We start from the raw sequence: 416,974 nt of genomic DNA, 5'->3' as shown, positions 1-416,974 counted from the left end.
GCCTCTGCTTAAAAACCTCCAAGGAAGGAGAGTTCTCCACCACTCGTGGGAGTCTGTTCCACTGTCCAATAACTTTTGCTATCAAAAAGTTCTTCCTGATGTTTAGTTTGAATCTCCTTTCTTGTAACTTGAATCCATTGAATTTGGTCCTAGGTCATTAATGAACACTCAGCTAACTTGGATATGTATATGGAAGCAGAGTAATTAAAGATTCAAATACCAGGTGGAGATACATTTGCATGAGAAGTAATTTACCACTCCAGTTATTATAAGATCTTCACAGGTAAGAACATCAACAAACCTGTTCTGTAGCAGCCACAAATTCCAAAAGTGTGAGAGAGAATTTCTTGAGATCACTGAGAGGAAAGTTGGTGAGAAATGCCGTTATCTTCTTGTAAATTCCTGCACAACCTACAGTAAACCAATTTGGCATATAAGCAGTATATAAATTAATAATAATACAATATCTGTATGATACTCATGGAGTAAATTAACAGTCACCTGTCCGAGAAAGGTTTGTATACAAAGTTAAGCATATAAAGTTGAGCATATAATAGCAGAAAAGATGTTAGGCATGTCCAAGGAAATGTAAATCTGTTCAGCTGATGTAAATCTTGTAGCCATGAGGAGGGAGATACTCAAGTTGTTTTATATAATTTGTTGGACATACTAATTTTATTAGTCTATAACAATACTCAGAAACAAATTGGTTCATACACATTGATTTAACAGTTTCATCAACATAAGGAAAATCATTGCCAAAATTGGAATTCAAGCTTTAACATACCTTGCCTTCCATGCACTATTATGGTTGCTGATGTCACAAGCTGCATCTAAGGAATCTGGAAACATGCTTTCTGCAGTCTGGCACTCTGCCTCTTCCCTGCAATTTTGCTTCCTCATTTCCTAAAGACAGTTTCTGGAGTTGTGGCAATGTGTCTCTTGATGCATTGTCTCACTACCCTCTCTCACTTCCTCACCCTCAAACCAACCCCCTGTCATCTGTCCTTCTCTGAATATAATAATCTATCTGGTTTGATGGCTTTCATTACATTGCAAGGAGATTTGTGGTCATAACAAGCCCCACTGTGGAAGGGTAATGCGTTTTCATATATTTCACACTGCGAAGATTGGTGCTTAAAGGAAAGCATAGAAACTGACAGCAAATATGAGAATACAGTATTTGCAGCAGACCAGCTTTTTCTTAGTGTGTAGCTGGTTGTCTTTCTCAATTCAGATTAGGGTAAGAAGCAAATCCTCCATTTGTGTGATTCCATTTGTGTTCCAATGAGGTAGATAGCCTCAACCTTTGATACTTGGATGTGGGGGATATTCCTTTTTGTCATCTCTTCCATGCAAAATATAATGCTTGTACTGTGTTAATATGAGCATACATAGATTACGGTTCCCAGAAATAAGTTTCTCCACATTTATGAGCGCACTGTATGCAAAAGGCTCACACAGCAGCTTTTTTTATTATGTTTTGCATCACATGTAATTTACATGTGTGTAGTGCTGTACACAAAGTGGTTCACAAAGCTTCTAATATAACCAAAAGGCAACAGCCGTAAGAACTACCTGTTCATTACCTGACTGCTGTTTTTATTTGCACTCCCTTTTTTCAAAGGCTTCCTCTTTATGCTGTTGGAGCTTTGTACCTTTTCAGCAAAAGACACAGGTCATGCGGATGAGATTTTTCTGTTTTGTTTTTCTTTCTAGCTAACACTTTTGTGTATTTCTGAAATTCAAGACACCTCTGATACTAGCAAGGTACTTATCTGTAACGCCATCACTTTGAGGGATTAAAGCCAGTTACTTGTTACACACTTAGATCAAGAGTTATCTGAGTAGAGAGGCTGTCCTGTTAGGGTTGGGGAAATCTGGTTTTGATCTTGAGTTGTTTTGATTTTCTCTGAGAGCAAAACCATGTTATTTTAACTCCTGAATAAGGTGGGCTACCTGGCTGTGTCTCTTTCTCTCTTCTTTGGCAGAAAGGATTAGAAACTTCCACAGAATCAGCTCTCTATTAAAGCAGAGTGCTCTCCATTGAGTGGCAAGGAATGGAATTGTTTTCAGATTATATGTGTGTGTGTCTCTCTCTCTTTCCCACATCAAAGACTTTGATGGAAGTTGTTCACGCTATTGTCAGGAATGCAGGCATCGGCACAAAGGTGATTAGCAAAATTGCTTTTCTACAAGAGAAGCACAAAAAATTATCAAGGGATTAAGGGGGATAAAAAAGTTTTCATTGAATTCGGGGTGCAGTCTTCTCCAAATCGTGGTTCATGGGTTTTACTTCACAAAGGTAGCCCATGACAAATCAGAGCAAATAGGTCTTCTGCATATATGTATTTATTAGAAAGAAGTATTTGTTTCTACTAAAAAAAAGTTTGTTGGTTCTTATCCTCCAAGGTGTCCACCAACTATTCATTTATTTATTAGAGCAGGAATAGGCCTCTTACTAACTTGTGATGTGTGTCATTAATTAAATAATGAGATACTATAGAGCTGTGACCATTCAGTGAAAAACACAATTTGTAATCTAAAATATTTTTATAACAACAGAATTTAGAACAATAAAATATACTACCATTATCTCTTTCCCTTACACAAACAGTTCATCCAAAATATGGTATAGCTCTACTCATCCTGATATTTGACATCTCCCAGTTATTCAGATACTTTCCCCAGCTACGTCCATATAGCAGTGGGCAAGGGATATTCAGTTCACCCCTCTTAGAAGACAGGGAAATAGGTGTATGATAAAGCTTAAAGATGTAGGCTTGATTGGACAATGGCCTCATGTGCCTTGCCTCTCAATATACTCTGAATAGTACCCCAAATAAGCATATGAGCAAAAACATATGAGTGACTTTGGCTTCTGTCCACAAATCAGTTTAGGCAGAGTACTAAACAGGCTAATTTAAGTTATCTAAGCTGCCTGGCATTATTCAATTGGTTTAAGTTCAAGTACTCCAGTTTAATCTGTTTGTAGATCAGGTTTCTTAATTAGCACACAAACCTTAATTCATCCCATTTAATCGATTTTTATTTTATTGCCTCTGTTTACTAAAATGTTCTTAAGTATCTCTTCACAAAGAGATCATTTTAACTTTAATACAAACGATGTCATCTCTCTCCCTGCCTCAGGCTATATCAGGCTGTCACTCACCAGCCAGCTGTGGAATTCTGAAAGATTCCATTTAAAATGCTTTACAATTCCAAATGCACAATTTCTAATGCCACAGTGTGACTGCCACACAGATTGAGAAACGCCCCAACCCTTCAGGCTTCAAAGGCCGGACATCCTTGATCTCCAGAAGGAATGTGTTTGAATCCTGGGTCTTTTTAGTGGGCTCTTACAAAGATATTTATTTTAGGAGAGGGTTTTTTCCCCCTTTCACACTTGAAGCCTGACCTTGCTTTTTTAAAAATCAATAGCAAAACTCCCATGTTCTCCTTTGGTAGCAGAATTGGGGCCCATTTCAGTGAAACATTCTTTAGGGGTGGGGGGTTCGGGGGGGGGGGTTGGTTGGTGTTTTTTTTTTAGTGGGTTGCCGAAAGCTTTTGTCATGAACAATTAGAGCTTCACAGAAAGAGTGCTTGAGCCTACCTCTTATTTATTGCAAAGGCAAGAGTCAAAGAAACAGCCCGTAGACTGTGGTCTCCCACCCCCCCTCAAGAGCTACAGCCCTTTCACTGCTTCTCATGTGGGTTACTTTTGTTGGGTGCTTCTCCTTCAGATACAGAATTATAAGCAACTGTCTTGTTCGTTGCAGGACTGATCTATAACTGCCTATGTTAAGAAACAGGAATTTATTAAGTGCTTGCATTTTCTGTACTTTCCCAGGAAAGAATGGCTCTGTGACGGTGTGTTTTCCAATATCACCTTTGCTGATCAAGGTGTTTGTCACCTGCCTGCCTTCTTCTTTTCCTTTCCATTAATTATATTTAGAAGGTTAGGATGGGAGTCAGAAGAGTTTATAATAATGCAGTTCTCTGCATGTCATCTCAGAAGGAATCCAGTACACACCACTTGTAAAATATATATGAATGTACATCCTTCTTTATAGTACCTTTTTACTTTAATAGTTTAAGAGTAAACTTTCACACCCACACCAAGAATAATGTTTTGTAAAATATTTACTTTTTAAAGTTGGGTTTTAGAGAGTGGCTTACAAGATTAGAACCAACACAGCTAAGACTGCAGTCCTATACACGTTCATGGTAAAAGGGTGGGTATGAAGTAAGGTATGCTCCATTGAACTCAGTGAGACTTAACTTCTGGATAGACATGTATACGGTTTGTGCTTTAAATCATAAAGAAAGAAAATTTGGAAAAAATAGGTAGGATCTATGCTTTATAAGCAGTAGACTACTGGGATACACATAAGCAATATTTTTAATTAAAAAATCTATACTTGTTGGGTGGCATGATACTTGAGCATACTTTAGGCTACTTTTGATAATACAAAGTGGGATATACTTTATTGAAGCCATAACAACACATCTAAACGGGTTGTGAAAGGATGCCAGGTGGTGATAAAGGGAGCCATGATACTTTCATAAAACATTTATTAAAATAAAAACAATCTCTTTCTGGACATTGTATTGTTGGGTAATGTTGGTGGGGTCAGTATTTCTACTTGAGGAGCGGCTGAATACCTCTTGGTCCCTCGTGGAGTCTACTTTGAATTAGCCTTGATTTTTAACATTTGTTCAAGCCAGCCTCTGATTTTTCAGGTTGCAGGCACAAAGAGTTGATGGTACAATCCTCAATAAATTTATGCAGCTTTTGTACAGCCATGCTGTATAATGCATCACATCTCCCATGGAAGATGCTATTTTTATGTTTGTTTGTTTAGATCCGAAAAGAACCCCCATCCCTAAATGAAGAATGTTTTCCTTGGGGATTGTGAGTACTGTAAACATTCCTGATGGCTTTAACGTCTGCTGTCCAGTGTATGGGTGGGCAGTTCACACAATTTTTGAACACGCACGTGTGTGCAGCATGTCAGATTATAAATTCTGGAAGAGGTTGACTAAACTCACTTGCCCAGTCCAGCCTCAGCTACCTTAAATCTCTGTACTGGAAGAGAAACATAAAAAGGTGGCTTCTCCATTGACTTCTCCATTCAGCTCTCTTTTTCTAATGTCACAAGTAAACATAGCCTGTCTTTTTCCTGAAACACTTCAACATGGCTGAGTTCTTACACTGAGTCCAACATTGGTCAGATACCAGATCTGCCACTGACTGGAACTGAGGCCTATGCTTGCTGGTGTTCATGATGGCAGAGGATGGTTTGCAATATATTTGAATGCCATCTAAGTAAAGTTATGGCAGAATGGAAACTGAGCACCACCTGTTCCACAATCAGGTGGCCTTTGGTAGTCAGGTGGCCTTTGGTAGTTATCACAATGTGTGTGGAGCATGCTGTCAATAATCAGTGGCCTTCATTGCATCTGATTACCGGTAAATTCCATTCGCCAATGTTGCCAGAAAGCTTCCCATTCAAGACAGACAGACAGATATAGTTATATTTGAAATTTCTAACCTGCCTTTCTAAAAGAGAGGAAATTATAAAATATAATACAATAGCTACGACACTGTTGCATTCTTACCTTTTCAAAGGTAAGTAGCAGGGCTGGCTCTAGACCAGGGCTAGTCAACCTTTTTATACCTCCCATCCACTAATGCATCTTTCTTGATGATAAAATTTCCTTATCTCCCACCAGTGCTCGATGGAAGGAGGATTCAGCTTGTGCCGTAGAACCCCCTACCGCCCACCTAGAATCCTGAAACGCTCACTAGTGGCTGGTAGGATCCAGGTTGACAGCCCCTGCTCTAGACCATGAGACAAAATGAGGCATTTGCCTCAGGCAGCAGATGCTAGAGCAGGGGTAGGCAACCTAAGGTCTGGGGGCTGGATGCGGCCCAATCGCCTTCTCAATCTGGCCTGCGGACGGTCCGGGAATCATCGTGTTTCTACATGAGTAGAATGTGTGCTTTTGTTTAAAATGCATCTCTGGGTTATTTGTGGGGCATAGGAATTCGTTCATTTTCCCCAAAAAAATATAGTCCGGCCCACCACATGGCCTGAGGGACGGTGGACCAGCCCACGGCTGAAAAAGGTTGCTGACCCCTGTGCAAGAGGGAAGTAGCAGGGCTTCTACTGTTCCTTCTGAACCTCCAGCTGCTTCCAACTAGTGGAAGACTGGACTGTGTGTGCCACCCACTCCACCTTGCACCCTCTAAGCTGTCTTCAAGTGCAGTGGGGGGGCACTCACATTGCTAGTTTTTAGGTGAGATTGAACTTCCAGTCTTTTCAGCTTTTGTATAGAGAATTGGAGCACATGGTCTTCTCTGCCTCAGGCAGCAAAACGTCTTGGGTTGGCCTTGAGCAGCAGTAGCAACAACAACAACAACAACAACAACAACAACAACAACAACAACAACAACAACAATGTGGGATAGACAAAAAACCTAAAGAAACTTCAGAAACAGAAATGCACACAGTGAATGAGCAGTCTGATGGGCTGGAGGAGACTCAATTAATGACAGTTGTGAAAACCTAAGGCTTGGAGGAACACAAAGACGAGATGGTTAACTTGATCAGAGCACCACCAGAGTGGTTAAGGAGGGCAAGGACAGAGAAGAGACCTTTGGATTTGATAGCAAGGTCATCTAAAATGTTAGCAATGACAATTTCAGTGGCATATAGGGGATGGAAGCCAGATCACTGGCAGGGGGTTGAGACAAGAGTTAGAAGAATGAAAAGTGAACAGCATGTTTGAGATATTCGGAAGTCAAGATTGGCCAGTAGTTACAGGGTGAAGGTGGGCCAACATAATGTTTTCTTGAGAACGGGGGAGACAATGTGTATTTTAAGGAAGGAGTCAAAGGAGAAAGGTGTGATGTTGATGTGATGGGAGATGGGGATAATGGTAGAGGAAACTAAAACCAGGAAGGAATAGGATCAAAGTGACAAGCAGAGAGGATAAATGAGGAAAGCAGAATGGCTACCCTGCCAAGGGAATCTGTGGTAGTGGGGAGCACTAAAGGTACAGAATGGAGCAGAATTTCCTGAAACTGAGACTGGCTTCTCTTGAAAAGCTGAGTTGCTAATCCTAAGACCCTTGCTAAACATGGCTTCTTCCTGGATGACTGAAACCCTGCACTTCCCCTGTAGCGTTATGTTCGTGATAGCACCAATTCATCACCAATAACATTATATCCAGATCCTATATAAAGGAAAGTGAAGTAACATTCTTGCAGGGATGAAAACTCTAGTGTTGGCAGTTGTAAAAAATATAAATAAATAAATAAAATCAAGGGAAAGGTGTGCTTCCCTGCTGGGAGCAGAAGCACAGCCTCAAGGAAATAAATAATGCAAAGAAAATACAACAACCCAAATAAATAATACCCCCCAAATGCTCTGTCTCTGTTTCCCATCCAGTGTTGTGCCCACAGTCATTTTACAAAAATCAAATCTAGCATATATATATTCAGTTAGTATAGTCCTGCATTTCCGTGCGCTCTGTCTTCCATCAAGGTGTTCAGTTGTGCCAGAAGCAGTTTAGTCATGCTGGCCATAAATGCTATCCTGCACTTTCCAGAGAATTTTCCCTTCACTTTCCTAATCACAAAAAGGTGTCCCCAGACTGTTGCTGTTTTGGAGTGAGATTCATTTGCATATCTGCAAATTCAGGTTGTGCAATTAGAGGTGATTTGGATCTCTTTCCCAGCTCACTTGCTTTCTCCAATTTCAGATTGTTTGCAATAAGGAAAGTGGCAGGAAAATGCACTGGGATGTGTGGGGTAACATTTACTTGATGCAGTGTCTAACCTCCCTGCAAACAAAGCGGAGTGAATGTTAAATAAATATCTGACATCATTCAATACAGTATCTCCAAAGAAAAATCAGAATGAATGCTCAATAAGTAGGCCATCTGGAAAGTGACCCCAAAGTTTGGTTTGGGGGAGGGAATGGGTTTGTTGCACAAGAGCTCCAAATCAACTGTTAATAGTGCAACACAAATTTGTTGTTAGGTGATTGAACCTTGGTCTACCTGATTCTGCAGATTTACAACCTGAGGCTGCCCCTTTAAGGCTTGATGCACTGACATAAACATTTGCCCTCCCTTTTCAGAAGAAAGAGTCTGCTTTACACCCTTCCAAGGTATGCCTCTCATCTCTCTGCCTCCTCTCCCTTGCACCACCCCTCCCCACTCCACTTCAAACCCTGGGAAAAACCTCACTAAAGAGACTCGCCGACCAAGGGACCGTTTCGTTGCATTGTGTTTTCCAGCTAGACCTGAACAGACTGAAATCAATGCAGCTCCCTCCATCTACCCCCCTCCCTTGTGCTTTTCCCCCTTTCTTTTTTCTTTTTTTGTTCCTCTTAGTTTGTGCCCTCTGCCTTAAACAAGCCCAGTTTAGTTACATCCCCATAGCAATGAAGTGTCCAGCAGCTTCTGTTTCTTGTAAAAACACAGGTCTTTTTCATGGGGCTCAAGTGCCTCGTCAGTTCAAAATGCCCAGAGAGCAAGGGGGAGCGCAGCTAGCAGAATCAGAATGCATCTGTTTTAAGGATTTCTAATACACTCATCACCATGGTATCTGAGTGCTTTTGTATCAATATAATACATGACACCAGGCATCCATTGTGGTATAGAACCGCAGAGTTACTAGAAAATTACATGCAGAGTTACTAAAAAATAAGCATGCAATTGTGTGTGTGTGTGTGTTTGTGTGTATACATGTATGTACTTACCTTTCATCAGAGTTGATGTCTAACACTGCAGTCAGTGAGACTTACTTCTGAGTAAAGATGTTTGGGATACCCAGTGCTTTTTTCCTAAAAAAAAATGTTTAGGGGATCTCTCATTTTAACTCAAGAAAATCACCATTTTATAGTTCAAATTGGGAAAAATAAATACAGTCAATGGACAAAAGTACGAAGATTCACAAAATGTTTAGGGGTATACATACCCCTGCGTACCCCTAGAAAAAGAAGCACTGGGGATACCATTGCACAGCTAATATTTTGGGCCTACTAGAGGCAATATAACATTCTCAGTTGAATTGGATGACACTAGGATTTGACTAGCAGCTTAAGTCTGCAAAAATTTGAACCAACATATATTACGTCCATGGTTAACACCATTATTTGAAATAAACTGGATAAGTTTGTGCCAGGCACTAATGTTTAAAAAATGCTTCCACTTTGTACCACTTTTATTTATGTTGATACAAGTTTCTTGCTGTTATGTCAGGAGTTGTAGAGAAACTTGAATGTGGCAGAAAATTTTGTAGGTTTGGCTCATTGCAGAGCAATCTGTTCCTTGAAAGAAAATGGCAGGCTGTGCGTTGCAAGTGAACTTGCTCCTGTTGGTGTGGTGTCAGAACAAAAGTGGAACAAATCTGCAACACCTAGAGCATGACCTGTATGTAAACACCATTGGGATGGCTGGATCAACACAACTATCCCTGGCTATAATTTCATGCACAGACATTTTGCACTTAGTAATTACATCAAGAATTGCACAGTTGTGCGGCACCTCATTTTGTCTAAATGTTTTTGGACAAATCCAAAAATAAAAAAGAAGGAAAAAGGAGGAAGGGTGGTGGGCAGGTGCTTCTCAACTTATCATCCCACCTGTGGAGATGACCTGTTTCCAGAACGCTGGTACTGGCTTGTAGAGCTATCCAATCATTGCAAACTACAAGCATTAACTGCAATTTACTTTCCATGCTATCAGGAATATTATGCTTTTTCTTTGTGTGAATCCTGCTTTGTAATGTCCAAACCAATGGATATGCAATGGGTGCTTTGGATATTTGAATACATTCACTATAACCCTTGTAGTAGGTATCCTTTTATAACCCCATTAATTTTTTATCAGTCTTTTAATTAGTGCCAGAATGCCTTTGTAGCTATAATTCAAATTTTACTGAGACATAGGTGTAGTGCTATAACACCATAATTGCTATACAACAACATTGTTATAGAGCTATAATACTAGAATACATTTTTTTTTTAATGTAGGGGGAAATTAAAAGATCGATTTAATAGGGGGTCATAGGCCCCCACCACAAAGGTAGTTTTTTAAATGTTTTTATTGAGTTTTTCTTGGGTACCAATGGAAAATACAGAGGCTGTGCCTTTTTAAGAAGATGGAAGAATGGCGCTTCAAGCATCTACATATATGGCAATTATGCTACACTTCCATTCTGCTGAAAAATGCCAGATTTCCTGTAGTTTGAGAAAAGATGGAAGACCAACAGGGAAAATCTATGATGACAGTGATTAGATGACAGTGTTGTGTAGATTTCCCCAGAAAAAGTGAGTGAACAAAGCATAGCAATCACTAATGTCTAGTGTGGAAGTGCCTGGAAATGTTGATGTGTGCCTTCAGCCACATACAGTTTAGCAGCCTGACACTTGTGATACTAGCTTCTCTCTTTAGCATGGTGGATACAATGCAGAAGGGTTGTTACAAGTCAGACTAGGCAGGTACAATGTGCATCAGAATCACTTTATCCTTCTGATAAATAACTTCTGCAGGCACAGGAAAAAGATAGTGTTGGTTTTTTGTGCAGCCTTATTATCTATTTCTAGTATGTCAGAAAGGTTTTAGGCCTGTAATTTTAAAAGTACACGGCTAATTATTTATTAGCTGCTTTACTTATAATAAATAATATACCCAGTTACAATCCAGTTATATAACAAGCGCTATATCCCCAGCCTCCCAAAAGTTTAATAACCACAGCCTCCAAAAGACACCTCTAATTAACATGGTTAAATTCTTCTGGATTTACAGAGGAATTCAACTCACCCATATCAGGCAGTAAGGGGGTTTTGTTATCTTGTGGTAACACATTCCGTAGTTTAACTAAGTGCTGTGTGGAGAAGTACTTTCATCTATCTGTTCTGAATCTCTCAACATTCAGCTTTACTGAATGGTCCTGGGTTCTAATATTATTTATTTAATTTATTTAATAAATTTGTTAGTTGCTTCGTCTTGCCCAAGACAACCCAAAGTGAGTTAGTACGAGTATTATGAAAGAAGGAGGAAAACTTTTCTCTATCCACTTTCTCCGCATAGTGCATAATTTTATAAAAGTTATAATAATCACTATTGAGCTTTCCTCATTGGGCACTTTGCTCCATCTCTGCGATCATTTTGGTTGTCCTTTTTCAAACCTTTTTCCGGCTCTGCAAGATGCCTTTGTTAGTACAGAAAACAGAACTGTACCTAGTCCAAATGCAGTCATGCCATAGATTTGTATAGTGGCAATATGATATTGGCAGGATCCCCACTGCGCAAGCACAAAAATAAATAAATCCCAAAATGAGCCCTGAGATGGAATTCACTCTTTCACAGCTGGGGCAACATCATCATCAAGCCATCCACAATGACCCCAGTACAGTATCTCTTTCCTGGTCAGTTGCCTTCAGTTTAGATCCTACAGCTCAGCTGGTAGAGCAGGAGACTCTTAATCTCAGATTTGTGGCACACTGGGCAAAAAGAGTCCTGCATTGTAGGGGGTTACCCTAGATGGCCCTCGTGGTCCCTTCCAACTCTACAGTTCTATAATTCTATGATTCTATTCATGTATATGTGGTGTTAGGGGCTTTTGCCACAACGTGCATCACTCTACACTCGCTTGCACTAAATCAATTTGCCATTTTAATGACCATCCACCCAGTTTGGAGAGGTTTTAATGGAATCAAGCGGTATATGAATTTTGTTAACTAAATGAATCCTTTTTGAGGCCCTTACAATCCCTCTTTGTTTTTGCCATGCTGGACAATTGGCTGTCCTCAGCAAACGCGCCCACCTCACTGCTCTCCCCGCCCCCTTCCAGGTCATTATGAACAAATTAAAAGTACAGGTCCCTATCCCAATCCGCAGGGAATTCCACTTCTTACCATCCCTCCATTGTGAGAACTGTCCATTTATTCCTGTTCCCTGCTTCCTGTTCTTTAACCAATTACTGATCCATAAGAGGACCTGTCCTCTTATCCCATGACTGCTAAGTTTACTCAGGGGTCTTGGTGAAGCTTTATTGAAAGCTTTTTGAAAGTCTATGTACACAATGTTGACTGTATCACCCCTATCTATATGCCTGCTTGACACTCAAAGAATTCTAAAAGGTTAGCTGGAAAGGACTTATCCTTCCAAAAGCCACCTTGGCTCTGCTTCCCTTGATCAACATTAGAAATTTTGTAAAGGAGGAAACAGCACCCATAGCTATGTTGGGCCCAAGCTGCTAATGATTTTTAAAAGCACTCACTTGTGCTTTGAAGACAATAGGACACCAGTCCTGATGCTGGAACAACATAGGAAGCTGCCTTCTGCTACAGCAGACTATTTGCCCCATCTACTCTTATTGGCAGCAGTTCTCAAGTTCTGCAAGTTCTCAAGCAGATGTCATATAATCTGCTGTAATCCTCTTAAACTGAAGAAGCCAGGAATTGAACCTGGGACCTTTGGCAGAAAAAGTATGTGGTCTGTCACTGAGCTACAGTCCCTCCCCTAATATGCTCCAAGGTACTCGTATTTTAAAACAGACAGTTGCAGAACAACCATCAAGGGCAGTCCCACAAAAGGCACATTCCAGTAGTCTAGCCTCAGGGCACCTGCACATACTAAGATTGTAGATTATTACCTACAATCAATGTTGTGCAAAAAGAAGATTTTGAGTAAATGCAAATGATCTGCCTTTTTATTGGTGGGGTTAAGTAGGGCTGATCCTACTGCCATTGCACAGGGTGAAACAAGTTATCTATACCAGCAGATGTTTGAATCATAGAATTGTAAAGTTGGAAGTGCCCTCAGAGTCATCTAGTCCAACTCCCTGTAATGCATGAATCTTAGCTAAAGCGTCCATGACAGATGGCAATCCAACTTCCGCTTCAAAACCTCTGAGGAAGGGCAGTTTTATAAATCAATCCAGTTCAGTTCCATGCCAGGAACACCAACCACTAGTCCCGACTCCATCCCAGCTGCCAGCACTTTGCTCCCTTCTCCTTCCGCAGCTGCCACAGCCCTCCACAAAAAAACATCCCTGAGCACGCAAAGATCCGGCCATTGGTACTGCCAGCTCAGCTCCTGGGAATCCACTGTTTCCTGAGGGAGTCCATTCCACTGTTGAACAGCTCTTACTATCAGGAAATTGTTCCTTATATTTAGTCAGAATCTTCTTTCGTGTAACTTGAAGCCATTCATTAAGGTCCTACCTCCAGATCAGGAGAAAACAACAACAACAACAACAACAACAACAACAACAACAACAACAACAACAATTTATTATTTATACCCCACCCATCTGGGTGGGTTTCCCCAGCCACTCTGGGCGGCTTCCAAAAGAATATTAAACATTAAAGGCTTCCCTAAACAGGGCTGTCTTCAGATGTCTTCTAAAAGTCTGGTAGTTGTTGTTCTCTTTGACATCTGGTGGGAGGGTGTTCCACAGGGAGGGTACCACTACTGAGAAGGCCCTCTGTCTGGTTCCCTGTAACTTGGCTTCTCGCAGTGAGGGAACCGCCAGAAGGCCCTCGGTGCTGGACCTCAGTGTCCGGGTAGAACGATGGGGGTGGAGACGCTCCTTCAAGTATACTGGACCAAGGCCGTTTAGGGCTTTAAAGGTCAGCACCAACACTTTGAATTGTGCTCGGAAACGTACTGGGAGCCAATGTAGGTCTTTCAAGACCGGTGTTATATGGTCTCGGCGGCTACTCCCAGTCACCAGTCTGGCTGCTGCGTTCTGGATTAGTTGTAGTTTCCGGGTCACCTTCAAAGGTAGCCCCACGTAGAGCGCATTGCAGTAGTCCAACAAGCTTGCTCCTTCCTCCATGTGACAGCCCTTTAGATATTTGAAAGCGGCTAACATATCCGCTCTCAGTCTCCTCTTTTCCGGGTTAAACATACCCCATACTCAACCGTTTCTCATAAGGATGTTTTCTAGACCCTTTTATTATCTTGGTTGTCCTCCTTTGAAAACATTCCAGCTTCTCAAGATCCTATTTTCCAATATCCTTCTTTGTACCATTAAAAGGCAACAAATGGTCAATTATTGGTTTATGATCAAAGTTTTACCACTAGGCTGAAGTGGAAAGGGGAAACAGAAGGGAACCACTGGGGCAATCTGTTTCAGGGGCCAGAATACATTAGGTTGTCTCTGAGGTTAGGATGGAGAAGGGAAAGCATGTAAGAAATGCAAATTACTATTGTTGCCATTGTTATTGAATTGCAATTCCAATGGGATTTACAATAAAAACAACAAAAAATAAGTATTAAAACAATACAGAAAACAACTAAAGGCAGGTTTTTAAATAATACAAATAAGCATCCAAGGCATGTGTGTGTGTGTGTGTGTGTGTGTGTGTGTGTGTGTGTGTGTTACCTGTTTAGTGAAGATCTCTCTCTCTCTCTCTCTCTCTCTCTCTCTCTCTCTCTCTCTCTCTCTCTCCATCCTGCTAGAAAAGCTTGTTGAAATAAAAAATATCTTCTATTGTTTCTACATACTATAAATAGTGGGTGGCTGTCTTATCTCAACAGGGATGCTGTTCCACAAAAGAGGAGCAGCCACCTGCCTTATGGGAAACATGAACCGCTCTAACATACGCACCATCCATTTGAAGCACATCCAAAGCACACCTCCCCAAAGAAGCCTGGAAACTAGTTGGATGATGGTGCTGGGGATTGTATCTCTATGAGGTGTAAGCTACAATTCCCAGGAAGCTTTGGGCGCAGGAAATGTGCTTTCAGTGTATGGCGTGCACAAAAGTGTGGGTGCAGGAAGAAGTGGGACTCTACCAAACAGAGTTACAAACAGACACAAAGCTCCACGCACAATTCTGTAGAGAGAGCAGAAAGGGATACCTGCAGCCAGTAGGCTCATATAGTCTATTGACCTATCCTGTCAATAGGTACCCTAGATCCCCAAAATACATCTAAGCATTTCCATCCAGCAGTTTTCCCTAATGTTTAACCTCTCCCACTTCTATGGAATATCAGCCTTTGAAATATTGGAATAGTTTCGCCCAGTCTTCTTTATATGACTATCTCCACTTCCTTGTATTTTCTTTATCATTGCTCTCCGAATGCTAATTATTCTTAGAGGTGGAAACTTCCAGAGTTTAAAAATAAGGTTGTTGGCAGGGTGGGGTTGCTTTTTGGATGGGGGGGGGCTGCTGCTGACCTTTTCCCATCTAGCAATTCCTTCTGTCCCAGTGCAGAATGACAATGGGATCCCAGTGACAGGGCAATTGGAATCCCCTGTTTACATCACAGCAGTTTTGGTGGGATTTTGCTGCTCCCCCCCCCCCGCCATCCTCCAGAGCACCTTGCAAGCAAAAACCAGGCCCGGCTTTCCCAGCTCGCTCCCTTCTTCTTCTTCTTCTGTTGTTGTTGTTGCAGTTGCTGTTACTGTTTGTTTCCATTCGCTCCCCTTTTATTCTCCGTTTCTTTTCCCCCTTTCTTGACTCTGACGGGGGCTCCCTTTTGTGCACAACAAGCCCTTCTGATCTCCATGAAAGGCGAGCCCATGTCATTCTTCCAGATCATCATTGTATGACATGTTTTTATATCAGGCTGACAAAGGAGCTATTTGATCAGGGGGTATGGTGTGTGATTGTAAGAAATTCAGCTTGCCGGTGGTAACCATTGTTCCCCAAAGCGGCTCCCTGACCCCATTCTATTCAAGAGAAAACTCCCTTGGAGTGGCCCCTATTCATTGAGGAACACCAGTCCACAGTCTCACTCCGGGAGCATGCTCAATTCAGAGGCATGTCACTGATATTGCCCATCGGCCAGCATTTAACTCTTTCATTGGCATTGGATTTCCAGCACAACAGCTGTTATCACAGTGATGGACTCAAGGGGTTTAGCCAGGCATCCCAGCTCACTTCAGCTCATCTTATCTTGAAGAAACTGAACCTCCCTTTCAAAAGTCAGGTTGGGAAATCATCCGTCTGCTGCTTTCCATACTGCCTGGCTGAGTTTCACACCCTCATAATAATGACTGAAAGCATTACACAATTCATCAGCAAATGGTTCTGTTAATTCATTAACTTCAGGCTATTTTTAAAAAAGTTTGTATTCTGTAAAGGAAGTTTGGTGTTTATTGTCTGGTAGAAAACACCATGCTTTAAATAAAAATAAAAATGCCATGATCTTGATCCAGCAGCCCACTGCAAAGAGCTCTTTGATGTGGGCACAATATTTTCCACCCAAAAGGCTTCACCATTCACTTCTATGGAGGGGCAGCTTCCTACATGCATTCTTTGGCATGTGTAGAACTGCTGCTTCCCTTAATGAATACAGGAATTCCTTCTGTACATTTTGGCCCCCAAAAGATATCTGGATCAAAGTAAACTGGCTAAGTTATCTTCCAGATAACAAGTGATTTCTTTGTACTATGTATACAAAAAGGAAACACTGTCTCTACAAACTATCAAAATATAATTTGTATTTAGACATGGGGATGCTGATCTTGACTGTTAATTAAAGGAAAGTACTTGATTTAAAAATTAAAAACTTAAATCGGGTGACAGCCCGACTTTTCCAGCATTTATATCTAGGCTACCCAAAGACTGTCAACATTTGCTTCTTTCAGACACATACTGGTCTTGTCCTCCCCAAATTGCTGCATGGTCCTAGACTCTCGCACAGGGATGGGGAGCCTGTGATCCTCCAGATGTTGGATGCCCCAGCCAGCAGAGTCAGTGGTCAAGGAGGGTGGGAGTTGTAGCCAGCCACAATTGGAAGGCCACAGGTTCCCAAGCCTATACAGTGGTAACTCAGGTTACATATGCTTCAGGTTACATACGCTTCAGGTTACATACGCTTCAGGTTACAGACTCTGCTAACCCAGAAATAGTGCTTCAGGTTAAGAACTTTTCTTCAACATGAGAACAGAAATCATGCTCCAGCAGCGCAGCAGCAGCAGGAGGCCCCATTAGCTAAAGTGGTGCTTCAGGTTAAGAACAGTTTCAGCTTAAGAACGGACCTCCGGAACGAATTAAGTACTTAACCCGAGGTACCACTGTACTCTGCCCGTTTCAGAGATGGCTGAGCTTGGTCAGAGGGAGATGTCTCTTCTTCTCAGAACACTGCTGATGTAGCCTCCACTGCAGCCTCTCAGAAGCAGAAGGTATCTGGCTGTACCTTTCAGGATCAAATAGTCGGGATTATGAAGAGATGCAGCAATCTCCATTTAAACTGCCTCTGTATCCATGCCTACTGGCTAGAGCTTGCTCATGGCAGGTAAACATTAATAGAAACATTATGAACATCCAAACATTGGATCTCTTCATTGAAACTCATTCAGAGGGTGAATGAACACAAGGAGAAGAGTTGTAGCTCATGGGAAGAACATCCACTTTGCATGCAGAAGGTCCCACGTTCAAGCTCCAGCATCTCCAGGTAGGGCTGGGAAAAATTTATGGCCTGAAACTCTGAATAGTCACCACCAGTAACTGGAGACTGACCAATGGTCTGATGCAATATAAGACAGCTTCCTTTGTTCCCATACAGATACCACCAGTGTGACAAATGGCAGAACTGCCCTCTATGAATGTATGCACATCTTGTTATGCTAAATTTTAAAGTCAGTGAAAGCCAAGTTGTAACAAAATATCATATCACACAATTTCCAAGTAAAATATCAAAAACATGGGTTGCGGGAGATATCACATCAATAACATCCCCAATAATCTGGTTACTCAGACACATGTTTCCAGTTTAAACATCAATGTGTAGTGAGCAATGCAAAATATATTGCTTCAAAGATTGAGACACATGGATGAAATTTGATGGACATGTTAATGTCACGATCAAGTACAAGCTCTGTGTCCATTTTCAAGAAGGCCAGGAAATATGTAAAACACACAGTAATGCAATATTTCCCTTAAGCACTGGGATATCATAACGAAACTTGGTGTGTCATTTTACAACAGAAATTCTTCATTTGAAATTTGATCAACCCCTGTGCTTGTTTTATGGAGGGGAAGAGGGGGAGAATAGGCAAAATAGATTGACATATGATCTCTGAAATGAAGCCACTCCAGAACTGTGCTCTATTAGTTTGCAATGAGAAGAGAAATTTTCTAAGTTCGTGACTGAAGAGACAAAGCAAACACTGGCTTAAGACACTGGAGGCAAGCCTGAGTATCCAGGTAGCCAACACGTACACCTGTCTGTCTGTCTGTCTGTCTGTTTCATTTATCATTTTCAAATTGAGTTTAAGTTTGACTCGCCGCTGCCAGGCTGCCGCTATTTTTGAGTGGGATTCAATCACATGCTGGCAAATTCAGGTTGCACATTTGCAAGTGAGCTCCTGCACAACAAACCCATTTTCCCCAAAGATCATGCTTTTTGCAATAAGGAAAGTGACAGAGAAATGAACTGGGAGTGGGATGAAACTTGTTTGGATGCGACATCGTTAAAAACAAACAAAACAGAATGATTGCCCATTCAGTCATTGGCAAATAGCCAATGTTTTCTAAACTCCCTGCAGACAAATCAAGATGCTCAATAATCAGGTCAGGAAACACTCTTAGGGTATTTATCATGCACACAACCTTTTTGCAGCAGCCACATGATGTAATTGACAACTAAACGCTAGTCCATAGTCCTGCCCTCCCCCCTTCAGTGTAGATATTCTACTTAGGGGAAATCCAAGAAGTAAAACAAACAAACAAAAAACATGTTGCCAACCACCTGTTGTGATATCTCCCATTTGCAAATTAAACCCCCTCTCCACACACACACACACCTGGTCTGGAAATCACCCATAGCAAGATGGGCCAGGAATTGACCTGTTATAAATCCAAAATTTTTCATCCACCCCTAATAAAAAATGATTGCAGAACTATGGGGTGGATATGATAAAGATAAAATTGAGGAGATATTGGGAAAGTAGTGGGAGGCAGAGTTGAAGGGAAGATTGGTTTCTAACAGCCCTGGTTTCTATCTCATTATTCTGGGCACTGAAATAAACTATTATATCAGTGATTCAAAAATGGGATGGGGGGAACTGCAAATCATTTGTAGCACTGAATGGCTTTCGTAAGCAGTTGTGAGAGCCTTTTTAGCTAAGAGGTGAGATACAATGCCTTAATTAAAAAAAAACTGTTCAAAGAAAGTATCCTAAAACAATAATTAATTTGTTCCATTATTACTTAGGTAATGTTTTCCCATTTCCCCTATGTTTGCTTGTGCTTTTTTCTTTTCTTTCTTTTTGACCCATTAATCTTTGAACTTGATGGCTTCTTGGAGGTCTCTGAAGAGTTGGGGCACTTTAGGTTATTTTAAGCCACATACGCGTGAACTGTTGATGGATTGGCTTTCTGTGCTATTGATTGTGGTTCCATGCTCTCAGTGTTCCTTCGTCGTGGTTCTTCTCTCTTGCACCCCTTCTGCCTCCACCTGAAGAGTCCCCAGCACAGAACTAAAGGGTTTTACAGTTGTCTTCTACTGATGGTCTATCTCTAGAATTGTCAGCTTTTGCATCCCAAGTTTGTCACCAGCTTCACTGTTGGTAATGAGTGTTTGTCAATGATGCAGTGCTCCCTCTGCTGGCAAGGAACACAAACAACATATGTGCTTGGTCTCTTGCATTTTCCTCGCAGGTTATCCACTGGGTTAGGCTTCCATTTGCACCGCTCACTCAGCTGTGTTTATAACCCCATCACTCGTAAGGATAAATCCACCTGATACCTCTCTACTGTTTGCCATCTGGGATTCTCACAATCCCCATTAGGCGCTTTCCCATTCTTGCTTCTAACACACAGCCAGAAGAACAAAAAGCAGTATCAGTGGATATGTGTGCACAGAAGTGAGGTGCAATGGGTACTTTCTGAATCAGCATCCCCTCTTCCTCCATGTACACTGCGCAGCCCAGGCACGGCCAACAATTCCCCACATCTATCATGCAGCAAACAGAAAAACCCAGGATGAGTTTGGCACAAGGAAATATGTGCTTTGTTGATCTCTAGTGCACTGAAATAGCATGCCTAAGGCATGGGGGGGGAGCCATTTGTGAAGGAGACCCCTGGATCTCTGCAGTTGTCTAACACAATAAGAAAGTAATGATAATTCTTCAAGGGCTTGTGCCTAGTTCTCACCAAGGTGGTGTTTCACCTGTACCACTTCAGACTACAGATGGAAGTGCATCTGATGGAATGCTCCCAATGGAGGAAAAAAAAGATTCACACACACACTTATATTTATTATATTATATTATATTAATCGTGTAGAAGGCAAGTCTAGAACTCAACATCCAGGGAGGAATTATTTATGATGGTGGAATATTCTTCTCACTAAGAGAGAAAGTGAAGCTGTTTAATGTGCATAGCGCACAAGCGTTGCGCATAAGTCTCACCTCTGCAAAGAGCAATGTTATGGAAGTTATTCTAGCTCGGTACCAGCTGGCGTTGGAACAGGGGTTAGAGTTCATATTATGATGCTTGTATCTTCCAAGCAAACAGCAAAACGACTTCTGATGGGCAAGCAAGGAGCAGTGTTAGCTTCTGGAAAATAAGTATAAACCTAACCCAGGGGGTGTAGTACAGTAATTAGACTAGAAATTGTCATAAGAGAATCAGGGTCAGAGAGGGGAATAAAAGAAAAAATGATCCTAATGATATCATCCTACCCCAAAGCCCCACAACAATAATCAGACTTGGGAGATCTGGGCTTAAATGCACACATAGCCATAAAGATCTCTGGACGACCTTTGACCAGTCACTAACACTCAGCCTAACCTGCCTCACAGGATTATTGTGACGATAGACTGAGGGAGGACCATGCATCCTCTCTTGAGCTCCTTAGATAAAAGTTGGGATATAAATGTAATAAATAATCATATATATTTCTACAGATTGGCAAAGCTGAGGACAAAGGCCCCCTGGGTGCCAAAGTTCAAGTGAAACAGACAGGCCTGATTTAGCTCTAATTCTTTAGTGTTACTGGTTGAGTCCACATCCACTCCATGGCCCCTTCCTTTCTCCAGGTGGCAAATAAACTCCCAGAGACTTTGAGCTTCAAGGGTGTTTATTCCCATCCTCAATGTGCTCCTTAAGAGCCCTGCTGGAGGCATCTGGTTTTCAATGGCTCTGCTTCCAAGTTTATCACTTGCAGGAACTCTCAAAGTGCTAGGAGATTTTAGCACACTTTTCTGATCTTTGAGGTGCATTTTTCATGCTGAGTTTGTTCTCAGTGGCCCCTCCTCTTCTCTGTAGATGTTGAATGGCCTTTAGCGAAAATCCCTGCCACTCACCAGATCCCCTTGCATTGCCTCTTAGCATCAGCCAAAAGGAAGGAATCTTATCTGGTTAAATATATGTACATGTGCATTATATATACTGGTAATCATTCTGCATTCGGAAGAAATTTGTGTGTGTGTGTGTGTGTGTGTGTGTAAAACTAATGGGAATTTTTAAATTTTGCATATATTTAAATAAACTAACACGTTGATCTTACAAGTAATTGTTTTTCTTTGAGAGAAATCCACCACCTGGGGCAGGGCTCCTATGTCTTTCACAGCTGTGCAATAAGGGAAAATTCAACTGGTGGAGGTAACCCCATATCACATCAACCCAACTCACAGAGAAAAGAATTAGCCACTGTTCTATACATTTGTGAGAATTTAAATACATTTCTATAGAGGCACCGGAGCCCTGTGTGGGACAAAGGAGGTGGGCAGAGAATGTTAGTGACTGTATCAGGAAGTGATAGCAAGCTTTTTGTCCTTTCAAGGATCTAAAAGAGCACTAGCCAGAAACCGTGAGTGTGACTCTAACCGCCAGTGAAATCAATAAGGCTTAGAATTGTCACAACCAAGTGCCATCATCTTGCTTTCAATATGAATCAGTTGCTGAGCTGCATCTTCAATATCAGCACAGGTGACCGAATTGGATGTCAAAATCCCAACCTGGAGCAGCACCTACAGCAGTCTGGTCTTGGTTTTTGACTTAGATGAGGAGGGGGCTGACAGACATGCTGGACCAGTGGCATCAGAAACAGAGGTATTAGGAAGCCAGCCTGGAGCCCAGCATTATGACCCCAAATCAGATTGGGGGGGCCTTGATCCAGGAATCCTTGGAGGAGGACTTCTTGACTCTGTGTCCTCAGAACCTCACCGCTCCCTGACACCCTCAATATCCGGGGCCCTCACTCACCACCTTCCCATTTACACCAGCAATGAGTATGGAGTGTATCCTCAGAGAGGAGGCAGAAGAGGAGGAGTGCTAGGCTTCAGAGTAAAGATTTGTCATGTTAAGGCTTTTCTTTTCAGAAGAAAGGGGTGGAGCCTGAGAAGACAGATGTAGACATCAAAGCATAAAAAGTTTCAGTCAGGTTCTAGGCATTGCTGGAGCAAGTTGCTCCCTAGGAGCTCTCCTTGGTGCTGTGGCTAGCCTTAAGCTGCCTTGTGCATTGCGTGGGTGCTTTGTCAGGATCAGGACAGGCCATTGGTTTGCAAACTTTTTTCTCAGGGATATACTTTCAGAAGTAAAATTTGCTTGTGCCACACAATATTTCAATGAAAAGTAATGCATTGGGAGGGGAGAAACAACTCCTTGCAGTGCTTGATTTATAACATCGAACACAACTACTTTATAATTTGATAGTGGGGCATCCAGAAAGTGCAAAACAATGCAGCTACATAAAAACATGAATAATTCCCATAAAAATATGATTAGAACAAGCCGCCTACATATGTACCTGAAGTATGTATACAGAGGTTTGAGCTTGTTTTTTGCTCATTTGTAATAGATCTAATTTGAGACAAACTCTCATCTTTCTCCTTTCTGATCTTTCAAATTTGTCAGAGTTGAAAATCCCTGTTCACAACAATATGTCATGGAGAAAAGTAGAAGAGAGATGTGGATACTGATTCTGGTTGTGTGTATGCATAAATACAGTATTTACTGAAATTACTACTGATACATATATACTGAAACATTGACATGTTTCTTGATTGTCCTTGACTCTTCCCACCGCACTTGCCATCCTCTCCTGTCCCAAGGCTCTTGCAACTTTAACAGGTCTTTTGTAGAAGAGGAAAGTTGCAGCTTTGAGCAGATGCAGCATTTGTCACCCCAACATGCCATGCCAAAATTCCTTTTCTGCACAAGTAAGTTAGCGAGGCACAGGAGCCCAGTCCTCACCTCCTATCTGTATCTGCTCAGCTGAGGCAGACAGCCCTTGGGGTCATTGTGGACAGCTCAGTGAAGATGATGGCCCAGTGTGTGCAGCAGCTGTGAAAAAAGCAAACCCCATGCTAGGGATCATTGGGGGGGGAAACTGAAAATGAAACTGCCAGTTTCATAATGGCATCATACAAGTCTACAGTATACTGCAGCCACATTTGGAATGCTGTGTACGGTTCTGGTTGCCTCACCTCAAAAAGAATACTGTAGGGTTAGAAAAGGTTCAGAAAATATTGTCCCAAGTGATCAAGGCGGATGGAGCTACTCCCCTCTGAGAAAAGGTTACAACATTTGGAACTTTTTAGTTAGAGAATAGGCAAGCAAGAGGTTATAGAGGTATATAAAATTATGCAGGGTGTAGAGAAAGTGGATAGGGAAAAACATTTATCCCTCATAACACTAGAACAAATGGACATGCAATGAAGCTGAATGTTGGGAGATTCCAGACAGAGAAAAGAAAGTGCTTCTTCACAAAAAACATAGCAAAGCTACAGAATTTGCTCCTACAAGTGGCAGTGATGGCTACCAACATAGATAGCTTTAAAAGACGATTAGACAAATTTGTGGAGGAAAAGGCTATCAGTGGCTACTTAACCTGATGGATACATTCTGCCTTCATAGTCAGAGTCAGTACAGTGGTACCTCAGGTTAAGTACTTAATTCATTCCGGAGGTCCGTACTTAACCTGAAACTGTTCTTAACCTGAAGCACCACTTTAGCTAATGGGGCCTCCTGCAGCTGCTACTGCTGCTGCTGCTGCGCCGCCGGAGCACGATTTCTGTTCTCATCCTGGAGCAAAGTTCTTAACCTGAAGTACTATTTCTGGGTTAGCAGAGTCTGTAACCTGAAGCATATGTAACCTGAAGCGTATGTAACCCGAGGTACCACTGTATGCTTCTGAATACAGTACAAGTTGCTAGAAGCCACAGGTGAAGAGAGTGCTGTTGTCCTCAGGTCCTGCTTGTGGCACTTGTGGGTTGGCCACTATGAGAACAGGATGCTGAACTTTGGCCTGAACCAGCAAGGCTCTTCTTATGTTATTGTACTGCAAAGTCAAAGCACCAGCTGCTGAGGCAGAGCTGAGGGATTTGTGGCCTTCCATTGTCGTTGGCCTAAAACTCCCATCATCCCTTACCACTGGACATGCTGGCAGGTGCCGATGGAACTTGTAGCCGGCGGTGCCTAGAGAAGGCAAAAGGTTTCCCTGCTCTGTGCTACAGAATACTGCTGTAGCTTCTGGTCCAAAGGCAACCCAGCCTGCTGCAGTAAGATTTGCTAGCTCTGTGACCCCTTCATATGAATTTGCTTCCACTTGGTCAGTGGAACTGTAAGATACAGAGCATGGAAAGTGATACTTTTTATTGGACTGACTTCTGTGGCAAGAGTTTGCATTCTTTGCTGGTTCACGGAGCTCTTTGAAACTAAGACACTTGCAAAGTCTTACCTGCAGAGTTTATATCATCTTACCCATGCCCTGTCTCTCATTCTCTGGAATCTGTGCCAGTGGTACTGTATTTATTTAACAACTGCTGCCTGAGCATGCTCACCTTCCCATTCCTAAGCTATGGCACCCTGATCTCTTATTAGCTCCATTAATCATGAAGGCAGGTTGAAGATTGATGTCACTTCTTCAGAGGTGAGCGTAGGCTTCTACTGAGGCTTCATCTTCTTCAAAGCACTTGCGTACCCTGCTTTATTTCACTGCTCATTGCTCTACAGTGGATCTCTGCAAGCTGTTGTTTCACTGCAGTGAGGATTCTGCTCTCATATAAACTGATAAAGTCCAAGTTGGCCACCAAGGTCAAATAACTGCAGACCCCTGCTGATGGAACAGTACAATAATCTATCAGTATTCTTTGTAAACAACCTTTTATTCTGCTCATGGTATAAATAGCATCAGTTTGCATGTGATATGAAGTCAACCTCTGGCTTGTTTCCTTTGATGCACGTCACAGGAAGATGCAGAGGAGGAGTACAGCAGCTACTTTTAAACAGAGTGCACCAACACATTGCTCATTCACCTTAAACCATAGTTTATTTTTAACTATGGCTTAATGTGATATGTGAACCAGACCATAGTCCATAAACTGCCTTGGGAAGAATTTCATTGTTAACAGGCAGTATATGAATTTATTAACTAAGTATGAATACATAAATAATAGCAATCTTATTTTGTGTTCTAAGTTATATATTTTTACAAGTGGGGAGTGCCTGGCACTGCCTGGGATTTTTTAGAAACCCAAAAATGTTGTTAAATAAATGTTTTTAATGGATAGTGTAGTTTGTCAGTTTGGACCCATCACACCAAAAATTGGGTGAAGTCATGCCAAAATCATCTCAGGATCCCTCCTGCTGAGTTTGGTGATGATATATTCAGAGGCAGCTGAACATATGCCCCAAACGGGCAAAGTCAAAATCTTTTAATATCATGGGTTAAAGGAGCTCAACCGGTTACGCTTATTTGAAAAGGAAATTTGCATAGAAGAGAATTATATATTCATTCTGCAGATAACTAGGAGATTGTATTAAGTGAATCATTTATAAGGATAAAGATCCCGATATGTACAAGGCACTGGAGATGCCACATCTGGATTCCTGCTCCCATTTTGATCAGAAAGGGTAATTTCAAGCTGGAAAAGGTATAAAGGAGAGCAGCAACAATTTGTGTGCTTACTATAATTTTCGTTTCCCTTCTGTGCACTTTTTGTGGCTTGAGTCCATCCCATTATTAATGTTAGTAGTAGCTGAAGCATTGCCAAAACTGTATACAAGAATCTAAATGCAGCCACACCAATACCTTGCACATAAAGGGTTCTCTGTCCTGACTTAGAAAAGCTGAAATCAGGAATCCAATGTTGTCCTCTCTGCAGCCAAACTTGAAAGCTCAGGTTAGTCTCATGAACAACCAGTACCCCAATACTGTACCTTTTCCATCTGTTACATCCCCCCACCCAGCACATGACAAATTATGCATGACCTTATACTTTTTGCTACTGCATTTCATTCATATTTTTTTTGTTCTTCTGTTTCATGAGATCATCTGATTCATACACCATGATTTCCTGATCCTTCACTGCAGTTACAAGGACTCCTAGTTATCTGCAGATTACATCAACCCACTTTCCTCCCCCAGAATATTATTACTGTACTGACTATAACAGACTCAAAGACCTATCCCTGAGAGACTTGACTGGTTTTTTCTCTTCTGCTAGAAATTTGGCCTGTTAGTAAAACTTCTTTTATTTTAATCTCTCGAGTAATGATTTTTGTTGTGTTACCAGATATTTTACTAAAAATCTAAATGGTCCCATTCTGGTACATTTCCATTGTCTAGAAAGCCAGTTCCTTGATAACAATAACAAGGAGAAAGAATGTAGTAAATTAATCTGAGGGTCAGCTCTCTATGAACTTCTCGTGCTATTTTCTGGTTATTTTTTCCATTCCCTTTTGTAACAGGACCTTTCCTGCCAATACTGTTGTGCGACTGTACAGTCATACCTCATGTTACGTCCCCTTCATGTTACGTTCTTTCAGGTTACGTCCCACAGCAACCCGGAAGTACTGGAAAGGGTTACTTCCGTGTTTCGCTGCTCACGCATGCGCAGAAGCGCAAAATGATGTCACGTGCATGCGCAGAACCGGCAAATCGCAACCCGCAGATGCGCTGCTGCAGATTGCGTTTTTTTCATGTTGCGAACTGGCCTCCAAATGGATCCCGTTTGCAACCAGAGGTACCACTGTATTATGGGACCCTCCAGATGGCTGGGCTTGGGGGTTTTTTGCCAAGGGTATATTCCACAGCATGCCACTGATGCAATAACAGTGCGTTAGTGGTGGGTTTAGACTAGACCAGGCATAGGCAAACTCTGGCCCTCCAGATGTTTGGGACTACAATTCCCATCATCCCTAGCTAACAAGACCAGTAGTCAGGGATGATAGGAATTGTAGTCCCAAACATCTGGAGGGCCGGAGTTTGCCTATGCCTGGACTAGACCATCTACACATAATCCAATGTTATTAGTTGTTCTGCAATACTTCCCGAATGTTACCACATTATTGCCTTCTGGAGGGTAACTCTTGCGGCAGTGTGCAAGAAAAGAGGGACAAAAAATAATAACCAGCCAAAAGCTTTGTGGCATAAAAAGTTTACAGGATTTCAGTAGGAAATTCCAGGACCTGAAACAAAATAGTACGTCCACCCCAAATATTTGCTGGCACAAACAGTATCGAAAGCAGGATTTTGTATAAACACCCCAATATCACCATGAGCACAAATGATCAGAAATGTTATACCTTGGGTTAGAAACGCTGCGGGTTGCGTGTTTTCAGGTTGCGGACTGCTCTGAACCTGGAAGTACCGGAATGGGTTACTTTCAGGTTTCGGCGCTTGCGCATGCGCAGAAGTGCAAAATGATGTCACGTGCTGAATTGCATCACGCGTGTGCGCAGACATGGCGCTTCAGGCTGCGAATGCTGCAGATTGCGAACGTGCCTCCCGTACGGATCATGTTCACAACCAGAGGTATGACTGTAATAAAAAGGACTCCTGGAAGGTTTTTTCTTTTTCACATGGGGACTTGCTTTTTGAATGTGCCCCTGCACAAATGTGATGCCCTCTGGGCACCATTTACATGTGGGTTGTTTTTTTAAGGCATTATGGAAAACATCCATCCTGGTTTCAAATGTAAATGAATGGAAGTACGTAAGTCCATTCATTTAAAAGAGGTTTGCTCCCACTACTTTCATTTGGAAGTTCCTCCTATATCTGACTCAGGAACCTAGGAAAATGCCTTATACCAAGTCCACTGGTCCATCTAGCTCAGTATTCTTTGGATCTCTGTTTTTTTATCATTTTAATTTCTTTACTTCTTGTGATTAGAGAGAGAGAGGAGAGAGAGAACTGGTTTGAAGGGTGGGATATTAATTAATCTATTAATTGAGCAACAACAACTAATTAAGCATGTATCACAGCTGGATGCACAGGACACACAGTGAGTACCCTGCAGTAAAATAAGTGTTGCAACATTTCTCATGCAGAATGCATAAAGAAATCTATGCCATGATAAATCTCCAGCTGTCCATCCATGAAGGGATTGGCATAGCAGTTAAAACAAAAAACAAAAACCAACACAGCGTTCCCAAAATAATATTGCAGTCAAGAAGACACACCTTTTTGAGTTCTGAAATCTAAAGGTGGAGTTCAATGTGATCCAGTGTGTAGAACTGCAATCAACACTGTGCACTGAACTTCCTTTAATATCCAGAATACTGGTCCCATTGCACTAGAAATACAAAAGTCAGGGCCACTTCAGATGTTACAATTGTAGGTCAGGCGATTTATGTATATACAGTACTTAAAAATAAAACATGATGGTGTGACTAGCATGAATTGCAACAGGTTTATTGTGCAGAGGACATGTCAGGGAACTGGGACTGGTTGTGAGCTCCTGTTGAGAGCGCACTGGGTCACAAACCTGGGTTTGAAGCTATGTTGTATGTAAAACAGTTCACAGATCTGTAACATCTCCTGCCCATACTGAAGTCATTGATCTCATAGCAGTTTGGGTTTTTTCCTCTCTTTCATTTTCATGCATCATCCTGGAGTGCTTCTACAAAGTGTTTCTACAAAGGCAATACTCAGGGAAGACTATTTCTTGAGACTAAGGCTTGATTTTGGATTTGTACCTGTGTGTGTTCTCTGTCTCTTAGCCTTTCCCTTGTGGCATTTCTCTTTCTCTCTCTCTCTCTCTCTCTCTCTCTCTCTCTCTCTCTCTCTCTCTCTGTGTGTATTTCACAAGGCTAGGCATATGCCTGCACTGTAGTGCATTCTCTGTGTTTTCTAAGTGTTTTCAAACAGGTGTCAGCCTCTTTCCACTCTTTACATGCTACAACTTGAACCAGCAGCTTTGATCATGTGTGTAAGCAAAGCTCTTAAGTACCAGCAACAATGTTGTAGACCTAAATAGTCCCTCTGAGGAATACAATGTAAAGCTAGAGACAAGGGGAAAGAAACAGGTTTGGACAGATTAAATGCTGACCAGGAGCTACCTCCCCACCCCCCAAAAGGAAAACTCTTGTTTGAAATTAATTTATTTTTAAAAGCCCCATAAGTTTGAATTAAAATGAAATGGGACTTATTTCTGGCAGTATCTCTGAACATCCTGGATGAGGACAAAGCTCTGGAGTCCAAATGACTTCACATCATGATTGCACATGTTGAGGCCTGAAGGAATTTCTCATAATCACCTGTCCTCAGTCACAAAGTTGCACAAAAGATATCATGCCGAAGGATTGTAGCACAGCGGTGAAATTCCAGGTTTCACACAATGGGCTGGTTTGCACATACATTCCCAGCTTGCTAAACCATAGTTCAGTGAGTTGAAAATTTTAATGTTGGCAAATTCAACCCAACATTCCAGTCAAGCTAAATTTATTTATGTACCCCTTTACTGCAGTTCCTGGCTGCACTCAGAATGTGTTTGTGACAGATAACGTAACAGTGTTTGCAGCATAAATTCATAGCAAAAGTGAATCAACAAAAAATTCAATTTGTAGACATATGCACAAACATGCAAAACAGATTTCATATTCTTTCTCAAGACTTAGAAAGCTGCACAACTGCCCTAGCTCTGCAGGTCCCAGTTTCAAATACTGGAGGATCTCACAGGTTTGGGGGCATTCAGTTGAACCAGATATCCAGACATGTTCAGGCTTGTCTATCATATGCAAAAACTGTGTTTCAGACTTGACAGAAACTTTTGCTATCCACATCCTCATGGAATCTTAACTGAAAGCTCATGTGGTATATTGGTTAGAATGTTAGAACAGGATTGAGAAGACTCAGGTTTAAATCGTTGCTTAGTGATGAATCTCCCTGGGTGGCTGTGTGCCAGTCACTCTCCATCTAGCCTACCTCACAGAACCGGTATAAAGATAAAAGGAAATGGGAAGTAATGTATGCTGCCTTGTGTTCCTTGCAGGAAAGAGCACGCTTGAGTTCCAGCAAACCATTGAAACTTAATAAAACCACAGTTAAAATGACCCGAACACTAAAAACGCTATAGGTGTTCAAATCAATACAACCACAGCCCCCAAACCAAGCAGAAGCCATTTTGCTAACATCAGCAAAGGCTTTCAAGAACTATGAAAATTTAACGGGTGATGGGAATTATTTAGGAAACAAGGGCAATTGAATCTCCAATGACACCAGTTCCAGAAAGTGGGTACTACATTAGGTAAAAGCCAGGCGCTGGACTTGGAGGAAATGACCACATTACCATGATTATGATCACCTCCAGACTCTCTGTATTTTGTGGGAGGGATCAAGCACATTTAAACTTGCTCAGTTACAGTGGGTTTGACCTTCTGCAACAAGTCCAATTTTTAAATTGACTTTTTGTGGTTAGGAAAGTGACAAAGGAATACGCTGAAAAGTGTGGGATGAATGAATGACTAGTAGCAAAACATACAAACATTGTGCAAGCAATTCAGGGTGACTGCTCATTGTCAGATAACCTCCCTATTTAAAAAAAAAGGGGGAGGGAATACTCACTTAAGGCCACATATAGTAGAACCTCTGTGGGGGCATTTTGCCTGCTCGATAAACAGATTGTTTTATTGCATTCATATCCCACATTTTCCTCCAAGGAGCTCAAAGTGGATACGTGCCTTTCCCCCTCCTCTATTAATTCCCGCAACAACCCTGTGAGGTGGTTTCAGCTGAGAGATAGCAACTGGTCCAAGGTCACCCAATGAGCTTCATGGCTAAGTGGGGATTTGAATCCTGGTCTCCCAGGCCCTAGTCAGACCCTCTAACCACTATACCACACTGGCTTTCTGGTCATCTGGAGGAGCCCTGAATTAACCAAAGTTAAATTAATCTGAGTTAAACAAAGCTGTGAAATCTGGGTGATTATTGACGGCTGCAGGTTTCCTGGTCCTGATGGCAATGCTTGTGTCCCTGGCTGCTGTGTTTTTATCTTTGAGCCAGATGCCCTTTACTGAGGCTTGGTGGATGCAGTTTAATGTCCCAGGTCTTTGGCTTCTCCATCCAAGCCCCAACTGCCAATGACCAACTCTTGATCACCTTACAGTCAGCAGGCTGAACTGAAGCCAAACTGGCTGTTAATTGCAGTAAGAACTGATTTCAAGGGGCTGCTTCACAGAGACTAAGGTGCTCAGCAATTTACCCTGTGTTGAAATTAGCAGGCAAAGCAGTGATAACGGGCAATAAAGAGAGCTTCACAAGCTGTTAGCAAACGGTCTCTCTTTCCCAGTTGGGTGTCACTTTATGTGGACTGTAACTAGTAAAATGGTGGCTTAAAGATGAAAGATGGATCCTTGTATTTGATTGCTTTACTGTGGATTGTTAAAAAGCTACCACTGGAGGAGTAAATAAGGTCTCTCCCCTGGCTTCTGTATCCATCCCCAGAATCATCACCCAGCATAAATAATTTCCCACTAACTCTATGTGTGATTTTGCCCAAAGTAAAAATAAATAAATAAAATAAAAAGCTATAGGGCGCCTTTCCTTCTTTGAAGCTGAGCAGGTGTTGGCCTGAGAACATAAGCAGGACCTGCTGTACCAGATCAAAGGTCCATCTAGTTCAGCATCCTGACCTCACAGGGGCCAACCAAATGCCTATGGGAAGGCTGGAAGCAGGGTAAGAGAGCATCAGCACTCTCCTCACTCTTCCCAGCAACAGGCATTCAGAGGTATACTGTCTTTGATAGTGAAGATAGAACATAGCCGTTGTGGCTAGTAGCTATGGATAGCGTCGCCCTCCATGAATTTATCTCATCATCTTTTAAAGCCATCCAAGTTGGTGGACATCATTGCCTCCCGTGGGAGCGAGTGCCATAGTTTAACTATGCAATGCTTCTTTTTGTCTGGCTTGAACCCGACCTCAGTGGGAGACCTCCTGGGAACTCCCTGTGTGCTGCGTTTCCTTCTTGCAGGAAAGGCTGGTGTCAAGCGAAATCAATTAGCCACAGTTTTTGTGCCAGCAGCTCCACCGCTATCACCGAAAACCATCTCTCCTCTTGATTGTGCTGAACTGATCCTAAGTAGACATTAAGCTTTATGTAACATCACACACAAAGACCTTCGAGCAGCAATGAACCATGACTGCTTGTATACACAGATAGGGCTCATCACACTGGCAGAATTAGGAAAACTCACGGGAGAGATGGAGAAGCCCCAGGACATGCTGTACTTGGTCAGCACAGAACCTTCTAAGATTGCCTTTCTGTGAAAAGTGATTCTATTTATTCTTATTTATTTATTAAAGCATCCCTATACCACCATAATATAAAATATCATGGTAGTGCACAGCAATATGTGTGCAGTATAATATAAAAACACAATTAAAACCAGTACAAAAGAATCATTTAAATAACTGATTGAATGATTGAGCAGAATCAAGCCCCAGGAACCCTAAGAAGCCCACCATGGCTGATGCCAGCCTCCCCCTTTTTAATTCTTCTTTATGGCATGACACTGTAATCAGAAGTCTTGAGTCATGTGCAGCTTTATCCTCCATGTTTCTGGACTCCAGCCTCAGCATACACAATGAGGAAGGAGAACACAGAAGCACTGGGGATATGCTCTGGTAACCTCTAGGCTGGATTACTGCAATGCAGTATACATGGGGCTGCCACTAAAGAAACTTCAACCAGAATTCATCAGCCAGATAACTTACTGGGACAAGAGAAACTGAGTATGCAGCTACAACATAGATTATGGCTCAACTGCACTTGCTGCCACTTGGTTTCCTGGCCCAATGCAAAGCGTTGGTTGAGACCTATAAAGTATTATATGTCTCAGGACCCCAATACCTGAAGGACCATGTCTCCCTCAGTATGGACCTACTCAGATGTTATGGTCATCACCAGAGGCCCTTCTCTGTGTGCTTCCTCCAAGGCAAGTGCAATGGGCAGCAACGAGAATTTGGGTCTTTGTAGCAGTGGCCTCATGGCTGAGGAACATTCTCTATCTAAAGAGGCTTTGCCTGGCACCATTGTTGTCAGTTTGTATGTGCCAGACAAATACATTATTGTTTCCCTGGGCATTTGGGTCTTGATATGGTTTGATTTTTGGCTGGCTCTTGGCTTTTCATCTTTTGGTTAGGTCAGGAAGGATTGTTTTCTTGTTACTGATTGCACCCTTTTAGGTTTTGTTGCTTTTGGCTATTTTATCGAATTTTTACAATATTGATTTGAGACTTTTTTTGGGGGGGTAAAAAGCTATCCTGATTATGTGTGTGCAAAATGACAGATATTGTATGTTATTCCTTTTGTCAGCATGGATTTAATCCTTAATGCTGTAGTCATATTAGCTTCCATATAGAGCAGGAACACAGCTTTATAACAAGTCAGACTAGCAGTCGTATCAAGCTCAGTACTGTCTATTCCGATGGACAGGGACTCTCCAGGATTTCAAGCAGGAATCTTCTCCAGCCCTAACTGCAAATGCCAGAGAGTGAAACTGACCCTTTAGCACGGAGATATGGTCCTTGCCTCTGAATGGGAAGTTTACGTGCATTATTTCACCTACAAACAACTTGGCTGAATGCTGCAGCACTTCATAGCAAAGGAGCACACAACCTCTCTCCCACCTGCCAGGTAAAAATTCCCAAATGCCTGGCCAATGCAGAAGCAGTGTGTGGGAGTAAGTAGAAATAGGCATGCTGCTTTTCAAACTTTATTTTTTATTTTTTAAAAAAACCTCCCTGAATGATCTCTTCAATGCTGTTGTAGTCACACTCTTGAGAGGAGTGTCCAGCCATCAATGGCATGTTAAAAATACAGAGGCAAAAGACGGGGGGGTGTTTAAATGTTGCAGATAATAGGAGGTGGAGCTGTATCACCATCACTGGTGACATGAGAGTCTATGACATAGGCCAGGGGCAGCCAGCATCGTGGTCTCAAGATGTTATTGGAATCCAGCTCCTAGCAGCCTCAGCAAGCATGGCCAATGGCCAAGGATGATGGAAATTGTAGTCCAGCAAACATCTGGAAGGCACCATTTTGGCTATTCCTGGCGTAGCTGGTATGTGCCTGCAACCACATTCCATGCAACAATCATAGAATCATAGAATCATAGAGTTGGAAGAGACCACAAGGGCCATCGAGTCCAACTCACAACGGCAATGGATCACATTTTCTATCACAAAGTACAGCATCCCTGTATCAGAAGCACAGCATGGAGGAAAGCCATCTGGACACTGCACTAGAAATAAGTGGGAGCTGCACATCTCTTGCACTATAGATTAATTGCCCCAAAGGACCTGTTTCTACTTCCTCTAGCTTCATTTTAGACTTTATCATGAGCCGAAAAGAGTGTGATTCACATTAAGTAATTGGATAATGATGGCATGACACTTGTAATTTACATGGGAAGCACCAAGAGGTGGTAGCAAAGTAGCTGTGAAAACACCAGCATGCTCCACATCCCTGGACCTAACACTTACTTGGCAGTCAAATCACAAGCTTGGAACACCTCCTGCTGCTACCCTGTGAGCTGCAGGGAAGTCTCAATCCATATCAAGACATCTTAGCTTGGGAGGAAACAGGTTTTTGGGAGAGAGAGAGAGAACACTTCCAGACTGTCACTATTTTCAGGTGGGATTAAATCACATACCAGTAAATTCAGGTTACATAATTATAGTTGATTGAGAGGTCTTGCACTACAAACCAGCTCCCCGTAAATATTGACTTTTTGCAATAAGGAAAGTGATGGGGAAATGGCCTTGAGAGCCTGGGACAAAGCACTTACTTTGACACAACATTATCTAGGCTCCCCACAAACAAATCAGAGGGAATGCTTACTGAATCGCCAACCTTGTCTGCCTGCAAACAAATAATGATGAATGTTCAATAAACAGGTGATCTGGAAGTACCCAAAGAGTGAGCCGAAATACACCAGCCTAAGAAAAAGGAAAAGCAGAAAGGTGAAGTGAAAAACTAAATATTATAGTCTGGGACAAACAGTTTTCCCAAGATGTTTTTAATTTAAATATTCCAAACATTAAAAAGAATCCCTTAACATACAGTCTTAAAAATAAGCTTTTTAAGGTTTTTAACCTCCAGTACCTGCACTTTCATTGGAAAGTTATTTTAACACTTCAGCTCTTAAATAAAATGAGCTGCTGGAGGCATGATATGTGCATTCAGTAAAATGTGTGTGTGTTTTCTGTATACTGTATATTCAGCTGCTGTCCACTTTAATAGTAGTTCCCAGAAAATAGCAAAGGAGGCAACATTTTTTCTTATAGTGGCAGCAATACTGAACTCCCCAAAATTCAAAAAGCACTCCAGAACAGAGATTTCTGGGAGAGACAGAATGGCAGCTATTCCGATTTACCTTCCTGAAAAGAATTTTACCTCAACCCCTGAATATAGCCAAAACAAGGCACAGCCTTGAGCAAAAGCCCTTGGGGATGAAGAGCAGAACCACTTGTCTTGGGCTACATAATGGGAGATTGAGTCAAAGCTTGGGATCAACCAGTGGCTCATCCCTCCTCCAAGGGCTTGACTTTATCCCTAGCCTGCAACTCTCACAAGGCAACCAGGTGATGTGGAAAGTTTATTCCTACTCCACAAGCAGCCTACCCCACCCTTTGGCAGTGGCAGACTTTGGGCTCTCAAATTTCAGTGGTGCCCTGCATGCCATTTGAGGACAGTAAGGTGGATTCTGGCTTGGCTCTTGATCTTCAGCACATACTCCTTTCCAAAGAGTTGATAAAGCCTTGGCATGTTGTGCCCAGCAACATCTTTAGAGCCATAGTTTTAGTGGCGGCGGCAGCAGAGAAGACAGTGTGCGGCAAGGGCAACATTGTGGTTCCACCGTGGCAGGTGCTAAGAGCACAATAGCTCATTCAGCAGCTGTGATCCTGGGACGAGGGTTTGCAAGTCAAGCCAGTTTAATCTGGAGTAAGGGACAGAGGGAATTAAAGTATGGGGTCCTCCTGCTGGGATTTTTACAGAGTCCCTTCTTAGCTATAAATCCCTTTAAAAGGAGGGGGGGTCTTTAGAAAATCCAGCAGGAATGATCAGCAAACCCCAGGACCTCCCTACCTCCCTCGCTCTTCCTCCCCACTGGAATTGCTCTCAAACAAATGAAACGTGTGTAATTAATGGGCCAGGGGGCTGGACAGGTCCCACATGAAAGCGTTTCCTGGACTTCTTCTTCATTTGCATGGCATCAGAAGCTGTTCAGAAGGTGTGACTTTTCCCACGGGGGAGCCCTGGGCTCCATGGCACAATAAAGGCAGCACTTTGTAACTAGAATTAATTAAAGGAGTGGGGAGGGTCGATGGAGCAGGAGGAGGGCACAAGGCACAGAGGAAAGATGTTTGAAAGCTGAGCCCTGTGCAATAAACAAGCATGCTGGAGCCACCCTTGTAGAGTTGAGGCATTCCAGAGGCCATCCAAGCAGCAGAAGCAGAAGCAGCTTCTATCTTTGACGCGGGGCCCTGGCATCATGGCCTGTTCCATTCTATCCCATGGTTTCAGCTTGCTTTTCATTTTGCCTGACAAAGAGTTCTGTGTAACTGTGAAGCTTGTATACTCCTGCACTTCAACATAGGTTGGTGGAACTGTGCATCTTTGCTTGGTTCAGAGCTGCATGGCTATGATCAATTGAATGATGGACAAGGTGCCAAAAAGGGAGATCAGACAGGATATTTTTCATCAGCAGGAAGGGAGTATTCAAAGAATCAAGAGCTTTTTGTAAAGAGACTGGGCTAGGAGAAATCAGATAAACTTGAAACATTGACTATTTTATGGAAATCACTTGAAATCATTACATGTCTTAACTAGATTCTTAATCATAAAAGTAGTATGACCCCCCCTCCCCTTGCATATATGAAATCTACAGTGATTTCTGAATGTGCACTAATTTCGGCAGAGAACATTGCACTTTATTAAACCACAATTAGGAGGAAAGTTGGAGAATATGAGCCAATGGCTCATATTCCTGACAGCACATCCTAAAAGTTATGGAGTAGTGTGATTCTATGTCTACTCTGAGTACAGTGGGACTTACAACTAAGTAAGTGGATATATAGGAGAGCAGCTGGGTAAATCACATAAGTAATGAAGAGGTAGAAAGAGCATACGGAAGCATTTATTCCAGAAGATAGCTGCCACCCAGAATAGAAACATTTACCTGGAAGTTATTCCTGTTGAACTGAATAGAATTTACTGCTGAATAGGCGCATTAAGGATCGCCCTGTAATTTATCCCAAAATAAACTGTGGATATAATACACCAAAGAGACAACAAATAATACTGTGAACTTAGAGGTCAGTCTGGTGCAGAGCTCTCCCTCCTATTCAGGATCATCACAGCCCCACAGTCTGTAAGGGTGAGTTCCCCTTATTTCCATCTCATGCACAACTCACTCTTTGATCTAGAAACCTTAGTATCCACTCAAGTACAAGCAATTCTGCAACCGTATAGGGAATTTATACAAATCAATAATGAAGGGTGTTCAATAAAGGTTCTGTAACAGAGGCCACAGCCGAGCTAGGTTTTGCTAATACTAATTGTACAGGGGACTTTGGCTGTTATATAATGACAGACTTCTTGGGGGTGTTGCCTTTTCATCAAAGAAACGCTTTGCAAGGAAGCTATTAATTATACCTAGCAAACTGCCACATCCCCCACACCATGGGTTATCCTGATGCAAGAAAGGCCCATGTTAAATGGTTATCAGCTTTGCCCTCCCAAACAGAATGGTTTGAACTGCCCATAAAACTTGAAGTTATATGGAAGGGAGCTCCAATTTCTTCCTTTTGTGAAAAACTGGATATCCAGTTACAGAAGCCTTGACTTTACCAGTTACATAATTCTGGACTCTTGTTCTTGTTTCTGCTGGTAGTCCAGATTCCTGTAGATGCCTATAGAGCAGGGAGGGGGGAGCTGGGGCTTCCAGATGTTGCTGGACTCTAGTGTCCATCAACCCTATACAGCATGGCAAGTGACCAGGGATGATGGGGGGTTGTAAATCAGCAACATCTGGAAGGCCACAGGTTCCCAATCACTGCTGTAGGGCAATTCTAGAGTGAATCACAGGGATGTCCTCTCTGCTTCTAAACTGGAAACCGAGCCAGTGAGAATAGTTGGGCCTGAGTTCAAAAAGATGCCTTGGTTGCACTTGCAGCATCTCCATCCTCAGGCTTTTCTTATTTAAAAAAAGGGGGGGAGAAGGGAACCTTCCAACCTCCCCAGCCCCAAACATTCTACAGACCAATGTGCATAAGATTCTCCCCTAGAACTCTTTCCCAATTAGGAGCATGTCACACTCTCAGGACGTACACTCTCAAACTGAAGCTCACCAGCTCCTGCCTCCCATCCCATTTTCAAATGTATTTCCCTTGCAGGGGATCTTTCATGCCTTGTGGCTGCTTCTCTTCCTTGCTGTTTCTGCCAGTTCACCTGCCCTTTCTAAGTGAACTAGCAGTACAAGGAACAGGAAGCAGCAGCAACATCTACACACCCTATCCTCCAGGAGGTGGTCTGATTTGGAGAGCAAGCAAAATGGTCAATGGGCCCCTAGACTAGTGTGTCTATTCCCCATCCAAGCTAGTGACCATCACCACGTATTGCAGCAGTGAATGCCACAAGTTCATTGTGCTGTTACAAAGACTAAGGCCTCAGATGCAAACTCTAGATAATATTTTAGAGACTAAGACGTAAACCACATTTCCAATAGCTGTCATATTCATATTGTTTATTGTCATATTCAATTGTTAATTTAAACTTAATCCTATTGTGTTTTATGTTCGCTTAGTACGGTATGTGAATCTGGTCTGGGACCGTCATAAATTTTATTATTACTATTATATATCACAATATTTATTAGCTCCTAAAACATAGTATAGTCCTGTGCACGTCTCCTTAAAAGCCAAACTCCTTAAGTTCAATGAGACTGGTTCCCAAGTCAGTGGGCAAAGGATTGCATCCTAATGCTGTGTATGTATTTGTAGTAGTAGTAGTAGTAGTAGTAGTAGTAGTAGTAGTAGTAATGATGATGATGATGTCAATTTAAATGAGTGTTTGTAGTAAGCGTGTCATCCTCTCCTTTTGGGGGGGAGGGGTGCTTCTGGCTTTTAGCTACCGAAATGCTTTTAATTCAATTTCCAGAGTATTGATAATTTAAGCCAGCATTTCAATGTTTCCTGTAGCCATACTAGGTGCCCTTCCCAAGCTGTTAAGAATCTGGACACCACCACAAGCTTTGAAAAAAATACTCCCATTCCAAGACTTTTCAAAGGCGACAATTAGTTACATTGTTAAAATGTCCACAAGAAACACAAGCAGCTGTTGTGATGACCTGTCCCCGGAGAGCCAAAGCCAGGTGCCAACCCTTAAAGGATTTGCAACCCAGTTTTTTCTCACCTCTGGTGTTTGCAAATTTCCCCCTCCCAATCCTTTGTCTTCCTCCAGCACCACCCAAAAAAAAAAAAGAAAAAGATTCCTAGCCCTGCTAGAAATCACACAGCCAGAGAGAGCACACCTCATTTATACTAGTAGAAAAATTTAATGCACATATTAAATAAATATTTCAGACCATTTCATATTCAATTTGTACACAGTAACAATTTTTCTAAAAAAAACTACCCCACAAGAAAGATGTGCTGTGACAACAAGCCAGCTCACAGCTTCCACACACTGAAGTTTTCAAAAGTATCTTTTCTTTTGTTGTTATTTTAAATAATCCTTTGCAAAGTACCCCTTTCAAACCAAACGTCCAGCTCAGCATCTCTCCCTCCCTCCTTGCCCTTAAAAGTATTAGTTAAGCCTTCTGAAGTTCCTGATTACACAAAAGATGCCACCATTCAGCAGCCCATTCAAGGCTTGCGTAGCTGGATCTAATCTAGCCTCCCTGCAGAGAAATAAACTGGAACACAGGCAGTAAGGCAAGCAATATTTTCTGTGGCGATTAAAGGCCAACATCAGCATCTCGTACACAGAAACCCCCATCAGTATAGGACAGGGCTGTCCAAATTCCAAGAGACTGATCTACTCCCACTATAAAAAACAACAACTGGCAGTGATCAAAGTTGTTGAGCTTTTTTTAGGGAGCCAAAGTTTTTTTTTGGGGGGGGGTAATTTGATGAGGGTCCCAAGATCGACCATGGACCAACCTGTTAAGACAGCCCTGGTATAGGATTCTCAAGGGTTTCTTGGCCAACGGAGTATCTGCAAGCAAGGCTGCAAGCTCTTATCAAGGTTGGCAAATGAGGGGCCAGGCAACATTTCTGAGGAGTCAGATATGGGCTGGGGAGAGGTTCAAATTGCTAACACCAGTTTAGTGGGAGCAAGGCTTCCTTTTTTATTTTCCTTTTGGCTTTTTAGGGGCCCAACCATCCTTCATGCCTGTAAAATGAGTGAGATCCCAGTTCAGTCTCATTGGAAAACTTGAGACAAGAAGCACCTTTGATGAAACGGGTGTAATGGGGAAATATATAACATTTGAACTCAGTGGCACTTTATTGTCATAACAAATACAAAAAAAAATGGTCTACAGAATAATAATAAAAATGCAGACCTCTGGAGACATGATCAGCTTGGATAGAACATACAAAGCAAAACTAGCGGCCCTCATCTCAGCATCACCTCTGTGGTGGCGTTCATTCATTCTTCCTTGGGGATTCTGCTCTCGCTCTCTCATTCAGAAATGGAAACAGTGACTTCACATCCCACCCTGTTGGTGCCTGCAAGTCTCTCGCTGGTTACAAAGGGACTTGCACTCAATTGACTCTGAGAAAGGCCACAGTCTGCAGGTACCAGGAACATCCACACAGACCCATCAAAATAAATGGAACTTGCACAAAAGCTCTGGATGGGTTGTGTTTCTATTACGTTTGTTTTATTTGAGGTAGAAATTTGGTCCCAAAATTTATTATTTGATTGAAGAGGGCAGGTTCTATGCTTACCCCTAGATCAACTACCTCCTACCCACCCCCACCCCACTTTTTTTTTAACAGTCTATTAAAACATAACACGCCCCCCATGGACTCAAAATGTTTCTTAAGTGAAGAGCAACCCTTCACAAGTCTTTTAACGTTACAGTGCTTTTTCTTAAAAAAGCAGTAAAGTTGGAATACAAAAATAGAGCCTCTTTTTTGTTTTTAAAAAAACACAAAACAAACAATTATAAACAACTAGATCAAGTTTGGTTTCCCCCTCTTCTTCCACCCTCGTTTTAATTATCATCACAGGTTAAGTCTCTAGGCATTGTCCATCAGTTAAAAGTCTCTACAGAATGTCCTCCAACAAAAAAAGGGAAAGGAGGGTGGACCCAAGTGGCACTAAGGAGGGTGGTGGGTCAGGGGGTGGGCTTGGGGCTGGAGTTCCGAGTCCTTTTACTCCTCCGGTTGAAAGGGTAATTGAGAAATTCGAAGCGTCTGTGAGGCTCTGTCGTTTGGTGGCCCTTGGGTAGCCTCTTCATGAAGTGCACCTCACGTTGATGCTGGCGAGTCTTGGAGCCCTTGCGGGGACGCCCCTTGCGGGTGAAGGCCATGTACCACCCTTCGTACTTTGCGTTCTGCAATGCTGTGTAGTTGTTCTCCAGCACGATCTCGGTGAAGACACAGTCCTTGCCTTTGCCGTTGCTCTGCAGGTGAGAACAATAGGAGACAAGTGAATGGAGATGCCCTTCATCTTTTCCCCATGTCTCCCCATGGAACCAGAGCCAGGTTGTCCTGGTCTAAAAATAGGGGGGCTTGGACTTTGTAAGTAGTGATAGCACTTGACCATGCTTTGAACACTGTTTGACCTGGATGCTATTATGCCAAGAATGCTTATTGTCTAACAAACATCCCCCAATGATGTACCAAAGGCACAGTTAAGTCTGTTTTATACTTTGTGTTATCCAGAACAGTCAAGGCATCCAATTCAAAGTTTGTGGGAACTCCAGGAATATAAATTACAAAACTGGGGGTATCCACGGTTTTAATATTAGTGTACCACTAGTACTAATACCTCCTGTTTAGCTATCTAAACATTCAGTTCAATAAACACACATTTCCATAAATCCCTGGACATCTGATATTACCTTATCCAACCTCTCAGGCGCAAACTAAACAGTTCACATCAAACAGTTTTCTCTAGCTATGTATTGGTTTGTGAAGTTGTCTCTGGCTAAAGTGTAATGTGTAGATCTGCCATAATGTGTAGATCTATATTGAAAAGGCCACCTTCAGAAGGTGCAAAGTGTCCTTAGCACTTATGAGAAAACTCGACAGACCTGGGATGTTGCTAAGGATTGCTTTGTTTGAATGCAAAGCAACTCATGAGGGATGCATATAGGATTGTTTGGTGGCTCACATTCAACCCCAACCTGACACTTCACACCAACTGGCAAACTCAGAGGGGACTCAAGAGGAATCACCTAGATTGTGAATTTCTACTGTCCTCAGCCTTACACTAGCAAAGAGAGTGGATGATTATGTGCAAAGATTATGCTTAATATTACTTGGAAATGTTCCCCACCATCCCACCTCCGCCCCACCTCCAGGATACTGCAGAGAAATCTGCAGCTATGCTCAGACCTACTTCAGCACACTCACGCTAGGATTGGTTGACATCGTTGGCTGATAGAAGATATATAGCTAGTCAACCCATCAAGTACCAACCTAGTCAATACAGTGGTACCTCTGGTTATGAACCAGAGGTCCGTTCTTAACCTGAGGTACCACTTTAGCTAATGGGGCCTCTCACTGCCACCGCACGATTTCTGTTCTCATCCTGGGGCAAAGTTCTTAACCCGAGGTACTACTTCCAGGTTAGTGGAGTCTGTAACCCGAAGTGATTGTAACTCGAGGTACCACTGTACCTGAGAAATGAGGCAAGGGCAACAAGCAAAACTCAAATACTTATTGGAATGCAAGCAATGCAGCCACCTGTCCCCTGATTGATTCTAATCAGGAACAGATCACACAAGCAGCACCCAGGACAAAAGTAAAAGGAAGAAGAGGACGTCTAGGTTGAGGAAAGCTAAGCTGTTGGAAGGTCATATAGTTAATTATCCATGGCTGAGCAAGTAATTCTACAGAGAGGAGAAACTGCAAGGTCACTGCTGGCAAAGCAAAGTAAGTGCTTACGCAGGAAGGAGCATAGGAAATCGCCTTAAACAGAGTTGGGCTATTGCTCTGTATAGCTCAGGCTTCCTCAAACTCAGCCCTCCAGATGTTTTTAGCCTTCAACTCCCATGATCCCTAGCTAGCATGACCAGTGGTCAGGGATGATGGGGATTGTAGTTTCAAAACATCTGGGGGGCTGAGTTTGAGGAAGCCTGGTATAGCTCAACATTGTGTTTACATTGATTGGCAGCGTCTCTCCAGGGTTTCAGAGAGGGGTCTTTCACAGCCCTTTCTGAAGACTGAGCCTAAGAGGGACCATTTACATATAAAGTGTGCACACTACCACTGAGCTACAGCCATTCTCTGCCTTTGTGGCTTGGCTTATTCCAAGGGGAAATTTAAATATATATGTATGTGTGTGCAGTTCTTCCCAAGATTTGAAATTTTGCACTATAGTAGTAGTGCAATGAACAGAATTTAATGAACAATGTATATTCTTCAGCTAGGACACTAGGGCTTTTGTGGACTGTTTTGGTAGAACTAGAACTATTTTTGCAAATGCTGATGGGCCAAAAAAATAAGCGTTTTTCTAGATACCTCTGAATACCAGTTGATAGTAATCCCAGGTGGGCAGAGTGCTATTGCACTCATGTCTGGCTTGCAGGCTTCCCATTGGCATCTGGTTGGATGCTGTGAGAACAGGATGCTGGACTCATCTTATGTTCTTAGATAGGTGCTAGAAAAGTGGAGTTGCTTCATATGGGCATTCTTTAAGGGTAAGGCCAAGGCTATAATGTGGGGTGATAGAGAACAATGTTTCAGTGCTGGACCCTGAGAGAAGCAAGCTGCTTTCTCAGCCCCCAGCATGGAAGCCAAGGAGGTTGCTGGTGGAAGAAGAGAGCAAGCACTTCTCCAATGAACAGCCCACTGTGTTTTTGTGTTGGGTAATAAGAGAAGAGATGGGGGAGAAAGGAATAGGCGTGGGCAGCAGAATAAGAAAAGGGGTGTTACTACTAGTTTGCAGCCCCTGAGCATGTTCCTCAAGCATGTGACCCTTGAGTTTAAAAAGGCCCCCTACCTCTGCTGTAAAGTCTAATTCATTCATGCTTTTTTTCCTCTTTTTCTTGGTAGCAAACACATTCCAAGTTCTGCTTCCAAGAAGTCTTAGATATGTGCTCAGGACCAGTTTACACACATCAGCAAAATCAGCTGGTAGAGCTTTTCCTGAACTGTATCATTTCTTATCACAGCATATTGAAATGCTTTTTCTGAAAGCAAAAACTCCCCAAACACCATGTTACAAAGAAGACCAACAGTGCCATCCTAAATATGTTTATTCAGGAGTCGCCAAGTTCAATGGATCTTACTCCGTAGTATGCTTGATTAGGGCTTGGACAATTTCTTTTCTTTCTTTGCAGTGGGAGAAAATGTCTCCTAGTTAGCATCTTTGAACAGTGAAACAGATGACAAGTAGGTGCCAGATAAAGGAGATGCTTGAGGATAGCTGTATTTACAGGGAGTGGAGAGGAGACCTCCTAGGCCAATTCTTAGGTTTTCATTTGGTTTAGTGTATTCTGCTTTTTTAATTGATCACAGGGTATGATGCATTTAATATGAAACAACAATGCATGTGCATAAGTGGTAAACCATACAAATACAGAGCAGGTCACCACACCAAATCATCAGATCCTAACTGGTTTTTGGATAGTATATTGTTTTTTATATAGTATATTGCTTTGGTATTTTCATTTATTATTTGCATGGTGGTTGTTTTTTTGGTGAACAGTTATGAGCATCCCAAACTTGTGCATGTTAATAGGAGAGAAGGGAGAGGGAGGTGAGACTTTTGTCAGAAATGGGCTTAAGTTGTTGGATGGCAGGTTTTAGGAGAAATTGTCTTAGTGGTAGGAACACTTCCTCATTGGAACGAATCACAAAGGGAGTTGCCCAGCTTTTCCTTCCTGGAAACCTTCTGTCTGCTCTAACACTAATGAATAGACAGACAGACAGACAGATAGATAGATAGATAGATAGATAGATAGATGATAGATAGAAAATGTATGTAATTTAATGTCTTTCCTGCATATGTAATTGACTTGGGGGTTGTCTAAAAGACTGCCCCCTCCCCAACCCAATGAATATATGATGCTATGAATGCCACAGGCTCTATCAAATAGGTGCTTGTGATGGTCTCACAACAACCCTGTACATTGTAACCTCAAGAGGAATGGAGGCAGTAGGTGGCATCGTGTTTCTCAGCAATACAGAGTTGCTGCTTGAGTGTTGGGGAAATGAGACTTCCCCTCCAATGGAGACATAACCTGAAAGAAAAACTATCTGATACCTCCCATAGCAAGAGGTTAGTGTGTGTGTGTGCATATGTGTTTCAAGCCTTTTAAATTGTCTACTACTTCTGGCCATGCGAAAGAGGGCCTGCAGATACTTGCCCAGCTTATTAATGATGGAGAAGAGTTGATACAGCAGATTTTCAGTCTTGGAATGTTTTTGTCATTGAGGGTAGGCTGGGGCTGGAGTGGCGCTGCTCTAATGGACCAACCTCTACTGCTCCTCATCTTTAGACATTTGCTTGAATTGTGTGGTTCTGACTAACCACAGCAGTATCCACATGAAATACAGCATCAGTGAATGCGTGTGAACAAGCTCGCTTCCAGCTTCAGTTGTAGGCCCTTTTGCCCTTCCATTCCCATATTTTGTTCCTGAGAAGATTGTCCTGCTCCTCCCCTTGTCGCATAGCAAGCAGTTCCTACCCCAGAAGCCCCCTTACCTTGCCGATCAGTTTTCCTTTCTTGTTCATGCAGATATAGAAGCCTGTCTCAGCTCCCTTGATTCTTACTCTGCTCCCAAATGTGTCGGTCTCCACAATAAGCTTGGCTGGAGTGGGAGAAGATGACAAGAAAATGAGTTACATGAATGTTACAAGATGGGCACTACATACAGCATTCCAAGAGGATAATTTGTCTTCTAGAAATAGCATTTTCTTAGGCAGGATGGACTATGCAACCAAAGGGAAGGGATGCTGTGTCCCTCCTTATAGTATTTGTTATAGCAATACATAGGAAGCTGCCTTCTATCGAGTCAGACCATTGGTCCATATAGCTCAGTATTGTCTACAGTGCTTTTCTGCCAGACAGCGAATGGTCCCAGTTCTAACTGGAGATGCCGGGGATGTAACCTGGGACCTTCTACATGCAAAGCAGATGCTCTAGCACTGAGCTATGGCCCTACCCTAAGAGAAGGATCAGGGTGAACTAATTATAAGACCAAGTGTCACATTCAACCTTGGCCAACCCTTCAAAAGTGACCTGCTAGTGATGGGTGTGGCCAAAAGTGGGTATGTCTAGTACCCCATACCCTGTCTTTTAAAAACACACACATACACCCCCCCCAAAAAAAACCCACACACACCCCTCTCACCTCCATGTACATCAACTGAGGAAGAGAGCTATTGCCTCCTCTCCTCTCATCAAACGATTGATTCAATGGCTAGGGTAGGAGGTGATTTGTATCCCCCTCCACACATCAAGGCACTAGGCTCTCCTCACCCAAGTGCTGTGTCTATTTTAAATTTGTTTTCTTTTTGCTGCCACTGCCATCAAAATCAGTGGAGAAGCCTGGAAAAAATGTGGCATACACAAGCATTACATGTACTGGGTGGCTCCCTGACTGTTCACCCATAGTAGTGGCAACAAACAAACAATGGTGCTTCCACTCAAATATTGCAAAATCTCTTTCTTATTTACTATTTATTTATAAAAAATATTTCTATACCACTGTATCATAAAAATATATCACAATGGCTTACAACAATATAAAAACATAAAACCAGACAATAAAATCTTAGAAAGTTAAAAACTAGTTAAAAACAAAAGGAAATTAAAAACAAACATCAATAGACCATTGCGGGAGATGTATTCTTAATTGTCTGCATAGGCCTGGTGGAATAGAAAAGTTTTCAGCAGGCGTTTCAGCAGTCCTGTTTCTTCAGGAAACGAACATCTTAAATTCAAGCAATAGACAGAATCTGACCTATTTTCAAGAGTCGGCCATGCATGATGGCTATTGCAAGTCTTACAGCGCTGGATGGAACTTCCATTTCTGAAACCAATGGACTTCCAGTTGCTGCAAAAGATCCCTTATCCTCTCATTATAGAGAAATATCTGGGCACATGTCTGTGGCACACAACACAGAAAGGCTACAGGACACAAGGTTAATATAAAGCCCTGGCCAGTAATTGCTTTAAATCATCCTACTTTAAAAGGAAACTCAATGATTTGGGCAGTAGCAACAGGAAAATTAGTTTCTAATTTGGTATTTTTATACTTGGTCCCCTTGCTCTTCTTGTATCTCTTTTCTGTGTAGGTCAGGAAGCTCCATATGATCAGTTTAAGTCCTTTCTCTATCTCTCTGCACTGATGCTGACTTTGCAGCTGGTAGAGGAAGCCAGGAAGGGTAAGGGCAGCCCCTTAATGCATTTCACCTTTGCGAGAGTTGAGAGGGCGTATTGATTTAGTCTCAGTTTTTTTAATGGAGGCATTGATTAACTTTCAAAGCAGCTATGCAAATCGCAGATCAATGGCTCGTCCCCTTCTTCTTGCTGCTGCAGGAACCCCAAAGAGATGGAGCCAGCCAGCCCCAAAGGGCCATCTCACCCATTCCAGCCCTTCTCTGTCATTGTACATGAAAGAGAGGAAACAGAGCAACATTTCTGTACTGTGCAGCATTTTTGGTCAGTTGAATGGGAATTCAGAGTGTCCCAGGCACCAAAACTGGTTTTGCTCTTTATGACTTTAAAGGGAAGGTTTGCTCACAAGCCAGAACCCAGGTAGTCATTACTCTTGATGATGCTCAATACATCATCAGTACTTGTCTCCCATTGCTGTTACAGTGCCAGTTATGATAAGTTAGACTTTATTCCTCTAGCAATGTCACATTATGGAATTCACCATGTCTTAGGTACAGGCAAAATGGTTCTTGTTTGTGATTCTCAATTTCACACATGTTTCACTCACACACAGAGAGACAGGAGGGAAGTCCAGTCTAGGACCATCTCATCCCATCACCTGTTGTGAACAGGACAGGTTACAGGCAGTCCTAGGCCCATTTTGCTGCATGGAAAGCATTATAGTGAAACTTTTTTGACAAGGCACTGGAGAGGGAAGGGGTCCAATCCCTCACATGTCCCCTTTGCTCTTAGAAAGAGACTCTGCTCCTCCTTTCTCTGCTACCAAGGCAGGCCCAGATTTAATGCACCTGCCACAATCATGGATAGTTTTGAGACCAATATATCTGCAGGAGTCTATCTGCAGAATGGGCCAGAAGCTTTAATGATGGTAGCTTGGTACTTGGGAATCTGGGAGGGAGCAATGAGATGTTCTAGAGCGGGGACAGGGAACCTGTACCCCTATGTTGCTATGTTCCATTAGTCTCAGCAACCATGGCCAACGGTCAGGTATGATGGGAGTTGTAGTCCAGCAATAACTGGAGGACTGCATGTTTCCTGCCCCTATCACAGAGCAAAGTAAAATGGTTTTAGCCATCACAACAAGTTGATCAGACTTAACAATGGAAGTGATTCGGTTATGCAGTTATATTGGAAGCATACTGTAGGAGACACTGAGAACCCTCTGGGTCTCAACTGGACTCAACAAACCTCTGTCTCAAATCTCCAGCTGCAGCATGTATTTGCTGCTGCTGTGGCAGTGCAGGGAATATTTGTTTGTTTGTCAATTGATGTTTATATCCAATTTACTCAATAGAAGGCCTCTAAGGGGCTCGCAAAGAAAAATCTAAAATATTCATTTGAAATAAAAATCAATAAAAGCAAACATTAAGAAAAAGTTAACGTAATTTTTATATACAAACGAAACCTGCAATTTTTAAACAATTGTACGTAATAAAATTGTGTGTCAAAATTACATGCCTGGTAAAACCAATACCACAAAGGTGCCTGCCTAATATTAATGAATAGGGACTTCTAAAGAGTGGGTGCTGCCTATCTGAAAGATTGATTACTTGCAAGCATGTAGCGAACATTGTTTGGCACTTGTAAAATGGCCAGTTCCATAGACTGAAGTGGTCCAGTGGGCACACAGGGGGTAAGGGAATCCTTCTAGTAAATAATGAGTCAGTGCCTTTTCCCCAAATTCTAGAGTCTGGGACCTACTATGTCTGACAAGGGCTTCTGAAGAAAAAGTGATCCTGAGTTTCATACACAAACCTTATGCATCGTCAAGCTATATGTGGGGTCTGTGGTATTCATGCCTCATATCCACAAATACAAAGCTGAAAACTCTAATCAGTCAGAGGAAGGATCAAAAGAGACCTTGAAATTTGCTGAGAAAAAGCAGCTTTCCTGCATCACCTTTGCTGCTGAATGATTCACCCACCCCCAATGCAAAACTCGAATGAGTTTGTTCTAATCATTAGGCAAAACATAAACACAACCTCTCCTGTTCTGCTTCTTGTGCTCAGCCAATCAGATGATAGTTTTTACAGCACATTTCCATAACACAAACACCTAGAAAGGCAGGATGATAGCACCTCATTATAAAAGAAGTGGAGCATTCAGTTTACCAAAAAGAGAAGGTGCTTCCAAAAGAAGCAAAACTGTCAAGACTCAGGCCATCAAGTAGAAATGCCAGCTAAATCCTCAAACCAAGGGATATATTCACCTGTGACACTAAGGGTGGAACTTCCCAGTAGGAAAAAACCCACAGGATTTCAAACTTTGCATGGGTTTCCATAATGCTAATATAGGGAGGGTATAGAGGAGAACTGGCAGGGGGTGCTTAACCCTCCTCTAATTCTCTCCTGCAAATGTTCCACCTTCCCCCAGTCATTTTAACCCATGTTTTCCCAAGAGTGGCTCCAATACTAGGAGTCAGCCTGGCTGAGGGAATTGGGGAGACTTAGGAAACTGTTTGCAATGACAACATGTGGATCTTCCCTAACACCAATATTTTTCATCTGGAATGTATCACATGTGAATATTGCTAATGTGGGAGAGAGAAAGGAAGTGAGAAAGTGTTAAACAGAAGAACGAATTTTAGCTAATGAAGGTTTCTCATCTGACCTACAGACACAGGAAAGGGTCAAAGAAACTATTCAAGTTGTGAAAATGGGCAAAAACATATAGACTTGCTGTCTGGTCCGATGTGGGCAAGCAAACTGATGAGGATCATTTTCCCACTTTGTAACCAGCTTAGCTCTTATGCAAGCCTCCACTAGTGTTTGGATCACCAGCTGCCTGAGGTTTGGTTGAGGGACATTTTGGGTCCAGACTGTCTCACTCATTATCAGTGATGCTGGGCTTAATCAATAGCCAATTGTAGCACTGCCATGTTCCAGACAGCATCACTTCAAAATGCAATGGCCTTTTTACACCAGCAATAATATACTGTATTGCGATGATCTGAAAGTTAGGAAATTGTGATGTGCCTGAAATGGGAGGTTTTTTGAAGTAAGATGTTTAAATCCCTTGCAACAATCAAGCAGCTACTCTACATTTGATGTGCTATAAGCATTGTATGAAAAAGCATCAAAAGATGCTTTTTAAATATCCTTCTTCATGGGAAGAGAGACACTTCAGAAGCAGTTGCAGTTCATTTGCAGGAGTAGACTTTTCTATTTCACTTATACCTTGCCCTTTGACCTTTACAAGGCTTTTTGGCCCTTGACTTTGGCTGTGCACAAACCTCTCATTTTACCCTTGTGATCTGGCTTCCTCAGGCAGGGCAAGGGGCCGAGGTATTTCCAATCTGAATAGGACCATGGGAAATCCTTCAGTGCTGTGGCCATGAAGCCAGTGCTTAAAAGGCCACTACACTCCACAATGCTTTCTCTTTTTAGCCATTCATGAGGACAACTTGAAACCTTTCTCAAGCTCTGCCCCTCTCCCTTTTGTCCTATCGATTTTACAAAGCTTGGAAGGCAGGGACTGTATCACTTGCTTATTTATTTATTTATTTATTTATTTATTTATTTATTTATTTATTTGATTTCCACCATATCTTTCAATCCAGAGTTGGCTTACAGGGCTTGTTCTATGGCCTGCCCAGTGTCTGACACTTTGTTAGAGCTAAATAAACAGGAGCAAAAAAATCCAAGACGCAACAGTAACAAAGTAGAATAAATCAATGGTCTCAAACCTAGTATGCCCGAGCTAATGGAAGCTGCATTTATGTATATAGCTAGGGGCTGGTTAAGATGCTTTTCTGGGGTATGTTATTTCACACGAACCTACAGCTCACTCCTCCATCACCACACACACACAACACTCATTTGGCAAAGTAGTGGGCCTGGAGCAAACCTGAGATGGATTATGAAGAGAAACAGTCTCTTCCTCTGGTGATGATGATGATAATTTGTACCCCGCCCATCTGGCTGGGTTGCCCCAGCCACTCTGTGCAGCTTCCAATGTATATAAAAATATAATAAAACATTAAACATTATTAAAAAAACCTTTCCTATACAGGGATGCCTTCAGATGTCTTCTAAAGAATAATAATAATAATTGGGGTACGAAGCATCCAACAAATATTACAGCGTAGATGGGCAAAAGGAAAACTAGATTTGGATGGGCAGGATCCTAAAGTAACAGGCCCTGGATATTTGACTTAAATAAAGAGAGTTATGGATCATAGAAACACCAGTGGATCCATACTATTTCCCACAGAAATTCATCCTATTACATATTCAGCACCAGATCATATCCAAATATCAAATCCAAACTCCTCCTCCTCCTCCTCCTCTTCTTCTTCTTCTTCTTCTTCTTCTTCTTCTTCTTCTTCTCTCATTCTCATAAGAACATAAGACTGAGCCTTGTTTGATCAGGTCAAAGTCCCATCTGGTCTTGCACCCAGTGTTCCACAGTGGTGGACTAGATGCCTATGGGAAACTCTCAAGAAGGACATGAGGGCAAGAGTCCTGTCCTGTTGTTCCCTAGTGACCGGCATTCAGAGGTATACTGGAAGTAGTACACAGCCATCAAGACTAGCTTCTATTAATAGCTGAATTTGTCTAGTCCTGTTTTAAAAGCCACCCAAGTTGGTGGCTATTACCATATATTGTGGTAGCATATCCAAGCGTTTAACTATATATTTGTGAAGAAATGCATCCATTTGCCTTTCCTAAACCTCCCACCATTCAGACCCAACTTTCTTCACACAATGCATAACTTTGATCATGCCCCCTTACTTACTTGGCTTTCTGTAGTGGGGGGGAGGGGGGACAGCTTCAAACATAGCAACCTTTCCTCATAGGGGAGTTGTTTCTGCCCTTTGATCATTCAGGTCCCAACTCCTGCAACCAGCATGTTTTGTCTGTGAAAGGCCAGGACCTCACCACAACATTATTATTCTCCTCAGCTTCTCTGAGGCAAAATAACTATATTTCCTCAACAGGGGCCAACATCCACAATATTAACAATAGTGGAAGATGGCTCGACACATGTGAACAAGGAAAGATTAGAAAACAACCGTGTCAGTAGTCGGGGATTCACCAGCAGTAATGAAAACAGTTATCTAAACTAAGCCTTTAGACTAGGCCCCAAGCCTTGGTGGTCCAAACCCTGGTAGAATGGCTGCTTCCCTCCCCGTCTGCACACTGTGCTGTGTATGAATTACAACATCACATCACTTCTTCCGACCCATTACAACCCCGTTAATTTTAGCACTTCTCCTTCCTATAAAATATTAACATCTGTAAGTCCCCGTCTCCCCACCCCCTGCCAAAGAGCAATTGGACCCCCGACTCCTCTTCATTGAGCCACATAGACAAGGTCCCCTTATTTATCTGTCTTTGGGGGGCACGAGCGAGGGAGGTCGATCAAGAGAGCAGTAAAAGGTTTAAAGAGCATCAATTTCCATGCTCTCTTCTGCTGACTGATGGAAAGACACAGAAAATCAGCCCTGAACGGAGGCAGAACAACACATGCTGCTGCTTCTCTCTTTCCCCCCCTTTTTTGTCCTTTCCACCTTTTCAAAGGCTCTTTCTGATTTATTGTCTGTTTGGTGGGCTTTGCCTTGCCACACGAGCCGCTTTGGTGACCGGCCTCCAGCACTGAATCGCTGGTCGCTTGGCAGGCCCTGCTGGCTTGGAACTCTGCTCGAAAGCAGAGCCGTGGATTCACAGTGGGGCAGGAAGGGCAAAGAGTTAAGTACAACTGGCCTACAAAAAGCCACAGCAGTGGAAGATGCATCCCAGGCCCCAGGCAGCACGAAAATATGTACGGCAGCCAGGTCCCAGTAGCAAATGCCAGCCGTCAACACAGCCAGAATCCAATACAGCAATTATCATTCACTTTCAGAACAATTTCCTTCTCATACAGATAAAGACCATTTTAATCCAGATTATGGACGGCTAAACAGAGCTCAGAGAGGTGGACCAAGGTTTAAGATGCATGGGGCTTTGCTCCTAATTAGAAAACGGAGAAAGATATTGACAATCAAGACAGATAACCGAGAAAAATGGACCTGACATTAAGTCAGCCGTAAAAATGTCACAGCAGAGAAAATGGTCATTGGCAGAAATAAATCACTTAAAAAGGAAAAATCTTCAGCGCCCCCCCCATTTCAATACTTAATATAAAATAAAGACTTGAGGTTTTAATATTTGATGTTAATGGTGCGAAAGGTTGATTTTGTTTGGGGTGGTGGGGGGAGCTTAACATTTTCAACTCTATTCTTTCACTTCAGTGACAGATTTATCCCAGAAAAATTATGTTTCGTGCTCAAACTTTGAAGGGAAAGTGGCTACGTAGATGCAGAAAAAATGCAGCGAGGCACACTTGATCCCCTAACTGGACTGCGAAGAGGAGAAAGTATTCAGGAAATGTTAAAAAAGGTGAAAGTAAGAAGAGTTTTAATAGCTCTTCCAGACATGGGGGTCTCTCCAGAGATTCATATAGAACAATCCTGAACCTCTATTTTAACATTTACAGACTTGCGACTCTTTTAAAACTTTACATCTGAAAAACTGCTTGTGTTCTCTCTCTGTTTTAGATCATTGCTCGGCTTGCTTCTTAGCTCTTCAAATGCTTAACCTTTTTATTATGTTTTAATAGAGGTCTTTTCTTTTTCAAGCTGTTTCCCTCATTTCATTCTAGCCTCTCTTAACATTGTCATTTAAATCTAAAGTAATCTCTCTTTTTATATAAGACATTTAAGTGGGAGGGGGAACTTTGTTTGTGAAACAAACTGGTCTCCTTCAAATCATGGTTGCTTTAAGGCTGGCATGCTTTGCTTGAAAGGTTAAAAATACATCTTTGTACATGTAGAATCCACTTAGCCCCAACTATTAAAGTTCATTCTGAAATCTTCAGTCAGCCCAAAGCTATATGAGAGGATGAATGTTTGCAGCAGTTTAGTTGTAAGTGAAAAGGAGAAAACACATCTAATGTGGAAGGCTAGGAATTCTAAGCAGGATGCATACTGCATGTACAAATATGTATGTGCAACGTAAGGATGCACGCATTTTTTGCCAGCACACAGAAAATAAAGGAAGTCGGAGCTTTCAGAATGTCAGCTAACCTTGTCCCGTGTCTCACATATGCAAGGAAAGGAGCTCAAAGACTTACAGTTTATTGAAGCCACAGTTTTGCTAGCACCTTGTCCTCTTGTATATGGCTTGAGCATTTGAAAGAGTAATTAACACTTACGATCTAAGTTATTTAAAACTTCCACGCTACTCAGGGCTCCCCTGCCATACCCCCTTTATTTTAGAGAACAAGAGGATCTGCTGCCTTGTCCTCCCATGCATCCCACAGATTTGTGTTTGCTGCACTCAGAGACTGAATACAGTTGGTGACAATCTCTGCCTAAGACTCTGGGAAACTCTGGGGCTTCGAATCACATCCTCCAAGCTTCCTTGTTTCCGTATCACTGAGAGAGATCCTAGCTAGAGCTATGTTGCAGGAATGCACCAGCTATTTCTAATCTAAACAGTTTGGGCATCCCTCTTCTTTTCCGCTCCTCACCACGACCACAAAAGAAAAACGTTTTTTAAATGCAACTCACCCCATCATCTGGGTGGTCAGAGAGATCAGGTGTAAAAAAATAAAACGAAACCCACACGCCTCCTCATAATCAGAGCTATCATCCTGATCCCCAGGGGGAAAGCAATGTACTATTATTACAAATATTGATTGCCACATTCTTCCATCGCAAGACCCCTGCCTTCTGAACACTTGTAATGATTTCTGGCTAACAAAGAGGACGGAAATCATTAATTACTGTGCTGCGCGCACCACCACCCTCCCCCAGCCCTTCTGCCCGCATATTCAGCCTTACCATGAGCATCTCCATCCTCCGCCATGGCATTGATTTTCTTGTTGTCCAGGATTTGCACGTGCTTCCCACTGGTCCGACTGTACAGCTGATAGGTCCGGACGAGTCGCCGGCTTAGTTGGTCGGTCACCAGGCTCTGCTCCCTCACATGCTGTGTAAAATTAGGTGGGGACTGAACAGTTACCTTTAGGAAATTGAAAAATATACAACACACCATTATAATCTCTACTCCTCCGAGAAAGGCGCTCTCGGCATGTTCCTGGTGCATTTTTTAGAGCACTCTGAGCTGGTGCTGTGCAGAGCCAGGTTCGTGATAGGTCAGTATAAGAAACCCTGGCATGGATGAGAAATTGCAACCGCTACCTAGACATTTATTGTTGAGAATCAAGCATGGGATAAAGAAAACACAGGTGATCCTGGAACACTTGGGACAGAATTACAACCAGCACAGCTCCTCAGATTTCAGAAAGACTCGTGCCGATTCAAACCAGGTCACAAACGCCATGGAGCTCAAGTAGGCATGGTCCCGATCCTGCTTGCTCCAATTTAAACCCAGGAAGGCTCTGCAGGAATCACTTTAAGGTCACCACCAGAGCAAAAATAAACCAGCTCCATCATTCATATCCATCTCATTCCAGGCAATACAGCATGCACACGAGTGCGACGGACTTCTAGCTAGGTAATCATCCCAAGGCTTTCAATTACTGGGCTTGTTTCTGTGTCTTTGGTATTTGCTTTCCTGATCTTTCAAGTGGCCTGCTTGAGAGTTTTGCTTTGTGGGGCTGTAAGGGCCCTGTGCGCTGTGGACCAGAGTAACCAGTGACCAAAAGAAGAAGGTGGAGGGGGGGAACAGCCATATTTTATCCCCCTTAAACAGGGATCAGTTGTGTCAGCAGCCGAGGCAGTTCGGAATTGTCTTTGCAGCTAATATTTATGAGCCTTTCCATACACATCAAGGCTGGCTATGGGTTTCCCACCTCCCCACCCACCCCCAGCCACACATTTAAAGTCCTCGTAACCCTGTTAGCAGTAGATTCTGTTATGGAACAGTTTGGCGGGCGGGGGGGGGGGGGGATCGGCTATGTGTAGCTTCAGTTGTACAATGATATTGCCACTGCTCAGATCTGTTTCTCTCCTCTCTCTCACAGCCTGGTCTTAGGAGAATTCTTCCACCCCCTCCACATCTCCGATTCCTCTTTTAAGTCTGAAGGGGTTTAGTTTGCCCCTGACATTTATAAAGACGTATTCTGAGCAAATGTTGAGGAGATTTGTTCCTTTCAACCTCATGGGGTGGCAGTGTACGAAGTAACCCCCGACTCGTCTCTCTTTTCCCCCCACCCCACCCGCTGCCCATGTCAAATGCTAAGGTTATTCCATGCAAATGGGAAAGTAACCTCCTCCTCAAAGCTGGAGTTTATAGAAGTCTTCCCTTGACAATTTTCCTTTCCTTTCCTTTGTGTCTCTCTGTGTGTTTCCTACAGAAGGTTCTTTTGATAATATCTCTGGATTCTTTTGCCAGCTCTGATGAGGGGACCATGTGGACACCCACATCACTCTTTGATTTCCATCTGACGCCCCCAAAATATTACAATGTAGCTTTTTTTTTACACAACTCCCATGTTCCTCCTTCACATTCAGAGTGATCTTTGTTACTCCGACTTACAAAATCAAGAGATCCTTGCAGTTTTAACTCGGAACCTTACACCTGTTATCTCTCTCTCTCTCTCTCTCTCTCTCTCTCTCTCTCCCTCCCTCTCTCTCTCTCTCCCCTTCACTCTCTTTCTTAGGGGAAATTGCATTTGTCTTTGGCTCTCTGGATTTGCAATCAATACTGCACCAGCAGGGTTATAGATCCCACAGTATCAGACTGTGTTGTTTAATATATTAGCAGCACTACTGATGGCCAGCAAGCTAGAGTTAATAATGGTTAGAATTTCCATCCCTTAAATATTATAAAACTTTTGAAAATCATAGCAAAGGTGCTTGCAATTTCAGCAAACAATAACTACCTACCTACCCATCCATCCACACACTTGCACAATGTCTGGCTAAACACTGCAGTACATTTTAAATTAATCAGCATCTATTTCTTGCCTTGGATTTTGCATGCTTTTCTCATGTCTGCGATTTCAATTTTTGAACCCAGCTTGCATCTACTTTCACTTTAACCAACCTCCTGTCGTTTAATTTTATCAAACATGTTATATTTAACATTCTGCTGCGTGTTTGGGTTGCTCCATCAAACGCTTCCCATCAAACTCCTTATCTAAACTTTTTCTTTTTCTTATAACCGCTTTCCGTTTTTTTAAAAAAAGATGCTTGGAAAAGATTTGGCTATGAGCTTCAAGCTGCGCCAAATAATGTCTTAAAGGATAAAAAGTAATAAAACAGTTTCCTTACCTGTGCCTGCAAGCAGAAAGCAAACAAGTGCAGTAGCCTAGAATGATGGGAAAGCGGAGGAAAGGGGGAAAAAACAAAGTAGATGGTGAGGTGATTTCGCTTTTGAAATGGAGCAGAAATAAAGATGGAAAATCAAGGGAGACTGTTGGGGTGGTTGTTGTTTTTTGGGGAGGGCAAGGGAAAGCCGGGAAAGTCCAAATAATCAGCAGTTACTTACAAATAGCTGAATATGGACGAGAAGAGATTCATCCTGAGCGGTTTCCCCCGGCGCTGGATCTTGGCCGGTTCCCGGGACGGTGGGAGGCTCCGCTTCTCAGCCTCCCTTCTCTCGCTTTGCGTTAAGCTCGCCGGTTGCTTCGGCTGCCTCTTCTTCCTCGCGCGTCTCTCCGCGCCCAGCTCCCCACGCGGCACTTGCCTCCCCGAAGCGGCTGGGTCAGGGCAAGGGGCTGCCTCGGCGCGGCCAGCCCATGCCCTCGAGAGCCGCCGCCGCCGCTGCGGAAGGAGATCGGGGCCGGGAGAGCGAGGGGAGCGCCGGTCTTGCGGCGGCTGCTCCGGGGGCCCAAGCGGCGAGGGCGCGCCCGGGGGTCGGCTGCGCTAGAGCCCGGCGAGGCGCGGAAAGGGCGCTCGGCTGTCAGCAAGGCTCCGGGGCAGAGCAGGCGCCCAGGCTGCGCTGACAGTTCCTGAGCCCCGGATCGCCGGCTGCGGAGAAGGAAGGCGGCTGGGCGGCAGGGAGGGCGCTGCGCCTCTCGCTCTCTCGCTCTCCAAGCGCCCGGGGGGCAGTGCGCACCGGCCCGGCGCTGGTCCCTCCTCTTGTGCGCGGCTCGCCAATGTGCCAGCCCCTTCTCATCTGTCCGGGGATGGCCCTCCGGCAGACCCCCTCCTCTCTCCTCCCCCCCCCCCCGGCGGGGGGGACCGGCAGGCTGCGCTCCGAGGCATCCCGAAGGTTATCGAGGAGGCACCTTCGGAAGGCGGGGGGGGGGTGGGTTCCTCTCGCTCACATAGAGACCCACGCAGCAGCTGGGCAGGGAAGGGGGGGAGATGATCACACACACATGCGCTTGTGCGTTGTGGCCTTTGCCCGGTGGCATCGCGCGTGTGCGTACCCACGAGGCTGTCCGGGGGGTGGGGTGGCGCGGATTCCCACGACGAGCCTCGGACGCGTGTGTGACGGGTGCCAAAGCGGCAGAAAGCAGGCTGAAGTGTGTGCCAGTCTTGGAGCACGGTGGGGCGCTTTGGCTACACGCGAGAGGGAAATCGCTGTGTGTAGAGGCGAGTGTGTCTAAGCACCTGCTTTTGTGTCGCGGTGGGGAGAGAAACGCTCGTGGGAGCGATGTCGGGTAAATGTTGGGATCCGTGCCTGGGGGTGCTTTCACGGTCATTAATGGTAAAAGTGTATTATGCACATGGCTATGTGAGAAGGTTGTTGGTGCGATATTCAAACACACACACACATGCTTTCTCTATCCGTCTGCACAAATACAAGCTCGGCACATAATGGCGCAAAACGAGTGTGCCTTAGAGGCTAGGTAGAGTGCAAAAGTGAGGAATCCGTCCTTTATGGGACCTGAGAAATGTGGCCTGTGTAGGTGCACAGGTTTGAAAATAAATGCATGTCTGAGACCAGGGAAAATATATTTGCACATAGAGAGCATGTAATACTTACAGTAAATAGATTTATATTTCACTTTTCTACAGAGAGTACACATTTCATGAAAACATAACACTAAAAATATTAAAGACATGAAAGTGCATTAAGGTGATGGTATGTTTTCTGAAAACTGGGCCGCTAGGTATGCAGATTATGTGCAGGAGCAGCCAATGGTGCTTTGATAATTTTGTGTGTGTGTGTGTGTGTGTGTGTGTGTTTAACACCCAGCACCCACAAAGCCTAATGGCTGCTTCTCTCCCCTCTCCTCCCCTTCCCCAGGGCTTTATGTAGACCAAGGCTGGCACTTAGCCGTGGAACCTGTTTGCAGTGCTGCTGCTCAGCACCGGTGACATGTGGAGCACACAGGCACAGGCTTCCTTCCTTTCTCCACTGTGTACGTACACCAGCCTTCTCCAACCCGGTGCCCTCCAGATGTTACAAGTCTCATCAACCCCAGGGAGCACTAGGCTGGGAGAGGAGGGCAACGGCTGCATCTTCCAGGTGGACTTGAGCCCCAGCACCTTTCATTTCAAACATTAAGCTCTTTAAGAGAGAGAGAGAGAGAATAAAAATGGCCAGGCCACTTTAGATCGCTGAAGTGGAGAAGGGAACCACTACAGGGGGAAGAAAGAGGAAGGGCCGGAGTGGAGGCTTGCATTGAGTGACTGAAGAACAGTTAACTTGTTGCCTTCGCTGGCCCATCAGGAGCTGAAATGACCAACTCAAAAACCCAGGGAAGAAAATTTGATTCAAAGCCATTCTCCACACAATGCATAAATGAACTGGTGGACTCCACTGGCACAAGGCATGGGGAGAGGTATAGGCAATTAGACACATTCTGAGGATAGGTCTACCAATGAGAGCCCGCGTGGCATAGTGGTTAGAGTGTTAGACTAGGACCTAGGGGACCAGGGTTCAAATCCCCACTCAACCATGGAGCTCACTCACTGCCTCTCAGCTTAAACTACCTAAAGCAACCTCCTTTGCTGTGGGTATTAAATGGGGGGTGGGGAGAACCATGTGCACCACCTTAAGCTCCTTAGAGAAAAGGTGGGATATAACTACATAAATACTAAGTCATAAGGGCTAAATGGAACCTCCACAGTCTGCTGCAGTATATCTCTGATGCTCTCCCTATGTTTTTAAGGCTGGTTTAGGATTTTAAAAGGCCAAGCCCAGCATAAGGGAACCCAGGAACGAAACTTGTACCTACTGCAGATAATTAAGAAGTATGGAGATGTGATTGGCTGAACAAGGAGGAACATCGTCTAGCTTCTGGGAATAAGCTTCCATTGCATCCCATCCACACCACTGCATCTACACCCTGATCCTCTTGCACCTAAATCACAGTCCTGTCAACAGAAGCCAGTGGTTACCCCATGTCAGTCGCCTGGTAGCTAGAGGAATGGGCATCTGCCACAAATAAGTCCCAGCATTCTCTCCCTTGGATCACAGGAACCCAGTTTGTGAAGTTATTCTAGCAAGACTGTTGGAGCTCCCACAATTGCTTTCTGAGATCATCCTGTGAACACACCAGAAAGTGTTGGCCAAGCATCTTTTTCAAAGGACAACCCAAGACATGAAGTCCAAGTGGAATCCAATAACCCATTCACAGAAGAGGTGGGATAATAAATTCAGGCATAATTGTTACTGGATGACTACCAGAACTCATTGCATGACTCCTCCAGTATGCTTTCAGCAGGCCCATGTTTTCCCAGGGTAATTCATTTTTGTTGAAAGACACCAGCTGTGTGTTTGGGGGAGAGGTGTTCATGTGCCCATAAAGAGGGTCTAAAGACCAATCCCATCCAAAGCGGAAAGCAGGCATTCTCACAAGTGCTGTAGTTTTGGTTTGCTACTCTATCATGCCAGCCACCACCACATAAAGTTCAGCATGGGGCCCGGACTTGACTTAAAACTATTATGCACGGACTTTGGGAAATCTGGTTTTGTGGATTGGGACAACCAGTGCAAGCGAACTGCAGCAAGTGATAGACATTAAAAGAATTAGAGTAAAGAGCAAGACTTTCAGGAGGGGAAAAACACACCACCAAAACAAATAAATACACTGCAGTGCCCATTATCTCCACTAAGTCCCATTATCCACTTACCCTTCCTCTCTTCCTCTACTTTCAAGGCAGGCTAAGCCATGGGGGGGGGGGGGAGAGAACATTGGTGGCACAAAAATATCCACAAAACTATTAAAGCCAAACTCAAGTCATTTTTCGTCTTGTCTGCTGCTTTCTGAAGCCAAACCCAAGCAACAGAGCAGGTCAGCTAGAGGGGGTGAAAGCCCCAGGAGGGTTCAGAAGCAGCACACCTTCTGGTGGAGAGGTAATTCTATCTGCTCTGTGTACTGATAAGGCCAGAAGTTACAGCTTCACTAATTTCCCTTCAAACTGGAAACAGAGGAAAGTTGGGGCTAGGCAGAAGCGCAGGAGTTTGCAGTCTAATTAACTTTGTGCTTTTTCTGGGAACTCTAACATTTCCCCCACTCCCATGCTAGGAAAAAACCCAAACCCAGATCACACCCACGTGTGTGTGTGTGTGTGTGTGTGTGTGTGTGTGTAAAACCAAACCCCATATATATATATATGCAATGTAACACCCCAAAACACTTATTTATCTAAACTCACTTGTCTCTTCCATGTAGCACTTAGTCAGCTTTAATATTAGTTGTTTTTGTTGCAACATCCTAAAAAGTCTTGTGGCACCTTAATGTTCAAGAGATGCATTGAATGGCATGAGCTGTTGCCCACCAAACTTTATGCCACAATAAATCTGTTGGTCTTAAAGCAGGCATGTCCCAAGTGCTTTTGGGGGGCCTAATGCGGCCCTCTGGTCAGTTTAATCCAGTCCCTTAACTTTGGGGTAAAATCCTAAAAAAATCCTCAACAACTCCAACCCTAAAAAAAGGTCAACAACTTTGGTTGGCCCTCATGGCCCTTCACTTCATCAAATCTGGCCCTCTTTGAAAAAAGTTTGGAGTTCTATCAGACGCTTTGTTATTTTCTCTTTACCAATGCTTTGCCAATGCTTTGGTTACCCTCCCTTGGCTATTTTAGATAAATTATTCTATTGTATTTGGCTTTGGAAGTTATGTTTTCATTGTTCTCTTTTATTAAAAAACCCAAAACCATTAAAAAATAATAATTTTTAGTTGCTAAATCAAACAAAAAAATCCTTTTAAACGGATATAACTTGAGGCAACATTTGCAAACTTGAGGCAACATTTGCAAAGTGTACAAAACTCAAGTGAAAGTTTTGTCAAGCCCAAAGTTATTATAAAGAAATACTTCCTGCCAGGTGAATGCAAACCATTCAACCCAGTATCCTGTCTCCACTGCTTCCACTGCCACATCTGATAAAAACCTGAGAAGCTACAGGGTCATCAGACCCATCCATTGTCTGTCTCTCCTAAATATTTAGGGATACCTTGCACTCCAGTTGTTTATTATCACCATAATCATGATCATCATCATAATAGGTTTTCAGTCACTTCCAATAAGGATATACTAAGAAAAGAACCGATAGATATATAATTGTAACGTAATATCAATCTTTTAGCTTCCTGTTTCCAGTTTCCATCAGGACAGAGTTTTAACCAATTGTCTGTCTAAAATGCAATGGGGAATTGGAACAGCAATACTTATTGAAAACTAAAATTATGACATATGTGTAGGTTCCCCAGTAAGTACTGCTGTTCCACTTAGGAGTTAATTTCATTGCATACCAGTAAGACCACTGCTTGAACAAGCTAAGAAGGTTTGGATTTGGTGAGGCCACCAAAACTCAATATTATTCTATTTGTAGGTTGAATCTAGTAGGTTCATAGTTCATGAATCCTGACTTCGATCCAACAAACATTTTCATAATTCAAACTGAGACTGATTGCAAGTTAACGGATGTTTTCTATGCTCACATGTTCTGCATATGACTAAGCACCCAAACTCTGCCACCTTTGCACATGCTCAGATCTCGCTTGATATATCTGTTTACTTTTTGAAGGAAGTTAAAAAGTCCCATTTGCAGTGCACATGAGCATGAAATGATTTTGCCGTAACAAATTAGTTACTCTGTGCCAAAAGAACCAAGCTGTTTAAAAGTTTGGATTTGAAACCATGCAACAACCAATCAAGCAAAAGGCATGTGGAAGAAACAAATTGGAAACAGCCAGTGATGGTGTGATGCATGAGGCTGGAAAAACGATGCCACATTACACATGCCAGATGCCCAGGATGCACTTGGTGTTTACATGTTGGGAAAAAAACTCGATATATTGAAATATCAGAAAACTTCTGTCTGAATTAGTACCTCTAGAATCAGAGAATTGTAAAGTTGGAAGGGACTACAAGGGTCATCTAGTCCAACCCCCTGCAATGCAGAATAAAAGCACAATTCAAAACACAAAATACATAAAAACAAAAACAGCCCAATAACTCCCCCCCCCTCCAGGCCAGGGATGGTATGTCCTGACTCAGATCAGCTGGTAACTCAATGGCAGAGACAGGGACTGACCTAGCACAGAAGGCACAACATCCATTTGAATAATTCCCCTTCACAATTTGTAGCTGAAGGGGTAAGTTCACTCATCACTATTTGGAATTGTATGTATCTTCTTTTACCATCTTTCAAGCAGCTGGTGCAAGCCTCTTTTTTATTATTTCAAATAGCTTTTTTAGCTGAAATAGATGTTGTTATAGCTGCAATTCTGTTTTTTATCCTTTGTGGTTGCTGCTGCTGGGTTTTTTATGCATGATTTTATTTTATAGCATTTTATTATATTTCATTCCAAATCATTGTAAAACTCTTTTGATGTGGTAAGTAGAGCGATTGGACCATGAAATGGTCACTCCAGTACCCATTCCAAAGGAGTGACACTATACATTGTGGGACCAAGGTTATCGGCTGGTGGCATTTTGTGCTAAGCCAAACTCAATGCATCATCTCAAGCATGTCTTGTTGTTGTCAGCGTCAGTGCTGTAAGCAAACAAAAATGTTAAATGGCTTCGTCTGTGGGATGGTTTCTTTCTTTGCTTATGCAGCAAATTTCTTCCTCAGGACATACAAACAGGGTTTTTTTAGCCGGAACTCACCAGAACTCAGTTCTGGCATCACTCAGGTGGGCACCATTGCCATTATGAGAGAGCAAGGGAGGCATTCATGGTGAGTTCTGGCACCTTTTTTTCTAGAAAAATAGCAATACATACAAGGAATCATCAATCACACCTACAGGGCATAGTTTACTCATAGCAGTGAGAAAAGACCAGCAAATAGAACTTCTCATTCATTTTCCAAGAGACTAACAGCACAATCTTATACATACCTACTTAGATGTCAGTCTCGTTCGCGCACTTTCCACATCCATGAGCCAGGAAATCAAGGGCTACTGTGAGTCTGCACTCTCTGCCTTCCAGGGTGAATATCGGGGCAAAGGGGAGATTCACCTGGCCCATCCCATCAGTATATGCTCCAGTGTTTGCTTTCCTTCCCCCCATACTCAGTTTTTTCTGGATTAGACTGAAAGCCTGCAGGCAGACACTATCTTATCTTTTGATATCTGAATAGCAGTTAGATAATTTTAAGGACTTTATAAGTGTTAAGGAATAAGAACAATACAAGAAGGTTTAGTGGAGAAAGGATTGCGGCCCAAAGCTGAGTATGCTTGTGAAACATGGACCACTTATAAATGCCATCTCCAACTCCTTGAAAGATTCCATCAACAGTGTCTCCGAAAATTTTTACACATCATTTGGGAAGACAGGTGAACTAATGCCAGTGTACTGGAAGAAGCAAGGATCACCAGTGTTGAAGCAATGATTCTTCAACATCAACTTCTTTGAACTGGTAATGTTGTGTGGATGCCTGATTATCGTCTTCCAAAGCAACTACTGTACTCTATTCCAAACTTAAAAATGGAAAGCGTAATGCTGGTGGTCAACAAAAGAGGTTTAAAGCCTGTCTCAAGGCAAATCTTTAAAAATGTAGTATAAACACCAACAATTGGGAAACACTTGCCTGCAAGCTCTCCAATTGGAGAACAGCCTTTACCAAAGGTGTCATGGGCTTTGAAGACACTCGAACTCAGGACAAAAGGGCGAAATGTGCTAAGAGGAAGGAATGATTGATCAACTCCAGCCCGAAACCAATGTCCCCACTGTGGAAGGACATGTGGATCCAGAACTGGCCTCCACAGTCACTTACGGACTCATTGTTAAAACTGTGTTTATGGAAGACAATCTTACTTGGCTACAAGTGGTCACTAAAGAAGAAGAATATGCGTGTGAGAGAGTGCTTTGCAAGCAACTCATGGGCTTGTGCAGCAGGTTAGAAAAAATAAAAGTAAAAATGAAGAGAATATACCACAAGCAGCTAAAGAGTGATTAATCTGAAATAAAAAATTTTCTTTCCAGTAGCACCTTAAAGACCAACTAAGTTAGTTCTTGGTATGAGCTTTCGTGTGCATGCACACTTCGTCAGATACACGTATCTGACGAAGTGTGCATGCACACGAAAGCTCATACCAAGAACTAACTTAGTTGGTCTTTAAGGTGCTACTGGAAAGAAATTTTTTTTTGTTTTGTTTTGACTATGGCAGACCAACACGGCTACCTATCTGTAATCTGAAATAGTAAGAGAAAGGTAGAAATAGGAAGATCTCTAGCAGACTGCAGACACCTGTATTTTCAATTCTTTTGTGGGAATCAAGAGGGGGGGAGAGATAATATGGGAAGGTGAGATCAGACACAAACCATTTCCTCCATTCCTGAGTAGGGCTGAGCCGCACAACACAAAAATTAAAAGATCCCATTTTTCTCCAGTCCTCAACACTTGGTGTTTAAGGTGACTTTCAGTGCATCTGCTCCAGGTCAGATTTCCCTGTGTTGTTCCAGCAAGGTGAGAAAATGGGTGTCCTGCTTTGGCTTTCAAACATAAAAATTCCCCAGACCAGAGAAGTTCCCTGCACTTAATACAGGGCAAAAGAAAACTAGCTCAATGGTAGAGTACAAGCTTTGCATTCAAAAATCACCAGCTTTTTGCATCTCCAGGTAGGGTTGGGAAAGACCTCTGTCTGAAACCCTGGAGAGCTGCTGCCAGTCAGTGCATACAGTATTGAGCTCGATGGACCAAAGGTCTCAGGCAGTTTTGCTTTGTTCCTAAGAAACTTTAAAGGGAGCAAGACACAGAATCTTCTCACACGTTTTAAAAGGCAGAGGATAACTTACCTTTCATGAGAGCAGGCAGGCAGGCAGGCAAGACCACTGAACAGTAGGCAGCAACACGGATGTGGGTGAACTGGTGAAAAATCAAGTTCAGGGTATGTGACCCCCTACACAGAAGAAGTGTATGAACAGTCCATCTAGTTACCTATTGTTGGTACAATAAGCCCAAATCTAGCAGGGCCAGAAGGAAGGAGGAGACTGCTTGTGGTCTGGATGACCCTTAGCCCTTCTGCTTTACTGAGAAATTATCCCATTAATAATGTTCCCTCTCAGCCCAGCCTGGGGACCAGCGTGGACTGACAGCTGCTAATTCAGTGTAAATGGCTAGTGATTGCTCAGGACTCCTTTCCCCACCCAAGACCTTATCTTATCAAAGACCATAATTACAATTGCTATTTTGTTTTCCCAGATCAGCAATCAGGCCTTTTTGCCACCTAAACAGCTCCTGTCAGCCTTATCCATGAGTGACAGATAAAGCCCCCCCCCCCCGCCTCAGTCATTCACATACACTGGTACCTCGAGTTACAGACACTTCAGGTTACAGACGCTTCAGGTTACAAACTCCGCTAACCCAGAAATAGTACCTCGGGTTAAGAACTTTGCTTCAGGATGAGAACAGAAATTGTGCGGCGGTGTGGCAGCAGCGGGAGGCCCCATTAGCTAAAGTGGTACCTCAGGTTAAGAACAGTTTCAGGTTAAGAACGGACCTCCAGAACGAATTAAGTTCTTAAGCCGAGGTACCACAGTACACACTTCGCCCAAGGAGAGCACTGCACTCTTCAACACCGCTTTGTTGAAGCTGAAAACATCATCCACACCTTCTCTTTGGCTTCTCTAGATGAAAAATATATATATGGAAAACTTGAATGGAAAATCCTGTGTCAAATTTTCCCCGCCTGTCCTCAAATGGGGATAATAAAAGTGTCCCTCCCTCTTTCTGAGACACTGTAAAAAAAGTACTTTGACCACTGGAAGTTAACTACAGTGGTACCTCTGGTTACGTACTTAATTCGTTCCGGAGGTGCGTTCTTAACCAGAAACTGTTCTTAACCTGAAGCACCACTTTAACTGGCTAGATGTTAAACAAACATCCCTTCCACCTGTCTATTTTCTTTAACATTTGTAGCCTAAGTACCTAAAACCTCAGACTGAAAAAATAGTTTATGTTGCCTAAGGTGTAAACATTGTACTGTTCCAAATGCTTATTTCTTACATTTTGTAGAAACTGACACAATTTGACTGTGCTTTTCTTGGACATAATTCAGCAAAGAGAAATGATTCTGCACTCTGTTCCTCTCTCCCACCTAAGTTCAGCTGGGGTATCCAAGGAACCATGCCCAGCTTCTTGGTCCCCTCAATGGATCTGCTTACAGAAGATCTTTCCAAGAGAGACTTTGCCATATTAATTTGCTGTCTTTATTTGTACATGGCACTTCTTATTTGGAGACCCTTGGCAGAACAGATAAATTTCCTAACACTGTACGTACAGAAGCCACTCTTGTCGTTAAGCCAACCTGTGTCCACAAGGTGGCAGTCTGAAGACACTAAACCACATTTGTTTTAACCTCTGTTTTACACCCCCACTCTTTCTTTCGGGAGATGTTCCTTGGCCAGCTCAGTGATCATATTCCTTAGTCTTCTTTTTGGATTACATTTATCCAAAGCTGCTTTGTATCCGTTTGCGTTTTTTTAACTTCAATTTTCTTGATTTTTTTTTAAAACACCCAAACCCCTCCTTCCTTAAAGCTCACCTCTTTCAGCATACATACACAGCTGAGTTTTAACTTGCATTATCCTTTCTCAAGATAAACTTTGCTTTTGAACAAACCCTTGTTTCTGGTGCCTGTTCCAGCTGTTGATTTTTCCCCAAGGCAGAAACCATGGAGTTGTAAACCTCTCTCTATAGGACCAAAGCCTGAGGTGAGAACAGCAGCTGATAAAAGAAGGCAAACTACCATAGGGCAATTCAGTGTGGACCCTTGGGTCAGCTGCCCTTAGTGCGTCAGAGTCAGACCCCTCCTTCTTGCCACCATCAACCACCCTCTGGCCAGTCTGGCCCCAATCTGCACAACTGCTCACAAGGAGAAGGCAAGAGAAATGGAGGAAGCTGCTGCATCTCCTCACTCTGGTCATTGCCTGCATGCTTGGTACAGGCAGGTGAACAGGCACTGATAGCAAAGAGGGAGTTGAGGAGGAGCAGGAGAGCGATACTTTGGGAATCAGCTGTGGGACCCCTGAAGTGGTGGGGGCCTTGGCATGTGCCCAATAATGCTGACATCTGACATCAGCCCTGCTGCAGCCTCATGATTATATGTTACACAGGCGAAAATGGAAAAGCTATATACTTAATACAAAATGAAAAGCTTTTCAAAACAAAAACTTAAGACAGACCAGTACCATTATTCTGGAACAGCTGGTTCACTCAGGATATGACAGCTCAAAATGCATGTTGGACGTAAAACCATAAAACACTTTCAACTTTTGAGCACCATTTTGAGACCTTGCCTCTACTCCCCACCCACCCTGGGTGTTGTCCCTTCTTTTTCCTATGCTTGACATCCAAGCTGGTCCGTGTGCAGCTGATATAGACTTCCCTTCTCCTCCTCCCTACTTCTAATGTTTGTCTGTATTCTATGAATTCTGTGATATCAGAACTCATGAAAGGGGCCCTTGGCCTATGCTTGTTTAAACTGGAGAAGCCAGGGATCGAACCGGAAACCTTCTGCCTACAAAGCATTTACTCTACCACTGCACTGCAGGCACGCCCTATGGAACTCTAATGCAATGCAAATTCATTTCAGACCCTGTTTCTGTTTGCTCAATGTGGACAGCAAGCTTCCTGTAGTTCTATTAATTCTTCATAGCCCATATGATGTCCTCCTCCAAATCACTGCCTTCTCACACTTTTCCCTGCCTTCATCTGGATTTTCTCATTACAGGGACACTCCAGAAAGGGGAGGACTAACAGGTCCAAATAAATATTTTAGCATACCTGTGATTTCTCTTCCCTTTCCTACTCTCGCATTTTTGGTTATGATTTAACACTGCAGAAGGAGATGGTCATCTTCAGGGCACTTTAAAGTGTAATCCCTCTCCTGTGGGTCACTTCAAGCAGACAGACATTTATGGACAGCCTGAGCTACAATTTGCGTATCCTCTCCCTTGCCAGTTTTGTTTAATCCTTTTCAATCCTGGTTAGCATCAAGAAGGCTTCACGTCATCTTTAGCCAAGTTAATCCTGGGTTACACAAATAACTTTCTGTGAATTATTTAATTTTCTAGCTTGCACTGTTTCAGGGCCTCCAAGTGTGTAACAATATATATCTATATATATTAAAGCTCAATCAAAGCACTGCAAAGTGAATAAAACTGCTTTGAAAACAGTTTCTGGAAGGGATAATCACCCACTACTTGCTCTGGTAAACCACTGCATCTCCTCATTCCCACTGCTAAACTAAGAAACTTGGAGAGACAACAGTGAAAGTTCTGATTAGATGGGTTTCAGTCTTGGCCCAGATCAATGCAATTTTATAGGCAGGTGTCTATCCTCCTCCTTTCCTAAGTGGGAGGGAAGGGTGGTAGTTGGGAAACAAGGAGTTACAGCCGCTCAACCTAGCCCCCAAATCCGCATGCTTAAAGCTCTCAGGGAGATAGATGGCCAAAAGCCATCCCAATGTTGCATCCTTGTTCACCCCTCCCTCCCTCCCTGCCTATACCTCAGTCCCATAAAAAGCTGGAAGGTGTGGCAATGGAAGGTCTCAGCAGATTTATACCTTAAACAAGGAAGGTCCTTCAGCCCCCAATGGCACTTGGCCAATGAGAACAACAGAGTTCACAGCACATCTCTGCAAAGGGGACCCATATTAATGCAGCCTTAGAGTGACGACAACAACACCTTTGCCACAGCTGGGTGACTCTCGCTTGCCCCAGGCGAGACTGTGAGACCCAATTAACATCCCCTCTCTCCCAGGCTCAGAGAGCTCCCTAACCCGGCTTTCCAGGGCAGGTTCCATGGGAATGATTTTGTTGTTTATACCCACAGCACAAACCTGGCCTAGGGGCATCAGCAGCCATGCATGGGAGTAGGCCTTGCTTGCCCTCTTTGATGATCAGTAGCTGAACACAAAAGCTGCAATTCCCAGGTAAGGCATCAGCAGAAGCGCCTTGCTGTCTCTCTCTCTCTCCCCCTCCCCGTTCTGTGTTGTAAAGGCAGGGTGACGGGTGCAGGTGAACTATCCTAACACAAAGTATCATGACAGAGGGGTGGGACGTAGCAGCACTGAGCAAGTGAGACGGCGCCCTATGGCGTGTTTATTTAAGGAATTAAATAATCATTTAATTGCACCATTTAATTAAAAAAATCTTTAATTTGGATGCTCTTCAGACAGAAATAAAATAAGGCTCCTGGAGTGGTTTACAAATTACTAAAAAGAATGTGACAACCCTGCTGGATGGGGCCAATATCCCATCTAGTCCAGCATCCTGTTCTTGCAGTGGCTGACCAGATGCCTGCGGGAAGCCTGCAAGCAGGATCTGAGCACAACGGCACTCTGCCCACCTGCAATTCCTGGTATCCAGAGGAAAAGAAAGACAGCCCCCTGCCCTCCAGTTACAGCCCAAGGGCTCCTCCACTCCATCTATTAGTTGAACTTTCATCCTGATTTGCTTGCACAAAGCTCACACGGAGGTTAGCTCATATCTGGATTTTATTGAGCATCTGATCTCATTTGCTTCCAGGGAGCTTATACATCTTCTCATTGATAATTTGTTCATCCCGCACTTTTTGATGCATTTCCCTGACGCTTCCTGCTTTCACCCCCGCCCCCGCTGCCCCCCACCCCCCACAAGGATCCTGGAGCAATTACAGTGGTACCTCGGGTTACATTTGCTTCAGGTTACAGACTCCGCTAACCCAGAAATAGTACCTCGGGTTAAGAACTTTGCTTCAGGATGAGAACAGAAATCGTGCAGTGGTGGTGCAGAGGCAGCAGTGGGAGGCCCCATTAGCTAAAGTGGTACCTCAGGTTAAGAACAGTTTCAGGTTAAGAACGGCCTCCGGAACAAATTAAGTTCTTAACCCGAGGTACCACTGTATGGGTTAAAATAGCAAGATGAATGAATGACTATGTTATCAGCTCCTCCACACCCATTCTAACACAGCCTGGCACTGGCTTAGATACACTTTTGGGGCACGGGCTTCTGAAAGCAATTTAAATCCATCTCACAGAATCAGCCCTATCTAAAGCAACCGGAGACCCTCCACGCGTTTGCTGCACAGAGGTGACAGTGTTTGGGTATGGGTATGTCATCAAATCTGGATCTGAGGGTGGCTCGGGCAAACTTCAGAGTGCAGGATGCTGTAATTTTAGACCTGTTTGTTTACTTACCAGTAGGCCTAAGCAACCTTTACCACATGGCTTTCAGGGCCTCTTGCCTCCGCGATGGCTGAACTACTGACCCTGAGAGTTGGCAAAACACTGGGGTTGCACTCTTGACATCCTCACCTCGAGATGATATTGCTTCTGCAAGAAATATCCTGCTGCCCCACCCCAGTGCTTACCTGGATGTCCTCACATCAAAGTGGGGAAAATGCTCAGTGTACTTGGGGGGGGGGGTGTTTAGGTGGGGCAGTTAAGGTTTCCGAAGCATCCAAATACAGCCCCATTTCAACAAAGGCTGGCTAGCCTCTGTTTTTATTTGTTTTTGAAAGGAGAGGGCTGTGAGGAAAAGGATCTCTGCAGTACTGAGTCCATGAAATGTGAGTTGTTTTGGCTTATCCTATTGATTTGGTAGTGCCCCTCAGTGGCTCCACAACTATGATTTACAACTTAGCGCGAGAGGTGTAGGCATGCAGAATTTTGGCATTGCACAGGACCCCACTGAAATGTCTACATTCCCACCTCCATCCCTGCACTACGACTTCAGAATGCCACTTCTCATCTTTCAGGATGCCGGGGTTACAGACCCTTTAAAAATTGTGGGACCACCTTGGCAGAGTCCTTTAAAATGCTATGCTAATCAGAAGCATCCTTCCCTAACCTGGCGCTCTTCAGATATTGCTGGACCTGAACTGTCATTCTTCACCACCACCAGCCATGCTAACTGGGTCTCATGCCACCTGGGACTTGTAGCATCTTACCTGTGGTCACTGCAACACTGTGTGTTTGTCTTGTCAGAAAATTGCTAGGGTCCATTACAGCATTGAAAGCTGTATGTATGAAATTAGCCAAGTTCCGCTCCAGTGTATTGGGGCTGCAAGCTTCTTGGCACACCACTATATATGCCCATGCACACACTTTCCCTCCAGCAGTTTCTGAAGTCTTCAGAAGAGAAGAGGTAGTCCTTAATCCTTGTGGATTACAGCATCAGTTTTGAGACTGTCATCAGGTGTGTGTGGGAGAGAGATGGGGGCCCGCACACACACAGAGTCTGTGTCTAAGGGGAAAGAATAGGATTAGAGGGTCAGGATAGGGCAATTGGTCCCCCTCTGGAAATGATGCTATCAAAACAGATTCAAATACTTTGTGCAAATGAAAAGGAAGTCCTAGGGAAAGGAGAGCTTGATGTCAGAGGTTGCTTTTGATAAGCTTTTCCAAGGCAAGGGGGCTGTTAGTTTGTTTTCCCCAGGCTGAGAGGGACAAGGCGTATATGGTGCTCTCTCTTGCTTTTAGTGAAACTAAAGAAACCTAAGGAAAAGAGAACCTAAGTCAGTGTTTCATGAGTGAGTGTGGGTAGCTTGGTAAGTGCTCCTAGTGGAAATACTACAGCACAAAGAGCTAATGCAATGCCTGGTGATGTTAACAGAGTCATGCTGATCTCTGGAGAGCTGCTTCTGATATGGGTGGCAATATTTAAGAATTGACATCTTGGTGAAACTCATTCTGTTGCTGAACACATTGCCACACAAAACAGAGCAAAATCCCAAAGAGTGGATTACAGCATTCTGTAATAATCCAGGCACCCCTGTAAATCACTGGGAACTGGATATTAACTGAAAAGCAGTTGGGGGTGTATGTCTCATTGTTCCGGTCTTTGCAAAGCCATTCTCTAGTTTTAATGTAAGAACCCACGACATAAGATACACCACATGCAGCCCAGTGGGATATTACTAAATGATGCTTCAAAGCAGAGACACCAAAAGCAGCTTTAAAAGATATCAAACGTGCCCAGAAGGCAGGCAGAAGAAAGGATGAACATTCAAATCCTTGCAACTCTTCAAAAAACGTTTAACAGGAGCATTTGACAAATCTCCCTATATGACTATGGGTTAGAACCATGAAGGATTCAGAATCTGCAGCGAACTTCTCCAGGGTTCATTTAATGCAACTTTGTGCTCTTTATAATATTGCACCAGTTCTATACTACAGTAATGCTATGACCTAGCACAGCTTTCACCAACCTAGTGCCTTCCAGATGTTTTGGACTACAACTTCCATCAGACCCAGTCAGCACAGCCACAGGCCAAAAGGTCGGAAGGACACTAGATTGACGAAGGCTGGCTTAGTGGATCTGTGAACTGTACCCTGATGGCATTTGGAGTTTTAAATGCATCAGCAAAAGTTGAACTGTGCACTGCTTGAAGGATCACACCTTACCCTTGATTCAATCACATGGATACTTTGAATAGGGGAAATACGAAAGCTGTTTATCAGAGGAAATACATGATGGATAGGAAATATCCTAGTTCTAGCTAACTAAGGTGAATGTGCAAAGAGCCACTGCAGGAGAGAGACACAGGAAAGATGCATTCTCTCCCACGATGGTACAAAAAGAAGGGTAAGCAGGAAGTGAGGTCAGACACCCTGAGAGTGTCAGTCTAGCATCTGAGGAAAGGTCAGCCCAGGTTATATCAGAAAGACAGTCTAGGAAGCATGGGGGTTCCTCTGTCTTTCTCCCCACACGAACCCTTGAGTCCTTAGTTACAGGTAGGTAGCTGTGTTGGTCTGCCGTAGTCAAAACAAAAAAAAATATTTTTTTTTTAATTCCTTCCAGTAGCACCTTAGAGACCAACTAAGTTTATTATTGGTATGAGCTTTTGTGTGCATGCACACTTCTCAGTGGGGTGTAGTGGTTAAGAGTGGTAGACTCGTAATCTGGTGAACCAAGTTGGCATCCCCGCTCCTCCACATGCAGCTGCTGAGTGACCTTGGGCCAGTCACACTTCTCTGAAGTCTCTCAGCCTCACTTACCTCACAGAGTGTTTGTTGTGGGGGAGGAAGGGAAAGGAGAATGTTAGCCGCTTTGAGACTCCTTAGGGTAGTGATAAAGCGGGATATCAAATCTAAACTCTTCTTCTTCTTCAGATGCACACTTCTTCAGATGAGTCTTTAGTATCCAGTATCAGTTCTACTCAAGAGTAGACTCACTGACATTAGGTCCATTAACTTCAATAGGCCTAGCCTGAGTAAAACTTAGTTGGATGCAACCGTGTGCCATTACTATATTATGATCTAGGCCCTTCCAACGAAAATGTGAAAACAAAACCATTTCCTCACTGTAACAAAGCAGACCAAGGAAAGCTCTAGGCACCAATTGTGATGGCAAGTCTGCCATCTTGTGGCTGCATAGACTGTTGTTTCATGGAAGTCCTAGTCAAGCCTTTTGCAGGATCCGTACTGGGGTGGGGGCTCTTTGCCACCCTCTTCTCATCTGGAGGTAGGAAAATCTCCATTCCCTTAAAAGAAAAGAAAGGCTGGTTGCTTCAGCCACTCCCAGAGATAAATTTTGAACAAAAACAAGCTCATACCTGAAGGTTTTTCTCAGCCTCTTTACTGCAGGCTCAAAATCCCTTCTAGAGATAGGCAGGTAAGGTGTGCCATGTGCTGTAGGTACTTATAGCAGGAAGGGAATGTGATAGAACATTCAACCATCACTACTTCAGGGAGTCCCTAACTAGCCTTCAAGAATCATATTCTGTGGGTGGATAAACCATATTGCCTCTTGCAAGATTTCTCCAAATATCAGAATCGTTAATACTTAGGAGTGAAACTAGACATTTGCAGGATGAGTGTGTATCTAGTTTTAGATATGGGAGATTCTTATTGGGAAGGAGGACTTAGAGAGGGGAAGGTTACCTCTTCACTTACCCACCAGTGTCAGAACAGGCATCAGCTAATAACTTCAGGGGAAGGTTCCAGAAAAAGCCATAGCTCAGTGGTAGAGTACATGCTTTTGCTTGCAAAATGTCTGACTTTCAAAATGTCTCCAGGTACAACTGGGAAATATTGAAACCCTGGAGAGCTGCTGCCAGTCAGTGTTGACAGTGCTGAGCAAGATGCACCAATTGTCTTGACTCTGTATAGCCAATAGCTCCCTATGTTGCCACATCCTCACTGGCACCTATGGGGACTTTTCTCCCAAGGCTCTTAACTGTACTTGCAGAGTGGTTGTTCCAGCTGAACTGGGGAGGGAAGAGATAAACTTCCCTACTACCACGCTGCCTTCCCATTAAAGACTGTGCACCCTCTACCCCCGACTAGACCTGCAATTGAGTGGACATACATGCCATGTATTAACAAATATTTAGACTTGACTAAGAGAGCCAGGAGCTAATGGTAATTTCTTTCACTACACAGTTAATTCTGTTTTGGCATTACAGTGGTACCTCAGGTTAAGAACTTAATTTGTTCTGGAGGTCCGTTCTTAACCTGAAACTGTTCTTAACCTGAAGCACCACTTTAGCTAATGGGGCCTTCCTGCTGCTGCCGCCACGCCGCCGGAACACAATTTCTGTTCTCAACCTGAAGCAAAGTTCTTAACCCGAGGTAATATTTCTGGGTTAGCAGAGTCTGTAACCTGAAGCGTATGTAACCTGAAGCATATGTAACCCGAGGTACCACTGTCGATGTGAACCCACAGTTCTCTTTTAACATCGACTTGCTTTGTCATTCGACCCCCAGATACTCACCAAGCTACAAAGGCACAAGGCAAAAGCAACTGGAAAGCAAACCCAACTTTGGTGAAACAAGCCATGGTTCGATCATGTATGGGAGAACCTGCAGTTTTTTAAACAAACCATGGCTTGGTGTTATGAATGAACCAGGCAATTATATCTCAATCAAGTAATATAGATTTTGTAGTGAAGCACAGTATTGGGAAGCTAGGTGCTCATCTTTAGTCATGGAAATAATAGTGCTAAGACATTAGTATTTTTTACAGGGCAATGCTATGTCTCCTTCAAAGGAAGTCCCATTACTCCTAGATTAGGAGTGCAGAACTACAGTCTTTAGTAGTGTTACTTGCTTAAAACTTGCATACTAATTGTGTATTTCTTGGCCATTATTGACATGTCTATAACTATTTTATTAATTCTACTGACTAAAATAAGTCAGTAAAAACTATCAGCTATTTAAATTGAAGAAAAGCAAGCTCCCAGATCTTGAAATCAGGCAAAGTGGCAATGCCAAGATTGGTGCTCAAAGTCACTTATATGTTACTCCACCAGACACGCTGAGGGAGAGATCCTGTGTGAAGCCACTTCTGGGAAACAGCAAGAAATCCTTTCATACTTATAATGTATTTCAAGAGGAGAAGATAAAATCCTGTAGTGGGAAAGTGAGTGTCATGGTGCTCCATGGCTCTTGATTCCACACTTCCCACCAAGAAAAAATGCTCAGAGTAGTCCACATATTGCAAACACATTTATTCCGAAAAGCAAAACTTGTTAGAAGAGATGGCACAATGTGAAAACAACTATGTCCACAAGTCTCAAATGCAGTTATGCTCCATGCCTTATTACTAATTCATGCACAGCTCTTGACATATAAAGGATGAGACGAAACAACAGGAACATAACACAGGTTCTATTCCTTCTCCCTGGCATGGAGTTCAGTTGGAAGCAATCCTTTTAAAAACTCTCTACAATAATGGCATTTAGAATGTGGCTAATATAATATGAACAAATACATATATGGTTTAAAAATTTGATTAAAAGTAAGATCTGGTTTTCCCCTCAGAAAGTAAACCCTGCATTAATCTGTTTGGGCACTCCAGAACCAAGAACTAAGGCACACAAGCTTCAAGAGAAGGAGGCTCAGCAGGTAACTCATTTCTTTTATTTCTTTTAAAATGTTTTTATTGCTTTTTGAAGCGAACAAACCAACCAACCACAGACACCACCTTACATTCCACAGGTATTACTCATTCCTTAGGGAACATGTCCGTTAAAAAGATGTAAAATGCATAGGGAACATAAAACTTGCACCCCTCTCTTGACTGCCTCACCTGCAGAGAAACACAACCTAACACACATCAACAGCAGCAGTAAGTTTAGGCACCTTTCCAAGTACCAAAAAAATCTGACCAGAAGGCACAACAGGAACCAGTTTTCTCAGGGGGGAAATGTGTTTGAGGAGTCTTCGGAGATTTGCCAAACAGCAGGCTATTCCCCCACGTAGTCAGTAGCACCAGTTACTTGTGTCAGCCATCAGCTTCGTATAGAAAATATAAGAAAGGTTTTCAAGAAGTTCAGCTGCAGACTAGTAGCACTGCGTTTTAGGAAGAAGAAAACCAGCAGCACCTGGCAGGAAGAAAAAGTTCAATTATGTGTGGTGGTGTAAGCTTCTATGCACCCTGCCCACCAAAAGGGGTGAACCACTAAGCCTTCTTCACCACAGCTAGCCACACGCAATGGAGAAAGCCAACTGCTCAGTGATAAGAGCATTTCCTCTGTGTGCAGAAAGCCCAAAGGTCAATTCCCAACATCTCCAGGTAGGGCAGTGAATGTCCTCCTTCTGAACCCCTGTACAGCTGCTGCCAATCAGTGTAGTGGTTTGATTGCTGGGCCTTGGAGAGCAGGGTTCAAATCCCCACTTGGCCATGAAGTTCACTGCGTGACCTTTGGCCAGCCATTCACTCTCTGCCTATTCTACCTCCCAGGTGGTTGTGAGGATAAAAGTATGTGGTGACTCTGAGCTCCTTGGTGGGGTATAAATACAAACAGGGAGGGAATATTGAGCTGACTGGACTCTCCATAAGACAACTTCCTTTATCCCTATGGCTCTATTTCCTCCCAAGGCCAGAAAATGGATGACAGCGTAGGGCTGGTAGGCCCGGTTACATTAAAAAGCAATTCTGGTGGCATGGCCGCTGTCACAGAGCCAGCTCCTGTAGCTGGAAGAACACCAAAGTAGAGCAAAAACAGCTGATGATGTCACCTCCCCAATCTTAGCACTGCAATGGCCCAGGTGGGCCTCCTTTTCAACCTGCTGTGCCAAACAGCACAGCCAACAGTCACAGAGTTGTTTTCCAGTAAGATCTGGAGAGCACCAGATTGGGGGCATCTGACCTCGTTTCTCAGCTGGCCACCTCTCCACAAACACGTACCTTCAGGGAGATGTCAGGCTAAGATCTGCGTTGCTTCTTTGCTGGCTTGATAGGAGGTAGCTCCCCTTCCTCCTCTTCCATGGACTCTTCCTCCTCACTAAAATCCTCCTCGTCTTCACTGAACTCATCATCTGAGAGGTCCTTTTTGTGAACTGAAAGAAGCAGCTGGAACTGTTACTTTGCAGTATGACCTGGGGAAATGCCTCCAGCCCCTCCTCTCACCATTGCTTGCCAACTTCACCCCATTCCTAAGAGCGTCTCAAGCAGTGAATTACCTGTGCATGCCAAAGCATTCACACAACATTCCCCAGCTCTCTGCCTTATGCTTCAAAGGGCTAGGTACTATTCCATCATGCACACCTGCCCATGAGATGTGTGTCCAGGTCCTCCTCACTTGGAGGACGAGCAACCTACACGCAACTCTGAACAGAGCGCACCACTGAGCAACGCCACACATTAGGTGCTTTTGACTATATAAATAACATTCCTCCAAGTAGCCTGTTTTAAAGTGTCCCCCCATGCCTCAAGACACCTCAGCAGTGCCTTCCAAGGTGCCCTGGCTCTCCTATGGTTGTTGCTGCTGGTTTAATCACAGGAAGGCAAGTTTCAGCTTCTTAACCCCACTCTAAGACAAGGGAAGGAGGGACACAGGGCAGATGGAGCTGGGGTTTTGCTTTTCAGTGTGACCAACCAAACCACCTTTTTTAAAAGTAAAGAGTAGGGAGCAAAAGGGAGACCCAGTACTGCAAACTGGGGGAAAGCAGCACGTATGTATTTGATGGGGACAGTTTTTGTACCCAAGTGTAGCCAATTTTCCTTCAGGGAGGGGGATTTTCAAGTATGTGGTTCGGCTTGTGTGGCTCACACCCAGCCTCCACCTTGTATCCTGTTTCTTGTCTTTTACCTGTGGCAGCCATTTTGTGGCAGTGGCCACAACAGTTCCTCAAATTCTGCAATGTGCCCACAGGCCCAAAATGGATGGAGGAGTCTGTCACAGCACATCCCTCCCTAAGAGAGAACACCCACTTCTCTTCTCTTAATTTCTAGGATTTGCTCTCAGTAGCTCCCCAAATCCCAGTCCAGCCTCCTTACAGATTTGGTGTTGTCCTGCAAGGTGGACAGGGCCAGATCCTGAGCGCAGGCGGAACGTCACCGGGGGTTGGAGCTCGAAATCTTCCAAACACAACTGAGAAAGGAGAAGGAGAGGCAGGTGTGATGGAGAAAGGAATGTCTCCAGATCCCATTTAGAGCAACCAGACTCTGAGCTTTCTTCTTCCCCTCTTGCTTCTGGGCTAAAGCGCCAGGGCACTAGCAAGTCTATTTTCTATTATCTAAGCCATGAAATTCTCACACACAGCTGAATGGGATTTGACATATTTCCGCAGGGCCTGCAAGACAGAGCTGTTCCCCCAGGCCTTTGGTCAGGGTTCAGTCTGATTCTTTTCTTTAAAGAGACCTCCTAGCCCGCTCACAGATCCTTTATAAGAACAATGGTAACAGAATATTAACCACTCTCAATTTTACCCATGGACTGCCATCTGTCCAGATTTAATCTGCTCTGAACTAATTTTAAGATGTAGTTTAATTAACTGATTGCCTGTTTTTTGTTTTTATGTTCTTTGTATACTGTGTTAGTTTTATGATGTTAGCTGCCCTGAGCCCGGCTCCGGCCAGGGTACAAATAAAAATTTATTATTATTATTATTACTAACAACCAGAACAAATTAAGTTCTTGCTGACACCTTTCAGGTCACACTAAAAACACTGCATCAAACCACACATTTGAACTGTTGACCTAAAGGAGCCTGCTCCATGACAAAGATCTCAAGTCTTGAAAACCCAGCCTTCTCCCCCACCCTCACCATGTCTTCCTGTTAGCCCTTTCAGACCCTGTAGCCACCATATGCCCACCTCCCATGTTGCCCATGCACACAACAAGTTTTTTTTTACCGAAGGCTGGCACGACAACTTTAGGTTGGCCACTGGCACCACAATCTCCTGGTCCTGATAGTCGTGCCCCACAAACTCCACAATATTGCACTCATCCTTGGCACCTTCCGACAGGCAAATCTTGAAGATGGAAGGACAAAGTGGAAAGAAGGGTAAAAACCAAAATATTCAGCAATACTTAACAAAGAGAGAATACCCCCCTCCCTAAACCCCATGAAGAACAAGCAGCTAGGAGCGTGAGGAGTGTGAGATCATCCATTAACAGATGCAACCAGAAGAGTAAAAAAGCATAACCTCTACCAAAAGGTCTTCTAGGGAACTTTAGGTCCCTCTTCAAAAGCAGGAGCATAGAAGTCCAGTAGCCAACTCACAGCACAAGACTGGGCAAACTTAAGATTTCTCCTGGTTTGAGGCTCATCCTTCCAGGTAACTAGTAAATAAACCAAGTGGTGCCTAGTATTTGAAGAGAGATTTGCCTGTGTAGAACTCCTAGTCACCTCTGGCTACTAGCTGAGTTCTCAAATACTAGGTCATGCTAACGGGTCTGGGTTTGGGTCCTAGTTTTCCAAGCTAAGGATGTAACCTCTCTCACCATATTCAGAGCCAAGATATGATCAGAGTCATCTTCGTCAGACACTTTAAAAGTGTAGGATCGGGTACTGCTGTTCAGCTCACATCCTGGGGTGGGGGGGGGGGAGAGAGAAACAAACAAACAAATATTGCAACTGATAAGTCAATTTTCAAATAGCAGCAGATTTGCAAGAAACTGAACAACTTCCTTCGTAACCCTCTCGAGCCAGCTACGTATTTGAAATATTTATAAAACTTTTAGAATGGTGTTTTCTTCACATGCTTCTCACTTTAAGCTGTTAGGTATTCAATTTATTCTTGTAGAAATGAATGGGAAAGTGCAGCTACCAAATGCATAAGCTCACTGGGTCCCTTCTATCCTCAGCAATTTCTCAAAAGAGGGCAAGCAAAATAACTTGGAATTCTACCTTAAATTCATTTTTTGTTTGTTTATACTACCACTAGAGCACTAAATAATCTTCCTGTTTTTGAGGGGTGGGTGGGGAAGATATTCCTGAGTGGACAAAATGCAGTGTTGGACCCCAGGAGTAATTTTTTCTCCTGGGGACGACAATTCTGCTCTATGCTTGCTTTACCTTAACACAGAAGTTAACATTTTCATTGTGCACATTTATAACACCGCCTTCTTCTTTGTAATGTCCTTTGTTTGAGTGGGGGGAACATTAGTTACCTTCCATTATTTACTATGAGTTCAATATTTCATCTGGGCATTTTGTGCATGTCCTTATTTTACTTCCCTCCCTCCAGCTATTCCTGATTGACCAATGAAGAAATTAAATTAAGATTACAACATCTGGGTTAGCCAGTGTTTTGTTGGACCCTAGTACCAAATTGATACTGTAAATAAAACAGTGGCGTAGCGTGGGTTGTCAGCACCCGGGGCAAGGCAAGTAATTTGCGCCCCCTAACCCTAACCCCCAGATGTTGCGCCCGGTGCGGCCAGCCCCCCCTGCACCCCCCACGATACGCCACTGAAATAAAATGAGGGGATGAGGATAAAGTGTGCGATTCAAGTGAAGAGGTATTTTTCACTATTGCAAAAGCAGTTGTGCCACTCTGCAAGATGGCGTTTGGCCATTTGGAAACAAATCCACTCTTTGCAAAGTATTCATATTTACCATTCACACTTTTTAAATCTTCCCTTTCTTGCATGGGTTTTTGAAATTAATCAGATTGTCCCCAAAATCTTTTTAAACAATTTTCAGATGCAATAATTATTTTCAGTTTCCTAACAAAAACTTTTATTGCTGTCATTAATATAGCTATGAGATCTCATACTGCATGTACACAGAATTTATATTTCTAATGGTTTCATTTGCTGGATTGCCGCAGAAGGATATAATCCACTGTGCTATGTTCCCGACGTAAACTAGAAGGGCCCAGAAACGTTATTTGTAGTCTGATTCTATGTACCCGAAGGCCGAAGCAAGTCTCACTGGGCTCAGCGATGCACGTGGACTCCAAAACCCACGTGCACCGAACTGCTGTTCTAGGGTCAAGAAATATTCGCCACTCGTCTGATTACAACATAGGAAGATCTTACAGTACGAAAGATCTAAATGCATTTTCGGTGGGAAATACCCCTCCTGCTCCTCCAATGTAACGAGCCAAGCAAGCCACGTGGACGCATCTGGGGCTTTAAGAGGCACACGCGGCACCGGGATAACTTAGCGTCGCCACGCCACGTGCTTCCGGGCCTTGAACATACAGAGACTCAGTTCAAACAAATCCCATTAAGGGTCAAGTCTAAACAACCCAGATCCCAGTAGGAGGTCCCTCTGAACATCCCCAAATGCCTTTTCCTGTTTTGCCCCAAAGGGCCCCGTTTCCCCCCTTCCACCTACATGCTAGCCTATCCCCGTTTCCTCTCTTTCCAGGCAGCGACAGGCCAGCCCTCCTTCAACTTACGGAACAAGAAGCTGCTGGTGCAAATCGGCGCCTTGACTCCATCCGCGATGCACTCCAGATCCACCAGAGAGGCCATGGCTTGCGCCGAAAGAGAGCGAGGCAGGAAGACGCTCGCGCAGCGGAACCACCGACTAGCCCGGCTTGGCTAAGGCCGCCCCACCGTCAACGCGGATCCCTCCTCCAATCGGCGGACGAGGTAGGCGGCCCCTCCGAGGGAGGCGGGCGAGGTGGGTGATCTCGTTTGCTCTCGGGAAGTTTTATCTGCGCCTTTTGAGAAAAGTCTCTTTTTCCAGAGAGCGGGCTTGCTTTCGTTGCTTTCCTCCTGGAAGGAGAGACGGCGCTGTTCGTGCAAGGATCATGCAAGAATCCGAAACGAAATGCGAAGTCTTAGGTGGCGCGGGAGGGTGGGGGAGAGAGAGGGATCGCTCTGGGGCGCCTTGATTCCCCGGGCATGCAATAGCATATCAGTGGGTGAGCCCTCCAGCTGCCTAGAAGGGGAGTCGTGGCTGCCGTGGACGACGCACGCGGTATGCAGAAGGTCCTGGGTCCAGCCTCCTCCTGCAGTCGTGTCTCCAGCTGCGGCTGGGAACGACCTGCAGGAGAGCCGCTGTCGCCGTGGCTGCGCTAGACGGGTAGCAGCGGGGCCGGATTTAGGTTTGATGAGGCCCTAAGCTACTGAAGGTAATGGGGCCCTTTATATGTCCAGCTGTCCTTTGTCAGCAACAAATGCTCGCTGTTTTTTGTGTTGAATATATGCTATAGGGTAACTTATGGATCTAATAGGTATCTAAAGCCATTTGCACATGCAGAATGTAGGCACCCTATATATAGAAATGAGCAAACCAGTGGTGATGATGATGATGATGATAATAAATTTATTATTTATACCCTGCCCATCTGGCTGAGTTTCCTCAGCCACTCTGGGCGGCTCCCAATCAAGTGTTAAAAACAATACAGCATTAAATATTAAAAACTTTCCCAAACAGGGCTGCCTTCAGATGTCTTTTAAAGACAGGATAGCTGCTTATTTCCTTCACATCTGAAGGGAGGGCATTCCACAGGGTGGGCGCCACTACTGAGAAGGCTCTCTGTCTGGTTCCCTGTAACCTCAGTTCTCGCAATGAGGGGAACCGCCAGAAGGCCCTCGGCACTGGATCTCAATGTCTGGGCTGAATGATGGGGGTGGAGACGCTCCTTCAGATATACTGGACCGAGGCTGTTTAGGGCTTTAAAGGTCAGCACCAACACTTTGAATTGTGCTCGGAAACGTACTGGGAGCCAATGCAGATCCCTGATATTTTAGGGAGCAGGTTAGCAGGCGGGGCCCATTATCATCATAGGAGCCCATACAACACAAAACACTGTTGCTCTATGTAGGTTTTATTTTATTTGTTTTTTATCTTATATTTTGGAAATGTACGAACAGTTTTCCCCCCTTTAAATTTTTTTGGGGGGCCTCCAAGAGAGTGGGGCCCTAAGCTATAGCTTGTTTAGCTTATACGTAAATCCGGCACTGGGTAGCAGCAGCGCTTGGACTTAGGGATGAGGCAGTTTTCCTGCATTTCCAATTATTCCTGGAACTCAGAATTCGCCCAGGAAAACTGAAGCTGCTCCGCCTGCTTAGTAAGGGCCCCGCTGTTCTCTGAAGTGTCGGCAGCAGTTTCGACAAAATGCCAGGATCTTTCTGCAGTGGAGGGCGTGGCGACTCCCTTGCCGAGCGTGGCAGCCGCTGCCCGTGTTGAATTCGGAGAAAGGAGAGTTTGAGTCCTTTGCCATTTACACTAAGGGGTGTTGGAAGTGCTTGGGCTTAATCTACCTACAGGGCAGCTTCTCCAGTATTTGCTTCTCTCACCAGCTTTAAATTGCAAATGATCATGAGTTTGTAATAGAATCATGCTTTTTGCAATGTGTGAATGCAGCAAAATAGTAGTTTCATCTGCTTTGAGAAGATGCTTTGCTGCTGGAGCAGATATACACTCTAGACCAGGGATGGGAACCTGTGGGCCACCAGGTGTGGGTGTTCCCATCAGCCCCAGCCAGAATGGCCAGTAGTAGTCAGGGATGATGGGAGTTGTACGTCCAGCATCATGTGCAAGTTTCCCATCCCTGCTCTAGGACCATCTCCAGGGAAAGGACTGGTGTAACTAAAAGTGATTGGTTACAGGGCTCAGAGGCAGACTTTGGCAATATTTGGTATGTGACGCCCTGTGCGAGGCCAAAATTTGGTGCCTTCTAATGGATCTTCTCAACTTTGCACCCCCTTGGCTTGGCGCCCTGTGCAGGGGAACTGTCTACCCTGCCTTAAATCTGGCATGGCAGGGCTGTGTTGCTTACAGTTATATGTCATGGGTGGTATTTTGACCCAAGGCATCCGGTAGTCTTAAAATTAGAGCAAAGGAAGATCACAAGGGTCAGTCCCTTTCTAAATAAAATATATAGCGGCTGGTTTGCAGACCCGACCTGGCCAAACCCTTTGGGGCTATGGAGACCCACACTGTGGTTTTAGATGGGCAGTACATTAATGTCTTAGCCTACCTTCTGCTTTTAGCAATCCTACCTCCCTTGCAGCCATCTGTTTAGGTCATCAGGATTCTCCACCGCAACCATCCCCTCCACAGAATTAGGAACCTGGAGGTGATGATTATTCACTCACTTGCCATAGCTCTGTAGCAGCATCTAGGAGCCTTTGTTCTGTCATTATATGGTTTGGAAAACGACCTGTGCCATTCAGCACAAGGCTTAACTTCCTGTAGAGATGAGGATCATGTTAAGATGAGCCTTAGCAGAGATTTAAAAAACAACCAAACACAGTGGTAAACCCTTTTTTGCAGCTCACTAGAATATCAGCTGGCCTCACATAGAAAGACGGCCATTTTGGGGTCAGCCTCGTCAACTTCCCAGCTGTGAGTTGAAGGCAGGGGGTGGTTTGCTGAATGTCACATTTATAGTATTTTATTTCTGGGCAGTAAAAACAAAAGGGTTATTGCCCCAGTGGGATACTGATGAGTTTTCCTGGTAGCTAGTTTCTGCTGTCAGATGTTAAAAGACAGAAGAACTCAGGAGCAGTCCCAAAGCTGCCTCGTACAGAAGCAGACATTCTCTCCTCGCAGTAAGGCAGTTTCCTTCCTGTCTTCTCAGAAAGTCCTGAAGAGCAAAGTGTTTGGTCTTTGTACCTCCAGTTGCTCTTCAGGACTTTCTGAGAAGACAGGAAGGAAACTGCCTTACTGCGAGGAGAGAATGTCTGCATACATAGGATCCTATGTAGTTACAGCATGGTTGTCCCTCTCTGCTTTCCAGCAGTCTGAACACAGAAGCTCCTTACCCTTCAGACAGAATCAGATAGGGTGCAAAGTGTTGTGGATATCCTCCATGGGAAGGAGATGATTGGAAGTTGTGCAGTTTCCAGCACTGGGACATACACAGAGATAAAGTAGGATCATAGAATTGTAAAGTTGGAAGGGAGGGCCGTCTAATACAACCTCCTGCAATTCAGAAATCTTTCGTCCAACATGGGACTCGAACCCACAACTCTGAGATTTAGAGTCTCATCCCTGGGAATATATTTGAAAGATGGTATGAAAACACTGAAGAGGCAGCAAACCCTTAAAGCCAGGGGGTGGGAAACTCAGGTGTGGGAGTCAAATGTGGCCCACTAGGCCTCTTGGGACTCTCTGGAGCCCTTTCCTACCCCAGCCACACCCTCTTTGTCCAGGATTTGGAATCTTGAAAATTTTTGCCTGGCTGGACTGCATCATTGATCTCAAGTAGTGACTCTTGTTAGAGTAGTGACTCTAGAGGATAGAGAGGGGTGTGAGAGTACAACTGGACATTAGCCTACTGTACAAAAGTGACTTTTATATTTACTGTTCTGTCCACTTTTCCCTTTGGCCCCCCACACCTCTGGCATGTGGCCCCTGGGTTGTCTAGAAAGGAATGCAGTATTTGAGCTAAAAAATATTTCATGCCACTAGCTAAGGTTGCAGAGCACACAGGGGCTTTCCAAGTATTTTGCTGTTCTTACACATAAAGCCTTCCCAACTAACTGCCCAACCTTATTGTGTATGCCATGTTCCTACAAACTTCCTGGATATATGCTCTCCCCAGGGAGATATATCTGGCACCTTCCATATACAGTCATACCTTGGTTTTCAAACAGAATGCGTTCCGGAAGTCTGTTCAACTTCCGAAATGTTCGGAAACCAAGACGTTCGGAAACCATTGACTGCAGGAGCGTCCTGCAGATGTTCGGCTTCTGAGGCAAAGCTTGCAAACCAGAACACCTACTTCTGGGTCTGTGGCGTTTGAGTTCCAAGTTGTTCGTGAACTAAGCTGTTCGAAATCCAAGGTACAACTGTATATCTTTAGTGGCCAGTCAAAAACTTGGAGGCTGAGTGCACACTTCTGAACATGCCACACTCATGACCGCAAGTTTCTAAGAGAACTGTTGCTGCATCCTCATTTCTATTCTTAAGAGGGCCTCATTCATTCACTGGGATCCATCTAATGACTTAAATTAGTAGTCTACTGCTAATAAGTGTAAACCACAGAGTCGAAACCACAGAGCCTAGGGCTTGCCGATCAGAAGGTCAGCAGTTCGAATCCCTGCGACGGGGTGAGCTCCCATTGCTTGGTCCCTGCTCCTGCCAACCTAGCAGTTCGAAAGCACGTCAAAGTGCAAGTAGATAAATAGGTACCACTCTGGCAGGAAGGTAAACGGCGTTTCCGTGCGCTGCTCTGGTTCGCCAGAAGCAGCTTAGTCATGCTGGCCACATGACCCAGAAGCTGTACGCTGGCTCCCTCGGCCAATAAAGCGAGATGAGTGCCGCAACCCCAGAGTTGGTCACGACTGGACCTAATGGTCAGGGGTCCCTTTACCTTTACCTTTACCTTACCTTTACCTTTACTGCTAATAAGTGTAGCAGTTGTATAATACATTGCTTTTTTTTTTCAAAAAAGGTCTTTAATCTTAACAAATAAATATACATTGCAATTCTGCTTAAGAGCTGGAATTAAAAAAGGCTCCCCAGTATCCACCACTCCTGCTAAGCCTGGCTTGTGGCTTTTTTATTCACTAGCCTTCAATCCAGCAACTTGACATCTGGAATAGCTATGCTATGTCCAATGAATCCATCTCTCCTTCACTCTTCTTCCAGGATTCGTCATTGTACACTGAAAGTGATGGGGGACGATGCCACACAGAATACAGATGTATTACATTTCCATATCATCTCACTCAAGCATATATGACTGCTTCCCACTCTCTCTCTGCAGGCCTCTGGCAGGAGGCTAACCCTTTGTGCACATTCTTTTGACCACAAACTAAGCCAGATTTTCAGAAGACATTTTTTATTTTATTTTTGACTATATGCCATTATAAACTACAATTCCTTTGCTGCTCAGTAAGAGACTTAAAACATAATTAATTATACCCCAAGGCAAGAAACAAACGAGTAACTCGTTCTGCAGACCACTCTCTTCTTTCAGAAGTTGTCTATTGGGCAGAATCCAACACTGCATGGGCTTCTGCTTGCACTATGGGATCTCGTCTTCCTCTCCTCCCTCCTCCCTCCACCTAAATCTGATCAGGAGGAACAAATTTGGAGGGTGCATGGGGGTTGTAGAGAGGACAGGGAAGTCAAATCCTGCTCCATAGAGGAAGACTGTTTGGTTTGCACATTGACAATTGATACAATTGTTGGCGTCAGTGGCGTGGAGTGCCTTCTGTCAGCTTCGGCTGGTGGCCCAGCTGTGCCCTTATCTGGACAGGGACAGCCTAACTACCGTTGTCTATGCTGCATTAACCTCCAGTTTAGATGACTGCGATGTGTTATATGTAGGGCTGAAGATGGTTCAGTAACTTCTGTTAGTGCAAAATTCAGCAGCCAGGTTGCTCACCAAGGCAAGACGGTTTGAGCTTATTACACCGATCCTGGTCCAACTGCAATGGCTATTAATTAGTTTCTGGGCCCAATTCAGAGTGCTGGTTTTTATAAAGCCTTAATTGACTCAGGACTGCTATACCTCAGGGACTGTCTCTCTCTATATGAACTTACCTGGATCCTGAGAGCATCCTCTGAGGCCCTTCTTCATGCGCCTCCTCCATGGGAGGTTCGGAGGGTGGCAACAATGCATTTTTTGCAGTGGCTCCCTTTTTGTGGAATGCTCTGTCCAGGGAAGTTCAGCTGGCACCATCATTATACACCTTTAGGTGCCAGGCAAAAATGTTTCTCTTTAACCAGGCCTTTGGCTGATTTCAATCCAATGGCCCTTTAAAGTCCGTTGTGGAAAGGGGATTGGTTGTCTTTGTATTTATTATGTATTTTCTGATTTTTATATTGTGATTTTATGTTGCAAACTGCCCTGAGATCAATGGGTATACAAATATCAATGGCAGTAAACAAATTTAAATAAATAAGTAAAATACAACCTACTTTCAGTTTAAAAAGTCCAAACCTGGGTTTCTCTTTTTTTAAATGTATTTTTTATTAAAGATTTTCTTGATTTACCAAGGTATGTGCAATGTCTCTCTCTCATATTTTTCCCCCATGTAACTTTTTTTTTTAGAAATCGGTTTCATTTGTTGAGATATTAGGAAGAATAGGGGGAAATTTGGGGGGGGGGGAGATGCGTGGGGGTGGGCTCAGGTGGTGATGTTTCTATTTTACTTATGTGGGGTTTTGTGTCAGCGTTGCTTGTGCAGGTTCTCTCCTGTTCCCTCTTGTTTCTTTGGTGGTGAGAGAGGTTGGGGTTGGCCTAGGGTGTGGTTGTTTGTGGTTGGCTGTGGTGTTTTCATGTGTGAGTGAGGGTGGGTGGGTTTTGGATCAGGTTAGCCATATTGATTTGTATGCTGTTGGTGGATTTTTGTTGTTGTCTTGTTGGGCTGTGTATATGATAAAGGGGAGCCATACCGGGGTGAAGGCATCTTCTTCTATTTGTCCCCATGTTAGTTTCAGTTTATTGGTTAATTTTTCTAGTAAGGCTGTTTCCCATACTATTTGGTACCATTGGTCCTTGCTTATTCCTGACAGGTCTCTCCAGTGTCTGGTTATGATGTTTCTGGCTGCTGAGAGTAGGTGGGTTGAGTTCTTTGTGGTGTAAGTGGTCATTGTTGTCTTGGAATATGTTTAGTAGGGCCAATTCTGGGGTGATTTCTAATACTTGGTTATTTTACATATTTCTCGTATGGCTCTTGTCCAGAATAGTTGGATTTTGGGACACTCCCACCACATGTGGAGGTATGTGCCTGTGGAGGTGCACCCTCTCCAGCATTTTGGTGACCTGGGTTACTCTTAAAGCTAACCTATGTGAGAGAATAGGGTATATACACAGTAAGGCACTGCAACCAAGAGTTTGTAAGCATCCAACACCCAACAGAGGCAGCTGAAATACTACTACAGCAACCTATGAGGGATGATATCCACTCCTATAGGGAATGTGTTAACTGCAGATCTTCCCAAGCACTTATCTCAAATCACCTACTTTACCAGGACATACTTGTGGAGTGGAAAAGGGGTTAGCTCAAGACCTTTTCTGGCTCACACAGCCCATCCCTCAACCGTAACTACTTTTAAACGGCCACTACTTTTCAGTGGTCTCTACTCTTGGTTGAGAAACGTCCCAAAATGCTTGAGCTGAATTTGCCAGGGAGACACAAGCACTAGTTGGCTCCCCTGTCACAGCAAGCCAAATTCAGTCTTTTACCTTCCCATGCTCTATATGTGTAGAATTAAGATATGTAAAGGAGTAGATCCTTGCCTGGGATTGACAAAAGTACACATTCAACCTCCAAGTTCCAAATCAAAGACTTTATTAAGGTTTGGAATAGGAAATCAAAAAATACAAAAGACTAGACAAGCAAATAGGAGAAAACACTTTAAAATTTGCATAACTGCCAACGTGCATGCAATTAGCACTGGTTCCATATGTCCAGTAAAAGACAATTTTTGATATGGAATGATTCCTAATTTAAACCCTGTGGAATCTGAGAGGAAGATGAGTGGCATATTTGCCACATCCAACAGAGGTGAGCATTGACACTCTTTGGATTAAAAGCAGGGGGTGGGGAGATGAGTCAAGAACTTGACAGATGCTCCACTCCTTTCCTGCTGAAAAGAAATAGTGAGGGCATCCTGGATTCAGGTCACTTGCTTTCTGTAAGTGGGATAGGCCACTGTGTTATAGGGAGCTAAGCCATCTGGACAGGAAAACAACAGCCTCTTAAACGGAAGGGCTCCTAAGCGAATGCTTCCTAAGTTCAGTTACTCCAAAACAATGCAGACTAACATGAGTGATGAGTTTAACAAGTTGTTTTCTTATGAGAGGCTAACTGTTCTGGATAATGAATGCATTTGTGTTCATCATGCTTTTCATTGCATTGAAACAGCAGAGTAACGCTGGCCAAAAATGTCATCAGAAGCTCAATGCTCTGGGCCCCTTGCTCACTTTGCCCCACATTTGTCTGTGTATAGAAACGTGATGTCACAATAAAACACACAATTATTCTGCTCTTCATGCAATTTTAAGCTCTACAGCAAATTGGGAAGGAGGGGGAGATACTTAAATGCCTTGTATGAAGCAGTTTGTTAGAATCCTAATAATGTCCAGTATTAATGGAAAAGAAATCAAAGGTTTGGGACAGTACATTAAGTAGGCTTCTGAATGTCTCATCTCCTCCCACCTTCCAAACCATAAGGCATAACCTCTTTGAGGGTTTTTTGTTTTGTTTTTAAAGTGGTGTATAAATTTTAGCATCATGGGAGGGGTCTTGCTCTAAGCCTTGCAAGTGGCTGCAGGACAGCAACATCATGGAAGTGATGTTTCTAGGACTAAGGTGAAACTTTGAAGCTCCCTTGTTATTTTTTGCTATTGGATGCTGCATATTGTTTAAGTAATCTTGTTATATTTATGGTATTGAAATAGCTATTTTGCTATGTTATCATGAAATTGTTTTTACACTGTTTGTTTGAAATATGTTCCTATTTTCTTTGTTGTAAGCCACTTTGAGCATGATTTTTGTGGAAAAGCCACATAACAAATAAAAGGAATGAATAGGGTAAAAAAAATGAAATAAATACTGTAAATAGCCAGCCTCAATCACAAACTGGCCACCACTAGCTTCATCATATAACTTTAATTGCTCTGATTCTTTTATTTAAAAATACGACATTATATTTGACCTCCAAATAGCATCTTAGATTATTACACCCGCCCAAGACAAATAAACCTTCAGAAGTTCCCTATGCTTTCCCCCCATGCTAGCTAATAAGGCTATTTACAAAATAGCAATGTTTAGGCTCAGCAGCAATGAACACAGCTCAAAAGCAAATTTGCTGTACTAAAAGCCATCTCTTCAACATAATCAGCAGAATGCTCTGAAACACAGTATGAGGAATTATTCTTCTCCACCCACTTTCCTCATTCTGCAGCATTATACAGAGACGAGTCTTTACATTCACTTTGCAATTTATTCTATTTCTCACATGGTCTTCAAATACAATTTTACACAGTCCATTGTTCTGCTACAGATACAGTAGGTCTAAAGACAGTCATGAAAGTGGCATTCCAACTGTACACAATGAAAACTGATAACCATGAAAGTTGTGTCACTGCATCACTTTACAACCCGAGTGAGAGACTGACCCAGACTTTCAAGACCATCACACAATTAACTTAACAGTGATAAATTCATAAGTTTATGTTAACAGTATAAAAACCCAGATACCCCCCCTCCCCTGAAATGTGTAATGCCATAAATCCAGATGTTTTCTCTGGGATCTAATTAAAACTAAACCAAGTGGCTAGCTGCTTTGCATACACTCAAAGCCATAGAATCCTCATGAAAACCAGTTTGGAATTATGCAAGATCTATCATTATGGTTTGGTGCCTTGCACTCCAAATGAAATGTATTTGCTGCAGTTTAAATAACTTGCTATTAAAACTGTTCTCATAGTGAACATATAACAAAGGCTGAACACCAGCATCTCAGAAGAGGCTGCAAAGTACACCAACAGTAAAATTCCATTTGAAAAAGTGTATAAAACCTCTTCAAAGTTTACACAGAGGGTTTTTAAAAAAAGGTTAAACTCAATCCTTTCAAAAGGGAATATTTTCAAAGGAAGCAAAAGCAGTTGACTGTAGCAGATGAGAAAAATGAGGTGTAACGTTGACTGACTACCTCACGGGAACAAGGCATTATATGGAACAGTAATAACTCCTTCCAAGTTATGGACTTACTAATATTCCTAAGCCATGCAGATTCCACTTATCTGATTTCAGGGGACAACTTAAATGCAGTGATAGTAAAATTAGATAACTACTTAAATCTGTAAAATGTGCTTATTTTTGTCCACAAAGAAGTCTGTCACAAATGTGCATGACTTGAAGACCCTGATTTAGTCAGAATGACTGACATGGAAAGGTGGAAGCTGTAAACTGCAGTATTCCACCCATCCAACCAGTCTGGATAGGCAATCTGGCTGGCTGTCAGGGGCATCAATGATTTCATGAGGTTGCCCTCTGACCAGCTTTCCCCCAGCAAGAGGCAGTGTCCACTCCACCTTTGAAGAGTTTGTCCTCTAAAGGAACGGCCCTTCTTGATCAGCGCTCATTTTCCCCCAAAGCGGCAATTCTAGTGAAGGGCACGAGGCACGGTAGAAAAGGCCTGTAGTGAAGTTGGCATTAGCCTCTCTTGTGGTTTGACATTATTCAAAGGTGCTGTCTCAGAATACCGCTTTGCTTCAGAAAGCAAAATTACTAAAACGATTAAACACAAAGTATTAGCATACAGCGAGTTTATATATATTTACACACTGAAATTTACACTTCTGCCACTGAGTGACTTTGCCACAGACAAATGCACAGTTTTTATCCCTATGAAGCACAAAGCTTAACCAATTCTTTAGAAGTGATGGTCATTCAATTTCCCTATCAGCAAGCATGACAATCAACAAAAACTAGAGTCGTCAGTGTTTGTTTGTCCTTAAGCTGGCCAACACAGGCACCCTGTTTCCCTCTGTAAATGGAGAGATCCCATGTTCATCTCTCTCATCCCACTTCAAGAACAGGACACAGGGACGAACTATTTCATGTCAGGACTTTCTGGAAAAGACAGCCATTCTGCTGAGTACAGAGGTGGATGCATGGATTTGTCACCAGTACCTCTTTGGGAACTCATGTAATATGCAGTACTCCTTGGCACTTTGCTTAAGACCAGGAAATGAAGATGACCAGTATCCATTTTCCAATAATATTTTGAGCAGCATCTCAGAAAGGGTAATGGATGAATTTTCACATAGCTCCTGTCAGGCCAGCTGACTGCTGCCTTTGCGTGGAACAGCAACAAGATAAACCTCAGGCTCTCCAACCATTATGTGATTACAGTATCAAAAGTTCACCAACAATCTCCTTACAAGCTCCTTCCAAGAATAATGACATCCTTTGGAAATCCCTCCATTTTAGCTATTTCAAAGCATCCCAGTTTGCTGTAAAATTCCAGGATTCTTTTATCATCTGGTCTCACTTCACAGAAAGCCCCACGGGAGCCTGAAAAAGACACAAGAGGAGATATTTGGGGAGAGAGTAGAAGCAGAGAGGAGTCTTTATAATGAAGAAACTTCACAAACATTGTTTGATTTCTCTAATCATTTCACACTGAATTGTGCAGTTGAATCAAGGTCAAGAGTTATTTTTTTAAAAAATGTTTTATATTTTGATATTAATCTTATCATGAGCTGCTTTGGGCACAGTTTATTATGGAAAAGCAGCATACTGTATAAACAAACTATGTGGAACTATTTGCATGCTTTTCTGGATCTCAGCTACTGGGTGTCCACCAGTCTTCACAGGAAGCTTGCATACAACTGTTCAAACTGCATAGCTGTCTAGGACTTGCAAGGATGATGTGGGCTGCAGAAGTGGTTCTTCATTGGCTAAAAAAAGTGACATCTCATCAATGAGGTGACTAAACATCATGATATCACGATATCTGAAATAAGATGGTGCTACATAGATGTGAACATGGTAATGTCCTGGCAACTACTACTAAGTTACAGGTCTAAATTACCATACACTGATGAAATCATCACTTTCATCAGCAGGCAACCCAAGATGTATCCAAACAGGACTTTGGTTTTGGGCTTAGATACCAAATTGTGGTATTCAGATGTAGGACAATCCAAAATACAGTGATGAGTCATTGTGAATAATCCAGGAAAATATTGAACAAAGAATCTAAATTTGATGCATATAATTATATGAAAATTAACTCAATGATTGCATGCTTCAACTAAACCATTGAAGACTTCTGGAGACTATATTAAAGTTTTAGAGGCAAATTTAAAATTTACAAAAGTAGTAGATTTAGTAAAAATATTAATTAAATTTACATATGATTAACGATTTAATCTGTTTTCTACTCATTTAAGATAATTTATGTAATTTACTAGTGTCAAGTTGCATCTCCTTTCCCACTAGAGGGCCAACTGCAATTCTATGCATGAGTAAGCCCCACTGAATTCAGTAGGGCTTACTTCTGAGTAGACATACATTTGCTTGCACAACCACCACTCAATCTCCCATTTCAGCATAAAGGCAGAAACAAATCTTTCCCCCTTCATTTCCCCCTACTGTGACACAGAAGGGCCCCCCAAAAGCCCCCATCCCACCAATCTCTCTCTCTTTTTATCCAAGGGAAGGAGGAAGGGCAAGCAAACAACAAGATAGCATCCTTAATTTTTTTTTTAAAAAAAACTTCCTTTTTTTATATGAAGGAAGCTATTTAGGGTGAACCAGCAATGTTACACAGCAACTTGCACCCTAAAGGCATCAGAGGGGAGAGAGACGCTTAGCACATGTACTCATACAGGTGGAAGGGGGGACAGGAGTAAAGAAAAAGAGTTAAATGACAGGGCAACGTTTTTGGTTCTTGCTCTGAAAAAAGCCATAGTTTCTTCTTTCATGGGGGCAAGGAAGGGGCAAAGACGGCTCCCAACAAGAAGCCCCGAGCCAGCTCAGAGCAGCATCTCTGTAAACCACACCTACGGGCCTGTCACGCTGGCTTCTAGCCTGCTGAGCCAGGGCTTGCTGCAAAATCGTCTATTGTGAGGGCTAATAAGTTTCTGCTGCTGGCTGGCTGCTGCTTTTCCAGCTACTTTCATAATTGTCACCTGTTTTTGCAGAGGCAGTGGAGCTGAGCTGGGGCTCCTTGCACAATCCAAAGAAACATTGGCTGGCTACAGTTTTCTCAAAATCGCAATGTTTGCCAGATAACATTTTATGAAACCATTATTGTGATGTGGACTTCATAACCGATTTTGAAAGATATATTGAAAAATTGCCCAGGTCTAGTTCAAATACGGCCATAGGCACTTAGTAAGAAGCCTACAGTTGCCTTTCATATCCCAACAGCTACAAGAGTCAGGAATAAGAGCTTACCATTTGCCTTCAGAGAAGAGAGCAAGCATGCCATCATGCTTTTAGCCACACTTGGATCAGTCACCTTCTTATGGATATCAATCTTTATCAGTGATGGGAAGTTGGCAAGGAATGTTTCTGGCAGAACTTCTTGCTCCTCATGGAAGCTCAGCATAATTTTCTACAACAGGCACAACAGAAATAGTCTTTCAACATCAAAAAAAATGTTCGGTGATCTATGCTGGAAACATTGTGTGCACTTGCCGAACAGGTTCTTTCTACAGACTTGGATTAGCCTATTCACTTGACAACCACATTAATCTCTAAACAAAAAGCTAAAGTAGCTAAGTACAGTAGATTTGGTCAGTACCATTCTTTAAGTAATTAGAGATAAGTATACAGATTAAACTGGGTGGCTGGTGCTGGAAAAACAGAAGAACTTCCCTTTTGAAGACTATATTCTCTTTTACTGTTCTAAGCTTCTGATAAAAAACATCGTTTTTAAACAATGCAGACCTTAATTGCTAGTAACAAATCTTAGTTTATTTCAAGGTACAATAAAGATAGTCATTATTTTGGCATACACTCAGCAAAACAAAAATAATGCAATGAGTTTATTCAAATCCAAATAAATTAAATTTAGAGAAACTAAATTCAGCAGCAGCAGAAATTGTATATCTAAAACGTATCAGGCTAAGTTAGCTATTCTATCCTAAATGCAAATATCACAGTGGTTAAAAGAGGGGAAAGGATTGAGTGTCATGACAGATTGGCAGTTAGATGATTTATGCTTGGGTTCCGGACAGTGAAAAGAAGTGAGGCTTTTCATCAAGCCTCTCCCAGGCACTGTTCCCAGAGCTTTTATAATATTGTGATCAGGAAGGGAGTCTCTGAAATCTAATGAACACACTACATTGCCTATTCTATGATTCATGTCAAACCGTAACTACACTGTAAAATATAATCTACGATTACATATTGCAGTGTACTAAATATAAAGCTATCAATTGGAATTGTTCTGTTTAAGTAGTAAGAATGAAATATAACTCAATGTTAGAGATAATTGTAAGTGTGGATTTATAAAGGCACAGAGAGAAACTAATTCTAGAGACTACTTGGCCATCACACTATTACAGTGTCATGTGTCTGAGGCCTCTATATTGGAATAAATTGGATAAATTGCCCCTACTCTTCCTAGGATTATAAAGACAACAGGGGATGAAAGCCTAAAAACAGCAATTTGAAAATTCAAGCATACGCCAGCATAACTAACCTCTGCCTCTGATAGCTCCTTATCACTGCTTGGCTTGCTGTATTTCTCCTGCATGAAAGGAAACCAGGCAATTTTGCATTTCTTAATGAAAGGAGTTACATCAACGGTGCCCAGTGCATAACCACAGATGCCATCTTCATCCTCCAGGACAAAGCAGTAATCTGGGCTGAGGGACAGCAAACCACCTACTAGCCTGAGAAGAAAGGAATAGTCAGTAGAGCCCAAAGATAACTGATGCAAACAAAACTACATAACAGTTAAAGAGCACAGGAGAATAAATGAACCACGGTTGCAAGTTGTACAAGTCTAAGAACTATGACTTAGTACTTTTAAATGCCAGTTAGTCAGGCATCATGTAGAACATACAAGTGGCTAAGTACCTATCCAAGGGGGTTTCAAAATTAAGTGTATTATGGAAAGGTAATCAGAATTGGGAATTGTTATAATGAATTAGTAGGGATTATAAAAAGTGCAGAAGTGGGTTTTACCAACAGCCAAGACGGCTGCTCCAGGCAGCAGAAGAGAACTATGTGAGTAAATGCCTAAAGCCTGGACAGTAGTTTCAGCTGTAAATTTACAAAGTAAAGCCAACTTCCCTACTCCTCCTCAAACGGTTTAATGCTTTTAAAAAAATAGTTAAAAAACAACAGTATTGGGGATCATGAGAATTGGCAAGCCTCAAATGCGAGTGAAAAGGGAGGCTTACACGACAATCCAGTTAGTATATTCAATGGCCAATCCATACAAACATATAATCACAGTATTTGCAGCTGCACTACCTTCATCGAACAATAAAATGTCTGAAGCTTACGGGATCACCTTATAGGATGGGTTCCCCCCCCCCACATACACAGTTTGATCAATGAAACAGCACGAATGTAGGTGGTTTTCAGTAAATCTTTGCCATGACTCAGCATGATTTCTTGGCAGCACTGCATTGTACTAACTGCGTAAGAAATTAAAGGCTGGATACCAGTAGCAGAACAGTTTACAGATTCCTTTTTTCATACCCTGACCTGCATCTGCAGGGTGTGAAGATCTTAGCTGTTAATCTCTAGGGGTTCATACTTGATTCAGAAGAATGTCTGGAGTTTTACACAAAGGAAACTTCTTTTATTTTTTCTGCTACTTTAGATTGGTGCCAATTCTGTTCTGTTCCTTAAATTTTGTTTCCCCTATCAAGTGTTTGCTGAGTTGCACTCAAATTTGCAAGAAGTCTATAGAACTTGGAAGTCTGTCTTCAAGCCAGAACGGAGAGCATCTTTCAGATTAGAATTCAGGTTCAAATTGAACATGTGAAGCACAGCCTTACAAAACCTGTGTGTTCTATTCAGCTGGCAAGGCATGGATGTTTCCTGCTCTTCCCAGTTGTTTTGAATATTGTATTTACATTTCTTGATAGCAAGAGGCATACCAGGAGACAGACAATCTGTGACACTTCAGATGCTGCTGGACTCTAATTCCAATTATCCCTGACCACTGGCCATGCTGCTGATGGTGGCTGGGCTCCAAGATCTGGAGCGCCAAAGATTAGCCACCCACAAGGAGTACTATTACTAAATGAATACAGTACAGTGGTACCTCGGGTTAAGAACTTAATTCGTTCCGGAGGTCCAGTCTTAACCTGAAACTGTTCTTAACGTGAGGTACCACTTTAGCTAATGGGGCCTCCCGCTGTTGCCATGCCGCTGCTGCGCAATTTCTGTTCTTATCCTGAAGCAAAGTTCTTAACCTGAGGTTTCTGGGTTAGCGGAGTCTGTAACCTGAAGCGTCTGTCCCCGAGGTACCACTGTATGTAATTCAACAAATTCCAGTTTATTTCAAGAGTATACCTACTTGTCTCCAATTAAGTCCGGCTGGCTATGGAAAGGCTGATCAGTTTCATCATCATACATTTCTCTGCAGATCTTGTACACGGATGCCTAAAGACATATAGAAATATTCATTGTGTGAGTTTTCCCTCCCACAGCACATACACCTGAACTGTTGCTTAGGAAGCCTTGCTGTTCTACTAACTGACAGGCATCCTCACTACTTCATTGTATTCCATGCCTCCACAACAACTCATATTGGACAGGTAGTGGATGGCATATTGGACGGCCTCGGGAAATGCAGGCTTAAATCCACGTGGAATTCATTGTGCCTTGAAACTAAAATAACTCCATGTAAGTCACATTGGAGGAAGTACACAGTACAAATGCGTCAGATAAATAACCTAACAGGAAAGGCCAGAGCTCAGGGCTTGCAACACCTGCTTTGCATGCACAAGGTCTCAGGTTCACTCCCTAACATTGCCATGTAGGGCAGGGAATCTCCTGGAAAGCTGCTGCTTGTCAGGGTAGACAATAATGAACTAGATGAACCAATAGTTTGACTCAATGCAAGGCAGCTTACTATGTTTCCTGAGCTATTCTACAATGCTTTTGAGATTATGTATTATTTCCAAATAGCTCAGGCTAACATGCATTTGGATTATGTCACTCCTTATTCATTGTACTTGGTGATCAGTAGTTTACATTAAACTCATTCAGTGTTATCAAGGTCAACTGGGCTGGGATCCCAAGGCTTTTCCTATTTATGTTCCCTTTGATAAATGGGATCACATAAAAAGCATCTAGGAAAAAGATTTTTTTAATAATACTGCTAGGGCTGCCAGAGACTTCCAGGAACCCAGAGTAAGCCACTCAATCTTGCTACATTTCCCCCATTTGAACCACACCTCTCCTAGGCATTCAGAAGACTCACAGAATAACAAAATATAGAGAAACAGTTGCTTTTATCAACATGCTCCTCCAAACAGCATTACTGTGTACAATAATTACCAAAGAAATGGGTTACCTCATCTTTAGGGAAATAGGGTCTGATGGTGTAAACTTTAGAAGTTGGAGTAAGAGGAGGTGGCTGAAAAAAGAGGTCATTTGCTCCTTCAATAGGCAGCAAACGCTGTGAAAACAAAAAATTAGTGTAAATGTTTGAGAAGATGCAATACATTCCTGGGCGTGCATTGCAGACTCCCAAGTTAACTTTTGCTACTGCAGGCACCCCAGAGGGAAGTAGGGTTTTGTAGGCTTTACAAATGTAAGGACCATTTTTCCATTTTATCTGAACAGAAGTTTTTTAAAGATACACAACTGTTACAACACTTAATGGAGTTTACATTAAACTCATTTCTGCTTTAGTATAATTTCACCAAATCTCATCTATGCTCTCAGCTTAACATAGCCATGTCAGGAGGAAAGGTTTGGTCTGAAGAGGGTTAACTGGCCAGAGGAGACACTAACCCCAAAACAACATGCTGACTCAATTGGCTGTGCGCAGAGAGCACCTGTGAGGGGGAAGAAAGTAAGCCCCTGAAAAATCCATGAGCAAATTCAGGCACAGAAGAAACATTTCTTTTGGACTGGTTTGCCAACTGGATTATGAGGAACGCAAACTACAAGTTTTGCTTAGAGAGGATCTTGGAATACACAGTATCGTATTTTCTTTGCTCATGGAGTTCTCGTCGGCAGACAAGCAGGCGCGCATTGTGCAATTGCGGGCGCAGATAAAAACGCTGTGCGACCTGCAAAGAAACAATGTGAAATGTACAACTAAAAGCCGCAGCGCTTCGCAGGCGCATGGGAATGGCAGCATCTCCTTGTGATATTACTGTAGAAATGGGAGGAAAATTATTTAAAAACAAAGCTGTCAGGCTATTTGGGTTTGGACCAGAAAGCCTTCGGCAGACCAAGCCTTCCAGTCCTCCGACGCGCAATAAAAGATTTCTCAAACAAAGACAATGTCATTCAGTTGTGAATTCATATTGATACCTGGAACTCTCCTGCTAGACCACCTCTAAAGGCCCAGGGTTCTTGGTCTCCACTTAAGAACTGTGCTGAAGATTGACTACGACACCCTGTGGAGATCAGATCCAAGCGGAGAACGTTACGAGAAGGGGGATTGTCCTGAGATGCTAAAATGTCCAACAAGCTAATACACACTTTGTAGGAAAAGCTCTCTAACTGAGCTATAATCCAAGAACTTGAGGGGCTGCGATAATGCTGCCGTGTGTAGATTCCTGATTAGATGCTTTGTACTCTTTGTTAATAAAATGAAGTTAGACGATAGCCTTAGACAGCAGAAAATTCAATACTGTAAAAAGCCAGTATGCCCCGTTCTGTACAGGTATAATATTTATTCCAAGAGTTGAGCTTGCCTTGTCCTTCTCTTTCATCACTAAGAACATGGAACAGCTCTCACATTTTCATTGATGAAGGTATAGATAATAAGCCATTATCACAGCCCCATGGAAATACTTGGACCTGTCTGAAGTCACATTTTCATATTGTTTGAATCTTGCCAGAAAACCAGGTTTGGTGTGGGATGGAATAGCCCAAACAGCTATGTGGAACAGATACTTCTTTTTCAAGAGATTAGAAACCAATACTGTCCACTTCCGTAGCTCTGCTTACACAACAGTAACCACAGCACACATATTGTTCCCAATCTAGGCAACAACAGCCTCAGTTACAGTATTTTATTTTACCCACCCTCAACCATGTGAGAAATTCCATTAATTCCTGACAGCCCGCTGTGGCAAGGGCTTTAAAGCCCTCTGCACAATTTAGTAAGAAGGTTATATATTTTTTAATAATGGCTAAGCTTTGATAACAGCTTTGATAGCCAAGTTATACAACCAATTAGCATAACTAACATCTTTGAGAGGGGATAGGCAGGTGAATTGTTGATGCGGGATTAAAGTAACCTGCCTAGTCTTCTGATAAGATAAGCTGCGCAAGTTTGTTTCCTCTTGTGGACAGCGATCTACTTCCTGTTCAAGTAACAATCTCAGATCAGTACAGTCGAATGTGTCATACTAGCTAGGTAGTCTCAAAGTGAACCAAGCTGGATATCAATGCTTAGCCAATTATGAAAGAAAGCCTTTAAAATAGCAAGTTTGAGATGACTCAAAACATGTCAATTAGAGTTTCTTGTGTTTCCATATCAAAGTGCTTCATTAAAGAGGCTTTATATTATACCCTTTCACTAGTAACTTGGAGTACTTCTCCTTTGAGACTACACCGTAACTAGCATTCCAGCTATTATACACTTTACAGAGCTGCATGAATGAAGAGCTGTATGAATGAAAATCAAGAGTTAATGCCTGAGTCGCTGCGCAAATGTGACTTCAGGCTGTGCCTACTGCCCTAATCTGAGCTGCCTCATGGACAGAACCTTCCCATCTTAAATTTATTAATCACGACACGCTGAAAGCATCTGGCGTGGTCCATCCAATAGCAGTAGATACTTGTGCTGAAGATTCTCCCATCTGCACACATTGGGGAAGAAGACAGTAGAAGGCATTAGTAATCCATAGTAGTATTATCTACACTAGTTTCATAAACTGAATGCTAGCTGGATTGAAAGAAAGGGTATAGAGATCAGCCTTCAGCGGACCACCAAGTGTATCAACATTCAATGGCTAAACCATTCCAGTTTAGTGATTCTTCTGTATTCACATCAAATGAGAAGCAACTTTTATGACTATTTAAGTAATTATATAAACTAAAGAATGGTCTCAATAAACAGCAAGACCAAGATCTCAGCTACAAGAATTCACTTGGTCTGCGGCGAGACAGTTTCTTTTGGTGTAGATGCATCCAGTGGAATATACAAACGTACTGTATTACCAGATAGTGTCAGAAATGGGTAGCAAGCACTAAGTACTTTTGCTGGGAGAAGCCATTCTTATGAAAGAAAATGGCAGCTACGATCAGCAGCCTGCTCCAAAAATTGGGAAATGTTTCAAAAGCAAATCAACCTCACAGCTGAAATCTATGGTCAATCAAGTTAATGTTTATCATTGCAGTTGCTTAATGCTCCTTCCAGGAGAAATGCACAATTTAGTTTCCCGTGTTTCTTTGACAAAATGGGTAACTTGGTAACCAAATATACCACTTAGAAGTATGGTGTGCCTCCCTTCCTGCCTTTAAAATAGGGGCTGACAATCTTGTTGTAGGGGTTGGCTGATTCTACCTTCCTGTTCCTCTTCCCTAAACAATCTATAATGCCTGAACCAATACTGAGGGGAGAAGAAAAAGACAAAGAAATAGGTCTCATGAAGGTACAAACTCTATTCTAAGGCTCAAGTTTTGAATTATTTCCTATTTATTTAGTGGGAAATGCACCGACTTAAAAAACCTCTCTGCACTAAGCCCTAATTTTTTTTTGCTAGAACCATATGGTCTTCTGCTGAGTAACAGCAAAATGCAATATTGGATATCTTGGCAACTAGCTCAATACGACCTATGAATATTTATGAATGTATACAAGTGATTACAGCTTCAAGTGATCCAAGAACTGTAGGCTGATCCAGTATGGTGCAAGAGGTTTATTATGAGATTTGTGACAACTACAGAAATTGTGACAGGAAACCATCAGCGTTGCTGCCTGCTGTGTGCATCAAGCAAGTCCACAGCATATTCCTTACAGTTGGATTGAAACCTGAAAGTGAAATGAGGTCACTAGAGGAACCCAGGCCATGCTGGTGCTATTCCAAAAAAACCCCGTGTAATTTAAAAAAGGCTGCAGGCAAAAAAGGCTCTTTGATTTCTCTTTAGAGAACAGTCTGGTATGAAAGCAGACTTCAGAGCTCTGGAATTTCTTCCCTTGCCCAAAATCAGTCATCTTGCGAATGTTAAAGCAAATCACTTTTGCACCAGAATAGCCTTATGCTAAAGCTCGCATGCGCAGAGAAAGGGCTGGGAGGCTCGGCTCCCTCTTGGCCAGGCCCATTGAAAGGTCACATCTGCAATTGTTCTGTTGAAGACAGCAATAACGTTATTGAGACAGAGCAAGCAGCAGATAGCTGAGGCATGGTCACATTTCATAGTGTCATTTCCAATTTTGCAACAAGGCCGGGAAATACTGCATTATAGTCCAGTGTGCATTCAGTCTGAGTCAAAACTTATGTTTCAGAGATCAACTTTTATGTTTCTTAGCCCAAGAAAAAAAATTCAAGACCAAGAGAGATATTCAACGTATGTCCACTGTCACTTTTACTGCCAGTCTATAGTGAAACATGAATGGCGACCAATAATAGAAAAAGTAAGAAGGATTTAGGGTCAAAGCGACCATAATATAAAAACGTTCAATTGACATTATTTTTTCCATGGGCTAATTAAAGACAAGCATTTATGCTAGTTGCCGCTCTAACTGGTTCCTAAAGAACATACCTAGCCACTGCACAAAAGATTTCACCATAGACATGATGCTCTTGATGTCCCAGACGTATGAGTACATGTCATAGAGGATTGTCCGGTTGGCACAGTTTGAAAGACGAGTGAACATGCCCATCACCAAGCTACACATCTCTTCAAACTTGGCGGCTCGAGCACGCCATTCTTCAATCTAAGTAAAGATAAAAAGGAACAAATTTCATACAAACTGTATTTTCATGTTGAGGATGAAACTAGATGGATATTATGACAATACCTATTGACTTTTACATCTCTAGCCAGGATGACACACGAGTAGTGCACACATTCAAAGCATGAAGATACATTCTACAGCACAAGACACTCAACCACCAACCAGCCTACATGTATGATATTCTTAATTATCTACAGGCTAGGTTCAGCTCAGAGACTTCCAATGCAGTTGCTCATTATTTCTTTTGCTATTGTGCTTTTTTCAAATAGGAAATATGCACGCTTACACCAAATGAAAACAATGCAGTCACTCACCTTTTCAGAGTCCTTTCCTTTACAATTCACACTAACAACACTGCTGTTTGCTCTGAGCCACTGGAACTCTCGTAACATTTGGGCCCCTTTGACTCCATGTTCATATGGAAGATAGAACAAGTCTGCAAGCAACTGTAGATCTTCTAGAGTTACTGGTTCTACTGCATATAACGGCTTCTCATGGGGACCAGGCACAAACTGCTCCTTGTTTGTTTGCTCATCTGTCTGCATAGGTGCAATATCACCACAATCATCCTGCATTGACATCTCTGGAGATTTTGATTCAGCAATGCTCTCTTTATCCGTATCCATTGGTTTTAACTCTTCTGACATTTTTGCTTCAGCAATGTCAGTCAATATTTGATTGATATTCTTGTCAGAATCCTCTTGTTTTTCTACTACCATGTCCATTGGCTCCTCATCCAGTTGCTTCTTTTCTTCCTCTTTGACCAGAACCTGTGATTCGTTGCTTAGTGCAGTTCCCTGGCTCATTATGGGCTCTTGGTAAACGGTAGTAATCACAGTGGTAGAATTTAAAGCAGACGGTGTAACCAGAGGCACATCCACAACACTTGTTTTAGCGCCACTATGGGCCACTTGTCTGCCTGCGGACAGAGCAGACAAAATTCTGTCATATCTACTCAGCTTTTTCATGCAACCAAATTTCACATATATAAATAACTTGTGAACACACACACTCTGTCTTTGAATGACATACACATACATGCAAGTGTCTATTTTTCTGCAATTAGACATATTTTGAAAAGGCACAACACTTGTGCATTTTTCTGAAATACATTTGCATGTACCAAAAATATGATGCGTAATTCAGAACAATCCCTTTAGATGCACAAATTATATCGGGTGCAATGCAATTCCACATATATTTTCAATACAGTATTTTTGATAGTGTCCTCTCCCAACAAAGACAAATTGAGAACACCCCCACACCCGACACAGAATCTCTTACAAAGTACATTGCTTCAGGAAAATATACTTGTCACTCAGAAACAGTCAGTTCCTTTGAATTTTTTTAAACAAAAACTGTTCCTGATGCATAATGAAACTGTAACAGCAGCAATCTTTTGAAGTATTTTATTCAGCAGATTTTTTTTTACTGAACTCTAGAAAAACATTTTTGGTTTGAATAATATTCTTCATTCACTCCAATATTGTAGGCAAGACAAAACCAAAATTGCTTACTTACTGCTGTACTGATGAGGTACTGCAAATTCCTGTAACCACTCTGTTAATGACAACTTCAAGGCCAATTGTGGGCTATAGAGAACATCTGTTTCAATATCTTCATCACTGCCTTCATTCTCCAGTTTAATTTGAATTGAAACAGTACTGTCTTCAGTGTCAGCTGCACAGATTATTAAGAAACAGAATATTAATTCAAGAGCAAGGTTAAAGGCTGCCATGTATTTGCATTTAAAGACAAAAGTACTAATTTATTAAGATGAAATTTCCTGAAACTCCCTTCATCAAAGTGAAAATTTAAGATTATTAAATTATTAAGGTTATTACATTATTTCTAAAAGCATTGTTCCTAAGATAGTGACTGAGCACTTCTGATCAACTTACTCATCACAACATCTTTCCTCACTCCATTCATGTTGGATTTATACCAGGTTGCAAGGGTGTGAATAGCAACAAAGTTGGCTTCAAATTCACAATTTGGATTGGTCAGGACTCCCTTTAAGCGTGGGATGAGTTCCGTTGATCGACCTTTATATGGACCAAGAAACAGCCTTTTCTGATCATAGTCGTTGGCATGAATGTTGTCCCAGATGACCGGAGCTCTGCGAATTATCTTTGAAACCTCTTCAATGGACTCCACTGGAATGTCTTTAGATACCACTTTGGGACCTAAAATGTAGTTTCACAACTGACTCAGAATGAGTTTATTGATTAGCCATAGGCTAGGATGATAAAATTTAAGCAGCATACTAAAACATTTAATAAGAATGCTGAACTGAGTTGGCAATATCAACCTCAACAAGGCAAAATGCTCACCTGTCCATAACACATCAATTCCAGGTAACAGCTTTTCCCCTACAGTTCGTAAATAAGGAGACTGAGCAACATTTGGATAGCAGAAAGTGCCACAGTATTCTGGAACAGAGAAAAATACAAGTTAAAACCCACTATCACATTTTGCTCTCTTGTGTGTGGCACTGCTAGATGATTATGGCAGTTCCCAATATCCTACCATGTCATTTCTCACAGATTTGCTTTTATGCAAAAAAATTTATTGTTAGCTCTTGCAATGGTTGAGGTAGTGTTTAAATGTAAAGACAAAAAATAAAATGTCACAACAACACAACTTTAGGGACTCCCACAGGAATCCATAAACATTCTCAACAATGCAAGTGCCTTCCTAAATTCCAAAAGGCTCATTCCCGTTGTCCTCCAAGGCTTAAGGTATTAGGGACACTCTGACAGTTAAGAGGTTACTGGGACTCAATGATCTGATTACTGGTGCTTCTTTTAAAAGTGCTAGAGCTGATCCTGGCTACTGCTTATCAACTGGGATATGTTGCCGGTATCTCTTCTTGTTTCTTTTGATCACCTGTGTTTTGAGACCAACTGACTGGTAACTGGGCAGAGGCTTGACAGTTCTGAGACTGCCATCTTCTCCAGACCTTTGTTCAGGTGTTTCCACAGTAGCTGGCCGTAAGCCCATTTTACTTCCATTCCCTCCCTGTCAAGTAGGGATTCTACCTCTTTCTTCCTTTTGGAATTGAGTAGGTTTGTCTCAGCTATGCATGCTCAAAAAGCTGAATCCAGAATTGCAGAAATTTATTCTTAAGAAGGCATGCCTGCCAAAACAAGTCTGGAACGCTGTTATTTTGCTACATGTGCATGATTATATTTAAGCTCTGAAGTAAGTCTGAGAATCTCCAGTAAGGTTATCTTAATACCATACCTATGTACAACCTGGCAAGACTGAAAGCAGGGTCTATCTATGCAATGAGCCTTTGGTTAGCTCAACATCATTGTTGGGGAATAGCCAAAAGTGTTACAAGTACTTTGGCAAATAAAGTAATTCATGCACCAGACCCTGGGCAACAGAGAATATGTATGAACTTATGCCAAGGACACTTCACATAATGTAAGTACATAAAGGAAGGAAATGGCAAGGAAGGAAAGCCCCTCACAGAATTTTCTACGCTCTAGTTCCAAAACTAGCAATTTTAGGAGCTAGCCATTCCCCATGAAAATGTTATTCATTAGATTTCTCTCCCCCTCCCCACCGTTTGTATTTTATTTTTAATTATTTATTCTTCTCTTGGTACTCAGTGTATGTAATCCTTCATTGCACATAGTTTTAATCCGTTGATGAGGAAAGTCAGATTGGAAGTCACTTAGGAGTCTAGTGAATACGTTGTGATTTCATAAAACACGTTGGATACAATCAACAATAGCAAAACACAAATTACAACCAGCAATTGTTCGTTTCATGACACCACAAGTTAACCGTTCAACAGTTTTCCTCTGCTTCCTCTTTCCAAGGTATTATCATTATTATTATTATTAAATTTATACACTGCTGTTCACCCAAAGATTTCAGAGTGATCACAACAGAAAAAAATACTAAGACAAGAACCTGTTCATTGGCTCTGTATGCTGTGACTTTATAGGAGTGGGCCTTCCTGTATCTGATGAAGTGAGATCTGCTCTACAGAAGCTTATGCCACAATGTAAGTAAATTTTTTAAAACTGCTTTTTACTACAACAGACTAAGATGGCAAACCTGCTAGAATCTCACCCCCGTCGAACTCCCGAAGAAAAAATATTCAGACAGTGCGAAAAAGTATGCCGCATACCTGCAACTAGAAGTCATAAACATGCACCCAGTTTACCATAGACTGCTATTAAATTTGTAACAAGTTCAAGTAAAGTGTGGCTAAGACAGAAAGGAGGGTTGTACCCAACTGTTTGAAGATGTTCAGGGTGCCCTTTAAGGAATGGTGTCTAATCGGCAATTCTCTTCACCAACCCCTCCATCAGGAAAGGTTTGCCGTGAGAGAAAGGGGACAAGAACAGAAGGCTTTTTGACCTCATTCTTGTTAAAATGCAGTATCTGCATGGTTACTTTACCTGTAGGACAGAAGAGGAATGTTTCTGGCTCTCCTAGATACTGGAAGATTTCATTAGTGATTGAGATCTGGGCATGTGCAAAGGAACTGAACACTTCTTTGTCGGCTGCACACATATTGTGATCAATATCATCAAATAACAGTGCAAAAGATCGGCAGCCAAACTGAGAAACCTAGCAGGATAAAGAAGAAAAAATATTAACACTTGTTAATATTGTACAACATAAAAGCTTGGGAATGTAACCCCACCTAGAGTGCAACACAGGTAGGGGCATATTTCCTTTATCCAGTGTTTTTGCAATTTCTCATTTATGTTTAAAATTATAATATACATAAATATAAGATACCTGGTCCAGCTTGCGTTTCAATGTAGAAACTTCTTTTGGGTTTGAGAAGGTAATATCGAGTCCAGGAGAGATAGCATAGATAAATTCTATCCCATATTCTTGAGCAGCCGCGATGAGAGTCATGAGCTGCTCTAGAAATCAAAGCCAACTATTTTAGCAACAAGCAACTATGAAGTTAAGGCATTTCATTAATCAGAATACATTTCAATATATGCAGGCAAAAAATACTTTTAAGGGGCAAGGAAATATGAATAATTAACATTTTTTGTCAAAACATACTGTCCTCCATCTGATTCTTTCATACACACACACACACACACACACACACACACAGTAAAATGTGGGAAAACTGGGATCTGCTTTTAAGTAAGCATGTATAGGATCAAGTTGCACATGTCAATTTGGAACAAAGGATTCCTTCTGTCTTTGACATTAAAATATTTTGGGCAGATCCAGTGTTACAATGGCATTTTTACTAACGTAGTCAGGCACAAATCACATCTATCCACTACAATTATTTATATTCCACCTTTCAGGATACAAATATTTTCAAAGAGGCATATAATGAAATATATTTTTAATATTGTTGTTGTATCATTAATGTAACTTTCTCATCAAAAGCCTCTTCACAGGCTACTTAGGGGGCAGGAGCAATTCTGGCTGGAGCAGGCTCTGGTGTCTTTGCTAGCCAACCTCTCTCTTCTGGAATCTGTCCCACAGGACTCTAGGTGGTAGATGACACTGTAGAAAGGGAGTGGGGAAGTGGCAGTCCAGCTGCAACAGAAATGGATTTGCAAAGTGTGGTTCACAGAAATGCTGGTGCAAATGTAATGCTGCACCACAGCTTGCTCTGAAAATGAAAGAATTGGAGGAAATGATGATGATGATGGGGAAAATGCTGAGCACATGAACCAGGGTTAGAAGAGAAAAGACTGTGCTATATCTGTACCAGGCTGATATAATAAGAAACTAAGTCAGTTAGGAGCACAGGCATTGTTCTCTCCTCCATTAATGAAGCATTGTGAGTTGTCACTGTTGAATATGTCTTCTTTCTCCCTAGCATTGAGGCAAAGGGATCATCCCATGGCATCATTCAAGGTGATATAATGCAGCAACCTTGTTAAAGCTAAGCAGGTCCAGCTATGGCCAGTGTCTGGATGGGAGGACCACCTAAGAATCCTATGTACACTGTCTTGAGTGTTGGGTTGGGGAGGATATTAAAAAATTATCTGTGTGTACTTTAACAGAACACTGATTTTCTCTCATCCAGCTAGGCAGGAAAGCCTCTAAGAGTTATTTAATGCATCTTCTAATTAAAACAACAAAAAGCTTACCCCTCTCAACTTCACTTTTAATTTACCATCCAAATGTGGAAACAACTGTAATTCAATGAATATATATATTTAAAAATGCAATAAAGTTAATTACCAGCTTCCTCCACAGAATACATTTCTCGCCAAAACATCCTGTGCTTGTAATCATCTTTTGGTGCATATAGGTATGCATTCAGTCCCCATTTCTGAAGTCTACAAAGCAAAATTAAAATGTTGTTTGAAATACATTGTACAAATCTGCATTGCTTAATTGTATAGCCAAGAGTACCATGCAAGTTGTGCAACACCCCAGGGAGAAAAAGCAAGAATGGTACACCTGAACAAATAAGGAAGATAAATAAGAGGACCAAATATACAAATCTAAATCTGTGACCATGGTTAGATGCTTTATGTTCTACAAGCTTCTACTTTTTGTTATTTTTCTTTAAAAATGTTACTTCAAGGTTTTTTTCAGGTGGTAGTACATCCTGGGAAACTGCTTTGCTGGAGGGACTGTGGTATGAACAGTGCATCTTATGTGGTGGGAAAGTGTGCAGATGCAACCATTCTGGCAGATAATTTTCAAGGAAATTCAAGATATAACACAGAAAGTCACTATAAATCCATTATTGGTGCTATTTTATTTTCCAATGCCCATACGTTTGTTGCAAAATAAACTGACATGTTGATTGTGATATGCTTGGAAACTGGAGGACACTATTCATTTTCTTAACTAAAAAACACTGCTCAGAGCTTTTGAAATATTAAGTGGTATATAAATGATTTTTGCTAGATTCTGCTTATTTATTTTATTAATATTGTTGATATTGTTTGCATGTTGTATTGATTTGTTAATCATATATTACTTTTGCTTTGTGATGTTTAGCTTATTAGTTGTTGCTTTGTTAACAGTGTTTTATATATAGCAATTGTTTTGCTGATGATTTGTTAATTACTTTATATGATTTATACTGCATCTGTATTGTTTTATCACACTGTTATTAACTGAAGCCACTTTGGGATTCATTTGAATGAAAAGCGGCATAGAAATTGAATTTCAGAGGTTTGATTTGATTTATTATGAGTTAGCTTAGAACAGTCACTGAAAGCAAAAACCACTCAATTTTCTGTGACCTTTTGGCTCCTCCTCCCCTCCCATACTTTAGTTTTCAGAACCTATGCCTTAATTCTGCACTAAACAAATTCTTTATTTTTACGACTAATTGTTATTACTTACTTACTTACTTACTTACTTACTTACTTACTGTATTTCGTATACCACCCTATACCCAAAGGACTCAGGGCAGTTCACAAAAATATCAAATACATAAAATCAAAACAAAAACAATGACCCAATAAGCCCCCCCCCCAAAAAATTATGTATTAGAATGCTACAGTACACAATGCCACATACCTTCTAAAAAGCTCTTTTCTCTGTTCCATAACCCAAGGCCTTCCATAAAATCCTGTGGGAAATATTGATGGTAGACAGTTTCAAATATTGTGCTGCTTCTTAAGAAAATATCAAGTGCAACATCTGAGCCATAATAAACTAATAATTATTAGTTTAATAATTCATTATATACATTTGTTAAGCAACTTTAATTAGGGCACAGTAAGAACTAAAGAGGTAAACTTGTACAAGTTAGCTGTCAAAAGCTGCATCTAGTGGGTTTGAAATAAATAGGCCTCAGTTGTTCCTTTAAGTAGTGCCTGAAGCACTACATATAAACAAGTACGGCAGTGTAAAATGCTGCGAGATCAAACCTGTATGCATGATACATGTTGGAACTTATGTCCTGTTTACCACTACTGGAATGCATTTCTTGGAGCAAAGTATGACCTTTTGAAAATCTGTTCTAATGTACACTCAGTTCATTTCCCTGATGTGAACGAGGCCTGCCATCATAGTGACTATGACACAAGCCGCCTTTCCAAATCTGTTACCAATGTAATCCATGCACCTGGGTAACTCACAGAAAAATGCACACAGGTCCTGAACGTTACATCTCAGCAAGTGCCCATCCACAAACAGCCAATTCACAATCATGTTATTCCAGTAACATGGGGAGAGGGACAAGGGGAGAGGCAGGGTCCTGGCAACCACAAGTTTTTACAAGGCTACTAGCCCAGTCAAAAATAATAGCCTCCTGAGCTCACATTTTTTAAAACCCAACTTAAGCCCTAAAGCAAAGCATTAAATCAGAAGTGGAGCTAGAGTGTTTTAAAACATGATTGTAAGGAGGGTAAGAATGAACCCTCCCCCGACAGTGCCTGCAAAAATACTCAGACAACTGCCAGCGTGGGAAGCTGTTATGCTCTTCTCCGGTTGCCAAAACCATCAATATGGCAGTTTTCATTACAAGCTTCTCACTCCAGGAACAAAGGGTTTGGGGGAGTTATGTCTGTGCCTGGCTGTACTTTCACAAAAGTGCAAACATGACTGGCATGAGACAATATATACACCTTGTAATAGAAGTTGCTATTTAGAAGAGGCATTTTGCATATACACAAATCATGACTGATTTTAATAAACCTATTTAATTCCTGACAACATCTGGTAGCCATCTGACTTCTCAATTCTCCCACAAAAACTCCACACAAAGTAGGCACACATACAGATAGTGTGTATATCAAGGGATAGCCAATGTGATACCCTTCAGATGTCATGAAGTACAATACCCATCAGTCCCAGCCAGCATAGCCAATATTCAAGGATGATGGGAATTTCAGTCTAAAATTTCTGGAGGGTGAGGGACTTCCGGGTTACCGCGATCGGCTAATGGCGGATTCCCTCCGAGCTCCGGAGGGAATCGGCTGCGCAGGAGCTGGGTCTGGCCGCTGCGGCGACGCGGGGACCCTCAGAAATCACAGGCGCTGAAGCCTGTGAACCTGGTGACTCGGCGGGCACCATTTGCGCCCCCCCGACCTGCGAAGGAGCCTTTTTAAAGGCTTCGGAACGGGGGACGGGGTGAGCGGCGCGGTGCTGAGAGTCGACTGCTCCTCCTGCGGAGTGAAGCCGCATGCCATGGTCGGAGAGCGCTGACTTCTTCTTGTGAACAATTGGACTCTAAAAGTAACAACCCGTGAGTAGTACGGAAATTGGACTTGAAAAGGAAATTTTTTTGTTGAATTTGGCACAATCGGGGAAGGTGCAAACAGGAAGTCCGCCTCCCCTCCTTGTAAATAATTTAAAGCAAGGACTAGTTAACTAAGGTCGAGAGAATTTCTTTTTCTTCATTGGGTGAAAGATATTAATTTCATGATTTGGCAGTATAAGCATAAATAACCTTATCGGAGGATAAGAGCTAATTTTGAGAGCTGAAGTGCCACCCCCCCGGACCTGGGAGTGATCCGTGAGAGAGCCTGTTGAGGAGATATAGAAGAGTTTGACAGCTGTCAAAATTAGCTGTCAAGAAGGAAAAACAGAAGTTTGTTTCTGCTGTCTCTGCTGGAAATATTTGTTGCAATTTGGTTATATTTTGTTGAAAACAAGGAAGAACTGATACAAACTAACTTGACTTTTGGATTTGAACTGGAAAGAATATTAAGTTACCAAAATCCCTCTAGAGGGGGATTTGGGATATTACAAGAATGGCTGGAGGAGGGAAAATTCAAGCTGGATTGGGCAGAGCTTTTGTTCTCTTGGGAAAGTTACAAGGCCAAATGGATGTTTTGGCTACAAATGTTGCAACTCTGAACTTAACAGTAAATAATATCATAGAATTTGATAAGGATTTGACTCAGGAAGCCCATGCAGCTGGACAAAAAGAGAAACTTGAGAGTTTTGAGAGTGTGGAGAAGGAGACATATGTTGTTTCTGAAGAAAAGGAAGGAGGAGCTGTAATTTTGCAGATGACAAAGGAGAGCCAGAGGCCTGACATGATGGTTACAAAGGAAAATAAGTACTGGATGATGAAAATCTGGTTTGAATTGGAGATTGAAGAATGGAGAGATCTCCTTATGTGGAGATCTGAAGACCTATGGATTACAAATTTGATCAAGGTGGAAGTTGGAGCTTTCGGGACAATTGGACTTAAAAGGAGTAAGAAACAAGATTCGGGCTCCACTTTTAAGTATGGAGGCCTGGCTGGAAGAAACATGGACCTTATGGGGACAGAGCTTCTCCGAGATCTGGTGTTTAATACTAAAGACTATCAAAAGAACCAGCAGAGAGGAATTGAGAGAGAATTAAGAGCCTCGGATGTGAGGTCTCCAGGCTGATAGTAGATTAAGACTGATGGACATTTGTTGGGGATCGAAACCGGGAAAGGGGGTGGTGGGGTTTGGGAATCCAAAGGGTGTATAACTATAACCTGCTTTTTTATTTTTTTATTTTGTTTTGTTATTAGTAAGAAAATTGGGGAATTCGTGGAAGGGAATTTGGGTCGACTTTAGAAAAAGGTCTTACGAATGAGTACTGATGTATAAATATGGATGTTTATAAGTTAAAATTGGTTTTTTCTTTAAAATGAACTAAATATAAAAAGGTCAAAAATTGGGGATAAGAACTTGTTGAACTAACAATTTGAATGGGAATATAAGAAGGGGGGGTGTGGGGAAGTCAGGGAAATATGTCATTGAAAATACGGATTGTAAACTTTATGTGTTTTTTAATTTTTTTTCTTTCTTTTTTCTTTTTTTTACTAAGATGGAAAATTCTAAACATTTATTAAAAAAAAATTTCTGGAGGGTGACACATTAGCTACTCCTTTTCTATATTAATCAAGCTGGAAATAAACCTCCTTTTCCATATTGAGATCTCATCAAAACCACAAACCTACAACATGCCACAGAAAAAAATCATGTAACACCACAGCTAGCAACACCTACTGTGTGGGTGGAAAAAAACCACCAACATTTAGATTTAGGCTGATATTCACAGCTTAAATCTATGCTAGTTCAAAATTCATGCATGCTCCTCTACCACCAACTGTGAACAAGATTATATCTTCAAGCTGAAGGAACACGCCTTTCATAAGCCTGCAGGGCCACCTCTTCAGATTCAGAGCCAACATGATACCTTACAGGTTACATAAGAGCTTGCTAGATCAGACCATTTAGTCCATCCTACTGTTCTCACAGCGACAAACCAGATGCCTATAGGAAACCCAGAAGCAGGACCCAAGAGCAAGAGCACTTTATCCCTCTTGCGGTTTCCAGCAAACAGTATGAAGCATATGCCTCCAATAATGGAGGCAAAACATAGCCATCATGGATCACAGCCACTGATAGCCTTGTCCTTCATTAATTTGTCTAATTCTCTTTTAAAGCCATCAAAGTTGGTGGCCATTATTGCCTCCTATGGGAGCAAATTCCATAGTTCAACTATGCACTGTGTGTATTGTATTTTTCCGTCTATAAGACACCCCATGTATAAGATGCCCCCTATTTTGGGGACCCAGATTTAAGAAAAAGGGGGAAGATGTATCTGTGTATAAGACGCCCCCTAATTTTTGACATTATTTTAAAGGAAAAAAACATAGTCTTATACATGGAAAAATACTGTACTTTCTTTTGACTGTCTTAAATCTCCCAATGTTCAGCTTCATTGGATGTTCACTAGTACTAGAAGTATGAGGGAGAAAAACTTGTCTATCCACTTTCTCCAAATCACAGATAGTTTATACAATTTTATGCTATCTCTTATTCACCTTTTCTCTGAACTAGAAGTCCCAAATGTTGTATGCTTTCCTCAAAGGGGAGTTTCCCAACCCCTTTGATTATTTTGGATGACCTTTTATGAAACTTTCTCAACTCTGCAATATCCTTCCTGAGGTGAAGTGACCTGAACTGTATTCAGTATCCCTAAAGCTGTTGCACCACTGATTTGTATAACAGCATTATGATATCAGCCGTTTTATTTAAAATCCCTTCCAAATGATCCCTAGCATGGAATTTGCATTTTTCACAGTTGCTGCACAATGGGCTGAGATCTTCACTGAGCGATCCACTATGACCCCAAGGTCTTGTTCCTGGTCACTCACTGCCAGTCAAGACCCCATGAGCATTATGTGGGACATATCTCCCATGACAGCCTGCCAACGACCATACTGTCTAGGGCTGGTGGGACTCTAACAACTTGGGGGGGGCAGGCTACAGGTTCCCACTCCTAGTCTAGGCGGCAGCATAACACTGGTACTTGAAGAACCAACCAGTAAGTATCAATAAACACCTCAGTGTTTTTCTTTCTTTTTGTGTGGCAATGAAAAAACACAGGAAGAAAACAAGCCTACTACCACTATCCATTCCAGAACACTAGCTGAACTGTAACCCTATCAGCAACCTGGTTACTTCACACAGGAAAACCCTTGGAGCACAAGAAAGCGGTTAGTTTTCAACTGTGTCCGTGACATAGCTGTCAACTTTTCCCTTTTCTTGCGAGGAATCCTATTCTTAATAAGGGAATTTCCCTTTAAAAAAAAGGGAAGGGAAACCTTGACAGCTATGGTCCGTGAACTGTTTTTGTTTTGTTGCACGTTTCGTAACGTTTTTACAGTGTGTGCACTCACGTGAACGGAAGAACCAACATGTGGCTCGGAAGTTTGCAGCATTTAAATTCAGCGAATTGGAAGGCAGATGCACTAAAAGGGGCAGCTTCGCCTTTACCGCAGGAGAGCAAACGGTTTTAACCCTCCGCCGCCAGGTTTCATTCCCAGGGCGGAGCCAGAAGAAAATGGAGCGGGGAGGAGGAGGAGGAGACGGCGCTGGAGGGACAGGCGGGGATGCTTTGTTCCGGCTACGGCCTCTCCTCCTCGCTCTCGACCGCGAATTCGCCCGGCCCCGCAGCCCCTCGCTCTCCCCTTACCTTCTACGACGCCGCAGAGGAACCGCCGAAGGCCCCCGTTGCCCACAGCTCCGGAGCCGCTGTCGGGATCCGCTTCGGGGCCCGCCGGGTCGGGTCTCGCCGGGGACGCCTCGTTGGGCGAGGCGACGGCAGCCACAGGGCTGGGGCCAGGTGTGCCTTGAGGCTCCCCCCGCGCCTCGTCGACCATCCCCGCCAGGCCTGCTCCGGGACTCCCGTCCGCCGCCATCGCCCTTCCCTGCGCTCTAACCGGGGCGGGCTGCGCTTGCGCGGGGAAAACCAGCCCCAACCGGTCCGAGCCGGAACCAACCGCCCTGCTCGCTCGACTGCCAACCGGGGCCGCTGCTGCTGATCACGTGCGGCTCCACCTCCTTCCCACCGCGCGCCAGGCGAAGGGAGCAGGGGCGAGCAGTCCAACAAAGCAGCTGCTTGAGCGAACGAAAAGGACGTGGGGGAAGGGTGGCTGAGAAAACTACCTAACCGCGCAGGCGCGAGGGACCGGCAGGGCATTTACTGCGCATGTCTCGCGGGGGTCGGCGGGGGAGGGCCGTGTCAATGCGCACGCGCGAAAACGAGATCGCGGCCCACTGCGCAGGCGAGCAACGGCAGCTCTGAGCAGCGGCCTTGGAGCGCATGCGTAGCTACTGAACGGACCCCGTAGGAGGCTACTGCGCACGCGGGAGGGGAAATAAACAAAGTAGCGGGGGTTAAGGCGCAAGCGCAGAGCGTAGCCACGGGGGGTTTGTTTGATTAAACGCTGCGCAAGGGGCGGAGTCTTGCGTAAGCGCACGAAAGCGGTAGGCTTCTCCACCGCCGACTTTCCGCCTCGCTGCACATCTGTGGAGAAGGAGGAGCTTGTGGTCCGCTGCCTTGAGGTTTGACCTACTTTTCTAGGCTGGGGCCTCCGTAGACCTGAGGGGTAGCTAACTGGGCGCGCCTCAGAGCACGCTTCTCACCTCTAGGGAGAGGCCGGCTGCAGGAATAGCGAACCAAGGCGGTTCAGTGATTGAACTGTCACCTGGCTTCAACTTCCCGCTCAGGCACGAAGCTCACTCGGTGACATTCCTAGTCACTTTCGCAGCCTAGCCTACCTCACAGAGTTGTTCTGGCGGCTCCCCCCGCCCCAGTGTGTGTGAGGCTTTGAGTTGCCCAAACTCCTTGGCTAAAAAGTTGGGTAAATATGGAACAGGGAAAGGGCTGCAAGCTCATTGGCAGAGTAAACGCTTTGTATGCATATAGTTCCATTTCTGACACCGACAGGCTGGGCTGTGAAAGGCGTCTGTCTGAAACCCTGTAGAACCCCAACCCCTCTTAAAAGAAAGTGGACTCCTAGGTTGCTCCTGGAAAAGTCTTGCCCGTTTCCAGTGGGTGAACAATAATCTCCAATGTCGGTAGATGTGCTGGACTGACGTATTCCCTTGGTTACTGTTTTCCTTTTGAAAAATGCCACCTCTCTGGCAGAGCAGGGTTGCATTCGATGCAGGTGAAGCCAGGACAGAGTCTGGTGAGTGAGAGGACAAGATGGGTGAGGGGAGGAGCCAGGACAGAATCTTGTCATGTTTTGGACTGAGCTGGTCTTTTACTAGCTTTTCAGGGTTGCTTACTTGGCAAGAGTACAGCTTTATGTTTGGACTAGTAACATAGTGGTCTCCTGGCAAACCTTACTGAGGAAAGATTGCTGCTTTTCTGTACAATTGTCATTGCTTTATTTGCATATGTAACACTTTTATATTGCCCAACGCTAAGTGCTGATAGCGAAAGGATAATACAAAATCTAGTTCCTTTTTTGAGGAGCAGACATGTGAAAATTATCTTAGCGGGGAAAAGTTTAGGTCCCGCATTTTTGCTGTGCCTACTCTGGTGCCTTTCAGTGATAATACAGAAATTGTACAGGCAAAGCATTGTTTCTAGGAAAGCTTTACCTACCAAATATCCATGTGGCAGGCTTCTTTTAATTTTTAGTCATTAAAAAAATTGAATTGACTACAAATACTTAGGATGGTTTAGAATTTCATAGGGGTGTGATTTAACATCTATTTTGCTGTTGCTTTATTTTATGTCTGCTTGGCTTTAACATTTTCATATTGTCAAATAATAAATACTTGCATCCTGTTTGCTTTTTTCTCTGTATCATTTTAGGCTTCAGATAGGGTTGATCGTAATCTGATGTGTAGAAACAAGCAACTTTAAGATCAAAAGTTTCTGTGATGGTGAGGCTTTTTGTCTCAGAAATAAAAGAAACACCTGTGTGACAATTGAGATGAAATCTGATTGATGCTGTTCGCTTCGACTAGCCACTTTCTTTTCTCCACTTGCACTAGAGTTGTTGGTACTTTGGGCAGCTTCTCTGTGTTAGTACCAGACACACCACATCATCAATGACTTCTGTTCCTCACAAGTATGAGCCTCTTTAATTTTGAGCTGCTTTATTCTCTTCTTGGAAAATGACTCCTCACACCATAGGGCAGGGATGGGAAACCTGTGGGTTTCCAGATATTGTTGGACTATAGCTCTCATCCCTGACCACTAGCCATGATGACTGGAGCTGATGGAAGTTGGAGTTCAGCAATATCTGCAGACGCACAGCTTCCCCATCCATGGTATAGGGAGTTATGTGACCACCCATTTCAACTTTCTGCTGAGTTCTTAGTATGCAAGAAGGAGGAGTAGTGAATGTTATAGGGTGATGCTGTTGCATGTATTGGTCACTAGATGGCACTCCGTTTATAGATTTGTGTTTTAGGACCCTTGCTCTTTCAGGATCATAAGGGTGCAAGAGGTGGGAAGAGGCAAATCTCTCCATTTTGCAACCTTCCCCACCCCAGAGGTGGCATGACCAGTCCTCCAAAAGCTGCAGCATTGACCTTGGCAGGCCACAGATGCATTTTTGGTGAAATAGTAGAACTCATGGACATCCAATGAAACTGAATGTTGGAAGATTCAGGGCAGATAAAATAACACTTCATGCAAGTGCATAGTTAAACTATAGAATTTGCTCCTATAGGAGCCTGTGTTGGCCACCAACTTGGATGCCTTTAAAGGAGGATTAGACAAATTTATGGAGGATAATGTTGGAGGAAATGGACATGAAGGCATTAATTTATTTCATGGCCACAAATCACCCCATGACTGACATAAGCCAACAGATGCAAGGTCAGCAAAGCCGGTTTGCTATGGCCCAGTGTTGTGTGTGTGTGTGTGTGTGTGTGTGTGTGTGTGTGTGTGTGTTTAAGGCATGTTAGCTCATCAGTCAGTCGATGAGTCTGTGTCTATGTCTTGAATTGCTGGAGCAACATAGATATTTTCTACTTGTATGTATCTGTATCTGCAAAGCTTACAAGCTGCATGCATATACATCTGGAACTGTATTACTGAGGCCTGATCTTTTGCAGCAGTAAACTGTTTTGGACCTTAATCTGCCTCTGTGTAGTGACTGGAACTGGGAGAAAGTTACACTGCATGGGTATCTCACCTCAGATTCCCAACTGCGGGGGGGGGGGGGAATCTTGCAGCACCTAACTTGGGAGAGCCTGATGCTACACTAGGTATAAAATCAGGGCCAGCTCCCTACTCAGACTTTGATACTGTTTTGATTGCTTCATTTGTCCTCATTTTATTCTTGGAAAATCAATGCCTCTAGCAACTTTTAAGGAGGGTTCTCTTTATGTGGCATCTGTACAGCTGACCAGAAGCAAGTTTGCTGCACTTTTGAAGGAAGACTTCAGATCCCATTTGCAATGAAGAGTCTGAATACTTCATATTGACACAGAGATGAACCACAGCAGATGTTTCAGTAGTAGTTGCACATAAGAAGGTACAGCCCCTGCTAGCCTTAACAGTAATATCAAGAATGAAAGGGAGGCACACAAAACCCATTTGAATGCAGTACCCAGCACTTCCCTGTGAAGATATGTGGGAAAGCAAACAGCAGCAGAGGCCGTGGTGTTTGTGCATAGCCATTGTGGTTGCATTTTATTGTCATACTTGATCTTTATTATTATACAAAATATACAGAGTTGAAAATGCAAAGCTGATAGCAGAGCTCAATGTGCCCCACTAGTGCAGTGGGAATGGGCCATCTGGCCCTGATTTAGTGATTGTAGTGAGAGCACAGGTAGAAATATGCAGCTGGCGTATAGGTGAGGAGTGGAGCAGTAGCCCCACCCACATAGGGATTGCCATCAGGAGTATCAACAGACAGACAGGATGAAGATGTTTCAAACAAAAGAACAATCTGCAAAGAAATGAGTGATGGGTCAGGATATGGGCTTTGCAAAATCAGAGAATGATTCTAAATAGAACCAATGTAACGCTGAATGAAAAGGTCATGTCCTCCTACTTTATGTTCATTCTTTTAGAATAACCTGGTTTCTGTAATGCTCTCTTAATTAGATTGAAATCGCCACTTTACCCATAAACATGCATTAAAAGAGTGATGGTGGGTAAATTCACCATCTTCTCACTCTGACCACCCTTACTACAAATGTGACAGTTTAGTTAAAGGGTGTCAGAAGGACAAATTCTCTGTATTAGAAGGGATGTTGAGTATGCAGCCTAAGACATACTTCTCAACTGCAAAATCCCCTGGAATAGTGAAGTACTTTGTCAGAAAGGGAATAAAAGCCCATTTAAAAGGTGAGTATATCTGGGCTGGGCTGGTGGAAGATCACTGTGTATAGGGAGGTAATCTATGTGGTGTTTCTTTACTCTCAACTCCCCACCATAGTTTTTAATGGACCTATGGCTGTATCTGATAACAGACACAGTGAAAAGTGGGAAAGGCTATCAACATTTCATGGGAGTGGGCCACAGCTGCATTTTGAATACTAATCTTGAATGGAGCTATCTCTGGAAGCAAGGAATTCTGCCTAAACCTGGAAAAGACAGACCGTATCAGGCTGGATGGGCCATTGGCCTAACACGGTATAAAGCACCTCCTTTTATAATTTACTTGGGCTCACCAACACCCATCTTTATTTGGTAGCTGACAATGTGAGAAAATATGCTCTTGGCCCTTCTTGAAAATGCAGCCCCAGAAGCCAGCCTGTATCTGAGAGCAGGATAGTCTTGAGTCTGGACTATTTGTGATTCCCAGTTCTGATTACAGCACTTTCCACCCTGACTTGCTTGTAACCAGGAAGGCCTTTGAATTGTCACCTCTGTTCTTGAAGAACAACTTTGGGTTCTTAGTAAAGTGAGACAATCACTTCTGCTAGAGTGTTCCAGCATAAAGACCCATCAGGAAAAGCACAAGGCTACTTTAGACACACTTGGAAGTGGTGGTGTTATAAGGGTAGTGTTAATTTTGCATACCAGCCAGGTACGTGTTCATCTTTGATGAGGGTAGTTCCCTCAGCAGTGGCCAGTTGTCAGCCATGTGGCTTGCATCCCATCCACAGCTAACAGAGCCAGTTTAAATATTATGGCTGCTTCATGCAGTGACCATAAAGAGTGGATTTCCCCAGATGTGTGTGAAGTTTCTACATCACCACAAGATATTCCTAGCAATGGTAGCATGGGAATTTTCTGTACAAGGGAAAGTGATCTACCATAACACATTATGGCCATATCAATGATTTCAGGATGGCAATTAGAACATGCTCTGATGTCAGACATACACATATACCACAGTAGGCAACTTTTATACTGGAAGCTGCCCTGTGAGCAATTGCAGGGTAGCAGAGCACTACTATACTATTCTGACTGGTTATGAATAGCCACGGAGGGTAGTTTGGGTGTGACTCTTCTCTTCCCCTCCTCCCCCCTCCAGCTTCTCCTATAGGCCTTAAGGGTTAATAAACACTAGTGTAAACCCTTAAGTTTGAGATAAGCCAGATAGGATGGTACTGGTGAGGAATGAGGATGGGAGAGATGCAGGAGAAAGGAAACTGTTGTGTTGTGCACAGAAACAGGCTTTCTTGGATGGAAGATGGGAGTGCAAGATGGTAGGAGGATGTTTGTGATTAGAAATTGTTTCATTGAAGAGAATGCATGTGTCGAAGGGACAGGCTTGGGGAGGGTTATACAGGGATGGGATTGTTAAAATCATTTTGAGGCATGGGGAGGAGAAACTAAGCCAAGGTAAAGAAATTTTAAAAACATAGTGTGGTTATGGGTCCAGGCATTGTACAAATTTAAATAAAAATAACCACCATGTAGATGCCAAACTGTTCCCAATCTCCAAGATTTGATCCCAGCTGTGACCCTTAGCAGAAAACACATCTGAACTACACAAAGAGGGACCCTTAAGCGCTGTAATGATGGGTTGGCAAGAACTGAAATGGCAGCCTCAGGAAGGAGAAGAGCCAAAGCTGGGCTCCAGTGCACATGGAAGTCTGTTTGCATAGCTAAAAATCCTGAGCTGGCCAGTTCCAATTCCTGTCCTTCACACACTCTTGAATGATACATTCCACTTTCAGACCACAGAACAAAGAAACTCATTTCTGTGGGTCTTTGAATCTTGCTCTAGACTGCCAAGTGCCTAAGTGCTTACTCAAGATTGCAACTGTAGTCTGAGATGGGAGCTAAAGTATAGGGTTGGTTGTCAGGATGCAGGAACAATAACTGAGATGAGCCTGAGAGGAGTTAAGTGCTGGGATAAAACTAGGGCTGTGGGTAAGATATTAAGAACATTGGTAGAACTAGCTTGTGTACTGCAGGGGATGCTAGGCAGGGACAGGTAGAGGGTGTTCATCTCTGCCATCTAGATACTGCCTGCTGTTGAGTACCTCAGCCTCTGGCTCACTAACTCTTCCCTCACTTTTCTGCCTTCGTTGGGATACAGTACCTGTTTGTATGACCAAAAAACCCCCAAACCTATTCAGTATCATCCTTGTCTCTTTCCTATACTTTGCCTTAATCTGAGTGGTCTTGTCATACTAGAATCAGCTTCAAGATTCTAGTTCTTTTTAAGCCCTTAATATCTCTGTTACAGGCAGTTTCTCTTTCTCTTTCTTTGTCTTTGTTTACTTTCCATGTTGGCCTCTGCAGTTTGCACAACTCCTCTTTCATTAGTTTTCGTCTCCTACATTGCCATGCCACACTTTCCTCCATGCATCAAACAGCTTATTCCAATTTAAGCCCTTCCACAAGACCTACATTTTCAGCTCCTCTGGCTAGTCCACTCCCGCTGCTCATTATGAATTGCTGACCCATTACAGTATCCTTGTCCTGGCCAGCTAGTGCGATCTGTAAGCCCTCTACACAAGTACAAAGTTGCTGCTATGCTCTGTTCAGAACCTGGCACTCTGTTGGAGATTCATAAACACTCTGAAGATGCCAGTTGCCCATACTGTTTCTGCTTCTGAATGACCCAAGGGCTTATTTGTAATAAAACATAAAAAGTGGGTAAGCATCACAGAGAGATGAGCAGCAGCTAAAGAGATAGTTGGCACAGGGAAGAAACAGCAAAGCTCTTCCACCCTCTAATGTGATTCCTAGGATTTTCTTTTATCTGCTCTCACACATGCCCTCTTCCACCTCTTCCATTCACCATGATCAATGTAAGTCAAGGAGCTATGTCATGTTTTTATCTTTCAGTGAACTTAGTTCAAGGACAAAGCATACCCTAGCTGATGCCAGACTGTCACCCGTAAACCTTAGCTGAACCCTGAGTTTCTTCTCATTGAAGGATGTCTGAGCTCTTGACACTTACTTTCTGTATGGCCCTCAGTTGTTGGAGCTGCGTAACAGATAGTATTATCATTATCTCAGGCCGCATAGAGACCCTGCCCAGTGAGACCAGAGATTCCATCCTCATTTAAACGTTTCTAGTGACATGTCCTCACCACTTCTACCCCTGTTTTCATGACAGATTATAGAGGGCGGGATGCAAGGAAAAGCTCTGATGAAGCTTAGTGTACTTTCTTGCCATGGGAATCCAACCATAATTCACCCCTCCCTCCTGATCTGTAAATGAAAGCTAAAGGTAGTGTTGTACCTGCCTCTCGTGAGTGGCACACAGTTTTCATTTCCTGTTGAGGATGCAAAGGAAAGAAACCACAAAGCAAAATCCCACTCACTCTCTATTTCTTTGCCTCAGCTCTCCCCCAGAGTTTAGTGCCAGGATTGCAAGTTACCTTGACACTGGGAAATTTATCTCCCAACTGGAAGCCTCAGGGTATTGCAGTGAGAGCCTCGGGGCAAATTAGATGGAGTCCACTCCTTATAGGCAGTGGGTAAGATTGCACACACACAAAATCCTTTGAAAGTCCTTGGCAACCAGCTGTTGCACTGCCATTTGGTGGTGTGAAACCTGCTTGGAACCCCAGTGAAGGGTCAGGGGTTGCTGTGATTTGGAAGGCCCTAAAGGGTGGGCATACTACTTGGTGACAGGGCAGTGCAGCTTCCAAGGGGAGGCAGCAGGTTGATCCGGGTTTTTTTTTTCCTTTTCAATGCCCAGAGGAAGTGCTTGTGGATGTCAGGCTGTTCCCCCTGCTGGGCCTTGGTCCAACCCAGCCAAAGGCTCCCTCCCACCCCCGTGGTTCCCATTGCAGGGACTTTCCCCCAGTTGCATCTCGAGTACATGGTCTCCAGAAATGTCTCCCAGTCCAGCATGGACAAGGGGCTGCTTTGTCCATACAGCCAAGAGAAGAATGCCTCAGAGGGATACACCAAGAAGAGAAGCCCCAGGAGTGTGTGTGAGAAGGTCTGGGCTCCAGGAGTGGCCCGCTAGATCACATTGTCAAAGAGCTTCATGGAACTCATGATGTTTTCATCCTGCCAAAGAAAAGAGGACAAGTTAGAATAATTAAGAAGTCCTAGAACTAATTATCAGCTTTGACTCCCTCCGCCCCCCCAAACTATACCTTGGGTGTAAAGGACCTTTTCAACCCCACCCCCTTTTTATACATGGCAGAAAAATAGCAGTGGTCTGTACCCACTAACAGTAATGCAATATCCCCACCCTTCTCTAATGGGGGTATGCTACCTTCTGGCAGGACTCAATGAATTCCTCAATAGTCACCACTCCATCCTTGTTCCGATCCATTTTCTGAAATGCAAGAACCAGGGATATGAGAATTAAAGGTAAAGTAACATCTGTTTCCTAGGAGCAGCTTTAGGCACACTACAATACCCACAGCCAGGAAGGACATCCTTGAGGCAGACCTGGTCAGGGAAGCTGCCAGCTTCTAGGTAGCTTCAAAGGCATTTCTGGCAGAGAATGGCCCCCTACCTCACTAATGACATCTTGCAAGCATCAAAGGAAACAGCATTGGGCTGGTGCTGCAAACAGGTCCACTACTATGATCACAACAGTGAGAGATGGGAGATGCTGCCTCTACTGGAAAGTGGAAGGAAGAGTGCCCATTGGGAAAGCTTAAAGTTCTGACAAAACCCTGTGTTGAGTTTTCTACTCTGTGTTGACTCTGTGCCCAAATGCACACATTTGCATTCCAAATGTGTTGAACTACAACTCCCATTATCCCTAGCCATTGGTTACGCTGGGCAGGTATGGTGGGAGTTGGAATCCAAAACGTCTGTAGACTGCCAAGATGGAAGGGCTTTTCTAGTAAGAGGGCAAATCCAAATATCTTGACTAAAATAACCCACTCGCTCAACTACCAGGGATGGGAAGGTTTTGAAGAACTGCAGGATGCTGACATGGGGTAGTAATTATGTTTTACTCAGAGTAGACCCATTGAAATGAATGGTCCTTAGTTATGTTCATTAATTTCACTGGGTCTTCTTCACCCATGGAAATGTCCTGACTCAAGGCTCACCTGGAAAAAGCTTTCCACATGCTCCTGAGGTGCTTCTTCTCGCATGGCTGGGTAAGTGTATTTGCCCATCATGTCATAAATGGATTTCATTATGTCCAGCATTTCCTGCAAGACAAGAGCACAAAAAGAATGGCCAGCAGAAATCAGAACTCGATTGTGGGCTGAGGGAGATTCATAAGAAAGTGGACAACAAGCAGGAGAGCCCAGTATCTTCTGGTACCATTGACTCCATCTCCCTCTATATGTACCTCTTTGGTGATACAGCCATCTTTGTTCAGGTCATAGAGGTTGAAGGCCCAGTTGAGCCGATCATCTATAGTACCACGTAGAATAATGGATAAGCCAGCCACAAAATCCTGCAGGGGAATGAAAAAGAAAAAGGGTAGGGTGGGGTGAAGAAACAATCAAGTGCCATGAAGGCTTGAGATTTAAGCAAAGCAGATTCTGGGATGTGGAGGGGACCCAATGGCAACAAACTGCAAAGAGCAACTCACAGAGTAAAAAACCCACCTGGGGAAAGAATTCCTGAGTATCTGATTGTTTAATACCCTAGAGCAGGGGTTGGGAGCCTGTGACCCTCCAAATGCTGCTGGACTACAACTCCTATCATCCCATCCCATTGGCCAAGCTGGCTGGGGCTGATCAGAACTGGAATCCCAACAACATCGGAAGGGTTCCTCACCCCTGACTTAAGAGCTTTCCTGCTGACCTTCCTGCTTCAACCTTCATGATTCTTTTTTAACAACAGAATTTGAAATTAGAACATCAAGAGAAAATGGTGAAGTATTCTCAGGCAATATGTCAGTGTAACATTCATTCATTCATTTAAATTTGTTTCCATTAGGGCAGCCTTTCCATTGGCTTTATTTAAGTGTGTAGACTGAGGAAGTTTCAGATATCTAGTACATAATTATTTTATATTTTTAAACTTATTGCTACCCACCCTAAGCTTCCGGGGTTTGAATCCTGAAGTAAAAAGATCTACAGAGTGTACTCGAGAGGAGAGAAATATAAATACACACAAATGAAAGTTCACAAAACTTTTAGGAAAATCAATAGGCAAGAGAGAGAGAGCTGTTGTGGTTGTTCACTGGAGACAGTGGGAAAGATGCCTTCCTCAGGTAGGATGTCTGTGTTTTTTTATGTCATTTGCCCTCACTCTACTTAGCAAAGAGCTCAGAAAGGCAGGTCCATGCACTTCTACCAGGTGGCCTCACTGACCTGAGTTGCAGGGTTTAGGTGCATAGACTGAAAGTGCAGAAATAATTGTGAGATTTTAGGATCAGTGGAGCTGTAGGGCATGGTGTTGCCTGAACATGCTGGAAATCGACCAGGGTTGTTTTGCATGCAAAGCAGATGCTCTACTACTGAATTACCACCCTGTATTTAAGAACTCATCTGGTACTCATAGGTGACAAGGAATGTCTTAAAAAATTAAATTTATACCCTGCCCTTCTTCCCAAAGGGCAGCATACACATCAGTGATAAAAGTACACAATTTAAACACCTGAAAAACTGCACACAGGTGAGCAGTGGTGGAGGGACTGTGTGTTCCATCTCTCTCCTGCACTCAGTATAGAAACCAAGTAGGCTGTAAGAAGAGGGAAATGCCCTTCTCTGCTTAGAAATGCTGTGGGCTGCTGGAGAAACAATATTGTAAGCCTACTTTTTGTGGGCTTGTTTGCAATGCCAGAAGCATTGTTTTTATTCTGTGAAACACCCAGTCAAGGTTTGTTATAAAAGTTGCTCTATAAATAACATAACTAAATAACTGCATGTAGAATCTTACCTCAAAACTGACTGAGCCATCATGGTCGGTGTCAAATGCGTTGAAAAGGAAAGTTGCATATGTACTGGAATCTGAAAAGAAGTGCATCGCAGTAAATGATTAGGAGGCCTTTTACCAGATGTCAACAAACCAACCGAATCGCAGGCAGAGAACAACCAGAGAAAGTGACTATAGCTGCAGCTTTCGGAAATACTTTATCAAGTGCCAGGAAATTATTGTTGCTTCCCCTTAGACATAGATATCTTATTTATTTATGGCAATATTTATTGTGTGCCCTTCTCTAATAAAGTATCCTCAAGGCAGCTTACAAATAAAAACATATTATCATGATAAAGAACAGTCCTGGCACTTAACAAGAAAAGCCTGCTCAAGTAAAATGGTCTTAAAAGCCTGTTTAAAATTGAGCAAAGAGGAAGCCATATTTAACTACAAAGATGTGTCATGGACCGTTCTCTTGGGCAAGGAGCTGTGCTTGGCACAGCAGGCAGGGAAGCAATGGGCAGCTGAAGATGACTGTGCCAAGGCCCTCAAGAATATATCCCAAATTATTTCTAGCAGCCGCCAAGCCACTCACTGTCCTTATCTGGCCTCCCAGTTCCTCCAAAAGATCTCAGCTGGGAGTGGCACTCACCTCCCTGTGGGAAGAATTGTGAGTAGATCTGCTTGAAGCTCTCTTCATTAACAATACCACTAGGGCACTCCTGTCAAATGGAAAAGTGCAGACAAGTTCACCTTGGAAGAGCTAGTCTAAACAATACCCCAGAGTAGGGCCAGTGTGGTGAGGTGTGTCATCAAAGAGGACTTTGAGGAGCTGACTCTCATAACCAATGACAGAAAGCAGATCACCTCCTAGGGGAAAACTTGAGCAGTGTCTCTCAGGCTGCGGGTGATCCCACTGTACACGGCTCTCTCTCTCTCTCTCTCTCTCTCTCTCTCTCTCTGTGTGTGTGTGTGTGTGTGTGTAAGTAAGCACGTAAGTAAAACAAATGCTTCTGAAAGCAGAAAGCAGCATTATCTTATTATCTGCTGGTGGTTACACTTGAGATAATATAGGAAGAAATTCCAATCAGAGTGCAGAATATAGCCAGTAAGATATAGCAAGAGGGGGCTATTGTGTAGGGTGCCTCCCCAAGCTCAGAGGAAGTCATAGCATGTAGCTGGATTCTTCTGGCATCCAAACATCACAAAGAAAATCCCTCTGTGCTTTGGAGGCATCCATTACTGGCCTAGGAGGGATGAGTGGTTCAAAAGCAGAAAGAAGCATGCCACCCCATGTGGAAGTACTGGTGCAATTTCATTTCTATGAGAATTAGTGGTGTGTGCTGCTGTATAGACACTCAAGGGGGAAATGTGTGTGTTTGTGAGAGAGAGAGCGCACGAGCGAGAGAGAGAGAGAGTGCTTACTGGAGCCATACAAGAAGTCTGACGCTCCATCTTTGTTCCTGAGTAATGGGAGGCACTTTGGCTGGGCAGTGTGTTGGAAGTGCCTGCCTATAGTCACAAAAGAGGATTTCATTATAGTTATAGTTTTTGTGACTGTGAGTAAGTTACAAATTGCAAATTTGATGTGTAGTGAGTGGATATTTTAAAATATGCTCTCTTCAACAATATGGAAAAGGACAGTCTCTTTCTATCCAAAAGTTTTGTACTTGTTTTTTTAAAGCCTAGTATAGGGAAAAGAAATGGCCCCCAAGCAAGCTTGTAAGTGCACCAGCAGGAAGGGGAGTTTCTTTCCAACTCACATTCTTGAAGCCTCGGTACAAGACCTGCAGCTCCTTGCGGGTGAACTTGGTTTGCTCCTGCAGCTGATCCAGGCCCTCGGGCCGATGACAAACAGTGGAGAGCTCAAACTCATCCTCTACACTGTCTGCAAGAAAAGAAAGAGCTTCAAAAGTATAGCATGGACAGAACCAAAGCATCCCACCTGCATTCCTTGAATTAATTTTTTTCAAAGTGAGTTGTTGAATTTCCTTTCCCACCCTGCATTGGCACAAATAGACCCATCTCATGTGCATGTACTCTGTGGAACTACCTTTAGATGCAAGATCTCACACCTGGATTACAGCCAGAAATCAAGTGCTGCAGTATCATCCTGGCCTAGAGGAGGTTTAGAGAGCTTTGGTCAATTCAGGATAGAGCCCTGTTTGTGAAATGCATTAATACCCCCCTCCCAATACTGCATCAAGGGAAACGATAAGTATTAAATTCAGATCAATTTGGATAGGAACCAGAGATAAGAGTTGATTTACACCATCTTCCATAGACACAGGCTGTGAACAGTGTTATGCACTCCTCACTTCAATGCACATTGAGAAGACCAGGGTCAGTACTACCAGGTTTACTTTCCTTTGGAAGAAAGAAATGCTTGTGGCATTTTTGTATTTTCTGTTGACTTACTGATATACAAGCAGAGATAATGGAAGTAGAAAGATTCTTATGAAAAGCAGCAGAACCACTAACACTGCTTTGGATTCAAAAACATGTTAGTTGCTAGGTAGGCAAATTCATAATGTCAGGCCCATTCACCATAATCAAGGAAACCAAACTCTTAACAGCATCAAATAAGTGACAGAGGCATTGACAGAGGCAGAAGCAGGTTTTAATTGGAACCACACACAAACTCAACCCAAACACACTATTATAAGTAATCAGTCAATGAGATGCATCGGCTGTTGTCATGATAGCTGCATATATTGCCTCCACATACAACCTGCCCTCTCCAGTGTTCTAGGACAAAATCCCCACCTTGCTGTCCTTTGTCTTCCTATTCATTTTGAGCTCTGTCAACTGGAGTAGCAAGCTGGAGAAGACAGCTATTCCAGACACAAGTTCATCCACAAAGCAGCCATATACAATTAGCGGCTTGAGGCAGAGAGCCTACATTTTGTCTCCTCTATTCCCTTTTGTCCCTGCCTACATCACTCTCACAGTCCTTTTATAATACACTGCTTTGGATTGGTGTTTGAGAAAAGTGGCATACAAGTATTTTATATAAATACTATACAGAAGGAATCCCTTCTCCCACTTCCCCTGCTCCTGGGAGTTAATGATGTCACAGAACAGACACACAGAGAGGGATAAAGTGTCACTTGCTTTCGCTGATTGAGGGGATGGATTTGGGCTGACGGCAGCAGGGCAGCAGCTTGAGGAACCGCTGCTTCAGGGCTTTTTTAGCGTGGCCAGGTGGGTTGCCTGCAAAGAAATGACAGTTGCCAACCAGGAGAAGCATTAACATATGATGGCACCCTTTGTTCCACCCACACCCGATCCCTAAGCACCAGCCACAACAGACATGGTATGGATCGGAAAGACAGTCATGCATGGCTTCAATGCAACAGGGAAATGGATCCAGCACTGTCACAGTACACCCAACAATGACACACAATTCTTCTAAAGCACATGCATGCTCCCACTGAGCATCAATTGGGCACAAAGAAGGGATGGGGAACCTGTGGCCCTTTAGATGTTGTTGGACTCCCATCAACCACTGGCCATGCTGACTATGACTTATAGAAGTTGGAGTCCAGCAACATCTGGAGGTCCATAGGTTTTCTGTGCCTGACCCAAAGGAAGTTGAAACACCGGGAGGGCCAAAGAAACTGCATCCAGGTGTTTAAGTGTGCACTCTTTGCCCCAAGAAATCAGCTGCTCCAATGGATGAGTGACATGGCATTTTCCAGCATGATACCCTGGATGGCTGTATCATGATGTGCAGCTCAGTCAGTATCACAGGAGACTCTTAATCTTAGGATCATTGTTTTGAGCCACATGTTGGGCAAAAGATTCCTGCATTACAGGGGAGTTGACTAGATGACTCTCCTGGTCCCTTTGAACTCTACAATTCTATTATTCTAAATGAGAGTTAGATCTGATAGCTCAGAGCAGGTGAATGAGGGTTTTAGGCTCCACCCTTAGCTTTCAGGAGAAAATGGCTGGGAGTAAAGATGTGCACCTTCCTCTTCCTGCTTCTAGGAAAGCAGCAGAGGCTGCGTGGAGAAGGAAGTTCCTGTAAGAATGGTCAGCATTTTAAGACAAATGAGGTATAAAGCTGAGCTGCACAAATTAAAACATAACATGCGGTTGCAACCCACAGAGGATGAGGAATAAATGAAGGGTGCAGACATGGAATGTGTGCAGAAACAGACAGGAGGGTTGGATGAAAGGCAGCTGTAAAGGTTGGCATGCTTGCCATCCTATTGCCAAAAAATCTTTTTATACACCTTGGTCAAAATGGCTTGGAAGAAAATGTCATTCTACAGCACACCAAAATTCATCTCTTTTTACAAAAAGGATAAACACTTCCCCCTTGATAAAAGAGTTTTTCAACTACTGCAGTCTGGCTGTAACTGATCCTTGCCTTTTGTGTATTGGGTATCAGTTGCCTTGTTCTCTGAGCTTTGCAGGTCTCCCCATCATCATTGCAAATGTGGGACCAGAAATGTCTTGTTTCCCCTCCATTCATCAACAAAATCTCTTAAATAAGACTAAGGCCACAACTCCTAAGACTGCAAACTCTTACCTGGGAGTAAGCCCCACTGAACTCAGTGGGACTTACTTCTGATTAGACATGTAGCATTACACTTTAAGCGCAGGGCCGTACCCAACAAAGTCATTCTAAGAGCAGACTCATTAAAAGCAATGGACTTGACTAACTTAAATCCATTGATTTAAATGGCTCTTCCTTGAGTATGACTTAGTTGGATACATTCTAAAGTTATCAGGATGCAAGTTGTGCTGAACTAAGAGAGAGTAAATATACTCTAGCTCAGGCCACTGAGCACTTAAAGGTAAAGGGACCCCTGACCATTAGGTCCAGTTGTGACCGACTCTGGGGTTGCAGCGCTCATCTCGCTTTATTGGCCGAGGGAGCCAGCATGCAGCTTCTGGGTCATGTGGCCAGCATGACTAAGCCGCTTCTGGCAAACCAGAGCAGTGCACGGAAATGCCGTTTACCTTCCCGTCAGAGCAGTACCTATTTATCTACTTGCACTTTGATGTGCTTTCGAACTGCTAGGTGGGCAGGAGCTGGGACCGAGCAATGGGAGCTCACCCCGTAGCAGGGATTCGAACTACCGACCTTCTGATTGGCAAGCTCTAGGCTCTGTGGTTTAACCCACAGCGCTTAGTTCTGGGTTTTTTCCAGCTCTCTTTATCAGTAAATTTATATATCACCTTTAACTTTATTTATTTATTTTGTAATTAATTAACTAGCTAGCACTTAAGCACACTTACCTATTTGAGGGCTGGGGAGGGAAGATCCCTGAGGCCAGGGAACGGAGTATCTAAAATGAACCTGCCCCATTGTTAAGAGGCTCTGCTCTGAGCGCAGCCACCTGCAGAAGTGTGGTGAGTGGTGATAGGGAAGACAGGGCTTTCCCAGTGAATTCACCCATGTAATGTGGAATACACTTCCCAGGGACACTTTGCTGGCACCAACTCTCATTGTCTTTTTGATGCCCGGTGAAGATATTCCTCTACTTGACTACTAATAGATACTTAATTTCTGCCATTTCTCACTTTATTGCTGGATTTATTGGTGATTTTATTTGCTATGTTATTGTTTTGTCTGATTTCAGTTGTTTTATTATTCTTTCACCTGGATGTTTTGGCCAAGCAGCAGCCTAATTTTTGATAGGAGAAGATATGAAAGGAGATCATTTCATACTTGTCTCAAGAATGCATGAGAATAGTTTTTTACCAGGATTGTTGCACTGATTGCCCTCCAGATGCTGTTGGAATCTATTTCTTATTAACTCCAGCCAGCATGTTCAATTGTTGGGGATGATGGGAGTTATAGTCCAGCAGCACACACCAAGATACTTACTTGTGGAGGTAATGGGACAAAAATTTAAAGGCATTATTTCCGCTAGCCTCAGTTATACTAGATTGCTACTGAGGCCAGTAGATATCAGATAAATTCACCTTTTATTGCCCAGAAATGAATTTTTTTAGCACCATTGTAATATTACTTCCTATTTACTTCCTCAGGTCAATTTAAATGTTGCTGCTTTTAAGCTTGTGTACAAGTGTGTGTGCATGCATGACTCATGACTGCAAGGATGTTCTGAGCATTATAGAAAAGAAGTGGCAATGACTGACAAATGGAGACAGACAGGAATAGCTAGAGAGATGAGCAATACAGGAGAAATGAGAGACACCATGACCCAGACAGCCAAGCAGTTAGGGACATTTGCCTCAGACCAGACCAGGTCAGGTGCAAAGACACTTCCAGGAAGGAAGGGAACCCAAACCACCAAACCCACAGCAGCACCTTTCAGTAAGAACACTGAGAACACAGCAGTCAAACATGCACTTAAAAGGAAAGATGGTTTGGGGAAGCAATAAAGTTGTTTATTTGCTCTCCTGGCTTTGGGCATTTTGTTTCAGCACCTGCTCTTTGGGCAGCTTTGAACAGTGCCATAGTTAATAATTTCACAAGAAAGAGTAACTTTAAAAGGTAGTCACTCACTTTCTCTCACACACTTTCCCTCCTCTGCTGTATGATCCACTGAACATAGCACACCTATCAAGACTGCAAAAGGACAAGGGGGTTTTGCACAACATGAAAGCTACATACTCCATCTTTTTCACAAAACACCCACTAGGGAGGCTGGGAAACATTTGCTCCAGTTGATGACCACATAGATTTATGATCGTGCTCTACAGAAAATAGCCTCTAGATGCACAATAAATAATAAATCAGCCCAGGAAGCAAGTATATCTTTATCCTGAGCAACTTGCTCCAGATCATACACACTGCCTCTCTTGCCAGTAGAGCATATTTTTATTTCTCACTATTGTGAATAGAGGTCTGATCCACTCCTATTTGTGCCTCCCCCCCCCCCCACTTCTCATTGGTTGTTGTGGATCCTGAACTGTATAAAAAAACTTTCACATCTTGCCTCAGTTCTAACCTGAAGCACAGGTTTAGTCTCCACAGAACTAAATCATCCTTTCAGGATGAACACAAACAAGTCATATGAATAACACTGCCCAGTGTTGTATAATTCAATTTCACCACAGCTCTCTGAACAAGCTTAAAGGAAGTTGGGATGAAAACCCCAGAATTCACTACAAGAGACCAAAAGGAACAAAGTCTGTTTAAGTACCTCCACACAGGGCTACATATGAATTAGCACTGGCTCCAATAACTGATTCCAATGAAAAGGAGCTCCCACAACTACCAGGAGAGCCCTATACACAGAAAAGGGCAGAATACATTGTTGTGGTCACATTATGGCCAGTCCCCCAAATGCAACTCACCCCAGAAATGGTCGTCAGATAGATGAGCAAATTTAAAGCTATACTGTATTGGCAGCATTTCATACACAGCTGAAATAAGCCACAGAAGAAGGACAATTAGCTCAGAGTCCTCTGTTGAAAGTAAAAAATGAGGGTGCTACAGAACACTTTAAATGATTGTGTGCACCTATCTGCTGGAAGGAGAAGGAAGGATGTAGACTTCTAGACCTTGGGAAAAAGTACACAGCAAATTTTGGAGCTGTCCTTGGTGCCTACTCCCACTGCAATTTCATTTTCCCATTTAAAACATCCATGGAAGCCAAATCAAACAACTTCTCCCTCCTCAGAAACAACTAACACCAAAAGATATATAAAGCTGTAATAAAGCAAAACTTAAACACAGTTCTTTGCAAAATCAGGCACAATCCATATAATGAATAAAAACTTGAATATGTATGCTGTCCCTCCAGCTACCAGGTGGGGCTAATATATAGCAATTCCAACCAAGTGAGAGAAATTTAGAAGGGAAGAGGACTAATGGTTGAATTGGGACAAAAGAAAAATGCATGGCTATAAGTACAGAACTAAACATTGCTTCACCAATTATATATCTGTAGTCCCACAATCAGGAGATATAAGAATAACCTAAACTATTCCCGCAGCTGGTGATATTCATGCCCTAGTAGGATCCAGATTCAGCTGCTGTAACAAGCTGTACATTGGGCCGCCCTTGAAGACCACTCAGAAACTACCATTGGTTCAGAATATGGCAACTGGATTACTGACTGGTACTAGCTGATTAGAAGAAATCTCACCAGTATTAAAAAGAGGCTCATTTGCTTCCAATTTGTTCTTGTGCATAATTCAAGACGCTGATTTTGACCTATAAATTCCCATACGACTTGGAACCAGGATAGCTAATCTGAATGCTCATGTGCTGCCATGAGACTCTGCCCCAGTCTTTAAGATCCCTTTCAAAAGCCCCCCTTTGCATGTCACTGTGAGGTGGGTGCTGCTGCAGAGTAGAACCTTTGGTTAATAGAACCCTGCTTGTGGAATTCTTTCCTCAGGGACACTTACCAGGCACTGATTTCCTTTGCCAGACTGGTGCTGTACAGGTGTTTTGGACTGCAACTCCCTCCATCCCCAGACAGCACAGGCTGCAAGAAAGATTCTTTGCAGTATCTTTGCAGTATTCCATTATTAACCTTCCTCCATGAAAGTCACTGGCCATTTAGAAAAGGCCATAATTGTGCCTCTGCTGCTTTGGTTTACTATACTTTTTTCGGGAACAAACCTTAGAGAGACTGGAATGCCAGGAGATATAATTAAATAACTAAGGTATAGAACTGTCAACATGGATAATGACTTGTAGTTAGTATTTCCCTGTTGCTCTGCAGTGAACTAACAGGTGGTGGCAGCTCAGAGGCCTTTTAAGAGCTGCAGGAGATGTCCTGTATATTCTTTTACAATGCTAGATGTAGCCTAAGTGCAGAAGGAGATAATTTCATGTTCCAAAGGAGTGTGGCACCACTGACAATATGGACAATGTACTTATTGGAAGAGCTGCCATGACAGGGAGGTACATGGCAGCCAGTGGATTGCCCAGATTAGCAACTAGAACCAGGCTTGCTACTATTTCCCCTAAGGTGGGTGCAGAGGACGAGGAAGACAAACCTGCTGCCGAGAGGCTGATAAGACCGGAACAGATTTCAATCTCAGAGTAAGCAAAAGGGAACAGACCGAGGATGTGCAGACACCATCCTATATTAATATTCTCAGCATTACTTTGGCTCTTCAGCACCAAGCTCAGGGTTTTTGATAAAGGCCGATACCATCATTACGGTGAAAACTCCCCTTCTGAGTGAGCAGGATGGAGAGATCTCAAAGACGATTTGCTGTTTTTGCAACATTTGCTGGTTCATGTATTCTATAGTCCATAATTTGAAGGGGGTATGCTTGGCAAGCTTAGACTCTCAACTGTCCCCTAGAAGATAAGAGCCTAGGGAATATAGGAAGCTGCTTATACTGAGTTATACTGCCTTATACCTTGGTCAATCTAGCTCAGTACTGTCTACACTGACAGGCAGAGGCTCTCCCAGGTTTCAGGCAGTGGACGTTCTCAGCCCCACCTGGAGATATGGGGGATTGAACTTGGGACCTTCTGCATGCAAAGCAGATGCTCTGCCATTGTGCCACAGCTCAGAGTCCCTCTTGTCCAGGATTTCACAACAGATGCCACGAGAGGAAGCTGTTGCTCATGATGCAGCACGACATACCCAGACGCTCCACAGATATTCTGGTAGGAACATGTTTAAGGAAACTGTGAGCGTGCAAGCTGAATGTTATGCTACATGGGGAACATGGAGTCTTCAGGTCTGCTTACTCCAGAAAATGGATGGGTTATACTGGGGTGCCTCTGGTTTGAGGTTACCTATCACTACCCTTGTTCACATTTTCATCCCACAGACAGTTCTCAGGATCCACAACTGAGCCCATCCACCCCAGTGTGGGTAATCAACTCATCAATTTCAATCTGCACTTTTGCCCAACATCCATCTCAGACTAGATTATGTGTGAATATTCCCTGGCCAGGCTTTTATCTCCTCCTCCGCTCCCTTTCCAAGCTGTCACATTCCCTTGCCCCACTCTGAGGCCTCCGTTTCCTGCCAACTGCTCTTCTGAATTATTGATGCCGGTACTTCAGGAGCCATAATCAATAAAGCCAGCTTTTTCATCCTCCCCATCACCCCCACCCAGTTAAGAATGCTCAGAAGAGCAGCAGCCTTTGGGCCACCAATGAGTCAGCACCTTTGTGGGTTTGTGGAGAGTAGTAAAGATGGTGCTCTAAAGAACCGTGGGTTTCAAGGATGACTCTCCCAACACCATTAGTCCCTGGCATGGCATGCCTGTGATGATGCAGCAAGGCTTCAAAGCAGATGGCACCACCTCTCCAAACTACTAGGGGACACCACATTCCACCTTGAAGGGCCATGAATATGCCAAGGTTGTTAGGGGAGGGATTTACTGGCATGGTGGGATATAAATAGCACTCAGAGAAAGCGTATACACCAAAGACGGGGACAACATCCTATCTGATGGCTCTAGAGCATGTGCAGACCATCTAGTTGCATGGGGTATTGGCAGGAACAAAGGGAAAAGCAAGCTGAAAATATAAGGGGCAGCCTGCCACCATTTCTATGCGTCTCCTTTTCTGGATACACCCTTAAACTTATATGTAAATAAAGCACTCTTTTCACTGCTCCCCACCCCCAATGCTAAGAAGTAGACTCATGTTGCTTGTAGGCTCAGTGATGTCTTTCTAAGCAAACGATGTCAAACCACACATTGTGAAACACCAGTCATAAAGTCTGCACACATGACACTGTTTCACAGCATGAATGAAATGCAGAAGATGTGCACCAGCACATCTATACATTCAAAGGCGGTAGAAAAGTCCCCCCCAAAAAAAATTTTTTTTATTTTGAAATAATAATGATCATCCTTGGTATTAGGTAGCACTTTAGAAGTCTTCAGAACACTCTGCATATACACTGCATTGTAATACAACAGTCATGTAAGGTAGGTCAGTGATATAATCTCCATATTTTATACAAGGAGGTAGATGAAGCTGAGAGAGGGAGGGTTGCCTAAGGCCACCCTTAAGACTTCACAGCAGAGACAAGATATGAAACGGGATCTTTCAGTTTTGCAGCTCTCTCTACCAGATGCACATTATCCATTTTCTATACATTTTAGTATAGAAAATTTTTCAGACATAAAAGGAGAGGCCATCACCTTCCGAGTTTTCTTGCCTTCAACACTTATGCCATCAACATCAGCTGCAATCCCTGGTATCATCCGATGAATGTGTGTTGCACAAAATACATGTCAGGGTATCCATGAAGCCAAAATACACAAAGTTCATGACAGAGGCAACCAGAATGAAGTTCAAGACACATACCACTGCTTTAGCATAGGACAGTATGTATGCTATGCAAACTCTTAAATAAAAATCATGGATTAGGAAAACTCACATTCTGAGTTATTGCAAGAAAATGTTTCCCCCCCCCCCGAAACCACCAGCTGTGGCAGTAATGATGATCACCAGCTTTTTAAAAGGATTGCAGTCAGGACAGAACATAACTCTTATCCAGTACTACAAGACACAGGATCAAACAAAGGAAACCCCTACCCCCAATATTCAAGATTGGTTACCAACAGATGGGGACAAAGAAAAGTGGATGACTTTCTCCATCACATCCAGGAGCATCTGGCTGGACACTGCTGGAGGGAGCATGAGGGACTAGTTGGACCGTAAGCTTAATCCATTGAATAATTATTCTGACTTTATCTTTGCAGCCATAAGAAACAAGCACTTGGGCTTGTAATGAAAGCATGGATTCTTAAGAGGCTGAATTGTGGGCCCCACAACAATCTCAACTTGTGCATGGCTCAGTCAAAGACCTGCTGAGTCTATTAATTAAGACAACGCTAGTTGTTCTTGGGATACAGTAGCACCCCCATGCTCAGCCCCTGCAAAAAGTAAGAGAAAATGTTCCTGCCTATGGCCCCCCAAAGGCATAGGTAGCGAAGCTGGACAATGAAAGAGAAGAAGACAGAAAAAGGTGGTGCAGCTCTTTCTTCATTGCTCCACCAATGGTACAGTAAGCCTACTTTTCAGCCAGAGCTCACAGGAGAAATAGAAAGTGGGGCTGTTCATACGGATTATAGCCAAAGCCTCAATCCCAGCATTAACAATCTGGTATTATCAGGCCTCATCCAAGAGAAGCCATTTTTAACTTGGGGTTGGGATGGGGGAAATTCCTACAGATCTTTTATTTGCACTCTTCCACAATTAAAGATCAAAGAGATCCAACATATTTCAGTCTATAAAGCACAAAGCCTTGTATCCATTAACACAGCTTTCATTAGGATAAGGTCAGTGTTTCTGTGCAATCAGCTTCCACTCACAGCCACCTTGCTGAGTGCTCAGCAGTTCTCGTGAGCCAAGACTGAGCCCTAACACTGAGCCAGACCTTCCTTTGACAAATTCACCCTGTTCCATCTGTATGTCCACACAATGCCAAACTTTATTTTAGCCTTTACCCAGTAATACTGCAATGCCAGCAGAGCTTTTTCCTCTGTGTGCATTACATTGCCAGGGGGGCAGGCCAGGCAGAATAAATTTCAAGGCCCCTCCTTAGAGTTGTTTATCTTTAAATGGACTTGCACCAGACGGCTCTTCAAATAGAACTTTCAGATAGAGGACCATGCATATGATCACCTTATGTATGTAAGAGTTTATTAATGGTAAACAGACATTATTTGAGGGGCTTTTTCAGTTTTGCTCCCTCCATACTTTTAAAGTTTTAGGATTCTTTTTCAGTTTTTCTTTTTAAAAAGTATTTGAATCTTACATTTTATGGCATTTCATAGTATATAAAGTCTAATAGCAGAAAACAAGGTTTTTAAATATCTGGGGGAGGGGAAATATTCCCTGGGTAGAACATCATCATGAAATACATAAACACCAACTCCTTTCAGCTGAGCACCATCCTGAAATTCAGTAGGCCTGGACAGATTTTACTTCTGCTTAAACAATCACAACTTGGTTATGGGAGACTAAAGGAGGGTTAACTCTCCAAGGGGACTAGTTTGACAGGAGGAACTGCTGTACCCATGCAGGAGAGGCAGAATAAAAGAATAAAATAACAATCACCAAAAGATTCACAAAATGGGAGGAAATCAAAAACCCACAGTAGGACATACTTTAATTAAAACCACAAAATAATTAGCAAGTTTTTGATCTCTCCAGAACAGTTTCTCAGAATGTTAAACAAAAGAAAACAAGGTTGGAGCGAGGGGGGAGCTGCAGAATGAAACAGTCTTAAGATGGGCTCTGCTCTGTTGGGAATAAAAGGAGGAACGGTCTTAACTAGAGTTTGCTATTTTGAAAAAAGAGCTACGTGTTCTACAGGAGTGGGGAACATTTGGCCTTCCTGATGTTGCTGAACCACAACTCCCACCACCCTGGCCATTGGCCATGCTTGTTGGGGCTGATGGGAGTTGTAGTCCAGTAACAACTTGAAGGCCAAAAGTTCTCCACACCTGTTGTGCAGTGAGCACAGAATTACAAAATGTTAAATTTGTGTATGTGTGTATTTTCACGTTTCCCTCATTTTGTGAGTGTGTGTGATTTTGTGTGTGCGTGTATATATATACAGTGGTACCTCGGTTTATGAACTTAATCCGTTCTGGAAGTCCGTTCTTAAACCAAAGCTGTTCTTAAACTGAGGCGCGCTTTCCCTAATGAAGCCTCCTGCTGCCGGTGCCCTTCCACTGTTTGGCTTCTGTTCGTAGACCGAGGTAAAGTTCGGTAACTGGAACACTACTTCCGGTTTTGCGGAGTTCGTATACCGAATAATTCATAAACAGGGTTGTTCTTAAAGTGAGGTACCACTGTATACACACACACACACACATTCACAAAATGAGGTAGACATGAGGATAGGAGAGTTGCTAATCATTAATTTCACTGTGAATAATAATCCGTAGGCTGCCCTGGCACTCACATTAGAGAGGCTTGCTTGGAATCAGGGGCCTCTGAATTGAATGACTTTCCAAGGGAGGACAGCAAATTGAAAAGAAGCTGCTTTCGCCATTCTGCACCATCTCGGGATTCATTGTCTCCCACCTACCTTGTCCTGCCCTTTTCTTACGCTGGGCAACAGCCAGAAAAAAGCCAGTCTAGTGCTTGGCATAGACACAGGGATGATGAGCATGGACTGCAGTGGGGCTGACTGCAGGGCCGCATCCATTAATATCTGCAAACCATTAGGGGATTTTGTTTCACCAGCTGGCATGATGCAGCAGTGCCTGGCTGGGAGCACTTTTGTGGTCAGAAATAACACATGGAGGGAGGGGGAGGCAGGGGCCGGAGGATCAGCTCGGAAACATGGATGGATCCTCACTCATGCCCTCGAACAATGTACTTGCTGGGTGGGAAGGGGGAGACCAGGGCAGAGCCATATAGGCCAAAGAGAACAGGTAGGTTCTCATTTCTGCTTCAAGGATAACAAAAAGATTTGTGGGAGGGAAATGGCATATAAGAATTCCTCTCACAAGTTCCCAACACCGTATCAGTCTTGAGCAGGGCACTCCAGGGAACTTGTCTGGAGTTACAGGATTTCCCACAGTCCTAGCAGCGATGGCAGGCTACTAGATCAGCTGACTGGCAGAACTTCAGGAGCCCCTTTTGGCCTGGTCCAGGCATCTTTTACCTTGGCAGGTGGGTGTGACATGGCCAAAATGGCCTGAAGGGCCCAATGATGTGAGGCCTGGCAGGCCTAATTAAGCCTATGGAAGTTCCCCTCTCTCACTGCTCTAAAATAAAACTGCAAATATCACAGTGCTGTTACACAAATCTACGGTGTGACTGCATTTGGAATATTGTGTACAGTCCTGGTCACCTCACCTCAAAAAGTATATTGTAGAGTTAGAAAAAAGATTCAGAAAAGGGCAACCAATCTGATCACGGGGATGAAATAACTCCACTATGAAGAAAGGTTGCAGCAGCATTTCAGGCTTCTTAGCTTAAAGAAAAGGTGAATGAGAGGTTTATAAAATTATGTGTGGCATGGAGAAAGTGAATAGAGAGCAGTTTTTCTCCTTACACTCATTGACATCCCATGAAGCTGAATGTCGAAAGATTCAGAACAGATAAAAAGAAAGTACTTCTTCAGAAGGTTGACAGTTGAACTATGGAACTTGCTCCCACAGGAGGCAGCGATGGGCACCAATGTGGACAGCCCTAAAAGAGGATTAGATGAATTGATGGAGAATAACACTATCTGTGACTGCTAGCTATGATGGCTATGCTCTGCCTCTGTGAGCAGAGGCATTAGGTTTCTGAATGCCAGTTGCTGGAAACAGCAGGAGGGGAGAGTGCTCTTGAATTCAGGTCATGCTTACAAGTTTCCCATATGTATCTGGCTGGCTATTGGGAGAACAAGAAGCTGGACTAGATAGGTCACTAGCTTGGTCAAGCAGGCTCTTCTTACATTCTTACACCATTTACAAAGTGGTTGTGGAAGAAATGAGAAGCAGGGCTCAGTCCCGTCAGCTCTGCTGAAAGACCAGCTCCATCTGGCACTTCCTGTCCCTGAACTATTTAACTTTAGGAATTGGTACCTGAGTTTGCTTTTCCCTCTTCGCTACCTGTCCATTTCCCCGTGTGTGTGCCATGCCTTTTATATTGTAAGCTTGTGGGCAGGGACTATCTTATTTGTATGTAAACCACTCTGGGAGCCTTTTGGGGGTACAAATACACTAAATAGATAGATAAAACATTTGTGGAGGACTGGGGACTTATAGCCACATGCCTGCTCCTGTGCTCCTGCAAAGGTGCTACAAATGACTCTCTATGCAGTTCTCAAGTCATTATTGTGCCCTACAAGACCAAATTATGAAGAACCACAGAGCAACCAATGACAACATTTTGCTGGACAAGCAAAACAGGACTTGCCATGGTATTCTATTCTTTAGTGGATGTACCTATATAGGCATAATATTCTGATTAGATACCATAAATGCACATCAGAGGCATCAAATTTGATTAGGCCCTACACTTCATGCACAAGGAAAATAAAGAAGCATTATAGAGAGACACTGTATAGGATCACAGGAAGGTGCCTTCTACTGAGTCATACCATTGGTCAATCTAGCTCAGGGCTGTTCAGACTAAATGGCAGAAGCTCTCTGAGGTTTCAGGAAGGGGACATTCCCAGCCCTACCAGGAGTTGTCGACTGATCCTGGGACCTTCTGGATCCAAGGCAGATGCTCTAACACTGAATGCCCTTCCTTTATGCATGTAGGCAACTGGTGGGGCTGCTAGAAGAGGCACAGAATGCACCCACCACAGCCAGCAGAGAAATACAACAGGCTGCTGCAAGAAGTATGGAGTTCTGATTCGCACCTCTACTAGCCCCAGCAGACCGTTAAATTCCCCCCCCCCCAGGCTAGTGTGGGTTTATTGACAAGACTCCCTTTCTCTGTGATCTTGAACTCTGCCATTCTCTGCTATGTGACCCATTTTCCCTTACCCATTTGCCAAGTATCAATGTTACCATGTAGGTCGTGAACAGATTATTGGTTATGTTAATAGCAATGCGTTTCTGATTTTGTCTCTTGGCTAAGTTTATAGCCATGGGTGACTGTCTATGCACGGGAAACAAGAGGTCAGACTACAATAGTGTTGTGAAACAGATAGATGATGAAGTGAAAGATGCTTCGTAGGACCATCTATAGATGTTTTTTACTGGCTCTGCAGCCGTGCTATGAAGAAGTGCGACCATCAGACAACTGGGGTATGCCACATTTTTATCTGCCAGACTATGATCTCTCTCCTTGTGTAGATACTTATTGAATATCTGCATCCTCTCAGGCAGCAAATCCATTCTAAAAACCAAACAGCCAAAGAATTAGACTCCACTCCCTGTAGCCCAAACTAAGTCATCTGCAAAGCAACTGGATGCTGTCCTCCAACACATAAATCTCCGGGAAGTCCCAGTCTCAAGCAGCAACAAGTAGAGAAGCCACAGATCTCTGTCCAGAATGTCTGCACAAAGAGATAACACAGCAGGCACAATGGAGGGGGCAGAGTTAAGCCCAACTCTCAGTGGAGAAAGCAGGCAGGAATGGAAAACCCATGAAAGGCAAAGCACCATAGCTGCAGCAAAGCATGTAATCCACTTCTGTGACACCTAACTTGCCCCTCTCCGCCAAAGGGGTGGGGAAAATGGGACTGGTTTTTTCCAAGGTGAAAGTAGGAACTGAAACAAACTTATTTACACTCATGGCTACATGGCCTGTGTGAAAAGGACAGACACAATGGAATGTCCCATGAAGGGGGAAGGGTGGGAAAGATCCTTTATGAGCTCCCAGAACCAAGAAATCTCCTCCAAAATATCATACTAAGCAATGGAGTCCAGCTCTGGGAGCAGCCTGTCACAGGGCAGGAGTAGGCAAGTGACACAAGGGTTAAACTATGCACAGAGCATTCTTGCCCAAGCAGAATCTACGGTGCTTGCTTGCTTTTCTTATTTCCCTGTCTCTGCTTCTTGGAACTGTATTAGTTTTCAGGGCTAATGCCCAGAGTCTTACAGGCAAGTAACCTCAGGCAACTTGTTCAACACTCAGGGCTTAGCCACACTTCCTCTCATCCTGCCACTTTCCCCTGGGGAAAACTCTGCTTTTTCAATTTGAGCAAACAGCAATTTGGGTTTCCCTGATTGCCATTTGTTCCAATCTATCACTAAAGAATGGCTTTTCCCTTGCAGAGGAGGGGGGCAAGGGGAAAACCACTCAGACCTGTCCTTCCACGCACGGCACAAGCAGAAGTGTGGATGAGCCCACAGTGGAGAAAGAGCATGTGAGCCACCTAATCACCTGGTCAAAGTATTACCCTTATATGGCGTCATCACATATTATTTTCATTTTGCAATGTTATAGGAATATTGGAAGCTGCCTTATACCATGTGAGATCACTGGTCCATCTAGTTCAGTACTAGATGGTGGGGATTGAACCTGGAAACTTTTGCATGCAAAGCACATGTGCTTCACTGAGTTACAGCCCTTCCTCTTCTATTTTTTTAAAAATAGATTTATTTAATTTTCAGATTTTGAAATTTACAAACAATTGTCAAGCAATCAAAATGAAAAGAGACTTCCATAACTTCCCTCCTCCCCTTTGTGGGTCCTTACGTTAACATTTTTCCTCCTGCATTCTTCTAAGTGCTGCAGTGAGGGACAATGGGTTCCTCCAGACAAGCACTATTTTCAGGGAGGAACTCAAGGGCATACTGGAAATATAGGTTTGTGCTGTTGAAGTGGATTAAAGTGATCTGTTGCCCCAGTGCAACAAATCTGCTTATTTATTTTTAAGCAGACTTTTTGCAGCTAAGAAAGTGACTGTGAAGTGCACTTAAAAAGATGGGATGAGCAAGTGATTAGTAAGAAGATCATTTCCTATTAATCAGGATGAATGTTCATTGCCACATGACCCCCCTTGCAAACAAATCAGAATGAATGCTTCATAAAGCCTGGTCATAATCTAAGCTCCAGGTAAGATCTGTGCAAGCAAATTAGCATGAGTGCTTAATAAACAGGTCGTCTAGAGAGAAGCCCAGTCTATAGGAAGTCTAGCATAGGAAGAGAGGGGCTGACACCTTGAAGCAGAAGGGCATTTGCACAGAGTCCACCACACCAAAGCACTGTACGGATACAGAGATCGTTATACAGGGCTCATCAATACTTGCACACTTCCCATTAAAATAAGCACACAGTGCCTGTCTCTGCTCATCCAATACTACTGCTTCACATGTGTTTATTGCCAACAGAATGCAAGCTACCACCTCTATCAACATAATAACCCATACACACAGTGCCCCCTCCACCTTCCAATGCCATCCGTCACACATCTCCTGCTCAGGTTCACCATGCTTGTTTACCAGTCCACACTCCAAGCATGTACCCCTAAAATGTTTTCCACATGTGAGGTGAACGCATTTATTAGCAGCACCAAGTTGGTGCCACACTCGTGCCCACTTGCTACAGATGTAGACGGGTTTCAGAAAGTTCCACGGTTTCCTGCCTCTTTAAGAAGTCATCACCCTGGCAGGGGACACTGTGTCCGACACAGGCTTGTGGCTTAGATGATCTGCCTGCTTCAAAGTTCTACTTCCCCCAAGGCTCATCCATTTGGTGTAGAGCTCTGCACTTCTCTCTTACTTTGCACAGAGTACAAGTTCCTTTTAGTTTCCAGTTCTCACTTTAAGGATAGGCATTGCTGCTTACCCTCTGTATTCAACTGCACGCACTCCAAAAGGTGTACGACCCTTTCCACAATCTCATTGCCCCTTAGAGTCCATCAAAGTATTTTTATTTTTATTTTCAAAGGGATAATAAAGCCTTCTGGGTTGCAGCAGTGGCTCCATCTCCACTGTTGAACTAAACTTAACTACCCATTGCCCTATCAAAAGTGATAGATTTGGCTAATCAAGGCTCGCCCTACAACCAGCCAGAGGAGTACAGATTAAGCAGAGCCACTTCCCCAGCACCACCCCTTTCCCTGTGCATTACCTTCCAAGGAGACCGGCTCAAAGAGTCCAAACTGCTCCAGCACCTTGACGAAGAGGACCAGAACCACCAACACGGCAATCATCTCCAGGCCTTCCAGGTTCATGGTGAAAGGGACTCATGGCATCAAGGCCCTCAAGCCCACCCGTGCCTGCTCTCCCAGCTCCTCACTCACCCCAGTTCAGCCAGGGTCACCCACATGCCCGTGGGTCCTTGTATCCCTTTGAAACGGTGCTGCTGCTTTCAACCCTGCTGCTGAAGATCAGCCTCCATCAGGAACAGCACCGGGGGCACCTCTGACCCTCTCCCAAGGGGCACAGAGATTGCTGTGCTTGCTCAGGGGATAAAAGGGTCACACAGCGCAGGGCAGGGAGTTTGCGAAGTCTGAGGCAGTGGAGTCTGAGCTGCGCTTGCCTGGCTCACGGAGATGAAAGTGAGAGGGAGAGAGGGAGCGTGGCAGCAGCGCCAAGAGAGAAATGCAAAGGGGGGGGGGAGAGGAATGTGTGCAGAAGGAGCCCTGCCCTCCCATCCCATCCCAATGACACCAACACAATCGATTTGCTTAATGCAGCTGCTAAGGAGATGGGAGAGTTAAGAGGATCTTGGCTTGTGCCCAGGAAAGTTCAGTGCAGATGGGAGGGGGCATTAAACAGGGAGAGACCCTTATGTGACGCCTCAACATGTCCAGTCCCAGCACTGCTGCGGGAGGACACCTGTATCTCTCTAGGCACTGCCCTTGCCCATCTCTTGTCGCAGAGGAAACAACGGAGCTTAAAATGTGCAGAGGACAACCTACTCTGGAAAACTTCAACCCAGCCTGAGAGTCCACCCCACAACATCCAGCTGAGCAAGGCTAGCCCATGTGGTGACTACCAATTTCTTAATGTTCTTCGCATCATCCTACATGGTTCTCCTTTTTATTTTATTTTTTACAATGGTTCTCCTTGATAATTCCACCATCGCAAAGAGCATCCTAGCTGCCTCTGCTTGGAGGGTGTGTGTGTGTGTGTGTGTGTGTGTGTGTGTGTGTGTGTTTTGGTGGTTAAGAAGTATCATGTTGGATAAAAGGGTAAGCATTGCATAGTATCACAAGACCATGGGGGGAGGGTAATGATAAACTAGTTCACTGGACAGAAGGAACCCCCAATGCCTGACTTCAGAAGGAATCCCTATCAAAGGCAGCATCCAAGCCTTCAGAATTTCTTCCCCAATAATGCCCCACAGACGCCAAGGGGAGAGCTGGCCTGGGGGTGGAAATCTAGTGCCAGAGGAGAAAGCAGCCTGCTTTGCAGCTGGCAGAAGTCAGGTATATTTACTGATGTTGTTTCAGCCGCTACCTGTAAATTGATAGCCAGGGCTCAAAGCAGACACCAGAAATACACTACGCACACCAATATTCAGAAAGCTATTGATTGCCTGGCATGGGGAGGGGAAGGGTTTGTCAAAGGATATAAAAGTAGCAGCATGGTAATAAAAATAGTCTGCCAACACCTGACAGGTCCCCTACTTGTTCACCTTCTAGATACTTCTATTTATTTTTTCTACTGCCTGACTGTTGTTGTTTTTTAAATCCACAGTCAGCAAAAACAGCACTAACAAAGACGTTGCCAAAGGTATGCAAGTGTTTTTTCCAGCCATCAACCTGATTGGCATCTAAAACACCTGACTAGCTTTTAAATCCATTCCTATCCCTGCCTAAGGAGGGAGAAGAGTGGAGAATGGGAGCATCCAATATCCCAGGTACAAGTTCTACCACTTCTGGGTGTTTCCCAGACTGTGCCCCAAACTCCTTCAGCCCCAGCTTTTAGATACCTCCCTTGTGCTGTTGGTGTTCTCCCTTAGCCCTTCTCACCCACCTGGTCTATATTTTTGTCAACACACATACCTAGAAGTGCCCGGATCTTAACAGTTTACTGAGCAGCAGCATTGGCAGTTTCTGACTGGCTAAGCCTTTCATTTGTAGAACTGGACGTGCCTGAACCAGAGTCAAGAAAAATGCCAGGGCCTGGTGCCAGGATTCTGGGGAGGGGGAGGGCCTGCCCAGGCTCTGCATATTACTCATACCAGCAGAGCCCAGGGGAGGCTGCCAGCCTGGCATTGGCGCCTGCCCTTCAGATAGACGAAACCTGAAACAAGAGCCCCAACTGTGGCCTGCTGGAAGAGGGCAAGGGTAGCCCAGGCCAATGATTCTCCCATTGCGAGAGTTAATTCCTTAATCCCCACAAACCATTGGTTATTATTGCTCATCAGAGACAACTCTGCACCCCAGTCCAGCCAGCCACTCTTATTACAGAGTAGAAGAGAAGAGAAGAGTGCACTTATACCAATGGGATAGTGAGTAGAGATGTCAGTGTATGTGTCATCCCCATCCCTCTAGTCACTTTGCATCTCTTTCCAAATGTTGAGTCCAAAGGAGAAGAGGAACTGGGTACAGATCCCTGATGGATCTGGAGGGTCTTCCTACTCTCCCTCACCCCGCCAAACACCATCAGGTCAGGAGATTTTGCTCAGCAATTCTGCACGGCTGGATTAAGCTAGCCTCAATCTCTCATTCTGATGCATTCATTCCGTCCAAGAAATCCCTCCTGCCAGGCATAAGCTTTCATGTACTAGTGTCCACTTCTTCAGATGCACAAAAGTGTTACCCTAAATTGGCAGTACATACACACAGTTGTGGAGAGGGAAGAATATGAGCTGTGAAGTCAGAGGGAGGTGGGGAAATAAGAGAGCGCAGACTGTAACTTGTATGTTAATGCTGAGTTAAATGTATGTAAAATCATTAGTAACCATTCACAAAGCAGTGTTGATGATGATGCACAGCATCTGTCCTTACAAAAGGGGTAAAATGTGCAAACTCATTTAGCAGAGATTCCCTGTTGAAAGACACAAAGCAATGTGTGGGGGAGATCCCGGAGCTTGAGCAGCTACACAGCTAAACTCTTGCAGAGAGTAGGCCTTTTTGCAGGGAAGCAGAGTGCTAACAGGTGCCAAAAGCCAGAGATACTGTTATCTCAATGCAGCCTCAGGACACAACAAAATCCCATCTCCTCCTTAATGTTCATGTATATGGGAGGGGTTGGGGAATCTTTGTATGATTCTTGTGACAGTAGGGCTGGCACCTAGGTCAAATACTGTATGTAGTGAATTACAACACTAAAAACTATCTCTTGCTATTAGGTCAGGATTTATAATTACGTATGTGTGTTGCCAACTGTGTGTGTGTGTGTATAGCTCCTGCCAACCTAGTAGTTCAAAAGCACTCCAGTGCAAGTAGATAAATAGGTACCACTGTGGTGGGAAGGTAAGAGGTTTTTCCATGTGCTCTGGTTTCTGTCATGGTATTCCATTGCTCCAGAAGTGGTTTAGTCATGCTGGCCACATAACCCAGAAAGCTGTCAGTGGACAAACACCGGGTCCCTTGGCCTGAAAGCAAGATGAGTGCCGCAACCCCATAGTCGCATTTGACTGGACTTAACCGTCCAGGGGTCCTTTATCTTACACACACACACACACACACACACACACACACACACACACATGAAATAGGAGACAGAAGCTCTGGAACCAGTAGCCTTCAGACAGATAAGGTGAAGGCAGCATTTATCCCCTTGAATGAAAAGCTATTGCAAAGTCAGCCAAAGGCCACTACAGTCCATACACTCTAAAGTATGGGGTGCTGTCATCCTGCACACTGCTTAGTCCAGCAGCAGCTCCTTTACATAGAATAAAAACTCACAGAAGTGGAAAGTGTCTATCAAAAGGCAATCTATTCCAGCAGTGAGACAGAATTACGCATCTACCAGCCAACTCCTTTCAAACTAAGCCAAGGTCAGTTTGGCACAAAGAGAGGCTGATCTGTTCTCAACCTTGCTGTGCATCTTAAATCCATGCAAATGGAGGCTTGTTGTGTTCCAACTCAGGACAGTGTTAAAAGGGCTTCAGGAAGCTATGGGCACAAGGATGACCAGGGATGAAGTACCAGAACAGGGTCATCACCAAGAAAAGGAGCAGGTCAAAGTAGCTGTAAAGCCAACACAGCAATTATCATCCTGACTATAATAGCCATGAGTTCAGCAACACCAACAGAAGGTTACACCCACAGATTCTTTAAGTAGTTATAAGACACAGAAGTGGGGAGTGTGACAAGAGGCTCTCTTTGACCTGGCCCCTTCCTTTGAACTTAAATGGACTCTTCTAGAAACAAGGGCTTCTTGGCTTGTTTGCACCGTGTGCTGAGGTTCTGTGGGGTGGGTGCTCTTCACATAGATGAAGCAGAACTCAGGGTGCTCTGCAAGTGCTTGTATGGTATCCAAGAAGCATCTGGGGAACTTCACCTGCTTGGAAACCCCCAAGACAATAATAGTCTGGCACCAAATTAGTGGTAGCTAGTGGTTTCCAGTGGGGGCTGGCTTGGGACAATGTGCCTCACCCCACCTTGCTTTGGCAAGAGGATCACATCACTCCCACAACAGCCACACTTTTGAAACCCGGATGATGAGATGAAGGACAGTCAGGTCACAACACAAATAAAGCTCAAAAAAGAATCAGTGCAACACTAATTTTTAATTGCTTTCACACTAGCACTCTGCTCAAGACTGCTGCCATCACCACACCATGTATTTAAGCTAATTCCATGTAGATAAATAAAGATGGTTCACATACATCGTACACATATGCACATGAAACTCCAAGCTGATGTGAAGCCTAAGTACGGTACTCCTTTCTTATTTAACTCATAAGGATCTTTCGGCCCGCTCTACTAAAGACTATTAAGGCAAGCAGGTTGAAGTGTATGGGGGTTACATTTCCTGCTCCTATTTCCAGGTATAGTTCACAATCTCAGGAGCCAGGTGCTTCTGCAAAGCAATCAAAGCATTCTGATAAAACTGCAGATTGGAACAAACGGCAATATATATGTTATTGCAGTGATATGAAGGGTGTTACTTGATCAGCACTTCCAAGCTGTGTCTTGTTAAGCAATGGACTTAGACTGCTGGAGAACTTAAAGCATGAGGAGATAACAAAAGACAAACTAAACGCTTCATTTCTATGGTTTTTCAATTTTGGTTAAGGAAGTTAATATACAGGACATGCATTAATTCCCTTTTCTCCAGAATTATTTTTTGTTGTTGAACACGGTCTACAGGCCTTGAATGGATGATGCCCTTATATTGCAGGGACGTTACTCCCACCCACCCATATTAGATATTTCAGACATGAGAAAATGCGACATTTTCCACAGACAGCAATCTCAATATTGTCTAATGGGGCTGTGGATAAACAAATATTGCATAGTGTACAAGATATCATTAGTGAGGAGTAGCAACAAACCAACTATGTGCAATCTTTTTAAAAAAATAAATACAGTGGTACCTCGGGTTAAGAACTTAATTCGTTCCGGAGGTCCGTTCTTAACCTGAAACTGTTCTTAACCTGAGGTACCACTTTAGCTAATGGGGCCTCCCGCTGCCGCTGCGTGATTTCTGTTCTCATCCTGAAGCAAAGTTCTTAACCCAAGGTTCTGGGTTAGCGGAGTCTGTAACCTGAAGCGTCTGTAACCTGAGGTACCACTGTAAATATATACACGCCTTCCCTGGTTGCGTGCCACAGTTGCTCACCAGTGCAACCTTGGTGTGCAAAAGAACATTCAGCTCAATTTTTTTAAAGAGTCCAAAGAGCAACAACATTATCCTCCTCCCTACCAAATTAGCTTTCAATTTAAAACAGAATTCACCATGAGGGGAGGGAAGCAATGTACTCCCCTGGTCTATAACCCATCAGGACCTTAGGAGCCGGTCCTTCTCATATACTCCAGTGATGCTGTTTACATTGATGTGTGAATGGATGAAAATTGATTGCTGCATGCACGAGCCAAGACCTGAACACCAACAACCTTCTTTGTGTTCCATTCTGAAGCCACTAATTTTGCTGTCAATATCCAGTCTGGGCTCCCTGCTTGAGGGGAGGAGACAGCAAGATCCCACAGGCACACACCAGAGTGGCCTCTAGTGGTCAAATGTTATCACTGCATGAAAACGCGGGCTCCTCCAGAGAAGGTCAGAATGTGTCCAGTCTTTGTTGAACGTATGTCCTGATCAGTTTATGGGGTGGTTATATGACAATGAGCATTTGTCCTGATTTGCTTGTGCACTTTTTATCCATCTTCCTGTGTCATTTGTTCATCTCACACTTTTCAGTGCATTTCCCTGTCACTTTCCTAGCAGCAAAAAGTTAAATAAATAAATAGTGATATTTATCCACTATGTGCGCAGAGTGCAAACCTAAACTTGCAGTAGGAACTTGAATCCCTCATTCAAAATACTGACAGCCTGGAGGCAATCTGAGAATTAGCCACTTTGAAAAGTCCACTTAAAGAACAAGACCCATAAATTAAGGTCATCCCAGAGCCACCTGTGGGCATACACATACAGGATCACATGACATGATAGTGTTACTCCTTAACAACTTTTAAATACCTTGTTGTTCTCACACAGTAAAGGTAAAGGTACCTCTGCCCGTACGGGCCAGTCGTGTCCGACTCTAGGGTTGTGCGCCCATCTCACTTAAGAGGCCGGGGGCCAGCGCTGTCCGGAGACACTTCCAGGTCACGTGGCCAGCGTGACGAAGCTGCTCTGGCACTTGCACTTAAGGGTGCTTTCGAACTGCTAGGTGGGCAGGAGCTGGGACTGAAAGACGGGAGCTCACCCCGCCGCGGGGATTCGAACTGCCGACCATGCAATCGGCAAGCCCTAGGCACTGAGGTTTTACCCACAGCACCACCCGCGTCCCCTTCTCACACAGTATGGGTGATTAAATGCAAAAGATTTCCCACTCTTTCCAGGCATACTTAGAATGGAGTTGGACTGCAAGCACAGATCCAGGAATAATTCCAGATTAATCAACAGTGCTGTGATCTGTTGTCCCCATGCCAGGTACTGCAAAGGAGATGTGGGTTAGTGGGATCTCATGCTCCAATGATTTATTGTTAACATGTTGTTTGCTTGTTTAGCGTTAGTGCTTGGGAAGATTAGTACAAGGGGATAATACAGAACAAGATAAATAAAAAGAACAAGATAGCAAATAGTCAAAGCAGAGGGGAACAGAGATTTTGCACATAACGAAGCTATAAAACTACAAAGGCGGGAGAACAAAGGCTTAGTGCAATTTATTCAAGGGATTAACAAAATTCTAAATATGGCCAGAATGATATTTGGGGAGATACAGAACAAAACAAAAGCACTGCTCTAAAATGCAGCTTCATTACACCCTCTGGTGGCTAAAGTCTACCTGGACAACCACAAACAAGAGTTCAGCATCCCTTTGTACCACATCTTGCTAATCCCTGGCTTCAGATCAGATCTTTCCCCTGCCATGTGCTAGGAATCTTCTCTCCTTCCTCCATCTGGAAACCTCCCTTGCTCAGGTTTCCTAGCAATAACCAAGGCCAAAACCTTCAGAATTACTAAACAGAACTGTTTTTGTGCTTCAGGCAGATAAAACCTTTTGAGCTTTCTTTCTTTTCTTTTGGAAAAAAAACACAACTTCTTAATGCACTTGGCTGGCATGAAATCTCCAAAAAAGTAGAAGCATTTTTTTTTGTAAAGCTGGTCATCTTGTTGTGGAACCACCAAACAAATTTTAAACATCAGAATTTAAATTACCTCACTGCTAACCATCATATTGGCTGTCAAACTCAAAATAGTTTCTCATGAAACATGCACGTTCTGACACATGTGAATAACAAGATTCTAAAACAGATTAATTTAGTTAGAACATTTACTACCTAGCATTTCTATTAACAATCAGCAAAGTGCATTTAAGTTCCGACTCGCACATTAATATGCATTGAAAATGTAACCCCTTTGCCACAAAGGGAAAATGACTATTGTTCAGTGGTTTACATAGGTTAAGGTGCCACAAGTGCTTTTGTTGTTTGTGCTGCAATGGACTCACAGGGTTAACCTTCTGGAAGGATGTTAAAGGTTGAGTAATCCACACTGATTCATACAAAGCACACCTTCTACCTCAGAGGTAGGGAACCTGTGGCAGTCCAAATGTTGTTGGACTCCAACTCCCATCAGCCCCAGCTAGCATGGTTAATGGTCAGGGATGATGGGAGTTGTAATCCAGCAACATCTGGAGGGCCACGGTTTCCCCATCCCCACTTTACCTCCTGAATGTCATATGGGAAATGAGACTGGAATGTAAATGATGCAGCAACTTGTCTGGAAGCACCAGAGACAATAAGTGAGAAACTTCTTCAAGCGAAGTTAAGAGCAATACTTGCCTACAGTGATCAAGAACCTGGAGCAACTATTCAAACATGTGGACTAAAGTCAAGGAAGATTCCACGTTGCTGGATCCATCAATGTCTACATATGCAATAAAGTACTTCTCTCTTTAATGTATGTGTAATTTTAAATACACACTCCTTGAAACAGTGAAGGGTTTTTGTTTGTTTTTTTAAAAGTGTTTGTGATTAATTTGCCATTACATATGGTTCCATCTTATCTGTGACCAAGGTGTCACTTGTTGTAGCTGCGAAATTAATACTGCAAATGCAGAAGCATGCAAAATGACGTATTAGCCTGCTAAGGCTTATCATTGCACCGATTCTCCAATCTAATTCACAATTATTATAAATTCGTCTTTGATTTAGCAAGTCATCTTTCCATGCAGGTGCGCAAAAGAACTCTGGGAAGTCAGGGGAGATAACATTAAAAGGATTTACGACCGAGCCTATTCTTGTCTCTGAACGCAGCCGAGCCCTAAATTGAATCACCCTTTCCATTCCACAAATCTGTAGCATATTAATTGCAAAACTATGTAGGGAAATGAAGCTTCAAAGGAAGGCCATGGTTTGGTTGGGATTGTGAAGAGTTAAGCATTTAATCTCACAGGGGTGAATTCTCTGTATTTGGCTGTAGATACCTTCTGTTCCTACCCTCCTTTTCACAGATTTTTATTTTAAAAATGTTTCGTAAAATAATGAGGCCTTCTATGTGCCTGTTAATGAAGCACATGAACTGTCCAGGGTGCTGAAACTGCAAGCTGCTCAGATCCAAATGCAAGAGCAAAATTCCTTCGAACATCCTGCATTATTTGTAGGGGTTCTGTGGGGTGGGTGCTTTTCAAGTAGATGAAGCAGAACTCAGGGGGTGCTGTGCAAGGACTTGGGTGGTATGCAAGAAACATCTGGGGACCCACATCTACTCGGGGACCCTTAAGACAATAATAGTCTGGCACCACATTAGTGGGAGCTAGTGACACTGACTTGGGACAATATTCCTCACACCACCGTGCTTTCTTAGCCATAAAGTGGCCAAGTGGATTTCATCACTCCCACAGCAGCCCACCATCCATACTTTGGAAACCTGGATGGTGAAATGAAGGACACGCATGTGACAACGCAGTCAAAGGGAAGCAGTCAGCCTAGAGGAAATTCAGGAAGAGAAGGGGAAGTCTGGTAAGAACTGAAGCAGAGAATGGCATCATGCAGCATTGGAATCTGGAACGTAGCATTTAGCAATGCACTACAGACACAAGAGATTCAGGCTTTAAATGTAGGATTGGGCACCTCCTGGTTGGAGAAACAACTCCTGCATTCCTTGGTAGATAGCTTAGCAGGGCCTGGAGGTGGCTCAGCCCAGGCTTGGGATGTTAACAGTCTAGTCTGATAGGCCTGGGTCTGCCTCACTTCTTCCTCCATATGGTTCCCCCCAGGGAGCAGCAATTTTTCATCTGAGGAGGACTCCTCTAGCAGAGGCATGACAGAAGGCATGAAGGAAAATGATGCAAAAGACCACTAATAATCACACCCCCCTCTTCCTGAATAAGGGTAGCTTAATTTTCATGCCCAAATTTAAAGCTCAAAAAAATCTGTGCAACCTTAATTTTTAATTGCTTTCACCCTAGCACCCTGCTCAACATGCTGACATCACCACACCATGTATTTAAGCTAATTCCATGTAGATAAATAGAGATGGTTCACATACACCATAAATCCCCACCCCCACCTTCCCACACACTCCCTCCCACCCTCACATCCCACAACCAGAAACTGATGTGAAGCCAAAGTACTCCTTTCTTATTTAACTCTCATGGACCACTCTTCTAAAGAATAGATCAAGCAGGTTGAAGCGTATGTGGGTTACATTTCATGCTCCTATTTCCAGGTATAGTTTATAATCTCAGGAGCCAGGTGCTTCTGGAAACCAATCAAAGCATTCTGATAAAACTGCAAATTAGAACAAACGGCAGTATATATGTCATCCCAGTGAGAGATGAAGAATGCTAGTTGATCAGCACTTCCAAGGAACTGTCTACACAAGTTGTGTCTGGTCAGGCAATAGCAAAAGATAGACGGAATACTTCACTTCTGTGGTTTTTCAATGGCTTACACTTTTCAGAATGGCTCCTTTTTGGTTAATACAGGACATACATATTCCACTTTTCTCCAGAATTACTTTTTTTTGCTGAACACAGTTCACATGCCTTTCATGGAAGATGGCCTTATGTTTCAGGGGCATCACTCCCAAACTGCCCCATATTAGAAATATAAGACCTGAGAAAATATGACACTTTGCATAGATGGCAAGCTCAATAGCTGTGTATGTTCAGTGTGGACAAACATATTGTAGACGGTATAGAATACAGAATAAGCTTCTCTCTCCAGTCTTCTTCACAGCCCCTGACCTATTGTGTCCTAGAACCTGGCGTCCAGCCTTAGTCTTCATTTGCCTGCAGCCCTCCTGCCTCAGTTCACAAGTCCATGCCTGGCTCCCATGTTGCTGGGAACTGGGCACAATTCTAGCACTGGCACATTCATCCAAACAACAGCAACTAAAACTTAAATAAGCAGCAAAGGCATCAAAATTACATTCACCCACCAACTCTCAGCTGCCTTGAGTTCACAGAATCATGAATTGGGAGAGACATTGGGGGCCATCAAATCTAACCCCATGGTCAATGCATGAATCTTCTGGGTACATCAGGAATGGGGAAGCTTTGGGTGTGGTCAGGCTCCAACACTTATCAGCTCCAGCTGGTATGGCCAATGGTCGTGGAAGATGGGAGGTGTTGGACTGCAACTCCCATCATCCTTGAATGACAGCATCCATGAGATGCTTCCTTCCTTCCTCTCTTCCCTCCCGCCCTTCTTCATTTGCTGGCAAATGTTAGAAACAGGACTTAGTGGTTTTATAAGTGGGTAGGGGTTCTTAATGGTGCTGGAGGAGACTCTTGAGAGTCCCATGGACTGCAAGAAGATCAAACCTATCCATTCTTAAGGAAATCAGCCCTGAGTGCTCATTGGAAGGACAGATCGTGAAACTGAGGCTCCAATACTTTGGCCACCTCATGAGAAGAGAAGACTCCCTGGAAAAGACCCTGATGTTGGGAAAGATGGAGGGCACAAGGAGAAAGGGACGACAGAGGACAAGATGGTTGGACAGTGTTGTCAAAGCTACCAGCATGAGTTTGACCAAACTGCGGGAGGCAGTAGAAGACAGGAGTGCCTGGCGTGCTCTGGTCCATGGGGTCACGAAGAGTCAGACACGACTAAACGACTAAACAAAGGGGTTCTTAAATGGCAATGTATGTTGCTTCACTTACTGCACACTGTGGTGAGTCCCCCCTCCTGCTGCATATGTGGGAGGGGGCTACCCATTCTGCTGAGTGAGGCCCTGGACTCCTGCTCTGAAGACCTGCCCTGGCACCACTGTGTGATGGACTACATGTAGTTAGTGGGAGTTACTCCAAAAAGGGGGAAAGGAGAAACAGCAGCAATAGTGCACTCTTAGCACTGGATTCAAATTTGCAAGAGCATCACACAAATCAGGAAATGTGGCTGGGGAACTTTTGTTTGATCCTGCAGAAAGGACTTCAGTCTTGACTTCTTGTCCTTATAATGGAAATTGCAATGACCTACTTCACAGGGACAGAGAGGCAAGTGAGATGACGAGTAGTAAAGCACCTGACATACTGAAGTGCTTCAGAAATTATTTATAACAAATAAGCGACATCACTCTGAATTCATTAATAGCAAGTAGCAAATTCACAAATGAATTACCAACAAATGCTTCTGTCAGTATAGAATACTGAGCCCATAAATCTGGGGGTGAAAAGAAGAGATGAGACTCTGAAATGTTGTCCAGTTTGCTTTCGCTTTGCTCTTGAGTTTTTAAGTGTCAACAATTGGCAGGCACCCAATCCCTCTATCTTTCTCTCTCTGTTGGTTGCACCCTCTAAATGCATTGGGCCCCACAGCCTGCAGCCTCCTCTTTGCACCTTCTGAGGCAGGGAACTTGGATGCACTGAAAGCTACATTAAAGTTAGAAGGTATTGATTCTGTATTTCAGGAGTGGGGCAACCTGTGGCCCTCTGGATGTTTCTGGCATACAACTCCCATCATCCCTGATCATTGGGCCATGCTGGCAGAGGGCTGATGGGAACTGGAGTCCAACAATGTCTGGAGGGCCACATCCCTGCTGTATTTCATGCGACACCTCTGTTGTCTGAAACGCAGCTGCTGCTCCTGCTGAAGAAACCCCACTTCCTGCTCCAAATGGGCATGGCAGGCAGGATCCCTGCCAAGAAACTAGTCCGCAGCTGCGTCTAAAAGCATTTGAAAGAAATGGCACAGCAGGACTAATTGAAGGCATGGAGGACCTTGCCGGAAAATTACATTCTCAGTACGTTCACACTTAGGGAGATTGCCACTGGATGCTGACGTCGGTCTCATTTGACTATAACAGCCAGAGTGTTAGATTAGAACTGGGGAGGCCTAGGCTGAAATACCCACTCAGTGTGGTTAGCAGCTATCTCTCAGCCTAACCTACCTCACAGGGTTGTTGTAGAGAACCACATATACTGCCTTGAGCTCTTTGCAGGAAAGGTAGGATAGAAATGTAATGAACAAGCAAACACATGTCAAGCAGCTAAGGACTATGGGCACACAGAATAGCAGTGTGGTGTCTACAATGCAAGCCTATTTGGAGCCCTGTGGTGGAGGTGGGGGGGGGCAGAAATGCCCAGGATTCCCCCATTTTGGCCGTATCCTGGCCCCTGTGCTCACAAGCACACCTAAGGATGTAAGAAGAGTCCTGCCAAAGACTCCTCTAGTTCAACTTCCTGCTCTCACAGTGGCCAACCAGATGGCCGTTATAGGAAACCCGCAAGCCGGACTTGAGTGCAATAGCACTCTCTCCACTTCTGATTCCCAGCAACTGGCATTCAGAGGCATCGTGCCTCTAACAGAGGCATCACAGCTAGGAGTCACTGGCTACAAGACTTCTTCTCCAGGTGCTTGTCTGCTTTTAAAGCCATCCAAGTCGGTGGCCACGACTACATCTTGCGTGAGCAAACTGCACAGTTTAACTACGTGACGGTGTGAAGAAGGACTTTCTTACATTTGCCTTGAATCTTCTGATGCTGAGCTTCATTGGATGGTCCTGGAGTTCTGGTATTACAAAAGAGGGAGAAAAAATATCCACTTTCTCCACACCATGTATAATCCTAATACACCTCTTTCATGTCCCCTGTACTTTGTCCTTTCTCTAAAAAAAAAAAAAAAGGCTGTCCTTCTGGAATGGATTTTCAGCCTCTACAGCAACTGGTACTATCCATTATCATAACCAGGGTTGCCATCTTCTTTTTCTTTCAAAAGCACCATCTCCTTCTCAGGTCAGTTTCTCTCTCTCTGCATGTACCTTGCATCCCTCTCTGTGCATGTACCAGGCACAACTGCCTAGTAGTTCATTGGTCTAGCACATGGGTAGGCAAACTAGGGCCCGGGGGCCAGATCCGGCCCAATCGCCTTCTAAATCCAGCCTGCGGATGGTCCGGGAATCAGCATGTTTTTACATGAGTAGAATGTGCCCTTTTATTTAAAATGCATCTCTGGGTTATTTGTGGGGCATAGGAATTAATTCATTTCGCCACCCCAAAATATAGTCCGGCCCCCCACAAGGTCTGAGGGACAGTGGACCAGCCCCCTGCTGAAAAAGTTTGCTGACCCCTGGTCTAGCAGGTACGATTGCAGCCAAAGCCCATCCCTCACTCTGCCTGTGGACAGTTCCAAACTAGTCCTTGTCTTCACCTTCACTTTTCTTAATCTGCCGTTTTGTGTATGTGTAAAATCATACTGTGCAACTGGCAGAAGAACCACCCTGATGAAGCTTCCCAGACAACAACATAAACAAACTGGTCTGTCAAAAGAACTGAGAACTACAACATGATCCAAATAATGGACTGCAAAGTGCCAGTCTTTCCTACCCATCACCCCCACCTCCACAAACACTGCTGGCATTACAGAGTGCCAACATGATGGAAAGGAGCACAATATGTCATCTGGTCATAAACTGTACGCTAAAGTGTAGCGAAGCTAAGGCAGTGGCATCCATCACACCCACACCAACAATTTCTGGTGTTTATGGAACTCACAGCACCTAAGACCTATTATACCCACTTCAGAACTGGGGAAAGCTAATTTCCCTACTTCTCTATATTGTGAAAATCACTCAGAGTTCAGAATCAAAGGACAATTATTCAGGGAGCATCCTGTTCAGCAAGAGCAACTCCAGAAGTCAACTAGAGTTGAACACACAAAGCATTGATCTCGGATGCTCAATTCAGAAGCGCAAAGATCAGGTTAAGAGCATGTGCAGAGTGCTTTCTCCTACCTCTAAGTAACCATAACTAGACACAACACAACTGGGTTTAGATGGAAACAAACCCTACCACAGGTCAGGGAATGACGATCTTCTGCAGTTCTCTGAAGTCTCGCTTTAGGAATTTAAGCCCCAAGGCTGTCCATTAAACCACTGGTCTTCAGCTGGTGAGTTGGGACCCACTACTGGGTTGCAGCCGAATCCAAGGTGGGCCACAACAGGAGCACCACCACCATGCAAATATATGGTAAAAGATTAAGCAGTAGATCCCCAAATGAATGTTTGGACTAAAAGCGGGTCCTGGGTCTCAAAATGCTGAAGACTACTGCATTAGACCATGTGTTAATTTGGGAACAAGGATCAGTGCACAGGTATGGGGACTTTACAAACTGAGGGGAACTGGGTAGCCCACTGCCGACATGCAAAGAGATGAGGGACCCAGGGAAGGAAGAAAAGTGCAGGTAGAGTAAAGCAATTGCAGAAGAAGAAAAAGAGAAGACACTGCGGCTGTAAAGGAGCTGGGAGCCCCTTATCCTTGCTGCCTGCTATGCGGCAAGAAACCCCTTTCCTCCTGATTCCCAGCGTTTCCACCTGGGGTTTGCCTTCAGCACTTCCTTTCCACCAGACACCCTCCACCCCCCGCAGCCCACAATTTACCTTCGATGCCACTGAGGATCTTGAAGCACTTGGTCGTGAACCAGTAGGACATGACCAGGAGGATGACGATAAGGGAGGCATACAAGAGGCTGTCACTGTGTGGTGTTTCCCTCTCCATGTCTCCATGCCAGATGCGTTGCCCACCCCGCTTTCCCTTGGCTCCCCCCGGTCCTCTGCTACGTTGGTGCCAGCCTCTTCCAGGCAGATTCAGAGCCACTCTCGGCCCCGTGCACAAACGAGGCTCCCCAAACCAATTACATTAATTGTTCTCCTTCCAACACATGGCGCCTGTCTAAAAATAACTGCCTGGCCCGGGGGGAGCCCAGTGGGGTGAGCATTGGAGAAGGGGAAGGTGAGCTACTTGGCCAGGATCAGGACCTACTGCGTTGGATCTTCCTGTGTGAACTCACTACCCCCACCCCACAAACTGAGGCCACCTCTGTCCCACAGCAAGGGTTGCCACCTGGCAGTTTGGGGCTTCCCTCCCCCCTCCCCATGGAGCTTTATATATAATGAATGGGAAGATATTAAATTGTGCTTAATTAAACTGCACATTAAATGAATGTGCAGAAGTAGCTGGGTTTCTGCTTTGCTTTTTGCCTGCTTGAAGAAGCAGTAACTCCCTCCACAGCTCAAATCTCCCCCAAGGTAAGATATGGAGGCCAGTAGTGTCCATCTTCACCTACGGCAACTTCTTATGGTCTTTCAAATTTAATTCTTACTCGCACACACTTCCTTCCTCTTCTCTAAGCCAACTGCTTAGAGCAGCAGGGCTCACTGTTCTGAAACCTTGGTTAGATATCAATATGGAGGTGTTTTGTGCCCCACCCAGGGAGTAAATGGTCCGCAGGGAGCTGCCCTATACTCTCAGACCATTGACTCATCTTGATCAGCATTGTCTAGATCAGTCTTCTTCAAATGGGTCCTCAGATGTTGTCGGACTACAACTCCCATCATCCCTGACCACAGGCTAAGCTGGCTGGGTATGATAGGAGTTGTAGTCCATCAACATCTGGAAGAGACCCCTAGTCTAAATTCACTAGCAGCAGTCCTCCAAGCTTTCTGCCAGGGGTCTACCCCAGCCCTATCTACAAACTTTGCTGCAACTCTTCTCCAGGAGGCATGAGGTGCCAATTAAGAAGTACTATGTCTCTGAAGTTTGTACGTGTGCACACATGTGTGCGCACGCATGAGTGTGATCAGTTAAGCTTCACCCACCTCCAGATGCCCAAATAGCTTTGCTCTCAAATTTCAGCAGCGACTGAAGGAAGTGTTTTACTAGCAGTATTCATTGCATCAAAGCTGAGAAGCAGCAATCCAGCCTAGTGTTTAAAATGAAGGAAGCAAACTTTCTGGTTAGACAGAACACTTCCTTAGCTGAAGATGTTCTCAGCAACAAACAAGCAATAGTTGGCTGATATCAAAAACAGGCATAGGGAAAAGCAATCTCTGTTAAACTAAAGGGGTACCTGGGAGTAACAGTCCAAACACTTCATGTCACCACTGGGTAACCCACAGGAATAAACAGTGTCACCTTCTTCCATTTCAGAGAGGGAGAATTTTCGTCCTTCACTCACGAAGTTACTGCATTTTTACAACACAGACAGACCAAGAGGAAACAGGTGTATTTATCCTTAGGGATCTGTAAGTCTCTCTCTAAACACTAACCAGATATGATTCACCTGAGGTGCGTAAGGACTTACCTTTAGCACAACAAAGATAATCCCCCAAAAATAAGTACCCTGAAATGCAGCATACACAAGCAACATTGCCTCCTCCAGCCCTTCACCACAATCCTTTTGTGATCTATATGTGAAGCAGATGACAATGTCCAGGAGTCTGGGCTCAGTCACTCACCCTTTGACCTAATAATACTACTGTATAATAATATAGCATCTTCAAATCTTCAAAGCACTTAGGATAACAGGAAACTGCCTTATACAGAATCAGACCATTGGTCCATCTAGCTCAGTACTGTCTACACTGACAGTGGCTCTCCAGGGTTTCAGACAGCCTCTCCCTGCTGGGGATTGAACCTGCGACCTTCTGCATGCAAGGCAAATCCTCTACAACTGAGCTATGACTTTTCTACGCGTAGCCTGTGTTGCCATAAGTGCACCACTGTGCTGTCACCTTTGCACGCAGTCGGAGTCTAAGAACCAGGTGTCATCACCCCACTTATCTCCCTCTATATGTAAAAGAAAGCTGTGAACACTCTCACACACAACCACCCACCAGTTCCCTGGCGAGACAGTACTGGCACTGAGCTAAAATTAAACCGTCACCCACCTGCCTGGGTAAAAATAGCAGACAGAGTTGCACATCGGCAAGACTTCAAGCACAGCCACTAATTTTCCATGCCATTGTGAATGTGTGGCCCCATGACCCAAGGGCATGGAGTCATACTCTGCAGCCTGCCCCCATCAAGCGCTGTGCAGGATGGGTTGCCAGATCACAAAAAGCCATTTGCATTCAAAAAATTAAAAAAACAAAACAAAACAAAACAAAACCCAGGATGGCTGCCTTCTTCTGCAAGCCCAAGGGAAACTGGAGGTACTTGGAGAATTTGAATCTCTCCCCAGAAATAAGCCAAAAATGCAGGCAGCATTTTCTGGATACCACGCTGCGCAAGACCATCACAAAACACTCTGTCCTTTCTCAGCAGACTCCCCGATCTGATCTAGAGAGGGGAAAGGTGCTCCCAGGAAGAACTTGCTCTTTGGCAAGACAGCCAGAACCACTGCAGGGAACAGCAAGGGAGGCGGGTGACTCCATCAAGGCCTCTCTTTAGGAGGATTCTGACTGTCCTCGAATCAGCTGACTGAGGGAAGAATTGTGTGCCAAGAACAATCCTGCCCTCTTGACACAAACATTTCCACCTGCTCTGTTCCTAGATATAACCTTGAGGAGGAGGGAGCACTTCCAGGGAGGGGCTGCTCTCTAGAATCTGTAGGTAGAACTATATAACTGTGTTATAAAGACTGTAACTTTAAGAACTGGTTCCTGAGCTTGCTGTTTCCTTCCTCCCTCCCCACCCTTTTTCCTTCTGTGCCGTGTCTTCTTAGAGAGTCCCTGTCCTCAGGCTTACAATCCTACTACTGGTTGTTGTAAGCTGCCCTGGGTTCCTATTTATCCGAACAGCATAAATATTATATATATATTCCAACACAATCCCATCTCTGTCAGTTATGGGTTAATTACACACACACACCCCAGCTTTGATTTCTATCTGAAATAGGGCAATGGATCACATGGACCATTTCATAGTTATATAACAGCAACAGATTCCTTAAAACGCAACTCAGCCAGCAGCGGAACGTGGGTCCTACAGAATTTGAATCTGCCTGTGCCGTCTGTTCAGCTAAGGCAATGCTCAGGAAATGAGGGTTCATCACTGATGACATGGCTTTCCTGCAGCTGGGAGCTCACTCACCTAGATTACCTGGCCTGGTCAGGCTGATCTAATGATGGCTAATACCTTCTTCTTCTTCTTCTTCTTTTGCTTTATCCATTAGGAGAGTTAAATTTAGGTCACAGCTGAATCTTATTACAGAGCTGCTAATCAGAGTGGGAGCTGATTATTAATAAAGCACAGCCAAATATTGACAAAAGGCTATTTTTGGCTACAGATGTTACTGTTTCAATCTGGTTAATTGATCCGGAATCATTTCTCTTCGCCCAGTGTCACAGGGAGCTCACAGCATACCAGGGCGCTTTTAACAGGAGAGTCTGTGCTTTATTTGGACTGGGCCCAGCTCTGATGGCATGTGAATGAATAATACAGAAGAGAGCACCTTAGGGCATGTGCAGAGTGCCTTTCATTCATTAGCCACAATCTGCTTCTGCACACCTAGAGACCCATCCAGACTGTTTTATTTCATATGCATTAATGCAACTTGCTCTTGACACAGTAATAGTCCATTAGCATTGGGTTTATTCTGCTTCATTAGTTGTTCTGCAATGCTTCCCCAATGCTACCACATTGTTGGAGGGGCTACAGTGCAACAAGATAAACCGGTTTGTTGGTGGTATAATAAGTTATGGGATTTTAGCAGGAAGTTATAGGATAGGCACTGACTGGGAATGAAGCAGTGTGACCACACCAAAACATTTGCAAACGTTTCAAACAGTATTGAAAGTGAGACTGTGTATGACCACCTAGATAGCACTATGAATACATGAATGCATGATAAAAATGATGTACTAAGGCGCTAAGATTAAGTACAAAGGTTTTATGGGAAAAGAGTCAAACTCTAAGCAGGCTTGTATCCTAGTACCACTGAAGCTCCTCTGGAGCAGGAACAAAGCACTGGCAGACCAAATAATAAGGGTGCAGACCCTTGAATCCTAAGGGGAAATATGGTAACAACTTACATTACATTTAAGAAAAGAAATTGCATTAAAGGTAATATTTTAACACAAAAACAAAAAAAAAGCATCTTCTCACTAGTTAATATTAGATGATACCCTTGCTTATGGCAGAGTCCAAAAAGTCACATTCTCGTGGCCAAAATTCAGGTTTTTATTCTTGCAGAAAAAGAGAGATGACATCAGGCCCACCTGAGCTTGGAGTTTGAATCAGAGGTACCTTTCCTTGCAGGCCACTGGCAAACCCCCTCAACTAATAAACATGCGTGCCTGGGAGGGGGGCATGATAGATGCAAAAACCTTCCATCCAGCTCCACACTTTATGCAGGATATTACACAAATATTGGCAGTCCAAGATTTCAGCAAATCTGGGCTGACACATCAAGTGCCTAGCTGTTGCGATTCAGTCCCTGGAGAAGCTGCTGCGAGGATACCAGTTGATCCCTCACACCAAATATTCTGTTTTGAACCAAGTTAATCTTCTTTTCAACCCTTCACACAAATTGAATCTCTCTCTTCTTGGGGCAATTTGATTAACTGTCTGCAGCCAGCTACAGGGGAAATTTTCTTAATCTACATTGTCTTTTGTATCAAGTAGGAACATTAGGGGAGCAAGCCCCATTGAGCAGCATGTTCCATGAACGGGTGGTGTCATTTAAAGAGACAGAACCAGGGAAAGACATCTGAGGGGGAATTCCATTTTTTTTTAACAGGAAGCAAAGAAGCCAACTTTCCCCTTTGCACCTGCAGTATTTGATTGGAAATATCCCAATTCTCACAAGGATTTCAACACGATGGAACAAACGACATTGCAGTTAGGGTGAGACAAAGTGTGTGTGTGGCAGGAAGAAGGGCTTTTTACAAATGCTTTTTCCACTGGGGTGGGTGTTAAAAGGGGTGATGGCCCTACCGCCCTGATAAGCACTCTCCCTGTCATCCCCAGAGCATATTGAGAGTGAGGATAATGTGATGCAGGAAACACTACTCTCGCTATGAATTGGCTTGACAGTGTTTGCACACAGCCAAATCAAATTGGCTGCATGACATCATCTTGCTGAATACATGCTCTCCCTCCCCACCCCAAACTCTGAAACATCAGTTGATCAGGCAGCAAAAAGCCTGTGAGCAGCAGTGAAAGGGGTGGACAAAGGGGACTTGGGTGGAGACAGTCCAGCACCCTAAAAGTGCTACTTTTAAACAAACAAAAAAGTTCACATGTGAACAGTTGGCACAGAGTAAATCAGAATACCAGAATTCATATTTTCTGGTGTTTGCCATCCAAGCAAGGGTGCACCTGTGTTAAACATAAAGCCAAACATAAAGCATAAAGCCAAACTGGCTTTAAATCTTGAGAAGAACACAAGCTGCTGGCTAAACCTGATGATTCTGTTTCTGTTTGCCTCTGTTAAACCTCAACCATGGATGCCGAGCTAAGGTAGACTGACAAATTCTGAGTGCCTTGACTCCAGAGTAAACTAAAGTTATTCATTCCTTACTAACCATAAATGCCTATTGCATGACCTAGGAAAACTGAGGCATGGCCCATGAGGAACTTGTCTTGATCCTCAGGCAAACACAAGGATGACTCTAACATGCCAGTTTTAGGGACCTGGGTGCTACAGCCAATGGCACAGAGGACAAAATGCATCCTTCTGAATATGCATTATGAATATACACCTGAATATGCACCTAAGCTCTGATGCCCAGCTGTGAAATGAACTTTCCTGACAAATAGTATGGGAAACTGGCAAAGGAGGGCAGGAGGACCAATGGTGTCCTCATTCTACCTGGGCAAATCAGGTAGTGTGTGGTGTGGCTGACAGAGCATGGGGCTTGGAGAACAAGGAGTTCAGAGCTGAAATACATTTTCAGTCATTACTATTCAGTTACATTAAACCAGGGATGGGGTACCAGATGTTGCTGGAGGTCAGGGATGGTGGGAGTTGTAGTCCAGCAGCATCTGGAGGGCAGCAGGTTCCCTACCCCTGGGTTAGGTACTTAAACAATAAATGGTATCATTACTATTTCCTAAGGATATTGAGATCAACATTACAGCAAGCACACTTTCAGCCCAAGGTACTGGCATCATTTAGAATCTCAACTTCACTCTCCAAGAAATGGGCTTAGCTCCTTCTTGAAGTCCTCATGGTAAACCAGAGCTGTCGTCGTCATCTCTCGCAGGCAGTTAAGTTCCACCCATATTCAGTCCATCCACAAGTTAGGCTATTTCTCTGCCTTCCTCAAGAAGATACACCTATCACAATGAAATTTACAAAACTCAAGACTGGCACCTGCTAAATACAGAATTAACATCACTAGGGAGTGAAGTTGGGACGTACATAATGCAGCCCTTGATGCTCCTCAACTTTTCAGCGATCAGTGCTAGCATCCTACCAAACTGTTGCGTGTGACTCTGGAAATGGCAGAGACAGCTCCATGCTTCAGAGCAATATGCCACTCATTGGGTCCAGAAATAGGCTGGGATGGACAGTGAATGCAGGAGGAATTACCATCTTGAAATACTGAGCCCAGGTCTAGTAGGGGAGAGCTGAAAATGAGTCTGACCACCTCCACTGGGCAACTTGACCCAGCGACAGAAATCCTTTTAATATTCACTGAATTCTAGAGACCAACAAGCAGAGGGAATATGTTGGGGGTGTGATTCTTCCTCAACTCAATGAGCTTCTAGATCAGGAAAGGATGACATCAGAGGAGAACCATTTGAGATTTAACTAGAAAAGGAGGACAACACACATTAGAAGTTGTGTGGGGAACTTCTGGTACTCCAAATGATGTTGAAGTAGAATTCCCATCATCCCTGACTATTTGCCTTGTTGATGGGAGTTGGAATCTAACAAGATTTGGATGGCCACAGGCTTCTCATCCTTGCATTAGAATGTGCACTTAAATCATGACTCACTCTTTGCCCCAAACCTATGCCTGGGAAGCACACAGGACACTGAAGGAATGGAGAAAGGCTGTTGCACACTGGGACAGGAAAAAGCTGAAAAAAGCCCAGAATCTCTGCATATAGGCTGGAATCTGCTTGAGCTCAACCACCTGAGGCTTGCTTTTCTGGGTCAGGTAATAGGAATAAGCATGAAGTTTGGGTGCACAGATCAAACGGCATCAGCTCCAATACGAAGTAATGGGCTCCAGTCCAACTCTCGGTGCTTCTGCTGGGTACGTATAATTCTGCTTGCAGAGCAGAGCTTCCATCTCTCTGCAAAGAGGCCTTTTACAGGGTGGGGTGGAAATGGGCCATGGGAGCCAACACATTAGATATGCCTCATGTTTAAAGCAAGAGAGTCTGAAAAGGGTGTGATGCAGGAACGATTTCTTCCCAGCCAGCCCTGGTGCTCCCAGCAAGGCTGCAGAAAAACCCAGCCACCAATTCCAAGGACCTAATTGGGGGTCCTGGCCCTGAACCAGAACAGAAGTGTATGCGTGGAGGCGCAACTGAAACTCAGTGTGACTCCATCATCTCTCAGGCATGTCATTTTGGTGCCCAGGATCCCCAGGCGATTTTCATTCTGGACTAGCCACATAAATTTTGTTTTCTTCTTCCCCTACTCCAAAGAGGCAGGATGACCTACAACTAGGGGGGGGGAGAGAAAGATTGCTCCCCCTTGTGCTTCACTGCAGAGCCCATGGCTTTAAAGACCACCCCACAAAATGCTCATGATCTTTAGCCATCTGCCACAGTTCCTTGCCATGCCAACTCCAGAGCCCACCCCTCCATCAGAAGCCCAGAAGTAGCCTACCTTGAGACAGGGTCCCTGTGATAAGCTGGTAGAAGAAACGGATTGCCCGCCCCAGCTGCCTCTTGCACCGTCGCTGGCAGTGAGTCATGGTGCCAATACACAGTGGCAGGTTGGCCCCCGGTCAGAAAAACAACTCCCTGGGCAGGGTGAGAACTAGAAGTGCTCAAGGAGTAGGGGGCCCTTCTGTTCCTGCCTCTGACCGTGCCCAGACATCCGAGCCAGAACAACCCCCTGATCTCAGACAGACAGCAGGGCTAGGTGGGAGGAAGAGGAGGAGGTTTGTGCTCAGATAATTCCGCTGGGATTGGTGGTGGCACAGGCAATGCCTGGGTCACTGCGAGAGCAGCGGCTGCCAGTAAGGGGGCACGCCCAGAGCTGTGCTCCCCATCCAGATTCAGAAAGTCCCAGCACTTTCGAGGGCTTCTGAAAACTTGGAACAATTGTAGCGCAGGACAAAGCTGAGCACGGAGTGGCTTGCTGCTGTCTTAACTGCGAGCTTCTCCAATGACACACGCAAGCGATGCTCCCTCCTCGGACCCTCCTCCTCCTCCTCCTCCTCCTCCTCCGTGCAGCAAAGTTGCAGGAAGAAGCAGCGAGGAGTGGACAGCGAAGCAAGAACCACAAAAGAGGCAGTGCTAAGTGGCTCTCCCAGCCAGTCGCATAGTTCCATGAAGGGGGGCAGCTGGCAATGCCCTGCCTTGGGGGAGTGTCCCCTTCCAGGCAACGTTGGGCAGCAGATGCCTCTTCGGTTCCCTGCTCTGCCTGGCATCTTCCTCTGCCACACCCAGCACTCTACAACAGGCTCCCGGGAAACCACAGGCAGTGTCGGTTGGCATGGCAATGGTCTGACTCCACAGGTCCTGCTGGCCAATGGGGCGCTGCCTCCTCCTAACGCCTTTCCTGCAGACTGCAAGGATGTGCCTTTTCCATCAAAGTGGGGGAAGCATCACAGGACAGGGCACAGAGACAGACGCCTAGCACTGCTCCACATCTGGCTCTGTGCAAACAAAGGCGTGCTGGCAACGTAATTCCTCAAGCTATCGGGGCGATACATCAGCGAGTGACAAGGGAAAGCTGCAGCTGGGTGGAAATAAAGAGGTAGGAAGAGACGCAGCTGTGGACCACAAAACCACCTGCCTCTGTATCTGAAAAGGATCTGGGTTAACAACCAGGAAGGAGAATGGCAGCCCCAAAGGAGGGGGGGGTGGCTGGCCACACACCTATAGTTGTGCCCGCTGCTTTTGACAGTTTGCAGCAACATCCTTTACTACACTTCAGCACAGTTTGGTTTCTGAAGATAACAGGCAAATGGATGGGGCTTTGTTGCATGGTGTATAAGAGAGGTGATGCAGGTGTCACAAACCAAGTAACTTGTCCAGACAACCCAAGATGGTTATCTTGATAAGAGCTAGCATATTAAAAAAAACACACACGCAGGAAATGCTAGAGATGGTGAATCTGCTTTCATACACACCTTTACAACTCAGGCTTTCACTGCCATTACCTTATAGAGATCCAGGTAGCAAGATAATGAGTGGACACCAGACAGAAGTACCTGGAACAAAGCATATATGCAAGCAAAGCATATACAGTATGTATGTGGTGACATACTTTCTTACTTCACTCAGTTTTACCCCATTTCTTATCCTGAAGAATATTACACACAGTAGCTTAAAGTGTTCAGAGACTTATATAAGCAAAGGCGCTTTGTGAATAACCCAGAGCAAGTTAGACCTTAGCAAAAGCAGAGGTTTAGTTGGAGAAAGCAAATAAAAGCACGGAAATTAGAGGTGGGGAACCTGTGACCTCCAGATGCTGTTGGACTTCAACTCCATCTTCCCTCACCACTGGCTGTGAAAGGCTGTGAGCAGATGAAAACTGGAGTCCAAAAATATCCTGAGAGTTGCAGCTTCCCTGGCACTGCTTTAGATGCTCTAAAAAGCTACAAAAGACAGAGTACAGATTTCATTTATTCACTTCAAACATTCATAGATTGCCTTGCAGCAGAAAACTGTTCATAGGGCAGCTTACAACACTTTAACCCAAAATGCAAACAAATGCAACCTATACAAAACTGAACATCCATTCAAACCTACATTAAGAACAATTGAGCTTTGTCGTTAAATACATTACATAATCTCCTGGGAGAACAAGCCTTGTCTCTCCCACCACAAAATCTCCCAAACAGTACATAGGAGTCTGCTAAATCAAAGCATGGATCTCTTTCATGGAAAAAAGCCTTTCTGATAATTTTGGAAGTATATTGTTATTACATGCCCACGTGACTTAGAGCCAGTTCCAACATGTTTCAGGTACGCTCGTGTTGCATGTACACTAAATTTAGCAGGGAACGTAACAGAGTGGTAGAACACATGTGTTTCATGCAGAAGGTTCCAGATACAATCCCTGGCATCTCCAGTTACAATATAGGATTTGCCCAAGACCATTGAGAACTACTGCCAGTCAGAGTAGACAATACTAGACTAGATAGACAAATAATGTTCCCTGGTATAAGCCTGTTATGTTCCTGTTGTCATGTGGCTTTGAGTATCAGTTGGAGGTTAGGTTTTTCCCCTGACTGTTGGGAAACCTTGAACTGAACTGAACAGAACATTGTTCAAAGAAACAGATAAACACTGGCAACTTTCAGATCACCAACTGTCTCTATACACCATGGTGAGAAATCCATGACCCTTCAGATGCTGATTGCATCATCCCTGGACATTGACCATGTTGTCTGGGATGGATGGGAGTTGGAGGTACAACAGGCTGTCAAATCCTCTTTAAAGTCAACCAAGTTGATGGTCATCACTGCGGGAAATTTTACACTTTGCCATTCCTCCTGTTGCCATTAGCAGGACCAGTGGGGGCAAAGTGTTAAGGCGCCCTTCCCCCCACTCACAATGCGGCCCTTATCCAACTCAGCAAACCCCTCATCCCTGACTGACTATCAGTCTGACTGTCTACCTATGACAACATTCCAACCAATCCAAGGCCAAAATCTTGGTCCTTAGACATAGGGGTCACCTCCTTGCATCAGTGTGGAAGCTTGTCTTTAGATAGTTGTGCATGTCTGAGAAAGGGTCATCTCTTTGGCCCAAGAATATCCTCAAATCATGTACTAGTCTGCACACACATCCCTCTCTATACAGCTGATCCTTCCTAGCTTAGAGGCAGACTCAAGACCACCATGCCATACTCACTATGGGGTCAGATCAAGACCAAGAAGGGATGGCATACAAGCTTACTGTGTGGCGTCTGCTTAAAAACTCCCTGGTGCAGCAGCTCTGAACACACAGAGAATCAACAATCTGTAGCCTTCAGCTGCCACAAAAGCTGAGCATTACAATCTTTCCCCACTTCTCCACTTTCTTGAATTCCCACGCATGGCAATGCTTGGCTCGCTACATGACTGGTAGTCACAGATATCTGCCTCTCCGTGTGCTTACAGTCAAAACATCACACGTTTTGAAGGAGCCCCCTGCACAGCCGCTTGATTCCCATTGAGAGTGATAATCAAGTATGGATTTCCCTACTGCTTCTGTGCATGCTTATGGGTGAATTGGGGTTGTTCTAGCCTCTTCACAGTTCACAGTTATACTCTCCCTGCAGTGTAGAGATTCTAGAAGCAGTGAGTCATGGGGGCAAGTCTCTGGCCCATTGGTCTGAGCCTGCGCACACACACCATGTGGCGAATGCCATGTCTGATCAACGCATACATCCCTGTATAACTGTGCCTTACAATGATGAACTTTCTGATGCAAGAGAGATGTATAAGTTAGGCTAAATATACATGAGTACTTGTCAACAGAGTACCAGTAGAGCGTGTGAATACAAACAACACTTTGCTCACTGTCAGTACTCTGCATATTGAGTTTATTGTATACTAATTCCTCCCCCCGCCTTACCTGGTGACAGTGGGCACCAGCCAAGCAGCGCCAGGTTGCTGGGCTGAGCCACCATGTGAATTGACCACAATGCCTCTGGACTGAAGATTCCGCTGGGGCATTGTGGGAAATGAAATCAGCAGGCAGACCCATTTGCCTGGTGCTTCTTGGAAGTGCCAGGATGAAGACGTGGGGGCCGGAGCAGGCATTAGTGGTGGCCCCTGCCAGTCTGCTGGTGCTCTGGCAGCTGCCCAAGGATGCCAGGTGCTGCTGCCAGCCATGAAACAGGAAGTGGTAGTCATCCTAGATTGTGTAATAAAAAGAATGTAAGAGTGCAGCATTCTGTGGGAGTCTTTGTTTATCTTGGTGCTCAGTGACATCCTTTGCAGGAAGAACAGCAACAGGAGGCACAAGAAGGCAATGCTCGTCATAGCTGGGCCTCCCCTGCATGGCAGGGAGTATTTAATAAACCACCCAACATGGGTTTTCTTTTCCTGAAGATCTCAGTTCTAGCCTACTTGAAGGCATATTTGCAGATACACTGGCTGATCAAATACAAGAAGAGCCTTCTGGATCAGGCCAGTGGCCCATCTAGTCCAGCATCCTGTTTTCATAGTGGCCAACCAGATGCCTGTGGGAAACCAGCAAGCAACATTCAAACACAAGAGCCAGTGTGGTGTAGTGGTTAAGAGAGGTGGACTCGTAATCTGGTGAACCGGGTTCGCGTCTCCACTCCGCCACATGCAGCTGCTGGGTGACCATGGGCTAGTCACACTTCTCTGAAGTCTCTCAGCCCCACTCACCTCACAGAGTGTTTGTTGTGGGGGAGGAAGGGAAAAGGAGATTGTTAGCCGCTTTGCGACTCCTTTGGGTAGTGATAAAGCAGGATATCAAATCCAAACTCTTCTTCCCCTCCTGTGGCTTCCAGCAACTGGTATTCAGCCATCGATAGCCCTCTTCTCCAAGGATTCTCTTCTAAAGCCATCTAGGTTGGTGGCCATCACTGCCTTTTCTGGGAGCGAGTGCCATAGTTTAACTATGTGCTGGGTGAAGCACTTTCTTTTATCTGTCCCGAATCTTCCAGCATTATTTTTATGTCCATGAGTTCTCGTGTTGTGAGAGAAGGGAGCAAAGCTTTTATCTATCCACTGTCTTCATACCATGCATGGTTTTATAAACTTCTAGCATGGCGCCCTCTTACTTGCCTTTTCTCTAAGAAGTCCCAAATGCTGCAACTTTTCTTCACAGGGGAGTTGCTCCACCCCCTCGATCATTTAGGTTGCTGTTTCTGAACCTTTCCCAACCATAGCTGTCAACCTTCCCTTTTTTGGCGGGAAATTCCCTTATTCCAGCGCCGTTTCCCGCTGCTATCCTGGATTGTTAGATATCCCGTAGACTGTCCCCGGGACAGGGGAGGCTGCTGATCCCTTATTTTCGAGGCTGCTGATCCCTTATTTTCAAATCTGAAAGTTGACAGCTGTTCCCAACACTACACAATACCCTTTTTTCAAGGTGAGAGGACCAGAAACGAAGCTGCAGTTTTGCTCCCTGTTTTTTGCATTTTGTAGGCTACCAAGCCTTTGTTTAAAGAAGCCAGAGAAGTGGTTTTTAGAACACACTGTGGATGACAGTATAGGAAGGGCCTTTTTAATCTACGCACACCTCTGCACAAAGGCTTTCTCAGCTACCTAGCAAGTGTTAGAGGAGGAGCACATCTAGTGGAAGAAGGCAGTACTACTATCCTGTAACCAAGGCATCAGTTTGTGGCGGCCATAATATTGGGCCCACTCAGATACAGATGCATCTCAGACATGACCACCTCCAACACTTCTCTGGTGAAAATAGAGATGTCCTATAATAATATCCCAACCATCTGACTGGGTTGCCCCAGCCACTCTGGGACGCTTCCAACAGATATAACATATATAAAAACATAACAAAGCATTAAACATTAAAATGCTTCCCTATACAGGGCTGCCTTCAGATGTCTTCTAAAGGTTGTATAGTTACTTATCTCCTTGGCTCGGGGATCACACACCCTCCAACATTTCTCTGATGAAAATAAGGACATCCTAAGGAAAAACGGGACACTCTGGGATCAAATCAGAAACTGGGATGGCTTCTGTAAATGCGGGACTGTCCCTAGAAAAAAGGGACACTTGGAGGGTCTGCCATTTGGGCGAGCTCCTGCTTGGTCTACGCTCTGGGCTATGGTTGTGTGAGGCTGCTTAAAAAGGTAAAGGTAAAGGACCCAACAGTTAAGTCCAGTCACAGACGACTCTGAGGTTGCGGCACTTATCTCGCTTTACAGGCCGAGGGAGCCGGCATTTGTCCGCAGACAGTTTTTCCGGGTCATGTAGCCAGCACGACTAAGCTGCTTCTGCCAAAACCAGAGCAGCGCACGGAAACGCCATTTACATTCCCACTGGAGCGGTACTTATTTATCTACTTGCCTTTTTGGCGTGCTTTCGAACTGCTGGGTTGGCAGGAGCTGGGAGCAAGCAACAGGAGCTCACCCTGTCTCATAAAAGTATTTCTTTGCACACTGTGTAGTTAAACTATGAATCCTACCTAGTAACCTTCCTATTTTCTTCTGGCATTGGCAAGCGGCATCAGCTTTTGGCTGATTAGCACATCACCTACCAAGGGCCACAGGTCAGTGGAAGAGTGCCTGCTTTGAATGCAGAAGGTCCTGGGTTCAATTTCTGGCATCTCCAGGCAGGGCTTGGACAGACTCCAGTCTGAAACCCTGGAGAGTCAGCTGCCATTCAGTATGGACAATACTGAGCTAGATAGACCCGTGCTCTGGTTCAGTATCTAAGGTACCTTTTTATGCACCATGCCATGTCAAAACATAGAAAGATAGGAAGCTGTCTTAGAATCACAGAACTGAAGACTTGGAAGGGGCCACAAGGGTCATCTAGTCTAACCCCCTGCAAACGCAGGCATCAACGTGGACTCGAACCCATGACCCTGAAATTAAGGGGTCATGCTCTACCGAGCTACCTGAAGCAGGCCATTGGTCCATCCAGCTGTGCTTTGTCTACACTGGCAAGTGCTCTTCAGGGTCTCTCCCAGGAAATGGCAGAGATTGTGCCTGGGGCTGACCGCATGCAAAGGTGATGTGCTACCAATGAGCCGTGGTCCTTCTCTCACTACTTTCCTCCCATAGAAACCATCCTTCTCATCCCACCATAAATGCTCTCTTCCTGTCCTACCCCTTCTGTACTTTCCAGAGCACACCTGCTCTATGTTTACTCAGAAGAAAACCCCCATCGTGCTCACTGGATCTCACTCTCAGGAAAGTATATAAAGGACTGCCGCCCCACTGGCCTCGTGCCAAGACCATTTTAGCTTCCCGGTCGACTCATAAATAGAACTGCTGTTTAATTACAAAGATAAATATAAAACTATTCCCAAATCTGTCTTAGGCACAAAGTGTTTATGGTCATAGTTTAATATTTCAATTGCCCCAGAGTCATTGCTCCTGATTATAAAGGGATCCAAGGCTGCATTTGCAATAACATTTTGCCGTCAGTTTAAACATGCTATTTACAGTGAAAATTGCCTCTCCCCGTGCAGCAGCAGCGTTCACACTTCTTAATGGAAAATGCTACAAGGAAAAACTAGCTCTGGCCTTGCAAACACGAACTCATGGCAGTTTAGGGGCTCCCGCAGGACCATGCCACTCCTGGTCTGCAAAGTACTGATGACCGAAACCACAGGGGGACTTTCAGTCCCAGTCCTCTTTACCATTCTGTAACGAGGTATGGCACTTTTCACACCAGCAAACCACCGGGCTCTGCAACATCCCACATCCTCAGGGGGAAGGCACCAATCATTGCTTAAATCCTGGGGGTGGGGAATCAGATAAGTCAATCAGTTGGATTTCAAGTTTTATAATCCAGCTTTGAAACTGCCATGGAAGAATGAACTTTGGCAATAACCTAGCAGCACCCAAAGCCTTTTCTCATCTTTTTAATTACAATTACAATTTACAATTGTAATTGAAAACTTTTTAAAGGGACGTTAAGTGAAAGGCCCCGAATAAACTTAAGGTTCTGCACTTAGGCAGGAAGAACCAGATGCACAAATATAGGATGGGAGACACCTGGCTTACTAGCAGTACATGTGAAAAGGATTTAGGGGTCTTGGTGGACCGCAAGCTTAACATGAGCCAACTGTGTGATGCAGCAGCAAAAAAATCTAATGCTATTCTAGTATAGTGTACAGATCAAGGGAAATAATAGTACCACTCTGTTCTGTCTTAGTGAGACCACACTTGGAATGCTGTGTCCAATTCTGGGCAACACAGTTTAAGAAAGATGTTGACAAGCTGTACAAAGTAGGACAACCCAGATGATCAAGGGTCTGGAAACTAAGCCTTATGAGGAGCACTTGAAGGAGCTGGGTATGTTAGCCTGGAAAAGAGGAGTCTGAGAGGAGATATGATAGCCATCTTCAAATATCTTAAGGATATATGGAGGAGGGAGCATGCTTGTTTTCTCCTGCTCTGGAGGGTAGGACTCCAACCAGTGGGCTTCAAGTTGCAAGAAAGGAGATGCCAACTAAACATTAGGGGGGAAACTTTCCGACAGTAAGAGTTGTTCAGCAGTGGAACAGTCTCCCTCAGGAGGTGGTGGACTCTCCTTCCTTGGAGGTTTTTAAACAGAGGTTGGATGGCCATCTGTCATGGATGCTTTAGATGAGATTCCTGCCTTGCAGGGGGTTGGACTAGATGGCCCTTAGGATCCCTTCCAACTCTTCCATGATTCTACAAAATACTCCTATAGGGGCACCAGGTTCTAAGAAACGAAGGTAGCAGGATGACAAAAGCACACAAAAAGTGACAGAGGCCCTGGAGAATAAGAACAACAACAGGCAGGATTTCTGTAGTGCTTTCAAGTGTTCAAAGCACTTCACATGCATTATTTTGCCGCAGTTGTAACAACAACCCTGGAAAGTGAGCCAGTATTATTATCCCCATGTTGCAGGTGGGTTCAGGGGGAGCACTGAAGCTGGCAAAACAGTGGCTTCCCTAAAGCTATCTACAAATTAAAGGCCAGAGGTGAGAGTTGAACCAGGAGCTTCACTTGGGGCTGGTGAGAGTTGCAGGCCAAACCAGTGGGGAGGCAGATGGAAGCACACAGACGTAAACTTATATCCTGGCCTGCAATGAGTTTTCCTGGAGGGTCACTTTGAGAAACATTGGAGGGGATAATGGATGAATGCAGAGTCCCCAGACTGGTCTGGTAGCAAAACCTATGGCTGCTACCATCACCAGTCTCCCCAAGTGGCGTCGCAATGGGGTGGGGCGGTGTGCCCCGGGTTCCATGTCTCTGGGGGTGACAAGAAATCACCCTGCAGCGGCTCGCAGTGGCGCAAGCAGCCATCGCACTGCCGCAGCCGCATGTGAAGGATCCTCTGTTCGCGGCTGCAGCTGTGAGCAGAGGATCCAAGCACCGACGGCAAACCGCTAAGTACAGTGCATGTGCAGCATCGCATGCATGCGCTGTACGTAGTGATGCCGCACATGCGCTGTATAGCGGTTTGCCGCCAGCGCCGCTCCAGTGCCGTACAGACGGTGCCAGGATTCTCTGCTCGTGGCTGTAGCCATGAACAGAGGATCCTCCGTTCGTGGCTGTAGCGGCAATGGAAGGATCCCGACGGCAAACCGCTATACAGCGCATGTGCGGTGTTACTACGTACGGCACGTGCGTCGTACGTTGCAACGCTGCACACGTGCCCTACGTAGCGATGCCTGCCCTGGGTGTCACAATGCCTTCCTTCACCCCTGGTCTCCCCCTCTGTCTCTGGGGTGACAGCTGTCCTTAATGGCCTGTTTGGGCTCAGGAGCTTCCAGTTGCTGACCCCTGTCCACATAGGAAAAAGCCAAAGTTGCTCTGTTCCCATGGTGTTGTGCTGGGATTTATCAGTTTGCTTTCAAGGGCCATTAAACAGTTTCTGGCTCAAATGCCAGCCGGGAGGAACAGCTTCCCCTTCCCCAGAGGCTAATTACTTGTAGCACCGACTTGGGAAGATCCTGATACAGTAAGCCTTAGTTAAAACCACCTTCCAATCTTTTTTCAAATTGGTTTCTGAGCACTGCCAATATAGTCTCCAAGCAGCATTCTCATCTGCAACCCATAATACAGCATTTTATACAAATGCACACATTGTGCTATTATTATTATTATTATTATTATTATTATTATTATTATTATTATTAAATTAAATTTATACACCACCATTCACCTGAAGATCACAGGGTGGTTCACAACATAAAAATACAACATGAAAATGCGGGGGGGGGGGAGGATAACAATAACAAAACAATAGCCCCGACCCCAAAAGACACATGTAAAAGGCCAAAGAATGTTAATTAGCCAAATGCCTGGTTGAAGAGAGTTGTTTTTTGCCAGACCCCTAAAGTTATGTAATGAAGGTGCCAGGCGAGCCTCTTTGGAGAGAGCATTCCACAAATGGGGAGTCACTGCAAAAAGGCCTCGTCCCATGTTACCACCCTATGGACCTCTTGTGCACATGAAGAAGGGCCTGAGATGATGATCACAGGGCCCGGTTCAGTTTAAATGGAGAGAGACGGTCCATGAGTTATTGCGTTCCTGGGACATTTAAGGCTTTATAGGTCAAAACCAGCACTTTGAATTGGGCCTGGAATCTAAGTGGCAACCAGTGCAGTCAGGCCAGCATCGGTGTACAGTGGTACCTCGGGTTACATATGCTTCGGGTTACAGACGCTTCACGTTACAGACTCCGCTAACCCAGAAATATTACCTTGGGTTAAGAACTTTGCTTCAGGATGAGAACAGAAATCATTCTCCAGCGGCGCGACAGCAGCAGGAGGCCCCATTAGCTAAAGTGGTGCTTCAGGTTAAGAACAGTTTCAGGTTAAGAGCTCCAGAACGAATTAAGTTCTTAACCCGAGGTACCACTGTACTATGCTCAAACTGTCTTCCTCAGCGAGCAACCTGACCACCAAATTCTGCACCCCCTGGAGTTTCTAAAGCATTTTCAGCGACAGCCCCACGTATAACACGTTACATCCTACAAGTAATCCATCCTACAAGTTCTGATGCCCTTCCCTTCCCTGACAGCAGCTCCTCCAATCCCAGGCACATTTCTAAAGCTGCCTTTCCTTTACAAGGTGAAAAATGCATGTTTGACAGCTGTTGCCTCTACAGTCCATGTTCACCCCTTCTGAAACTTGTTTTATGTTATTTAAAAGGGAGGCGGAGGCGCTGGAGCTTTAATGTACATTTTTGCAATTATAACCAAAAAAACCATAAGGAATAGGAAAGTAAAACTACTCCCCTGGAATATCTGTAGAAGGCAAATTTACACAGTGAGGCCCAATTCTTCTGTATCTTCCTGGCTGGTAGAGCAATTGTGTTTTTAAATACATCTCAGATATACTACTGCAGAGAACGATTACATTTGTGGAGAGGTCAAACTTTAGCAGTAGAACATGGACATTGCATATTACTGGGCACAGCGGACAGGAGAGCTGAGCAAAGTTAGGAGCTGAGTTCCAATTGCCCTGAGTATAGCAAAAAAAGATCAAGCACCACAGCCAGAGCTGCGTATCACACTTCCACAGGAGTTCATAAAAATATAAAGGATGCAATACTGTACAAAGAAGGAAACTTCCTTGGGGGGGGGGGGAATCTCAGCTTTCATTACTAAAACATTTAAGTTTCTATCCCAGGTGGCTATGAAGACAGGCATGAAATATCGCCTGGAATTTAAAAGCAGGTTGTAAACTACAGCTGGTGCAGAATACAGTTGCCAGGCTCATAATTGGAACAGGCTACAGAAAGCGCACAATTCTGAAATTGGCTTAAGAAGGAATGGCTGCATATAGCGGCTGAATTTCAGAATTCAAAGTGATGTTTTTGATCATTAAAGCCTGAGATAGCCTGGACCCTTCGTACTTTGAGGGGGGTTGTTCCCATTCTCTTGTTGATTAGCAGGAGGCAAGCAGCTTCACATCCCATCCTTTGTTCAAGTAAGGCCAGGGAGAAGGAAAGGTTGGATGTGATCAGGGAAGATGGCATCCCCTTTGCGGAGCATCCTTCCTTGGGAACTCCGCTCTGCTTCGCTGCTTACTGTCATTTCAGCAGCTGGTAAAACCTTTTGTCTTGAAAAGCCATTTCCCTCTGGGTGACAGTTTTTTTACTAATGCTCTACCATTTTTTAATTCATGCTGTTTCATGCTGTTCTGATGCCTGGCTGCACATTGCCTTTGAGTGCCATTCTCACAGAAAACAAGTCTTTAAAATGCCTGGGATGTGATTTTTTAAAAAAAATAAAAATAAAGTGTGTGTCCAAAGCCTGCTAAACTCTCAGAAGTCTGAAACGTGCCTGAATATGATTTCCAGTGGCTGAAGAGTGGCTACCCTATCCAGCGACCTGTTAGAAGCATTATGCCTTCAAATACCAGTTGCTGGAAATCACATAGGTGGGCAGAGTCACTGGTGAGTCTCTACTTGCTAAGGGGAGAAATAACTTTTAGTCCTGAATTGCTGCAGAACAGATAGTTGTCACTAGGTGGCACTGCAAACCTAACAATGGCGTTTGGGTTCAAGAAACAAGTACTGTACTGACAACAGAACTGTACAGAACAACCTTACATCTACAGAGCAAAATATCCTTTTGAATTATATGCCCAAAAGGACAATATGGTGGACTCTCTGTGCCCTTACCACAGCAAAAGCACTGATGAACTGGAAAAATAAAAATGCAGTTCCCTTCTTTGACTGGATTGAAGAAATATACAAACTCGCAACATATGACAACTTGCATATAACAACAACAACAACTTGTATATAAATGCAGACTTGCCATGGACAAATTCAATGATATTTGGAATCCATTCTTACAAATACTGTAATAGGTTAAGATCCGGTGAAGTACAATAACAACTTTGTGAAGTATACCGTTTGGGGTTTTTCCCCTCCTCCCTTTACTTTCCCTTCTACACGGGTGCTGTTTTTCTTTTTCTTTTTCTCCCTTTTATGTACGTCTCACCATGTTTAGAGCACATATAATTATGTACTTTTAAACTTTCAATAAAGTATAAGGGGGTGGGGAGAAACAGGTACTAATAAATAGATCATCCATTTGCAGGTTGTTCTTCCCATCAGCCCGTAAACTAAGCCCCACTGACATCAGAAACAAATTCCCCCCAAAACTTTGCAGTTCTAAAAGGGTGGGAGCAGTGGCGTAGCGTGGGTTGTCAGCACCCGGGGCAAGGCAAGTAATTTGCGCCCCCTAACCCGTGGATTTGCGCCCCCTAACCCATGGATTTGCCCTAACCCCAGATGTTGCGCCCGGTGCGGCCCGCCCCCCCTGCACCCCCCACGCTACGCCACTGGGTGGGAGGCAGAGAGAGGTGCAACCACCTCAACTTTGACTCTGGAAGAACAGAGGTGAAGTCTCACGGCAGCAATTATGGAAAGAGAGAGAATGATGTCTAAATACATCCATTTCAGATCAGAAAGGAAGAGAAGTGCATTTAAACAGCAGAGGTAATCTGATGCAGTTGCTGACGCAATATTGGGAATATGGAACATTATTCTGAAAGGGGTGGCTTCCCCCCCCCCAACTGAAATGTTCTGCAGCTTTTATCTAAATGGCCATAATGAGATGAGACTGATTATTTTCAGTCATTTTCCAGGTCATGGTGAACTGCAATTTTCCAGATTGGGGACATCTATCTCACTACATAGGAGGATGGTCAGAAGAAAAGCATCAGTATACAAAATGTAAAAATGAGGCGGGGAAGAGACATAATCTCTTTGTGGTTTTAGCACATCATAAATGAAAGTAGGAATCGGTCCACATGCTAAGGTTGTAACACACATTTCTCCCAATATAAAAAAAAAAAATCTATATGCTGTTTGTTTCTAATATACACACAGTTATGCAAACAAATTCCTGAAAATAATAATGCATTTTAATGTTAATTTCAGTAAAATATGCATTTTTGTGCACACTCTTCCCTAATTCAGACTTTAGGGGCAGAAAATTGCATTGCAAAAATCAGAACAGTGAGAATTTCAAAGGCTAGCCATGCTTCAGTTTGCATATTTGTTCAAGGAGTACAAATGTGAGCTTAACAAATTTCCCTCTGCTCCTTTCTCCTAAGTAAGAGAATTGCAGCACCAGGCTTCAAGCGAGATGTGTTCACAGTACTGTTCTAATGACAAGAGTTTCCTCTCAACGATACAACCCTTGAGGCTCTTTCCCTAAGATTTGGCAATGTCTGTGCAACCCAGAGGGGCAAGGACTTGGCAAAGAAACCATCTTCCTAAAACAGCACCATCTGGGCTGCTACACAAAAAGCGCATCCCAACAAGCCAACATCAGGGAATGCAAAGTTTTTGGTTGCAGTGAAATATTTATTAGAACAGCTGGAGAGCTAAGAAGAAACAAAGGTGGAGGAAAGGTGGGGCTAGTCGAAATTTATTGGATACTTGAGAAATATGACCTGGGCCATCACAGTCCTGAAGACCAAATCTATGAACCAGATATGTGAAAAGAAGCAGTCTTACCTCCACAAATGCACACATGGATATTGGGTCCTGATCTGATGGGTCATTTCATCAAACATGACAGGACTTTGAAGAGCTAATGCGCCATCTTGCCCCCACGCAACGCACTGTGCACACATGTCATGAGACATGCTGACGTCAGTCACACGTCGCTAGAGAAGGTGCTTTATCTGCACGTGCACATTTATGTGTGCACATAAATGTGCACGTGCAGATAAAGCACCTCTGCAACTTTTGGTGTAGTCCTCTAAACTCACAGGTGATGAATGAATTGATAAAAGCGCCACTTGTCCAACTGTTCCCCCAGAGCTCTATCAACACCAGTACTGCCCATGACTAGGTAGGCTGCCTGGTGTGACTGCAGGACAAAGGAGGAACTGTGTGTGGAGGCAGCCCTTGGATTCTGGGCCTCTCTTCCAGGAAAGGGAACCTCAGCAGCAGTCAGCATCTTTTCTCAGCCGCGGCAGGGCCATGGTGATGACACTAACTCCCACCTTCTCTAGGAGCGGCAGTCTGAGAAGCATCACTTAAATAAAGGCAGTGTGAAGCCCAGGAAATAAATAGGGCAGATAACGAGGTTATTTGCATAGCTATTAGCCTCCAGGATTCGCAATCATTTTGACATGGGACGTGCTGTCATTATATGTCATGTCATCACAGTGCCGGAATTTAAGAGCTGAGAACTAATCATGGCTTCCCTCCTCCCTGCCCTCCTGGAGAAGCAGGAAACATTCCCTCCCAAATGATGGTCTTCCACACGTAATTAAGCCCCTTGTGTTGCAAGATCGCTGCCTTGCTGCGCACTCCCCTCCTGCCAGAGAATACTGCTACTTGTCTGTCCCTTGCTGGGACCTGATGGATCTTGCAGCAAGTTCCAGCTGCGCCAAGCAGAACCAAGAAACCCCAGCTGCCAGATTCTCTCTTGATCTAACTGAGTAGATTCAGAGTGAGATGTCTATATAAGTACTGCATCTAGTATCATTATGATCTTACGAAGTCTAGGACAGCACTCTGAAAGGGGCAGCAAGGTGATGGATTATTGTTCCAGTTCAGCAGTAAGCAGCGGGTTTTCCGGCAGAAAGCAGGAAAAAAGAAAAACCGATGCCTAGAAAACATGGGGGGAACGCAAGTAGGGATGAGCCCATCATGAACCTGGAGGGTGGATTCAGATGGCCCAAGGTGTTTCTCACATTCAAATCCAGGGAAGACAGAATAAGCTAGCTGAGGTTTCCTACTAGTGCTTGATTCAGGTGACATGCCACCACTCATTTGTAGCCAAACAGGCAGGGACGCATGCTTAACACTCAAGCAAAAGGGGGCTTGGGAGTGCCATGAAGTTCTGTGCGCTCTGTGCATTTCAAAACACAGGAAAACTTTCTAACCTACTCAAGAATATTGTATGTCCCACTAACATAGTACTAAACAGATGAGACCCATCAGCAAGTGAAAGCTTTTCAACAGCCCCAGGCAAAATAGCTGTTCTCAAACAATGAACAGTTTATTTACTGAAAATAGTGGATAAAACCAGGCACACAAGTAAACAAAACCTGGAAGCAGCTTGCTAAACTTAGTTAAAATTCTGACAGGTGGAGGCAGAACATGCTGTGCATGTGGCTTCAGACATCTGAAAAGCAGGAAAATGGGAAGAACAACTGGGATCACAGCACCCGTTTTTGTAAATCTGTGTAATATCCAGATAAGTAGTTCATGCTTATCCCCCAGGGCAGGGATAATCTTGTCCTTCTCTATGGACTTCCTGAAGAGATGATTAAGTAGCAATATGATAGCCATCTCCAAATATCCAAAGGCCTGTCTCATATAGATGATGGAGCAAAGTTTTTTGCTGTTGCTCAAGAGCAGGACTCACCAAATGTATACAGGCATATTTTGAAGTTGGGGGGCGGAGAACCCTAAAAAAACCCCAAACCTACCCAAACAGCATTTCCACCCACCCTTAGAAAAACAAAAACAAATACTGAAGTACACAAACCTACACAGGCAACATCGCCACCACTACAAGCAAACTCTTTACAAACAAGCCCAGGCAGCACAGCACAGCTGCCCTCAAAGAAACCACAAAATCACACATTCACAAAATTAAGAGAGGCTACACTCCCCAATGCTTCTCACTGTCCAGCCCCTCAGACGCAGCTCACCTCAACCACCAGACGTTTACCAGGGAGGGAAGGGTCATAGCTCAGCATTTAATGCAAAAGATCCCAGGTTCAATATCCGGCATCTCTAATATTAGGAGAGACCTTTTCTGAAATCCTGGAGAGCCACTGCCAGCTGGTGCAGGCAACACTAAGCTATATCCCAGTGGTCTGACTCCGTATAAGACAGCTTCCTATGTACGCATCCAGTCCCTTTTCTCCTCCTCCTTTTGCTTAAAAAAATCACACACACACACACACACACACACACACACACACACGAAAAACTGGGGATACTGGAATGCAAAGAACCCGCTTCCTCTGCTTTGCCCTCTCTCACCCGAGGGGACCCAGAGGCATCCTGGGAAGAAGCCACCCATGGGTACTGTTCTGCAGAGGGTAGAGCCCAGAGCAAAGCATTCAGATTATAATGAAGGGAATTGATGACTAAACATTAATAAGAACTTCCTGACACGACGAGCAGTGCAGTGGAGAGGACTACACTGGAAAGTAGTGGAATCCCTTTCCATAATAATAATAATAATAATAATAATAATAATAATTTATTATTTGTACCCGCCCATCTGGCTGGGTTTCCCCAGCCACTCTAGGTGGCTTCCAACAAAGATTAAAATGTCACACATTAAAAACTTCCCTGAACATTAGAAGTTTTCAAGCAGAGATGGGAAGCCTCCCCTATCTTGGGTGCCGTAGTTGGGTTCCCCCCAGCCCTGAGATACTAAGACTTTCTTAGCCTCTTGTCAGTCATTCCAGTTCCCCAACATCGTAGTTCCCTCTGAGCCCTTGGGTTCAGAGCAAGAGATGGAGGCGCCTGAGGATAGAGTCAAGGTCAGGCTCCCACCGCGGTGGTGCCACAGGGCTAGTCTGGGTAAGCTAGCGAGCTCCACTCTGGAAGGATCAAGTACTGGGTAAGCAGGGTGAGACAAGTTGCCTGCTCGAGCAGGCTTGCATTTTTCAGACAGTTCTGCTAAATATTTCAGGGCTGTACATGGGAAAGCTCTCCGTCCGTCAGCCTAGATCGGAGTCAGGCAAGGAAGGAAGGCTGCAGTGTATACCAGGGGAGGGATGAATAATGCAGGCCTCCTGTCTTGCTGGTGCAGGAGGAAAAGAGGGCTCCATGGCTGTATCTGGCACTGGGGATGGCTCAGAGATCAAGTGCGACACACAAGCACAACAGAACTTGTGAGCTGAGGAGCGAACCTGGGTCCGGCGCACTAGGCGAAGACAGGCAGAGGAATTCCTATAACATCACAAAACTGAAACAGGCTTCTATCTCTAAAGCTACAGCTAAACAAAAACCCCTGCGTGTGAATGTATGAACACTCAACTGTGACTCAGGGGTCATGCTAGATGGGCTCAGCATCCCCCACCCAAACCCTGGGCATATTTCAGGCAGTGCTGCCACAGGAGAAGCCAACCTGCTCCCATGTCCCCTGAGCTCCCACCACAGTGAAGAGTGTCTTTGCTCTACGTTGAAAATAAGATCTGCCCACTGCAAACTGTGCTCTCTGCCGAGGGTCACTTGTCTTTGTGACGACGAGAAATTAATGGCTTCCCTGAAACTGTGCACAGGTTGCTCCTTGATAAACTGAAGGCAGCGTTCGGCTAATTTCCTTATGTTCGCATTGCTTTTTGCTGCACATGAGTGCGAATCTGTGAGGAGGTGTGATCTAAAGTGGCCCCCATCTCCATGGGAATGGCTTTTACTCTCACAATGTGACTTCTTTTGCCCCCAGAGCGAAAAGCCTCCCCAAACGCCAGGAATGAACTGCTAAAGAGCAAATCAAAGGCTGTACTCTGTTGAAGGCAGTGGCGTGGAATGAGATGAGGAGAGCACCTCGGAGTCCCTGTTGCATCTTGTCAAAAGAGCTGACAGATCAAAAAGGCCATCAGTGGTCTTTCTAGAGAAGCGTAGAGAGTTTGACAACTCTGAACAATTTTAGCAGGGAGGTGATCTGCTGTGAGGCAATCTGCCTCCACATTCGTATCAGTCTCACAGCCACCATTAAGAGGATAAAAGTCACCCAGTCAAAGAAAAATGCTCAGAAGAAGAGCAGGGATGGGGGAGCAATTTGGTTTGCTTCACATCTGAATGCAATCCTACCTAATGCGCACTTCCTGAAATGGTGCAAGAACCAAAATGCAGCTCTCCTCTGAATTTTGCTATGCAGTTCTCCAACCAAAAAGGGGAAATTGTGTAGTAAAATGCAAATATTAGAGAAAATAAGATACAAAATGTATTAGAGAAATTTGTTTGCACCAAATGCACATATTAGAGAAGATGCACACTAAAAATTGTAGCATTTTTTTCCTGAGGACTTTTTAAAAATAAAACAAAAATAGATCACAAACTGGTACAGAAATGTCAAGAAAATGAGCTTAAATTTGGAAAAAAATGAGAAACACGGAGATAGGGAAATTCACAGATTTATCCACTACTAAAGAAGTGTCACCGTTTAATCACTAGTGTGAAATCCTGGGGTCCTTTGCTGAGCCGTTAAACCAGCACCTGAGAAATCACTTGGTATGACATCTAGTTACTTTATCACTGGAACCAAATCCATCCCCAAACGCTTGCCCATCACTGGGGAGTGCAATGAGAACTCTTGCTAGCAGGAGCGAAGGCTTCACACTGGAATGCTACACCATAGATCTGCTGGCCTCTAAACTCTCTCCATCCAAAGCCTCACTCAGAAAGGTTAGCATCCTCTTTCTCTACCTTTCTCTGTGTAACTTGGCTGAAGGGACAAAGGGCCTTAACATGGGGGTGAGAACCAATTAGTTAGAAATCTCCCAGATCAGAACATGTACCTAACAAGAAGTTAAGCTTGTTAACACACACACACAAAAAGAATGGAAGGAGAGCAACACTTCTGCAGCCTGAAGTTTGCAGGTCATGCACTTATTAGGGAGAAGGAAAAGGAGAAAGGAACTAGCTGTGGGGAAGGCAAAAAATATTAAGATAAAGTCGCTCAGATTTGGGATCCTTCATTTGCATAACTATCTACAGTATCCCCCTGCTGGCCCAGGGTGAGAACTTCAGTACATAACAGTAGACTCCACTGTGGGAGCAGGGCCGGGGCGGGAGACTGCTAAAGTCTTGTCTAGTCAAGTTGCATGGGATCACTTCCAATCTGTTACCTCCGAGGATGTGGACAGGCTGCTTGGACGAGTGAAACCAACCACCTCTCTCCTTGATCCTTGCCCATCCTGGCTTATAAAAGCTAGCCGGGAAGGGCTCGGCAAGGGGCTTCACGGGGTGGTGAATGCTTCTGTCTGTGAGGGAGCCTTCCCAGACCTGCTGAAAGAGGCAGTCATTAAACCGCTTCTTTAAAAAACATCTCTAGACCTGTCCAATATGGCCAACTATCACCCAGTCTCAAATCTTCCATTGTTGGGCAAGGTGATTGAGCGAGTGGTTGCTGAACAACTCCAGGCACGCCTGGAAGAAGCGGACCATTTGAATCCCTTCAAGTCAGGATTCAGGCCTCATCATGGAACTGAAACTGCCTTGGTCACGCTGGTCGATGATCTCCAGAGGGCTAGGGACAAAGGTGAGAGCTGTTTCCTAGTTCTGCTGGATCTCTTAGCGGCTTTTGATACCATCAACCATAACATCCTTCTGGACCGTCTAGAAGGGCTGGGAGCTGGGGGCACTGTTATACAGTGGTTCCACTCCTTCCTCCTGGGCCGTGTTAAGAAAGTGGTGGTGGGGGATGAGTGTTCAAACCCCTGGGCTCTCACTTGTGGGGTGCCTCAGGGTTCTGTCCTCTCCCCCATGCTTTTCAACATCTACATGCAGCCGCTGGGAGAGATCATCAGGGGATTGGGTTGGGTGTTCATCAATATGCAGATGATACCCAGCTCTACCTCTCTTTCACATCAGAACCAGTGAAGGCGGTGAAGGTCCTGTGTGAGTGTCTGGAGGCGGTTGGAGGATGGATGGCGGCTAACAGATTAAGGTTGAATCCTGACAAGACAGAAGTACTGTTTTGGGGGGTCAGGAGGCAGGCAGGTGTGGAGGACTCCCTGGTCCTGAATGGGGTAACTGTGCCCCTGAAGGACCAGGTGCGCAGCCTGGGAGTCATTCTGGACTCACAACTGTCCATGGAGGTGCAGGTCAATTCTGTGTCCAGGGCAGCTGTTTATCAGCTCCACCTCATATGCAGGTTGAGACCCTACCTGCCCGCAGACCTTCTCACTAGAGTGGTGCATGCTCTAGTTATCTCTCACTTGGATTACTGCAATGCGTTCTATGTGGGGCTACCTTTGAAGGTGACCCAGAAACTACAACTAATCCAGAATGCGGCAGCTAGACTGGTGACTGGGAGCGGCCGCCAAGACCACATAACATTGGTCTTGAAAAATCTACATTGCCTCCCAGGACGTTTCTGAGCACAATTCAAAATATTGGTGCTGACCTTTAAAGCCCTAAACAGCCTCGGTCCAGTATACCTGAAGGAGCGTCTCCACCCCCATCATTCTGCCCGGACACTGAGGTCCAGCGCCAAGGGCCTTCTGGTGGTTCCCTCACTGCGAGAAGCCAAGTTACAGGGAACCAGGCAGAGGGCCTTCTCGGTAGTGGCCCCTGCCCTGTGGAACGCCCTCCCACCAGATGTCAAAGAGAAGAACTACCAGACTTTTAGAAGACATCTGAAGGTAGCCCTGCTTAGGGAAGCTTTTAATGACTGATGTTTTAATCTTTTGTTGGAAGCCACCCAGAGTGGGTGGGGTATAAATAATAAATTATTATTAATATTATTATTATTAACCTTGAGCCATGGCAAACCATCAGCTGCCAAAACAGTGTCCAGAAAGGCTAGAAAGTACCAGAACCTCAAGCCTAACCCCTACCCCACTGTCTATGGATAAAGCTGGCTCCCACTAAGAAGAGTCTTCTGGATTAGGTCAGTGGCCCACCTAGTCCAATACCATGATCTCACCAGATGCTTTTGGGAAGCCTGAGAGCAGGACCCAAGGACAACAGTTAAATCTGTAGCAACTAATAATCATTGCCTGTGGCAGTGGAGGTAGAGGATGACCATCAGGGTTTCGTTCGATGGTCGAGCAGATGCTTTGCTTTGTGTACGCAGAAGGTCCCAGGTGCAATCCCAATATTATCAGCAGCATAAAACAGCAACAACCCAGGGAGCCGAAGATGGGAAAGAGCCTAAGGCTTTGGAGCCCTGCTGTCAATCAGAGAAGACAACACTGGGCCAGAAAGACAAATGGTCTGACAGGATGTAAGGCAGCTTTCTATGTCCCCTAATACATCCCTCTCTCCCTAGTCTCTATGCAGTACTTTTCTCACACAGCAAATGACTCAGGTTTTCTGAAGCTGGCGAGTCATTAAAGAATCTCCCTAAGGGCAAGGTGCTAGCAGGGTTCCTCAGCTACTCAACAGTGCTCCGTAGGCTCCTGGAGTGAAGAGCCCGTGCCAAGTGATGAGCATGCCTAGATTTGCTGTGTCACAGAAATGCCCTGCAGGGCACCACAGGATTTGCCATCCTTTTCCTGTACAGGCAGCTCGGTTTCTGTTGGGTCATTAAGGAAAGGCAAAGGGAAGCAGATGGTTCTGATGCTTCAGAGCAGCACAAACAAAGGCATGTGTGTAACCTGGAATCTCTGCCTAAGGCTGGCTTCCTCTTCTCATGCGGCTCCTCACTCACATCTACTCTACCTATAAACCTAAAAGATGCAGTGCAAAAGCCATGCCCCTACAGATACCTCTTGGGAGCAGTCCTGTACAACAGCTTTAGTAAATTCCACACAAACGATCCCAATACAATGATTAGGTGGGAAATTGCAATCAAACATAACTATGCATAAGTGCTAGTTAGTGCATGAAGGAGTTAAGACCTTAGAACTGTGTTCCATGGGCAATGGACTTCGGACATAACATAGAGTTTGATAAATGGAAGGCATTATGGAATAAAGGTATGAGATTCTCGGCATGCACAACACTCAGGGAAAATATGTATAAAATGATGTATAGGTGGTATGTAACGCCCGTAAAATTGGGAAAAATATATAAAACTGGTGATAAATTATGTTGGAAGTGCAAGATCAAGGAGGGTGATTTCTATCATATGTGGTGGTTGTGTGAGCCTATCAAAAAATTCTGGGAATCTATTTACAATGAATTAAAAAAAATCCTCAAATATACCTTTATAAAAAAACCCGAAGCCTTTCTGCTGGGGATAATTGGGGAGGAAATCAAAAAGGAAGACCAAACACTCTTTCAGTATGCGACAGTGGCTGCCAGAACTCTAATAGCGCAGAATTGGAAGACATCAAAAATCCCAACTATAAACGAATGGCAAACCAAACTATTTGACTATTTAGAACTGGCAAAAATGACACAGAAAATAAGAAATCAAAAAGACATAAAGTTTAATAAAGAATGGAATAAATTTATGACATACATGGAAAAAGAGGTAAAAAATCTAAAAATCACAGTAGGTGTGACGTAACACTTGTGACGTAAAGAGTCTTTTGAGGAAAAGAAACTGCAGATAAAAAATCATATAATATATTCTGAAACCGAGATGAAGGGAAGTCAATTAATGTTGTGTGTTATTTAGTTATTTAGTTAATGTAAGTTAGTTGGTGTTTTATGTTAGGTGATGTTTTTTCTTTTGTTCTTTTTATTATGATTATTTCTTTTATTTATGTACTCCTTTTTTGTATGTATGTGTTATGTATGTTTATTTCTTCACTTGTTTTAATGTTGGATGTAGTAAAATGAATTAAAACCAATAAAAAAAAATATGAAAAAAAAAAGAACTGTGTTCCTAGACTCAGGTCATGTCCCCCTAGTGGGGAAGGAAATGAAGCTTCTTCTCTTCCTTTCCTCACTTTCTTTTCACGCCATGTAATCAAGCACAGACTGCGTGTTTGAAACTATCTTTCTGTATTTTGTACCGAAGAGTATTCTACCTGTGTTCTCCTTGCTGCTGCATGGAATGGTACATGAATCAGACCTTTGGATTTAGTAAGTAAAGCTTTTAAACTTACTCAAGAGCGTTGTCTGCTCATTGCCAGAAAGATAAGAGAGGGGGGCAAGCACTGTAGGCGGATTAAACAGGAAATGAAAAGGGATTTAACAACCCATATTCCCACACTATACTGCTGCTTAACACTGTGACTGTTTATAACTTTGCAGGGGGCTCTCTTCTGCTGAAGAGTGTGCAAAACTTGTTTTGAATCCAGGCTTCCAGCTGGTTCGTTTGTTAATTAACCCACACGTGGGTCACAGATCTTATTCCCACCCCCCAATAGACAACACCTCCCTCATTACCCTCTCCACCCCACTGAGCAGCCTCAATAAGCTTCTGGCTCCCGAGGAGGGGCAGGGGGCTTCTATAGCTGATGCAAAGGAGAATCAGCTGCTGCTGCTGTGCTACCCCACACAGCAGCTGTTTGGCAGGGAGGCTTCAACAAAGCCCTGCTGCCCCTCCGGCTCATGAGGAGACCCAAGCGATTTCAGTTACATGTGGGGAGGCCCAGAACATAACCATCCACAGCCTGTATATTCAAACCAAGGATATTGGTCTTCGTCAGGCTGTTGGTAAGGCCAAACTCCATGACTTCACCCCCAAAAGCACACTCTTTCAGATGAATGACAACAAAGTATATTCAAATCTTGGGCACCATGTGTTGCAGTGGTCAAAGAATTTGTCCGTCTGTCCCAGCATTGTCTGTTCTGCCTGGCAGAAGCTCTCTGGGGTTTCAGGTACAGCCTTTCCTTTCCTTTTCTTTTTTAACTGGTGAGGCCAGAGATTGAGCTAGGGACCATTTGCATGCAAAACATGTGCTCTGCCACTGAGCTGTGGTATTAACTCACCACCCATCCCCAGGGCTTTGGTTCTTTTTGGAGCTTTTGCACGCCAGTGCAAGCACTCAAAACTACCCTTCCAGTGACATTCCCAAATGCCAGGCCATGCATAGCATTAGATTTTTCCACATTATCATTTCAGCACATGGTGTCTGCAGATGGGAATCGGCCTTTGCAGAGGTGCAAGAAAATGAGTCTGAACTTAAGGATGGCAAAATTGAAGTAGTTTCTTGCAGTTGAGGCCGCATGCTTCCTAAATTCAGAAGCAGCCCTATAGCGTGACGATCAAATTTCACATTGGCCCTCCATCCAGATCAATGACCATCACTCAACTATGCATTCATATTCAGGACAGAAAGCTAGCTAGCACCAAAGCAGGAGTGCCAGGGTCTGATATGAAGCCTAGACACCCCTCTTTAAGTTGGGTGAGCTTTCAAACCTCTTAATTCCTATGGGATACTTGATTTGAAGGCTCTCAGGCTCCGAAGCTGCTTTTGGTAGGGATTGGGGATGTCAGGGATGTCCAGAAGGACAGCATCTTTAGGCACCCCATTGGTGCAACCTATTTTTGAAACCTTGATGTGTGTGGGGAGTGGGGAAGCTGTTTGGGGAAAATTTGGAGCAGGGAAATGGCAGGTGAGAAAAGAGTTAAGTGCCCCTCCTTATTAATTGCTTCTCTACCGCTACTTGGCTCGCTCTCTGGAAGCTGCTTTTCTCCTTCAAGAAAAGCCATCAGGCTACAAGTTACACATTTTTCACATATGTATATTTTGCCTCACACAGCTTTAACACAGCATTCTTGCTGTCATGGAAGCAGAACAAAAAACGCAACTCAAAATGTGACATTAGCATTATCCAAGCAAATCCATTCTCTTTGTGTCTCGAGTGACTAGGCCAGGGGTCAGCAAACTTTTTCAGCTGGGGGCCGGTCCACTGTCCCTCAGACCTTGTAGGGGGCCAGACTATATATTTTGGGGGGGAAATAATGAAAGAATTCCTATGCCCCACAAATAACCCAGAGATGCATTTTAACTAAAAGCACACATTCTACTCATGTAAAAAAACGAGGCAGGCCCCACAAATAACCCAGAGATGCATTTTAAATACAGTGGTACCTCAGGTTACATACGCTTCGGGTTACATACGCTTCAGGTTACAGACTCTGCTAACCCAGAAACAGTGCTTCAGGTTAAGAACTTTGCTTCAGGATAAGAACAGAAATCGGGCTCTGGTGGCGTGGCAGCAGCTGGAGGCCCCATTAGCTAAAGTGGTGCTTCAGGTTAAGAACAGTTTCAGGTTAAGAACAGACCTCTGGAACAAATTAAGTACTTAACCCGAGATACCACTGTAAAAGGACACATTCTACTCATGTAAGAACACGCTGATTCCCAGACCGTCTGTGGGCCCCCAGGCCTTAGTTTGCCTACCCATGGACTAGGCCTTATATTGCTTAGATTAATAGAGGGGTTGACTTGAATATGAAGACTACAGTTCGTTTATTTATTTATTTTTGTTTATCCCGATTTATTTATGTTGTGGATGTATTGGTTAGTGAGGGAGCAGGGATCCCCCAGATTTTTGGGGACCAGATTTCCCCTTCTTGTTTTTTGTGTGCTGGAGTTTAATCAGAGTGTTGGTGATTAAGATGAGCTGACAGGCTGAGCTGGTTTTCTCCTGGCAGTCAGCTTACCAATGTTAATGTGGTGGCAGCTCCTTTTGCTCCTGACGATCCCCTGCCTTCTGCAGGGTCTCGTGCTCCAGGTGCTTTTCCTGCTCCCACCAGATGCTCATCCTTGGCTGAGAGCTGTGGGATGAGTGCCCCTGCTCTCCTGCCCTTTGGCTCCTTCCCCAAAGTGTAAGCTTTGTATTACCTGGAGGGGGAGGAGATGGAACAGTCCACATCACTTAGGCAACCACCAAGAAGCGGCATCTCTTCCACCTGACACTTGTGTGGGAGGAGGATTTAACATCAGCTCAAACATTCAAAGGAGGGGGGGAACAGGCAGTACAATTGTTTGTGTTCCTTCATGGCAAAACATACTTGTATGCAGAAAGCAACCACTTCAGATTTTTGTTTGGCCTTAGCATTCAATGTGTACGACATTTTCCTTTCTGTTTTCCCCCCCCTCCCTTGCATCCTGCTGCAAGATCTGTACCATATACATTTTATTAATTCTGAATTGTCTGTCAGCACAATAGTAGAGCGCAAAACAGTTCTATGGAACATCAGACCTTATGTGCACAGATCCACAAGCTGCTCTGGGCATGACACCAAGTAGAGGGATGGGGGGGCAGGAATTGAGCCACAGAAAAGCCAATTCCAGTATTGCAAAGTTGCTGTCAAATACTACCGAAATTACTCAAGAGTTGCACAAACAGTCCAAACCAAAATAGAGCTCCATCTGTTGATCTGATGGAGAGCCATGCTGCCATCCCTGAGGTTTCTTTCCTTTACACTCCAGCCTGTTTAAAGCACGCTGTTGAAATGGCCTGGCCAATGCCATGTTCTTTCTGGCTGTGGCACCTTTGGGCAGTTGGCTGCCAACTCCAAGCACCAAACTCCTTCTAATGGAGGATGCCAAGCCTTTTAGGGGAGCGCCCCAGAGCACAAACGCTGCTTCTTGCAACCAAAATTTCACAAGCAAAGAAGCCAGTGCTTCATACACAGTAAGAATGGCTTTGGATGCAAGCAGAGAAACAAATCCAGAATTTCAAAAAGACCCTGTAATGGCTTATAATGCAGCAGGGAGGTCCCCTTGTGCTATTCTGAAAAGCACACACTCTCTCATTTCATAAAACAAAATGCAGGTATGCCACAGATTAATCACAACCAGGATTCTGTACTGCACACTAATAAATCCTGCTGTCTTGGGTCTCCCAACCTCCCAAACTTGTTCTCATTGCCAACCATGGAATCTCCCTTTGCCACTCTTAGCCTTCTAATAGCAGCTGCTGGGCTCCCAAACAGGATAAAGGGTTGAACAGCTGAAAACAGCCTGTTTTCCTCCACTTGGTCTGCTTCCTCTGGCTCTACCGATCAGCACACAAATAAGCATGTTAATAACCAGTTTGCACGAAGCCACGGCACTGACTGGAGGCCTCAGGAGTCTAATTAATGGCACATTTGCTTTGCCTCCTCTTGCGCTGGAGTGAGATGCATTAAGGTTTCTGCAGCAGCAGAATCGAAGCTATAATGGCCCTCAAACACTGCACCTGCATGGCTTGCCTGCATTATTCCACCTTGCCCAGTGAGGGAGGGGTGCTACATTTGCATTCCACAAAAGCTATCTGTGCAATAGGCTGCAAGTTAGCAAAAGAAAAGAATAAATTGTGCAGACCATGAACTGGCAAGAGCCTACTTCCCACAGCAGAGAAAGAACCCACCATGACCCTCAGAAAGTGTTGGGCATTAGGCAAGACAGACAACGACCCTGGCCCAGATTAATATGAAGAGACAGCCTGTGTTCTTACCAAGTGCACTGGAAGCCCGTTTACTTAGAAATATAGTCTGGCCCATGTGGGCGAACAGGGAAATCGTTACTGATGCTATAAAATGCTGTTTGTAATTTTAGAGTATTGAACTATAAAACAACCCCCTAAGATGCTTTATTAATTTTGCTCTATTTAAAAGACTTGGAGGGACATGGGTGGCGCTATGGGTTAAACCACAGAGCCTAGGGCTTGCTGATCAGAAGGTTGGCAGTTCGAATCCCCGTGACAGGGTGAGCTCCTGTTGCTCGGTCCCTGCTCCTGCCAACCTAGCAGTTCGAAAGCACGTCAAAGTGCAAGTAGACAAATAGGTACCGCTCTGGCAGGAAGGTAAACGGCGTTTCCGTGCGCTGCTCTGGTTCGCCAGAAGTGGCTTAGTCATGCTAGCCACATGACCCGGAAGCCGTACGCCGGATCCCTCAGCCAGTAAAGCGAGATGAGCGCCGCAACCCCAGAGTTGGCCATGACTGGACCTAATGGTCAGGGGTCCCTTTACCTTTTTAAAAGACTTACATGCCGCTTTCCAGAAATACTGACTTATAAAACAGTTTCCAGCCACTAAAATGCATCAATAACAATAATTAGGATCTAACAATAATAAAACTATTGAATCTGATTGGATGGCTCAATTGGATAGAGCGTGGTACTGATAATGTCAAGGTTGCAGGTTTGATCCCCATATGGGACAGCTGCATATTCTTGTATTGCAAGGGGTGGACTAGATGGTCCTCAGGATCCCTTCCAACTCTACAGTTCTATGATTCTATGATTATAAGAAGACAAAGAAACAGACTACAGTAGCATTGGGCACATAGCCCAACTATTCTATCCATCTCACACCTTTCTCACCCTCAGAGTCAAATAAGACTCATCTGAAGCTCACGATCTCTCTGAGAAGATTTTTTTTTAATAAAAAAAAAAGAATTTTTAAGTGAAGCATAAAAGTTACAGGTTCAGATAAAGCTTGTGAATCTCTGGGAATGTTCCCTCTGAGCCAGGCAGAGGGCAGTAAACACAAATACCAGTTATTGTTGATTCAAGCCTTGTCAGTCAGAGGAATTTGGCCACTCTCCAGGTGCCCGGCTTGATTCCATGTTGACCCCCCCGTCAGCGACTCCCGGCAAGACAAGGCGAGGTCTTTATCGGCCGATTCTCCTCGACGTGAGAAGAACACAACCATCCCTCCTCCCTCAACCCCAGGGAGGGGAGAGAGACAGACAGAAATGTATTTACATGCCTTTATTTCTGTCTTTCCAGTAGTGCAGAGAAACGTGTCTGCACCCTCTCACATCAGCAGCCAGAGAGAGAAAAACTCCACCCATGTACTTCCAGTACAGGGTCATGTGACACTCTGAGCTAACATCCGGTGCTCAGTGCACATAATAGACTGTCCTTTGTTGCCACGGTACAGTCCCATAACATAAACATCCTGTTTGGCTTTCCAGCCATCTGGAGCACTCAGCAGCATTGCTCCTTTTTCGTAACAACCTCCCCCAAAAGAATCAATGCATGTTGTGGCAAGCAAAGCGTGATCCAGAGAAGAAAACAAACAGTTGTTATACACATAACACTCCCCTGTTGTTTCAGTTCCACCCTTGGAACTACCCGCCACTGGTTTCCCCAGTGTACCTCTCTGGTTGTCTGGCTTCCAAGGAATGAGTGCATCTGCATTACCTTGGCTAGCAACTCTCTGTTGTGTCTTTGTCTCTGACTTAGACACAGCTCCAACCTGTCCTCGGTTGTGTACAACAGCAACACATGCAACAGCTAAATTAGCATACTCTTCTGAGTACCTTTTGGGTGGTTCACCCTTTGTGACTCTCTCAGACCTGCGTATGAGGTGCTGATCCTCTCTGCTCACTGGTTCTGTCTCAGGACTCTTAGGAGAACCAGTTCCAACAGCAAACAGTGGTTCCTCCTTCACCTGTGAAGGTCTATCCATTGTGTGAGACTTCCTCTCAATGACTGTGACAACTGAGCTCTCCGAGCTATCAGTGTCATCACTCTCAGTACCACTGTAATCAGTAAAATCATCATCATCTGAATCGTCCTCAGTGGGAAATGTGTGTGCTATCACTCTCTCCTTTTCAGGAGCACTCTCTAGAAATTTTGTGAGAATCACCTGACCAGATTCAGACAAAATTACTCTGTAGAGACCCTTTTCATAACCCACAAAAATGCCTTTGGCATTCTTTACTCCACCTGGAGCTTCTGTCCTCACATGAGACCCAAAAACCTTGAAATGGGCAACAGAAGGTTTTCTCTGGAACAGTTTCTCAAAAGGAGAACTTCCCAACTCTCTTGAAACCTTTCTCACCCATGCATGACAATACGACATGAGTGACTCCGCCCAGAACTCATGTGGCAGATGTGAACTAAGCAATTGCGCATTCATTCCCTTTTGCAATTCTTTGTTCACTTTTACACAGACACCCCTGTTCCACGCTTCCGCTGAAACAGCAATCTTGTGTCTGATCCCCTTCTTCTGCAGGAACCTCTGGAAATCCTGTAAAAGAAAAATCTGCTTCGCATCTGTCAAAAGACAATCAATGTTAGCATCATGCATACTCTTAACTTTGTCATAAAACTCTTGAAACCTTTCCAAGGCTTCCTGTGGTTTCTTTAACACATAAACCCAGACAAAGTTAGAGAAATGATCCACACACACAAGATAAAATCTTGCATTGCCTCTAGATGGTTCTAGAGGACCAATCACATCAGCATACACCCGCTGAAACGCTCTGTCGACCCTGGCCACCTTCTTGGCGCTTGTTTTGGTCACACCTGCAAGAGAAATCATGTTAGACTCAGAATTACATTCCATGTAATCACTTTGCTCAAAGTCCAACAAATACAGTCCACCTTTCTCTCTGGCAGAAAGATATAACTCTCCATCTTTGAAGATCTTGCAGCTCTTATCATCATAGGACAGTTTCAGTCCTTTCTTTGCAATCTGCGAAACACTCAGCAGATTGAACTTCAGTTCAGGAACCAAGTAAACATCGTGTATTGTCAAGTTCAGACTCTTAAGATACACAGATCCAACCCCAGTCGCCTCCAGCTTCTGACCGTTGGCTTGTTCCACAGCGAAGCTTTGCTTCTTAAACGTCGAAAAGAGTCCTCTGTGCGGGGACATATGAAAATTACATCCAGTGTCAATTACAAACGAGTGTCCAACATCTGGCGTGGTTCCTTTCGCCATCAGGGCCTTTGCAGGTTTCACCGAAGACTTGGTATGACCTTTGCCTGCTGCCTCAGGCTTTGCTGAGCGGCCCTTCGCTCCTTTCGGCTGGCGTGGCTTCTTGCAGCTCCGCTGAAGATGCCCAGCCTGTCCGCAATTGTAACATCGGACAACGTTCAAAGCTACAGCATTCTCTCCAGTAGCAACATCAGTGGGGGAATTAGAACTCCGTTCTTCCCTCCCCCTGTCCTTTATTTCCAGTGCAGCATGCCGGCTGTGTTCATCCTGAACCACGGCACTCAGGGGCACTCCCCCCTTCTTGGCATCCATGCTGAACTCAAGTCTCAGCTCTTCACTCTTGAGCTAGTTAAAATCCAAAAGCTCCTTTGAGCTGTTTTTCTGCCTCTCTCCCAGGCAGGCAATCTCCAAGCTGTCTGAAAGTCAAAACAACTTTCGCTTTCCCGGCTCTGACTGAGCCAGCCCCAGGTGTCAGTAGTTTTCCACTGCCGACTGTCGTTGCTTAGCAACCTTCCCCGGGACGGGAATCCTTATCTCACCACAGGAATTTCTGGTATGCAAGCCTTTCTTTCAGAGCTTGTTTTTCCAAACGCAGCTCTCGTGAACCAGAGAATAAATCAATCTGCATTCACACTTTTAGCCCGATATTCAGCATACCTTTTTGGGGCTCCGTTGCTTTGAAAACACCCCCTCTTGGTGCCAGCCGTCTGTTCAGCTTCTGGCTGCAATTGCAGACGTTATCTTCTTTCCTTGGTGCAGAGGATGGCACACGATTCATCAACCTCTCACCTCTCATGCTGATTCCAATGGATCAGATAACCAGCAGCGACTGCTACCATATGTTGATTCAAGCCTTGTCAGTCAGAGGAATTTGGCCACTCTCCAGGTGCCCGGCTTGATTCCATGTTGACCCCCCCCCGTCAGCGACTCCCGGCAAGACAAGGCGAGGTCTTTATCGGCCGATTCTCCTCGACGTGAGAAGAACACAACCATCCCTCCTCCCTCAACCCCAGGGAGGGGAGAGAGACAGACAGAAATGTATTTACATGCCTTTATTTCTGTCTTTCCAGTAGTGCAGAGAAACGTGTCTGCACCCTCTCACATCAGCAGCCAGAGAGAGAAAAACTCCACCCATGTACTTCCAGTACAGGGTCATGTGACACTCTGAGCTAACATCCGGTGCTCAGTGCACATAATAGACTGTCCTTTGTTGCCACGGTACAGTCCCATAACATAAACATCCTGTTTGGCTTTCCAGCCATCTGGAGCACTCAGCAGCATTGCTCCTTTTTCGTAACAGTTATGAATTCACCACTGAAATTATTCTAGAATGAATGAGGAGGAAACTGAGTCAGGGATTTCACCAGAGGAGGAAGCGCATTAATGCCTTCAGATATTCTAAGCTGGGGAAGCAAGAGACGGCTTGGGGAAGAAGCTGCTTTTGCCAAATAGTGTTTGTCTCGTGAAGGAGAAAGGGTTGAATTTAAAACACCACCTAGCTTAGAACTCAATTTGTCTTTTCTATAACAGCACAGCAGTACGTTGCCCATGTAAATGCAACCAAATTTAAAGCAAGCCTTTCCAAGTGAACTTATATCAGGAAGAAGAATGTGTTACAGATCACTTGTCCTAGGCAGTTAGTGAGCAAAACTCTACTGTCTAAGGGTCAAACGACACGCTTAATTGCTGTTTCGTGACTGGAATTCTCAACATCATTTTCTTCTTCAAAGAATAAGTCATGGACCCCTTAGTTTAGATTGGGGTCGTGGCACAGGTTCATGCCGACAGCTGGATAGCCCAACATGTTTATAATCCCAGCGACAAGGTAACATAATGTACAGGTTTGCGGAGTAAGAACCAAGCTGCTGGAAGGCTTGGGAATTAAAACAGGAAAACCAGAGACGCAGGGAAAGATCCAGAGTAACTGATCTGATCCTTATGTCATGATGGGCAAAGCTAGACTCCCTAGACGTAAACCATCCAACCCTCTTTGCTTCTGGAAACAAGCAAACAAGCTAATCACTGGCACCGTCTCTCGCTAGGACACATCCTCTCCAGCTGAACAGGCAAAGTGCCCACATTCATTCCTCTATTGCCTGCAAGCTAATGTAGGCACCACAATGCTGTCGTCCCATTTGGTAATGGAATTCCTTGTCTCTGAGCACATCTGCGATGGCTGGGAAAGGCAGAGGGAGACACAAAAAAAGAGGGGGATGTTTGGCTCCATCAGGTATCAAGAGTGGAGTCTGCTACATGACCCTAGCATGCTATTCCGCAGCAGAGGACTATAGGCAACTCCACTCCTCCTTTGGCATGCTGGAGCTGCATTCCCTTGTGGCTTCTGTAGATGGGCAGTCCTGATGTATAGACATGCGCCTCTGATAATGACAACTGAGCCCCCTAAGTTCCAGCACAAGGAAGCCTTCATCAGTTGATGGAGCAGAAGCATGAGCCTGCGAGTGAGCCTGAAAGTCAGTTGCAGCAGTTGCTATGAAGTCAGTAAAGGCAGAGGCTGCTACTGAAGAGTGTGTTAGCAAGATGCCTGTACTACCTAGTGTCCCTCTTGGTTTCCTCTGCTGTCTGTGAGCCACTCGCTCTGCATGTGCTGATACTTTGACTAGCCTGCAGAAGATTTAATTCTCTGCTTCTGGGTTTCCCCTGCCCCTCCCCTCCTTAGCATCCAGCTAGGCTTCAGGTCCTTGTGAACCAATCCCAAGGAAGCAGAGCAGCAGGAAATTGTGTCATCACACATTAACCCTTTGCTAGGAGCACCTGTTTATATCCCACCACCACCACCACCCCTTTCTGTATTAATTACAGGCTGCCAGAATCCCCAGGGCAACGAGGTTTGCTTTTATTGGCAGCTAATTAAATAACTGAGGAAGTGTGAGGCCATTAGCACTTCATTTAGTTGGAATTAATCACATTATTTAGTGAGTCAGGGAGCAGGGAAGACTGGGGGTGCCAGGGGGATTCTGGGGCTTCCAGGTGAAAAAGGAGCTATCAATCAGGCATGCAGGAGGCAGAAAGAAGATTTTCAACATAAAGGTATTAAGAAGATCCTGCTGGATCAGGCCAATGGTCCAGCTAGTCTGGCATGCTGTTCTCACATGCCTGTGAGAAGCCTGCAAGTGAGACATTAAGTGCCACAACATTCTGCCCACCTGCAATGCCTGGCAACCAGGTATATGCAGAAGAATTTCTGCCTGTGACCATGGAGGCAGAACATAGCCATGATGTCCAGTAGCCATCAATAGCCTTTTGCTCCATAGATCTGTCTAATCTTCTTTTAAAGCCATCCTAGGTGGTGGCTATCACTACTTCCAGCGGAAGCTTTGCCCTTTTCTCGCAGGAATTTCCTCGTCTTCCTGCTGGTCTCCCCACGCTGTGAAGGAACAACTTACCTGGCAACTCCCTTTTCCAAGCAAGCAACTTTCTCAGCCCCCCCCCCATCACCACCTCCACCATTAAATTATTCATTTCCAGGTTTTCTACCATTTTGAAACGGGCAGCTGCCTAAGGGTGGAAATAAAATAGAGGCATCATTCTGGTGGCTGAAGCTACACAAGAATCCCCTTGGGTCATAGGCCCTGTAGATGTAGTCAGTTTCCTACTGTCCATGGCAAACAGGTCAAAGGGGCGGAGGATGCTTTCACTGTCTCTAGGAAGACGTGCCTGATTTAGGGGTCTTGGGACCCTCCAAACTAGTGTTTTATTGCAGGTGCACTGGGCAATAACAGTGCATTGGTGGAAGATTTATTCCACTTTCATTTGTTTTGCGATGGCTCCCCAATTCTTCCAGTGAAACAAAAGCAGGACAAAAAAAAAAAACCCCAATAAACCCCAGAACATTGGTAGCATAAAAAGTTGTGGGATTTCAGTAGGAAGTTACAGGGAAATAAGCAGTATGATCATCCCCAAACCATTGCAGGGGCAAACGGTACTGAAAGCAGTATCATACATGACCACCCTGAGCACATATCATCATGAACATGGAATCAAAAGGAGCTCTGGAGGGGACCTTTAAAACATCAAGCCACATTACACTTCAGACAGCTACACCTCTCCTTTTTTCTTAAATTAATAGCAGCACATGGTGGGTGGGATTGTTATCAGAATTTTAGCACACGCAGAGGGGAGGTTTATCCTTCCCTTCCCATCTATGACACCCACACACCAGCAAATACCCACCCCACCTGTCCACCAAGTTCCCATTGGTTCCCTTAATGATTCCTAACATGGGAGTCCTTGTGGAGACACACGGCAGAACACAGGTGTTCCCACATGACCATCAGAAACAACCAAGGAGCATGTTAAGCATTTCTGTTCCATTCAGGAACATCAGAAGTATTCCTGACTCGTTTGCCATTAGCAGAATTTCCATGTACAGGAACCACTGTCGTGTTCTGCAAATTGCAGGTTCTTCTGACAGCAGACAAGTCAGATGATGCATTTGTCAAAAGCTGGGGGTGGGCCTTTGGACAGAAGTGTGAGGAGGGGGAGCAGTCATTATTTAGACGGCAAATAGCAAAAAGAAGATTTCCGAGGAGCAAAACTGAGGGCTAGGCAGTTGCTAGGCTACATGTTACCTTTATCACGCAGGCAGTTTGAAGCAGCCTCTGTGTGTAGAACCACTGCTATGTCACACGAGGATGGCTTCATGCCAACACAGTTCTGCCTTGCCTTAGGTAACTATGAAAAGCAGACATCAGACCCAGTTCCCGTCCCTGCTCCCATTCGTTGGCTTCCTTCTAGTTTCATTAATTTATTAAATTTGTATACTGCCCTTCATCTGAAGATCAAACAAACCAATACCCCCCCCCCAAAAAAGGCTGTAGAATGTTAATCAGCCAAATGCCTGGTTGAAGAGGAATATTTTTGCCTGGAGCCTGAAGATACGTAAAGAAGACACCAGGTGAGCTTCCTTGGAGAGAGCATTCCACAAGCTGGAACCCACTGCAGAAAAGGCCCGTTCTTGTGTTGACACCCTCCAGACCTCTTGCAAAGGAAGAGCTTCAGATGATGATCACAGGGTTTGGGCCGATTCATACGGGGAAAGGTGGTCCTTGAGGTATTCCAGTCCTGAGCCATTTAAGGCTTTATAGGTCAAAACCAGCACTTTGAATCGGGCCTGCAAACTTATTGGCAGCTAGTGCAGTCAGGCCAGTATCGGTGTAATATGCTCAAACAGTCTTGTCCCAGTGAGCAGCCTGGCTGCTGAATTCTTCACCTGCTGGAGTTTCCAAACCGTCTTCAGAGGCAGCCCCACGTATAACACATTGCAGTAATCTAACCTACAAGTTCTGTTGCCCTTCCCTGACATCACAGCAGCTCCTCCAATCCCAGGCACACTTCTAAGTTGCCTTTCCTGTGCAAGCTGCTTTCATGTTGTCATTTGCAATGTACTGTAATCATTATAACTTGTCCATTTCACTGTATGTACCAAGTATATGCATGCATTGAGACAGATTGCCTACATGTGCCTTTTTAAAGATCCCGTCCACTACACAGATTTCTATATAGGACACGCAGAGCATCTGAAGTGACCCACAGGGACTTCTCTCACTGCCACTGACCTCTACAGTATAGGCAAGCTGTTCTTGAGTTGTCAACGGCACAAAGGCATGGAAGAGGGACACTTACACTTTCAGACTGGCTTCGAACCAGCCCTTGCCTGTGCTGCCCTCTGCTGGAAGGCCTCCATTCTGCATGCTCAAGTGCCCTCAACTGGCAGCCAGTGCTGGGGTTTGCAGCCCCCCTTGGGTTGGACTGGCAGTTTCCTTTGCTTTTACTGCTGCAGCAGGCTTGTTGTGAGCGAGCGCTCGCTCCCCTCTCAGGGGAACTCTGTCTGCCGTCACCAGAACTCACAGCATTTAAAATTCATTGACATTTCATTGGAGAAAATTAAGAGCGAGCAAGTTGGCTTGAATAGGGAATTAGCAGCACTCTCTCCCGGCAACTTCTCAGCGGTGTCAGAGGCAGCGGCAAATTGACATGCGAGGCTGGTTGGAGGGGGGGAGAGGGGAAGGAGTGAGAGCAGTTTGTGGAGCAGAGGAAATGCTGGGTCCCGCCAGTCATAAGGCTGCTGGGATTACTGCTTTGCAAACGTACCTAAGGTTAGGGTTTTTGTTTTTGTTTTAATTCCCCTGCACGATGTAATTTTAAAAAATTTAATCTAAAGGGAAGCAAAGCGATTATCCAAATAGCAGCTCATTCGCCTAATCCAGTTAAAAGAGAAGCTCTGGTGAAAACAGAATGATAGGTCTTGCTGCAAAGAGACATTCGAGCCCCCGGGGGCCCCACCCTAAATCCTCCAAGTCTTCCGCTGGGGGTAAAGAAAAACCAACCATTTATTTGCAAATTTGCCACAGCTGCCGAGAGTGTGGAGGTAGTGAAAGTAATTTCCACTGACCTCCCAGCTCTCAGCGTCTCCTTGCCGCTGCTTCGCATCAGGCAAGGAGGCTGCTCAGTCATGCGTATACTTCAAATCTATTGATGCCCAAATTTAATCAGGTGGCTGAGGGCAGCCCTAGAAAGTCGTGCATGTGACTCTGTGCAACACAGGACCCTCAGAGACTACACAGAGACATGTGAGGCCAAGCAAACAAGCAGGGGACAGTAAAGTAATGCTTCCCAAGTTTCTTTTTGATAGAAATTCAAGCTAATTTCTGGAGCCCCCAACCCGCCTGCTCCACAGATGAATGTGCAGAGATACTTGCAAGCAATGGCGGGTCTATGGCCTGGGGTAATGATGCCACCCTGATATCATTCCACTGACAAACTATTTCTGGCCCCCTTCCAAAAGAGGGACAGGCGAAAGAGTCTGTGCCTGTTTTGCAAGTGTTCATTCATACATTCGTGGCTGTGAAGGAACAGTGTACTGTTAAAAGTATTTTTTAAAAGATTCTTCAGCATACGTTTCTACACTCAGTCTGGCTCTCCTAGATTTGTGCCTCTGACCGTTTTCCTTTCGAGATTTGCTAACCAAGCCCATTCTTCCTTGTGCAGATCCATCTTCTCAATACTATTTGGAACAGCCAGGAAAACTCCCACTTCTGCCACTCTTTAAGCCCTTTGACTAAGTGAAAAAAGGTGGTCGCTAATCCACATTTCGTGATCATATTAATATTCCCGGAAATGCTCTGCCTGCTCCTATGCATGTTTACTCAGAAGCAAGAAGAGGTTGAATGTCCTCTGTCATGGATGCTTTAGTTGAGATTTCTGCATCGCAAGGGGCTGGACTAGATGGAGCCCATTCCAACTCTGCAATTCTATGATTCTAAGTCCTGCAGAGTTCAATGGGGCATATTCCCCAAGAATGCATGCACAGGATTGCAGTCACAGAATCAGAGATTAGAAGTCTTGGGTGGAGGCCAGTTTCTATTCTCTGCTGCTGGGCACAATCTTTTGCAGAAGCAAGCACTGGAAAAAGGGGTAATTATCTGCCCTAGACACCTTCTCTCAAGGGACAGAGTTTGTGGCAGAATGAGGATCTAAAATGTTTTTCAAAAGCAGAGGGCCTTCTCTTGCCTCTGCTTGGTTTTAGACCAATCCTCCTCAAATTTCAGCACAGGATCTGTGTCTGCCTCCAACGTACTGGAAACAAGAAGGAGAACTAAGCAGAACCTGACTTCATGCAGCCCAAATCTGCCAGCTAGTGGCAGGGAGGCAGTGACCTTTAGGAATGCATTGGGATTCCAGGCAGGATCAGGCATTTCTGTGGATTACACAAATGGATAGAATAGGGTTCTCAGAAAGTACAGCTTGCTTTAGCCCATTAACTATAATTAATTGCTTGTCTGTAATTAAAATTAACATGATCATAATGTTTCAATAAAGGTGATAGTTGGGTAATTTTACACAGTTATAAACAGAGGTCTTCCCTGGTCAAAATAATAAAAGATAGTAGCCTAGAAGCAGATGGAATCCTTTGCTGAGGAAATCCTATCTGTTGTCCCTCTTTAAGCACACAGGGCCAGTCTACATGGGTTATTAATATGTCTTTGCATACAACTTTCAGGTTTTTGAAAAATGCAAAGAGCATCTGCTGTGATGAGAGGGCTGATAACTTTTGGAACCACAGCAGGCATGGATCAGGAAGGGGGGGGATTTCTTCCCGGTACAAATTCCAGCTTCAGAAGATGGATCTTACTCAAGACCAAAGCAGGGGAGGAAAGGGTTTAATCACATCCCATGCTGTGATAATTATCCCCCGCCCCTCTTTGGCTAATGCTATTTGCATTTATTAAAAGCGGCGCTGTTAAAAGCAAAGATGCATTTAAGGTCATGTGTAGCTTGGCTCTAACGCACTTCCTAACTCAAGATATGTCAAGTGCACAGATTATTTACAAAAATGCCATCAGCACAGAACGTCTCCGAAAAGACAGCTCTCATTAAAACCCCACAGTTTTAGTCTGATTAAGCTTACGTGTTCCCAGCCATGGTCTAGAGCTTCTTATTAAAGTGACACCTTTCACGTTAGATGACAGAAAACACTGTTTGCCACCATGTGGAAACATGGCAGGAACTGGCAGCCAATTCCAGCTCTCAGGGGCGTGTCTGGATGGTACATATATATATTTTTAAAAAAATTTAAATTGTATACCACCCTAAACCCGTAGATCTCAGGACGGTTCACAACACAAAATCACAATATGACAGATAGTAAATATGTCTGAATTTTTAAAAGTGTTATTAAAGTGTTTCAAAATACATTTAAGATTTGGAAGCTCAGCATCATTAGAATCAATGCTACATGTTCAGTTAAACAAACTTTAACAACCAAACCCAATTTGATGAGCCGTTATGTTGTTTTTGCTCACTCCCATTCCAGTTAAGTCTATTCTTCAGAAATTATAAACAGCATCAGGATATAAAATCAACAGGACCCAAACCCAGATTTATTGGTTTTCATCTGTATGTGCAAGAAATACTCATTATACAGAGACAGGTTTGATTCTCAGTGGAGTATAAGGCCAGTCAGACATTTAGATATTCTGCTCTGCTCATTCATAAGCAGAATTAATTAGCAACAGTAACTTTAAGCTCAGAGCCAAGGGCTCAAGGAGATATCCAGGATATTGAAGTATTTGAATGTGTCTCGTTCTGGAAGACTCTTGTCTAAATCTTTTAAAACTCTTTCAAAATCTTACAGTGAAGTTAATGATCAACACGCAGAAAAAATGGCAAAAAGTTCCCCAAGACTTTTGATCCAACGGTAGGAGCAAATTCAGGTTTATTTCAGATCAAAATGAAGGAGAGAGGGTTTAGCACAGGCATCCCCAACCTTCGGCCCTCCAGATGTTTTGGACTACAATTCCCATCATCCCTGACCACTGGTCCTGTTAGCTAGGGATCATGGGAGTCGTAGGCCAAAGCATCTGGAGGGCCGCAGGTTGGGGATGCCTGGTTTAGCATTTCCAGATTTGGGCTACAATCCTGTATTGCCTTACCTGAGAGCTTGTCCCATTGAGCTCTATTGGTCTAACTTTTCGGTAGACATGCATAGGATTGCTCTGTTAGGTTACTGTGGTTATGCTGAGCAAACTACAGGCCACAATGGAGTGTGTTAAGCAAGTTAAGGACATACGAAGGGATCAATATCTCCTTGAAATATTTACTACGGGCAAATGAAGAAGAAAGAAACTGGGTTCAAAAGAAGCAGCTTGGGTAATGTTTGAAGAACAAGCCAAAATCTGAGCGGATAATAATAAGATCAAAGGTTTGTTATAAAAGTTTTATTTCTCTGCCCTACTTTAACTTCGTCTGTAATTCTGTCTCAGCCAGGACAACAGAAACATCCACATATTACTTCCCTACTTCCCTCTGCCTCCCTTTCCTCTATTTTTTTCATGCATGTTGAATTTTAGATTGCAAAATCTTTGAGGGAAGGGACCTGGTGCTATGTACTATGCAAAGCACCATGCACACTGATGATGCTATATAAATAAGTAAATGATGGGGGGGGACCTCTTAATGTGCAAAACGGAATACAGATATTAAAAACTAACAAGAGGACTTGTCAGAATAAAGGGATGAAGCTATCACCTTGCATTAAGTTCTGCATCACTTCCGCTGATAATCAAAGTCAAAATGCAAGTGCTGGGTCAGTATGTTTGCAGTAGAGCATTTTCAGGTGGCTGTGCTGGGCTCAAAACAAAACAAAACAAAACAAAACAAAACCCCTCTCCCTGCTTCTCTTGTTCTCCTACAGCCAGGCCATAGCAGGAATCTCATTACCCATACATGACTTGTTTATAGATGCTCAGCTGTGCCAATCTGCTTTAATGGGACGTGAAGGACAAACATGCTCAAAAAACTAAATAAAACAACGTCAAATTGTCATTGAGTTGCCCAGAAAAGAGACCACTGGTAACCATATTCTGTGCAGAGTAGGCAGAGCTGTCTCTATCATCTCTCTATCTACACCATCACACACACTTGTTTCTGCATCTCAGTCCCCAGTTTCTAGAGGACTAGATGCACTCTGCTTCCTAGAACTTCTCACCATTATCAAGTCCTTCCTCTTCCACAGTTCCCCCTGCTGTTCTTTCAGCAGCTGAGCTTCAAAGGTGGAATGTATGATAACTTTTTAAGTTGCGGTGGGAGCAAAGGCACAATGAAAAATTTATTAAAATAATAACTGTAAGGAACCTTCATGGTTTAAGTAAACCTCCTTATACAGCGTTAGAAGGAAACTGAACTCATGGGATCCTTCAAAACATTGCTGGGTTGGCAGTCAGTGAGGTTGCCTTCACTGGGGCATCATAAAAGGGACAGTGCAAGCCGGGATGGTGCAACGGTGAGACTGCTGAGCTTGACCATGGCAAAGAAAAGCTCAGGTCCTTGGTCAAGTCATAAAGCCCATTGCCCTTTTGCTACTTGGCCTGCCTCACTGTATACTTCTGAGCAGAGATGCAATCAGAACTGTAAAGTCTAAAATAATAATATGGGAATACAAACCCCAATTTTCAGACTAAATGGGGCGGAAATTAAGACACTGGAAAAGGGTTGTCTAAGAGCTAATTTTCCTTTCAGAATATGGCAGCTTCCAGTGAGCCCACACTGATTTCATCCATACACCAAGCCTCTTGTATGCATGTTGACAGGACGCGTGGCTGTCATCACAAACTGGCTTTGAGTCTACCATCATGATTGTTCATTCCCCTGTTCTAGACTAGAGGTGGAGGCCAAATAATGAGGTGGTGAAGGTTGATTTGGATGTCTTCTACCCCCATCCTACCGCCACTCCATGAGTCAAAGTTTATCATAATCGCTTCCCAGGTTGGACCGCATGTTGCTCTGTTGTTTTGGTACCTTATGGCTCCACGTTTTCCTATGAATCTCTAGGTACAGGGGCCTTACAAGAAGAGAGGCCACCCAAAACATTTCCTGTCTAGGTTGAATATTCTCTGGATTGCTTTTTGTTAAACCAAGGCAGAGGAGGGTGTTTTTAAAAATAAAGTTAAAAGCTTCATTTATGGGCTTTTTTAAAAAAGAAAACCCTGCATTGCTCTGGTTTAACAAACAGCTAAACAAAACTCAAGAGCTCTTCAGAACTCTACAGGCAACATTTTGCATAGAGTCTCACAGGAAGGCCTACTGAATGCCTGGAAGGCCTATCAAAAGAAGGAAGTGCTGGAAAGAAAGGCTGGGGTGACAATGCCTTTTTTAAAATAAAAAATATACAAGCAACAATACACACCACTCCGTCACTTTTTCATTTTAAGCCTTTAAAAAAGCAAGAAACACCTCACCTGATTTCTAGAGGCAAGTGAATTCCTTTCATTTCCCTCACAAAAAGCTCCTGCACCTATTTGCCTGCAATTTGGCAGGCTTCATCCACTCTTGAATGGCTCTGTACCTGTAAATTTCATCTACTTATAGCTACTTTTAAATTCCCCATGACTGTGAATTGGGGGGCCCAAAGAACTTCATTTGCACAAAGTAGTTCAGAACCTGAAATGCAGGTCAAAGTGGAAAGTGCACAGAGCAACTGGGAAACAGACTGGAAGTTTCAAAGAAGCTCACATACAGATGCAAAACATGACCGGTTTCTAACCAGGCTTGCCAATAGCAGCAGCAGCAGCAGCAGCAGGAACAACAACAACATTTTTCAGCAACTTTTTTTTGTACATTTCTTATTTTATTTATCCTTGTACCAACCCCATGAAGCAGATTAGAGAGGGCAAGAGCAAGGCAATTTCCATTGAGCTTCATGGCTAAGCAAGGAATTGAACTTCCAACATGGATGTCTTCCCCAGTTTACAGAAAACCTAAAAAGGTGGTTGCTAGTAAGCTCTGAATTTTGCCTCTGTATTTATGTACTGAACCATCATTTTAAATCTAGAATACAACATTGATCCTAAATTTATTATACAGAGACATGATGCTGGAGGAATTAAGATTATTTCAGATTAATTTACAATATAATAATGACTTAGTTTAATTTATGTGTTATTAAATTGTACATTGTTGTATATATTGTGCTTTAAAAAAAATACAAGGCATTGTCTAAAAATATTCTAAAACAGAGCATCAGAAACATGAAAATCCTATGAGGGAAGAGAGCAAATGTTATTGGAAGCTGGGGAAATATCCATGTAAACGTAATGGATTCAAATACTTAAAAGGAGGTGCTGAGCCCTTGACATATGCCTGTAAAAAGGTTGTTGTTGGCGTTGTTAATTGAATTAGTATTCTGTCTTTCAACCCAAACATCTCCAGGGCAGTAATGTAGCTGGCATGAGTCTGATTTAAATTGTGCTTATACTGTGAATCTAAATTCAATTTCACTTATAATGAATTGATTTATTATTTATTAAAGTATTTAGGCTGCCTTTCGGGATAAAGAAATCCCCACAGAGTGGTTTGCAATGCAATGCATTGCAATAAATAAAATAAAATAAAATAAAATAAAAATGAATAAAATAAAATAAAATAAAATAAAATAAAATCTATTTAAAGCTCCACAAAGGTTATGTGGGACACTGTTCAAACTCTTTGTCATTAGGATTTCAATAATTTCCTGATAGTCCAGTTCTCTGTATTTCCCAGGTGATCCTTATTTCACCTGGCCTTGGCTTTCCTTGTGCTGACTATCCATTTTCTTTCATAGTATGGGAAGAGACTGTCCGCCCAAACAAGCCCAACTGCTGCCTGCTTTACAGAACCTCCTGGATGACTACGGATTTGTGTCACTGCCCATTTCCATGAAAGATTTATTCATGCATTTTGCACAATGCCACAATCCCACATGCAACTTTTAAAAAGGATAATAAAGGATGATCTGCATGACTGCCTTGGCAAGCGCAATACCTGCCAGTGGGTGGAGGAAGGAAACCTCAATGGAGCCCAGAGCAGCCTTTCTGGCACAGGAGAGCTCACTGTTGTGCAAACACTCTCAGAATCTGAAGCATTACAACAGCAGGCTGTGCCGTGTAAAGATAGAGTAAACCCTACAAACCCAGCGCTGTGCAGATGAAGTGCAGACGAGCCCTGAGAAAGAACTGGGGGGGGGGGAGGGAACCATTAAGGGCAGTAAAGGGGGGTTGTCAGAAAGAGGCACCCATAAGAGGACACAATTCTACAGGTGCATCTATGTCAGGGTTCATCACGCTTTTGTTACAGAGAGCCTCCCCTGAATGAAGAGACAAACGGCTCTGGCCTCTGCAGTTGTAGCTGACAATATGAAGACAGCCAGCAAAACTCACTTCTGAGTTTTGGCCAGGCAGATCAATGCAGGGAGGGGAACAGGAGGGAAAACCCCTGGCGTGCTTCACTGTAAGACCAGCAAAAATTAGGGAACAGCACTATTGTTGCCTTCCCCCACCTCCAACCACAACATCAGTCAAAACTAGGCAGAGCAAAGATGCACACACAGAGCGGGTAATGCCTAAGTACAATGCCTAAGATAATGGAGGAGGAGGAGAGCCAAGTCGTCCTTCTTGGCACAGTCAAGATATACCACCAAATGAAAGTGTGCGGCTGAGAGAAGTGAAAAACAGGAAGCAGATGAAGTCTTGGGGGGGCTGCAACAAAATGTTGCAGTGTGTGGAACGCTCCTATTCCGGATTCAAGCAGCAACCCATACCTCGTTCCAGGATATTCTATTCCTCCACCTCTGTCAATCCTCAACGGGCTGTTTTTTAATTTCTCCATCCCTTTAGGTTTCTAAAAAAAATACTTTTTTGCACTTCTGCAAACACTGCGGCTCCCCCAATGTCTGGTGATACCTTCCTTTTGTGCGTGGATGCTACTGTTTTGGCTACAGAGGCTGAGTTCACTGTTGATATATCATGCTTTTTGTTTCTGCGTGCTCAAAGCAAACCAAATGCATTATGGCAGTGAAGCAACTCACAACATTCCTTACTGTGAATGTCTCACCCAGATTCTTAAAAAGAGAGCTCCAACCCATCTCTGTGTAGAGAATCAGGCAGATAACTGTTAACAGAGACATTGTATGGAATGAAAGTACCTTGTTACCAAACGCCACACTGATAGTGAGAAAACTGGGACTCGCAGCCCAAGACCTTTTAATTTTCTGGTGAGACATATCTGTGCCAAAGGGCAAGAAAGGCCAGACATGATGTCGCAGCAAACAGAGAGCAATATAAACTGCCTGTTTTCAGAAATCACAACATTAACACAATGCCTTTGCACCCTGGGTCAGATTTTCTCCAGCTGCACAATATTGACCCTGTCTCTCTTTTCAATGCTATCCTAAACCCTCGTTCTGAGGCCAATTTTACTTTTGCATCAACTGAGAAATGTACACATTTTGCATTATTTCCATTTTATCCTGGCAAGTAACTCATTTTCTTCCTAGCCTGGAGAGCAGTTAAGCCCTACGCACAGTCTGAGCATGAATGGGAGGCGCACTAGCACATTTTGCACATTAAGAGGAGAGGAAGAGCCGGCTGCTTAGCCAATGTGAGACCCCAGCTGGCTATTCTCATCAGGCCAATGGCCCATCTAGTGTAGCATCTTGTTCTCACCCCAACCAGCCAGATGCCCATGGGAAACCAGCCAGCGAACTTTGAGCACAAGAGTTCTCTTCCCTCCTGGGGTTTCCAGCAACATCACTGCTTCACCGTCTTTCGTTCATTAATCACACAAGAACCCTGCAGATAGGCTAGGTAATTATTACTCCCATTTAACAGATGAGAAACAAAAGCCCTGTGTACACCCTCCCATTCACTCTGTGTGCAGAGCACTCCCAATGCAGTGATGTACGGGCAACATGAGCGACAGTCCATACCTATCATGCTGTTTCTCATGAGATACTGTGTTTGGATGTGTCTCCCCACAAACCAGCTTTGATCTGAGTTGAGAAAAGGAGGACCCCACTGCGTTTTTAACCGGTAATGTGTACACAGCCTAAGATGGAGAAAGCGTTGCACCAGAAGTCACCTAGGACTTAGCTGGGATTCTGCCCACCGGCCCTCCCTAGCTTTGTTGGCCCCTTCTAGCTTGTACAATTAAAATGGAATAATCTACCAGATGCAGGCAGTTGTAAACAGCGCAAATTGCCAGTGCCCAGAAAAAGCCAGGAGAAGAAGATTGCATGGCTTGGATCCTGATTTTATATGGCTGTCGTGTTCGGCACCGGTGGTTGGCTCTCCTGCAGATGGATCGTCCTTGAGGTTCTACTGCCTACAGATAATTGCTGATTAGTGGGGATAACAAGGTCCCAAGTTTCCACGTAAACCAAGACGTTAGAACAGGAAGGCCATGGAGTTTATCCAAAATTGTGTCCCGACCCCCTCAAAGCCCCAGAGCCCCTGTTGCGTAGCTTTGTTCCTACAATTCCTAAGAAGGGAGAAAGCCACCAGACCCGGCTGATTAATCACCAGCTTCTCAGTGTAGCAATCTGCCTTAAACCAAAGTGAAAGCACTTTGCTTAATGAAATCACTGCTGATAAAAAGGAAAGCAGGAGGGGGAGAAACTCCAGCCTATCGGAAAAGCTGGGCCAATCTGCCTTGCCTTTCCCCTGTCCCAACCTTCCCCAACGGGTAATCTTCATTTTATTAATCTCATTTTGAGCTCTTAAGAAATAACTCCGTAGGGGTATTAGTATCTTTCAGGGAGCGCATATGCAGGAAAGGACCACCTGGAACCCAGCTGAGTAGCCACATCTCTTAGCAGGTCAGGAATGGTACTTCCCTCTCCTTTGCAACCCAAACCATTCCTACCTTCCATCCTTAGTTTGAGTGATGGCGGGCTAAGAATGATTTTTAATGATTTTAAATGCTTCCCCCCCCGTCTAGCCTTTCATTGTTGTTGCATGGATTCTGAGTTTCTGCGACACAGCAGGTGACAGCTCCGCTTGGATATGTCTGCGAACAGGGAGAGCATGGGGGTGGGCTGCTCCTTCCCAGGAGCCCATAAGCCACACAAGCACTCATACCTAACCGCCAAGCTCTGATCACCTAATCCATCCATATGGCAAATATGGGGAATCCCAGACTCTTGAGCAGCTGATGCGTTTCACCCACGGGAGGGTGCAATGTTGGCACCAGAACCCCCCACACAGCATCTGCATCTTATTTTCTTTGGAACCATTCCTTGTGCTTCTAGCTGAGCACTTTGGATGTCCTTTACTATGCTCTAAACTCCTTTTATATATTCCTGATCGCAGTGGCGTAGCATGGGGGGTGCAGGGGGGACTGGCCGCACCGGGCGCAACATCTGGGGGGGGCGTGCTCACACTCGCAGCTCTCTGCCCCTACCTGGCTCACGGGTTAGGGGGCGCAAATTACTTGCCTTGCCCCGGGTGCTGACAACCCACGCTACGCCACTGCCTGATCGTCCAAAATGATAACCGCTCAGGAATTCATCCCAAATGGCTAGATTGATCCAGGCTCTCTGCTTACTTTCGCTTCCCTGCCAGTCCAGTTGGGTGAGATGACTTGCTTGCATCTGAAAGGCAAGGGGGTGTGTCTAGCACACAGCCAACAGGGGACAAAGGTTTGGATTTGACCCTAGCAGAAGGGTCCCTCAGAATTTCCCCCAAAAGAGCCCCCCACCCATCCAAACGTAGGGAGGAAGAGACCACCTATGTCTGGTCCAGTGCTGGAACCTATGAAAAGGAAGGAAGCCAGGCAAGGCTGAGGTGTTGCTGAACCATAAACAGCTCTGTGTTAGCAGCTTGCTTCACGAAAGGTTGGGATCAAACTGAGGCCTTTTGTGGCTCTGTCTTCCTCCAGGCTCCACCCCCGTGAAAGAACATAAAGAGTATCACAAAGATGACTAAGATCTGGGGTGCTATGGAGTCTGTAAGCACCCAAACATGAACCAGGCACCAAGGAATGTTCCCATCTGGATGGACCAGTATTTGGGAGCTGGATCAGCCCCGTCAGACCACCTCAAACTACCCCAGGACTACTTTTTCTGTTGCCTTTATTATATATAGCTCCACTATCCTGAGCTGCAGTTCTTTGGTTTTCCTGGCTCCTGCACTAGTGAAGCCCCAGTGGTACCCAAGTGTCACTGTGCATCATGTCCGAAAGCCCCTCTGGATGCTTAGAAATCTTCTTGCCTTCATAATATGATCAGGCTCAAAACTGTAATCCAGTGTTTTCCCCAACCAGGTTCCCTCCAGATGTTTTCAACTACAGCTCCGGCCAGCATGCCTGTTGTCCAAAAACATCTGGAGTGGACCCAGCTGGGAAATGTGACTGCAAGCAGCACACTAATGGAGCACACTAGCACTCCTGTAACAGCCCTAAGACACAAGCAGCATGAAAACCTCATTTTGCACAGGTGATGGCAACAAGAAAATGGTCCATTCTGCTAATTCAGAATTTCTGCCAAGTTGCTGCTTAACATGGGCAGGTTGAAATCCTGCAGCTTGAAATTTTGCAAAAGGTTGAAATTTTGCAAAACCAATCCCCTGTCAATGGGGCTTCACTAGACAGGCTAAGAAAGACAACGTCTGCCTTTTGTTCTGTCCTTCTAGAATCTGTACAAAACCATATTTTCAGATGAAATTAAATTAAGCCACAAGTTGGAAAAAATAGCCCCAGACAACCCCTTCCAACCCATCTTCAGCTTGGCTGCTGGCGCCAGCACTGGCTCCTCAGACCCTCTCCAAATGCACAGATTTTGGCACACAGGCCCTGTTCACCCTCTGTCCATGTCCTCTTGGAGACAAGCCCAGCTGATTTGGACCAGCCTCTGCTCAACACCTCGAAACCCCCCACAAGCCATCTGCTTTGTACCACAACAGCAGCCCCCAGGCACTTCGCTGCACACATACACCTGCACATCACAAAGAACCACCACCTCATCTTGACTCAGAGCCAGGTGAAACAGTCACAAATCAGATTCAATTAATCAGCCTAAAACAAGGGGGTTTCCAAGCCAGGAGAGCAAAAGAGAGAGAGAGAGAGAAACTTAATTAATGAGCACAGCACAGAGAGAAGGAGTGACATGCAGTATATATGGACCCAAACAGCACAAGGTTTAATTCATAAGGCGCAGCATCCCTATAGGGCAAAATACTTGTCCTTGGAAATCTCGTGGCACTGGGCCACTCACGGCTCAGTTTGGTCCAGATCGGCTTTTCTACCCACTTACTCTGAGTAGTCTCCACCATAAAACCAAATGGGTGGTGGTGGGGAGGCTCCTGCATACAGGGGCCAATATGCCCATGGACCTTTGGGGGTGAAATTAGCCAGTTCAAGGCAGACATTTAAAAGATTTTATGTTAACAAACAGGGTGTCAAAATACAGCAGCAAAATCTATATCAGAGTGTCAGCATAAGCAAAAGAACTCTGGAAGGGGGTGGGGTAAGATGGGGGGAAGGGGGGGCACCTCGACACACACACTAATTCTGCCTCATGCACACACCACTTGCTACATAACCAGTAACACACACAATCATACTCTACCGCACGCATGCACACACATCTTACGTGCTGCTTAAGTATACTGTATGCACAACAATCAGATCTCTCATATTTAGGCCAGACAATAAGCTGTTTTCTGTAGAAAAAAGAGGGGAGACGTCAACGTGTGCTATTTGGATAGATAAGAAAAGAATTCTGGCTCATACTGTTGCCTCCTACAGGGCTTAAAGCTCGCTGGTAGCCACACAGCGCATGAAATGCCAAAAGTTGTTAAAATACCATAGCCTCTGTTGTCTTTTCCCCAGGCAGACAAATAGTTGAGGGCGATCATCACACCTCGCTTTCTCCTCCCTCACACTGACAGGACCAGGCTGCCTGCGTGGCCTTACATTTCATGCTGAAAGGGTTTTTAATCACAACCCCTCTGTGGGCTGTAGGGGGATCAGGCCAGATGCTACTTTGCGATCATATACATTAATATGCTTGGCATTCCCCAGTAGGTGGTTTGGAAGAGGCAATATGAGTTACTGCAGTTCTTTACCTGTCACTGTAATGGAGTGAAGTAAATTTATGCCTTGACAGGGTCCCAAAGCACAATGTAGGCTGTTTCTATAGTGATCATTCACCCGCTGCCAAAATGCAACTGTCTCTGGGGTTGAGCACAACAGCTGTTCTGCGTCAACAACATGGCAAAGGATTTGCGAGGAGAAGCCTACTGGATGGAGGCTCAGGGGGAAGCAAGGTATGGCTGAGGCAAAATGGTGACCAGAAAGTAGGTGCTACCAAGAATGGGCGACCGACTACATCTTTAACCCTGGCAGGTCTGATGTTTTAAAATCATGAACCACCAGAACTTGGAATTAATCACCAATCGGTATTTCACATTTCTGCCTATTTCACAAGAGGCACCTTGTGAGTTGTGAAATAAATCACAAACAGTGCAGTGTGGTTAGAACCAGTCACAAAGTGTTTGTGGTCCCTGCTGGGGGCATAATGAGGCAAAGCCAGCCAATGGTTTTAGCAGAAATGTAAGGCCACATGAGAGGGCCCCATCTGCCCATAGCATACTCCAACCTTCTTCAACTGGGTATCCTACAGATATTTTGGGCTATGAGTTTCCTCAGTTCCAGTTAGTACAGCTGATGGGATGATCATTGTTGTACAAAATATCTGGAAGACACTTGATTGGAGAAGACTTTACAAACTGAGTGGGGTGGGAGATTGTGCTTTGCTGTTGTTTCTGATTGAAGATGTTTCACATGTATTTACAGTGCTTCAAGAAGCTGCAGGACTCATTTCACCAGAACCATAGTGAGACGAAAGAAATACATGTATGCTGCAGTCAATGATGCCTCTGTCATATTGCCACCATCTCTTGTTAAACCTATTGGGTACAATTCAACAAGGTTTTCCTCAGAGTAGACCCACAGAAAATATTGGTCCTGACTTCATTTCAATGGACCTATTCCAGGTACAACTTGGCCTTGATACCGGTGGCTACAGCAGTGGAACAGATCAGAATAACAGCAACAGCAAGGGTCTAATACTTTATTTTCAGGTTCAGATTTGTACGACAGAAGAATGGGCCGTGGCTCAGTGACAGGGCATCTGCTTTGAAGAAAGAAGACCCCAGGTTTAATCCCAAGGTAGGATAGGATTGGAAATGTCCCCTATCTGAAAGCCTAGACAGCCACTGCACATCAGTGCAGACAGCACAGAGCTAGACAGGCAAATAATCCGGCTCACTATAAAGCAGCTTCGTATATTCCTACACTTCTGTTACATTGAGGTGCCTAGAATTCACCCTCTTCCTCACACAAAGCAGCAACTTGTAGCATTTGTGATGGCTCCAGGTGCTTTTTATAGGGTTTTGATTTCCAGGTGGCAATGGTGGAAAGCAATGTGGAAAACAACCAAACTGGACACCCACTTGTGCAGACACTAAACAGAAGAGTCTAAACTCATGTTCCTCCAATGCAAGGTACTCATCAAGAATTGTGGTGGTGGCAGTGGCATTCTGAAAGTTGTTCAGATCTGCATTACAAAAAGTTGCACAGAAATGAGAAGGCTGCTTGTGCACAGTTGCTTTCCAATGTTTTAAGACTACAGTTTTAGAATAGCAACCAATGGCTTAGAAATAAGAGGGCACTCTATAACTCAGGGGTGGAAAACTGGATACAGCTGATGGGTCAGATCTGTACCCACTGTGGACCAACTTCTCGTATGACAACCTCAAAGTGATAGCTTAACCATTCTGTGGTTTCTTTTAGGAAAGTAAAACCTGCATGACTTGGAGATGAGATTGGACCAAGTTAAGGGTCTAGCCAGATTATTGATTCAAGAATGCTTTCCAACATCCTTTGGAAAAAGTAGGGTTGTTGCTGAGTTAGCCAGAAGCAGCACTGAAAGTGTATTGCATTTTTATTGGCGTTCCAATAATATCTTGCTCGGTGCTACAGGCACAGTGATTAATGTGAATACAATCCTTGGCCAGAACATCATAATGCTTTTTAGGTACTCTCAAGCCCAAAGTCATTCTGTTCAGGATAGCTAAGGCTGTCAGGCACTTCCAGAATGAAGTGTGTCTGGAAGCACCGTGCACACACAGACACAGAGGGCACATCCACACTTGTGTTTGCCCCATGCCTAGAAAGCACAGGACTGAGCAGTTTTCCCCTTGCCCCACTCCTTTCCCAGGGAAAATTCACTCTTTAGCTTTAAATCAGAACAAACTGACTGCTGCAATTAAGCACCAATAAGTAGTTAAAGAGCGCTAAAGGGAAGGCAATGGAACAAGAAAAAGTGTGGATAAGCACAGGCACTTTATTTGCCTTCTCACTGTATGCCAGTTCACACAACCATCCTTAGCATGCTCATCAACACAAGGTAACTTTTTAATGACTTCAGCCTGTTTTGATCAGGCCTAGTGAATTCTCTACACACAACCAACACTGTGCTTCATTACATTCCTAAGAAAACTTTGAAAAGATGGTTAAACCAGGGTATGTCAGGTCACAATGTGGACTTGCACAGCAGCCCTGACCTGAATCTAGTGAAGCAAACAGACCTGCCTTTTGTCCCCATCACTGCCCCGCATGATGTCTGCAGAGGCACCCTGCGGATAAAGGGACAGTTGCCAGCACAGCACTGTCAGACAAGGAGAACTCAGCCCCCACTGCGCTTTCTTTGCAAGTCTACTGGGAGGTCATATTTTGCTGCACGTTCAGTGCAGGTGACAGTAGCTCTATGTGATCTTCAGCCACATGGTTTGACTAGCTCCATCGCAAGTGTTCTGTTCCCTTCATTTCTTGTTTAGTCTTCTGACTAACTGCCTACCGAGGACACATACAGCAGCTGTGTCTGGGAAGAGACTACAAAGATGGGGATGAATGACTCAAGGGAGTTGGTGACAAGAGGATCTGTGGGGTGGGGGCAAAGAGACAGTTGACCTAAAATGAGGCAGGAAATATGAAGTTGTACCTGAAAACGATGGGGCAGCATAAGTGACTGAGATGGAAGGGACAGGATCTGATCCCAACCTACCAGAAGCAAGTACACCAACTGACTTAAAAGACAAAGCCTATTCATTGGACAAATCCCTTTAAAAACCAAAACATATTGGGTGGTATTCAACTAAGTTGTATTCAGAGTAGACCCACTGAAATCAATTATCCTAACTTAGTGCTGTAATGTTCATTCCTTTGAGTAAAACGGAATTGAATAATCCCCTATTTCCTTTGCAGCAGCTTTATACGTGAAGTTTAGTTCCAAGAGAGAATTCTGTCCAATTGTAAAGGAAAATGAGGAGACAGAGAATGAATCCATGATGACATCCAGAAACAGCAACGACAATGGAGAGGAATTACTCATTTTCACTAGTAATTGTGAAGCAGAGCTCACTTTGGAAAGCAGAGATTTCCTGCTTCTAACTGTGCCTCGCTTTCCTTCATATGAAAAGAGCACACGGAAATCTGCCTGCTGAACAGGGTACTGTGAAATCAAGGCTGTTACCTGGACAGCAGAGAATTAGCAGCACAATGCTTGCGTCTCCCCAGCAGGCTCTGCAATCAAAGGTTGCAGCCTGGGAGGCACTCTATTTTTAACTTGATTTTGATTTTAAATCCATATGGACGTGTTAAAGTCACTGGAGAAATGGGAAAGTTGTGTGGGCTTTGAATTCCTACTCAGCTCAAAATATCTCTTTTCATCACATCTCTGCGGGTGAAGAACCCATTTTGCAGGCACTGAATTGCTTAAATGACATTTAGGGGCAACAGGCGCAGCGAAAATTGGACTACTCAGCTATAGCAGAGGACCCAGTGCCTTCGACAAAAACCAGCACCATGGAGAGCTACAGGCCTCTGGAGGGATTTTGCTAGTCCCCTGTGCAAGGGGTTCCTTATCTACTAGGCCCTTTCCCAGGTGTGGGGAAACCACGAAGGCCCCAGGGGGCATACCTTCCCTTAGTAAGCCAGACACACCTGAGATGCATCTTGATGCTTTACCTTGGTGTCTGGAGTAGGCAAAGGGCAAAGGCAAATGAACCCCCTTCTGTGTTATCTTCCAGGTGCTCATTTGCCTCTCTCAAGTGGGTCCTTCCATTCAGTCAGGTTACCTTGACTTGGACACGGGAGTTGGGAGAGACTAGTCATCAAGAATTCGCTTTAGTTTTGCAAAGGGAGCACCACACCTAATCCAGGCAGCAAATAGTTCTGATTGTCTGGAGCAAGGTGCATCTCCCAACGCTAAATAAAGAAGACTCATTTCTCCAGCATGTACCACACACACACACACACACACACTCATCCAGCCAACATGCTCCAGGTGCCCCCTAGGTAAGCCACGGGGCCAGATTTCAAGGGACGAAGTCGACATCGAGCAAGCGCCCACTTTGGCTAAGTGGAAGTTTGCACAGGGACTGCAGGTCGCCCAAGAGAGTGGCGAGGGCGCACAAAGGGCCATTGGTGCGTGTGTGAAGTTCAGACGGAACATTTTAGACCCGGGACCTCTACCCTGCTCCAGGTAGTCTGCCGCTAGAGGGATGCTGCCCTTTCCCGCAGCGCCCCCGAGCCGAGCGCCCTGCCAGCCCGGGAGGAACTCACCGGTTAGTTGGTCGTAGGAACCGTCGAGGTCGCGGGAGTCGGAGAGGCTCTCTTTCCTGTCCTTGCCGCGCATCTTGCGGAGCGGAGACGCCCCGGGGCGCTGGGACGGGACGGGCACCGACTGCGCGCCTCCTCTCGCCTAGCTGTCCTCCTCTCTGGCGCCCGGGATCCAGCTCCTCCCTCCCCTCCCTCCCTCCTTCCCCCCGGCGCCCTGGGCAGATCCTCCCGGCGGGGCGCGGGGCCGGGGCAAGCGGCGTCCAGCTCCCCGGCAACAGGAGAAGCGAGCGCCCGCTCTCTCCCCTCCTCCTCCTCCGACTGCCTTCTCCACCTCCCCCGCCAGCTTCTGCGCACAGCCGCTTTCCTCCCGTTCACACGGGCGGGCTTCTACACCGGGTTAAGGGAGAAGGAGATTGCCTCCCCTGAGGCGAGCGAGACTCCGCGCCTGGTCCTTCCCGTCTTCTGTACCGCCCCACGCCGAGGGTGGCGCTTCACGCTGGAACTAACACTCTCTTTCCCGAGAGGGGAGGGTGGGGTTTTCTATCGCGCACGCCGGCTGGGAAACTGAGGAATGAAAAAAAAGTGGGGGGGGGGTGTCAGTTAGACACGTGTCTCCTGAGGCCGGGAGACACGTGCGCCGGTGCACAAATACGCGCGCCGGCGTCGCGAGGTGGCTTCCTCGACGCCCTCCCACAGTTGCAGAGCGAAGGCGCGCAGGGAGGCCGCCCCCTCGGGGGCAAGGCGAGGCGCGCACCCGCCCACCAGGCCTCGCGCGGAGATCCGGGAGCAGAGGAGCCGCGAGCAACAGGGGAGAGTTCCGGCCGGGTACTATGCAAATCAAGCCCGTCCACCCGCGCTCGCAGAGGCCGGGGATGGGGCCCACCGTTGAGACTTCGCCATTCCGAAGGCGCCTCCCTGCGCCCAGTGCGCGCTACGTAGCGCCGCACGTGCGCACGCTTCGCCGACGGCCCTCGCCAGTACAATCCGCTCTAGAAAGCTTTCAGAGGAGCAGGTGGGACTCCGAGGTCTTAGAAGGAACCAGTCCTTGGGGTGGGGTTGCCACTTCCACCACTCTTTAAAAAAAACAAAAAAACACCTGGCTCCGTTATTATGAAAAAATAATAAGCCCAAGGTGGGAGAGCTTCACCGGTTGAATTCTGCCTGTTGCATCCTCTAAGAGCGCAGGAGCTTGCCAGGTGGCAGGTCCTAAGACCAGCTAGAAAGGCTGGTGGTAGGGATATATGGGACACGCTGACTAAAGGAAGTTCCTCACTGAGGAGGCCCAATAGCCAGACAGCGGGCAGCTGTCAGAGGGCCAGTAGCTAAGCTAAGAGAACACCTGCCCTGGATGGATTTCAGATGCTGGATCAGAGGTATCACAGCATGGTGATGTATTTCGTTCCAGCAGTGCCCTCTAGATGGATTGCAGCCTGTCCTGGTCCAATACCCATCCACTTGCCTAATGAGGACCTTTATAGAGACCACAGCGTGTTTACAGCAAAAGATGGTGGACTGTACTGGCCCAGGGTTGCCACAAAAGAAAATGCATCACAGTGGTCCGGGAATAAGTTGCAGGGCATATCCCGGTAAGTTGGAAAGATTTATGCGAGTAACAGCTTCTTGGCTAGATTGCCATATAGCCCATCTCACTCTTGGCTTCTTGGTTGTTCCTTTCGGTAATTCTCATGTTTTTCTTAAAACAAAAAATGCTAGGAAAATTTTGGCTTTTTTAAAAAAGAGGGCATCTTTCTGTGAAGCCTGGAAATGCAGATACCGCATCTTCTTCACTTTCCTCGACCCACACCATTAATCTTAATTAATGAGTACTGCTCATATTCTGGTCTCTGCTGTACTGCTAAAACGCCAGCCAAATTGATCCCAGCCTTAACCCAGTCTACGATACCACCGTGGAGAAACTGAACTGTTCCATGGTGGCCAACAGGTGGCGTGGGGGAGCCACGCCTCTATAGAGTTTAATAGGCCCCCCCCCATCAGTACTTCCATGGCTGCTGTTGCTCCTTTGCCTCGCCTCCCCGACGTCAAATAATTTCCTTAATTACAATACCTGTATTCAGCACTGGCAGAGCTGGCTCAGGATGACATGGGCTGCTCCAGTCAATATGTCCTTCTCAGTGGCGTAGCGTGGGGGGTGCAGGGGGTGCCGGCCGCACCGGGCGCAACATCTGGGGTTAGGGCAAATCCATTGGTTAGGGGGCGCAAATCCACAGGTTAGGGGGCGCAAATTACTTGCCTTGCCCCGGGTGCTGACAACCCACGCTACGCCACTGGTCCTTCTCTGTTCTTGCCCATTTTCTTTGCAAGAGGAATTTGGAGTTTGTACATCTCCCCACAGAGCTGGGGCAGAGGAAGTAAACAGTTCATTCATTTTATTAAAGATTTGTGAAACACCCCCAAGCCACACCCATTTGGAGGAGCTAACATTCCACGTAATTATTGAGCACTATCATGTGCGAAGCAAAAGGAAGGGGACAAGACTAATTAGAGTTTCCCCTTTTCCCCTTCCTGAGGTGCTTTATTTCCCAAAGAGCATAAGAAAGCTACAGACCTTTGGAGACCTTGGAGCTGATGGCATGTTCTCATTGTGCCCTGTGATGGATGTGGAGATTCATTTCCCTGAAGCAAATGCCACCTGAAATTCTTCCAAGTGAGTATGGGCAGCCTGTGCTCATCAGGGAAATGGGCTGCTTGAAATACCTTTGGTCAGGGATAAGGGTTTTTTTGTGTGGGGGGGTGCCCTCTGGCCCTGCACTTGACAGTCCAGAGGGGCACAGAGAGAGTGATAGCCCCAGCCTTGGGACTTGTGGGCTGCTGTCCATAAGCAATTCAGAAAGTGCCCTTTTCTTAGTACCAAGCAGGAACCACAAGTGTGAGCTGGCAGAGAAAGTGGGAAGCTGATTGACGGGGCTGATCTGCAGGGAAAGGATGCAGATTTTGGGGGGGGCCATTCACGAACAGCTAACTGTTGATTATTTCATTTATTATTAGAGTTTTGCTATCCTGGCTGAGGAGAGAGCTGCCACATTGATGTGCTCGATCAAGCAGTAAACTTTATGGGACCATCTTCCTGTTCTGTTTTCTCCAAGAGACTGGGTAGAAAAGGGGCCTGGAAGCAATTTTGCTCAGCCTTTTTGCAGAGAGTGCCAGGTCCTCAGGTCTCAGTTATGTTTTTCAGGGTACTCCAGATAGCCTGTGCCTAATAGGAGTGGGGTCTCTGCAAGTTACAGAATGGCAAAAAGAAGGTATCGGGAACATGTGTGAATGTGCAAGAGTTGCATTAAGCCTGCTGTAGCAAGGAAGGGAGTTGCCAGAGTATGTGCATATCACAGCTCCTCGAGAAATGCCTGGATCTCAAATTATCAGCATCCTCCCCCGCTTTTTGAAAAGTAAGCTTTCTGTGAAGGGTGCTGCCTTCCCCGTGCAGAGAGAGAAGGCAAACACGGGGGGCGGGGAGGGGGAGAGGGAAAGAGAAACTGACTAGGGAAAACTTGAGAAATGTCATTGTTAATTTCATCTGATAGATGGAGTGTCACACAGAGAGCAGCTGACACCAGATTGACAGCAGTCTGTCTGGAGGGCGCACACATGGGAGACTGAGGTGAGTGCCATTTATCAAATGAACAGATCAATCGGGATTATAGTATTTATTTCCTGTGATTAATATTTGAACTCCAATTCATCTTGCTTGAAAGTTCCAGTCTCCAATGATTCACTTTAAAGAAAAAGAAAAAGTCCGCACTGGAATTTCCCAGGCAATTGCGGATAGAAGAAGCAAAGGTACCAAATTGCCTCACCCCAAAAGGGATTCATAATGGCAGAATTCAGTAACCAGTTTTGCTAGTGGAAGCCCATGCCCATAGAAGGACTACTAGCGTAGTGGGGCTACCTACTCCCCAAAATTGGCTCAGGGAGGTCAGGAGAACCTCCAGACTTGCACATGGGGATGAGAAGCTTGCTCTGACAGAACACTTTCTCAAAACCAGCTGATTTCCCTATCATTCCCTGACTTAACCCCAAGCCCCAAAGGGCAGCCCAGGTAAGATGGTCTTACAAGGGCCCAGAGTCTGCAGGAAGGGCAATCCATTGCTGCTGCTTCTAGGTCCTTTATGCTCCTAGAGGTGTCTCTCCCCATGAGAGTTTTACTGGCCTTGGCAAGTGCTCTCTGTCCTACTCCTCCCCATTCCCTTTCCCTGGAACTTTCTTGCATATAGAGTCTCTGGAGAAAACACTATCTTGGCACCTTTCTCGCCATGTTCAAGGCAAAGGAGAAATATGCCTAGTATTCTCACACCCCTAGGACCAATCAAAGGAAGACCGCTGGCTATTCCACATTTTCTCATTCAAAAAGCCTGGGTGGCTTAGGCTACCTTGACTCCAGGTTGTCCTCTGAAGAGCAGTAACACCTCCTCCAGCCCCCTATGTTGCAGAGCAGGTGGTACCCACACACAGACCCAGGAGCCAGGAAGGAGATCACCTCTTGCTCTTGTGGCTCCCAGCGCCCTTCTCCTGCTTTCCTTCCCCCTCTTCTTGAGCTCTTGCCTTGATAGAAAATCTCTTTCTAATCATTTCTCCTGCTTGCATGCGGCCCTCCCTCCGCCCTCTCCTCCACCCCCATTCACTCCGATGGTGAGTGGGAGGGTTATTAATTTGAGGTTTTCCTTGCTCGTGCTCTAAATACCGAATACAGCGTTCAGCATTCCCACAGCAAATGAGACACATATTTCGCTTAGGAGGCAGTGGGAGAAAATGATGCAGCTCCTTCCACAAATTAATTGCTGAAGAGAAAGAGAGAGAAATGGGGAGGCAATCTGACTCTGATTCAACTTGTTTGCAAAGTTGAAGCAAGAGGGGAACAAGAAAAAGCTCTTGCCTGTGCTCACAGGGGGAATCAGTGACGTGGTAGGAGTGGGTCAGTTTGAACCAAGGACTTCAGCAGAGTTATTTGGAAGGCACCACAAGACCAGAGGGCGAGGGCATGTCAGAATAGAGTGGCCGTCACTGACATGGTGAGAACTCCGAAGGTATTGTAAGTAGATAGATATAGATATATAAATATAGATATAGATATAGATAGATATATAGGCTCAGAGGGTGTCCATGACTGTTCCGTAACAGGGCTGCACACTAGGGACAAAGCAGCTGCCCTTCTCTTGGAAAACCTTGCAGCCAAGAAGGGGGAAAACTGATCAATAAGCCATTGAGCTAATCCCACTGGCACAAGAAAGGGAACACACACAGTAAGACAGATTCCTTTGCCCTGAAGTACCAGGGCAAATCAAGAGAGGCTGTGGTTCATGTCCCCTTGGTGCAAGTTGCCGTATGCAAAAATGGCAAAAGCTAGGCTTGCCATATATCAAAAACTAAAAACCAGGATATCCTGGTTTATTTTTAAATAAAACCACTGAACTTGTTGGGATTTTTTTTACACAAACCCCAAGGTTGTTTAGCCTTTTTTTATTTTACAAAAACACCAAAAAAAAAGAAAGATATTTTTTTTTCCAATTGACTTGCCAAAGATCCAAAGTGCTGCCTTTGGGAAATCCCCACACCCCATGTCAATTGTGCCTTTGAAATCCCAGTAATGTCCAGGGAAACCCAGACGTATGGGAGCTCAGCAAAAGCTTCCATTTTATTTGGAAGGCAGAAGGCTGCCTTTTCTCTTCTAGGGATGCTGCTAGCCCTGCCAATTTCCCCCTGCAGCAAAGAGCACATGCTGAGCCCACACCTTTAGGAGATCTGTCAGAAGTGGTAAAGATTCATTAGGATCATAGAGCCCATACCAAATCCAATTTGGTCTATTTAAAAAATGTATGGAGTTGGTAAGGATGAAGGAATCAATACTGGTTTGAAATAATATAAAAACACAAATTCTAACCTATGACTAAATGCACTTTCAATATATATTTCACTTTTTACTTTAAAGGCTTGCATCTTAGCAGTGTTCCATGGTTCAAGGGTACAATAGCTTTGTAAACAAGCATTTTGGTTTCCCTACGAATGTCCCGGTCCTCAAACACTCTGCACTTCAACAGGGAGAAAGCCGCACTCGCAGAGCTCAGGCGATGCTGGATTTCTGCATCAATGTCAGCCTTTGTAGAAAGATAACTGCCCAGGTAGATTCAAGTGATTCAAGGGCAAGGATATACTGTAACTAAAGGTAAAGGTAAAGGTAAAGGTAAAGGTAAAGGGATCCCTGACCATTAGGTCCAATCGTGGCCGACTCTGGGGTTGCGGCGCTCATCTCACTTTATTGGCCGAGGGAGCCGGCATACAGCTTCTGGATCATGTGGCCAGCATGACTAAGCCGCTTCTGGCGAACCAGAGCAGCACGCAGAAACGCCGTTTACCTTCCCGCTAGAGCGGTACCTATTTATCTACTTGCACTTTGACCTGCTTTCGAACTGCTAGGTTGGCAGGAGCAGGGACCGAGCAACGGGAGCTCACCCCGTCGCAGGGATTTGAACCGCCAACCTTCTGATTGGCAAGTCCTCGCAGCGCCACCCACATCCCTTATACTGTAACTATACCTCACCAAATTCCCAAATCTGATACAATAGCTGTTTTTCTCTTTTTTTATAGTACAGTACAGTACTCCTATCTCCAGAATGACATTCTCTCTCTATCCCACCACAATTGTTTTTTTTAAAAAATGCCAAAATGTACACTTTATCTAGCCTGGCTTTTTAGCTGTTACAAAGAGGAACAATTTCCTTTGATAGTCTATCAAATAGCCTGTGGTATTTCTCTTGAAAGGTGTCAAACAAAGAGGGAATCTCTGCCAGAGTCCAATCCACAGCCCATCTTCCAGCTAATGTGAATAGAAAAGTGTGGGGAGGGGGCCAGCTACCAATTACCAGCACACCAAGATCTCTAATGTGATGATGGTACAGTGGGGTACATAGTGCAAAGAGAAATCCTGTTTTCTACTCAGTCCATAGAGAGTTCCAAAAATATATATGTGCCAGTTACTTTTAAGAACATAAGGAGAGCCTGCTGGATCAGACCAGTGGCTCCTCTAGTTCAGCATCCTGCTCTGGCCATCGCCAAAAATGTTGAAATTTATCTTCCCTCCCTCTTTTGATTTGTTCATGAGTTGTAAGATCTAAGTGGTTTCCCACTTTTCTGCAGAGCTTTTTTTTTTAAAGAGTGAACTACATTGCTTTACTTAGTTTGAATTTCTAATATGCTGCTGTGGCCCCTTAGGAGTTACAGTGCTGGAAGTTAAGCTCCTGCCTGTCTAATATTAGACTTGTAGGTGCATTTTACTTTTGTGTATTGTGCAGCTTGTTTCATTTTTTCTTGCGCTTCCCACCTTCTCTTTAATAAACTTGGAACTCGTTCTAGTTAGACACAGAGTATTACATAATGAAGGCAGATTCGCAGGCATTGAAGACAGCTTCCAGATTTTAAACCTTTGTGACACCTGGCTGAAATTAAACTCTGCATATATTCAGGGGACTGGTGCTGAGTCCTGGCACTGAACTCAAAACCACAGGTTCTTGTTCCCAGTGAGAGCTTTCCTGTCATTGCAGATAGCAGGTGTGGAATCATTCCATTCAGATTGGGTCCAGGGTGGGGGCAAAAGCTTGAAGCCTCCCTCCTCCACACCAGCTATTTTTATTTTTTTTCCAAAGCCCATGGCAAAATAATGTCACATCAAGTTTGGCTCTCAGCCTTAATCCCCCACTGCAATATGAGGATAAAACAACTCACTTTTGGGGGGTTTTCTTCTTCTAAAAGGTCTACATATGTGTGAAATGCTTTGCAGACAGTGAAATATTCTGCCAATGCTACTGTTGTTATTATTATTGACCCAAGTTGTTTCCATACAATCATAGAATTTTATCATCTCCAATAGAATATGTTGAGTTGTGGGCGAACATAGCAGACGACACAGCGATTTCTCCAGAGCAGCTCTTTACTTGTAAGCTGGACAGAACTGAACAACAAACAGCTCAGCCAGCCTGCTTTTATAGGCAGCCGGCTGTCAGCATTGTAGCAACAACAACCCAGGGTTTCCCGCCTAAAATAACTGACGTGGACCTGAGTGAAATCTACAGTATCCCCCTGCTGGCCCAGGGTGAGAACTTCAGTACATAACAGAATATCATTTCCATCCTATCAATGCAGCCCACACTGGTCACAGAGGACAGAACTGCACCTTATAAACAACCTGTGTTGATCCCGGAGTCCATAAGAACATGAGTAGCCTTGTTGGATCAACCCAAAAGCTTATCTAGTCCAGTGTGCTGTTTCCACACAGCAGTCAACCAGATGTCCACAAGCAGGACACAAGGGCAGTAGCTCTCTCCGTCTCCATGTTGCCTCTCATCCTGGAGGTATTAGACAACCATTGTGACTCTCAGCCATTGATAGCCCTGTCCACCATGAATTTATCTAATCCCATGTTAAAGCTATACAAATTGGTGGCTGTAACCAGAGTCTTGTAGTCCTCTTGTCTGTCTTGAATGGTCTACCATTCAGTTTCATTAGGTGACTCTGGGGCTCTAGTATTATGAAAGAGGGAGGAAAAGCTTCTCTCTAGCCACCACTTGCTGGAGGAGATATTATAGTCCCATTCTGTTCAGCCCTCAAAAGCTGGGGGAAATCTTGGGATTGAGCAGCTGGCTGTTGGTCTTCCATCCTTTGGTTGGTTGGTTGGTTTGTAAGCAGAGTGTAAAACCTGAGCCCAGGAAAAAGGGATGGAGTGTGTATACTGCAGTCAGCTAGGTGGTCACAGCCAGAGTCAAATAAGGGCAAATTAAAAACAAATGTAAGAAACAATGAATAACGTAAGTGGTTCCAGATGGATATCGCCTCTCAGGGTCTGCCAACAGGACACATGATGTCAGGTTAAATAATCAGTGCCAAAAACTCTTCTGGCCAAGGTTATTTTTCTCAATTGCTGTCAAATAAGAGTTAATCAAAGCTTTTTGGGTAATTGCTCCCTGGCTCAGGGAGATGCCAGGCAAGCTCTACATAGGTAACTATAAGTATACCTCATAGAACTTCCCAGAAAGCAGCTCTGTGAGCAGAAGGAAGGCAAAAGGTGTTCTGGCACCCTATAGACTAGAACCATATTGATTTAATGGGGCATGAGGTGTATAGGCAAGTCTGCAGCAGATATGAGATGGGCAGTATACATGTGAGATGAGAAAAGTAAATTATAGAGCACAGAAGTAAAACAAAAAACAGCACAATTTGATTACTAGATACAACACTCAACTTTCTGTGGCATGAGCAACTCTCATGGATGCAGCCTCTTCATCTGCTAAGGTGCCACCATGGCTTTTGGAGAAGAATCGTGGGTGCTAAGGTGGAAACAGGAGCTCAGTGCTTCTCAAGAGCTGCTTCTCAGACATTCTCTCTGAACCAGTTGTGGGACCTCAGGAATCAGACTTTGTGCTCTTCTGGTGAATCAAGGATGTAGTTAAAACCAGAGTCGAGTGCCTCTTGAAAGGAAATACCTTAGAGAGAGACTGTCTGGGAGCATCTCCTCAGAGGTTACAAACTTCTGCAAAAGCCACTACAGATCAAGCACATGACATCATCTGAAAACTTAATACTTTTCAATAGAGTAGGTTCATATATTTAGAACTGGAATCCTGTGACAGTGACAGACTGCACCATTTCATACTGTGGGTGTGGTGGTGGTGGGGGGGTGCAATTTCAGGTCTCCCCTAGGCAAAACCCCACACTCATCCATATAAACAATAAAGACATATAGACAAACACATACATACATGTAACATGGCAGGAATAAAGCTTTTGGTGCAGCCTGCTTCATACTTTCTATTTGCAGGGATTTATTTCTTTTGAACATCAAAGTGGTTTCCTTCCTCAGCCCTAGTTGGAAGTGGTAAAATCCATTATGTAACCTCAGAACTCAAGCAGCTCACTCTGCTGCATGCATAGACAAGACTTGTCAGTTGCATGTCATCAAGTGATGTTCATGCATGTGTGAACTGGCCTCCCCAGGAATAATTCATTCTTCCTGGCACCAAAAAAAAAAAGCACATACCCATTTGCGTACACCTTCCATTTGGTTTGTTGGAGATGGTAGTTTTTACTTGTTCTGGTTGTTAATTGCTCTGTGCGCAAAACCAACTCTTCCTCTCTGCATTTCTTTCAGTTTGTTACAAGATCAATAGAAGGGAGTGTACCATGCATACATTTGAATTTAAGAAATAAAGACCATTTTTTAAGATGACAGAATCATTCCTGTTTAGTGACTTCTTTGCAGGACGTAAAGCTGCTTTGAGTCATACCTGCATTGTCTGAAATAGCTTTCACCTCAATGCTAAACCTCCAGTGGCTACTTGATTTACTCTGGCCTGGAGCATTTCACAAAGGCTTAGACACAAAAAGAATGGACTCCAACAGCCTTGATGTATTAGCAAACCTAGCCAAAATAGATACAGCATGCAGTTATATACATCTTCCATCACTTGTTGCTGTTGTTTGGCTGTATTAAAACAAAAGCAGCTGTGAAAGAGTGCTTATTCAAATGCTGGTACAGATCAGATAACAAATCCATCACATACACCTCAATAATAGACCAGCATATTTTACAAGAGCATTATGTTCAAAGCTTGCAGCTGGAAGGCTGAATCAACCTGAACTAGAAAGCAATTGGGTTGCTTGTTGTGCACTTAGAAGGCCTTTAAAATCACCTGGATATAAAAGCAGGCTGTGGGGGATGGCAGCAGGAGATACAGTCTCACTGCAGTGTTTGAGGCTAGTGGGAAACTTATGAGACCATATTCATAGTAACCCTTCAGGACCAAAACGCTGGGACTTTGTAAATCAAGAGGGCAAATGAAGAACATTGATATCAAGTCCTTTCAGTCTTGCTAGGAGGAAAGCCTGGTGTTGTATCTGTGTTAGAATGAGAGCACTATGCCCTCACCATTGCAACACAACACCTCACCTCCCAGCTACAATGGCAGGCTGGTCTTAGTGATCTATCTCAGGGATGCAATTTAACAGCTCATTAAGCAAAGACAGAGCATTGATCACCATTATTAAGCACACCTTTAGCTAATTGCAGATTTCCATTCTTATGGCTTAACTATGTGGGAAAAGTCAAGCACAGGATATTAAATCACCATGATCTAAATCCTGGACAGTTGATGTTCCTTTTTGATTTTACCATAATTAATTTTTCCTTTTTTTAATGTGGGGAATATTGTCGTGTTTTATATTGTAAACTGCCCTGTGATCTTCAGATAAAGATCAGTATACATATTTAATAAACAATAATAACACCTGGTTTGATTTTAACGTAAAGCCTTGCTACCTATGAGCAAGATTGGCATCCCATTCTGCGAGGAAGGCCACAGCCACCTCCGCAATTCAGGAAGCATTTCAAGAATGGAGGTTCATTTCCTGTCCTCTGCTTCTATATTACTTGGTATAATAATCTTTAAGGCTGGATAGGTGAGTTTTAAAAACTCTGCTAAGTATGAATGGCAGTGTATAGATTACTCGTCAGTTTCATGGACAGAAACTCCATGTTTGCTGGCAAATATTGCAGCCTATCGGGGATTTAAAATGTGGCAAGATGGTGATAGCAAATGTTTTGAGTTTCCAAATCAGCAAGGGAGCTGGGTAGTATAGGGCTGTTCTTGTGTAACTTTGGCATGTGGGAGATCTGGGATTAGGATTACAGTATGTGTTAAGGAGAAGGAGAAAACTAAATAAGCACCCTCATGTGGCTACTCTGGACAGGGTTTTAGTTCTTTCCCTTATGTAAATCCCTCCCCTCCCCATTGTTATTATCTCCATAAGTAGTGAGGCATTGGGGCGGGGGAAGGAAAAGGTGCAGATGGTGTTCCTGACTTTTAAAATAGTTTGGGGCAGGGTGTGGGGGAAATTACATCAGGAGATGGATGTTTGGAGGAAAAGGTTAAACAACCCAGAGTGTGTGGGGGCCCAGAGCGCACACACACACTCAGTCTTCAAAGCAGCTGATAAAAATGTCCCCCAAACCTTGGGAGATCCTAAACATGGACCAGATAGGAATGTCAAGTGTAAAAAGGCAAAACTTTCCATTTCAGATGTCATTATTTCTAGAGGCGTTTGCACCCCGTCTCCACTCACTTTCGAAAGGGAAAGAGGGACATGGAGACTGTGTGTTTCATCCTTCTATGAACTCACAAACATGCTCTTCCCTCCACTAGCAGCAGATGTATGGAAGTATCTAGGGACAGTTCTTCTTGGAGGTGGGAGTGGGGGGGGTGGGGAGAGGAAGCCAGTCTGGGAATGCTGGCATTAAAGAGGACAGTGCTCTCCAGCCTCCTCTTGCCCCACCTGGTGCTTGTCACCAGAGTGTTGGCTCTCCCGGAGCGCAACTTAAACCTAACAGCTTGGAGGTCCCAGGCCCCCTTCCAGCACAGCAAGAGCCTCAAAGCCAATGCGCTTGTAAGCTGATGCAGCAGAAATTAAATGAGCAAATGTGGCTGGGGCCTTCCCCAGCCTGCAGTTCATTACACACTCACAGCCCTGAGGCCCAGCGTGAGGGAAGCGTGAGTGGAGGGGGCCATGCCGAAGTCAGACAGCTTGGCTAATTAACCACTAATTACCTAGGAGAGTAAGGAGGCTCTGCGCAACAGAAGAGAGTGAGGGGGGAAATGTCTGAGGAGACGGGGAGCCATTGCACTTTCCCAGCAGGGGCTGCTGGAAGACCAGGGATGAGAGGTTAAGCAAAAGGCAAAGGGTGGTGAAGTGATGGCACCTAGGGGGGTGCAGTTCATGGGGCAGCGGAAGAGCTGTGGCCAGAGGAAGCGCTCCTTTGCTCCGCTTCCCAGATCTGTGCCCAGCTCATTTAATCTAGTCAATTGGATTCACTTCCCATCCGCTTAATTCAATTAGTCCGAGAGGGGCAAAGGAGAAGGAGCCTGAACCAGGCTGAACTTCATCAGCAACTAGGTAGATCAGAAAGGAAGGGAAGCATTTAAGGGAAATGAATCGAAGGCCTGAGGTGGCACAACTCTGCCCAGAATGATTAGCAAGGTAGGGTGAGAAGCGCATCTGTCTTTGTCTCCAGAATGGCCTGGGCTTGAATTATTCTCTAAGACTGAGAGACCAGTGTAAACCATTTGAGACAGGGCACATTTTTATCAACAAAACGGAGCGGCTGAATTAATTCTCTAGTCTAAAGCAATGATTTTCCCAACGTTGCATATGCATGCTCTGCAAAAAGGGGGGTGTGCGCAAAAGAATCCCCACAACACCACTATGTACATTTACTAAGGAGTAAGTCCCACTGAACTGAGTGGAGCCAATGTGTGTAAATATGCATAGATATGGAATGCACATCAACAGAAGCAACAGAAATCATCTTCTGTATGGAGAAGAGTCAAATGAGCCCCCCCCCCAATGCTGTGCCGCTTCCCAACCCCACAAAAGGTGTATCAATGCAGCTTGCTAACCAGAAGTGTGAAAAATGCTTTGCTGGAAGCTGATAGTTCAACAAGAGCCAAAGGCTGGGGCTGCAGGGAGAGGGAACATGGCTCTACATTGATGCCATGTTGAGAAGTGTAATCCTGCACACCCCCTTTGAGGAACTGGCCACCTGTGAATCAGGGACACACAGAGTTCTGAGCTAAGGCTGGCAGTCTTGTTTTATGCCAACACGGTGAAATGTGTTATGCCACATGGCAGCTTGCAGCTAGACAACAGGGTGCTTTAAGGCAGGAAATGTGAATACAAAACTGCAAAAGTGCCAGGCTGACCCCAGATGGATCTCCATGCTAGAGGCCCACCATCCATCATGGTCCTTATGTACCAAGTGCTGCTTTATGTGTGGGTGTGTTTTCCTGCAGACAAGGCAGGGCAGCAAGTCACTGTGTTGAAGGGTATCATGTTATCCATGTTTTCACACCATATGGTTTAGCTATACACCACTTGGCCGACCCCAAGTGCTACAGCAAAGGCAAAGCAAGCACACAATGAACAAAAACAGATAAGGTCTAAGAGTGGCTGGTGAAACCCAGCCAGATGGGCGGGGTAGAAATTGTTGTTGTTGTTGTTAGAAAGAGAGACCTCCGCCAGAAGACAATGCTCAGACTCCCTATCCACTTTGAAAAACGGAACAGGTCCCATGTGCTTTTGGCACACCTCAACAACACAGAAGCAAAACCTTAGACGCAAACACTGTTGAAACTGGGTTGGCTCACAGTACCCTAGGACAAAGTGCTCTGTTCCTTTGATGCAGGTGAGATGCTCTGCTTAGATCAAAGGGCTAAAATTTTTCTGGAGGGCATAGAAATTTCATATATAATTATTTGTCATGCTGTACAACTGGAATCAGATGGGCCTTTAATAGTTTACATGGGACATTCCTTCCTTTCATGTCACATGACCTGCTTGATCACGGCAGGTTTAAGATCTTGCCCTGCTGCCAGTCTAAATATTTGCTAGGCATCTACACTCCATTCTAGATATAGGATTCAAGAGCCAGCAATTGACTCAACAAAATAGTCCTCAGTATCGATCATGTTCTCTCCCCCATGCACAGGTATAAACTTCCCACAGCCTCCTCGCCCCTAAAGAAGGAAGTCTAGCTCTGGCCTTGATGCAAAATTCACCCTAAAAAGCAACTACTTGAGAAGGAACTTGTAAGGCAAGGATGGAGAACCTGTGGTCTTCCAGGCGTTGTTGGACTCCAACTCCCATCATCACCAGCCAGCATGGCCAATGCTCAAGGATGTCAGGTTGTAATCCAACAATATCTAGAGGGCCACAGGTTCCCTATCCTATATTGAGGATTAGCCATTGAACATGAGCATTGCTGATGACCTCTACCCTATCTATTCTCATTTCCCTGAACAAGCACACAATGTATATTAAATATGTAACCCAGGTCAGCTGCCAGGGCCCACTGATCACTAGAACTACCCAAGCCAGATGAATCGTGGCAATTGCTCTTATTCCTTGCTGTCAGCACTAGCCGAACCCTCTCCCTGCCCACCCATCAGTCATGGAGTGGTACAATCTGAAGTGGTGCAGCTTTGCTCCATTCACAGACATGCCACCTCAACATTTGTGTATGAGGACTTGGGACAGGAACACTGGGGAGAACCAGCTCCAATGACACAGAAACAAGGTAATGGCTGTCATCAGGGATTATACCCTTCTAATAACTCAAAGCCATCTGGGCAGAAGTCCCTGACAACTAGGCAAGATTGGTGGTGGTTTTCCTAAGGTACTCATTTGTGGAATGCGTTTGATATGGATCAGCAGGCTTTCCCATGTAGCCGTGGTGTGGTAATAAGCTTCTCGCAAGATAGTAAGCAACCATTTGGGATAGCTTATAAACTGCCCAACCAGAGCCAGAACACTTGGAAATGCTATTGTGCTGTAGCACAGTGCGTGCGCACACACATTTTACAGCAAGACGTGTTACTGTAGGAGAGCCCTCTCCAGCGTGAATGTGCCACATTAGTGCCCTGTGGTGACTTATGGGGTGTGAAATGGCTGTAATGAGGACAGAATGCCAGGTAAGCTTCCGTCAGAGCATATGAAGTCTGGATAGTGTGCCTTGGGAGAAGGCTATTGAACAGTTACCCACACTCACAAGCTGCCATAAAGGAAATGTTAATTGAGGCGATAAAAGGCAGCTAGGGAGAAGGCAGATTCGAGTTGATAGCAGCTGGCTGCAATAAATGGGAAAGGGACCTGCTCTCTTAGGGTTGGGAGAGAATGCTTCTTTCCCAAGTAGTTTGCAGGATGGGAGTTGCAGATCCATTGCTTGGCAGAAACCAGTGGCAGAAACCATGCAGCTGAAGGCAGGATAATGTTGGGAATTCCTTGTGAAAATAATCAAATAGCTGATTTTTGGCACAAGGATCATATACCCCTTCTTCCACTAAACTTGAAGTATTCCCCACTGACTTTAATTCACAGGGATTCTGGGGTCAGGCAGTGTTTATTGTTGGGCTTATCCAGGAGAAGGAGCTTCCCTCTAGCTCCTATACTAAGCCCATAGAGCCTGGAAGAAAGCTCTTTAGTCCTAACAAGTTAAAACTGTATATATATAAAACAGAAGACTATTATGCCCAAGTGCACTAAGATGCACACCAATGTAAAACAAACATTATGAGATCCTGCTGGACTCAGAATATCTAAGCCGGTAAATTCAGACATCCAAAAAGAACAAGCCAGGCATCACTGGTTCATACTTCGGCCTGTGACCAGCAGGTTCTCTTTCTGTTGCTTCTTTTTAACATGGGTGGGAGAAATGACCCACCCTACAACCCCTGGGAATAACCTTCCTGCTGTTGCGTGCAGGAATAGCAGCTAAGGTTGAGGACATCTTCTTTTCCTAGGTGTTTGTGCTGCGCCTTTACTTATTTTTAAACCAAGTACTGTCTGCACCAGTTTAGTTCTCAGATTCACACTTCACCCATCATCCCTATCTCTGCTTTCTGCAACGAGTGGGAATTCTTTCCTGGCTCCTAAATCCAGGATGCTTCATCACACACAAAAATACTCAGACTAAGGAAGACAGTCTGTGGTTGTCTGCATCTGACTGGGAACAGACACCAAAATGGTGATACACAAATATCCCTCATTAACTAACTCTGTAGGTATGTTTGCGCTGCAGTTTCAAGCCGGAAGGCAAGAGGAGCCCTGAAAACAACTGTGTGGAATCTGGACCAATTGCTCTTGTGAGACAATCATCCCCTACTGGTTGACAGACTACAAGATCCACATTTGCCTAAAGTCCTCATCAGTGACCTAAATCTGGATGTTAACATCAATAACCCAATTTCATCATGATTTCAGCATTTCTCATCACTGCAACAGAGGAAGAGAACTCTCTAGATGCAGTTAGTCCTTGAGGCAGGTTAAGACAGGCTTGAACATCCCTTTAGTCTCTGTCTGCCCCATGGACAAGACTAGAATAATATAAACTGGGTTGGGAAAGACTCAATTCTTGCTAGACAAAGTGTGCCATAACCTTTATAAAAACATTCACAAACTCCCTCAGGGCTGCAAAGAGAGAACTGGAAGCCTTCTGTATTGGAAACATTTATAGAGTCTGCTTCTGAATGATCAACAGATGCCCACAGAGATTCAATTCCTGCCAGGATGAAAAATTGGCAAATATTAAGTTCTCATGCAGTGATTGAGCCGTTTCAGATTTAAATGGGTGAAAGTTGCCATTGTTAGGTGTTCTATTAATGGACCATATAGTGCCTCTGGGCCACTTCGCTTTGCAGTCCAGGGGCTGTCAGAACACTAAAACAAATGCTGGTGCTAGGGACAGAAATTTATTTTGGGGAAATGCAGCAAAATCTGCCTTCTGGTCATTCAGCAGCTGCAAGGCTGCTTGGAGGTAGTTTTCTGTACCGGTTGGCCAGACATGGTCTGAGGTTCTATGAAAAGTGCTGAAATGTCTTATTTTGCATGGACTTTCCTTTTTGAACTGTGCTCAGAAATAGTGCTTGTGAGGACTACAAGATTAGAACTGCCTGTGGACATACCTGGGGACTGGAAGTAGCAGAGTCATTACTGCCTGAGCCACTGGAGCTGATGGAATGGGAGCACTTGAGTGGTCAGTGTGTGTGTGTGTGTGTGTGTGTGAGTGAGAGAGAGAGAGAGAGATGAGGCATGTGGTAGAACATCATTATCTCATTGGCTGCCCAATATATAGGTAATATGAGGATGAAATCACCAGCACAATACCTAACGAGCATGGACAGTGTTTCTAGGATGCTCTTTGTGTATAGCAGTTTTTAAAAAACTGAGAGCAAGAGTTCCTTGGCTTGCAACTATTTATATATGCCCACTGAAAACATCTCTAATTTATCCTTTTCTTAGTTTAGATTCTGCTCAAAATGGAAGGATATTGCAGGGGTCTCCCCCTCACTGCTTTATGAACGTTCACTTCATAGACATTGTTAATGGCTATGAGATTTCAACCGCCCCACTTCAATCCACCCTTTAACTAAGGGCAAGCTGTGAGCAAATGTCCATTTGGCAAATTAAGACTTTCCAGGCAAAGCACGCTGCAGCAGCAGCATTGAGCAAGCTCCAGGAGCAGAAGCCAGGAGGTAGGGGATGGGGGGGTGGGGATCCTGAGAGCCAGACAGAAGTGCTGAGATATGCTTGTTTTTGCTTTGGTTAAAACATTAACAAGATTGCTCTGAAAGCTTTGCAAGAGGTTGGCTGCCAAAATTAAATGTTTAGAATCTAAAAGCATCCATTTTTATTAAAGTCTGACATATTGCTGGCTCTGGCTTCAGTATTGGCGCCTACAGATGAGGAGAACTGGGCACTGAAAGACCAAGACCAAAGGTTGGCAGGGTGGCCAAGATGCAAATGAGGGCACGGTTCCTGCACCTTTAATGGTTATGCAGAGCACAGAATTTCAGCAGGTACAGTTCGCATGTTATTCTCTCCTCCACACAACTATTTATATAGGTATAGGTGCCCTGCCCTCATCTGCATCTTGCCCCCCTAAATATGGGTGCAAGGAGGCTATTCTGTATGCAAGCATCCTAGGAGAAAAGAGGTGCTAGAACTCACCTGAACTCAGTTCTGGCACCTCTCAGGTGGGCACCATTGCCATTATAAAAGCACAAGGGAGACATTCGTGTTGAGTTCTGGCACCCCCACCCCCCGAAAAATAGTACTGCTTAGATCACACATAAGTTAAAAAATAGGCACATCCACTTTCATGTTTTGTGGTACATACCGCCTCCCTCCTAAGATTAGGTCATTATATGCAGTTAAAATATTTGTCTTCTGGCTTCTGCCACTCCACTTAAGACCTGGCAACTCCAGAGTCTCAGAGGCAGCTAAATTGATGGCAAAGACAGCTATAAATTAACCATTATAAAATTTATTCAAGTGCTCCATATAGATCTGTCGAAATTCTCCACCACAAGCCCCATCTTAGTCTCCCTCATTAGCGCTAAACATATCCTGTCTCTAAAGAGTCTGAGCCGGCATCAGGTGGAAGGAATGGAGGAAAATCCAAGCGGAATTAGCAGAGATGAAAAGCTACAGCTGTCTCAGACAGGGGTCATGGCTCAGAATAAAGGAGACCCCACTGGAGATAGATTTGTGCTAACTAATCTAGAATCACTAATTCACAGCTCTGAGTTCTTTCTCTTTCTATGGCCTCTGCAAGCAGCGACATAATTTCCATATCTCTCAAGGGACAAACCACTGCCTGGGAGGCAGCTGTGGTTCCAGACAGGATAAAAGGAAGGCCAGTCAACAAAATAATCAAACCCAAGTTTTGCCTTGGGCCTAATGCACTGCCTCTAATACTATGCTGTGTGAAGACATGAGGTCTGCTGGAAAAAAACCCAGTGTGCAGTACAGTAGCAACAGAAAGAGGGAGTGTTACGAAGTACCCCTAAATTCAGATTTTGCAATATTGTAGCCTGCACCTGAGAATGGAAGCTCTGTTATGATCTGGAAGACAAGGAATGAACCACCTGCAATGTGTCCTGCTAAATACATTGGCAGTTGTCTTCTTGACATCCTTCCTTATGACTTGTAAATTTAAAAGTAAAACACAAGAGCATCAGACTCTTTCTGGAAGTGTTAAGCCAAGACGCCTAAAATGTCACTCTTTCGTTTTCCCCACATAGCTAATAAGGAAGTTTCAGTGGCATCAGGCTCCCACCAGAAAATAGTGATGATGTTAATCTGTTTCCCCTTCCGCACCTGGACATCAGAAAGAAGTTACACCTTTAGAAGGCATTTCTCAGAGATTTAGGACAATCTCTTCCTGGCTGGCATGATTTAGAAACTTTTAGCACCCAGTGCTTTCGGGAAGACAATATTTTTAGCCTTTTATTGTAAATATTAAACTCAGATTTGGTCGTAAAAGCTGCTACGAGCCTGCTCAGAGTTAGGGGCTTCTTATCTTCAAGGGTTGGACTCTATCTCCCAGGATCTTCACTAAGTTTGTAATCTGTGACTCTCAGATCCGCCCACCCATTCTGCAGGTGTCAGAAACTGTGTCCTCTTCTTCACAGAACAGGCCATATGCCCCTTCGTTACACTACCTCATTTTATTTTTCCTTGTTTTTGTTCCTTTTGCTGTACCAGAATGGCTCCAGGATGACACTACCAAACTCTCCTCTGCATCCCCTACCAAAATACTCTGAGCCAGTGTTCTTAAGCTGGCAACAGATCTTTCCCTTCTCCATGCTTGACCTACTGCTCTAAAAACCCCTCCCCACCCCATGCAATTTTTTTGCCTTTCCCTTCACATTTCTTCCAAACAGATTTGTATAGCACATCCTCAGCAGCAATTTTCTCCACCACATTTCTCTCTTTTATGCTCACAAACCACTTCAAGCATTTCCACTATTTAAAAAAAAACTTACTTCCCTGTTTTCTGTTAAGAAAGCCAAATAGCTCATACCGTTAGTTGCTTCAAGCTCTCCAGAACTGAAATCCTTTTCCTTTGCCAGTCACCCACAATTTTTTTCCTTATTTGTTAATATAGCCAAATTGTGTTCATCTTCTTTTTCCAAAGTGTGTTGCACAAGCCCCCTCCTGCAGTTTTTGTGGTAAGGCTGGTGCTTTAAAATGATTTCCTTTTATTGCTGTGGCCAGGCAGCTCCACCCTCCTCAATTTCTTGTTAGCATTCTTCCTTTGCTGTATATTTCTGCGAATTGAAAGCTCGCACCATTAGTTTTAACCCTTTTATTAGCTTTAAACTCATTTAAACTTAGCCTGTTGCATCAATTGAATCTGCTTAATAGCTTTCAACAAATATGTTACAGTAATTCCTTCCGATAAAAAAAAATTACTTGAGATTTCGTTGTCCATGACTACCCTTGGAGTGCCAAATTCCAAAGTGTGTTCAGGCTCAAGCACAAAAGATCCTAAAAATAGGTGCCAAGGTTGCATGTGCAAGCTTGCATTGCGTGCACACTGCACACTTCATAACAGAGACCCTTGACCCAAACCACCTTGATTTGCTTGACATGTGCTTATAGTGAGGGTAGCATCTTCCCCCAGCCAACCTTTTTGTCACAAGCATCAAGGGATATGCATGCAAACAGGAAGTGCACAACTGCTCAAAGAATTCCAGTAGAAAAATGACATTGTGTTGTATCCAAAGCTGAGTGTGGAGGGACATTCCACTTGCACAATGAGACTTCTTCTGCCTCTGCTCTCCCCACCCTCCCCATATCTGCTTCAGGGAGCTGCAGGGGGGAGTTCCACCATGCAAGCCAAAGTCTGTTGTGCAAGAGAAATGACAGTGTTGGATACAAACGACAATCCAAGATGCTTCAAACTGAGTCAGATAAACCCAAAGGCATCAATTCATAATAATACCAATCACTATAAACTAGGAAGTACATCCTAAAACAAAGGGTACTCCTATAACAAACTGAGAACTAACTACAGAATGCAGATTGGAAAGGGGGAAGCTCAGAAACACACACTTTGCTGAAAAGAACTCTGATGACCTCTGTGAAGACCCCACTCCCAGCCCAAAGTATAGGACCACAGAGCTTCTCTTCCTGGTTAATTCTGTGGAGGATGACCCTGTCTACCAAGCAAGAGAAGGCACATGAACAAATGAAAAGATTCCATGTGGTCACATGGGAGAGAAGTAAAAGGCTCCTGAGCAGGGGTTGCCACCCACCCACTCAGTCACAACCTCTTCTATTGGCTGCAAAGTAATACATCTCTCAAACCCAATTTCGGCTGGGGAGGGGACCCGGTGAGTGCCGCAGAAGTCAAATGTGCTCTGTGTTGGTAACCCCTGCACTAGTTAGACAAAGAAAATGCCTGTAGGTAACAAACTGAAAAGGACTCAAAGAATTAAGCTTGCAATTTTCAGATTTTCAAACCCAACTTCTCTCCACCTCGCACATCCCATCCTAAATACGTCACTGAAGATGGCAAGTGCTCTGAAGCAAGGACGATGTCGTTTGTGTATTTGGTACAGCGGCAAGCACAGCATTAGCACCAAGGAAATGTTAAGAGTAGTAATAATTTATTACCTCTCCCCCAAAAGAGCACAAAAAGATACACTGCACACAATAGAGTATCAGAGCGCCACACCCCTCCCTGGCCCCTTACTGCCAAATTCTATATACATCATCTTACAGGTGCTATATCAGCAGCAAGGTGTTCATAGTATTTCTTCTGGGGGGGGGGGAGAATTCTTCCTTGAAATTCTGGCCTCAAAGTCCACTGCTAAGCATGGCTGAGATCCATCAACATACTGGGGAAGGGAGGTTCTCATCGGAGTCCAAAAAGAACAGAGGAATCACACAAGTTGGCAGTCTGTTCTGAATAATAACCAATATACACCACGAAAGAGCCCAGTAAGGGTGCCTGTACACCTGCTTGCCGAATCCTGTTGGCATCCATTGGGCATCGTTCTGTAACCTGGAAGATAATATGCAGGTAGGAGAAAACCCCCTGCAACAGATACTGTGCCAAACCCCCCCAACATTTTAATTAAGAATTCAGACTCTAAATTTTAGAGCTCATCTGTTTGAGATTTCCAGTCTGAGTACAGTACCAAAGGTATGACCAACTCCTGGCTTCCCAACAGAGCACAGTCCTATATTTCTAGAATAAGTATAACAAAAATTGATGGGGGAGTTGACCGCACAAACGTGTCCTGTAATCTGCCGTTGCAGCCCTTGGTGGACAGGAGTATAGAACAGAATGCCAGAGATGTAGAACACTGATTTGCCCCATCCCAGGCTTCTTTCCCCCTAAAATGCTGTGAGATACTCCCAACTAATTAATTCCCTACTTCTACCTATGCAATGAAGCACTTTATTGGAGCACAGAGAAGGTAGACTTTGACAGAGGAAGGGAAGGTGAGCTAAGCAGTTCCTGCTTCAGTCAATGTGAAATTTGGCATAGGCAGTGTACGTGTTGAATGGACTAGACACTGAAAATGTGGATAGGAGCACTTGGTCACCATATCCGCACCTTGGGGATCCAGGAGTATCAGGCCAGTGGAGAGGTGCTGAAGAACCTAATGTAGGAGCTTAGTTAACCTACTGGAATCGGGAAAATGGGTTCCCTCTGATACACAACAACTGTATTAGCAATAAAAGCAGAGGGCACTCTCTTTTATTGGTCCTATGGGGTGGGGGTGGGGAATCAATGGCATATATTCATATCCTTAATCTCCAGAGTCTTAGAACAGGGCAGTAGGAATAGCAGAGGTGAGCTCATAGAGGTAACCTCTTAGTTCAGGAACTCCGGAGACCAAGTGTTTTAGGCAGGACACTGCGAAACCTCTTGAAGAGAATCTCTTGGAAGCACCATTCAGTCAGGAGGCCCTAACTCAGAGTGAAGGGCAGAGACTTCAGCTGGTAATTTCCACACCAGTTTGAGATGGGACTGGCAATACACATGGGCAACAGATGCAAAGCACCCAAGTCAAGCAGATAACTTATAGGCAGAAGTTCAGTCAATCTGCCCCTTATTATAAAGGACTTAGTTCCCATGGCCTGCACTACTTTCTCTTCCTCGGCATCTGTCCATCATCAGACAGGCTGCAGAGAATCAGAAGGATGAGCTCTCCCAACAACACTGTTTTGCTCTAATTTTGCTCACTTGGGGGAAAACTCTTACCCCTGCACAATAGTTGCTGCACAGAGAAAAGCGAGAAAAAGCGGTAACTACATATTCCTCTTCCTCACTCCCAACTCCACAGTGTAGTCAACATCACCAGTTCTCTGTGCTCAGGAATGTGGGACAAGTCCAGTTCTTCCCTTGATGACTCCTGGGGAAAACCACACAAGCACTAGGGATAGACCACCCCACAATCAGGAGTTACAGCCAATGCTGGGGAAAGGGACTCAGTGATGCCAGGACTGGCCAGGAAGCAGGATGGTAACTCCGCTTCAGGAGATGGTTGAGAATTCTTTAAGCAAGGTTTCCTGGCTGAGAGTGTTGAAGGCCAGATTTCGCCGGACATTGATGCTGATGGATCGAACCTGTGTGAGAGAGAACAGTCATTTCATATACCACTTACACAGACCAGCACCTCTGGCACTGAAGGAGACCCCTGATAGGTGAGCTTTTGTTGCAACGTGATTGGCTCGGGGAAGAAAGCCTACCAACGAGCTAAGACTTTCAACAACCACAAGGATGTTCAGTCAGATCAAAACAGCCTATGAATCTCTCTCATGCTGCTTGCAATTTACCCAGGTGTCGAGATGGCTGAAAAATTTGCTTCCTCAGTCTGTCTTTGTGTCTCGGGTGGTTCAGAGCTTGTGGGCCAAGACAGAGCTCTCGGGAATTGGGTGCATTCAACCCAGAGGTAAATTGGAGGAAGTATGTGGTGGCGAGGTCAGGATTAGAGCTAGTGGAGGTCCAATAGCAGTGGCAAGACAGAGTGGGAAATTGGCTAGATGCAAGGTTGGCAGGACTGTGAATAGCTCCCAGGCATGCAGCTTTCAGTACACAACTGAGCCACAAGTGGTGCAAGCCCTGAGTCCTGGATGGATGTTTACTGCTTTGAAGTCCAATAAGGTTTCTTCTGCATCCTGCACAAGCCAGGAGGAGATACTTAAGAGCTTGTACTCTCCTCCTTTCTCTATGTTTTTAAATTGAATTCACTGTAGTGATATGCGGCACAGACCACTGGTTTCAATGGTTTTAAAAGAGGACTGGGAAAAGCCATGGGTTATAGGTCTGTTAAGTCATGACAGCTGCCTTCAGGGACACTGTAAGAAGCAGAATGCTGAACTAGTTGAACCTTTTGTGTTTCTATCTAGATCACCTTCTATTTGTAGTCATAGATAAATGTACATAATTCTGCATAAAAATTCTGAACACAGCAATCAAAATAAACAGTGCAGATCTGGGACATTTCCATAATTTAATGTTGAACTTGTTTGGTTCAGAGTATGTACCCCCTTACTATTAAATAGGGCAGCAGATCTTAACTGGTAAATAATGGGATTTTGTCAACATACAACCAAACCAGGTCAATTGGATTCTTCCCTCCTGCTTTGATAGCAAACTCAGGGAATACACAAAACATTTATTGTAGTTCTCAGAGATTGGCTTGTAAGAGGCTCAAGAAGTCTCTAGAGAAATAAGGATTAAACTGGTTGCATTTGTTCAATCATCAGATGAAGAATAATGACGAAAGCTTCCTTGTCTTCATTCAACTGGGAAGAGAGTCCATTTGAACATTTCTGATAGAAAAACTGGAGGAAGGAAGACCGCTGGCAATTGTGTTAGCTATACTCAGTGAAACTGAATCTAAACTACTAGCATTTAGGAGGATGGACTCTGGAAAAAGTATAATCTCAGAAAATTGGAAAAAGCAAATCTGCATTTTAATCAAGGGAAATGTAAAGTTAGTGAACAGCAGGGCATACTGAGCAGCAACAATTCCTGAAAGAAGGGGGGGGGGGGAGAACTTAGGCAGCACACACAGCTGATGCACAAAAAGTAGCAGAGAACATGGTACAAGGGAAGGGGAATATGCCACCTGCTTGTATGAATGCACAGATCAGGAAAGCCATGGCTGTTTCTGAACATGGCTGTTTCAAGCTTCTGTGTTTGGCAATTTCCCTCTTGGGAAATTCAAATGAAAAACCACCCTTATTCATGTTCTGTCAATGGAACTATTGGAACATGCTCATCTGATGAGCTGCTGGCAGGTTCAATCAGCACGAGATTTCTCTGGCTCTCTCCTTTAGGAACATGCAGAAAAAGAGTGCAAGAAGCCCTGAGATGGAGGTAAAACCTTCTTTCCCTAATCATGTCTCGCCAGCATCCTGTTCAAAGTGACCTAATGAAAAGTACACCAGTTTGTCACCTGCGCCAGTCATATTTCTGGCTGTGCTGTGGCTGCTCTGCAAAGTAGACCATGGGCCAAGACTTTGAGGCTCCTACTCACGAGCTGAAACTCACCAGTTCTTTAAAGAAAGCAGCTTCTTTGTGTTGCTCCGAGTAACGTTCATATTGGTCCAGCCCATCCTGCAACTTTAGGGTGAGGGTGTCATAGTTGGAGCGCACCACTTCCAAAACCTGCACCAGAAATACACAATGGGAAAAAAGAATCAGCTTGTTGAAAATTGTTCAGTCTGCAGCATTCAGCAGTGAGCGTACAGGAATCCTACTGCCTTAATGGGAAATGAGGATGGAAGAGGAATCTGCCAAACTTGGAGGAGCTCTGCCAAGTAGATCTATAAAAATGTGCTGCCTAGCACCTCGAAGATGCTCTCCACAGGTGCAGTCTATGCACTACACAACAGAGAATGGGGCGGTGCAGTGGAATGAATAAATGTTGATGTGCTGCAAGGTCACTTCTGAATAGTTTTGTCAGCAATCCTGCTGTTGCTAGAACAGGCTGCCTCCTCTGAAAACAGGCTCCTTCCTTGATTCTGTTTGTCAGGTTTACTGGCAGTGAGGAAAAAATCGCCAGCAGTAACAGCTATCTACAGATTCAATTGGCCATTTTCTTGCATACGTGCCGAGGTTGCGATGGGAATAATAAGTGTTTGAAAGCGTAGACCTCAAGCACAGAGATCGGACCCAGGAGGAAGAATAATTCACTCCCGAATGCAACTAGCCACTAGGGACTGAGCATAATAGAATAATACACCCTCTGCCAGACAGTTAAATAGAAAGCTATCACCACAGCTCCATGAATCAGAACTCTGTCCTCTTGCCAACTGTACAGATTCAAGTCATCTACAATTAACCAAAGAAAGAAGGTGAAGTGTACTTGAAAGGGAAGGAGGCTCTGAACAGAGCTGTCTTCTGAATGCGTGCTTCAAGGCAGTGTGTACAAGGTTCTCACCTGTTTAGCTTCTTCTTACCATGACACATTGAAAAAGTTACCATGATCTTATTTTTAAATGCCTGAAGAGACAGTGAGAATGCAAGAGTTTGCACACACAAGTTCTCAACACTGGGTATTTTAAAATTAAAAAAGGCATATTAAGTTTAGTATCAATTACTTTCCTTCCATATTTAAATGGTTGTCTATTCCTGGGCATTGACCTGAAGTCTCTGACATCATTTCTGGGTGGGCTTTCTTGCTGTTGTGCAACACATTAAGTCACATCAGCCTCCTACTGCTGCACATGAAGTGCTGTTGCTTAAGGGCATTCTCAGTAGTGACCTCCCCACCCATCTGTGAAATGTTCTCCCCAGGGAAATGCACCTGGTGCCATCATTATTACTCAGACCGTTGCTAATCGTTGGCTCCTATGGTGATGGTCACCTTTAGCGGGGGTGGATAAATGCTTTAAGTATTTTGGATTTCATTGTTTTAAATTTTCTGGTTTTAATTGTTTTATCTGTGGTCTGTTATCTTGTTAAGTTGCTTTGAGACTTTCTTTTGTGCAAATCAACTAACAAATATAAGTAATAACAACAACTCCAGCAGCAAACAGAGGCGTGTATTCCAAGCCTCTCAGGAAAAAAACCTCAGAAAGAGACAAAGCTTAATTGTCCCTGTTGGATTGGCACAGCTTTTAAACAGATCACCTCACTTTCTGAAGATATGTAAGCCTCAATTTGTGGGCAGAAATGGCACACCAAAATACCTGTTAGGAGTGTTGCAAAAAGAGAGGTCCAGCAGGCAGGGGAATAGCTGCAACGGTTTTTAAGCCAAGAACATGGCAGGGAGCAGCTCTTCCACAAATCTCAGTTCCCCATTCTTACACTCTGTTGAGGACCGTTATTTATACCCTCTTTGTCATTAGAAGCCTGGCATTTGCAGTGGTTTCGCCTGAACCGTCTTCTCTTTCCACAAGCGACAGATGCAGTTTAGAATTTATGTAATTTGAAGATCTAGGCTGAGGCCACTCACAGCAGGAACAGAGCTGGCTCCTTTGATAAATCTGCTTTGTTCTTCGTTCAGATATACCCTGCTCCAGATTTCTCTGCAGCTTGTCCCCCGCCCCCCGAAGTAGCAGCTACCACCCTGCTACTGCCTGCCGTATCTTAGGGATGCAAGATGTGGGTGGAAGTGTGAGGTCAATCCCTGAACAAGCTGCAACTTGTGGCAACAGTCTTGCACATTACCAATTTCTCTGCACCTCAGTACGTAGGAACAACACTTGAGTTGCAAGTGACAATCTGCAATACAGGAGGCTGTCTAAGTGAGCATTCACATTACAGTTGCTATGGAGCAAATGAAGGGTGTCAGTCCAAGAATTTTTAGGAACAGGCTGGTTTTGTCCACTTGGTGGAAATCCTCACTACTGTCAAAGATTTAGACATGTTGTTCTCATGAACCAAGAGCCCATGCATGATGTTCTCTGCAAAAAATGAATTATTTTCCAATCATTCCAAAAGACAGATTTTTGTCCATGTATAGAAGAAACATGGATCTTATTAAGCAACTTGTGAGAATTTAAGCTCTTGTGCTTGTGTGGTCAAATACAGTTTTTCAAATAAGAAGATCAGGTAACTATTGCAACTCAGCCATGTTGTGGTATGTTGTTGTTTCTGGAACTACAGTCAGAGATGCTGATCTGAGGCAGGTACCAGACCTCTTGCACAGTGAGTTAAAAAACAAAGAAACATCTATCCCAGCCACATTGGTATCCTATTAATATGGAAGGCAGAGACAGTATCCAAAACACATCACCAGTATGATAATTGAATGAACTTCTTGAACTATCAAGGGAACATAGAGGTGCAAAAAGGCTGTTTCTGATGGAATAAAATCCTACTGAATTACTGAGAGACTTTATATTTTATAGTGTTAGAATACATTTCCTGATAAATCAGTATTGGCTTTCCTAATATAAACATCACATGGCAGGACAGTGTCTCAAACAAAGATGTGCTCTTCCAAGCCAACATTCTCAGCCTGTTCACACTTCTGTCTCAGTGAGATCTACACTGGCTTCGTCTTGGACACAGAATGGAAGATGGCAGGATCCCCAAGGAGCTGGCTCCAGGCTCCAGGCCTGCTGGCAGATCATGTTATAAAGATGTCTGCAAACATGATATGAAGGCTGGCAACATTAAAACTGCAGTGTCTGGAGACAGTCAGAAGTGACAAGAGGAGAAATGACCGCTGGGAGGACCAGAGAGAGAAGAAACACCATAGTACACATGCATCAGCAGAAGTGAACACCTTCATCTGCCCCAGCTGCATCAAAACATGTTTCTCATATTGGTCTCTACAGCTACAGCAGGTGCTGTAACTCTCCAACAATTTGACTTACCCCAATGGCACACTCTTCCATTGTCTATCGAGACGGACGGATGTCAACAATATTAAAAGGTGGTGTTTGGGGTGTGTGTGCTATGAATGTGCCTGATTTGGGTAATCGGCACTAAAAAAATTCAGATTATTATATTCTGCATATCAGGAACACTTCTATATAAAACGTCACAGGTTTTAACCATTCTATGCACCCATCAAGGGTACTTCGGGGTGGGGGCTATAGTCTAAATGCTCTTTCATGAGTCACATTTCTTGTGCACATGTAAAGATAGCCTATTTGTTGCAACATTTGAAAATGATGTTCCTTGTGAGGAAGGAACCCATTAGATTCTTGCTTTAAGAAGGAACTTGTAACCATTTTCAAACAGGTATGTATTGTTGAAGATTAGATCTATCTTTCACTATGTTATCACTGAATAGGCCTTCACTCCATGACCTCTCTTATAGGTTTAGTAACAAGAAAAAATAAACGCCCCACGGCAAGGAAATAATTGTAGCTCTGGGGACTGTGGAACTGCATATATGGGAAATCGAAAAGTGTTAAGATTTTAATAGCTACCTTGGAAACAAGGAAGGTTGTGCAATTAGTGCCCCTATTTTGCTTCCCCCCCCTCCTAATTTGAGCACACAAAGGGGGTCATACGAACTCGCAGTAATATCTGTCATGAGGTTATTTCAGAAACAGCTGAGAAGATAGGCCAAAGATGCAATTGCCTTAGTTTCTTTTGAAAGTGGCAACCTATATTATCCCTGTAACAGAAAGCTGATGGAAGTTATAGTCCAAAACACATCTGGCACACACCAGGTTGGGGAAGACCATCTTAACTAAAGCCCTTTCAAAGCAAAATATAATGAACTGCTAGACCTGCAGTGTTTACCTTCCAGAATACAGCTAGATGGGACAGATCAGCCCAATGAGTTTGATTTAAACAGCTATTTCCTATGCATTCTTCCAAAACAAATGAAGTTAATTAAGCACTGTATGTCACAAAAATGGTCCTACACTTAACATGCCCATCCATTATCCAAAAGCATGTCTCTGGAAACTATTAGCTGCTAATATAATTTCTTCCTGTAATTGAAAGACTTATCACTTTAACTGGAAAGCAGTGACTGCATCTGTACATAAAACAACAGATAATTGACAAATTTTACAAGAGTGTTCTAATTAATACAGAAAAAGCTGAAAAATTGTATCAGTCTGCAGACAGCATCTTAAGAATTTGCTGATGCAGCTGAAGACTCTGCTGGAATTAATTCCTAGAAGCAGCAAAGACAAAGTATGTAACTAAATAATTAGATGTTAAATAAAAACAAAACACTCAGCACATTTTGTAACTGTTTCTAGATATCTAGACTGTGACTGGACCACCCACAATATTCATCTGAGATCCATTAACAGTGTTCAGCTCAATTCCACCAAAATCCCAATTCCTCACTCAAGAGTAATTATTTACTAAATTAAATTTGCATACTTTCTGAACTATTGTGTAATTTACTGCAACACTTAGTCTTTCATAGTGTGCTGAACATTTAGGTGAGGCCTTGGGGAAGCGAGAAAGCAAGGTAAAAGGTAATATATAACTGCACAAATGACAAGAGAAGGGAATTGTGCATAAACACTACTCCTAACCAAGAGAAGCTTTGTCCAAGTTTCCATCGTTTCTATTTTTTTTAATCCTCCCTCAACTTCTTTTCAATTCAGCCTAATGTTCCTTAGAGCACTCAACACATTAACAAGCATTGTGTTATCTCAGCAAATGAAGAAGTAGTGAATGTATCTGAATCTAGTTTCATTTAAGGTATTTATTAAGGAACATGCACATTAGAACCATTACATGAATGGCCCTTCACAGTTATGGCTAGTGTACAGTGTCCATTCCTAGAAATTTCAGATCTGGCCATATGGCACATGTCTTGGTTACATTTCATTCATCTGGACTACTGTATTTTCACTCTGTGGAGGGTTGCCTATGTAGAGTGCTTGGAAACTTCAGGTGGTTCAGAATGCTGCAGCCGAGATGCTAACTGGGGCTGGTTATAGGCAGTATGTGACTTTCTTCATATAACATCTTCACTGGCCATCAGTCTATTTCCAAGTGCAATTCAAACTGCTGGTGATGCTCAACAATGCCTTAAACAGCTTTGGTTGAGGTGACCCTAAGGACCACTTTCTCCCATACAAACATGCCTGGGTTTTAAGATCTATAGAAGAGGCTCCTCTTTCTGTCCTGCCACCATTCATTTGGTAGAAAAAGGTCCTTTTTAGTGGCTGCACAGGCCCTGGAACTCCCTTCTTAGGAAGCCTTATTTCTCTAGCGATCTTTTGACAAGAGAACACCTTTCTAATTAGACAGGCTTTTGGCCAGTTCCACTGATCTGTTTCATCTACTGCCTGCCTTTTGTTAAACAGCCACTGCTTTATTGATCTGTTTTTTACTTGTTCTATATTTTGCATTGTATCTCATTTGTTGTTGTTATCTTGAACACTATTGTGTGGAAAGGCGGAATAGAAATTTAAAGCAGTAGCCCTGGACTAAAACTAGCATCCACAATAGTTACATAGTTAGCACCTGATCAAGTGAAGTGCCCTACTCCGTTTTATTGTAGAGGCATAGAACACACAATGCCGGAATTTGAAGCAGGAGACCACTTTTCCACAGACAAATATGCTAAGCTATAGACAGAATGGCTAAGCAGGCTGCGGTTCATGATCCAAACTGAAAGGTTTTTACAGCAGTGCTGTTTCAGACTATCAGCAGTTATCCGTACGACTAACCACAGAATCAAGTCATTCTCGTATGTTAGTTCAAGCAGATGGAGCTATCAGTTGAGTCTCACTACATTCTTCAGATAATGTACTACGGATACTAAACTCAACTAGCAGAAATTACAAGTGAGTAGAAGTAGGACCAAACTGGGGGTGGAGGAGGAGGAGGAGGAGGAGGAGGAGGAGGAGGAGAATCTTCTTATACATGGTATTTGGGGAGGAGGAGGAGGAGGAGGAGGAGGAGAATCTTCTTATACATGGTATTTGGGGATGACAGGTTACTGTCCTGGAGTCCAGCTCCTCCCTCAGGCATGCCTAGCAAGTATGCTGTTAGAAATGGTCTTAGGCTCTTTCTCTCTGTGGGTGGGTGTACCATTCTGGCAACAGTAAAGTAGCTGGAGCCCTTTAAAGAGGATACACAACTGAACCTGGCAAGACATTCTCTTCCCAGACAAATTTGGCTCTTTTTACTCTCTATTGTTTACTGTATACATTCATTAGTTCAGCTGGAAGGAACACATATGAATTAAGTGTTCATAGCTTTTAAAAACATCCCTCAGTAGCCAAAGTCAATGATTTGCATTAACCAAGGGCATACTTTCCAAAATAAACCAAATATTTGCCAAATTCAAAATTGTTCAAAACAAAATTGCACTGCCACCTGTGCCTAGTTTGCATTTTCAATGCAACAAAGAATTTCTGGTGACCGATAAAAGCATATCATGGGAAGTTTGTTGTAGTAATGGATGGCTTCAAGTATCCTCACAAAGAAATGGCTGCATATGTGTTCCACCTATGACAAAAGGTAAAATGTCTAGATTCCCTAAATGACTGTGCCATAGAACAGTTGGCCATCAACATGGATGGCTTTAAAATAGGATTATCATGAAGAAGAAGGCTGTCAATGCTACTAGCCATGATGGCTCTGCTCTGCCTCCATGGTTGGAAGCAGTATGCTTCTGAATATCAGTTGCTGGAATCCACAAGAGAGGCAAGTGCTAACTGGTTGGTCAATGTGATGACTGGATGCTGGACTTGATGGGCCATTGGCCTGATCCAACAAATGCTTCTTATGTTCTTAAGATTTCATGTCCATTTCCAGTTTCTTTCAAATGAAGGTGGTACACAGCTGCTCACCATCAACTCTACTCCTCACTGAAGCAGGGGCAAGAGCTTGTCTGACATGATCCTGAACTTTGGGTTGTGCTGCAAGTGCCTCCAAAGAATAACTTGATAGCAGAGGGAAACCTCTGCCCTTCTCCCAAGCTCAGAGCTAGAGAGGGAATTGGGGCTCATACTCACCAGAGAGAGGAGCAACACTCCCATGATAAGTGAATTTGGATAGCGTTCTATTACATGAAATTCTGAGGCTAACAAGAATATACCCCTAAATGGCAAGTAAATGGCTTTGACAGAATTAGAACAATATTGTCCTTTTCTTCCTGATCCCTCCTCTCTGATGGAAAAGAATAACACCTTGGGAGAATTATCAGAGACAGAATTAGAGCAAAACTGTCCTATTTGTTCCTCTAGTGGAGAGGAACAACACGTTAGGAGTTTTCGGGCAGTATTTCTTACATTTTTTTAACAAACTGGATCTTGCAACCAAAGGATACATAGCATTAATAGAAATGGGTGGGGTGGAATAGGCACTCTCATCTTCGAATGAAGAGCTAATAACTTATTAGAACACCAGAATCTTGTTGACACTTTCTATTTTACATTTTCTTTCATGGGAATGTTCCTAACCAAATCATAAATGTGACCAACACCATATTGTAGGGATTTTGGATACAGAGATTAGGACTCAGGCTCGTTAGCCTCCAAAAAGGGATGCATATGTCCTCTTCCAGTCAGATGTAAGGCAAGGCAGGAGCTGCAGAACCATGGATAGCTCTGAGCAAGCAACTTACTCATTCAACAAAGGTTGAGAGCAGACTGAGTCTTCTTTAGTCTCTGCTACCCAGACTGCCTTTCCCAGGCTCCTTGCCTTTGTGGATAACTTTAGATTTTAAAGGGTCAATCCTCTGCCTGGAAGACAGGCACTCTTCCTCTGTCCCATAGCCTCCTGCCTATGTTCCTCCCTGTGCTGCTATTGTGAGAGGCATTTTGTTCCTCAGGCTCAGGGGGAAGGCTCCCATTAGGGTCTTGGCTCTGGTCCTATAGATCCTGGTGGTGTGAGAGATTGTTCTGGGTGCTCCCGTTAGTCAGCCTCACTGGTCTTCCAATCTCCAACAGCAGGCTCAGAGCCCTAAATCTGGTTCAGCTCCTTAGCTGCAGCCTCTGCAGCCTCAGAGTCTGGTTTGCTGCTAGACTCTAGAGTCATGACACAGCCAGGACCCCAAGGCCAACACAGCTGGAAATCTGGGGAGAAGATCATCTTTCATTTGCTTTACTGCACAGTAGACGACATTATTGTTGCAATACTCCAAGAGGCTAGCAAATCACTTCTCCACACAGCCCAGATCCTCATGAGGACACAGCAAAATGGTCAAGCACTAGTTCAAAGTTACCAACTAGAACAGACCTTGTGCTGTGCACTGTTCAAGACTGTAGAGGGGGCAGGGACCACAGTCTGACATGGGCAGAGTTTCAGTGAAGAGGAAAAATGATGTGGTTGGAGGTGGAGAGGAGAGTACAAAAAACCCACAGTTCCTCCACCTAGGTTTACTCTCAGATTTTGCAAAGATGCAAGCATGTATTAGCAATGGCAGTAATTTCCCGCTGGCTCCCAGCCTGGCCATTAAATGGGCTGAATTTAAAAGTGTTTTAGCAGCACGACACCCATTCAAGTCAATGAGAATCACGTGGCTACAATTCACTAGGGAAAATACCATTTATGCTGCTTGCACTCCTTTTGCTTATTCAATCCAGGCACATTAGCACTTCTCTCAAACCGCCCCCCCCTCTCAAAAATTATTGTTCTTTTAAACAAACACTATTGTTTCTTTATTCCCTATCATTCCAAAGCAGTACCAGTCCTTTCTTCGACAGCTGCTACGGCAAAATTAGTGTTATAACCCATAGTAAGCTTAGTTCTGGATCACGAGTACTACTACCATGATTTGTGTACCAGGTCACTGAGGCTGGGCACCAAGATAAATTGCTTCTTAGGACTACAACTGACAAAAAGGGAGCACAATAACATCACGGGGCATCTTCAAGAGATGCAAACTGCAGTTAGGAAGTGGGAAGGCAAAGCTCAAACAGGCAATGGTGATCAGAAGGAAGGATCACTGACGCAGGTGCAGGGAAGGGTGAGATAGCTCTCACACCAGAGGATATCACCTCCAACTGAACCTACTCCCGTTGCTTAAAAAATTGTAAGCTTCCATAGAGCAAAACTGAAAAGGGTCTATGTTATATATTGAGATGCTTTGTTTAATCAAAAGGTCAATACACTTTTCCTTTTTATTTAACTGAATTTATCTCCCCCACTTCCACAGCAAAATGCAGATAATCTTGCCTACAGAATCCATAATAGTTACCACTCCCCGTTTTTATGCAGTGCACTGGGGGGGGGGCGGAATAGGGGCACCTGTACAACCCAGGGAGTTAATGTCTGAAGCAGAAGAGAACCAACAGTTGGTTTGTTTTTGTTGTTAATCACAGCAGGGATGGTCCTCAGGCTTTTGAACAAGTTCCAGCTCCGGTAATTCAATCCCAATTCCCTAAAGTGCACCCTGCAGATTTAATCAGGGGAGCAATTCGTTGCTGTACCCTTCATGATACCACTGCCAATGCAAAACATCTGCCAAACTCCACCCTAGAGGCTGCTGCAGGTCCAGGCAAGGCAGCTGACTTTTCTGTGCTGGGCACACACATACAAGCCTGATAGATTTCTTCTGGATGAAATTACCTTTACAAAACTAAGAGCCAGTATTAACCTTTGTCCCTACAGTGCAATCAAAAAGCTTTTAGAGACTTGGGAGCTGCAGACCCACTGTTGGGAATGGACAGACAGGTCCCAGATATCTGTGGGGCAATGTGAGGAAGCACATCTCTTAGAGGGTGGGGGAGGGGCAGCTCAGAGGACTCCCAATGAGAGGGGAGAGGAGGCTGAGTGAACACTCCACAAGTGAGCGTGTTCGAGAAAGAGTGAGAGGGTGCCAGCTCTGCAGGCAAGGGGTGACATAACTCAAAAAGGTTGAAAACCTCTGATCTAGGCACATGGCTCCCCATCAAGGATGAGGGAATGAGTAGAACTGTAAGCCCTGATAGTGAGGTAGGCTTTGGAAAAGATAACCCTTCATGGCCATGAGCAAACTTACATGCTAGTCTTATCATTGCAACCTTTATTAAGTACAACTCAGAAGATAAGGGGGGAAAGTGCCAGTCAGGTTTTTCAAGGGTGTAAAAAGCACTGCCCCCCCAACAAAAAAAGTTCTCAAGCAATGGTTAAGGCAGGAGAGAATAGTACTATGCATAACTATTAGACTAAGAATTTACAGCTAATACCCCAAAATCCACTTCTTCAATATCCCCCACCAAGTAGTGCACAAATCCAACATGCCAAACCATATCTGCTAAGGCTTGGGTGTGGACTCTGTAGGGGCTACTAAAGAAATGCTGGGTGGATCTTAAACAGTCATTCTGTTTAAGATTTTGGAAAGTGGTTACATCAGTCTCTCATGGGTATAAAGAAAACTCTGCCCTCCTCTTTACAAAGAGGCAGAGAATCAATAGGATTCCAAGTATACAATAAAAATGAGGGCAATCCTCTTTTATAGTGCCAGCCTTGGTGTCCAAATATCTGCCTTAAAAATAGACAGAGAGAAGAATTGTGCAGTTCTCTAGACTGCAGCCCAATGTTACAGTATTTACAGCCCTGAGTAACCTTATTTACATCCTGTATGTACATCCATGGGGAACCTCTGGCTGGAGTTGATGGAAGCTGCAGACCAACATATGGAAGGCCAGAGGTTGCCCACCACCCCTGGCCTAAATGAAAAAAGAAAAGAAAAGAAGCGGCGCATTTAAATCATTTAAGATTTTCTTATCAGTGAAAGAAGCATTTCATAGAAAACATTTAGGAATTCTGGCCTGTACTGCCAACCAAATGTGTTACATGTGAGCCTAAAGAATGCTCAAGGCTCAGTAGTACAGTGTCTCCTTAGTATGCAGAACCCGGTCTTCCAGGTTCAATTCCTGGTGCCTCCAGAAAGAGGTGGGAAAGACTCCCTTTCCTGGAGAACTATTACCAGTTGGTACAGACATGGGTTGGGAAACCTCTGGCCCTCTAAATCCCATCAGCCCCAGCGAGCATGGCTCAGGGATGACTGGAACTGTAGCCCTGCAAAATCTTGAGGGCCACAGGTTTCCATCATTGGTGCAGAGAATACATGAGCTCAATGGCCTGATTCAATATAAAGCAGTTTCCTATATTCCTGAGAGGGCCATCATTCTTTCTGCCTAACAATTCTCATGCAAGAATTAAAGTTACAGAGCTATAGCAAGGCACCAGGCATCTGAGAAGCCATTAGCTCAGATTTAATAAAAAATAAAAAAGGTTCAGGGAAGTGGCCAAGCACTAAGAACTGATCATTAAAAGGAAAGGTGGATCTGACCTGGTGGTGTGAAAACAGTACAATTTAAAAGTTGCTGGAAAGGCAAAGGGACAGGACAAAAAGCCCGCCCTCCACACACGGAGAAATGAGATTTGATTTATTCCATGACTCTGAGGCTTGTTCAATTTCCATTGTGAATTTCCACTGCATAAATTCAAGGGCTGCAAAAAGTCCCTGTTAGAAGCTGTCCAGAGCAATTGAAGGTGATGTGCACAATGATCTATGAACAGGCAGATTTCAAAGCCTCACTGGGGTATTTTAGCATATTTCTGCATATATGTTCAGCACACCAACCCTTCAGGAACATGTTGGGCATTAATTTACAAAATGCAATTAGATGCAGTACATACACAACTCCTTACCGTCAATGATTTATCAATTTAGTTAGCTCCCTTCACGTCATCTGGTTAATTTCCTCTGATTACATAGCATTGCGTACAGAGACAAGCCTGTATTTCCTAAGTTTTAGAAGGATTAGATGACATTCAGAAATCATTTGCAAAAAGAACACAGAGGCTGCACAGCAGGGATTAATATGTTAGCTGCTTTTTCCTGTTTTAAAATCACTCATTTGCCCCAAGTCAAATAGTTCTCTCTATTATTTTCTTGTCTTTATTTTCGTATTGCTTGGTTCCCCGCTCCTAATGGACTTGCCCCATTATCCCTTCTCAGCAGAATCATGTCTAGGTTGTATTCAACATAGTGCTAAAGTGAAAACTCCATCAGCACAAAGATTTCTGCTTGACCAATAGAACATTCTCTCCCTCTTCTCCCCCTGCATGCAGAGCCTTAGCTAGGTGATCTTGCGCCCCTGGCAGAACCGTCCAGATTGCACCCCCTAGCCATGTCCTACAACCCCCCTCCCTCCACCCATTCAATTTACCCTCTATTTAAAACCATTTCTTATGAGGCAATACTCAATATTTATATTTATGAACATATTTTTAAGCTGATTTTGTGCGCCCCTGGCAGGGGCCCACCTCACCACCCCCTAGCTACAGCCCTGCCTGCATGCCCCCTACAGCCCTCCAGAGTAGTTTAGGGGAGGGCACAGAACAGGAACAAGGGGGAAGAGAGGGGAGGAAGTCCTAGTGTGCAAGCAGAAATCCTTGCATTGACTGCATGTAGTAGCCAAAATACCACCCTCTGGTGATTTTGCCTACACAGAGATAATGCCCATAAAGGAAAAGCTGTGTATATCGTTACTTATTTTGAAAGTCTGACACAAGTATTAATGTTGCTGTGAATATATGATTTGGGAAGTTGACATGCAGAAGGAGACTTCCTCTTCTAAATTATTGTTTCTATACAAAACCCAGTATTTTAGCCTAACAAAGTCTTGAATCCTAGGACATCCGAGCAGTGATGTCTTCATCTAGCATTTAATTTCTTTTAGTAATACAGAGTGTAATTCAGAATCAATCCAGTCAACAATTTTATTAACTTACTTCAACAGCAGAGCAGCACTAGTCAGACAGTCCAGGTGGGAAAGGGACAGGCTTAGAAGAATCAAGTGCTCACAACAATGTTCATGTTAACTCACTCTAAGTGCCCAGACAGTTGAGAATTACAGGTGTTGTCACTGTGAATGGCACCTCTGAAGTCGTGCTGGACAGACATCAGCATAGCTTGGTGCTTTCAAAGACTCCACAACTATCTTTGGAAGACTGGCTTCAACATGTAGGGAGTCTATGATTGCTTTTGCCTCTTCATGGCTGAAGTGCTAGAGGCAACCCCCAATGCTGGTGGATGGGGAGGAAGTGTGCTGGCATCATGCCTGTTCCCCTGCCCCCACTCCCAACTTGATAGATGAAAAATGCAATGAGAATTCACACCTCTTCCTCAGTGAACAGCAAGGGGCCAGGAGGAAGGAGGAGATCGCGGCTCTTTGCCTTCTTTTCCTTTTGTGAAGTACAGAGGAAAAACGATTTCTGGAATGAAACACGTGTCTGGTCCGTCGCTTCTGTCTTCTGACCTCAGAGGGGAGGAAAAAGGATGTTTCTCACTTCTCTCCTTCTCAACCATTTTAAACGATAGCTAAGAGTAACTTCTTCAGCCCATTAGGTTAGGTTTAAAACTTCCACTGCTGTAGGTAATGTTGAACTGTTTATAGTGTTTGGCCACTGTCAAAGGGTTGAGAAAATGATGATGCAACAAGTAGGAGTATTAGAAGGAGATCCTGTACAGTCGTACCTCATTACATCAGTCTCCGGTTGCATTTTTTTAGGATACGAACGCGGCAAACCTGTGTATACTTCCAGGTTTCACCGTGCGCGCATGAGCAGAAGCGCTCTGTGCTTCTCATGCATGCACAGAAGTGGCACTCTAGCTGCGGACTTTTCGGGGTGCAAACAGCACCCTGGAACAGATCGAGTCCGTAACTAGAGGTAGCACTGTATAAAGCTTCTTAACATGCTAATACAAAGGGGGCACTGTCCATTAAACTTTAATTAGTTTAATGTTAAGTAAACGTCCAGTGCGCTTCCAACACCATAAATCTTATCTCAGCAGAGAATTTCGTGCAGCGGTTGAAGAAGGCAGGAGAGTCAGTACCTTTCAATGAAGAATCCTGGAGCAAGGACTTTGGAACTCAGGAAAAAACTTTATTTACAAAAGCAAAACCCTGGCGATAAAGTACACATGCTTTTATCTCCAGCATAAAGAAAACTTTACTCTAAACTTAACTCATATCAGCAAACATGCCAATGGCCACAAACTGAGTCTGCGAGTCAGGTCAAGGGGGAAAAACACACGGGTGAACTGACTATTTATACAAACTAACTCACATTCCTGGATGCTTAATGACTTCCAGCTGCTCAGTGATTAGAGCGACTTGTTACCTCTTAACCCTTTAGTACCAACAGGCACTGGCACAAGACTTAGCCACAACTGCTTAGGTGATGAAATACAGTAGTGGCACTGAGTAGCCAAAGGCTTCTGAGCCTAAAGATTCCAAAGGCAGTGTTGATGAAGAGTTCAAGAAGCGCTACAAGGCTGATGCCTTCACAATGTTGACAAACTAGGCAATGACAAGGACGGGCCAATTCAGAGAATTTGGAAGGGGTGGAAGAAGTCATGACACATTTGGTTTAGCAATACCCTATCCGTACAGAGTTGGAGGTGGGGAAAAGAATGGGAACAACAACTTACAGAACTACCAAATGATGAGAGATCCCTTTCTGCTGCTGCTCACTATGTGGTCATAAAGAAACTGAGCCAAAAGGTGTTGGTTAAACTCCCTCAGCCCATGTAAAGAACGCCAAAATACCTGGGTAAAGAAGAGAGTGGTGGCACCTCTAATCTTCCAGAACTTTCTAGAATGTCCCACTTATAGACTGCACAGGCAGGTTTCCATATTTGGGATTGCACGGAATCCACAGTGCACAGCATGACCTACTTTATATTCCTGTATAACCTCCTGGAAAAGTAACTGCAGCAATTGTGACAGAGAAGCAGCAAGAGAGTTGTTTCATGCTGATAAAATAAAGCCCACGTTATGTCAAACTGCCTCCTCTGCACCAAAACTCATGATACCTTGAGCGTGGGTCAGAAAAGACTGAGAGCTAAAAAAAATATGATTTTTTTAAACTCTTCCTCTGTGGGACAGCTATCTGTCCAGCTAAAGATTCAATCCTCCTTTCCATGTTGGCACTGAGACTAGATAGTGGGAAATTTGATGGGGTGAAAAAGGATTGTCAGTTCTCTTCTTAGCCAGATTCTGGGTGCTTATAAAAAGCTCTAAACAACTTGGGACCCCATATTCAAAAGAAATATTGACCTGCTTGTGCATTAAGACTTACAGAGGAGACAGTCTTTGTGATTCCACCTGCAAATTACATTTACAGGTGACAGTGCAGGAGAAGACCTTTTATCTGGTGGTCCCCCACTTGTGGAAAGATAGATCTCTCTTCTGAGGTGCATCTTGTGCTGATGCTATTGGTGTCCTCTCGACAGATGAGGATGCACATCTTTGCCCAGGACCTTTGGGAGTGGTTAGATTTTACTATCAGGGGTTGTGATGTCTGAAACTGTTTGCCTGCTTCCGTGAAAAGTTATTCACAGTTTAATGATTGGTTTAAAAATATCATGTGCACACAAATGTTACAAATCTTATTTATTGTTCTATGTATGCATTGCTAAGGATTTGCATAGGATCCCCTAAAAGTCCTGGGTACCAGATATTCCCCCCAGTAGTTTCTAGTTTGTGAATGCAGATCACTAAATGCTTGAAGTCCTCACCCAGGTGCAAGACAGCTTAGCAGTGTAAAAATGCAGGCTGAATCAGTTTATTGGCCAGGAATTGGCTGGAGAGAAGAACTACCATGTGGTACAAAGGAAGGTAAGGGACAATTGACACAGTTACTTTGTGCTGGGCAGCAGAGGAGTGTGAGCTCCTCGTCCCATGAGCAGAGACGTCAGGTTTAGGAAGAGACAAACATTTCAGCTAAGCTGATAGTAGTTTGGCACATTATCCACAATGTGTGGGAGACCTCTGAGGCAAAATCAGGGCAGTTCAGAACACCATACCTGTCTGACTCTTTTCTTTTAAAACACACACTCAGATGGACCAAGGGAAAAGAATGGTCTGGAACACTGGCTGTGAATGTGCAAGTGATCTGAACTGATCTTCCATACAGGGATGGATATATCCTAGTCAAACAGCATAACTTGGGAAACTAGAAGCTGGGCAGGGTAAAAGCTGGGAGGTAGGTCTGTCATCTGTTAAATGAAGAATCAGGGCCTACTTTTGAATAAGAATTAAGAAGCTGTAGGAAGTCCTCTAGATCTGGAACTTTTTGGCATGGAGGATGTAGTGACAGATTCTGTTGTCCCATACCAAATTCCCTTTAAGGGGGGGAAATAGAGACTTTAATTATTTCAGGGGGATGGAACTACGTATCTGTGAGACCATCTGCCTCTTTGTCAAGAAGATAAACTATTGCCTTGCTTATGGGGGGGGGGGAGCTTTGTTTTATTTTGATTGTTTGCTTGCTTCACTGGAGCAAAGCATTCAGAAGCTGCTACTGGTGGCAAGAGGAATGGTTGCCAGGCAATCATATGGTACGTTCAACATAGACCCTTATCTGCCCATCGTCAGAAGAGGGATAGAACCATATACCTGACCATCTTGCTGACTTTCAGATTCCAAGTACTGTAAAAAGAAACCAACACGCTTCCAAAATTTTTTAAAGCTATTGGTATAAAACTAAAGACATCAGAGATCAAAAATATTTTATTTGTGAAGTTGAGGGACAACCAATTTTGTTTGCAACAGTCCAGCTTTTAAGGCACTTGACCCACGTTGGTTCTGCCTGACAGGTGGCTCTTAACCAGGGGATGAATCAGGCAAGGTAGCAATGGCACCTAGGAGACAGCAGCCTAGCAGCCTTTCCCCAGCCTGCGTATTGGGAAATTGGCAGGAAGGACATGACTCCCCACCAGAGGAGAACCAAGGGCTAGAAAAACTGGGTAATCTTAAAGTGACAGGATGGCATAGGGTATATTTTCTTTCTTACTTTGGTCTGGGTACCATGGGCCTCTAATTAGCAAAGACAGGGAAGAGAACATGGTAAGAAAAAGAAGCTCTGTAAAGATCTTGAACCCTATTAAGAAAATAGGGCCATCCCTCATCCTAGTGTCCAGAATTCAGTTTTCACCAGGAAGAGGTACAGCAGGTGAAAACTACCCTCCTCTACCTCAAGGAGAAGAGAGGAATGTCAGTACAATGGTCCATTTGTTTGGCACCTGCATATCACCCTTCTGACTTGCCCTGCTCTCCTTAAACTAAAAATTTGGTTGCTCTCCATATAGTTATTTATTTATACATTTTTTATACCCACCATTTCCCTTGACGGGACTCAATACAGCTATTTCAATTTAACAAAATAGTGACCCCTTTTTTGCACCTAGTTCTCCATTAATTTGGCATTATTCAATCTCCTGGCTCTCCAGGACAGATACAACACAGAACAGTGACACATCTCAGCCGAGATATGCAGGATTCCCTTCATGTGGAATGAAAAGCATCCCTTTGGGCACCTAGGGGCTGACAGTCTTTGCCCGCTAACACTTTGAATTGAATTCACAGCATCTGCAAGTGAGAGGCAAACCAACCACCAAAGCAGCGTTCATTCTCCTGCTTTTACATTGTCTCCCTACAGACACTGCACCTTTTTGCCTCACAAGCATTTGTTCTGATGCTCCAGGAGACATAGTGGTTGATCTGCTTCCCCCTCCTAGGAAGCAAACAAAAATCAGATGACCTAGTTTGCCACCATGGGGAATAGATGTCACCTACACAGCGCAGATAATCCAGGGGAAAGCAACGGGCGGGCAGGCAGTGTCAGGAGGGCAGCTTACATAGCACCTGCATGTCATGCTACTGAAGTCAATGCCTGAAAGCAGTCAGTGCTTATTGTCCCCTTCGTTTCAGGAAAGGGTTAAAACTGGGGGGGATAGAAAATACAGATAATCAAATGCTCACAAAAGCTAACAAGCGACAGCTCCTTCTTTAATATCAGATGCAAAAAGTTGTAATTTAATCTATTTTAAATGCAGACTCTTTTGATTGTTCTTCAGTGGCACTTTAACCAACTGGAGCAGATGGTTAATGGCAGGGCTAATCAACAGCATCACTTTGAACTTGACAACATCCTCCATCACAAAAATCTCAGTGAGCTTCACAAGTCCCAACACATTAAGTCTCAGTGTTAAGAAAGCCACAAGTACCCCCTGCTCCAACTGATGGAATTAAATTCTGGAAGTTACTAGGCATTTTTCTACAAGCAAATGCAGAGATAATAAAAAATAGAACTAATGAGTGTGCTCTGAGCACTAGCCTGTAACCCAGTGAATTTGGATTATAAATAGAAAATAGGTTAATAATCTGCTATGCTACTCTTGAGTTGATGCTTAGGGAGCAGCAGTTTTACTACCACTGAACCTACCCTATCACAGAGGCTCGTGGCAAGTTTCAATATACCAAAACAGTAAACAAAACCATCTCTGAAAGAGTACCTAAAATTAGACACATCATACAACACTTTGAAAGCTGTTCAAAATAGCAGCCTTGTCTCTCAAAATGTTTCTGCCTGCATCCTCATGCAGACTTAAGATAGCACACCCTATTGTACAGGACAGCTAGGAACAAATATGTTGACGACTAAACTCAGCTTGCTATTCTGACACCAGGACAGGCATTCCATGCTGGATGTTTAGCGCTGCATAGCAGGATGTCTTAACTCTTGACCTCTATATCTGTACAATAAAAAACACCTGGTGTGAGAGGATCCCTAGTATCCCAACCACTGCCTTTTAACTGCACATTAGAAACACAGAATCTGAACATCCTTAGTAGCGAAAAGATCCTCCTTGATTAGTCCTGTCTTAGTCCCCCCCACCCCGCCGCCATGTAGCAGAAAGTGCTTTCTGACCCCAAGTGCTTGGATGGGACAAGGAGTATCTATAAAACAAGAGATTAATTGGTTCAAGTTAATTAACTGAAGTAACATCAAAGTTAATTATTTGAAATAACTAGATTTACCAACAAGCAACAGCCCTTAAAATAATTAGCAGTCAAATGGTAAAGATTTGTTTAAGAATATCCCAGCATACAAGACGTGTGGGCCAGGAGTTGGAGTACAGTAGAAATAAGCAAACCACAAAAAAACAGGAAAAAATATAGGGTGGAATCCAACATAACACTAAGGCAATTGTTGCATCAGTGCAAGGACTATTGTTTGTGCAACGGTATGTTCTCCAACCTCACCTCACCTCCCCCTGCATGCTTCTTAAATTTGAGGAGGGTGAGGGTGTGCACAGGAAGTGGAGAGGGAGGGAAGTTTCACTGTGCAAGCGGAAATTCTTGTGTTCACTTTGATGCATTAGTAGTTTACCACCTATAGTTTCTAAATTCAAACGTCTAAATTCAAATTTAATCTATACCTAGGATATAGTCATTGCCATGAACTGGCTGGAGAAAGAGGAATGATGGAAGGAACCAGCTGGAGAAGGCTCAAAGCCCAGGGAGTGGTGGTGGGACAACGATGAGTAGTCAGAGGGAGAAGACTGGGAAGAAGAGGTGTTAGAAGCTGAAGAGGTAACAGGACTTAGTGAGCTGGGAGAGTCTGTGGCAGAGAGAAGTCCAAAATCAGAGGCAGAAGTTGAAGCAGGACAGTAGGATGAAGGAGGCCAAGAGGCAGAAATGAGTCAGGCTGATGAAGAGTCACAGGTGTCTCCTCTTCCTGCTGCAGCAAGCTCCCTTCCCCACTTGTCTCCCAGAACCAGAAGAGATATGAAAAAGTTTGGAGGAGAGGTTGACTGCATGCATGTGCGGTCTTTGATTGCTTGGGAAAAGCCCTGGTGAGGAGGCAGGGACTTTTCATGGAAGAAGACCATTTCATGGAAGAAGACCATTGGGAATGAGCTACTCTGCTCATTAGGCCTGACACACAACCAAGTCTGTGGAGGTCATGTTTTTGCTAATAGAAAGTTAACTCCATCTTTGAACTGTGTTATTACTGACTAGCACACTCCTGTGACGGTGAACTACTAAACACCTATAGCATAGGAAATGTATTCTTGCCTAGCCAGTTTATTGGGACGATGCACCTAGTACCTAATGCCCTAGCCTCAACAGGCCTCCCCGCTGAGCTAATTTCCTGGTGGGAAACCAGTACCTGCAGACATGCATGAAATCCAAAATGATGCTCCTGCCAAGCCAGTCTATTGGTGAGATGCACCTGAAGCTGCTCTGTTCTCAAACAATGCCCACACACCAATTGCCAAGAAGGCTAAGGAGCACAGACAGTCCAGATGAACTAAAGGTGCTGGAATACCTGGAACCAGAGAGCAGGGCTGAATAGCTCACTATGGAGTGGTGAGGAAACAAGGAGAGGGGTGTGGCTGAAAGACCACTTTAAACATTTCCACCTTTGGAAGAGGTGACTGGGAACTGTTGTGCTCTGTGTCACTAGACAAATCTCAAAAGGAGAAACCACTGCTAACTACCCTCCAAGACCCTTTCTGAGGATCACAGGACTCCTCAGCATCACTCCTAAAATAAACCCCACATACACCCCAGGGAACCACACCGGGATGGTGGGTGGTGGAGGAAGGAGAACAAACACTTAATGGGGTTGAACGAGAAGAAGAAAGGGGCTGGAAAGAAACTAATGAAGAAGAAAATTAATGTTTCACGGCAGGAGACAGAATGAGAACATGGAGTGGAAGGAACATACTCAACCAAACTGGATAAAAAAAGAGTTTAGAAAAAATTGGAAAACACACACACCATATAGTCAGAAGATAAACTGCTATATAGTGCCATTCAACCCACCACCTAGACCACCCACAAACTGGGTAGGCTTGGTGGGCAGAATGGCTCCTCCCTTTGGAGATGAGGCAGAAGACCTGGTTGGATGGACCCTGCATGTCACATCTGGTGGCAAGTGTCACCCCATCAGAGGAATGTCTTCCATCCTGATCTTGCAAAAATTGTAATCTTCTCATTGAGCTGATCATAATGGGCAAAGTTAACCTAATGTGTCCCATCAGTGAAAGTCCTGTGCAAGGACTTTTGCTTTTGCACCCTCTCCTCCGTCACCATGTACCTTGAATGTGGCTCAGGGGCAGTGGCGGGAGAAATCCAAGAATAGCTCACAGCGGTAGGAGAGGGGGGATTGCTTCATCTGGCAAGCTGCAATGCTTGCACAGATGGAACATTTGGAGGAGCGTGACATTGAATTCCACCCATCACATATGTACTCAGGGAAACCTGACAGATATTTTGGAAATTTAATTGTTCGCAGTAACTGAATTCAATTAATTTTAATTCAAGTAATTAAAAAATAATAATTTACCTTGGCATCTTGGCTATCTCAGACAGAAACCTGTAATGTGTGTTCCCCTTTAGTTGTCAAAAAGAAATATTTTTTGCTTTTGAACTATGAAGAAGTTGCACTTGAAGATCTTTCCTAAACTGTCAAGCTAAGTCCTGTACATAGATACAAGTGAGGCTGATAAACTCAGAAAACACCGTTGCCAAAGTATACTTGCTGCCCTGAAAAGCCTTGATTCTTCCATGTAATTAAAATATAACTAAATTAAAAAATGCATTTATGAAATGGCTGAAAAACCAGGGGAAGGAGGGATCAACTCTCCTTGACAATAAACTGCCCCCGGTATATGGCAAGCCAATCCTGTCTCCAATATGGCTTTTCTGCCCATTCCATCCTGCTCCAGTGACATTTGTTTTATTGCATCCAATACATTAAATTTAATGGAAGCCACTAAAAGGCACTAAAGCAATTGCTCTGAGGCTTCTCTCTCTCTCTCTCTCTCTCTCTCTCTCTCTCTCTCTCTCTCTCTTTGTAGTTAAGAAGGGATATTTTTGGGACACAATTAATGTTGTCATATGCATGCTCTAAAGCTGTCACAAGGTATTACATAACTCATGTGTGCTACTCGAACAATAAACTAGCACAATGTGTACTAGAAGTAAGAAAACCACCACTTCAGCAAGCTGATATCATTCATGAGCATGGAATTCAAGCCCCAGGGAAAAAAGGTTAAAATTCCGGAGTACACTTCATATTTAAATGAAAGCTGGACATTTATGAAATTCTGGTGGTATTTTGGTGAGTGTGTATGAAAGAGCCTGAGAACAATGAGGACCATTTCAGATCTTTCTTGCATTGGTTTTGGAGTACTAAATATACATGCACAAAGACATGGATATATGACCTGACCATGAAACAAATTAACAGTGGCTTGAAAAAGCTTGAACATATTCTTTCCTGCTCAAAATACCAAGAACAGCCACTTAAAGCAACTACTATATTAATTTACTTGTAGTTGGGGACTCAGTACATACCCAGATGTAAAGAGAACAGAGCAGAGCACTTAGGATCATGGTGGGGATATGTGAGCTTGCAAATAGCAACTCCTAAGTTTATTTGCTTTTAAAAACTTGTTTGAAATAAACTGATGAAAAGCAGAGGGAGCAGAAGAAAATTTAGCTAATAGCTTTACGCAAATTAGTATTACTGAGCAACAGAGCTCTTATTACATCATAACTGTAATCACTAAGGGAAGAGCTAAATGTCATCAGACAGACAATCCCAGCAAAATTACTAAAGGTTTGAATCAGGAGAACTACATAGGAAATGCATGACAATGTGGAATGACAATGTGGAATGACAGCATGATATAGTAGTTTTGTTACAGCTGCTTGAAAGAAACGGGGCACAAAGACAGAACTGGCTGAATACATCTGCCCTGACTGTGCAGCAAAAATTACAGCAGTCACCTTGAAGGTTTCCACAATATGGCTTGTTCTGGTCCATCTATTTGGGGGAGTGACCAGCAGAGTAACCCACACACTCTGAGGGTTAAACTTAATTATCCTCCCCACATCCACATCCAGTAGAGTAGAAAATGAAATGGAGGGACAAAAAATGAGCAAGTATTGAGAGGCAAATGCATAGTGAACAATAAAAAGTACTCTACGTATTATAAAATTGGGAAAGCCTGCATGTGGACACAAACTGAGAAGCATGTTAACTAAATCACAATGCCTGGATGCAACAAATGCTTTGTGGAGTTGCCTGCATAGCCAGGGGGTGGGGGTGGGGGTAGACTTGATCACAATGACATTCCCTAGTTTTGAAAACCAGATAGCCAGACCTTTCACCAGATGTAACTTCTCTCCTATCTACTACAATGCTGGTAGTTGTATGCTTGATAGTAGTAATGCTTAGGATTACAAAAAAGCACTGATATAACCCATGAATAATCATGCAATTTACTTAATTATTTATAAGTTACAAAATTGGATTTCTTATCAGATTTTAACAGGAGATATCCTTTCAAAAAAGCATATTCAATGCTTACAACACACTACTGCCAAAAAATATTGCGCTCTCTCACCCTCCCCCTGCTTTAGCCAATGTATTTAATATGATGTTCCAAATTATTAACAGTCTGTGTGTGCTATCTAGTCAAGCTATTTGTTCAAAACACTGGAATATATATTTTAGCTCATTATCAGATTGGTTAAAAGCAGAAGCATTCAGAAATATTTAGCTTAAAAAAATAAAAAATAGAGCAGAATCCCATATCCAGAATGATTCCATGATTCTCACTACAGAAGCAGATCTAAGGCCCTCTTAGGATGGACATATAGAGAAATGCTGAATCAAAGAGAGTTGTTTCTCAAAACCTTTCAAGCATCTACAAAATGCAGACCCTTCCTTCATTTTTTTTATTTTTTTTGGAAGGGTCGAAGAAAAGGGGCTCAAATGTTCACCTATTGTGTGGGGACAGTGACAGAAAAGGCTATTAACCAATGAATCCACCCCAGTCCAATGTAGCAATGACCAAGATAGCCAAGCCTGGTTGCCTTGACAACAGGTGCAAGATCCCTCCTATCCCTAATCTCTGATATCATGGTTCATGGTGAGGGCAAAGCAACCTGCTGGAAGGAGGTGTGGGTGGTTATTGATTTGTTTCTGTTCTTGAGGGGTTTTTTGGCCTTGTATTTTTATGTTGTAAACTGACCTGAGGACTACAGATGATGGGGGCAGTATACAAATTTAATAACTAAAAATATAAACAAATATATTGGCTTCATTTGCCCTCAGTGAAATCATTACTCTCACTACCTGATCTGTGATTGGCTAGGTTCATTAGTCCCAGGAAGATGGTCCAGTTTAAAAAACCAGGCAGTGAATAGCAGCGAGGAGATAGGAAGGTAAACAAAATTTGAGTGTTCACTGAACATTCCACCCCTTCTCCAAAGCTTTACCTCCATGCACAAAATTGAAGTGGCTACCATTTAGCATAGCTTAGACCTTCCTCCTTTGGATGCCATCCGGAGGTCCCACCTCTTTTTAATTAACTCCTCTCTATTTTGATCTTTCTGCCACTTTGGGGTAATGCTTCCATTTGAAAGAAGAAATCAAACCACTTCCCTGCTTCCTAATAATCTCTCCTCAAACTGCTCTGTGCATCAGAGCTGATTTCATTACCTGCCGCCTGCTGCTGCTGGTGGTTTTATTTAAAGCACAGGCGTGTGGTGAAGAAAGAATTCAGCATGACCTCCCTGAACTGCTGGGGGATGAATGCTCCACTGCACTGACAGGGAGAAGCTGCTTCCCTTTCTTAAAACTAGCAGACTAAGCCAAGCATGGTGGCGAAGCCTCCCACATCCAGGGCCCCATTTTCAATTACTGCACGTGCTGAAAGGGTTTAAAAAAAGAAGTAAAAAAAAAGCATAGGCTGATATAATCAACAGTGAACAGATGAATGAGAATCTGTAAAATACAACATCATAGAACATAGTAACGGGTACAGCAACTCCTGGCAAGAAAATTAAGTTGAATAGATTGTCTGGAGCTTGGCAGTACTCTTTCTGCAGAGGAACTGTACAAAGGAAAGCCAACAAGAACAAGGATGCTGCATCATTAACCCCTACCTTCAGGTTATCTTGCAATACATCAACATAATAAATTGTAACTGAAGGGAAAGAAGGGTGGACCGAGTGTATGACTAGCTACTGCCAAGCTTCAAAATTCCTAAGCCCCAGTTCTCTCTGTGTGTGTTTTAATGAAATGGACAAGAAGGTTGACCTTTTCCTCCCTGAAGCTATTTAACTTCAGGAAGGCCCATTTACACAGCTCTGACAGGCAAGGAAGTACAGGAATCAGGTTGAATTATGATAAAATAAAATATAACCCTAATTGCTCTCTCTATGAAAAATCTCCTCATTTAGAAATGTACTTAAAATAGCTATTCATGGCTTAGTGAATTCCATTACACTGAAAAGTCAGCATCAACTATTGCGTATGTTCACATAATCCTAGCACTCCCCCAAATTAAGTTGCATTCCAAATGTTTGCCAAGATCTCACTGTGCATTTCCAGAGTCATTACTTATCAAGTACACATTTGCAAATGAGAAACCACCTTGACCCTGCTGTGCATTCTTTTTCAATTCAGGATAGTCTTGGGAAAAGTCTGTCTTCCTGGGCCACAGCTCTGCCTTCCTAGACTTTAACCATGTGGCAGCACATGCCCCATTTATTGCTCATGGGCTGCTATTTTGAGAGCTTGCTAAACCCTAGCTCCGGATACTGTAAGGCTTCCAATGCAGTCAGCCGGGACAGAGTAGGGTAAACTCTTCTGAACAGTGCTCCATAAGAAATAACAGAATTAAAAAGATGCATGTAACTTACCTGTTCTTCTGAAAGCTGTGAGATGTGATTCACAGCTGCGTAAGACTCTATCTTTGGATTGAAATGGTTGATAATGGCTCTGAAACAGAGAGAGAAATTTTACATTCATGTATGAAGGTCGGAGAATGAAAATATTCTCCATTACGTGTTGCAAAGAAGCCTTTTCTTCTATTGTATTGCATAGCTGTGGTGTCATTTTAGCTGACAAAGTTTAAAATCAACAGCTCAAAGGGATATATTTACACATATCAGTTCTACATGGAAAACCAATAAAAATTAGGACCATTTGGTGGTTACTAAGTTACCTAGGATTTCTTATTTGACACCATACTAAACTGGTCCTTGAAGCCCTCCTCTTGAGTTTGCCTGAAACAGATTCTAGAATAATATATCCATACATATAGTCTTGGTCTGTTCAGTCATCTGGATATTTCTGCTTCAAACAGATTATATATATATTTTCAGAGGGGGGAAAAAAAGGCTCTCAGTAATTATGATCTAACAAAAAATGCAGCTGAGGAGATGAGGTTCTAGGGATCAATCAGCAATTTTCCTTCCTCTGATGGCTCCAGTGTTCACAGTCACCCTAAACATGAAGCAGCTTATGTTTTGCTACACAAGAGCTGAATGTAGGCATGGGTTGCTCATTTTCAAAGTTGCAAAACAATGCTGGCATCAGGCCTGTCTGCATGTATGATACTTCTTGCCTGTTGGAATCTTTCAGCCTTTCAGTGCTAAGTAGTCTCAGGCAGTACTCAAATCCAGAAATTGCCACAATGGTTCTCAGACTTCAATTATGCTGTCCTCAGAAACATATTGATATTATTATTATTATTATTATTATTATTATTATTATTATTATTATTACCCCGCCCATCTGGCTGGGTTACCCCAGCCACTCTGGGCGGCTTCCAACAGAATATTAAACAGAATAAAACTTCAAACATTTAAAACTTCCCTAAACAGGACTGCCTTCAGATGTCTTCTAAAAGTCAGATAGTTGTTTATTTCCTTGACATCTGGTGGGAGGGCATTCCACAGGGTGGGTGCCACCACTGAGAAGGTCCTCTGCCTGGTTCCCTGCAACCTCACTTCTTGCAGTGAGGGAACTGCCAGAAGGCCCTCAGAGCTGGACCTCAGTGTCCGGGCTGAATGATGGGGGAGGAGACGCTACTTCAGGTATACTAGACCGAGGCCGTTTAGGGCTTTAAAGGTCAGCACCCACACTTTGAATTGTGCTCAGAAACATACCGGGAGCCAATGTACCTTATTTTTTGCTCTATAAGACTCACTTTTTCCCTCCTAAAAAGTAAGGGGAAATGTGTGTGCGTCTTATGGAGTGAATGCAGGCTGCGCAGCTATCCCAGAAGCCAGAAGAGTAAGAGGGATCGCTGCACAGCGATCCCTCTTGCTGTTCTGGCTTCTGAGATTCAGAATATTTTTTTTCTTGTTTTCCTCCTCCAAAAACTAGGTGCGTCTTGTGGTCTGGTGCATCTTATAGAGCGAAAAATACGGTAGGTCTTTCAGGACTGGTATTATGTGGTCTCAGCTGCCAGGGTAACAGAGCTGCAATGCTAGTTTCCCAGCAGTTGTGATGTTGTTACTTACTAGGAGATGGGAGATGTGGCAGGGAAGTCAGCGCAGTGCAAGCATGCCAGCAGGACTGCCAAATTCGCATCGTATTGACTTCTTGGTAAGCAAAAGTAATCCATCTGCTGAGAAACTAATGTAGCAGCTGCACCATACCAGATGAGCCACCTATGACTATCCCATAGCACCACTATTTTGGGAGGATTGGTCAGTCATATTACCAGAAAATCTCCAGCACTAAGACAATACTGTATATTAGAGGAGACAGTTTTAAGTCGAGTTCTTCCCAAGCAAATTTTATTAGCCAGGGCAGTCTATGGTGCATTGTGTATACAGTTGCATGTAGCTTCTTAAGTATGCTCTCTGTGGCCTAATGTGATATTAACTGAAACAGATAGTCAACGGCAAAATATGATACTAATGACACTTCTGACCCAACTATAGCATCAAAAGTGGACAGCATGTAAGCAACCTTATCTGCAAAGCGCATAATAAACAAGTCACAGCTGAATGGAGATGCTGACAAGAACAATATGATATTTCAAATAACTTCCACTTACTCCTCAGTACAATGTTGAATTCCCGTACAAGGCTATTAGAGTCTTAGGAGTTAAGACAATCAAAATGTATTTTTATATATTGAGAATATTTCTAAACCACCCTCCATCAGCAGATTGCAAGGTGGTATATAAAAGTGCAAATAAAATTAAGTCTCACACAACGTACAAATGCAATTTGTGACCAACACAAAATAAAATAAAACAAAGGCAAATGGAGATAAAGCATGAACTTCCTTTTTGTTTCAGGTTGTTAAAAGTCTCCTGGTTCTATGAATACAAATACTGATTTCTTTATGGTAAGTGTGATAACAGCTCTTCTAAATGTAAATTGCTTTCATAGACATAGCAGAGGTCAATACATTACATGAACACTAAGGAGATGAAGAAACGATCCAAACGATTGCCTACAAAGGCTGCACTTGTTTCCCTAACCTAAAACTTTTCTTAGTTCTTGGAACTAAGTTCTCTCTCCAAACCTCTTGCACACAGAACCCTTAGAATCCATTCCTTATTCCAACTACTAGAGAGCATTCGCATAAGCATGCTAAAAGTCTTTATTTTGATAATTTTGCTTTTATATAATCATTGTACAGAATACAGTGTCCCATAATGAGCAAAGGGGGACAAGCAAAACCCTTTGTAAAAAGACAGCTGTATTCATCCAATGAGAAGGAACTGGCTCTCAGCCCACTATGCTTTATCAAGGAGATTAGTGCCAGGGTAGGAATAAAGTTTCATTTTTGGTGGTGATGGGAGGGAAGTATACTTTGAGGAGACGCTTTACCTACTGCTACAAAAAAGTAACAGAGGAGCAAAACACACACATCCTTCTCAATATACAGCCATACCTTGGGTTAAATATGCTTCGGGTTGAGCATTTTTGGGTTGCGCTCTGTGGCGACCTGGAAGTAACGGAACACGTTACTTCCGGGTTTCGCTGCTCGCACATGCGCTCAAAATGACGTCAAGTGCATGCGCGGAAGTGGCGAATCGCGACCCGTGCATGCGCAGACGCGGCTTGCATTCACTTCAGGATGTGAACGGGGCTCCGGAACGGATCCTGTTGGCATCCAGAGGTACCACTGTAGATATATCTAAACTTAAACATTGAATTCAAGGGGGGGAAACCATTAATATTAGATAACAATATTATCAATCCAAAGAGAACAAGAGTAGCTGGAAGTCCCCAGGAGTCCCCAACCTAGGTGATATCCTCTATAAATATTGTATTCATAACACACTCAGACATTCTAGGACTTGGGTAAAGTAAACCAACAAAACTAAGTCCAATTTTTCTCTCTTGGAAGGGGGGGCAGAGTAGTATGTAGCTAGAACATTTCTATCAAGAAGTATTATGGGAAGGAAACAGGGATCGCTCCTCCACTTTCCCTTCAGCACTCCCCTTAACACTGCCTGCAACAGGAGGAGCAGCTTCTTCTCAAAGCAAGCTGCTCTCCCCCACCAACTGAGACCAGTGACTTTGATGGATTCCACTTGCCTATGCCAGCATCATAATGCAGCACTAATGTATTTTCTGGACCACAAAAATAATTAGTTTTGGTGTGGCTTAGCACTTCTAAAAGTTATTGATTCACTCCAAGCTACATGCAGCATGACCTTTTATCCCTGCCCTCCTATGGTAAGAAGGAGCATATGGTATTCATGAGGTGCAGGGAGGGGTTCCTTCATAAACAGATAACACATGACTGCACTTTAATTTAGTCAGATCCAGCCTTCCTACATAGTCCTATTCTGCAGAACTTCGGAGCAAGAGAGCTTGCTATAAAGCACTCTTCTAAGTAGCTAGAAAAGGAGAACTGTGAAGAGGCCACAGAACGAACTATGAATGGAGGGATTCCCATCTGCCATCGTTTAGATCCCCTGGGAAACTCACTAAGCCTTCTGAAGCCTGGAACTGGGTGTGTGGAGAGCAGCTGAGTGACCGCTCAATGCAATACAATTGTAGACATCCAGAGGAAGTTCCATCAGACTTTGGTGCCTGTCCATAAACTCCAGAGTGAAAGACTAGGGTGAAGTCATCATTTTCAGGGGCTCCTCTTCCTTGTGAGAAAGTTTGGGCTGACCCTTCAAGTGTTCTCAAAATATTGGGTGGTATTCAACTAACCCACCCTGTCAGTGTAAGGATTTCCACCTACACAATGAGACCTTCTCCCCTCAAGGAGAACAAGCAGCACAAGCAGCAATCCTTGTTCACTTAGCGCTATACTGGATTTCATCCAGTATTTTAAGTGTAGAGAGCTCAGCAGCAATTTTGCAAAGATTTCAGTCTTCCCTTATAGTACCACCTTATTAATGTCAGCCATGCATAAATGGCAAGAAGTACCAAACATGTGAAATGAGATGAATATGACAGAAAGATGAAAAGGGGAAAACGGAGAATAAAATATCCAAGTAAAATTACCTTATGGGCAGCTATAGAGTCAGAGCAGAGAATAAATCAATAAAAACAAATTGATAAAAGCAGTCAAAAGTGACTGTCAAAAGCCCCATGGCATCAAACAAGGAGGGATGGTCCTGGCAGGATCTATCAGAGAGAGAGGGAAATAGAAGGAGGGGTCCAGATAGTCTGCCCAGATGCTGCTGGACATCCCAGCTGTCAACCTGCCTCTAGAGATTGAGATTGCCCTGGCAAACAGGGAGGTAAATGAGCCTGAATCAGATAGTGAGCTGGCCCCATCTCCAAAGATGTGCTGTTAAATGTGCTGGCAAGCAGATCCAGCCTACACACAGGAGTGCCCGCTTGCTTGTCCAGTCCCATTGTTTGGGACATGAATCATGTGACCATCCCGCTCTGCAAAGCAGGAGCAAAGTGGACATGTCAGCTGTTGTGACAATGTGTTAGCTTCTGCCAGCCATGTATCTTACACTTTTATTTCTGAATTACTGATTCTGTAGCCTGTATCTTAATCTATGTTTAAACTATGTGATGACTTTTGGAATAAAGCCTTTAAGAATTCTCAAGTCGAGAGTCCGAGTACTTTGTCTGAGAGTGGGAGCCAGGAGAGTGATGCTTGATGAACTACTCATATATATTGTCAATTGAAAAACATATTTTTAAGTAATAGCTAGAAGACCATTACCTCCAGTACAGACCAGGGCAAATTTTAAGATTTTCCAATGAGACCGTGCTGGTGGTTCCACCACTACCAGATTACTACAGGCCTTGTAGTGATAACATTCGCCATCTCCCTGTGGAATGATGTGCAATTCATGAGCCTTTAAATGCTTCTTAAAAACTTACCTGTTTACACAAGCTTTTTAAAGAAAACTATTGACTCTTAATTTTAAATTGTTTTTGTTTTGCACACTAGTTTTATTTCTGATACAGCTTTGTTCTGCTATAAGATTTTAATTATATATACATATTTTAAGCTCTAAGAGGCAAATAGCCACCTAAGCCAGCAAGTTTATTTGGAAAAAAACACTGGCGTGGGTGTAGAGAGAATACATAATGTGGGTGTGGATATTACATAATGTGTAGCTTGGCCATTACTCTTTTCCTAGTGAGCGTTCATATACTTAAACTGTTTCAGCCAGAAGACACCCAACCCTGGTTATGTCCATAGAACTCAAGTACTCCTTCGGTGTACTTGCTTACGACTTCCTCCGGATACTGGTGGTAATACAGGTAGAGTCAGCAGGCCTAACATTACTACTACTGTTGCTTCATGCAAACAACAAATAGATTTTATGAGAGCACTAATTTCCTCTTGAACATGATGCGTACTACCCTGACTCATCATATCAAATTGTGGGGAGAATCATAGCTCGGTGAAAGAGTACATGTGATACATACAAAACGATCCAAGTTCAACCTGACATCTCCAGGTGGGCTGGGAGAGACACACGAAATTCTGGAGAGCTGCTGCCAGTCAGTGTAGGCAATACTGAGCTAAAGGGAGAAATGAACTGCCGCTGTATAAACAGCGTTCTGTGCTCCTTTGCTCTGAAAGTTTAATTATGGGTATTTGTCCAAGTAAGAAATTTGCCCTGGAGTACATTGCTTGCCTCATAACTTGCCTCTGAGCAATTAACTCAACTGGATAAGTTTATTGTTACCATGCTTATACAAATCCGATATATATATATAATCAAGGCAACTGTGACTTAACTCTCTTCAAATGCATCCTCCTCACTGTTTCAATTCCAGAAGGAGGTGAGCAAAACAGAATAAAGCAAAGCCAGCAAAAAATATTTTAAAATCTGTACTAATCCCCTGGTTCACATCTGAAGCTGGGTTCAATTGGCTCTTCCCTTAGCAATGTGCTTTATTCACAGCACCCCAACTTCTAACTTCTCATAAAGTCACTGAACTGCACATTAGTACAAACACAAAAGCCCTGTTTTAAACAGCACTGTGCTTTAAAGATGCATCTATTCCATGCTATTCTAAATTTCTTTTTCAGATTAATAATGCAACTGTGAGGCAAATTATCTAAGAATTAACTACTCAAGAGCAAAACTGTCGTAATTCAGGTCTCTGCTATGGATCCAGAATACTCTGGACAGGTCTCCTAATTTATAGATTAGCCACAAACAGGATATTGATTTGCCTTAAACTCAGAGCTGTTTGAGACAGACACTATTTTCCATGGCAAATGAACGTCAAAGTAATTTTCTTGCACAGAACTGGGCAGGAAACAAAGGCACCTTTGACTAGCACATATTTCATCGCTGAAGTGCCAACACAAATTCACTGGAATTCTGCAACATTGATGAATTTGCTTTAACACAAACTGAAAGTCAGCCTGCTGAGAGACAAAGGCAGACTTTTCATCTGGAAAAGAACACACCTGTTTGGCAGGAAGCTTCTGATTAGAAAGGCAAGGTTAAGGGGAAAGCCAGGTTTATATCTCCTTCAGTGCATAGAAGATGCATTCAGACATAATGCTGAGCCAAGAGGTATGGTTTATTTAATCACACTGGGCAAAAGTTCCATGCTTGTGGCTTGTTTCTCCCACAAAAGAAATGTTGGTTTCAGATCATGGTTTATATGGAGGGAAGCAAACCATGAGAACTGATTCAGATGTAACGCTAAGTCAACTGCTGTTTCCCTGATCCACTGTGGCAGGAGCAAAGTGAGAGTGCTCAAACTGTGTGCACCTTTTAAAACTTTTAACATCGCAATCATGCTTTAAATGAGTCATCAAGTAACAGGAATCTATTCTTTGTTGATGTTGTTGTTTTATTAAACCTGGGCAAAAAAGCCAGAGTTAGTTGCTCCAGATTTTTGGGGTTCTTTCTCCCAAAGATGTCTGCTGGCATGAGAAATCTTGCATTCTCATCCTCCTCCATCTCCCTTTTCATTACCGGAGCCCTATTGCCTCCACTTCACCACCAGTCAGCTATGCAGATAATGAAAGGTACCACTACAGTGGTACCTCAGGTTAAGTACTTAATTCGTTCTGGAGGTCCGCACTTAACCTGAAACTGTTCTTAACCTGAAGCACCACTTTAGCTAATGGGGCCTCCCGCTGCCGCCGTGCCGCCGCTACGCAATTTCTGTTCTCATCCTGAAGCAAAGTTCTTAACCTGAAGCACTATTTCCACACCCCCTCGAATTTTGTTCTGTTTCTAACCTAGTTTTTCTGCACACCTAAGGCATAAGCTCTTCAGCTCTTAACTCTTTGCCAAACCACTGCATTATTCACATACCTTCCCTCATGACACACTGTGCCCCTGCCCCAAGAAAAGCACCTCTTCCTCTGCTCTGCTATCCTCACTTATTTGCACCCCCTGGAAACCTGCTCTCTTCTCTACCCGTCTCATCCCAGAAACCCCTAGCATTTACATCAATAATCACTTTTAAACCCTCTAATTGTGCCCAATTTCCTCTCCCCCACCCCCTTTCCATACTCTTACTAGAGAATTGGGATATTTTACAGCACATGCTTGCTTTTCTGCTTAGCTCCTGCTTTTACCTATAGTTGCCAGAATAATGAACAGTTCTGAGCATTTATTAGCACCATAAATTCTGGTTAGGATTAAGTGCTTTAAATAAATTGTTTCATTAATTTCTTCTTGATAAAATTCACTGCTCTCCTCTGGAATACTATCGTCTCAGGCCTCTTCAATTCTCTTTAAAAAGAACATCAGATTTCAGTAGCACTTGAACACCAGCATTAACACAACATTCAAAATTCCTCTCCAAACGTTAAGGGTCCGTGTCTGAAAAGTGCACTCAGGTGTGTCAACCAGGGCATATGGTAACAGAACATCCCACCATATGCCAGCTGACACACAAAACCCAATCTAAACAATGGCTTAATAGTGCTGTAATGGGCAACCCTGAGCAGAGAGGTTGCTGACATTCTGAACCAGCTCCCATGGCTTCTGCCATTGTAAATTCAAGTCAAGTAAACCATTCAAGAAGCAGCCAAAGAAGGAAGCTGTTGCTGCAGCTAGGACTTTCCTCCTGACCCAGCTTTAATGATAAGGCTGCTGTTCCTCTGTGCAAAGTGTCAGGGTTGTTTTCCTCCTCAGTAATGAGCATAAAAATAAACCAGTGAGTTTATGCTTTAAAAGGAGGGATCCACTAGCCACAAAAATAAACGGCAGGGGGGAAAGCAAAACAAAGGGATAGTTTCATCAGACAGTATAAGCAGATTCTTTTTAAGGGTACAGAAAAATATTTGAGTCAGCAGTGTTGTCAGATCTGTTACACCTGTTCATTCCTGTCAAGTAGGGATGTATTCTTTGTGTGGTAGATGGATTCTGTGTTGAGGGAGCCTCACATCCCATTTTAAAGAAGCAGGGGGGAAAGTACAGAAGAGAGCCTGCTTGTGTAGGCTGAACCTTCAGCAGCTTTTCAGTCTCTCTGTTTTCATCTGGCTCCGTTTGCTTCCAAAAGGGAACACACTGAATGCTTTTGATTCCTTCCCCGGCACTCAATTTTCTATCTCTCATCACTTTCTGGTTATTAAGCAATTCAGTCTATCTCTGTGGCTTGAAGAATAAGCTAATTTTCTGCTGCAACGCATGGCTGTAGATTTAAGATGAGTGATGTATCCGAGTTCTCATCCCCCACCCCTCTTAAATCACTGCTCTTTGACTTCTGCCAGAGTAGATAGCAGAGGTCCAAAGATTAACCACTTCAGTGTGACCATTTACCAGTCACAATGCATATAAAAAGCAGGTATTCACAGCAACCTTTCACACAGCGTATCTGTCACATGTCGGCAAGAGCTTTCCTATGGAAATAAAACGCCTCTGCACCCAATGAGCCATAATGAGTTCACATTGGACAATAACAGTGCCTGGTTGGGACATAGATTCTTTAAACATCCATAAACATCAAAAAGGCATTCATTTACAAAGCAGTTGTTAGTGAAGCTAATGGCTGATTAATTCAGAGGGAACCCTGGGAAGCAGGGCCACTCTATCAACTCCGTTGGAAGACCAACTCCATCAGGCTTATTCCTCAACCACCACATGGCAGCAACCATTCTATCAGGCCACAGCAGAGAGGGAGATGAGAGGAATGGCCTTTCCACCTGTCCTGCTATGAGAACAACAACATTTGGGCTCATCCTCTCCCTAAACAGCTAGTCCTTAAACTTAGATAATAGCTGGTGTGTGCTTGCCTCCTCTTCCTTTCTCATCTCTTTCTCCTTTTGTATTGTGTTAGTTGGGTTGGAAGCTAGCAGGCAGGGACTGTATTGTTTTTATTATTCACATGTTAGCCAGTCAGTTAAAAATTTCAAGCATTCTGGATCATTCACCAAGACATCCATCCTTCTGCATAAAGATTTGCAGCCCAGGAGGCTTAAAAGTAAGCAAACAGACCATGAGGATTTATTCTAACCAACCACAGACACCAGTGCTCCTGTTAGGCACCTTAACTATGCCTTTGGGTACAACACAAATAAGTCCACTTTGCACTGCTCATCTACTACATGTACTTTGTCCATATTTCCCAGTGGCTAGCTGTAATTTCTGTAGAAGCCCCCTAACCTGCCAAATAAATTTTCAAGGTAAACATATGAAATAATTATGAATCATGCCTCTTAAAATGCTATGAGTAGGGCAATCATTCAAGTAACAATGCAGTTGTTGTGAGACAAGGTGTTAAAACTAAAGAAGCAGAACATGAGTTGCGATGGTATTAAATTATACTAAATAAATTATTTGAAGGTGGCTTAACACATGACTTTTGCTTCCACACTCAAAGGGCTAAGTCCATACTTTTCAAGGGGGATAAGTACAGTGGTGCCTCGCAAGACGAAATTAATTCGTTCCGCAAGTTTTTTCTTCTTGCGAGTTTTTCGTCTTGCGAAGCACGGTTTCCCATAGGAATGCATTGAAAATCAATTAATGCGTTCCTATGGAGACCGCCTTCAGACCCGGACCTGTCCTGAAGGCTTGCGGTGGGAGGAGGGCTTTCCTCCCCACCGCCAACATTCAGAATGCTGTTCTGAATGTTGGCGGTGGGGAGGAAAACCTTCCTCCCACCGCAAGTCTTCAAGACAGGTCCGGGAACAGAGGAGAAGCGCTGCGGAGGAGTCTGTTTCCGGACTCTGTTCCCGGACCTGTTGGCGGTGGGGAGGAAAAACCCTCCTCCCACCGCAAGCCCCGGGAACAGAGGAGAAGCGCTGCGTGCCTTCTCCTCTGTTCCCGCACCTCCCACCGCAAGCCTTCAGGACAGGTCCGGGAACAGAGGAGAAGGCGCGCTGCACTTCCCCGCTGTCCCCGGAGATTTCCCTATGGGCTTTCGTCTTGCGAAGCAAGCCCATAGGGAAATTCGTCTTGCAAAGCCGCTAAAAAATCGGAAAACCCTTTCGTCTTGCGGGTTTTTCGTTTAGCGAGGCATTCGTCTTGCGGGGCACCACTGTATTGCCATGGGAGGTACCATTGTTTCCCTTGACTCTGTCTTTAGCCTAAATATTGAGCAAGGCAGTGAACTATCAAAAGCATAAACGCAGATGTATTATGGAGTTCATACACACAACTCTATACTGTGCTTGGCAAAGGGTATGTGAAGCAACACCTTCTTTTCAAAAGCTTTCCATTTTGTTTGGTCTACCTTGTACGCAGCGATCAGCCCCAACAGCCCTGCCGTGGAGCAAAGATGCCATGTTTAAGCAAGGGTGGAAATAGCATGGTGCCTACATTGCTATTTGTTATTGCAGACGTCACCTGGAGAAAATGTCTGATATGAAAGGACACATTCAGACACAGCTACATATGCACACTCTTCCAACATTCAGCTACCAGAGACAAAAGTCCTGAGGCAAAAATGTAGAGAGGCCCACTCTACATAGAGTCTAAGGTGTGTATTGGTAGCTACATAGGGCTAATTATGGCTCTAAGGCAGAATGCTGGGTAGGCTACCACCAGCAGAACATGGCAGCTATGTATCTCACTATTGATCTGCAATTGTTTCATGGTTGTCACTATTTAATACTGCTTCTCCTTAGGGCAGTTTCTCTTTTATACAGGAATGCTTGCCTCAGGCTACAAATGGGTGAGAATGGGCCTCTCTGTGTATCTAAAACCAAGGGTGGCTAACCCACAATCCTCCAAATGTTGTTGGAACTGCATTGGCCATGCTGTCTAAGTCTAAGGGAACAAAAAACATCTAAAGGGCTATAGGCCGGTTACCCCTGCCCTAGACACTGCTTTCTAGAAATCTCACCAGGTGGTTACATGGATAATTGCCTGCATGTTTCACTGAGTGAAATATGAAAGATGGGTGAGAAGTGGTATGAAGAGAAGATGCTGACTCACTATGTGGAGGCAGCTGCTGGGGGAAACAATTTAAAAGTGAGCTTCACGCATATCAGCTTTAACACAAAACATTATAATCTCTCATCCTATTGGTTAATATACCCAAAGACTCAACAATCTCCCGGCTGAAATTGTTATTAAGCTGGAAGAATGTTTTTCTCTCTTCTGTAATAAGGTTTCCTTACTCAAATTGCTTTGCTAAACTTATACCGTGATAAACAGGCTCAGTGGTCTGCCTTACTCCTACTCATTGCTCGTCACACACTACAGCCTGCGTAATATGGGGAGTGAATGAAAACACATATTCAGAAACACCTTTTATGTTCTTTGTGTCCCTTTCTGGCCGATTACACCATGATGATGAAGGTAAAAGGCAAATTAAGGTTCTAGCGAAACCTGCATTCTAGGAGAAGGTAACTAAAGGGATGGGTCACTAGGGATGAGCATTAGACTATGTGATGGGACTCAACAGTGTAAGAATTACCACAAAACTTCAGGCACCAGTTCCCTAGTCACTTCGTAATAGGCACTGCTGGCAAATGTTGAGTCCTACTCCCACCCACCCCCTGCAACAGTAATAACTGTAAATTGGCTCATATGCTTCAAAATAAATCATAATGGGTTTAGATTCCAGCCCTCTGAGACTTAAAACACTTCAGAGTCTGGTGCTGGCAAAAAGCAAAAATATTTTAATTACTCTTTACGCTCATTAGTAGTCTAATTAGTCATTTTATTACATGCTTCTTCCCTTTAAAAAAAGCATGACGCATCTGGGGTTCCTTTTGCTGTGGCTTGTGCAGATCACATGCCAGCTTCAAAATATGCCAAGCAATGAGTGACATTTAGAATGTTTATTCTACATTCCAGAGGGGCAGCCAGGTTAGTCAACAGAGATAATGCCTATCACAAAGCTTACACAATGTAAAGTGAAATACAGAATGTGCGCAGAGATTTATTCCTCCATATGCTATGCTTGGCCCTCTGTATTTGACACAATGGTTCATGTAATGGCTAGACTACCTTGAAAGGGCTCAACCACCTCATACTCTTCTTCCAGAAAGAAAACAATAGAGCCAGGCTTACAACACGCCCCATGGGTTCCTCATACTAAAGTTTAAGAAACAGGAAAAGCTTTTCTTAAGAACACAGTAGCTTGTGTTTCACATCAGATACATGACTGGAATAAAATAACATGTAGAAGAACAGGCATGAAAAGCAGCTTTTTAGGGGCATCCAAACAGTTGAATAGCTTGGGAATCTGCAAGATGCCCAGTTATAGCAAAGGTGCTTATTGATGGGCAGTGTACCATAACCAAAATGTGATAACGTTAAGAAAAGAAGAGGAATTAAATGCTACTCAAGTCAAGTTCTGAGTCACTACCAGGCATATCAATATAGATTCTTGCATTGCAGGGGGTTGAATTAGATGGCTCTTGGGTTAACTTCCTGCTCTACAATTCTATGATTCTATCGGTTTCCTGCTAGAGAGTGGCAGGATGCTCACAAGGGGTCTCTGGCCAATCACAACTAGCAGCCAGCAGACTTAAGGTGCTTCTCATGAAGAAGATGGTGACCCTTTCCCAGGAAATGTGAACTGAGCTTGATTACTAGTTAAAGATGTTTCCTTGAGGAATCTTCTGGGAAAACATAATGGCTGAATAATGGCATGTGGTTGAATTATATATGGCAAAGGTTCCAGGAACTAATTTGGCTTTTGCACATGTTGTAGCCAATACTGCTGTTCAATCCCATGCCTAGGGGGGTCAGTCAGCTTAAAGCAATATTTGTTTTCGTACTACTCTGGAATGAATCTAAAGTGCAGAGTAACGTCAAAGTATCACATAGTTCCAGAGCACACGCAGAGTTCTCATTAACAATGAGCTCCAGAAAGACAATAGAAATTCACTAAAGCAATGAATTTTTTGATTCAGCAGGGAGTTGGACTAGCAATTTCTCTTGGTATCCTAGCAGTTTAATTCTAGCTGCTGCCAAGAGAAGCACTTCCAAATTGTGCTGATGCACACCCCTTCTCAACATCCCAGAAGAATAAGAAATTCAAAACAGTGATCCCCTTGGCTTGGAGCATATCGCCAATGTGTAACATATTCAAAATTCAGCAGTGCTCACAAAAAAATACTTACAGACCACAGTAGCTTCAACCCTGATAATAATTATGGTAAAATGCCCTTACAGATAAAGCACATCTCTAAAAATGTAGTACAGATGCAATACTTGAGATGAGAATTCAGATGAAAAAAGTGAAGTATTAATATTCTCATCCTAACATTGTCACACACTAAATACTGCCACCATTGAGGTTACTAGGATAAACACCAGTAAAAGTGGAACTGGGTATTATGGGATGCAACTAATGTTCCTATGTCAGGTTTGCATTCTACCATAAATGTAATAACAGCATCTCTAAAATGAGGTGAAGGAACTGAGGCTATAGCATAAGTTGCTTTTGAAAATAAAAATATTTTTCCCCTTAAACAGCTACAGTATCATTGAATGAACACAAAAATGTCTACAAAGTCTAAGCCCACATATACTTGCACAGTATACATTACACCAGTCAATTATCATTTGCTAAACTTTGTTGTTACTAGGAGGTATCTACAACCTTCTATTTGAAGCTTCACTGACATCACATCTCACCCCCAAGTATCTTTCTGTTGTAACACATTGTATAAAGATGATAGCCCATTTTAGGAATCATGAAATACAGCAGCCTTTGCCAAGCTGGTGCCCTCCAGATCTGGACTACAATTCCCATGAGCTGCACTATTGTGGCTATGCTAGTGCTGCCACAATTCAACAGATGTCGGCCGGGGGGTGGTTCCTAACCCATTAAAATTATACTGGTTTTTTAAAAAGTGGGAGAGCTGAGGGACAGTGTTAGCCTGGTGTTCTGAAGCAGCTCCCTACTGAGTTTTCAGTTATTTGTTTGCTCGGCATCTGCAATGTGCATGCTGGGGAATAATTTACCAGAGAATCTAGCCTTGTATGAGGAACTATTCCACATACTCACTGAGGTATTTTGTAAACACTTCTGGAGGTTTATTTCCATCCTTTGTATTGATGCAGATGAGCCACTTAGGAGACGTGTAAGTTCTAAACCACAGAGCCTAGGGCTTGCCAATCAGAAGGTCGGCAGTTCGAATCCCCGCAATGGGGTGAGCTCCCATTGCTCGGTCCCTGCTCCTGCCAACCTAGCAGTTCGAAAGCACGTCAAAGTGCAAGTAGATAAATAGGTACCGCTCTGGTGGGAAGGTAAACAGTATTTCCATGCGCTGCTCTGGTTCGCCAGAAGCAGCTTAGTCATGCTGGCCACATGACCCGGAAGCTGTACGCCGGCTCCCTTGGCCAGTCAGTAAAGCGAGATGAGCACCGCAACCCCAGAGTCGTTCGCGACTGGACTTAACAGTCAGGGGTCCCTCTACCTTTACCTTTAAGTTCACTATGGGTTTCCCAATGCACATCTTGGGGGTCTGAATATGTAAGAAAGGCATTGGGGCTTGGATGCTCAGACAGAGTAAAAGGATTGGAAGTGGGGTCGTGGTAAAAAAAAGAGAGAAACTATTTATAGTCCAAATCTTGTTGTCGACAACCAGCCAGAGATTCAGCAGAACTACAGGTGCAACTAACTAAAATGCAGATGGGTCCAAATAAATGTGCCCTTGATTCCTTGTTCTGGCAAAGGGGTGTGGGGGTGTGAGTGGGTGTGCGCGCACACACAGTTCAAGGATAGACAATACATGGAGTATTTATTTTCTGGTGCTCTTCTAGATACTAGGCATTTTTCTTTTTTTCTTAATTTCTTGACTTTTCTTATATTTATCTTGGATTTGTAGCTCTGCAAAATTCACTTATCTGTGGATTCAAGCAATAGTCAACTCAAATGTTGTTTTTAAGAAGTTACAAGGTACATTCTTTCCACAACTGTACAACTTCAGAGATGTAGGGCAGATACCCATGCCTGAACTGCCATTTTCAGGAAGGGAGCCTGAGGAATCAAGGCAAATAGTAGTGACAAGTTCTAGACATTACTGACAACTGAAAAGAACCAAGTCACTAGGCCCAGATGGTATCCTTCCAAGAATTCTTAAACAACTCAAATGTAGAATTGCTCATCTTCTCACAAAAATATATAAAATGTTCCTAAGGTCAGCCTCTGTACAAAGCGACTGTAAGGTGCTCAAAGTTATGTCAGTGTTTAAAAACGGATCCAGAAAATGGCAGGCTAGTTAGCTTAACATATATTCCAGATAAATTGTTGGAAAGCATAAAATTATCAAGCACAAAGGACAAATCCTGCCAAAAACGAAACAAGGCTTCTGCAAAGGAAAGTCCTGTCTCATTAACCTTTTTTTTGAGTGTCAATAAGCAAGTGCATAGGGGTAATCCAGTAGACACTATTACTTACCTTCACAAAGTCTTAAGTGGCAACTGAGATTTAGTGCAAGATATAAATGTTGAAACAACTAGAAATACTGACTACATTACTATCAGATTCAACCGAAATAGAAAGCTCTAATTCACACCTTGTATCAAAAGCTTTGGGGAACAATTTTTTTTTTAAGTCTTTCTTTAAAAATGTGAGAGATGCCCAATCTGTATAGGAACTGCACTGTGAAATACCTTTGTGTCTTATTATAAAATAACTCCATCAAATACAATCTCTGCTAACAGTTACAGAGAGCAAACATAATAAACATTCCTCAGCCTCTCTGTTCCCAAGTTGTCTACTTAAAAGACAGCCTGCTCCCACTTGATCTTGCCCATCTGTTGAGGTCTTCAAGAAAGGCCTCGCTCAGCTTCCTACAGGTGTGAGATGTGCAGCTGGAAAGAATACAGGATAAGGCCCTCTTGGCTACAGCACACAAACTTGGTAGGATCATCTGGCCCCTTCCTTATTTGACCTTCTGACATTTAGAGAAGAGTGTCTCACTTCAACAGGCCTTCAATATTTATTTGCTCTCCCTCCTTGCATTGGTGTTGATTATTTTCCTGCTGCTCTTGCTCTTGCTCTCTCTCTCTGTTTGAAATAACATTGTTTATTCTATTTTTTTTTTGGTATGCAAATTTGAGGACATCTGGGTGGAAAATAAAATGGAAGTATTTAGCACCCTGTGGCTCCTAATACTGCTAACTGGTAGTGAAGTAAGGGCTGCCCTCTGCCTACATTTTGTAGAGCTGCTTCCTCTGTTTTCTAAAGCACAACATGATATTTAAAGAGGAAACAGCAATAGGATTTTAAAGCAGCAGCCAAAAAACTAAAAGCAAAACATGCTGTGTAAGAATTAATAATAATTAAAGAAAAGAAAAAGCCAGTGTAATTAGCACACAAAGCATGGAATGGTCTAACTAATCATGCCATGAAGAAATTGGATAAAAAAGTATGCACTTTTATGGAGCAATTTAGCCTGGCAAGCAATTAATCCTGGAAGTACTATGTTAAATGAATAGGTTTCCCTTTAAGGAGATTGCATTTTTCACCAGTAATGTATTCCAAGCAATTTGTCAGATGATCACAGACTTTACATTTGAGGTGGTTATCTAGTCCACACAGAAGAGTGATTTCTGACCGCCAGGAAAGAATGAGTGTGGTCTATATACTAAAGCAATGATAAACACCAAGGAATAAGAGTACGGTATTAGAGCCTTCCAACCAATACAGCAATCTTTCATGCAGTCTAATGCAGAAAAGGAAGAAAGCCAGGAACTCAGCATTAGCTTTTCATGAACTAATTTATTTTGCACAGGGTCTCATACATAGAAAGACAGAGGAGACCACAAAGGAATTATCCCAACCAAAACTACTTTATTGAATTCTAGTAGGATGCATGTCACAAATCAATTCTTTACCAACCCATTTCCCAGTTCATAATTGTTCGGTTTAGTCTGAAGGCACACAAGACCACCACCTTATTGAAATAGAATACATCAGTATGCCACCTTGGATTTCACAATTGAAGAAAGGTAGGATACAAATGTAAGAAATAAATGTTGGTTTTTTTCTATTCATTCATTCATTCATTCGATTTATATATCACCCTTCATCATAAGACCTCAGGACAATTTTCTAGATGAGAGTGGGAAGATATTTGGCACTGGGTGGAATACAGAAGATGATTGGCCACTTAGGATGGTTAAGTAAACATTCATTTTCTCAAGTTCACTTTATAGCTGATTTGTCTTGTCTCCTCATATTCCTACCACACAATTGCAAGAATTTTTCTACATAACTCTTCCCACCCTTCTTTAAAGCTTTAGTGGCTGTATTGGGGTGCTTAACTCAACTGTATGAATAGTTGTGGAAGGGAAGAACTACAGGAAAATGAAATTAAAGGTTTACTCCAATGAAGCTCAAACCCCACAAAGCTGCTGCCCTTGGAAGTATCAAATATCCAGTTTCACTTATTTCTCTGGACACTGAAAAAATGTTTGACAAAATATACTGGCAATTTATGTTTGTTACTTCAGAAAAACTTTGATTTCCTCAAGAATATATGAAGTGAATTAGAACATTATACCACTCTCCTAAATCGCAAGTAAGGGCAAATGTTGGTTTTGTTCACAAGCAAGCAGAATTTAAATTAGCTTTGTATGTGGATGAATTACTATTAATTAATAACTTTGGTAGTGTCTCAAGATATATGATTAACTGTTTAAGTCTAAATTAATGCCAATGGGTACTTGTAAATCACATACTTTGTATACTAATGGGCAATTTTGCTGGTGCCCAGATGTCATAACATATCCTGACATTTTTTGTTCTGATCTCCCAAATGATTAAAATGAATTTAAATAGGCTGATAATGGCTATACCTAAGAATTTGGGAAGATGAACATCATTCAAATTTAATACTAAAAATATACCAAAATTACCTATCTTTGTGAGGTTTTTCCCCCTTTTGTTCAATTTGTCACATCATTATTATTATTATTATTATTATTATTATTATTATTATTATTATTATAAAATACCGCCTATCATTACTTCCGCTGACTGCAAGAGATGCAGGTCAATGAGTGTTGTAGGTAAGCAGATACTTTAAGAACTGGTAAGTTTTGAAATGTAACCCAAATTTGCAGAATCTAAGCTAGCCTAGGTGGATGTGGGATATCAGTGAGCTCCTGCTGTAAACCCCCATTTGCCACTTTCGAGAACACTTGCTCTCAAAGTGTTCTTGCTGACCAAAACCACCAAGCTTCCAATTAAAATCTCTTGTTCTTCAGCAGGATTTTATGTTATTCTCCAGTATGTTATGTTGCCTTGTCCTCTCTCTTTTGTTATACAGCTAATCAACTTAAGGCTAACCACACAGTAAAAGGTGACAGGACAATTAGTCATCTGCACAGCAAATCCAATCCTAGCAGCAACGCCAGTTCCGTCTTGCCATACACAGTGCAGCACTGCAATACATCTTCCTATAATGGATTAATCCGAACGAAGCTCACTGAATTCATCAGAGAGGAGCCAGATGTGAAGACTGCAAGAGACATGCAGCTTCCGCCACCTCTTCCCTGCCCTGCTGTCACTCTGAATCAATTCAAATGACAGATTCCTGCAGTCCACCAAGCTATGCCACTGACCAAAGAATAATGAGGAGATCAAGCTAGGAACATTCAGCTACAAGCAGCTTCCATCCAAAATAATATCCTGGGTGCTCAAGTCAGAGCAAAGAGGATAAAAGCTGTGCAGCCAGAAACTAGTATTGAATTAATAGATCCTTTGTTCAAAAATCGAACAGTGGAAATGGACTCATGCTTAAGAAGAGGTCCATCTATTATGTCCACATGTAAAATTACAGTACCCAATTAGACCACATTAGAACCCACATTAGACCACATGTGTGCTCAGGACCTCAATATCTTAAGGACTGCCTCTCCCCATACAAACCCTGCACTTGCCATCTGGGACCCTTCTCTGTGTCTCTCTTCCCTGAGAGGTTCAGAGGGTGACAACATGAGAACAGGCCTTTTCTGTTGTGGCTCTCCATTTGCAGAATGCTCTCCCCAGAGAGACTTGCCTAGTGCCTAAAGACATGTAATTGTGGAACCAGTCAAAAATGGCCTTTCACCATTAAATGATCTATGGCCTTTTAAATGGGGGGGATTATTATAATATTTTTCTAATATTGTTTTATTGTCTTTTATTATTATACTATGTAAATTAAGTTTTTAATGTTGTATATAACCCTGTGATCTTTAGATAAAGGGTGGTATATAAATTGAAACAACAACAACAGAATCCCAGTTCACAACATGTAAGACACAGGAGTGGAATTTACATGCATTTAAAAAAATGGAGGAGAAAAGTCCCAGGAGCCAAGAACATATCTACCTCCCATGCTAAGACATTAATTTCCTTGGAGGTCAATTCACACTAACTGAATTTTAATACAACTTTAACTGGTATTCCAATGCTTGAGCCACATGCAGCAAAGTCATGGTTTGATTGATCATTTGAACCCTGCCCAGCAACTTAACTATTTTTTGTTTGCTGCCAATAAATCACTATCTGAAACCATGGTTTGTTGCCGGCTTAAAATCATAGTTTGTTTTAACTACAGTTTAGTGTTACATGAATTCCATCACCTTTTCTAACCACAGTTTGTTTGATCACCAAAACCAGGCTCATCAAGCTACAAAGATAGAGAGCAAGAGCAGATGGAAACCAGTCAAAGCTTTAGAAAAACGATACATGGTGTGTTTGAGCATTTATGGGACAACTTGCAGTTAACTTATGATTTGGGCTTAGTGCTGTATGTGAACTGTGCTTGGTCTTTCAGTCATGGATGAATCTTTCATAGGAGGAAATGCAGAATTACTGTTGCTAGTCAACAGGGAGCTCCCTGTCAGATTGTCAGGCACAGCATTAATCATACTCAGGCTAATTTTCTCTCATAAATGACTACGCTTCAAAGCTGGAGCTCATCCACAAGACCCAACATGCTGACAAGCTCATCGATAAGAGGCAGAATGAGGCAACTGCTCCAGTTTTTCTTCTGCATTTAGCTTTTTATTCACTGAACTTTTAAAAATAACTACAAAAAGCTATTTGCAAATAGCCCGCTTTTAAAAATTTATATTTCACTAAGTAATGTTTTCACACATGGCTATAACAATCATAGAATTGGAAGGGACCCCAAGGGTTATCAGTGAAGCAAATGAAAATAAATTAAAAATGAAGGTGGGAGAGAAAAATCACTAGCATAAAAGAGGGACCTTTCATCTGTTCACGATTTTAACAGTAACCACTCCCTCTTACATTTCCGATAAATCAAAATCAGAAATCATCACCTTGGGCTGGCTCAGAAGTCTAACAGACCCCAGGAATTTATCATCTTGTCATCACCCTGAACACTCATAGATTACTGACCCTTAGGGTTGCAAAACCACCTTTTAAATGGGATATGAATGTGAATTGTACAGCAGCACCTCCCAAATTCCCTACAGGTAGTCTTACCAGTTTCTCAAAGTGGCAGAAAATATGCCACTAATTTCAATCAAAACCCCAGAAACTTAAAGCATTTGTAAACTGGCATCTCTTTATGGTGGCATGAATTAGCTTTCAACGTGCAATCCCTAATTTTGAGGTACAGCAGCCAGGTGCAAGAACACAATATTGCACAGAACACAATGTGCAGAGGGAAAGTGAGGTCTCACTGTTCTTACTTCGACAAGGAGAGATCCAAACAAAAAAGGATCAAATGTTTCAAATCTGATTTCAGCTCAGGGTTAAATTTAGTAAGTTACCCCATTCTGGCCTTCTGGTTCACACACTTCCTAAATGGCTGCAGCTGACTGTTTCTGACAGTGCAGAAGCTACAAGAGGAGACACATGCTATGAAAGCATGACTTTCTCCTGCCAGCAATTATCTCTGGGCAAACTGAAAGGCAACAAAAGTATTTCAAATGCTAAACAATTAGAACAATCATGACCAGCATATGGTAGGCACGCTGCCCTGAAAAACTGAAAGAGCACACCTGCATCAGACTGGCTCGACTCAGATGACTATGAAAAGTTAATGCAGAAAGTTCATAATCCAAAGTGGGGGTGGGGGAGATCAACTAAGGCACAAAATCACAAGCAAGCTCTTAAATAATTAATTAAGGGAGAATGTGTATAAATAAAAGCTACTTTTGCTTTGCATTTTAAAAAGGCAGAGGATCACTGGATGGTTAAGTCCAGTCAAAGGCGACTATGGGGTGTGGCGCTCATCTCGCTTCAGGTAGAGGGAGCCGGTGTTTGTCCACAGACAGCTTTCTGGGTCATGTGGCCTGCATGACTAAACTGCTTCTGGTGTGACAGAACACCATGACGGAAACCAGAGCATACAGAAATGCTTTTTACCTTCCCACTGCAGTGGTACCTATTTATCTACTTGCACTGGTACTCATTCAAACTGCTAGGTTGGCAGAAGCTTAGACAGAGCAACAGACGCTCACCTCATGCACGAATTCAATGTGCCGACCTACTGATCGGCAAGCCCAAGAGTCTCAGTGGTTTACACCACAGTGCCACCACTTCTCTTACCTTTTACCTCTGTTTTGCATATGCATTAATAACAACCTGTTTCTTTGAAAGCCTTGGAGACTCCACAAAGGTTAACATGCAAAACACATCATGTGTATTCTATCGCCTACACATCTCAGTGCCCACGCGAACACGCACGCGCACGCACACACACACGTATTGGATTAATTTACCCAGTAGGAAACCCTTCAGGTACAGGCAGTACATTTCCCCTTATTCCGAGCCTAAGCAATATCATTAGTCCTTGTTTACTGCCTTTACTGTCCCTTAGAGTCCACAGCACCAACTCTATTTCCTCCAAGCATAGCAGGATTTCTAATTTCACCTAATAAATATCCTCCTTACAGTTCAATAAACCTGATATTAGGAGGTCTGGATGTACACTGATATTTCCTTAGCTCTGTGAAGACAGCAGGTACTCTCTAGCATCTCCCAAACAACCAAGGAAACCTCTTAACTAATGAGGAAGAAAATAATGACTGTAATTAATACACAAAATGGTGGCACTGGTCTAATTAATCATTAATCAACAGCGAGAAAAACACCTTTTTTGAGCTTTCATAATTTCTTAGGAAAAATGTCCAACAGGGGTGTCACTAGTGCCCTGCGGCTCAGACTCCTTCTGATGGATCACAGACAATATAAGTCTTATGACAAAAAAGCCTTCATTTTCATACAGAATTTCAGCTTGTTGAAGAAACATCAGTCCCTGGTGCAAAAAATATATCAGAGCACAAAGGACACATTACTGAAAGCAACACATACCTTGCCCTTTTGGACTTCTATATGACACCTGTTTCCATGCGCAGCAGCAGCTTTAACATCTAACAGGCCTCTTTTGTTCCAATTAGCATTGCTAAAGGTAACACACCATGACTTAACACATGCCCACCCCACTACTGGCAAAGAGAACTTCTGTTTGCCAAGCAGAACTGCAAGGCAGTGGGTGGCCCTTTGAACCCAGAGTGTGTTCTCCAGTCTCCATAGGTACAGGCTTTAGGGAAAACATTGCTTTCTATTCTTGAGTACCTCATAAGGTGGCATTAACTCCCAGGGGACAGGAACTAGCTCAGCCAAACTTTTCTATCCCCATAGGCTGGCATTTGCAGACAGACAGGTACTTGGCTTATGAGGCACCTTTAACAACTGAAAAGAAAACATTCATTTGGTGACTCATTTAATTTGCATTCCCTTTCCTTGCAGCCAGTGTTTTGGTGACAAATTATTCCCTGTTGTGCCGACTGGCATTCCTTGAATGATCGGCACCCAAGCCTACACATCTAACTAGAAAGCCATCTTCTCTTTGCATTCTGCAATGTCCTCTTGAGTACATGGGACTGTAATCTTTGCTTTTATCTCTGGCCCATTTCCTTCCTCTAATCTTCTTGTTCATCTCAGGGACTGGAGCTCTGCCAGTCACTATAATCACTGTTTTCTGTTGGCAATCAAGGTAGGCCCTTTGTTACCTTAATGAGCAGATGTACTTAATGAGCTGATTCAGTCCTAAAGGGGGGAAAAATCAAAACTGCAAATCTGTTTCTTCAGCAAAATCAGCCCACACCCCAATTTTATCACCTATTAATTAAAACATTATTGGATACCGGAGTGTCTGTTATTCAATAAACACAAGTCTCAGGGTACCAGGAGTAAAACAATTATGTTTGCTGTTCCTTTCCATTTAAGCAACAAAAGGAAGAAACTGCTTGGTTCTTACTGGTGCACAGGGAGGGGGTTGCAATTAAAACCTCTCTATGAAAGTCAATCTTTGAATCAAGACGTTCAAAGCCAGTTGGAAAGCGAAAATGTATTTATTCAGGCATACATAAAACCCAGGCAGACAGCAACAGGAATATGATAAGATCGTGTTCAGCTGCTTTCCATAGGAGCTGGTGGTATGTGGGTATTGTGGAGATCAAATGAGCTTTTGCCTCCGTACTTCCTGGCCTCGTGCTGAAACCACACAGTAAGAACATATGGCGGGAGAACTCCCTAAACATGGAAAGTTTTCATATTGAGTCAGGAGACTCGGTTTTGCTGGAATAAGATTAAGAAGCGGTTCCAGTCATGTTTAGCAATACATACATTTCTGGAAACCACTCTAAAATGGCTAATCCCCATGAAATAAGTTGCAGAGTACTAAGGAAGAAGTGGGTTTCCTCTTTACTTTCTCATTTCTTCCAGCATTCTTATCTACCTAGATAGAACAGAGAGACTTCCAAAGACTGCAGGACGGACTGTGCACCCTTATTTGGGAGTAAGCCCAGTGAATTTAGTAAACCTGCATAGGATCAGGCTGCCATTTGTCTTCTGCCATTATCCTTCAACTATGCCATACTCATACCATCTTAGAAGAAACCAGGTGTGAGAGAGAAGCAGGGGATAGTATATTACCCTGGTAAGGTGGCTTTTGGAAAACTGCCTTGCCTTGTCAAAAGGAAAAGCCACCACCTCATGATTCCCCTCCTCTTGTAATGGGTATCAGCCTCCACTTACATCTCAACCAACAAGAGGCTCTGGGAAATTTGGCAGATGATTTATCTGGCTATGAGCAGAAAAATCATAGAATGATTACATTTGTTAATGGCATTCAAAGTGGAGTGCCTCATGAAGTTTTTTGACACACACAGCAAAAGCTAGTGTAAAACAGGCCTAACATCCGACTGTAGTTGTTATTCTTCCAGGGAGACATGTGGAAAGAAGCCAACCAGCAGAAAGGGAAGCTATCATCCAAATTATTGGGTAATCTGATAGACAGCAGAACCATCTGCACTGGTTGTTGCCACTTGTTCAAATAATGGTACTCAATAATTTTTTCCAATGGCAATAATTTTGGGTAATGAATAATTATAGCTTTGACCATGCTAATTAGTAACAACAAGCAAAAAAATGACCAGTATTTGATGTAGGTCTAGGAGTCTCCAGTTAAAACCTCAGACTAATAATGTACTAAATAAATCTCTAATTGCAATCCCTGTTTCTATATGCCCCGAACATTTGGACTTTTACATTTCCAGAGATCCTTCATCAATACATTCAGATTGATCCTATTTCCTCTGAGACTTCTACTCCAAGAGGTTCTTCTTAATTTACAAACATTTATCTGAGCCATAGGCAGCATATAAACCTGCTGAGCACAGCATGACAGGAGTGATATCACTGAATGGAGGGAGGAGAGAGACATGAAATCATGGGGATCCTTGGGGATGAATTTGACTGACTTTGAACTCCATTAAGAACGATCCTGGGGGAAATACCACAGTTCTTCAACAGAGAAAACAGAACGACTTCTAGCAGACACTGAAAGACTCCCAAGACAAGATCTGAATTCTGAGATATAGGTTTAGTCTTAGATGCATTTAAGCATTTAATTAGATATGTAAATATAAGTTAAAAACAAGAGTGTACCAGTGGAATTTGTGTCTCTTTGAACAGTACTTCCCAAATGCACATCACAAAGCAATTTTCAAAGCCCTTTTGGTCGCAGAACAAGTTTGCCAAAAAGCCTGTTCTTCAACAATTACAAGCTCAAAGCTGTACATTCTTTTGGATTCAGGCATATGCTTGTTTTCTTTGTGGGAAATATTGATTCATTCTCACATCATCCCCACTTCCCTATTACCCATTCCAACACATTACATCATATTCCCACAAACACATTTTAAATGGCCCAAGCCATTCAGATGTTCAGAAGTTGTGGATCAGGCAACTAACAGCAAACCTGAATTTCAAAGGTGTTCTTCAAGCATTGACCCACTGGGGGGAGGGGGTCAATCCGTCCTTCAATTAATTAACATGGAACCTTTCCCTTTTTTTTACTTCCTGTGAGTCAATGGCCCTTAGTAGAAAAAAGGTTCCTCGTCTCTAGATTAGAGACAATCTCACATCCAAAAGAGGCAAAGTCATGATAATTTTAGAATTCAGAGGTATATATATTCTGGACAGCATATCAAGCATAGTTAGAGCAACTATCAAAACAGTAATGTTATGGACAAGTAAGGAAGGAAGAGAAATTCATTTGAATTAGATTTTAAAGTGAAATGATCTGATTTGTTGGTCATTAGTTGGTCAGTTATATGTGGATGAAATGCAGCTATCAATCAGATTATGCACTGCTCCAATTTTTCCAATATAGCTTTGGTTCCCAAAATGAGACTCAAAATGCATTTTTGCAGGAAAATTCAATGTGTAATGCAGGTGAAAATGTATAAAATGCATACAAGCTATACATGATTGTCTTGTGCATTTCTATTTAAACCGGGGGGGTGGGGGGGGACAGGATGAAATTGACCTATGACTGCATACATGTGAAGCTGACATGTACTAGAAATATGCTGATTCACCCATCTTTATGTATAAACATGTTAAAACATGGCAGTTGGCGAAGAATTTGACTTATTAAGAATCTCAGTTTTGTATTTTTTACACTGTAAACCACCCTGTGATCCTTGGATGTAAGGTTGTATATAAATTTAATAAATAAAAGCAATAAAAAGCAATTCTTTTAGAAAAGCAAGTTTCTAGTCCTTAAAAATTGCAAAGATTAGTTTTAAATATATGAGCCATGCTTGGTGAAATCAAAAGGAGGAATTGGTGAAAAAGATTCTAGTGGAAGTGGGTGAGGGTAAAGTTCAGCCTCCTGCACAACTCCCTGCTCCACCACACAACTGATAGTGGAATGGTGCAAATGAAGGCAAATAACACAACTAGGCATGTTATACAGATCGCTGAATGAAGGTTTTGTTAATACACAATGCAAATCTTACAAGTCCTACATATGGGTTCAATTTCTCATTTATACAGCAGAAACTACCACCGCCTACCTTAGACCACCTACCTTAGAAGTGTACAAACAAACAAGAAAAAGTACTGAGCAGGCTTTTGCATATGCAATGCACTATATAAATAATTAATAATAAAGCCACATAATGCAGGATTGAGTTTCTAGAAATATTACCTCTTATGTAAATACTAACTGTAAAATATGCCGAGAAGAAGAAAAAAACAGGGTTTCAGGTTGCTTCCGCTGAGAAGTTACACGTGAAGCTGCACTGTTCTGAGAGATTAGCTGAAAGAACAGGTGGTAGCTCCACAGGTTTTGCATGGATACATCAAAGCATATTGCCTTCCGCTTTATTTCTTCAGCTACCCCGTTTAAAATCATTAGTCCAACTGGCTTGGAAAAAAGATTGCTCTTCCTTTGGAGCCCATCTGCTCTTGATGCTCAAGTCCCCAGCTAAAGGCAGAATTTTATTTCAGTCAAAAGGAGCTGTGTCGGGGGGAAATGGGGAACCATACACCCAAATTATCTCCTTCCTCCTTCCCTGCCATTTTGGAGCATAAATTCTTGCCTGCCCTTCAATTCAATTCAATGTTATGTCTGCATCAACACTAACAGTGGTTAAGGACAGCTAGATTAACCTCATTTTTGTAGAAGGGGTTGATAGTGGGATGTACAGTGGTACCTCGGGTTACATACGCTTCAGGTTACATATGCTTCAGGTTACAGACTCCGCTAACCCAGAAATATTACCTCAGATTAAGAACTTTGCTTCAGGATGAGAAAAGAAATCGTGCTCCGGCGGCGCGGCAGCAGCAGAAGGCCCCATTAGCTAAAGTGGTGCTTCAGGTTAAGAACAGTTTCAGGTTAAGTATGGACCTCTGGAACGAATTAAGTACTTAACCTGAGATACCACTGTATATGTTAGACCAGTTAATAGGATCAGATGGAGAACTGTTGTCATTTTCAGTTTTGTGGTGCAGACACCACTAACCCACTAGACCTGAAGGGCAATATTATCCAACTGCAGCACCTTTTAGAGTCAATTTATGGGCCATCAGCTTTGAGTGCCTCAAATAATTGGATCTGCACAGAAAGCTAAACTCATAATAATGGTTTATAAAATTTTATTGGAATGCTGTAAATTGATGTTCAGGAACTTAAGAGATGCATGGAATATAGATTTAGAGTGTTTCATTCAGTTCAATTGATGGAAAGTTGCTTTAGCATCTATATGTATTGTTTTGTTAGATTTAAAATTGAAATTTATTCAGCAAACATTGGTGTTCCAAGTACATTGGACTCCACAGCATGCCTTTATCAGAAAAAAACAGGCTAGTTCTTTTGCTGGCAATGTAATGCTAAAACACTTCTTTGAGGTATAATATGTCCCAGGATGTTTTCTTGCTGCTCAGAAATTATTGTTCATCTTAACTCTGTTCTGGAAAAATCCTTTATATCTGTGGGTGTTCAGACACTCTTAAATTATAGCACTACAGTCAGAGGATGAACAGGTGGACAACAAAAGTGGATTTCACAAATCCTTATGGTGGCTAAGAAACTTATATTGCAAGTCTGGAAAGATAAACGCTGGACTTTCCACTATTCAGTGGTCTGAAGTTCCCACTGGCTTTTCTATGTTCCATTGCATGGCTTGTAAGCATCCATCTGATTTTGGAACCTATTTGGACACAAGGAATCCTTGTATGTTTAAGCCTTTATGTTTTAAGTTAGGATTGATGGAATATTGTTAATGTCAGCTGGCAATGTTTCTATCTCTTTGTCTCTCTCTTTCCATCTGTTATTTGCAAAATAAATTTATTTGCAAAATAAATTATTTTTTTTCAAAAAAAGAATAACCAGGCTTCCTGCTTAGCTGAAAGTTGACACCAGAGTTTGGGACTGGTTTGAAACCATTTTTGTCCATAAATGTTGTTCAGAGCAGTAGTAAGAATTTGTGCTCTAGTGGAGAAAGTTGTATCTGAACTTGGGGAGGAAAGCTACTGTCAGGGTCGACAGACACAGGCAGAGTAGTCACATCACCTCAATATAAGAGGAGCTTCAAATGTTCACAGCCTGCTTGTGATTGCATAACTATGTAATTAGGAGAGTTAGCTCTGCACAGGGCAGAACAGCTGCCATAACAGAAACCCAATATATTATATTAACACCAATTCCCACAGTATCCACACACCTTTGTGGAAGCAGACATCCTTAAAAATAAAAAAGGAGACACAAGATGTAGAATAACAACAAACAATTTTTTGGTCAGATATTTTTGCCACTTCATGAAGTGTTGATATGCAGAAGGAATGAATCTTTGAAAGATACCTATTAAAAAAGCTATCAGGGGGGAGAAAAGGGCTGGGAAGTCAGGGCTCCCTATCTCTGGTCTTGCCATTTATATGTGCAAAAGAGAAACATGTAACTTTTCTGTGCCTCACATTGCACCCCCACCCCCACACCATGCCAAAAACTCACTTTAATTTGCTTCCGTAGCTAAGAAAGTTACAGGGGGTTGCAGAAAGATATTACAAAGGAATTTTTAACCAATGAAATATATTCAGCATCAAAAGCAGCTCACAAAATGCCTCTTACACCAACTGTGCAATATGCCTAAGGCAATACACATATACCATGTTTCACTTAAAAGAAATGCAGAGGGAGAAAGCACTATATTTTCTCTCTCTATGAAATGCATTAGCCACATTTCATGAGGCACTCCAAGCAGCCTCTCAAAATTGCTACCTCTCCGTTCCCCTCAAGAGCCTGTTGCTACTTTCCCCTCCTGCCTCCTTTCTTCTCCTTCCCATGTCATACCCCATTGTACAACGTCCAAAAGGGGGGGGGGGAGAGAGAGAATCTATGTGAAACCGTTCCATCTGAGAGGAAAAAAACATCGCTATCCTATTCCTGCAACTGCATTTTAGAACCTATTCCAGATCTCAGCGATAAACCCAACAACAACTAGGACTGCATTTTTAGCCACTTGGCTGCTCTTTGTTATCCTGCAATTTGAGATCAACCAAGCTAGATTAGCGGTGACAGTATGCCAAAGGTCATTACTGTTAAACGCACCTCAGTGAACAATATAAACGGAGTCATTATACTGCAACTAGATGGAGTTTATTATGGGGGCATAACAATCAGTGTTGATGAAGCCAAAAGGCACCTAAGGAAAAAGGTGTATAAGAAGGTGAAAGGGAAAATCTAGCTTTAAATGTGCCCATTTATGCAATGTGGCAGTATAGGACACTGCTATCCACAGAAACAGGCAGACACATACACTCCATATTCCCAGGACACCAAAGTAATTTGAATGGACAAGTGGGGAAAAAACACTCTGGCAGAAAGGAAACCCTTAACAATACCAATAGTTTCACATCCTGCACTGGATTAGGTTTGGACCCCAAATGAGAACAGTTCTTGTGCTATCTGGAAAATGTTTAACAGCAAGACCTTTTCTTTCTTTCAAGTATGAGGTCTCTGAACTGGTACATATACAGTGAACAGGCTGGGATAATAATGGATATCCTAGGGTAGCCCTTTCAGCCTCCCTGTGTTTCATCATGTGAACAACCTAGAAGTTTGACTTGCATTCATCAAGCACCTGAGCCCAACTATAATATGATCAACTCTCAAATTCTGTAAGAGAAATCACCTGAATATTAAATCACTTAAACTTCAAAAAATTACAGGCCTACTACTGCCAACACAACCCGACAGCTAGCATATCCATTATATACACATGCAGAAATTATGTTCTAACAGCAGCCACACCTCACTAATCACTCTCGTGACAATGCTGAACGCAGCAGGGCCTCGTGTATTAGAAGAGGACTAACAAGGGCAACTACAGCAGAGCAACTCTGCATTCTGAGATAATAAAGCAAACAGCAGCACTGAGGCAGAGACACCACAATGGACAGCACCAGAAGAAACACAATTACCCAAATGAAACATCAAAGATCTATTAGCCTAGGTAGCATAGCAAAGACTTCACTAGCCAATTTCAAAATGTTTCAGTGGGGAAAAAAGACCTTAAATGATGTCACTGCATTACGGATAATGGAGCAATTGAATCTATTAATCATGGGGTTAATCTATTTATTCACCTTGAGAAAATTACTGATCAGAAGAAAGTCTATTAAAAGAATACAATGATTCAGGCGCCACCTCCATCACTTAGTAAGCAATCAGAGGATGTCCCTTCAAACCCTGCATTAATAAAAGTCTCATTAAATGCAAACCTGCAAGATGTTAATGTAAAGGGGCTCATTAGCCTGGAAAAATTGATCGCCTGGAAAGCTGCTTATTTCCTTACGGAAGTGAAGGTCAGCTTTCCAGCTATCGACCTTACAGCTGAGCACCTCAACCAATGCAGCCAGTCGCTTTACATGGGAAACTACCACATGATACATGCAACTTGAAAATATGGTAAATTCTGCAACAATCAAGGGTGACTGGACATTGCCAGGTTTGCCATTTTGACAGAGGGAAATATATTCCACAATCATGCTATGCAGAAGGAGACATGAGTTCTGGGAAGAGGATTCAACTTCCTGAAAATGATAGATTTTTAAATCTTTTTTAAAAGCAAGCTTCTAGCCTCTGTGACTATAAGGATAGTATTGAAAGTCTATGGACAATGTCTAGTGAAATCTCAGTGTTAGGGGTGCACAGGTGGTGGTGTGTTAAAGATATTTCTTCTTTTACTGAGCCATTTACTTTGCTAGTGAGATTTGGAAAATCAAAAGTTCAAACAAAAATGCACTACAGGCTACTTAATACTGGAATCAGCTAAACTAAACCAATGGCACAAACAAAGTGGAAGGTAAGGAGAAGGGCATTTTGCCTCAAAATCATTTGAAAACAAACATCTGGTGTAAAATAGTACTCAAAATGTAAGACCTTGAACAAAAAAATAAAACATGCAAGCACAAAAGGTATCATATGAGAAAAAGTGGAAAAATGCTGAGCAATCAACAAGGACCAGATTACTAAAAGATCTCCAACAGAGCTTGGGTATCACTAATATGACTTCTCTTGCCCTTAAGTGATTTAGAATAAAATGATCCCCTGCATTACACTAGAAAAACATTCTGAAATTAATTTTCTTTCCTTTTTTAAACTGAAGAATTCCTCAAATGATGTACTACAAAAAACTAACCGTATCCTATGGCCAAATGGCTCCCACTAGCACAAAATCCATTTGTAAAACAGAGGAAAATTGCATTCTATTTCTATTTTTAAAAGAAGCATAAAAATGACGGAAAATGAATCAGCCATCCAAAATAAGCTGAGCAAATAAAAAGAAGCTATATATTGGCCTATGCAACCAACCTGGACTCTATAGTCTAAAGCACTCTGAAACAAGAGCAGAACTTTACCCTCCTGTGAACAGATCAGGAAAAGTCACAGTAAGTCAAAGAAAAGCTCTACCCTCTTTGCACCACAGAAGCAAAGAGGTTGGGGGTAAAATATGCATATCCGTTGCATACTGATGGTATCTCAGCACCAATGAATACAACAGGATGATCAACCTTTGTTAAGTCTAAATGAAAACTGTCTTCAAATCATGTTATGCTACACACTGATCTCATAAGATTGCACATCATCTGCAAGTCTCAACTATAAAGCCACAACTGTTTCAGCAAATGGATCAAAAAAATTATTATTATTAATTAAATTTGTATACTGCCCTATACCCATAGGTATCAGGGAATTACACAGTTACACACAATTACACAATTACACACAGGCTACTTTACATTACACAAACGTAAGATTACAATATAAAAAACAAAAAATCCCAATAAAATTAATTTAAACATTAACAATATTAATGTATACAAACTATTAAAAATATCCTTAACAATTAAACAATTTAAAACATCCCCATCCCCCTTAAAAACATTGATCTTACCACAAGTAGGCTGGCCCATGCCCTCGTTCCAAACCCCCAAAGTGCCACCCCGAAAGGGACAATTCCCTTTGGTGCTGCCCCTTTATGGCAGCCCCACCCACAAGGCAGGCAAGCTTTATATAGCTGTCCCTGCAGTTGCTTCACACCTGGGGCAACAAGTGCTATCAATGCTGTCTGCCTGCCCAGGGTCCTAGTCCCTGGACAACTCTCAGCATCTGCACGTCCAGGCAGAGAGAGGCAGGTGAAAATTATGAACAAGGAAAGATTTGTAAAGCCAACACCTCCCATGCAATATCATGTTGCTTTAACATCTATCTCCAGAGTGAAAATGAGGGAAGAACAGAACTACCATCACTACCTCCAAATGAAGAGACAAATTTAAGAAAGCCCTAAACAAGCCAACTACGACATATCTGCATAATGCTCCAACAGTAAAAAATTAAGTACTTTAAAATGCAATTTCAGGCTGCCTCCATCAAAACAGTTGTGGGTCAAAACTAAAACCCACAAGTTAATAGGGAAGAGTATGCCACTTATCATAGTTTAGCAAACTAACCTCTCAAAACTACATATAATGAATCAATGCCTGCCAGGTAAGAAATTCATCAGTAAGAAACTATTTCTCATTCAAGTTAATTTAGTTTTACATGCAAGTTTATAGATGTGGAATGCAAGGAATGGATCTGCAGAGCAATCCTAACTGTCTACTCAAAAGTAAGTCTTATTGAATTCAGTGGTGCTTACTCCCACATAAACAGGTTTAAGACTGCAGCCTTAAGTATTAGTTGGGCAAACAGTCTAACACCAAAAAGGTTTGCAGGATCGTTCTCTTTGCAAAACTGCTAATACAGTCTAGTGGCTGTTTTCTTATTTTCCAAGAAGATCAATTATAGTAAATAATTGTCAAGGAGCCTGCAGAGGAAATAACAGCCAGACTGTTCTCCAGTCACATCCCTCCAATTTGCAAGCATAATTCACTTTGTTTCTACTCTCAATTCTAGAGACTTTTCTAAGCAGTCCCCGCCCGCCCCCGCCCAAAAGATTCAGACCATGCCAAGGGCAGGCTCAATCTTCTATGGCATTTTAGATAGCAACCCCCTACCTATGACTGCCTGTTCAGCTGGTACATTTAGAGCATTATCAGTCCCCAAGAGCTTCATTTAACTCTGTTCATGAAAAATAAAGAGCGCAGCAGAGTAAATCTTGCAGAACCTATATATAAGGACATGAAACTCACAGGCCTGCAGAGAGAATCTTTAATGGTGGTTTACAGACACATAAAATTACTTGGAAAATGCCTGGAGGGAGTTTGTTTTCCACATGCTGTCTTCCTGAGCAAAGAAACTGGAGACACCACAACAAAGGTAAGTTTTGTGTCACAGGGGAAGCATGACTTCTGTGCCTGACTTTCTAATCCTTCTTACCCTGACACAAATGACTAGCTCTTAGGGAACTCAAGGGGGAAGATTTGGTACTTCTTAGTGAATCATGGGCTGTTCAGTTTTAAACTTCCAGTTACACAACCCCCAAACATTTAAAAGTAACTTCTCTCCCAACCTGGCTAGTCTCCAGTCTTCAGCAGTAGCCGCTGCTGAACGAAAAGGCAAGGGACACAAATTCTCAAACAGCCTCTCAAGAAAGATGCATTGCAGGCTCTAGCAATTAGTTGTTTGCATGCCCCTTGAGAAAGGAATACTCTTCAGGCCATAATCTGCTTTTAAGTATTGGTTTTTATTCCAATCTTTCATTTTAAATATTACCTTGGGGACAGGCTCCCAAGGTCATCACCCACCATGCCAGCCACTATTGATTCCAGCAGCCCCTGTAAGCCCCATGAGATGTAAGAGCCTCAGTATGGAGGAAAGCCCATTAGCCAATCAGCCCCCCCTACCAGCAGAATCATGTATCATTCCACAGGGATATTATGAGGATGAGCTCATAGGCACTTGCTCATAGCTTTAAAAAGTGGAACTTCTGGGAACAGCAAAGAGTATTGCAAAAGATGCATTCAAATACTTACACCTTGCCTCTGACTATCCAAAGTAAGTCTACATCTTACTCCTAGAAAACAATGTATTTTGAAACTCATACCTTAACCCGTTTTAAAGAACAAACAAGTTGTTGTACCCCCTAAGTTTACAAAAGCAATCACTGCTGAAGTGGGAACATGTTCAGCAAACTAGGCAACATAGCACTTTCTTTGGGGGGAGCAAGGTGCTACAAGACTCTTTCAGGTTTATATCCCACCCCACCCCAATATCCTGGCTGAGAAACCAACCAGCATGCTATACTGCAACAAAAAATGAAGTGTTCTGGGAATAAAAACAAGAATGCACAAATGAGTAACAAAAACTTTCCTTTTCTTACCGTATGTTGACCAATGCATGTGTCACCTTGCTGGCTGGCTCCTTCCACTGGCCAGCGTTGGTAGATAGCCTCAAAACTGAAAGAAAAAAGATTAAAGGAAGGTTACATTCTATGGCACCTATTCTGACAACAGTACAACATTTTCCAAGGCAATCAAATAACTAAACAAATTATTAGAAAAATATAAATAATCTTAGATGAAGTACAGGCATCATCCAAATGTGACCACCACCACAAGTAAAGAAGGTGCATGTGGTATAAGAAGGAGGATAAGACTTCGAAAACACATCCCAACCTAAGGAACCTTCCTGGAACTTCACTGGGCTGCTTCTACACTGCTCAACATATAAACAAAACTATTAAGAAGCTTATTGCCTCCACTGTTCAGCATACAGCAGAAACAATATGGGAAAACACATTTTTCCTTTTATTTGTTCTCACTTTGAATACGCATGTACATTCAATTTTTTGTTTTAAAGTTATTATCGATATTTATTGGAAGAGGCTATTCTAAGAGTTTTATGTAACTGTTCTAACATTATCATGCTGTGTGAGTGGATCAACTACGTCCCTTTTATGAATGACCATTTAACCCTTATTATATGCTTGCCAGAGAGGAAAGCAACAGGAGGCAGGGAGGGCTGGCCCTTTATATGCAGCCCTTCTAAAGTGTTACTCAGAGTTAAGTGCATTCATATAATTCCTTGGTTATGTTTCCCTGCCAGCATTCCTTCCTCCCCTTCATTCTGCCTCCCTACTAAGTATTTGCTCTACAGCATTTCACTGCATCTCTCTGCACCTTCACTCCCCCACCCAAAAACATCATTTACAGATCTAGACTGTTTGCTGCACTATTTTAAAAAGGGTATTGTGGGGGGGGGGTTGTTTTCCAACTGCTTCTGAGGCATTGACCTGGTTCTGTGGATGCTAGCAGGCCTACGTGCTCCCTGTTCTGTACAGTGGGTTCCTTGTTGTGCATCCATCAAATGCTTTTTTCACCTCTTGTTTACAACACCAACTCCTGCTGCTGATTGGCTCTGGGGGGTGCGCTTGCTCTCTGACCTGAGACTAAGGCATATTTTCCCAGCTGGGAACTCTCTGCGCACGGCAGGCTGGCTCACTCTAAATGAGGGCACCGTGCGCCTTGCTACCATTTAAATATTATATGCCTGGCAATAGCAAACAAACACACTTTCATGTATACACAGGTGAACCAGATGGCAATTCTATACCCAAACAGCATCGTTTCTGCATGTCTGCTCCTGAAGAGTCGCTTTCAAAATGTCCTTTGCCAAGAACAAGGAACCTTTATCCTTTTTGAACAGGATTATTTCACATCCATGTGGTAACTGACAGCCACACAGTGAGCACACATGCTGATCAGGCATCGTACACAATTGCTCTCTCTCACACCCACACAGTTTATCTGTCATATCTGTGTATTTTGTCAACAGCAAACCAAGTCATCCAACACTACTCACCCATAGAATACAGGTTATCAAAACTCTGGTGCATTCTGATGATTTCATAGTATAGCTCATCATAGCTGCTAGGAGTCGGAAGGAAGGTATCTCCATAAGTGATGAACATGTTAAACAGGTTTACCACCTTCAAAAACAAAAGCTATAGGAATTACTACAGGAAAAATGTACCATATAATATATGCAGTTATCTAAGCATTTAAAATAAAGAAGTCATTACTTAATTTTTGTAGATAACAAGTGTTTGTAGATAACAACTGTTTTGTAGATAACAAGTGTTTCACCTCAATTGATTATAAACCACTTTTTTCTTTCCCTGATAAATTTAGGGATAAAAATAAAAACTGGTTATAAGCCACCCAAAACACTGAAAGCAGGCATCATTCCCGTGAGGGAGGGAAGGAAACTGGAGGACTGAAGAAGAGAGTCTGCCAAAGCCTAATAGTGAGAGGACAGAGCTTAGGGGCAGAAGCAAGTATCCTGAGAGGGTTTAAAAAAACACCTCCTTTTCTTGCTCTATACAGGGCTGTTTCTAGGCTAGGGGAAGAAAAGCAGTGGGGCGTGATGGGGGAGGCATTTTCCTTTCACCACTCTCGAGAACATCCCTATCCAGCAACCGAGCCCAAACCTGAGCCCTCTCACATTATACAGCCCTGCTGGGGAACTCCCACTCTCCCATGTAAGCCACTACAAGGTTCCTGTTCCAGGCTGGCTGAATTCCTGAGCATGTTCAGTCTTGTTAGGGGATGGGGATACGGTGCAACTGTTTCATTTGTTTGTTTGAGCAGACTCCACTTGTTACCTAAAGCAGTGACAGATCCATTTGTCACACAGCACAACAGTCAATAACATACACATGAAGGGGCTTTCCTCCCTCTTTCACATTTCCACTGAACACCTTGCCCAAATGCTTTGACATTCCAAACAGATATCCAGAAGCAGGAAAAGTCATTGAATCCAATTCCAGCTTGAGCCAAAAATAAGTGCTCCCAACCCAGATACACAGAAAAAGAGAGATGCCATGATAGAGAACAGAACTTCTAAAAACGGCTCCAATAAGATCACTATCTGGTTTGTGTGTGTGTGTGTTTGAGTGGGCATGCTCCACACTAATTCCTATGTTTTAAATTCAGTGCTATTAACTCTCACTGTCCCCCAGAAAGAAACTCACCATGAGAGCCAATGTAAAGATGTTGTGTTTTGCCAGCAAAACAGTCTCGTTGGACAAGAGAAACTTCAAAAGATTAATCAGAGCTGAGAAAAGAACGAAAAGAGTTTTTTAAATGCAACTACATTATCATAAGCAGATACTTGCTCAAAGTCTTCAAAGAAAGTGTTTGATTAATTAGAATCCTGTCCGTCACAGATAAGCAGGCACAGAAACTGATGTATTGTTGTCCCAGATTTATCCTTCCTGTTCAATACCATGTTGAGTCAGTTGCCATTCAAATCAACTGACACAGAGGGTTTCCTCCCCCTACTTGTCAGCACCTTAAGTAGCACCAAGGGTCTGGGAAATCAGCTGCCTGCTTTCAGTTTCAAACACTGACAGCACAGGACACGGAGAACCAATCTCAGCTGTCATTTGTGCTGATGATGCACAAGGCAGAAGCAGGTATAGTGCAACTCTGCAATAGCTTGACTAGTTTTACAATGGCATGCATGACACCCAAGTAGATACTACACAGAGTGCCAGGTTTCTTAGGGCCCGCCGGCACATGTCGCTTTTGATTCCTCTTGGGAGTATTGCCTGGAGAGAAGAAAATGTTAGCCACTGGATTCTCCATCCCTCTTTTATATCAACAGTCACCCAAGGAGAATGGACAGATTAGTAAATGAAAAATGTTTGGCTCATGAATGGTTTATGAGGAATTGCTGCATTCTGAATACTGGTAAGATATTTATATACTTGACAGTGTTATTACAATCACTGGTAACAATAGAAAGCAATTTTCAAACACAGGCACTTCTGTTTTACTTGGAGCTTATTTGGCAAGTGAAAGAATCCCCTTCTGATTATGTGAACTGACAGCAATTTTCTGCTCTGGAGCTAGGTGTAGATATAGCAGTTCTGTGATCAAATTCTTAGCCTCAAATTTCCCAGTAAGGAAACCATACAAAGAAGTTTTATGTCAAAGGCTCTTCATCACTTTCTAGCTGGATCGGCTTAATGTCAGTCTGTGAGCCCAATTTTACAGGTACAGCTGGAACATTATCATGAAGAGCATTCCTACTTATAGAACCACCACTGTGCAAGAAAGCAACATGCTCTATAATCCGCTAGCTGAGAACTCCCAGAACAGGAAGCCCATTTAAGACAAAGGCAATCTGGCAGGATCCAGAACAAAAGATTATCCAACTGCCAACTGATCATTTATCTGGAGCAGGGTCGGCATTTTTTTTCAGCAGGGGGCCGGTCCACTGTCCCTCAGACTTTGTGGGGGGCCGGACTATATGGGAGGGGGGGGAGTGAACGAATTCCTATGCCCCAAAAATAACCCAGAGATGTACTCTAAATAAAAGCACACATTCTACTCATGTAAAAACACCAGGCAGGCCCCACAAGTAACACAGAGATGCATTTTAAATAAAAGGACACATTCTGCTCATGTAAAAACACACTGATTCCCAGACTGTTCACGGGCCGGATTTAGAAGGCGATTGGGCTGGATCCGGCTCCTGGGCCGTAGTTTACCTATCCATGATCTGGAGACTTGAAATGCTCAGAAATTATCCTCTGTCATGAGACAATGTTAAAAATCAGGCACGTTGTGGAAGGTTTAATGAGTTAGTCAAGAGGGCATTGGGTGGGCCAGGTTAATATGACTAGTAGGATAAAAACACAAGCAGGATAAGGTGGGGGGGAGGAGTCTGCCCCATGTGAAAGTATATTCATCCATTTGGAACAGATTTCAGCCACAAGTCAATAACTGCAGGGAAGATGATAGAACAAGAGAGGAGTAAGAACCAATCATGGCACTGAGGGTAGGGGGGGCTCTCTCATCTTTTGGATATGATTGAAAACAGCTGAAGGATAGTGAGGGCCACATGATCCAATAACACTAGTATTATTTTACAGGTGTCTGTGTACATCAGGTTAATCACAGAAAGACAGATAAAATGTTTAGAAACTCATCTTAGGCCAAAACATAATCAAGCAAATACGGCAGAGAAGCAATTTCCATCTCGGTCTAGTGATCACAGATATAACCATGACAACCAAAGACAACTTCTTTGCAAATTCCTTTTTTAAAAAACCTACACATTTCATCCTTGTATTTAGAAGATAACATTTTGCCCTCAGATTTAGAGCACTAATGAGCTCACCGCTGCAGTGACATGCACACACCCACTGTCCTCATGCTATTAACATGCTTCTCTGTGTTAATACCTAGTCTTGTGTTTATAGCTTCATTTGCTAGTGTAATGAATTGTGCTTTGGGGACTGTGGGCATGCCCTATATGCCACACTGCCTCCAGCTTTGAAAGAGTCTGCTGCCCATATTGTACTTAGAGGCATCAGGGCAGAAGAGTAGCTTCAAATGGGTTCTTCAGAGCAGAGATGCAGTTAAAACATGTTTCCAAGGTAACTAAGCCTCCATGGTGAATGTCACCATCCAAGGCAATCACTGCTAAGGACTAAGACAGCTGCCCTGAGTCTTTGTGATGGTGGTTTACTGGACACTTCTCACATGAGCAGCTATAATATGCTTTGATCATTGGCTCAGCTTTAAGAAATTCCACAGACAGAGATCACTGGCTCAAGCGCATGGAATGCTCCACCACACAACTGTCTGTAGAAGTGCAATTTGCCTGTGGCTGTTTATCTGCAGGTCTGATTCACAGACTGCTCAGTTTTAGTGGAGAATCTGAAAATCTCTACCCTGAAAATCTGAACTCTAATTTTAAAATGATCCTACTTCTACTAGCTTCTGGCATGGAGAACACTTGGGTTACACTTAAAACAGCAATACAGTATAAACTGTAACATGCAATATACACCACCCAAACAACAGTAACACCACACTAATATGTAACAAGCAAGAAACAGTAACATAAAATAAAATTTGTACAGTAACTGGACAACCAATATTAGCCCAGAAAAAATGGTATGTATTGCAATTGGAACGAAAAGAGGAACAATGATGGTGTCAGATGTACCTCATAGGGAAGACTACTGCCGAGACAGGACACTACCACCAAGAAGATCCTATTCCATGTCACCACACTATGCACCTCACCCAGTGATGGATGACAGAAACGTCTCCACTGCTGATCTCAACATGCAAGGGGGAGATGTGCTCCTTCAGATAATCAGGCCACAAGCTGTGTTTGGCTTTGTATGTCAACATCAGCCTTGAACTGGGCTCAGAATAGGTAGCCAGTGCAGGACGTAAGAACATAAGAAGTCTTCTGGATAAGGTCCATCTAGTCCAGCAACCTGTTATCACAGAACCAGATACCTGTGATAAACCTGCAAGCAGGATTCGAACACAAGAACACTCTTCCTTCCTATGGTTTCCGGCAATTGGTACTTAGAAGCATTACTGCCTCCAGCTGTGGATGCACAGCTCAGCCATCATAGCTAATAATGTTAACACCTTCCTCCTCCGTGAATTTGTCTAATCCTTTTTAAAGCCATCTAGGTTGGTGGTTAGCATGGGTATAGCCGGGGGGTGGGGTGGCATCTGCCGCACCCCAATCAAGTAAATAAATAAAAATACTTAATTGACCAATCGTGTTGTAGATAGCTTGGTTCTGTCCCACCCACCCCCACATAAAGCCTGTCCCCCTAACATAAATCCTGGCTACGTCCACACACCCCAGCTATAAAGAACAGCAAAGTCTCAGTGATCTATGCATCTCCAAAGGGGGCGGAAATCACCAGCTTTTCTGAATTGTCGCAGGTTGCCACAAAATATCCTAGCATCCTCATTCCCTGAAGCACTGAGAGCAATTTCAGGTCTCCCAACTGCTGAACACTCAGCAGGAGAGAAAGAAGAAAGAGACAGAAAGAGAAAGGCATGAGACTAAACACTACACCACTTAGGGGCACAAAAATGTATTCCGTACTTCATTCATTCTCAAGGGGCTCCTCCTCTGGCTGCTACCATTTGAACTCTTAATATAAAAAAGACCCAAAAACATCCACCTGTACCCCAGACTAGGAAGCAAGAGCAAACTAGAAGCTCAGTACAAAAGTTATAGGCCGTGTCCACAACTGACAGCACTGGCATTTTGTCTAATTGCCCAGATTACTACTCTCCCTCAATTTCCTCTCACTGGGATAAAAGGAACCAAAGGAAAAAAGTGGAGTAACCTGCTTTTAAGCTGTTTTCTCAATCTTTTTTTATTACTATTAAGATGGCTGCAAATTGGTATGGCTCTCCAGCTCACACAGCTCAGGTCAGTCTGCAAACTGGCACTTCCAGTGCTCAGCAGGAGCTTTGAGCTGTCTGTTACAGCAGGGGGGAAATGCTGGGGTCCTGTTCCCTTTGTGAGAACCCCCCTGTGAAGAGTGGTATGCTATTTGGCCAGCCACTATCCACCTCCTGACTATCTAGCTATAGAACCCACACCAAGCTGCACAATTCATTCAGGATAGCATGGAAACCTGATGCTAACAGAAAAGACTCTATTATACTTCATTCTTTGTATTTGAACAAGCTGCAAACCACGTGGGGGTAAAGGGGAGAAATTCAAGAAAGTGAAAAAAAAGAAAGGCAAGAAGTTTTGCACAAGGTTATGCATCAAAGGCATCAAAGGCAGGTGCTGGTGGTATAATGCCCAACAGAACAGAGAACATCTTCATGGGATTTGCTGCTTGCCTCTTCTTACTACTAGGCCAAAACCTTATATAACTGTTTGGCAAAAGCAGGTCAGGTAGAAAGACATGGAAACACCCTGCTGAAATTGTATAAGATGTGCTAAAAATCATTATCTCCATTGAGGTACAATATAGTTAAAGATTAGGCATTGTGCACAGGTCCAGTCCCTAAATGCAACTTTCCCAAGTCCTTCATGGCACTCTAGAGATGGGGGTTTATATGCCTATTTTCTGAAAAATCAGGGGCAACTCCAGCTCCAGGACTTTTAACTCTTACTGATGCCCCACTTCTCAAAGCAGAAAAAAAGGCGGCAGCCAAACATCTCTCCCAAAGGTGCTCTACCAAATCCATCCCTTTATACTGCATATCGTGTCAGTTCCTAATGTCAGCATTCAACTCCTGAATGAACGGAAAATTATCAGATTTATTCTACCTCCTGTCTAGGGTCAAAGTTTCAGAAGAGAAGAAGCAGAAGAAAGAGAACTATAGACTTTGTGCAGATTTTTAAAAGGAAACAAAAGGCCTTCCCAGGTGATTTTCAAAATGCAGAAAATCCCTTCTGCATCCACAATGCTGTTTGTCACCTCTCTTTTTTTAGGAGAGTGTTAAAAATAAAATGAAACATATATGAAATGCCAACACACAGTTACAGGCAAAGAAGTTAATGCTAAGTCATGCAAGGCTGCATGTAAATCTGGACATCAAATGTATGTTCTCTGACTCAGCAGCCCAGTCCACGTGTCACACTAAACCATAGTTTAAATAAACCATAGCTTAAATAAAAAACTATGACTTAACATGAATGAGCAGCATGTTGGTGCATAATGCTCAAAAGTCCCTATGGTGCTCCCCCCCCCCCAAATGATAAGACAAGAACAAACCTTGGTTACTGTTTGTTGCTTGTTTGGAAACAAACCATGACCCAGGTTCAGATGACATGACAAGCCAGACTGGCTTTTTTTGCCCATAGTCCAGCAGCAGGAGAAAGGAAGGGGGAACCACAGGAACTTCTGAGCAGCCATGGAGACAACTGGATTACTGCTGGCAGAAAGTCCATCCAGGTGCTAGTGAGCAAATCTTCTTCAAAACAGAGGTATTCAGATAAATATGTCTAAGCAGCGGAAGACTTCAACTTTAACCATAACTAAGGCTAAGTGTAAAATTCTAGTTGGCATTAATCACTAAAGGTAGTGGTGACTCTCAACACTGAAAACAGATTAAGATAGATTAGGGGAATGGGGTGGTGGAGAGAAATGAGCTAAGAGCATCTTCTAGTCCACTTGCAATTTCTTTACCATATTTAAAAATAATCTCAAATGTTACGTATGCACTGGCCTCTAGGGGGAGGTGGCAAGATCCCACAGGTAAGATATTAATTCCTCAAGCTGGCTGGCTGAGGAAGGGGCAATAATTAGGTGAAATAAGTCCAAAATAATGGACAATAATCTAGACTAAATGCTCTGAGAAGGTTAATTATGCAATTAAAATCAATAATTAAATCAGTTATGAGAAACTACTCCTTTAGCAGCTTCCACCTGCAGGCTTCTCAATAAAGAGTTTCTACCACAATCAACTTCCAATACAGAAGGAACATACCGTATTTTTCTGTGTATAAGACTAGGTTTTTTCACCAAAAAATTAGGTTTAAAATTGGGGCTTGTCTTATACACGGGTAGTGCTGAGGGGGTGTTTTCTTAATTTGGAGTCCCCAAAAATAGGGGGAGTCTTATACATGGAAAAATACAGTATATTAGACAAACTGGAGAGGTCTCTGAAGAGAGCAATAAAGAGAGCCAAGGGCTTGGCTAAGAAGAAGCCAAGGGCTTTGCCTAAGAGACAAAACTGAAAGAAGGAGGTACTTAATCTAGAGGGTAAACTGGGGAGAAGAGGCTGGGGTACAATTTTAGTAATGATATAGAGTATGTACATATACGCACAGAGTAAAATAATACTGTGCAAAAATAATACACAATGGAATAAAGATGATTCAACTGCTGTCCATAGTCAAAGGCAGAACAAATGGAAGTAAACAAAGCTTATTTTCCTTAAGAATGCTTGAGCAGGGAGTTGGTGAACCACTCTTCACAACAAACTTCTAAAAATACTGACATCTTTCAGAAGTGGCTCAGCTCACTCAGCCAGAGTACCCTTCTTACAATGCTCAATGACAGCTCGATGAAACAAGACAGGTATTATTCCTGCAATACCAACCAGGTTGAATAAAGAAAATCAAGCAGAAACCTCAAGTTCCTTTATCTACTGTAAGGCCATCACAGGCAATGGCATGAGGCACACCTAGCCAGCTGAGCAGACCGTAGCACTAGGATCTCTGGTTTGTACCTTAATGCCAACAGGCAACTAGAATTAACTATTGCCAGAGTGAATGCCATCAGGTAAACACAGCCTGGTTAAACCCTTTGTGGATAGACACACTTTCCACATAAAGCAACTGAGACTACCCTAAGGCGGCAGCGGCAGTATATTTCTATTTTTCCACTTCCAAAGCAATTCTTTTGAGGCCTGCACATTATACTTGTAATAATACCATGATGTCTTAACAACAACTACTCAAAGGCAGGAAGCAGGAAAACTCCAGGAAGAAATCTCCTAAGGGAGTAGCAGGGGGTTGTTTGCTAAGCAGGATGCAGGAACCAGCCACACTAAGCACCAATCAAATTGCGACACAAGGGTGATCAAAACACACTTGGTGAGAGAGAGGATTATTTACAAATCGGGTCTGACAGCGAGGTATCAGCCCCGTCCCCCAGAGAGATACTGATGGATTCAGAGTTTGCTCTAGAAATAGATGTTCTTTTCTTACAAACAAGGGCATCAAACTTCCCTGAGGCACAGTCTCCCCCAGAATTCATGGACATGGCAGGCAATTACCAGGGGACACTACTTGTGCTGGAAGGCTTGCTGTCAATCAGCCAAGAAAGCAATGGGATTTTGCCAAAAGGGAGCTGGGGATATATAAGTGAAAGCGGAGGTGTGCCTGGCCACACAACGCCACAGGCAGAAGAAATGCCTGCCGTGAATGGATACTCTGCAATCTACCACCTGATCACTGAATGTAATAAACTGTGCTAACACCTACACAGCACTCTACTTTAAAAACATGGACATACAGAACTTCAGTGAAGGCAATACAACTGTTTTAAGTGCTAGGTTATCAACACCCTTCATAACATGGGCTATCCTGAACAAAATGCAGCACTTGAAGTGGCATTGATTGATTGATTTAAATTGCACCAATGCCTTATCCATATGTTTTGATTTCTATTTTTTATTCCAACGTTTGTCTGACAAATACATTTGCTACTCACAATACAAAATGTGTGTTCTTGGTGCTGGAGTAACAAAGCAAGAGTGGAAATTCTGCTGCTGTAAAGGTCATGCCACCACAGATCAGAACACCCCTATCCAGGCTAATCAAAATGATGACATATTTTTTATTCATCACAATTGTTAATGTTGCATTCTGACTTTTTAAAAAAGCTTTCAAATAGTAAAAAATTATAGAACTACATAAAAATATTATTATTATTATTATTATTATTATTATTATTATTAAAACACTATTAAACACAGATAACATAAACATAGCAAAAATAGTGGATAGTGAAGCATAATTTTTAAAAAATATTGTTAAGGAAAAAAGGTATTAAACTGGTTCCTAAATGAAATAGCATTATATGTCTCTTGAGTTCATCTGGAGCGAGTATTCCAAAGATGGAGAGCTACTACTAAAAAGACTCGCTTCCCAGCTGTCATCCACCTAATTTCTGACAAGGAGGGCACCTGAAGAAAGGCCTCTGAAGCAGATCAGATTTCAAACAGGTTCATAATTAACAAGTTAATAATTACCCTCATCCCAATGTTTGTTTGTTTTTTAAATGTTGTTTTCATTGAGAGAAGTTGCTCCATACAAACAAAGACAACATTTGTACAACAAAATCAAACTGTAGGTTTGGACATCAGGAACAGGACAAGGCAAAACGTTACAGAACAAATCTTACACTACATCAAAGTGAACCATTAACAAATACCAAAAAAGAGTGTGAAATTAACATCTTTCTCAATAAAAGACAATATGCTGATATTGCATAGAGATTACTCAGCATAATCTAGGAATGAAATTCAAATAAAAATAAATTATTCTGAGATACATGGATCTCTTATCTGACATAATTAATTTATGCCAGAAGGTTACCTCTCCATACCTTCCCTTTCTACTCTCAGTGGGAGGATGGGTCTGACCATTCCCACTCAGGCAATCACTAGTAAATGGTTAAAAAGAGGTGTGTATACATTGAGTGATCCATTTCAAAGTACAAGCTTAGAATCCTGTACCGGAAGACATTGCAAAATTTCCCCACATTTAGCCAAGGCTATTTCCCAGCATGCTTGGGGGGCAACTGGGCACTCCCCATTGAAAGCATTCACTTTCCCACATTGCTTCAAAGACTTAGGGCTTCGGGTCCAAGCTGTTTTGGCTGTACAGAAGCGCTAATGACAAGCACTAGCTAATGGTTTGGTACTTCGCCATATGAATCAGCCTTGTCTTTAAGTGCAACTGAACAGAGCTTGATGTTACACATATTTCATAGCTGCTATCCAAAGCAGCAGCCCCACAAATCTGCCCTCCCCCAGCAATGCTTAGAAATGCAAAATGCGTGATATGCAAGTTCATACCAAGTGGCAGCAAAAAACATTATCAGGGTGAGAGAGAAGGGGAAAGCTCTCATAATGTTCAGTGCCAACCACAGCTCTGACAAAAGCAAGGGCGACAGAAATATTGCTAATTCATTAATAGAGAAAAGATATATCACCCTCTGTATTCTGCTTTAGAAAACCTAAAGGAGCCACATGTCACAAAAAGAAATGTGAACTGATTGAGGCAGAATCAGGTAACAGCAGTATTTTCACCTAGCTGCAGTTAGCCATAGAGGTAAGACTGCTAGCCATCTAACAAAGCTCTGCTTTAATTCAACGCAGCTTCCCAATTGCCCTTCCCTAAAGAGTTTCATTGAAAAAACCAAGCCATTAGCTATCGTTCCCAGGACATATAATAGGACTAGACCATTTCTATAACAACTTCTTTATTAAAGCATGGAAACTTTTATGGTGAGGGCACAGTTAGCTGTACTCAAAAATTACTTGCTGGTCCTGCTTCCAGGCACAGAACAGGAAGGCAGAATTAGAAGCTAGACAAACTGATTAGCTCAATCCTTTTCATCCTCCAGAGGCAAAAGTCAGTCCACTGCCTGTCTATTAAGTACTGCTATGCCCCATTTCAGTTTAAATCTCCCAGGGCAGAGCTACAATGCTTGGATTAGGGCTAGTATGGACACAGTAGCCTGACACAAAGTTCTCACCTCACCAACCTTCTTTAATATTCAGACAAACCTGAATATTACCTGCCTTTCTCCACCCCCAGCAGTAGCCAATGATGAGGAGTAGGAGTGGGGATTGCATAGTATGATATTAGATTTCAAAGTAAATCTGTCTGAAACTTACAGGGACAAAAGGGAGAACCGAAATTGGAAAATAGCACCCACATGTTAGGATCCCACCTATTTCTGCTCTAAAATTTAACAGCGATTAGAACAGATCCTATATAGAAACTTCTCACCTGATATGGAGGAAGCTCAACCTAAAGAAAACCACTTATACAGCTTGATTTAAACAGCTACTTCTCCTGCTCCTTGCTTCCCCACAATTATACTTCCTGGTGCAATCATGCTTCGAAAGGTACAGGACAATGGGCAACACACTTCAGTTATTGTAGTAATTCTGATTCTAGAACAACAAAACACCAAGCTTGCAAAGGGACAAGAAGGATAAACTGGTACGGGAAGAGAGGCAAGCAAGCAAATAATAATAATTACCTGACCAGAGTTCCCTCCAAGTGTAATGAAGCCTCACTCTGCATTTCTTCTGGTAGCAAAGCAGCTTGTGCACTATTTGAATGCAGCGTCTGGAGAAAACAGAGAGGAAAGCCTAATGAAATAAGCAGCATGTAATTGTGATATACAGTGCAGGAACACTGGCAAATTTTCAAGAGCCAGCTGCATAAAAGTGATATTGTTATTTAATTTCGGTATTGCTTCCTCAAAGGCATATCAAAGTGATCTCACCAAACAAATACAAAATTTCACAATACAAAAACAACATATATAAAACAACTGCATATATAAAAATAGCTACCAATTACACACATAAAACAATTACAAATCAGTACATATATAAACAGAGTTAAAACCATTTGGAATCCAATACAGATAATGCGTCGAATAAAGATCTCCTATTGGAAAGTTGATTGAAAAAGGGAAGCCTTTAACAGACACCAAAAAGACAATTAAGATGGTGCCTGTCTGAGTTCCAGTGGATAGTTGCCGCTACACTACAGACCTCCGTAGAAGATGCTATCTTCAGGATTCCCCCTCCTGCAGAATGTAGGGATCAGTTATATTTTTTATTATTTCATTATTGTGTTTCTATCCCACCTGTCCTCCAGTGAGCTCAAGGTAGTGTACCAGTTCCACCCCCCTCCATTATATCCCTGCAACAGGTCTTAGTCCGGCACTCAACCACCACACTACACTGGCTCAGACTGCTGGGTATATAAGGATGCGAATGTGTTTTCAGTATCCTCATCCCCAGCTGTATATGGCCTTTTTCCACCCATGCCAGCACCTTGAACTTTGCCAATTAGGTACTGGGCTGCCAATGGAATTATTTCAACAGCCCATTAATATGATGGTGATATTCAGCCAAAGTGAGCTGTCATTTTCTGCACTAGCTGCAGCTTCCAGTTTAACCTCAAGGGCTGTTCCACAAAGAGCTACATCCACATATAGGCAGCACATGGCTGACAGTTGTCAGGCTACCCTGGTCCAGAAACAGTTGTAGCTGGCTGATCAGCCAAAGCTAGAAAATGTCTCTCCTGGCCACCGGGGTCCATCTCTGGTGACAAAGAGAGTAACCTGATCCTTTGGGAGGAGCACAACTCTGTCCAAAGCAGGCAATTGAGCAATTATCTGGACTCAAAAACCAACCAATCACAATGCCTGTCTTGCCAGGATACCAAGTCAGTTTCTTCTTACCCAGACTACCACTGAGTCCAGGCATTGATCCAGAGATACACTCTCCTGATTCAAACACTACTGAGAAATAAAGCTGGCATGACACCTTGTACCAAATCTCCAAGGGACCGCCTACAATGGATTCATAGAGATGATAGGATGATAACCTGCAGATACTAACCCGCAGCACCACACAGCACACTTGCCAGGAGGCTGAAAGATAATCACTTCTGAGTTCTTCACCTATTGCAACACAGTAACACTTTTTTTGTAAACTGTTTCGAGCACAAATGCATTTGTGGGAAATGAAGCATTATAAATGATTTGATTAATCTCCCAGTCTCTCACAGTACACAAAGGTTAGATGCTGCTGACATTCAAATAGTCCTTCAAAAGAATTTTGAAAGAACATCTCAAGAGCTACATATGATACATAGTTCTGATAAGCCAGGTAAAATGAAGCGGCTTCTTGCATGCACAGGCATCAAAGCATTGCCCCCCCCCCCCGCCCCCGCTTTCCTTTTTGGCCTTTTATAGGCCATTAGCACCGTGTTTCACCATCTCTCCTGGACAATGCTTCACACACTTGCCTGGTGTTTTGAAATACTTTCCAGCTCAAGATTTTTGCTCTTGTTCTGTTGATTAAGTAATTTAGGAAAACTCTCCAAATGGGAATTCATTTCAATTTCAATTTCTTGGCACATTGAACAAAAGCACAACTCTTAGGGAGTTTCCTGAAATTACCTCGGGGAGGGAAATCATTCTGTTTTTAAAAAAAATAAAATAAAAAGCAATGCCTGTTAATAAATGCCTCAATATGCTTTAGTCAACTATTACTTACACATAAAGATCCATGGGAAACTCTTTCATCATGTGGGTAATGATAAATTCTACCATCAGATCTAGAAGGAAAGGATATAGATATCATGACAAAACTATGACGAAGACCTTGGACTTATAACCAATTTAAGTTTTCGTTTCCAGATCGTGAACTTGCACTGCCTAGTGCTAACATCAATGCAGACAAAACACACTATAATTATGAGCAGTGGGAAGGGACCGTATGGAGAGTTCTGGCTGTGGTTATTCTCTTTTCCAAAAACCTGAGATGATACTAGTGGGAAATGAATGCCTTAAAAGGCATGTTTGTGTATGCCTTTCAACTCCCAAGCATCAAATCCTTCAAACAGTTGTCCAACTTTCCCCTTATCATCCATATCAAAAGCTACTTTTAAGGGCTAGAATTCTACTTATTTCAAATCTCGCCACTGGTGGAAAATTCCTGCAAAAAACAAGTTTCAGAAATTTGCTGTGACAGGGGGCCATATTTATTTTACACCAGATAATGATACACAAAATGGTGCTTTACATCTATGGAGCATGTTCCAAAGCACAATAAATCTGACAGGGTCTCAATAATAGCTTAAATTGTTCCTGTGTCACTGAGTCAATAAAGTCTAATGGCATCACACAGTTTCAGAAATATTCAATTTCCATTTCTGGCCTTTTGTCAATGTTTTCCAGAGTGGACAAGGTGACCCAGACACTTTTGCCAATATTTGCCTGTCTTTCCTACCAATTTTCAAAGAACTGTAGAGTAGAGCGGAACCTAAAGAATTCTTATATTCAATTATCCACACCGGCTCACCCAGCCTCTTATTTAAAGTCATCAGCAGTTAATTTTATTTATGTGCAGCACTAATATGTTAGATTTTAGTGCATTATCCAGCTAAGGAAAGTTGGCAAAACAGTATTCCATTAGCTTCTGAAACTCTTTGGAACAAATGTGTTCCATTACTCTGCAGCCAATTTCTGTTAAGATTTATTTATAAAGACTCACTTTTCTCCTTGCCCAAAGTAAGTAAAGGGGTAGGCAGAGAAGAGGCAAGAAGATGCCATATTGGTAAATGAAATACATTTTAGAATTAATGCCTAGCTGGCAAAGTACTGGGGAATGTTCTCCTGAGGGAGGTTCGGCTGGCGCCTTCATTATATACCTTAGGGCACCAGGCAAAAACGTTTCTCTTCAACCAGCCCTTTGGCTGATTAACATCCTATACCCTTTTAAATGTATTTGTGGGAGGAAGAAGGGGGTTATTGGTTTGCCTGGGTTTTTTTGTTCTTGTTTTGCTCTTATGTATTTTATGTTTTTATCTTGTATTTTCATGTTGTGAACTGCCCTGAGATCTATAAATGAAGGGCGATATACAAATTAAATAAATAAATCTCCACACACACACACACACACACACACACACACCGATCTTTGGAATAGCTGCTGACCAAATCTAGTAAGTACACTTACCCAGCACTGCGCAAACCAGAGGCCGACAGGGAAGGTTCTTGTCAGCAGCTTTCTTTCTGTGTCTCATAGGCTTCAAAACACATGGAGATAAAATAGTCATGTGGCATGGAGCAGGGACACCCAAGATACATTATCTCAAACAACAACAACAAAAAACTTTATTAGCAAAGCCAACAGGCCACAGCTGTACAAGAGTTAAAAGTAAAAAATAGAGATAAAAGGAAGAAAAGAACAGGCAAAAGGTGGTCCGTCGGATGAACAAGTCTGTCACTCAGATGGTGGCCCTCAGTTTCGCAGCTCTCTCGATGTACCTCGCGACCTTCTCTGTTATCTGACTTTCCGTATCAGATAATAGAAAATACAGTGTAATGTCTGATGAACGGCCGGGGTTGGAGAGAATGAGTGGAGTAATAATCTCATTCCTTAGGTCTTTGTAGAGGGGGCAAGAAAGAAGGACGTGAGACACTGTTTCCGTGTTACCATCTCCACATGGGCAGAGTCGTTTTTCAAATGGAGTCTTTTGGTAACGACCTTCGAGTACAGCAGAGGGGAGAACATCCCATCTAGCCAATGTAAAGGCACGTCTGTATTTCGGGATGGTTAGTTTAGACAAGTATGAAGCTGGAGAGTCAAAATGAGAAGGGGGAAAGTAGGTATACCATGGGCACAGTTTCTTTGAGATGGTCAGGTTGTTTTGTCGTTCGATGTCTTTCAGGCGCTGGCCTATTAGACTCTTTGCTTTGATGAGGCCCATTGATAATAGGGACTGTGAGTGCAGACCGCATGTAAGGAGTTTTTGATGCACGGTTTTGAACCACATGCTTTTGTGAGAGTCTTGCATTACTAAAGGCAGTAGACCAGGTGGATTCAGATTAAGACGCAGCCAATAGTTGAATGTTCTCTGCCAAGTCCGAGTTTCCACAGATGGAAGGCAGGCCTCGAGTCTTAATGCTGCGTTTGGAACACAGGAGGGGACACCGAGAATCTGCCTTAGAAATTTAGACTGGACAGATTCAAGACTGGAGCAGTGGTTCCCCGTCCAGATTTGCGCCCCATACAGTAACTGCGCCAGAGGTTTTGCTTGATAAACTTCAAGGGCTGCTGGGATGTATCTGCCCCCCTTCGTGTAGAAGAAGCGGGACAGCATCTTGATACTTTGAGCTGCTTTTTCTTTGGCACATTTTTGATGGACATCCCAGGACCCAGTCGACTGGAAAACGATACCCAGATATTTGAAGGCTTTGACTTGTTCAATTGTCTGGTTATCCATCCTCCAGCTATACTGTCTGTGTTTCCTTGCAAAAACCATAGTTTTGGTTTTCTGATAGTTTATTGCAAGTTGCTCTCTCCTACAGTATGCTGAGAATTCACCTAAGAGCCTATTTAAGCCTATTCTTGTTCGGGATAGGAGTATCGCATCGTCGGCATACAAAAGCACTGATATTGCTTTGTCAGCCAGTTTTGGGGCGTGGAAGTCCGGAGATGACAAACAGTTAACCATATCGTTGATGTAGATGTTGAATAGAACTGGGGCCAGGATGCAACCTTGCTTGACCCCCTTACTGACAGGAACTGGTCCTATAAGATGGCCATTTAACGAAGTTCTTACATGCAGCACCGTGTCTTTATACAAACAGCTCATCAGAAATAATAGTCTTTTGTCTATACTTGATGTGCTCAATTTATCCCAGAGTCTTACACGTGGAATTGAATCGAAAGCAGCCTTTAGATCGATAAAGGCTGCATATAACACCCCACGGGATTTTTTGGCATATTTGTCAATTAAATAGGCTAAGATGAAGCAATGGTCTATGGTGGATCTGCCTTGCCTGAAACCCGCTTGCTCTTCCGCTAGAATGGCTTCAGTTTCCAGCCAGCTAGTTAGCTTGGTATAAAGATGTTTGGCATATAGTTTGCTGGGTATAGGCAGAAGGCTGATTGGTCTATAACTCGCCGGGTCTGTCATGGGTCCTTTTTTATGGATTGGGATAATTATTGCCTCAGTCCAACCATCTGGGAGTAAACCCGTTGAGTCGATCCAAGAAAATAAAGACGCCAGCAGGGGGGCCCACCAGCCAATGTTGGACTTCAGAAGTTCGGCAGGGATGTAATCATTCCCTGGGGCCTTGTTGTTCTTTAGTTGTGCGATTAAATTCTCAACTTCCTTCGCAGTTACTGGTGGCCAATGAGGTAGGTCCTCCAATTGGATGCATAGTTTGTAATGTTGGGCTTCCTGGTCATAGAACAACGATTGAAAATGGCGCAACCACTCCATTGGTTCCACTGTACAGATGGAATTAGTACGCTCCTGGTCCAGTAGACCAGATATGGTTCGCCAAAAACAAGTAGTATCTTTCTCGTGCGATGCCTTAACCAAACTGTGCCAAGCGGCTCTTTCAGCTTCCAATTTCTTTCTCCTTAGTAATTGTTTGTAAGACCGTCTCAGATAAATATAAGCGTTAAGTAGGAGGGCAGTCCCTGATTTCCTGTATCTCCGGTAGGCTGTTCTCGTTTGTCTCCTTGTTTGCCTGCACTCCAGGTCAAACCAGCTAGCTCCGTCCTTTGCCCTCTTTGTAGCGGAGCAATGTATCACTGTTGTTAAATGGGGTTTCAATCTTTCCAAAAGTAATTTAAAGCGTTCCATGATCGCAGCTACTGAATTGCCTGATACGATAGCGGAGCGAATACGCTTTAACTCTACTGACTGAAGAAGGAGGGTTAGGTTTTCATTCAGTATTGGGGACCATTTAAGTCTTTTGGGGGCAGGTATAACCAAATTTGCAGAAGGTATATATTGTGGCTCGGCAATAGAATAGTCAAAAGGCCGACCTGCAAGCTCTAAAATTAGAGGCAGGTGATCACTCAGAGTATTGTGGCCCACTTGGAACTTCTTTACAAAGCTGTGAGCAAATCTTGAGATTAAGATATAATCTATAACGCTTCCCCCAGCCTTGGAGAAATGGGTATATTCCCCGGGGCATTATCTCAAATACTTTCCATGCAAATAAAACTGCTGCCCAAAGGGATGGCTTTCCCCCTCTCCCATTCCACACAGTCTCATTGGTCTGATTTGGCTATAAATCATTTACTGATTTGGCTATAAGCAAAGACCAGGGTATCTGTAGGCTGGGTTTTGGATAGGCTGTACCTCCTATTGTGTCCTTCAACACAATGTCCATACACATCACTGCTAGAGGAAAAAAATACTGAGCTAGGTAGCAGATTTTCATACAATCATTGGCTATAATGTTTTATCTACAAGTCAGGAAGAAAAGATTTTCATAGTAAGATAACCGTTATAACCATTGGTGTCTGAAGTTAAGGAGCCATGACAGAAAAGACAATTTTATGCATGAGCTAAATAGAAATCATAAGTGACCCCATGAGAGATGTGCATTTTTGAAACCTTATGTTAATATGGGTCTTTTCAGGATTAATTTATGATATTCTAACACACTAGAATTACATTTCAAAATTCTGTTCAGTTATCTCAATTATTTAAACATATTATTAAAGTGTGTTTAATCCACATTAAGTAGATTTTCAAATATTTGGAAGCATCACCATGCATGAATGATATCCAATTTAAGAGTCCACCCCAGCCTGGTAAACCAAGGCACAATGAGAGAGACTCACCATTCTGTGGAGGTTTACTCGAAAATTCATGTTGTCATCATGCAGAAAAGCATTAGCATACTGGTCCTATTAAGGAAGGAAAAAACACTAGTCATGAAAGGTAGCACAGTCATGAAAGGTAACACTTGCAAAACTGCCAAGTAAATATTATACAGGTAACTACTGGTAATTATCAGTCTTTTTATTATGTTTTTAAGTGTGCTTTTAAATTATGCTTTTATGCAGATTCTCCATATGGATGACTAGCCCAGCTCAAAAACCCCACAAAAAACTGGATGCATTTTGTTGCTTCCTTCTGATGTTCATCTTTGCAGGAAAGTGTCAGGAAAATTGTAATGCACTCTGCAGAATTCACAAAGAAGCTTCTTTACAATAATGTATATAGAAAGCTTTATGGCGACATTCCAATGGACTCATTGTCACTGGAGTTATTACAGCTTGAGCTGCTGGAAGATGGCTCAGCAGCCTCAGTCAGCTTTCATTTTAGCTTCAATTCTAAATCAAATCATGTTCTATGTAACACAAGTATGGCAACAAATTTGCTCTCCTTGAATTCCACAGTCTAACACACCCTGGTTGAAAGCAGGCAATAACTCTGTCTTCTGCTACCTACATTCCTCTCAAGTAAGCTTAGGTGATATCAACAGCAGCTAATTGCTGAGGCTTTTTAATAATAATAATAATAATAATAATAATAATAATAATAATAATAATAATAATAATAATGATGAAATGGAAATAATAAGAATTCATGGCCTCCTGAAATACCACTTTAAAATAATAATGAAACGGAAATAATAGGAATTCATGGTCTCTTGAAACTTTAAAAACCAAGATTCTGGGTAGCATTGATGCAGAATGAGCTGCTGTAGGGCAGAAGGGTCTTGCTCTAATGCTAAACAAAACAGAACCCCAACTATTAGCTGGCACTTTAACAAATATACTTTTTCCAATAGAAAAATGGGACTCCTCTAGGAGACTGGAAAGCACCAATATGTAATCATGTATCACTTCCTAGTTGACCTGTGTCAAATGCCTTCTGCAAAAGTATATACACATACACACATAAGTGTACACACACACACACGTGATCTCTCATGTTTACTGCTCCAAACGTTCAGCATCAGAATAAAAGTAATGTACAAAAGGGAATGATTTGTTTGGGAAGCTGACCATCAGCACATGGTTAACTATAAATACCGCATTAGTTATCATTCGACTTCCTAAAGAAAGGAGGGCTAGGAATGCAGGCTTAGCGCCAGGTCACAGGCTAGAGGCTAATGCATATGTAAATGAGATACAGGACACCAGCAGCGGGGCTTACCTCTGCTATGCAGGTCAAGATAATCAGACAGAGCTTGCCACTGTGGAGCCGGTGTTCATCTGCAAATGAAAAACAGCAGGTCCCACATGAGCCACTTATACCTTGATGTGCCAAAGGGTCAGTAGGTGAATCAGGAAGCAGAAAAAGCAGAGCAAGAGGTGAGGCATCAGTAGCATTTCAGCTCTGCGCTCAAAGTTGTTACCCTAGACAAGAAACTGTAAGACCTCCAAAGATCTGTAATAAAGCTTGTGCTATTAATCCTGGTTTCATAGTCTCTCTTTACATCTTTGATGTTAATCTTTTCCACTGTGTCTATGTAACACAGCCACTAGACTTACTATTAGTACAAAAATAGTTCTTGTCCCAGAGCCTATCGTTAAGGTGGGGTAACCTGTGGCCCTCCAGATGTTGTTGGACTACAACTCCCATCATTCTTCTCTTCCCTATCATCATGCCTAGTTCTGGAACCTTTTTTCTAGCAAAATAGCACTGGAATTTAGGGCTACTAAAGGCTGCTAGACATGACAGCTGTAGTCTACCTTCACAGTCACAGGTAATATGCCTCTGTATACCAGATGCTGGGAATCATAGGCAGGGAAAGTGCTGTTGCACTCAAGTCCTATTTGCTGGCTTCCCATCGGCATCTGGTTGGCCACTTGGTAGACAAGATGGGCCTTCATTCTGATCTAGTAGAGCTCTTATCATCCTCTTTTGGCCTTGTAAAGCCTTGTACAATGAGATGGATTTTCTGGCTAACAATGAAGAGCCTTGAAGAGTGGTGGGCAGCCTTGACATGGATCCAATTGTTAACTCTGCTCACTAGGGACACAGAGTCATTTTAAAAAAGATAAACGTGAAAGCCTCAAAACTGTGGGCAGCTTTGGACATCACAATAAGCCATTGTTTATCATGACAGGAACAAGCCAAAGGAAGCTATCAGATCACATCCTACGTCTTTCTCTGATGCAACCATAATGAGGAAATTGGAAGTTATTGATAAACTGCAAGCTGCATTATGTCCAAATCTAAAACTGTGATTAATCTCAAATAAGAATTGTTCAAACAAGGTGGCTTATAACCCATGGTTATGAAGCTGGCTTGTTTTTAATACATATTTATTTAAGATGAACCAGTTTTCACATCCAGGTGAAACAACAAGCTATGATTGATCGAAATGGAAGAAAAAGCTTCTAATCTCCTCTTTGCAGCCATGGCACAAGAGGAGGGGAAGAGAGCACATGCGAGCCCAAAACTTGCTGAAACTCGTTCCCATCACAATAAAGCATGGCTTTTCATGACATCCAAACCAGTTCTGTGGGTACATGTAAAGGACAATGGCACACAAGTACATTTAAACATTGTCATCCCTTGAGGCCAGGTGTGTTACCAATTTAAAAAGAGAGCTCCAGTACTCTGGAGCCTTGTTATCTTTTCACTGCAAGACATAGAGGCCACAGTCGTGTGTCCTTTGGGATTACATGCCAGGCATTACTTTTCTATACTGAGCATTTGCTCTTTAGATTACTCATACTGCAAGTGATGCAATATGTTCAACAGCACATCATTGGGTATGGATCTGCAGCTGCACAGAACAGTACTTTAGTATAAGCACATCTCACTCCTCCTTATAAGCCATAAGCACATTATAAAAATGACACAGCTACCCCGATATGGATACCGACTTTGGTCCTAGGTAATAGATGAGGTGACAGGGAGAGGGAGGTTCTGCTACCATGCCATTTCTATGCAGGCAGCGGCTACCTGACTGGAGCTTTCTTCCCCTCTATCTCAAGCCAAGGAAAAGCCAGAACCAGGAAACATTAACAGATAACCCCAAATGAGAGTAACAACTAGGGGAATTAATTCATAAAATGTTAACTAGACTGAGCATTGGTAGAGGGGAGCTAACAATTAATATCCTTAACGGACAGCATTCAATTCTTCAGCCATCTACATGTTAGAAAGATTAACCTAGAACACTAGTTACGCTCTGCTTAAAAAACTGAACAGAGAAAGAATTACAAAGTAATCTCAAATATTTTTAAAGGGGGGAGTCAATTTAATTGTCTCCTCAGAAGATACATTTTGTTGAATTTAAAAGAACCCAGGCCCAGCTAAAATTGCTGTTGCAGGATGTTACAAAGGAATTATAACAAAAAGTTGCATTGTGCTGCTTAATGTCTTCACACTTAGCTACATAAACTGTAATGGAAATTTAAAAGGGACCAAATGACTCTAGTCAAGGGTGGGAGGTAAGGAAGAGCTACAATTCTCTCTTAAACTCTTCAGGAGATTATTTTTGCATGTTGCCAAAAATGGGACGCTAAGCAAAATGTAGTAGGCTAATGCCAGAAATTCCTAACTTGTGATACAAATGGCCTGCAAAAGGTTAAAATACAGAGGTAAGAAAACATGCCAACGTACAAGGCACTGTGATTTATGAAACCATGATGTAGGCAGACTACCTAAATCCATGCACGACCCAATTATCACCCACTTTATGAAGAAAGTCAAAGCTTCTTGCCCACTCAGCAGAGCCTTCCTTCACCAGCCCACATCAAGCTACCTTTGCCAGTCAGGAAATATGATACAGAGAGGTCCATCCAGAGCTCTGTTTTGCACTGCTCCTCTTGGGCACTCTTAGAAATGCCATACTCTATGCATTGAAGCCTCTGCCGCCTCCCTTGATATAGCTGAAAATTGGATGCGTTTTGCCTCATAGGGAGGGCATGCTGAGACTCCTCCGGCGGTTATGAACTACAGTTTTTCTTATTCTATATTTGGTTTCCCTCCCTTCAGCACCAGGGCTCCCTAGTATCCAGTAATTGCCATCTGGCAATGAGAAACCAGCTCATTCTCTCAGCGTGAACCACTTTCATCTCCACGGGGAGTCCAGGTAGATTTTTGTATACAGACCAACTAGCAACATCCCCTTTCCCCCCCACCCTCCAGCAAATTTCTGAAATGTAAAGCTGTGTCAACACAAATGCTTACCTTTGGTGTCCTGCATTACAATGGAGCTGTACTTTAAGAAAGTTATCAGCAGGTTGCTGGTCTGCACGTCGGCATCCAGAGGCAGCTCCACGGTGCTTATAACTAGGAAAGGTCAGATAAGATTTGCTAATCACCAGCACAAAGTTTCGAAAGCTCTCCCAGTGGAGGTAAAGAGGATGCCTCTGTTATGGAAACATCCAGTCTTACAGGTATTTCTGTTCATAACTTTCTATAGTCCCAGGCAGTGCCACTACCAGTCCTGATGTCAATAAAAAATAACGTTCATTGGTTCAACTCCCCACTTCCGCAATGAGGTAAGACCATCCACAACCAACGCCACAGGAAATACTCCAATAAAAGCACATTAGTACTTTTGCCATCCTACTTAATATCCTATTCTGCAGGCATGGCCCTAACTCACACTTGTAGCTCTCCAGTTGTTGTAGGTCAGACATGTGCAACCTGTTGACCGCGACTGACCAGTAGATCACGGGAGTGATCCTGGTGAATCGCGGGAATAAATAAAATTGGCAAGGAATGTCGCCACCCCCCCCAAGCACTGGGTCCCGCCGCCATGGCCTGCTTATGGGGGCAGGGGGAGGCAACATTCCTTGCCTGCTCGCTTGCCGCCTGGCCTGGCTGCAGTGGCGGCCCTGGCGCTGGGTCGCTCTGACAATTGGGGGGGGGGACAGGCACAATTAGGATCTGCATCAGCTGCGCAACTCCCTTTGACAGGGGGGAAGGGAGGCAGGCGAGATCGGCTGCACGGCTCCTTTTGATGGGGGGAGGGGGGAGGGATTGGGATCCGCATCAACTGTTCAGCTCCCTTTGAGAGGAAGCGGGGGAGAGAGAAAGGGCCAAATCACTGAGGGAAGGAGAAGGAACAAGAAAAAGAGAAGGACTGACTCTGTTCTCTGGGATTTGCATGCTTCTCCATTCTCTTCCTTGCAATATCCGTACATACTTTTCCACTACTGCTCAAAAGGTTGCCATCTAAGTATGGGACAAGAACCCTGATGTCAAGCTTCAGTTCAAGCTCAATACAGCAGCTTCCTCCCCCCACATCTCTGCTGCTTCCAGGAAGGATGTGCATTTCTTTGGTCATTAACAGCATTGCAAGGCTTGGATGTCCATTAGCCTTTCCCTTCCATTTAATGATCACCAGTACAGCAAAGTCTTATGTGCCTTTTCTGGAGTGGAGGCATTTCTAGCACTGCTGGATTTAAACAAAAACAAGAACACTTAAGCCCTTCAAAGAGGGATGGAGGACTTGTGGCCCCAGCAGATATTGAACTCCCCATCAGTCCCAGCCAGCACAGTTAAAAATGATGGGAGTCCAACAATATTTGGACATCCATAAGTTCCCCATCAAAGCCTTGTAACATAATGGCCAAGCAATATGTATTGCTAGCCCAACACATGTCTTGCTGCCTTCACTTCTGGGACACCCAAAGAGAAATCATGAGAATATGACAGTTTCAGAGAGGTCAGCCCAGTTATGTAACTTGTCCAGTAGGTCATTCCCCCACATTTAACAGGCAAGAAAGCTGTTCTCAGCTCACTGCTAACAGGGCCCTCAGCTCAGCTGTTCCCTCTACCATCAGAACTATACAACCTCCCCATAGTAGCACTAATCCACTCAGTGATTTAACTAATATGTATTCAACAACTATAATGGATCCTTCTGGAGATGCTATGATGCACACCGGGAATGAATATTTAACAGCAGCCAGCAAAATCAGCACTTAGGATAACCATGGTGACAGTCACCTTAGACACAGTTCACGCAAAAGCAGGAAAAGGTAGGTCATTTTCTTTTCTTCTCTTTTCTTTTTAAATCACTGTGTAGAAAGTTACTATTTATCATAGCTCAACCCCTGCAGCCTTGACCCTTTCATGAAAGAAAGCGTGGGTTTTTAATTTATTAAAAAAATTGAAAATGGTATTTAGTCCATGTCACAAGCAAGATGCAGAGGAAGTGGTTTCGGACTATAAGCCTGTTTGCAAACTCCAGTTGCTGGTAAAGAACCCAGAACGACATGGGCTGGGGGGCTTAACAAAATCCTTTTGAGGCAAACCAAAAGGAAAAGTGACCTTCCACTTTGAAGTAGTATACTGCCAATTGTGAGTCAATTATTACTAAATTGCAAGGCCTGAGGAGGTGGAGTAATCCTGGCATGCTTAAAATTTTTTTTTAAAAAGAATGAGCTAGAAATCTTGGGAGCAAAGCAAACTCATGCTCATGATTACTAAAAGGACAAAGGAGAAATAAAAAGCAACAGTGAGAAAGACCTTTAACGGTAGTGATGCAGGTCAAAATTAAAATTACTCTACTATTGTTAATCAACCTCCCAGCAGTAGGAAGGCGGCGCTCACTATGCCTGTCTGCAGCCGTCTGTGAAAGACAGAGAGAGATGAAGGTAAGCACAAATTCTGCCTGCTGTATATTTAAAAAAAAGTGTGTGGGCGGATACATTTGCAGTGAACAATTTGAAAGAAAGCCTAAGCAGCTCCCAACCCTCAGCATCATATGGAATACATATGCAGAGGTAGAAGACATGATTTTTTTTAAACGGAGGCTTTTGATATCCATGGCAACCAAGAAGAATTTATCCTCCCAGGGAAGAATGCTCTTCTGCTAGGATATCGGAGTGACCTGAATAGCAGCGACAAGAGGGTAACACACACTGCTCTCACCCAGAGATGCCTACAAACAGAGCTCTATTCAAGCCCTTCACATTCTGCCATTAAACCATCTGTGACGCATAAAGAAGTCAGCACACACACATACACAGGGAAACCGTGAGGTCCAGTATAGACAATTGATGCTATTTTCCCCAGGATAACTACCCACAACTTTGCCCATGCAACTGTGTATTGTCCTCTTGTTTACCAAGATTTCCCACATCATAAAAACAGATCCAGGGGAAATCTCATTTGGGGTCAGTTTATGATCCAGCCACATGAAGCCATCATGCTGTGATTCATTCTTACACTTGGTGGGGTTTCAGATGCATTGAAAACCTTGGCTTTGAACTACAAAAGCTTAAGTTTTCTCTGGACAAAGTGAGGACAATTGCTATGTTTCCCAGGGTATAAACACATCAAGATGCAGGCAACTGGAGCATATGCAGAAGAGCTCACCGTCAGAAGAAGGTGGTGTGGTCCCAAGAGGAGTGACTGGAGTTGTCGGGGTCGTTGGGCTTACTGGCATTGTCACCAAACCAATTTCAGGATGACTCTAGGAACCAAACACATGTAGATCAGTTCTGTTCCACGTGGCCCATACCGTACTACGTAAGATTTGTTTGCTGCACCCTCATTCCAAGCTCAGCATTGTTGATAAACCTGATGAGACCTACAATCCCTACAGAAATCTGTGAGTTGGTGTTTGTAATAGAAAAACCTGGAAAGTGCCCCATTCAGCCTTTCACTATTTTGCAACAATTGAATTGACCGCACCATTTGGGGGGCGTTCTCTTTCTCACACCCTCCAAAATACAGAGTTGCTGCTGAAGCAGCATTTTCCTCCTGTCCTTATAGTTCCTATCTTAATGTATTTCTCCTTAAAGAGCAAGTCAATGCATCATGTTGCCACCCAGCTGCTTAACCCAGGTGCTTCCAGAGGACAGGGCTACATAAATAATAATGTAGTTACAGATTTCCCCTGCCTTCTACTAGTTCTTCTCTGCATTTCATCTCAGCCAGCAGCCCCCTCCCCCCCAATCTAATTTCTGATTTAACTTTATTCTCCATAGGGTTCCATTTGTATCACTGGCATTCACGGGAACAGGCAGGCAAGGTTTCATACTATTCTATTTCATATCCAACAGTGAAGCAATGAAGTCTGTTTCAGAGTACGCCTTTCGTATCAACGCATCTTCAAATGTTCTCTCGGCAACAAGCAGAGCAATGATTTGAAATGTGTTCTAGAACTACCAATCTGCTTTTAACTGCACAATGTTTCATGGAAGTTCACATAGGGGTCTGCCATGGCAGAGATCTAGAAAGTGTGGTTTATTAATGGGCTTTTACCAGCCCATTTTGTAAGAGAGCACATCGCCAATGGTTGTAGACCCAATTTCAGAAAGCCATCTCTAGGGCAAGCTTTGAAACATACCGTCCACTGAAAATATTACAGGCAAGCAACTCTATTTCCATGCAATAAAACGACTGCATGCTGCTATAATAAGGTTTTATAACTCCTGAGCCAGCTAAGGGATAACAGCACCACCTAGCAGCAGCACATTGGCACCTCATTTCCTAAACACATCTATTAATGCAATTTTGTGCATGGTACAACAACTCCCCAATAGCTCGACCAAAAATCTACTAAACCAACATATACCCTCCCTGTTTAGCTCTGCTCTATAGTCTCTAGCCTGTGCACATATACAATATGAGCAAAACAACTTAAACCCATATGAATTACACAAGTTTTAGCTGTGGTCCCAATACCAGCAAACACACATGAAAAGTAGCCCTGTTCTGTATGCTAACATACACCCACCCACCCAATTGATGCAAACTTAATAAAATACCACTACATGTACTGCACTCCAGAACAGAAGCCAATCCTGCAAGAACTGCACAAGCAGAAAAATTAAAATTCAGCTTTTCACGAGCCAACATGCAGAAGAAAGCCAAAACATATGCAGCTCTAGAGAATATTACAAGAGCCAAACCAAGGAGCAGTGATGACTGGAAATGCCACAGCCATGCCAGTAACCTTTAAATCAGGTGAGGGCAGAAGGCTTTTTACTACTGGTAGATTAAATAAAAAAGAATGGCCAGAGATTGAAAGCAACATTCAAAAGACCTTATGAGTAGGAAAAAAGTATAGAGCAGGTTTTGACTGTAGTTGATGGTCAGAACAATTTAATACCCTTAAATCTAGGGGACCAAAGCAATTTCTGCCTTCCCAGGCGCAACTGAGGTAAAGCTTTCTTGTTTCAGGACTAGCTATCCTTGCCTGCAGAGTGTTGATTCCCACCAATGTACACTTAATCTGGGGAAGACTAGGATAAAAGAAGAGCCAATTGGTATGCAAATACTGCACAAAAAATCCTCCAGTTTTAACCTAGCTTGAAGCATCCTTCCTCACTTGGTAGTCGCCAGGGACCTATCACATCTTGCTTCAGGACCATTTCAGTAACAAACTAGTCTGAATCTCACCCTCAGGGCTCAGAGTCCATACAGTACTCAGATTTGGGGGGGGGCGGTAACAGAAAGAAACAAATAAGCACTGTACATTTGTTCCCTAAGCCATCAAATTCAGAAGAAATAATAATAATAATAATAATAATAATAATAATAATAATAATAATAATAAATTTTATTTATATCCCGCCCTCCCCAGCCGAAGCTGGGCTCAGGGCAGCTAACAACACTAAAACAGTGCAACATTATAAAAACATTATAAAAATTAATTAAAATACAAATTGATGGCAACCATAAACTAAAGTTTTGTAAAGATTGCCAGAGGAGGGAGTCAGGCTGCGCCCTGACCAAAGCAGTGGCGTAGCGTGGGGGTGCAGGGGGGGCCGGCCGCACCGGGCGCAACATCTGGGGTTAGGGCAAATCCATGGGTTAGGGGGCGCAAATCCACGGGTTAGGGGGCTCAAATTACTTGCCTTGCCCCGGGTGCTGACAACCCACACTACGCCACTGGACCAAAGGCCTGGTGGAACAGCTCTGTCTTGCAGGCCCTGCGGAAAGATGTCAAGTCCTGCAGGGCCCTTGTCTCTTGCGACAGAGCGTTCCACCAGAAAGCCTGCTTCTTGTGGCGGACCACCAAGTGAACCATTGTGGCAGAACACCACATCTGACAAAAGGCAAGAAGAGCTCCAAGGTCCATTGGCACAGCTATCTCCAGCATGCTGAAGCTATTTTAGTTTGCATTCCAATCCTCAGGTGCAGAAAAAGGAATTTCATCCCACCTGTGCCAACACAGTGATGAAGTTTCGGTTCAAGTGAACAGCTTCATAAAGAGCCAAAAGGATAGCCTCATTCGTTCTACAAAAAAAAAGGTAAGAGGAAAAGATGCGCTGCAGTAAATGAGTGTAAAATAATGGGTCACTTCCCCCGCCCTTACTACCCAGCAACTTTGGATACCCAGAATGATAAACAAAGACATATTTATATTAGAAAGCTGGGTCCCTCAAAAACCCACCCCCTCACACACATAAACAAATCTCACTACAGCCAACCAAAGACAACCAACCTCTCTTACCACCAAGGAAGCATAACAAGCGAATAGAAAGAGAACTCACACAAGTGACGCTGACACAAAACCGCACACATACACTAAGTAGAATAATAGAAGCATCGCCACCCCACCCCACACACCATTCCCCCCTCCCCCTCTTTTCTTCCCAGTCTAATACTGCATGCAACACTAATGTATCACAACAAATGTAACTGATCTGTAGAAAACACAACTTGAAAAAATGTATTTTTGTAATATAAGAAATCTTTAATGAAAATTATTTTTAAAAGAAAAAAAAGCTGGGTCCCTGCAGGGTATTCCACGCTCCCCCCCCCCCCGGGACTTCCAAACCCACTAGACACCTAGCAAAAATCTACACATACCCCATATGCATTGATAGAAGGTAACTTTTACTTTATACAAATGTAGTTGTCCACCCCAATTTATTGCAGCACTTAACATTTATTTATTGCACTTCACATATAGCACCCTGCTCTAGTTATCCCCAGCCCCAAATAAGAAGGAAGGAATATTAAGGACAAAGGAAAGATCATAGCATCTACAACCAACTGGTCAACTTGAAGCACATAGGGTAGGTATGGCCCCAGAAGGTTGCAGGCATCAACAATGTTTTTGTTTGCTTGACTGTGGCAAAATTTCTGATGTGGTCATCAGTGCCAAATAATTTACTTGTATCTGCTCAAAAACATGGATATCCAAATGCCATGTATGGTAACACCTCCTTCCTATTTGCCCCCATTTCCATTCCAGTTTCAGTGCGTAAGAATAGAAATGCTATACCCTAACCATCTGACTAAAGCTTCTGCTAATTCACTCATGTACCAGACTGCCTGCTGCCATCTCTAGTACTGGCTGCTGAGCTAGAGTTAAATTTCTCTTGCTTTATATTTTTAAGTTAAATGTCAGCAATGGATAGCATTTTATACTCCTCAATCAAAACAGCAAATTGCTATCTGCTGGGTGCACTTACTGAACGGAGATTTTCTCATCTGCATCAGCTATGAACATGCTGCCCACCTGTGGAAATAAGCAATATTGCACAGCATTAGGATCTATAGAAATTTTCCCTCAAGCTGAGCAGGCACACAATTCTTAAAGTAAAATGGGCACTATATATTTTCAGGGGAGCAAGAGTCATAGCCTAATGTAGCATATATAAGAAAGTCATTTTCATTTTCTTTTACAAGCACTGGACTGGGCCCCTGGCACAGCAAACACTGACCAGCAACACACACACACACACACACACACACACACACACACACACCCTTACCATGTTGGTCAAGGCTGAGAAAAAGCCACTCTGGTGTTCTTCTTCCTTGTCTTTATACTGCCTAAAAAAAGAGGACAGCAACAGATAGATGAAGCCGTGATGCTGCCAACCTATGTGTGCAAAAAAGATTTGACTCAAATTCTTAACAGTATTTAAAGAAAAGAGGAATAGTCAGCTTTCGCCCACTTCCTATTTTCAAAGGGTGCCTTCCAACTCTACAATTCTATTATTCTAAGTAACTGATCCCACATCAGAGCTCATATGTGGACATTAGATGGGGTGAATCACTCTAATCATTTCTATATGGTTAGATATTTGTTTATTTCAAAAGTCCTATAACCAAAATAGATTTTCTGTCAGAAGCAATACACAGCAATTCTCTTAGCCTTCTATCAGTGGTGGAGCAGAAGATGTTACAGACAGTTCACAAAAAGGTACAGCCAATGGCAATTAAAGGAAGAAGAAAGTAAATGCAATCCTGGCAGTTCCCCTGTGAAACCAAACCTCTACTACACAAGGCCAAAAACAGATTTACTGATTGGAATGACAGCAGGAATACAACGTCTCAAGGATCTAGACTTTTTCAGGCAGCCGAAGCAAGCAGCTGACAGGCACATCAGCAAGTTTTCTCAGAAGGGTATGTTAACTCCTTTTGCTGCTGTAAAAATAAGACATGCCTTAACTTGACTTACCGGTTGTATTCTGATAAAGCCTGAGCAACTACAAGACCCATTCCCTGTAAAAACAGAGCAAGATGTTAAGTTCTACTCCCTACAGATTACAGCCACACAGCAAGTGCAGAGCAGAGACAGAGCCCTTTGCCCCCCAAAAGCTTATTCTCCAAATTACCCCCAATAATTTATAGCACTAGATCCATATAAGCTACAGGGATCAGGCTTCTGCCATTATCTGACAAGGTCATATCTGCATGTCCCTCTCATGTAAGACTCATTTCAAGTAAGCCAGTCTTTTGTAGTGCTAAGAATATCAGATTAGGACTGGAAGGCCCAGGTTCAAATCACTATGCAACCTTGAAGCTCACTGGGGGGAAATGGCACTTCCCTCCCCCCCCCCGGGCTTAATTTATTTTACAGGTTGCTGAAGGTATAAAATTATGGTGGGAAGAGAGCTATGTATGCTGCCTTGGGTACTCTGGAAGAAAGGCAAGATATGAAAATAATGGAACTAAAATTTGTATTACCAGTTCTATAGGTGGAGGCAAAAGCTATGTCCCCAAATTAGGACTATACCCTTTGGCAGGAAAAACATGTGGAGGCTTCACACTGCTACAGATCCCATTAATTTCTCATTCAAAGATTTTTTTGTTTCTTCATTAAATATTTTATTGCATTACTTATATCATAGATTTATTCCTCTCTCATACACTGTGGAATACTTCAGTCATGATCATGGAAATCAGAGCTTCTGAAAATGTCTTGGGATTTTAAAAAAATTAATTCAATTAAGCTCCTTGTTGTATTCCTAGTCCTCTGGATAATGTGCAATACTCACAGCACTTAATCCATCATACTCACATTGAGGGTGGCCTCATCATCTATGATGGACAGCTTCACTATATAAGGATTCACAGACTGTAGTGGGAAGAAGGAAAGTCATGGGTTATCATGGGTTAGCTTAGTGACTCAGCAAAGCCAACACAGCTTCATGAAAAGGTCTTGCCCGTCTTATGATGCCAGGGGACACACGTGCCTGTCAATTTAAACCACAAGACTCTAGGTCCACTCCTCCTTTCAGTGCAGTAGCCTCACATACAAATGAGAGCCCCTCCAAGATACTGAGAGTCATGGTCACATTTTACACATTAGCCTTCATTATTTCAATGGTTAGGGAAACAGTAAACAAGCCAATATATTCAATACTGCATCCATCTAGTGCCAGTGTCCATCAGTATAGCAGTTTTCTACGCTCCTGGTTGAACAGTGTTCTAAATAAAGAGCTACCCATGTCTCATACATACATACCCACCATGCAACACTCATTATAGAGAGTGTCTAGCACAGACTGGTTCATATATGAGAGATAGACCGGTGCAGACTGAAACATCTGGGACCAAAGGAATTGCAATCCCATTAACAGCAACCTTATGCTCACAGCTTTGGTTTAGTTTAGTGATTATTATCAGTGCCTAAATGGAGCCAAATACTGGGAAGGGAAAAGCAACAATTCAAGAAAAATTGCCATTACAGGATGGTAATGCAAAATACAGAGACGCATCTGTCATCTTAAGGACAGATAAATTCAGTGCACTATGAGCTTTTGGAGGCAAGTACCTACTTTATCAGGGACGCGGGTGGCGCTGTGGGTTAAACCACAGAGCCTAGGACTTGCCGATCAGAAGTTTGGCGGTTCGAATCCCTGCGACGGGGTGAGCTCCCGTTGCTTGGTCCCTGCTCCTGCCAACCTAGCAGTTTGAAAGCACGTCAAAGTGCAAGTAGATAAATAGGTACCGCTCCGGCAGGAAGGTAAACGGTGTTTCCGTGCGCTGCTCTGGTTCGCCAGAAGCGGCTTAGTCATGCTGGCCACATGACCCGGAAGCTGTACGCCGGCTCCCTCGGCCAATAAAGCGAGATGAGCGCCGCAACCCCAGAGTCGGCCACGACTGGACCTAATGGTCAGGGGTCCCTTTACCTTTAGCAGAGAGACAAGCTAAATTCAGCAGACTACGAGAGGAATAGGTAAGACAGCTAGAACCAGAAAAAAGACGTCTGATAGTACACCCTATGCATATCTACTTGGAAGAAAGTCTCATTGAATTCAACAACACTTGTTCCTACTAAGTGTGTATAGGAAAAGCTTTACCTACTTCATATCTGTGTGTTCTGACAGCTGATACAACACAGCAGGAGTAAAAAAATGGAATTTTCTTTACACATATGTACACACAAATTTAAATATGTTCAATCTATTGTAAGCCACTCTGAGGGTCATTGACTGGAGGAACAGCAACATCTAAGACCCCAAATAACTGACATCTTTCAGACCTTTTTGAAATCCTTGTGTATGAACCAAAGGCTTTCTTCACTCAGGAGCAGTTCAAAGGGCAGAAGTCAAGACACTGGGTATTTTGTGAAACGATTAAAAAATAATTATTATTGACATCCTTGAAGTGAAGACCCTCCCCTTAAATATGAGTGCCTCGGCACATTTCAAATGTCTTTTCTTCAGTCATGCATAAAAGCAACTCAGAACCACCCTAGTAATGTCAGGATCACACCACCACTGAACCAGGCACACAGTTTCCAATCTATGCACAACATTACAGATGTTCAGTTTAGTACAGTAGACGCTCGGGTTGCAAACGTGATCCGTGCGGGAGGCACATTCGCAACCCACAGCGATCGCAACCTGCAGCGTCGTGTCTGCGCATGCGTGGGTTGCAATTCAACGCTTCTGTGCATGCACGACTGCCGAAACCCAGAAGTAACCCATTCCGGTACTTCCGGGTTCGGTGCAGTGCACAACCCGAAAACACGCAACCTGAAGCATCTGTAACCCGAGGTATGACTGTACTTTTACTTTAAAAATATAAATGATGTTTTCTCACAAGTAAAAGCGCTTAGCACCAGGGCAGCAGAAGGAAACACAATGCTATTTCTGTAGTCATGATGGTGCCATGAGTTAAGTACATTTAAAATGAGAAACTGCACATACTCAAGAGGATTTCTTTGTTATTTATCAGAGTCAGTAGGGTTTCGGCTCTAATAGATCAAGAATGTAAGTGCACAGGGGTGAAGAGGGAGCGCACCTGCCTTCCCGGCTATGTGTGTTTTATTTTCTCTGTTGATTCTCTTCCTCCTCTTTTCCTGGGGAGGCCATGGATTTCTTGGTTGCAATACTTTGCAGTTTGGAAAAACTTAAGTCTTGCCTAACTCCAACTCAGTCCCACATGAGTCATGTGTAATCCATGAGGAAAGGTAGAAAAGTGTTTTTAAAAGGAAAAAAAAAGCTAATATGGACTGGTATCTTGCAACATAAACCCCAGCATAGCATAGTGCCCCCAGCTCTGCATCACAAGAACACTTAAAATGGAGGGAGAGATGAGAACATTCCTCACAAATTTAAACTTAGGAAAGGGGGGGAGAACAAAAAAAAACACTTAATCTGTGGAAAGTGTGCTTCCTGTACGTAAATTCCAAACATGGCACTGCTATCTGCAGCAAGAGATTAACAATATGCAGCTGAACCTGTTCATTTATTTGGTGTATAATCATTAAAAAAAAACAACCTTTTCATCTCCCAGGGCAGAATTAATAAACAGAATAGCTTTGCCCCCAGGCCTCTGCACTTTCAGATCTTTTCTTTTACACAATCTTTACGACTGTTCAATGTACTCAAGGCCTTTGACCTTTCTACATAATTACCTTGATTGGATGAGGAGATAGCTTTGAAGACACTAAGATAAACAGAGCTTTGTTTCACCTAAAAGGGCTATTTGGTCCTGCACCATAATTTCCCATTACCACTTTGGGTGCAAGGGCCTGCCACAGCAAGGAGATTGTATCAGTGAGGTCTCTAATACCCCCAAGGCCTAAGCTTTCTACAAGAACAGTCACACCTTGTTCTGCATCTTCCTTTACTTATTGCAAAACACAGTTATTCTTTTGGAACGACTTTACCCAGTTCTCTGGTGAATCTTGGTTGTCCTTCAGTTCCACAGTTATGAATGTTAGTTAGGCTCTTGTACAGTTCTCTCAGCACACAATCATCCCATTCCTGACTTTAGAAATTCCTCTAAAAGAGAAAAGGCACTGCAAGGTTTCTGAAGTGATCTCCACAGGATATGGTATGAAGGGACAGATGGCTACTACCTTGCCCAAGCTAACCAAATTTGGGTCCGGTCACCACTGTGTTTTTTGTGATGTTCATGGATTTTTAGGACTAGAAGTGGAACTTCAAGCACATTGCATTTTGTGCAGCTACAGAGTTAACCAGAACAGGGGCTCAGCCTCTCACCCCCAGTTCTCACCAGAAGCATCACGCCACCTGGTGGTGCTTGTATTGCAGTAACTGCAGTGATTAAAAGATATCACTATTTACCCATCTTAAATCGACTCAGCATTTTTCTGAGCTAGCATATTAACATTTTAAAACTGGCAACATGGGTTATTTTTTTTAAAAGGACATGAGCTTAAATACAGTGGTACCCCTAGTTATGAACTTAATTCGTTCCAGAGGCCTGTTCTTAACCTGAAACTGTTCTTAACTAGAGCCGTGCTTTTGCTAATGGGGCCTCTTGCTGCCGCTGCGCCGCCGGCACACCATTTCCGTTCTCATCCTGGGGCAAAGTTCTCAACTCAAGGTAACTCTTCCAGGTTAGTGGAGTTTGTAACCTGAAGCGTTTGTAACCTGAGGCATTTGTAACTCAAGGTACCACTGTAATGTTAAAGCTTTACTCAGTTACATGCAGTGTACATATTGTTATCATAAAATTTTTAAACAGATTTCATAGATGTAGGCAGTTTTAATTCTATCAAGGTCTAATTATATTTTAATGAGAGTATTTTAATGATTTATTCTTCTTTTTTAGCAGTTCCTACTTTTTATCTTTAAGCTGCCTTGAGTCCCAACAATGAAAAAGGGAAGGTATAAATATATTATAATAGTAGTAATTATAATAAGATTCCAAACAATAAAAGTAACCAAACTGTCACAAATAAGGTTAAACAAAAAAGCAACTAGTTTTACTTCATATTAAATCACATGAACAGGTACCGTATTTTTTGCTCTATAAGACGCACCAGACCACAAGACGCACCTAGTTTTTGGAGAAGGAAAACAAGAAAAAAAATATTCTGAATCTCAGAAGCCAGAACAGCAAGAGGGATCGCTGCGCAGTGAAAGCAGCAATCCCTCTTGCTGTTCTGGCTTCTGGGATAGCTGTGCAGCCTGCATTCGCTCCATAAGACGCACACACATTTCCCCTCACCTTTTAGGAGGGAAAAAGTGAGTCTTATAGAGCAAAAAATACAGTAATTTCAAGATGGCTGTCACTTCACATCAGCTGACTGGATTTACTTGGTACCTTCAGTATTGATGCTTACTATTAAACCCCTGTACAGCTTAGGACCTGGGGACTAGCCTATGATTGACTTCTTCAGAAGCCTTTTCCCACCTTTGGAATGTACCTGCCAGGGAGGTAAACTTTGCACATATTTTACATTACGTAAATACCGTACTTTTTGCTCTATAAGACTCACTTTTTCCCTCCTAAAAAGTAAGGGGAAATGTGTATGCGTCTTATGGAGCGAATGCAGGCTGCGCAGCTATCCCAGAAGCCAGAACAGCAAGAGGGATTGCTGCTTTCACTGCGCAGCGATCCCTCTTGCTGTTCTGGCTTCTGAGATTCAGAATATATTTTTTCTTGTTTTCCTCCTCCAAAAACTAGGTGCGTCTTGTGGTCTGGTGCGTCTTATAGAGCGAAAAATACGGTACTTTTTTCATTACCCCAGACTTTTAAAACAGCATCTAGGAACATAGCTCAAGGAACATAGGAAGATGCCCATTGTCCCATGTAGCTCAGTTCTGTCTACACTGACTGGCAGTGGCTCACCGAAATTTTAGACAGGTGTCCTTCCAAGTGCTACCAGGAGATGCCAGGGATTGAACTTAAGGCCTTCTACATGCAAAAGAGATGTTCTACTACTGAGTTACAGCCCTTCCCCTTAAAACCAATCTGAATTGCTTTTCTCATTCTGCTGTTTTAACTTGTTAATCTTTATCCATCATTGTTTTATCATCATTTATGAGTTGCCCTAGGAGTAGACATAAAGGTCAGGAGACCGATAGATAGAATGTATAAGTAACAATTTCAAGGCATATTTACATTGATTTCATAGCTATAATTGAATGAAAAGAGACTAATGGAAATTATATAACTGTATCAGTTTAACAAACGTGCTTTGTTCTGGTTACCAAACCATAGTAAGGAGGTTCCATTCCCTCCTTTCCCCAATACACACCCTGCCAAATCTGGATTTTCTTATTGCTTGTAGGCAGGAGTGGGGAGCACAACATGAAACCAGGCTAAGGCTGCAAAGCCTACACCAGCTTATATGGGAGTCATGCATACATACAGACATGTATACAATTGTGGGATACTTAATTTTCTAAAACCTAACTGCCTATATGCACACATCTTCAACATTTCCCTCACTAGAATATCACGATTTATGAGATTCTGAAAGAAATCATGATCTAAAATTGACTGCCATTCTGATTACTATGCCTTAAACCAATTCTGATATCACACTAGAAAGCTTAAGTATGGTACCATGAGGTGTTAAAATTGTCAAACTATGGGTTTTGAACTAGTTATGGCCATGGTTCCACCTTCAGAAGCCACTGCAGTCAAGGACTGGAGGACTGGCTATACAGAAGCAGCTTGCCTGTATAATTTTTAAAGTTCAAATCATGGCCTGGGTTCTGCATTATGGTTAGCGCTGCAAACCACAGTCTGGGTGGGGTTTGAAATGAGACCTTCCACAAAACAAGCTGAACAGACTTTGTTACAGCAGGCGTGGGTAACCTCCTGCCTGCAGACCAAGCCACAGCCACCTGCCCTATACCTGCCATATATGGCGTCAGGCATGGGACAGGGAAAAATCTGGCTCCAAAAGGAGGTTTGCAAACACCACCAATCAGTTGACCCACAGTGCCTGCAAACCCCTATGCAAAGTACTGAGCAAGATTGCTCTTTGAAAGGGACATTGAAGTCATAAGATTCCTGAGGGGAAAGTGACTGGCCGATGGGTGGCTCCAGCCACCTGTCAAACGTGGCCCATTAGGGTGGGGGAGAAAACAATCTCAACCCCCACCTGCCCAATCAGATCCTGTTCTCCACCGCTGTGTCAGAGATCGCAAAAGGAGGAGGATTTGATTCATGCCTAGTCTTAACATGCCATATCCGGATTATAGATAAGTGTTTGTTTCATTCTATTATATTGTTTTTCACTTTAAACATACACGTATTTATAGAGATTTACATGTTCTGCCTTAGGGTTCAACAGACAGCAGTACCCACCTCTCAGTTTAAGATTATGAAATTACTTGTTTTTATGCTTCCAGAAAGCTTTATGCTTAGGTGTTGGCAACTGGATATCAAAGGGCTCTAAACTAGAGAGGAAATGAATCTATAGATTTAGGAAAGCCCCACCCACTGCTAAATTGCTGCAGTTCATGGAGTCACCTGGGAATAAAGAAAGCCATTGGAGGTAGTAATCAGGGCAATGGACTGAAATTCTATGCTCGTAGGAGCACTGTCTATAAATCAGATTAATGATTTTGCAATAAAAAAAAATAAGGTGAACCTGGATAAGAAATAAAGACATCAGCAAATATGCTGCTAATCTTGAAGCACATTTAAAACCATGTTTTTGTAAGCAACACTAGAGGGGTTGTTTTTTTTAATAGACAAGCATTAAAGTCATAAGCAACGAGTACGCTCTCAATGCAATTAGATTTCCTTAACTTAATGGAACAATTTAGCAGCCCACGAGGCTCTGGGGGAAAAAAAGAGTATGACCAGCAACAGTGTGGTTGAAATGAAAAGACTCTCACAGCTTACATAAAAAACAGGAAAATCCCCCACACCCTCCAACAGAAGATTTGTAATGTTGGAGGCATGACACAAATACATGCAATTCTAATGTCTCTCCAGACTGACCAGGAAAAATCTACAATTTTCTCAAATCATACTAACTGCTTTATATAGCACCACATACATATAAATTCTCTCAGCTGTAATGCAAAGCCAAGACAACCCCTAGGAGAAAAATTAAGCCTTATGCAAGCCTATTTTCCCCAGGAGGGACTTCCAAATGACTTTATCTGAAACAGACTACTCCAGTTGACCCTCATCTAATAGCAGCAAAACAATAACCTTTTCTTTCTCTGAGGATATTTCCACTGACCTAAGTTTGCTTTTAGATTTGGGAATGCTATTAGCATTGTTTCTGTGTTTCTGACTGAAGTATGCACTAACATCCCAAAGGGACTACAGAAATATGAAACCACCTGATATATCTTGTTTCCACATCCAGAAATTATGGATTTCAGCATCTATTAGCTAACAGTGAGATCAAATCCTGCAGACTAGGCAAAATGATAGAAGCCATAATAAAAATACTGTGCCTCATGCAAACTGGAGAAAATAACAAGTAATTGGAAAGCATCAGAAACACATGCACACTATCCCCTCAAGGAACTGTGTGCTACGTAACATACCAGGTCATCCACTGATCACACGGCCATCAATTCTATCAAGGGTGTTAATAGTCCGACAGGCTACCCAGTTAGCTGCCAAATCATACACATTATGGGTCTGGAAACCTGAACTAGAAACTCCCACTTTTTTAAGACGGGGCATTAGCTTGCAAACACCACAGTTGTTCCCATACTAAAAATATGTACTTTATAGAACAGCTTTCCTTGTACTTATAATCAAAGAACTGTAGGATTATTTCTAAACACATACACAAAGTACACTAGAAAATACTACTAAAATGGATACAGTACAAAACTTTTCATCTGGATGCAAGCAGGACACAATTTTTCAACATGCTCTAGCTCACATTCTAGCACATCAGGACAAGAGTCGATAATTCCACTCACTATCCTCACCTGGTGAGTGCAACAACTACCAGCTTTCCTCCCAACCTTGTAACTAGAATGCAACTGTGCCAACCATCCCTACCTACCTCTCTTACTACAAGGTTGAGAGAAAGGCTGCTGCTTATTTCGTTGTTGTATTTCTGAGGCACCTCAGGAGAAAAAGTCCCAGAACTCCACTCCAGCTTGAAACCCACGAGAGAGAGATGGGGACTGTCCTGCAGCTATACTGTTTCCCAGGAACAAAGAAGTTGGAGAAAACAAATGGGGCTCCTTTTCACAATGCACTTTCAAGGCACTTGGAGCATAGTGGAAATGCAGCACAACTGCAGAAACAATCTGCCACCCTAGGAGAGTGGAAATTGTTCCTGGCTGTGCATGATGCTTTCAAGGGCAGGAATCTGCCCCTTGGAGAAGGGGCAGAGTCCTGGCAACCACCATTTTTTAATTGACAAGCCAAACAAACTTTGTAAACCCCTAGGGCAGGGGTGCCCAAACTTTTTTCTAAGAGGGCCAGATTTGATGAAGTGAACATGCATGAGGGCCGACCAAAGTTGCAGAGTTGTTGAACTTTACCCCAGGAAATAAACTGGATTAAATTGACCATTGGGCCGGATTTAATATCACAAGATAGGCTTTGGGGAAAACTAAGCACCTCAGACATAGACAGACGTCTACTGTGTCTCATCCGCAGTTTATACGAAAACACTCGGGTCCAGGTTAGGTGTGACTGACAGGGCCATTTATCCAAGGAAATCCAAACCTACCGTGGAGTTAAACAAGGTTGTGCCCTTGCGCCTACTTTATTCAACTTCTATATTAACTCCTTAGTAGGAAACATGGAGAAAGAAAATGCCCACCCCCCTAAATTGGCTGGTACACCCCTCCCAGTTCTCTTATATGTGGATGATGCAGTTCTAATTTCCTTCTCCTGTGTAGGCCTAAGAAAACTTCTAAGATCTCTCACTGTTTATTGTAATGCCAAACAATTAACAATTAACTATAGCAAATCGAAAGTTATGGTGTTCTCTAAAAAAAGAATGAGACACAAATGGAGAATTGACAATCGACCTATTGAACACGTATCATCTTTTACATACCTGGGTTTAATCTTCCAGGAAAAGGGCCCGTGGCATTATCAGGTTAAAAATACTATTGTAAATGCCCAAAGATCTACCAAAGCTATTATAACGTTTTTCTACGGAAAAGGGGGCCAATATATTCCGGCAGCCTCCCAGGTCTTTGCTGCAAAAATATTAAAACAACTGACATATGGCTCTCAGATCTGCAGCTTCTTAAACCTTGCTCCCTTAGAATCATTCCAAACTAAGTTCTATCACTGCCTGCTAAGGATCCCTTCTTGTGTGTCTAACATAGCTGTCCACCTGGAGGTCAGGAAAACCCCTGTTGGCGCTCAGATATGGAATCTGAAGATCCATTACTGGTTAAAACTTATCTTTTTCCCTGTTGGGTTGGCACCCTTAACCCTACTGGATTCCTACCAATCCAAATGGAAAGCTACACTGCATGAAAAACTAAGAGGCTTGGAGTTTTCTCCACAGGCCCTGATAGCTGTAGGTTATGAGAAAGCTAGAGCAATAATCCGCCAACGAATTTGGGATGTGGAACTGCAATGCCACGTGAGCGAGATGAATAAACACCCAGCAATAAAAGATAATGGGAGAGGATTTACCCCAGCAAATTATTTGTCAAAATTACAAACACCTAAATACAGACAGTCATTTACCCTCGCAAGATTCAACGTGCTGCCATCTGCCTTATTGCAGGACAGATTTGAGGGTAAACCATACGCGGAACGAGTCTGCCCCTGTGGCTTGATGGAGGTAGAAACTGTCTCTCATGCCTTGTTACGCTGCCATTTCTACGGGGATATATGCTCAGTATTTATTACCCCTGCTATGCAAAAATCTCCAAATGATTCTGAACTTCAATGTCTAAAATCCCTGGCAGAGGACAAGGATCCCGAGATCACGTTAAGGGTAGCCAAATTCTGTGCAATTGCCATAAAACTTAGGGAACAAGCTGTGCTATCATAATGATTAAGGCCTTAAATGATAATTTTAGGTTATATGTTAATAACTAAGTTTTAATTTATATATTTTTAAACTGCTGCTATATCTGTATTGTCCCTGTTATACCTAATTGCAAATTCAAATGTATTCCTATTGTGTTTTATGACTTCCTTGATATTGTATGTGGGCTGGAACTGGTCTGTGACCAAAATAATAAAATTCATTCAGACTTTGGACATGTGTGCCCTAGGGATAAGGTACACGTTTTCCACATGAATTACTCACCTCATATTTTCTGTAGTTTACTAATAAGGCAAGCAGGACAACAGCTTCATAACCATGTTCCCTGCGACTGGGAAGACTGGAGAGGATCTAAAATCAAGAAAAGGAATAACTTAGATTAACTGTGGTTCTATGCTGCAAAGAACAAAGTGATTCTAGACACCTGAACTGAAAAGATGTAGATAAACAACAGGCAAACAGACCCAAAGTCTGTTTCAAAAATGAACCTATAAAACTTTAAAAAGGCCTTGACAATCCCCATTTGTATACAGCAAATTCAAACGAAAATTTTACCTTGAAGAGAATCAGCACATTTGAAGGGCATGAATAGCTGGGTACGGACTTAAGCTGACTGCACTAAAAAAAAATTACTTGTCATAGCTTATTAGAGAATTAGGTTCACAGTGCCAAATTTATAAAAGTTCTGAATGAAATCTTCTAAAATGCATACACTGACCAAAAGAAAAACAGAAAGACTAAAGCAAGAGAGACATTAACATGCTACTTGGCATTCATCTTAAGTTTCCATTTAAGCAACATCACAGGAACTGCACTATTTATAGCTATGCAGTATGGAAAATTTAACTGCCCAGAGATTTGTGGTTTTTTTAGGGGGGGGTGGAACTTACCTGTAAGATAGCTTCAAAGATGCTGTTAATCATCACATACTCCAGAATTGTGTTTTGACTGATGTTATCTGTCACCTGAATTGAGAATCAAAGGGCGGTTGTTGTTTTAAAGAAGTTTCTGGAAGTGACAACACACTTAAAACATGCTCTTATCTACTACTACCCTTGCAAAATTACTGAACTGCACCCACCACTCCACAGTATTTTTGTTGTCTCCTGTTTCAAGAAGCAGTGCTCTCAGTTACCGAAACTCTCCCATATTCTGTGTAATGAAGCCCATTCTTTGTGGGTTCTAGGCATATGTACTAGGGCTACAGTGAGGTTACTGATTTTGGTATACACTTTAAGGATTTTACTTAGTACAATATTAATGCTATCTTATCACTTATATAATTGCCCCTGAACCATTATGTTCTGGGCTATCTTCTGTCCTTATGGGTGCTTTCTAAATATTGCCAGTAATAAAATCAGTATTTCATACACCAGAAGATTCATCACAATGCTTCTTGCTACATTCCTACCGTTGAGCTCTGGATAGAGGGAAGCTGAAAATCTCTGTTAGAAAATATGGCTTAGGCTAGGGACTCTTGAAACTTAACACTTTACTTGGCAGAGCTTTAGGGATGTGCTTAAGGTACAGAAGCTCACATACTTGCATTAATTATGGGTTGGCCTACCTCTCACCCTGCCCTCAGGGTGATTTTCCTTGTTTATTATTAGCTATTGGGAAAAGTTGTAGGATAGGATAGACAAGACAGACATTTGTAAAGAGAGAAAAAACAATACAAACTTGCAACAAAAAAGAAACCAATTCCTCACAGGTAGACATCAGCAACAAATACAAAACTCTATGTAAATTAGTAAATCTTCCCTAAAATAATTAAGGGTATCAAACTTCCCTCCATGAGATGCATACGCTGAACAATCTTAAAACAGGGTCTACACATAAGAGTATATTCCTGCCTGTGACAGGAAAAGAGGCTTCACATTAAATGTACTAACACAATACTTATATCCAAGACTGTAATTTAGACAGCAGTCATCTCTGTAAAAGGAATAATGATCAGCTGGAATTGAAAGTTCCTCTGCCTTAGAAATTAAGAATTCCTTGCTAATTCACAAATAACAATTTCCAAGTTTTGAAAGTGCATGCTTTTTATAGTTGACTCTCTATTGTCTATTACTTACAGTCACCAAACAGAGTAATAGCTTCAAGCACAAATTCTTGAGACTTTCAGAGCCTTCTGCACATAGCAGAGCATCCAGACTCTCCATCAGATTCTAGAGGGGAAAAAGTTACTATGAACCACAGCATATCCATTACTTCTCACAGCCCCCACACGGACGCTGTACCCGATACAGTACTAGGAACTGCTTTAGCCTGAGTGAGACTACAGGCCCATCTAGCTCAGTCTTGTCTACACCAGGGGTTGTCAACCTGGTCCCTACTGCCCACTAGTGGGCATTTCAGGATTCTAGGAGGGCGGTAGGGGGTTCTACGGCACAAGCTGAATCCTCCTTCCATTGACTACCCTGGTTTACACTGACTAGCAATGGCTCTCCAGGACTTCAGGCAGGGAACATTCCTAGCCCTACCTGGATATGTCAGGGATTGAATTTAGGACCTTCTGCATGCAAGGCAGATGCTCTGTCACTGAGCTATGGCCCTTCCCCACAGAGTTTAATCATGATCCTTGATGGGAAGGATCTATGTCAGTAAAATTCTAGGTCAGGAATGAGGAACCTTTGGATCTCTGAATATGGTTGACTTCAAATGCCCATCAGCCTTAGCCAGCATGGCTAAGGTAAGAGATGATGGAAGTTGCAGTCCAACATCTGGAGGACCACAGGTTCTCCATCTCTGGTCTAAATGAAGCTGTCTTGAATACATACTATTATGTCTGGTCCCCTCTGTAATGGCTTTACAAAAGCTAATAAAAGCTTTCCATTTAAAGAATGTTCTTTGTTTGTAGACTGCTCTTTTACTGTATTTGTTTTCATCTGATACTTTGGAATAACTTCTACTATGCCGCTGGTCCTGGTGTTTTAAAATTCTTAACTTTTCATAACTTATATTTTATTTTGCTAAATCGTGTTTTGATTTTGTTGTTAGCTGCCTAGAGTTTTTTATGGGGGGATTTGTGTACAAATGTCTTTAATAAATAAATCTGTTTAATTACTGCCATCTCTAGAAGGTATTCTCTAAAAGGTATTCTGTCCCATCATCTAAAACATAAATATTACCAAATAAACATTTCCCAAGGCAGATAACCACAACAAATTAAAGCAACAGTTCTGCCTAAAACTGTGCTTCATCAAATCAAAACCACACAGTGTGGATTGTGACACACAATTTTGTTCCCTCAGAATCTCAGCCGATTTCACAAAAGGAAATAAAAATGTACGCCCAGATGGTTGCACAGAGTAGCCTGAGAGTGAAGTGTCAGTGCTTGCATGAAGGATCCTTGAGTGGGGCTTCCTTGCTCTGATCTGATTATGCTGTAATTCTCAAGCAAGGTGCTATTATACTGTAATTAGCCTTGCTTCCTTATGGAGCTAATTCCCCCACACACAAAAGAAAACCCAGCTGTGATACATTTAGTTATGAAGCATTTTAAAGGATTTCTATTTTTGTCCTCTAGTTGCAAATCACAGCCTCATTATAGATATTTATACAGTGTCTAAAAGTCAACACATCATTTGTGCAAAAAGCACTATATGCCATTATTTCTTCTCTGTTACCAGTACTCAGAGGACAAAGAAAGCTAGCAGAAATATAAGCAACGCATGAGGTTGCATGCAGATATCAACTATATTTGAAATGAGACTGTCCATACCTTGGCCAGGACCTTTAATACTATGGGAGACACAGTAACCAATACATCAACAATAGATTAACATGTCTCTTCCACAAGCACACCATTGCCTCTTACTGCAGTCTCCCTAACCCTCACCCGCAGCACTTTCTTTTACTGCACTCTAGCTAGCCCTCACCTTCATACACAGTTCAGCCTTGTCAAAACCCATTAACATGTTGATGATGTCAAAGCCAGATGTGGATTTGTTCTTCTGATGAACTCCACGAATCAGTGCACACAGCGTCTGTGTCGGAAAGAGAAAAACACTAGAACTGTGAGAAAGCTTTCAGTGCACCAAGAGCCTATTATTATATGCCCTAGACCCTTACAGCTGTATTTTGGGAAGATGTTTACTTTGATTTAGTATAACACAGCAGATTCATATTACATAGTCTTCACTCTCTTCCATGTCCATGCAGGCTGCATTTTTAGTATGCTTGCCTGTTTTAGAACTTGAAATATGCTTACATAGATTCAGTCTCAATTACTCTCCTGACTGCCAACAAAGTAGCAAAGAAGAGAAACCATTTTATTATTATATAAATGCTAACAGAGGGGATTTTTGGTCTAGCACACTGAACTGACATGTATCTTAGTCAATCTTAATGGGAAGTGGACTCTTTCCCTCATCAACACTGATACAACTGTCATTAGCTGCCTGTTCCTGGGTTTAGCTCCACTGGAGACACAAAATGTACAGTACAGCACCTGTAATGCATTGACCACTCTGATAGGATGTTCTTCTCCCAAAGCCCGGATGCAGCGCTGGAACAAACAGTTAATATTATCTTTTATCTTCATCAGCTCTTCGCCATCTAAAGACTCCAGCTTCCCTTCCAGGTACTCCAAGTTCACCTGTCAAGACAAAGGGAAAAGGGAAAAGCCAATTCATGGAGTCACTGAGGACATGGCTAAAGGTGGAAAATTGCTACATAGATGAGTAAACATGAAGAGATGATTAGAAGACAGTGGATGTTTTTGATCTTTGCTATATTACCTTCATGAGGAAGAGCTCCTCCCAAAACCGAGGACTGCATTTACTGGGATCCTCTGTCTGAAAGAGAACGTAATTCCTGTTACAATGGCCACTGTGGATACAAAATATGGGTGTCCTTATAGCAATATTATAACCAGGAAAACAGGAAACAGCATGCAGAAATGGGCCCTGAGACACACCATATATTCTTCCGCAGTTTATCAATGGTAGAGCCTGCAGAGGTAATTCTAAATGAGGAAATCTCCTGCTGTACAGATATACTCACCTCAAAGCAGCAAAGTAAAAGCATACCCAGAGGCAGGATTCACTGCATTCCCCTTCTCATTCTTAATACTAGATACTACTAATACTAAACTAAGAGAGGAAACCAGAGATAATGCAATAAGGGACAGCTCCAGGGCAACCTGCCTTACACTTCCCAATGGGACTACTTCAGCATAGTAAAATGTATCCTGCAGCTGAACAAAATGCCACAATGAGGAGAGCAAAGTCCAATCCTTACCGTAAAGATCTCATCATACATTAGCACAACCTTCTCTTTCAAGGGTTTCTTACTAGCTGAAGATTTCCGGAGCAATCCGCCTTTCTTCTCAGCTTGCGCCATGGCTTACAATCTATGGATACAGAGACATGCCACATTTCAGAGAAGCTCTCTCAAGATTAATTTACACAGCATTCACACGTTTCCAGGTTATGCTCTGCTTTAAAAAAAAATTAGAGCTTACAAGGCACTTTATAGCTATTAACTACATTACAACCATCTTAATTTCCTCTGGGCTGCTTCACACATATTTTTTCTACATAAGAGAAAAATGTACAAAAAATAAGTTTAATAAAATGCAAGCGTACATTTGTCCAAATGTGCATAATACAAAATAGATTTGCACATGATTTTTTTATATGCAATGGTTTTCTTCTTATACCTGCTGCAGGAATCATTTCACATCAGGTATTCTGGACAGAAAGCGAAAGTGTGGAGCATGGAAGATTACAGATTCATTTAAAAAGGTGAGGAACTGGAGAGAAAGTCTTGTCAAAAGTAATCCAACAAATATCTGGCTAAGCCAGAGTCCCAAACAGGAAACCCCAAGCAGGAAGTATAAATTTGGCACCTAAGAAAGTAGAAATTGGTCTACTGAGCACTATAGTTGTATCAGAAGTCCTGCTAAATTAGGAATCCTGCAACACAACTTCACACCAATCTTATACACATAAAAATCTGTACCTGTTAATATAAAAATGCAGTGCACACAAGCCACAGATACACATTTAGAAATATATTATGTAGATACGTGCTCCAGGCAGTTAGCGTTGACTGAAATTCTAAACATGTACAAATGATGATAAGCACACCTTTGTTTAACATAGGAATTGGCCCAAAGGAATATTTTCTATTCAACAACTATTCTCTACCATTATTGAAAAGTTTGCTTTCCTCTTGTGAGCAAGAAGTCACAAAGAAAGTGTCACACTGCCCTACAATCCCATAGCCTACATACACTTTGCAAAAGTCTCCTTTCCTGGGGTAAACTACCAGCCCTCACCCCAATACTAGGATTACTGGATTTAAAGCAACTAGCATCTGTGCTGACATAGACTTATAGAGGTAAAGCAGAAGCTGGGGCATATGGCAGTTCCATTTAGGCACAATAAATAATGCACAGAGCAGCACAAACATGGTAGCACATCTGCAACGCCTAAAGAGCTCCTCATTTCAACTGCTTACAATAGAGAGAAAATACCACAACTTTCTGCTTCATGAGCATTTCCAGTGACTGACATATATTAGCTTCAGCCTACCACACAGAGATTTATCTTCTGCAAACATCAGGCATATGAAGCAGGTCATATAGCAGGACATTTCTTCCACATATTTGTCTGGTCTAAAGGGGCAGGTGCAGAAACATTCACCATTGTTACCTTTGGAACACAATGCCAATCTCTAGCAGGTAGTGCAATGCACTACTGGCATCACCTTCTTACAACTTTTCTTACAACTTTTTTTAATTGTTATAGTCAATTAACTTTTATTCCAAGTAGACTCACTGAAGTTAATGGACCTAAGTTAGCCATGGTCACTAATTTCAAGGGGTCTACTCTGAATACAAGTTGGTTGAATACGACCCAGAAAGTTGTAGGAAGGCGATACCAGTAGCACAACATTCTGTTTGTCAGACTCAAAGATTTTTGCGACAAAAATCAGAAAGTCTGAGCAAGATCAATAGGGCACACTTACGTCCATATACTCCGAGTAGTCTACCTGGAATACAGCTAATCACTCCATGTCACCACTACTAAAACAACAAGCCATACTTCTGGTTCAAAGTTATTTCATGGGGTTAAACAACATCCTTGTACACCTAGTCAGGAGTTGAGTAACAGATTTCAGTTCTTGTGTTGGGTGCCCAGGAAAGCAAAATATTCTACATCCCTTTGTAAAGTGAGAGCAAAGAAGCTTCAGACAGGTAACACAATCATGCAGATAAGTTCACGTTTTCAACAAAGCTAGAAGTGGGACACAGGCTGTCCTAAACTAGACAGAGTACACATGCATATGGGAAATTGCTAGAGGCAACAATTAAGACTGTCTCTTCTATCTTATAGCTGCCTACGTTAGAGAATCCAAAGTAACATGTGGAAAGCTGTTAACAAAAAGTACAAATACCCTCTCATTCTAAAACTTCAAGGGCTTTTTTGGTCTCGTGATCTACAGAAATCACTGGTACAGACCTTCATTCTTCTTCAGTTTTAGAAAAGTAGCTGCTTATTTCAACAGAGCTATTACCATGTTTCCAAACAAACACAGCATCATAATTCTAGCTGATTGAAATGCATCCCCAAGGTCTTCAACATCTGAGGGTCCACTAAGGGGCTGAGCAAGAGAGATCAATAGGTGGAATGGATTATAGCATTCCTCCAGCATCCCAATCCAGAGCAACTTTTTTAAAAGCTTGACCAGGTAGTATGCAATACCCAAGGGTGGGACAGGGCAGGGAGAATTATAGTCAGACAGATTCTGATTTTCAAATAATGCCCTAAACGCTACCAACAAACAGGAGAAGGATATTGTTATGCCCTGGTTGTGAACCTCTCCGACTTCTCTCTCTAGTCACCGTCGACAGCCAAAGGCCAGACCCAAAGTAATGTCTGCCACCACAGACTGAAACCCACTGAAGCAATGTCAGAGTACGTAGCTGCTGTGTTCCTGCATCACCACCCCTCTGCTTTCTCCAGCCCCTTCGGCCTGCTGTAACAGGCAGAGAAGAAAAGAGGCAACAGAGCAACAGGGCAGCTACATACACAGAGCAGCTACATACACAGCTGCTGCCAGATACATTAATTTCTCCTTATCTCATATTATGCAGAAAGACTAAAAAAGAAGAAGCGAGATTAAACATTGACTTTCACAGAGATTACATTAAAATCAGGAAATACTCTATGGCACCATACAATTATATGTTGAAACTGAAATATTTCTAGAAATAGAATTTTCTGTTCTAAACATAATATTTTACAGTGCAATGTTTCCCTGTCATAACTTGCAGTCTCATCCCATGACTGAAGCTACATAAGAAGAACTCTACTGAGCTTATCTTGTCCACCATTCTGGTCTCACAGTAGCCAACCAGATGCCAAAGGGAAGCCCCTAGGCAAGGCATGCCTGCAACAGCACTCTCCCATTCCCGGCAAATGATATTCAGAGGCAAGCTCATTTCTTTCTACTGCCAGAGTTTAAAACTGATCTACAAGGGAACAAAATTAAGCCCACAATAACCTCAGAATGGCCTCAGTGCTTACAAATTAAGCCTCTTGCGATCCCACATCCAGGAATACATTTGCACACCTAGAACTAATTGGAACTAAGGAAACCACTTGAGTGTGAGCAATATAGACTCCAACTGCCTCATATTAAGTTGTAAACACACTCCACAGCCAGTGGGGGGTAACATTATTTTATTATCCTGAAACCTACAGCTGAAGTAATAGAGTAGCCAGTTTTGAATTTCAAACTTCTTATCCCAAGAAAGCAAAGCATCTGACCGAAGTTAATTACAGGTGTGATACAAGTACCTTCCTTAGAATCAGCACTTACAATTTTGATCTTCTTTTGTCCAGCTCAGTGACTAAGAAGCCCCCATGTGAAGCTGCTACTACTTCTGTAATACAAAGAGAAAGGGAGAAAAGAATACAATAAGATCAAGTTTGCAATGCAAGAACTCCTGCTCTCCTGCCAGGTTCCAACTCCCAGGTTAAAACCTGCCTGACAATGACTTGATCACTGCCCAGCAACTTTAGCTCACGTGTTTCAGATCCCTCCACCACAAAAACACCCAACCGGCTGATCTTACCAATACACAGAGGGAAAATACAGAAGCAAAATGAGAAAGTAGAAGAATTAGAGACAGAAAAATAAAATAGACACTGTTGGCATAACCAACCACAACTACTTCTAGAGAATGGCAGACAAACAGATGGCAACCCATTAAGGGTTAGACATATCAGTCACAAATATGCAGTTTTATTTATGATATTTAGAAGCATAATATAAGATGTCCCTCTACATCAGAGCCTCCGAACAGCTTACAAAGGATTCCCAAGAATCCACCCATTATAGCAGGGGTGGGAAGAGTGTAGACTGGAATCTACTGATAGATCTCTAGACCATTTGCAATAAATCAGGAAGCATTCCTGACTCCCAGTTGTTTAAAAATAGCAACAAGATGACTTTTTACACCTAAATTAGGCTGCAGAAATGAAGAACGCTAACCAGGAATGCACTTTTCTGTGAAAGGGTTGTGAGCTTAATTCAGTTATGGTACTGAAAACCAATTCCTGGGCTCAGAATGTACTCAGAGGCACCCTTTTCTTTAATTATAACTATGTCTTTTGCTCCTGGCGCTGGTTAATAGATCTTGGGACTCTAATAAAGAACAAAGTATATTTGCCAAGTCTGTAGTCTGTCTACTCTTTCCTGATAGAGCCAATTCTGCTTCGTACTTGCAGCAAAAGTGTGCCAGGTACTTTCAGACCATCCTCCAGGCCAATCAATCTCAATTATAATAAACTAACCATCAACACTGGGACACAAACCTCTAATCAAATTTTGCTATTGGAATGTGAGCTGGTGGGAAATGTTACCTCTTGAACTAGAGAGGTATGGGTCCAAATTCCTACTTAGGCATGAATGCAGATTGTCTTTTAAGTTAACTGTACTCTTACAACTTCAGCTCCCCTTCATTATGTACAAATGTTAATTATTTAAACAAAGCTTCAATGAGAAGTTGTTACAGAAATAAAAACCATGAGGAAATCTTCTAATCTGTGTCAGAGCTACCACAAAATGTAAACCATGGAATCTGTTACCTTTGAATAAATGCTAATACACTTTCAAAGCAGTGTTGGGATTATGTGAACAGATACTCATTATGATGGGATATAAAGGGTTGCATCGAGTGGAGGCACAAGATGATGATGAAATTACTAATAGTGAAATCAAGTGGGGAATGCCAGGAAAAGTAACAAGAACACAGAGAAATATGAGAGAAGAATCAGATCATTCAAGGGAACTCCAAGGGTTGCAGATATAAAACAATTTAAAAACAAAAACCGCCAATAAGGGCAGAAAATTCTCAGTAACCACAGAATATTGTTTGTGAAAAGGAGGGCAGAAGTGGTGTGTGTGTAGAAAGGGAATGGCCTGCTGGAGGAGGGAAGCCATAGTTACCTAGCTGTAACCCCATGTGCATTTTCCTATTTCCCTTATGGCTACTTTCATGCATAAAGAAAAGGGTCACCATGAATACCACATCAACTGTGGTTTTAAGTTCTGCAGCTTCTCTTTTACTTCAAAGCGTTTGCTTTATGAAATGGGGAAATGCATAAGGTATTTTATAAGTCATTTTTAAAACTTATGCCTTGCCGTTAAGCAAGTGTTCACCATTTCAATTTTAGGTTCCCTCACTTAGTTATGTGTGACCCAAAAAAACTATAGACCGAAGAAATCAAAACACAGGTATATTTTAAAATGAATACAAGTGGCACATGCAGATTGCAATATTTCTGAGAAGTTGTTTGATTTTATTAACATGTGCAAGCACACTTGGAGCTGCTTCAGACATTACAAAATCCCAACATGGAGCTACTTCTGTGGGAATTAACACATACATAGATCATCAAAGAAAGTGGACAACACATATGTATTATAATGCATGTGTACACTTTTCTTGTGCACCCAGCTGCTATAATCACTCAGCTTTCCTGTGAACACATAAAGCGCGTACATGCACTGTGACGGTATAAGCTATAAACATAGGAGCCAACTCCTACGAACCGATTAACAGTCTTCACTGTGCCCATAGGTATACCCTGGAAGGCTAAGAAAAGAAGAGAATCCACCCTTGAAGAATATTAATTTAGTCATCTCCAACAGCTGGGAATTGACTCTATTACGCGATCTAGAAACAAGATTTGGGGCAGGGGAGCCAATCGTTTATCAAAATATGTGGAAACAAGAGAAGAAAGAGCACATTGGTCCCAATTATGAGGGCAGGGAACCACGTGGAAGCTTAAGCGTGTGGGCAACAGCAGAACAAGACACTTCACCTGCCCCCAAATGAGAGCTCTTCCCTCTTCCATACTACTGCAACAGGGGTGCAGGAAGGTGAAAGCACTTAACAGAAAAGAGGAGTGGGGGGAGATGACTAGAGCAGGAAATGCATAAAACTGCCTCCTGAGCAGCAGCACCTACCTACTTCCTCCCGCCCCACCCTGCCCCACCCCAACTCACCTCCACTGTAAATGGGGCTCTCCTCTTCCCATCCCAGGTACGGTCCCCTATCCCACGTACACAGAAAACAGGTGCGCTCAGGCCCCCTTCTCCCTAAACACGCCCCCAAGAGCGCCCCACAGGCAGCCTCCTCCAAAGTCCCCCTCTGCACCCCAACACGCCTCCCTCCCAGTCATGTTTTGCCACCCGACCCCAGGCAGTGCCGCCAGGTCCTCTCCCACCGCCACCCCAACTTCGTACCCTGGCCGCTCCCTCCCTAGCCTCAAAGGGCGCTGCCTAACTACACAGCGCGGGGCGCAACCGAGGCCGGACCCTAAAAGGAAGGGAGCGAAACAGCCCCCGTTACCTGAGCGGGGCGACCGCCTCTCGGCGCGCATGCGCCACCGAGTCAGACTTCACCCCGCCCTCTCCCTACTACGCAGGCGCGCCGTCCTTTATCTGCCCGGCCCCACCTCCAACCACCTTGCGGAGGACGGCTTCTGCTGGGTACTAGTGCGAGTTGAGTGCGGATGAAAAGCAAACGGCATAGGCGAGAGCCGGCCTTACACGGGCATATATGGGGGGAAAGGAAACCTTCAGCAGAACTGGCTCCCCGCAGCCAGTTGTTTTGTAATCTACCCCAGGATTAGAAAGTACGGAAGCAGTTGTAATTTTCACAGCCCGATCCAGTGTATTTACACCCCACGCGCTTTTTTACCTAGGGGGAAGCTCTGTTAAACCTATTGCGGCTTACTCCAGAGTCAACATGCAAAGAATCGTACTAGAGGGATCCAGTGTCCTGCGTACGGGAATCTTAAGCCCTCCTTATCATAGCTGTCAACTTTTTCCTTTTCTTGTGAGGAATCCTATTCGGGATAAGGGAATTTCCCTTAAAAAATGGGGAAAGTTGACAGCTATGCTCCTAATGGAAAACTTCTCTTCTCCTGTACTAGTGAAAGGATCCACATCCACATCCACATAATCTGCCTCCAAGATCTCTAATCAGCTGATCCCCGTTCCTAAGACCTTGAAGTAACCTGACCATTAGGTCCCATCGTGACCAACTCTGGGGTTGCGGCACTCATCTCGCTTTATTGGCCGAGAGAGCCAGCATACAGCTTCCGGGTCATGTGGCTAGCATGACTAAGCCGCTTCTGGCGAACCAGAGCAGCACACGGAAATGGCATTTACCTTCCCACCGGAGGTTGGCTAGGTTGGCAGGAGCAGGGACCGAGCAACGGAAGCTCACTCCGTCACAGGGATTCGAACTGCCGACCTTCTGATCGGCAAGTCCTAGGCTCTGTGGTTTAACCCACAGCACCACCCGCATCCCTTAGACCTTGAAGTAGCCTGTGTAAAAGAAGCAGTTACCACCACGAGGCAGGAAGGATCCTCCATGTGCTTTTACACACTCACACAGCGTAAGCATGAAGAAACCCTAGCTGCAAATTAATCCATGCAATTTAATCAGATCAAATCAATCAGCTGGTTTGTCGTCCTGTAAATATGTACTCTTCATGTACCGCTGCGCATACTCACTGTTAGATAAGAACAAACTGTTGACGTTTGATTCGCTTGCTTGCAGTCAGCAGATTTGCAGAAATTTGCAACTAGATGGCTGTTCATCCTGCTCTGCAGATAGTCTGGGCGTGTTTGTCATTCCAGACTTTTTCCTGCCCCTGCTTGTTTGCTTCTGAAGAAGAAATAAATACAAAGAAGGGAAATGTGTCCCACTCTTGGCAAAGCAAGAAACCTCATCTGAAAAGTGTTGCCGCCCACACACACATTTGTATAGTTCAGACACACCATGCTTAAGAACATAAGGACAGCCTGCTGGATCAGGCCATTAGCTGATCTAGTCCAGCATCCTGTTTTCATAGTGGCCAACTTGATGCCTATGGCAAACCACCAAGCTGGGCCCAATCCTTCCTATTCCCCACTACTCCTATGCAGGTAAAATTGAGGTTGCTTTCTGAAAAACTGGAACACAATATTCTCTGAGCCAAGACAAATATGCAGCCCAATCCTATGCACCTTTATTCAAACGTAAGTTCCACAGTGGTACTAGAATGTAAGGGTGCACAGGACTGAACCCCTTTTTGCAGTAAACTTTGGTGGAGGTTTTATAAATGAGTTTAAGAAAGCAGCCTGATCCTATTGGAAGAAAATTCAGTTTATTTCAGTAGGGTTTATTCTCAAGGCTAGAAGCTGCTTTTCGTGTACTTCAAGCCATGAACGTATTTGTTTGTGGACTGCACACCATGTTACTACAAGTTTAGACTGCCATCTTGACCCTAAGGCCACTTTCCTGTGAGGCCCACTCAAGCAGGGGGAACTATGACTGCACTGTTAAATAAAACCAGTGACTGGTCTCCTGTCGGAAAACCCCGAGGAAGCCTTCTGCTGCTTTCAACAATCCTAAAAACCACTGGCTTGTGATTTACTTCGACGGTAAATTGCAGTGTTATACGAAGTAAACGCCGCTGAGCACCATGGGACTTACACCGGAGTAAACATGCATTGCAGGTAATGCAAAGCGGCTAATTTTGAGGGGCCAAAGGCCTGCTGAGTCCTCTCACCCTTCGTAGTAAATACTCTGCGACCTTCCTCTAAAAGTTAAACCGCTTAGAGATTCCGTCGAAATATGAAGCGCTATACAAGTGAAAACTATTGATGATAATGACGTGTCTCTTTAACGCAGGGCGGAGCTGTAAAGCAGGCCCGGGAGGGCTTCTGCTCTCCTCTGCCTGCTTCTACACTCAGGAGCCGCAGCTCAGTCGGGGCGGTGAGATTTTTAACCTCGTCGGGCAGGGACGGAAGTAAGAGAGCCGGAGGCAGCTCGGGCTCTGCCGCCGAGGCCCGGCCGCGGAAGCGACTGCGCCCGGAAACGAGAGGCCTCGTGATTGCAGTAATTGTGCGGGGCGCTGTTGCTTTCGGACCTGGACGGGGAGAGGCGCCGAGGTTCTCGCTGCCCGCGCGCCCAGAGCTTCGCTAGAGAAACGCCCGGGTCGACCTGCCTGCGCTCGGCCTCCTCGGGGCGGACCCCGGGGCGCCTAAGGGAGAGCTGCTGTCAACTCCCGAGAGCGCGCGAGGAAGGGAGAAAAAGGGAAGAAGCGGGGCAGCGGGACGAGGGACGGAGCCCGGGAGTGCCAGGACCTGACCGCTGCGGAGGAGCAGGGCGCGCAGGAGCTGGCGGACTAGAGTTAAGGGGACTCGGGAGGCGCCAGAGGCAGGCAGCGGGGCCCTCCTCGAGGACGTGGAAGTGCCCGGCGAGAGCAAGAAGGGCGTCGAGGCGGGGTATAGTGGCGCCAGAGTCGGCGGGGAGCCCGGGCGAAGCGAGGCTCCCGGCTCGAAGAGGCAGGGCGCGTTGGGGAGGCGCCGCCAGCTTCGCCCCGCCGCGGCGCGTCCCGCTGAGCTCCTTCCCCATGTGGTCGGCAGCCGCGGCGGACGCCCCGAGATGAAGCTGCGGCAGGTCTCGGACTGGAGCGACTTCGTCCGCGGCCGCTGCCTGCGAGAGCTGCTGGAGCAGGGCGGCCCGGGCGAGGCTCCCAGCCGCCTCTTAGTCAGCCCGGACAGGCAGCATCTGCTTCTGTTGTGGAACCAGCCGGCCTCGCATGCTCGGGTTGTGGCCTTCCAGCGCCTGGGCGCCGACGGGGCTGACCTGGAGAGGAGTTGGCAGCCTCCTCAGCCGCCCGTGGTGGGGCTGCTTTTCCTGGAAAGCCCCGCGACAGCTGTCCCTTGGGTGCTGACCATCATCTGGGAGCACGGCAAGACTGAACTCTGGCGATTTGTGCCCGCAGTGGGGTGGCACTTGCTGCAGAGCCTGGAGCTGTGCCATGGAGCTCGTGCCCGGGTTGTCTCCATCTGCAGCTGGGGGGCCCAGCTGGTGTGGTGCGAGGAGAGGCCCCCCTTGGACGCCCAGCTGACGCCCGAGAGGAGAGCCTTCAGGTACTGCATCTGCACTAGACGCCTTCAGATCGGGGAGCAGGGAGCCCAGCTAAGCCCCTTAAGGATTGTCTTGCACAACAGCCCTGTGTACCGAGTGCTCGCCTCACCCTCTGGTGTTTTCCTGCTGCCCACTCCAGCCACCTTCCAGGGAGTAGCCAAGTTTGTCCTCATCTGGCGTCCCGAAAATGCTGACATCATCATTGCTGCTCCATCCAAAGGTTGCATTTGTACTAAGGCTTTGCTTCCAGGCAGTGAAGTGGACTTCAAGAAGCTGCTCTTGGGCTGTGTGGGACTCTTGGCAAACATGGACCCTTTGGATATCCATAGCTGTGTGCTCTCTGGTCGCAGGGGGCTCCTCCTGGTTAGCACGGCAGGAGCTGTGGAGCTGGTGCAGCCCGACGGAGTGTGGAGACCCATCTTTGACTTTGGGGGAAGTGCCTTGGCCCCAGGGGAGCAGGTCCAGCTGAAGGTTTTTGGGGACACCCTTGCCTGCTTCTTTGGAGGGGCTCTTTATCTTGTGGACTTGGGCAGCAGGCAGTTGATAGAAAAGAAAGTCCTGAGCACGGAGGAAGTGCTTTTTTTGGACTTCCATGCCGAGGAGGAGGAAGTGCAGCTCCTGGGTCCAAATGGCATCTACAGCCTTGACTTCTCTGGTACCGACAGGGAAGAGCCCACCCTGGTGGAGATGGTTTTTGAAGAGGCCTGCAAATACTATCAGCGGCGGAGCCTCAGCAGCTCTCAGCTCACCGTAGAGAAACTGAAAAAGGGAGACATGTTCCAGGCTCCCATTGCACTCTCCTCCATCCTGTGCTATAGCCTTGCTTCCAAGGATAAACGTCCCAGGGCTCTCCCAGAGCCTTACGCCAAACTGCTGGGCACAATGCAGCTGGAACTGCAGAGCTACCAAAAGCTGGAATTCCTTAAATTGTGTGTGGTCGGGGCCTCGGAAAGTGAGGTGGAAAGCTATGGTGAGGCGCTCGTGGAGCAGGAGCTCGGTCGTCTTCTACACTTGGACTTAAACAAGGAGAACCTGGCCTATCTGAATGCCATCTTCAGTTCCTTCCCTGGGGCCTCTTGGAAGGCCATCCAAAACCACCTGCAGCTGCAACAGAATGGGGATGGAGTACTGGTAGCCAGGGCTACTCCAGATGTGTGGAAGAAAATCCTGGGGGGATCAGTGCCTGGCCTCAGCAAGCAAGAGGAGGGGCCTCTAAATGGGATGGTTCCACTTTTTGAACTCGTCTGTCTCTCGCTGCACCAGTTCAAGCCTAAGTGGCTGCCTCAGTTTGTGGGGCTATCCCAAGAGTACCTGGGTGCCTCTTGGACTTACGGAAACAAGGAGGGCCCCGAGGGTGCTGTGCCCCTCTACAAAAGGGCACTGGCTGTGCTGCCAAGGAGGAGCAGAGGCTCTCTGGCAGATGGGGAAATGGAGATTGAGCTCCTGCTATGCAGCCAGCGGCCCAAAGCCATCCTGCAGGCCATGGACCTCCTTATCCAGCATGGGAGATGGCAGCGTGTGATGGAGGCTGCAGAAAAGTTCTCCATGCTAAGCCCTTTGCTGAACAAAGAGATCTTCACCATCCTTTTGAGAGAGTGCTCCCAGCATAGGGACCTGGACCCTTACTTGGACAAGCTGTGGGAACTCTGCCCTACAAATCTGAGCGCTTCTGACATCCTGAGTATTCTTCAGCAATACTTACCCCCAACAGAATTTGATCCTCCTCCCTTTCTCCCAGGTGGGTCATCCCAGCTGACTGTTGGCCTGCTGAAGCCCCTGTTGCACAGACTAGCCCAGGGCCCACCTGGCCAGGATGAAATCTATGCTGTCTTACAGAGTCCAACTTTCCCACCACCAACCCCACCCAGGCAAAAGAAAGATACCCCAAAGGCAGCTGCCCAGGAGGAGTTAACCCCCTTTCAGAACCACACACACCACTCATTGCGTGAGGTGGTATGAAGCTTAGAGGTGGGGACAGGCAAAAGGGCATCCACAGTAATTGGGCCTGGTGGGGGTCAGGAGCCTTCAACCTGTGTACCCACTTAGGCTCTCCATCAGCAAGCTGCCTCTGCCAGAGTGGGAGGTAAATCCCAAAGTTTATTGCATTGCCAATGGGTTTTTTGGAAGAGTGCAGAGCTTGTAGCAAGGGTTGGGTGTTTCTGGTGCCTTAAACAAGAGCAGATAAAGTCACATAGGAGCTACGCTATTGCTCACACAGTTGAGACTAGCTGAAGAACTGCTGCTGGTGTGTTCCCTTCCATTTGTGAATGATGCTGGTGGGCTTGGGTTTTGTTAAACTTCCTCTACGTTTTGGTAAAATGCTAGTTTACATGCATCTGACGTATTTGCATGCGAGCTTAGTGTCACTGGGGAATTGCCTTGCTTTGACTACCTTAAGGATGTGCATCTTTAACTTCCATCAATATGCTTTAGTAGTTACCTTTTAAAGTGCAGGGATTGCTCCTGGCAGTATGCCATCCTGTATGTTGCCAAGTTTCACTGACCAGTATTACTTCCCCTGAGACCCACGTTTTGGAAAGTCCCTGATGGAAAGCATGTCATCTGTCTGCTTCTCTGGCTGATAACCCACAGCTCACTCCTCTGATGTGTTTAAACATGCATTATTTACCTGCAACTGGGGAAGCCCCACTGCGCACACCTTTGTCCCCTAGAGTGGTTTTATCTTTTGCTTTTTATAAAAAAAGAAAAGTGGAGGTTGTCAATAGAGGGAGCTCTGCAGTTCCCTGGAGTAGGGCATGTCCTGTACACTTGCAGAGTAGTGTAGCCCTTGCCTCGTGTTTGGGACCCCATGCTGGCTGTAGGCTTAAATCAAATGTATCTCTATTATAGAGGAAGAATGATGGGGACTTGGAGCAAGACAGTAATGCTTGTTGGTGTCTTGCATTTCCTTCATTCTGCCTAAGAATAACTGCCATTGGGGATGAGGAATATTCTCACCTAATGAGACTTTCATCTCTGAAGCTGCCTTACATAGATGGGGCAGGAAGAGTAAATTTAACATTTCCAGACACAGGAGTGGGTTTTTCTTTTTGCAGGTGGGAGAAAACATTTTAAACCTTATGAAATTGCTGAAATTGCTTTTTTTAAAATGCAAAGGTTCCCCAATATGGTACAAAGGAGAGAGCTGGCTTATTGAGTGTAAGCAGCAAGTCACCATGCAGTTCAGTTTTCAAACTCAATGGATGGGTTTGCCAGCCAAAAATGGGGTGTGGAAGGCTTTATTACTCTCAGAGTTGTCTGGATTATTTACGCCTGTTGAATTGGGTGGGTAATTTTCTGTAGGCTTATGACCCTTTGTAAGACAGGACCCTGCCCTGAGACTGAGCTGCCTGAATTCCAAGCAGATCACATGTATTCTGCCTCAGCCCAAGCCTGATGCTGCAGCAATCTGGATTTTTCCTGTGCAGAGCAAATACGTCTTTTTGGTGCTGCAGATTAGCCTTTCCCGGGCTGGGGAAATGGATAAGTAGCAGAACACAAGGACAGCTTTGGATCTTGCCCCCTTCTGTCAGAGAATGAGGAAAGCCATACCAATACTGAGCAGTGACCAGTTTGTCAATACTTGGCATGCAGAGGTATAATTGTGTTACTGGGAGTTGCCTTCCAAAACCAGCACAGATGGAGGACTTGTTCCAAACCTAGTTAATCCACATCTGCAATACTGTTTACAAGTTTTCTTCAGGCTCTCAGGGAACCCATAATACGCTTCCTCACCCTGGAGCCATTTTTTTTTTTTAAATAACTATAAGGATAAGACGAGAGTAAATCATCTTGTCCTTCATACCTGAAAACTTAAGAGGAATGTGTGGGTTCTTGTAAAGAGGAGTGGGCTTTCTTTTTCCAAGTGCTGCACAAATATCCTCCTCTCTGCAAAACCAAAAAAAAAAAAAATTAAAGGTTTTGACAGTGCTGAGATTCACAAGCTTCCCTTTGATGGCCCAGTGGGGCCTCTTAGGCAGAGGATTAAGAGAAACTGCCCGCTTAATGGTCCTTGGGTGGTGTGTTTGCCCTGCCCATCCTGAGTAACTTGGCAGAGAATTTTTTTATGCTAATCTTGGCAAGTTTATTCTGTTTTTAATGAGATTCTTGTTTTTGAATCCTGTGTGCTGTATGCAGTATTAAAAGGTAAACAACCTTGAAGAGGACTCATCTGTGGCTGTGAAGTACCTGGCATATGTATTGTTGGGCATCCAGCTGTGTGTGCCTTTTCTGTTGATTCAGGCTCGGCCTCACTTGTTAATGGGGAACAATCCCAGCAGATAAATTGCAGCCTGACCCAGAAAAAGTCCCTCCACTAAAAAGCAAACCATTGCTGGGAAGGAAAGCTGCAGCGGGCAAGCTGTTCTGCTAGCAATCAATGCACCTTTTGTCTGCTTATTCATAGCACAAGAGCTGTGCTGGCAGCTGCCCAGCTTCTTCTGTGAAAGCAGTTATGGGGGTCATAGTCTACCTTTTAGATTCCCTCACAGTTGCCTCCAACAAAGGAGAGGTTAAAAGTGTCCCTTCAAGTGGAGGGGGGAGATGTAAAGAGATTTGACAAGAGCTACACAAGTGCAGGAGGGAAGGGAGAAGCAATACGTAGGTAAATGGTTGCAAACCAGCTTGAAATAGGATTTCATTTTATAACAAGAGGGGAGTAGCGTGTGATGTTTCTTTATACATAAAGAACAAGCAGCCTCCTTGGCCTGGATTTTTTCTTGATTTTATAAGCAGCAGCATGTAATACTGATTATTATGCTTCTAGGGGTGCCTTTTCCTAAAGGATGTCCTGGCTTTGTATCTGTTCCTTTGATGGAAACCAGAATACAATGGATTGGAGTGATGGTATTCCACTGCTGAAAGAGCACTAGCCAATCCAGTGCAATAGAATCCCAAGATTATATTTAACAGCAGTGTTTGCAGGAATTACCTATTAGAAGACCTCGTAGTTATTTGCTCTCCTCTCTATACACTCTTTGTATTTGTAAAGATCCAATGACAGACTTCAGTTTCCTGACCGTCTGATACTGTACTTGGCAACGGCAGCTACCAGGTCATTTTAAGAGAGTCACAAAATGGGCAGGGCAGTATTCAACAAAGTTGAGTATTAAAATTACTGGGCCTGACTTGTTCATCAATTTCTGAGTAAAGTTCAGTTGAATACCACTCTTGGATCACTTCCAGTCAATGGGCACAGGAGGAGCAACTTCCAGTCCAACAAGGCAGCACTAGATTTTGTGACCCTTAGTTCTCATGGAGCCGTTTCTCTACAGAAGTTCTTCCACCACTTTAATTTTCCAATATTTCAGCCCTGGCTTATACCTTACAAAAGTAATGGAAAGTCTGATTGCACTGAAGTGATATAAAAAGACAAATGGATCATCCAATAATTATAGAAAATGCTAGAAGAGCACTTTCACTCACACGGAGAACTGTAGTATCACATGTACTTTGGGTATGGGTGGGTTGTGGCATTTAATTCAAGCGGCTTATTACTACAGCAAGATCAAGGGAGGAAAAGTGGGGGTAGATACTTCACTCCAGATTGCTAATCATTTCCCACTTCTGATCCTGTGGCTTTACAGCATGATTCCTGGATTATCTAGTACCACTCAAACAGACTTTTGTTTTCATTTTCATTTGAAATCTTGTAGAGCTTGGCAATTGGAAGTACCACTGTTTTTGCACTTTGGAAATGCCACAGAGAATCGGTATGGTAGATATTTCCCATCCTGCACATAATAATATAGAATTACTTCCCACTAAGGTTAACTATACCTTCTTGTGAGTTTTCATATGTTCTCTGCTTTGCCATGCTAGTGAGCACAGTTAGGGATACTTTGCAGACTGTGATGTTGCAGTGATAAATGCTTCCCGTTTCTTATGGCATACTTGTTCCTCGTGTTTTACATGACTGCTGCATATGTATGGGAATCTTTTGCTCTCCAGGCCAGATGTTCCCCACCTGCTTTAGCATATCTTTCTAACCATCTTAAGTCTTGATTGTGACTCCTGGGCACCTCTTCTCCCTACACAACACTTACCAGGAATTTGCACACTTACAAATCAGTACACAAATGTCAAGCTGTATGGCTGCTACACAGTAGTGTACCCTCATCTCTCTCTCTCATTTTTTTTTTATTTAAAAAATTTGTCCAGCTAGGCTTTTCTTACCCTTCAGAATTCACCTACCACATTTTCTGAGAGGGTTGTAAAACATTTCAGGAAGTTCTGTTGCAATGTAGTATTTTTCCCAGATGGTTAAAAATATCCTGCTGAACATCTGTGCTGGTATATCTCGATCCAGCAGTAATAGCATAATACCTTGCCCCTTGGTATTGGAATTAAAGGATAGCACTGATGAATTGGGAACCGCCACACCAGTTTGTTTTTAAGGTAGGAGATGAAGACCCATATGAGAGGTTATAAAAGACTCAAAACTGAAATGGATACTAAATAGAATGGTGTTGGGAGGGTTATAGCATTTTGGTGGTACAGGGCAGTACTAAAGAATAGGTGTTGTTTAGGGAGGGTACAGCTGCCACTAAGAAGCTGGCTTTTATTAGCTTTAATAGGGCTTTGAAACCTCCCTCACTGATCAAGTATAGTGGGCATACAGTGCCTCCTACAGTTTACAAAATGACATTTGGACTATCTGCTCTTCTCAGTGATGCTGTAGGAAATAGCCACTATATGCCTGATGTGACCTCATAACCACATCATTCTCAATAGCAAGTATAGCCGGTGATATGCTAGCAATTTGGAGGAGATTTCATTTTCCCAGCAACAAAAATGCTGCAGACTCCCTATAACACACATACTGAAAAGGCAGCTGGATCTCATACAGTAATTCTGTACCAATCTTTAAAAATACTGAATAAAAATGCATCATCAGGAAAAGAACTCTTCTCATTAACTAGGGAATTTGTCCAACCTCAGAACTATGATTAAGTTCTCAGACAGCAGCCCAAATGCAGCAAGAGCAGCGCGCCACTTTCAAGGAGCTGCCACTGGATCAGAAGCCAAGCGTGTAAATAATGCTTATCTACCCACAGCAGGAATCCAAATTGAAATTTATTAGAAACAGGAATGGCTTCTTTCCACCTGGGAAAATACATCACTACAATAACAGAGACCAAATTTTAAAAACATACAGCCTACCTAGACTCCTAACCTTGGCAATAAACATTCTACGTACATTTAGACCAGCATTTCTGGTGGAATGTACAACCCACTGGTGGTTGTTAAAGGAGGTAGTACAATGTATCTTGGAATCTGGCACATGCTGTTTCTGATTACTTCTTGGATTTCTTATTGAAAGCTTGTAACCCATTAAAGAGAGACAAGCTTTACTACCACACGGGCAATGCTCAACTAAATTATTTCACAAGCAGAACAGTCTCGGCTTGCACAAACAGGACTTCCCCCCTACCCCCGTGCATGTCCTGCACCCCCCCCCCCAATTTTCTCCCAAGGATTGGGGGAAACCCTAAAACAGATTTAGTGGGAGAACACGCTTGTTGCACAAGGAAAAATCCTTCCACAGACAGAAGTTTGCCTTAGTTCCACCCTCAGTTTAGATTGAAGGCATGAAAGTTAGGCTGAGGCCATTCCCAGCTCTACTAGAGTTTTCGGTCCGCAGTGAGACCTACTTTTTTTTGGCACAATGCATTTGTATAAATTCATTGTTTTGGGAAAATATAAAATGCCAAAGACTGCAAATCAAGGAGGGCGGTAGAAGAAGTTCATACAATAGGGGAACATACAAATGCATGTCCCGAGATAGCAAGGGACGACATGAAATGTGAAAAAGTGTTCTAGCCACCGACTTAGAACAGCCTTTGCTAACTTGGTGATTTTCAGATGTTTAGGACTGCATTTCCCATTCGCCTCAGCAATGGTACTGCCTTGGGAAATCACCGTCTGAAACATCTGGAGGACAGGTTGCTGACGAGTGGCCTAAGGCAACATGTGCTTTCTGCACATGTGGATTAGCAGAACCATATAGTATGCGTTGTTTGGTTGTTGTTTTTTAGCTAAGCCTCCTTTTGCTCTACAGTACTTGCTCCTTTCTTTCCAGTCTAGAGTAGGGATGGGGAGAAGGTGGGACCACCTATCACTTGCTGGTTGCTGAGATTCTTGTTAAGCAGGAATGGAGAATGGCCCTCCAGATGTTGCTGGACTACAACTTCATTTTTTTAAAAAAAGAAATATTTATTGAAGTTTTGCAAAAACATAAATACAAGAACACATAATAAAAGAAAAAAGAAAAATAAAGATACAACATATAAAAGCACAGAAAAAATAAGAACAATTAAAAACAATTCCATTTTTCATAACTTAAAACTCATTTGCTTGTTTCTTTGACCTCCTCACACCTCCCCTTCTTGTATTCCCATTTAAATAATCAAATCAGCAAATCCTTACCCTCTTTCATTTATCTTAACTCTATATCTTAACATTTTATAACTCTGTATTTTCATCCATTATCAATTTATTTTTGCATATTCTTATTAACTTTGTTGCTAATACCACTTATTTCCAATCCAACATCATTTTAACATTCATTAATTTTACAATGTTTCTGCAAATAATCTTTAAATTTATTCCAATCTTCTTCCACCAACTCTTCTCCCAGGTCTCGGATTCTGCCAGTCATTTCCGCCAATTCCATAAAGTCCATCACTTTCATCTGCCACTCTTCCAGGGTGGGTAGATCTTGTGTCTTCCAATACTTTGCAATAAGTATTCTTGCTGCTGTTGTTGCATACATAAAGAACGTTCTATCCTTCTTTGGCACCAATTGGCCGACTATGCCCAGGAGAAAGGCCTCTGGCTTCTTCAGAAAGGTATATTTAAATACCTTTTTCATTTCATTATAGATCATCTCCCAGAAAGCCTTAATCTTTGGGCACGTCCACCAAAGGTGAAAGAATGTACCTTCATTCTCTTTACATTTCCAACATTTGTTATCGGGCAGATGATATATTTTTGCAAGCTTGACTGGTGTCATGTACCACCTATATATCATTTTCATAATATTCTCTCTCAAGGCATTACATGCCGTAAATTTCATACCGGTGGTCCACAACTGTTCCCAGTCAGCAAACATAATGTTATGACCAATGTCTTGTGCCCATTTAATCATAGCAGATTTAACCGTTTCATCCTGCGTATTCCATTTTAACAGCAAGTTATACATTCTTGAAAGTATCTTAGTTTTGGGATCTAACAGTTCTGTTTCCAATTTTGATTTTTCCACCTGGAAGCCATTTTTTTATCCAAGTTATAGGCCTCTCTTATTTGATAATAATGCAGCCAATCTCCCACTTTATCTTTTAATTTCTCAAAACTCTGCAGCTGGACTACAACTTCCATAAGTCCTTATCATTTGCCATGATCGCTAGGGCTAATGGGAGCTGGAGTCAGACAACATCTGGAAGGCCACAAGATCCTCACCCGTGTTGTAAAGGATAGATAGAAATTGCCCTGAGACAGCAAGGCACCATTTAGCATTTTTAAATAAGAGTGCATTGTCAATGCATTGTACACAATTCAGTTATACCTTCATTATTAATAGATTTAGAGCACACGATTTTGCTTTGTAAATTTAAACACACAGTAGAAAACCATAGAGGGTTAAAAAAATAAAGTAGTCGGAATAAAACTGAAGTCAGCTCCCACTTCCTTGCGGGAGGATTGTCATGTTGCTCAGCATGATGCTTCTTGTAATGCCCATAATTGAATTGCCAAAACGCTTCCCCAACCAGTCATTTTAGCTGTGTCACACAAAATCCTGGATTCAGCTGCATCAGACGGCATTCCTGAACCCCAAATAGAGATGGGGACAGGGAAAGAGTTTTGCTGCTTCTGGGTGGATTAATTGCATTCGCTGGAGCCACCATCATTATTATGGACAGAAAGCAAGCACAGTCAGCCATCAACCCAAGCCAGCAGGATCATTCAGTGGCATATAACTGTGTAAGGCACTGGTGTTCAAAGAAGAGGCAGGCTCTCCAGAATACTTATACATGCCACAGTGTGGCATAAGGAGCTACAGTCCCAATGGGAGGATTGTGGCTTTGCAGAAATGTCATAGTGCAGAGACTGCAAGCCTAGTCTTTAGGGTAGAAACACACACACACACACACACACACACACACACACACACACGTGGGGCTATGTATTGGGAACACAGCTAGGCCTGCTCTTGTGTAACATGTCTTGCAGCTACCCCTAATGGTGTCATTTGCAGGATAAGCCAACTTGGCCAGGGAGAATTTGCTTCTGAGTGGTGATCCTTATGCTCCGCATTGGGAAGAGAAGCAAAGCAGTTCTGCAGACATTCATGTGTCATCCTCAGTGTTGCTCAAGAACAATAGGTGGCAAGGTAATTGGTAAGGTAACTGCTAGTTCCTCAGCTCTGCTCGGGGCATTTTGAACATATGTGGTGGCCTTGATCTGCAAAGGGAGAAAAGTAGAAAGAGTGCTCTAAGCTTGAGGCTAGGTGGTTGGGTGGAAAGGGGTTCTAATAAGGATTTTATAAAAAAAACTAATGACACTTGGAGAAATCTCTCTGGTCTATCACTCTTATTGGCCTGTAGTGGAAGTCCTAGCCCCCACCCACTGTAAAAGCATTCCCTGCAGCTAAGATTCAGTTCATGCGCAGATAGGATTTGGTGGGTTCTGTGCACAATGCCAGCCATACTTCCTCTTACCAGCACCCCAGGGACTGCCTCTGTGCAGCTGGGGCCAGCATGCAACAGAAAGCTCAGCTTAGCGCAAAGAAGACCAAAAGCATACCCTGCAGAGCATTAAATGTCTTCTATCTCAGCCACCAACACCAAAGCAAGAGAGCTTCATATTTTGAATTGGCAGAGCTCCTTTCCCAAAATGGTCTTGTTCAGCACCTTTCTCCAGTACTGGACCTCCTTCCCGTTACTTAAATTGCATGGTCATTTCCTACGTCTAGGGCGGCTTTCTTTTGAACTCCACACCAAACATAGACAGGAGGTATGAAAATATACTTACAGTTCCATATTTTCCATGGCACCATCCCTAGTAAAAGAAAGAGAATGTCAATGGGATATATGACAGCTTCCTCAAAGGCTTTCCAGAATGCATGCTAAGCTCCCTCAACCCTAATGTGGGCAAGGGAATTAAAAAGAAGAGTACTATAACCCCCAACTGCTTATACTGGAACCAGATGGCAGGACAATGCAACCTTTCAGCAGTGCTGCCAAACCTGGGTGCCTGTTGAACAGCAGAAAAACCCATGTCCATCGACCAAGCTCAATGCACCTAAGCACTAGCTAGCATAGCTCCTTTATATAGTAAGGCATCACATGTAAGTGTTCTCTGGGTCTACTTCTGGCATCGCACAGCCAAAGTGGGTGCAAAGAAGTTTAGCCGTAAGGTTAGAATTATGCACCCTCTGAAATGCTGCCCTAATAGCAAGAATCCTCCCTGGTCACGTGAGCAATTGTTTCTTGAACTTGTCATGGCTCTAGTCTAGTTCGTGCCCAGGGTCATGGGGTTTTTTTTGTTATTGCTTCACACTGTGCAGACTTGTGCCCTGGAGAGGTCATCTCAATGTCCCTATCACAGCAATTTGACTTCACCCATGGAGGCACACTCCATTGTCTCTCAAGACGGATGGATGCCAACAATGACAACAAACCCAGATAACACAGCATTGGTGTGGCTTCCACAGGACCATGTTTTGCCAGAAAGGTTGAAAGCTGTTTCAGAGTACAGTGGTACCTTGGGTTAAGAATTTAATTCATTCTGGAGGTCCATTCTTAACCTGAAACTGTTCTTAACCTGAAGCACCACTTTAGCTAATGGGGCCTCCTGCTGCTGCTGCTGCGCCGCCGCCACCACGCGATTTCTGTTCTCATCCTGAAGCAAAGTTCTTAAATCGAGGTACTATTTCTGGGTTAGCAGAGTCTGTAACCTGAAGCGTATGTAACCCGAGGTACCACTGTATAAGCAAGTGGGAAGTCAAAACATTCCCTTTTTCATTTACTAGGGAAGGCAGTTAGCACTTTCCCCTAGAGGCTTCCCCTGGAGAACCCACTTTTCCATCAGTATCTTAAAAGCAGACACTTTCACAAGAGGGATTGTTGGTTTACAAGAATACCATGGGAGCAGCCCTACAGCTGGACTTGCACTTCTAGGTAATGGAACCAACTGGAGGGTGGAGGGCTTACGGGGTGTCCAAGCCTATAATCAGTGAACAGTACTGAGAGTGGGGTGGGGGGAGAGAAGTAAAGCATCTGATCCATGGCCATAGGCAGGGTGACAGGCAAAAGTATAACCCATCCTCACGTGTAGACGTCATCCATGTGCATTCTGCGGTAAAACTTGGCAAGCCGCACAGCCAAGATGATGCTCGGCAGCAGAAAGATGGTGCACCAGCCTAGACTGAACCAGAAGGCGTTCTAAGGGGAGAAGAGGGGAAGGCAGCTGTCAGTACTCCCGCTGTCTCTCTCTACTTAACTCCCACCCTGCTTGAGCTCATGCAAGGTAAGCCTCGCCTACAGCCTACCTGTGTCTTTTCCATCCATTTCCCCAACGTTTCACTAGAGCTCCCTTCACATACATCTATACACTTTCCCCAGCCTTATGCCCGTTCAAGAGCACAGGGATCTGTCCCACGTGCAGATGTCTCCCCAGCTTCTTTCCATGCCCCACCCCAGGCAAGATTCCCAGAGCCACAGCACAGCCTCTGCCCAAGGTAGTTACAATTTCTGTGGCCCCACCACCTACCAGTTACTCCTACATCCTGGGCTGCAGTCGCCATCTCTCAGCCTACGGACTGCCACCCTGCTGTCCCTTATCCATGCTGGCTCATTGCCACACCCCACCTCATCCCTCATGTTGACTGCCTCACCAATGAATTGACAACGCAGCTGCAGACCACGGTATTCACACTATCCAGTGCCCAGGCTGCAGGGCCACAGCGGCCCACCTGCTCTTTGATCTGCCAGCAAAGAAGACAAGGAAACATCATGACCACCAAAGGAAAAATCCCAAGCCCTGCACTCCTTTCCTGGCCAAACACCTTCATCGTGATGTCATCATAAATGTTGCCTGTCCAGCTAAGCACATGGTAGGAATTGTCCTGGCATTGCCAACCTTATAACTTCATGCTGTGCTTGCACCCTAGAAGTAAGATGGGCAACGGCAGTACACTTCCTACGAGTTCAACTTGATTTTGCTTACATATGCCTCCAGGGCCACCTGTGCATGAGGCTGTAAGACTGGCATGTGAATGCAAGTGGCTGATCGGGAAAGTGCAGTTAACCACAGAATGCTGCAGCACGACTGCTGCCAGGAGTGAGGTTCTGTCAGCATATTGGAGTTGCCCTCAGATATCTGCACTGGCTGCTGATGGGCAGAATGACGGGATTCAGTGTTACATTGGCTGCTCACACTTGTAAGAAACAGGCAGGTACAGCCAAGCCAGGAGAAATTAACCCTCACTCATCGGCTGCCATAAGTTCAGCAGAATTCCTCCTTCCTGTTTCATGAGTGGGGTTGCATGGGCATCTTGCCAAAATGGAGGACCAGGTGTTGCTGTTTGAACCTCCAAAAACTGGACATTCAAAAAGGAGTGTGTGGCTATTGAAAGCCCTTTGCAAAAGTGCTCCTGACAGTTTTCAGAAGTTCAGGCAGCAGGGCATGGGGACAACTGAGGTTTCAAACTGCAGTATCACCTGGTGTCAAAACTCCGTCCACCTGCCCAAAGTAACCTGTCAAAGATTTGGAAATAAAATTCTGGCCCGCCTGGCAGAAAAGGTTCCCTGCCCCATATCTTTTTAGATGTCTATTGCAAACTTACCCAGACATATAATTTAGTTACTCATATTTGTTCTTAAAATTTTACTGATTTAATCAGTGTTTTAATTACCGTATTTTTCCATGTATAAGACTAGGGTTTTATCCTTAAAAATAATGTCAGAAATTAGGGGTTGTCTTATACCCCCCCCCCCATTTTCTTAAATCTGAGTCCTCAAAAATAGGGGGCATCTTATAGATGGAAAAATGCAGTATGTTTTATATATACTTGTTTTTTATTGCTTTGCAGATTTCATCTGCATTTTAACTACAACTTTGTTATGCGTACCGTCTCTAGAGAGTGCTTTGATTAAGCAGTTTATAAATCTTTTAAACCAGTAAATAATAAATAAACTATGGCTAAAAGGTCCAGTAAATTCATGGTTGACTGGCTTGGGTATGCATAGCCACAGGCAAGCATCCAGCCTAGATGTGAGTATAGCAGAAGTATACAAGCAAGGACAACCAGGCTCCCAGTTTGTCATCACTCAGGATTAAGCCCAATCTCCATCAACAGCAGTTGGCATTACTTACGGTACTCTTTGCCCAGTCTATATATGATTCAAATAAACCCAGCAGAGTTTTCACGAAAGCTGAAGTCTCCTAGAGGTAAGAAGGTAAGATGGGTGGGTGCAAGTTAGAGGATAGGACAACAACTTCCAAACAAGGAAAGGGGTTCAGTTATGGGGCTCCAATCCCCTATCCAAGCTCCATTAATGGTTCCAAGAATAGGAAGGGAAACTGGGCTGTCTTATGGGGTACAGGAAAAGGTAATACGGCTACTCAATGCACAATCAGCTGGGGTGTCACATGTCCCTATCTTGGGAGTACTAGCTTTCGCTTGTCCTCCTCTCCACTGCATTTCCTGTATTCCCATTTCCCAGAGTTGTTCACTAGCATGTCTAATGTTGTAGTTAGAGGCCTATAGGACTTCTGGATGAGCCTCCATGTTACATTATGTGGCGATGCACAAATCCAGTCTTAATGGTGCCCTCTGTGTACCCCCACCAGGAAATGGGTTGAATGATGAGAAGACTCACGTTTTTGACAACGTCCTGCGCCTGCCACTTCATAAATATCTGAGCGTCTTCTATTTTTGACAACGTGGCGTTCGCTGTACCCTGGCAGGACACAGTACTGTCAGGTTCACTCCCTGGCAGAGCCAGTCTCATGGGCTGCCCTCACCACCACTTTCCATACAGATCTGAGCAGACCACTGAGCAGAACATCACATAATCCAATGGGCATAAGGGAGCAGCGCTGGTATATTATCAAAAGGCTGAGACAGGTTTTTTGGTATGCTTTAGCGGGAGTTGCACAACTGCAGCTCTTCAGATGCTGCTGGACTACCACTCTCATCAGTCCTGACCATTGGCCATGCTGGCTGGGACTGATGGGAATTGGGAGTCCAACATATGAAGGACTGCAGCTTAGCATTTCATACCCAGCACCATACAGACCCCGAACGCACACAAGCATAGTTCTGCCAGTGCCCCATTAACACCTCCTCTGTCCATCTTTGGGATGCCTACCAACTCTGTCAATCTCCCACAGTCTTCCAGGTTCTGAAACCCCATCCCTACAGAGTCAATGCCAAGGGAAATCTCTGTATCTCCCAATTGGCACCTGTTACCTTGAGTTCTCACATTGTTATGCAAGGAGGCCTGGCGAGATTGTCAGTAGGTTGTACTTCCCCACCCATCCAATATCTAATTGGGTGTCATTCAGAAAGCCTGGCATCAAAGCCCCACTTCCCAGATCACTCCTTCCTCAAACCTTGCCCTGCTTACCGGAATCTGAGGGACAGACTTCTGTAGTTTTCGAATGCTGCTTCTCAGGATGTGCTGAGGACAGAGAAAGCTCATCAGAGGGCACCATCCACTGAGCTGGATGGAATGAGTTGACAGAAGGTGGGACAGATATCAACCATCTTATGGCCTGGTAGGGCCAAGAATCAAAACCGTCCAGAGAGGCCTTGTTCAAGGCAGCACCTGGTCTGGGCCAAAAGGAGGTAAAGGTGTTTGGGGAGAGCAGCACTCACCATCTGAGGAGGAAACGTGTAATTGACCCAATCCTGGAGCTTCCTCAGCCTTCTGGCGACCAGTTGAAAATCACTCCGAGCTGTCTCATTAATTGCCTGAAAATATGTTCATAAGCACCACCGTTGTGAAGAGATATTGATAGGTTTTCTGCTGCTTTCACACATACAAGTGGGCACATTTCCGGGAGGCAATGTGGGATGCAATTATTTCCCATCTTCAGGGAGGATCTGGGGTTAAATCAGGGCCAGCCTACCTATTAGTCAAGATGAGGTGACTACCTCAGGCAGCAGGATCCACAGGGACAGCCGATTCAGCATCCAAGGAACACATGCCCATGGCTGCTGCTGCTGCTGCAGTGGCACTGACGGCTGTGGCACACTGCTTGGGGACTGGATCTGCCTCTCCTCAACAGTTCCCTGCCCCCCATGCCACCTCTACAGTGACCTCTTGGCAAATAGGAGTTGCTGCTGGTCTCCTATCACCCTTAGAGAGGAAATGGTGGGGGCATGATTCAGAACAGGCCCCTTTCCCCCCGCCATGACAGCATTTCATTCCCACTTCAGCTGTTGAATAAGATTAATTCAATTCTCCCCCTTGTTCCCAATGTAGATCTTCATTCACCCCTACTTCTCTGGCGGGGAGGATGCCATTTTGTGGTTCGCCTCAGGTGCCAAAATGTCTTGGGCTAGCTCTGGGTTGAAGTGATCCCAAAAAGACACCTACAGGGCCCCTCCCCCTAGAAAGGGAGCTGGGGGAGAGAAGCACTGCAGAAGAATGGGGATTTCCCAATCAAAGCACCACTCACTGTGTTTTCTGCCAATTCATCTAGATCTGCTGCCAATGAAGACAGGTATTGGTTTGTCACAGTCTCGTTGATCTGCAAAGAAAGGGACAGAGAGCACACGGTGGGTCAGCTCCTCAAGCATAGCAAGAGGCACTGGAGTGAGTAAGGTCAGGGCCCAGGCAGATTAAGTTCGCACACTTCCTAGAATCCACTTTCCAACTTGTTTTATTTCATTTTGAACCCATTGATACGTAAGCTATTATTATTTCACATCACACCTCTGGGAAGAGAAAGCTCACCTCATCCCTCCACCTCCAATGATCTGTGAGACAACAATCAGAGGCTCTTTTCTGGGTGCCCTCACCTACAAAAGGACATGTGGGTGCCATCCAAAGAGCGTACCTTTTTAGTGACTATGCTCTAATTATGGATCTCCCTCCCAAGGGTGATCTGCCTGGCATCTTCGTCGTTGCTTTTAGGCACCAGGCAAATCCTGTCCTGTTTACGTGTTAACTGCTGCTTTTATTTATGTGGAATGGCATGATTTCATTATACAGATGTCTTTGAGATTTTCTTAAACTCAGTAACCTGCACAGGTTTTGTTGGGGAACGGCTTTCCTTTTGGGCTGCACCCAAAGCCCTTTCCGGACACTATCCTTTCTCCTGAACAGACTGAGCAGCTGCCAGAAACCTATGCTGACATCATCAACCCAACGACCCTTCCATTGTCAGTTAATCAGAATATCCCAGCTGACGGATTCCTTCCTGCAGCAATTCATACCCCAGCAAGCATGAAGGGCATTCATTTTTCTGTGGGGATGGAGCCTACACTACTATTACTGGCAATGATATCATTTTCTAGGCAAGTCACTAGTCCTATTAGGCAATCTAAACTACTTTGAATGGCCTAACCTTTTTATTTTTTAAAAAACATGACTATTTTTCAGATGTGACATATCTCACAAGATACCAGACAATGTCAAACCCTGTAAAGATCAATAAAAGAAATCATCTTGTGATAAGCTGTTCCACCCTCTCATCTCACTTGTTTCAGAGCACTGGAAAAATTCAGGTTCAGCCCATCCTTTGAGCCCAGTTCCTGCAGGCGACGCTTCTGCTCATCCTTCAGGAGGTCAGTGGAGCCCAAACTGATATTTATTTTTTTTAAGGCTGCATCAATATTACCGGTGTACTGTAAGAGCAAAAGAAAAACAAGGCGAGTAGGTGCAGAGTACATAACAATCCAGTCTCCCAGGACACTTCTCTGGGGTTCTCCAGGTGGCTGAAGATATGCCCCAGATCTAGACTTTAAACTATCCCAGAGCATATCTGAGGACGCTAATCTTGCTGGTCATTCAATTTCTCTTGTGGCTGACTCAATTCACCTACAGACACTCATCACTGACCTTGCTGGTGTTTAGGATCTCATCCAGAGGGATGACCTCACCCAGGTGAAGGGTGCTCCACAAGGGGGCATTGTTTTCACAGTTCCTGCAAGAGTGAAAACAGAGCTAAGAGACCAGCATACACTGTGCTATGTCAAACATAAACTAGGGGAAACAGCATCACCATGCAATCAAGCTTTCCAAACATGTAGTTTAACTCTTATGCCAGGGGGCAATGGGGTTGCTGGTGACATAAGCTCAGCATGGGGGCAAGAACTGTGGGGAAATAGCAGGACTAAGAAGCACAGTGATCAGGCTGAAAGGTACCTCAGAGGAAGAAAAGCATGATTCAGGCTGTTATTCTAGCAAACTCTTGGCAGAATGGAGAAGTTGTGGGTCAGGGAAAGACTTCTCTGCACCAGATTTAAGATTATACAGTCAAATTGGATCCTGAACACCTTGGTACTTGGATGTTTTGGTTCCCAAACGCTGCAAACCCAGAAGCAAGTATTCCAGTTTGCGAACGTTCTTTGGAACCCAAACGTCCGACGGGGCTTCCATGGCTTCAAGCCATGCTTTGGTTTCCGAATGTTTTGGAAGTCAAACGGACTTCTGGAACGGATTCTGTTCGACTTCCAAGGCACGACTGTATTATGAAGCTTCCTGTCTATGCTGGGCAAGGGACTTTGGACATAATATACAACTTACAGCATGGGAGAAGCAATGGAACTGGGATTTTAAGTTTACTGCATGTTATACGTTGAAAGAAAATTATATGAAAACGATGTATCATTGATATTTAACCGCTAGTAAACTAGCTTGTATAAAACAAAGTCAAATACATGCTGGAAATGTAAGGAAAAAGAGTTCTCTTTCTGTGTTGGTTGTTTGAGAATTGTTTGCAAATTTCAAAATCTGAAAAAACTAAAAAAATTTAAAAAAAACTTCTCTGCACCAGAGCCCCCTGGCATGGCTGTGCATGTTGGCAAGTGACATTGCATGTTGGCAAGTGGGTGGAACTTACTTTTCCCTACTCCCATACACTGCATGCCTGACTCTATCAGGCCTGCAGTTCCCACCCTACTCTCAAGAGTCTCTCTCCCTTTGGGGGAAGCTGAGGACCAAAGTCACAGCAGGCAGGAAGCCATGGAGGAATCCAGCCAGGCAGCCACTCACTTGTACAGGCTGGAGAGGTTCACATCAGAACTCTTCAAATGCAAGAGCTGTGTCAGGTTGAATTCAGGAAACAACCCTGGTGTGTCCAGAAACTAGAAGAAAATAAAGAGTCATTAATTAGATTCTTAGCCTCTCAACTCAAAACAACATCTTCAGTATTTCCTTCTCCCTGTGATTTCCTCCTCTGCAGAATGTGGGATTGCCTGGCTGTCTTATGCCTACTTCAGCAATTTCCATGCCAAAACGATAATGATTGACAAGGGGGAGAGATGGGATCCCAGGATTAGAATCTAAGGTTACAGTGTGTGGGTTCTGGTCTGGTGTTAAGGGAAACCAAGACTCACTTCTCTCCTCGCCCACATTATTTCCCCCCTTGTTCCACTGCAGACGGCACTCAGCAGTATCAAAGAATACTCATGGTAGCCCAAGAGACTTACCTGAAGGAGACGCCCATTGGCCCACGGCCGACACACCACTGTGTACATACTTCCCCCAACTAAAAATGTCAGTAGAACCAGCAGCATCAGCAGCCATGAAAATATGAAGCTGAACCCAACGCTCCTGTCAGAGAAGGGAAAACATGATTGGAGGTCTGGGATTTCACTGGATGGATGTGAAGAGCAGCTGTCGGAGCCCTTGCACATTTGCCCCAGGCAACCCTTCCATTCATTCTGACACACAATCCAGCAGATAAACATAAGGAACAGCCAGAGGTCCATGGGAAAGTCCAGGACAAGGTCAGGGTACCAAAATACTCAGGGGGCATGGCTCTGCACTGTGCCAATCTGCCAGTAACGCTGCATTTCTGGATACTTAAGGACATTCCCACCCTATCTTTCTCTAGTAGGAGCCTGTACACAAAACAGATTGTGTACGGGGAAACCCTCCATAGAATAGCTCCCAGAGAGCTGGGGAATCAGGCAACCAGCAATACATGTAAAGATCTACAGCTGCCTCCTGAGTCCTGCCACCTATGCTCTCACATTTGCTACTCCATAATGCAATCATAATTGGCAATCATCAGGAAGGGTAATAAGGGTACAGGCCAGAGCTCTGTAATAGAACATGAGTTTTGCATGCAGAAGGTTCCAGGATGAATCCCTGGGATCTCCAAGTAGGGCTTGGAAGGACTTCTAGCTGAAACTCTGGAAAGCCACTGCCAGTCAGCATTGATGGTGCTGTGCTAGATGAACCAAGGGATGGGATGCAGCAGCAGCTTCCTACATTCCTTTGACTTATTGGATGACTCTCTGTCATGAGATGGGAGAAGGTGCAAAGTCTCTTACGCCATGAGGAGGTCTCCACCAGTGTTTGCAAGGCAGCCCCGTTTGGTAGGCATCTCTCGCGGGTTTAGCCCAAGTGCCCCAAACAACAGGCCCAGCACGTTGAATACAATGATCACGAGCACCAGAGAGCAGAGGCAAAGGCCAGCAATCCACCTAAAGTAAGGAAAAGGAAAACAGTTAAGACTCCAACAGAAGGCAATGGCTAAAGGAAGGAAGGAGTCAAAACCCTGGTAATGGGTTTGATCTCTGCTAAAAACCAGTGTCAGCAAGACTGTACTCTGCTGGCATGTGCATCAAAGCCCTGGCAACAAGAAGAAGCAAATTAGAAAACATGAGATCCCATCCAAGCCTAGGTTATGAACAATGGTATAGCACTGAAGAAAAACAAGTGCTATCTGGGCCAATTAACCAAATTGGAAGACAAGGATTTTAACTTTCATACTACTGCAGACTAGATGTGGTGCCCTGTCCAAAAATGCTGTGGGAAACCATCCGTGTGACATGAAACTGCACATCAGAGGCTTCCAAAATAGTGGCCAGAAAGCTTTTAGCCCTTCGTTTAGGCTACCATTCTAATCCCATTTCCTACAGCTGCCATTTTGATAACATATGACCACTCATGGTCAGGAGGGACGGGGATCAACATTTCACCCAACACAGGACCTACCGTGGCTTAAGCTAACCTAAGGGATTTCCCGAGCTTACAATACTCTAAGAACACTTTAATTCATACCTGTAGCTATCATAGGTGACAATATCCGGCTCATAGGTATTTGCCCAACTGACAACATCTGTCATGGACTGAGAGATATTCCCCATTCTGCTCAGTGTGGAAAAGTTGCTACGGCTATCTTCAATCGCTTGCTCGACATCACGGAGGCGAGCCTCTCCTTCTGCAAGGACCAAAAGATACACAGATAAACAAATATACTTTGTTCACTATGGCAGAGAGCATCTTACCACAGGGCAGCCACCTGCTATGTGTTCCGGATATGTAGTATTTTATGCCCAATTGCCTATTCCTCTCCAAGGAAGAACCATTCACACACCTCAGCAAATCTCATGCCTCATTCATTTCTGGCTGCCCATCCTTCATTCAGTTCAAGTTATGGAAGACAAAGCAGGAAGGACAAGGAAAGCGGTGGATTGGGAGAAGGGAAACATCCAGCTCCACTAAGCCCAAGGCCGTCTTACCCATAGGCACTAGAGGTGCGGGGCACCTGGGTGCTGGGCTCTCAGGGGCACCAGGCTGAGAGTCCGGGACCCGAGAGCTGAGTCCGGGGAAGAGCCCGTCCATCGGTCGGAGCACCGCAGTAGGCTCTTCTGCTGCAGGTGGCTCTGCACCACGAGTTCGGGGGTGACCAAGCCAGTGAGATGCTGAGGTGGGTGGCCGGCTCTGCCCTCCTGCGCCCCTGGGACTGGGCAACTGGGGGGTGGGGCGCCGGGCAGATCTTTGTACCTGAGCGCCACATATGCTTAAGACAGCCCTGACTGAGCCTCACTGATGCCTAATAAATTGAAGAGCTAGCAAGAATGTGCAGACTAGCCATGTCCTCTAAACAACAGTGTGTATGTGGCATTGGTCCATAGGAGGACATATGTTTTAAAAATGTTTTGGGACATCTTGTAGCTCAGTGATAAGAGTGAATGCATGACCAAGGTCCTAGACTGAATTCCTCAGCATCTCCAATTAAGGGATCTCAAGTGGAATTTGTAGAACTACCGTGAATCAGAGTAGACAGTGCTGGGCTGGACAGACCATTGATTTGACTGTAGAACAAGAGCTTCATATGTTCACATGTGATTAACTCACACCTGTCACTCCATGCATCCACACGAGGTAGCTGTAACTGCAGCTTCAGGACAGGAAATGCCATGTTGCTTAAACATGCACGTGTGAGAAACTGTTGGGTGTGAACTCCAGTTACTATGTAGAAAGTATATTTGTAGAATAACAATTTCTAAACAAAGAAAAGGCTGCACTATTGCATAACTGTAAACAGTTATATTGAATGACTGAGAGCTAAGACTTGAATAAATTCCACATATTAATGTGAACTGATCAAACAGATATTTGGCAGGTGACCTCTAGTTTCTGAGGACATTGTAAGTGTAACCACAGCCTTTCAACTGGTTCTTGAAATGAGAATACACACAACTTTATTTATCTGCTGAAACCACTTACCAGACACCACCTTTTTTGTTTGTTCAGACACCTTCTTTGGAATATCAGCCAGAACTTGCCTTGCCTGCCAGTGCCGGAACCCAGAATAAAGACATATGCAAATGGAAACAAAAGACAAACAACACAGAGATCTCAGAATCACATATGCTCTTATAGTGTTGAACAAAGGGCAATGCAATGTGAATCAAAAAGGCATTGCAATACGTGCTGATTCCAAAGAGGAAGTGGGCTAACAATACCTTCTGAGGATGGGATACAGGCATTGATGGTTTGAGACATCAGGGGAGCCCTGTGGCCCAAGGCTATGATTTATGCTGCTAGGCTCAGTCTGTGGCTCTGCTCCTACTGCACAGCCTCTCCTAGACAGGCCGTCCCTGGCACACTGACACCTGGCATGGGCACTCAGAAAGCCTGCTCTGTGTGGCACACTCTGATAGCGGAGGAGAGAGAAAAGATGGATGGAGGGAAGGATGTTACCTTTGCAATGGTGTCCTGAGGGTTTGAGTCTGTCAGATTGGTCAACAGCTGGAGTGGGCGGCTGACATCTGGAACCTGTGGGAACAGATAAAGGGACAATTTATCTATGTATAAGAAATTAAAGTGATGATGCATTGTGTTCTGGGAGGGGTAGGAATCTTTGTGTTTCACTCAGATGTTTACACTGACACAGGTAAGAGCAACGTGACGTCCACTAAGACGTTTGTATGTTTACGTGCTGGCAAGACCAGACAAACACATCCGTGGGCATCTTGTAGACACGCTCCAACACTGTAGCCAGCCCTCAGCTGAGATTCCACCCTGACATCTATTGCACCACCTGACACTGGCTTTAGCCTCTGTCTCAGTAGTGTCACTCCATTAGCTAAGCCCACTTATCCTGAAAGTGGTCTTCTTCCCATGTTCTCTAAAAACCCACCATCCCTTTCCCAAGGTTCTCTGTGCTCCAACCCCATTTTACCGCACTGAGATTGGCCCCAGGCTCCAGGTTCACCACTTGCACTTCCTCGCAAGGAGCACCGCACTCTTTCAAAGTCTGGTTGATATCAGTGCTCAAGGCGGTCAGGTTTTGGTTCAGCTGTTCCTGAAGGTCCCGCAAGTGATTTGTTGACTCATTGACTGCCCGGAGCTCTTTTTCCACAGAGCTAGTCACTGCAATGGGCAGAGAAAAAGAGTGAGGAGGAACTTTGCAATCTCCACCCCGGTGACAGATAGTTTTTAGCACAAGGGAATCAAGTGGTGCATAAGTTTTATGAAATAAAATAAAACTAACTAAATAAATTTGTGTACCCCACCCATCTGAGTTCATTGCCCCAGCCACTCTGGGTGGCTTCCAACAGAATAAATAAGAACACAACAGAACACCACACACTGAAAGCTTCCTGGGCTGCCTTCAGATGTCTACGGAAGGTCAAATAATTATTTATCTCTTTTACATCTGACAGGATGGCATTCCACAGGGCGGGCGCCACTACCGAGAAGGCCCTTTCTGCCTGGTTCCCTGTAACCTTACAGGGAGGGAACCACCAAGCAGGGGCTGGCTATCCTTTGACCCTCCAGAAGTTGCTGGACTACACTTCCCATCAGCCCTGATCATTAGCCATGCTGGCCGTGGCTGATGGGAGTTGGAGTCCCAACAACATCTAGAGGGCCAAAAATTCCTGACCCATGCTCTAAACCTTCTTTGTCCTTTGAGCACCTTTGCCTCGCCCTCTGCCACAGTTAAAGAGACACACTTTCTGGGCCTCCATCTCTACTACTAGATCCCACAACACACTCTTCATTAGACAGTAGGTCAGTACCATTGAGAAGACGTTCAGCATTGTCCAGTGCTTCGTTTACTCGTCCACCTATTTGATTCTTGATCTTGTCTCCCAAAGTGTGCCCAATCTCTGCAGAGAAAACATCAGAACAAGAGGATCAACAAGAATGCTTCCCACTATTATGTCACATACCAAATGTCAGAAAAAATGGTTTATGGACGTTGAGATCTCCTTGAATGATAAAGGGATAATGGGCAATGCTTTGGGTATAAACCAACGTTCTACAGTAGGATCAGAACTCAGTGATGACTGTGTGGCTGAAGCAGGCCACAAGGGTATAGGAAGGAATTCTGCAGATGACCACTGAACTTTGGGGCAGACTTCTAATTCTCAGGAAATGCTGGGTCTGTATGCAGCTGTCTTGTGTGGTAGAGCACTGAGCTTCAGGTGAACATCTTCTTGGTGAAGACCCTTCCAGTACTGGTCTGACTCTACCCACCATGGCTGGACACTGGATCTTCCTGAGCAGGAAGAAATATAAAAGGCTACCCATTTCAGCTGAGCCTTGCTTGATCAACAAAGTCTTCCTAAGCACTGGTGTGTTCCCTGAATCCTTCATTCTTCTTTGTTCATGCCAGCTAGTTTGTCCTCCATTTCTGACTCCCAAACTCTTGGTTTCTCCTCCAGTTGTGGCCTGCTCTTTGACCCTGACTCCTGGCTTGCTCCTTGACTACACCTCCACCTGGGTAATTTCAGTTGATTTACAAGCTTGAGGCCTGCTTTTTTTGCCTCCCTCACTCAAGATTTAGACAACACAGATTGTGGCCAGTGGCAGAAACTGACCTTGCAGGCTCTGATTGGCTTGCTTCAGTGGCACCGAACTGGAGTCAATGATGTCATTAATCTCCTGTGAAGAACCAGGAAAGTGATGAAATACAGTATGCTCTGCAGGGGAGGGGGCAGCAAGCAGGATCAAGATCCTGAACATATTTATGGTCAGGTATATGAAATTATAAGGACAACAGCATGATGTGCATCGCTTGAACACAGAGGACTCAAAAGTGCCCATTGTACTGAAGTGTATTGCTTCCGCATTGTCTCACTCCCCAGTTTTACACCAATCCAGTTGAAAAGGTTTCTTTGAACTCCTGAATCACTGCCATTTAGAATACATCTTTCCACAATACTTAATTGATGTTTGATTTAATTGATGTCTATTTTCTATGAAATAGCATTATATAAATAGCCTAAATAAATAAATATTGTGTAGAAAGTCTACAAAATAAGCCCTAAAGACTACCATCCTGTGTACACTTACTGGGAAATCAGTCCCCTTTGAGCACCAATTTTGACATAAACACACTTATGTTTGTCCTGCAAAAATATATATGGAACTTCATGATGGATCACAGCTTAAAAGTAAGTGTTCACGAGTGTCTTCCACCATAGAGGCAAATACTATTTGCAAAAAAATTGAGGAACTGAACATACAAAATTGACTACCATCTAATCTGCAGGTGAAGAGACACTGAAGCCACAGCCAACCCAACATTTTGTGGACTGGGAGCACAACTGCAGTTATTTTGCCTCCAGGTATGGTGGGTGTTTCTATCCAGACCAGCTCCTGCCAATCCCCATGGTTAAGCATGGGTTAAAAAGATATTTCAGGCACATGTAGGTTTTGCAAATGGTTTCCCAAAGAACAATTTAATTCACTATTCAGAAACAGCTCTAGGAAGTTAGCAGGGCATGATATATTGGTCCCTGAGTTTCTTGTGGGAGCTGCCTTCAGTGGGAGGTACCATTAAACCAATATACCTCGGTAAACAATGTAGCTCAGCACCATTTTGATAATTCTTCTGTGTCAACAGCAAAGCATGTTTGTGCCTTCCAGTACTATGAACAGTTTGTGCTGCTGTTTAAACGAGTATATTTTTATATCCTTATCAAAGCAGATATGGAAAACAAGTGCCTGAGAAGGCACTGAAGTCCAGAACTACCAATATGACTCCTGTAGCCCTGTCATGATCCCAGAATTCACCTTGTACCTGTGCTTGAAAAGCCATGGACCTCTATTCCTGGCACAGGATTCTTCCTCAGGTATCATATGATCCAGTTTCCCTTGCTAACTGATAGTGGCTAAGTAGTTTTCCATGGCCACTGAAGTGTTGAAAGTGCAGATTTAGGGCATGTCAGTGGGATAATGGCCGCTAAACAGTGCTATGATGCTCATAAGAAGTAGATCATTGGAGGCTGGAGGTAGGGATACAGAGGTGCATTTCTGGGGAACAGGGCAAGGCGTATGGAGGCTGGTGTAGGAAACAAGCAGAGGAAGAGGAAGAATACCTGACTATGTAGGCAGGGCAGTAGAAGCGATCATACATGGAGGATAGGAGGACAATACAAAAGACACCTGCCTGCAGAAAGGAAGCAGGGGAAGGCGCATAATACAGCTTATAGACTATATACCTTAGGGATAGAGTTCAGGAACATTAACAGGTTGTCCATTGTATTGTTCAAAGTGACGAAGCCTCCACTGATTCCCTGTGATATCTGACGGTTGCTGACGTACGCACAAATATCCCCAGCCCTGCAGTGAAGGAAGCAGGCAGAGTTGAGAGGACAACTCTTCATACTGAAGTTGCTTCTCCTTTTCCTCAAAGAGGAAAAGCTAGTAATATCATGCAACCAGTCAAAAAGCATAACCAACAAAGTTGTGACTTATTTATGAAGTGTCTTGTTTGACATTGTGCCATTTTGGGGGGAGCAAATGTGGGATACAGTGTAAGCAATGTGAGCAGGTAATGAGAGCCAGTGTGGTGTAGTGGTTAAGAGTGGTAGATTCGTAATCTGGGGAACCGGGTTCGCGTCTCCGCTCCTCCACATGCAGCTGCTGGGTGACCTTGGGCTAGCCACACTTCTCTGAAGTCTCTCAGCCCCACTCACCCCACAGAGTGGGGAGAATGTTAGCCGTTTTGAGACTCCTTCGGGTAGTGATAAAGCGGGATATCAAATCCAAACTCTTCTTCTTCTCTATACCTACTGGTACCCCCGCAAAGGCAGCAGTAAAACTGCAGCATGTGACTTGCATGTCTGTGTGATTCGTCTCCAACTATTTACTCTGTAGCGCCCACTCTGTGCTTGCAACACATTGTAATCTTGAATGTATAGGTTGATTTTGAGGGTGCCTCGTGGATGCACTCCCCTTGCCTCTGGTCAGAGGTTAATCCAGGTCACTTTTAGATCCATTCCAAGTTTATGATACAGTGGTACCTCGCAAGACGAATGCCTCGTAAGACGAAAAACTCGCAAGACGAAAGAGTTTTTCGTTTTTTGAGTTGCTTCGCAAGACGAATTTCCCTATGGGCTTGCTTCGCAAGACGAAAACGTCTTGCGAGTTTGTTTCCTTTTTCTTAAAACCGTTAATACCCAGGGAATCCGTGCTTCGCAAGATGAAAAATTCGCAAGACGAAAAAACTCGCAGAACGAATTAATTTCATCTTGCGAGGTACCACTGTACTGAAATAATTCAGCACTTCATAGGCACCCTGGGTTCCCTCGAGTCTGCAAGAACCTCCTTAGAACTAGTGCAAGGACAAATGGTGCAGAAAGGGCTCTGGCAGTTGCTTGTGCCTGTGGTGGCATGCTCCAGAGTAAAAGCCAGCCATGCCACAGAAGGCTCCTGGGAGTCTCCCTTCACACATTTATGCTCATGTGCCTCAAGGTTAATTAGTGACCGGCTGCTCAGACTTGAACCATGTGCTGAATTGATAGGAACAGTGATGCTGGAGGTCAAGTCTGACTGGAAATAGTGTCATTCATCATTTCCCCTGGACTCCAATGTAACTCTGTAGTTGTTCAGTGAGGAGATATACTTGCTTGAGAACTGGCAAGAATTAAGGCCTACTTTGATCATACTGCACTGCTAAACATCTCTAGTGGCTGATCTCCCAGCTCCCCAAAGGTTTGGAAACTCAATCTCTGCTGCCAGAGCTACTAACCTCAACTTTTCATTTCACACAATAGAAGTAGCTTACACGCACAGGGACCATCCCATCCTCCCTCAGCTCCAAGAAGCCATTCCTTTGCACAAGACCATCATAAAAGGCTGTGGGCAGACTTAAAAGTGATGCCAAGTAGCCAAATAAATTGTCTCATTTAAACTAGACCTGCAGCCACTATGTGTACAACATCAGCACATAAGAGAAGTGCCCACCTGGCCTACAAACATTGTACATGCAGGTGAGACAAGCCAATTCATATCAGATAGCTAAGCAGGTGCATCTTGCTTGAAATTGGGTCTAAATGGCAGTAGCTGTATAGTTGGGGGCTGCTCCATCACCTGACCTCCTGTCCAGCTGAGTTACCAGGATGGAGGGTGGGAGGTAAGGTCAGCATGTTGCAAGCATGCTGGCAGAAGCACCAGATTGGCTCCACTGGTGCATTTGCACTGCACCAACCTCATCCCTCAAGGGGCGCGGGTGGCGCTGTGGGTTAAACCACAGAGCCTAGGACTTGCTGATCAGAAGGTCGGCAGTTCGAATCCCCACGACGGGGTGAGCTCCCGTTGCTCGGTCCCAGCTCCTGCCAACCTAGCAGTTCGAAAGCATGTCAAAGTGCAAGTAGATAAATAGGTACCGCTCCAGTGGGAAAGTAAACAGTGTTTCTGTGCGCTGCTCTGGTTCACCAGAAGCGGCTTAGTCATGCTGGCCACATGACCAGCTGTACGCCAGCTTCCTCGGCCAAAAAAGCGAGATGAGCGCCGCAACCCCAGAGTCTTCCGCGACTGGACCTAATGGTCAGGGGTCCCTTTACCTTTACCCTCATCCCTCAGCCACTCTGTCACAGTATGCTGTACTGACTCAGCCAGAGGGAAGTCAGGTGAGCAGCACAGCCTCACCACTACTGCTGAACAGGCAACGTAGACAGACTGGAATAAACTCCTTGCTGAACTGGTCACAGCAATAACCTACTCCCGCATTGTTCGTTGATGCTCAGTATAGTACTCAACTCACACGAGAATGGTAGAGACAGCTAGCAGGAATGCAAATAACGTCCGTCTCTTGCAATTGGTGTTTTTCACCTGCTTCTGGTACATGGAGCCACCGCAGTGCCCACAGCAGCGGCAGCAGCAGAAGAACAAACCCACCAGGGGCACAAGGATGATGAAAAGAAGACCAATGACAAGGCAAACGAGGAAGCCTGCTTGGTATACAAACATCTAGAGATGGGGAGGGGAGGAGAGAAGAAAACAAACAGACACAGTAGTCAGCTAGTATGATCATTCAAAGATGCTGACACCTGCCTGCCCCAAAATAAAAGGGTGAAGGGCTCAGCACAGGGTGGTCCCCAAGAGTCCACTGATGGTTCTTCTTCAAAAACAATCTGGATTTATTAGAATGTTTTCTTGGCCATGTACTGGACATGATGTTTGTTATTCTGGAGTCCACTTTGCTCATCTAGAGGTAGTGACCTAGCAGCATATACCAGGGCTTACAGGCTTCTACCCCTGCTCCTGCATTCCTGGCAAGGATCAGGCTGCTCTTGTTAGTCATCAGGGTATATGTGTGCTTGCACAGGGCATTGCGGTCTTGCACACGAGCTTCAAAAGTTCCCACCCAGTCACACATAATCACAGGTCCAGTAATCCCTATGAACAATGTGGCTGTGGATGCTCAGACCTCAGAAGGCCTTCCCTCCTTAGCCTTCCAGGATAATGTAAACAGCGCATGCTAGCACCAAAAGTGTACTGGGAAGGCATGGCACTGTCTAGGCAAGCTTGGCCTAGTCTGATCCTCCAAACCAGGGTTTTCTTCTTCTCTAGCACTCTCCTTCCAACGCCCCAGCTGTCCTGAAATAGGGGCCATCATGCATCCCCGAGTCCCTATCAGAATCTTTACTGGGTTTATGAAGCTTGCAGAGAGCAACTGAGAATGTTTTCATTTGTACTGTTTGTTTGTTTGTTTGTTTAGACACTGACCACATTTGACTTCTGGGTGAAGTGTCAACCTTTTGGTGTTTGCTGAGCCTACCACACCAACATTTCCTTTTCAACCCTGCCCAGGTTCACCAACTGCCACCCACTAGCCTCTGAGTTCCATGAGCCAATACAAAAAATAAATAAATCACCTCTTTATACGCTGCTGGGTCTGTGAAATTAACCTGGCGCTGGATCAGGCGAGTCAGAAGATCTGAGGAGAAGAACAGAGGGGTCAGCAGTGGCAGGGAGGGGAAAGAGGGAATATACCATCACCTACCTTACTGGACATTTGTGCATCACTCAACACTGAGATCTCTTTGGAAATTCCTACCCGTAGCCTCCGTTACCAGGATGAGACCCTATTTTCTCCAGCTGTCCTTCTCCAAAGCTCTCCTGCTATAACCCATTTGAACGACTCTATGCACATCACATATGAAATTTCTTTCTCTCTTTTTATTTTGTGCCATGTGCATAAACATTATGCTGATAGAAAAGAAACTCCCCCCCCTTTGCAGCCCAAGTTAAGCAATACCCCACTTTACCACTAAGGGGTGCCATACTGTATGCTTAGCAAACATGGCCTCTGAGCTTCAACAGCTCTGAAGAGGAAAATGCTGTAGAAAACAGACCAGACCTTCAGGCTTGTGAGGTTTACTTGGTTTTAAGTGGAACCCTGAGATCCATCACCCAGAGCCTAATGCAAAATACATGTGCTTAGCATTCAATAATTCTGAGCCTATGTTCCTTCCACACAAAAATTCACACCAAGCTACCCCAAGCTTGTTTCATTTCAACAATATAATTTAGAGAAAAGGGATCTTTTTGCTGCCACAAAACAATTGGCAGTTGGAAACCCTTGCTGATCTACTGCAAATCACTCAAAAATCTACCAGTAAAGCTAAATCTGCCTTCTGCCCACTCTGATCTAGCAGGTAAAAACGTAAGTGCCTAAGATGAGCCTCGCTAAACCAGGCCAACAGCCCACCTATGTATTCTTCTCCCACTACTGAGCAGCTGGTTTTAGCCTGTAAACATATGGGACTGAGAATATCAGTTTCTCCAGGTTTTAGGTAAAACTAGCAGGCTTGAAGGGACACGGGTGGTGCTGAGGTCTAAACCACCTGTAGTGACTTTGGGTGGTATTCAGCTGAATTTTACCTACTGAAATGAACAAATGTGACTAAGTTAGGTTCATTCACTTCAACGGGTCTACCCTGAGTAAAACTTTGTTGAATGCCTCCCTTTCTTATGCAAGCAGGTAAGACTCATCATTATACACAATCCGATTTAAAACCCAGGAAAAAGAAAAATGCACTGACAGTAAACTGAGATGTGATTCACAGAATTACATAAACACAAATAAGCAGTGTTGAGCCTCGAAGGCTGGAGGCGAAAGACTATGGGGCTATGACACCAGGATATGATCTAACTATTAGTCTGTAGGGTAGCATTACTGAACAGGAAGTTCCTGCATTAACAAAAGTTGTGGGCGGCGGGGTGTGTGTGTGTGTGGAGATTAACAGCAGCACTTTTCCTGAGCAACGGAAACACAGCGACTAGTTCTGGTGCTTTCATTATAAAGTTGCGAGGAGTTTTCAAGAAGAACAAGATGTAAAAAGCACTGGAAAGCACAGAAACATCAAAAAGCAAGTCAGAGTCCATTTTATGCTGAATATTTATCTAAATATAGTAAGAAGTATGCCAAGGCTCAGGTCTGGCTAAGGACAAGCTGACTGACTGGAAACTGGACACGGGTGGCGCTGTGGGTTAAACCACAGAGCCTAGAACTTGCCGATCAGAAGGTTGGCGGTTTGAATCCCTGCGACAGGGTGAGCTCCCATTGCTCGGTCCCTGCTCCTGCCAACCTAGCAGTTCAAAAGCACATCAAAAGTGCAAGTAGATAAATAGGTACCGCTCCGGTGGGAAGGTAAACGGCATTTCTGTACGCTGCTCTGGTTCACCAGAAGCGGCTTAGTCATGCTGGCCACATGACCCAAAAGCTGTACGCTGGCTCCCTCAGACAATAAAGCGAGATGAGCGCCGCAACCTCAGAGTCGGTCACAACTGGACCTAATGGTCAGGGGTCCCTTTACCTTATGCCAAGGCTCAGGTCTGGCTGAGGACAAGCTGACGGACTGGAAACTGGAATCTCTATTGACAGTATGGAGTGGTATGGAGACAGGAGAGGAGATGGAGAAAGAGTCTCTGCCACATGTCCAATACAAACCAGTGTGTGCAGACCTCACACCAGAGAGGGTCAGGAAGCTTTTCTCTTCATTGGATAGAATGGCCTTATAAATGTGTGCAAACAACCAGACCACAGAGCAGACTTAGAAAGTTAAATCGGAGCCAAGGCCTGCATGCACAGGACACACACACACACACACACACACACACACACAATGCCCAGGGCTCCATTTTGGAGTGTGTAAAATAACAACAAAGCATAGGGGTGCCTCCAGGGAGGAAAGCACAGTGAGCTTCAAAGACCTTACTCTCTGCCTCTCAGAGGATACTTTCCAAGACTGTTTAACATTTTATACTAATCGTTCAGCATTTGAGTGCATGAGGCAGTGTCCATTAGCTGTCGCTACAAAGAGGCAAGCAAACTGGACTCTACTAACCAGGCAGGCTGCAGGCTACCAGTGATGGACCAGTGCCCATAAGGATGACCTCAAGGGATAGGAACCCTTTTGGTTTCTTCCCTTAGGGGAAACATTAGGGGAGCAAAGAATGCAACCCCATGAAAGTATCAGATAGATGATGAAAGGCCCCTGAGAGAGAGGCAGGGAAGTGAAGATATCCCAGGGTGAAAAACGAGAAGAAAGGGAAGGTGGGATTAAGAGCTAGTTCTGTATACAGAAAAGTATGTGCATTTGTACACTATTTCTGCACTTTAGATATCCTGCAGGTTTTCCCCTCCCATATTTATCAAGAGGCTATTGTTGTTAGATATGCGCTATGTTCTATAGTTGCACCTGAGATTAGTAGGCAATAACTCTGTTGAGTTGTGATATTCACTGCTGGGAAGACATTGTGTATAATTTGACATTGCTGCTTAGCATGTCTTGCTCATAAAGTATTATGTACTATTATATATTCTCCACTACAATTCATAATACGCAATAATTGGTATGTATATAAACTGGTTTTTTTATTGTATGGATATTTAGTAACATATTGACATATATTGCTTATTATGTTCTACACTGTAAATCACCCTGTGGTCATTTGATGAAGGGCAGTACAATGGTACCTCGGGTTACATACACTTCAGGTTACATACGCTTCAGGTTACACACTCCACTAAGCCAGAAATAGTGCTTCAGGTTAAGAACTTTGCTTCAGAATAAGAACAGAAATCGGGCTCTGGCGGCATGGCAGCAGCAGGAGGCCCCATTAGCTAAAGTGGTGCTTCAGGTTAAGAACAATTTCAGGTTAAGAACAGACATCCAGAACGAATTAAGTACTTAACCCGAGGTACCACTGTATATAAATTAATAAAGAAATGTAAAAATAAATAAATAAACTGCTACTAAGAAAATTCAGCATGCAACTCTTCTTGAGAAACTGGGGGGATGGGCATGGCTTTCAGTACGGCTCTCTGCTAGGCTTGAACCCCAGTTCCTCTGCCTCCAAGAAAGTACAGGCTGTAGCCATCTTAGAAAATATGACTGTGATTAAATTATCAGAACATCAATAAATGGCACAGTATTCTTAGCAGTATTGCAACAAAGGCAGCGATTTTTAGCCCTCATGCCAGAGAAGCTGGGAAATGCAACCACAAAAATAAAGAAACCACATCATAAAAGAACATAAAAGGTCAAAATGTGTAAACCCTGACTCATGATATTTGAACGCCCAGAGTGGACAATGGCCCCACACAACTTGAGGACGTGGCTCTGAACCAAGCCTTTAAAAACTTTATAATGCTTACTGTGGACCCATGTGGATTTCGGAAGAGAAGATTGCAACAAGAGGTGCTGTCTTCCAGGACTCTGTGGCACAGTTCACACCTGTGAGCCGGGCTCCTGGTTTATTCCTCCCAGACAAGTCGCGAGTGGTAAGCCACAGAACAAGCCTTGGCTGCAGCTCGCGGCTTTTCTGGATTGAGACAAACTGTGAGGTTCAGATGTAACCCTAAGCCAAACCATAGCTTGCAGCAGGAAGGCAGAAAGAGCAAAGCAGCTTGCACTTTTCTTTCCAGTAACCTGAATGTTTGCTCATCTGTGCCAAGCCACTATTTGGTTTAGTGTGATGTATAATGGGCCACAGAGTCCTTGGTGACAGCACTTCTTGTTCCTCCCTCCCAAGACATCTACTTTCCCCTTCCAGTTCCTCCTTCCTGGTCCCATTTGCCATCTCTCTTGGCTCCATTCTTTCCCTTCCTCCTCCCTGCCCCCCAAACACACTTCTCTCTTCTGCATCTAGGAATCAGATCACCTGGGAAATTTTTTTAAAAGATAAGTTAATGATTGACTGAAGCTGGAACAGCTCCCTTGCTGCAACCAGTTATATTGGTACCCATGCATTCTATGAAGAGTGCCATTCCAGCCAAAGTGGGTGGAGTGCTGACATCAGACGAATATTCCTGTCTGCTTCGAATATTCCTATCTGCTTCGGCTTCCCTTGATGACCTGTTAAATCCCATTGCCCTCCCAAGACTTGGGATAAAATAGCTCAATTCCTCACTCCCTCTGCCCCACACTTCTTACAGAGGACTTAAGGGTACAATTTTCCTGTGGAATCCATTCTCTGCCTAGTTTATCCAGCCACCAGGGGCCACATCTAATCTTGATGAAAGGTATATTTTAAAAAATCACTACTGAGGGCATCAGGGGTTTATGATGGAAGGACAGAAAAATATGCCGGGGTGTCTATTTTTGGCTGGGTTCTGCAGTTTGGCAAAGTCCATGCTAATGGCTCTTCAGCTCTTCAGGTTGCAAACGTGCTGCACAGTGAAGTACTGCCTAACCAGTCTTTGTATAACTATGTGAGACTGCCAACAAAAACATGGAGATCAATTAGACTGATCCAGTTGACATAATTGGACTGCCAGCAAACATCTGAGAGAGTCTCCCACCAAAACCTCTTGAGTTAACGTAGCAGTCATGGGATAAGAGAACAGGTCTGCTTATGGAATGGCAAGTGATCAAACAATCAAAAGCAGAGAGAATAAACAAATGAGGGAAATAAGCCATGAAGGCCACCCTGAAGGACTTTCTATTGTGAGAAGCAATATTTAACTTGTTGACAAATTATCTGGAGGCAGGTATGAGATTTGCAAATGACCGCCAAAATATTCAGCACAGTAAAATCCTAAGGAGACTGTTAGGTACTCCAAAAGGATCCCTCAAAACTGTGAAGGGACAGCAAAATGACAGATATTTGGTTCTTATGCTGTGTAGCATATGTGATCTGGACAATAAAACCCAACATTTCACAGATAGACTGGTGGGTTCCTGAACTGGCCATAATTAGCCAAATTTAGGGACTGTGGCAGTTAATTCATTGCAAATATAAACCCAGCAGGGAGCACCAACAATGGCAGCAAATGCCATGTTAGAAGCTGTTAGGAATGGTTCTGAAAATGAAATGTTTCCCCGCACACCTCATTCGGCCCTTATACAGCTTTTTAAAAGCATTGCATCTTTTAATCACTATTAGCTACAATGGCTAAATGGAACCTTGCTTGTCAGAGGCAAAGGGAACTCAGGCCCAGGGGCAAAATATTTTCCTCCAAGCCTCTCTATCTCACAGTCAGAACCCTTCCCAGGCCACACCCCTCGTTGGCTCTCCTCTGCAGACCTAATACTTTTGCCTGGCTGGAATGAGCCCCTGAACTCTGGTAACACCTCTTGCCTGCCTGGATGGATGAAAGAGAGTTTGAGTGCGTGTTAGGAAAATAGCCTTATCTAGGAAAAGTAATATTTGCATTAATTGCTCTACCCACGTGTGCCTTTTTCCACACCCATTACTGGCATGCAACCCTTGGAAGGTTGCCTGGAAGGGAATGTGGCCCCAGGACTGACAATGCACCCCCCCCAGCAATAAACCTCTGAATACCATATATGGGGACCAACAACAAAGAGGAAGCTTTTGGCTTCATCCCTTACCTGAAGCATCCAATACATTATGAAAACCTGTATTCCTGTACATACACCTAAACTTAAAACAGTATACATCTGCTTTAAAAAAAAAAAAAATCTTATTAAGTGATCCATGAGTTGGAACTGGTCTTTGCTTTTCTGGAGAATTTGTGGATGAAGTAAGGCTCCAGCATTTCCCAGCAAAGGTATCTATCTTTGTGCTTTGTTCCTCTTGCCAGTCTTAATTTGTGAGTCAATTTTTCCCATAAGGGCAGGGATCTTATTCATACCTAACCAATTTGATGGTTTGAAGGTCAAAAGGGGCACCAATCCTCACTAGCTATTACAAACCATTAAATTGTGACTAGCTAAACACACAACAAACCTTTAAATTGTGACTAGCTAAATCATTGATTTTAGGAATCTGTCTGTGTCTGGTCTTTAAAGGAGCAGGAGTCAGTAACTGTTGGGAAGGTCATGAAGTTAAGGTTGCTGACCACAAACAGAACATGAGTCAGCATGCAACACACTGCTACAAAAAGAGGAACCAACAACGTTTTAAGTTGCATCACAAGAAGATAAGAAATCATAATCTCAGGGCCTTCTTCTTGATTATCCCAGATAACACAGCCTACCTCAAGGCCAAACTAGATGAAGCAAAGGCTGCCACGCTTCTTTAATCATGTCTCCCTCCTATTCATATATAACACAGAGAATGAGGGACATTTTTAAATGACAAGGCCATGCTGGTGGTGTCAGGTGACCTGTGCTCTGACCTCAGAGAGCCTTTAGCTGTAGTTATCCATGCTCTGGTAACTTCCAGGTTTGACTACTGCATAGGACTGTATGTGGGGCTGCATTTGAAGGCTGTCTGTAAACTGCAATTATATGCATAGCTGTCAACATTTCCCTTTTTTTAAGGAAATTCCCTTATTCCGAATAGGATTCCTCGCAAGAAAAGGGAAAAGTTGACAGCTATGATTATATGTGAAATGGGCAGAGATGCAATTAAACAAATCATTGGTAGTGAGGGGCCATTTGTATTTTCTGTCGCCGGAACCAACATGTCTCTGGATAATCCCTCTCTCTTTCTCGCCAGAGACCTCTAAGACCTTCTGCTGGAGTTTTACATGAAAGTCTGGCGCCATTTATTAGAAAGCATGACACAGCTTGGAGGTTTATCATGCAAAATGCATATGGGCAGGCTGAAAGTTAGTTATGTGGCTCCTCTTAAACTGCACAAAGACGTATACAGAAACAGGAGTGGGTGTGGACTTTTGTTTTGCTGCAGGGTGCCTGCTGCTTCCCTCTGCCTTCCCTCCTCAAAGGACACACACAGTAGTTATAAACTAGGTGCCTATTGTCTCCTGTGCTTCAGACACCATTTTCTTTTTGTGTTGTTTTCTCAAGTGCCTGCATGAATAAGTCATCAAATATTTGTTCAGCAATTTATTTTTCTTTTTAAGAATTTTTTTTTTTTACACTTAAAAAAACCTGTTCTGGCGATTGGCACAGGAGCCTGAAACAAGCAAGCAGGCAAATGGAGCAAGGGGAGAAATAAAAGCCACATTCCTGTGCCCACTTACACAGGAGCATTTCCCATTAAGCTCACAGGAGCTTACTTCTGCACAGACATGCACAGAATTGCACTGCATGCTGTTCTCTCAGTAGATATGAAGACTCTCCAAAGGTTGGCTCATATTTTTTCAACATTTGAGGAAGGAATATTGCACAATAAACGCACCCAGCAGCTAATGGTATGTGGCTTCTATCTGCCAGACTCACTGATGTGTAAATTACGGTATGCCCCATCATCTCCTCCACCCACTTTTTAGTCATACTGTCACAAGCATGGACTCCGAAAACAAAACACACAATATCTCATCCTAGCGTAGTAAAATACAGTTTTCTGGTTGTATCCAAAGTCATCCCCTTAGTACAAGAACTTCCACAAGTGTAATGGGAATTCCTCTCCCTCTTGTCTACACACCCACAAATCTGTTCCGGGGTTTTCCCCAATCCTAAAGAACAGATTGTGGGTGTGGGTGTACATAGGGAGAGGCAGTCCTGCTGTACAGGTGGGACTCCACACACTAACAGGCCAACTTTGCAGGGTACAGGCCTTTGTCTCCAGCACTAGGTAGACAGTATATCCCTGTATTGTGCCATAGCAAGGTACTGGAAACTCAAAAGTTGTTTGCCATCCACACCTCTTATCAGTTATCAATTCTTGTCTCATCCTGGGAAAGTTGTCAACTGCAACATCTATCCCAAAGGCAACTTCTCAGTACATGCAGGTCCTGCTATCTAAACACAATGTGTTCCCTGAAATCATTTGTTTGACGAGCATTTGAATAACAAGTCATTGATCTCCATTTATTCCTATGGGGAAATTTATAACGCATTCCTGATCATTGAATTTTGACTCCCCCCACCCCCGCAAAAATCAAACCAGGAAATCCCTCTGCAAAATGCACTCTGATTTGTCCCATCTCCTCTCTCCAACAAGCAAACAAGGAAGGAAAAAATGCTCTCGGTTCTGATATCTAAATCTGTGATGTGTACAGCAAGGTTCAGGTGTTAATTCCTCATATTCAATAAGTGAATATTCACCTAGTGGGTGTTTGGAAAGTGGGATCTGTGTGCATAATGGAGAAAATAAGCTGTTGATCACAGTCTTTGGAGAAGATATGTTTTCCCTTCACAGGCTCATAACCCAATTTTATTCTGTACCACAGTAGCCCTTGATAATAGGGAAGACCTGGTCTGGCAAAACCTGTCTTGCTATACCACTTACCTGCTGGGAAGGTGTTGGGTTGTACCATCCCTAGGAAGGAGTGCACCATACTGTACAAGCCCAGCAGACCACCACTTGGGCCAGTGGGCTGTGGGTGATATTGAGGTTGTGTGAAGTTTTGCAGAGCCATCTTGGTAGTGGAAATGAGGGCCCTTTTAAAGTTCCTGGGCAAGCTCAGAAAGATCCTGAGGAGCTTCAGATCATTTCCTTCACAGGAATCCCTGCCCGTGCAGTGCCCGAGAAGGACAGCTGGCCTCTGCAATGGTTTCTTTTCACCCTTCCCTTGGATGCAAAGGATTTGAGAATTTTGCCCCACCAGACCAGGGAGCTCAACTGCCTGCCTGCAATAAAGCAAATGTGTTAGTGAGTTGGTGCAGCTCAGAAGTCAACCAGGAAAAGACTGCAGTGGTGGTGGTGGTGGGGGGGTGGACATGAAATAGCACCAACTTCCTTGTCCAAGTTGGGATGTGGGTGGATAATGTAGTCCACAGGGATGTTCTGGAGTTAGGACACAGAGGTGAAAATAAGAGGCCCTTAATGCAATCCACAAGCTCATGCCCTTAACTCCCTCCTCACCCAATTTTAGCCAAATCATGCCACCCCATAACCTTCAAACAGTAGCTTAGGGGGCTGGCACAGAAGGTTAGGAGGCATATGCCCTACCTGTCATCTGAATACTTCCACCTTCCCCTCTGCCAACCTCAGTATATGGGCAAGAGCACAGCAAGAAAATGCAAACGACTGCAAGGAAAGGAAGACTTCAGGAGTTCAAACACTGACCATGATGCAGCAGGGCCCAGTATTGCAGTCATGTCGATGAGTTCATTATTTTCTAACAACTTGTCCCAAGTTGGGGCCCTTCATACGCTTTGGACTACAACTCCCATTAGCCTCTGTGCTGGCTGGAACCGATAGTAATTGCAGTCCAAAACATCTGAAGGGCACCAGGCTGGGGAAGGCTGCTTTAGAATTAAAGCACAACAAAGCCATTTTTGAACCTTACCTTTATGATCACCCCCAAAATGGTTTGAACAACACTGGCTGCAGAGCTGCATCACCCAAATGAATTGTTCGGTTAGCAAACCTTTTCTGAGATGGAATGTGGCAAGTGATTTGTTATCATCACCATCACCACTGGATCTCTATGTATTTACCGGCAGTCGCTGCCTGACAAACCAAAATCCAACAGGTGACGCATTTTCCAGCGTAGAATTCAGCGGGGAGGGGACAACTTTATGTGCTTATTTTCTGCCTTCCTGAACTACAGAGTTCATTGGAGAAAAATAATCATGTCAACAGCACGTTTGCGCTTTTAGAGGACTGCACATGGGCCTAGATAACTATTCTAGCTAAAGGCTGGAAATATTGTCCCTCTGAATATTACTTGGAAGGAGAGCGAGGAAAGCAGGACAGAAGCTTTAGCTGAGATTCCTGCATGGCAGGGGGTTGGACTGGATGACCCTCGGGATCCCTTCCAGATTCAAAGCTGATGTGGAAGCTTTCCGGGGCCCCAGGATCATCGGGGGGGGGGCAGAAACAGGTGGCCGGACAAGATGAGCCTCTGGCCTGACTCGGGGCCGGAGCATTTCTCAGGTCCTTACGAAGCCCATGGCAGAAACAGAGCCTCTTTCGCGCCAAACTCGAGCCTCTACCACTCCAAGAACTAACACCCCAGACAGCAGCCCCCTACTCAGGAAACACCAGCCAGAACCAAGAGGCGAAGCCAAAAGGATGAAACGCACTGGCCGTCCCATCCGTCCCACCCTCCAAGCGACCCAACGCGCACACTTCCTCCCGGAAAGTCCTTCTCACCGAAAATTCTCCTCACCTGCGGCGCCCCAACGAGGCAGCACGGAGGAGGAGGAAGTAAGCGGCGCTGCCGCCGGCGCCACGGAGCTCAGCACCGGCTGTGAGGGAGGCACGGACTCGCCCTCTCCGCGCCACGCCAGGCTCCGGAGACCCGCCAAGCGCCACTGTCCGCCGCCCGGGAGGGAGTTAGAAAAGTCTCAACTTCTCCTCGCGCGCGCGCGCTCCGACTCCCTCCCCTCAGCCCGCCCGACAGATCCCACGCTTGGTCGCGCTCAGGCCGGGGAGAGGCAGATGGATTCAGAAAGCCGCCCAAACCACGCGCGCCTGGGGAAGGGGGGGATTAGCCTCACCTGCCGCTGCCCCCTCGCGGACACTGGGGGGCGCGGGAGAAGGAGAGCAAAGGCTACAACGAGGGCGCTCCGTCGGGCGCCGGTGCCCATAGCGGATTTCTCTCGGCGTGGAGCGAGGGGGCTGGACCCTGGAGAACAGCCTCACCTCCTTTCCAGTCCCCGCCCTGCCCTCCCTTCCGTTCCCCGGCCCGCCTGTCGGCCGCTTTCTCTCGGTCGGTGCTCTGGCCCCTCCCAGCTGCCCGTGCCCCCTCCCCGGCCCGGGAGCAAGCCAGGACATCCGCGCGCAACCCCTGCGCCCCCAAGGCCATCCCAGGCTCCCAAAGGCCGGAGCCCGCGGGAAACTCTTGAGCGCAGCCCCTTGCAGACTCGGGAGCTTTGGAGACTCTTAGATGCTCAAGGGAAGAGGGCGGGAGGTCCGGACAGATGGAGAATTGGATACTTCCCCAACTCACCAGACTGTTTCTGTCTCTCCCCCGTGCGCAAGATGGTTCCTCAGCAACTTTGTTTTTCTGCATTTCCAGCTCTTTTATTCATTTATATTTATTAAAATATTTTTATGCAGTTAAAACCAATACATTAAAAAACCCTCTAATAAACACAGTAATAAAGCTTTCCAATGGCTATTTTCAATAAAACACTAAACACAAAACTTTATTATTTTTACTATTCACTTTGTGAAATGAATGGTTATTAGTTTTATCTGTAGCTAGCGTTGTACTGAATAAACAGTAATTAAGGATTTTCTTCCATTATACATTATTATTATATTATTATTGAAGAAAAAAGCTTGTACACCACGCTGGATGGACATT

General features: G+C 43.7%; 7 protein-coding genes and 6 long non-coding RNA genes across 25 annotated transcripts; 7 read left to right on the top strand and 6 right to left on the bottom strand.

Annotated features, from left to right (window-relative positions):
- Window positions 1-39,850: 39,850 nt before the first annotated feature.
- Window positions 39,851-58,790, bottom strand: FGF8 (fibroblast growth factor 8). Of its 2 annotated transcripts, none has more exons than XM_083615372.1 (5): window positions 58,242-58,790; window positions 58,025-58,061; window positions 55,628-55,808; window positions 46,104-46,210; window positions 39,851-41,850 (listed from the first exon to the last, which is right to left on the bottom strand). In XM_083615372.1, the coding sequence occupies exons 1-5, from the start codon at window positions 58,271-58,273 to the stop codon at window positions 41,563-41,565; spliced, it is 645 nt and encodes a 214-aa protein (XP_083471498.1). In that variant the 5' UTR covers window positions 58,274-58,790; the 3' UTR covers window positions 39,851-41,562. The 2 variants fall into 2 exon arrangements, with proteins under 2 accessions (XP_083471498.1, XP_083471499.1); XM_083615373.1 differs by having other exon boundaries at window positions 55,628-55,775.
- Window positions 47,698-54,420, top strand: LOC310763381. Of its 2 annotated transcripts, none has more exons than XR_014548606.1 (2): window positions 47,698-47,789; window positions 54,035-54,420. It is a non-coding gene; the product is annotated as an uncharacterized lncRNA (long non-coding RNA). The 2 variants fall into 2 exon arrangements; XR_014548607.1 differs by lacking the exon at window positions 47,698-47,789 and adding an exon at window positions 52,171-52,300.
- An 18,732-nt stretch (window positions 58,791-77,522) lies between the features above and the next one.
- Window positions 77,523-83,767, bottom strand: NPM3 (nucleophosmin/nucleoplasmin 3). Its single transcript, XM_083615374.1, has 6 exons — window positions 83,669-83,767; window positions 81,762-81,847; window positions 81,170-81,289; window positions 80,312-80,405; window positions 79,220-79,371; window positions 77,523-78,413 (listed from the first exon to the last, which is right to left on the bottom strand). The coding sequence occupies exons 1-5, from the start codon at window positions 83,742-83,744 to the stop codon at window positions 79,238-79,240; spliced, it is 510 nt and encodes a 169-aa protein (XP_083471500.1). The 5' UTR covers window positions 83,745-83,767; the 3' UTR covers window positions 77,523-78,413; window positions 79,220-79,237.
- On the top strand, window positions 77,523-96,897 carry LOC310763377. The gene is made up of 3 exons (XR_014548602.1): window positions 77,523-82,616; window positions 82,747-83,864; window positions 96,845-96,897. It is a non-coding gene; the product is annotated as an uncharacterized lncRNA (long non-coding RNA).
- On the bottom strand, window positions 93,113-121,903 carry OGA (O-GlcNAcase). The gene is made up of 16 exons (XM_083615306.1): window positions 118,651-121,903; window positions 113,257-113,308; window positions 111,958-112,055; window positions 110,530-110,660; window positions 110,184-110,355; window positions 108,096-108,194; window positions 107,664-107,948; window positions 107,284-107,442; window positions 106,077-106,681; window positions 105,567-105,741; window positions 102,162-102,247; window positions 101,191-101,295; window positions 100,189-100,274; window positions 98,353-98,545; window positions 97,101-97,260; window positions 93,113-95,210 (listed from the first exon to the last, which is right to left on the bottom strand). Exons 1-16 carry the CDS (start codon window positions 118,874-118,876, stop codon window positions 95,074-95,076), a joined length of 2,769 nt encoding a protein of 922 aa, XP_083471432.1. The 5' UTR covers window positions 118,877-121,903; the 3' UTR covers window positions 93,113-95,073.
- LOC310763374 lies at window positions 105,125-113,058 on the top strand. Its single transcript, XR_014548599.1, has 2 exons — window positions 105,125-110,447; window positions 111,590-113,058. It is a non-coding gene; the product is annotated as an uncharacterized lncRNA (long non-coding RNA).
- On the top strand, window positions 121,724-122,062 carry LOC310763373. The gene is made up of 2 exons (XR_014548598.1): window positions 121,724-121,865; window positions 121,898-122,062. It is a non-coding gene; the product is annotated as an uncharacterized lncRNA (long non-coding RNA).
- A 528-nt stretch (window positions 122,063-122,590) lies between these two features.
- Window positions 122,591-229,123, bottom strand: KCNIP2 (potassium voltage-gated channel interacting protein 2). 5 transcript variants are annotated; one of them, XM_083615358.1, is made up of 9 exons: window positions 228,113-229,123; window positions 133,248-133,350; window positions 131,901-132,021; window positions 130,790-130,859; window positions 130,159-130,229; window positions 128,618-128,725; window positions 128,370-128,474; window positions 127,577-127,639; window positions 122,591-127,365 (listed from the first exon to the last, which is right to left on the bottom strand). In XM_083615358.1, exons 1-9 carry the CDS (start codon window positions 228,183-228,185, stop codon window positions 127,318-127,320), a joined length of 762 nt encoding a protein of 253 aa, XP_083471484.1. In that variant the 5' UTR covers window positions 228,186-229,123; the 3' UTR covers window positions 122,591-127,317. The 5 variants fall into 5 exon arrangements, with proteins under 5 accessions (XP_083471484.1, XP_083471488.1, XP_083471487.1 ...); XM_083615362.1 differs by lacking the exon at window positions 228,113-229,123 and adding an exon at window positions 149,543-149,930; XM_083615361.1 differs by lacking the exon at window positions 133,248-133,350 and having other exon boundaries at window positions 131,901-132,025; window positions 228,113-228,802.
- Window positions 229,045-238,339, top strand: LOC310763376. Its single transcript, XR_014548601.1, has 4 exons — window positions 229,045-229,121; window positions 230,638-230,774; window positions 231,649-231,725; window positions 237,570-238,339. It is a non-coding gene; the product is annotated as an uncharacterized lncRNA (long non-coding RNA).
- Window positions 238,340-250,096: 11,757 nt separating this feature from the next.
- ARMH3 (armadillo like helical domain containing 3) lies at window positions 250,097-372,416 on the bottom strand. 4 transcript variants are annotated; one of them, XM_083615318.1, is made up of 27 exons: window positions 371,099-371,164; window positions 368,059-368,122; window positions 364,468-364,579; window positions 363,966-364,022; window positions 363,677-363,823; window positions 363,105-363,212; window positions 361,299-361,391; window positions 360,111-360,185; window positions 359,485-359,571; window positions 349,075-349,131; window positions 348,232-348,275; window positions 347,540-347,600; window positions 347,237-347,283; window positions 345,977-346,052; window positions 343,182-343,278; window positions 340,038-340,139; window positions 337,044-337,102; window positions 335,720-335,785; window positions 332,084-332,153; window positions 330,620-330,680; window positions 328,582-328,670; window positions 318,034-318,116; window positions 316,863-316,989; window positions 315,382-315,457; window positions 279,869-279,947; window positions 254,019-254,135; window positions 250,097-252,085 (listed from the first exon to the last, which is right to left on the bottom strand). In XM_083615318.1, the coding sequence occupies exons 3-27, from the start codon at window positions 364,567-364,569 to the stop codon at window positions 251,993-251,995; spliced, it is 2,073 nt and encodes a 690-aa protein (XP_083471444.1). In that variant the 5' UTR covers window positions 364,570-364,579; window positions 368,059-368,122; window positions 371,099-371,164; the 3' UTR covers window positions 250,097-251,992. The 4 variants fall into 4 exon arrangements, with proteins under 4 accessions (XP_083471444.1, XP_083471445.1, XP_083471447.1 ...); XM_083615319.1 differs by having other exon boundaries at window positions 368,007-368,122; window positions 371,099-371,142; XM_083615321.1 differs by lacking the exons at window positions 368,059-368,122; window positions 371,099-371,164 and adding an exon at window positions 372,271-372,416.
- On the top strand, window positions 364,896-368,914 carry LOC310763378. The gene is made up of 2 exons (XR_014548603.1): window positions 364,896-364,973; window positions 368,082-368,914. It is a non-coding gene; the product is annotated as an uncharacterized lncRNA (long non-coding RNA).
- A 1,772-nt stretch (window positions 372,417-374,188) lies between the features above and the next one.
- Window positions 374,189-378,838, top strand: HPS6 (HPS6 biogenesis of lysosomal organelles complex 2 subunit 3; the record flags this gene model as incomplete). The annotated part of the gene is made up of 1 exon (XM_083615317.1): window positions 374,189-378,838. One exon carries the CDS (start codon window positions 374,189-374,191, stop codon window positions 376,634-376,636), a length of 2,448 nt encoding a protein of 815 aa, XP_083471443.1. The 3' UTR covers window positions 376,637-378,838.
- A 2,895-nt stretch (window positions 378,839-381,733) lies between these two features.
- LOC310763351 (prominin-1-A-like) lies at window positions 381,734-416,385 on the bottom strand. Of its 4 annotated transcripts, none has more exons than XM_083615308.1 (26): window positions 416,163-416,385; window positions 414,004-414,344; window positions 405,267-405,328; window positions 404,153-404,358; window positions 401,607-401,727; window positions 399,981-400,044; window positions 399,177-399,266; window positions 398,336-398,526; window positions 397,855-397,929; window positions 397,378-397,441; window positions 395,926-396,085; window positions 395,193-395,345; window positions 394,344-394,467; window positions 393,907-393,998; window positions 392,752-392,836; window positions 392,391-392,537; window positions 391,367-391,438; window positions 390,561-390,656; window positions 390,310-390,363; window positions 389,560-389,640; window positions 389,054-389,122; window positions 387,573-387,662; window positions 387,008-387,120; window positions 385,709-385,735; window positions 384,047-385,138; window positions 381,734-382,865 (listed from the first exon to the last, which is right to left on the bottom strand). In XM_083615308.1, the coding sequence occupies exons 2-25, from the start codon at window positions 414,131-414,133 to the stop codon at window positions 385,087-385,089; spliced, it is 2,418 nt and encodes an 805-aa protein (XP_083471434.1). In that variant the 5' UTR covers window positions 414,134-414,344; window positions 416,163-416,385; the 3' UTR covers window positions 381,734-382,865; window positions 384,047-385,086. The 4 variants fall into 4 exon arrangements, with proteins under 4 accessions (XP_083471434.1, XP_083471433.1, XP_083471436.1 ...); XM_083615307.1 differs by having other exon boundaries at window positions 414,004-414,340; window positions 416,163-416,297; XM_083615310.1 differs by having other exon boundaries at window positions 415,816-416,280.
- Window positions 416,386-416,974: the final 589 nt, after the last annotated feature.

Source organism: Podarcis filfolensis, assembly GCF_964270895.1.
Source record: "Podarcis filfolensis genome assembly, chromosome: 5".
In the NCBI taxonomy this organism is placed as follows: Eukaryota; Metazoa; Chordata; class Lepidosauria; order Squamata; family Lacertidae; genus Podarcis; species Podarcis filfolensis.
Note: the sequence above shows the minus strand (reverse complement) of the source record. Positions and strands in the feature narration are given on the sequence as shown.

Bases quoted from the DNA above. Each gene is read 5' to 3' on its own strand.
- FGF8 (XM_083615372.1), bottom strand. From the start codon at position 58,273: ATGAATCTCTTCTCGTCCATATTCAGCTATTT. The intron at 46,211-55,627 runs GTAAGGCTGAAT...CTCCCACTCCAG, and splicing joins GGAGGATGGAGATGCTCATG to CCAAGCTTATTGTGGAGACC. The intron at 41,851-46,103 runs GTAAGGGGGCTT...TCTCACCTGCAG, and splicing joins AAGGAAAACTGATCGGCAAG to AGCAACGGCAAAGGCAAGGA.
- NPM3 (XM_083615374.1), bottom strand. From the start codon at position 83,744: ATGGCCTCTCTGGTGGATCTGGAGTGCATCGCGGATGGAGTCAAGGCG. The intron at 81,848-83,668 runs GTAAGTTGAAGG...CCCCCACCCCAG, and splicing joins CACCAGCAGCTTCTTGTTCC to GATGTGAGCTGAACAGCAGT. The intron at 81,290-81,761 runs GTGAGAGAGGTT...TCCATCTTCAAG, and splicing joins ATATCTTGGCTCTGAATATG to ATTTGCCTGTCGGAAGGTGC.
- OGA (XM_083615306.1), bottom strand. From the start codon at position 118,876: ATGGCGGCGGACGGGAGTCCCGGAGCAGGCCTGGCGGGGATGGTCGAC. The intron at 108,195-110,183 runs GTAAAGTAACCA...TCTCTGTTCCAG, and splicing joins ATTCCTCTTCTGTCCTACAG to AATACTGTGGCACTTTCTGC. The intron at 107,949-108,095 runs GTGAGCATTTTG...ACTACATTTTAG, and splicing joins AATTGATGTGTTATGGACAG to GTCCCAAAGTGGTATCTAAA.
- KCNIP2 (XM_083615362.1), bottom strand. From the start codon at position 149,645: ATGAACCTGGAAGGCCTGGAGATGATTGCCGTGTTGGTGGTTCTGGTC. The intron at 130,230-130,789 runs GTGAGTGCCACT...ACTTCTTTTCAG, and splicing joins ACAATTCTTCCCACAGGGAG to ATTCCAGTACATATGCAACT. The intron at 127,366-127,576 runs GTAGCATACCCC...TTTCTTTGGCAG, and splicing joins TCATTGAGTCCTGCCAGAAG to GATGAAAACATCATGAGTTC.
- ARMH3 (XM_083615321.1), bottom strand. From the start codon at position 364,569: ATGGCGCAAGCTGAGAAGAAAGGCGGATTGCTCCGGAAATCTTCAGCT. The intron at 347,284-347,539 runs GTAAGGGTGTGT...TTATTTCCACAG, and splicing joins TCTCAGCCTTGACCAACATG to GTGGGCAGCATGTTCATAGC. The intron at 340,140-343,181 runs GTGAGCTCTTCT...GACCTTTCCTAG, and splicing joins CACACCACCTTCTTCTGACG to TTATAAGCACCGTGGAGCTG.
- LOC310763351 (XM_083615307.1), bottom strand. From the start codon at position 416,252: ATGGGCACCGGCGCCCGACGGAGCGCCCTCGTTGTAGCCTTTGCTCTC. The intron at 404,359-405,266 runs GTGATTTATTTA...CCCCATCTCTAG, and splicing joins ACCCAGCAGCGTATAAAGAG to ATGTTTGTATACCAAGCAGG. The intron at 393,999-394,343 runs GTAAGTCTCTTG...ATTTTCTTCTAG, and splicing joins CCAATGGGCGTCTCCTTCAG to TTTCTGGACACACCAGGGTT.